This window comes from Leptinotarsa decemlineata, unplaced genomic scaffold (genome assembly GCF_025532065.1).
Source record: "Leptinotarsa decemlineata unplaced genomic scaffold, Ldec_3_MD MMD2_tig00000010_RagTag_RagTag, whole genome shotgun sequence".
Classification (NCBI taxonomy): domain Eukaryota; kingdom Metazoa; phylum Arthropoda; class Insecta; order Coleoptera; family Chrysomelidae; genus Leptinotarsa; species Leptinotarsa decemlineata.
Window position 1 is genome coordinate 11,135,443 of NW_027412538.1, and position 450,295 is coordinate 11,585,737.

The 450,295-nt window shown below is 35.6% G+C and overlaps 10 protein-coding genes, 1 long non-coding RNA gene and 1 pseudogene across 21 annotated transcripts; 8 read left to right on the forward strand and 4 right to left on the reverse strand.

The window, feature by feature from the left end:
* Nucleotides 1–9,831: 9,831 nt before the first annotated feature.
* Nucleotides 9,832–74,679, reverse strand: LOC111511371 (uncharacterized). Its single transcript, XM_074171454.1, has 12 exons — nt 74,405–74,679; nt 42,886–43,211; nt 39,559–39,852; nt 37,283–37,593; nt 34,618–34,758; nt 31,427–32,147; nt 29,340–29,744; nt 26,270–26,824; nt 20,571–20,919; nt 16,569–17,063; nt 14,240–14,546; nt 9,832–11,838 (listed from the first exon to the last, which is right to left on the reverse strand). The coding sequence occupies exons 1-12, from the start codon at nt 74,422–74,424 to the stop codon at nt 11,578–11,580; spliced, it is 4,185 nt and encodes a 1,394-aa protein (XP_074027555.1). The 5' UTR covers nt 74,425–74,679; the 3' UTR covers nt 9,832–11,577.
* Nucleotides 74,680–77,968: 3,289 nt separating this feature from the next.
* On the forward strand, nt 77,969–78,930 carry LOC111510569 (small ribosomal subunit protein eS1-like; annotated as a pseudogene).
* A 987-nt stretch (nt 78,931–79,917) lies between these two features.
* LOC111510564 (large ribosomal subunit protein P1-like) lies at nt 79,918–80,468 on the forward strand. The gene has a single exon (XM_023166484.2). The coding sequence runs from the start codon at nt 80,048–80,050 to the stop codon at nt 80,417–80,419; it is 372 nt and encodes a 123-aa protein (XP_023022252.2). The 5' UTR covers nt 79,918–80,047; the 3' UTR covers nt 80,420–80,468.
* Nucleotides 80,469–85,997: 5,529 nt separating this feature from the next.
* Grip163 (gamma-tubulin complex component 6) lies at nt 85,998–105,080 on the forward strand. The gene is made up of 12 exons (XM_074171455.1): nt 85,998–86,224; nt 86,279–86,487; nt 87,768–88,329; nt 92,638–92,846; nt 92,968–93,257; nt 93,311–93,533; nt 95,098–95,332; nt 95,399–95,591; nt 97,772–98,528; nt 102,387–103,196; nt 103,619–103,863; nt 104,653–105,080. Exons 1-12 carry the CDS (start codon nt 86,047–86,049, stop codon nt 104,954–104,956), a joined length of 4,215 nt encoding a protein of 1,404 aa, XP_074027556.1. The 5' UTR covers nt 85,998–86,046; the 3' UTR covers nt 104,957–105,080.
* Nucleotides 105,081–105,926: 846 nt separating this feature from the next.
* Nucleotides 105,927–106,843, forward strand: LOC111510565 (large ribosomal subunit protein mL62). Its single transcript, XM_023166485.2, has 3 exons — nt 105,927–106,198; nt 106,254–106,436; nt 106,537–106,843. The coding sequence occupies exons 1-3, from the start codon at nt 106,037–106,039 to the stop codon at nt 106,795–106,797; spliced, it is 606 nt and encodes a 201-aa protein (XP_023022253.2). The 5' UTR covers nt 105,927–106,036; the 3' UTR covers nt 106,798–106,843.
* A 1,785-nt stretch (nt 106,844–108,628) lies between these two features.
* WDR79 (Telomerase Cajal body protein 1 homolog) lies at nt 108,629–113,192 on the forward strand. Of its 3 annotated transcripts, none has more exons than XR_002722802.2 (6): nt 108,629–109,176; nt 109,608–109,885; nt 110,006–110,178; nt 110,271–110,435; nt 112,671–112,838; nt 112,895–113,034. XR_002722802.2 is itself a non-coding variant. In XM_074171456.1 (6 exons), exons 2-6 carry the CDS (start codon nt 109,649–109,651, stop codon nt 113,108–113,110), a joined length of 726 nt encoding a protein of 241 aa, XP_074027557.1. In that variant the 5' UTR covers nt 109,035–109,176; nt 109,608–109,648; the 3' UTR covers nt 113,111–113,192. The 3 variants fall into 3 exon arrangements, 2 of the variants coding, with proteins under 2 accessions (XP_023022254.1, XP_074027557.1); XM_074171456.1 differs by lacking the exon at nt 112,671–112,838 and having other exon boundaries at nt 109,035–109,176; nt 109,608–109,722; nt 109,788–109,885; nt 112,895–113,192; XM_023166486.2 differs by lacking the exon at nt 112,671–112,838 and having other exon boundaries at nt 112,895–113,192.
* Nucleotides 113,193–114,645: 1,453 nt separating this feature from the next.
* LOC111510568 (uncharacterized) lies at nt 114,646–134,638 on the reverse strand. The gene is made up of 8 exons (XM_074171564.1): nt 134,531–134,638; nt 129,302–129,674; nt 126,541–126,661; nt 125,025–125,441; nt 123,492–123,829; nt 120,120–120,472; nt 119,398–120,065; nt 114,646–115,316 (listed from the first exon to the last, which is right to left on the reverse strand). Exons 4-7 carry the CDS (start codon nt 125,138–125,140, stop codon nt 119,892–119,894), a joined length of 981 nt encoding a protein of 326 aa, XP_074027665.1. The 5' UTR covers nt 125,141–125,441; nt 126,541–126,661; nt 129,302–129,674; nt 134,531–134,638; the 3' UTR covers nt 114,646–115,316; nt 119,398–119,891.
* A 6,448-nt stretch (nt 134,639–141,086) lies between these two features.
* On the forward strand, nt 141,087–262,977 carry pyd (zonula occludens-like protein polychaetoid). 8 transcript variants are annotated; one of them, XM_074171550.1, is made up of 22 exons: nt 141,087–141,237; nt 209,233–209,396; nt 210,254–210,495; nt 212,751–213,041; nt 213,405–213,704; nt 216,178–216,244; nt 218,203–218,353; nt 218,414–218,687; nt 221,414–221,758; nt 221,811–222,045; nt 222,706–222,883; nt 227,035–227,286; nt 229,461–229,682; nt 235,415–235,899; nt 248,478–248,610; nt 249,194–249,516; nt 250,900–250,968; nt 251,114–251,432; nt 252,534–252,880; nt 259,331–259,812; nt 260,003–260,044; nt 262,510–262,977. In XM_074171550.1, the coding sequence occupies exons 1-22, from the start codon at nt 141,127–141,129 to the stop codon at nt 262,689–262,691; spliced, it is 5,214 nt and encodes a 1,737-aa protein (XP_074027651.1). In that variant the 5' UTR covers nt 141,087–141,126; the 3' UTR covers nt 262,692–262,977. The 8 variants fall into 8 exon arrangements, 7 of the variants coding, with proteins under 7 accessions (XP_074027651.1, XP_074027652.1, XP_074027650.1 ...); XM_074171551.1 differs by having other exon boundaries at nt 249,230–249,516; nt 250,891–250,968; XM_074171549.1 differs by having other exon boundaries at nt 141,088–141,237; nt 250,891–250,968.
* On the forward strand, nt 143,278–158,701 carry LOC111510567 (heat shock protein 68). The gene is made up of 4 exons (XM_074171560.1): nt 143,278–144,144; nt 150,158–150,470; nt 155,405–155,967; nt 157,985–158,701. Exons 1-4 carry the CDS (start codon nt 143,649–143,651, stop codon nt 158,509–158,511), a joined length of 1,899 nt encoding a protein of 632 aa, XP_074027661.1. The 5' UTR covers nt 143,278–143,648; the 3' UTR covers nt 158,512–158,701.
* Nucleotides 158,830–159,627, reverse strand: LOC141480844 (uncharacterized). 2 transcript variants are annotated; one of them, XR_012464596.1, is made up of 3 exons: nt 159,444–159,627; nt 159,055–159,285; nt 158,830–158,945 (listed from the first exon to the last, which is right to left on the reverse strand). It is a non-coding gene; the product is annotated as an uncharacterized lncRNA (long non-coding RNA). The 2 variants fall into 2 exon arrangements; XR_012464597.1 differs by having other exon boundaries at nt 159,064–159,285; nt 159,444–159,626.
* LOC111507899 (RNA polymerase-associated protein CTR9 homolog) lies at nt 240,826–244,593 on the forward strand. The gene is made up of 2 exons (XM_023163282.2): nt 240,826–241,032; nt 241,113–244,593. Exon 2 carries the CDS (start codon nt 241,134–241,136, stop codon nt 244,539–244,541), a length of 3,408 nt encoding a protein of 1,135 aa, XP_023019050.2. The 5' UTR covers nt 240,826–241,032; nt 241,113–241,133; the 3' UTR covers nt 244,542–244,593.
* Nucleotides 262,978–265,462: 2,485 nt separating the features above from the next.
* On the reverse strand, nt 265,463–450,000 carry Snoo (Sno oncogene). The gene is made up of 2 exons (XM_074171561.1): nt 448,396–450,000; nt 265,463–268,621 (listed from the first exon to the last, which is right to left on the reverse strand). The coding sequence occupies exons 1-2, from the start codon at nt 449,245–449,247 to the stop codon at nt 267,632–267,634; spliced, it is 1,842 nt and encodes a 613-aa protein (XP_074027662.1). The 5' UTR covers nt 449,248–450,000; the 3' UTR covers nt 265,463–267,631.
* Nucleotides 450,001–450,295: the final 295 nt, after the last annotated feature.

Below are 450,295 nucleotides of genomic sequence, written 5' to 3' on the forward strand. Positions count from 1 at the left end.
AGGCTGCTTTAGAGATTGGCCTTACAGGGGCATGTCGTTGTGATGAACTCCGAAAATTAAAAATTGATGACATGGAAGATCTTAATTCGACCCTTTTAATAAAATTACCCGATACTAAAACCAAGGTTCCTAGAAATTTCACAGTCACAGGAGAATTCTACCAAATTTACAAAAAATATGTGAAGCTTCGACCATGTACAAATGAAACACGTTTTTTTTAATTACAAAAATAGAAAATGTACGAAATAGCCTGTGTGGATAAATAAATTTGGCCCCATGGCGAAATTTTTGCAATTACCGAACCCTGAATTATATACTGGCCACTGTTTCCGAAAGACATCTGTTATATTTTAGTTAATGCAGGGGCAGATCTTTCAACTTTAAAACGCCATGGGGGAAATCCAGCAATTTTGCTGAATCTTATATCGACAACTCTCAAAAACTAAACAGCTCAAAAACTAATACAATCGTCTTTTCACTGCATGAGAATGATCGCAGTGTTCTGGTCAATTAATTGCAAGTCAATACAACAAACCTCATCTGTAAAATTTTTAGGTTTGAACATTGATGCTCAACTCTCTTGGAAAAAGCAGATTGATTATATTTTGAGTAAAATGTCGAAACATTGTTTTGTAATTCGTAATCTCCGGAATTTTGTTCCATTGAATATATTGAAGAGCTATTACTATGGTTATATTCAATCTTCATTCAGTTATTGTCTGATCAACTTTGGTAACTGTACAAGAATAAACGAATTACTGATAGCTCAAAAAAAGAAAGTGAGAATAATGTGTTTCAAAAAATATGATGACTCATGTAGGGAGCTGTTTACCGATTTCGATATTCTAACTATTATTTCACTATATATATTCAACTGTGTTGTTTATGTCAGAACTCATCTCGACAAATTTGAATCAAGAGATAATCTTCGGCTCGCCACAGGATATACGTTAAGATCTAACTATGATTTTATTGTTCCCCACCATAAATTGACGAAAGCAGCAAACGGCCCTCTAATTATGCCCATCAAGTTATACAACAAACTACCTATCTCTCTTAAACAGCTATCAAACCTGCATTCGTTCAAAAAAAATGTTAATAAACTGTTACATGGCAATACATTTCATTCCCTCAATGAATACTTCCAGGCGGAGTTGGAAATATTAATAACTTGATTGCAACAGTTCAGACTGTACTATTTTCAATTGTCATATTTTTCAGTTTCATGTTTTTGCATACTTCTGTTTGATATTTTCATATCTTCACTCTTTTATGTGTGTATATATATAATTATTAGTATTGTGAATTTCTATATTTTAGTTTGATTGACTTTTTCATGCTGTAGAGTCTCTGGAAATAAACTGATTTGATTTGATTTGATTTGAACTCTACAGCTACCAAAATGAAAATTTCAGAAAGTATAGTAGAATCCAAGAAATAAGTCGTTTTTCTCATTTGTTGTAAAATATATACTATTCTTTATCAAAAATCAATCTCTCTCAAAAATATACTCCTTTCAATTCAAAATCAATGTTGTTTTCTGAATATTTAGTAAATATCCATTTGTTACTGATGTTTACCATTGTATAACAGTGCAAGAACATCAACGTAGCTCGACGAAGCTAATTATCAAACTTTTTCATTCGGAACCACAAACTCGGTTCAATTTACCTTCACTAATTTCTTCAAACGCATCTTCGACTACCGGTATTACGTTATTACAATAAATCATGGCGAATATCAGTCATTGTCTGCGTCGTGATTTATTCTCGATTCAAATACAAAGCCAATAGAACAGAAGCCCTGGCTTATTCTATCTGAATGTGGTTTGGGTTTCCTTTCTTTAAAATGAAAACCACTGACAGTAAATTCTTTGTTATTAGTCCTAGTGACTCAACTCGTGCTACTCTATTTCTGGAAATGAGTACAGGGATATTCAAATAAAACATTCGGATTTTCGGTAATATTATGAACGTTTTTTCTAACGATAAAAATGATACAACCCTCACTAGTCAATTTTTGTGCAAGCTTAGTATTATAGAGGTCTTACCTTTTAAGGTATTGTTCCTAGTAAGGAAACGTTTTTACGAGACTACATACATCTTACATGGATGATTTGAAGGAAGGAGCACTTACATTGATGACTTGATAGTCAATTCAAAAAACCATTCGTCAAGCTCAACCTATCCAATTTGCAGATGATACTTCTTCAATATTCAGCGACGTAACTGAAAATGATATAAAAAAAAACATATCGAAATCTCTGATTATAGTGAAAACCTGGTTTGAAATGAATAACATGCAAATGAATGTTAATAAAACTCAACTCATGAAGTTTTCTAATACGCAGCAAAATGGTACTTTTCCACTACTCCATGATGGAGAAGAAATGACAGCTGCTCGTTATGTAACATTGTTAGGAATCACTATAGATCCTAGACTAGATTGGAAAAAACCACGTTGAACAACTAGCACAACATATGGCAGGATACTGCTATGTACTTAAGGTATGTACTTAAGGTATATATATATATATATATGAAGCAGTAATATTTGTTAGGGTAAATAATGAACTTTTCAAAACACTAGAACATGACTACAGTACTAGATTCAAACAACATCTAACTACGGATTTAAAAAAATATACTTATATTCAAAGAAATGTGAAATTTACAGTCATAAACATTTTCAATGATTTGTCTGGTAATCTAAAAAAATGCCAATTAATAAAATGAAGCATCAAATTAAGCAGTTATCAATACAAAAAACTCACTATAGATTAGATGAATATTTTGACCTTTTTTCACCAAAGATTTAACTTTCAAAAAAAGATTGAAGTACATGTTATATAACAAAAGATTTTTCCCCCAACTTTTCCTTAACTCAGTCTCTAAGTTATTTCTTTTTCAGTTAATATATTACTATACATCTGAATTTGAATTTTTCCCACTAGTAAATCAGTTGTAAGTATTTGAGCAGCTCATGTGAGACACAGTCTCACATGGCAAAGCTCGCAAAGCTCGAGCACTATGGACTAAGAGGAACCCCACTGAATCTCTTAAAGTCCTATTTAACCAACCGTCAACAAGTGGTATCTGTCAACGGAACTACTTCGCTACGGGCTCGTACTGATCATGGCATGCCACAGGGATCCGTACTTGGGCCATTGTTGTTCACCATTTATGTTAATGATATATTTCATTACTCTCTTCCGGATATGTTTATTGCATTTGCTGACGACACTTCATTAATAAATTCGCATAATAGTCGACTTGTACTCAATGAAATTATTGCGACTACTGCCTCTAGAGCAGAACTGTGATTTACGACAAATAAACTCAAAATGAACAATGATAAGACCCTGCACATCGTATTCTCCTCTAATAAAAACATTTCGAATGAATCCACCGCTAAACTTTTGGGGATAATTCTCGATGATGAATTGAAGTGGAATAGCCACATTCACCTTCTTTTTATATTTTTTTCTTATTTTTACATTTATGTGTACTGTTACTGACCTGCTACTCGTGTAAGTTATTCACAGTGTAGTTCACTTTACTTTACTTCACAAACATACTGATTTGTACATCTGTTTATCACTTTGTGCTACTCTCTTTCTGGATAGGTGATGCTCTCTGTTGGGTAGTCTATATTTATAAAATGAAATTTAAAAATAAATAAATAAAATCGAATATACCGGGTGACACAGGAAAAAAACATAAAAAGTTTACCAAATAGTCCCAGACGACCGCCGAATCAAAGTGTGGGAGATATCAGGCATTATGAGCAAGACAAAAGAACGGGTTTGTAACATTTTATATCAACATTGAGGCATGAGAGGCCTGTTCGTGCGTTGGATGCCGCGTTTGCTCACGTTAGAGCAGAAATGTGTTCGAAAAAACATTTCAAGGGCTGTTTAGTGCAATCTAAGTTTTAGCGCCGATTAATTACTGTAGATGAAACCTGGATACACCATTAATCGCCCAAAAGAAAAATACAGCCCAAACAGTGCAAAGGGTGAACCGGTTCCAAAAAAGCAAAACTGTTTTATGGAATAGTCATGGAGTTGTTTTGATCGATTATTTTCAAAAAGAAGAAACCATTACAGGAACATACTACGCATCATTACTTGACAAGCTGAAGGCAGAACTTGCAAAAAAATGGCCACATTTGCAGAAAAAGAAATTCCTGATTCAGCAAGGCACCGCCTAACACCTCAGCGGTTGTCATGGCGAAAATCCACGAATTACTCTTTGAACTGCTCGACCATCCGCCTTACTCACCAGATCTAGGCCCTAAGTGTGTAGAGTTGAAAGAAGTCTATGTTGAAAAACTTTTCAGACTACCCTCGTACTTGTACCAACATTTTTCAAACAGAATTCAAATTACAGATATGTTATTTCTGTATAGTAGCGGTGTCGAAATCGACCCAGTCCCTATTTTGTTGTGGCTTTGTCCGTTTGATGGACATCTGCCTTTAAGTCTCTCCTTGAAAGAAATTGCGACTAACTGCGGACGTAGGAATCGAATATACACACCTTATAAACATTCTAGTCTGATTTATCTACGCAATGATCGCTTTAAAAGGAATCGAATGGAATAATTACAAGTAAATATTTTTAGTCTTGTGTTGCACCACGCCCATCGCGCGCATGGTACCAAACAGGCAAAAGTTAACAGAACTATCCACTCGCTCATCACTTTCTCCAGTCGTACTCAATAATCTTCATACAGGGTGGTGCCAGGAACCGATCCAGTTGATGAGTAACTTCATTTTTAGTTTTTCAGTGAGAATTAGGAATTGTATGCTGCATGTTTATTCGTGACTGTTGATGGAAAGCATAGACTTTCTTTTGTTGGAAGCTGGTTGACAATGTTTCGAGGGGAATTTCATTAGTTCGGACTTCCATTTTCTAATAGAGTAGAATAGAATAGGTTATTTGTAGCATCTATATCTGTAGAGTAGGGAGAGTGAGTCTAAGCCCACAGCACTCAGGCCACATGTGACCCATTGTACATCCTCCCGAGGAGTTGTCGTCCTAGATCATCGCCCATCCTGTCCTTTCCAGGAAGGGGGACCTTTTACTAGGAGACACCTCCTTTATATCGGCAGGTGTAGGTCAAGACTCGCCGAACGCACACTCTCTTATTGACGATAACTCCAGGCACTCGCACAGGACATGCCTGACAGTGTCATCTTCCTGTTCACACATCCTGCATAGAGGTGTGTCCACTAGCCTCATATCATGGAGATGTTTCCTTAGTTGACAGTGGCCAGTCAGATATCCTACTTTTAGGCATAGATTTTTCCTGGTCGTCGCCAGATATTTCTTCGGCGTCAGCTTCCCAGGGTTGCCCAAAGTGATCCTGGCAAAATTACTTCCTTCGATTCCATCCCATCTCTTTAAGGATTGAGCATGGGTGTAACATTTGACTAGTTCCGCAATTGTTGAAGTCATCAGCCCGTAGATGCCACTAGGTCCTAAAATTCTTAGTCCAGCCGCTTCCTTGGCTAAAGAGTCGGCAATACGATCACCTTTACTCCTGTCGTGCCCTTTAACCCACCTAAGGATAATGTTATTATCTACCGAGGCTTTGGCTAAATCTTGGTGACACTTTAGTACTAGCCCTGAGGTTATACATTGTCTGTTCAAGGCTAATAGGGCTTGTCTGCTGTCAGTGCAGATTGTTATGTTTCTGCCAGAAATTCCTTTCTTGGTTATTACTTTTGTGGCGATTGAGATACCAGCCAGTTCTGTTTGGATCACGCTGGTATTTCTTCCCATTCCTCACTTAATTCTTAGGCTTAGTGACCTGGAGTACACCCCACACCCTGAGCCTTCTTTGGTTTTTGAGGCATCTGTATAAATCCGTATTGCATTTGTTTCATCTGACTCTATGTTCTGCTTAATTTGTATTTTGTAGGGCTTATTAAACACGAACCTGGGTTCAATTGCTTCGCTTGTTATCTGCAGCAGATGTTGCGCAGTAAGCGCTTCCCGCCATAGGCCCAGCCTCAATTGACCCATTCCTACTTCAAGGTTTACACCAGCCGTGCGCAATCGTACCATGGCCATCAACGGAACCTCCCTAACGTACAGACCCAGAGGGGTCAGACCCATGATTAATTCCATTGCCGCGGTTGGTGTTGTTCTCATGGCTCCTATGATGTTCAAACAAGCCAGTCGCTGTATTTGATATAATTTTTGGATGGCCGTTGCTTGTAGAACTTTTGGTCCACATGCAATGGCTCCATACGTTAACATATGTCTTTTTATTGCAGTGTAGATCCAGGTGACCACACGGGGTGAGAAACCCCATGCGCCATGTATGCTATTTTTGCTCTACTCTGTAGATGAGAGTTCCATGTTAGCTTACTGTCAAGGATAGTACCAAGGTATTTTACCTCTTCAGAGAAGTTCAGTTTGCTTTTGAAGACTTCGGGAGGTTTTAAGCCCGTTAAACTCTGGTTTCTCATCAATGCGGATAAATCTTTTGCCTTTTATAGCAAACCAAAAAATTATAAATATATAATTAAAATAATAATAATAAGTTCATTGAAAATCAAAATAACAATATAATGAGAAAAACAAAATACAAGAGAGAGAAAAATAAAAACACTTTGTATTTGATTGCAAATGGCTTTTGGTTCAGATCGCGAATTTGCATTCGAATCTGCTCTTCCACCAATGCCAAAAAGGTATAAAAATAAATAAATGAGGGCTTGAAGAGAAGACAAAAATAAAGAAAAAAAAAAGAAGGAAATATAAAGATATAGATATATGAATAGCTGAAACCTTTTTCAGGAACAGCTGAACAGATGCTGTTTAAACCTACTTTTTAAAACAGTTTCTGACATGTTGAAACAACTGTTTTCCCATGCACTCGAAGTCTCACGAATTATCTATGTAACATATACACTGTGTAACAACGAAAACTTAACAGAGCCGTTTTTGAATATAAAAAGTAAGATTTTTAAAAAAGCTCGGACACGTCAATTTCTAATTAAAGGGGGGCACCTTCCAGACTAATCAGATTTTTTGTAGTACGCACCCTCTCGGAGGGGTGCGTCCGACGACCCTTATTTAGATAGGGAAAGTAGGTCGAGTGGCACCTTGTTTTAAAGGTATTTCGAATACCTTTACAACTCTGTTAGAAAAAATGTTTGTAACGATTAGTTTTCGAGATAATTTGAAGTTAAAATTGCCATGTTAATAATACATTAGACAGACCACTCGGTAACTTGTATGCCTAGATAAAAAAATGTTCGAGCAGTTCTTCTTATCAGTTTTTTGTTAAATAAAATCCCTTATTTAAATTCAATACCCACTCCTCTTCTTCCAGTTTTCATTAGTACATCGTTCGATTGTTTTGTTTAAACGGGTCGTGTATTGTTATTTGTTTAAAAATGCCTTACACTACTGCTGAAAGGGTTTCAGTTATTGCTTTATTTTTTTGCAACGACCAAAATGTTAATAGAACATCTAAGCAGAAATCACGTTCTGGATTTGTTCACAAAATTCAGGGAGACAGGTTCGGTTTTAAATAAGAAAAGAAATGTTCAGAGAAGGGTAGTGAATGACGATAATGCGGTTGGAGTGATTGGTCAAGTCATCGCCAATCCCAGGTTAAGTATCAGAGGTGTATCAGCAATGGCCGGAATAAGCCATATGAGCGCATGGAGAATCCTCAAAAACCACAAATTCCATCCTTACAAAATTAAACTTGTTCATGAACTCAATGAGGATGATTTTGACCAAAGACAGTAGTTTTGTGAGGGCATGAGTGAGAGATTAATGCAAAATCCCGAGCTGCTTTATAACTTCTGTTTTTCGGACGAAAGCTCATTTTATTCAAATGGTTGCGTGAACCGTCACAATTGCCGTTATTGGTCGGATGAAAACCCAAGACAATACGCAGAAATACATACCCAACATCCCCAAAAGTTGAATGTCTGGGCCGGAATATTAGGCACTCATATTAATAGATCCATTTTTCATTGATGGAATTTTAACCGGTGATTCTTATTTTTAACTTCTGGAAGAGGCAATGCAAGATGTCAAGATGAATTTATCCATTTTCAACAAGTCGGTGCACCACCCCATTATGCCCAGCAGGTTCTAAATTTTTTGAATAATCATTTTGAAGGACAATGGATTGGCCAAGGAGGTCCAATTGAATGGCCAGCACGATCACCAGATTCAACCACTGAACTACTTTTTGTGGGAATATTTAAAGTCTAAAGTGTATGCTACACAGCCAGCCAATTTGGATGAATTATGTCGTAGAATTAATTATTGATGAATGCCGAGCTATAACTGCAGAGATGTTGAATAATGTAAGAGCAAAATTCGAACAAAATATTTATTGTTGCATGGAGCAAAATGGCACACATTTTGAACATTTACTCTAAATTTCCTATGTGAGTTACCCTTATTAGGTGTTACTTTTTTTGTGTGTTCTTTAAAAACATTTATTGGGATTTATTAACCCTAAAACATTTTTTTATTCGTTGTGTAGGTAAATTTTTAGTATGATTTCATTTTTTTTAAGAGTTGAACTCAATAAAAATACCTTTAAATCTTCAAATTATCCCGAAAACTAATCGTCACAAAAATTTTCTTTTAACAGAGATATTTAACATTTTTTCTAACAGAGTTGTAAAGGTATTCGAAAGACCTTTAAAATAAGGTGCCACTCTACCTACTTTCCCCATCTAAATAAGGGTCGTCGGACGCACCCCTCCGAGGGGGTGCGTACTACAAAAAATTTGATTAGTCTGAAAGATGTCTCCCTTCAATTAGAAATCGACGTGTCCGAACTTTTTTTAAAAATCTTACTTTTATATTCAAAAACGGCTCTTTTAAGTTTTCGTTGTTACGCACTGTATTCATCTGTGGAATAAAAACAGTGATTCAAAAAATATTTCTGCTTGAAACGGTAGAAATTTATTATAAAATTTTAAATTCAATGAATTTTTCTGTGAGGTGTTTAGTCTGAATCTCTCAGTTCTTATCAGATTTCCTGATCTCGTTGCATATTCATGTTGTTGCGATTGAAAAATGTAGTTGGATCTATTTTTATGAATTTCAATCAATGTTTCATACATAAAGGAAAGGAAGTAAGCGACATAATTTTAAGATGATTGAAAAGTGGGCGACAATGATCTCTAAAGTTGGCATTAGATATCAGACGTATAACTCTTTTTTGCAATACAAAAATCACAATAATCCCCCCACAACACTATGCCGTATACTATGTGACTATGGAAGAGTCCGAAGTAAGATTTGACCGCTCTGATACCGGCGAATTCCTTTAGTCTACGAATCATAAATATAACACTTGATAATTTCTTGGCCAGTTCGTCAACATGACATGACCAGTTCAATCTGTCGCCCAAATATTTTTCAGAAAGTATATGGAAATATAGGTCATTTATATATAGAATGAACGAAATTGGCCCCAGTACAGAACCTTGGGGTACACCATGTTTAACAGATTTCACATTCGTTTCAATCCCATGTAATAATATACAATGTGTTCTATCGTGCAAATAGGATTCAAAAAATTTAAGGGACAGTCCACTGATATTATTTGTTTTTGTTTTTTGTTCTTTTTTATTAAAACGTTCAACATTTGATTTCTCAATAACGAATGAACCAATTTCGAATAAAATTACAGAGATAATAGAGGGACAAAAAACCTTTTAAATGATGTATCATTCGACCCCCTTGTCGTTGGAAAAATATGGGGGGGTAGTTGCTGAGCGCAGGGGATGAAGTTCTGGGTATGTTTCTCAGAATTAGTCTCCCTAGAAATAAAAATTGACGCGTTCTTTGAAATTTTTAATTACATGTCATTTTCTGACTTACAGCGGAGGTCAAGTTATTTTTATATACATCTCACAAATATACATACAAAACAATAAATTCAAAAATATTGTACTTTTGATATCACTGGTCAAATTTGAAAATTTTCACACCACTTATCAGCAACTTTTCTATATCCACTCTTGGAACTGTACAAATAACTTACAATTGATATTTCAGCAGACCAGAACTATATCGCAAATCAAATCACATATCTATGTACCACCTATCAACGAATGAAAATACATTTTCTCTGAGAATAAACATCATACATACAGAGGAAACATCGGAATGATATTTGAAGAGAAATAGTCATGAAACAAAGTGATAGCCATGGGTAAAAACTTTTGTTGAACCGCCAGTTTCTGTACCTCATGGCCCAGTAATCAACTGGGCATGAGGTACAGGAAGAAAATACGCACAGATCGATACCTTAATAATGGATCCAACCATCATCCAAAACAGAAACGAACCGTCATCAACACCCTAGTGAACAGAGCTTTGACAATATGTGAAGAGAAGTACGTCAACGATGAAATAAAATACCTAACAACTGTGTTACAAGCAAACGGTTACGACAAAAAAGACATAATTTGCGCTGTGTTCAAGAGAGAAGAAGAGGAACACCAGTGAAGAGCAACCCCAAGGACCGTCAATCTGCCTTGCATAGAAGGTGTCACCAGCCGAACCCAGAAAATTCTAAAGCAGGAGAGAATAAACACCGTCTTCAAACCAACAAAGAAAATATAGAGGTATTTGAGATCAGCAAAAGACAGCAGAGATCCACTCAAATCAGCGGGAGTTTACAGGATTACTTGTAGCTGTGGTAAAGTTTATCGGTCAGACGCCTAGTCGCTAGTCGAGCACAAGCGATTGGGACATACCAAGAAATCTGCAGTCGCCGAGAGGTTAGCAACGTCAGATTACCAAAAATGTGTTTAGAAGCCATAGAAATAAACAAACACCGAGATGACTTCAACAGAAATGAAAATAGAACATATCTAATAAAGATCTGGCATCCAGCTTTGAAAGGCATCAAAATTAAGCCAAATCACTCAAATCGCGCGGGTAGTACGTGCGAAACAGCCATTACAGAAAGTACGCGAAAAATCGACACTATGAATGACATGGCAGAAATGAGAGTTTCAGTTGATACGTCAAGAAGAGTACTTCGATCACGCCACTGAAGATGACTGTCCCAGTTGCAGTTGAAACGTTTGAGAAACAATGTTCAGAACATATATCAGAAGACATTAATAAAAGTAGAAGAAATGAAAAATATTTATTGGGAAGGGGGTAAAAAATATGGCACAGAGTAGAAATTATTCCCAGTCCCAGGCCTAGAGATAAAAGGGCGTATGACTAAATAATCATTCCATTAGGCCAATTCGTGCTCTATCACTGGGAAATTTGAAAACATTTTTACATATTAGTATTGTATTTTGTACTTGTAATTTGTCAAAGAAGTTGGGAAGAATGTAAATGGAGGAAAATTCTAACTGAAAGAGCAATAACCTTTCCAAAACCATAGCTATTTAATAAACTGTAACCCATTCGACTATATTCTAAAAAAACTGAATCCTTGCCAATTTTTTTACACGGGATTACTTTCTGGACTTTCTGGACTACAGTAAACTCAATGAATTCATGTAGAAAAACTGGGTGACTATCAAAACCACACGCATTCATTCCACTTTCATTTTCATTTTCATTTTGCTATATAGGGTGAGAGATCCGGAAAATCACCGAATCCACCGTCTTTTATTGGGGCAACGAATCTTGGCGGCCGGCCCTGTCGAGAGTTCCTCGGAGGAGGGGGTCGAAGACCTTGTGGGGCTGACGGAGAATTGGCTCCTCTCAACAAAAAGCCACATTGAGCGGTACACACTTCATCCTGAAGGATTCTTTCTCTAGACCATTCCCTCATAAGCTGACGGCAATCTGTTACTCTGAGCGATGCGCAGTTGTTCTGGAAATGATGTATACAGTTTAGAAAACATATTTTTCATTGTTAAAAACGGTGTTAACGTATTCGAAATGTATTGAAGAACAAATGAAATAAAGAATAATTCATTGAAAATACTTTTTGAAAATGCTTTTTCAAAACATGGTAAGTTGAACGTGAAAGTAGCTTTCAAAACTTCTTGTTCACTTCAACAAATGTTAGATTACCCTAAAGACAAGATCTTGGGAAGGGTAAAGTCAGGAAAATAAAAATTACATTAGAAGAATGAACATTTTCTACAGTGTCACCATTAAAGTGTGCACCATATGGAAAACTTTTTTTTCGAAAAGTTTAACTTCGGCACTTGTTTGTGCTTTGAATTTAACTTGAAATGATGCGGCCAACTGCGACCCACTGACGTTCAATGTGTGTCAAATTCAACTTTTTTTTGAAAAAAATTGAAAAAGTGCATTTCTAGATCGAATTTAACAAAAAGTTACTTGAAAAAATAGTGTCTACGGCAATTTTATATCCATATGTCAAATTTTATGCAACTAGGATAAAGTTAACGTTTTGCTTATTTTTGACAGATATCCCCTTTATTTTAAAAAACAAGTTCGGTTAATTGTCATCAATTCATGTATACATAACAAACTCATCATGGAGTTTAACTTTTCTGATGAATTTTTACTTATACGGACATTTTTAGAGAGAAATTAAAAATGTGCTATAAAAATTTTAACAGGACTGGTGCAAAGTTTCAATCACTTGGCTATTTTCTTAAACAAACCTTTGATTTCGAAAAAGCAGAGGCAACTAAAAAAAATGCAAATAATTCTAGTTGCATAAAATTTGGCATATGGATATAAAATTGCATATGGATATAAAATTTTTGTTAAATTCGATCTAGAAATACACTTTTTCAATTTTTTTTTTTTAAGTTGAATTTGACAAACACTGAACGTCAGTGGGTCGCAGTTGGCCGCATCATTTTAAGCACAAAGCACAAACAAGTGCCGAAGTTAAACTTCATTGAAACTTTTGGAAAAAAAAGTTTCCCATATGGTGCGCACTTCAATGGTGACACTGTATGTATTCAGGAATAAAACTGAAAAAAATGTCACAGCCTTGGGGCATGTTTCATCAAAGTTTTGATACATTGCTACGACAGGCGATCTTTCTAGGATATTTCTTCTCTAGTTATCACAATGAAAGTATCTTGAAATAAACTGAGAAACAAAAAAATTCATTTGACACAATAAATGTTCACAAAAGGGTTTTTCATTAGGCGCTTCCTATTTTTAAATTCACATAGGGTCAATTACTAACTGCTTCAGAGCCCATTCAGCGAACTTACGTCGTTGTCTATGGACGTTTACCTTCAGTTGAATTTTGTATGGGTGCAGGTCCAAGTCACGAAGCAAAACTCGCCAAGTTGTGGTCTGCGAGTTCTTGTGAGCCCAGTTCCTCGACTTTCTTTCGCCTCTCTAATGTATTCTTGAGAATTTCGTAGTTGAATTCAATGACGTCGTGCTTTCTGCTGAAAGAGACCACGGAACACCACGCATTGGTCTCATCAATACTAGGCAGAATTGATGATCTTTGTAATATCATCAATGAATAATGAGAATAGGAGCGGCTCGATGTTTGAACCTTAGGGAACGCCTGGGATATCTCAGAAATGAATTGGCAACAAAACATATCGGTAAGACAAGATTTTTCCAGAGAACCATGGTGATTTTTGGGAAAGAAAGGTTTTGGTCCACTTCGCAATGATAATCTTTCGATCACCATACCATATATCATATATGACTCTGATTATAAACAAATGGTATTATCCAAAATCATATCAAGGTTGATGAGGCCACTTCAAATGTGGCCTCATCAATCCTTATGGAAAAAACACGTGTAAATTTGAGCAGGTCCATTCTGGCAATTTTTTGACCTCCAATCGGAACCTTGTGAAACACTCAACTCAAGTTAGGTGTGTCATAGTCGTTCCCACTTCCCCTTAGAAGCTACTGTGTATACAGCGGGATATTCAAATCAAGTAGATGAGCAAGCTTGGTCCCAGCCCACAATTCTCTGGGAGTGGGGCAAAGAAACGTGTGACGTAATCGATGGAATGAGTATCGGAGAGATTCAAAGAGCGTGAGCCCCACTCCCGTTTGACCTAAAAATTGCAAAAAGTTTAGCTCCATAAGAAAATACATTGGATTTTGAGCCAGGACCAAGCTTGTTCATCTACTGGATTTGAATATCCCGCTCTATGCGCGGCAGCTTCTGAGAGGAAGTGGGGACGTCTACGTCAGACCTACCTTGAGTTGGGTGTTCCACAAGGTTCCAATTAGAGGTGAAAAATTCGCCAGGATGGACCTGCTCCTATAGCTTTATTACTGATAGACTTATTTCAATTATCACTTACTCCTTGCGGCGTGCATATACAACTTGTGCAAGGAGTTGGAAAACCAGATCCTCCCACCGAGACCTGCTTGTCTCCAATTATACATCCACGTCCGTTGCCGGATTCTTTCCAGACATTCAAATTTATCTCTGGCAGTGAGTGACAAGGAACTCTTGGGTTGAGGAAATTCGAAGGGAGGTCGAAAGCTGCCCGTTGCATTACTCCTTCTATGTCCATGTTTTGGCAAAGAATTTTTGCGAGGCTGGTCTTACGAATTTCGCTGAGTTGTGCTTCGGTGAATCGCACTACAGGATCTTCATTCTCGTACCTATGAAAGTAATACAGTGGCGTTAATGAATATAAAACACAATTTTTGAGGGTTCTCAAGAACACCTTCAAATTCAAAGTCTGCTCACTTGGCGGCACCAATTTTGATTCGCATTAGAAAATTAGACATCAAATGTTTGAATATTCAGAAATTATAGTATCAAACCATTTATTCCACATTATTTTATAACATGAATTTCATCAGTTTGGACTTACATTGTCTAATCTAATATATAAAAATAGATGTTTGTTGGTTGGTTGGTTGGTTGGTTGATCGGTTGGCTGGTAAGTGATAAACTTCTACATCGCTCAACCGATCGTGATGAAACTTGACATGTATGAGAAATTTTTCATAGAGAAGGTTTCTAGGCTATCAATTTTTCTGTAACTTGCCACTAGATGGCGATGTAGAACAATTTTTTGAAAGCACTATTCTATAACACTGCGCACGCCTAAGTTCGTTGGTTCTGATTCTGTCAAAACATTGGAACGGCAGCGATACAGCAACATAGTACTAGTATGATATAAAATGATTTGAAATCTCTGAAAAAATCAATAAAATCAGAATGAATAGCTGGTAATAACAATGAATTGAACACTGAACAATTGAACAAAAACACTAGACACCACCCTAAGGCACATCAACAGCGTAAGACCTTCCATCACTTTCACAATGGAGAAGGAAGTCCACAACGAATTGCCATTCTTAGGTGTGTTGGTGAAGAGGACCGACACTAAATGGGAAACATCTGTATATCGAAAACCCACTCACACAGGACAGTATCTGAACCAGAAATCCAACCACCATCAATCGACTAACAGAGGAATCATCAAGACTCTACTAGACCGTGCATTCGGGCTCTGTGATACGAAGGAAGGTTTCGAAAAGGAACTAGGCATCATCAAAAATGACCTTCAACGGAATGGTTACTCCAGAGTGATGGTAGAACAGGCTTTAGCTAAAAGACAGCAAGAGCTCCACAAGGAATAGAAGCCTCCACAACCAGTACTTGTACTTCCCTTCATCAGAGGATTATCGGAAAGGATGAGAAGGATTAGGTCCAAGTATAACATCAGGACCTGCTTCAGATCTGGGAACACTATCTGTAGCAGCCTCAGGAAAACCGGGCCACAAAACGCGGACTGCGATTTCAAAAATTGCATCCACGAGATACCCTGTGAGTGCGGCAAATCCTATATCGGTGAAATTAAGAGACCATTGAAAGTTCGCATTGTCGAGCACAAGAAACATACACAGCAAGAAGAAACCAGCAAATCGGAAATAGCAGAGCATGTTTGAACTCAACAACATAACGTCAAGTGGTGACGTTATGTTGCTGAGATCATTCACAAGGAGGAACACTGGTTCAAGAGGAAATTCACAGGAGCCGCATAAATGTTGTCCAACAATGTAATCAGCCAAGCTAGCGTAGATATATACAACTTAGGAAAACACACAACCAAGAGGAAAACGGCCAACCCCCGCCAAACTGGTGAAGCGGTGAGAGGGAAGAGGGGATAGTTGAAAACACTCGAATGACCTACAAATAGTCATCTCTTGGAGGAAAAGTACTGTCATCATCCAAAGACGATTGTGGATACTTACAACTTTTTTTGTTCAAATGTTCAATTTTCAAATTTTCTCTTTGTATTTCATTTTATTCTTTTTTGCTCAATATAATTGTTATTTTCAGCTTTTCATTTCAATGTTAAATTGTATTGGTTCTTTCAGGGATTTCAAATCAGCTTATATCACATTAGACAATGGAAGTCCAAACTAATGAAATCCACCAAGAAACATTATCAACCATCTTCAAACAAACATTTTATAACATGATTCTCCTTCTTCTAAAACGACATCAGGATATGATAAAAACTTCATCAAACATAACTTATAATACCTCCAATCCAAGAGGTATCTGATTTTAAATAATATTGGAAACAAAAATGTGCAAAAAATCTTCAAAATTGTGGCTGTTTTTAAGACTGTCGAGGAAGAGACCTCAAGTATTTGTTGTCTTACCAGAATCTATCACATTTTCTCAACTGTCTGAACTGGATAGCAATTATGCATCCAAAAGTGGGACCAATCAATCCCCCTTGCAGAGGCCGCTCAGACATAGCTCCGGGGAAAAGATCAATATCGTCCACTGTAGCATAAAGCCTCTTGAACCTCGCGATGATCTCTGGGGGGATTTCTCTCGCCAGGTCTTCAAAACTGGTGGCCCTTTTCAAATTACACAACGCCCTGTAGTTGTTATACGAAGGAATACCGTGGTCTCTTGCTCTCTGGACATTGAGTGCAATCAAATCGACACCAGAGAAAGGCACTTTTCTGTCTTCGAAGAGATGGTTTGTCACTTCTCCTGTTATGAATTGATCCAGTGTCTCCATGGGGGTAGATACTAAACCTCTGATTATCTCATCCACCATACTTTCTCTCATCATGATGTCGGTTTTGAAAAATCCATCGCGAAGGAGTATCGGAGGGTCGATGATTTGGTATGATGCACTCATCCTGGAAAAATGTTGAAGGTAATAAATCACATAAATTGTATTCAAGGTTATAAACATATTCCAGAGGTGAGGTTCAGACTAACAGTATCAAAACAAAAAAAGTTGTTTGATGATGCCTTAAATAAAAATTATTTTCAGTTTAATGGTCCTAAGATATATCATCTGCTCATAATTGGGCACCATGACTTACTGCGGAGTATCAGATAATAACAGTACGGTGAAGAAGATTCTATTGCTGGTCATATTCCTCATTCTTTCCATTTCATTTAAGGCGCCATTGTTGCACGGTCGGTCCCTACAACATTTGTTCGTGCACTCCCAAAGTATTTGTCCCCTTGTGATTTTCAATGATATATTGACCAACTGGTTTTTCGTCACTTTGAATTTTTCCTTTTGAACCCCTCATTCGATATGGATTATAGGGATACGATGTAGTAAAGGTCGCAGTACCCAAGTTGGTGCTTAATTTGTTCCCGTTGTTTCAAATGCATTTTTTAGGTGGTTGAGTTCCTCAGGAACACTCTCTGGTTCACTGATTCGTCGTGCTCTCTCAACAAGAAACCCAAGGGACTCTAGACAACTTGGATTCTATTGTAAACAGACGCGAAGATGGTACATTGGGCCATACAGTGTACAGGAAACCAACAGACACAGACAGGTACCTGAACAAAAACTTTAACCACCGGCCACAACAAAAAAATGGGTAATTAAAACGTCGATTGGGAGAGCACGACGTATGTCAATCACCTAAAATATGCCTTCAAATAAAATGGGTACAGCGAAGAAGAAATCAAGCGGGTCATTGGACTCAGGGGAGAGAATGCCAAAATAACCCCAGGTATTCAAGGGAAAACCTTTCCTTTCCTATATTAAATTAGATAAGAAAAATTTTAGAGAAACACAACGTGAAACCAATATTTAGGCCAACAAAAACTATCAGAGAAAGTCTAAGGACCCCAGAGAACCTTTAGCAACACACGGGGATTACCAGATTCCTTGTAGCTACGGGTAGAGGTAGAGGATCATGACTTGAAACCAACATATAGACCAAAAAACTATCAGAGGAAGTCTGAGGTCAGCTACAGATCCCAGATAACCTTCAGCAACACTCGGGGTGAACCAGATTCCTTGCAGCTGCGGGTCGGTCTATATTGGAACCACGAAAAGAAGTATCAGTACAGACAAATCGACAAGTCAGCTGAAGCCAAACATGCTCTCAAAAAAGAAGACACTCACATTAGCCCATTCGATACAGTAATACTTGATAAAACTCAAAATTGCTTTCTGAGAGTATATACAGAGACAATTGAAATTCAAAAACACAGGGCTAACTTCAATAAAAAAGAAAAGGCAATGAACATTAATGAAATATAGCTAGCTGTCCTTAAATAAAATTAAATACAAGGTCAGGTAATCCAACTGAGAGAAACCAAGCCTCACTCACCGATAATAATATAAAAGTAGGGTCAAATACCAGCATCGCAGTTGATGCGTTCGGAACGGGAACAAAAACTCGAGCACCAACTCGAGCACTGCGTTTGTTACCACATCGCCTTCAATGATGTCTACCGCAGTAGTAGACTGAACGTCAGACATAAAACCTGCAGATCACAGCCAGAAAACCCGGAAAATAGCTTTCGCAAGTTATCTCCGACAGTGGCGGATTGGCTGTCTTTGTTCATCTTTCACTGCCTGAACCATTCTACATGCAGTTTTTGGCGAGTGCATTGGGTTGGGATGTGAGGGTTAAGCAAACCGGCCATCGGATGCCTGCTTCCATGTAATCCCGCTGGATACGGGAATGACAGAATCACTTGTGGTTCTTATGGCCTCATATGGGACTTATAAGAACAGAGTAAACTTAAAAAGTCTTACTGACGCTAAGTCTACAGAGGAGATGGATGTCGACTCCAATCAACCTCCCTGTAAATTTAGATCAGGAGTGAGTCTACAGAGGAGATGGATGTTGAGCTTACGACTCCAACTGACCCCTCTGTGAATTTAGATCAGGAGCGAGAGCTTCTCAACTCTCCAACTCCTGATCCAATAACTGAACCTAAAAAATAAGCCAGGAAACGACTGAGTTGTCTCCTCAAGAGCGGGGTACCTTATGAAACCGCCGTGCACCAATTCTTGAGCGGTGTACGCAGAATCTGTCTCAGGTGGAGGAACAAACCCCTCATGAGCAGGTTAGCAAACATTTGCGCTCAAGTGATGATTAACCAAAACCAGAGGCGAAAAAGCTTTGCACAGTTGAATCTAAGGCATCGTTAGCTCTAGCTGACAAGCAAAAACCCTTATATGGGAATGTTGTCGCGGGTATCAAGGTGGGAATCTTACACCTTGACTATCCGACTACCCCATTAACTACGAAACAGCAGAGCATATACTTTGTGCCTGCCCCGCTGGGGACCGAATCAGGTTTTTAGAGTACGGCTTCTGACCTAAAAGACCATTCACCATACAAACTAATCGGCTTCGTTAAGAAGCTGTGTTTATTTGGTCGAGTGTGAATAGGTGTGCGCCACAGTAAACCCTTGCGGGTTGCGGTGGAGGGTCGAATAGACCCACTCACTTTGGACCTAACCTAACCTATCTTCGACAGTGGAAGTTTACAATATTGTTGGTCGTTAAAAAAAAGATTTTAAATTTTCCCGTTCATTACTTTCCAGAGATTTCGGTATGTTCACTTCCTGCCCTTTATCTCTTCACAATATATCATGATCAATGTTCAAACCGATGTTCGGAGATTCTCGTTTTGAAATTACTGAAGTCTTTCCCATACGAAGAACTACTGTTACCCATACCAGAACTACTGTTAGTAAAACGCGACTTCAATCAAATTTAAGGTATAAAAATTGTTCAATTATTATTATAGCTAGTATAGGAATGTACTTTCATGGCTGGCGTCAATGTTTCTGTTGGTTTTCGGGTTTTGCCCTGGTCTTCTTTGATGGCTAGTCTAAAAAAATGTTCGTTGGGTACCAGGATCAATTTCTTCTTAAAAAAACAATTGTTTTGCCGCCGACGTTTCCAATTCAATTAAATTCTTCTTCAGGGCTCAAAAATTGGTTTCTTCGTGTTTCATGAAACAAACGACTGTTTCATGTCGTTTTATGTTGGTGTTGTCTCAGAAGTTTGTCTGTTTCAATGTTTTTTATTTATTCATCTAATATGTCTGATGATTTTTCAAAATAGTAATATTATCAACACGAAGAAACTACTTCTCAAGACCTGCTGAAGAATTCAATTGAATTCGAAACGTCGGTAAGAAGACAATTTTTTTAAAGAAAAAATTGATTGTGTTACCCAACCAACCTTTATTCCAAAAAATTATTGGATCAATCAACTAGTTAACTGATTATGGCTAGTATTATTAATTTTCATCAGGTAACAGATCAGTTTCCTAATGAGACTCAGTAAAGCCACACAAGTTATTTAATTTCTAATTTCTCTTTCGAGTTTTATGTCGTCTCGACAATGTTAATGAAAACTGTCTTGCACCAACCTGGGGATGTGTGGTCTCAATAAAGAGTGGCCAATCCTGAACGCAGCAGCAGCAAACTCGGTAACAATCGACGGATTGCAGGTGGGGTTATATTCCTTGTAATATCCCTGTGGTAGAAGCTTCAAACCATAGAGATTCATAGCGTTCCAACCCAAGATCCTCGGTAAAAATTCGTTATAAGTTATATGTTGGTTCTCAGCTATCAATATCTTCCTGGCATGCTCAAAAAGTTTATCTTCGCTCCAATGAGGGTTGAGGTGGCGTAAAACGTCCGTTATTCTGTTATGTTCTCGAAGAAGGATGGTGTGAAGGGCTGTGAGAGCTGGTTGTTCTGAAGCTCTACCATCACCTAAAATTATGTACTTTGGTTCATACTTCATATCACAGGACTCCAAGGACCATTTACATCATCATAATTATTGTAAGGATAATCTTGACTATTTTTCTTTTTATGATTATTGTAAGATAGAAATGAAAATTCGTATTTAGATTATTCTAGTTCGTTCTCCAAGAGAAAAAAACAATTCAAATATTTCCAGAAACGACACTATTGAATCATTGCAGAAGGCTCTTAGAGAGGCCAAAAAATCATCAACGTTATAAAAGTTATGGGAAAAGATAGAAAGTTTCGTTTCAAAATTAAAAGGGGTATATTTTTTCAGGAGAGGTTAATTTCTGGAAGACAGTTTTTGGTTTTCCACTTCTCCATCTTGATACGAACAAATGTGGGAAAGAAACAATCAATTTCAAAAGACTAACTCTATGCAAAGATGTGTAGATGTAGTATTAACTTTCAGGCACAAACTGAAAGGAAAAACTACCCCGAAGGAACTACTTCCATATAAAAATGGAATTACACGAAAGAAATAAACTTTCCAGTGGAAACCTAGGAAAATCGGACAGGACTCGGCGAAGTCCTTGAGACCAATCAGTCTCATATCATTCGAGTTGAAAACGCTAGAAAAACTACTTGACAGGCATATCAGGGTCGTATCACTGGCTATCAGACCATTACATCGAGACCAATATGCATACAGGTCAGGTATGTCAACAGAAACGGCTCTCTATGTCGGGTAACAGAAAAAGTAGAACATACTTACAAAAACAAGGAAGTACTTTCAGCTGCTTTCTTGGACACTGAGGGAGTATTTGATAATACGTCGTTAGAATCAATCATCCAGGCGTCGAGGAGAAGAGGGACCGACAAGACAAGCTGTAGGTGGATAGACTGCATGCTTAGGGGAAGATTGGTATATACAACCATCATGGAGGAAACAGTGGTGGCACGGGTAGTAAAGGGCTGTCCTCAGGGGGGGGGTTTATCTTCTCTGTTATGGAACCTTGTAGTGGACGAGCTATTATGTTCCCTGAACCACACAGGGTATAAAGAACTGGGCTATGCAGACGACTTAGTCATCTTAGTCCAGGGTAAATACAATAATGTAGTGAAGAGATGCATGTAGCAGGCCCTGAATATTATAACAAGATGGACCGAAGAAGTAGGGCTCAACATAAGCCCATCCAAATCGACCATAGTAGCATTCACCAAGAGGACTAAAACGGAGGATCTCGGACCTCTAAAACTTCGAGGTGAAGAAATACAAGTGTCGAGGGAGGTTAAATATCTGGGAGTAATTCTAGATTCCAAACTGAACTGGAACCAACACTTGAACATGATAAAAAAGAAAGCGGAGATAGCACTGATGCTCGCCAGACGCACCTATGGAAAAACATGGGGGCTAAAACCAGACATGGTATATTGGCTATTAATGATGGTGGTTAAACCCATGATAATATACGCATCTCTGGACTGGTGGCCGAAAATGAAGCAGGCGACCGCTATCAACAAACTAGGCAAGGTGCAAAGACTTGCATGTTTAGGAATGGCGGGAGCAATGAGAACTACCTCAACAGCTGCATTGGAGACATTCCTAAATCTACCTCGTTTACACTTTGTGATACTGGGGGAGGCCAGGATAGGTCAATTTAGACTCACCGAACTACAAAAGATCGGACCGAACTGAAATTTCGGGACAAGTGGAGGAGCACATATTGAATATGTGCACGGACCACATGACACCGAAGTACATCTTTAACACAAACTTCACTGCCAAAATCATAAGCCGTGAAGAGTTAACGACCATTAGTCATCCCGAAAACATGTTTGGAAAAAACACTTGGTATACAGATGGATCGAAGACCAAACATGGAACGGGAGCTGGAATATACCGAGCGGATAGAAATTTGAACCACAGTTATCTACTAGGACTATACACATTCGCCTTTCAGGCGGAAGTGTATGCTATCTTGAGACCTCAAAGAAATGAGCGTATCAATATTTTAACAGACAGCAAGATAGGGGCTCTGACAAACCCGAAGGTGATATCATAACTGGTCTGGGAATGCCATGAAGAACTGAATAAACTTGCAAACAGGAACAAATTAACTTTGCACTGGGTTCCAGGGCATTCAGGAATCACAGGTAATGATGAAGCTGATGAATGCGCTAGACACGGATCATCAACTTCATATATAGGTCCTGAACCAGCTCTGGGGGTACCAAAATCTTTGGAACGAAACCAGATTAGGACATGGATCAATAAGTATCTGGCAAACAAAGACTACTTCAATATAGTTGGGATCGGCTCAGAATAATTACAGGGTTACTAACCAGTCATTGTCCGCTTAGAAAACACCTGAATAAAATAGGGCCGTAAAACGGAGACCCCAGCGGCAGATTATGCAACGAAGGGATAAAAACAGCCCTACACATGTTATGCGAATGTGAGACACTGAATCACAGGAGGCAGGCAATATATGGACGTACAAAATCACGTCCAGAAGACGAACATCCAACATGGAACCTATACAAACTAGTACAGGGAACGAGACTATTGGAATGGGTGTCATGAGAAGATAGAAGAATAAGCCCAAGCAATAAGCCCAAGAGGCTGCAGTGTTTTCTGAAGACTTGGACTAAATGGACAAGTCAGACAGCTCCCAAGGAACCAAAAAAATATACTTTCGAGACAAATACACAAATATGAACACTGAATTATACAATAAACACTTTCCTCTACAGTTTGATTCCTTTCCACATTCATTGTGGAATGGAATCACATATCACTCACAGGATTCCTACACAATATAATTGATGAAAGAAGTAAAATTCCACTTGCATGGAACAATGTCATCATCACTGGTAGACATCGATGTTCCGCAGTAAGGCACTTGCCTTATCAGCTCTTCAGTACCAAAACTAGATAACATTTAAAAAAAACTCATTTCATTCATAAAATCACTTCTTTATGTCACGGAATGAGTTCAATCTATTCATGTCATCGATGACAGTACGAAATGACATTCATTCGCTTATTAGATTGAATTCTGAGATCAAAAAACCCATGAAACTAAAGAACTCCATGCTTCACAACGAGGAAGAGGCTCAGATGGTTACACGTGTGTTTCTGCCGAATATTCCTAACGGCACAGACAGAACTGGAAATCTCTTGAGGTGATTCAACATTAAAACGGTTTTCATACCCACCAAGAAGTTACAACAAAGCCTCAGATCGGCTAAAAAGAAAAAAAACACTGTCTGCAGCAGGGGTATATCTCATACCGTGCACTTGTGGGAAGGTGTACATCGGAACCTCCAAAAGATTCATGGGAACAAGATTGAAGGAGCATGATAGAAACTACACACCAAACCACAAGATTCTATTCGAGAACACGAAACTTATTGCCCCCAACCAGGGATACCATAGCCGACTGGTACGGGAGGCAATAGAGATCCACAACCACACGGATGAATTCAACAGAAAAGAAGATATGAACCTCAACCGAGTATGGAACCCACTTCTTAGAAGCTCAAGAACAGAAAACAGCATGACGGCAGGTAGGAAAGTTTCGACTAATTTAATTGAAAATTTTTTGCTAAAAAAATTATCCTATCAAATTTGTCTATTTCTAGTCATGTGTGTCGAAATAACCAATGAAACCATCATTACACTGATAACTACCCATGGATAGTTTTCACGGGTAGTTATCACTTATGTCATGACATTGCTAAGCAACCAACACAATAAAGTTGTTTGACATTTCAGTAATTCAATTTATTTCGAAAAAGTCACTTCCTCGCTTTGGTGTTCAAAATGATGCGGCAATTGACAAAATCATTGAAGAAAATACACCAAAAAATACTGTCAATAGTAAAAAATACACTTGGAAAATATTTATGGAGTTTTGTGACGCCAGAAAATATGAATTGGATGGAAATCGTACTCTCGAAGAGCTTGCATTAATACTCAAGGATTGGGCGATTAATATGAGAAAAAAGGATAGCACAGAGTTTAAGGAGGCTACTGTTAAAACCGTATGGAATATAACAAGCAAATTATTACAAGAAAAGTATTACAAGGAGTATAATATCATGCTAGACCCCTTTAAAATTGTTGCATTCAAACAAGCGCGGAATGCACGCGACGCAGCACGAAGAAATTTACAAACAGATCCCACTAAACGCAAAACAAGCTCAGTACCATTAACTTCAAATGAAATGAGTAAAATTATAAACTTTTGGGATGAAAATACCCCTATAGGCCTCCTACGCAAATTTTATCACATAGCAGCGGTGGAATTGGCTTGGAGAGGTGGTGAAGATGCTGCTTGCTTAGTTGATTATTTTCATATCGAAAAGGACAACAATGGATCTCCAACTAATAGGATAGAATATAATCCAATTTTCAGTAAAACCTGCCAAGGGGGTTCAAAGAACTGCGCCTCTAGCAAATGGTTAGTTCAAAATAGTGATAACAATGCTTGTCCTGTCAGATTATTCATTAAATTATTATCAAAACGAGGCACAAATATCAAGACAAATAGACTATTTTTAAGGCCAAATCGTCACTGGAAGACAGGAAGCGATAACTGGTATGACAATATGCCTCTGGGTAGAAATATAATCAACGGATGGACGAAATCTTCTGCTGAAGCAATTGGCTTGGATACGAAACAGAGGAAAATAACCAATCACTCTAGTAGAGCAACTGCAGTCAGTCAACTAGCTAAGAGTGGAGTTCAAGAACAGCAATTGTTGAAAATTACTGGGCACAATAATGGAAATTCCATAAAACCTTATTTGAATATTGATCAGGAACATCATAACCAAATAATCAATAGTATGCGTGGAAACACCTATGCAGTAACCGAGGCAAATACAGCAAGATCAACGGAATATCATTATACGAATTGTTCTTTTAATAACTGTGTGTTCAATAAATAATTTTGTTCGAATTGCAAAAAATTTTCCCACCGAATATCCCTCGAACATTGATAAATAACTCATAATTTTATCACAACTTCCTCAAGCACGTTATTTTAGGTAACATCCCTCCGCCTTCGGCGTCGGGATGTTACCAAATAACGTGCTTTCGAAAACTGTGATAAAATTATTTCGTTAGTCATCAATGTCCTTGGGATATTATAGCTGACAATCTAACTACAGTCATCGGAGATAAACTCAGGATGTATAAACCTTTGAAGAAGCTTTTCACTTGCGCCAGCGAAACGAGGAAGAAATTCCAGGAATCGACGGCCTTCGAACCCGAAAAATAGAAACACTGTAAACTTCGGCCCCGAAAACCTTAACCAGATAGTATTACATGTTGAATACTTGAAATATTTTGATGATTCCTCACCTGCAATGAAACATTGTCCAGACGCTGATTTACATTCTGGGTGTTTATCAGTAGTTGGCAACAAATCTTTACCCCTAACGGGATGCCTGGTGAAATTCATTTTACCATATGGTCCCTTCAGATCTCTCAAAACACAATGGTTTTCCCCATACACTTCGGAGGCGTCCAAAAAAGCGGTATTTTGGTTGACTTGTTCTCGAGGTCCCAATTTCTGCTGGCCAGGCAAAGATCTCATGAAGGGGAAGCACATTCTCTCTCCAGATGTTATATTTATTTCTGGATAGTAGTGATCTCCTGCCGGTACCGGGAAAGGATTACACTCTGGATGAACTGTTCTGGGGCTGCTGCAGGGTCTACAGTTCGGGATTGATTCGTGGAATCCCTTATGGATTGGAGTCATGGTGAGGTCGTGGTCCAGAATCTGAGCGAACTGCATAGTCATGAGGGTGTATCTGTTGTGAAGGTTACTGATGTCGGGATGGATGACTCTTGATACAACTCTAGGGTTGGGCAGTGGAATGCCAGTCACACCAATTGATCGCGGTTTGGAGATACCTGAAATGAATAACAATGAGTTTGAGAGTGGTTGACAATGTTTCATGGTGAGTTTTATCATTGTCTAATATTATTCTAATATGATTCGACATTCCTCCGAGGAATGACTATTTATAGGTCATTCGAGCGCTTTCACCTCTCCCCTCTTTTCTGTCTTTCAACAATTCAATAACGCTATGTAATATCCACTGTTGATGGTATTTCCCTTCTCGAGATAGTCGATGGATATTACACCACGCAGTTTCGTCGGCCTACTGAGGAAGCTATTCGAAAGCTTGTGACTGGAGAAAATATTGCGACTGTATCCGCCAGTTTTCGTGATGACCGTGAAATGTCGATTCGCCGCCGTTCGCAGCAATTGGGCATCTGTTACGTGGAACATTTTGCGAAAGGATTTGGGTGTAAAACCTCATAAGATACAGCTGGTGCAAGAACTGAAGCCACACGACCTCACACAACGTCTAACATTTGTGAATGGGCGCTGGCAAAGTTGGAGGGAGAACCACATTTTTGTGTTCAGCGACGAGGCTCATTTCTGATTGAATGGATACGTTAACAAGCAAAATTGCCGCATCTGGAGTGAAGACCAGCCACAAGCATTGCAAAAGCATCCCGAAAAAGCCACTGTCTGGTGTGGATTAATTATAGGTCGGTGGCATCATCGGGTTGAATTTCTTCAAAGACGACAATGGCCAGAACGTTACTGTGAAAGGCGAGCGCTACTGTGTGATGATTGACGAGTTTTTCTTGCCCAAAATGGAAGAATGGGACATGCCTGACATGTGGTTTCAACAGGATGGTGTCACATGCCACACGGTCTGCAAAACAATGGCCAATTGAGAGCCACCTTTGGTGAACAGTTTATCTCACATTTGGGGCCGGTCAATTGGCCGAGTAGATCGTGTGATTTAACGCCTTTGGATTATTTCTTGTGGGGTCATGTTACGGCTCATGTCTACAGGGATAAATCAGCAACGACTGACGCTCTGGAAAGCAATATTTAAGCATTTATACTTGAACTACTGGTCGATATGTTAGAGAGAGTGTGCCAAAATTGGACCTAAAGCGGAGCCGCGGACAACATTTGCATGAAATCATCTTCAAACAATAAATCATATTCGATTCCAATTACAACTGAAAAAGCGGTTAATGCAATAAGACTAGTGATATCTATATGTTAGGCCCGAGACTTTTGAGCCCAGGTAGTTGAAAGACGCAATTATTCAAGAAGTTTCGACAAGTCGAGACAAGTACTCGAGAGGTATCTCTACAGTTCAACGTCAGTCATAAAAATATCTGGGGGGTTTTGCAAACAAATTTACTGTATTCATGCCATGCACAACGATACCCTGCACTGTTTTGCCAAGAGATTGGATTTTTGTCGGTGTTTCTTTGGGACTATTGCAGTAATATTACTATAGGAGTCCTAGCCCATTCCTTATGGAAAAACACGTACAAATTTGAGCATGTCTATTCTGGACCTTTTTGGACCTCAGGTTCAGTTCTCGCATAATGGACGTCTGACAGAGACGAAGCGCTGACCTTTGTCCGTTCCGTGTGAACTGGGCCTGATGTCAGAAAAGGTCCCGAATGAACCTACTCAATTTCGTTTTTCCATGTGTCTTTCCATAAGGAATGAACTAGAACTCCTATAGCTATATTACTTATTGCCAACAAACTCAGCTCTTCATCTAACGGCTTGGCAATAGTTTACATAAAAATGTTTTAGGAGGCCGTAAAAATATTTGTACAAAAACCTCAGTGGCTGATTTCCATTTCTTCATACTATTGTGAATCATCCCTGAAGAAAACAACGCTGGCAGCCACTGGAAGCCATAAACCAATTGTGATGTAGCTAGGAGCGCGCGAATGTATGATATTCGCTGCCACTCTAGATGTAGCGAGAATAATCCTACCGATTTCGATGGAATTCCGGCGAAATTTTCTAGCACATTCTATTACGATATATAAACGCTAGCCACGAGCATATCGACACAGTCAAGTGGAAGTTACAGTGCAGTACGCGAAGCGATCTAGTAAGCCGATAGATATTCGAATGATAGTTGAAGTTTCAGTTGAAGTGTTTGTTGTATTTGAAGTGAAATAAAGTTAAGTTTGATTATTGTTCGGTGTAGTCAAGTATTGGTTAACCCACAGGAAAAAACATAACAATACACTTATTTTTTCCAGGCTCGCTTTCAATTACCTATATTCTGTCAGTTTTCAAGCTTACTTCAATTATAGGGTGATCAAAGGCGAATTTTACGAATACAGTGGTGCCATATTCCCGTTTAATGGTTATTCAAAATTTTTAAAAAATCTGTTTGAAATATGTTTTTTCGTCAACCAGCTGTTGCACCCACTACGAACGACAACCCTCAAAAGTCGATACTTGTGCGAGCTAAGGATTAACGAGGTGTTACCTTTTAACGTTTGATTCCTAACACGTGATTCCTAAAGAGTGAATCCTCAACAAGATCACAGTACCATCAATTAATAAGTTTCCAATACTCACCATCATCATAAACGCTAGGAAGAAGCCTATTGAAAGCGGTCAAACTCTTGCCATAGCTCGGATTTCTCAGGTTATTGCAATGTCCTGTCATGGTCCTGAAAGGCGAATTGCGATCACAAGGAGCCGTATCATCGCAATGAAGATCAACATCAAACGTTTCAGCTGGTATCAAAGCTGCAAAGTCGATTTGCTGAAGAGTTTCTGTTAGTTCGTCTCTGAAAATCGACGGTATTATGTTGTCATCGAAAAGTTGCCTCTTTCTTCGACGGTGCAGAAGCGAATTGATGATTTCATTGGATGCGAATTCTAAAAGTAGAGATGAGTTGGCTAGTTTCAAGGCATTTTTATTGGCTTTGCTGAAAGATGCTGCCGTTCCTAAGGAAGATTTCGGATTCACACCGCCAACTGAAATAGAAAAAAGAATGTCTAAGAAGCACATAGGCCACGAAAAGGTAGTCAACCAAAGGATATTGAAATGCCGCACAGACGCCACTAGCAAAAATGATAAAATATGTTGCCAAGAAAATGCGTACTACGTTTCATTAAAAAAAATATCTAGGGTCATAACCACAAAAATATTTTTTTCTTGAAACTTCAACACCATGTGGTTCAGAAGCTTAGATGTAGATTTTTTCTCGAAACAAACCCGAAAAAACTCTTGTGAAGTTCATCAAACCAGATATGAATGCATGTTTTTCTCAAACTTTGATAATCTGTGAGTTATGAAAAACGCCCACTTTGGTGGAAAGTTTCATAAATCTACTCGATAACTCTAATAGCAACAAATTTTGTGAGGAATGTATAAAATTGAAATAAATTTTCGTTGTTGTTCTTCGTGATTATATGATTCAAAACGAGACTGTCTAGTTCTAAACTCCAGACATCACCAGCACCATTTATAGGCCATTTAAACGCTTTCACCTATTCCCTCTTCCCTCTCTTCGCTTCACTGGTTTAACGGGAGTTGACCACTTTTCCACTTGATTTCAGGTTTCCATATTTTGCGTATCTCTATGCTAGTTTGGCTGAATGTGACTTTGGACACTATATATGCAGCTTCTTTGAACTTCCTCTTGAAACAGTGTTCCTCCCTTGTGGATGATCTCAGCTTGGGATCACTTGATGTTATGTTGATGAATCCAAACATGCTCTGCTATTCCCGATTTGCTGGTTCCTCCTTGCTGTATGTTTCTCAAGGGTATTACAATTATTGGAATCGCAGTCTACATTTGGTGGCTTGACTTTCGTGAGGCTACTGTGGATGGTCTTTCCGGATCTGAAGCAGGTTCTGATGGTGCACTTGGGCCCAATTCTTCTCATCCTTTTTGACAATCCTCCTACGTAGGGAAGAGCAAGCATTGGTTGTGACGGATTCTTTTCTTTGCAAGGCTCTTGTCTTCCAGCCAAATTCTGTTCTTTCATCACTTTGGAGTAACCATGGTCGTCGGTCCTCTTTACCAGTACGTCTAAGAATGGCAAATCTTTTTGTGCTTTCTTCTCCATGATGAAGGGTAGTGGGGGTTTTACATTGTTGATGTGCTTCAGAAAGATGTCTAGTTCTGTATTCACATGGTGCCGTACTGTGAAGGTGTCTTAACTAGACTTGGGGCTTCCTGTGGGCTTCTTCAATGACCAGAATATATGGAGTGATTTCAAACTCTGTTCAACAACATTGTTGAAATCCTTGTATTCCTTTAAGAAAGCAATGTTTCCAATAATGGTAGTTTTTCATATTCGAGGAGGGTACTTCAGTACCCTCCTCGAATATGGGAATAATATTAAGTGAATGAGTAATAATTTTCCACTCTTTGCAGCATATTGTACTGGAATTTAACTTAATGGCAATATATTCATCAACACTTGTATGAATTTTATTATAATTTTATACATGTATCATGCAAATATTATTGAGTCGCTCAAACTTGTTGATCAAAAATAAAACCAATGTTTCAAACTATACAAGTTCCTCTTGTGCTTTAAATGATCCAGCAAAGAGTTACACTGAAATTCTTTTCAGTTTCTTTCCACATCTGGGTTACTTGAAGTTCGTCAGACGGCTTTAGCAAGTATTTCGTGAAATGACATACCTTTACTCCATACTGCATATTCCATCTTTCTGCGCTCTAAAATTTCCTGTTCAGCTTTGGCAAGTGCATCCATCAGTAGATCTTCCGATAAATCCGTCATATGATCCATCTCCACCCACTCTGATAGCTGCGGAAGAGGGTGCTGGTCACAAGAAATCCTAGAATTCAAATATATGTCTTCTTGAACGAACGCTTTAGGTTGAATTTTTTCCAGGTCGTCTGTATTTGCACACAGTAAACCCGCAAGCGTAATTTTTTTGATTTCCTTCAACTGACTCGTTGTTAAAGAACTAGGTGGCAGGTCGTTCTCGTACCAGAACCTGTCCGTTTCCTTCAGAATCTGGAACTGTTCTTTCAAGAGGCAGTTCAAGGTTGACCCCACCATGGTTCCAGGAATGGGTTTCTCCAATAATATTCCAACCAAGAGATCAATATCTTGAGGACTTGTGTACAGATATTTGAGGGCTTTGATGTATTCATCTGAGATGCCAAATGTCTTCAAGTTTTCGAAAGATAACACTTTTTTACTTGTCGAGTTCGAGCAGAAGTGCAAGACACTGGGATAAGAAGGTATGCCATGATCTCTGCCCATGTGGATGAACAAAGAAGCTGTGTCCCATTCTGGTCTAACTGGTACCATTATGTGAATGCTGGGGTTATGTGATGGAGTGGTTATCAGTAGGTCCACCATTTCAGCAAAAGATTCCACGCTCTCGTTCATCTGGAAACAATGATAATCAACAGAATGTATGATATTGAGAAGAGATATGTTATATCATGCTTTTCAATGGTGCCCTACAAAGGTGCATTCGATGTAGCTTTAAATTGAAACTTTATTTTCCATTATTAATGTAAGAAATGTCCTGAAACATTGTTATTGCCATCATAGCATTAATATTGTAACGAATTAAAGAATTAACTGTCTTAAACAATACTTCACTATCACAACTAATTTATTTACACCACTCAGTAACTAACGCTTAATTTATCTTCACCGTTTGTTAACCGCTCGATTTGCTTTCTTGGTACAGACTCCTCTTCGGGATGAAGAGCGACGTTTTTATATCGTCAACGAACGTTCCGGATCCCTCTACGGATTTCGGGACCTATCCGGAGTTTTGGCGGTATTTTGCGATGCGTCATGCGTTTGCTGACTGGGGCATCGGTCAGGGCCGGCTTCAGATTCATTACATTGCCCCCTCCTTAAAGACGTTTCGCCCCGAAATGTCATCCGTGGCGTGTGTCGATACCTGCAGAACTCTCCATATTTGCACTGTGAAGTTCGATGGAAGTAACACTTCACAGCCTTTATGCTCGGTCGTGGAAGATGGTTACCACACACCAAAATCTGGATGCCGCTGGATCTGAAGATCGTCTCCAACATGCTTCTCACAATTCTCCAGTCCAGCCTGTCGAGCCCAGAGGCTAATTTCGGGATCGCCAACTCCACGAGATTCTGGTCGAGCATCGTCTCCTTCAGTCTAGTAAGACTCCTCCAGACATCTTCATAGGACGGTTTGTCTCGAGAATGCTTTTTGGTCACCAAGTAGAAGATGTTTCTCTGACCCTTCTTCAACTGTAGCACTCCTCCGACTTTTGGATTCTGTTCTCGTAATGTTTGAAGCTGACCGAATTTCTTGTTGAATACCACAGCGATGCCCTTGGACATTTGGAGATCCTCTGCCACGCAGTGCGCTAGGGCGTAATCAACTGGAACCTTGAAAAGGTCTCGTGGCTCTTCTCGAGTTACCCCATGTACGACCTTCTGTCCGTTCGAGTATAAGGACATGAATTGCTGGAACGTCATTTCATCCTCTGGTGGTCTGAGGGTGCGAACTTGGTCGTGATTTCCAGCCAGTCTATTAAAATGGACGACCCTAGGCTTTCCTCGAGGTGGCTTATGGATTCGGTAGACGAGGTCATTAATCTTTTTCATGATTTTGTACGGACCTTCCCACGAGTTCCGCAACTTCGGTGATAAACCACGGCGGAGCTTAGGATTGTACAGCCAAACTAGGTCGCCGATTTCGAATCCTCCAGCATTCGCCTTGATGTCATAGGCCTCCTTCATCCCACTTCTGACACCAATTGTAACGAATTAAAGAATTAACTGTCTTAAACAAATTTATTTTAGCAATACTTCACTATCCCAACTAATTTATTTACACCACTCAGTAACTAACGCTTAATTTATCTTCAGCGTTTGTTAACCGCTCGATTCGCTTTCTTGGTACAGACTCCTCTTCGGGACGAAGAGCGACGTTTTTGTATCGTCAACGAACGTTCCGGATCCCTCTACGGATTTCGGGACCCATCCGGAGTTTTCGCGGTATTTTGCGATGCGTCATGCGTTTGATGACTGGGGCATCGGTCAGGTCCGGCTTCAGATTCATTACAATATTACTATTACTATATACGAAAAAGTTAATTTCTGAGCTAGTATATTGGGATATGTAATTAGTGATCTATTATTCATAGAAGGAATTCCAAATGGCGAAATGTATGCTCACATACTGGAAAGATCTGTCGAACCTCGGATAGTTCATGAATTAATGAATCAGAGAGACATACATGGCAATTCATCTTTAGAAGATAATGTATTATATTTTCAACAGCATGGTGCACCTCTCCACTATGTAGTTCCAGTTAGACAATTGTGAGATGATAACTATGCTAATCAATGAATTGGAAGAAGCGGTTCTATTGAATAACCTCCTAGATCTCCGGACCTATCTCCTCTTGATTTCCTTCTCTGGTTCTATATTTTCTCTGGTTCTATAGAGCAAATGAAGGAAAGAATGATCCAAAAATGCCGTTTCCAGAGAAACGTTTGCCAGTGTACGTTAAGAGTTTCAAAATAGACATTGTCCTGAAAAGGATGGAAATCATTCGGAACATTTCTCAAATTATTGATAGAAAATGAAATTTCAGATTAAATTAATAGTGTTTTATTCAATAAACCAAAAACTACTACATCAAATGTTGCATTGTAGGGCATCAAGAGATTCTAGATAAGGTATCACAATTAGGGAGTTGCCCTTTGAGACTATAGAGTTGGGGTGGCTGGAGGCGACAGGGCAAGTGAAAACAAGTTAGCTATCAACTCATTTTGTGTCCCTTCCTATTTTGGAAATTGTTTTTAAATTGTCACCCTGTATATATATGTTTACATATGAATTGAGTTCACTTACCACGTTTCCTGGTAGAGTAGAGAGTAAAACAGGCAAGGCAGTCATGGCGACTTCGTTGAATATTCCTGTTCTTCTGGCACTGGAGTATTTTGAGAATCGGCCGTGAGACTTCAACTCTAGTTCTGAGTGTACTATAGCTTCCTGGAAGAGCGTGATAATTGTCATAGAGGATACTTCTCTACTAAAAATCTTACATATTTTTACGATAAAACAAGTTCTGTCAACGCTGTCAATCAGAACATGTTGTTAGTAGTTCCGTTACCATAAGACTAAGAAACAATATTTTAAAGGAAATGTTACACTATCAAATTATTGAATTAAGGCGTGGATAAAATCAATTGTGGTTTATACAAAGGCTGCTTCTTTAACGATGAGAACTATATAATTATAAACAGTGAAATGTTGATAGCATCTTCGAAAAGCTATGAGAAGCTCATTTATGTTCGATACGTAACTACCAATAACTATGATACTGAACTCTGACCAGCCAGAAGATGAAATATAATTGAATGGGAAAAAATGTAATATTCATAATTGGAGTAGAGACGCATGAGACGAATTTTGCGTATTGAAAGAAAACCTGCAACGAGGAGTACAAAAACCTTTGCAGAATATCTATCCACAGACTTCTTCGCGAGAGAGGGAATGGTAAAAAGGATGTTCGACCCTCCTTATTTCAAAGGCCAGTACTTTGAGTTTCTGAGTTTGTGATAATATTGCTAAAGGGGGAATAAAGATGCCTTCGAAAGCAGAACACTTTGATTAAAACATATTTATGATCGTGTTTTGGTGCCCCATGTCGTGAAAAGAAAAATACCTTGTCCGCATCTATTCGAACTCAATCAAATAAAATCCAGTTTCTTCAAGGTTACTGATTATTCAGAATATCTGGCAAGAGTGAGATTCAGTCAAACACCGAAAACGTGATCCGGTCAGAGGCTGTGAAGGTACAGGGCCTTGTGAAGAATAATTCACTCCGAAGTTGATAGAACATGCTACATCTTCCACAAACTAATGAATACCTCACCATCGATCAGTTTGTGACTACTTTCGTCAGCTAGGTGAGCAACACAACTTTTCTGCCGAATGGAAAAAGGCAAAACTAATACTCTTGAGGAATGAAAATAAACCTATAGATAACCCGTCATCATTTAGACCTATCTGTCTTTTGGATTCTAAAGGAAAACTCTTCGAACACTCAATACTTGAACGTCTTAATGAGGAAATTGTACGAACAGAGGGTTTAGCCAACCAACAGTTCGGGTTCAGGAAAGGGCGCCAAACAGTAGACACCGTAAACACTGTAGTTAATATTGCCAATGAGGCAAGACTTCAGCGAAATCTCTGCGTAGACCTAACGCTGGATGTGAAAAATGTTTTCAACAGTACAACATGGCAATTCATATTGGAGGCCCTTAGAAACAGAGGCGTGGAGGAAATTTATATGATATTAATTTATCTGATAGCCTCATATCTATCAGAGAGAGAAATTTCACTGGAAGCCATTGATGACACAAAAACTATCAGTATAAATAGCGGTATCCCACAGGGATCAGTCCTAAGACCTACATTGTGGAACGTCCTATATGATGAGCTTTTTTCAATTGAATTACCCGATGAAACTGATTTGGTAGGAACACAGATTGGACTGAGCAAGGCAGTAAAGTATCTGGGAGTATGGCTTAACACTAAGCTGACCTTTGCAGAGCATATAAAACAAAGTGTACTAAAAGCGGAGAAAACAACTACAGCGCTAGCAAATCTGATGCCCAATATCGGAAGTCCCAGAGCATCTAAGAGACGAATTCTGTCAAATGTAGGTCATTCGCAGATTCTGTACGGTGCACCATCCTGTTACACCGCAATGCAAAATACGAAACTGGTACAGAAATTAACAGCGGTGCAGACAAAAATGAACTTCCGAACGTGCAGTTCATATAGAAGGATATCCGCTGAGGCAGCATGCGTTATAGCAGGGGTTTCACCGATTGAAATTCAAGACAAAATGGAGAGTAGAAATTGAAGTATCTGGTTACTATTTTTTTTTCCTTTATTTGTTCCATCTTTGGATATATCACGAGTCAAGTACTAAAGTAATGCGGGAGCGGTTCCCGATACTTGGCACCGAGAATACAGGAAGGGGTTTTAGTCGGTAAGAATCCGGCATAGCGTCTATGAAGATTTCCCCTTCTCCTCGTTTTACTCAAGAATTTGGTTGCCTGTGATTGATTCCAGGAAGAAGTCCCCCTCCGGGAGACTTCTCTGAAGTACTCCTGATCCTCACAGATAACTTGTAGCCATCCAGGCTAGAATCGTACATGTGGATCCCCTTTTGGAATACCCCCTACCAGAGCCCCAATGGGATACTGAAGAGATTCAGTGAATTGGTTAGTGTTGTGGTTATCTGATATCCAAGGCGCAAGATTCTCGCTTCAATGATAGCAACAACCTTCTCATACAAAAACATCTGTGAGTTAGTGACACTGATAGACAGTACCACGAGTGATCCTGTTATTTCCACAGCCAGTGTTGGTACAAGAAAGCAGGCATCCAATAGCTGAATTTGTTCAATTCCGCAAACCAAGCAAACACAGACTCGAAAAGCAGCAAGAGGTAGTTCAAGCAATGAACAAAGAAAGAAAATCAATCCTCAGATCAAACCTACCTCTCCAAGAACAATAGGAAGAAACTCGTTGTACGTGATATGTTGAATTTCTGCTATAACGATCCTGCGACTTTCCAAAAATATCTTCTCATCGGTCCAATGTCGGTTCAGACGAGCAAGATCAACTGCAACTCTGTTATGTTCTTTCAATAAGGCGGAATAAAGTGCGTTTGACCTACAAGCAGCACAAGCAGAAACGTTGAGCAGGCCGGCATCATAGGTTCGGAGTTTTTCCATCTGTTGATGACTATTGCCATAGATAGCGGAGGCATCCAAGTAGGAGGTGGCGAGGTTCATTTGTTCCCGGTATTCTAAAAGAAATGAATTTTGTAATTCACATACGAGAATTTTTGGTTGTCTCAGAAACCTTGAAGTTTCCTTGATTGGGGTTATGTTGAATCAAATCTTAGTAGTTGAATAAAAATACTATTTTCACAAACAGATTTTGAATGATGATGATGATACAAAAAATGAACACTTCATGTTTACTCATTTCCCAGTGAATGAATTTGCTTTGCTAGAACTTTGCTAGAAAACATCAACATCAAGGTTAAAATATGATCCTCATTATTTTGCTTTCATTTCAATTTTTTCTTAGAATCAGTATTCAGTCAAGTCCAACTGATCATAAAAAACATACAGTGGTTCCTTATAACTTTCTGACAATCAAGGAGGTCATTTGAAGTAAATATAGAGAAGGAACTCCAGCATATACAGGTTTTATCAAAACTCAGTAAACAAATGATATCTCCCATATTTGGGAAGCTTGATCATTTCTTTAACCATTTTCGCCATTGGAGTGTCCAAGAAACCACAACATTTCTTCAAAAGTCACTTTCAGAAAATTTTCTCGTTTTTTAAGTCTTTATGTCACTGTAAATACTCTCAGGTATTTTTCATACCGAATCTGCTCAGGAAAAATCATTTCCCTCTCAAAGAAGATTGATTACAAATCCCGTACAAGACGTCACTGATAAAAAAAGTATGTTGTAGGTATAGGAAATGATTATTATTGATGTATGAAACAGCTTTCTACTTTTTACAAATATTAATATGATCATACCGAAGGTATCTTTACAAAAAAAATTCTCAAAGCTCCAGTCCCTTGTTGTTCAAGAGACAAGACTTTTGAGACGTAATGAAGTTTTTTCTTCAAGATGGACCCAAAAATAACCTAATTAAATTTTAGCATGTAATTGAGAAACATCTTAATTTTTCGCTACAAAATTGCTATGCTACAAAATTGTTCTCTTATATTGATTTATAATACTACAATTATTGTCACCCCGCCACTAAGAAGAACAAATTAGCGCTGACCTGATATAATAATAATAATAATAATAATTTTCATTTCATAAGATTGAATACATATACATATAAACAAGAAGAAATGCAGAAATAAATATGACATGTCACTGAAGCTCAAAGAGCTTGTGTATGACAAAAACAACTGAAACAATAAACTTAGTTAAGACGTTTTGTGTGTGATGTCATTTGAAATGGAAAAATAAATAAAGATATCATGAACATGAGTCTATTTGTCATAGCAGTCAACATTCATACACCATATACGTAGAAACATTGATATTCATATGTCTTATATTTCATTCAATGTTCTGTTGTTAATATGGTCCTTGATGACTGCACTTTTGTAGAGTTGCTCTCTCTTCTATAAGGTAAGTCCTTGTTCAGAAAGATTGCAACAGTACACAATATGGTGAACTACAAAGCTGGTGTAGATCATGAATTGTGAAACAGTTTCCATTCATACTTGTAAATATTCACATTGTTTTTTTGTGAGAACATTTGCTTTTTCTTTTTGTATTACTACTTCATTTTTTTTGTTCCAATATTTTATTTATCTTCCCTATTGTTATATTAGTTAGCCATAATTTCAGTTCTTTTTTGAATCTGTTGTCACTTGTAATATACTTTATTTCGAATGAAACTTCTACATAGGCAATTGGGCACAAGTATGTGAGAAATCTTTGACTTCGAGATGTGCTTACTTTAGGAATCCTTGAGATTTTTTGCTTGAATCTGGTATTGTGCAAATGATCCGCAGACAATAATTTTGTTTCATATTTTCTATGATACATTGCAAGACTTTAAAAATATAAATGTCTACAAGTAAAAAATTTAGATTTTGTGAAAAGTGTTTCAGACGGATAGGTATAATCTCTATTAAAAATAATTTTAATGAGAAATTTTTGAGTGACATTGATAACCCCGAGATGATTATCAGTAATACCTCCCCTAATATTTTATTAACTTACGAAATTCACAATTGTCCGAATCAACCGCTGGCAAAGTCCTCATATATTCTCGGCACTGACCGTGTCCCAGCTTTCCATAACATTCCCCGTGCTTCTTGGCATTGTCACTGCAGCAATCTTGCGTCTTCAGGTTTCCCGTATTCGCGAGATCATGCAGCAGAAGTTCACTCCAAGCCCCCAGTAAAGCAGTAACTGACTCATGTTTGGTGGCAGGATTATTCTGGAGAGTTGAAGCAACGTCGATTGCGCTGGGAAGGGAGTGTGAATCGACAGACTGCTTGGGCTGATATTTCCCTGTAAAAAAATCAGGTCTATTGATCAAGAATCTCTATTAAGAGGAAACCCTTCAGATAAATGGAACAAAAATACCAGCACTTTGAAAAGGGGGTGTTATCCAGACGAGTAAGGAATTTCCCAAAGAGCCTTGAATGTGATATAGAAAAATATCATAGTTGCCAGCTTGTACCACTCAACTATTTCCAAATCTGGCATAGCCAAGAACAGATGAGGAATGAAGAACATACCATGAGTATGTTAGTCCTAAGGGTCTTCCAAATGTTCTGTAAAGATACTCACGGCAACCGAAATCGAATGTAAACATGGTGAAAACTGCGGGTTTATAGTGAGTAGTGACTTACCTTCCTCAGCCTATCAAGTTGGTAAAAGCTTCGATAAAAATTCTCCAACTTCAAGACAAAGAAGCATATATGTGGAGGACCCATTACACCAGTAATAGCGCCACACATAGAGTAGTCTAGGAATAAAGTGAAGCCAAGCTTCAACTGAGAAAATAATAATACTAATAACTTTTATTGAGGATAAATAACGAATTTTTAAATTAATAAATGATGAGACTGATAATGAAGTCTAGCTCTGGCTTTTCTACTCAACCATCAGGAGGCTAATATTCCAAATAAGATTCATTATACAATACAATGCAATATAATACAATACTTTATTTTTCCTGAGAATTTTTTAAAAGCATGGAATAGTCATATACACAGTAGAGATTGGAGTTGAAAAATGTCAAGTGATGAAATATGGAACATACATAAAAAAAAATAAAATCAATAGTAGATGTAGGAGATAATTGAATAAAACAATAAAAAAAAACATAGTATAAACAGTAGAATAGTAAACAAGCAAACAATTGTGATGTCAAGCAGCCAGATCAGTTTTAAAATATTCATCAAGTGAATAAAAGGCTTTTTTGTAGAGAATATTTTTAACGCTATTTTTGAAATTAATGGAATTTGAAATTTTCTTAATGAATGTTGGAAGTTTATGTTGGAGTTATGCTCTAGTTATGCATAACTCTAGTTATGCTTGAAGAAGCTATTGTATAGCGAAACACGTGTCGCGATTTTTGTAAAACCCTTATAGTGAAAATTATAGAATAAACTCTATTTATTAGTTTTTTAAATATAAATTTTCATCAAGTATCGGACAGTTCTATTCAATTACCTAAGAATTTGACTGATTTTTTCTGCACAATAGATTTAGTATTAGCTCTGACCAATATACTGCACTCCATTTCTCTAAGCGAAAAAACAATGGTATTAGATTTATTGCTATTTAGTACGAGGCCGTTTCTGGTGTAGTAATTAAGCATATAAGCAACTGCAATATCAGCCTGGTCAGCCCTTCACAAGAAGAAGAACTCAATAAGAAGGACATATCATCAGCAAACTGTACAGTACAATGTTGTTGATTAATATTAGAGATGTCGTTGACGAATAAGAGAAAGAGAGTAGGACCCAGGACACTACCTTGAGGAACACCTGTTAATGTGTTACGATTTTCAGAATGATATATTCCAGATTTGAGCCTAACCTTAACAGATTGTGATCTGCCAGTCAGACAAGTCTCAATCCATTTTAGACTTTGGCTGCGAATTCCAGTATCATGAAGCTTATCGAGGAGAAGTTGATGGTATCAAATGCACGTGACAAATCAAATAGAATACTGATCGATTCTTCGCCATTTTCAAATTTGGATAAAACATGATTGACTGGAGAAAAAGTAGCATCTTGGGTGGATAAACCAGATTGGAATCCATATTGGCCCTTTGCGAGTAGGTTATACTTTTTACAGAAGGATACAAGTCTGTTGAGATAGGATTTTTCGAAAATTTTTAACAGCAATGCAATACCTCTGTAGTTGGAGATTAAGTGCTCATCATTTTTCTTGTGAACAGGAACTACAATAGCATGTTTAGGACACGAGGGAAATGAACCCTCAAGGAAAGAGAGATTAAGTAGGTATGTAAGTGGTTCAATAATTAGTTCAGCAACATACAACAATAATCTACCTGGTAATTTATCGATGCCACTAGAGTTCTTATACGATATGGACTAGATGATATCAAGAAGTTCAGTTTCTTCTGAAGGATGAAGAAAAAAAGGTTTGTTTTTATATCGTGATGATGTTCACCAGCAGGTTCAGAATCGTTGATTAGAGAATTGACAGAGTCAATAAAATAATCATTGAAGACTTGAGAAATAACATACTGAAATTCAGATAAAACTGTGTATCATCTGCATAAGCCGGGAGTTCACAACGTTTAACTTCATTTAAAATATCTTCAGTGTATATGATGAAAAACAATGATCCTGAAATAAAGTCCATATTGTGAAAATTGGTAATCATTATCATAAATAGTGTCATTGATGTCAACCAAGTGATGGATCAGTGTATTCAAAATTAATATGAAACTATCTCTGAGATCGTGAACAGCTTGTGAAATTAGAAGCGGTTTTATGTGGGGATAAAATTATCAAACTCGGTGTACCACAAGGGACGATGTTTATACTTCTCTTCTACACCTTATATATGAATAGTTTTCTTACTTCATATAAAATATGAAGTCAGACAATTAGTTTTGCAAATGACATTGCTATACGTGTACATCACAAAGATTTGGAAAGAACTCAAAATCAAAATGGAAACTGACACAAGAAATAGTTAACAGGTTTGGTCATAAATTTCTCAAACTCAATTTTGATAAACTTTTCCATATTCTGGTTTACCTACTAGAGTATGAAGTATGACTTCATCATCTGAACACGCCAACTTGGTTGCCGAAACGTGCATCGAAAACTGTATTGCACTTCTGGTGAATGGAGAAAGTGGTCGTTTTGGATCCATTTTACGTCAAAGGTCCCATTTTTATATTTTATCGGTGTAGAGCTTCTTATTTCTTTTTGAATAATGTAAAAATTAATCTCATTTCCACCACAATACTTGACCTACTACCTGGTGGTGGGTCAAGCATTGTTCAACAACGATGAGTAAATCAATTAGAAGTATTTTCAAACATTCACTCACCATCACCATAAACTGGGGGCAATAATCTCAAGAATTTTTCTCCTCTCGTACCCCATTTTGGATGACGAACATTATTACACTCTCCAGATAGTTTTCTGAATTTCATCGCCGAACAGTCAACTGGTTCTTCTGGTGGACACAACTCTTTGGGCCATGGCTGGCCGCTTGCTGCATATCTTTCGATGATCAATGCTCTCCGGACAATGGGTCTCAGGTCTTCCGGTAAAGTCCTGGTGTATTGGGTGATGTTGTATTCGTGGGGTTTCAGGGTAGATTGAGAAGATACGGAGAAGGGGAGTGTGAGAAGGAGAGCACATAGTGGTAACCTGAAAAGAACAGAACTCATTTTAGTGCCTTAACCAATTCCTCTGCAGCTATAAAGTAAGTTGTTATAAGAAATGTAAGCATTGACGTTAGTATCAGAAATAATAATAGTATTGGAATACAAAGTAACACTACAGGGCGTCGTTTTTCATTTGCTTACAAACTGCAGCAAAAACATCTAGGAAAACATAAGCTGATCACATTACACCTTGAAGCTCAGCGTTGATGAATCCCTCTGTGTATACTGTTTCATTTGGCAAATGTATGTTTCAAGTAGTATAATATTCTTTCCATGTGGTGCCTTCAAAATTTGTTTCATTATAAAATCATTATTGCTATTTTCTCTGCGGATGAACATCTTCACCAGCATAAGGAGGTTGCATATCTTAATGAGGACCCAGAGCTGATTTCGAATTGCGACAAAATTAACCAGCTTCAATTCAATGCTACGAAAGCCCAGGCGTCGATTTTCTCCAAAAAGATAAATGTCTTCGATCCGGATATTTGGGGGTTGAAATGGACAACAATAAGACTTGGCATAATTATGTCACTGGAGTTGCAAAAGTGCTTCTCAAAAGCTTGGAACACTGCTCCGAATCAGAACACTGTACACCTCAGCAACTTTTGATGCTTTATAAAGCTCAGATCAGACCTTCTTTGAGAGCTCTGTCCCCAAACATACCTTGAAGTTCCTGGATTCCATCCAGAAAAGAACCATCCGCCAGATTGGAGACGCGAGCAACACGTGCAACCTTGATAGCCTGGAACGTCGAAGAAAGGTTAGAGATTTGTCTCTCTTTCATAGATACTTTCACGAGAGGTGTTCAAGTGTCTTGGCACATTTCATTCCATCAAAGTAGGAGTTGCCGGAGTATAGAACACCCCCACTCCTTCAGTTTTCGTCATTACCCAGTCAACCAATCAGAAGCTACCGCGCGCATAGCGGGAAATTCAAATCGTTCTCACTTCAACAAGACAGACCACCTATTCAAATTCACCAGTCACGTGGTCTCCGTGACCATCGGTGACTGGAAATTTCATGAGAATTTAAATAAAAAAATTATCGGTTAGAGAATTGAACCCAAGTCATCGGCTCGAAATACCACTAAATCATCTTTTGCCTCAAAATAGGCCTCAGTTTCAGCCATAACCTCTTCATTAGAACGAAATTTTCTACCGGTGAGCATTTTTGTGAGATCTGCGAACAGCCAAACGTCACTGGGAGCCAAATCCGGCGAATACGGCTAATGTGGGAGCAATTCGAAGTTCAATTCACGTATTGTTTGAAGGTGGTTGACAATGTTTCCTGATGAATTTCACTAGTTCGGACTTCCATTGTCTGATATATAAAATGATTTGAAATCCCTGAAACAACTAAAAAAATAAGAATTAAAAATTAATAGCTGAAAATAACAATTATATTAAGCAAAAATAACATGAAACGAAATAATAGTGAAATAAAATACAAGTAAAAATAGAACGATTAAACAAAAATGAAGAAATATAAATGAAAATAAAAATAAAAAGTTAAGAGATTCCAAACCACGTTAGTTCACGACGTTTCGATTGTTAGTATCTACAATCGTCTTCGGGTGATAATTGGACTGATTCCTCTGAGAGATGACTATTTATGGGTCGTTCGAGTACTTTCACTTATTTCCGCTTTCCATTTTTTCCGCTATACTGGTTCAGTAGGAGATGACCATTTGGCGGGATTGGCCATTTTTCGCTTGACGATGGGTTTCCATATGTTGCGTATCTCTACGTTAGCTTTCTGAATACGTTGTTGTACAGCATATAAGCGACTTCCTTGAATTTTTTTCCAAACCAATGTTCCTCTCTGTGTAAGATTTCAGCTTGGGACCATTCGATGTTGTGTTGATGGGTCCAAACATGGTCTGCTATTCCTGATTTGATGGTTTTCTTTCGCTGTGTGTGTTTCTTGTACTCGGCAATGCGAAAATTCAATGTCCTCTTAGTTTCACCAATATAGGATTTACCGCACTCACAGGGTATCCGGTGAATGCAATTCTTGGAATCGCAGTCCGCGTTTGGTGGCCTGGTTTTCGTGAGGCTGCTACGGATAGTGTTACCGGATCTGAAGCAGGTTCTGATGTTGTACTTGGAACCAATTCTTCTTATCCTCTCCGATAATCCTCTGATGTAGGGAAGTGCAAGCACTGGTTGTGACATGGTTGTGATGTGTTGATGCTGTTGATGTGTTTCAGGAAGGCGTCTAGTTCAGTATTCCCATGTTTCCATATTATGAAGGTGTCGGGGATTTTCCCAACCAGACTCGAGGTTTCTTGTGGGCTTCTTCTATGGCCAGAGTTTCAAACAACTCCATATTTATGTTGGCTATGACTGGTGAAAGTGGCGATCCCATTGGTAGTCCCTCATCTTGAGTAAAAAATTCGTCCTTCAGTTGGAAATAACAGTTCCGTACACAGCATTCTAGTAACTCCATAATTACTTCTATAGGTAGATTCGTTCTCTCTTTCAGGTTCTCGTATTGGGGTAGCTTTCTCTGTATGATTTGGAACGTTGGTGTAAAGGCTTTCCACGTCGAAGCTAATTAGTTGATCTTCCTGTTTGACTACAATTGACCCTAGTAGTTCGACAAAATGCCTTGAATTCTTCACAAAAGACGATGATTTTCCTTGTAATGGTTGTATTATGGGAAAAATCTAGACAAGTTTTGAGTAGCCGAATCTCTGGAGCTGATGATCGGTCTAAGCGGAATGTCCTCTTCTTGTGGATTTTAGGTAATCCATACAAGTGAGGGGGCTTACTGTGGTGCGGTGTTAGCGATGATCTTTCCATGTCCGAAAAATAAACTTGGTGTTTTTTCAAAAGCTGGTACAACTTCCTTTCAATTGATGCAGTAGGGTCACGTACGATCTTCGTGTATCGTCCCTGCTGGAGAACATCTTCGATCTTTTGTTCGTAGAGAACAGTATCGTTTTATCAATTCATTTCAGGTTATTTTTGCTTGATGTAATCATTATTTTCAGCTAGTAATTTCTTCAATTCATGTAGTTTTGCAATTTTTTTATTTGCCATATGCGGTCGTTTCATTGAAATTTCGGCCTTCAAACGCTACAATAACGATATATAATATTCACCGTTGATGGTATTTCCCTTCTCAAGATAGTCGAAGAACATTACACCAAACACATCCCAAAATAATGAGGCCATAACCTTTCCAGCCATTTGTTGGGCTTTCAGGCACTTTGGCTGGATTATAGTGGTACTCGATATCAAAACATCCATTTTCTTGAAATGAGTTCTGTTGCCTAAGGTTTCGCTTACTCTCAAAAATATTTTTCGCTACAGTCCCTTCGTAGCTACTTCAAATTGTGAACATTCATCAAATTTCAGCTCCGATAAGACTACAGTTCATAAAAAACACGTAGTAGAAGGCTGATATCGTCATCATGAGGGAAACTTCACCGAAGAGGCAACTAAGTGATGATATCCGCATTCTAAATGAAATGCAGATGATACTGTGGCTAAACTGGTTTTTCTGACTTACTGTGATTAAATCATTGCTGTTACGATCACACATAGTTATTAGCACGTGCTCAATCATTATAAACCACCAATCAGCGAGGTGTCTCTTTGACTGTATTGGAGTAACAGGAAATCTAGTCAAACTCAGTTGTCCAAGATTTTGAAACAGAACAAATCAAGAATTTTGTAAAGTATAGTATTTTCAGCCCAAGGGGCTGAAAATTTTCGGGCCTAACACATAGATGGCGTTAGTCTTATTGCATCTACCGTTTTTTTTAGTTAGTACCAACCTTCAGAAAAAACTATTGAAAATTCATGATAAGTTTGTGACTTATGCTGCTGAAAGTGACACTACTTTGTTTATTTTCGAAACAATGGATCAAAATCAATTTCCTGTTTTGATTTTACACTGCTTCTTTATGAAAAAAAATACCGTTCAAACGAAGTAATGGCTTGAAAATGTTATAAGGTCTCCGGTTCATCAGAAACAACAATTGAACGTTGGTTTGCTGACTTCCGGCAAACCTGAGAGAGCAACGGAATAAAAACTTCTTCAAATCAAAATTGAAAGTATATTTGCAAGACAAATGTTACTATAGTATCAAAGAGTTTCTTGATGCAAAATGAAAATATGATAAATGTTTTCATGTATATGTGTACAAATCTATTGAATAGTAATATTTTAATATTGTTGATTGCAAATTTGTCTACCATCACACGGTTTTTTATTTGTGACGTATCCTTTATCATGCTGTATGTGATCTGTGAGAATTGAATAAAGATTATTATTATTTTTTTCACCGTAGTGTGCGCTGGTCAGGCCCTATCCCCCGAAGCCCCGGTACATTCAGGAGGGCGCACTAGCATCATCAACCAATTACCACTCCCCACACCGTGGGGTAAGTGATCATTGGGTCCAAGAATCGTGTGCCCTGAGCAAGCGCAGTGAACCAAGAATGACAGCTTTCTGCATCTGTACAGCTAAGATTTATGTCTTAGTGCGGCAAGCCGGTATGATTTTAAGATTCGAGAGTAGAGAGGACATCATTCCACCAAAGACTCCAATAATTAATCAGAACAATCATCTTGACAGAGTGGTCTGGAAAATCTCGATATTTTGTCCATTTTTTTCTCCTCTTTTCTGACGATATTTGTCTCGCCAGGAGCTGAAAACTCCACGACAAATATCGTTTTGCTCTGGTGGTCAAGAAGGACCACATCAGGCTTATTAGCTTGTATGAAACTGAGGGGGGGAATGAATAGTTTCAATAAATTCGGCACTTCTCGTTCCCCACAACGGATTCAATAACCCCCGGAGCGTAGGGCAACACCAGTGTCTCGTTAATACCGTAAGAGTGCCGTCGATGGTAACATAGCACTCTTAGGGCCGCGTTATGTCGATGAATTTAGGCCAAAACCGCATATGCTGGACATGCTGATGGCAAGTGCATTAGGGTCTCGAGCGCCCCGCAGTAGGCCCTGCACCTTGTGCCAGGAACCTCTATACCCATCACGCGACTGCGGTAGACTAAGGTGTTGAAGACACCATCCTGGCAAGCCATGATGAACCCCTCAGTTTTCGACTTCAGATCACTCGACCTGAGAAAAGCAAAGATCAGGCACCTGATAAGTCAAGGTCTCCAATGTTATTGAAGAAGACCCCATGCATTGGCTCATCCTTGTGTTGTTATATGAGCTACTTGCTGAACGGGTTCCAACTCGGTGACAGAGTTGTAATCACCTCGTTTAGTGTCGAAAACTAAACCGAGTTGATCAGCTGCTCGGGCAGCTGCCCTGAAGAGAAATGCTTCAATTCCTGCTCTCTCATGGTCATGGATCATGCAGAGAATGGCATCCGAACTCCTGACGACTTTACAGGCTGTGTCCAGTACCATTCTGTCATGTAAACACTCCAAACTCAAAAGTCCACGGCCTCCATGTTGTCGGGGGAAGTACAACCGTGGAACGGACGATTTGGGATGCAAACTCCTATAGAGATGCATCATTTTTCGGGTCTTCACGTCTAGTTGATACAGCTCCTCCCGAGTCCACTTCACTACTTCCAAACAAGTAGAGTAAGATTGGAACGGCAAGCATATTTGATGCAGCAACTTTGTCTTTCCCCGACAGTTCCGATGACAGTTCCGAGCCCACCATACTCCTTCTACCGACTATCTTTTTTTCAAGCACTCCGATAACTTTCTTACCGCTGGAACTTTCGCCAATCAGGATCACTCAAAAACGGCCTCCGTCGACCTTCATCGAATCCTGAGCACCCAATTTATATGCTGACGGAATTAATCGGACTTGTGTTACGTTGGCAAAGAAACACTGATTCAAATGGCCCTTATTTTCCTGATGTCAGTGATCCAAAGACAATAAAGCGCTCACCTTCTTTCATACTGGAGCATTCACTTTTTTCTCCCATACGAGGTCATTATCGAAGTGAAGTTATGTAATAACACAAATCATGTTCGAACAATAACGTTATTAAAGGCAAAAAGCGTATCTAGCGTAACGAATAGTGTAGAATATTTCATAGCATTTTTATTCAATGAGAGCAAAAGTGATTACGTTTGTTCCACTGACCGTTACTTGTTGAAGACAGTGTTGTTACTTCCATTTCGTTGCCCATTGAAAGGAAAAGTACAGTGAATAGTACCGTAACGTGTGGAAAAGGTGTAACCCAGAGAAGTTCTGCAACGCTGCATAACGGATGGTTTCGATATGATCATTGAAAAGAAAATCGTAATTGTGTTGCAATTTCCACTTCATTACCTGTAGTAACAGAAAACAAAATTTGGTAAACATAATTCTCACCTTGGTTTAAACTCAATTTTTCCTAATGAAGTTTATTTCAAGAAACATTTCACGATAGTATATTTTCCTTCGTTAATTTTTTTTATATATTCAAAGATATATTTTGGTTCTTCCATCAATATAACGGAGCTGGGGCTGATCGCTAGTAACGAATAACTGCAACATCACAAGATGATGAAATAAGACTATTCAAATTATTACTTATGATGCACTGTTGGGAACCTTTGGTGTAGTAATGAATATTACTACAGTTTTTTTCCTCAACACCAAATCGTTATTTTTAACACCTCGACACGTGTTTCGATCACCAAGTGATCATTTTCAAAGAGGAAGATTAAAACTAGAAACTAACGCGAAGCTAACCCTATTTATGCTATATAGATATCCCATACAGGTAAACCACTCAGGTGTACCACCCATACAGGTATACCAACCTAAATTGATTTTACAATTTTTCCTTATCTATTATTTTACAATATATGTTTAACTGTTATAGCTGTATATAAAACAATTTTCAGCTATATAAAAATTAATTTCACAATATTGCCTATCTAAATTTATTTTTGCATGTTTCCTTATGTAGTAATCAGTAAACCCAACAATATCATTTTAACAAGCTATATAGTATGCTCTTTGGTATAGGTCCGTCATCGTTATTCATAATATTATTGTGTTTACTTATTTCTACACTCTCATAGGCATCTAGTTGCCTATTGTTGTTAACTCTAATTTTAATGAACTGAAGTCTATGAAATGGTTTTGTTGCAAAATATAATGGGCGACTGCAGATTTTTCAGGTCTTCCATACTTTAAGTGTGCTATGTGTTCTTTATATCTTACTTTAATAGATCTTTTTGTCTGTCCGTAATATTTTGCATCGCAGTCCTTACATTCAATTTCGTAAATTCCAGACTTTTCCGAATTCTCGACTTTGTCTTTTGGACTTTCCAAAAGGCTCTGTAGTGTATGACTTGTTTACTGATTTACTGGTTTACTGATTACTACATAAGGACACATGCAAAAATAAATTTAGATAGGCAATATTGTGATATTATATCTGATATATTATAACAGTCGAACATATATTGTAAAATAATAGATAAGGAGAAATTGTAAAATTAATTTAGGTTGGAATACCTGTATGGGTGGTACACCTGGATGGTTTATCTGTGTGGGATATCTATATAGCATAAATAAGGTTAGCTTCGCGTTAGTTTCTAGTTTTAATCTTCCTCTTTGAAGATGATCACTTGGTGATCGAAACACGTGTCGAGGTGTTAAAAATAACGATTTGGTGTTGGAAAAAAAACTCCAGTAATATTTATTCAAATTAGGCTTGAAGAAGTCATGGATATTCAACGAAAACATCACTGGACCAAGAACTGTCCCTCGAGGAACTCCCATTTTTATTTTTCCTGGTTCACTGAGAATATTATTTCTGTGAGTTCTAATGGAATTCCTCTGAACCTTTTTTTTTTTAATTTCGATCAGAATGTGGTGGTCAATCCTGAGCAAGGCCCGAGTATAAGCCTGGACAAGTTCAAAAAACAAACATATAACTGATTTACTTCTGTCAGGTGCTCCATACATCTTATTTGTTGAATGGGTAATAGCATTTTCTGTTAGCATTATCTGATATCGCCTGAATTGCTTTTCGGAAATTAAATTATATGTATTTGTCAGTAAAAGATATAATTCAATTTTCAAGTATTTTCCCCATAACTTTTTCTACACTGGAATGAATTAAATCAGGGGTAATTTGCATTTTCCTGCGAGATACCATCCAAAAAGAGGGGAATTATCATTGATGTCCCTGAAAAGGATGGAAATCAACCCATCAAGAAATATTTTGTTGATAATGAAACATTGGATTTCGACTATAAATCTACCACTAGTTTCAATAAGATACCTAAATGTATTTGGATCTTGCAGAAACCTCTATATTTCTTTATCAAAAGAAATGAAGAAGTTGCAAAATCCATACTCACTTCTTTGTCAATTGTTGATGGATCATTATATGCAGACATCGAGGTTAATTGGGAAGGTGATAGTTCACACTATAAATCATGAATCCCATTTCACAATCATATCATTACACTGCCCGCATACCAATCATGAAGAGTATTGGAATAAATAATGAGGGTGTGTCAGATTTCAACTGCAGTTTTATGAGCAATGCATACCTTAAAGAATGCATATCTCAAAGGATGTCATTAATTTCAGTTGGTAATTACTTCTCATATTTTATGAAATTAGTAAAATTGAACGTATGACCTAACTTATTTCGTTCCGAGTAACAGATTGTCATAATTTTACTGAAATCAGAAGCTACCGCGCTGTAGCTTCTGATTGGTTGACTAAATGAAAAAAATGGAGAAGTGGGGGTGTTCTGTAGAGGCGCTATCCAGATTTCATTGAAACTGGTTCTGTTTGTTAGCAATAACAAGGAGCTTCTTTTCATGTAATTAGGTTACGGGTAATAATTCCAGTGGCATCACAGAAGGTTACCTGATTGATATTTTTTATAAAAGGCATTGTGCGCCACTGTTTTTCTTCGAATTATGAATTTTTTTGAACAATCGATGAATAAAACATGTTTGAGGATGACTTTTTATACGAATTCACTAAATTCAAATAACAATCTCTTCAATTGTTTGATCTGATTTAATCTGTAACATATTCAAAATCTTGCTGCGCAAGATTACCTTTTTTGTATCCGCGGCAAACCTCTAACACACAGAATACCCTGGATCAAACAATGAAAAAAATTAGTTTTTTTTTGATTAATTTGACCGATACTTGAAAGATATCCATTATTACTAGTAACACTCTTTCTAGAAAGACAAAATATGTGATTTATGCACGACGGGGCATAGTGTAACCGCTCGTGAATATCCTACGGATACTTTTGCTGGCCATTGGGATAGGCCAACATGGCCACCTAGATCTCCAGACTTGAACCCTCTGGATTTCTTTTTGGCATATCTAAAATCGCTTGTTTATGCGACATCAGTTGCCGATGGAAGTGACTTGAGGAATAGAACTATGCATAATTCTAATGCCATACGCAACATGTCAGGAATTTTTGAACGTTTGCTGCACTCGATGAAGAGTGCATCTGATTTGATTATTTCTCATTATTCGCTATGCTGTACTCCGAATACAATACAAATTAACTAGCAGTTTGAATACGTCGTCCTTCTACTATCCAATATGTTATACTTTCCATTCCGTTACGTCTGGCGATACGTTTTCGATGAGTTACTGCAGAGAAGATGCTTTAGAAATGAAAAACATGTCAGCCAGCTTACTTTCTCCAAAAGTGTGGAGAACAACAACAACAATAAAAGGGTTTATCGAATGAAATTTGCAATAGTACTCGTCTTACTACGGTAACTTTACTAAAATGAAAAATCTCAAGTGTTTCACCATCTCTTTACTTCGAAGTAATGAATACTTTCCGCTTCGCATTTTACTGTCATTCTTAAAACATTAGTAGTAGATAGCAATAATTGTAACTTATTTTCTGATTCACCTCACTTCTCTTTTGCAATTTGCCAAGAATTCTTGTTTATGAATTCATACATGCCGAGCATGGCGTTAGGTTGCGAAATATAAAGAAACTAGTTGTTGCCCGTGGCTTCGCCTGCGTTGAATTTGGTTTGTCGCATTGAGTTTCGTGACAGACGATTTAAAACAAATAGTTATAATATTTTTTTGCCAACCCAAAACTTCAGATTTCCAACTTTGAAACTGACGAAATACAATCTTTGAACCCCTATTTATCTTCCTTGGGGGTGGAAATTCCTGATTCCCTTTATCGGTGCTTATTTATGCTATACAAAGAACCTACCTGCATATTTCAAGATTCGAGGTTCAGTAGCTTCAACGGTACGTGAATATAAGAGAGGACAACAGCTAGTAATTTATATTTTTACTTTAAAAGTACAGTAATTAAAAAAATGCTAACTGCACTAAGTAATGAATGACTTCGATAATCAAATTATGTTACCTAAAGCAAAATTCTTGAAACTTATTCTTCTTCTTCTCGATTCAATAGCCTCAGCAACTAAGGCAAGTTGGTTGTTTAAACCAACTGTGGCCACACTTAAGGGATCCGGGACAGGCCCATCCACATTTGTGTTGAAATTACTAATCAGGAAATTGTCAAACACGGCAAGCTGAAAATAATCTAGTTATATCATGTAGGCAAACACAGTGGTTGTCCATGCATTACGAATGCAATGTAAGCACAGAGTCTATTTGGAAGGTGAGCACAACTATCGTCAATGGTCTACAATGTCAGCGGAAATTGTATCCGTTACAGCTTGAGGTGGGATGAAGTAAGGAAGGATTATAATGTCTTAAACTAAAAAAACTACCCTCTACTCCAGCACGTCGTCCCCCGTCGTCATACAGTAGACGCGACGAGTAATGTCTTACTGCGTTGCGTCAAGTTAATCTTATCGTGATGACTTTCAAACCGTTCGTCCAATTTACTTATAGTTCGTTCAGATTTACCTATAGTTCGTTCAGTATTGTCTGAGAGTAAAAGAATTTCAAGAATGCAAACATGTCACTACATCAAAGAAAGCAACATAGTCGTCTCAAGCAAATTCCCCCACAAAATCATTGAGATATGTCTACCCTCTATATCCCTTGAGGACGCCGCTAACGAGCCATTAAAATAGAGATATACGACAAAGAACGCAAAAACACTGACAAAGAATGCGAAAATACCGCCAAAAGAACCGCTCGATGTTTTTTCTGATATTACGTTAAAGATAATATTAATACGCGTCGGACTGGGGGTATTGATATAAATTTTCCATTGATATATTCTGTATGATGAGAAGATAATTAAAATATGGTAAAAACTAATTTTGTTCAAATATTTTATTTTGGGAGGGACAATTTATATTGGAAATAGTTTTTTATTATTTAGAATTGTTACCTTCTACAGATCTATAAAATAATCAGAATAAGTAATTTACATTATTTACAAATATATTACAAATATTTACAAATATAGAAAGGGTAAAAAGTAACTGCATTTGATATATTAGCTTTTTGGAAAGAAAGGTCAAATTTGTCATTAACTCGGATTTAAAAAATGTTCCTTATTAAAAGAAATATGTATCATCTGGTGACGTTTTAAAGCCTCTATCCATTTTCTTTATCCAACCTATTTAAATCAAAACATTATAATTTGTAGTTATGATTCGTCTTTTGATGTAAATTAATTTGATTTTATTATTATCATTGACACTGATAGTATCAAATTGATCATCGGTATGATAATGAAGATGGATAAAGTATTCGAAGCGTCACCAAAAAGCTATACAAATAGAATGTATTTTCGCGGTTAGAAATTTGAACGTCTGATTTCGAGTTGAATATATGGTTATTGTCATCATGGTTATTGTCATCAATGGTTATTGTCATCATCAGGGAGCTAAGATGATAGACTTTGAATTAATACAGAAATAAGTTAATAATTGAATACTTTCAATGTTAGTGAGATTGGTCGCAATTGAGTTAGAGTTAAAATTAAAATATGAACGTTCCAATCATGATAAAAACAAATAACAACTATACATATACAAGACATATGAATTAAAATGAAAGCTACAATATATATGCGTTAAATAAGGAATAATCATAAAATTTTATTGGAGAATAAACGTGGTGATCTTAGGTTAGAAACACATCACTTGTTAATTCATTAAAATTTTCAAGAAGAAGTAGACTTGGCATTTGCCGCTGGTGCAATTAATCAAAGAGTTACAGTTGCTTTCAGAAGAAAGAGTTTTGTTATATAATTTTTGTTGATAAGTTGATAAATTGATTAAAGTAATGTCAAATGAGTTGTCTTTAAAGGAATTCCAATTTTTGTCAATATTGACAATTTATTTTGTCAATTTATTGTCAAATGAGTTGTCTTTGAAGGAATTCCAATTTTTGTCAATAAATTGACAAAATAGATTGTCAATATTGACAAAAATTGGAATTCCTTTAAAGACAACTCATTTGACATTACTTTAATTAATTTATCAACTTATCAACAAAAATTATATAACAAAACTCTTTCTTCTGAAAGCAACTGTAACTCTTTGATTAATTGCACCAGCGGCAAATGCCAAGTCTACTTCTTCTTGAAAATTTTAATGAATTAACAAGTGATGTGTTTCTAACCTAAGATCACCACATTTATTCTCAAATAAAATTTTATGATTATTCCTTATTCAACGCATATATATATATATTGTAGCTTTCATATGTCTTGTATATATATAGTTGTTATTTGTTTTTATCATGATTAGTCCGAATAATAAGTAATAGTCCGACAGCTGTGAAATTTTCACACGTGTCGTTTAAACGTTAGGATTACCTAAAACCCATATAAATTTAATACCAGTGGCGCCACCTGAGTGTTAGCCTACGAACTCCTCAGCCCATCTAGTCATAGACTGAATAACGAAAAGCCATGACCGTGTAATTTAATGTTCATTATCGAAAGTCACTCTTTCGAAAGGATTTTTTCTTCTAGTTTTCAACTGCTTCGTCAGTGCTTCATTTTATAATTCAATTATTTTGTATCAAATAATAGAATTACTTTTCCTTCCGGCATTGATACAAGGTTAAAGGTGCTGGTACACCAAGCAGTGAAAGACCGTATTAATATTTATTTACATGACAAGTTGATTTACAAAATAATGACATGGCTAAAAACGTCCACAGGCGACAAACAGAAACGGTCGACATTCAGTGAATATTTCGTGAATGTAATTTCATCCTTTCACTAAAATTACATGCTGACGGAAGATCAGTAATTGCTTCTCTCTCAGTATTTATCCTTTCATTCGACATGTTCTGTATGCCCTCCAATTGCGGTGCCTTTGAACATGTCATGTACCTGAGAATTTCAAACCATTCACCTACATCAAAACACTTCTACTGTTTGAATTGAAATGGGTTTATTTTCAAGAGTGATTGATTTTTGGGAAAGAAAGGTTTCGGTTTTCTACTTCTCCATCTGTGCATCTCGGGACGCCCGACAGAAGTGCTAACTTCAACTAATCTAAGTTGAACTATTTAATATTTGAATTGTTCAACTTGAGAAAAGCTTAGGTTATCACTTAAAGTTTATGTATAATAGCATACTATATAGCTTGTTGAAATAATATTGTTGGGTTTACTGATTACTACAAAAAGACACATTGTAAATATATTTAGATAGGCAATATTGTGAAACTAATTTTATATAGCTGAAAATTGTTCTATATATAGCTGTAACATACATAAGGACATATTGTAAATAATAGAAAGGCCAATTGTAAAATTAATTTAGGGTGGTACACTTGTATGGGTGGTATTACTGATTACCTACCTGTATGATGTACCTGATTAGTATAAGTAGCTTTAGTTTTGAGTAGTTATTAGTTTTATCTTTCTCTTGAAGATGATCACTTGGTATTCGAAACACGTGTCGAGGTGTAAAAATAACGATTTTGTGTTGGGAAAAAACTCCAGTAATATTCATTTATGTATAATAATTCATTAATTAATTCTTTATTGATAATTTTGTGTATGTACATATATTATAGCTACCATAAGCCAATTTTTACTTTCGTAAGATTAAATGATGGTATTAATAATGTACAGACACCAAACTAGTATCGTCATTTTTAAGCCACATTTCACACAATAAAAGAATGCTACGTGCTCCTTAGATTTTTATAATACTGTCAACTGTATATGTCTAACGCACACTGAACACTGAGCGTCTGCCGACGTATGCGTCAGAGAAAGGGAAGCCAGACAAACTGGTCACACATCAGAACTGAAACACTCTTCTAGACGTTCGTTTCGTCGGACCAAGTAGGCGCCCTCTGGTAGTGCACTATTCGTTCATCTATCATCAGGTGAAGTTTGATTCAGCATCCTCCATAGATATGAACAACTTTCATTATGAAATATTTCGTGGTGACTTTCACCATGATCTCTCTTCTTTGAAATTTTTTTCTTCACAGATTCGAATCTCTGCATGAGGATACCAAAAACAGTACTCGGGGGTCTATTGAATAGTAGTAGAGTCGTTCTATCTGGAATAAGAAGTTTTCACTGGACAGTTAACAAAACCGGTCCTGAAAGAAACACTGCTTTCGAACACAGACCTGCAACACTCTTCTTGATGCGTGTTTCACCAACCAAATTGACACCTTCAAGAAATGACGTCATCCAATTGCAAATTTCAAATACAAACCTGTATTTTTGTAGATACTACAATATGCATTTCGAAATATAGAAGTTAAGTCATCTCCGATGATCCTAAAAGACTCGGTAATTTAATGACCATCAGATAAATTACTGTTTTGCATTAAATTCCTGGTGATTGTTCGAATGATGATTGATTACCTTCCATGTGCACTCGTTGATTTTTGACATATGTTTTGGCACTCACAAATCGATTCACTATTTGAGAAAAACGAGCTGACATCGACCTCATCTTGAGAAGGAAACCATATCTACTGATTTCTCCAACACCAGTTTATCTTTCTCAAACACAGATTGATATTTCTTCAGATTTTTCAAAGGTCTTAGGGTGGGTGATATATTTTACCAAAAAAATTCAAATGAAGAAGAGAAACCTCTTCGGAAAAGAATAACTCCAATTCAGGTACCTAGAGTTTACCCATTACAATAATGGGGTCAGAGAACCAATTGTGATACGTGAAAAGATACAAGTTATGCTTCCATTCGAATGGGGCAAACACTGGTTGTGACGGCTTCTCTTCCTTGCGAGGCTCCTGCTGTCTTTTAGCCGCTTTGGAGTAACCATTCCCTTGAAAATCTTTTTTGATGATGCCTAGTTCCTTCTCAAGACCTTCTTTCGTATTACAGAGCCCGAAAGCACGATTTAATAGAGTTTTTATGATTTCTCTTTTGTTAGATGGTTGTTGGATTCGTGATTCAGATACTGTCCTGTGTGAGTGGGTTTTCCACTCAGTGTCGGTCCTCTTCTCCAATACGTCTAAGAATGGTAAGTCGTTGTGAACTTCGTTCTCCATTGTGAAGATAATGGAATGTTTAACGCTGTTGATAAGCTTAAGAAAGGTGTCTAGTTCTGTGTTCCCATTGTTCCATGCTATGAAGGTGTCGTTAACGTATCTCAACCAGACTCCGGGGCTTCTTGTGGGCTTATTCAATGACTAGAGTTTCAAACCTCTCCATATATAAGTTGGGTATAACTGGTGAAAGTGGCGGTCCCCTTGGCAGTCCTTCATTTTGCGTAAAGAATTCGTTCATCAGCTGGAAATAACAGTTTCGTACGCAGCAGTTGGTTCTGTGTTCCTGGTCCTCATCTTCGGATAACTTCCTCTGTATGATTTGAAGAGGTTTTTCGACTGGAACGTTGGTGTAAAGGCTTTTCACGTCGAAACTGATCAATAATTCTTGCTTTGTGACTTCAATTGCCTCTAGTAATTCGAAAAAAAGCCTTGAAAGATGAAGTTTTTTCTCGTGGTGGTTGTATAATTGGAAGTGAATATCTGGACGAGTTTTGAGTAGCTGAATCTCCGGAACTAATGATCGGTTTGAGCGAAACAGTGGATTTTGGGTAGTCCATACATGGTGAGGGGGATCACTATGGTGCGATGTTAAATATGATATCTTCTTTCCCGAAAATGGAGCTGGTGTTTTTTCAGTCTGGTACCATTTCCTTTCCATTGATGCAGTAGGGTCCCAGACACTCATGTTTTTCACCGGAACCAAAAGAATAAGAGTTGTTTTTTCAGTGTCATCAATGAAATTCTGAAATTCAACCGCGTATCTATCTCTTATCATTTACGAAATCTCATGCAGAAAAAGTTCATGTTTCAATTTGAAACATGTAATTCTTAGTTCTAATATTAACGACTTTCAAGAGAGAATCATTGTTAGCTCTCCATTTTGAGTTTCAAAAACAATCCATTATGTCTCATAACTATTCTCACTACATTGTCGTCGTTACCATAAACTAGTATTTCATCATTATTGTTTGATGATGTTCATCTAATCTCACCAACATATTCTAAAAGCATCCTGAATGCGTTTCAATAAGGAATGTTGTTGAACACGAATTGGGATTCTGAAGGTCAATCTATTAGATGAAAAGAACAAAAGTCGCGAGACACTGGTACACATTGAAAAAAAACTTATATGATTCCGACCTTCACTTTTTATGTGTTTTGGAATCACATTAGCCGTATACTAACAAGATATTTTTGTTCTTCCGAATGAAGTCATCCAGATGTACATGTTAATTAAAATAGTATCAATAATGTAAGTAGTACTAATGGCAAGGGTAGTCACTGTTGCTTCAAATAATATCTACTTCGAACAATGTTTCTATGAAGTACGTCTATTTACTCAATGCATATTCTGACGAATTTTCTTCATTCTCGTTCGTTTCTGGATACTTTTCCAAATGAGCTTTCATTGAACTGTTATTTTTCTGTTAAGATTAGTTTTTCTTCTTTATCATTTGTATTGTAGTGGGATTTTCTGTATTCACTTTTCCATCAATTACAAAAATAATTTCCAAATATTCGAATGTAAATACTACCTCATGAATATGTCTTTTATTGCATTCTCAAATTTCGGGTTTAAAAGCCATGGTAATTTGGAACTGATTTATTTTCCTGGTGGGCTTGAACACTGTTTTTATTTTATGCTTCCCTAAGATTTTTCCGAGTCTGTCTGTAACCCTAGGGATGTATGGTAGAAATGCATGTGCAACCGTTTGAGTTTTCTCCCTATTTTAACTTGTGAAAGTCTTTAGTTTCATGACCTTGTTGGAGACTGAACAAGAACAACGGGTAGCTTTTCTAGATGTACTCATTAAAAGGCGTGGCACACGACTGACACATAAAGTGTACCAAAAACCGACACGTACGGACATATATCTTCATGAAAGAGAATAGACTCCATTCTTTCCAAAAAGCTACAAAAGCAAGCCATGGACCAGGTCTACCCAAATTCTAGATGCGATAACTGACGTTATCGCATCTAGTTGTCATATTTGGGTAAACCAACCAATAATATTGCCCGTTTTTTGAAAAAAGAATGCGTAAACGGAGCTCACAGAAGGAATAATAGGTAGTATAGGTAAATTTATTGATAAGATTTTCAAGATTTATTCGAGATTTATTCATAGGACATCATTTTTACAGTTTATATATATATATATATATATATATATATATATATATATATATATATATATATATATATATATATATAAATCGAGAACATAATGAATGTTTTGATTGATTTTTGAATATATTGAGATTGGAATTGTTTCTCATGTTAACTGGCAGAAGATTGAATAATTTTGGACCGTGATAGAAAATACATCTCAATGTGTGACTTTTATTAAATGTTGGTATGTTTATGGAAGAACTAGTAACGAATCTCGTTTGTTTTTCTTTGTTTGTTGATTGAAGTGTGAGTTTGTTTGTGTACACCCAAGTTAAACATTGGTGGAAATAGAGTTCTCTTATTTTCAGTAACTGCGTTTCCTTATACAAATATTCGGTATATACAGTATATTTTCCGTTTTTTTGAATAATATTTTCAAGATTGTATTTTGAGATATTTGGAGGGTATTGAGAGAATTGTTAAATGTACCACCCCAGGCAGCAATACAGTAGCTTATTACAAATTCTGCTAAAGACTGGTATATGGTGATCAAATTTTTGTATTCCGGAATGTTTCTCAATTCATAGAACTTTTTTGTTAAAAGTCTGAATCGTTTTACAACATAGTTTATGTGGTCATCCCACCTCATATGCCGATCCACTATAACTCCGAGATACTTAATCATTTTTGTTCTTTCTATAACAGCACGATTGCAATTTGTTGTATTAGTACAGTCTCTGTCATGTATATGGATTATGTTATTTCCAGGTTGATCGTTCTGTAATAGAGTGAATGTAATAAATTTAGTCTTTTTCACATTCAGACTCAGAAGTTTGTGATCAAGCCATATCTGGATATCTTTCAGTCCCTTTTCTGATTTTTCAAATGCCTCCTTCCAATTACTACCTGTGAATATGAGTGCTGTATCGTCCGCATATGATATGAGATGACCCCCAAAATTGTTGATGGAACAGATAGGTACTATTAATGTAAACAAGAAATAGTATGGGACCTAAAACTGTTCCCTGTGGTACTCCTGTTTTAAGTTTCATCGCTTCACTCAGGCTTTTGTGTCCTATGTGATGGATAGTCTTCCAAAATATTGTATGTTGGGCCACGTATACCATACCCATGTAATTTTTTTAATAAAGATAAAACTTCGATGTCGGATAGGTCAGATATAAGCTGACTTGTGGGTCTTGCCAAAAACTGTATATTGGCCAGACAGGGAGAACATTTTCACAAAAAATTAAAGAGCATAGAAGTTGTTTTGTAAATATAAATACCAATTTCACATTTGCAAACCACCTTTTATCAGAATTATATGAGTTCAAACATGAATACGTGCTACATTTATTTAGAAGAGGAGAGTTTGAAACTCAATCTTCCAAAATATTTAGAAATCAATAGATTCAAAAATTCAGGTAATTTCCTGAATGATCAATTAAAATTTAATAACTGCCCATTACTGAATATTTTTTGCAAATGTGGAAACTGGTACAAAAGCTCAGGTAATTCATTTCATTACAAACTCAGGTACATGAAATGTAGGTACTTCAAATTGTAAAATTAGATATATTAAGCATTGAATATGTAGAATATAGTTAGTAAAGACACGCCCGAAGAAGCCATTGTATGGCGAAACACGTGTTGCGTTTTTTGTAAAACTGTTTAGTGAAAATCTCACAATGAGGGGTTATTGAATACGTTCTTTATTTTCTGTGTGCAAAATTTTGAAATCCTCATTGGAGATTTGATTTTCTTCTGAAATATGATTTGAATATGTTGAACTCGTTTTATTTTTATTTATATAGCTCATATGAATGTATTGTGGAACTTGTCGCAAAGTATATATTGTCAAACCAGTAGAACATTCAGGAATCGCATTCAGGAACACCATATAGCTGATCTATATGCCTGGGTATGTGAATTTCTGTAGAAATTGTCAATAATATCCAACTGAGCCAATTATCTCCATAAATGATGGTGAGCATTCTGATTTTATGTAAATAATTTAATAGGATATCTCCGGGAAAATTATTTCCGTTCCCCACTTCAGTACTCAAATATATAACATTGAATCCTACTTACTAATAAAGAAGATGCATGTCACATATTCCACCTGCATTTTAAGTACGTCGCAGAGTCTTCATTTGCTAATTTTAAATCTAGGTAATGGCCGTCTTCTCCTAATCATTTCTCGGTAATCTTCACAAACAAGGATGCAAATTGAAGGATTAATTCGTCATGTATAAGTTATATTATCATGTCTGAATCGAGAAACGTGTCGATATTCACGAATAAGACATTCATTTCAAATAATCGTGAAAGAAATAATGCTAATAATGACAATAATGATATTGATTCGTTTGTTTCATGTCTTCGTGTTTGTTGATGTCTCGAAAATTTTATTATTTCAATGTTTTATTATTCTCATTATGTATCTAATAGATACAGTGTACAATGGTCTTTTTTGGTAGAAAAGGGTGGCTCATCGTTGTCGTCCGATTCAAAAAAGGATCGTTTTGGTTGTGCAAAAGCAAAGAAGATCAGTCTTCAATATCGGAATATTCACTTTTCAGGAGATAAAACTCTAACAATTCTTGCCATACCAATAGGTTTTTCAATAATATGAAGATTACTTTAAATGTAAATGTTTGTATTGACACTATTAAATTTAACAATTCTTCCAAATTCAAACTCACTCCTATGAATCCTGCCACTCCTTTTCTTTATAGACTACCTAAAATACAAAAAGGTGGTATCCCTATTAGACCCGTTGTCTCTTATTGCGATTCTCCTACTTCCAAGCTTGCTTTTTGATTAAATTCACTGTGGTTATTATGTTATACGGCAACTTTTCATCCACACTCAGTACTGATCATCTTTTGAATGTTTATTATGCCGTAATTTATTCTCACATCTCATACAATATCGCTGTATGGGGTTGCTCCACATCTATAAATAACATTTTTGTTGGCCAAAAAAGAGTATTCCGTTTGATTTACAAATTAGATGCTAGGTAATCTTATAGACCGCATTTTATCAGAAATAAAATTTACACAATCATCTCCGCAATATACTGGAGTTTTTTCCCAACATTAAACCATCATTTTAACACTTCGACACGTGTTTCGATCACCAAGTGATTTTCATCTTCATCTTCAAGAGGAAGATCTTCCTCTTGTCGTGTCGAGATGTTGAAATAATGGGTTGGTGTTGGGAAAAAACTCCAGTAATATTTATGACACCCTTTGTCGACAAAATGTATTACATTTCATACAATAAAGATCTATCTATCTATATATCTATAAAGGATCTATTGGCAGATCAGATAGCCTTGTATATAAATTGTATTCCACTACGAATTTATTCAAGAGCATATTCTTCATAGTAATTATTTTCTCACCCAGTAGATTATAATCATATCATACAATAATTACGGAATATATAAAAAGCTCCAAAAGAAAGTGTTTTCCGTGAAATGTGCTTAGCAAAACAACGACCAATTTCACAGAGCGATGAACACGTGTGGGATGAAAATATTCTCTTAGAAAGTATCTGATCTTCACTCAGATTCAAGTAGAATCGACACGACGTAAGGGATAATTCAATAATAACACGCCAAGAAGATATTACCTTACTTTTTTCTGTCTAGTTTGGGACAATCATGATTTACTTTTTTAGTATAATTTACCCATGGAATAGATGAATGTTTCAATGAAAGGAAATAACTAGCCTTCGACAAATTCGATCTCACAACATTTTTTTCGCCTTTTTAAATAAGTTTCACATGTATAGAGTGATGTGAAAAAGTGTTGAATTTCTTTTGACACTAAACACTCAAAAAATATGTTGATGTGGATCTATAACACCAGCTTTCTATTGAAGAATCTTATTACATCAAACATTCTCCACTGCCAAGAACATAATATTTTCCCCCAGTGATATTAAATTACATATTTGATGAAATGTAACAAAATGTAATATTATCACGACCTGTCGTCACTTGATAATTGAATAACTGATACGATTATTTGAATTTCAAAACTTCTTTCAATAATGAAAAATTAAACCTGAACGCTCTACGTAAATTACATTGCGTTGTTTTATAAGTTTTGACCGTTCAAATGTCATGTGTTTCTACTGATCGGTGGAGAATTTTGTACTCTATACATTGATGCTGTTGATTTTCTCCATACTTTATATTTTGTATCTTTTCAGCTAATTACTTCACGATGTTGTTAGGTGATTTTCGGCCAATTTTTCTCTAAGAATTCAAATTGAACCAAAGCGTTGCTGAAGCAGCCCGAAAAGTCATAGAAGAATTTGGCAATGAATGTAGAGTAAAGAAAACAACTTTTGTCTAATTTCTACTAAGTTTATCATTTGTTACGACCAGTTTCGGATCATCAGACCATTGAAAATGGTTTCGGTTCATTAGACCATTGCGACCAGCTTTGGTTTATTAGACTATTGAAAATGGTCTGATGCTTTATAAGACCATTGAAAATGGTTTCTGTTTTCTAGACCATTGCGAGCGGTTTCGGTTTATTACCCATTAAAAATGGTCTAACGGTTTATTAGACCATTGAAAATAGTTTCGGTTTTTTAAATAATTGCGAGCGGTTTCCGTTTGTTAGACTATTGAAAATGGTCTAACGGTTTATTAGACCCTTGAAAATGATTTCGGTTTATTAGACCATTGCGATCCGTTTCGGTGTATTAGACTATCAAATATGGTCTAACGGTTTAAGGTTTCGGTTTCGGTTTTTTAGACCATTGCGAGCATTTTCAGTTTATTAGACTATTAAAAATGGTCTAACAGTTCATTAGACCGTTAAATATGCTTTCAAATTATTAGATCATTGCGACCAGTCTCGGTTCATTAGACCATTAAAATGGTCTAACGGTTTATTAGACCATTGATAATGGTTTCAGTTTTTTAGACCATTGCGACCAGTTTTGGTTTATTAGAACATTAAAAATGGTCTAACGCTTTATTGGACCATTGAAAATGGTTTCGATTTTTTAGACCATTGCAAGCAGTTTCAGTTCATTAGACTATTAAAAAGGGTCTTACGATTCATTAGACCATTGAACATGTTTTCAAATTATTAGATCATTGCGACCAGTTTCGGCTCATTAGACCATTAAAATGGTCTAACGGTTTATTAGACCATTGATAATGGTTTGAGTTTTTTAGACCATTGCGACCAGTTTTGGTCGACCAGTTTATTAGACCATTGAAAATGGTTTCGGTTAACTAGACCATTGCGAGCGGTTTCGGTTTGTTAGACTATTAAAATATGGTCTAACGGCTTATTAGACTATTGAAAATGGTTTCGGTTCACTAGATCATTGCGAGCAGTTTCGGTTTATTAGACTGTTAAAAATGGTCCAACGGTTTATTAGAACATTGAAAATGGTTTTGATTTATTAGACCATTGAAAATAATCTAATAAACCGTAACCGGTCGTAACAAATAATAAACTCAGTAGAAATTAGACAAAAGTAATTTTCTTCATTTTATATTCAATTTGAATTTTTACAAAATAAATAGGTCATCAATTGAACTCATTTGGCAATGATGTGGTAATGAACGCTCTGTTCGACATTGGTTTGCGAAATTTCGTTCCGGAGATTTTAGTATCGAAGATGAATTCGAATTCCCGTCCTTCATCACCTATAGTGATCCAGGACGGGGATTTGAGGAAACTGGTGGAGACTGGCCGATCACAAACGGTGCGTGGGATGGCGGAAGAACTGGGCGTCCACTCCCATGCGGTTTTTAATGGTTTGAAACGTATTGGAAAGGCCAGAAAGCTCGAAAAGTAGGTCCCTCACAATTTGAATGATCGACAAAAATTGTCACGTTTCGAGGTTGCATGTGTGATGAAAGGTGGATCCTCTACAACCGGAGACGTTCAGGACCGTGGTTGGACACTGATGAGCCATACAGGCAGATACCAAAGGCGAAAACACACCGGAAAAGACCGTGGTTACTGTATGGTGGTCAGCGGCTGGTGTGATTCAGTATAACTTTCTGCAACCAGGCCAACCCACCACAGCAGAGTCCTATTGTGAGGAACTCGACGAAATGTGCGAAAATTGCGTCAGCAGCCGGCAGTGGTCAATAGAAAAGTTCCGATCCTACCTCACGAGAACGAACTCACGTTTCACTAATCACCGTCTGGAAATAAAACAAATTGAGCGTGGAATTTCTGCATCAGTCACCATACTCCCCAGACCTCTGGCCAATCAATTACCATCTTTTCAAGCACTTCGATAACTTTCCCACCAGTGGAACCTCCGCCTTCATCGACTTCATCGAATCCCTAGCACACAATTTTTATGCTCACGGAATTGATCGACATGCTAAACAGCTGAAAATATGAACATATGTTCGAGACAAGTGTACCAGCATAAAAAATTCGCTCATCGAAGGTATATGGACCCCGAAATTTGAACATCCGCCTTATTTTTTTGATCAATACGTTGTGATGACTCTTGAAAACCCGAAATAATGAAAGTAGTAGTGCAGGAAACGTTGGGTTGACAAGAAAGAGATACCTGCATACGATGATGGTATTCATATTTGTATTCCAGCATTCGAAAGTGAAACTACTAAATAAACAGAAGCCAAGTGCATCAAAGCTTTCATGTCGTCGAGAGCACTCATAATAAAGAACATGTTACAAACGACATAGAAATCGAAAGTTCTTTATCGAACTGCTGAAATGAAAATATTCAATTTAGATCTGAGTTCATAGAGATAATTACGAGTACAGAAACCTGTGAAAGCACATAATTCATCTCTTGAGAGTATTAAGAATATAGTCGAAAGTGTTTGGAATATTGTTTACAGCGTGACATTATTTAGTAGCCTCCAATTGTTACGGCTTTTTGATCGCCTAGAAATTCCAATATCAATATACTAATAATAATAATAATAATAATAAATGCTTTTATTGAAAGGTTACTCAGTACAAGGGATACTAATCTAACCTAACAAATGGCAGAATTCAACGTCTGCGCATGACGAATCAAGGCAGAAATTGCTCTTCCATCCAACCAGTAAGAGATAACTTATAATAATACACATTGTTTGCTTAATTAAAACTAGAAAGAAGGAAAAAAAAAGGAAAAAAGGGAGAGAAGCAGAAGAAAAGTAGAAAAGAGAGGCAATAAACGAATAAATGAAAATTATATGTTCTATGTGTGGAAAATCATGTTACAAATATGATGATAAATTTGATGATTTCTTCATATTTATTGTAAAAACATATGTATAGGTGTCAACTGATAACTGTTATAAAAGAAGAGAACCGGATTGTAGCATTAATCTCTTCAAATTTTTCTTGAAACTAAGTGGTGATAGGGATTTGAATTCAATGTCGCTCATCCACAGAATAATTCAGTATACAGTGTGGCTCATACAAAGTCAGATGCTACAAATGCAATACGCATATATACAGATGGCTCAAAAACCAAAGAAGGCTCAGGATGTGGAGTGTACTCCAGATCACTAAGCCTAAGGATTAAGTGGGGACTGGAAAAAATACCAGCGTGGTGCAAACAGAACTGGCTGGTATCTCAATCGCCACAAAAGAAATAGCCAGGAAAGGAATTTCTGGCAAAAACATATCAATCTGCACTGACAGCAGTCAAGCCTTATTAGCCTTGAACAGACAACGTGTTACTTCAGGGCTAGGACTAGAGTGCCACCAAGTTTAAGCCAAAGCCTCGGTAGATAATTACATCATCCTGAGGTGGGTTAAAGGGCACGACAGGAGTAAAGGTAATCGCATTGCCGACTCTTCAGCCAAGGAAGCGGCTGGACTAAGAATTTTAGGACCCAGTGGCATCTACGGCCTGATGATTTCGACAGCCAAATGTAACACCCATGCTCAATCCCTAAAGAGATGGGATGCCGATATAAAGGAGATGTCTCCCAGTGACCTGTCCACGTTCCTGGAAAGAACAGGATGGACGATGACCTAGAAGGACAACTCCTCGGGAGGATGTACAATGGATCACATGTAGCTTAAGTGCTGTGGGCCTACACTCACCCTCCCTACTCTACAGATACAGTATGCAGTGTGGCTCAAATTTTGTTAGTGTATCCAAAAAAATTCATAAAAATACATTTAAAGTAAATGTCATTTGAAGAAATATTGACAAGGACAGGTATAAGTCGCTTGGTAGCCGGGAGGTTCGACGTGGGTGCTTTGTTCACTCAGTCAATCGACCGACGTGTGAGTCGATGGTTCAAGCCCCAGGCTAAACGCTCGATTTTCACTTGCTATCGTCCAACCCGTGTTAGGAATCACACGTTAAGAGGTAAGACCTCGTTAGTCCTTAGCTCGCACAAGTTTCGACTTCTGAGAGTTGTCGTTCGTAGGGGCACGACAGCTGGTTAACAGAAAAAACATATTTCAAACATATAACATATTTCATTCCCGTTATTCATAAGTTTTAAAGTCTTGAAATAAAATGTTTTCCGTAAAGTAATTTTATAAGTATAACATTATACAAGTAATCGAAATAGTGTGACAGTAACTTTCTTGCATTTCATATCTTACATTAACTGTTATTCATGAACGCACATCTTCTGGTTCCAATTCTACAAGGAATCTTAAAAAATGAGTCTGATTGTTTCAACTTTTTTTTTTTCGAAATCTGTTTGGGTGAGAAGAAAATTGTTATCACTACGTCAATCTACCAATGATTCCATAAGACTTTTTCGATTTTTATGCACGCAAATCAGCTGATTCCAATTCTACAAGGGGTTTTAAAAAGTTAGTCTAATTGTTGCAACAATTTTTTTATCGAAATCTGTATGAGTGACAAGAACGGTTTTCACTATATCGATCCACCCAAGATTCTATAAGAGTTTTATGATTTTCATGAACACACATATTCTGGTTCCAATTCTACGAGGAATGTCAAAAAATGAGTCTAATTGTTTCAACAATTTTTTTTTCGAAATCTGTTTCGGTGACAAGAAAATTGTTATTACTACGTCAATCTACCCATGATTCTATGATAATTGTTCGATTTTCATGAACGCACATCTCCTGGTTCCAATTCTACAAGGAATCTCAAAAAATGAGTCTGATTGTTTCAATTTTTTTTTTTCGAAATATGTTTGGGTGACAAGAAAATTGTTGTTACTACGTCAATCTACCAATGATTCCATGAGACTTTTTCGATTTTTATGCACGCAAATCATCTGGTTCCAATTCTACAAGGGGTTTTAAAAAGTTAGTCTAATTGTTGCAACAATTTTTTTATCGAAATCTGTATGAGTGGCAAGAACGGTTTTCACTATATCGATGTTCCCAAGATTCTATAAGACTTTTGTGATTTTCATAAACACACATATTCTGGTTCCAATTCTACAAGGAATCTCAGAAAATGAGTCTAATTGTTTCAACAATTTTTTTTCAAAATCTGTTTCGGTGACAAGAAATTTGTTATCACTATGTCAATCTACCCATGATTCTATGAGAATTGTTCGATTTTTATGAGCGCACATCGTCTGGTTCCAATTCTACAAGGAATCTCAAGAAATGAGTGTGATTGTTTCAACATTGTTTTTTTGGAAATATGTTTGGGTGACAAGAAACTTTCTTGCACTTCATATCTTACATTTACTGTTATTCATCTACATAGAATTTTTAATTATTATTGATACAATATATAAAAAAATTATTTGTTATTGTTTTCCCTCCTGGCTAACATAGAGATTATGCCAAAGAGCAGAATTAGAAAATTGCAAAGAAAATCACCATTTTCTTTTTGAGACGAAACATGAGCACTACCGGAAAATCCTTGTGGCGCTCTAAGAGCGGTGCCTGTGCGAAAGTAGTGATTCACATCAGGTGAATGGCTCTATTCTGGATGGAATCCAGAAACTTCAGAATATGTTTGGGGGCTCGATACATGAGAACAATACTCCAAAGAAGGTTTGATCTGAGCTTTATAAAGCATCAAAAGTTGCTGACGTATGTACAGTTTTTTGGTTCAGAACAGTGTCCGAAGCTTTTGAAGAGCAGCTTTTGCAATTCCAGCGACATGATTTTGGCAAAACATTTTGGTATCCATTTTAATCCCCAACAAAGCGGAATTGTCTGACCTGACATTATTATATCCGGTTTGGATTGGATATATTGGATTCTTGGTTTTTTTCAATGAGACGATTCTATACAATAGAAAGAGGGTTGGAGAAAATATGGATCCCTGGGAAACACCAGCGATGATGGTCAAATTATTACACAGATGTCGATCGACGGCCACTTGCAGGAAAAGTTCTTTCAGGAAGCTGGAGAGCCATACACAAAAATGATTCGACAAGCCATAGCATCGAAGTTTGGCCAGCAAACCCTCATGCCACACACGGTGAAAAGCCTTAGAAATATCAAGAGTAACAGCTCATTACTCTCCATGTTTCTCGATTGCGTTATTCCAAATATGGGTGACATACGATAGAAGGTCACCTGTTGATCTTTGCTTCAGAAAGCCATATTGATGGTCGCTCAAGATGTTGAAGCCTTCCAAGTATTCAAGGATATGGGGGTTTACGGCTTTCTCCATGAGTTTTGATATCACTGATTGCGAAATATAAAATTTTCAAATACTATAAAGTTCTTCATGGATCTTACTTCTGCTTTTTCAGTTATTTTGAGTTCTAAGTGACTTCAAGACAGATTTATGTCAAGTGATTTTTGAACAATTCACAAATATACCTAATTTTCAATTGAACATTTTTTTTCTCTATTTGATAAATGGAGATTTGGCAAGAAATATAAAAAATGGGTGCTCAAATGAAGTTTATGATATCTTGTGAAGGTTATCATGTTGAAATTTAATCCGAAATCCAGCTACGGTTTATTGTTATTCATTTATTAAAATTCGGAGGTCGCTAACTGAAATAAAATGAACTATTTTATTTCTTATAATTACAGAAAATTGTCGTGTTCATAATATACTTTGCAAGATATTATCGTATAATAAAAATTTCTCAATGTGATAATGAAACTAATTATTTCCAGCTTCCCGCTTTGGTTGGTATACTAATTAGCAAATATCGTTCAATATGGAAAAATATATTACACAATGAATTGTACAAGAACATTCACAGTTTGCGATAAATGAAAGAAGGAGTGAATTATATGAATTTATTAAAATCATAATAGCTTCGATCGAAATAGTATCTAGTCATACGACTAACAGATAAGACCTAAAGAAAAAAAATACTGTTTGGTGTACCATAAGAATAGATTATCAGGCCACTTCTATTGCATAAAAATCTGTTGCATGCATACATACATACAGGCCGTTTTTTCATCATGTGGTAATATTGCTATATTCTAAACCGTAACAGATACAAAAACGATTATATGGGAAAAAAGATAACTGTCATCGGGAAAATCAAAATTGTATTCGAAGTGTACTATGATGTGGAATATTCAATAAGACATTTTGTCTCAGCATGGTCATCACCAACTTTTTTTTTAATAAGGACCTGTCTTTTTTATTGCAAATATTGATAAAGCGATAAATTCACAATCCAAGGGTATATCACATTTGATATTATTATAGCGTTTCATTTGAAATAACCACCATAATCAGTGACAACAATCAAACAGAAAAACAATTTATTTTATTATGAACTTCTGGAAAAAATGAAACCAATACGGAAAATCAAAGCTGCATGACAATCTACATTAACTGGTCGAATTGACGACCTCTTTGTTGAATGCACATAAGTTGTCGGTACAGACAATTTCTGTGGCAATTTTCTAGCATAATAGGTGTAATACTAATACATGAATCTCTTATTTTTTGTTTGAGATGGTCGATATCTGTACTTGGTATTGAAAAAGATCTGGGGATCCAGCTGGCCAGTTAATTGGTCCATTGTTTCCAATTAATTTTTTTGGGAATATTGCATCTAAATGTTCCCTTACTATTGCTGCATTATGGGGAGGAGCGCCGCCCTGTTGAAAATGTTGTATTTCATGATAGAAATTCAGTGGCACATCTAAGTAGCCATCGAATTCGTTGAATAGAAAATGAAGATACATTTCACTATCCAAATGATCATCGTAAAAGAAAGGGTCAAGGATGTTGTTCCCACAATTCCCAACCAAACATTTATTCTGAACCTTTCTTGGAAATTGGTTTCCCTACGTGAATGTTCATTTGTATACTCCACCTATAATGGATATTTCTGTTGGTGAATTTTGATCTGTCCGTCCATATTATTTTTCCACAAATATTTCCAACTTCCCTATTTCTACGTCCCAACCACTTCGCAAATCGTACTCTCTTTCCGTAATCCCTTTCATTGAGGTGATGAACTTTGCGTATCCTGTAGCATTCACATTTGTTCTTTTTCATAACAGTCCTGATGGATTTAAAAAACAATCTTGATCAGTATAATTTTTGTAACTTGCCAATCCTAAATTATGGCAGAAATAACAGCTTCAGTTTCAGTTGATACGTCAAGAAAAGTACTTTGACAAAGCCACTGAAGATGACTGCCGCAGTTGCAGTTGAAACGTTCACAAAATTCAGGAACCAATCAAAACATTGAGGCCAGTTGTGAAAGCCTACATTCCTAAGGAATATATGTCTTTCAGACGAAACTATGTGCAGTCGTGCACTGTTCAAAAAAGGGTGGTTTGGGGCATCAACAAATGGATAGGGTTAGTGTTCTCACAAACAGCTCAGCCTCATTCGAAGCATTGATAGAATTAAGAGTAATGTTGAGACTGAATCAGAATAACGTAAAAAACTGGGATGAGCTGACGTAAAGCAACAGATTGACACTAAACTGGGCATCAGAACACTCAGGAAATGAAAATGATTATTCCAAATAAGGATCATCAATTCCATATTTGGAATTCCATTAATAAAATATACTTGGGAACAGAGTCGAAGAACTGCTCAAACTTAGCAAAGATTTCATGAAAATAGTTATATCGTTACTGACTGTCCACTTAGAGGACAGTGAGTCCAACAACAACGAAACAAATGGTCAGTGGCAACTGGCCATGTCAATATAAGTCATTGGATAACAAAAAGCGCGCAATTCATGAAGAACCAAAAGTTTTTTTCAGAAACATGTGACAATCGTCCAACAAAGGGCATGTGCAGTATCTGCAATGTCTTTCAAAGACAAGAAAGAAACATGTAGAAAGCATTCAAACAACAGAGTGAAACTGAGCAAGGACAGTAGTAAATCGTTTTTCATTCAACAGAATTTGACTGGCAATAGTTTTCATTTCGCAGTCGTTAAATGTACAGAAAAATCTCGTAGTTCACTGCGTCGCTAGATTTGAATCCCTTCGATCATTTTGTTGCGGAGTTACTGAAAGGGTGCAGTTTTTTCAACAAGGACGTTATAATTGTGAAATTTTCGATGTCTACTATTCTGAAATCAATTTCATTTCAAGTTTAATAATAACAATCTCAAAAATTGTTTCCCCAAGTTGGAATATGGAACATTACATCAGATAAAACTGCCACATTTTTTGTAGAAATTGAGATTCCATTAACTGGTAATTATTTGCAGAACATAAACTTTTCATTGACAAAAAAAGAGCAACCCTAAACGGGCTTTTAGGGGCTCAGACATTTCAAAATTCAAAATGTATAAATAGGAACTCACCTTAACCTCGCCTTGATCATGCTGTAACGTTGAGGAGAAGTCTAAAAAGAATCTAGAAGGTCACTAGCAACACTACTCCACCATAATCACTATAAACCCTAATTTCAACCCTGATCTTTCGGGGCGCGATATTTTTGCCCTCGAAGATGATCAGTAAGCACCCCGTTCAACGGCGGTAACAATAGCGACTAGAGATATATCAATGAATACGCCAGAGAAAGTGAAAGACTTAGATGGTAGAGGTAGAGACTACTGCAAACTGTCAGTGGCAACAAAACTACGGGTTTAGATGAACAGCCACTGATTTTTAATACTCGTTCCCCCTTTTAGTATAGTTAGTGACGAATTCCGTCATTTTATATCATAATAGATTTCTGTGAATGCTTGTTTAAGGAACCTTGAGGAAAGAGCTAACAAAGGAGGCTAATTCTTCTCGTTTTCAGACTGTTTGCTTTTCAATTGTGGAAATAAACTGAAATTAACTTAATTGTTCGCAACTTTTTAGCGATTTAGGCTACAAAATTTGTTCCCAGTTACCGAAAATGAACTCCAAAATAATAATATTGTTGTGAGGACTTTGAATGTATCAGCTTATACACAGGGTGTACAAACGGAAACGAAACAGAAGATACGTCAATATTTCAAAAAAAGCAGGTGTTGATACTAGTGTTTCAAAGTTTTCATTTGTTGAATTGACTCGATGCAGTTTTATATTGAATGGACACGACGTGATCGATTCACTAGTAAGAAGTGAGAAAATGTTGAACCCAAGAAAAACCTCATCGTTACAAAATGATATTTGAAATGGACGAGATTATTAGTAGAAATGGGTCTGTGCACAAAAAATAGAATCAGAGAAGTTAAGAGCAAGGACAAATGAAGAAAAAATAGAAATGATGTTCCAAAAAGAAGTGCAGTTTAGAAGCGAAGGAGGCTTATAAAAAATTAGCTGAAATTAGCTGAAGGAAACAGTAATCAGAAAAGAATTCAATACTTCAGCAACTGGAGTTACTGAAACGAAGTTCTGATATATCTTTACATGGAAGAATAATCCTCACATTGAAGACAAATAATGAGGCAAGTCCATAAAACTCCTTCATATGTACTTCTTTCAATTTAAACGCCTGTTGATCTTTGTTTCCGAACGTCATATTGATGATCGCTCAAGATGTTGAAGCCTTCCAAATATTTGAGGACATGGTAGTGTACGACTTTCTCGATGATTCTTGATATCACTGATAGCGAAGCGGATGGTATACAGTTATTTGGAAGATGTTTCTTGCCCTTTTTAGGAATAGGCTGAACGCGAGTAATCTTCCAACAAGAAGGAAAAACTCCAGGTTGAAAAGTCGGCAAATTACTAGTTACTGTGGGGTGGGACGAAAATTGTTCAGCTAGTAGCTTTGCTTTTTCCATGACTATAGTTGCAAAGTTCTGATTAACAGTTTTAGCTACCGACCAGAAGAATCTAGATCCATTGGGATGGGCAAGCAGTTTATCCTCAGCGATTCTCTCTCCTCAATCTTCGCAAAATGTAGTCCTTCCGTGAGCCTCCTCAATCTTGGGAACATAAAAAAGTCGCAGGGGACCAAATCTGGTGAATACGATGACTGAGGCATGATTACGGTGTTGTTTTTGGTCATTCGAATGATCCCCTTCAATATGCTCCCCTCCCCTCGCCACACACCTTTCCATACGTGTTTCCGTTGATCGAAGCAGTGCTGGAAGTCTTTTTTGGTGAGGGCCTGTAGGAGCTCTGCCATTTTTTGCTTTACCGCTTCCATCGACTCATATCGGGTTCCTTTGAAAGCAGATATTATCGTCGAAAACAAAAAAAAGTTGCACGGTGCCAAAACTGGCGAGTACGGGGCGTGTTCGACCACTGGAGTGTGTTTATCTGCCAAATACCACTTCACAGATAGCGCGTTATAGGCAGATGCGTTGTCCCGGTGCAAAATCCACAACTCGGGCCGTTTCTTATGAACTCGTCCAGCAGTGTTGCCAAAACTGACAGTCTCACCCTCTGGAACCCATTTAGTCATCACGATACCGTTAATGTCGAAAAAAACGGTCAACATCGCGTTGAATTTTGATTTGGGCATCCTTGCTCTCTCGGCCCTCACTGAAGCGCTTACACCACTCAAAAACACGCGCACGAGATAGAGAATTGTCCTTCTAGGCCTCTTGCAACAATTTATAGCACTCAGTCGGAATTGTCTTCAATTTAACGAGAAATTTGAGATTAATACGTTGTTCCTGTTTTTCGTCACACATGGTTTTCAGTACGAGAAAAAACACGTTCATTTCAAACCGCTACGGCATAAATACTATAATAGTGACGGAAACGCGTTTTAGTACGTGAATAGAGAAGATTTCCAGATACCCAACGCACTACTCGTTTTTCCCCGCCCTCTGAGGCGCCGCCTAGGCGAGCAGTCTTGTTATTCAATAGCCGGACCTCGTATATTGTGTAGTAATCCTGTGAATGATATCTGATTGAATTCCATTACAATATTTAGTGTACAAACTGAATTGAAAAAAGTGTTTTTGGTAAAATGCCATGTTTTTGTGAAAGTATTTGTTTCGAGGGGGCTATTTCTTCCACTTTGGTTCTAAAAGTTACGTATTTGCATGATCTGCACATATTTGTGAGAGTTCATTTTGAAATAAATTGCTTCCATTCTTTCTTCGGAAGATACCCACAAGTTTGAAGTTGGAGAAGTAGAAAGCCAAAACCGTTATTTCCTCAAAATCAACATGTTTCTGGAATTTAGGAGTTGATACTTTTTTTGGAACACACAGTGTATAACCACACACTATTTCAAGAAGCACTTTCAGAATCAAATTCAATTGCTAAAAAGTAATGACGAAGGAAATAATTAGCGTATTCATATTTAAGATCGTGAGCAACAGTGCAAGAATATCAACGTAGTTCTCTGAAACTAGCGTCTGAACTTTTTCATTTGAAACCGCAATTCACGTTCACTCATTTCTTCAGATGCATTTTTCACTACCGGTGTTTCGTTACCAAATCGTAGCACTGAGTAGTAATTGCCTGAATTCTATGCTATACCAAAGTCTGAGTGTGAAGGAACAAAGAAGGATAAATGACTTCTTTTAAATTTATGAATGAAGCGGTTTTGGAGTCTTTCCGTTGGTTGAAAAAAAAGTTACAGCAAGTTCTGCTGTCATTATTTCTTACAACTCTTGTTAGTGGTAGACGGTTACACTTGGTTTCTCGAAGTAATAACTAGTGAAATAGATCTACAGGGTGAATACTGAAACATTTTAGAAGGTCTCTTATGGTTTATTAGCCAAAAACTTTCATCTCTCAAGTTTTGAAACATTGCTTTCGAAAGGACCTTACAACCTGTCCAAGTCTATTCTTTAATTTTTCCTGTTAGTTTGTATGAGAACATGATTTATTTTGAAATTGAAATGAATATTTTCTTTCACAAACTACTCACAATACGATTTGATCTCTTAGGATCTGTCTATCTGTTCTATCTTCACATTTCTCTTCAATATTAGCTCTCAGAAACGGCGGTGGTTAAAAATAAAGAAAGGAGTGAAGAAGAAGATTGTAGACCCCTTCACAAGAAAAGATTGGTATGATGTCAAGGCCCCGTCAATGTTTGCCACCCGTCAGGTTGGCAAAACCTTAGTAAACCGTACCCAAGGTACTAAGATTGCTTCTGAAGGTTTGAAATCCAGAGTGTTCGAAGTATCCCTTGCTGACTTGCGAAATGATAATGATGCTGAACGATCTCTCAGGAAGTTCCGTTTTATTGCTGAGGAGGTGCATGGTAGAAATGTATGAATTGACCAATTTTCATGGTATGGATTTGACGACTGATAAACTGAGGTCAATGGTCAAAAAACGGCAGTCCTTGATGAAGCTTCAGCTGATATCAAAACATCTGATGGATATCTGTTACGAGTATTTTCTATTGGTTTTACAAACACCAATTATCTCAGAGAACCTAACCTAACCTAACCTAACTTGTGTATGCTGTGCTATGCTATCTGTTCTGTGCTATGTTCTGTGCTATGCACAGCATACACAAGTTAGGGCTATCCGTGAGAAAATGGTTGAAAACATTATTGCTGAAATTCAAAAGTCTGACTTGAAAGGAGTTGTAAATGAACTCCTTCCTGACAGTATAGCTGAGGATATTGAGAAAGCCTGTCAGGGTATCTATCCTCTTCACATCCGTAAAGTTTAAATTTTGAAGAAACCACGTTTCGAACTGTCCAAGCTCTTGGAGTTGCATGGTGATGGCGGTAAAGGAGGACCTGGTGAACCCGGTGGTGATGCTGGCTCTAAAGTTGACAGGCCTGAAGGTTATGAACCACCAGTACAAGCTACCATTTCTTCCAAAGTTTCAGAAAAATTGCGGCACTATGCCTTTTTTTTCTTCACATCTATTTATAACGCCAATTCTAATAATTTTGTTCGCTGTACTAGTTCATACAGGTTCTCTCCTGATTATAAGAAAACGGATACCTAATTTATTAAACCACTTCATGTAACATAACATTTCTACACAGTTGAAACAGGTAATTTAAAACATTGAATACTAAAATATTGAAAACATACCACATGGGCTGAAAAGTACTAAACTTCAAAAGAGAACTGTTGCAATTTCATTTTCGACAATGGATCAAAAACAATTTCGTGTTTTAATTTTACACTGCTTCTTGATGGGAAAAAATACCGTTCAAGCAAAGCAATGACTTGAAAAGTCATCAATGAGTTGAAAAATCATCATAAACAACAATTAAACGTTGGTTTGCTGACTTCAACCGTGATCATAGAAACACCGATGATGCAGAACGCAGTGGACGTCAAAATGAGGCAGTAACACCAGAAAACATTAAAAAAACAGTCCACAAAATCGTTTTAAATGATTGAAAAGTGAAGTTGCGTGAGTTAACCGACATTGTGAAGATATCAAAAGAACGTGTTGGCTTCATAGTGCATGAGCATTCGACTATGATAAAGCTCTGTTCAAAGCAGGTGCCACGCGTGCTCACTGTTGACCAAAAACAAGACGTCTTGATGATTCTAAGCAGTTTTGGCCTTGTTTAAACATAAAGAACCGAAATTTTTGCATCTATATGTGACAATATATGGAATATGGATCCATCACTTCACTCCGGGATCAAAACGATCGTCATCTGAGTGGAGAGCAACTGGTAAACCTCGTCCAGAACGCTCGAAAGCACAACAATCTTCTTGAAATGTTATGGCCTCGGTATTTTGTGATATGCGAGGTGTGATATCCATCGACTATCTTGAGAAGGTAAATACCATCAACAGTGAATATCATATAGCGTTATTGGATCGTTTGAAGGCCGAAATTGCGGAAAACGACTCCATCAGAAGAAAAAATGCCGCTCCATCAAGACAATGCGCAGTGTCACAAACCAAAGAAAAATTGGCAAAGTTGGCAAAATTGCATGAAATGGGCTTCGAATTGCTCCCGCGTATACTACATTCGCCCTATTTGGCTCCTAGTAACTACTGGGTGTTCGAAGACCTCAAACAAATGCTCACCGGTAAGAAATTTCTCTCGAATGAAGAGGTTATTGCTGAAAGTGAGGTCTATTGTGGTATTGAAATGTTAGAGCGGCGCTGGAATGATTGTGTCGCTCTTGATGGAGGTAACGTTGATGACTTCCAACGCCGAACTTGCTTGCGTCTACTCAGCCCTAATCCTGGTTGATGATGATATTGCAGTAACTGTCGAGAAAATCCAGACCATCCTCAAAGCAGCCAACGTTGACGTAGAACCATACCGGCCTAGTCTTTTTGCGAAAGCGCTAGAAGGAATCAACGTCAGGGAACTGATCACCAACATTGGGTCTAGAGTAGGAAGTACACCTTCGGCAGGGAGTGCTGAAGCTCCAGCTGCGGCAGCAGCTACTGCTGAGCCTGCCAAGGAGGAAACGAAGAAGGAAGAAGAACCTGAAGAGTCTCATGATTTTATGGGTCTTGGACTCTTCGATTAGAGTACAAGTTTTTTAACTATGTGACATAGGATTAAACTTTCTCTAAGTTGATGGATAAAGCCAATTTCGAACTTCTTCGAACCTACAGCCTCGTACCAATGTGAGGGCACTGGTAAAAAAGTACGCAGATATTCAATCTTTAAAACTCAATAATACTACTTTGAAAATCTTGAAAATGAGCTGCTCTTTCATAATGAAACAATATTTATGTAGTCTACGTTTCCCCAATAATAAAATGATTCCAATGCAAAAAGATTCCATCAATTCAGAGTTGAGACCTTAAATCCATCTAGTGTTACATAATTAGTCAATGACTCAGTTCTACTTGCACAAGACTCTATTTTAGATGTAGTTATTATGCATTAGGTATCGATTTTGTGGCATCAAGCTGAACGGCCCACGGAATTTGTTTAGTTTTTTGTGATATTTCAATAAATTACGTATGCAAATTTGCGATAAAAATTCTTCTTCAGTGGCGCCAGAGATGATAGTCTCTGACATAAATTCTTCTCCGCAGAAATTCAGCAATCAATAGTAGAATTCTCATGATGGAATTTGATTGTGGTTGAATGATCAAGTAATTGATGTTTTTCGGTAATAACATCGTTGCATACTGCAACCGTGAATCATTATAGGATTCTCCGCACAAGTCTAATTACATTGAATCACTCCATTCCATGAACAATTTATAAATAATGTAATTTATCAATTCATTGCAATTTGCCAATTATCTGCTTTTTCATGTTATGGTCGATACAAATCATCCCAAATTAGTGAGTACCAGGGTGGTCCCAGAAGTACCCAGTCCATCAAAATAAAACACAAACATTTTGGAAAAAAAATTATTTATTTTTCAACATAATCTCCTTGCAGCTCTATACACTTCCCAGCGACGTTCACTAGGTTAGGTTAGGTTAGGTTAGGTCCAAAGTGTATGGATATATTCGACCATCCTCCGCAACCCGCAAGGGTTTATTGTGGTTCACACAATCACACTCGACCAAATAAACCCATATAAACTGATAGATAAAAAATGTACTTACTAACTTGAGGTTATAGTAAAAAGTCAGACATGGCAATGAGAAAAACAAAGTTAATACTTTTCATCATGTAAAAAAGTGTCACACATTCAATTTTTGAGTTTCTGAGAAAAAGTACAAAAAACTTATTTTATTTAAACATTTGAAAATTTTAAAAGATTATTCCACTGGCCATGCTTGGCACTTACTCGGTGGCGTGGTAGCAACCATAAAGAAAGAGGAAACAGGAAATATTTGAAATTTGATAAATGACATTCTATAAAGACATTTGAAGTTTGAAAATTTGACAGTAAAACAACAAAACAGGATTATCAAAAGGCACACCAACACCATGGCTGACACAAACAAACAAAAGTATTCAAAACAAATTCAAAAGTATCTGAATCTGGGTACAGTGCTGCCAAACACTCATAAATGAAGTGAAAGGTTTTTTGACAGACTCAGCACTGCGCCCAAAACCAAACAGTATCTGTTGCTTGGGGTTGTTGAGGTTGTTGAGCTCAGTCTTTTTGCTCAGCAACATTTATAATCACATCCTAAAATTAGAACTCATTCCTCCAGGTTCCCCATGAAATGGCCAGTGAAATTTTCAAATGTTCAAATAAAATAAGTTTTTTGTACTTTTTCTCGGCAACTCAAAAATTGAATGTGTGACACTTTTCTACACGATGAAAAATATTAACTTTGTTTTTCTCATTGCCATGTCTGACTTTTTACTATAACCTCAAGTTAGTAAGTACATTTTTCATCTATTTGTTCTACAATTTTGCTACAATGTTTTTAAATTTCTTGTAGATGTCTTGATAAAGGGAATGAACATTCTCGAAAGCTCGACCATATAAGAAAGAGTATTCTTTAAACAACAGCCCAGCACTTTGACTGCATCCCCAACAATATTCATATATATATATATATATATATATATATATATATATATATATATATATATATATATATATATATATATATATATATGAAAATCAGAAAATAAATAGATGAGTACTTCTTGATCATTCCCATCATTCCCAATTTAAGAGCCACCGGTAGACAGCTGTTTCAGCCTATATTATAGCAGTGCTTTTTGGTAATATTTTTAATGTGTATTTGAAGTGTTTTCTTTCAATTTCAAGGTGTTTTCAGGTTTTCACTTTTTGGTAAGTTTTTTTTTCATTTATCATGGATAAGTTGGACGAAATTAAAAAATCTGATGATATAGTCGATTGGTTGCTGACAAATAATTTTAAGTCTTTATCTTATGATAATAAATTTTACATTATTAAAACTCTGGGAAGGCCTCAACCAAATTTGATTTCAAGTAAATCGTCAGATAATCGACAAAATCGTGGATTTAATATTAGTTGGTACGATAAATGCGATTGGTTAACCGGCTCCATTAAACGAGAAAAACTGTTTTGTTGGCCCTGTGTTTTATTTTCCCTACAAACCGAATACCAAACGTGGTCTAAAATAGGATATTCCGATTAAAAAAATTTACCTCGTGTTATAGGGCAAATATGATTCACAATTTGGCACTTTTTTAAACGGTAGCGTTTTTTCGGGCACCTCAAAAACCATCCAAAATGAGCTTATTATAGACAATGTGGCATACATTATTAAGGAAAATAGAAGCAAGAAGATTGAAAGTGTTTCTTTTTTTGTATGGGAAATTGATGAAACTACCGATATTACCTGTACATCACAACTTTCAATCGTTTTTAGATATGTCAAAGATGGTAATGTGGTAGAACGTTTTATGGGATTTCATGATGTTTCATCTGGGCGCACAGCTGATGATTTGTTTAATTTTTCAATTCATACGTGTGACACCTATAATTTTAGGCAAAAGTTAATTGAGCAAACCTATGATGGGGCTGCGGCCATGGCCGGCCATTTAAATGGTTTACAAACTAAAATAAAGTCCATAGCTCCTCATGCAGTTTTTACGCATTGTCATGCCTATGCCCTAACTTTAGTATTAAGCAAAACGTGTAACAACATAAAAATTTTCGCGCCTCCGGCGGACTTTTCTGTGTGTATATAGTCTATATGACTTAAGCCTCCCCTGTTCTCCAATGCACGAGCCGTCACTGTAAATGAACTTTTATTTTTTTACCATTTAAAAAAAATTGGTAAAAAATAAAACTTCACTTAGATAGCCATGACTTCAAATCTAGATGTATTTTTCAATTTTAATCTTCCTCTTTGAAGATGATCACTTGGTGATCGAAATCCGTGTCGAGGTGTTAAAAATAACGATTTGGTGTTGGGAAAAAAAACTTCATTAATATGTATTTTTCAATGCCAAACAACTTTTCTAAATAACATTTCCCGAGATTTTTCAAAATAAGAGTACTTTACTCTTATCACAAAATCAAATATTTGAAGGCTCCTCGTATATTACGTGTGTTTAGTTTTAGGGGATGCACAAACATTTATCAAGAATAAATTCTTGTCGAAAAACCCTTAATAAATAAGTTTTCCATATGGAGCATACTTTGGGGATGACACTGTAGATGAATTTGTTACTACAGTGGCTACAAAAATCGATGAAAAAAACTAGAGGTCCATATTTTTAAAAAAAGTTGATGGTGAAATCTAATGGACGAAACGTCGCATTGCAAATTGGTTCATGTCAGATTATAACAAATATGAAACAGTATTGAAAGTTTTGTTTATTTATGTCATTCGAATTGGGGGCGGTAGTGCCATAAAATGAAATTTGACAATTCTAGTTTTTGGCGACTATTTCAAAGACATCCGTTCATATTCTCGATATGAAAAAAGCACTTGTAGGTCTTACCGTTTCCGAGATAACGATATAGTGAGATCCGCTTAAATAAACGGTCTGTATATAGCTTTCCATTACTTATTTATTATTTCCTAGGAGAAATATATTATAAAAAACTATTGATTTAAGAAATCTATGCATTCTAATCTTGATTTATTTATCTTTGATATAATGGCATACATATTCATTATTTATATCCTGAAACCAATCGTAATTATTGACTTGAAACATTATCGAGTCTCAATTTCAAGGTACAAATTTGAAATGCTAGTTAAATTTCTCTTGAAAAATGTTCTACGTGATGAAATAAAACTCCAGAAAATTCGAAATTGGATTGAAAATTTTGATTATTGTCAATTCCGCATTATAAAGTTGAGCATTGCTTATCAACCAAATAAGACTTGAATTTTTTAAGTGAGTTCATTCTTTAATTTTCAATTCCGTGCAAAGAAGGACCCTTATATTTTTAGAAGGAAAATAATTTGGAAGATATAGTTAAATTATAATTATTGACCAACCTATTTAGCCAAGTGTCATTTCAATATAGTTCTGAATTTTGATTTGAAAAATAATCAGTATTTGAGAAGTATTTCCCAAAAAACTGGAACATACCTCAAAAATAATCTATTTTTCTTGTTTACCTACTTTTAATCGCTTATTTTATTCATATTTTGTTGACATATGAAAGTTAAATTGAATACTCACAGCCCATACCACTATTTTTCACAATCTGATTCCCAAAATAACAACATCCACTCCTGAAAAAACTGATTTATCGGATTTATTTTGAATTTCATCGATTCAAATTTAGCGCTAAAAACCAAATTAAAAGGCGTTTTCTGGCGCTCATGTATTCAAAAATTCAAAATATATTGGTCTGTGATTTTAATACATTCGTTAACGTCACGTCACGTGATTGTTACAGTTTACGAAGACGTGAAAACGTTTTATCAAAAAGTTTGTAAAGATGTACAAAATAAAGCTGGGAAAGTATCACTTGCACGAATCCGATTCTAATTGAAGTTAGCGAAAATTGTAAAGTTTAATTTGATTGTTGATTTTTGACATCTGACACAAATTGAATCATTCCATTCTGGCGAATCTACATCACTACGAATCGTTTTTTAATACACGCTCGAGTACGATTGAACGCCAGAAAACACCTACAGTTGTAATTCCACTCGACAAAGATTTCAGATGCGTTTTATTTGTACGGAATAAAAAAAGCCCACCGATCAGAGCGCTAGTGCATTCAATAAATGGTGACATCAAATGGTAAACAGCTACGTCTTACAACTGAATATGAATCATATTATGCTTTCATTTATTGTTTTGCGGTTTGTTGTGTTTTCAGTCGTGCAGTCGTAACATTATGATAGTGGTGTTTTGGTGCGATTTTCGTAGACGTGAAAATCTGATGAATAGGCGAAATGAAATACTTTTGCAAACGTTGAGCACAAAAAACGACAAGAATTTATAAAATGCAGCTGACAGGACTTCATTTTTATTTTAATGTTTGATTCAGTTCTAATATTTCGATAGGCACTTCAAAATCCATCGGATTTTCATCGTCATGAATTTGATGTATATCGATTATTTTCATCGTTGGATATACAAACGCATTGTCGACAACTCGATGGAGTTACCGGTGTAGACGCGTGTACCAACAGTTGATTTTAAAAACTTGCCCCATATAGAAAATGTAAATGGAGTATCTGTGTACTCTTCACAGAACTAAAATGTGATTGTGGCAACAGTGGTTTTTTCGTTGTTTATTTGTTATTGATATGTGAGAGGTTATGTATGGGTCAGTCAACAAATTTCAAATTATGGATAATGATGAAAATGCTGATAGTGTTTTCAATTTAATAACGAGTCTATGTGAGAAATTCTCAACCGACCCACAAGAAATTAAATCATCCAGATCAAAATGCTACGAAATTCTACTAGGAAAGAGAATCCCTGTATTCAAAAAAAGTAAACAATTGACCCATTTTGCAAACATACTCATTTTCAAAACTGATTTTTCAGAATTCCAAGACAATAAAGGCACTGATGATGCTTATTGTAACTTATTATGTTGGCAATTCAATCTTGCTCATGAATATAACTTGACAGAACATGCTGAAGAATTGAGTACTTGTATGGACAGTTTTGAATCAAACTTTGAAGATTTCAGGAGTATCATAACTTTTTTATACAGTTTAAGGAATGTACCTACAAAAAATAAAAAGTCGCTGGTAATATTTACTCATGACAATGATATGAAACATGTAGCAGTAACACCAAAGATTTGCTTATTTATTTAGAAAAAGTTACTTTTTATAACTATGCTGGCTGAATAATTACTATGATAATTACAGTGGCATAAGAGAGTGATTCAATCCTCTGTCTTACTACAAATACATTTTTAGTTGAAACTGATATGGACCAGTAACAAGAAGATTCAAAGATTGAACCTACATCTTGTTGGATTGATCATTAGATGAAAGTGTACTAGACTATGGTAACATAATCTAGCTTAAAGGAATATTTTCTAACAATCGATGTTACTAAAACCAACATTAACGCCTTTGTAAAAACCATTTTCAAACAATGTTATCAAACTGTTTTAATAATGCTAAACTATTTTTTAGAATATCGGAAATTTGTTTGTGAAATGGCTAATTTACAAGGACGTGGTGTGCCTTGAACTATTTTTATAATTGATGAAAAAAATTTTTGATTTACTTTAAATAAGTAAAGTAAGAATAAATAGGGCAGCTACTTTTTATTAATTTCTACCAGAGGATGTACCAACCAGGGAAAACAAACCAACTGAAAGCTCATATGCAAATTTATGAACAATTAGTCAGATGTGTTTGTTATGTTGGAAATGATGATAGTCAGGGATGCATTTAATAAATATCTAGTTACGTTCGATCATTAATAACAAAGGATGCAGACAAGATTATTGGAAACAGGCCTAGTCCTGAATTTTTGGGGGTAATGATTGACAATAAAATTAAAAAGCTAGCTTCAGGGTGTCTTGAAATGAGAATAACTTATAAGGAACTTGGTTTGTCTGCTACTAAATCAGTTTATTTCTCACTCATAGATTATCATTCAAGGTATGGAATTCACTTCTGGGGTGTATATTTCAAAACTCAATTGCAAAGTGTTTTCAATACACAGAAAAGAGCTATAAGATTCATGTGCAACGCCAAAAGTTGAGACTCCTGCAAATCCTCGTTAAAATTTTGAGTCTTTGGAATTTTTATTTTAGAAACAGTCTGTTTGATTTTCTATTAGTTATTTTATTTTCAAGGCCAGTTTGGATTTTATCTCATTATCAAGTTTGAAAAAAGTATAAAAATTAAAAAACCTTCAGCCAAAAGTTAGTCTCAAAGATATAATTGATTCACTTTTTTTATTTCAATGTATGACCAAACGATTTTGATGTTTGCCCGTCAGTAAGCTAATACTTTGCTGTTACCGCTGCGTGGTATAAAAGCTTCGAATATCATCTTCAAATTTTCAGGATCTTTCATCCTTGCCGTCTTTAGAAGAATTCGAAAATTTCAATAACCTCTTCAAGCTTCCTGAATCTTATTGCACTGAATCTGAAAATCTCTCCGATGCTAGTTCTACATTAATAACTTGTGGGTCAAAGGTTCACGAGATCAAAGAATCTCAGTCCAGATTTTCACTAGAAGAAAAATTAACTGCGAGTTCTACCAGTCTCAGAAATAAATCAGTTATTTTCGAGAAAGGACCTCTTCAACCCAGCTTATCACTTGAATACAAGTTTGCTGATTTATTCAAAGACGAAGGGTACCATTCACCTCCATTAGGCTTAGATGATAATATTTGGGAGCTCGCTTCCAAGCTCAAGTATTGTGATCGAAAAAATTGGGAGAATTATGGGTACCCAGAGCCGGACAAAGAAAATCCATTTTTATCGGAACTTGGGGCATTATCCTCATTGTGGGTTGAGAATTTGGAGTCATTGTATATGTATAAATTGTTCAAAGATGGTTCAGTCTTCACTTCCAAAATGGTATCGAGAAGGTGTTTCATCAGGGACTTGAAGTACTTATTAGGTATGTTATGTATATTTTGATAGCATTTCTTGTAGTGAATTTGATTGGTGATTGAAAGTTTTAAAGGTAAATCGATGAGAAATAAAACCTTCTATGTTTTTTACCACTTTTATTTGTAACTAACGTTACTGCAATAAGGAAAATTTCAAACTAATACAATGAGTTCATTGTATCAAGTAATGATATGTAGTATGCTAGTGTTATGTTTTTTCTTTTTGAAGGTTATCAATTAAAATAACTCCATGACTATCCCAAAAACAGTTGCCTTCACTTTCCCAGCCGAAAAAACAGTTTTTGCTTTTTTGGAGCCGGTTCCCCCTTTGCAGTCCACTGTTTGAACTGTATTTTTGTTTCGTTAGTATAATGATGTATCCAAGTTTCATCTACTGCAGCCATACTCTAAGTGTATTCCGCGGAACTCTAGGGTTGCGCGATACCGCTATAGGGGTTCCGCAAGAAATTAGAAACAAATACAAATCCTCTCTCTGGTCGTCCATTTTGACGCAGGTATCACGAATCACGAGGCGCAGCCGATCTCAGTGAACACCCACCACAGTATACTTTGTTCAATCAAATGATTGGCATACTTTGTTAAGACGACACAAACGGGCCGCCGCTCGAGGCAAAGCTACCGCTGCTCGAGACAAAGCTACCGCTGCCTTGTAGAAGGGCGGCGTTCGGCTACTCCTAAAAATCCGATGCAAACCATTCTGGTGAAAGTACCGTTTAATTTTACTATGCCGTCACCGCCGATATCTACTTGTGAGCGCGCAATATCTTTGATAAAAGCCGCCTCTGAAATTAGAGACTATAGTTGTGAACAGGCGATTTTTCGATCTAACTTCAAAATATCAAGTCGAGATTGTTTACACGGCATTTTTTGTATTACTATTTTCTTTTTATTTATCAAAGGGGCCGACTCGGGTATTTTTGAGATTGTTCTAGATGAGGCTAGGACTATAAAAGCGACGATCGCTTCTCAACACTCAGTCAGTCGACGATTAGCGTTCGGAGCGATAAGTAGGTGCCTACCTGCTAGAAACGAAGTGATTATTGTTCTAGTGCTGTATTCTGACGAACTCTTCTACGCAGCGACTATCGTGTATCATTTTGACCGTGTCTTCTGGCATGTTTTTTCACGCTTCATTCTTGAATTTGTGTCTTTTACCTCCTATAGGGACTATCTCGGGGTGGAAATCAGTGGAGTCATGTTGTTTTCTTTATCTATAAACTCAATATCATAAAGTCTTGCCATAATGCTAAAGAAATATCACAGAAAGTTGTGATTCTTACAGGGCCGTCGCCATGGGGGGATGGGGGTGCGCCTCCCCCCCATGATTTCCCAACATGCATAACTTGGGGATCCCATACTTTGAAATTCTGAGTTGTTTGAAAACTTCAAAAAAGTTTAGTTTCTCCCAAGTAAGAGAACAGTCCACAAATTTTTGAGTGACAATTTTACTAAATTCCCAACTTTTCGCTTTTTTCGAATTTCGGGCCGTGAAGATAGAAAAAATAATAGTAGAAAACAATGAGCACAACATTATTCAAGTGTTGTTTCCTTTCATTTGTATTGAGTATTCCTATACATGGTGGACCATGTATGGATCATGGTGGACCTATACTTTGGACCAAGGTCCTTGGTCCAAAGTAGAATAATTCCCATTATTATTTTTATAATTAGCAATTTTTTTTTGTGCATACCCTAACGGGCATAAGCATTCAGCCAATCTTTGGATAGCTAAGTAAGAAAATTAATATATTATAGTAGTAACTAATCCCTCGGCTTTCATTTTTTCGAAAGTTGGGAAATTTTGTTGATGGGGTTGGGAAAATTAGGATTCCCTCCCTCCCCTGGTTTTTCTTTTCGCTACGGCCCTGATTCTTGACTTTTTCTGGATGCTCAGGACACACTCTCTCGGATTCAATGATCACTCAGCTTGAGAGGTTAATGATACCAGCTCGTTTTCCTGATATATTTAAAACTTCTGGGAGAGAGCATGACCGGCATAATTGTTTTTATTGACAATGTGATGATGAATAATTGAAATTCAAATGAAACTGAGTCATCCTTCCTACCAAAAAAATGGTGGATCAGAGCTTTTCCTGATAACACAACACAACAAAGTTTTTGTTTCGGGGTTGAAATTAGATGATTTTAATTTTTTGGGAAAGAAAGTTTTTGGCTTTCTACTACTCCATCTGATACAAAAAAATGGATGAGAGAATCTTCCAAAGAAAGGAAGGATTAATCAATTTGAAAATAAGTAACTCTATACATGGATGTGTAGATCATGCAAAGAAGTAACTTTCAGACACAAACTGAAAGAAATTCCTCCTGAAACAGCAACTTTCATATAAACATTGAATTACACGAAAGAAAAAATTCTTTCGAAACAAATACTTCTATATGAACACTGAATTATACAGAAGATACTTTTCTCTATATACAAACTGAATAGAGAAAAGTATCTTCTGTATAATTCAGTGTTCATATAGAAGTATTTGTTTCGAAAGAATTTTTTCTTTCGTGTAATTCAATGTTTATATGAAAGTAGCTGTTTCAGGAGGACTTTCTTTCAGTTTGTGTCTGAAAGTTACTTCTTTGCATGATCTACACATCCATGTATAGAGTTACTTATTTTCAAATTGATTAATCCTTCCTTTCTTTGGAAGATTCTCTCATCCATTTTTTTGTATCAGATGGAGTAGTAGAAAGCCAAAAACTTTCTTTCCCAAAAAATTAATCACTCCTAAAAATATAACCCTTTCAAATCAAATGATTTTAATGTATTTCCACGTGTTAAAACCGAAAGTGACCATAAAAATTATATATTAGCTCTTGTTTTCAAGATATAGTATCATTATATTATATATATGTATATTGAGTTTTCAACAAATGAAATATTTCATCACCAACAGTTGGTACACATGTTTGTTTACATAACACCCCTCTCATCAGCTGTTCTTAAGTAGTAAACATAACCTATGTGAGTTTGTCAATTGTACGCACGTGGTTGCTATTGAAATTATCCTGTGAAGTTGATTTTTAGATTAATTTAAGTGCTGATCTGAAATGCCTCGAAAGTGTGTGAATTCTGTCGATAGCTTTTGCTATATATGTGGTGAAATAACATTTAAGGCTCAGAAACGTAAAACGACACCTATCGTTAAGACAGCCTATGAACATTATTTTGGTGTGAAAGTTGGGGACCAAGATAAATCATGGGCTCCTCATATATGTTGTAATTCTTGTTCCGTCATATTGCGAGAGTGGCTGAAAAATAAAAACCGGGCAATAGCTTTTGCAGTACCTATGGTTTGGCGTGAGCCTACCAATCATACAGACGACTGTTATTTCTGCTTAACTCCTCCCATTAAGCAAGGTTTATCTATGAAGAAAAGAGGAACGGTTAAATACCCTAATCTCCCATCTGCTCTTCGGCCTGTACCACACTCAGACAATTTGCCAGTCCCTTCTCCACCCCAAAACTATGAAATTTTAGAGGAAGGTGATGAAGACTGTTTAGAAGGAGCAACCCATCCTTCTACATCCTATGACCCTGATTTTGAGGTAAGCGATAGGTCTAGTGATCCGCACAGAATTAGTTAAGCAGAGTTGAGTGACCTTATAAGAGATCTTCGCTTGTCTAAGGAAAAGACTGAGCTGTTAGGGTCAAGACTACAACAGTGGAATCTTCTAAAACATGATGTGAAAATATCTCAGTACAGACAGCGTCAAAAAACTGTGGAGCTGTGAGTGACGAACATGGAGAAAGATTCCATCAAGACATTGCCTTAATGGAACAGAGATATCAGGGCCGTTGGAATGAAGCAATGCTTGCAGACTACTGCTGGTAGTGTAGGGATGCTCCAGAAGTGTTTTATAAAAGACAAGCTAAACGACAGCGATCTTACAATGAATCGGATGGACTTAATTGAAATTTGGTGGTACAAACTTCTTTTATTTGTCAAAACACTAAGAATAATGTTTTTTTTATTAATTTTGTACTTAAAATATTCTAAAAGAAACATAACAATATTGTTTTATGTACTTTCACTTTTCACGTATAGTATAACTACTCTTTAAGATTAAGTACTGTGTATCTCAAAAACCAGAGCTAATAAAAATTTTTCATTGTTATTTTCGTTTTTATCACCCCAAAATTAGTAGAAATTGACTAATTTTGTGTATGAAACATTCAAAAAATATTTTTTTGTTGTGTTGTGTAATGAAAGCCATCTCTCATGTCTGTAGATCCTGCTTTTAGGTGTAATCGTCCTATTTATTCAATCATATCGTTACAGTTGGAATGGCATCTGATTCGTTTAATTTTGATGAAATGGGGGAGTTCTACTTAGTACCAGGCATTAGTGTGGATGGAATTACACCTGATACATTGAACAGTTATTGCAGGGATATTGTGTTTTCTGGTACATGCTACAAAGCATTGAACAAAATGAGTACCCCAAATTCTGAAACTGGAAAGTATAAATATCAAGGATTCATATTCACAGTAAGTTCATAACTAATTCAAAAATTGTCTTTAAAAAAAAAAGAGAACATATCCTTAGTAAGCCACTTGAAGGATACTGATGATAAATTGAAAAATCTATGATGAATTCAATTTATTCTAGGAATTTTGCGAAAATATCAATCGTTATCTCAAATTTTACCAAACGGCCACTTTCAATATCCCCGATTCCATGAATTTCTTGGAGTTCCATGAGAAAACGCATCAATTACAACTGCAAATTTCTACTTTAACATCGATCTGCAAAGTTGGACCTTACACAAAAATGGAAGAGATCCCGCACGGCGTAGCTCTCCTCAACTATCTTTATCAGAAGGTACTGAGCTTGACTGATCAGAAAATCAGCAGCGTTCTCTACTCAATCTTATATCCCTGCTGCCAGGTTTATTTCAGGTAATACGGAAAGTATTTTTCCGGATTGTTCGCTGCATTTTGTTATGTTTCAGTCGTTTCTTGAAACAGTGGATCCTTGACGGAGTCATTCACGATCCGTACGGAGAGTTTTTTATCAAACCAAATCCGAAATTCGTCATAACTAGAGGGCGTACTTATTGGACCAGAAGTTTTAGTTTGAGGGAAGACATTGTTCCAGATTTTCTAGTAGATTTGAAAACAGAAATTCTTTCGTGTGGAAAATCTATGAGTTTACTCAAGTTTTTTGAGCATACGGTAAGTTTTCGCAATGAATAGGGGGAAAATATGTTGTCAAACGTTACAGTCCATTCAATAGAAGGGATTTTACTGACAAAACATCAGGTAGTTCCGAATTTTTCATCTGTTGTCTAAGATGATGAGTGCTTTAAACGTTAAATGACTAACTTTCCCACCTCCGCGCTCAACGCTATCTAATTAAAACCAAAAAACATTTCCACGTTCTTCTAACTTTCACTTGTGGACTGTTCAAGAAATTAAGTTGATTCTAGAGGTGATTGAGTAATGAACTTTTTTTTTTTTTTTGAACGAACATTGAGGTTAGAGAGAGCATTCCAGGTTTTGCGTGCTATTTTTCAGAACAGACAGACTTGAAATATGTCCTTTTTTCAGTTCTAACTATTGACAAGGTATAATTTCTCAATTCTTCATACCTCATACGATTATTAACAGATTTTTTTTTTTTATTTTTGAAAGGCTTTATCACGTTCTTTCATAAGAAGTCTGAGATTTTGAGTGAGACAAGGAGCGGGAGGTTTGATAATTCTAACTTTTTCAAGAGGGGCATGTCTGTCAAAAGTAGAGATTACAAATGAATTGAAATTGTACAATTTATCATCAATATCATTTTCACCTATAATTTCGAACCACGGCAACTGGTATAAATCTAAAAAAAAAGTATGCAAAGTGTAATTGTCGAAACAACGGAATGTTACAAATTTGGGTTCTATTTTGAATTTCTTTGGTAAATATTCAACGTAAACTGGCATGTGATCTGAAATGCCTTGGGATAATAAAGTACTAGATCTTATAACATGATTATTATTACTAACGAAAATTGGGTCAATGAGTGTGCTAGAAACGTTGGTGATTCTAGTAGGCTCATTAAGATTTTTATCTAAATTGTACCATTCAAAGCAGTTGAGTAGGAGATTGGATAGTTTGAAAAGATCAACGTTGAAGTCTCCCATGCATATCACATCTTCAGAAACAAGACAAACAGCGGATAATATAATATATCATCAATCATGCTCAAAAAATTAGTATTTGGAGGCCTATAAAATACACCTAAGGCCAGACTCCTACATCGAAGTTTCACTTCAATGAAACTAAGTTCAAGAGATTCTTCAACCACAAAATCAAAAGTAATTTTTTTGTATTTCAAATCATTTCTAAGATAAATTTGGACACCCCCACCTCTCCCTTTTCTATCCTCACATATGAACTTGTAACCATAAATTTGAATTGAGTTAGAATCAAACTGATCGGTTAGCCACGATTCAGAGACCATTACAATGTCAAATTTGTTCTCATGTATAAGTGCAATGAGGTCATTAAAAGTTGTATTAAAACCTGTCATTCAAACCTGTGATATATGTTGAGTATTTGCTTTTATTATTTCCTTTTTAACTTACCAATTTCTGTGCAGCTGTTATTGTAAGTATTTTTTATATTACATCCATTTGAAAATTGTTTTCTCGTAGATTTCAATTCTTCGACACGTTTCTAAACAATGGAAATCTGAACACATAACATTGGTAGATGTATTTGTTGTACGTTATTATTTTTTACATTTTCACAGAGCAAACTGCGTTTATACTTGATGGGCAAAAAACCTCATATAATATCTTGCTGTCTCACTTTGGATCAACTCTCTAATTTACAACAAAATACAGTCAATTATTATTTAGACGTTCATGAAGAATGTGGATCCAGATTCAATTTGAGAGAAGTTCTGTTGAGAAATCGCAAAGAAGATGATGTTTTAATGGGTTTGATTGCCAAGAAAAGAGCTGCGACTTTGAGAAAGCTGGAATGTAAGTATACAGAAAGTTTTAGTTGATTTTCAACAATTTTGTTCAATTTCAAATGATTTTTTTCAGTGGAGAGAGAGAAAATCCTATTGGAACAAAATGAGAAGAAATTTGAAGAAATGAACATGTTGAAAGAGCAATATGTAGCTGCTCTGGAAGAGAAACAGTTGAGAATCGCCAAAGAAATCCAAGAGGAATTGAATCAAGTGGAAGAAAGTTTTGAAACTGAACTTAAAAGGCAAAAACTCATTCAGGAAGAAGCGTAAGTAAAAAAACCGGATCAACAATAAACATTGATTATTTATTCATTTATTTACGGACTTGCCATTATACAATGAACACATAAATAGTGTGATTGAAAAAATAAACAATTAAATAATAATATAGAATATTAAAAAAGAAAAAAAAACAGATATTATTAATAATAATAATAATCAGCAGTTTATTCATAGTAGGCCGATACATTTAACCTGATTTTCAAAAGAATACAAGGAGGAGTCGAACAAATCAATATAGCTGCTATTCTTATTTGCTAATCTAAGCATTCTAATGATTTTCACTAGTTCGGACTTCCATTGTCCACTATATAAAATGATTTGAAATCCCTGAAACAACTAAAAAAGAAGAATTGAAAATGAATAGCTGAAAATAACAATTATATTAACCAAAAAAAAACCTGAAATGAAATAATAGTGAAATAAAATACAAGTAAAAATAGAACAATTGAATAAATAAAAATAAAGAAAAGAAAAAAGAAAATAAAAATAAAAAGTGGAGAGATTCCAAGTCACGTTAGTTCACGACGTTTCGATTGTTAGTATCTACAATCGTCTTCGGGTGATGACTGGACTGATTCCTCCGAGAGATGACTATTTATAGGTCGTTCGAGTACTTTCACTTATCCCCGCTTTCCATTTTCCGCTTCACTGGTTCCGTGGGAGATGGCCGTTTTGGCGGAAGTTGGCCATTTTTCGCTTGAAGATGGGTTTCCATATGTTGCGTATTTCTACGCTGGCTTGGCTGAATACGTTGTTGGACAACATGTATGCGGCTTCCTTGTATTTTCTCCTAAACCAGTGTTCCTCTCTGTGCAAGATCTCAGCTTGGGACCACTCGATGTTTTGTTGATGGGTCCAAACATGGACCCATCAACATACGACACTACTGGTATAACATACGACACTAAATTAACATTTACAGCACATATAAGGAATAATACTACTGATGCAAATAGGATGCTTGGATTCATTTACAGAAATGGCAGAAACTTCAAAAGTATTGCCACCTTAAAATTGCTATCACATATGTCTAAAAGTTGATGGTCAATACCCCACGAGAGGCATCGATCATAACATTTTGTTGACACTTGTTTGAAGGTGATTGACAATGTTTCATGATGAATTTTACTAGTTCGGACTTCCATTGTCTACTATATAAAATGATTCGAAATACCTGAAACAACTAAAAAAGAAGAATTGAAAATGAGTAGCTGAAAATAACAATTATATTAACCAAAATAAACCTTGAATGAAATAATAGTGAATTTTGTTGACACGATTTGATATGACATATTTGGAAAATAGGAGAGTTATCCTTGGTATAAAATTCTTGCATAAATTACCAAACAACAATATTGACAGTACGGTTCTTTTACCCGAGATCTATTTCTCAATGCCAAGAAGTGAAGGTCGACACAATCTGAAATTCTATTCCAAAACATCACGCACAAATATTATGCTACGATCACCATTGAATTTCATGTGCAGTAGCTTCAATAAAATCTGTGAACACTGCGATATTGATTTCGACTCTCTGAACGCCTTGGTATCTTGTATCCACAATCACTTTCAATAATACTATAAATAACATTTGTGTCAGTACTGCTACATTGCATGATTTGTAAATTTTTGTGTTATATACTCAATTTTTCATTCCTCTTTTGAAATTCTACTCATACTAATATTTTATATATACTTTGTTTTAGCTTTTACTTTTATACATTTCTATATTCCATTATTTTTGATATTTATTTCATATATACTCTGTAATACTAGCATTTCCTGTAACTGGGTACTCCTGTTGGAAATAAATCGCTTTTATTTTTTCTGGAGTGATTTTAGGGCATGGTCATCTCAAGTGAAGGCGATGTGAACTGGCCGCACTTTTTCTTGTGGGGTTTCCTTAAGTCCTAGGTGTATGGGAATAAATCACAAACTACAGCAGTTCTCAAAGCCACTATAACTCATGCCGTCGGTCAAATTCAACAAATAGGTCTTTTAGATGAATAAAAAATTTGGATATCTCATACACACACGCTTTGTTTTATTTAAATTTAAAAAAAAGAAGCACTTGGTGAAAGACCCTCTAGAAATAATAATTTCTACAAAAGTTATTAAAAAAAAATAAGATCACTTTTTTATAATCGCAATTTTTCCGTTTCAGGAATGTTATGATAGATTATTATTCAAAGTTGATAGAAATTGCCGACAACAGAAAGTCAAAAATAGAAACGAATGTTAAAAAAATCAAAAGTATCCAAATAGAACAAAACTCATTGACAAAAGATAAGGAGCATTTTGAATCAACAGATAATTTGGGAGAGAAATCAAACAGTTCGTCTGATAGTTTTTATTCAATACCGGAAGATAAAAATGAAGATAAAGTTGAAGTGGAAAATATGGAAACTGAAAGTGACCGGCCGGAAATTAATTCTCCAGGCTCTCTAGATGTCATCAATGCAAATGCCGACACTCTGAAAAGCACCAACGAACCCAGTGACAAAATCATCAATTCAAACCATTCTAGAAATATTCAAGAAGCAATAAACAACTTCGAGATGGCCAGAAAAAATAAGTACAAGGTCATGACTCAAGAGATGGGTATCGATTTCATACAAAAGAAAGAAAAGACTACGAGTATTCATAATGCAGCGTACCTTTCTGACGCCCAGAGAAACAAACTCAAAATATTGTCTACAGAGTTTGGTTTCGATATCAAACCTGATTACGTGAAAACAAATCAAATAACTACTATTTCCATGTACAACAGAAGTAAAGTTATGGGAAGTAGCGATTGTTTCGCTGAGAAATATTTAGATAACGAAAATTTTGTCAATAGAAACTTGGCAAGTAATGAAGAGAGTAGCGTGAAGACAGGACCTATTAAAAAATCGAAATCGTTGATGCTGGATTTCGACAAGGTAAATATTTTTTCAGCGAGAAGTATCACAATTTGATAATTGAGTTTCTTTCTTAATTGGACAAATGTTTTTTCTCAAGTTGAAAATCAGTTGCTGTGCTAATGAATTAAGTATCGTGTTAAATATCAAAACAAGTCATCCTGTAGAAAGTACAGATAATTCGAGGTCTGGGTGGAACATTTTGTTTCTGGGAAAAAAAGTTTTTGGCTTTCTACTACTCCATCTTGATACAAAAAAAAAAAAACAAGGATGACGGAATCTTCCAAGGAAAGGAAGGAAGTAATCAATTTGAGAATTAGTAACTCTATACATGGATGTGTAGATCATGCAAAGAAGTAACTTTTAGACACATACTGAAAGAAAGTCCTCCTGAAACAGCTACTTTCATATAAACATTGAATTATACGAAAGAAATAATTCTTTCGAAACAAATACTTTTATATGAACACTGAATTATACAGAAGATACTTTTCTCTACTCAGTTTTTTTTTGTATCAAGATGGAGTAGTAGAAAGCCAAAAACTTTCTTTGCCAAAAATTAATCACTCCTACAAATATAACCCTTTCAATTCAAATTTTGTTTCTCTATTCCCTATTTGAAAACCAACGAAATGGTTCCTGTTAAATTCAACAGTTGACTCAATTCTTTCTGAAAAATTGCAAAAACAAGCTCTGGATCAGGTCTGTCCTGTTTCAAAGAATGACGGTAAACATTATGTCACTATAACTTACTTTGGGATCCTACTATTAATATCGCTCGTTAAAAAAAAACAATTGGACGTAGGCTACAGAACAATAATAATTTGAGTAAATTCATGAAAAACAATAAAGATAAAACTCCAGAATCGGATAAATCGGGAGTATATAAGTTGACTTGTGATTCTTGTGCAAAATTCAATATAGGCCAAACCGATTGAAGTTTCTCCAAAGGAATAAAAGAGCATAGATGTAGTTTTTTTAATGGGAAGACCAATTCAACATTTGCGAACCATTTTTTGACAGAGGAGTACGAGTTCAATCACGATTATAACGCATTGCATTTGGAATAGAAAGGTTCAGAACTCAACTTTTTGGAATGCTTAGAAATCAGTAGATTTGAAAATTCAGGATTATTGCATGATGATCAAATAGATTTGAATTGTTCCCTCTTATTGAATTCAGTTGACAATGGGGAAATTGTTAAGGGGTCGTTTAAGTATTACGCAACGAAATTTGGGGTGAGGGGGGTCTTGTAAACTGTTACGATGCGTTAGAGGGGCGGGAGCGGGTTCGAACAATGTGTTACGTAACATTTATTTTTTATCCAAATATAGAACTAGGAAATTAAAGAGTCCCAAGTTGGCTACCCTTATCGTTTTATGTTTTACGGAGAATTCCTCGACTGTATTATATGTTATTTTTATTTGTTTTAAGTTGTCAGTATTCATCATTGTTTTAAATGCGTAATGCGAAGAAGCATATTATTGGAGTGATCATCGTACTTCCAACAATGTATCTTTTTCAAGCATATTTTATTCATTGTCAAAAAAATCACGTTTTTTAAAATTTAAATTAAGTCACTTCAGTGCAAAAAGTACGTTATTTAAATCATAGATGATTTTATTTTTTATTTAATTTGAGAGTAGGTACTATAACGAATTTGAAGCCGGCCCTGACCGATATCTCAGCCAGCGAATAAACACATGACTCACTGCGAACCGCCGCGAAAAGTATAGATGAGTACCGAAACCACTAGCGAAATCTAGAGCGATCGTTACCGATATAAAAGGCCGGCTTCTCGTCCAGAGATGGTAGTCGAATTTAGAAAGAGAATCAAGTGGTTAAATAAAGAATTCAAGTAGTGAAAATAAATTAAGTGATATGTGTTGTAAATAAATTAGTTTGCGATTGATAGTGAAATATTGTTAGAAATAAATTAGTGTTTGAGACAGTAAATTCTTCAATTCGTTACAGTACGATATATTTCACTTCAGTTACCTTTCAGTTAGTTAGGTTAAATTAAGTATGTGATTTTATTTTCAAAGTTTATTAGTGAAAATAAAGCTGAAATAGGAGAAAACATGAGAGCCAAATGAAGCCAAAAATGTATGTGAGGACGAAGTCATATCAAGGAAAAGGCTTAAATAAATGTAAAATTAGTAGTAAAAGTATATCAGTTGAGCTTATTTTAACATACTTGAGTAAATGTTAATTGTTGTGACTGTTAAATAACAATATGAATAAAATAAACAATATAAGCATTGCCTATAGTTATTAATCTTTTGTTTTATTCATTATTACCGCAAACACAATTTTAACAATTACAAAGATATTTTAGGGACTTGCCAGTACTTTGGTCAATATAATTGTGACCTTTGGACAAAAATGGTCACTTGTGTGATGGTTTAGGGTGGGGGAGGTGGTACTGGAAAACGTTACGGCGCGTATAATAGGAGGAGGAGGGTCAAAAATCTTCAAAAATTGCTTTATGTAATACTTGAACGTCCCCTAATTAGGACAGATTCTAAAAGTAGGAAAAATGAGGGCTCAGGGAACACTTCTCCAGTTTAATGAGTTGTTCCTGGAAAGGTATATATCTCATGTAATGAATTTATCAGGTAGAAATACTCATTAGGATTCAAATTTCTATAAAAGCATAACACATAATTAGTTCAGTCAATATTTTGACGCCTGATGATGCTACTGTATAGCGAAACACGTATCGCGTGTTTTTTTAATACATTAATCAAAGTAGCTGAAAATCAAATTAGTATTTGAAGCAGCCTATATTAATTTCAGATCTTTTGAGAAAAAGCTCAGTTACACTCATTTCATTCAGAGCTCTTGCATCACTGCCTATATTTTTTTTTAAATAACATCTCGGCATCTACATTACAACTACTTTATCTACATTAGATAAAGTACATTAATTATGTTCATAATAGGCTTGCCTATCTGGAAATAAAGTTCTTCTTATCCCATAATGGCTGAGCTTCCGAAGCAGTGTCTTATGATCAAGCAATCGAAAGCTTTCGAGAAATCACAAAACACTGCTGCAACAGAATGCGTTCTCTAGAAAGGAGCAATTGGCATCTGTGGTATTTTTCGAACTTTGAAAACCGAACTGAAGGCTAGATGGCGTATTGTTCATCGATAAAAAGGAAATTAGTCTTTTTCACTAATCTTTCAATAATTTTTAAAAGGGTCGATAATAAAGAAATGAGCCTGAATTTTGAGGGGTTTCCAAATTTCCCCCCTTATGTAATGGAATAACCATAGCTATTTTCAAACATGTGGGAAATATACCATACCTGAATGATGTATTAATGCGTTCGACCAAAACATGTGATGCACTAAGAGGTAGATTTTCAAATATTTTTACAGACATTCCATCCACACCCGCCGAATTTTTATTTTCGATTTCATTGATTATCTGTATAAGCTCATGTATCTGTACAATTTTCAACAACATTTAGATTTTTAAGGTATTCCAAGGGGTCACAGCTGGCTTTTATGTTCTCTTTTAGTTTTTCACCAATAGAGCAATAGAAATCATTGAGTTCTTTTTGGAGCCAGGTTAGTTTTAATGGGATTGGCCTTAATTAACTTTTTTAACTCTGTTAGGTGAAGAATGTTGAATGTTTGACCGACTATTTCAACTTGTAATGCACTGTTTGGAACTTTTGGTGTAATAATGAATATAACTGAAGGTTTTTTCCAACACCAAACCGTTATTTTAACACCTCGACTCGACACCTTTAATCTTCCTCTTGAAGATGATCACTTGGTGATCGAAACACGTGTCGAAGTGTTAAAATAACGGTTTGGTGATGGGAAACAAGAAAGAAATATTAATTGAATGTTTCAAATAAATTTCAGGTGAGTACCAGATCTGCAAAATCAGATACAGACAAGCAAATTCCAATGTCTGTCGACTCAACTCCAATGAGTGAGCTTCCGCATAGCGTGGGAACACCTAGCACCATGTTCCTCAGCATCGACACCAATCAACTGGAAAGTATTCCAAATACAGCAGAAACTCAACAGACGGATGAAGGTTTCAAATTCGATACAATCAAAGAACAATCCATCGATCCGATATACTATAACCGCAAAGAGATTGGTTTGCAGAAAGCTGTTTTTTCCAAAAGAGTTACCAAGAAACAGGCATCAGGGGTTTCGACAAATTGTTTGCGATTATTTTTACATGAATCTGTCCAAATCCCTCTCCTGACTCAGACTAAACTGATCAACGATGAACTCTTGAGGTACTTTATAAATGATCTCCAGTATTTGCAACATCTGATGAGCCTGAGAGATTATTTCTTCATGCAAGACGGCGAATTTGGTAGAAACATCACAGAAAATTTGTTCACAAAGCTTTACGATGCAAATTTTCCTGCTGAACTGATAAACTGCCGCATTTTGCAAGACTTAGTCTTCGGGGCACTGGATATGTCGTATAAGAATCAGACTAACTCGCAGTGTTTGTCATTCAAGATCAATAGTATGCCAAAATGTTTCGATTTGGGAAATCCAGATGTGCTGGATTGTTTATCTCTGACTTACAAGGTTAAATGGCCTCTGAATATTCTCTTGCCCACCGATACCATTGCCAAGTATGATGAGGTGTTTAAATTCCTGTTGAAACTGAATAGAGTCTCCTGGGTTCTCAAGAAAACTTTTTTGGTAAGCTTTCAACAGTTATATATAGCCAAAGCTACTGAACCTAAAATCTTGAAATATGTGTTAGGAATCACACGTTAAAAGGTAAGACCTCGTTAGTCCTTAGCTCGTACAAGTTTCTCAACTTCTGAGAGTTCTCGTTCGTATCGGGGCGACAGCTGATTAACGAAAAAACAGTTTTTTCTTAACAGACAGATGCAGGTAGGTTCTTTGTATAGCGAAAATAAGCATCGAGAAAGGGAAAAACAGATTTTTAACAGACTTTTCAACAGATGATATCGATCATGTGTTTCAACCATTTCTTGAGTTCCGAATTCAAATGATTTATTGACATATTTCAACAGATATATTGATCATGTGTTTCAACCGTTTTTTGAGTTCCGAATTCAAATGATTTATTGACATAACTTCTCCTTTTTTTCCAGGAATTGAAAGTGTTAGCCAAAGAAACAGGTAAAAAAGAAATTTACCTCATGTCATCACCACAGTATAGAAAACTACATCAGTGCCGTCATGTCATGACCCAGTTTGTTCAAACGTTACAGAATTATGTTGTGGGTGAAGTGTTGCAGTCCAGTTGGACGATGTTCGAAAAGAACCTGGAAGGTGTTTCTAGTATCGATGAGCTGTATTCTGCGCACACGGCATATATAAAAAATATTCTCTTCATGTAAGTCGGGAATCAATAACTTGGACTGGTTATACTTTCATTGTTTCGATATTTATTTTTTGAGCTCGTTCTGTTTATTCATTTGAATAATATATTAACCAGTTTCATAAAAAAAAATAAAATAGTCCAACCATTTGCGGAAAGTTTAGATCGATTGATTATTAGTGATGGAATACCTCTATCCTGATAGAGGTATTTCATATGAATCTCTTACCATAACATTCAATATTGAAAGTCTTGAATTACGCAGAAAACTTGCTTGAATAATTTTTCTGCACAACAATGTGCCTCATTTTATAACTATAAGCACAAAAACTTTTTACAGACGACTGGCCAGAACCAATTTGTACCTCTAGTCATCTATTTTAAGCATTTGCAATAATTTCAATTTAATTTCAAATTTGTATGATATCAATTTTGATTCCCTAGAATATATTGCTGACACTGCATCTCAGTATTTCATGGAGAATTTTTAATTTCCTGGTATAGTTTTTTATTTTATGTCATATTATAATTTTGTTATTCATTTTCTCAAATTGTAACTTTGTAATTATAAGGATCTATATCACTTTTTTAACATATTTAGTTATCCCCGTAAATAACTTTTAACTGTTGGGTAATGAAGGCTGTTATTATTATTATTATTGCAAATTAAAGTTAGTAAATGTTTGGAATATGAATCAGTCATGAATCGAAAGTTACTGGAACTTTCTAAAGAGCATTTTTTTTTAATTATTTGTGATGATTTTCTGCTGATATTATATAAAGAAATCGTTCTTTTTTTTTCAGGTGCTTACTGAACCAAAAGACTGTAATCTTGAGGAATGTTATCCACAAAACATTCATGGTGATTTTGAAATTTTTTGATTATTTGAGGTCAAGAAGTTGGATTTGTGAAAATGGCTCGTATGTCCATCCCAATTTCAACAAACTGGAAAGTATTTTCAAGAACTTCCAAGAATTTGTTTTATATTTATTCAAAGTGGGTCGTAAAGTAGCAAAATGTGGGTACCAACCACATTTATCGTTATTGTTAGAAATGCTCGATATTAATGAATATTTCTCTGAATCTCTCAAACGTTCGTCTAATTAAAATCACTGTTTTGTTTGACTTTTGCTTTATTGGCACAAAATTATTAATAAATGTGATAACTATTTATTGTTAAACAAATTAAAATGTTTTTACTTTGGCGAATAAATGTTTTTTAAAATACAAATACTTTTTCTTTCTAATTGTGTTGAGATTCCTTAATTGAATATAGTTTTTTGTTCATTTTCTTGTGACTAATGGAAAAAATTATACTTTCAAGTAATTAATTGAAAATAAAATTGTCTCTATAGTATCATTTATGAGAGTGATATAAGAGGCACATACTAACCTAAAGAACTACAGTTAATTTTCACATTTCCCTATATAGTACGTGACAACAAGCTCACAAATGAGAGCCTTTTAAAGCATTCGTTCCAGAAATGGGTTTGTCCGTTTTTGTGAGTCTACTTTGAACTATATATAATATAATTGTGAATATTTCTTCAATTCAATCGGAACAAGCGTAATTTGAACCAGTGCACTTTTGCCAACGTAACACAAGTCAATGGATTCCGACGGCATAAAAATTGTAGAAGCGAGATTCGATGAAGTCGACGAAGGCCGTTTTTGCCTGGTCCTGATTGGCGAAGGGATCAAAACCTCTATACACAGTGGTGATTTCTGAATTAATGTCATTTTTAATATTCAATCAATGTTGTACAATAGTTAATCGAAAAAAATCTCTAGACAAACATTTCTTCTAGTTACAAAACTAAGTCCACCGTCGAAAACATGCAACTATGAATTTGAATTTCCTCAATTTCATGGAATGGCCAATATTTGTATCATTTATATTCCATGGAAATATTTGTTTAATTTAAAATAACCACCTATTTTTCAAATACCGATTTTTTTAAACATTAATTTATGTGATAGCTGAAACGATATATTTCACGAACATATTTCAGAAGCTTTATGAAAATTGTTCATTCTGAATCTGGAAAATAACAAGTGGCAACAATGTATAGCATACTTTTTGTGTCAAATTTCAAAATGAAAATAACCTCAATTTAATCATACTCCATCTCCAAAAGTTTGTATTTAACATTCTAAATAATTTTTGCGGTGACTGCAGAGTCCATAATGAATATTTTATACAAAAATTGTGAAGGACTCCTGAAAACAATTCAAACCCATAAACCACTTTTGAGTAATGTATTGCACAAAAACTCATCTGTTTACAAAAGTTCAATAAGCTTAGAAAAGCTCTACCCAAGCAGCAGTTTGAAACTAACAACGCCTCAGGTAAGAATCCAACAGCTTCACACATCAATTCTAAAAATACTCATGTTCATTTTAGCCACCAAAAAGTGAATTGTTCAACGGCTACATTCCAGTTGAGCAACTTGAAATAACATATAGCAGAAGTACAGGTCCTGGTGGCCAAAATGTTAATAAAGTTAATACAAAAGTAGATGTTCGGTTTCATCTACAGTCTGCGGCATGGCTTAATGAAGAGGCAAAGCAGAAACTGTCTGAAAGGGTATAATCATATATGTCTTTCAGTTTATCCTACCAATTTCAATAATGTGTCTGTTGTGTTGAATTTAATCCCCTAATGGTTGGTTCATTTTCAATTTCAGCTGAGACAGAAGTTGACAAAAGAAGGTTATTTGATATTCAGGTCTGATTTAACAAGATCACAGCATTTGAATTTAGCTGATTGTTTGGAGAAGATTCGAACTGCTGTGAGAAATTCTTTGGTAGAAAAATCAGAGCCTTCTCCAGAAACAGAAGAAAGAATTAGACGTAGACTGGAGAAATCTGCAAGGGAACGATTGATAATTAAAAGACATAAATCAGAAATTAAGAATGATAGACAAGCACCAAATGTAATTATGTAAATGTACTGTAGGAGATGTTATTATATAAAATTTGAATCTAGTTCAAGTGAATTTTTTGTTTGGAAATACCTGGATATGAATCGCTTCCTTGGGAGATTGTTAAAAAACTTTAACTATATACTAAAGCATACTTCAAATTGTAGAATGAGTTGCAATTTTTTCTTGATAAAAATGATTAAACAATTTCACTAACAGATTTTTGAGCCCCCCCCCTATTGATTATTAAAATACGTGTCTTCTCTTTCCATTGGAAAACGGCAGCATGTAAATAAGTACACTGCATGTTGTAAATCAAGAAATTTAAAAAAAACTTAGGTAGGAGATAAAATAAACTAATGAAGGATTTTAAATGTTCACCACTATTTAAGTTCCAATGTTTCCGATAGGTGTCACATTATGATTAATAAAGTTACTTATCCCTGGGCATCAATAACATTTGTTTTTATCAAAAACAAAGTTCGTCGATGGCAGTTATTTATAATAAAATTTTTTTCATAATCTGAAGTCATAATACAAAATTGCAAGCGGAAATAGAGTGAATAATCGAGAACAGAAATCACGCATATGTCTCATTTTTAATAAATATTTCAATTCCAACAAGTACTTCACTTGAAAATATTTTTTCCACACCAGCACAGAAACTGAATAAATAGGCCACTGAACTGTTTTAGTACTTGACTGAACTTGTGTTGCACTCTTTGGAACCTTTGGTGTAGTACCTAATGAATATTACTGAAGTTTTTTACAAACACCAAACTGTTATTTTAAGAGGAAGATCTTCCTCTTGAAGATGATCATTTGGTGATCGAAACACGTGTAGAGGTGTTGAAATAACAGTGTGGTGCCGGGAAAAAACTCCACTGAAATATATATTACTTGATTGAACTTTAGAATGGATACATATGCATAAAAATTTAGATTATATTCAATAGCAAATACAGCTAACACTAAAACATGAAATATTTTCTATTTTTCAACTGAAATACAGTCTTTTGTGGATTAATAGAATAGTTTGAAGAAAAAAATTAAGAAATGTATTTCACTGTTTGAGATTTATGGAGCCAATATCAGTTATTTCAACCCTTTAATGTCTTCAGATTCATAAATATTCTATTTTTTATCAAAAAATATATTGGTTTCATGAGAAGTTGTAATGTATCTTTTTGAAACATATTCTTAAACATCGGGTTGTTAAAAATGAACAATAAAACGTAGAAAACTGGGTGAACATAACCACAGAATACTATTCTGTGGCATAACCCTGAATCGTGATGGTTGACAGTGGCGGGCAGTGTTGCCACTGACCCGGTAATTACCAGGATCGTAGGTAATTAGAGGTTCTTCCTGCTAATTTTCCAACAAAATTTATTTTGGGTAATCGAACTCATGGTGGGGTAAACATTCTGGAATTATTTTGTACGATACCATTGAAAGTTATGACGGAGATCTTGATTGCCAACAATTAAATAGAAAACATGGTCACTACTTAATCCTTATCAAATCCGATAATCGCTAATAGTGCTACTTTCATATTTTATATCGAAAGATTGGAAATACACTAATTGTGCATGATTTCCGGAGTTTTTCCAAAATAACTTGCTGTTGCATGTATCAATAGTCAAGTTCAGCTATTCATTTACTCATTTGCGGCTTTTCAATTTGATAATTTTTCCAAATTAATACATTTTGTATCAATCGACGAGGAGATTGACTTTCAAAGCAAAATAATTCATTCTATCACCACACATTTTCATCAGAAAGCGTCGAATTTTTGAAAATGTTGGATCCTGGCAAAAATCGGGTAATATCAGACAAACTTGTAGGTAATTCATCATTGGCAACACTGATGACAGAAAACGTACTAACAGGCTTTTTTGTGTTTCCAAAACGAGATTCGAGTTTAATATAAAAAATTTGAAAGAATGGTTGCTGGGAAATAGTCGGATCGTTTGAAAAGAGGACCAAAACGTTTATTCAATATCCTATTGCTCCTCTGAGAATTTATTTTCAGGTTTTCAACATGAGCGAAGCGGTTGTAGAATCGAGTTATGTGCCCTACACTTCACCATTCCAATTTGCCGAAATGAATTTTGAGAAGTCTGCTCTAGAATTAGGAAGAGCCCAATGGCCAAATTATAACGATCAACATTACCTTCGCGGATGCAAATGGTCTCCCGACGGCACATGCCTGCTCACGGTTGTTCGAGGAGCAGGTATGCATGTAATGGAGCTTCCTTCTGATTTGTTTATTGGCCTAAGTGTTCAAACGAGTAGACCGATAGTGCCTTTAGTACCTGCAGTTAGTGTTCCTGAAGGAGGCCTCATTTATGATTATTGTTGGTACCCTGGAATGAATAGCGGTAATCCAGCTACTTGTTGGTGAGTTTCAATCAACAATAACTCTCACGGGACAATTACATAAGGCTGATTTATTGAATAAATAATGCAACATCAATCGTATGCTGGTGTAGTCATTAACTTGAAGGACAAATGTTCATTTCATAGATCACCTACAGTTAAAAGCTGTTGAGAAGAAACATAATAATCTTTTACACAAATTGTATTTGCAGAGTGACATATATGAATGATTATAAATTATTTTTGAATTTTATGTTTCTGAGGAATGATCGAGGGTAACTTTATCTTCATGTTACTTGATTTATGATTCCAGCAAAACACCTAAAACATTGTGGTATCATAGACTTTATTTAGTTTATGCCTGAAATAGATGCCAATAAAAGAATCTCTCCAATTTTCAGTAGATGTATTCATCACTCTTGTAGTGACTCGTCTTTTTAATTATTTTTCAGTTGGTTGTCCAGTGGCCACGGAGGGCCAATCCACCTTTGGGATGCCTTCTCAGGAGACTTACGATGTACATATAGAGGCTACAACAATCAAGACGAAGTTGAACCAGCAATTAGTGTAACATTTTCTGCAGATGGTCAAAGTATATTTTGTGGTTACAAGAAGAACGTTAAAATTTTCAGTACTGGTCGACCAGGAAGGGACTACGTAGAATATCCGTCTGCCCATCAAGTATCCTGTCTTGTGACTAGTCAGGCTCAGCCAGGGGTGGTAGCCATAGGTAAATTTGGGTGTGAAAAGTTGTTCCAGTCAATAATTAAAAGTGCACAACTTTCAAATAAGAACTAAGACTTGCTGGGGTAACCGTTAGCTGAAAGCTACAACATAGCCTCTATTTTAGGTACTTGGAAAAACACAATTGAACTAGTATCCCAAAGCGACGGTACATTCAGGCATCTGTGCAAACTCAACGGTCACAAGGGTGGGATAACAACTATGGCATTCTCTCTAGATGGATTCAGGCTCTACAGTGGCGCTAGAAAGGACAAAGAGGTCATTTGCTGGGATCTACGAGTAAGGCACAAAAAACTCATCATTGTTACATGATCCAAGGAAATCATTTCAACACTTTATCAGCAATGTTTCTCACCAATTTCCTTTTTTAGGTGCCTGGACGTCCAATGTTTTGTGTAACGAGAGAAGTGAATACAAACCAGAAAATAAATCTCGACTTGTCTGTAGATGGGAAATGGTTGGTTTCTGGGGGTACCGATGGTAAAGTACAGGTTTGGAATGTTGCTGAAGAAACCTATCCTTCTGTTCACATGCAGGTACGATTTTTTCCATCTATTCATTGTGTGTGAGTTTATGATTGAGACATGGCAGGTATGTGCAGTGTGGCGAGTAGTCTTTGACGAAAATCAAGATGTATGAGGGTGGTTTGAAAAGTTTCCAACGTAACAAAAATACAAGACGTTTGAAATAACATAGCTTGTTTTACAATATCACCAAAAAATATATGGATATAGAAATGAACAAACAAAACAATTTCATTGAGTAAGTTGTATTAAAACATTGTTTCTGTTGGGTGTTGATGTCTTACTCTTTCGTGGGGGTTTCTTGTCACGCCAAACTTTCTAATGATTTCTATATTGTCGTCTTTTCTAGCAAACTTCTGAGTAAGTGGCGGTAGTCTTTCCACAATAAGGATAATACCAGTGAACTGGTACAGTTGAGGGTTTGGAGGGTTGTGTTTGGGGTTATTGGGATGCCTTAATCTTGTTATTCAGCTTATAGCCGCTGTTTCAGATACTTTAATTGTTTTCAAGGCCCCTTGTTTGGTATTGAGAAACAGTGGGTGCACGAGTATTCAATGAGTGGACGACTGATTAGTTTATATATTCAGCTTGCTGTTGTTATGTTTGCACCTGCTCCCGGGTTTGTCAAACTTGTGAAATGTGCGGCTCTTGCAATCACTTTTTTTTGTTATTGACGTGACTGTTGAAACGTAGGAACACCTACGTAACTAATTTTCGATTTTGAATGTAAGATATGTTGGAAAACGTTGATTGTTGGAGAAGTTGCGGAATTCCGATGATTAAATATGGTGCTGGGTTTGGCTGGAGCCTCCATTTATTGAAAATATAACCTCTTCAATTCAAATAAGATTCCTCTTGGCTGGGATTAAATCAAATAGGTGAATGAATGTCATTACGATGACATAAGCAGATCAAGCTTATTCCGTGACATTAGAAATCGTTATTCATGAATGAAGTGTGTGTATTTTCTATAATGTTATCCAATTTGAAGAGCCTTAAGGCAAGTGTCTTAAGGCGAAACATCGATGTATACCAGTGAGGATGACAGTGTTCCATATAAGTGCAATTTGTTACCATTCATTTAAAGTAGAACTCATGTGAATGATATCTGATTTTTATTTCACAACGAATGTTTGAAATACAAACTGAGAAGAGAAAAGTATCTTCTGTATAATTCAGTGTTCATATAGAAGTATTTGTTTCGAAAGAATTTTTTTCTTTCGTGTAATTAAATGTTTATATGAAAGTAGCTGTTTCAGGAGGACTTTCTTTCAGTTTGTGTGTGAAAGTTACATCTTTGCATGATCTACACATCCATGTATAGAGTTACTTATTTTCAAATTGATTACTTCCTTCCTTTCTTTGGAAGATTCCCTCATCCTTTTTCGTATCAAGATGAAGTAGTAGAAAGCCAAAAACTTTCTTTCCCAAAAATTTATTCGTTATTGTTGCAAGATGTTTCAAACTGGTAAAAACTTTGTCTAACGTGTGTCATCTGCATACTGGAGAATATATGCTTCATGCCTGAAGTGGTTGATATTCCCTTGTTGCTGATGATAAATATCAGAGCTGTATAAGTTATATAACAATGGTGAGAGCGGTGAACCCTGTGGAACTCCCTGCTCTGGGATAAATTTCTCATAAAAACACACAACTCACTCAAATGACTTGTTAGATAACAACTGCGGTGAATATTTGATGAGTAACTATCAACAGATGAACAACAAAACTAACTAGCTTTTATTTACGAGTGCTGCCATCTTCATGTTGAGGTCCTAAACTTTTCAGACCACTCTTGTATAATCAAACGATAAGCAAATACTGTGACCCCAATTTGGAATGTATTTAGGGCTTTGGTGAAAACAAATGACTGGCAGAACTTTCCGATGGAAAGTAAAAATGATATTCGTTGAGCACAGAATTGAAACACCATTTAATTTTTTCAAAAAGGAAACTTCTTTGAACTTTTACATCTTATTATGAATGATTGATTCCAATTAAATGGTTTGAATGTGTTACATTTCTATAAGGATTAGACAATAAGTACTTTGTGGATGAGATATGAATGTCAAGATCTAAAAAAGAAAATGAATCATTCTGATTTTGTGAAAATCCAAGTAATATAATTCAGTACTTATGATCAGAGATTTTGTTACTTCTTGGTAGTTTTTCTCAAGGAATGAATCATTTTTTTTATTGAACCAACTGAAATATATTTTTTTTGTAATAAGTAAGCAATATTTACAGGATCTGTTAAATCTATGTCACCATTTCTTGACCGAGGATTTTAAACCAGGATAACTTTTTTTCATTCCTTCCTAACAATCGTTTTTTCCTAAAATTCAAATTTAGACTAAATAAATTCGTAGACAAGACCAGAGGAACAGTGACATTTTCCTCAATACTCAGCTATTGGTAAATGTTGTTCTCATACTTGATTCGTCATCTTTAACCGATTCAATGTTTCACAGATGAGTTTACACAACGATTGTTGTAATGGGGTTAGCCTGCACCCCTACAGACCTATCCTGGCTACGGCATCGGGGCAGCATCACGCGATGGATCCCATGCATCATACTAGAAATACTACGCAGTACGAGAACTCTTTATGTATGTGGTGGATTGGGGCACAAGAAGAAGATCCTGATCTTCTAACTGCCATTATAAAGGCTGCAACCAACTCTTAGTATTGGTTAGCCTAGCTCTCAAATTATTTGTATTATTAACACATTTCGAACACTTTTTCAATAAATTATTGTATTTTTCAAATCTTGCTTCAGTTCAACGCAGTGAAAAAATAACTTGTAATGTCACTTCAGGTGATTCATTAACGGAGTTTTGGGAAGATCTTCATTTTTGACTAGTGACTGCCCCAGATTCGCAAGATAGTAGAGCATATGCGATTCAGACATAAATAGTAACAATAATAATTATATTCATTTCTTTGGTTGAAAAATACAGTTGAAAGAAAGAAATCGATGCACAATAACAAAGAAAATGTCAAGTTCAAAAGTAAATACAAAAAAAACAAATGTAAATAAGTACATTATAAAAGTCAGTCAAAACAATATAAATAACATACACAGTCCAAAAGTATTGATAAACATCCATAAGTAATAGAAATAGAAGTATAAATTTAAACAAGTTGTAGACTATAAAAAAGTCTATAATAACATAAACAACGCTCAATTTCTCAACACTCGGAAATTCAAAGCGAAACACTAACCAAATTTGCTAAATCTGAAGATCTCATATTAGTTCTTCTTCTCTTTTTTTTATGGTCTTTGCTTGCCTTCAGGGCAGTAGACCAGTCTCCTAATGCATAACAGATGTTATGCAACAGTCGCTTCGTCCGGGGACGTGTGTGACTTGCTTAACGCAAACTACGTCTGTATGTTGTTGATAGAGTGGACTACGTCAGTTACAAATGAAAGTGGTAAAAAACATAGAAAGTTTCATTTCTCTTTTCTTCATTAATTTTCATTATGCTAATATTTAAACTTCCCAGAACTCTAGACACGTTTAGAGGCGCTGTTATTCCTTAAAGTAAATATTTAAAGTCCGTCAATGTGACACTAGAATACAGTGTTGCCAACTGGATCAACTATAAAGTCGCTACAGATAAAGCAAAATTCCGCTATACTGCTTGAAATTCCGTTACGCTTGTATATCTGACGCAAATCAGTTCGCGTATGCGTCCTATCTAAATTAAATACCACAAAACTAACAGCTTATGTACCGTTCAGATACAGAAAACTGGAACTGTCAAGATCATGTTCACTTTCAACTGCGCAACTCGGTAGATGGTACCTAATTTTTTAAATTCGCCGCAGGTCTAATCCATCATTTCAAGTTGGAATCAGACAACCAATGTCGAGAAAAAAATGTTCTCGAGACTTTTGAACATGTTCCGTTTCTGTCAATTTCAGCAGTGGTAGATCTATCATACAAGCTACAATCAGATGAACTATCTCCCATTATCACTGTAGTTTATTCCATATAATTTATATTACTCGAAATTTTTGGTTTCAAAATATTGGAGGTTATATGATGAAAAGTATTAAAAAATCGTCTTCTTCCATCATGTAATGGCCTCAGCTACCAAGACTAACGTATTGACTGTACATTCAACTGGCAGCTTTCAGCTTAAGAGTGCTGTTCACTAGTTCACTGCATTTTCTTTACATTCACATTTGGGCTAGAGTAACAATAAAACAAATAATTTGAAGATTTCAATCTATATTTTCCAAACCAAATGCAGTGTCCAAGATATATAAAACTATTTGAAAACATTGTGATTCGTTCCAGATACTTTAGAAGTGAACAAATGCTTATGTAGAAATATAAATGACAAGAATTGCAATAAAAATGTAGTTTTAAAAAAATTATCACAATGATACAGAATACAATAACAATTATTGTGTTTACAGCGTGCATGTGTTATACATGTTTGGTAATTTCATCTTGAGGTAAAGTATCAAACAAAAGTTCAATTTTGAGAAGTGATTTGTTATAACTCTGTATTTGATTGAAAAGGGATATTATTTCAAATATAAGCATATATTTATCAATTCTCTAAATAAAATTTATAATATACTGCACTAAAACAAGCAGTCGCTTTTTATGCTCGAGTAATTCTGATATACTGTATGTTTTATATTATTAATTTGCCATTGTTAAAATATTATTTGTTAGACAAAAACTGAACGTTTGTATGATAATTGATACAACATTTCAAGCTAGAAGGTTTTTTTTAATGGAAATAGGTCAACAGTCGTACCAGTTGAACCTAACCTATTCCAATGAATTTAATCGTTCCAGATATCTCCAGGCCACATCCAGTTTTGGATAGGGCAGTTTCCGTTGTGTGTAAATGAAAAGCAGAAAATGTTCCTGTAAATGAAAAAATGTCATTACTTTTAATGTTCAAGCAAACTTCTAGGAATGAAAAACTTCCCATTAACGTAAATATAAAATTTACCTAGGTTGAATAGTGGTTGGACTTCCATTCTAACAGATTCGAGATCTGTGACAAGAAAAAGAAAAAAAAAGAAATATATTATCAAAAATCCAAACAAAAGATGATTGTGAATACTAAAAAGCCACTAGTATAAGTTGAAGAGCTTGAAAGCTTTTACATGTAAATACTATGACTAAGTAAACCGAACAATACCTCAAAATACTTTAAAACTATAATTGGTTACCAGAAAGGGATGAATGATTTTTAGACATTCAATATCAGTGGAGTCTGAAGTGCATCCTCTTAGGAAGCCAAGCATTCTGAGAGACTTATCTACAGTGGTTGATATGTGGGGCTGAAAAGCAAGTGAATTGTCCAGAAGTAATCCCAAGTCTTTTATTTCGGTAACATTATTGAGTGAGACTTGGTTTATAGAATAAGAGGATGTTAAAGAACTATGTTTTCAGCTTAAAATTATGGTATGGCATTTACATGCATTAAGCTCCATACCATTGATGAAACACCAAGTAGAAAGTTCAACACAGTTGTCTAGCGAATTGATTTTCTTGTGAACTTTCAAATCATCTGCGAGCACACAAATTCTGCATTAGAAAAGCAGTACCGAATGTCGCACATAAAAACAGCAATGGTCCCAAATCGGATCCTTGGGGCACACCGGACAGTACTAAACTTCCAGAAAATTTAAATCTGTTAATTAGTGTTATCTGTATCCGACTAGAGAGATAACTTTGTATTTAAAATAGGAGATTGCCACAAATTTTCATATGTTCGAGTTTTCATATTGTTCGGGTATGGTTGACTTTATAAAATGCCTTAGAAAAATTTGTGTAAATGGAATGAATTGGCCACCTATGTCCAGACATTTGAGAGATGATTCACAAAGACAAGAAGATTGAGCTCAGAAGACTTCCCTGGGCAAAATCCAAATCGTTGATTACGAATAGGTCTAAGAATAATTAATGTTAGGTGTTTAGTGATGAGAAAATATAAGACTTTGGGACTTTGGATACAAATTGCTCAGATTTGTGTATTTTCATTGAGCAACACCTATTTCACTATACAATAGTTTTGTACATACACGCCTGAAGAAGCTATTCAATCAATCAATCAAACATTTATTGAAGAAGTTTTCCTTCACAATCACATTAGATAAAAAACATAACATCATCATAAAATACTGGCTGATTCAACAGGTCAAACAAACATAGAAAAAGTCAAAATGAAACATACAATATACATACACTAAAAGGAGAAACTGATGCTCGTGAGAGTAGTATGCTTTCTGCAATAGAAAAATCTTGAGCCGCCTTTTAAAGATGTTGATGTTTGAGGATTGAATTTCCTCACTAAGCATATTATATAGCTTAACCCCAATGCACATGGGGTGATTCCTTGATACTGTCAATCTACTAAAAGGTTGAAGTAGTTGAGAGTTATATCTCGTGAAATGTTCATGGATTTGCTCATTTTTAGGAATAATTGAAATATTGTTTTCTATATATATCAGTGTTTGGTAGATATACAAACTAGGCATTGTTAATAAACTATAACGATTGAATAATGGCCTGCAGTGTTCACTTGAAGATGCACCAGCCAGAATTCTGATTAACTTTTTCTGAATAACAAAAACTTCATCAGCTTCAGCTGACGAGCCCCGCTGTTCAAGACCATAGGAAATTACCGACTGAGTTAAACTGTGGTATAAAAACTTGAGAACATCAAGAGAGACTGTTTTAACCGACGAAGTAAATATATATGTTTACTGAGCTTCAGTTTGACACTATCAACATGGAACTTCCAGGTAAGTTTATTATCAATATCAACACCTAAGAATTTAGTACAATTAACTTGATGTAAAGTTTCATTATTTAATCTAAGCAAAGAGCTTTTATCAATTGTTGTATTTTTAGTAACAAAGTTAAGCATTTGAGATTAAGCAGAATGTAGCAGCAGGTCATTTATAGAACACCACTCAGAAATTTGATCAGTTACTTCATTAGCTTTGACAATTACTTCGGACATAGTTCCCGTAGATACTAAGATGTTAGTATCGTCCGCAAAAATAACAGTACCTAATGGAAGCTTTTCAACAAAATTTCGAAAGATCATTTATAAAAACCAAAAATAGAAGGGATCCCAAAACACAGCCTTGAGGTACCCCTCTTGATACACATTTTCTGTCAGCTGGTCAGCTGGTGTGTGTGGTAAGATCCAACCTAATTCAATAAAGAACCACGTATACCATAAAACTGCTATTTGTGTATATGTTTTATGTGTATATGTTTTATTTGAGCAAATACTTTGCTCAAATAAAAAAAGAATCCTAAAGTCTGCTATTTGTTTTCCAAGATTTCTAGCGCGTGTTTAATGACTTGATCAATTGCACCAGCAGTAGATTTATTTCTTCTATAAGCATTCTGACTAGAAAAAAATAATCTGAATGATTCAAACTAATCATATAATCTTTGTTAGGAATCACACGTTAAAAGGTAAGACCTCGTTAGTCCTCAGCTCGCACAAGTTTCTCAACTTCTGAGAGTTGTCGTTTGTATGGGGGCGACAGCTGATTAACGGATTAAACACATTTTCAAACAGTATTCAATAATCTTGGAAAACTGAGTAAGTAGCGATATAGGCCTGTAAGATGCACAGTCAGATCGAGAGCCCTTATTTTCGTATATTAAGAAAACCTTAGACATTTTCAGTATATCAGGAAACCTGGAAACGTAACACAGTGTCAATGGAAGTACTGAAACTACTATATTTTGGCCTTATTCAGTCATGCCTGTCATATGGTCTGATTTTCTGGGGAAAAGCCCATAATAGTGGTCAATTATTTATCACTCAAAAAAAAAATTGTAAGGTGTATGCTGAATTTATCTAGCAAAACATCTTGTAAAAACCACTTTGTTGAGCTGGGTATTATGTCATAACCAAGCTTGTACATTTACTCAATAATTGTTCACATCATAAATAAACATAACTCTCTCAAAACAAGAAAGGATGTTCACAATCATAAAACGCGGCAGAAGGACACCATCAATTTATTTGAAGGTGATTGACAATGTTTCGTGATGAATTTCACTAGTTCGGACTTCCATTGTCTATTATATAAAATGATTTGAAATCCCTGAAACAAGTAAAAAAGAATAATTAAAAAGAATAGTTGAAAATAACAATTATATTATCATCACCAGAAGACGATTGTAGATACCAACAATCGAAACGTATTCTTTTTAATTATTCTTTTTTACTTGTTTCAGGGATTTCAAATCATTTTATATAATAGACAATGGAAGTCCGAACTAGTGAAATTCACCATCAATTTATGTTTCTCTAGATTATCAATCGGACAGGAGAATCCCAATTATATAGGAATCAAATGCTACAATAAAATATGTGAAATTAAGAAATTTAGAGAACTCAGCACAAGTTTATTTAAAAATTTTCTAAAAAAGTTTTTAGTACAGAAATGCTATTATTCAGTTCAGGAGTTTTTGAATGAAAATTTTGACTCGGACCACATGAAACAGTAGTCTTTTGATTCAAATTTTTAATAAATAATTCTAATTAGTATTGATAAACTTATATTTCATTTATTAATTTTTAAAGTGTGTACATGTACCTATTTATTTATATTAATTTATTTTATTTTATGACCAAAAAGTGAAATTGTAATATTATTATAACCTACTTATTAGTGACGATTCCCATAATGTATGGTACTTGTATTGTAACATTCAGTGGAAAATAAATTGTCTTGTCTTGTCTCCCCTCAATGAAAGTGGAGTTAACTATATGAGTCAAAGGCTCAGAAATCACATTGGCAACCTTTATAATAACATGAACAGGAATTTCATCAATACCGGACAATTTTTTCTTAAAAACTATTGCATTGAGACACACGTGTTGCTGTTTGGTTTTTTGTTGTTCACCACTTGAGACAATGGAAGTACAAACCACTTTCACCGACTACATTCAAGGAAACATTACCTTTATCCTAGTTGTTGAGTTTCTATTTTGATATCTGGGTAACAAATTTTGTCCTTAATTTTCTTCAGTTGTTTGAGATGGCCTTCCAAAAAAAATTGCATCAATCCATTCCAACAAACTCTGTAACAAATTTGGTTCTGGATTTTCTTCACTGATTTTTGAGATGACCTTCCAGAAAAAATCGCATCAATCCATTCAACAAACTCACTGTTATTTCAAGTTAAATTTGGTATATCTGTTGCTTATGTGGCAAAAAATTTAATAACTATGAAAAAATACAGTATATCAATCCATCAAAAACAACTACTTTCTGTTACTAAGCTTCGAAAAAAGAAGAAATAAGTTAGTAAGAAGTATAGAATATATCAATAAAATTTCACTGAGTATAGTTAAAGACCGTAACCCGGGGATAGTATAACTAATGCTAAAATAAGTATAATGAGAATAAAACTGTAACAGCTGAATTTATACAAATAAACTGTATGCGATACTTTCTAGTTGTTCTCTGATAGAAGTTTGATGCATCTATCAATCTCCAGAATCTGTTGAAGGAAAGCTGCGTCTCGAAGGATCGTTCCTGATTTTTTTATTATATCCAGCAGTCTGAGATGCGGCAAATCCAGCTGATCATTACAGACAGACAATTTTTGTAGTAGATCCTCATCAATCTAAAAAGAAAACGATAAAGTACTAATCCCAAAACTGAAAACTCCTTCCATTACCTTTGGTTTCATACAGTCCGAAAACTTCAGTTTTATCCTCTGTTTTCCCATATCCTGATAAAATATTGTGAACTCATCGCAATTTGGTTTGACCTTGAAATATATTCCCGCAATCAAATCCCCTTTCTGATCTCGTGAAAGCAAACTCCTGAAGTCGTAGGCAATGTTTCTTCTTTCAGTAACATCTACTGCTGTTAGATAGGGCCTCCGCACATAAATAGCTCCACTGAAATTTTCCTCTTTGCCATTTCTGGTTGCTCTTTCAGTCCATTCAACAAAGTTGGCGTTGTGAGGATACAATTGGTAGTTATACTCCTTCCTGATATTATTTTCCTCCGACTGAATGAACCAACCTACAGAAGAAAAGCAACAGTTAATGCGTAAGATATTACACGTCATTTCATTTCCTTAAACTTTGGAATTGATTTTGGGTCCTTTTTTGAACATACGTAAGATTGTATAATGGCAAAATAAAAGTCGTTGGTCTTTTCATTAAAGCCCAAGGAACAATTTCCAAATTTTTTGTTAATTTTGACAACAGTTTGAAACTTCTATGAAAACTATAAAATGTATATCTTTCGAAACCTTGGAATATTCAGTTGAAATTTCAAGAGCATATATTTATTCACATTGAGTGGTTATTTTTTATTATTGTTATGATTTGTACTAATGTATTTTCTATTTACTATTTTTTACTTTTGTTACAATAATAATAATAATAATTTAAGATCATGCACATGATATTGTCATAAAATTTATATACACAGACATATATAAGTACACGTATATACATACGATAAATAAATAACTATATTACTTCACCTCGTCCATACAAACAAGCAATCAACAAATTAAAAGATTATGAATTAGCAAAATATTCACTCATGTCATAAAAGCAGGATTCCACTGAATATTTTTTTTTATTCTTGTTTTGCATTTATTAATATTCTTTTCGTTTTTGATATCACTGGGGAGATGATTGAAAAATCGTATTCATTATACTTAGGACTGCTTTCGTAAAGTGAAGTAAGGTGCTTTGTACTTCTAAATTAGTGTTTCTCAAAGTGGGCGATAACGCCCTCTTGTAGGCGCTGGAGGCCTGTAGGGGGGCAGTAAAGGGCACAGAGAAGATTGGGGGGCGTTGAAGCGGTTTAGAGAGGCGATGGCTAATTTAAAAATGTTTTTTGCTTTTAACACAAACTTTACCGCTCTTTTACGCTCAAGGCGCGTTTCCTCGTGTAACGCCATCTAGGGGACTAGACAGTAACTATTTCCTGTCCGGTGGTTGTCAAACTGTACAATAGATGGCGGTAAGCTTCAATGCGAAGCAAGAAGTTTCTAGTCTCCATTCTCGAAAGTACTAGGCCCGCCCGCTGTCTCATATCAAAGCGCGCGCGCCATCCAACTAGTAATGTCATTCGACGATATTACGAAAACAAGTGAATTTAGTTGGCGACTAGCTAGGTAAAGTGCTGTACGTGCGGTGGTGAATACTGTGAGTGGAGTCATTAGCAAGTTTTTAATACGCGATTCTTTACTTCGGCATTTTTGAAGAGAAAATTATGTCGGAAGCTAAAAAGAAGAAGCGGCAGTATAGCGCGGAATTTATAAAATATGTATTTGATGAAGATTCCACAAATCCATCTTCGCCTATGTGCCTTTTTTGTCAAAAAACATTTTCGAATGAAGCGATGAAACCCTCAAGGCTACAAGAACATTTGAATAAAATGCATTCAGATAAAAAAGACAAAAGTGTGACTTATTTTCAAGAACTGGAAAAGAAACACTCAGCTCAGCCAACTGCATCAAAACTTTTTTCAGCGGCTTTTAAGCAAGACGACGACGGACTCCGAGCTTCCTACAATATCTCCTTGCTAATTCCTCAAACAGGTAAACCTAACACTATTGGAGAGGATTTAATTTTACCGGCAATAAAAGAAGTAATAACTACTGTGCTACATAAACCAGCGGCAGATATAATCCGAAAAATTCCTTTGAGCAATTGTTCCGTGCAAAGACGAATTGATGAGATGGCTGAAACACTGAAGAGTCATTGTGCAATCATCTGAAGACTTCTAAATTCTCAATTCAGTTAGATGAGTCCACTTTGCCAACCAATGAAGCATTGTTGTTGTCATACGTAAGGTTTATTAAAAATTTGAAAATATATCAAGAACTACTATTTGCCAGAAACTTAGAGACTGATACACTGGAAAAATTTTGTGATGAAAAAAAAAATTCCATTGAAGAATATATCAGCTGCTACGGATGGCGCTCTGGCTATGACAGAATATCACAAAGGCTTCATAGCATACTTAAAAAAATTCCAGATGTGCTCTCTGTACATTGCGTCATTCATAGGCAACATTTGGTTGCGAAAAATTTGAGTGAGTGCCTCTCTCAATCAATGCAATATCTCATCAAAGCAGTCAATAAAATCCGAAACAGCTCTTTAAATGACATATTATTTATAACCAGCTTTGTGTTGTAACTGACTCGATTTTACAATCTACTTGACTCTATAATAGAGTTCTTGGAAAACAAAGACAAAGAATTGCACGACAACCTCATCACTTCAAAGAATGATATTGCGTACCTGACAGACCTGTATAAATTATTTAATGATGTCAATCTTCATCTTCGAGATGACGACTTGAATTTGATTGAAACAAAAAAGATCATTGCTGCTTTTGTAGCAAAATTGCTCTTATACAAGAATAATATCGGCAGACGTGAGTTTCGCAATTTCCCTAATTTGTCAGCAGTATCCTTCAACAACGACGACTTGCATGTTTACTGCCAACATTTGGAGAACCTCCACAGTGATTTTGCAGAAAGATTCCAGGAAATTTTAAAATTTGAAATACCGGACTGGGTGTTTGATCCTTTTCCAAATGTCAACACAGCAGGATCACCCCAGCTGTAGGAAAAACTCATAGAATTGATAACGAATGAGGAAATACAAATAAGATTCAAAAATGGATACCAAGAATGTTCGCTACAAAAGCCAATCCCGCAATTGTACCCTGGATTGTGGTCCATCGTTTGGGGGGCGCTAGAAAATAATTAATTCTCGAAGCGGGCGGTAGACAAAACAAGTTTGAGAACCTCTCAGTCAATCAATCAAACATTTATGTCACCATGCCTCGTAACATAGTTATGAGAGTCAGAATTTTTTGAGATACTCTTGATGTTGAGTTTTAGATATGTTACAGTTTTATAAATGTAATTCGATGGTAGCGTCAGTAATTTAAACTTTTTAAAATTATTCCTACATGTCATTCGGTAATGTGAGCCGACGAATCAGTCTTTTTTGACTAACAAAGTATGTTTATTGCTATTGTTAGGAAGGAAATTAAACAAGCAACCTACCAGTATGTGGATAACATCCATCAGCCATGACAGTAACAACCCTGGCAACGTGATAACCAGGATCGCACAACATAACCGCTGTTCGCCCAGAAAATTCTACTTTCAAACACATCAGCACATGTTCTTTTTCCAAAGTGTGACGTGCCGACATATGAGAATCGAGGCGATAGGAAGATGTGTACACAGACATGCTGTCTATGTCCTCTTCGCAAGACACAACGCAGATGTGACCTCCGATTCCAAGGTATTTGTCTTTTAGTTCGATGCTGAGGCGGTTCCAAAGTTCAAAAGCAAGTCCAACGCAGGTGTGATGATCCGGGGTGATTGGCGGGTTGTACCTGAAATCAATTGTCTCCTTCAAATGTTTGCTCTCAGTTACTAAAGGAATAAATGAAGATAGTTTGTCCATCATTATACAAAAAAATATGGGAAGCTTCTGATGAAAGGAAGAAATCAATTAACTTCAATTCAAACTATTCAAAACATGTATGGTCGGAGACAAATATGCTTAAACTAAATGTCATCAAATTAGGACTTGTGATTTTTGAAACAAATCAATCAACTGCGAGGAATCTTTATATGTAAAATTCCAAAAGAAGTCTATTCCAACATCTGATCATACTATCACGGCAGATGCAACCCTCAGTTGGTAAACCCATATAAACTTATTATATACGATATAGTCTGTGGGTTCTTCAGTACACTCACAAAAAAATATTCATTACTCAAAAAAGAATTCTGAGATGTATCCTAAATCTATATCAAAGAAGCTCTTGTAAAGAAGAATTTTGAAAATATCACAATCTTCAAGAAGTTCAAAGTTCAGTCATTTCTTTCTTGAGACATAAACGCTTCTATTCGTTCAACTGCTGACTAAGTTGAAATTTGTTACGAAATTTTTTAATACAAATAGCTATAATATTGTTTATCATGAATATTTAAAATAAAAACTTCATTTCTTTAAATAATTTTTAACTGTAAACTGTCGATGGTGAAACATTAATGTATCTTAGTTTGAAAATTTAAACATTGCTGAAATCAGTACTTTTCTAGGTTTAATGAGAGTTAACTTCTCGAACGTTTGACTTTTGCTCTGTCTACTGTAGATCGTATTGCAATAAAGTTATTATTATTATCAAAGATGAGGACAAGTATCTTCAATCGAACCTTTTAATGTTCACTAGTAGTCTAATTGTTTTAACAAAGTAAGAAAATATCAATACTCTTTAAATATTATGTTGTGTAGAAATCCTGTGAATTATATCAGTTTCAATTCCATCACGAAAGTTTGAAACACTTACTGAAAAGAAACAAATTTTTGGGTACTTTAATGTTCACTTTTTTGAAAGTAGTTGTTTTAGATGGATTTTTTCTTCCACTTTGTATCAGAAAGACTCTACTTTGTGAAGGGTTTTTATCAAAATGTAATTACCCCTTTCCACATTTTTCATATAATAAAGGAGAAGTAGAAAGCCAAGAAGCTTTTAAAAAATCTCTCTTCCGCTTTTAGACATAAAAAGAAAGTATACTCACGTATGGAAGAACTCAAGTACGCTACTACAATCGCTTTTCTTGAAACTCTCGTAGAACTTCAACCAATTTCCGATGGTATCGTAGTTGTGTTCTTCCAAAACTTTGCGCAGGTGCATCTCAATTTCACAGGCCAACGACTCATACTCCCTAATAGATTTCAACTTGTAGGGCTCAATGGGGTCTTCCTCCCAATTGGGCAGCGGTAGTGGATGTTCAATGGGCCATGGTCCGTTTTCTTGCTCAAATTCGATGAGTTCTGCCAAGCTGTTGTTACCGGCGCTGTTCGATATATCCCCAGATGCCCCGTGACAGGGGTCGGTTAACCCTAGGAGGGTGCCAGTTGAACAGGAGACATTTCCGTGTTCGAGTCAACTTGGCCATTCGCAGCCCCAGCGGCCGACGGTTGGTTCCAGGGATCTAATAATAATAATAATCATTTTATTTTCATTTGTCGTTTTACAGGTTTCAAAGTAGACACATTAACCTCCACTACTAATTGTATCTTGAAATGTGAAAACAGAAATTCACTAGTCTTCGCGGCTTTTTCACTAAGTACTAACCTTCAAAAGAAATCTGTTGAAATTTCATGATATTCTACTTATAAGTTTGTAAGTTATTTTGCTAAAACTTCTAAGATCTATCTACTACATGGACTGAAAAGTCTCGGGCTTAACACATAGATAACGCTAGTCTTAGTGCATTCACCGCTTTTTCAGTTAGTTCTAACCTCCAAAAGAAAGCTGCTGAAATTTCATGATATTCTACTCATAAGTTTGAGTTATTGTTCTAAGATCTATTTTGTCAGGTGCACAGAAATAACTTTTTATAAATTGCATTAAGTTTCACTATTCGAAATTACGTTCCTTTTGGAATTCGAAGGTTAGGTTAGATGTTGAGGATACATATTTTTTTAAAATTCTAAAGTAAGGTTACACTTAGTTAGGTTAGGTTAAGTTAGCATGTGACAAATTATGGAATTTCAATCTAATTTCAAGAAACTTGGCAATAACTGAATGAAAAGCGATAGAAAAAAGTTCGATGATATGGAAAAAGATGTGTTGAATAAAAAATATGTGAATTGCATTCGTTTATTGCTTAAAAAAAAGGTAAATTATGACATCATACAAAATTTGACAGCTATATTTCGAAAACTAATTGAGTCCGACAGAAAATAAAAAGTGTTTTGAATTCCTACCATCACGTAGTATCATCACAGAAAAAATCGCGAAAATCCGTGAATATCCCATAAAGTAAAATTTTCCCAATTAAAAGTTGCATATTATTTTCATTCAAACTAATTTGAAAGTGTATAAATGTACGGTACATTTCAATAAAATTCGTCCTGACTCACAACCGATTAAGACAGAAGTCTATGTTCACAGTTTCTATCCGACGAATAATTCTAATTGAGGATTCAGTACCTCCTTTCTGACAGTTCCTAAGCAGACGAATTACCTTGAAAGGTACTATAAAAGTGAAGGCAGTTGTGTCATACTTCAACTTTCTAGGAACTCACCTGTCGGCACTGATCTCCCCTGTGGGGAGAATGGGTCCAGTAGATACGGCATTCGACAAAGACTTGTGCACAGCATTTTTATCAGCTGTACACAAAGACTTTAACGGCTGTATATCACGCTCTGAAATCAAACAAATCGATAAACTTGAGTGTCAAGTTGTGCAATATTGAGTAAACATAGATATTCACATTCGCACAGTCAATTGTTTTATCTTATAAGTCAACTGTTCTATTACGTCTCAGTCTGTTGCCATCTAAATGAATTGCGCAGTAACAATGAATAAATATAGGAGTCTAGATTTTATCAGCTGTACACAGCTGAATAAACATAGATAGGTATGTATTTATATTCGCACACTCAATTGTTTTATCTTATAAGTCAACTGTTTTGTCTGTTGCCATCTAAATGAATCACGCAGTAACAATGAATAGTACAGGAGTCTAGAATTCGAGTTACTCCTTCGTGACGCGGGTTTTTTTCGCAATCATTTGAAATGACTAACCTTGTAATTAGTATAACTGCCATGACTAAATTGTTTTTGGCAAAATATAATGTTAACTACGCGGAGCTTTGGTCTAAAGATGTAGGTCAGGATAATCATGTATCAAGTGTTCAAATAGGTATATTTATCAAAACCAAATAGACTTTCCAAATTTCGTAACGTCACGAATTCGTTTGAAGTTCGCCATAAACAGAAATGGCCAATATTTTTATCAGAGCCATTGCATGTTCAAGGACTTTGGCGGTTTGCATAATGATTAAAAAAGTAAATTCATTCAAATAGCGAGCAAAATGTTTGCTTTGTTTTCTCGTTCAATTAGTAACAAAAGACAATGGAGTGGATACAAATAATATATTGAGAGTTTGCTAAAATTTCTGACTAAAGTACTCCAATTGAAAGTCATTTGTAGGGTAAAGGATCTCATTGTCTATTGTCTATATCACAAATGTATGTGAGGTTAGGATCTTTACTTCTGGTGGGTTATCTATTTTAAAATAAAACCCAAACTTCAAACCGACTGAATATCTGTGTGACTAAGTGAAATGATTTCAATAATTTTCATTTTGGAATTATGTTCTTATAAAAAAGTGTTTTTTCTAGATGCACTATATTAGTTTAAAATTTTTAACTTTATCTTATTACTCTCAAGCCAACAGCACTTGAGGCTTGATTATTTCCATAGAAATATGAGTAAGTATAATTCGTTACTCATTTTATTTCGTTGATCTGTGAGTCATTTGAGTATGAAATTCGGGTCAGCAGTTTATTTGTGATAAATAGCCTACTGAACAAAAATTTATGTTTTTTATGTCTACTTGGTTGTCCATTCAGAAGTTTTTTTGTATGCATAGTGCATCTAACTCAATAATTCGAAGCTATTTATAATATTAAGTCAAGGGTAAATGTAACTAACTATATTTCATTTCCTGTTAAATAAGTGAAGGTCATCTTCTGATTCAATCATTACTGGAAAAGATCAATTGTAGGAATATGATGCAATATTATGTGAGTTAGTTTATCTGCTCGACTATAATTTTACTTTTTGAAACATGATTTCTTGATAAGATATCAGTTAAGCGTGGCTTTTTTGAAAATTCGTCGCATATTTATGAGCATAACACCTTAGATATTTATTCGTCCACATACTCATATTGTAAAAAAGATAAACACAGTAGAAACGTACGACTAGAAAAATTGACGAAGATATCGATGAACAGTAATAATCTAAACAAACCCAAATTGTTATAGTTTTCGTTATAGTTTGTTGCCAGAAATATAATTGAGGTAGGCAGGTATGTTTTTCCATTTTCAGCTAACATTACCGATAACATTCTATTTATATGATTTGAATACTTCGTCAGCGGTCACCGTCTTTATTCTGCCTTTATTCAATTCCTTATTTAAACAATAGTCACGTTTTTAGCAAATGGAAAGGATTTTATACCGTTCAAAACGAATATTATTGCTACAACAAACAAGTTCAAATTATTCGCCAGAAAATCTATTTTAAAAAAAGAGCAGATAGAATCAATACAATAAAGAAATCTTTGATGGGAGAACATATGGCAAACCCTGCCAGCTCCTCGACTATAAATAGTTCTGCAACCTTACCTACAGAAATTATTGAAACAAAAGAGTACCTACTTTGAGTGAGAAGGCATATTTCCGGTACAGCTGTTTCATGCAGAGTTGCCAATTCAGCATCAAAAGCATTGACTGAACTTTTACTGTATTTAGATTCATTGCCATTTCAAGGAAACATTCATTTGGAAATATTTTGTGAAAACAATCAATAATTTATAGTTTTCTGATTTATTCGGCTGTTACTTGGTGAAGATTCATAGTAATTTAAAGAACAAAATCAACCTAGAGTGAAATTGATAGTATTCGTTCTGAATATATAACTTAAATTCTAAACTTTTACAGACTCCAGTATAATATTAACTGATGTTCGATGTTCATTCCGCGATCAATTTTTAAATGAAATTAATCCTCACATATTTCGAATACCCGCGCACAAATTCACAGAAAAGTTGGGGGATTTCCTCACAAATCGGCAACAATGTACGCATGCCAAAGAAATCGTTCATACAAAAATGAAACACCCGTTTTTTGCACACGTCAAAGGTACCTACATATTGTATATCAAATTTATTCAATTGACAAATTTGAAAATATCCACTATCTACAATTTAGTAACTTGATAACTTACGGTCAGTAAAATAGGGTTAGGACAGGTAATTTGAAAAGCCACTTACCCATACAATGGTGACGAAACCAAACAAAAAGGAACAGATACTTCTTTCCAACAAGTTGCTTGAATGGATCAGATTCTAATATTTATAGGTATTTCCGACTGAACGGTAAAACACGTTCCGTCCCCCACTCTTGTGACGTTACTTAAGTGGCCTGACGTCCGTAAAGGTGTGATTTCTGATTGGCGAGAGTTCGGAATTTGCACTACGTCACACTCTTCTTCCCTGTTTCAGGGAAACTGAAGCAATCGTCGGTACCGAAAACTTAGCACTCTGTATTTAACCGGTACACAGTCTGGTAATGATTACTCGAATTCACTAAATGTTTATAAGAACACCAATTCAGGAAAGAGATTAATCTCATTATGAACAACATCTGAAAAAAAAAATAATGGTTAGAAAGAAAAGAAAGAACAATTTGTATGAGGGGTGTTGGCTGCCTTTCTTTGGCAACTAAATTTGGGAATACTATCCACGATAATAATCGAGCAATTTTCAGAAATAAAATTTTTATTCTAGACGCGTTTTGCTAATAGTTCAGTACCGATTATTTCGATAATCGGAGTCAATTCCATATGTAAGGGTTGCCAAATTAATTGTACGGGATCATATCAGGAAGTTGGTCAAAAGAAACCATAAATAGTAATGAGAAAATATACCTGGGAGTCTGGGAAAAACTTCTATAAAGGAGTCTTTTGTGAAACGAATTAACAATAAATTGATGGATATAGCCATCAGTACTACGTGGTAGGAAATCATAATGATGAAAAGAGAATTTAAACTTTCTATGTTTTTTACTACCACTTTTATTTGTAACTGACGTTACTGCAGTTTCGTCCTATAAGGACTTTTCAAACTTATACATTAAACTCAAACTCAAACTTATACAATTAAATAACTGCTAGATTCATCCAGAAAAATGGCTACCTGCCTAATTGGCGACTCAAACATCACAAACAATCTCCAAAGTCTGGAATACCTACTGTGTAGGTAGTTGGGAGAGATTAATATTTCGAAATATTAATTTCCTTATACCTATGTATCTCTCCTCGATAGTTTTCACTTTTGATATGGAAAAAAGGTTGGGAACATCCTAAATACTGAGAATAAGAGGTTCGCTTAATGATTGGTTCAAATCCTATGTCAGCAATGTAAAAATGGGAGAAGGATTTTCTGATCTATTCGATGTGAGTTTAGGAATTAGAGAGTTACATAATGAGGTCGTAGTTAGATGAATAAAGGAAGAAGGTACTTATGGAAAAATATGGACTCCAAAAAAATTGCACGGCTTTGAATCCCCTTGAAGTAAATGAAATTTTGTTTCGTAACTTGTCATATAGGTATGCCATTTTATAAAGATATTTATCCAATGTAAATTGATACTTTTGCACAGACACCGATCTCAGCATTGGCATTTCCAATGCCAAACTTATTCAATTTTCTCGCTGGCATTTCGGCGAAGGAGGCTTGTCTCTGAAATGTTACAAAATTTCACCTTGAATAACTAACTGTCTATTACATATTGCAAAACTTCGATCTAGTTGGTAATGGAAATGGTGAAGGTTCAGTCGAAGTAAGTTCAAATCATCTTTTGTGAAGAATAGAAAAAGTATTTTAACCGTTTTTATCACTTTTAGAGGTAGTCTCATTATCACAATTTTTATCAAGTTCAACTTTCTATTTTCGCTTAATCTTCCAAATTATCTAATGAAAAACTCGTGATGCTCCGTGATGAACCAGTTATTTATGTCGTATAATAATAATGTTGATTATTATGGTAACAGTCGCGGATTTGATTTCATGGAATTTATTATAATCACAACCACTAATGAAGTAATCTGCAGATTTGGAAATTATCTTTGACTCACATGATATGGATATTTGCTGCATCTCAGAACAATGGCTCAAATCGAAGGAGATGATGTCATTCAAATTATATGATTTTTTCGTGGTAAGAAGCTTCTGCCGTGAAGAATCTCAACACAGTGGTGTTTGTATATTTGTAAGAACAAAATATGGCCCAAATTGTGAATCAATAGCCCGCATGCATACAATGTTCAGAAACAATTTGAAGCAACAGTAATCTCTATAAATCTCCCAGTCAGCAGTAGCAAATTATACAGTGCATTTCTTTAATGTCCCCCCCTTTTATTTTTTGAACGGGTAATGAGATTAATGCATGAATAGGGGAGACTGGGGCAAGATGAGATAGCTAAGACAAAACTCGTTATACAAGGAAAATTAAACTCTTTAATAACATTCTTTAACAAAAGAGGTAACCATTATACACTTCTCTCTTATAATTAAACGTTGTAGCATGCAAAATCACAGGCAAATAATGAAAAAATAAACTCGGCAAATTTCCCGTTTTGCCCCATAACTGGGGTAAGATGGGAAACGCTGTGGGGCAAAACGAGTACGCTTTTTAATCGGGTAGACAGCGTTCACAAATGTGTGCCTCTTCATCTTCCTCATCTACTCCGGCACATGAATTATGCGCCCAACCGTGGCACACGCCGCAGATGACCCAACTTTCGGTTGAATCTGAGTATAAGTACACACAATAGATGCAACCACAGTCATCATCCTCTTCTTGGGATGAACTAACTTCTGATTTAGTTTCTTTTTTGCACCTTTTGGTTTGACGCTTTTTCTGCAGGTTTTCCTTGTCAGTTGTCTTTTTAATCTTCTTTGCAGTCTTTTTACCAGGTTTCTTTATTTGTTTTTTACCTTTTTCAGTCACTTGATTATCAGTCTTGATTATAGTATCCCATTATGCCCCGATCATCTTGCCCCGATCCACACGTAGATAAAAAAGATGACGCAATTCTAACCTCAAACTTTACCGGCGAAAAAATCTGGTTTGAATTTAATGTTTTGGACTATTATAATAATCTCGGGATTGAAATAATACATTAACACAAGTACTTACATGTCTGTTCATCAGTTTTCGAATCAAATATCGCGTAAAAACACTTGCAATATCACTTTTTTCTCTCTGCAACGCAAAAACGAGTTCTAACCTGTTCGCTCTGCTTGGACACACTAGCGGAGAGTGAAGTTCGTGCAAATGGCGCTGTCGCCGCTCCGAACACGATTACTATTCACGCACACAGGCTTACTTCCCGTGCTGCCCCGAACTTCATCTTGCCCCGTTCTCCCCTACTTGACAGATGAAACTTTTAAGATGGCGACTGGGCGCCATCTGGTAAAAAATTTAATGGACAAGGGGGTCTTGTGACACATCATTTTGAAGCTCCTGACGAATACTTCACAACCCTAGAATATGAAGTCAATATCGTCACCTACTATAAAATGGCGGAACATTGAATCATTTCCTGAAGACAAACATATTTATGTCGAAATGCCATATTCTGCCATATGGCAATTCCAACAACCCGATAAGGTTTGTTAAGTTATTTTTTGTCTATAAAAACGACAAAAAATGTCAGTGCGATAATGAACATCATTGTTCAGTTAGAATAATCTCATTTAGTTTTCAGTTTTACTAGTAGACAGGTACCACGTCAACAATTTCTAAAATGGTCAATTCTCGTCCATTGGAAGAAAAAATTGAAAGCGATTTTTATTTACGATGCGACGCGACGCATAACTTTTACGAGACCGAATTTGTATACAATACAAAGCTCCCAGGTCATCCGTCCATTCCGGAAGAACAGCAAGTGCAAATAATTGGTGAGATGGTAGTAAAACCTGAACAGTCTACTTATTCCGTCGTGAATGTTTGTGAGGTGTTTCCTTATGGTACACCAATTAACTGAAGATGACCCTGATCGTAGAACAGAATTCTGCGAAATCATGACGGAAACCATTGCAAGGCATCCTACTTATCTCCACAATATCTGTTTTAGTAACGAATGCATATTTTTTCAAATGGCAATGTTCACAGAAAAAATTGCCGTTATTGGAGTGACACCCACCCTCACGTTTTCCGGGAAACACATACCCAATACCCAGAAAAAATTAACGGTTGGGATGAATCAGGAAACCATATTGTAGGAACTCAATTTATTGATCAAAATTTAACAGGGGAACTGTATTTCAATATGCTGGAAACTACTGTTGACCCTCTCATCACTGAAATCGTCAAAGCGAATCCTGATAAATTCGATATAGATATTGTATTTCAACAAGATGGAGCACCACCACATTACTCCAGACAAGTAAGAAACTATTTGGATACTACTTTTCCCGGTCGTTGGATTGGCCGTCGAGGTACTACAGAATGGCCAGCTCGCTTGCCAGATTTGACATCTTTGGACTTTTTTATGGGGCTATTTGAAGAAAAAGGTGTACGAAACTGAACCTGCTTCAATATTGGATATACGGCAGAGATATTGACGTTAGTGTTCAAAAATGTTCAAAAAATAATTAGAGAGTCAATTGAAAATTGACTCTCTAATTATTTTCCACATGTTCAGATTTAAAAAAATCAATTTCAAAAGTATTTATTATAGTTGTTGATATTTCAATAATATATACTGAGTTGTATCACTTTCTTCTGATTGAGCGATATGGATGATAGCGTACGTTTACGCTTGAGGAAGTTATTATATAGCGAAACACGTAAGCTATTGTATAACTAAACACGTGTCGTGATTTTTGTAAAACCCTTTATAGTGAAAATCATACAATGAACTGTATTAATTAGTTTGAATATTGTATAACCGTTTCACATTTGTTGTATATTTTACATTATTGTTTTATATTGATGTTGTCTTGCACTATGACACACTCGAAATAAGAGTGAATTCTCCTCTCGAGTATATTTATGTTTCATGTATATTTTAAATGTTGACTCATTTTTTATTCTATCTCGAAACATATGTTAACTGACTTATCGCGTATTATCATTTATGGTTCCGGAAATATATGTCTGAAGGACTAGTCATAGGAAAATTGAGCAAGAATCTAGGGAGAAGCACATCAATACGTAAAAACAATGAAAAATAGGCATCTAGCAGACTAGTGCTGAAAACTTATGCGTGATTGCTCAGGTCAAAATCACTGAAGAAAATGTCTGAAAAGACAAATATTGCTGTAGACGCCAAAAATGAAGCTGTACATTGAAATAACCATATTATAGATACAATTGAAATGAGGTCATAATATCGTGGTTATTTTGGACGTCTGTGAAATATTTGATAGAAAGCAAACAACGCAAACTACAACTAATTTCAAAAAGCTTTTCGATATCTAAATTTTTCTCACCTGACAATAGTTATAGTATAATTTTGAGAGAGACACTGTTCATTTTCAGCCAACTCGTGTTAGGGTACTTGTAAAGGCAGACTATGCTGTAGTATACGGCGTCGCGACGCTTATATGTTCCCGGGAAAATCGATAGCGTTACGTCTGCGACCCAGGGTCACGTGTACAGTCGCAAGTTCGAGTTATGAGTGGGATAAATACAAAGAAATTTCAGGAATGAACTTGAACTTAACAGTATCGAATGACGAGCTGTTGGAAAAATAAATTGTATTTACACGTGACAGCGTAACATTTCGAACAATAAATTGTGAAGTAAACGGAATGGCTGGAAAAAGAATAATCTTTAAGTTTTCATTATCCAAAACACGCCGTACGATTTGATATTTAAGCTATGCTTCCAAAATTATATCTGGCAGAATAAATAATTACTTGGAAACATTCGACCTAATGACAAAGTGCCAACACGGGTTCAGGAAAAATCGCTCGATAGAAACTACAATGTCCAACTTTTTACAAGGAGTAAATGATTTAATGGACAAAAAAACATTGTGTTAGCTTTATTTTTTGATTTGAGTGGAGCCTTCGACACCTTGAATATTATATTCGTTTCTGATAAGCTATTTAAGATTTGTATTCGAGGAAACATAAATCAGCTTATAATGGTCTTTCCTAACAAATAGATATTTCCAGGTGAAACAGAATGATATAATGTCCGATAAATTCCTTGTAACAAATGGAACACCTCAAGGCAGTGTACTCGGTCCACTAATTTTTCTGTTATATGTGAATGATCTACCCAATAATATAAGTAACGGTGCGATATACCCTTACGCAGACGACACCTCCATTATTCTTTCAAGTAAAACAACGGTCCTACACGAATTTGATGACTGGTGTTACAGGAATAGACTTATACAGCGTGACTCACGGTCGATGGTAGGTTAGACGTTTCTGGAAAAGGTAAAGCATGATTTTTCTGAAAATTTCACCTCTCACATTTCCTCACCTGTTCCATCGATCTAAAATATTTTCAGCATTGCAGCGTTGCCACTTCCATCAAAAAGTCCTAGCAACTTAATTTTTTTGAATGGAACACCCCGTATATTATTACATTTTTGGAATTGCTTTGGTATTTTATAACTTTTTTGTTAATACTGTCCTATACCTATCTCTATCTGTTTTCGAGATAAAAAATAAATTGTGCTAAATATGGTCCAAAACATAGCCTTAATTGAAATCAAGTACATCAGTACTCTCAATTCATGAAAAGTTGATATTTTGATGATAGTTTGGACAAACTCGAAATATTCAAATAACACCAAGAAATCGACTCCATATCATACAGGACGTGCTAAAATTACTATTATTTCCATTGTGCATAAAAGTAGTCAAAAATTCATTTGTTCAAATGAAACCCCCTTTATATTACTCGGTAAATTGAAAGATGGTAAAAAATGCTTCAAGATGATATATCATGTCCCTATACCTAAATCGTCAAGTTTTCTCAATAAAGTCGCTTCTTCTAGAAACATTATTTTTTTTTTTTAATTTGGATTTAGGTAGCAGTGTAATTATCAAGCTTATAGCAGTTCGGTTACTTTTATAAGTAATTTACAAAGAGTTATCGACTGTGTTTCGAATCATCTTCCAAAATGAATGCAAATATCGATTATTCAAACGAAGTTCTTATTAAATTATTTATTATACCTACACATGAACAAAGTGATCAAATCATTGTCAGAACGTGTAAAAAATTCAACTAAATGTATTCTGAATCAACACCAATGAACGAGAGGAAGTTTGTAAGGTTACAAAATAATTTCCTTAACTATGGCTCCATGTTGAAAGCGCCTTCAACATTACCAAAACCTGTTACTTCAAATGAGGACAATACTGTTAACGTTTTGGCATATTTTTATGCATATCCAGAAGCTTCCATTCGCAGTGCAGAAAAAGATTTTGGTGTATCACATGCTTCAGTACAACGAATTTTGAAAAATCACGGAATGCATCCGTATAAATTTACCAAAGTTCAAACTCTAAAAGCAGAAGACTTCGAACGTAGAATGCATTTTTGTGAATCCCTTTTGATTCATACACAGGAAGATCGGGAATTTTTGTCAAAAATAATTTGGAGCGACGAATCAAAATTTACGAGGGATGGTATTTTCAATAGAAGGAATAAACATTTTTGGGCTGATCATAATCCTCATGTTACAAAAGAAATGGGTTTTCAAGAAAAATTTGATCTGAATGTTTTCTGTATTCTGAAGAACAATAAAATTAGCTTTTTTATTTATGAAGACACACTGAATGCAGAGAGATATCTCCAAATATTAAGGACGACTGTAACCGATTTTCTTGAAAATTTGCCTTTAGAGGAATATAGGAATTCGTGGTTTCAACTGGACGGAGCGCCAGCTCATTCCACCCAGGAAGTTTCCAGGAAACTTGACGAACTCTTCGACGATCGTTGGTTTAGGCGTTTAGGGCCGTGGGATTGGCCATCGAGATCACCCGATCTCACGCCACTTGACTTTTTTATGGGGTGTTTTAAAAGAAAGGGTATACAGTATTCCAATGCCTACCAAAGAAGAATTACGAAGGCGAATAGTGCGGAGTATTGAAGATCTGGATCCCCAGGAAATTGAAAAAGCAACCACAAGTTTTCCAGAAACGTCTAACCTACCATCGACCGTGAGTCACGCTGTATGGAGAAAAACTGTCTGCATGGAATTTGTCGCAAAACGCTGTTCTTGCGTAGGCCTCTTCAATTTTGTAAACAGGAAAAAGTCGTGTGGAACCAAATCTGGTGAATACGGTAGCTGAGGTATGATTAAGGTGGTGTTTTTAACCAAAAAATTTCGAACAAGCAATGACGAGTGAGCAGGTGTATTAATAATAATAATAATAATATACTTTATTATCATAAGACATAATCTTGTAGACAAAGTTTTGGTTAGTAAATACTTAAAAAAATGCAATACATACCAAATGAAATTAAAATAAAAATGGTGCATGGATAAAAACTATGTTAAAATTGATGATATGAAAGATATGTATATATAAATGAATGAAAGTCAAGTTTATAAAAGAGGAGACATTAAAAGTAACAACGTAGGAAATCCTTAATAAGTGAAGATAAAAAATACGCGTCAGTCAGTTAAAACCTATTGTTAAAGTATTCATTCAAAGGTTCTATTAGATAGAAATTGTTTGATTAACTTCCTGAAATGGAAGTCATTTATATTGGCAGATTTTATGTCCATAGGCAAATGATTGTTCACTTTTCCACCGTTGCGAAATATTTTAAATTCTGGCCAATGACCACTCCTAAAAATTTTGTTTCATTTTTAGATTCCAGTGAACTGTCTTCAAAAAAAGGTTCATTGATTGAGCATCTAAATGATAATAAATTTGTTTTAGTTGAGTTTAAAGATGAAATGTTTGAATCTCACCAATCTTCAACTTTTTTCAAGCCGGCAGAGATTATTTTGTGCAACTCACAAGTGTTTTTGTTATTCCAAAGTATGGTAGTGTCATCTGTAAATAAGGTGAACTTCCCAGAAATATTAAGCTTGGTGAGATCATTAATATATAATAAGAAAAGAATGGGACCTAACACAGAACCTTGTGGAACTCCAGAAATAATTTCCCTTTTTTTGAAAGTTGAGTTGTTTTGACCATTTGCGTCCATCCCATTAAGTAGGAATCGAACCATTTGTGAGTTACTCGTGATGCAATTGTTTTTTCACAATATCGGACGTTTTTCGTATTGCTTCTCGCAAGCGGCACATAATCTCAAAATAATAGTCCTTAGTGACTGTACGACCATATGGCAATGACTCCCGATGCACTACGCCACGGTAATCAAAGAAAACATTGAGCAAAACCTTGGTCTTGGCTCTCTTCGGCTCTTCCATTGGGACGCTTGGACTTTGATTTCGATGTCATGACCATATATCCATGATTCGTCACCAGTTATGACCCTTTTGAGCAAATCTGGATCGCCGTTGACGTCATTCAACAATTCCTGAGGGATGCTCAAGCGACGGTTTTTTTTTTGTCAAAATTCAGCAATTTTAGAACGAACTTCAGTGCCATACGCTAAAATTTCCAAAAAAATTGTATGGTATGAGCCAGCCGATACACCGACATCCTCAGCAACTTCTCTAATAGTGATTTGACTATTCTCCATAACAATTTTCCCCTTTCTCAACATTTTCATCGATTTATGATATACTGGGGCATTCAGGGTGAGCGTAGTCATTCATATCTTCTCGACCTTCTGTGAAAATCTTGTAGGTACCATGTGAACATTTTTCTGACTCAGAGTACAATTCCCGTATGCCACTGTCAACATTTCAAGTGATTTTGAACAATTCATTCCATTATTTATACAAAATTCGATGCAAATTCTTTGATCCATTTTTTTCGATAGCAGAAAGCGTCGAACAAACAAGACACTTCTAACTTTTATGCATCTTACCTTAACTGAACATGCTAAACAGCTGAAACTGTGAACATATGTTCGAGACAAGTGTACCAACATAAAAAATCACTACTAGAAAGTACGTAGCCCGCGAAATTAGAACATTCACTTGATTTTTTGAACAGCCCAAGCAGAGTATTAAATGTTAGTTCGGAACATATCACGTTAAGGAGTTTAACATTTTCTCTAAAATCAAGTTATCCACGTCAGAAAAGCATTTTTCATGTGTTTGACTGTACGTTCAATCCTGATTGAGGACATTCGATTAGTTCCCGGGAAATAATAATCGATAGCACGATAAATGTTTCCACAAAATTACGGAATGTTGGCACGTGTGGGAGGATCTATTTCATGAAATGCGTCATAGTAAAACTCAACACTTGATGAGATGTTTTCTTCGATTAGCGTGGCGTAGTGCGTCAGGAGTTCATACCACATGGTCGTATGGTCAATAAGGAGATTTACTTTGAAGTTATGCGCCGCTGGCTAGAAGCAATACGAAGAAAACAATTCATTGCTTTTACATCAGGATAATGCACCTGTTCACTCGCAATTGCTTGTTCGTAATCATGACTCATCCACCGTATTCACCAGATATGCCCCCCTGCGACTTTTTCTTGTTCCCAAGAAGAGACACACGAAAGGATGGCGTTTTGCGACGATTGAGGAGATATAAACCAAATCGCTGAGAGGTAAAGACATAGCAAAACGTGCACATTAGAACTGCTTTGAATGGGACAAATCGATAGAAATTAATGAATAATTAAACATTTTTTGAGAAAAATTAAATACATTTCCTTTTCAACTCAGGAGAAATAGATTTGGCTGTGATTAAATTAACTAACTGTCAAAATGACAAGAGCAGAATTGTCCGAAATATTTAATGTCCAGCAAGAGTATGATTTTTTTTTTCATATACGCGAAATTTCCATATCAGTACTCTTTATATATTAAGTTGTGTAGCTTTTCTGTGAAAGATATCTGTTTCAATTCCGTTACGAATGTTTGGAAAACTAACTGAATAGGAAAACGTTATTTTCCTGTTAATATGTTTGAAAGTAGTTGTTTCGGATGGACTTTTCCTTCTTGTGGATTAAAGAAACTTCTATGCATGACCTACACACCTTAGGAAGAGTTTTTTCAATGTTATAGTTATTTATTATACAAGGTAAAAAGTATTAGATTTTAGCTCGAGGTTGTGCTCAAGACAAAAAACCGAGAGCTAAAATCTAATATTTTTCCCGTGTATAATACACAATCTTTTTCTGTGACGGGAAAAACGACGATTTAATATTGAAAAAAAACAGGTAGGCTGTTGTACTTATAGCTTTACTAGGAAACCAATCAATAGAAAATCAAATATTCGTCAATTTAATTATGTAATTTGCCAAATTAGTGGTCAGTAGTTATTTTGAAAAATGTCTTATTCCGAGTTTTCTCTGACTCCACCGGAGTTAGATATTGGGCATCGTCAGTACCGGGCAGGCACAACAACAAAAGCCATCAACAGTGTGATCGAATTATTCAACGCAGCTATTTTTATCAAGTACTCTTTTGGTTTTTCTCATTTTGTCTTCAATCGAGGACCGCCTGCCCAGTACTGACGATGCCCAATAGGCTGAAACAACTGTCTACCGGTGGCTCTTAAATTGAAAGCAATATGGAAGTGATCAAAAAGTACTTATCTATTTATTTTTTGATTTTCATGGAATTATTTTCCAGCAGCTTGACTGCATTAACCTTTCTAGATTTCATATATATATATATATATATATATATATATATATATATATATATATATATATATATATATATATATATAAAAAATAGTTTTTTCTTTCCGTCTGAAATTTCCCACATTGTTTTGTATAATCATGGAGAGGCAGGAAGATAAATTTTTTTTCCAAAAAGTTGAGATAGTTTATACCTGTGTAAGAGACACCGATCTGCAATAAGTCTATATATAATCTTTCAGTAACTAATTTACAAATTGTAGGCGTTATTTTGAGGACTCGAATTACATTCACATTCAGATAATATTTGGAGCTATTGAGTTTTACTCAGTTCACGTGGTTGTATCAGAAGTAAAGTGTGTTTCAGTGAAATGTTCGATAAACCGACAAAAGGTAAATCTTCGAATAAAAAGAAAAGCAGTCATTCGAGAAGGCGAAAAAAGATGCGCCAAATCGACACATCAAATATTGTGCTGAAGAAGGTGAGTTATTACTGTTTGAGAATAATTCCTTACCGTTCTGGTTTGTGAGAAGAGCAATTTTGTCATAACAAATAAATGTTACTTGATATTTTGATTAACAAATAGTATTTTGAAATATTCAACATTCGAGCAAAAGGAATGTTTTGCCATTTTATGGTTGTCAACAAGAAACAAGCAGAAATTCGCTAAAGCGTCTGAGGACAGCAATCTTCTCGCATGGCTACGTTGTCACATTAGCACATTTCAAGAATACTAATACAACACGGTTCTGACAGTAATAATAATAATAATAATAATATTTATTCGTTCATAACGATCATAACATGATGACATAGAACAAGTCAATAATAAAAATAAAAAATAAATTTGATAAGTATTCCGGCAGTACAGAATACGATTCTGACAGTTTCAATAATACGCCACGTTGTTCTCTAGTTTACAGTGATCTATCTATAATGACTGTCTTTATTTTTTGTATGTTTATAAATCTTAAATTTCGAGGTACCGTTTCAATTTATATCTACTTAAGTTATGAGTTAGTTTTTCACTGAAAATTTCACTTTGATTATATTACTACTAATCGCATGATTTGCTAATAATAATAAATATAATACAATTTTTATCTACGAAATGCTATATACCAATGAATAAATTTCGAAAACCGCTGAAAAAGTGATTGTGCATAGTGCAAATAATTATAAATATACTAGCTATTACCCGCGGCTTCGCCTGCGTAGAATTTGGTTTGTCACATTAAGTATCGTGACAGACTATTTCACACAAATAGTTACAACATTTTATTATTCACGACCAACTCTTACCTGCGGCTTCGCTGTCATTCATGCTATTAAATAAGTGTCAGTACAATGGAAATGAATCAATATGAGAACTATATTTTAATGTTTGGCTGGGATTATCAATTTTTATTTATAAATTATTACCTAACCTTACCTAACATAACCTAAAAATATTTTTTTAACAAAACAAAAATTCATGATGATCGGTTGAGTATTTTTGGCGTGAAACCGTAACAAACAAACTTACATTCGCATTTATAATATTAGTAGGGATACATCCACACATAAGTACACATATAATACATTGAACAATAGCGAACAATAAACAAACAATTGATTAAATGCTAAACAAAAATATGTTTTCCGGCTTTTTGATTTTATTACCTTCCATATTCTGAAAAATAAACAAAGATAAGTCAATAGACAATCTGCTGACGTGTTACGATGCGCAAACTAATAAGTGATATGAACCACTGAAAAGTCCAATTAGTCAGTCGCTTGTGTCTAAAATTTTTGACTATAAAATGAATAAGCAATGGAAAACCAAGTAACTACTATGTCTAATCTAGTTTCCGGGTTTTTTGCCGTGGTCTGCAGGTTTTACACCTGACGTTTCGTCTACTACTGCGGTAGACATTATCAAAGTGCTATAGTTGGTGCTAGAGTTGGTTTCAATGCAGAAACTCGAGTCTGAAAATACACCTGAATTTCGGTGCTCAATTCCTTTCCAGCGAGTATTCTTTTCAGGTCTGAGAACAGAAAAAAGTCGCTGGAGGCCAGATCTGGTCTTTTTCTTCAAATGAGGCGGTTTTTCCGCGATTTCGTCCTTCAAACTCTCCGACAGCTGTGAAATTTTTACATGTGCCTTTTTTTTCCCCAGATTTACAAATTTCAAACTTTAAAACATTGAATTTTGTCCTATTGATTAAATTTCATACGGTCTTCTTTGAGTTATACAATTATGGTTCTGTTTATTAGTGAGCTCATTTTTTCAATATTCTTTTATCATAATTACTTTACAATGAAGTTGCCAGTTTTCCTCGAATATATTCAGTGAATTATCATGCATTTTCATTCAACATCATTTTAAAGTTTTTTTTTTTGTATAAGTTCAAACATGTTTATAAAAAGATCGCATTCAGCAATTGTAAAGACTGGCGTAAAATAATTACTTACATGTACTTTGAATGCTGATCTATTTTGAAACAGCTACCTACATTGTCCGTCCTATAAAATTTAAAGGTGATTCGCTGAAAATGTCAATTATATGCTCACATTGTTGTTGCAATTGAAATAGAACTCCTCAAAGTACCTGCGCACTTTGCAGAATCAGTGTACTTGAAAATCCATACAATGCGCCAAATATATTTAGGTTACCAAAATGCAGTTTTATCCTCCAAGATCGATTGTAAGAATTTCAGTCACTTGAATGTATAAAACGTCGAAGTTGAAAAAGTAATAAAAAAGTTTCGGTTAGTTACGAACTTTACCGATCCTGAACGATCCCGTCAAATAACGTCAGAATCTGAAGAGCGGTCTTCAATACGTCAGTCAAATCCTTGAACGTACGAAAACAAATTCTAAGTTTCAAAAAGTGTCGAAAAGTGTTTGAAAATGGTGAAACCTCCCGCAATTGGAATCGATCTCGGCACAACTTATTCTTGCGTCGGAGTCTGGCAGAGTGGCAAAGTTGAAATCATCGCCAACGACCAAGGAAACCGGACGACCCCTAGCTATGTGGCTTTTACCGATACTGAAAGACTCATCGGAGATGCTGCTAAGAACCAAGTGGCTATGAACCCCAGTAACTCCGTTTTTGACGCCAAGAGGTTGATAGGACGCAAATATAACGATCCCAAGATCCAGCAAGATTTGAAACACTGGCCTTTCAAAGTGATCAGCGACGATGGCAAGCCCAAGATCCAAGTAGAATTCAAGGGGGAAATCAAGAGATTCGCTCCTGAGGAGATCAGTTCCATGATTCTCACCAAAATGAAGGAGACAGCCAGTGCGTATCTTGGTCAAGACGTGAGAGACGCCGTTATAACGGTTCCCGCTTATTTCAACGATTCTCAAAGACAGGCGACAAAAGACGCGGGAACGATTGCAGGTTGGTACACAATATTGATTCATTTTTATTTATGTAAGTCCTTGAGTGTCCTTGCATGTTGTATGTCGAACTGAGGACGGTGGAGCGGAAATTGTTAGTCCACGCAAGAGTAGTTTGACATTTATCCGGTCAGTTCAGACATTCGATGGTACAAAAATTCGCAACCAGCTCAAAGTTGGTAGGATTGTTCAAATCACCATCATAAATGACATTAGAAAAACCTCATCGATCCGATACCTGGAAAAAAATTTACGGCTAACTTATACTTAGACTGTAGGTTAGACTGACTTAGGTTAGGTTGTGTTAGGTTAGGTTGACTTATGGAATCTCAATCTAATTTCAAGAAACTTGGCAATGAGTGAATGAAAAGGTATAGAAAAAAGTGCGATGATATGGAAAAAGATGTGTTGAATAAAAAATATGTGAATTGCAATCGTTTATTGCTTAAAAAAAGTGTTAAAATATGACATCAGACAAACATTATTATTATTACTCGGGGTCATAGGTCACTGGAACGGGGTTTTCGCGATTTTTAGCAAAACGGTCAGTTTCATCATGGAATTAGTTCAGACAAAAATTGTAGATCAGATAATTATCTATATCTATGAAAAATGCCTGGGTACTTTTTTCCTAAGAGCTACCATTTATGAGAAATGATGATTCAAAAATTTGCACACGTTTCCATACCACCTTTAAGGTAGTGGTTTTCCCGGTAGGCCTCAATCGGAAATATTCTTCTCGAAAAGTATATGTATATACAGAGTCAAAATCAAGTACTATTTTTACACGCAATAACTGGCTGTGATACATCTGCATGTTTCAGGAGGTACCCCTCCTGCACCCCAACATTTTTTAAAATGTTTGAAAAACAATAGTTTTAAAAAAGAGTTATTCAACTCCACAAGAAGTTATCACCAACGGAATTCGCTTTCTTCTTTTTATGTGTGGAGCTCCTAAAAAACTACGTGCCTAGATGAGTTTCGATATGCAGGTTTCCTTAAAAATACTCGAAATGAAAAACAAGTGCAATTAGCTTATCTTCCTCCAACCTCAGCGGCTTTTCATCAACATCTTTCACGGGTATTAACACCAAGTTGAAGTATGGCTTGGTTATCAGCTAGACCCAAAAGATTGGGGTTGGAAGTCGATCGACAATACATTAGAACCAGTTCAACTGCGCCGGAAAACTGCTAAACATAATTTTTTGCAACTGTAAAAAGGAATGTAGAGCTGAATGTGTTTGCAAAAAAGTTGGACTCAACACAATTGAGGGTTAGTTGCTTGCACCCAGGATGAAGAAGAAGAACAAGGAAAAGAAGAAGAACAAGAAGAAGAAGAAGAAGAACAAGAAGAGGAAGCAAAAGTATCAGAGAATTATGAAACATTTTCAACCCTTGCCAGTATCTTTTATTATTCAATAGTTTCAAATTAAACAGAATCACAATAGATACGTTGAATAAGCTCACCGAGGAAACCGTTAAAAAAGGCGCTAAGTACACTATCTCAAAGGTGGCATATTATCACGATTACAACTCTTCCAACTTTTTGAATCGTTGAAACGGTGGCTCTTACGACAAAAAGCTTTCTAACATTTTTTATAGATAATCTGATCTACAATTTTTGTTAAAACTAATTTTATGATAAAACTGACCGTTTTGTTGAAAATCGCGAAAAGCCTGTTTTCGTGAATTTTAACCCCGAGTAAATTTTTTTCCAGATATCTGATCGTTGAGGATTTTTTAGATTTCAATTATAATAGTGTTTTGAACAACCCTACCAATTTTGAACTGGGTGCGAATTTTTGTACTTTCACTTTTATTTTTGAGTCTAATTTGACCGAATAATCGATTTTTGTTCGTGGTAAATGAAGCTTCATAATACGCCCTCGCATTACAATGCTGCATAAGTAGAGGATGAGGGGTGAATTGGCGCAGTACGCCCGACTCACGACTGGTAGGTCCTGAGTTCGATCCCAACGTCGACCAGATATTTTTCTCGAGAGAATTTATCTTGTTGAAGTTGGGATGATTCTGCAACGTTACATGGCTGACGGACTCCGAATAGCCATGATGCTCCCTAGGTGGCTTGGGGATATATTAACATTGACTACCCAGAACACGGGACTAATAACCAGGAGAAACAAAAAGTAGAGGTTGGACCACTTGTTTGCATTTCTCATCCTCTTTCTCTCTCTCTCTTTGAGTGAGTGATCACTCAACTACATTTTTTTGGGCTCTGGTGTGCTTTGCAACGGAAGATTCAGAGAAATACGGAAAGAGATTTCTCATTCAGCAGTCGATGATGAATTCTGGCTTCACAACAGCCGGCCGAGAAAAATATTTTGTGATAAGCGAAGTTTGAGAGAGAAAAAACAAATTCCCTTATAGTACGAAAGTACTATAAGTACCAGCGTTTCGTCTGCTATTGCGGCAACCATCTTCAGTGATGTAGACGTTGGCTACGAGGACCAAGGTAATACCTCCTAGTCTTAGCAACGACTGACTTAGTCATTGTTGAGAGTCGCCGCGTCGCTAAAACCTCGAGATACTAACGCCGTGCTCGCAGTCAACGCCAACACCACTGAAGATGTCTGCCGCAATAGCAGACGAAACGTTTGATACTACAAGTTCTAAATACTAAAATCCGGACCGGATTTTATTCTCTATAATCGTAACCCTGGCTGGCATAAGCCCATACAAATCGACCATAGTAGCATTCACCAAAAGGACTAAAACGGTGGGTCTCGGAAAGCGGAGGTAGCACTGATGCTCGCCAGACGCACCTATGGAAAAACATGGGGGCTAAAAGCAGACATGGTATATTGGCCATACATGACGGTGGTTAAACCCATGATAACATACGCATCACTGGTCTGGTGGCCAAAGATGAAGCAGGCGACCGCTATCAACAAACTAGGCAAGATGCAAAAACTTGCATGTTTGGGAATGACGGGAGCAATGAGAACTACCCCAACAGCTGCATTGGAGATGCTCCTGAATCTACCTCCTTTATACTTTGTGATAATGGGGGAGGCCAGGATGGGCTAATTTAGACTGGAAAACCCATCGAACTACAAAAGGTCGGACCGAACAGAAATTTCGGAACAAGTGGAGGAGCACATATTGAATATGTACACGGACCACATGACAATGAAGTACACTTTTAACACAAACTTCACGGCCAAAATCATGAGCCGTGAAGTTTGGACGACCATTAGTCATCCCGAAAACATGTTTGGAAAAAACACCTGGTATACAGATGGATCGAAGACCAAACATGGAACGGGAGTTGGAATATACCGAGCGGATAGAAATTTAAACTACAGTTATCCGCTAGGACTATACACATCCGTCTTTCAGGCGGAAGTGTAAGCTATCTTGCAGTGTGCAAGGCTTATCAAATTGGGACCTCAAAGAAATGAGCGGATAAATATTTCAACAGTCAGCAAGAGCGCACTAGGGGCTCTGACAAACCCGAAGGTGACATCAAAACTGGTCTGGGAATGCCATGAAGAACTGAATGAACTTGCAAACAGGAACAAATTAACTTTGTACTGGGTGCCAGGGCATTCAGGAATCACAGGTAATGCTAAAGCTGATGAATGCGCTAGACACGGATCATCAACTTCATATATAGGTCCTGAACCAGCTCTGGGGGTACCAAAATCATTGGTACGAAACCAGATTAGGACATGGACCAATGAGAAGCACACAGACTACTGGACAAAAGTACCTGGCAACAAACACAGTAGAACCTTCATTAGGGAACCGTCCGAGAAAAGAACCGAAGAACTATTTCAATATAGTAGGGATCGGCTCAGAATAATTACAGGGTTACTAACCGGTCATTGTCCGCTTATAGGATACCTGAATAAAATGGGTCTGTACAACGGAGACATCAGCTACAGATTATGCAACGAAGGGAATGAAACAGCTCTACACATCTTATGCGAATGTGAGGCACTGAATCATAGGAGGCAGGCAATATATTGACGTACAAAATTACGTCCAGAAGAATATGACGAACATCCAACAGGGAATCTGTACAAACTAGTACAGGGGAACGAGACTGATGGAATGGAATGGCTGCAGTGTTTTCTGGAGACTTGGACTAAATGGACAAGTCAGACAGCTCCCAAGGTACTAAAAAAACCCTGGCTGGGGAAGCCTTTTTGTGTTTTTTGTCGATCTCACTTACTTTTACTGAATAGCTGCGTTGGTTGGAGTGGAATCAAGAATATTTTGTTTGTTTTTAGGTCCTGTGCCTATCAGTTGAAGGCGTTCTTTTGGAAATATCATATTTGAGTCAAATGTTTTATTCAGAATAATATATTGTGTACTACGTGCTTCATTCACGTTTGTAATTTGAATTTTTATAAAGATATTACGCCTTGATAATTGTTCTAAAACTGACATTGACCTCGAACAGACCACATATTGGATCATGGCTAGAACCCTTTTGGATGCTGGTGTCATTTGGTTGCCTGCTTGCAATAGAAGCTGCAGTGAGAGAGATAGAAGACGATTGAGTTTTCTGTCTCATAGATGAGGTCCTAACAAGGAGATTTGTCATCGTCTCCAACAGTCTTTTCATTGGAAAAAACTAAGAATCCAATATATTGCTTTGCTGACACATCTTCACCGGCAGCAGGAGGTTGCATATCTCAAAGAGGTTCTAGAAGTGATTTCAAATAGGGGTGAAAGTAACCAGGTTCAATTCAATGCCACAAAAACCCAGGCATTGGTTTTCTCCAAGAAGATAAATGTCTCCGAACCGGATATAATAATGACGAAAATCAAGTAGTTTTCATAAAAGAGCTCTGAAACAACGCATTTTAAACTTATCATTTAACCATTTTCTTTAAAAAATTATTTAGAAACTTTAAAAAGAAGAATGAAATAATGCATTCAACATTTAAAGGGATTCGTTTCTATTTCACCATTTGGCAACATCGGTTATAGCTAATAAAGGACAATGAATCTGTTACCTGTATGAGACAAACAAAGATGACATATTTCAGAGGCGTGCTGTTCTGTTTACTTATGTTCCGAGTTCCGAGACATTCTGTGACATATGACATTTTGTGCAGCTAACCTATCTTCCTCTATATAAATGAATAACAAAACAACTGTTGTTTATGTGGCTTGTGGAGGTTGTATTGAACTATAATTTAAATTTTGCCTTGTTGATTTATAAAGATAATTTTCCTTTTTTAGAGTTGAATATCTAGGTACGTATAAATTATTTCAACTTGATATAGGTGCTGTTGCTAATATCTGAATTAGAGCGCCCATACACGAGCCACATTTTGCGGTCGGATCGACCACACAATTGCAGTCGCGTTCCAGCGAACTCAAGCCGCCCATAAGAAATACTGTACTACACGTACACGGACGTTCACAAAAGTCAAAACGGATGTCTGCAGTCAACTTACTGCTGATCTCCGCCGATATATCATCGCGGCATACGGCGTACACTAACCACAAACTTGCAGTCGTACCCAACAGCGTACACCGTGGTGTACTTTTTCTCATATTGGTCTCACAGCATTCAATCTTTGATGTCAGTTGCCTCAACTGCAAGTGCGGTTTATATGACCGCAAGTCGACCACAAAAATGTGGTTGGATCAACCGCGAAGTGCAGTCAACGTAACCACAATGTTGTGGTTGTCTCCGAGCAAATATGTGGTCCGTGTTCGGCCGGACTTGAAAATTAAAACCCAACATTTGAAACATCATTTTGAATACTTTTCGAAGTGAATTTGAAAAACTCATGAAATAAACTCAACTTTATTTTGTTCAAACTTGCATTTGCTGTAATAATCCAAATTGAGGAACATTCTCCATTGCGCTTTCTGCTTCGATAAGTTTGTTGGGGGTTGAAATGGACACCAATTTGTCTTGGCCATCCGCCTGATTGCAGACGCGAACCTTGCAGCCTTGGTTGTTTGGAACATCGAAGAAAGGTTCTATAGATACTTTCACGGGAAGTAAAATCAATATTATCTTCCAGGTATAAATGTTCTTCGAATTATAAACGAACCCACAGCGGCGGCTTTGGCGTACGGTCTCGACAAAAACTTGACAGGAGAAAAAATCGTGTTAATCTTCGACTTAGGTGGCGGCACTTTCGATGTGTCCATCCTAGCCATTTCTGAAGGGTCTCTTTTCGAAGTAAAATCAACAGCTGGCGATACGCATTTGGGAGGAGAAGATTTCGACAACCGTTTGGTTAACCATTTCGCGGAGGAATTCAAGAGAAAATTCAGGAAGGATCTAACGAAAAATCCAAGGGCGTTGAGAAGGCTGAGGACTGCTGCCGAGAGGTAAGTTTCTTTAGACTTGGAAGCTCGGGCTGGCCCTATAATTTCAATTTTTGGTGCGCCGGCAGAATATAAATTTGGTCCCCCTCCAGAAATTTTACTGCATATCACATATGCTCTCATATAGTAAATACAATAAAGTACAAAAACTAAAAAAAGTTGTATTGAAAATTCGAACAATTTGAGTAACTAGTGATGGTTTGGAAACGTTTTGGAGGAATACTGAAAATTAGGAAAGGTAGATGGAAGTTGAATTGTCAATATTTTTTTCAGAAAAATATGAGATTATGCCGCCGATGATAATTTTAAAATATTTATCACATTTATCAGTAAGCTGGTAATAAACTGGGAAACTTACATAAAAAAGGTTATTAATAAAAGGAATTATTAATATCAGTTTCTTTCAAAAGTTTCGTCCGTTTTAATGTCATGGGTTTTTATGGCTCTATATCTCACTTAATATTTGTTCTACTACTACTCTACCTACACATTGATGCTGGGTACTTTTTTCCAAATTTTAATTTTTTGTCTCTTCTCATTTTATTACTATATGATGTCGTTAAGCGACTTTCGGCTAACTTTCCTCTACGAAAAGAAAAAAATTATATAACAAAATAGGCAAAGAACAATAAAACCCAAAAAATAAAAATAAAACCATAACCAAAAAAAAATTAGATATTTGTTCCTTCGCCGGACATTACTATAATATACGAGAGTGACGAAATACTCTAGCTTGGCCGATGATTTCTGACCGCTAAATATCTATAAGGAAATTATTAGGTCCACTCTGTATACAAATTTATTATAGCTAACTCCTTCCCATAATCATAAAATGTTTTGTACACAATGTACATTCAACTCACCGCTGCCTTTTTCCTGCTTCTGCCTTCTTTACATTTTTTGCACTACACTGTTCGATTTCCGCTCAAACCTTACAAGCTCCTTTATGCCTATGTCAGAATAAAATACTATCCAAAAATCGCGCTAACCGCCTGTTTTTTTTTTCAAAATCAAAAAAAAATCGAAATTGAAGATTTAACCCAAGAAAAATATCACCCAAAACTTTCGCACCACTCTGAGACCGCTGCCTCAGGCAAAGAGCTCTCAGAACTCTCTGTCTTTTCTCCTTCCAAAAGCCAGGAAGAGATATCACGGATTCATCGTTCCTCCTTCTCTCAAACCGTTCTTTCTAACAGTCGGCCACGTGCAACGGAGGTCATCAGAAAAACCTATTTAGCTGAATCGACAAAACTTTCAATGCTGGGATATTGATATGCCCATATTCACATCTTGAGCTACGTGACAAATATATCTGACTGTGCATCTTTTCAAAACACGCCGATGGATAGTGTTTATACAAACACTCTCGGTCCCTCGGCCATAATTTTACATTGTATGAGAGACAGATCCGGCGTTTCAAAAATCTGAATTAAAGAAATCTGTCTTTTCTCGAAATCAGAGTATATATTACCAAACATTGCTTTCGATAGGTATTACAAGGATTTTTTTTTGGATCGTCACGTGTGATGGAAAGTTGATCCTTTACGACATCAGGAGAAGTTCAGGACAGTAGTTAGACATCGATGAGCCTTCCAAAAAAGACCATGGTTACTATATGGAGGTCAGCGGCTGGTGTGATGCACTGTAAGTTTCTGCAACCGGGCCAAACCACCACAGCAGAGTCATCGTGTGAGGAAATTGACGAAATGTACCAACAACTGCATCGGCAGCAGCCGGCATGGTGAACAGAAAAGTCCGATCCTGTTCCACAACAACGCCCATCCGCACAAGTTCTGTCTCACACACCATACTCCCCAGACCTGTCGCCAACCGACTACCATCTATTCAATCACTTCGATCAAATTCTCACCGGTAGAACCTTCGACAATCAGGACCAGGCACAAACGGCCTTTGTCGACTCCATCGAATCCCAAACAAACACATTTGGTGCTGACGGATTTAATCGACTTGTGTTACGTCGGCAAAAGTTCATTGATTCAAATGGGGCTTATTCCGATTAAGTTGAATAAGTTTTTACTGATATATTACAGTTTAAAGTAGATATATTCTAAGCTCTTTTCCATGTAAAATATTCTGTCAAGAACTATCGACCTACTACACTCCTCTCTTAACAAGGAGATCCAATAAATTTCAGCATTTCATTCCACAGAGCTACTGAGTACAACTCAAATGACACAGCTTCACAAAGTTGGCCCTTCAAAATTCAATTTTGGAATCAATTGATATCAGGGGAAAGTTTTTCTGACATCAACTGTAAAGTAGGGAGGGTGAGTGTCAGCCTACAGCACTTAGGTCACATGTGACCCATTGTACATCTTCCCGAGGAGTTGTCCTCCTAGGTCATCGTCCTTCCTGTCCTTTCCAGGTAGGTGGACAGGTTACTGGGAGACATCTCCTTTATATCGGCAGGTTTAGGCCAAGACTCGTCGAACACACACTCTTTTATTGACGATAACTCCAGGAAGATGAGACTGACAGTCTCATCTTCCTGTTCACACATCCTGCATAGAGGTGTGTCCACTAGACCATATTATGGACGTGTTTCCTTAGTTGACAGTGGCCAGTCAGATATCCAACTGCTGAGCGTAGATTTTTCCTGGTCATCGCCAGATGACCAAGATTGTATCCTTTGATTCCATCCCATCTCTTTAGGGATTGAGCATGGGCGTAACATTTGGCTAGTTCAGCAATTGTCTTAATCATCAGGCCGTAGGTGCCGCTGGGTCCTAAAATTCTTAGTCCATCCGCTTCCTTGGCTAAATAGTCGGCAATGCGATTACCTTTACTCCTGTCGTGCCCTTTAACATACCTCAGGGTGCTGTTCGAGGTCATCGGACAGCAAACCATGATGGTTAAACCTCTGAAGAAGCTAGCCAGTCGTGCCATCGAAACGTCAGGAAGAAGTTCCAGAAATCCACGGCTTTCAAACTCGAAAAACAGTGACACTGAAAACCTCAGCGGAGAAAGTCTAAACCATTCTGTCTAATAGGGTTTGTCTGCTGTCAGTGCAGATAGTTATGATGTTGCCAGAAATTCCTTTCCTGGTTATTTCTTTTGTGGCGATTGAGATACCAGCCAGTTCTGTTTGGACCACGCTGGTAATTTTTCCCCATTCATCGCTTAATCCTTAGGCTTAGTGATCTGGAGTACACTCCACATCCTGAGCCTTCTTCTGAGACTCTGTGTTTTGTTTTATTTGTATTTTGTAGGGTTTATTAAACACAATTGCATCACTGGATGCCTGCAGCAGAGGTTGCGCAGTAAACGCTTCTCGCCATAACCCAGCCTCAACTGACCTATTCCTACTTCGAGGTGTACACCAACCGTGCACAATCGTAACATGGCCATTAACGCAACCTCTTTAACATACAGGTCCAGAGGTTGATTCCATTGCCGTGGTTGGTGTTGTTCTCATAGCTCCTGTGATGTTTAAACAAGGCAGTCGCTGTATTTGGTTCAGCATGGTTCATAAATTGAAGATCTAAACAAAATACGCCCAAAAGATTTTGATTCTTGCACCATCTATCAATATGTATGAAAAGTTGGGTCAGTCTCATTTTCAGCGTCGAGAGTGTTTGTTTCGCAAAAGAAAAGCGAATCGGTTTAAACACCAGGGTTTCTTTGCAACTTTGTTCAAAATTTATCTTCCTTTGATGGGGGGGTTGAAAAAGCCTGTTAGAACATGTTTGAAGTGGTTCAAAATTGTAGACAGCTTGTGGATTCTTGTAAGGCAGCACATATTTTGTCGATGAGGCATGTGCATTCTTTAATCTTCCCGACTGTAAATAAGAAATCCCAATGTTGAAGTAGTTACAGCCTAATAATATGTCAGCAGGTTTGACTCATATTAACATCGCTGTTTCTACTTTCAACTGTATTTGAACGACATGCAAGTCAGCAACCACATCTCCCCCCCACCAAGATGGCTATTATGGAAAGATTCAAACCACAAATATCTCTAAAAGTAAGAGGCTAGATTAGATTTTGAAACATAAATAATGGGCTCCACAATAGTAATATTTGCCCTTCACTTAATCTTTTGTGTTACTCTCATCTTTTTCGAGAATAACTCGAACTTCACTCAATTTAATATTCTATAATATTGGTAAGGAATGCAAATAGCGAAAAACCTATAGAAAACGAGATATTTGCAGAAATTTGCAAACAATCGATATGTAGATTTTGAAACAAAAATCTATTTAAAATCTGTTTTTCCGTTAATCAGTTGTCGCCCCCATACGAACGGCAACTCTCAGAAGTTGAGAAACTTGTGCGAGTTAAGGACTAACGATGTCTTGCCTTTTAACATGTGATTCCCAACACGGTTGCAGAATCATCCCAGCTTCAACCAGATAATTTCTCTCGGGAAAAATATCTGGTCGAAGCGGGAATCGAACACACGGCCATCCGATCATGAGTCGGGCGCACTACCACCGCGGCCAATTCCACAACTTTTAGGATGTCAAAATGCAAGTAAGTCCATTCGTGTTTATAGCTCGGTATCTCAAATTCTGAGGTGAACTTACTGAGATGACTGGAATAAAAACAAATTTATACTACAGAATATAACCATGAAACTTCTGAAACTCCAAATGTATTATCATAATGTAATATCACCATTTGAAAACTCCATCTGCAGAAAACTAAATCCATGAATGTCAAAGATAAACGACGCTGTTCGTGTATCAATTCTTCTATCTATCCCTCCCATAGATGTCGCCTTCGTCAGGAGATATATCATTGCCATTTCCTATTTAGGCTTTTCCATTAAGCTCAACGCTTCATTCGTGTTCCAGCGCAGTACCACTGATGAAGTCTTTGATAGGTAGTAAAGGCACTGTCTTGTGTTGGAGCACTGGTGCTTTGTTTTTGAGCTTAGCTTTCATCAAAATAATGCATTGTTTTTATTTTTATAGAGCTAAAAGGACCTTGAGCTCTAGCACCGAAGCCACATTGGAAATCGATGCTCTTTACGAAGGTATCGACTTCTACACAAAAATATCAAGAGCCCGATTCGAAGAACTGAACTCGGACCTCTTCAAATCCACCTTGCAACCCGTGGAAAAGGCCCTGAACGACGCCCAAATCTCCAAGAGTAACGTCAACGACGTCGTCCTGGTCGGAGGATCGACGCGCATCCCCAAAATCCAGTCCCTCCTTCAGAACTACTTCAACGGAAAGAGCTTGAATCTGAGCATCAATCCGGACGAAGCGGTCGCCTATGGTGCCGCTGTCCAAGCGGCCATCCTCAGCGGCGATACCAGCTCCAAGATACAGGATGTTCTGCTGGTGGACGTCACTCCGTTATCTCTGGGAATCGAGACAGCCGGAGGTGTGATGTCGAAGATCATTGACAGGAACACGAGGATTCCTTGCAAGCAAAGCCAAACGTTCACGACGTACTCCGATAAGCAACCCGCAGTTACGATTCAGGTGTTTGAGGGGGAAAGGGCTATGACGAAGGATAATAATTTGCTGGGTGAGTTGTGTTATGTGACTCCTAGTGGTGGGAAACTAATTATTCTTCTTATCTATGCTACTCGGGCGCCATTTAAAGTATTCAAGTTTCCGGGAGACACTGCAACCTCATGAGCTTATGGCGTTCATCCCACAATCTTTGATTGGGATGATTGTTATATTTTTCTGACCATGATTTTAATTGTCCATGAACTGCTTGTCTTTCAGTACATCACATTGACATAATAGATGACATGCTTTCTCTGTTAACTGTTCAGATATTCTCCAAACAAGCAAGATCCAGTAAGTAACCTTGTAAATATTTAGAGCCATTTCCTGCTGTGTTGAAGTAGTTATTTTTTCAGACTTTTTGAAGGTTTTTCCATATGTAGTTGTTTAGTAGGCCCTTTTTCTTCCAGTCTTAAAGTAACTTATATGCATGGTATACACATTTTGGTAAGAGGTTATTTCGAAATTAATCTGTTTAAAAAATCTGTTTAAAATCTGTTTTTCCGTTAACCAGCTGTCGCACCCCTACGAACGACAACCCTCAGAAGTCGAAACTTGTGCGAGCTAAGGATTAACGAGGTCTTACCTTTTAACGTGTGATTCCTAACACGTTCTTTCTTCCTTTGGAAGTTTCCCATACTATTTGTATAAATATGGAGGAGTAGAAAACCAAATCTTCCTTTCCGAATCTGAAGATCATACTGGCTTGATGTCATTATACAGAAATCTTAGCCGGACAAAGCCGTCATTGTTGAACCATTGCGACTACCCGGACATAATGTCTGGAGTTGTCATTGTTATCGATGTAGGCGAACCTTTCCAGTGCCGAAGCTCACTGAAATAACTCGTTCAGCCCTTTCAGTAGAAAAATGAAAAGAGCCCCAATCAATTTGCTTCACTTCAATATTTGATCAAGTTATAGAGTCCAATGTTCTCATCATGAGATTTTCTTTTCGAGAAATAGTCTCTCAAGCTTTTTCTCTTGCATTGTGGATGTCCAACAGTCATACTGCAAGGCGCAGAACGCGACAGGATGGGAACATACCGGGACGGAAACATACCGGAACGGGAACATGTCGGGACGGGAACACGCCGGGACGGAAAGAAGACGTAAAGTTTCGTATAGTTTGTTATGTTGCAATCTCTACTCAAAGAGAAACACTTTCTTTGCCTGTCCCAGGCCGTTCTCCCACCATTGCTCCTTTCCTCCCATGCTTGACTTCGAATTTCAGTGCTCTACAAAGACACCACGAGATATTTCCGCATCTTTACTTCAGCCGATTTGATTGTCGCTATAAAAATATGAAGAATTGCGGGGAAAAATTGATGTGTGTCATCCAACAATTCCCTGTATTGTATGATTCATTCAATAAATTATATTTCGACGTAAAAGTTGCCATTACAGCATCCTCCTCACTGGATGAGCTGTCAGAATCCGACAGGGAAGTCATCGTAAACAATACTAGTATCGAGCTATTGAATACGGGATGGAAAATAAGAAGAGGAACCGAGCAGGAGGGAAAGGAAGAACGTGGGGAAACAGTACGTGGCATCCCGGCTTGCCGTAGTGTGCGAAGGAAGGGAAAGAACAGGCAACGTCCCGTCATGTTCTCGTCCTGTGCCGTCCCGCTCAATTGGTAGATGAAGTAACCTGCATCATCTCGATGTTGAAGGAAAGCGCACTTACTTTGGAACCATCTGCAACAAGCAGATCTTGTCGTTGGAAGAATGAAGTTGCTAAAATTAATGTATTTGTCGCAGCGAATTTTGACTATTAGTAGGAAAGAACTGAATCAGCTTGAAGTAAAGACCCATCTCGTAGTGTTATATTCTTGTATCTTCTCGCAATATATTTATGCTTATCTTTGAATAGAAATTATTATATTTTAGTGGTGTAACCAAAAACTCGGAACAACATTCATTTTTTGTTTCTTACATTTAGCCCTTCAGGGTTAAGTTATTTCAATAATTGGATTCTGGATTATTGACGAATACAACAAAGGGTTCCATGGATGAAATTTCATTTTCAGGAACCTTCGACTTGTGTGGCATCCCTCCTGCACCACGTGGCGTCCCCAAGATTGACGTAACTTTCGATCTCGATGCTAACGGGATCCTGAATGTATCCGCTTTGGAATCCGGCACCGGAAAAAGTAAACAAATCACCATCAAGAACGACAAAGGGCGGCTTTCTCAAAAAGATATACAGCGCATGCTTGCCGAAGCAGAACAGTACAGAGACGAGGACGAGAGGCAGAGGGAACGGGTTGCTAGCAGAAACAGCCTGGAGAGCTACGTGTTCAACGTCAAGCAGGCCTTGGACGAAGGTGGGAGCAAGCTGAGCAGCGAAGATAGAAGACGAGCTCAGAACGAATGTGACAACTGTATGCGCTGGTTGGACAACAATCTGATGGCCGAGAAAGACGAATTCGAGTATAAGCTGAAGGAGTTAACCAAAGTTTGTGGGCCTATAATGACCAAGATGCACCAGGGACATCGGGGTGGGAACAGATCTGGTGATCAGGATGGAGGTCCGACTATTGAAGAAGTTGATTAGGGAGCTGATTTTGAGAAGACCTCTACGTAGATCGACTTGTGATTCTTTGGGGTTCAAATTATTTAGTTTACCGCCTTTTTTATTTTCATATCGAGTCACTGCAAATGGTCAAATGTCCATTTTCTTTCCACAATTGTAGTTTGTTTATTGTATACACTCATTAAAAATAGCTGTGTCTCAGAACACATGATTTCTGATATTTTATTTGTATTTTCACATCATCTTTAACTTCAATGGACTAATCATATGAACAACTGTGTTTTAGTTATTTTAAGAAATTGAAAACCTGCTTACTGCATATCTTCATGTTTGTACAGGTTCTTTAAAACATTACATAAAACAAATGCTGGGCTCGTAGGCCATGGTCAAATTGAACTTGTAGTGCCCCGTTTCGTCTTCAATGCGACATACATCATCCGTGATATGTGCATTGTCTGCGAAGCAAATTATATATTGAAGTATCAGCAACGAAGACGTTGTTTTCTCTAATCATGATACCGGCCGTTGAAGCCTAAATTCTTATATAATTTGGGTTGAACATACATTGATTACCTCTTGAGATCCAGTGCATCACATCTGCATAAAACATGTCGAGCTGTCTCTGCCCTAAGGTTGTATTGCTTGCAACTATTGTCTTCTTCATAGTATCTATTTTGTTCAATGGGTAGAAATGTAATTATTCTGAGCTTATCCCTGCGGTGTTGAATCACTTGGGTGCATTAGGGTTCCAATGTGAGAAGTTCGATCTTCTCGCTCGCTGAGTTATGAATAACACTGTAATAGATATAGCTGAGTTTGCTTTTGTTATGGCATAATAATTATTCATGCCCGCACAATAACAAATGGCATACCTCAACGGTCGTAGATGCCCTGACACAAAATGAACAACATAGTATCTTTGACATTTTTCACCTAGTACATGAGGTACCTACCTACACTTCAATGTTAAAGCTAACTTTTGGTACGAGGAAGACTAATTAATGACTCTTCTGTGATTATGATTATTTATTGCACAGCTCTTCACTCCATTCCACACACTACCAATTATGACAACCATTACAAGTCCCAGTGCACCACACTATGTTATTATGAATGTGTCTACTCATTGTATGCCGGTAGATTACCTTGCATTAGACACCATGTACTATTGGTTGCCTAAAGAACAGTGAGAGAACAATTATAATTTCACACAATATTATACAGTATACACTATTTTCCATTAAAATTTTCGAGATGAATAAAAAAAAATTGCATTTAAATAAGTAATGACAAGTACACGGTATATATTAGATAGGAAAAAAATATTTAGCGAATAGGGTTACCCTGCTGTCAAACCAGTGAAATTTGGGTTGCATAACTTCATTAGATGAACCCGGCTTGTGGTGCAGTATTGACAAAGTATCTGAAAAATCTAGAACCCGAAATTAAAAACCAACTCGCAATACCTCGTGACTCATCGGTCAACACCGTCCGGTTTCCACTTCCAAGAATATTCAATTCGAATGTTGAATATTTTAGAACGGTTACAACTATTCTCTCTCCTCCGATACCCAATCCACCGCTCTCTTCTCCGTACAAACGTATCGGACTTTAAAGACAACAAAAAAAGCTCTTGCGTAGTGGCTGTATGCCAACAACCAGGCACTTGTTGCATGACGGAAGCATGATTTCGAATAATTAAGCCAACAGGAGAAAGTGAATATGTAAACACGTGAAATAACAAATATGATGGCTTGAAGCAATTTCATGTCTACGCGGGACTTGTTGTTTTCTGTCTGGTTGGTACAATTTAAGAGATGGACAAGTTGGTCCTTTAAGAGCAGAAAAGTGAAAAGTTACTGAAAAAAGTTTGGCGTCCTGAAACTGTAGGACCAATATTTGTAGTTTCAACTGAGGGGTGAAAATACGAATAAGAACGAGTTATTCGGTAAAGGCATGTAATACCCAATTCAAGCGTTTCAAAAAATCCACATGCACTTGTGGATAGTTGAATGAATGATAATCTTCTGGCAAATGATTTTTATCGCAATTTTACTCTAAATGCTGCTTTTATCATTTCCTCGAATTGAAGGTTTAACTGATGACTTTTGAACCTGAAGCCTGTTTTTGTGCCTTTTTTGGTGCTCTTCTTTGACGACTTTACAAATAAAAAATTTATTCATCATGCTATAAGTAAAAAAATAGCGAAAAACGTCAAAAATGCCTGTTGTTTTTATAAACAAATGCAAATAACAATTGATTAATAATAGTTACAAATTTGTTGAACACCTCATTCGAAAGATCTGTCAATTCTCTATAAAAATGTTTTCAATGTTTATTTTCATATCTGTAATAATATAATACCATAATAATGTAATAAAATAATAAATTGTTTAGTTAAAAAACAATAAAATTATGAAAAAAAACGATTTTTTGTTAATTTTTAGAGAAATGTCAATTATGATTTTTAAAATAGAAAACATTTCTTAACTAATTATTTCAACATTGAAAAAAATCTGTTGTTAAAATCTGTTTTCCGTTAATCAGCTGTTGCCCCCATACGAACGACAACTCTCAGAAGTTGAGAAACTTGTGCGAGCTAAGGACTAACGAGGTCTTACCTTTTAACGTGTGATTCCTAACACGGTTGCAGAATCATCCCCGCTTCAACCAAATAAATTCTCTCGAGAAAAATATCTGGTCGAGGCGGGAATCGAACCCACGGCCTTCCGATCGTAAGTCGAGCAATAATAAATATAAAAAAAGATTATAAACTATCAAAAATTATTGTTGATTTTTTTTTAAATCATTAGTTTATAATCAATTTATGACGCTTACATTTTTTTGTTCAACATACCGAATGTTTTCATTCAATGCAAAAACGGGAATATGATAATGAATATAAAAAAATCACAATTCGTCGATTATTAATTTTTTGTAACTGAAAAAATATAATAAACAAAATATTGAATTTTTCAAAACTTTTTTTAACTTTATATTATTTAGGTACACTAATAAAAAGAGCTACACGAAGCAAAACATTTTTGGAAATTTATTCAAACATTTTTTGTGGTCTTCAATGAAGACGCAAGTCAAGTGAAATATTGTTAAATAATAAATATCTAGCTTTTTCAATAATGAACTTTAAGATTTTTTTCCAACGAAAATCAATTTTTTATAATATTCAGAATATACCACATTTTTTTTATTTTTCAATCAATATTAAATAATTGAAAAAACTATTTTTGTGACGTACTCGCTTTAGATATTTCGGCGTTAAATTGAAATTATGAATAATAGAGACAGAGTTTCAGGAAGTGGGACTTGTTTTTTAAGTTCACTTCTTTTTGAGGATCTTTTTTTAAATTTCTTGATTCTTTATAGTATTTGAAATATTTGCAAAAACCTATATACCCTTTTTATTCATCTTTATTTGTTTATAACTTTTCTAATTTTTTATATGCTAAAAAACGGCCTCTACGACCACGTTTGAAGTCAGCAAACCAACGTTTTATTGTTGTTCCTGATGGAGCGGAGTCCTTATAACACTTTTCAAGCCATTGCTTCGTTTGAACGGTATTTTTCCCATCTAGAAGTAGTGTAAAATTAAAACACGAAATTGCTTTTGATCCATTGTTTTCAAAATAAAAAGTAGTGTCACTCTTAGAAGTTTTAGCAAAATAACTTACAAACTTATAAGTAGAATATCATGAAATTTCAGCAGCTTTCTTTTGGAGGTTAGAACTAACTGAAAAAGCGATGAATGCGCCATCTATGTGTTAAGCCCGAGACTTTTCAGTCCATGTAGTAGATAGCATTAATTTGGTTTAAAGGTAGTCGAACATCATTCAGTTATTGAAAAAACTCAGAATAATTACTGACCCTAGTTTTCGTCCTAAAAAGTTTTTTGATTCTTTCTCTGTCTGATATCTTTGCATGTAGGTACCTACACACAACACTCAGAATAAAAAATAATTTCCTTCTGTACCCACATTTCAATTTCAATTCAGGAAAAATATATTACGAACAGAATTACTAAACCTCTCTATGAGCATAAAAAGTAATACACATTTTATAGCTCATTGCTCGTAATCCGACGCACCATGAGATTGCGTTGTTCGCACCCAGCCATTTTGTGCCAAGAGTAACTCTTGTCAGCAGAGAACGGACCGCGTACTTTCTTAAGTCAGGTTAGCGTCGGATACAGAGGAACGTGGTCGTCATTGGTAACGCTATTGGCGCATAACAAATAAGTTAAGAAAATAATGCGGAAACTTTCCGTGAACCTGGAAAACATTTGCGAATCACTGTTTGTTGAATGAAAAGGTGTAAATGTGACAGTGTTCAGTGCAACATAGATCTTGAAGAAAACTATCTGGACTTTATTCGGCTGTTTTGTACGTGAAACCACGGTGACTTTCGGTGATTGTTTAGTTATGAGTTTTGTTTTTATTTGGTATTTAATACCGACCTTCAGTGACTTGTAGATATGTTCGGATGTTTTAACTGAACCAACCATGGATAATATCACGAACAACATCGTGTTAACTTTACCTGAGGTGAGTGTAGAAGAATTCGAATCTTTTGTATTGGTACGTGAATTTTAGCGAGTCTGATAGGTCATTGCTTTTATCATTTTCAAAGCTGTGAAGCAGGTATATAGAAGTCATGGCTGGTTTGAATTTGCATTTTTATGTTATTGATTTTCAACAATTCGAGAAACAAGTGGAGTGAAAGGTCTAACACGCGTATACCTAGAATCGCGTGGTCTTTTAATTTTCCCCTTTCAATGTGACAATCCTAGTAGGTACGCTGAGAAACACTTTCATCAAAGAGAATTGCAGGTTCACATAGAATTAAATACCTGCTATAAATATTGATTTTTTTCACTGATAAAAAACTCGTTTAGAGTTATTTTTTGTTAAAACTGATGACTGACTTGACTTGATTGTTAGAAATATCTTATAAGCAGTTTGTGAAATTCAATTTTTGAGCACTTGTTACCAGTACTTATATACATTATCCAACTGTTCATGTTTTGTTTCACTTAACTCGTCAAACAAAATATTTACCAGCATAGAGAAATATTTACCTTATAGAGACGAAACGAAAGTCCAGACAAGACTTCAAAAAACATTCTTGTTGCGTTGTTCGTGACTTCGTGTAAACTTGTTGAAACTTGTGGAAAACAGTTGGCTATATAATTATAAATAACAGGTACACATTTCACATGTTCTCGTGCCAAATTTTGATTTGGAAAAAGATTTCAGGAAAAAATAGTAATTGCAGAGCACAGTATGAGAAGTACAGCAAAGAAATGCAAGATATAGAGTTAAAAGTCTAGAGATATAAGTGGTCTTGATAGTGTTCTTCAGTCTCAATCTAGATCTATACGAAATCAAGGTAACCAGTTGTCATAACAAGAAGAGTAGCAAGTAGATGTTATTAGATTAGACGATACAATAACAATAAATTGTAAAAGTTTCTGTTTTTAAAAACGAAACTAGTTGCAAGCGAGTCCATTTGCTGAAACAAATCTTGTAGGCAAAATTCATGAAAAAAAATCTTTAAAAATCTGAACATTACTGTCGAGTTCAAAAATTTTCATTTTTTTCTTCTGAGAAAACCTCTGGAGTTTAAAGTAGAAACTTTCTATTCATGTGTATTTGGAATTTATTTTCATTTAGAATTTTTACCAAGTTACCAATTTCGCTCTTTGTTAAGATAAATATCTCATATTAGTGATTGAGGAATGTCGTTTTTTATTTGGCAGATAATAACGATTATTATCATTATTTTTATTCTGTTTGCTCATCTTCAATCTGACAATAATATTTCTCTCTTCAGACATTGTTGTATACAGCCTCGAGGCTCGATACAAACTTGTATAACAGCCTCGATACAATCATATTTGTGAAGCTCAAGAATTTAAAATTTTTTTGACTAAGTAAATAATGTAAGGTTCAAAATTATCTTTTATTTTATTCACAACCTATGATTTAATATTTTTAAATTGTGAGTAATTCTCTTTCTATACTACAACTGACTTGCAACAAACATTTAACTGTAAAGCCATCAAATAAATCTATCTATGTATCTATCTATCTATCTATGAATGCCTACCGATGGTCATTTTACTGTACAGTTACCTCGACCAATCCATTCTATATCTACCTATTTTGAACTTGTTTAATCCTGTTTGTTTTGAGTTGTAGACTTTTCGGAGTTGGCTTCATCAATTTATGCAGGTGTACCTCGATTTGTGCGGAGTACAAAACAAACTACCTGCAGCCGTTTCTGTGTCTATGACGTCATAGATTTAGTGTCAGTGAAAAGGGGATGTTTAGGAGGTTTGGCATAACAATAGATTCGTGATGGTTCTGTATTTCTAACTGTTAAGGGCCCATTACACGTTCTGTAATAATGTCATTCCGGCAGATCAATACAGAAACATTATTTCTAAAAATTGTCCCGTCATTCCCGGTCATTATTTTCCGCACCTTACGTGTTCATTAATACTGATATTATTTTTGGTAAATTTTCGTTTTGAGGACACCCGGCGATTTTGAAAAAATATTTGCGTGTACTTACGTAGTTTGATACGTAGATTACGAATCCGAAGAGAAAAAGCGGCGCTCTCCCTTATTTACAAAGTTAGGGCCCTTCAAAGTTCTGAAAAGGGCAACTTTTCAGCCTTCTTTTTCACAAAATAAACTATTTAAAAACACAAGCATCTATTCACTAGGTCACCTTTACACCTTATTCCTCCTTCTTTGACACTTTTCACTTCAATAATCAACATTTTTCTTATAAAAAACTTAATTTAAAAACGAATGCTTCTCCTGGTGACATTATTCTATTTTTAGGTTAGTTACTAGTGACATTTCAGAAAAAAGCGGTTGGTATTTGCCGCCGCCTACTATTTCAAATTCGTAATACACCACCAAAAACCAATTTCCGATCTAAATAATGAGGGTAAAAACATTTGAATTACTTTAGGAATGTGGACTGCATCAGTCGTACCAACCATGCCATCAACCTTAAAAAGGTAAAATACAGAGATAGGTATGTAACCAAAAAGCAGCTCCGTACATTTTTTAACATTTTTATTGGAAAAATGTTGATTATTGAAGTGAAAAGTGTCAAAGAAGGAGGAATAAGGTGTAAAGGTGACCTAGTGAATAGATGTTTGTGTTTTTGAATAGTTTATTTCGTGAAAAAGAAGGCTGAAAAGTTGCCCCATTCAGAACTTTGAAAGGCCGTAACTTTGTAAATAAATACGTAAGTATACGCAAAAATTTTCTCAAAATCGCCGGGTGTCCTCAAAAGAAAATTTACCATGCAATAATTATTTGTCTTATTATTTGTTTACCATTTGAAAATTTATTTCCGATAGCCTGACAAAAAGGTACATTGGAAATAAATTTTAGGGGTTGCGTTTTCCACCCCTTACAACCATGGGGTAAACCAAATAAATTTCTGGCTAATGTATTTTTGGTGGTACAAAACGTCAGGTTAATTTCAATATTGTTACTTTTTTAGTGCTTGTGAAAAAAATTGTTATACAAATTTTATGTACCCCCTTTAAGGGGCTGTATCTTAACAAGGGATGCTCCAATGAAGTTTCTTTATATGAAAGTTCCTATCTTTTTTTTCGATGAGGAATCACCTCCTCAAATGTTTTACACATATTTAGTTACACCCTGTATAATATTATTGCCATTATTTTTAAAATAGCTAAATTATATTCCGTGGTGAATTATCTCCAAAAAAATTAAGGGGGAATCGAACTCACGATTTTTGGATCTTTGGGCAACTTCTGAACAAAGCTTCGGCTGGTTGAGTTGATAATATTTTATAATTCTGAAATCAAAACTTTCTCGACCACAAGAGTTAAACTGTAAGGTGCGCATATAAATTTCACACCTCCTTAATGTAAATGTTACGGTCGTTTTGTCCGCCATCGTTCCTTTGTTCGAACTCGGACTTGGCACCATTAATAACAAATATTAAATACTATTCATTCTAAGCGAGTGAGAGTTATTGTCAGAGGTTGTCTCGGATGCATTTTTTTCACTTTGTGTGATTACAACTCGGGACAATAAAGGTCGATTATTTATGTACAGTTATGTTTGCCAGTATAAGAAATTACTTTAGAAACCAATGTCGCTCACTGTATAAGTAATGACACAAGTCTTGCGTTACCGTTGAAGGAGGAAAACGAAAAAAGTATTACTTCCTTGAAAAATTCATGAAAATTATAAAGCTTGGCTATTGAATGACTAGATTCATGTAGGTACACTTTTTTTAACAAGCTTTTATTAGGTGTATTTCATCAGTTCGGACTTCCATTGTCAAATATAATATACTTAAATTGATTTGAAATTCCTAAACAAATATTAAAGAAATTTACCGAAAATAACAATTTTATTTGAAAAAAAACTGAAATTACCAAAAAATAACATAAAACCAAACAACAACCAAAAAAAAAAAAATTGAAATATTAATAAAAGCTGAAAATTAAAAATTATTATTAACAAAAAATGAAAAATAAAAATTAAAAGATTTCAAACCAAGTTATGTCACGACGTTTCGATTGTTAGTATCCACAATCGTCTTTGGGTGATAACTGGACTTATTCCTCTGACTATTTATAGGCCATTCGAGTGCTATCATTAGTTTTTGGCGGGAGATGACCGTTTGGCGGGAGTTGGTCGTTTTTCGTTTGATTAGAGGTTTCCATATGTTACGTATCTCTACGCTAGCTTGGACAACATATCCGCGGCTTGTTTGAATTTTCTCACAAATCAGTGTTCCTTTTTGTGGATGATTTCAGCTTGAGACCACTTGATGTTATGTTGATGAGTCCAAACATGCTCTGCTATTCCGGAATTCCTGGTTTCTCCTCGCTGTGTGTGTTTCTTGTGCTCAGCAATGCGAACTTTCAATGTTTCAATGGCCTCTTAGTTTCACCGATGTATGATTCCCCGCACTCGCAGGGTATCCGGTAAATGCAATTCTTAGTATCGCAGTCCGCGTTTGGTGGCCTGATTTTCGTGAGTCTGTTACAGATAGTGTTCCCAGATCTGAAGCAGGTCCTGATATTATATTTGGACCCAATCCTTCGTATCCTTTCCGATAACCCTCTGATGTAGGGAAGTACAAGTACTGGTTGTGGAGGCTTCTCTTCCTTGTGGAGCTATTGCTGTCTTCTAGCTAAAGCCTGTTCTACCATCACTCTGGAGTAACCATTCCGTTGAAGGTCGTTTTTGATGATGCTTAGTTCCCTTTCGAGACCTTCCTTTGTATTACAGAGCCCGAAGGCACGGTCTAGTAGAGTCTTGATGATTCCTCTCTTAGTCGATTGATGGTGGTTGGATTTCTGGTTCAGATACTGTCCTGTGTGAGTGGGTTTTCGATAAACAGATGTTTCCCATTTAGTGTCGGTCCTCTTCACCAATACGTCTAAGAAAGGCAATTCGTTGTGGACTTCCTTTTCCACTGTGAAAGTGATGGAACACGGAATGGTTAGTCCAGAGTGATGGTAGAACAGGCTTCAGCTAGAAGACAGCAAGAGCTCCACAAGGAAGAGAAGCCTCCACAACCAGTACTTGTACTTCCCTACATCAGAGGATTATCGGAGAGAATACGAAGGATTGGGTCCAAGTATAACATCAGGACCTGCTTCAGATCTGGGAACACTATCTGTATGTAAGCTTATTTAAAACTTTTTTTTCAACTTTTTAGTTCGATGTTCTTTAAAAGCGTGTTTTTCAGTTTTTTAAACTATATATTTATTCGTTGAAAGTGTATCATTTGAATTAAAAAAGAAAAATCAAAAATTTCTATGGTCTCTCGTGGCTATTCGAAGGATAATGGTGAATTTCAATTTCAAAATTTTTTCAGGCCAACTTCACACACTACATTCCAATCTCAACCGAAGATTTTTCTGAAGAATTTTCTGTTGTTTTCGAATGGAGGAAATGGAGAATCGCCTGTTTACATTTGAGTCAGAGTATGCATTTATATACCTGGCTAACATCTGCAATAACTTTGAAATGAATAAGCAAACAGGTGTCGACTTACGTAATATTGAGGCTGGTAAAAGTTGTAAACATCGCAATGTTTTTCAAACGTCGAATCAACTACCTACACTACGTGATTTCATGTGGGCTGCGTTAAGGTGCAATTTTCAACTAGTCGTTCAGAGGTTTCGAAGAAAAATTTGTTGAAGATCGCCATTTCATTCCAGAAGAATCCGGATGCGGTAGAATGCTAACATGATGATTATTGATTTTTCCCGAATCAAGGTTCTAGCTTCATAAAGACTTACAGATTTGTATTACTCAATTGTTTAGCATTATTCAATTCAGTCAATTATTTCTTGTCATCAAATCATACTGATAATTATCTCCCAATCCCTCGAAAACAAGAAGATTCCGGTTGCTGTATTTGACAATGGGACAATCTATGGGAACATCTCTGGCTAGGAAAGGTATAGAATCGACCATTACTGGCTGTATCTGTGCTGTGCTGGTAAACAGAACTGCAACTACGACTCTTCAAGACGAGGCCATTAGGTTCAGGGTCATCAGAAGCTGCCCTCAAGGTGGGGTACTCCCTCCCCTTCCGTGGTCGCTCCTGTTGGATAGTCTGCTTGATGCCCTCGACAGAAGAAAAGTAAATCTGCAAGCTTATGCAGATGACCTTGTCATCTTGGCAAGGTCCCCGTCAGGGCATGATGGATGTTGTTCACAGTTGATGACTGAGGGAGCAGATGTCTGTCAACTCCAACGATTATGGACATACGGGATTGCTTACTTACATATATCGCCACGTTAAACAAGCGCCGAGCAGATGTGACGTAACACTGGTGACATTTATAGTATCTGCCATAAGACTGTGTGTTATTTTAACATTTTTTGAGAATTATTTTCGGACAGTATTACATGGTTTTTGTTTATTTTGATTAAATTTTTATTTAACTATACCAATTAGGTTTCTGAAACGTTGAGTTTGTTATTGTGAAAGTTGTATTTTTTTTGTGCTTTTGGACGTTTTTTAAACTGGTGTAACGAGTAGATGCCATATAAGACTCTATTATTTTCTTCCGTTTTGTAAATAATAGCAATAATTGTCTAACCATTAAATAACCTTGTAATTTTTAGTTAAAATGCCTGGTCGTATTTGTGCAGTGTCAACTTGCAAAAGCAATCAGTTAACTTTAAAGAAAAGTGTGTTACTGATGTGATATTTCACTCTTTTCCTATTGCTAAGGATATGGTTTCAACAACTTTGCGAAAGGAATGGATTCGTCGCTGCAAAAGAGGGGATAAATTCACTTTCAAAAATGGATTTTCTCAAACTAGAAGCCGTGGTCCAAATGAAATTGAAATTAACGCAGACACGATTTTAGAGCAGACAATAGGATCAAATTGCAATAGCTCATTTTCATCTAGTAGTTCTGATATTTCTACTAACTTTCCTTCAACTTCAAATACAAATATTCCAGAAATAACAGAGGACTCTTTAGAATATATTGCCGGATAGTTTTGCTCAAAAACATAAAAATGATCTACCTGATTTGGGCGATTATACTATAAAATAAAAGCAGAAGATCATAGTCTTACTAAACCCAAAGATAATTGGTTAGAAAAAATTGAAAAGTGGAACAAGCTTTTAGAAAAACATCATTTAAAATTCAAAATAGGGCAGGTGTTGTAAAAACTCTTTCAAAAAACGAAGATTTTCCTATTATTTTTGAATTTTGCGAACAGAGAACAATTATCAGAATGAAATATAATAACTTAAAGGCCGACGAAAATAGGTCACTTGAAAGAAAAAATCCAAACTATTCTGATAACAGAAAAAAAATCGAAAATTAAATAAAGTAATACATTAGTTCTTTAAATTTATTTTTCTACATTCATGCAAAAAAATTATATAAAATATATTTAGTGGTTGAAGTAGTTCCTTTTTGCTCTAATGTAGTATTATAATATATCAAATTGTAGATTTATCAATTTCATCATTTATGGAACAAAGTTTAAGTGAAATAATTCTATCTAAATTTCTCATTTTCTCAATAAAAAATAAAAACCGTATCATATATTCTCTGTCAGATAAATAAAAAAAGTTGTTACACCTGTAAACAATTTATTAGTTATATATTTTTGATTATCAAGCACCTCTCCTCTGCAACTCCTTCAACTGAGCGATACGCCATATAGAATACATCTTGAATTGCAAGCAATTTAAATAAGAAACTTTCAAATAAATCAATAAATAACAGTGGAAACTGACAGCTAATGACCAATGTGACAAACACGCAGCGCACTCTGCCGGATGAGTTTCCCGTAATCATCCCCATTCTATGGGGACGATGCGATGATACGTTACAAAAGTCGTTCAACAGAGTAATAATATTTCAGTTTGGAAGATGTGCAGTTATTTTTCGATACTGTATAATTTCCACCTTCTCAGACGGCCTGGAAAATTCGGTCACAATATGAATTTTCTTTAATGAAAGATCTACGACTTACACATCTTACGACTATAGTTCAATATATCATCAAGACCCTTTCTTGAATAAATGAACACTCCAAGAAACAATCAATTTTTCAGTCAGTTGGGTATTCGTTCCGAAGCCAATTACGAGAAAAGTTGATGGTCTGAAAAAAGTTTATATTCTTCACTCCCTGCGTTTCTTGTTATAATATAGTAATGAGGAAGTAATTTCAGCGGAAATAATTGAACATATCGCTGTAAATTGTGCTTGAAGCAATTTCATTGAGGGGTTTTGCGGTAGATTCATCGCACGGAATACTTTATCTCACTAATATAAATTCTGTAGGAACTTGGTCCGGTTTGGAAATATCCGTTTCTATTTGTAATTCTAATCGGGGTATCAGGCTTCATCCTCATTACATAGATTATCTCTTTGATTGCGTGGTGAATCCATACATTTTGGAATTGAGTTTACTCAGTGACTTACCTCGTAATTATTTAGATTTAGAAAAAAGAGGACGGTAGCCTTTTGGGTTGGAGCTAGTGGTTTGTTTCACTCAGTCAATCGACCACTGTGAGAGCCGATGGTTCGAGCCCAGATGCCGGACTATCGAGTTTCCCTGCCTTTCGTCCAACCCGTGCTAGGAATCGCACGTTAAAAAGTACGATCTCGTTAATCATTGGCTTGCACAAGTTTCGACTTCTGAGGGTTGTCGTTCGTAGTGGGGCGATATTTGACTAATGGAAAAACAGATTTTAACAGACGAAAAATACAGAAAAACCAATATTCCCACATCTCACGACCGTGGGATGGCGGAAGAACTGGGTGTCAGCTCCCATGCGGTTTTTGATGGGTTAAATCGTATTGGAAAGGTCAAACAGCTCAAAAAGTGGGCGCCCCACCATCGACAGAGATCTCTTTTTCTTTGCTTTTGCGCAACCAAAACGATTCTCTTTGAATCGGACCGTCACGTGTGATAAAAAGTGGATCCTCTACAACAGGAAACATTCAGGACAGTGGTTGGACATCGATGAGCCACCCAGGCACTTTCCAAAGGCTAAAACCCACCAAAAAAAAAAACATGGTTATTGTATGGTGGTCCATGTTACTGTATGGTGGTCCATATGATACTGCATGGTGGTCCATGGTTACTGTATGGTGGTTCATGGTTACTGTATGGTGGTCCATATGGTTACTATATGGTGGTCCATGGTTACTGTAGTGTGATCCATATGGTTACTGTATGGTGGTTCATATGGTTACTGTATGGTGGTCCATGGTTACTGTATGGTAGTCCATGATTACTGTATGGTGGTTCATATAGTTACTGTATGGTGGTTCATATAGTTACTGTATGGTGGTTCATATAGTTGCTGTATGGTGGTCCGTGGTTACTGTATGGTGGTTCATATAGTTACTGTATGGTGGTTCATATAGTTACTGTTACTGTATGGTGGTTCATATAGTTACTGTATGGTGGTCCATATGGTTACTGTATGGCGTCCATGGTTACTGTATGGTGGTCCATGGTTACTGTATGGTGGTCCATCTAGTTACTGTATGGTGGTCCATGGTTATTGTATGGTGATCTATGTTACTGTATGGTGGTCCATGTGGTTAATTTATGATGGTCCATGGTTACTGTATGGTAGTCAATGTAGTTATTGTATGGTGGCCCATTGTTACTGTATGATGGTCCATGGTTACTGTATGGTGGTCCATAAAGTAACCATAATGTATGGTGGTCCATGGTTACTGTATGGTAGTCCATATAGTTACTATATGCTGATCCATATAGTCACTGTATGGTGGTCCATGGTTACTGTATGGTGGTCCATATAGTTACTGTATGCTGGTCCATATATTAACTGTATGGTGGTCCATATAGTTACCGTATGGTGCTCCATGATTACCGTATGGTTGTCCATGGTTACTGTAGTGTAATCCATATGGTTTCTGTTTGGTGGTCCATGGTTACTGTATGGTGGTCCATGGTTACTGTATGGTGGTTCATATGGTTCCTGTATGGTGGTCCATGGTTACTGTATGGTGGTCCATATGGTTACTGTATAGTGGTCCATGGTTACTGTTTGGTGGTCCATGGTTACTATATGGTGGTTCATATAGTTACTGTATGGTGGTCCATGGTCATTTTTGGTGGGTTTTCGCCTTCGGGAAGTGCTTGGGTCCAACCAATGTTGGACGCGTGACGATACGATGCAAAAATGGATCGTTTTGGTTGCGCAAAAGCAAATAAGAACAGACCTCGAAACGTGACAATTTCTGTCGGATCGTTCAAATCGTGGGGCACCCGCCTTTTGACCTCTCTACTGATTCCCGAAGTGGTCCAGATGGACCCCCAGCGGTCCACAAGAGACCCGACGGGGTCTACGTTGGGGTGACCAAAAAATGGGGGTTCAAAATTCATAAGCGTTTCGCGACCGTTCTAGCTGTCGCGTCGCTTTGAGACTATTTCCCTATTGATTTCGAGTGAATTCGATTACCATATATAAACGCTACCCACACCCCGATCGAGAAGTCAAGTCAAATTTAGCGGACAGTGCGGTACAGAGCAATCTAATAAGGGGATAGACATTGGAATGTTGCTTGAAGTTTTAGCTTAAGTGTTTGGTTGTGTTAACAGTGAAATAAAGTTAAGTTTGATCATTGGCATATGGTTATATTAATGGTGTGTATCTCTGAGAACTTTATACTAATGTTTCGAAGTAATTATTTGTATTTTACAAAGTTAATGTTAGTTGTAGAGCACATTTACCGAAGGAGGCATATGAAAAATCATAGATTTTGACAATAATTTAAAAAAGTAATGACTCACTTCTTGAATTTTTTTGTGTACAGAAAATATTTAAAATATTATTTGAAATGTTTGTTCAAATTAAATTGCAATTTAAAATCAGTTTAAGAAATGGAGAAGTGCATTCTGTCATTTCAGGGACAAATCATTTACATTCTAATGACCACGTTCGAAGTGAACTTTGGTCACATTTATGCACACACAATATAATCACCAATCGCAGTTTTGAAAGACACTCCCAGAAAGTGTACGTTATTATTTGCCTCCGCATGATATTTAATTCATGTCAGCCGATCGAAGTAGACGAGAATGGAATAATTGAAAACATGTCTTAGAAATCAAAAGAATACGTCTTAGTCCCCGTAAGTCTGGAGAATACGTTAAACGAATGTAAGAGATCCATCGTACGATACAAAAATAGAGTGGACCCGGTAAAGTATTGTAAATCCAGTTATACAGCTGTGGCATATCATAACGAAATCGCAAAATTTTGTTTGAGCACTGTTTTGAGCTCAGCGCTCTGCATTTATAATGAACATTCATTACTCTCCACTACCAGGAAACAGAGATTACTATTTCAACCTAAAACGGCTCTAGGAACACTAAGACATGTATACGAGGTAGGTTGAAGAGTTTTATTCACAATAAACAGATGGATAACTGAAGATTTTCCAAAATAAAATATTGTAAGACGATGCAAAATGAGATGCAAAACGAGGTTCAAATTTCCATTGTCAATTGTCCAACTATTTTTTTTCAATACACACGATTGCTGTGCACTAGTTACCTATATAAGGTGGTATGAAAAGTTTGTAGACTAACACACAGATGACGCTACTAGTATTGAATCCACGTGATTTTCAGTTAACCCTAATCTTCAAAAGAGACATGTACAAATTCCACAGCTGTTGGACTATTAGTTTGTGGGATAGAACATTTTGAATGAAGCAATCACACAGTGGACGCCCCAAAACGGCTGTAACCGACGAAAACATAAAAAATGTCCACAAAATAATTTTGGATGACCTCAAAGATATCTAAGGAACGTGTTGGACATATCCTGTCCATATCCTACTGTGTAGGGAGTTGAGATTGGCCTGAACGTGTTGGACATATCCTGCGTGTTTATTTGGGTATGTGAAAGATTTGTTCAAAGTGGGTGCCGTACAAGCTCACAATCGACCGAAAACAACAACCAATTGATGATTCTGAGCAGTATGTTTGCAGCTGTTCCATCTTAAAAAACCCGGATTTATGCATCGATATGTGACAATGGATGAAACATGGCTCCATGTAAAGGGTACAAAAACTACAATTTATAATTTTAATCATCTTCTTCCTCTTCATCGTCGTCTTCTGGCTGCTGGTAAATTTCAAACTGGTCTTCATTATCGTCTTCAACGACATTTGTCTCAAGTTCTTCCATGATTTCGGGGTCAAAGGTTCCATCTTCGTTAATGTCGCTCTGATATGGTAGAGCATTGAGACAAGCTTGCCCATTACATTGGCCACAAGCTAAAGATCATTGCAAGCCCGCTTTCCTGCATCCGCATCGCGAACCACAACCACTCTTGCAGTTGCAGAAAATTGTATTTAGCAAATCTTCTGGAGCAGGTGGTAAAATTGTCATGATAGGCTCCAGAAAATCGTTTCGCATTGCCCAACCCCATACCTGGGGTTCCAAATCATGTCCTAACCAAGTTTGAACTTGATAATATACACGGTTGAAATGTTGATGAGCAGCTGCACTTATTGGTGGAATATTTGAAAGCTGCACAGGTTTATTAAGTTTTGTAGACTTGACGTAATGCTTATAACGAAGATGATCGAGACTTTTTACAGATTTCGGAGCATTATAGACTGCCAATAAGGTTTGAGTTCCACTCTCTAATAATCTCTGGGCCGAACAATTTTTTTCCTCAAATGCTGCAGCTAGTTCATCCAAATTTGTCAGTTTCTCAAAAAAAAACTTTTTAAAATGATTTTTTTCCCTTTTTAAAAAGCGCAGAAGTTGTGTCACAGCCACTTAATGCGTGCAGAAATAAAATATGTTTTTGAGAATGAGGATAATTATCAAAACTTTTAGTCGAGTATATCTCCGTTTTTACATTACCTTTCCCAACTTTTTTAAAGAAAATTTCTTGTTCGTAAGACAGTGTACGCCCAATTAAAATGACAAGTAAATCAATATCTTGTCCTATTATAACTGCAGTTTTTTTATACTTTGATTCTTCAATTGCAGTTTCAACAATAAGAACATCCGCATCATCTCTGGCTTGTTTAGTAGTAATATTTGCAGTTTGTAATTTTTCAATTAACATATTAATGAACTTATCTTTGTTATTTCGATTTGATAAGAATTTTTCTTGAGTAACTGGTACAACCATTGTTTCATCGAAACAAACTTCATACGTTTTTGAAAGTGCAGCAGGTCTTCTCTGCTGCTCCATAGTAGTGGAAGAATTTTAAAATTTACAGATTTTAAAGAGGCACTAAATTATTTTCTATTTAAAATGTCATTAGTGTAAATGGGAATGTAATTATATTATGATTTTTTTCTCTTAATTTTAATAAACGGTTATCAGTATTATTGAATAGATATAGATTTAATGCATGAAGAAAATGATAAAATATAATATAATAGTTAATAAAAATTGACAAATATTTATAATCATTGATTTATCGATAGTTCATCAACTATATATGGCGCGTTTTCGACCGGAGGCACCGGTTGACCTGAAGTGATGCTGTGACCGTGCGCTCTCCGCCCTCTATCTCGAAAACGGTTCACCGTATAAAAAAATTTTTTAAACAAAATTTGTAGATAATTTTGTATTCTACAATATTGATAATAAATACAAATAGCAAAAAACCCATAGGAAATGAGATATTTCCAAAAAAAGCGCAAAAAACCGATTTTTGTGACCTTTGACCTTGAAATTTAATAGTTGCTTACACCCTACCATATGTAGGTTTTGAGACAACTTTTAGGGTATCAATATACAAGTATTTACAGACTTACAGCTGGGTATCTCAAATTCCGAGATTCTTACATAATTTAAGCTTAAATGACTGGATTATACCAGAAATTATCCACCTGACAGCTTAGAACAGCTTCAAAATGCTAATTTGTAAGAGTGGACCAATGATCCTTAGCATGTCACCAACAATCTTATCGACAGCATGGGTAGAAGAGTGCAAGTCTGCAGAAGGGCAGAAGTAGAACAATTGTTATGTACACTTTTCATTCATTAGGAATTCTGTCATTTTCTTTCACTTTATAGATTCCCATTATTTCCTTTTCGTATTTTAAATTACTGAAAAATACAATATCGTTTGTTTGTTACATTTATCGACTTCCATTCATTACTTACATAAATTGATAATTTGAAAAAGAAACTGAAACCGCAATTGATTTTCAATTATTGGAACACACTTGCAGACCGGTTTCGGGCTGTTTGGCCACTTGTCAGTGCAAGGTAGTGTATATCATCAACATAAAGTCGATGACTTCCGATATTGCGGCAGTTGTATCGTCAACAGCATATGCAAGAATAACTTCTGTGAAGAATCCTGCACTGACACCTGTCGGATATAATCCAACGCCCTTCGTGGTATTAGCCAGGGGAGTAGGTGTTATCTGATAGGTGTCAGTCCATTAACCTACTGTGTAGGGAGTTGAGACTGGTCTGAACGAATTTTCTTAGATAATTTGATTTATAGCCAGTCTTCAAGTATGCCTACTGACTATAAGTGAAAGAAATACGTACAATGCACTTATTGCGCCTGTTAGTGTATTTTGAATTTATTGTCACTATATTTCGAATGCGCCCGGTAAACTTTAATAAATGTAAATTATTGTCGACGCCAAGTTCACTCGAAGGAACTTGACCTTGATAAACCGTGAAACTAGAACGGTTTTTAATTTAAATACCGCTGGAACCCCACCCCGGTCACAATTCAATTTGAAAGCGTGATTGGAAAGGAGCCATCAGGGAGGATTTCTTTGTTGGGGATTACTGTCAAACAATGCTTATTGTGTTAAATGATCCGCTTCAATCACGAAACCCCATGAATTACACCTCGTGAATAAAACAATTCTTTTCGGTCTAGCAGGTTTTCTGTTGTGCTGACTCAGAAATAAATACCACCTGCGGCATCGAACACAATGCATGGGAGTACGAGGAGCTTTTTCAGAGATTGAATACGATAAGTTCAACATGACTTATAGTCTAATCAACAAGTTCAAAAACATGGAAAATAGAGATAAAGGTTCTAAAGATATGAGCGATAGCATATTCGATTCGGAATCACCTCTAGAAAAATGTTTTTGAAGGATTTTGGTGCAGGTAAAAAATTGCAATTGTTATTAACAAAATAAGATTTTAAAAAATGGTATTTAGTTTTTCGGTAGGTAATAACTCAAAAAATATTAATATTTAAGCAATTTTGAAAAAAGCTCGTTAAAGAGGAGGAAATTTCCGATAAAAAAGTCCCTACTCCCGAAACTGTATCTCCATTATTTATAATTTTAATTTGACGTTGAAAATAGGGTTCCGCGCGGCTGTTACGGCATGCGTGCGCTGCCGCTAAAAAGAAATGATTTTTTTATAACATAAAATGTCATTTTGAAAATTTGAAATGAATCGAGTCCCGTAGAAAAAAAGTTTTATCACCATTTTTCAAATTCAATTGTTAACTAACGAATTTTTTTCCAATCTCCGTTGGCATATGGCCTATGAATTTTAAACTTCGTGGAGCCCTTTTGATATATATACTTCATACGATCCTGTGATAAAAGTTCATAAAAATTTATTAATTTGTTAATTATGATTTTTTATAACTATTGCAAAATGAAATACCTAAAAATTGTTGATTGAATTTTTTTTTTCAATTGATATTCAGCTATATTTTTTATATTACGATTATTTAAATAATTAGTTGAGAAATAATTTTGCTTTTAAAAATCATAATTTACACTTTTAGATAGTTTGGCAAAAAATGTTCTTTTATTTATTATTTAATTGGTTATTAGTTTGACAATTTGTTATGAACAAATATTGACCAACGTTATATTTTTTTTCTGAAGCAGAAAAAAATTATAAAAACAGCTATATATAAAATAGTGCCACAAAAATGTATTAATTTGTTAATTATGATTTTTTATAACTATTGCAAAATGAATTATCTAAAAATTGTTGATAGAATTTTTTTTCCAATTGATATTTATCTATGTCTGTTTTCACATTGAACAATGGCAGTTACTAACATAGGATATGAATTTTTTACGTAATTTGTTTATTAAATTGTTTTAAACAAATAGAGAAATTCAATATTTTTGAAAAAATTTTTTTTGCTATTTTGTTGTCTAGAGATAATTATGATAAAAAAAATGTTTCTCTTAATTTTAATTTTTAATTGATTAAAATCGATTTTTTTTATATTTCGATCATTTAAATAATTAGTTACGAAATAATTTTGCTTTTTAAAATCATAATTCACACTTTTAGATAGTTTGGCAAAAAAAAAAAATTTATTTAATATTTAATTGTTTATTAGTTTAACAATTTGTTTTAAACAAATATTGACCAACGTTATATTTTTTTTCTGAAGCAGAAAAAAATTATAAAAACAGCTATATATAAAATAGTGCCATAAAAAATTATCAATTTGTTATTATGATTTTTTATAACTATTGCAAAATGAAATATCTAAAAATTGTTGATAGAAATTTTTTTCAATTGATATTTAGCTATGTCTGTTTTCACATTAAACAATGGCAGTTATTAACATAGGATATGAATTATTTCGATTATTTAAATAATTAGTTAAGAAATAATGTTGCTTTTTGGTTGGGCGTTTTTATTTTAAAACAACGATAAAAATAAAATAAAAACAACAATAATTTTGAAAATCATAATTTAAACTTTTAAATAGTTTAAATAGTTTAAACATTTTTTTTTATTTATGATTTAATTATTTATTAGTTTAACAATTTGTTATATTATAAACAAATATTGACCAACGTTATATTTTTTTTTTAATCAGAAAAAATTTATAAAAACCGCTATATATAAAAAAGTGCCATGAATTTTTTTTTATTTATTATAATACTTTCTAATACCTATCATACGATACGGTAATTATAGTGCCTACTTGACTTGTCAATTAAGAAATTGATGTATCTTTTAAACTATTAGAGATACCATAAAGGACGTTCAAGTCTTTTTTATAGAGAATGAATTTCTTTTTCAGATAAATCTAAGATCAAGTTCGTATCTATTGTTTATTACTTATTACATGCATTTGTTTATAAAAATTCGGTATTTTTTTGACTCTTTCGTATCTTTTGTGATCTTTAACTTGTTAAATTATGCAGATACAGCAATAAACTTAAGAACAATTTTGTTAAGGGATAGATTGCCCAACAAATTCCCTAACAAAATTATTTCTTAACTAATTATTTAAATAATCGAAATATAAAAAAATCGATTTCAAGCAGTTGAAAATTAAAATTAAGAAACATTTTTTTTGTTATAATTCATATTTATAGATAAATAATATAAATCATAACTATCTCTATTCAACAAAATAGCAAAAAAAATTTTCAAAAATATTGAACTTCTCTATTTGTTTAAAACAATTTAATAAACAAATTACGTAAAAAAATCATATCCTATGTTAATAACTGCCATTGTTTAATGTGAAAACAGACATAGCTAAATATCAAATGAAAAAAAAATTATCAACAATTTTTAGATATTTCATTTTGCAATAGTTATAAAAAATCATATTTAACAAATTGATAAATTTTTATGAACTTTTATCGCAGGATCGTATGAAGTATATATTTCAAAAGGGCTCCACGAAGTTTAAAACTTAAAGGCCAATTATTTATACCTTTTATCCCATTATTTATGCCAGCGGAGATTGGGAAAAAATTTGTTAGTTAACAATTGAATAACTTTTTGAAAAGTGGTGATAAAACTTTTTTTTCTACGGGACTCGATTCATTCATTTCTTATGATAAACCCACTTTAGCAGCAGCGCGCGCATGCCGTAACAGCCGCGCGGAACCCTATTTTCAACGTCAAATTAAAATTATAAATAATGGAGATACAGTTTCGCGAGTCGGGACTTTTTTATCGGAAATTTCCTCTTCTTTAACGTGCTGTTTTCAAAATTGCTTGAATATTGATATTTTTTGAGTTAGTAACGAAAAACTAAATACCATTTTTTCAAATCTTATTTTGTTAATAACAATTGCAATTTTTTACCTGCACCAAAATCTTTCAGAAACATTTTTCTAGAGGTGATTCCGAATCGAATGAGCTATCGCTCATATCTTTAGGACCTTTATCTCTATTTTTCATGTATTTGAACTTGTTGATTAGACTATTGTAATATCAACGATGAACTTATTTAAACTCATCACATCATATAATTTTTGTCCTGACTGCTGTTCAAATAAATTATTGTCAAGAAACTTGCTTGGAATACGTGTTGTTTGGAAACATATGCTAATTATCAACTGTTGCAATATTTTTCTGGTATTTATCGCTAATTAGATCGGCATTCTTTACACACAGATCGTGTTTTCGACGAAAAATCTCTCAACTGGTTTTCTCTCGAGGACAACATCTTATACTGTATCCCAACGAATCCACTTTCATCTTGGTGATCTCTATCCCTAAATATTTTTGTCTTCGAATAAAGAATTACTAGTATAATATACAGAGTGAACGTAAAAAGTAAAATAAATCAACTAAATTCAAATAAAATTACTGTTTCGTCGATTTAAAATTGAAAAAAGATCAGTTGAAATGTTTATTAGTTTCATTCATTCATTTTGGTTTATTTGATAATAGAATCACATACTTACTCAATTGAATTTGTTATATATCAAATGTACGATGTTCTAAATATCATTTTTATTCTAGAATATAGCATGATCAAATTATTTATTCACCTCAATTAAATCGAGAATAATATGAACTTTGAGAGAACTGCTTTGTCCGATTCAAGAATACAATTTTTTGAGCTCGGGCAAATAGCTGATTGATTTCGGATTATGTTAAACTAGATGCTGTAGTGCACCTTTTTCTGAAAGATACATGTTTGAGTCATATACAGTGTGGTCCATTAAGTGTGCAACAAATGGGAAACTTTTTTATTATCGATTTCTGAGAAAATGTTATTCCGGACAAAAGTTGGTGCATGTTCCAAAACTATACCTGTGTACCTGTGTACCTGAAATGTCTTTATGACTAATACCATACAGGATAGGCATAAAAATATAAAGTTCGTTCAAGAGTAAAGTACCCTTATTTCAAAAAATATAGAAATATGTTGAAGAGAAAAGTTGCTTGGAATTGAAAATTATGTCCAGATACGAAGTCATGGCCTGCTATTCTAATTTTTTTTCTTTTGGAAAATTTTGAATTACTCCGTATGATACATATTTTTTTACTATTTTGATTTAATATACAGTGTTACCCATTTTTAATGGAAACACCCCCTAAAATTTGAAGTTGTCAACAGATTTTAATAATTTTTTTTTGAAATGTCAAGTACTAAAAGGTCTACCTTGGGACAAAATTTGAAATGTTTATTAAAGTTTCAGGGCATACTACGATATTTTTTCTTAGTCGAAAATCGGGATTTTTTATTAGCGATTTTTTTATTGAAAAAATCACCACGCCACTGGATTCAGAGTGCCTCTTAACAGGTGTTACCATAATTTCATGAAAAAATATTCATTATTAACAAAATTATGACAACTTAAAAATTCGAAAACTCACACAGCTAACAGTCACAATATATCATTTTTTTTATGATTGTGCTTTTCATATCCATATATTCAAACTCAAGTATTTATCTAAATATTTTAAAAGAATTGAGATAAAAAGATGAAAAATATATGTAGACGCATAAAAGTAGCGAAATACTACAACAGTAAAATTGAGGGTCATGGTCATAATTAAAAAGTTTAAAATAATGGTAATGTCAAATAGTGACAAGAACGTTAAAGAAGACAAAAAAAACACCTAACCTAAAATTCCTCAAGGGTGTAGGTAGTAATTTTTTTCTATGAGAGCAGCTTTCAGTCTCGATTTAAAAATATTGACATTTGGCGCATTCTTTACCGAATCATCAAGCTTATTGTAAAATTTAAGTCCAAGAAAAAGGTCGCTTTTTTGTTATATGGTGGTTCGATTCATATGGGGTATTAATAAGTTTTTAGAGCGGGTAGGGTATTTATGCTGATTAGATATAAAATTATGACCAATCTTGTACATGTATATGCATAATTCATAAATATAAATAACCGCAAAGGTGAGTATTTCGAGTTCTTTGAAAATGTTTCTACACGATTGCCTCCATCCTATACGAGCAATAGTTCTGATGGCATATTTCTGTAGTGCAAAAACCCTCACTGCAGACGATCCAATGCCCCAGTTCAGTATTCCATATCGTATCTGACAGTGTATCGATCCATAGTGCAGATTCAACAAAACTTGTTTACTGCAATGGTTTGACATAAATCTTAGTCCATAGCAATTTCTGCGGAGTTTGTCGCAAAGAGTTTCAATGTGAGGGATCCAGGTGAGCTTGTAGTCCAGTTAAGGCCAAGCATCTTTGTTGCTGAGCAAGATTCAACATACAACTCCTCTTTCTCATAAATGCTAAAATTGTCACGAGCAGAATTCAGCGAGAATTTCATTAATGATTATTTCGTGATGTTCAGTGATAGTTGATTTTTTTTTGCTCATAGACACTACCTGCTCATAGACATTCTCTGTTTTCTCTGCAAGTGCTATTGCATTGCATTGAATAGAAGCAATTTAATGACGATTTTTAAAACTGCTAAACCTAAAAACCGATGGCATTTATCCTACAATAGAAACAACCCACTTTGAAGTGCTACAAAAGCATAATTTTTCAGTCTCGGAAAAAGGCGTGAATATTATATTGTTGTACTAACCTATAAAATTATGAAAAGCATAATTGACTGCCCAACATTACTGGAAAACAAACTTATCGAAGCAGAAATCGGAATTGTCTGACTTGACATTATTATATCCGGTTCTTAGACATTTATCTTCTTGGAGAAAACCAATGCATGGGTTTTTGTGGTAGCAAACCCTTATGCCATACACGGTCAGAGACCTTAGAAATATCAAGCGCAACAGCTCTTGACTCTCCATGTTTCTCGATTGCGTTATTCCAAATATGGTTGACATAATATAGAAGGTTGCCTGTTGATCTTTGTTTCCGAAAGCCATATTGATGATCGCTCAGGATGTCGAAGCCTTCCAAACATCTGAGAATATGGTGGTTTACGACTTTACCCATGATGTTTGATATCACTGATGGCAAAGCGACTGGTCTGTAGTTATTTGGAAGATGTTTCTTGTCCTTTTTGGGAGTAGGTTGAACGCCAGCAATCTTCCAACAAGAAGGTTGAAAGATCTGCAAAATACTGGTGCGAGTTCATTTGCGCACTTTTTAAGTACGATGACGGGCACTTCATCAGGACCAGACGCCTGTCGTGTTTGTTTTGTGTCACAAAATAGTCAACGACTTCTAGTCGTCTCAATGATTAAACAAGTATCAGTCCAATCTACATAATATTCACATAACATATTTGGTCTCGCCACAAATACACAGCTGATAACAAATCAATCTCGTACAGGTTCTCTTTAACTTTATTTATAAATAAATATAATTGGTATCGTTTCGTACACACCACAAATTGGGCTAGTAACGACAACGACGAGTTGTCTGGCCTTGGAAACCAATCTGTGACGTGAAAGTGAATGTTCTGAGGGGAACGATGATTGACAAACTTATTACTGAGTCCGTTCCTCGTTTTTATTATACTTGATACGGGTTCAATTAACTCGGCCGGTGTTTTTATAATACAGTGTGTCAATTTTAAAACTTACAATTGGCTATATCTCGCGAACGAAAGCTGATATCAAAAAATGCTTGAAACCATTTCTAGGATAGTGAGGGGGAACTAAAGTGACATGAAAGAGAACTCACCCCCATCAACCCCCTGAGTGCCATCCACCAAAACACAAAAAGTTTAAATTGCAAACCCCTACTTGTGATACTTCAGTGAAAAGACTATAAAAAATGCTATCCAATGGTATATAATTTCACATGTCTCTTAATGCTTGATTACAGTAAAGCATTCGATACCTTGGATCCTTCTTTATTGTCCATAAAACTCAAGTGCTTTGGTTTCACCGATAATGCAGTGTCACTTATGAATAGCTATCTCTCCGTAAGGACCCAATCAACTTTCCTTGATGGTAACCAATCAACAATAATATTTAAAAAAATGATGTACCGCAAGGTTCAGTCCTGGGACCGCTCCTTTTTGCAATTTATATTAGTGACTTCCATGAATTTGTTAGTTCTGGTAAAATACATCACTACGCCGATGATACCCAATTGTATAGTTCATTCAGCTTTAAAGATATTACATCTGCTAATGAAAATATTAACAGAAACCTCAAAACTCTATATAATGTATCCTGTGCACATAATCTTACTATCAATCCAAAGAAATCCCAGGTCATGTTATTTGGTCCCAAAAGTAAAAGAAATATTGTGTGTGAGTCATTGTCGATCCGTGTCAACAATAACATAATACCTCTTGTGAATGAATGTAAAAATCTGGGCTTGTGGTTAGATACAGACATGAGATTCACGAAGCATGTAAGTCATTTGTGTAAAACGTCATTCAATGTGTTAAGACAACTTTATCCAAGTAGACACTTTTCATCCAAAAGTCTGAAGTTGAATCTCTATGAAACACTTATTTTTTTCAAGATTAGCTTACTGCGATTGTATCTACGGACCCGCCTTACAACAATTAGATGTGATGCGACTCCAGCGAATACAAAATAGTTGTGTCAGATTTTCCTACGGTATCCGAAAGTATGATCACATAAGTCTGTCCTCTCAAGATTCTTGCTGGCTTTCACTCAAATATCTAAGAGCAATCCTTTTGCTTAGTTCCACGCATAGAATTCTTGTTTCGGGATATCCGCTTTACTTACGTGAAAGACTAGTTCACGTAAGTAAGTTTCTCCTACAATGCGGCAAAATTGTATAACACCATCCCTACAGACTTTAAAGAAAGTTCATTGAGAAACTTTAAGAAAAGGTTGAAAGACATGTTTCTTACACGACAGTGATAGGGCACGACATATGCAAAAGATTTTGGCAATTTCTGACATATCCGAAAATTAAACAAAATGATAAAAATACATACCAATCGAGGTTGGGTTTAAAAACAGCTGTCATAGCTGAACTCTGCCTATTCATCATTTCTTTGAATTTTATTTAATTTGTACTCATTGTTGTGATGAATAAAGACATATTATTATTATTATTATATTATAAATAATAATTGTATAGGGTGAAGCAATAATTGTGAAACTTTGGCTAAAGTGGAATATTCAATGAGGTTTTTGTTGAACTACAAATTTATTAAAAATTTCAATTAAGTAAATGTTCGAAATGGGTTCCGTTGTTTTGTAAACAATAATACAGCCTATTTTCAAATTCTGCACGAACTTTAATATCAGCCGGCTTACTATGACTTTTCTATTTGTAATGCTACTTGCCGGACTATTATTTTAAATGATACGTGTCCGTCGATACTTTTTTTCTTAAATAAAAACTTAATCGAACATAATTTTCGTGTATGTTCGATAATTCAACTTCTATCTTACCGGTTTTCTACTGAGGATCGTGTTTATTTCATCGCATATAACTTCTGAGGATTCCCAGGGTTACCTCATAATAATTTACAGCTTTTCAAATATACGCTTCCATTATGAGCAATAGTGAATATTAATTTGTTAGTAGAAAGCCATTGCGTTGACACCGACTTTTACTGTGTTTGTTTTGATAATATAATTTATTGTAGTTCATTACTCTTACTTGAAACTTTTTACCAGTGTGAAGGTGGCCATGCGTTTTCATCCATGTGTTTGGTGAAAGAGAGGCGAGCGCGCTATTCCGCCATAGGTCGTTTCATCGCAATCATTCACATGGCTAGCCATGGAAATTTTTACATTGATAGACTCATTGCTGGAAACGAACTGATGTGATTGGAAATGATTTAAATGATGATGAAAATCCTTTTTTTATGAAATGAACCGCATTTTATTGAAATTGTACAAACAACTGATAATAATAGAAGCAGAAAAATAATTCCACTTACCTACACAACGAATACAACCTGCTGATTTCTGATGACACAGAAAAGTTTAAAAAACTGTTTTAGGGTTAATAAATTCCAATAATTGTTTTTAAAGCACACACAAAAAAAGTCACACCTAATAAGGGTAACTCACATAGGAAATTTAGAGTAAATGTTCAAAATGTGCGCCGTTTTGCTCCATGCAACAATAAAGATTTTGTTCGAATTTCGCTCTTACATTATTCAACATATCAGGAGTTATAGCTCGGCATTCATCAATGATTCTACGACGTAATTCATCCAAATTGGCTGGCTGTGTAGCATGAACTTTAGACTTTAAATATCCCCACAAAAAGTAGTCCAGTGGTGTTAAATCTGGTGATGGTGCTGGCCATTCAATAGGACCTCTTCTACCAATCCATTGTCCTTCAAATGATTATTCAATAAATTTCGAACCTGCTGGGCATAATGGGGTGGTGCGTCTTGTTGAAAATGGATAAATTCATCTTAGCATCTTGGATCCTGTTCAATTATTTCAACTATACGAGGTTGTATTGCCTCTTCAAGAAGTTGAAAATAAGAATCACCGGTTAAATTTCCAACAATGACAAATTGACCTATAATATGATTGCCTAATATTCCGGCCCAGACATTCAACTTTTGGGGATGTTGGGTATGTATTTCTGCGTATTGTCTTGGGTTTTCATCCGACCAATAACAGCAATTGTGGCGGTTCACGCAACCATTTAAATAAAATGAGCTTTCGTCCGAAAAACAGATGTTATAAAGCAGCTCGGGATTTTGCATTAATCTCTCACTCATGCCCTCACAAAACTTCTGTCTTGGGTCAAAATCATCCTCATTGAGTTCATGAACAAGTTTAATTGTGTAAGGATGGAATTTGTGGTTTTTTAAGGATTCTCCATGCGCTCATATGGCTTATTCCGGCCATTAAGTACCTCTGGTACTTAACCTGGGATTGGCGATGACTTGACCAATCACTCCAATCGCATTATCGTCATTCACTACCCTTGTAAGGCATTTTTAAACAAATAACAATACACGACCCGTTCAAACTAAACAATCGAACGATGTACCAATGCAAACTGGAAGAATAGGAGTGGGTATTGATTTTAAAAAAGGAATTTCATTCAACAAAAAACTGATAAGAAGAACTGCTCGATTTTTTTTTTAGGCATACAAATTACCGAGTGGTCTGTCTAATGTATTATTAACATGGCAATTTTAACTTCTAATTATCTCGAAAACAAATCGTTACAAAAATTTTCTTTCAACAGAGATGGAAAGGTATTCGAAAGACCTTTAAAACAATGTGCCACTCGACCTACTTTCCATATCTAAATAGGGTCGTCGGACGCACCCCTCTGAGGGGGTGCGTACTACAAAAAATCTGATTAGTCTGAAAGGTGTCCCCCTTCAATTAGAAATCGACGTATCCGAGCTTTTTTTAAAAATCTTACTTTTTGTATTCAAAAACGGCTCTGTTAAGTTTTCGTTGTTACACACTGTATATATAATCTTCAGCAATTTGATATCCCACGTAGATCGCTACTTTTTCACAAGCACCGCTCTCGGAATTATCGACTACCTAGACTAGAGAATAAATCAATGAGGTGTTTCCTTGCATTAATTTTTACCTGTTATCTTAAAAACTCAGAATAAGCCTTGAAATTCTTATAGCTTTTTTGTTATATCAAACGATTACGCAAATAACCAAATTCATCAATTACCCTGTCGGCATAAACTGTTAATTATGATACTGACTTTGAAATTGAAAATAAATCAGCTATTGATATGAAACTATCTCCACAAAATAACAACTGATAATTAAATCATGCCTGTTTTCACTGTTGTAAGTTATAGCTATCTAATTATTATTCAATATGTCCTGTCATTGATGATTATTCCAACTGAGTTCATTGATATTGGATAATTACTTTTCTGGAAGAAAAATCATGTTTTATAATAATAACCTTATACAATAATAACCTTATAAATTATTATAAAGTTTTGTCCGTTTTTATGAGTGTACTTGCAACTGTAATATGTCACTGGTTTCTTATACAATAAACAAATCGCATAAGCCATGTCGTGTGATATCATAGTTATCATTTTGATTATTTTCACCATTTTCAGCAGATCATTATAAATTCGGTTCATCTATGAAAAACAATATTTTCCCTGAAAATTAGAAAAACCAAAAAAAATTAACAGTTTGTTCCTGACATTCTGAAAGAATCCCTTTCAATCTAATGAATAGTAATCGGTTTTTTAGTCATTCCTCAAACATTCCTCAGATGTCCCTTCGTGACCTTCTGAATTCAAAGAGGCCCATAGAGGGTTGTCGCCACTTGATGACCTTGGGCAACGGTCCACCTGCTTGTCAAGGTATGTTTTGAAAGAATGAGATTGGTATTCGTCCTATTACCCAGTTGCATTATTTGTGGTTGCAGCGAAACATTCAGAATTCCCATTATTGGTTTCTAGATAGATTATTTTCAATGTTAATACAGGACTTATCATTTTCTCTTTTTGATTTAATTCATTTGTAATTCACCATTGTATTGTCTTTATTATCCAAGAAACATTTAATGTTTATGAGTAGGGATTAACTAAAGATGCGTATTTAACAGAATATTGAACAAGAAAACACAAGTGAATAATATGAGCAGTGAACATTAAGTTCGTTAAAGGGTATCAAAAACAATTTTTTTTCAATTATAAATAATGGAATAAGCACACAAGACCACATCTTCACAATAAAACAAATAATAGAAAAGAGATCAGAAAACCAGAATATATATTTGGCATTCATAGACCTAGAAAAAGCTTTCGACAAGGTACCAAGAACAGAATTATGGGAGAGTCTGAAAAATAGAAATATCGATGAAAAGAGCATAAATATGATTAGAAACATATATAGAAATAATAGAAATTATGTTATCAAGAACAACATGAAATCAGAAGGTTTCAAAACAAAAGAGGGTTTGAGACAAGGTGGATCATTGAGCCCAATGCTTTTTAACATTTTCATGGACGACATCATCAAGGAATGTGATAGATATAGCAAAAAAATGTGCATTCGATACAAAAATATGCAAAGAGTAGAGATAGCTGAGGGAGCATTTGCCGATGACATAATACTGATAGCTGAAAATGAAGAGCGATTACAACATAATATAAAAATATGGAATGAAACACTGAAGAGAAAACAAATGAGAATTAACAAAGATAAAACCAAGGTGATGACCACAGGAGGCGAAGAAATAAATATAATGATAGATGATAAAAAAATAGAACAAGTAAAAGATTACAAATATCTAGGCGTAACAATAGACGAGAAAGGAAGACAAGAAGCAGAAATTAACAACAGAATCGAGAAAACCATAAAATTGTACTATACAATGAATAAGAACTTCATCAATAAAAGAGAAATTTCAAGACAGACAAAACTACAAATATTCAAAACAATATATAGGCCAGTATTAACATATGGATGTGAATCTTGGATATTAACAAAAAAAATCAAAAGTAGAATACAAGCAACAGAAATGAAATACCTGAGGAGAATTATAGGAGTGACAAGGAGAGATAAGATAAGAAATACACGAATAAGAGAAGAACTAGACATAGAAGACATTATTTCATTTATAGAACAAAAACAATTAGGATGGTGGGGACACATACAGAGAATGCCAAACAATAGACCTGTGAAACAAATCTATGAAGCGAAAACATAAAACAAGAGAAGAAGAGGAAGACCTGAAAAAACCTGGAACGACATGATAGGAAAGATTCTACAAGGAAGAAATAAACAATGGAACGAAGTAAGACACTGACTAGAGGTAGAAAGGAAAGGAAAAAGTTCATAAAGCAACAATAAAAGGGTTATATATATATATATATATATATATATATATATATATATATATATATATATATATATATATATATATATATATAAAATGGAATAAGAAAACACAAGTAGAATAATCGATATAAGCAAACAGTCAAATGTGAAATTATCCATATTTGATATACAAATATTTAGATGATTCTGGCCATATGGCTAAATAGTTTTTCAATTGATTCAAATCAAATCAAAATATGCTTTATTACCCAAGATCTGAACATCTTATTGGCAAATATAAACTATAAAATAATGCTTGGAGAAAAGAGCAGAGTATATGGACAGAACAGTATTAAGCTCGTCTGAACAGATACAAATATAAGTACATGAATATATGAATATTCAGAGTAAATGTATGAACATTGATAGCCATTTCGTGTTGATTTCAATAACTTGTTTACACAAAGCTACATGCCAATTACTCGATAGAGCCTTGGTAGAATTCCTCCACACTATAATAGGGCCTCCCAACAAGGAATTCTTTTACTTTCTTTTCATTATATTGAAAATAATAGAATTTTGTGTAAGGGCTAGAGTAGGTGTTGGAAGGGAAATGAAGTAAGACAGACGTGTACTATAAGTTGAGGTGATATTAAATTGATTTTTATGTTTTTTTAGATAAGACACACTGTTTCCAAAATAAAAATACATACTAAGGTCAGAATTTTTTCCTTCACAAATAATGGGCGGCACTAATCCCTGTAGCTAGCCTTGCATAAACATCTGATGGATCTTTTTTGTAGAGAGAGAACCATATGGAAACGAAATTGTGCACAATTTCCCCAGAATCAAATTCCATAACGTAAATAGGATTCAATTTGTGCAAAATAAACTAATCTTGTGATTGTAGTGTCTAACTCTCTTGCAACAATTCTTACTGTATGACATCCTGCTGCTAGTCTTTTACATAAGTAGTCGACATGGGAATCAAATTTTAGATTTTCATCAATGAAGAGACCTAAAAATTTGTTTTTCTCCAAATTTTCAATTTTTACATTTTCCAAGTGTACTTTCCCTATGTTACATCTAAACGTGACCACATTTGTTTTGTCGATGTTGAATGGTAAAAGATTGGAATCACACCTCTCTTTATGTCGATGATGATTTGATCAAGTAAATTTGAGGCAGTATTGCTATGCCAGAAGATAGTGGTCTCGTCAGCGAAACATGTGAATTTACCACTTGTGTCAACATGGATTAAGTCATTGACATAAATGAGAAACAACACCGGTCCCAAAACGGAACCTTGTGGGGCCCCACCGCCAATGAAACGTTCCTCTGATGAAATTCCATGTAATAGAACATTCTGCCGTCGATGAGAAAGGCACGTCTCAAACCAAAGTAATGCAGATCCTCTGATCCGTAAACTTCTAGCTTGCGAAGAAGTAGCATGTGGTCTACACAATCGAAGGCCTTGGTTAGGTCACAAAACATGGCCGCCACAAATTTTCTTAGATTAAGATTGGTGTACAGGTTTTTCAAGAGTGAAAATATGGCGTCTTGTGTAGCTTTTGAAGACTGTGATCCAGTGCTCGCATATTTTTTGCAGATACTTTTATACCTTTTGTTTTCCAAGGTTTTTTGGTTTTGTTTTTTAAATTTCGAATGGGAAATGCACAATTGAAATTCACAGATAGTAATTTATGGAATTCACACAGGGGGTCTTCAAAATGTAGGACGTTGTTCCAGTCAGAATTTGACGGCAGTTTTAGATTGTTTTATCTCTCCAGGAATTGCTTCACATATCATTCCATCCTGATAAATCGATTTCTGTCCAAAATTAGATTTGAAATTACTAACTAATTATAATTTGGTTCGTTTAGTGTCATGACTATGATCATTACCTATTTCTATGAAATGTATGTTCGACATTCTTGATTTATTTGTAATTGAATGATTGAAACAACAAATTTCCTGTTTGTATAGTGTTTATATAGTTTTGACATGAGTTTTATCATTAGAAATAATTTTTGTGTAATGCATATTCAATTTGCCCTTTGATTGTCAACGGTTTACTGCCCTTGTTGAATAAAATAAAATGGTTTCGCCACTGTCCCAAATGCAGTCTACAAAGAAAGGCTGGTGATATACATAAATAGATGAATTTGAGTCGGATAAAGGTCATTAACCACCAAAGTCTGCTTTGTCGAAGAACTCTTTCCAAGGCTTAGCGACGATAAATCCGATTATGCTTTGGTGGTCACGTAAATAATAATAATATCTGGATTTGGGATTGTGAAATGTCAAGTCATTGACATTATTTAAGAGGATAGACTAAATCGTCTTAAAGTCCAACGAAAACAATATTTTTAGAATTTTTTCAGTAAATGCAGTTCCAGGAATACTAAAACGTCAACTATTTCCCACCAAGGATTTTTCAATTATAGGAATATTTTCCATAAATTTAATTCAAATAAACAATTAGTTCACACATTAAAATGTAACGAATGCATTATTGCATTGTCTTTGTACTTGCAACATATGTTTAAGTGGTAATATTCCGTATTTCCGACAACAGGGATTATTTTGTTTGCAATGCATGAGGATTCTTTCAAGATTTAACATCTGATTCATTTTTAACGAGGAATCATTAGGTATGGTATGCGAGGGTTTGTTGTACCATAGGCGTGCGTATAACTATTTTATAGGGTACTGTACCATATTCTCTTTCACTCTAGAGAACTTAGACTAGTTCAAAAGAATGCCCAATCAAATTATTTGAATAATTACAATAAGTGCAGTTTAATTTGTAGTGACAATCAGAAAAATATGGGAAAGTTTCAAACCTGTACATCACGCGTTTCGGGAATTTTTTCGGCCCTTATGAATATTTTACGCTCCACAATCTGAAAAAAAAATAATACAGTTACTGATAAAATAGTTCGGGGTCGAACTTAAAGTTTTCCATTAATACATTATAATTTTATTTTTTACAGATTGTGGAACTTGATAAAAAATCTGATTGATTCCACAAAAATGGCTTTCGTTAATACATTTTGCAGCTTCTAGACCATATTCGTTTATATTTTTAGTGAAATCGAAGTGGAAATTCTGAGGGCTTCAGAAAAAATGTCATCTTATTATAGGAATATTTCTCAAAGTGAGGTTTTACTTCAACATCATTTTTCAACCTATTTTATTTGCTTCGAAGAACAGTGAGATTGGTAGTGCTAACTTTCAACTTCATCTGGTATATGTAAGAAGACTTTTTCACTATTCGGTATTTTTGTATTTTCTTCATTGTTTTATATTTGCTTTTCTTTTTGACTTTCATTCATTTGAATTTTTTGATGATTTGCATATATTTTCATTCACTGTTGCAAAACAGATTCATCTTTTTAGAAATGCTAATTAGCATTACCATTTTGAATATTACTGAAGTTTTTTCCCAACACCAAATCGTTATTTTTAACACACGTGTTTAGATCACCAAGTGATCATCTTCAAAGAAGAAGATTAAACTTGAACTAACGCGAAGCTAACGCTATTTACGCTATATAGATATCCCATACAGGTAACCCATCCAGGTGTACCACCCATACAGGTATACCAACCTTAATTAATTTTACAATTTTGCCTTATCTATTATTTTACAATATATGTTTAACTGTTATAGCTGTATATAAAACAATTTTCAGCTATATAAAAATTAATTTCACAATATTGCCTATCTAAATTTATTTTTGCAATGTATCCTTATGTAGTAATCCGTAAACCCAACAATATTATTTTAACAAGCTATATAGTATGCTCTTTGGTATAGGTCCGTCATCGTTATTCATAATATTATTGTGTTTACTTATTTCCACACTCTCATAGGCATCTAGTTGCCTGTTGTTGTTAACTTGTCTAACTAATCTTAATGAACTGAAGTCTATGGAATGGTTTTGTTGCAAAATATGATGGGCGACTGCTGATTTTTCAGGTCTTCCATATTTTAAGTGTGCTATGTGTTCCTTATATCTTACTTTAATAGATCTTTTTGTCTGTCAATAATATTTTGCATTGCAGTCCTTACATTCAATTTCGTAAATTCCAGACTTTTCCGAATTCTCGACTTTGTCTTTTGGACTTCCCAAAAGGCTCTGTAGTGTATGACTTGTTTTAAAAACCACCTTCATACCTAGTTCCTTGAAAATCTTTCCAAAGTTCTTCGTATATTGGTGGTATGGAACTGAGATGTATTTATCTTGGTTTTTGTCCTTTCTGAAAGTCGAGATTTCGTTCATTCTTAACCTAAAACTCTTCTTCCTTATTATGTCATCTACAATACCTCTCGAGAAATCGTTAGTGGCTGCTATTTCCTGTGTTGTACGTCTTTTTTTTTTGAACCTATCATGTGTTAGCGGGAAAGTCAAAAGACGATGCACTAAAAAATTCAACCCAGCACGTTTGTGCTGTCCACAGTGATGTGAACTGTCAGGAATATACCTGTACGTGCTTGTTTCTTTTCTAAATATATCGTAGTCTAACCCTCCATATTGGCTCCTCATTTCCAAAACGTCAAGAAATGGTAGTTGTCCCTTATTTTCTAACTCATACGTGAATTTTATTGATGGACATCTATTATTTAAAATGGGAACAAAGTCCTCAATATTTGATTTTTTGGTATCGAATATCGCGAAAATATCATCCACATACCTTAGCCAAATCCTAGGAAAATACTTCGACTTTTCTTTGGTTTCCATTTCGAATCTGCTCATGAACAGGTCTGCCAGGTAGGGGGACAAGGGGTTTCCCATGGCCGTTCCTTCCTGTTTTTCATAAAAGCAACCTTCTATCTGAAACCGATTTTGTTTCACACACAAATTAGTAAGAGAAACGAATTCATCGATTTCGTTATTATTGAAATTATTTTTCTCTAGTAATTCTTTGAGGTATTGCAAGGTCTGTGGAATTGGGACGCTAGGAAATAATGAACTAACATCAAAAGAAACCAAAATCTCACCTTCTTGCAGAACCATGTTTTTTGTATGTTGTATGAACTCTAAAGAGTTTTTTATACTAAAACCTGGTTCCGCAATAGACAAGGTTTCAAATTCCTTAGTGAGCCACTTTGCTATTTGGTAGGTAGGAGCTCCAATAGTTGACACGATGGGGCGCATTGATTTTCCCGGTTTGTGGATTTTTGGGAGGCAATATAGTTTCGACACTGTTGGGTTGGAAACTTGTAACTTCCGTTTCAGTTGAGGGGTAAGTATGTTGTCGCATTTCTTGAGGACGTCTTTTACTTCGGCAATCATCTTTGGTAACGGGTTCCTGGACAATTTCGCATACGGTCGGTTAGTAATGAGAGGTATTGACCCTTTCGTAGTAGTCCGATTTATCCACAATTACTACTTTGTTACCTTTGCCGGCTTTCAAATAAAAAACGTCCTTGTCTTTCAATCGTTTGATACGTTTCTTTTGGTTTTTATCGTTGTTTATTGAATGCTTCCGTTTATCTGTCATCTTGTTCCTGGAGATTTGATTCCTGACCTTTTCTCGAACAAGTCCCTTCGAGGAATCGGGCATATATTGAATCGAACTTTCAACACTAGCAACGATATCCTCAAGAACTTTCTCGGAAGAGTCAAGTACTATTCCTTCGCCAAATTATTGAAAGTCATCAGACTATTTGGGGTTGAATAAAAATCAATGAAAATTTGACAAAATAACAAAAGTTCTCCAATCTCTTTGTATATTTGTACCACATTAACTTAAGTAAATTACAAAGCGACCAACATCAAAAATTAATTCTCTATTCCAGTAATATTTTATACTCACATTTCGAAATAATTTTCTCGTGATTACAAATCAAATAAATAACTAGATAAACATGATATGCGCTAATTCAGATTGATTCAAACCATTGATATTTCAGCTCCAGGCTAGCTTGCATCATAAAATCGCTTTATTGAAATCCAATTACGGCAATTATAAATCATGCACGTCGTAATACAGGGTGTTGATGGATGATGAAGACTTTGACGGTTTATGTACATTGTCGCTGTTTGATAATTTCACTTAGAAAATTCAACTATGTCACCAATAAGATCGCTGAATTGAAATGGTTGACAATGTTTACCCGCAGAGGGTACAATTTTTGTACCCTCGTAGTATCGATGGCAGTTTCAAGTTCCACTCCAAACCATTTCAATTTTGTTTTTGCTCATAATTGATTGGGCTGTTGCGTTGGTTATATTTTAAATTCAGCTCGCATTACAAATGCTAGATAATGAAGGTAAAGAAATTCAATTCCACTAATCGAAAACTGTCTTTTATATTTATATTCTCCTGTACTTTTTTGAAAACCCAAAAACCTATTTTTAACTTTGAAGAGGAAGTGAAGTTTTTCATTTCGTTTTTGACTGTAAGTCCATACAGAAAGTTGGTACTAAATGAACATGAATATTACGTTACAGAATGATTATATGTTATATTATCTAGTCGGTAATTGTGTCAGTTTATATTTCGAAGACGAATAAACGAAGATGGTAACCAGCAAAGAGTACCAACATATTAAGAATAACATGTCGTTCTTTCTATAAATAGATGTAGCTGAGAGTTGTCAGGTTTTTTCGAACATTTAAATTTATCACAGGAAATGCTAGACTCTATTTATACTTCCTATTCTTTCGAATTTGATTTATTTGGTAATAACATTACCTGTTTTTGTTTCTGAAAGCGAAACAAGTGCTATATCGCTTCCTTAATTATTGTCCTTGTACAAATTGTGTCCAAATTGGACACTTTTGAAGGAAACTCCGGTTTTCAAACTAGATAGATGAAAACTGATGTTGTGTCTGAGAATCAAATTTTAAGACAAACTCAATGAAGAAACCTGCATATCGATATCTAACATAGTTTCTGAGTTACAGCATGTTTTTCGAAAATGTGCATTTTCGGAAAGTTGCTGTAACTTTTTTCCTATCAAAAATTTAGTGTTTCTATGAAAACCTTTCCAGAGCACTTTTTTACGTAGAATTCGATGGTGTAAAAACTTATTTTTTCAAATGAGATATCAACAGTTATTGATGGAAAACTATTTTTTTAATGAAACATCCTGTATATTTCTGCATATTTCAATAGAGATCAAAATTACCTTTCCAACAATGTAGCACACTTGATGTTTTCCTAGAACCATTTTTGAAATACAGAGCTTTTAGGTTTTTTTTGACGTATCAACTGTTGATACGTCAAAACTAATACTTATATCTTATGATGAAAAAATATTACTCAGATCATTCAAATGCATTTCAAATAAATCAAAATACTAAATACAAATCATCCTTTTTTTTCTGTGTATGTTTCTATGAAAATTCCTGAAGAAGTTCTTCAATATTTTCCAATTCTGTTGCAGGAATCGACTGTTTTTTGTTTTGTTTTTTTTTTTTTAAAGTTGGTTCCAAAACAAAAATTTCTCAAGGTGTATAGAATTGAATTATTTTTTCTGGGTAAATTCATCCATTTTTTCTTGTATTTTGCCAACGTATATTCATTTCATTTATTGATGTTTTGGAATCCTCCAAATGTTCTTCTCACCTCTCATGGCATTCGAATAAAAAAAATATATAAGGTAGTCTTTATACAGCGTGACTCACGGTCGATGGTAGGTTAGACGTTTCTGGAAAACGCAAAGCATGATTTTTTCGAAAATTTCACCTCTCACATTTCCTTACCTGTTCTGTCGATCGTTAACGTGTGATAACGTATGGACATTTTATTCATTAATTAAGTGAATATACATTATTTATTTATTTATTCTTCATTCATATGTTTTATCATATTTGGTGTACTCGTTAATTTTTAATCGACGGATATAGTCCATAACTCAAAATGGCTTGAAACATATTTGGAGAGGAAGAATAACCCTTCACACAAAAAAAAGAATATATTAAATTATTCAATCGGAAAAACATACATGTTTCGATCACAGCTGTGATCATCTTCAGTGCAACAAAAGCCTGAAAATAAGGAAAACAATTTAAAACAAATTATTTGACAATAAGACTTATAAACTTACATGAACAAATTATAAGTTAGCAAAGACAAATGAAATCAAAGACATATTCTTATTCAAGCTTTCTTCTCAACGCTATCTTCTTTTCTAAATTTGATACAGTGGATGTCAAAAAAGAGCCATTTTTTCTAAGTACAGCTTCAATGTATTGAACTTTACAATGAGGGGGTATCGAAAAGTTTTCTTACCCTTTACTTTAACAAGTTTTTAGGACGTTCTACAAATATTTCCGATATTAATGCTAATGACTTTGAAACACGTGTTGCGGTTTTGTAAACTGCAATTCCCTGAAGACGCAAACTTGGTTGGCGAAACATCAGAAGTTCCACCTTCACCCTTTATTGTTTCAGACTTCTGCAGATCATTCACTGAAATAAAGTACACAAAAAAAATGCAGCTCCGAAGACGTTTATCATGAATTATATTGAATTTCATAACACGCGCTTTCCTCTAATGTCATAAAACATGTCAACAACTGCATTTGTTTGTGATTTCAATTATGTATACAATTATATATATAGACACAACTACTGAAGACATTCTACATTCCTTTTGTGGTTAAGTTAATGTTACCTACTGGTTGAGATATTAATATTCCAGAAACTTCTGTTTGATTTATTAGTAGTTTGGAGGTCAGCGGGCTTGTTGAAAACGTATAAAAATATTGATTTACGTTCTTGAACAGTGGTTCCAAACATTTTTATAACAAAGTAATAAAACTAAGTATAATTGAATCCAAAATGATTTTTGTTGTGAAAGAATACATCGTTTAACAAAGACAATTTGAAAAAATAAGTATTTTTATATTTACAACACACTGTATGTCTCTACGGGTATAGATGCACTTTCAAAATCGAACTTTTTTGTTAAACTTTTCATAACAAATCTATACAGCGTGACTCACGGTCGATGGTAGGTTAGACGTTTCTGGAAAACGCAAAGCATGATTTTTCTGAAAATTTCACCACTCACATTTCCTTACCTGTTCTATCGATCTAAAATATTTTCAGCATTGCGGCGTTGCCACTTCCATCAAAAAGTCCTAGCAACTTTATTTTTTTAAATGGACCTCGTTAATCCTTAGCTCGCACAAGTTTCGACTTCTGAAGGTTGTCGTTCGTAGGGGTGCGACAGCTAGATAACGAAAAAACAGATTTTAAACAGATTAATTAGTAATATCGAGTTTTGAAATATTCAAATTCGATTGAAAAAAAGTTCTGTAATAAAATTCACGTACAGAGTATTTATTATACATGTATACCAAGTAGTTGAGGAACTTGAAAGAAAATCTACTTGTTTTTTTTAGTAACTTACATACTTTAAACAAACATTTTTGTTAGCTGGATAAAGTTTACTAAATTTAATATTTATTTTTAGAGGCTGTAATGTTACATTTTCAATGGTGGATATAAAATAGCACAGTGTTGTTTTGACGTTACTGTTGGGTTGAATTTCTAACTCAATTGGATTCAAACCCGGGGAATATGACGGTAATCGTATAATGTTGTGATTTGCTGCTAGAAAGAACTGATATATTTCATATCACATAAATGTTGGCTTATAGTCGTTTATGAGGGCATATAGTTCAGGTTTCAGCATGTTATTATAAAATGAAATATTCCTCTTTGATAACCATGATTGCAAATCGGATTTTTTGGTCGATGTCGTTGGCATTTTGTCGATTTGTTCATTATGATGTGGTGCATTATCGATCACCACAACGCTTCTTAACGGCAAATTTAGAATCAACTGTTCCGATACCCATTTTTTATAATTATCAAAATTCATCTCGTGTTTTGAAAAAAATCGCTCACAAAAATCAATACATTTTGACAGCAGTAATACAGATGGTATTTTTAGAAGTCAAAATATCCCTGAGATTGTTTTGAATAACTTTGTCTTTATATCTAACCTTTATTTGAAAAATATCCTCCAATTTGTCATTTGGCAAAGAAAAATATTATTTTCCATCAAGGTTAATGATACACCATTATTCATCAAAAAAAGATTGACGTTTCTTACTTCTGTGTTCATCATTTGGCTGTCTCCCAACTATTTGCTAGACATTGTATTGCCTTGTTCCAACCCAAAATGCGTGTTATTGTGAATGACGTGGAACTAAAAGACCGTACACGAACCATAAAATTAAGAAAGAATTGACCCTCGAATTCTTCCCAAGACTTCTCTAATAATTATTCTTGTGTCGTTAAATTTCAGTCCAGAGGACGGTATAGGTTCATACCAGCAATATATTTTCATTACTGACAACTTTAGTGTCTTTGTGCAGGAATTAGTGACTATTTTCGGTAGGAAATTGATATTTACCATGACATTCTCAGCGTGATATTGTTGTCTGGTTCCAGGCGGAGGAATACGAGGGTGATATCAGAAGTAATCGGCCAAACAAAAAAAAACACAGTTTTGGAGAAAAATATCTCTTTGCAGCTCTATACACTTTTTCCAGTGACGTTCAATAATTTCGATACTTTTTTAATAATAAAAACTGTCTTTCTTCTCAAAATAGCATTAACTGCCGACATCACTTCTTAAGTTTGATCTTTCTCTTGAAGACGATCACTTGGTGATCGAAACACGAGGCGAGGTGTTGAAATAACGGTTTGGTGTTGGGATAACACTCCAGTAATATTTTTTTAAACACTTTTGTCTAATTACCACTAGTCAATTTTATTTATACGCCCGGGATCGTTTGGCATATATAAATTTTAAATTTTCTTTTATTATTTTCCTTAACTTCTCTTTGCTCATTTTTTGAATGATATCATTATCCATTACCTTTGTCCTAATGGATTCGAGGGTTGGCGCTTTATTCTCAAAAAAGAAAGAATGAATGGTATAGCGTACAAAATGTTTCTGGTTTTCGTCCAATTCAATTTTTTTTCTACCACGACAATGTACTTTTGGAGCTTGCACAATCCCAGTCATCTTTTTGTCACATACAATGCGTCCAATTGTCAACACGGATATTCCCGTTAAAAATAAACACTAGGCTACAGCTTCCACTGTACGGAGTGTATTTTTTAAATTTTCGTACAATCTTCAGGCAATCTGTTTTTCTTCTAACGACATAAACTTCCGCTTTCTTTGTACATTACTTGGACCTGCTACGACATCCATCTTAATACTATAAAAATAATAAAATTCAATCGTATTATTCAGCTATTTGTCAGTTGTTTACTTACCTCAAAAACTATTTTAAAGTTGATGTATTTTGAAAAACACTTCATTGTGAGATTTTCACTAGAACAGATTAACAAATCCGCAACACGTGTTTCGCTGCACAGTAGCTTTTTCAAGCGTGTTCACTAACAAACTGAATTCTACATACATTGTGATTTATATATACTTTTTGAAATATTACTATCTACCTAGGAACTGATAGTTTTCTAGGAACTGATTAATTACAGTTATACCTGAGTTTAACGAACATTTATACCTGACTAGGTCAACTAATTATCTCACAATAAAGTGTGAATCTGATGAAAATCTATGATAATGTATTTTGAAAAACAAGTATCGACCAACTCTATCTTATATTTTAAAGTTATTAAATATAATAGTATATTTAATAAATGTAATAAAATATATTCAATAAATACAAAACAAAGTCACCTCAGAAGAAACAGAACACACTACGCCTATACAGATAAGGACGCTTGATAATGCAGAAACCGAATGACTAGTTATGGCATTTTAAGGACGCAAATATAATAGACCTGCGAAGTGTTGATCAGTTTACCGTTGTTTCAAAGTATTTAACGAACTGGTTCACCTATTCTCTCGTACATACTGTCGATATGCAGAAGCTATCTTGTTGCGGGGGGCAAATTTTATGGAATCATCTTACTTTTCAATTATTGGTTCTAACATTTAACATTGTTGCCGTTAGCTCTCAGTTCAATTTGTATATGAGTTACCTTCAATTGAAAATTTTTATACTATAATCAATCTTTTTACCTAACCAACAAGATAATATTTTCTCCAGTAGATTGGGCAGTATGTATTAGGAGGCCTGAAAAATGGGTAGGCTAACACACAGATCGAATCCAAATGATTTTTAGTTAACCCTAACCTTCAAAAGTCACGTGTACAAATTTCACAGCTGTCGGACTATTAACTTGTGGGATACAACATTTTGAGTGAAGCAACTTTTGTTAGTTTGAAAAAAATGTACTTATGGTATAATTATTCATAACCTATCTTGAAAAGGAAAAAAACCATCGACAGCAACTATTACACACACAAATCAATGAAAACGATGGCAAAATTGCATGAGTTGGGCTTCAGATTACTTCCGCATCCACCGTATTTTCCAGATCTGGCCCCTAGTGACTTTTTCCTGTTTTCAGACCTCAAGAGAATGCTCGCTGGAAAGAAATTTAGCGCTGGTGGGTAATCGTCGAAACTGAAGTCTGTTTTGAGGTTAAAGAGCATGATTCGATTTGTGCTGTAGTCAAATCAACTAGGCTTTCGTACTCACGTTAGTTGGCGACATGATCACAAATTTTGATTCAGCTATTCAGGTCTGAACAACTTATTTCCGTTGCCATAGTTCACTCAACGTTATAGAAAGGCTTTCTGGCATCGTTCCAGTTTATATACTGAATAGTGTGTCAAATGGTTTTCCCAGTCCATTACGGTTTCCGATATAAATATACAAAACTGAGTATCGGACCAACTCTTTCCACCTGTCCCCAATTTATTTCAGAACGTTATTTTTTTCAACTACAACCCCACAAATTATTGAAGTTTCGAGAAGAATTGAATGGAATAAAACAAGAATGAGAACTAGTCAGTATTTCGCTCTTCTAGTTTACGTCAAACGAAATATTTTGAATATAAGCGACGTAATTCTTATCGTCGTCCGATTCAGACACAAAATTGGGATTGTAATGAATGATTTTTTTTCTGGTACCTTTTTGGCAACACTGTTTTTGACAGATCACTCGTGAATCGTGTCTTGTGTCTTTGTCAAACTTGTTCAGTTTGGTATCTAATTTAACCATGAATCGACTTACGAATGAACAACTCTTGCAAATTATTGAAATTTATTATCAAAATTCATTCTCGGTGAAGAAAGTGTATCGTGCACTCCTTCCAATTTATGGGCCGTTTCGTCGGCCTACTGAGAGAGCTATTCTAGATCTTGTAACTAAATTTTGAACCCAGTTTACATTATTGAACATTAAACCACCAACACGCATACGTAGAGTGAGAACCGAAGACGATATTGCGACTGTATCCGCCAGTGTTCGTGATGACCGTGAAATGTCGATTCGCCGCCGTTCGGAGCAATTGAGCCTCTGTTATTCCACTACGTGGAAAATTTTGCGAAACGATTTTGGTGTGAAACCTTTTAAAATACAGCTGGCGCAATAATTGAAGCCACACGACCTCCCACAACGTCCAACATTTGGTGATTGGGCGTTGGCAAAGTTAAAGAAAGATCCACATTTTTATGGAAAAATTGTGTTCAGTGACGAGGCTCATTTTTTGTTGAATGGATACGTTAACAGGCAAAATTGCCACATCTGGAGTGAAGACCAGCCACAAGCATTTCAATAGCTACCGATGCATCCCGAAAAAGTCACTGTTTGGTGTGGTTTGTGGGTCGGTGGCATCATCAAACGAAGTTCTTATGAAATTATTTATTATACACATGAACAAAGTTATCAAATCATTGTCAGAACGTGAAAAAAAATCAACCAAATGTATCCTGAATTAACACCAATGACCGAGAGGAAGTTTGTAAGGTTACAAATTAATTTCCTTAACTATGGCTCAAAGTTTCCAGGGAACAACTGTACCAAAAATCAGTCATTTCTAGGTAAAAAGTAAGATTTTGTGGGCTAAAACATGTGAAAGTACAGACAATAACAAAATTGTAAACAAAATATCACATTTTCACAATAAATGCTGAAAATGTTATCCATTACATTCTGAACACTTTAAAATGTTTTTTTGTACGCGACTTGTGGTTGCTTTTTCAATTTCCTAGGGATCCAGATCTTCAATACTCCGCACTATTCGCCGTCGCAATTCTTCTTTGGTAGGCACTGGAGTACTGTATACCCTTTCTTTTAAAACACCCCATAAATAAAGTCAAGTGGCGTGAGATCGGGTGATCTCGGTTGCCAATCCCACGGCCCTAAACGTCTAAACCAACGATCGTCGAAGAGTTCGTCAAGTTTCCTGGAAACTTCTTGGGTGGAATGAGCTGGCGCTCCGTCCAGTTGAAACCACGAATTCCTATATTCCTCTAAAGGCAAATTTTCAAGAAAATCGGTTACAGTCGTCCTTAATATTTGGAGATATCTCTCTGCATTCAGTGTTTTCATAAATAAAAAAGCTAATTTTATTGTTTTTCAGAATACAGAAAACATTCAGGTAAATTTTTTTTTGAAAACCCATTTCTTTTGTAACATGAGGATTATGATCAGCCCAAAAATGTTTATTCTTTCTATTGAAAATACCATCCCTCGTAAATTTCGATTCGTCGCTCCAAATTATTTTTGACAAAAATTCCCGATCTTTCTGTGTATGAATCAAAAGGGATTCACAAAAATGCATTGTACGTTCGAAGTCTTCTGCTTTTAGAGCATGAACTTTGGTAAATTGATACGGATGCATTCCGTGATTTTTCAAAATTCGTTGTACTGAAGCATGTGATACACCTAAATCTTTTTCTGCACTGCGAATGGAAGCTTCTGGATATGCATAAAAATATGCCAAAACGTTAACAGTATTGTCCTCATTTGAAGTAATAGGTTTTGGTAATGTTGAAGGCGCTTTTAACATGGAGCCATAGTTAAAGAAATTATTTTGTAACCTTACAAACTTCCTCTCGTCATTGGTGTTAATTCAGGATACTTTAGGTTGCTATATGAAGCTATATGCTACATTAAGAAGCTATATGCTATATTAAGAGGTTAGTGTCAAGGCTATGAAGTCTCATCAAAGAGATCAAGCTAGACAATGAGCTCCAACAACCAAGGATCATCACAATAGATCTGAGAAGGTCGCAGTGAATTAGGCCATGGGTTAGCTCCCCGACAATCTAATCTTGGTCGATTATGAGCTCGCGTGGAACTCACTCATATTCATGAACAATGTGTTAAACACGTTAGTAGTTTGATATATTTAGAGCCCCAACTATCTCGTTCAATTCCACTTTGCGGTCATACAAAATTATTTTGTGAATTTTTTTTAATGTTACAGAAACAATAATGTTTATTCATTAATAACCAAATAATGTTCATTCATCAAGCCAAAACTTGGTTTCAACAGTATTATTTTCTTCGCCAGAAAGCAATATTTCATCAACACATCACAAAATATCAATTTTCTTCCAACTAACAAAAATTGCTTCACTCAAAATGTTCTATCCCATAAACTAATAGTCCGACTGCTGTGAAATGTGTATACGTGTCTTCTGACAGTTAGGGTTAACTAAAAATCATATGGATTTAATGCTAGTAGCGTCATCTGTGTGCTAACCATCTAACTTTTCAGCCCATCTAATCGAGAATGGCTCTTAGTAGTCTGATTTCCAAATCAGTTACTCATTCTGAATTGTGATACAGCAATCAATAAAGCTATTAGCTGCCTTTTTTGACGTCTTTTTTATCGTGTCCAATGAACGCGAGCAATTTTTCAATGTTAGATGTTATCGCTTCCATTCGCCCAGTCATTCAATTTAAAACCTCACATGGTCAGTCATCAATTAATTACTTTCACTTTATATGTCTAGTTGAGTCTTTCATTCCGCGAAATGACGTCTTTTGTTTTGAATCAGTGATTTTTCTATACGAGCGTTGAAACAATTCATGATTTGGAAATTAACTTTTATACTTTCTGCTACCAATATGAGTAAGAACAGACGAAGAAAGATCCAAAAATTAGCAGAGAAAACTACGTAAAATTTCAAGTGATCCTTCGAGTATTCGAATCAACTTCTTCGGAGCTATGAGAACATCATACAAATCAAATTGCAATGCGACGTTTCGTTCATTATATTTCATCATCAACTTTATTTTATTGAATACGGAGCTCTATAATTTTTCAACGATTTTTGTAGCCACTGTAATAACAAATTCGGCTTTGTATTACAATACGTGTGTTTCCGTATTAAAAAAAAGTGGACAATGAAATCTAATCAACGAAACGTCGCATTTAAAATTGTTTTGTATCGGATTATAACAAATATGAACAGTATTGAAAGTTCCTCTGCCTTTTTGTATCATTCGAAAAGGAGGCAGTGGAGCCAAAAAAACGAAATCCAGCCATTCTAGTTTTTAGCGAATATTTTGAAAACACCCACTGATGATATTCTCGGTCTGAAAAAAGATTATTATAGTTCCCCAAACTAGGAAACTAATTCAACCGTCCTTGTAGGTCTTTCCGTTTCCCAGATAGCACTAGTGGGATCAGCAACTGATTGACGACAATGGAGTTGTTTTTGGCTAGTTTTCGCGATAAGACCAATTTGACACATGCTCAGAACATCAAGTCATCTGTCATCTAATGTCTCTTCTGAGTTCTTAAAAAATACACCCTTGCCATTTAACTTTCACTGAGATTAATGTAAATATACTGAAATTATTTATACAGTGCATTTCTTTAATGTCCTCCCTTTCATTTTTTTGAACGGACCAACTCAAAAAATTGAAATTTGGTTTAATGAAATTATTACATGAATACTTTATTTTTTATTATTAGAATGAAAGAGAGAGGGAGAAATGGGAATTTCGCACTTGGCAATCGCACCTACAAGCCGGTTTCGGAGTGTTTGCTCCTCATCTATGCGGAGTAGGTGGTCCAGATCACTTTGACACTGTTAAGAAAATGGTTATAACAGAAGTTGTTGAATTATTGATGAAAAACTATTTATACTTCACTTATTGTGATTAAATATATGGTCATGGTCATATTCACTTTTAAAACCGAAGAAATAACCATGTACTTAGTTGTTACTTCTTGTTTAGACCTTGAATTGTGAAGTCTTTGTGTGTTTTGTGTACCGTGAGTAACCGCATGATGTGTATGTATGGAATTCGATATTACGTAGTTGCCAATTCTTCTGGGATTTATGAAGGTCGCGTTTATACCAAAAGTAAAGTATCGGTGATCGATACTTTGAAAACTGTTTCGATTTTCTCTGATTGGAATGTATTATTCTTGGGAAGTGAAATAGAATTCAATGTAAGAATTTACAGTAATCATCCCACATTGTACCTCTCTAAAATTTCACGGCAAATTAGGTATACGAATGAAGTGAGACATTGTTTTGATTATTTATTATTGAAATATTTATATGTGAAAAGTGACGTATTTCAAACAAAGCAGAAGATTGATATCACTGATATGATATGAAATTTACTTGCTAATCTTATCAAATATTCTTATTAAGAGTATTGTATTTGCTACAGTTCTTAAATAAAACAACTTGTGACAAATAGTAGAAGAAAAAAAACATTGATGTACCTCTCAGATAAATTGACAATAATGGGAAAGAATCCCCTAAGAATATTATTTGAAAGAGTTTTCGGCCTGATAAAAGGGAAACAATAATGTAATCGGTCACTAATAAATAAAATATGAAGGAGAAATCATTATTTTAGTCAGTATTGTAATATAATTCGTCAGTTTTTGATGTAAATCACCAAAAAATTGATCAACTTCGGAAAACAATTTATAAAATCATTGAAAATATAATTGGTTGCTTAAAAAACTCGAGTCTGACTTTGTTTCTCACAAGTAGTTGTTGTTCCTAAGTTTAAGCAGCTACATCTGCTTATCATGCCAGGTTATACAGAAAATCCGTTGAAATTCATGAGCCTAAGAACAATTTCAATGAAACAGAAAAAACTCACAAAACAAAATCATTAAAATGCCATTAGCGTCTTATAATTTATCAGCCACGAGGATATAAATGTAGTCTCCGAGAATCAAAAAACCATCCACTATACACCTGAATATGTGAAACGGTGGAACGTCGAAACCTTACTTAGCGACCGACGAAACCTAGCTTACGATTAACCAGGTCTTACCTTTTAACGTGTGATTCCTAACACGAGTTGGATGATAGCAAGTGAAAAATCGAGCGTTCAGCCTGGGGCTTGAACCATCGATTCACACATCGGCCGATTGACTGAGTGAACAAAGCACCCACGTTGAACCGCTCGGCTACCGACCGACCTAATGATTCAGGGATTCATTGTGTTAATTTTATTTTTGGTTTCAGGAAAGAGGATGGGAATACAAACAAATATGCGTGACGAGGGTTCCAGGATATGGTTTTGGAATTGCTGTTTCTGGAGGACGAGACAATCCGCATTTTGCTTCTGGGGATCCCAGTATAGCCGTTAGTGATGTTTTAGCGTCTGGCCCGGCAGAACGTCTCCTCCAGTAAGTCTATGCTGATTAAAAATGATAATTTCATTAACAGCTTGTGTGAAAACGTTATGGTTATGTTAATGAATCTCAGATGTAGCTGCTCGCAAAAGAAAAAAATCACTATCATCATTAGAAATTGAAAAATGTTAATTATTTTTGAGTCATATTTATATCATTCATTTCTGATAGACTTAGGCTGGGGCCACGAAAATAGCGACGGCCGAGCGATGATGACTTGCGTAGGAACTATTGATGAAGACGTAGTTATTATGGTGTTCATTCAATAAATGAAGAAAGAAGTAATTTTGGCGAATTTTCTACCCTTTATTACGGGCTAAGGTGAACATTTTTGCTGTCCCATAGGGCAGGTTTTGACAAAATACATGAGATAAATTCTTCATTATCAATTTCCATTTGGTATTTGTATTAAGATATTTTTCTACACGACACTACTGTAATCGTTAGCGACATAATCACACTACAGCTTATCAAATGTAAGAAGAGCTTTCTAAATTTGGTTATGGCGTCTCCCACTAGATCCGCGTTCTTTAGGAGACAGTGTGAGAGCCCCGCCGTCGCTGTCCTTCCGCCCGTGCATCTCTCCACCCCGCCACCGCTCGTTTCGTGCGCGTCACCTATACTGTAGATGTTGTTGTATACATCGCCACCGTTCCGCCATCGCTTGGCCTTCGCCATTTTCGTGCCCTCAGCCTCACGCTATTTTACGTTGACTTTTCACAAAAATGTCATCAAAATCGCTAGAATGGTTTCCGCACATTTAAATTACTGATTCGTTTCGAAAACAAATGAATTTTTTCATTGTGAGTGCCTACTGAATTATTTGAACTCATTACTTTCATTTTTTTTAGGGTTAATGACAGAATAATATCCGTCAATGGAATATCATTGCAGAACGTCGACTATGCTACTGCAGTACAAGTACTTCGGGATTCAGGAGACACTGTGACATTAGTAATTAAAAGAAGAACCATACAGCACAATCATAGTCACAGTCATAGTGCGTCATTCAATGGACCTCCTTTGCCTGCACTCGGGATCAACAATGCTGTACCTGCCAAAGTTACGCTCACTAAAAATTCGAAAAAAGAAGGTATGGGTGATCTCTATTGAAATTATATACCCACATTGTGATTTTTTATGTTAATATTTGAGTTATGTACACTACTATTTCTAGTACCAGTTGAAAAATGTTTCGTAAGCCCACAAAGTATTCAAATCGTTTCATTATACATTTGAAACTGTTTCTTCCAAGCGGGAAACTACACTTAAATTATTTACAAGTCAGATTGTTATCGGTGTACTATATCAGGGTCATTTGTTGGAATAGAGGGCCTTAATGTGGAACTTCTTCCTGACTTCTGGTTGTCACATATAGCTAGAGGTGCTTCAATTGATAGTTGTAACTCAGAAAAAGATTTCTCTTGTTTCAAAAACTACCCACCACACTCGTGGAATAATTAAGAATTATGTTCTAAAAAATGTGTGCAGTAAAGTATTGTAACAAATTAATAAATTAACTGTCTTGAAACAAATTTATTTTCAACAATATTTCACTAATCACAAACTACACTTAGCAACTAACCCTTAATTTATTTCCACTATTTGAATTTCTTGTTTAGCCGCTCGATTCACTTTCTGAACTGCCCTCTTGCATCGGGAAGACGGGCTTATATCGGTGAAGTTCCTTTCGAGAATATTGTAAAGGGTTCGGTACTTGACTAGAGTTTTACCGGCGGTTGCAATCGCGGTGGGGTCATGTGTTTTTTCGATGAACCGGCTGGCCTATCGGTCAGGGGCGGCTTCGGATTCGTTATAGTATATTATCCCATATGAACCAAAACCCATATGAAAGTGGCTCTCGCAATTTTCGAAGAGAGCTGTGAGGATTGGGATGAAAAGAATGTTGATCATACTAAGCGGACATAGCTCTCTGCAAAAAGCATGTTTCACATTACCGGTTTCATAGACCAGAGAAGTCTAGTGGCACTCAACATGCCTTAGACCGGTACATGTCAACAGGTGGTTTTTAGATGCCTCTGAAAGTTTAAAAATAAAAAATTATTGAAATGTGATCTATGAACAGTGACATAATAATGGGGAATGTTCCTCAATTTGGGTTATTACAGCAAATGCAAGTTTGAACAAAATAAAGTTGAGTTTAATCCAAGAGTTTTTCAAATTCACTTCGAAAAGTAGTATTCAAATTGGTGTTTCAAATGTTGGGTTTTAATTTTTAAAGGGATTTGTTTCTAATTCACATATTGGCAACAGCGCCTATATCAAGTTGAAATAATTAATACGTACCTAGATATTCTACATTAAAAAAGGAAAATTATCTTTATAAATCAACAATTGAGGTGAAATATAAATTATAGTTCAATAGCACCTCCACAAGCCACATAAACAACAGTTGTTTTGTTATTTATTTATATGGAGGAAGATAGGTTAGGTGCACAAAATGTCATATGTCACAGAATGACTCGGAACATAAGTAAACAGAACAGCACACATCAGAAATATGTCATCTTTGTTTGTCTCATACATACATTGTCCTTTATTAGCTATAACCGATGTTGCTAAATGGTGAAATAGAAACGAATCCCTTTGAATGTTGAATGCATTATTTCATTCTTTTTTTAAGGTATTTAAATAATTTTTTAAAGAAAAAGGTTGAAATGATGAGTTTAAAATGCGTTGTTTTGGAGCTCTTTTATGATTTTGATTTTCGTCATGAGGAATATTCTCCATTATAAGTAGATAAAAAACAGGTAAAAATTCGGTATCGTTGCGGGTAGGAACAATAAAAATATAATACAATAAGTACTAGGAATCATTTCAATGGTGGACAGTAAGTTTCAAGTTCATTCAGGTTTATATAAAAACATTAAGATAACCATAAAATTCAGTCCTAGTCCTCCCGATGATGCTGATTAGGTTAGCCAAATGAACATCGAAAGACATTGTTTTGTTCTGATGTGGGAAAAATGTTTTCAGTAAATGAATTTGAAACCAGAGGTTCTTACTTATATTATAAATTGAAAAAAGTAGCTGATACCAATACCATTTAGTATCGATATTCCAGTTGATAAGCTGCTTCATTTGGAAAATATATTCCATAGTTTTTCACTGGAATTCGCAACTGAAAAAAAATTGTTTATAGTTCAACATAATTCATGATATTTCATTTATGGAAAAAAATTGATGAAACTTTCAAGAATTTCCTTGTACAAACTTACTCAAACCCATAGTTATACTGTATTTTTCTCATAATCAAGCTATCATCCCCCCCTGGCGACTCATAAATAATGTATTGATGTGGTCCTAAATGCTTTTGTTTAATTTTAGATTTTGGAATCGTTTTGGGTTGCAAGCTATTCATAAAAGAAATTTCCCCGAAAGCGAGAGATCAACTGATGAACACCAACCAGTCACTAGAAGTGGGAGATTTTCTGACGAAACTCAATAACACGAATTGTACTGATATGATGTCATTGAAGGAGGCTAAGAAAATCATAGACGGTTCCAAGGATAAACTACATATTACAGTCGCTAGGGAATTCGGACTGAACTCCAATGTATCTCATCAGGCACAGAGTTCAATCAGTACGACAGGAGCTGTTAATAATTTTTACAAAGGTAGATCAGATATTTGTCTTTTTTTAACACGCTTTTATTAGCTTCACCTGTATGTATGTTTGTTTGTAACTCTCAAGCTCGGAATCTGTATTTGACAGAATTATCGATAATATTGCTTGCTCTATTCGCGGGTAGATGGCGCTGTATGTAACTTCCTTGATATAATTCTAACTCACTTTACATGTATTTCTTCATTTGAAAATTATTGTTTGTGATGAATGAATACTCCAAAAAAGACCTCCACACAAACAGTCACACCAGGAATTTACTGAGTGTTATTTAAAGTTTCAATGAGAATAATGAAAGTGCAGATGACACTTGTTGTTACATAGTTAATCTGATAAGATTTTTTTTTGTTTTTAGGCGATGATTTTCTAACTGCAGGTCATCAAAGTTACTCCAATCAAAACCTTTACGTCCAGCCACCGACTAGAAATCCGAATTTGAATCAAAATGGTAGTTTCGAGGAAAAACTGGATCAAAACAGTGGTCCGAATTCGTTGCCAGATGAGAAGAGTAACTTAGCGCCACGTGGCAGATCCAGGGGCCCTCTTTCGGATACTAATCTTGGTCAGTTGGAAGGTAATAGAAATAGCATTGCTGGTTACGGGCTCGTGAAAGCAAGAGAAGAACCTCCAAGACCGCCACCACCAAGAGCAGAAGGTGAACCTATTGATATACTTCACGTTAACTTTCTATGCATAATCCATTCTAACAAAAAAAATAAAATGAGTCATTTTATTATACGTTTGTTATAAAAAAATAGCTTTCTTGCAATGGGGAATGTTCCTCAATTTGGGTTATTACAGCAAATGCAAGTATGAACAAAATGAAGTTGAGTTCAATTCACGAGTTTTTCAAATTCACTTCGAAGAGTATTCAAATTCATGTTTCAAATGTTGGGTTTTAATTTTTAAAGGGATTTGTTTCTAATTCACATATTGGCAACAGCGCCTATATCAATTTGAAATAATTTATATGTACCTAGATATTCTACTTTAAAAAACTAAATATAAATCAACAATTAAGTCAAAATATAAATTATAGTTCAATACCACCTCCACAAGCCACATAAACAACGGTTGTTTTGTTATTTATTTATATAGAGGAAAATAGGTTAGGTGCACAAAATGTCATATGTCACGGAATGTCTCGGAACTCGGAACATAAGTAAACAGAACGAGCACGCCTCTGAAATATGTCATCTTCGTTTGTCTCATACAGTTAACAGATTCATTGTCCTTTATTAGCTATATCCGATGTTGCCAAATGGTGAAATAGAAACGAATCCCTTTAAATTTTGAATGCATCATTTCATTCCTCTTTTTTTTAAGTTTTTAAATAATTTTTTAAAGAAAAAGGTTGAAATGATAAATTCAAAATGCGTTGTTTTAGAGCTCTTTTATGAAAACTACTTGATTTTCGTCAGGAGGAACATTCCCCATTGTTTCTGCTATGCAGAGACTGCTTTAGCCCATGTAGAGCCCGTGTGCAATCAAATTGGAATAAGTGCCTACAACACAATGGATAAACTCCGAATCTTGCTGAAATGCGTTGTCGTAAGCTTAATATCAATGTTTTGTCACAAAACTAGGTACAGAGTGAACTCGATCAGGTTACTCATGTCGAAATTTGACATGTTTTGATAGATTGGCCTGTCGCCGTCTGTACACGAGTAGAAAGTATTTTTAGGAAAGGTCTCGAGAAGGAACTAGGTATCATCAGAGAAGATCTTCATTGGAATGGTTACTCCAAAGTGATGGTTGAACAGACTTCGGCTAGAAGTCTGAGAAACTGTCATAACCAGTGCTGGCCCTTCACTACGTCAGAATATTGTCGAAAAGGATGAAAAGAATTGGGTCCAAGTATAACATCAGAACCTGCTTCAGATCCGGAAACACCATCCTTACCGATCTCATGAAAACTAGGACACCAAATGCAGACTGCGATTCCAAGAACTGCATTTACCGCATTCCCTGTGAGTGCGGCAAATCCTGTATCGGTGAAACTAAGTCCGCATTGCTTAGCACAAGAGAAACACACAGCGAGAACTAGGGAAGGGGAGCATGTTTGGACTCATCAACATAACATTAAGTGGTCCCAAGCTGAGGAACCATAGGGAGGAACAATGGTTCAAGAGGAAGTTCAAAGAAGCTGCACATATGTTATCCAACGACGCATCAGCCAAGCTAGCGTATAGATACGCAACATATGGAAACCTTTAATCATGTATGAAATGAGTCAATTTCCGCTGAACGGTCAACTTTTGCTAAACCAGTGAAACGGAGAGGGGGGGATAGGTGAAAGCGCTCAAACTACCTATAGTCATCTCTCGGAGATATAGTCACCTGAAGACAATTATGGATACTAACAATCAAAGCGTGAAATAACTTGGTTTGAAATCTTTTTGTAATTTTTTTTATTTTTTGCATATTTTTATTGATTTTCATCTTTTATCTTGATTATTTCATTTGTTTTATTGTATTTTCATTTCAAGTCCATTGAGCATGTAAGTCACTTCAAATATTTAGGTCTAACCATCAATCAAAAACTAACATGGGAAGCACAAATAGAAAATATAGTAACAAAACTGAGCAGCATATGTTTTATAATAAAACAATTACGTGGGACTGTCTCGATGGAAGTGCTAAAATTAATATACTATGGACTTGATAAGTCAATAAGTTATTTTTGTAATATACATGTATGTGTCTATTTATATTTTATATATAGCCTAGTGCTCACGTTTGACTAGTTTGATAAAATTTTATAAGTGTTATGTAATGCAATGCAATTGTAACATTTTTAATGACAAATAAATTCTATTCTATTCTATGAGTAAAGCCGCCCCTGCTGCTATGCTTTCTTTCCCTCTTTAAATTTACGAATTTGTTTTATGAAAAATAGCAAGAATTGGCTTCCCACTCAGGTATGAGTAGATTTTCGGACATCCATTATTATCATTCCAAATTGAGAATATTTGGGTTTTTAGGCCAATTATAAAAAAGTTTGTAGGTGTTTATGTAGTTATTTTGAGTTCTCCACAAATATCTTTCAACTGTAACAGCTAAAACCATATAAATTCTGTTAAAAATTACACTTAACCAATTTGAAGTTTGTTTCATTTTTATTTCAGATTATTACAGTAGTAGAAGACAAATTTATGAAGATGATCCAATCATCCAAAAGACAAAGCAACCCATGTAAGTATAATAGCAATGAAGCATTTCTTTCTCAAGAAACAGAACATGTTTATGAGACGGAAACAATCAAAACTGCTACATAAACAATGAATACAAAAAAAAATAATTCAGAATCAAAATTCGATCATTACACAATTTGATAATAATAAATGTACTTCATTTGCTCAGAAAGCTTCAAAACCTATTGTTAAAAGAGACAAGAAACAGCTACTAAGAATTATAATAATTATTGCAATGAATCCCATGCGTATTACTGTAAACTATAAAAGGGTCTTTCAGCTAAACAAACATGTCTCGCCATTGTGAAAGATTTATTCCTTTAGAAGATTTCAGATCTAAACATATGAGCCTCTTGTGTTCATAGCATTTGATTTTTTTCATAACAGAAGCTACAGTAGCATATTCTTCTTTGACTTAAATTATAAATAAATGTGCTATCGGAAATGAACTCAGCTTGTTGACGTTTTGCATAGGCACACATTCAGGCTCGTTTAGAGAAATTAATGACCCATTCAGCTGAACAGGTGACCATTTGCTTCACTGTGCCTCTTCCACGAACAACTTTTGTTGGATTTAGCTCGTCTTGAAATACCCACACAGTGTGATTGCTGTTTTGTTTCCGGCTCATACGCATACCTGTCACGATTTTATGCACGTCTTTTGAAGCACCATGGTCGAACTTTTTTATCATTTCCTTACACCACTTGACGCCAGTCTTTTTTTGTGTAATTGATAAATTATGGGGTATCCAACGAGAACAATTTCTTTTACAACTAAGTGTTGATGCAAAATCGTATGTTTTGAAGTGGAATTAATGTGCAAGGGTGCCTCTATCTCACAATACGTCACATGACGATCTTGCATCTTCAGTTAATGCACTACATCGATGTTTTGTAGCACAATAACCGATTTTGGACGACCTTCACGGAATTTGTTGGCCACCGAATTATGACCATGATTGAACTCGCTATACCAGAGATATACTGTGGTTTTTGATGGTGCTTTATCGCCATACCAAAATCTAAGTTCATTGATACATTCGTGTTGAGATAATACATTTTGAAAGTTGTTAAAAATAATCCAACGAAAACCTTCTCTTGGAATTTCCGTTTTTTAGGTCAAATTGATTTTCATAACTTATTGTAAACAAAACAAATAGTACTTGTACATTAAAAATTTGTGAGCACGGTCATGTTGAGTGTCAAACTTTATTATGCTGTTGCCACATCTTACCTATCGGCATTAGTGTTGCCAAAATATAAATAGTTCCCCATCGTAGTATCAATAGTTTGCTCCTAACCTCCAAACCAAAAAAATTTAACACTCATTAATTGACACACACGGTATTCGTGGTCAACTAAACCTGTGGATAGAAAATTACATGACAGATAGAACTTTCTCGGTCAAAGTGGATCACTCTTTTTCTTCGCACAGACAAGTCACAAGTGGAGTTCCCCAGGGATCTGTTCTTGGTCCGTTCCTCTTCGTTGTTTATGCAAGTGATCTTACTCTTCACATAAAGTCCAGCAAGTCGTTTTATGCCGATGATACTAAACTGTATGGAAATGCCTTAGTCGAACATCATTCCCTTCAAGAAAACCTCGGCTCTATGCATATATTAATTATTTTTCTTTTCTTTTTGCATGCATTGTATTGACTTGTTGATATACTTCGTTTTTAGGCTTACATAGGACTTTGTCCTCAGCCTTTATATAATAATAATAATATTAATATGTAATAATAATAATGATAATAATTTAGCATTGAAGTTGCTGAGTAGAATTTGGATCCTCTGGCGTAAAATAAATCTATTGAATACTCTTCTCCCACACCAGAACAAAAATACTGTATTTCTGTTCTGGGAAACGTGTTTTCAATATAGACATCTTCATACTTGAAACAAATTGACATTTCATTTGATAAATTATGAATTCACCTAACAAACATAATCGTTACAGTCCTGACGCAAGATTCATCACATTCCACAAGGAAGGATCTGTAGGAATAAGACTGACTGGTGGTAACTTTGCCGGCATATTCGTGACTGCTGTCCAACCTGGAAGTCCTGCTTCTCTTCAAGGACTGCAACCTGGAGACAAAATATTAAAGGTGAAAACAGCCACCATAGCCTTTGTCATTTGTCAGTAATTTGGTTCCTCTAATTTGTAGGTTAATGACATGGACATGACTGGGGTCACGAGAGAAGAAGCTGTGCTTTTCCTTCTGAGTTTGCAAGATAGAATTGAATTGATTGTGCAGTTTTGCAAAGAAGAATATGACGGCATAGTTGCTTCGCAAAAGGGTGATAGTTTCTATATTAAAACACATTTCCATTATGATAGTCCTGCCAAAGGAGAAGTGCCTTTCCGATCTGGTGATATTTTTCATGTTATCGATACATTGTACAATGGTGTTGTTGGATGCTGGCAAGTTTTCAGAATAGGTAAGAACTTTGGTACGTAATTAGTGAAGTACTTCTACGAAAAACACGTATTTTCCACACAAAAAAAACAGGACCTTTAGTGACAACACTACTGATGTTTTCAATTTCGAAAGTGCACACAAGTTATTGGAAAATACATTTTTTCTCTCTACTAATCTCCCCTAAAAAATATCTTCCCTTTAAATTTACACACAAGTATTCACAATCCGACGCCACTGTCTTATAGAGCCTTCTGACGTCACACGTGTTTTTGGCACATGTCTTTGTCTGAAAATAATTACCTACATTTACCTACAACAAAATAGTTGAAAAATGATAACAACTTATCTTCTTCTGAAAAACATTTTCAGTCTTTAATTGTCATATAAATCCTAGTAAAAATAAGTGTCAAAACAAGTCTGAAAACTGTATTGAGAAGAGATGCATAGGTATAAGAAAATAAACATTTTGAAATAAAATTTTGAAATATTAACTTACCTACACAGTAGGTTCTGGTAGATGCCTGCCGAAAAACAACTATTTCCCTGGCTAATGTCATGCCGGACATTAATTTATATCCGACAGACAGCATGCACGGTCCTACAGCTGAAGGAACAAGAAAAATCTACAATACTGTTGAAATACACATTTCTTCTTCGGAAATGAGATATAATCTCTCAACAGGCGCTATTATCAGCTTACTGCGCTTCTTTCCATTATCACCTGTCATATGGAACAATTCCCTGGGGAAATAGTACTAACGCAAATAGGATATTTATGTTACAAAAAAAGGCTGTAAGGATATTATCTGGGGCTGGTTTCTTAGACTCCTGCGGACCTCATTTTCTTTCGATGAAAATAATGACAGTACCTTCTAAACTGAAATTGTTATTTCCACGATTCATGAGACTAGAGCAGGGATCTCCAAACTTTGAAGCTTTCGGGTCATAATGATTTTTTTAGTTTGTTCCAAGGGCCAATTTCTGCCCTCAACTATATTTCTAGACTAGGATAGTCGCAAAGTGCGTGACCTAAGCAAACTTACGCTTTTCTTGCATTTCAATTATTATTGAGTATTGTGACACTTAACGACATCTAGTGGCGAGTAGTGGTACTATGTAGTATCTTTTTCAGCTACCCGCTAGGTGGCATTAGGCGTAATTAAATATTTGGAATGAATTACCGCGTTGGTTCGAGAAAGTTCTGGTTCTAGCTAGTGTATTCCGATCACCTCGAGATGGCAGTAATAATTGCATATAAAAAGGCTAGCAGCGCAACTGCGAGTTAGTCTGCGTAGGAAAGGCGAAGGAAGCGAAACTGTCTATTGTGAAATAAAGTAACATCCGTCAATAAAAGTATTTTGATTTGACTTATTGTTTTTATGTGTGACTCAAATCGCAGCAATCTTTGTTTACCAAAGCGAATACTGTACAAGAGTCTGCAACTCGCGCCAGCTTTCGTGTGACTCTTGAAATCGGAAAACGTGGCAAACCATTCACCGATAGAGAAATGATAAAAGAATGCTTAATTGCAGTAGCCGAAGAAATACGCCCCAAAAAGGTAAATTTATTTAAAAGTGTCGTTTGTTAGCAAACACTGTGGCTCGGAGGGTGCAAGACATCGCAGAAAATTTATCATCTCAACTGTCTGTCAAAAATGGACATCATGAGTGGTTTTCTCTAGCATTAGATGAGTCAACGGATGTGTCAGATACTGCTCAAGTGTTGATTTTTATTTGCGAAGTAGATAAAAGCTATAAAGTGTATGAAGAACTTCTTGATATTGATAGTATTCACGGCACGATAACGGGCAGATATTTTTAAGAGAGTTGAAAATGCCATTAATAAAAAGAACCTTCGATGGAGAAATTTGAAATCTATAACAACTGATGGAGGCAAAAATATGTATCGTAAAAATAAAGGAGTGGTTGCACTTGTGTCAAAGGCTGTAGAAAATGGTGGTTCAAAACCATTAATCTTACATTGTATCATTCATCAACAGTCCTTGTGCGGAAAATGTTTGGATATGTCTGAAGTTCTAAAACCAGTCATATCAGTTGTTAACTTCATCAGATCCACTGGGCTGAATCACCGACAATTCCGCGAGTTTATTCAACAGATTGGAGAAAATGATTTACCATATCATATTGCCGTACTTTTCTGCAACTCAGTTGCAGAAAAATCCTTAAGTGCTTTTTTAAACCTCGAGCAGAGATCGAAATTTTTTAAATGAGAAGCAGCGCCCTTTTGCCGATTTAGAAAATAGTGAATGGATGTTTAAGTTAGCCTTCTATGTCGATTTGACAATTCATATGAACGAACTGAATTTGAGATTGCAAGGAGAAAATCAGCTTCTCCCTGATTTATACACCAATAATACTGTTTCAACAGCAATTACGTAAAAAATGTTTAACACATTTTGAAACATGTGAAATATTCAGCCACACTACAGAGACTGAATTTCCCATCAATTTTGCAATCGAAACTTTGAGTGCTTTGAAGATAAATTTTGATACTCGTTTTTCAGATTTTGATGTCACTGCGAATGAAATTAAGCTTTTTCAAAATCCTTTTGATTCTGACATTGAAACCCTGGCTCCGGAAGTCCAAACGGAAATTATTGATTTATGGTGCTTAAGAATAAATATCAAAATTCATCTTTATTGGAATTTTATAAGAGTCTTCCACTGGAAGACATAAAAAATAGATTTTTTATGACTCTACAAAAATGTCATGATTTTTTTGTAGGAAGGAATAATCAGGAAGTTCAAAAAGGAATTATACCAAACAAATCCCGAGCTGAAGAACTCGCTACGGCTCAGTTCAATGCAACGAAGAAAGAAATGTCAGCCAACGAATCTAGAGGAAGCTTCTTCAAACGGCGGAGAAGTTCAAACAGAAGATCAAAGAGCTTAGGGAAGGAACATTGGGATGACATATTGTTCTCAGATACCGTTTCCAAGTTCCCAGCATACGAGAGGGTGCTGCTCAAGCACCCCGGTTTTACTCGACCTGTGATATTATTCGGACCAATTGCGGATGTGGCTAGAGAGAAACTGCTCAAAGATTTTCCGGATAAATTCATTTCTCCTCGTAAGTTTCATACTATGGACTAGTTCCACCAGATCAGCAACTTTTTTTTCAGAATTAGATGCCACTGCAGAAGAGACCAGCAGTAAGTCACACAAAACATCTACAAACTCGAATATCATCAGATTGTCAGCCATACGAGATGTGATTTCAACTGGAAAACATGCTTTGTTAGACATAACCCCAAATGCAGTTGAAAGATTGAATTATGCGCAGATGTATCCCATCGTGGTGTTTTTCAAAGCAGACACGAAAATTGTGATAAAACAGCTCAGGCAGGGTCTACCTAAGTAAGTAGATTATATTATATTCTCGACAAGGTTAGGTTAGGGTTAGGTCCAATTCGACCCTCCACTGCAACCCGCAAGGGTTTATTGTGGCTCACACCTATTCACACTCGACCAAATAAACCCAGCTTCTTAATGAAGCCGATTAGTTTGTGAATATAGATAGACAATTTTCATTCATCCATGAAGCTCTATACAGTGCAGCACAGTATCAAAACTCATCAGACTAATCAGTTACATATAACATCAACAACCATACACATACACATAAATGAATGATTAATTAAAACTCATGATTAATTAAAAAGTCTTAGAGTGTCTTTTTGAAAACTTCAAAATTAATTTCACCAATTAATTTTACACATTGGTTATAACACGTGATACCCAGACATGTGAATGAGTTTTGTGCTAGGCCTAGACTGGTATACTCGTGTAGAGTATTTCCTCTCACATGTCATTGTTTTTCTGTTTTTGATGTTGCTGGTTATCAAATATATATTCATACAAGGCAAGATCAGAATGGACAGTCTTTTAAATATTGATGTACATCTCGCTTGATAATGAGCTTTGACCATACATTTTATAATTGTTTTCTGTAAAATGATAGTATCAAGAAATTATATTAGTAATTGTCATTTGTTCTTCAACATTATATTGTTTTAGATCGGCCCATAAAAGTTCCAAAAAACTACTGGAACAGTGCCAAAAACTCGACAAAGTATGGAGCCATGTTTTCAGTGCCATGATAACGTTAAATGACAACACCGACACATGGTATAGAAAAGTCAGGGAAATAATTGATAAACAGCAAAGTGGAGCACTTTGGATGTCTGAAAGCAAGGTGAGTTTGATCCCATAAAAATTGGTAGTCGGGTTGATTCGATTTTTAAATGATTTGTTCTGTATTGGTTATGTAGTAAATGTTCGACTCAAAAAACTGAAATTAGGGATAATGAAATTAATGCATGAATACTTTATTTTGAAGTGAAATTGACAGATGAAACTTTCATAATGGCGACGGGGCGCCATCTGGGAAAAAAATTAAATAAAAAGGAAGGTATTGTTACACTTCATTTCGAGGCTACTGACGAATACTTCACAACCCTAGAATATAATGTCAATATCTTCAACTACTACAAAATGGCGGAAAATGAATGTTCTGAAACCTACTTCATGGATATCGGGGTTCCGCAGGGGTCAGTGTTGGGACCACTACTATTCTTAATATTCGTCAATGATATGCCCGACCATATCACGAATGGACAAGTCACAATATTTGCAGACGATTATTCGGTGGTGGCCTCTGCACAGACCCTGAAGGAACTGGAAAATACTGTAAATGAAGTCATAAACTCTTTCAGAAACTGGTGCAATGCTAATAATTTGATAGTGAACATTGAAAAAACTGTATATATTCAATTTAAGTGCAGAAAAAACAGTCCCAGTTCTTCTCTTGCCATAATTCAGAACTCAGAATCGACCAAATTCTTAGGACTCCACCTAGATCAATATATATCATGGGACAACCATCTTCAACACATTCAAAAAAAATTAATTCTGAATTCTTTGCTATACTGAAGCTGAAAAAAAAACAATGGGCAAAACCGTTCTATTGGACGTATACTATTCACTAGTAAACTATACAATGTCATTCTATGGGGAGATTGCATGTCATTCTATGGGGAGATTGCACTAATGCTGAAAGAATTTTTGTCTGCCAAAAACGCATCCTGAGGCCTATGTTCAGTATGAAGCCCGAAGATAGCTGCAAGACTATATTTATTGACAACAAAATATTGACTTTTCCTTGCATATATATCTATAAAACATTGAGTTATGTAAAAGAAAACATACATTCATTCAAGAGAAACTCAGTCTTTCATAATTATCCAACCAGAACTGCAAATGAATTGTGCGTAACTCAACATAAATTAACAAAATTTGAAATAATAATAATAATATTTATTCACCATTTGTGATACATAGCGTATATATGGTAGGTCAATGATGATTAATTACAAAAAACAGTACGTCACTTTTGAATAAAATTATGGGATCAAAGCTTGAATAAAAATTAATATTTGCATATACAAAGGTATAGGTACATATAGATATATAAAATGCTAATTAAAAAATTAATAAAAAATGTGGTAATTTTGCTTGCCGTAGTCAAATAAATATACATATGTATACATTTACAAACATGTACACACATATTTAAAAAAAAACTATAAAATCGCCAGTCAGAACACTGAAACTAAAGCAAAACAGCAAGTGAAAATTTAGAAGGATTATATATATCTTATTATTCTTCTGTGAAATAATCCTCTAAATATTCCTTATGACTGTAGTAACATTTGTCCAGTAATAAGTTTTTAACTTTCTTACTGAACAAGGTTGAAGAATTCAACCTCTTTGTAGAAAGTGGCAGTCTGTTATAAAAATTTATGGCATTATATAATGGAGATTTTTTGAAATGATCACTCTTATGTGAAGGGACCCTCAGAGCAGTAGCATGGCGAGTATCACGACCGTGAATGCTCAAGTTCGTTACATACAAGTCAAGGTTCCAGTGCACAAAAATGACACATTTCATTATATAAATTGCGGGTGCAGTCAACAAGCGTTCTCTTTTGAAAACGGGTCTACAACTTTCTTGTTACCCCAGGTTGAATATCAATCTTATCAGTCGTTTTTGAGAGATGAAAACTCTAGAAAATTCCTTTGCACATCCCCAAGCCATTATGTTGAAACTAATGTGGGAGTATGCATTCGCAAAGTAAACATTTTGTAAACCAATCCTATCTAAAAAAGTCCAGGATATGTCAGAGCTAAGTTTTTTAACAAACTACCGAGCAGCATACAGAACATGAGTTTCAGAAAGTACAAACAAACAATTAAAAAAATGATGTTGGCAAAATCATATTATTCGGTTAGAGAATTCCTCAATGACTCGTTAAAATGATTCAGTCTCGACGACCATTTACCATTATATATTATATTTTTTATTTTTAACTACCTGTTTCTATGTGTATTATCGATTTGTGTGTGAGTGTAAAACATGACGTGTATATCTATCTTATAGATGGCTGCAGCTGCAAATACAAATAAATGAATTTGAATTTTGGATTTGAACTTTACTTTTAATAATTACCTGAATACTGACATTTAAGTACATAATATGAGGTAATAAGTTTGAAGTCAGTTCAGAAGATACTCGAAATGGTTGCCTTGAACTTCTTGACGTATGAACAGCCTATCCGATATTTCACGCCGAACATTTTCGAACACAGTAACGTCAATGTCTCTACAAATACTTATTATTCTCTGCCGTATATCCAATATCGAAGCAGGTTCAGTTTCGTACCCCTTTTGCTTCAAATAGCCCCATAAAAAAAGTCCAAAGGTGTCAAATCTGGCAAGCGGGCTGGCCATTCTGTAGTACCTCGACGGCCAATCCAACGACCGGGAAAAGTAGTATCCAAATAGTTTCTTACTTGTCTGGAGTAATGTGGTGGTGCTCCATCTTGTTGAAATACAATATCCATATCGAATTCATTAGTATTCGCTTCGACGATTTCAGTGATGAGAGGGTCAACAGTAGTTTCTAGCATATTCAAATACAGTTCCCCTGTTAAATTTTAATCAATAAATAGAGGTCCTTCCTACAATATGGTTTCCCAATATTCCTACCCAAACGGCAATTTTGTCTGTAAACATTGCTGTTTGAAAAAATGTACATTCGTCACTAAAACAAATATTGTGGAGATAGGTAGGATGCCTTGCAATGGTTTCCGTCATGATTTCGCAGAATTCTGTTCTACGATCAGGGTCATCTTCAGTTAATTGGTGTACCATTTTAATTTTGTATGGATGATACCTTTTCTTCTTCAAAAGTCTCCACTCAGTAGAAAGAAATACCTCACAAACATTCGCGACGGAATAAGTAGACTGTTCAGGATTTACTACCATCTCACTTGCTGTTCTTCCGAAATGGACGGATGACCTGGGGGCTTTTTGTTATGTACACTACCGGTAGTTGTGAATTTGGATACAAGTTCCCTCGAATATTTTCTACAGATAGGACGATTCGGAAAACGTTCATTGAAAATCCTTTCGGTCTCGTGACGTTTACGTGGTACCTTTCTACTAGTAAAACCGAAAACTAAGTAGATGAGAATATTCCAATTGAACAATGATGTTCATTGTCGTACTGACATTTTTTTTGGCGTCTTTATGAACAAAAAATAACCTAACAAACCTTATCGGGTTGTTGGAATTGCCATATGGCAGATAAAGAGGAATATTTCTGGAAATATCAATATTAATGTTGAGAATAGCAATTTTTCATGACAAGTTCTCTTTAATATATGTTCTGTGAGTAGATATAAGCTTCTTGAAAAATAAGTGTTCTGTGTTGGTTGGTTGATGTATGTCAAAAGGGTCAATGTAAGAAATATATATCAAGTATTGGAATAATAAACGAATTACAAGGAAATAAATTTGAAGTATCTTTCTCACTTTCAACAAACAGTGATACCCAAAAGAAAGCAGTTCTTTCATCAATTAATGTGTTTGTCTTCAGGAAATTATAAAATGTTCCGCCATTTTGTAGTAGGTGAAGATATTGACTTCATATTCTAGGGTTGTGAAGCATTTGTCAGGAGCTCCAAAAAGATGTGTCACAAGACCTCCCCTCCGCTTAATTTTTTTTCTCAGATGGAGCCCAGTCGCCATCTTGAAAGTTTCATTTGTCAATTTCACTTCAAAATTAAGTATTCATGTATTAATTTCATTATCCCAAATTTAAATTTTTTGAGTTGACTCGTTTAAAAAATTAAGTGATGTTTACATTCATATATGTTTCATTTATTTCTTTAAAAAAATGTACAGCACTTGACAATGAAAAAATCTAACTTTTTTTCATCTATTATTTTATATCTGTTGTGGTGGTGGACTGCTTCAACTCTTGTTTTTTGCTTTTTTTTGCAGGGACACAACTTCTTTTCCGACATATATTTCCCACCAATTTTCCTTCAGCCCAGATCGACCAATTCCCTTCCTCAAAGAAACCGTCCTTCGAGAAGTCGCACAAGAAAAGCTGCCCTCTCCATGTACAGTTCTCCCCAATTCATCCATCGTACCTCCCCTTTCATGTTCCCGTACACATCATACGAACAACATTATCCCTACTTAACGCCCGTACAGAGTCAGAGTAGTATCTTTTCAGAAAATCATCGAAATGCAAGTAGTGTGTGTAATTATGATGTTTTTGCCGCTGATATTGTTGAAAACGGTTATGCTTCCACTAACCTGGGTGTGCATGATGAAACTAAATATTTGGGAGGTAGTTATGTGCGGCATGCATTCGACGATAATAATAATGATACCCTTAAGAATAGTGATCAAAAACAGGGGGAACCCATTTATTATGATGTTCATCAAAATTATGAGACGAGTGCAAATGATGTAAATACTAGCAAGATTGATGTTAGATACCTGACTATTCAGGAGGAGGTTTTTGGGGAGGTATAATCTTCAAAACCCTAACAATTTATCCCTCTGGAAAAGTGTTAATGAGAATTTTGTTAGGATAGTTAATCAAAACTAATAATTTATATTAATTGTAGCTGAGGGAATTTTTTTCCAAAATACCAGAACATTTATTGGTTGTTTCAAAAGTTTGATCTGTTTTTAACACGCTTTTATTAGCTTCACTTGTATATTTGTTTGTAACCAACTCCTTTGGGCTTGATTTTGAGTAACTAAAAGGACAGATTTGTTTCAAAGTTCGTACAGTTATCAAGATTCGGTGACAAAATTTCACAAGTTCATCTCATTATCCTGATCGGGATCGCCAGGATTGAATAATTTCCTTGTGAAGTCTATGTGTAAGAGCAAGTGAAACAACCACACTGTCTGCACATGCGTATATAGTTTATATTAAAACAAATGGGCTTGAAATAGCAGGCCAAACTAAAAAGTGGAAAATAAATAATAGTTAAAAAAAACTAAAAAAACATGATTTAATAGCATGCTTTAATAGCAACACAAACTAAAATATAATTTGAAACTAATTTAAGATTGTGTTCAACATCGTAAATAAGTCCTATGGCTTGATTTAACTAATGACTTTCAATAAGTCTGAAATCAGACTTATTGAACTTTATTTTCGGACTTTATTAAATCCATCATCAGGGATCTATAATAAAATAAAGTGAACAGATATGCCGATACATATTGCAAAATTTATAAAGATTATACAATCTCATATTATGTACAAGAGAAACAAACAGGTGCACTTACCAAACATCAGTTATCCATGTCAAAAAAACGTTTAAAATATATGTGTCAGACAAGGTAGGTACAAACGAAAATGAGGATTAACCAAATGAAAACACATACAACACAGACACATTAAAAATGAAAACAATATCAAGGGAGACAAACTGATTAGAAATGGACGTTAAATGGAAGATAATTTTGTGCTCTTTCAAATGATATATCACTCGACCCCACTTTCCATTTAAAATTTTAGGGTTGTTAGTTACCCTCGCTAGGGGGTTGAAGGCACAGGTAGAAAAATACATCTAAAATGTGTCCCCCTCAAAAGCAAAATTGACCTCTCCCATCCTCACTGGATGAGAGAAGAACACACGCAATACCCTCAAATGGTTAATGTTTGGGCAGGGATTGTAGGAAACCATATCATTGCTCCCTTTTTCATTGAGCGCAACTTGAATGACGATAATTATTTGGCACTACTTCGAAATGATGCCACTTCGAAATATAAATATGTACAGTAACCGAAACCATGAATTTATTCCATTTGGCTTTCACACACTGTAAAAAAATTCATGTATATATACCATTGAATGCATGGTCAAAATAATAAATATATCACCAGAGCTTCATTGTTAAATTTTGGGTGGGTATAGTACGCTTTTTTGTGAAGAAACTTTTTGACAAATTTCCTGAATGTTTTGCGAGTAAATGAAGTAATATTCCTAAATTCCAAGGGAATGTGATTGTAGGGTTTCTGTTCTCGTAAAGTAGTGAATTTTCGTTAGGCCTGATTCACGGATAGGAAGAAGTAAATTTATAATTGTTGTGTGCCGCTTATTATAGTTTGAAGTACCCAGAAATCCTTTATTATTGTGGCACGCAGATTCCAGAATTGAAATACATGTGTCTGTGGTGTTGGCATAGTAAAGAATTGATAAGATATTTGCATGATATCGTTATTTCGTTTCACTGACAAAAACGTCCATGTCACTGTCCTTGAAAATTTAAAAGTTATTACCTATGCTGTTCTAATAATAGGATTTCTAATTTAGCACTGCTTACCTTTCTACTAACTATACTATATGTCCTTCTGTGTCGTCTGCATCATCACGTCAACTGAGTATTCATTACAGCCCGAAGAATCATTATCAGACGATTTCCTTTTCCCAATGTCATCTTTGAGATTGTCTTATGCCAGCTCGCCGGAAAGTGATTTGGAGCACAGCCCTGGGCCCCCTACTTCTCCGACCCTCAATGGAAATGGGGGAAATGGTGGAAGGTTAGCTAAAGCGAGTTCTGATCCAAGTGTTGTAATGCCTGACAACAGTACCAGCGACGTTTTGCCTCCATATCAGGTAAGCTGTATTACATAGTCAATGTCCAAAATGAACAGCAAAATATACCAACTAAAATGAGGCTACTGAACAATTTTTCTCCTGAATTAGAGCAGGAATACAAATCTTACAGAAATAAACTGAATAAACTATTGAAAAAATCTAAAAATGAATATTACCGTAAACATATCCATGACTGTAAAAATAATATGAAAAAAATTTACAATTCAATCGCAGATGCTACAAACACAAAGACAGTGAAAGAAAATAATATTATACTTACTGATGAAAATGGAGATTTTATTAGTGATAAAAAAATAATGGCAGACTTTTGTAACAATTATTTTATTAATATTGGACTTAATATGCATAAAAATATCACAGGTGATCCTGACATTACTGAAAATATATTGACTAATACAAATAGCATGTTTCTAACTCCAGTAACAGAAAATGAATTAATCAAACACATTTCTTCTTTAAAAAATAGTAGTTCACCAGGCATTGATGGAATCAAAACTGATATATTAAAAAAAAATCATTTACATATTCTCACACCTTTAGTACATATATTCAATTTCATATTCCAAACAAACATCGTTCCAGTGCAATTTAAATCATCAGTTGTATCACCCATATATAAATCTGGGGATAAAACTGATATATGTAACTACAGACCCATTAGTGTTATCAATAATTTTGGAAAATTATTTGAAAAATGTTTGAAAGATCGGTTAATACACTTTCTAGACTCAAACGATATAATCCACCGACAGCAGTTTGGATTTAGAAATGGCAAGTCTGCCACTGATGCAATGTGCTTGGTCATAACAGAAGTAACTGAAAAATTAGATGCTAATAAGAAATGTATCGCAGTGTTTCTTGACTTAGCGAAAGCATTTGATACTGTGAATCATGAAAAGCTCCTCCATATACTGGAATGTTATGGAGTACGTGGGACAGTATTGAATGTCTTTCGCAGTTATCTCTCAGATAGAACACAAATAGTTAAACTGAATGACACCTTAAGTGATCCAAGAACGATAAAAATAGGAGTACTTCAGGGCACAGTACTTGGACCTATTCTCTTTTTAACATATATCAACGCATTCTTATCTTCATCAACAAATGCAAAAGTAATATCATATGCGGATGATACCGTCATGTTGTTTAATGGCAATACATGGACTGAGACAAAAGATTTTCTGCAAAGAGATATGGAAATTGCCAAAAACTGGTTGGATTAGTACCAATTATCCCTGAATGTCAAGAAAACACACTATATTGCATTCTCAACAACAGATGTTAATAGACCCTCCTTCAGTAGTATAAAAATTAAGAACATCAACGAGGAAATCACAGAGTTGAAAGAAATCAAGTACTTAGGGGTTATAATAGATAAAAACTTAAAATGGAGTAACCATATTGACTATCTAACAAATAAAGTGAGGAAGCTTATATATAAATTTTATCAACTACGAGATATCTTCTCTAAAAATCTCCTTTTATTAATTTACAAATCACTGGCCGAATCACTCTTTCGTTATGGTATTCTAGTATGGGGAGGAATGTACAAAAATGCTCTACAAAAACTAAATGTCATTCAAAATTATATATTAAAAATAATATATAGGAAAACAAAACGTTATCAGACAACACTACTTTATAATGAAGACGTTGGTGACATAAGATCTCTATATTTTCATAGCCTATGTATATATGCGTACAAATACAAGCAATATCAGAACCATCCTTCACATAACTATACAACCAGAAGTACTACAAACCATCACTTAAGAATTCCCAACTGCAACAAAAATATTGTTCATAGATGTTTAATATATACTTTACCTAAAGCATTCAACCTTCTTCCATCCAGTATAAAAGAAAAAAATAATTTCAAGAAATTCAGTGTTCTATCAAAAAAATATATTTTTCATAATTATTACACCTTTCTAAAAATACTGAATAAATAAATTAATGCAACATTTACACTTCTTTGTTGACATACGCCTATGAAGTTTTCATTATGTTTTAATATTATTCCTAAGCCATTTTGTTACAAGACTTATTTGAAATCCGCATATATAATAGAGTTGCACAATACAAGTGTTCAATCACTTAGGTGCCAAACTCAGTAATGTAATCAGAAATTAGTATAGCTAACCAAATCCTCGATTAACTTGCTGAACTATAAAATGTATAGTATATTTCCTAGTAAAAATGTATGGTATATATGTATGTATGTATGTATGTATGTATATATATATGTATGTATGTATATATATATATGTATGTATGTATATATATATATATATATATATATATATATATATATATATATATATATATATATATATGTATATGTGTGTGTGTGTATATATATCATATCATATTTATGGTATTGTTATCATTTTCAATTGTATAAATTGTATAAAAATTGTATATTGATTTTGAGAATCCTATTGTTACAGTGCTTTTGTATAATATGATTATATTAAATTAAATTAAATACCTACGAAGAGTTCTCAACTTTTCCGTACTATTTTTTTTTTATTATGGTGTAGGTGGGTTACTATTGGAATGGATTAGTAGTTTTCTTACGAATAGGACTCAAATAGTTAGAACAAATTATCACTACTCCACGTTATTCGAAGTAACCTCTGGTGTTCCTCAGGGGTCACACCTCGGTCCCTTATTGTTCAATTTATTTATTAATGACATTATTGCTTCCGGCACGCCAAGGCACTAATATTTGCAGATGATTTGAAACTTTTCCTAGTTATTAAAACCTCATTGGATGCCCATAGGCTTCAGTCTGACCTTGACAATCTATCAAACTGATGCTCCTTAAATGGCATAGCCACAAAGTGCCAAGTCATGTGCTTCTACCACTTTTGATTACACTTTAAATGGTCTTGTCTTGGAATCTGTTAATCAAATAAAAGACCTTGATGTTATTCTTGATCCCACCTTGAGCTTCAATCTACATATACCCACAGCTATCGATAAAGCCATGAAAATGCTAGGGCTAGGGTTCATTCACTGACCCAACTGCTATTAAAGCCCTTTATTGTTCACTGGTCCGTCCACACCTGGAGTATTGTTCTTCTGTCTGGTCCCCTCATTGTGTAATAACTTATAACGGGTGATTTTTTAAGAGGTATAGGATTTGATTTTCAAAACAACACAAAAAATTTGAAAAAATTTATGAAATCTTTATTGGAATCGATAGAACGATCAATATAATTTAATGGTTGAAGATGATTTCATGCAAATGTTGTCCGCGGCTCCGCTTTCGATGGCCCATGCGCAAGATCCAATTTTGGCACACTCTCTCTAACATATTGACCGGTATTTCACATATAAATGCCTCCATATATATTGGCTTCCAGATCGTCAGTCGTTGCTGGTTTATCCCTGTAGAACTGAGCCTCAACATGACCCCACAAGAAATAATCCAAAGGCGTTAAATCACACGATCTAGGCGGCCATTTGACGGACCCCAAACGTGAGATAAACTGTTCACTGAAGACGGCTCTTAATTGGGCCATTGTTTCGCGTGCCGTGTGGCATGTGACACCGTCTTGTTGAAACCACATGTCAGGCATGTCCAATTCTTCCATTTTGGGCAACAAAAAGTCGTCAATCATCACACGGTAGCTCTTGCAATGCATGTGGCCGGTCTTCAATCCAGATGCGGCAATTTTGCTTGTTAACGTATCCATTCAACTAGAAATGAACCTCGTCGCCGAATGTGGATCTTCCTCCAATTTTGCCAACGCCCATTCACCAATTGTTAGACGTTGTGGAGGTCGTGTGGCTTCAATTCTTGCACCAGCTGTATCTTACAAGGTTTTACACTCAAATCCTTTCGCAAAATTTTCCACGTAGTGGAATAACAGAGGCCCAATTGCTGCGAACGGCGGCGAATCACCATTTCACGGTCATCACGAACACTGGCGGATACAGTCGCAATATCGTCTTCGGTTCTCACTCTACGTATGCGTGTTGGTGGTTTAATGTTCAATAATGTAAACTGGGTTCGAAATTTAGTTACAAGCTTCCGAATAGCTCCCTCAGTAGGCAGACGAAACTGCTCATGAATTGGAAGAAGTGCACGATGCACTTTCTTCACCGAGCATGAACTTTAATAATAAAATTCAATAATTTGTTGCAAGCGTTGTTCATTCGTAAGTCGATTCATGGTTAAATTATAAACCAAACTGAACAAGTTTGACAATGACACAAGACCCAATTCACGCGTAATCTGTCAAAATCAGTGTTACCAAAAAAGATACCAGCAAGAAATCACTCATTATTAGGAACATCGAGAATGTCCAACACAACTTCCTCAGATACATAGCATATAAATCGGGTGTTCGTTGCGAGTATGAGTTGCTACTGCAATCTCTGAGCATGTCGTTCATGGAAACTAGGAAGAAACAGAGAGAATTGACACTACTTTTCAATATTATTAATGGCAAATTCAGTTGTGCTGAACTCCTTCAAAAAATGTATCTACATGTTCAAAACCGTTCAACTCGACAGCAACAAACATTTTATGTACCATTTTATTGTTTGAACCACACATTCAATAGCTGCATTCCAATAATCTTACGATTAGCCAATAGTAACGTTGATCTTGAGATGTTTAACATATCCTTGCATCATTTTAAAACTCAATTACGGAATACTGTGCTTTAATTGTATAGTTTAAGGTAGTATATGTGGTATATCACAGCATATAAATAAAAATCAGAGAGAATCATGCAAACCTCTTTTTTAAAAATTGAATATACTCCCACTTTTCTGCATATATGTATCGCATCGTCCTCTTTTGAGATGAACCATTGCACATTTGTCTATCCCGAATTTCATACCTATAGCATGCGTGTACTCTTCCACCACCCTCAAGGACTGATGGAGATCCTTCTCTCCAGAGACATAAAGTTTGAGATCATCCATATAAAACAGATGGGTGACCTTGTGCCTCCGATTTCCGGGGGTGCCACAGTTATACCCTCGAGTCTTTCTGAGCGCAACGGATAATGGCAATAGTGAGATGCAGAATAGAAGTGGGCTGAGGGAATCACCCTGAAATACACCCCTTCTGAAAGTGACCCACCCTGTTTGAACTTTTGCTCGACCAGATGTTATGGTGAAGCGAGTTCGCCAAAGTGGTGTCAGTTGTTCAATGCATCTCACTATGTTGTCGGGTACTGCAAGGCATCTGAGCAAATGCAAGATGAGCTCATGCGAAATTGTATCAAATGCCTTACGGTAATCGATCCAGGCCATAGAGAGGTTACGCTTATATTGTATTGAGTCCTGCGTTACACATCTATCGATGAGCAGGTTCTCTTTATATCCAGCGACTCCTCTCTTCGACCCTCTCTGCTCATATATCCGTTCGAACACTCGGTCAACTGCGGTGAGTATTCGTGTGTATAAGATGCTTGTAAACAACTTATAACACGAATTCAAGCATGTTATCGGTCTGTAATAATAATAATAATAATTATTATTATTATTATAAATGTGTAGAGGACAAAATCCGATTAGTATATGCCAAGATACAGATTAAAATTATTATTGAAATATAGAGCTACAAAAACATGATATAAATCCTAAAACGTTTATTAAGTAAAAAAAAAATGATCGAATCAAAGTATTTTTTGCCACTTGAATTGCTTTTCATAAATCCACAGTTTCATCAAAATACAAACATTAATCAGATTTTTTTTTTTCAGCCTACCTATGACTCCAGGTATGGTTTCAACCAAGATCAACAGCAAGTACCTCCAGACTCCCAACTTACTCCTACAGACTCCCCCATCGTGAAAGACCCTCCTTACACTCTGTCCAATCCAGACATTCCGTCCTCGATTGAACCCCAAAATATTTATGGAAAAACTGCTAATTACAATGACAAGTCTCCGATCTACTCCTCTGAACCCTACCAGAAAGCAGACCCCCGACACGAATTCAACTCTAGAAACGAATTCAATTCACCAGATAGAAGGCCCGAGTTTAATAGTACAGAGAAGAATATGCAGCATAAGAGGCAAACGAGCACCGTCCACGGAGTTTATGGTCACGTTAAAGGGCAGGGTGGGGTCGAGCAGAGTCCTGCGAAAGACGGCATTTATGGACAAGTTCCGGATTTGCCGCCTAGGATCGATAGAGCAGCTAAACCTATGGGGTTGCTGACCACTCCTAATAAAATCCCGAATGGGTAAGTAAATTTTATTATTTTACTGGTGTTCCAGTGTCTTTTTGGGATAAAAACCAAAATTTATAGAAATACTAGATGAGAATAGGTCATACCAACTTATGCAGTTTTGCAGTTTAACGAGAAAAATGTAGATAATATGTGTAATATAAAAAGATTTCCATTGGATTTTTCACAGCGCACTCAAGCATTATATGAAAAGAGACGTAATTATTTCTTTATTGATAATTTTTATTTTATGTAAAATCAAAAAGAATATTAATCAAAATTATTCAACTGGATGAATTTGTCTCTTCATCAGTAGTGTCAACCTCACCAATCTGAATTATCAGTGGTTCGATTTGTGCCTCTATTATGTTATCAAGCTTCCACATCTCTGTCTCGACTTCCGATATAACATTCTGAACACACTTCTCCCATTTCTCCGCTGTGACTCTTTTCAAAGCCTCATCAAAAAGTACTTTGAGATCTGCAAATTTGAACGTGGTGTTATGCTGAGCTACAAAATTCTTCACCTCCGCCCATATTAACTCGATGGGATTGAGCTCGCAGTGGTATGGAGGCAGGCGAAGGACAATTTTGTTTTGGCCTGCTGCCATCTCATCGACTATATATTTTTGTTATTCAAGCTTGCACTCCTTCACAATTTTTAGTAGCTGTACTCTTAGCATTGAGTCTTCAAAGCTAATATTCTTTGATCGCAGCCAATTTTGGATTTCAACCTTCTTTGAAGACGTTGTCGTAATCTTCTCTAACCGTCGCGAATGATAAGGTGCATTGTCCATCACAATCACAGCATTATCCTCCAGATGGGGAAGAACTTTGGAAAACCACTGTTCGAAAGATTCACCGTTCATTTCTTCGTGATAATCTCCAGTTTTCTTCGACTCGAAACACCACAGCCCTTCAGCAACAAACCCATTCTCATTGCCGTTTTCCTTTACCTGAAATTATGAAGAGGTATGTAAGTAAATAAAACAAATACGAGGGTTACTTTTTATATATTAAAACAACTAAGGTTGAGAAGTATCGTCTATGCCCTTGTTATTCTTGTTTTTTATATTGTTGTAAATTATCCCCTGAAAAAAAAATAACGCCGGTTGCCGCCGGCATGATTTACTATTGACAATTTGCAAATGATAAGTAGTGACATCGTATTAATTGATTGTTTTCTAACTGTTGTATTGTAAGTACCTATTTTGTTGATAGAAAAATATTGAATTGCAAATATTTCAAAAACTAGTAATTTTCGGAATAGATATCGTTATACAAAGTTACCCTTATTTTCAATGCTTAATACGATAATAAGATTAAATCATTAAAATGGGGGGTTTCCCTTTGAAAAAAGTCAATTTAGACGGTTTATTGAATTTCATTTATATTCTTCTTTTTTGACCACCCTGTATTAATAATTATCGAAATTTCATATAAAGTCTATCAAATGTGGTTTTTTTCTACAAGGAACCCGACTAAACCGTAATGATAAATGTTTCCTTATAGGAAAAATTGATAATTATTTTAGGGTCTGCAAACATAATTTTTGACACAAAAACTTGAATTTGCCAAAAACGGTTAGACTTCAATATAGGACATTATACATAAAATGTATTTAGATTCTGATGTAGAATCTAAAAATGTGTTCCATTTAGAAAAACGAAGTTGACAGCTACTTCCGATATAACCGTAAATGCCGTCATCTTGAAAATATTTCAGCCTATTTGCCCCCATTGACTTCAGTATATTGTAAAGCTTTCATAATTTTCCTTATTATAGTTTTTCCATAATTGATCGATGCAGTTCCAGGAGATTGACCTTCTTCAGGGGTCAATCTCCTGGAACTGCAGTGTAGATATTCTTTGTGTTATCTACAATACAATTAGCAACGACACAGTATTTTGTATACAGTAATTTCATAAAGGCTGATTTGTGGTTTGAATTTTCCTACGCGCAGACCCACGCGTCGATGTCTTAGGTCTGCGCAAACGACGAGTTTAAGACAGGCATGCAATCAAAGCGTTTAAACACTGCTCAACATAACAAATATTCATATAAACTGCTCAAAAAAATACAGTCGATGAAAACCATGTTGGGCACCTAAGAAAATTGTACAAATGATAATTTTGCATTTGTGTAATATTCAAGTAACCCAGATCATTTCGACAATGATGAACAATGTTTCAAGTAGATTTTAAAAATTCATGGGATCGGATGTGAGAAAATATACTTTAATTTCAACAAGAAAAAAGACAAGATGAAGAACGAGTTTTGTTATTCATGAACCATGGTACTGTGCAAGAGCTCTCTAGGAGGAATAACGAGTCCCTGTGTGTATACAACCGTGATAGCATGGTCTGCACTGATGAGGAACACTTCAAAACGGTTCGCAGTTGGTTCCTTGTTCGAATCAGGCGAAGTCCCACTATTTGTCCTAGAGAGCTCTTGCAAAGTTGTTTCTTCAAAGTGAGAATCTTTGCAATTATGTCTGAGGCGACTTGGATTCCGAAAGGTTAACAGTCGTAAGGTATTTTTGATAGTCAAATTTACATTATATAAGAAGTTGCTGACTAATAGGACATGTTTCATTTAAAATAACTGTTTTTAATCTACGCAGCAACTTTTCGGGGTTGATTAGACATCTAGACTTGTATAGATTCAAATATCAACATTTGTCAATATATGTCGAGTTATTAGCTAAAGAAGTAGTTGTTTTCTGTCGGAAAACATATATAATGGTATAGTCAAAATGCATTTGGACTTGTCAGTGATTTTATTATCAATTTTTACTTGGAAAAAAGCTGGAAGCAGCAAAACAACCTATTATCTTACAGTGTAAATAATTCATAACTTCCGACTCCGAAAACTCTCACATACATTTATAGTTAGTACATACATACAAAAAAATTATTTTTGTATGATTGAACACTACATACTTAATTACTTTTTTACTTCTTCAAGTCCTGAATAGTAACTACATAATTCAGAAAGAATAGGCTCTACAGATTCCTTAATCTTGAGTGATGAATTCGATTAGGAATATTTTTAATAATTGGTCCTTAATATAATCGAATCGGCAAACTCGTCCGCCATCTTGAATTCTCCAATCAATAAATGAATATGCTATATTTGGCCCCAAAAATCACTACAAAGAAATTTCGCATGGATTCGTACCATGGTTCATGAATAACAAAACACGTTCTTTATCTTGTCTTATTTCTTGTTGAAATGAAAATATATTTTGTCACATTCGAATATGAACATCTGCCGATTCCATGAATTTTTAAAATCTACTTGAAACTTAGTTCATCATTGCCCAAATGATCTGGGTTACTTCAATATTACACAAATGCAAAATTATCATTTGTACAATTTTCTCAGGTGCCCAACATGGTTTTCATAGACTGTTTTTTTTTGAGCAGTTTATATGAATAGTTGTTATGTTGAGCAGTGTATACACGCTTTGGTTGAGATTGTAGTAGGGAGAAATGTCATTAGTGTCAAATACGTCATCATTATAAAAAATGAAACTCCTGGACACCGACATCAAAGGGACCGACGCTGAGTGAAACTACTGTATACAGAAATACTGTGGCAACGATATCAACTACCAACGCATTCATTGTTTTTAATTAAACCCGTCTGTCGTAGGATAAACAGTATCAACTTCATGTGCATATATTTAACGAACGTTCAATTCTTTCTGTCAACATTTGTGGTATTATTTATTATCACAAAATCTCCAATATATGATTGATGCAGTTTTCATAACAGAACTGTGATTTATGATTTTCTTTTCAAAATCCAAACATATTTTCAAAACTATTCAAGACTGACTAATGTTGAAGAAGTCATCATTATGTCGATGAAAATGCTGAAAAGAATAAAAAAATCACCAAAGTTGATTTCATAAAAAATAGCTACATACTCAACCAAATTTTTCAAATATGACAAATGACAACTGAAAAATCTGTTATCCTAAAGCTGATATTCGAGCCAAAGGATCATATTTTTTTCTCGCTCTTGTAAATACCAAACACAGAAAAGATGTAACCGAGACAACATATCTACATTATCGAACGCTTCCCAAGCGGAGCGAGCTAACCGAGTTCTCAGTTTTTTCTTTAAACGAACACATCTTATTATATGGCAAAATCAGTGTCACCAATCATGAAACAAGTTCAACCATTTTTCGTGAATACGGTCATTTCGTATGAAATCTAAAAAACTGTCACACGACAGTTGAACTTGGCTCCTGTGGTTTGTAAAGGAAAAAATATCAAACTCCTTTTTTATATTATGATTTGGAAATTCTGACTTTAACCTCAAAATTCAAGCGTTTTCTAAACCCTTTATCTAACGTTATCTTATTCACAATTAATTTTTTCCGAGTTTAAAGTCGAGAAAACAAATCCTAGTTTTAAGTCGAAATTCAAAAATTATGGACCTCATTTTACTTTGTCGTACAACGGTTATAATAATTGCAAACAATTTTTTTAACGAAATAAGTAGATTATTGTAAAATGACAGCTGTCGACAGTTTCCGTCTCTTAAAACATGGGAGCCAAGTTGTAACTTGGCTCTTATGCTCGAATCAAATTGCTTCTTGTAAGAAATATTTTAAGAGAGTTCCACATATCCCATTAGTGTTTAAATCTACCTCTGAGTAAAAATGAATCGAAGAGTGAATTATGTATTGAAGCTTATGATGAAAATTGGAGAAAAATTGCAATGATCACATTGGTCAACCTTATAGTTTGTTCACTTTAAGAAGAGAATGACGTCATTTTTGGTAAAGTTCGAAATAGTGCACATGTTGGCAACGCCGTAACTTGTCATCTTGTGACGTCATTCTCTTAACGTGAACAACCTATACTTGGAGTAGAAAACGGAATAACCGAACACATAGATGTCAGTTGTCCAATATTACCTGTCATTAATTGACAGTGTCAATTTGCAACTGGGTAGGTACGCTGGTACCATATGCCCAATGGAAGAAATATTACGTTATCGTTGTAAATAAGGTAGTTTTGAAATGTATCTTTCATTTAAAAGAAAGTTTCTCAATTTATGCAATATAAAATTGATTAATTGCACCTTATACTGATAGTCGAGTATTAAGTAGTTGCTGAAATTCTGAAGGTATGTACAGTTTTGGGGAAAAAAACTCGTGCTTTGGCGGTAGATTAGTATTTTTTAATAGCCTTTATATTTGTTTCTAGCTACCGTTAGACGAACAGAAAATGGCTTCAGTTATTGAAATTCCCCTCAGGGACACGGATGAGGTCATAGAACTCTATTCTGATCAACTGCCTGATGGAGATGAAGTTTTAGGCATTTTGCGTCAAGAAAAAACTCAATTGAATGTCTGGGTAAATCTAGCTCTGGAATACTATAAACAAGAGAAAATAGATGATTTCCTCAAGATACTGGAAGCTTCCCGAACAGATGCCAATATCAACTACCGTGATTATGAAAAAGATCAAATGCGTGCACTGGATATGCTTGCAGCGTATTATGTCCAAAAAGCTAATAAGGAGAAGAATAAAGACCGAAAGCGAGACCTTTTCACGAAGGCTACTCTTCTGTACACTACAGCTGATAAGATTATTATGTACGACCAGAATCATCTTCTGGGCCGTGCCTATTTCTGTCTTTTGGAAGGCGATAAGATGGAGCAAGCAGACGCTCAGTTCAACTTTGTGTTGAATCAGTCGCAGAATAATATTCCATCTCTTCTGGGGAAAGCTTGTATTGCCTACAATAAGAAAGATTATCGAGCAGCTTTGGCATTTTATAAGAAAGCACTGAGAGCTAATCCTAACTGTCCGGCGGCTGTCAGGTTAGGAATGGGGCATTGTTTCATCAAGTTGAACAATCTCGAAAAAGCTCGGCTTGCTTTCGAACGAGCTCTAGAGCTGGACCCGAAATGTGTCGGAGCTTTGGTTGGTTTGTCGATACTCAAATTGAATTTGCAACAGCCCGACTCGATCAGATACGGTGTGCAGATGTTGTCTAAGGCATATACCATCGATTCTTCTGACCCAATGGTTTTGAATCATTTGGCAGATCACTTCTTTTTCAAAAAGGACTATAGTAAGGTTCAACATTTGGCGCTCCATGCCTTTCACAATACAGAAAACGAGGCTATGAGGGCAGAGAGTTGTTACCAGCTTGCCAGAGCTTTTCAGGTTCAGGGTGATTATGATCAAGCTTTCCAGTATTACTATCAGGCGACCCAGTTTTCACCGGCATCATTCGTTTTGCCACATTTTGGGTTAGGTCAGATGTATATCTACAGAGGAGATACTGAAAATGCTGCCCAGTGTTTTGAAAAAGTTTTGAAATCTCAACCAGGTAATTATGAAACCATGAAGATATTAGGCTCTTTATATGCCAGTTCTACTTCTCAATCTAAAAGGGATATTGCAAAAGTGCACTTGAAGAAGGTGACGGATCAGTTCCCGGATGATATTGAGGCCTGGATCGAGTTGGCTCAGATTCTCGAACAGAGCGATTTACAAGGTTCCCTGCAGGCTTACGAAACAGCCATGCAGCTTTTGAAGAAAAATGTGCAATCCGAGATTCCCGTGGAAATTTTGAATAATGTTGGAGCCTTACATTATAGGCTGAACAACTTGGAGGAGGCTCAGAAGTACACCGAGGAAGCTCTGAGACGAGCCAAAGTAGAGGCTGCACATGATCCGCAGTACTACAACTCTGTCTCTGTAACTATGACCTACAATTTGGCTCACCTCAATGAAGCTATGTTCTTATTCGACAAGGCTGAAAAACTCTACAAAGACATTTTAAAGGAACATCCAAACTATGTGGACTGCTATTTGCGGTTGGGCTGTATGGCGAGAGATAAAGGGCACGTTTATGATGCCTCAGATATGTTCAAAGAAGCCCTCAGGATAGACACCGAACATCCTGATGCTTGGTCTTTGATGGGAAACCTTCACATGGCAAAGCAAGAGTGGGGACCCGGTCAGAAAAAGTTTGAGCGGATATTGAATAATCCCTCAACCTCCCAAGATGCATATTCGCTCATTGCTTTGGGCAATGTATGGCTCCAGACTCTCCACCAGCCTAATAAAGATAAAGAAAGGACGATAAGACACCAAGAACGTGCGCTGTCTATTTACAAACAAGTTCTCAAAATTGACCCCAAAAATATTTTTGCTGCTAATGGCATTGGAGCTGTTTTGGCCCATAAAGGAGCTGTTAATGAAGCAAGAGATATTTTTGCTCAGGTTAGAGAGGCTACAGCGGACTTCTCAGATGTGTGGTTGAACATAGCCCATATTTACGTAGAGCAGAAACAATTTGTGAGTGCCATTCAGATGTACGAGAACTGTTTGAGGAAATTTTTCAAATATAATAATGTTGAGGTGCTTCAGTACTTGGCTAGGGCTTACTTTCGAGCTGCCAAATTCAAAGAAGCCAAAATGGTACTGTTGAAGGCGAGGAGAGTTGCTCCTCAAGATACGATATTATTGTACAACATAGCGCTGGTATTACAAAGGTTGGCAACTTCTATATTGAAAGATGAAAAGTCAACTTTATCTACAGTATTGCAGGCCGTACACGAACTAGGAATATCCCTGAAGTATTTCAATTACTTAGTTGAATTGAACGACAAGATGAGATACGACGTCTCGTTGTGTGAACTTGAAGCCAGGCAGTGCAAAGATTTATTGTCTCAAGCGCAGTATCATGTTGCTAGAGCAAGAAGGGTCGATGAAGAAGAAAGGTTGATAAGGAGAAAGCAAGACGAAGAACGTACTGCGTTCAAATTGAGACAAATTGAGGAACAGAAGAAGATGGAAGAAGTTCAACGACTCACTAAAGAACAGATGCTGCAGAAGCGGCAAGAATACAAAGAGAAGACCAAAAATGCTGTTATGTCCATAGAACTTCCTCCTGAGAAGAAGAGTAAGGGCAAAGGTAGAAGTAAAGGCGATATTCTCTCTGGTTCAGACAGCGATCAAGATAACCCTGAAGGTGCTCCAAGAGAGAAGAAAGAAAAGAAAGAAAGGGGGCGCAAGAAACAGAAAACAGATGAGAGGAAGAAATCGAGTAAGGGAAGAAAACGTAAAGAGAGGGAAGAAAATTCTGATGGATCTGGTAGTGATCGTCCGAAAACGCACAGAAAGAAAAAGGTTAAGGAACCCAAAGCAAAAGTTAAGAAGGATGATGGTCTCAGTGCCAAGCAAAAGAGTCGGATTGTCTCTAAAGCTACAATTTCTTCAAGCGATGAAGATAGCGATGACAATAGGCTTAAATTAGCAAGTGGAGATGAAAGCGATCAAGGAACAAGTAAGAGGAAAAGGAAAATCTCTTCTGGTTCCGATTCAGATCGGTCCAAGTCCCGAAGTAGGTCCAGATCTAGAAGTGGATCTAGAGCCAAATCTCGTTCAAAGAGTCCATCAAGGTCTCGATCACGCTCTAAGAGTCCGTCGAAGTCTCGATCCCGTTCCAAGAGCCCATCAAGATCTCGATCTCGCTCAAAGAGTGGTTCCCGATCTAGAAGTGTTTCCAGGTCCAGGTCTAGATCTAGAAGTAGATCAAAGTCCAAGAGCAGATCAAGATCTCGTTCAAAGTCTGGAAGCAGGTCAAGGTCCAGATCGGGGTCCAAATCGTCTTGATATTTTTTTTATATTGAAATTTGTAAATGGTTGATAAATTTTTGTAGACTGAGATATGCATTTTATTTATTTTCTTAAAACGAGATTCCAAAACAAATTTTGCAAATATATTTTAGTTCATGGACGAGAAAATTTTGAGGCGTTCTATCAATAATAAACTGAATTGACAATATTAAAGAAGTTAATGACTGTATTGAAGTTAGATTGAACTTGTCTAGGACCATAACTATTCAACAATTAGGCATTTCAATAAAAAAATGTTCCAAATCTTTCCATATTCCAATTAAGGCTGAGTTTCTCAGAAAAAGTTTACTATGAGTTTAAATTTAGTTTTAATGTCCTAAGTTTCTACCTGTAATTGTAATATATCATATTCAAGGTATAGAACCAGTGACATCTTCCTTGTTATTGTATAAAGATATCTACTTTTACTCTTCAACAAGAGAAATACGAGTAACTAATATTCAAGGGAATAGCTGAATGAAAAGCCAGTATGAGAAGAGAAGCAATTGAAAGTACACAGCAAAGCATTTTATTTTGAAAATGTTGCTTGCGTTACTCCTTTATAAATAATAATTATATTTAATAATCTCTTTTTGAAATAGGAATATTCAAATTAGATAGATAAATATATTTATTTGATCATGTTATTTATTTGATCATGTTTTAAATGCTTCCAAAACAGGTTTTTCGACAAAAAAATATCAGCAGTGACGCAAGCCCTCTTGTTAAAATAAATCATAAGTCAATTGAGCAAGTATCAAACATAAAATTTCTGGGGGTAACAATTGATGAGAAACTGACATGGAGAACTCATATCGAAAATCTGGTAGGGAAATTGAGTAGTATAAATTTTATTATCAGACAACTGAAGGACACTGTATCTGTAGAGGTTCTCAGAATGGCATATCATGGTCTAGTGTCGTCGGCACTCACATATGGCTTGATCTTCTGGGGTAATTCAACACATATTGATAAAGTATTCATTGCTCAGAAGAAAATTATAAGATGCATGATTGGAGTTCGAAATAATGTATCTTGTAAAGCTTATTTCAAGTCACTGTCAATTCTAACTTTACCATCACTTTATATTTATCTTCTAATTATGAATATTAAAAAAGAGCAAGATAGCTACATGAAAAGTAGTGAAATTCACCAACACCAAACACGGAATAAAAATGACATTCGCTTACCATTCTCTAGGCTTAGTGTGGGACAGAATTCTCCAAAATACCAAGGAATTCTATGTTATAACCGTTTCAATAGGATCTTTGGTGAGATAAAAAATTTTAATACCTTCAAAACAACATTATTCAATTACCTTAATGAAAATACTTTTTATACAATAGAGTACCTCACTGTTTGATACACTGTCTGTGAGTTTTTCCTATTTTCTTGTGAACTCTATAATGTTTTTATAAGTTGTAATACTATAATATGTTTTGACTAGTCTGATAAGTTTTGTACCATGGTGTAAAAAACTTCAATGATGAATAAATTGTCTGTATCTGTATGTATAAAATGAATTTATGAGGAGTCAGAAAAACGAATAGGTGCAAAGTTTTCTATAAAATAAACAGTAAAAATTTGTAACAAGTTCACAGGGTACATTATAACATTCAAATTAAGTGTGGAGGTTCGGCGAGCATTTTCATTGGGTCAAAAGTGTGTCTACCCACATGTTCTAAATATTCTGAAGTGAAATAAAAACAGTTTTTTTATAACTTTTTTAAAACAAAACATTCATATTTTTAATATTGACAGGAAGTGCATTATACAATTTAAAATCATAGGAGTTTTTTTGTGATTTCATCAGTCTGAAACGTTGAGGTCTAATAAAATTGCTGTTACGTGTATCATGATTGTGTAAACTGGATTGCTTGAATATCTAATGGGCTTGAGTAAACATACAAAGAAGGCACCGACATCATTTCATGAGTGATGAATGATTCACGGCAAGAATCCCCAAAACCGATTCCAGCAAGAATTATAAGAGCTTTTTTCTGTAATATAAAAATGCATTGGGCATCACTAGAATTTCCCCTAAGTAGAAAACCGTAAGAAATGTGAGACTGTATGAGCGAGCAAAATATTATTTTCAACGTAGTGAAATTTGTTATTGGTTTCAGCTGTCTAAGTAAAAATAAGGCATTCGATAGCTTAATTTTCAAACTTGAAATGTGGCTTGACCAATTTAGCCTATTGTCCAGAGTAAAACCCAATAATTTGATACACTGGAATTCAGGTAATGGCAGAGCTATAGAAACAATCATGTTTTGTGATTTTTCCTTATTCATCATGAGTTTGTTGACACTGAACCAGTGCTCCGCTTTTTCTTGTATTTCCATAGACTTATCAACAAGAGCTAAATAATTCATAGAAGAGTATATCAAGGATGTATCGTCAGTAAATAGTACACTGTGACATGGCTTCATATAGTTGTAAAAATCATTGATGTAAATAACGAACAAAAGCGGGCCCAAAACCGATCCCTGCGGTACACCTAGGTCAATCGGTCTCGATGACCTGGGTGTACCAGGTTTCAATCAAATCCAAAGGAGTACCTCTTACACCATAATATGACAGTTTTTCGAGTAAAATGCTGTCAAAGTCAATTCGCATACATTTCTAATATTTATAATTAGTAATAAAAAATACGTATTTATAGATAATATAATGCATTCAATCTAGACAGGTAAAAAACCAACTTGAAGAACAGTCAGTTGTTGTAATGCACTGTTTGGAACCTTTGGTGTAGTAATTAATATTACTGGAGTTTTTTCCCAACACCAAAACGTTATTTTAACGCCTCGACACGTGTTTCGGTCATCAAGTTTGATGTTCCTCTTGAAGATGATCACTTGGTGATCGAAACACTTGTCGAAGTGAAACAACGGTTTGGTGTTGGAAAAAACTCAAGTAATATTCAACAGTTAGTTGGAAACTCAGGAAAAATCATTTATTGCTAATTAGCAGAGAAGACAAATTGTAATCAAAAAATTCATTGAAAGGAAAGTTTATGGAAATTTATATAGATTATGAATGAATACACAACTAGGTACTAGTTCATAAATTTTAATAGATGATTCATTAGCTGGTCTTTTCATGAAGATTAGGTTTTATACATTGTTATATTTATTTTCCATCAATTTTATCACAAACTTTACCTGTATATTTACCTCACAAAAATCATATCAAGTGTTATGTGAAATACAGTATCTACAAGAAAAATGCATCTGCAAAATTTCACGAGTCTATATTGAATGATGTGAAATGAATAGTAATTTGAAGTCAAAATTTACTGAATTTCCCAAAAACTTCTATCTACAAAGCAATAGCAAATATACTCAGATATTAGTTATAAATACGTGGTCAAAATACTAAACAAAACTTAAATAAGAAAATTAAAAAAAATTGACTGGCTATTGATCAAATCATCTAAAGAAACAATTCGTTGCCTGTGAACGAGGTAACCAACCGCATATCCGAAATTTGCCCAATTCCTCCTATAATGAATGAAAACTTTTCACATGTAGTCAGTGGGTAGTGTCTATCATCAACATGAAGTCGATGATTTCTCATAATTGAAAATATAATTCTTTCAGAGTATCATTTCTCGAAATAGGCTGAAGCCAACGACAAACAACATGTTTGTCATCGCCCCATCTACTCGTGAACGAGGTAACCAACTGCATATCCAGTGGAGTAGTTGTTTTCTTATAGTTGTCAATCCATTAACCTACAATGTAGGTAAGTTGAGATTGGCCTAAATGAATTGTTCTTTTAGATGAATTGATTTATAGCCAGACTCCAAGTATGCCTACTCACTCATTTATGTGCTGCTGATATTGTTTTCTATTGTTGAAATAATTTTCAAAATCTATTAAGTAGGTTTTCAATTATTGTATAATATATAAGTAATTTTCTTTCAATTAGGCGATCAGCTCATGAGCGATTATTTGGCTCGAAAACCATCCCTCAGGCGGTCAGTAACGATCCGAACGCAAATGAGAATGCCAGTTTCAATACCAAAGCGAGTTCTCTTGAAAGAAGTCAGAATTCCAAATCGGTAAGTACGATTATCAAATATCATTTCTTAGTAATAGAACCCCATTTTATCTCCGTTACTCTTTATTATCTATATTTCTGATTTTGGCAAAGCACGTCTCATTTTTTATTGCCCAATCAAGAAGAGTAATAGGTTAAAAATAGTGTCAGACGTAAAACTAGTGTCGTCATACGTAAAATTCACAAGATGAACGTCATCATTTGTGCCATAATGTTTACGTAAAATATAAATCATGAAGGACCGATTATGATGCCTTGTGGGACGCCTACTAACAGTAAACCTTCTTTCTTTATCTACAAAACTGCTCTAAAGGTGGAAACGCTAATTTAAACAACACAATTTGATCTGTTTGATATCCCATCATAGCCTGCACTGGTTTTGTTTTTCAATGTTTTACATAAAATTGTTTCGATAATAGTTACGAGAGTAAGGGTTATAGAGTTGATTTTTGAAGCGATACTTGTTACAAAGTCAATGAATTGAATACTACCTTCAAAACTCAGCCAATGAATTTGTTAGGGGTCACATAAATCCATCGTAAGAATTGAAATCTCGAAGAGACAGTCAAATTTGAATATTTTAGGATTCTTTATCGAGCTATGATTCTTTCAACAAACAGTCTAACGCTAGAATTGGCCCAAATGCTCATGATGATCTCAAGACCACGCTCTCCAAAATCGATCCCGCCGCAACGAATTTGCCAAACAGTCCGTCCAAATACAACGTAGGTCCGAGGTGGGAACAAAATTCTCACCGACACGGGTCCAAAATGGACCTGAAATTTGGTTTACCAAGTGCGGAGCAACATCTGGACAATAGTTTGAGGAATTCAAGAGAAATGGAGAAGGAGGGTACTCCAATGGATCCTACTAGTCCCAGAGATTCTGTAGAAAGAGAAATGTACAGGTATGTTGATCTGAGTGTTTTCCCGTTTCTTTATCGTCGAGTAGATTGCATCATTGAATAATATACCATGGGGTACTATTAATATTTCGGGAACTGGCAACATTAATGTCAATAGGTAAAATCTGGCAACACCACAATGAAGTTTGACATTTTTTAGCTTAAACGTACCTACTCACAACGTTTCGATGTACAAGTGCTATTTGTTTTGGCTCAGTGAGTTAAGAAAATCAATTCGACCAAAAAGAAATTTCAAGAGAAGGTTTTGGTTGGATTATTTTTCACAACTTTCGACGTGGATTATCTCAACAAGAACGTGTCGATGAACTCAGTTCTTTGTATGGCGATAAAGCACCATCAAAAACCACAGTATATCGCTGGTATAGTGAATTCAATCGTGGTCGTAGTTCGGTCACCTACGAATTCCGTGAAGGTCGTCCAAAATCGGTTGTTGAGCCACAAAAAACCGATGCAGTGCCTGAGCTGATAATACAAGATCATCATGTGAGATTCAATTCAATTGGAAATGATTGAAAAGTTGAATCGTGGTTCTTCAAAAGACGTGTATAAAATCGTGGCAGATGACGAATCATAGATATATGCGTATGAGCCGGAAACAAAACAGCAATCGACCGTGTTGGTATTCCAAGACGAGCTAAATCCAACAAAAGCTGTTGGTTGAAGAAGCACAGCAAAGCAAATGGTCGCCTGTTCCTTTGGCCGAATTGGTCATGTGGCCACTGTTCCGCTTGAGCAACATTTCTGAGTGGTACACGACCATTTATTTGCGGGAGTCTCAGAGAAATTCGTAAAACAAACCGCCGAAGACGAATCATTCTACATCATGACACACATCTCGTCAAACAGGTGAATTTTTGAGCAGTCAAAACATCGAGTTTGATGACTCATCTTCCGTACAGTTCTGATTTGGCACCCAATAACTTATTCTTGTTCCCGAATATCAAACGTAAATTGCGTAGTCAACGGTTTACGAGTGCCGAAGAAGCAGTTGAAGAGTTTAAAAACCATGTTTTGTAGGTGTCTCAAGAGGAATGGAAAAACTGCTTTGACAAATGGTTGGAACGAATGCAAAAGTGTATTCATTATCAAGGGGAATATTTTGAAAATAAAGCCATATTCATTAAAAAAATTGTTATTATTTGCTATTCCCGATACATAAATAGTACCATTATTTGCTATTCCCGAAATATAAATAGTACCCCTCGTACTAACATCAGAAAAAATTGAAAATTGATGAAGAAAACTGTTTTCGCGAGTGCAAACTGTTTTCTCAATACAAATGCAATTCAGTATACTCGTTGCATACAATGGTTCAACTGACAAATTGTTGAATAGTTGAATTTTCATTGTTTCCAGGTATTCTAGGTCCTCATCAAAACCAAACACTCCTGGAAAACCACATATGGAAACTAAGACTGATTATGGAAAATACAGGTAAATTTTATTCCTTTAGGAAAATGTCTGCCACTAGCAGACTTTGTTCTCGTCCTACTTTTTCTACTTTTCAGTATGAAAGTAAGAATATTAGGATTCTCATCTATCGAAAAGTTAATGATTTCCAATTTCTTCATTATGTTAGTCGGAACAATAACTCGTCCCAGCCTCATCACCAGCCTCCTCCTGAATATACCCGTAGCTCACATCAAGACCTTAGAGAGTCTACGCTAAGCATACATCAACAATCTCCCATTAGAAGTCCGCCGATGCATCATAACGGCTACGACACAGGTCCCCCGAACCACGTCGGGCCTCCCAATGGAAACGGGTACAAACCTGTCCCGCCCCCTAAACCTAAAAACTACAAGCCGCCGTATAAGCAACAAGGCTACCCTGGAGGAGAGGGGATGGTGCAGCCTCCGCCGGTTTATCAACATGGAAAGAGCCATAGTAATCCAGTGGTGAGTAGCATTCATAATTGAAAATTCACAATTTCTGTTGAAACCTTGCAACTGTAAAATCTTCAGGGAAAATCCTTGACACATTAATAACAGTATAAAGTTGCATCATTCGATAGTATGCTTCCCAGACTATTGAACATCCTGCTTTTAGTAGGCGATTTTCAAATGACTCTTTCAACAGGGACTACTTTGACAGTTGATAACGACCATCTTGTTGATCTGCCATATCAGTTGCCACCTATTCAGTCTGTTTTGCCATATCACCATGGACGGATATAGCAACACAACACGTGCAATAGCTTCTTCAACAGTGATTTGAATAAGTTAAGAGTTAGATGAATATTACTGTAGTTTTTTCCCAAAACCAAATCGCTATTTTTAACATCTCGACACGTGTTTCGATCACCAAGTGATCATCTTCAAGAGGAAGATTAATCTTCACCAAGTGATCATCTTTAAGAGGGAGATTAATCTTCACTTGGTGATCAAAACACGTGTCGAGGTGTTAAAAATAGCGATTTGGTGTTGGGAAAAAACTCCAGTAATATTAATTACTACACCAAAGGTTCCAAACAGTGCATTACAACAACTGACTGTTCTTCAAGTTGGTTTTTTACCTGTCTAGATTGAATGCATTATATTATCTATAAATACGTATTTTTTATTACTAATTATAAATATTAGAAATGTATGCGAATTGACTTTGACAGCATTTTACTCGAAAAACTGTCATATTATGGTGTAAGAGGTACTCCTTTGGATTTGATTGAAACCTGGTACACCCAGGTCATCGAGACCGATTGACCTAGGTGTACCGCAGGGAAGTAAGAGTTAGATATTGACTTCAAAAAAATTGGTGAATATCATAGAATATGATATTCACCAATGATATTCACCAATATGAAGAGAAGTAGAAAGCCATAACCTTTCTTTTTCAAAAATTGATCTCTCCTAAAAAATATATCCTTTCAACTTCATCTTCAGTTACAATTATTTTTATGATATTGACTTCTGTATTTTTATAATACAAAAGTTTGTTTCACTTTCAGCATATTGGTGAATTCTCATTGAAACTTCTACAAAATTATTGAATTATTTCAGGATCAACGTAACCAAAACATGAACCTCTCGCCGCATCATAACTACTATTACAATACTCCACCCAATCACAACTCCTATCACATGGAAACGGCTATGCGTTACCAAGGAGGGCAGTATGATATGGCGCCTCCCTATCAGGAATCTCCCCGAAGACACACCAGCATATCCTACGCAAGCAGAAGCGAAATCACCCCAATCGCACATCAGCATGACAATCCTTACGGAATGGAGCATCATCAGGGGGAAATTGTTGAGACAAGACCGCCTGTAGTCGATTTGCAGGGTTCTAGAGAGCAAAGGGGGTCAGCTTTTGAGTTGTATCGAAAGCCTGTGGGTCATAACATGAGGTGAGTTTTGCTACTTTCTGCGTGGGAACTTGTTCTGCTTATTTTTCCTCGTTCTGGCTTATTTCTGGTATAATTTTTGTAGGAAAGCATTATATTTTTCACAAACACAGACAGTAATTCCTAAAATGAGACACTGAACTAATTGGAAATGTCAAGAATCTCTTTCCAACTGGAATATGTGATGTGAGGTTATTCTAAATCACATCTTTTATTGCAGATTGTTGGTTCCCCTTTCAGAAAATGTTGGGTAATATATAGTGGGTGTAACTATAATTTCAATTGGTGATTACTTGTTATATTTTATGGAAAAAAGTTCATATGAACGTGTGTCCAACTTGCTTCGTTTCCGAATAACAGCGTGTCACAGTTTTACTAAAAACATTGTTCTTTTATTAATAACTACCAATTATTTTCGCCGATTTTGTTTAAACTAGGTGTGTTCCTTATGAATAACAAGGGTGTTCTTTTCATGCAATTAGAATACAGATGATAATTCCAGTGGCGTCACAGAGGATTACCTGATTGATATTTATGCTGAAAATCCTTGTACGCCTCTGTTTTCGCTGAGTTTGATTCCATTTGAAATAGGTGAACTTTATCGAATCAATGCCGCAAATGTTCGACAATACAATTCATCGACAACGGGTGTCGCATAAACAAGGGATTTATGTTTTCCCAAAAGAAATGATCCAGAGGGATCAAGTCTGGAGATCTAGGTGGCCATGGTTGAAATCCCTGCGACCTATCCGCTGGTGAGCAAAAGTATCACTGAGATATTCACGAGCGGTTACACCAAAATGAGCAGGTGTCATGTCGTGCATAAATCATTTATTTCGTCTTACTAACAAAGATACATCCTCTAACGATTCTGGCAATGTGTCTTATAGAAATTGTCTGTACATTATACCATTGAGTCGAGAAGGAAGAAAATGCGACCCCATGAGATGGTTAGGTCTAAAGTGAGTGGGTCTATTCGACCCTGCACCGCAACCCGCAAGGGTTTATTGTGGCTCACACCTATTCACACTCGGCCAAATAAACCCAGCTTCTTAACGAAGCCAATTAGTTTGTATGGTGAGTGGTCTTTCAAGTCAGATGGTAAGAGTACGGCTCTGCCGCACTCTAAGAACCTGATTCGGTCCCCAGCGGGGCAGGCACAAAGTATATGCTGTGCTGTTTCATCATTTTCCAAACAGAGGCGACACACACTGTCTTTCGACAGTCCGAGTTTCTGCATATGATGATTCAAATGACAGTGATCTGTAAGAAGGCCTGTTAGACATGGTAGTTCATCCCTACTGTAGTCCAACAACTGTTTGGAGTAAGTCAATCCTGAAAGATTTTGCTTAGAAGTCCATAAATATTCTTGCCATCCAGGTGCCATCGGAATCTTACTGCGGAAGCTGAAACATTATGGTTTTGAGCACAGAAGCATTAGATGGTTTGAATCATACTTATTGCTTCGAAAGCAAATTGTAAGACTCTCAACCGACTCAAATGTAGGAGAGATCAAAGTAGGTGTCCCTCAAGGTTCCATCCTAGGACCCATCTTGTTTCTATTGTATATTAATGACATAACACAACTGGATCTAATTGCTAGCATCACATCATTTGCAGACGACACAACGTTGCTGTGGCAGGAAAAATATCCTACAAAACTAGCTCAAGATGCCACTGTGGACATGGAAAAAATCAAGAGCTGGTGCGACTCAAATAAGCTTCCTTTAAACTTTGATGAAACCCATCTCCCCCCCTTCAAATGTGAACTCCCACCTCTTAGTTTGAATAACAACATTCTCGAGATGAAATTGTCCTTCAAATTCTTAGGACTTCACATTGATAATAAGCTTAAATTTGAGGATCATATTAGTTGAATAAAAAACTTGCATCTGGCTGCTTTGTAGTGAAGTCAGTTTCGAAGGAACTGGGCAGAACCTTTGCAAGGTCTGCGTACTTTTCCTTTGTGGATGCACATATAAGATATGGTATTGCTTTCTGGGGAGTATGCAGCAAAAGCATGCTGCAGACTGTTTTCGTTTTACAAAAGCGAGCTGTCCGGTATGTGTGCGGGGCAAAATTCCAAGATCACTGCATACCATTATTCATTGAACAACGAATTCTGACAATAATATCCCTATTAATTCTTTAAAGAGTAAGTTTGATTCATAAAAATATATCTGTTCATGAATTTTACAATCACAACGCTTTTTAGGAATTGAAGTTTACTATATGTCACTATAATATAGCATATATTTTTTTAAGGAAATTTTTGGAATTTTAAATTGTATAGCATTTGTTTTATTTCGTAAAAATGTGTTTGACACCCTATTTTATATGAATGGGCTTTTAGGAATTACTTTTATACCATTTTGACATAGTTCATAATCGTTTGTCAACAAGAACTCTTTCTTAGGACAATAAACGTATTTCTCTCTCTCTCTTTGTTTGGCAAAGCCTAAAGCGATGTCAATGACAGGTTCTGGTCCGATGAAACTGCTTGCAGCACCCTCCATTGCAAGGGAGTCAGCAGCCTCATTGCCTTCTAGGCCACCATGGTTAAGAAGGCAGACCAGAGACAATCTGCTGAGTCTTCCTATCGAGGAGCTTCTTAAATAGGTTATACATTTCCGTATATATATGCATGGAACTGATAACAAGTTTTCCCTTATGAGTATAGGTTTGCAGCTATCACGATAGTTCATATCAAAAATTAATCTCATAATACGTTTTTGGGCAACAAATACAGTCGCATAAGTTCCTAGGCAGGTAGATATCTCTCTCCTGGGGATATCTCTCTCCTGGATCTGCACCAGAACCGAAAGGTGTTTTTGATCCGTCTGTAAAGCAACAACTATCTGCTCTCAATATTTCCTTCCCCCGGAGGAATAGTACCTACTTTATAAGGCAGTTCATAGTTGACAGTTGACATTTCCAGAACGCTGGGACTTCCAGTGTCAACCAACAGTCTGTTGCAGTCTTTGCATTGAATTGATTTGTGCAATTGGCAATGTGCACAAGTCTATACACAGTCCATCTAGCCTCTCTCTCCAATAGAATGTGGAGAGAATCGCTAACAAACACACCTAGTTGCATTGAAATCGGTGAAGAGACTTTTGAATTTTTGAAAAAAGAACAAAAATATTGTTAGGACACAGGTTCGTATGAATAAGATACACCCCGTATAGACTAAAACACTAAATTAATTTTAATTTGCCCATATATATATATGTTACTCTTCTTTGGCTTCATGTTTCCGTTCCGATCTAAAAAATCTAAATCCATAATCTATTACTCACTGTACATACTTCCTACAAAAATGTTTACCTAAATATTTATATAATTGTGCAAAATTCTCTGCTATGCTGCTATGTGCTTTGTGTTTATAATTGCAAGAGTGTACACTGGTTGCCTTTTTTCGTTTATGTTACCTAATTTTCACATTTTGCTGATACATGTCACTTATATATTCATCTCTCTGCACAGGATACATTATAGGTTGGATTTCTAACTATAGACTTTGGTATGTTGATTTCCGTTTGGTTTTTCAATTTCAAGTGTGATTTGCTCAAAGGCTTGGCAAAAGATGTTATCTAATATTGTACGTCGATATTTGATATTTGTACGTTGATATTTGAACGTCGATTTTTGATTTTCAGAATGACGCCTTCAAAAACAGTAACAAAATTATCCTAATAGTTGATGAATGAAAAATGCTTAGGCATTATTTTTTCAAATTGCAATTTCATCAAGTCAAATTCACAGGATGTTTTGGATTGGATAATTATTTGGCATTTTCACACTAACTCAATATGAACCAGTAGTGAAGGTCATATTTTTAATCCTTGAAAAGTATGCAATATAAGATAACATATTTTCAGTTTATGTGAATTTTTGCTCTGATTATGTGATTATGTTGTGTTTTGTTTTCATTTTGAATGTTACCGTGCAAAAAAATTAAAATAGTAAGAAAAAATATTACACACCTTTATTTGATGCTTCATTAGTTTTGATAAACTGACAACCATACCATTTCCTATTGACAAGAGCCACCGGTGGACAGCTGTTTCAGCCTAATGGACATCGTCAGTACCAGGCAGGCGGTCCTCGATTGAAGACAAAATGTGAATAACTAATAATAATAATAATAATCTCTTTATTTACTCAGATTGATTTGTATAACCACAGAAGCAGAAGTACAAATGAAAAAGAGGAAAACGTCAATGTACAATATTGAAAAGAAATAAAACTATACGAAATAGATAATGTCACAAAGTTATAAATTAAATAATGTGTAAAAAAAATTAAAAATATATATACATATACACACACATATATATATATATATATATATATATATATATATATATATACACATGCACATATACACACACACATACACGCATATATACAACATACACAGATGTATACCACATAAATATAATAATAGATAATTGTTTCCTATACACACATATAGTATTGGATTACAAATAAAAGTCATCAATACTGGCAGTTCTTTGACAGAAGAAGTTGCTTCAGTCTTGATTTAAAAATGTGTACATTTTCAGAATTTCTGATATTGTCGGGGAGTTTATTAAAAAGTTTGCAGCCTTGAAACTCAAAACTTCTTTGGAAAAGAGCAGTGCGATGTTGACTAGGTAATAATAAGTGGGCATTACGAGTAGAGTGATTATGATAGGCTCTGTTAGCAGCTAAAGTGTTTCTATTTCGATAGATATATGTGTAAGCTTCCATTATGTATACTCCTGCTAGCGTTAATATTTTCAAATTCTGAAAAGTTTCTCTACAAGAATCTCTACAGCCCAACTTAGCAATGATCCTAATAGCATACTTTTGTATACAAAACACACGAGGCACGGTAGAGGATGTGCCCCAGTTAAGGATGCCATATCTAATATGCGAATTGAAGTTTGCGTAATAGACAGTTAACTAAGAAAAGTACTTAATAAAAATAACTGCGTAAACGCAAGCGAGACATAAGTGGAACCACCTATTGGTGTGACACCCAAGTCAACTTGCCAAGTTTTTATGTCAGTGTTGGTGGTTTGACCAATCAACCGACAACTGCGGTAGCAGGAATTTGGGAACCTAACCTGAAATGCCATCGGAATACGAATTCACATGTTTCTAGAAATGATATGAAATTGAGAAAGGTTAATGCAGTCAAGCTGCTGATCTCCTTAAGTCTCCTGATCATTCTCATATTGATTTCAATTTAAGAGCCACCGGTAGACAGCTGTTTCAGCCTATTGGGCAGGCGGTCCTCGATAAGATAAAATGTAAATAACCAAGAAAAGCACTTAATAAAAATATACAGTAAAATGAATTAACAGGGTCTCTTATTCAAAAAATCAAAACTGCTCTACTTTGCCAAGCTTTCGCTTACAAAAGGAAGCTTCTTCAGGGCAGTAAAAATGAGTGAAATGAACATGTATGGAATTTCTTTGGTTTGATACCACATTGTTTTTTCTGCATTGAACGAGGAAAATTCTTCTGTTGCGATACGCTGCTAGTTTCTTGTTTATATTACTCCACTCCTTCATTGCTCTGCTGATCTTGGAACCGTAGTTGAGTTCGATCTCTTCGAAGAACCCCATTGTTGTTTGAAGTTGAGAATCTTAGTGACTGGAGAAATGTACAGTAAAAAATCCTATACATGTTTAACTTACTTTTATCAATTCATATGATCAATCATCAAAACGGTCAAAACTTTTGAAACAACTCGAAAGTTCGTTGAATTTTCCATTTTGAATTGATCCACAGAATGATAGATTCAGTAGTGTCTCCAATGCTGCTGTTGGTATGGTTCTTTTGAGTTTTAAATTTTTGTCGTAAAAATCTTTCAGTTATTTTTTGATGAGATAGTACGGGTGTGATGAAAGTTTGAGATTGTCTTGACAGGCAGATGTCAGATATACGTTATGATTATCGAAATGACATCATTAAATCAACCATAAATCATTATCAATATAGCCACTAGTAGGATCTCTACTTGATTGAGGAGATTAAAAAAATCAGATAAAAACAACACAGAAATAGAAACGAAAATGCTCACTGAAGATAGTAACTAAAACAAAAATATACGACAGAAGAAACATCTCGAGAATCTCCAAAATATTATTTGTGACAATTCAAATTTGCTTCATTGAATTGAGAAAAATTGCATGAAATTGATATACTGTAATATAATAACTACCAAATCCAATTGATGTGGCACAAACTTGTAAAAATGTAATTACTGGATGATATACTACTTCACTTGAAATATTTTTCAACATTGTTTATTCAGGCTTAAAGTGTACCTACATATTTTGATTTTATGTTGAAGTTTTTTCAAGTTATAATCTATATCAGTCTATATCCTTTCTCATTATAAATTCCCTCAACTAATTCATAAAATAGGTAACCTAATCATATTTTTTGTCATTCAAGGCCTATGGTGGATCAGCCAGCTTTTTACGGATCACAACCTAACATTGCTCAAAATCTAAATTCATCATCTGCTACTAATTCGCCAAAAGTAACCCCCAAACTAACAAAAACCCAATCATTCAAACATCCGAAGAGCGAAGGTTTCACACCGAAACTACTTCGCAAACTATCCTTCACGAAAAAGAACCGAGACGGAACTCCAAAAATGAACAAAAAACTCTCGCTCCAACCCGAGAGAATAAACGAGAATCAAGTCCTCCAAGACATCAACAAAAATTCCCAGGACATGTCTAGGCCCAGCAAGAGAGACGTCACTGCAGCCACTGTCACCCACAAAGGTGCCACTTTAGTTAACGAGTACTGGGGGGTGTCTCTGGAAGTGCCTTCTGGGGCAATACCTAAAGGAGAGGAGCGCCACATTTATTTCGTTATTTCTGATCCAAGATTGTGCGACAATGCTCCTCCATTAGATCTCGATAATGGTAATTGAAAGAAGGATTTATGTTTAAGCATGATTTTTGGAAAATTGTTGCGTGTATCTAAAATCTGGTAGTGTAGTTGTTTAGATTAATTCAGTTGTGACATTCATCTAATATTATTTTATTGTCTAATTATGCAACCCAGTGTACATTCTATTGAGCTCTTTGTCTGAACTAGATGTTTCATTCGCAGGTGAAACCATGCTGTCGCCTCTGGTAATGTGTGGCCCGCAAGGTAAGTTGTCTTTCAGCAAATATTTTTTCCAGAAAAATATCTTGGTATCTTGAAAATAACATGATTCGTACATTCTTATTTCTGTTGAAAATTATGTCTCAGAAGTTTAAAGTTGTGCGAACTAAGGCCTAACGAGGTCTTACCTTTTAACGTGTGATTCCTAACACGTTCTGCCTACGGCTTGAGCCATCGACTCACACATAGACCGATTGACTGAGTCAACAAAGCACCCACGTCGAACCGCTCGGCTACCGATTGACCATCAAAATTCCCATTGATAGTATAAAATGAATAGGAAACTCGAATAAGTCGTAATTTCAAAACCTTTTAATTTCACATGTACATTGGAGTGGAGTACCTCAAGGCTCTGTGTTAGGTCGTATACTGTTTCTCTTATACATTAATGATTTGACCAACATATCACGACGCCACTTTAGTGTGGCATGACAAAGACAAAAACAGATTGCGTAACAAAATGTGCCAAAACATGAAAAAAGTGAAGAGTTGGTTCGACTCAAATCTTCTATCATTGAATACTAGCAAAACAAATATATTAGCATTCAAGTGTAATATACCTGATATCCCCCTAGACAATAACACAATAAAAAATAACTCCACTTTGAAATTTTTGGGAATTTATTAAACAATTGGCATCAGGATGTTTCGTACTGAGAAACATCTCAAAGGAACTAGGGTTTGCTGCAGCGAAAGTAGTGTACTATGCCTCAATAGACTCTCATCTAACGTATGGTATACCCTTTTGGGGTGTTTGCAGTTTCTCGTCATGTAACCTCTGCATATGTATGTATATATATAATTTATATTTTATTTTAATCACTTATATTTTATACACTTATACTTCATGTTTATATTGATATTTATTTATGACATTGGATTTGTATCAAGAATTTTATTCTTAAACAATAAACATATTATCATCATCATCATTACTCCCTACAAAGTTGTGAAAATTCAGAGGAATTTCAAATGAAGCTTCACTTTTCTGGTGGATAAATGGATAATTACATATACATTAAGAAGTCTGAGGTAGAGAACTTGATTCAACTCTTAACAGTAGATGCCTGAACATTAATTTCATATATGAAAGTGAAAACAACAAAGAGTTGTCATTCTCAGTTATATTGGTGATAAGAAATAACCAGGGTCTACAATGAGGAATGTTCCTCTTGACGAAAATCAAATAGTTTTCATAAAAGAGCTCTAAAACAACGCATTTTAAACTTATCATTTCAACTTTTTTCTTTTAAAAATTATTTAAATACTTTAAAAAGAGGAATGAAATAACGCATTCAACATTTAAAGAGATTCGTTTCTATTTCACCATTTGATAACATCGGTTATAGCTAATAAAGGACAATGAATCTATTACCTGAATGAGACAAACAAAGATGACAGATTTCAGAGGCGTGCTGTTCTGTTTACTTATGTTCCGAGTTTCGAGATATTCTGTGACATATGACATTTTGTGCAGCTAACCTATCTTCCTCTATATAAATAAATAACAAAACAACTGTTGTTTATGTGGCTTGTGGAGGTGTATTGAACTATAATTTATATTTTGCCTCAACTGTTGATTGATAAAGATAATTTTCCTTTTTTTAAGTAGAATATCTAGGCACCTATAAATTATTTCAATTTGATATATGCGCTGTTGCCAATATGTGAATTAGAAACAAATCCCTTTAAAAATTAAAACCCAACATTTGAAACATCAATTTGAATACTTTTCGAAGTGAATTTGAAAAACTCATGAATTAAACTCAACTTTATTTTGTTCAAACTTGCATTTGCTGTAATAACCCAAATTGAGGAACATTCCCCATTTACATTTTTGCCAACGTAACACAAGTCGATTGATTGATTGTGTGCTCTAGATTCGACGAAGTCGATGAAGGCCGTTTTTGCCTCGTCCTGCTTGGCGCAGGCTCTATCGGTGAGAAAGTTATTGAAGTGCCTGAAAAGATGGTAATCGAGTGGCGATAGGTCTGGAGAGTATGTTGGGTGAAGCAGAACTGCTGCTGACGCATTTTTCGGCAAATTTCGTTGATTTCCTCACAATAGAACTCTGCTGTTATGATTTGACCCGGTTGCAGAAAGTTATAGTGAATCACACCAGTCGCTGAGCACCATACAGTAACCATGGACTTTTTTGGTGGATTTTCGCCTTTGGAAAGTGCCTTGTTCAAGGTCCGCCATGGACTTTGAACCCTAGTCCTGGAATACTGTAGGTCAAACACTTTGAGGCTAAAATCTCGGGAAATAAATTTCGTAAACGAACATTGAACAGTGCCTTCCTTAACACTATCATTGCCAAATGCCTGGTAAATTTTTTAGGCTGTTTCGGCAAAATCACGTGACATTAAACCGGACAAAACTTTTGACACAACCTAATATTACTTTTTCAAGTTACTCAAGTTGTATACTGATTTTAATTTTTTTTCTAGGTACCGAATTTCTGAAGCCTGTGATTCTAAATATACCCCATTATGCCAACACACTTCCTAGCTTAGGAATTAGTTTAAAAGCGACAGATTCTGAGCAGGATATCCATACCGATTGGGACAATATTCTACTGCCTAGTAATCATGCCGCTAATAGTGTAGCTGTAAAAGTTGATCATTTTTAGAAATAGTACCAATTCAAACTTTCAGTTCAAACGAACTACTAATCACAAAGTTTGACTGATTTGAGGACATTTTTCATTGACAGTTGAAGATATTATTTCAACTGATTGATCAGTGATTCGGAAATGCTATTTTTGAATTTTGTGCAAGTCGTGTTATTGTTTTATTTCAATTATGGTCATTTTATTGTTTATAGTTTTCAGTATTCAAGATCAAAATAACATTTCAAGTGATTTTATAATACTTGAAAGAAATAATTCGAGTTATAGACTCAGATCGTTCTACAAATATATGAAAAATAAAAGAATATTTTAATATAAAATATGTGTATTTATTTCAGCATTAAGAACTTCCAAAAAATATGTATGATAAGACGGAATGAATTGTGTAGGTGTTCATATTATACCTTATGAAAAAATTCCTGAAGCAGGATATTTGACTTGAAAGGTGTACCACCATAAGAACTCAATGTTGAATATTTCAAAAGTGGATCTCTAATGCACGAATTATCTAGAATAATAATTGCTATTGTTCTGTGATCATGCGATAACAGGTTGAGAGAACTGAAAATGAAATCTATGATTTTCAACCTTGACTGTTCAAATTTCATTGTTTCAATAATTCATATGGAAATCCAAAAGATGGCACCACTTTCTGCTAACCAAACCACCTGGGAAACCCAAATTCTTGACATTTGAAAAATGTTGAAAGTATGATGGAATTAGGGTTAAAATAACTCAGGTTTGTATAAATTAATGCATTTATTTGCTGTTTTGACACATAAAATTCAGAAATATATATTTAAGAAATAATTTGTGTATATTAATAATAGCTATAAACATATGTAACACACACAAACTTATCTAGAGCTTAGAAACTACAATCAACAGCATTCTTACATATTTTGAGATCACAAAATATATAATTCAATAACAAATTTAACAATCTGCTTAAATTTTCCGGAAATATGTCTGTGCCATTGTTACAATATTGCTAACGATTCAAAAATGGCAGTTCATAGTTTATTATCATTAAGGAACAATTTCGAATTTTGTTACACTAAATGAATAAACATAAAATAACACAGACATACTTCATGACAAATGTATGACTTTGTACAATAATCAGTTTCCAATGAGCTGCCATCAATAAAATAAAATAGAATTTCAAATACTGACATGAACATTAAAAAAAAATCAAAATTATCACATTATTTTCAAGAAAAGAAAATATAAAAATATCTTTCATAAAATTAAACTAAAATAATTAACAAAAATAATCAAGGTGAAATTGAATACAAGAGTAAGATTTAATTCTATATATAGCTTTTTTTATAACTCCGTTTTCATTCATACGTCTAAGGAATATGGGCCTTTATATTCGCTATTGCATTTTTAACACTTAATATAAGTTTTTGATATGCGTCAGGCGCATTTTCAACTATATACAAATAATTCGATTGTGTCTGTTAATACCTGAGTTCGACTTCCAAAATGTTTGGTCACCGTTAAAAATGCAATGATACACTACCTAATCACATGAAGCTCTTGGATTATCACCACTTTCAAGATGTCACAAATATTACTAGTTTAATGGAGAAATATATTAAGGATTTCAGTAATATGACTGATACCTGATAATCCATTATAGCGTATTCAAACACACTTTAAAGTGAGGTTATCACTTGAAAGTAAAAACATGACACATGTTTCGCTATACATGTAAGTTGATATTCTGAAACAAAAACCTTTTTGCCTCAACTAATTGAATTATTGAATAAAATATTCTGATTCGGAGTATAAGAGAATTTGAAACAAAAAAATCTTACTATCAAATAAATATTCAATGGAAATCACCGCAACATACATAAAAGAGGATGAACCAAGGGAAAATATCGGAAGGAAATATGAAAAAATAACCAAATTGACAAAATGTCAAAAAGTTGCCTGAAGTAATATGCCACATTCAAATTGAATCGAAGTTGTCAACTTTCAGAATGAAATCTCTCTATATTTCGTTTTTATTGTTTTATCAGAAATGATTTACTTGAACCAGTTTAAACTCGAAATTTCGATTTTGAGCTTGACAATACAACTCAAAACATGAAATTACGACTCAGATCTAGAAATTACGACTTCCTACTCGAAATTTTCATTTTCGAAATTTCGAGTTTGAAGTCATAATTTTGATTCAAATATCGAAATTACGACTTTGAACTCAAAACTATGACTTTGATCTCGAAATTACCACTTTAATCCCGAAATTATGACTTTTAACTCGAAATTACGACTTTGATTTCGACGTTGAACTCGAAAATACGACTCGGAACTCAAAATTACGAGTTTGAACTCACAATTACGACTCATAACTCGAAATTACGACTTTGAACTCGAAATTACGATTTTGATCTCTAAATTACGACTTTGATACCGAAATTGTGATTTTAAACTCGAAAATAGGATTTGGAACCGTAAATTTCCATTTCAAAGTAAAAAATTTTGACTTTGATCTCGAAATTTCGACTTTGAATTCGAAAGTACGACTCAGAACTCAAAATTACGACTTTAAATTCACAATTACGACTCAGAACTCGAAATTACGTTTATGATATAAATCCCGAAATTATGACTTTAAACTCGAAAATACGATTTGGAACCGGAAATTTAGATTTCGAAATAAAAAATTTCGGCTTTGATTTCGAAATTTCGACTTTGAATTCGAAAGTACGATTCGGAACTCGAAATTACGACTTTGAACTCACAATTACGACTCAGAACTCGAAATTACCACTTTGAACTTGAAATAACGTTTTTGATCTCGAAATTACGACTTTGATCCCGAAATTATGACTTCAAACTCGAAAATAGGATTTTGAACCGAATATTTCGATTTCGAAGTAACAAATTTTGAATTTGATCTAGAAATTTCGACTTAGAACTCGAAAGTACGACTCAAAATTCGAATTAATTTCGAAATTACGATTTTGATCCCGAAATTATGACTTTGAACTCGAAATTATGACTTTGAACTCGAAAGTATGACTCAGAACTCGAAATTACGACTTTGATTTTGAAACTACGATTTTGATCCCAAAATTATGACTTTGAACTCGAAATTTCGACTTTGAACTCGAAAGTACGACTCCGAACTCAAAATTACGTCTCTGAACTCACAATTACGACTCACATCTCGAAATTACGACTTTGAACTCGAAAGTACGACTTAGAACTCGAAATTACGAGTTTGAACTCGAAATTATGACTTTAATGTAATAATATTCATTAATAGAAGATCCCAAACAGTGTTAACATTGAAAAAACTTAATAAATGATATAAAAATTGGCAAAGGAATCTGGAAAGGTTTTGAAGGAACTGGAATCTTATAAATTAATCTATTATTCAGAATCGGTCATTTACTGGGGCCTGGTATTTTCTTGGTAGATCTAAGGTGAATCTAAAAAGTGACTATAAACAGAGCTTCATCAATCATTCACTCATTCATTTATAAATCACATTCAAATCAGAATCTTTACATGATCTTCTGAGAATTAAAAAGGTCTTGCTAAACCATTTACAGAATATTATATTGTTATATTCATTAATCGTTAATATATTCTTTATAAAATAAAATTTCCATTCATTCGTTCCCCTAGAAAATTACGAACGTTTCCGAATATAATACATTTTGAAATGAACACATCAACAACATAACATCCTGTATGCATAAAGAATATATTTTCAGGTGTTTCACACCTTGGTTTGTACTATTAAGTCATAAAAATATTACTGAGTAACAGTTTTTAATATCATAAATTAAAACAATCATAACAAGAACAGTTTTGAGAAAAACCCAACGATTATGTTTCCGAAAAACATACAAATTCTACAACGCATAATGTACAAAAGCGAATCCAAAACAAAATTTAGATCATTCTGCGAATCTAGTACGACAATCTCGAGTTTCTTTACAATATTTACAAACATATCCGAAGCAACAATACAGTATTACAGAGCAAAAATTTACATCAGTTCGGAAAAGTCGATTAATTGACGTCTTTTACAAAATAACAGAGGTTCCCAAATTCACGATTTGAACTTTTATCACAATATGACAATTACGAGGGTACAAAAACAACTAGACCCATACGTCCATACTCTTGAACATAATGACAAAAAAAAAACATCGATGTTGGGTCTATAACATAAAAATGTATTCAAGTAATACTTTATTTTGAGAACAGTTTTGGGCTATTCGGAAATGTGATTGGATAGTATCTCATCTACGGGCAGAGAGGGCGACAATGTTTAGTCGTGAAATTTACATGTCAAAAATCACCTGTATCGAAACTTTTTGAAGTTCCTCAAATACTATGTAGCTTCCCCCTCCCCGGGTGTTATTTCAATTTTAGGGGAGTGAAAAACCAGAAATGTCCAGTACACGAGTTACCCCCCCCAAAAACAGTCAGACGTTATTGCGTTATCCAAGTTATGGGTGGAGGGAACATTTTTCAATTATTTCCAACACAGTGGGTAATTATGGAATATCCACTTGATGACCCTGATGGTTTCTGGGCCAATATTATCACTTTTCAAAATTACAACGAACTGAATCGTATCAATTTAGTTTTGTAAGAGTTACAAAAACTTTACACCAAAAAACTATCAATATGTCTTTATACGTTATTCGTGTTTTAAAGTTGGAAATATAAAGACATTTTTCTATGACTGAGTTTCTAAAACGATTACATCTGTAACAAAACGTCAGAAATGTATTTTTCCTCGAAAAAAAAAAGGAAAATTCACGAAATTATATTCCCCTCCAGCACCTCCTGTGTCTTTTGTAAAAGAATTATAATAAATATCAGTACTTGAAAAAGTAATTTTTGCTCGTTCCGCGTCTGATAACACGTTAAGAAAAACCGTGACGGGTTACAATTACCGATCATTCGGGTGCCGTTTTCGAAATAGCCTCCTTTTGCTCACCAACTGAAGCGATAACACTTTTTTGTTGTGCGTCATTTACTTTAGTTTCCGAAGAAACAATACTATCTGTAGAAGTGATTATGGAAGAACTGTCAACGTCATTACACTCGGAAAGAGAATCTCCATTCTGAATAATTTTTTTCTTTTCACTTTCGGCACCTTTGAGTTTCTGTAATTCTTTCAACAATTCGGAATTACTCAGTTCCAAATCACTGATTTTACTGTCTTTATTTCGACATTCTTGCAACAATCGATCGTTTTCCTTTGCCAGCAACTTCATGAATTCTAGAACTCTGTCCTTGATGCCATTTTCAACTCCTTTCAGAACCTCTTCCACTTTGCCATATTCCATTTGCTTTTCAGAGGTTTCGGACGCGCTGTCTTCAGTATCGGTGGACAGTTCTATTTCTGGATTGTACTTCGGCCTACTCTGAACAACTGATTCGATAACAGATTCTTTATCGACATTATTTTCCTTTACAGAGTCAACGTTATTAGCCTCGTGTGGCGTTTTTTCTGGCGAAGCAGTCTCAGTTTTGACGGAATTAAACTCCCCGCTCCTCCCATATCTGAACTTTTTCGGAGTTGGCGGTGCCAAGGCTACATTCGGTTGATAACTACGTTCGAATCTTTCGCTGTCCGACATCAGAACGACCCTCTCGGGATTTTGCAAAACTGGCGGGTCGGTAGGATATCTACCTAGAGCAGTTGCATGCCTCAGCTTGGACTCTTTTATGCTTTGTACGACCGGTTTGAAAGCTGATATATGTCTGTTGACCGTGGAGAATTCTTGCAAACACTGGATGTAAACGGGATCCAGGTTGGCGTAGATTTGTTGTATGTGCTGCATGTTGTATGACACTGGGTTTATGCCGTTGTGGATCTCTGCCAGTTTCTGTTTCTTCAACGGAAGATCCAGGTCTTTGTGGATTTCAGCGACAGGAGGGACCTGAAAAAAAAATAGGAGTAAGTAAAATTAAGTGACTATTGTCTGTTCAGAAATGAGAGAGACTTCATATATATATTAGTGCCATAGGCGTACTACATTCAAATTATTTACTCTCAACGAATTGAATAAATGAATTTATACGACGAAAATACAATATTATTTCTTGAAAACTATCATTCATAACAAACAAAATAAATCTACTATGACAAATGTCAAAATATGTCCAGTAGTAACCAAGACATTCTAAAACAAATAGGTATTTAATAGTTGAAGGGGATTGAAAAAACATTGTTTTTTTTTGAAGGCGGTATAAATATATATTCCTTTGAATTATACTGTCAACAGACACATCGCACCCATCAATAAGATCTAGGTACTTTGCTTTTTAGCGGGGTTATTCGTGATATTCTTCAGTTTACTTCGAGAGCGCGTTTAATAAACAGCTATATACAACATGGAAGCTGGATTCATCGCAAGAAATAATAAGACCTTCAAGCTGTGTGAAGTAAAGAAATATCTATACAGTGCCCTGGAACACTCGACCAAAAAGCTTGGGAAAAATGTATCCACAAAACAATCAGAATCGAAGCAGAGATGTGGAATTTGGATGATCGCATAGACTCATTATCAGAAAAAATTATTCCAGTTATCATCAATCCTAATGAAACTGATTCATCCAGTGAAGAATCACTCAACAAATCCCTGTAGACTTTTTCAGATTAAAATTATCGCAATGTCTTATTCGAAGTAAGTATTCCCATTAAATCTATAAAATTGTTTCTGAATCAACTATAAAATCCAATAAGGAATATGAATCTTCATTTCCAAACCAACAAGAATATATAAAGTGTAGTGCAGCCACACTTTTCTACTTCCTGAAAATGTCAAAGTCGAAGCCGAAACGTCGAACAACGCAAAATTTTGAACGCGGTTCAACTCGAAATCAGATGTTCAAATTTCTAACCGCGGAAATCTATTCCGAATTTGTTTTTCTTTCCAAAAAGCTGATTTATCAAATGCAGTAACTTATTGCGTTTTCTACATTTGTATTCATTTGTAAATTTAATATTCTGATTATTTTATAGATCTGTAGAAGGTAACAATTCTGAATAATAAAAAACTATTTCAAATATAAATTGTCCTTCCCAAAATAAAATATTTAAACAAAATTAGTTTTCACCATATTTTAATTATTTTCTCATCATACAGAATATATCAATGGAAAATTTATATTAATACCCCCAGTCCGACGCCTATTAATATTATCTTAAACCCAATATCAGAAAAAACATCGAGCATTCTTTGTTGAACAAAGGTTTGCCGTTAGAAGTTCGTTTCATTGAAGAAGGAATATATGCATCCATGGATGATAAAATAACTTCCGTGACTTCAAAAGCACAAGTTGATGGATCATTAGAGCTGATACCAGCTACCCAGGAGAAATTTCGGAAATGGTCGCGTACACTCTACCATATGTAGGTTTTGAGACAACTTCAAGAGTGTCAAAATACAAATGTATACGAGTTTATAGCTAGGTATGTCGAGGTAAACTTACTAAGATGACTGGACTAACAGTCTACAAACTATAATAAAGAAGAACGCATATAAAAAATGTGCGACGTAATATGGATGATCGATTCTACGGCCATTTCGTATGTCATTGATGCATATCTGCTATTTCCAACTCCTCCCAAAAACAACAAAAAACAGCACCCTTTCGTTGGAATTGTTTGTTGTGGACGCCTTTTAAACGTAGGCCGTCTTTGCGACGGCATTTTCTGGCGCCACGATGATAAAATATAATTATCCATAACATTACTCACGACTCACGATGAAGATGCTGTTGAATATGTCCAAACAAAAAGAGCGCCGATCTCGATGTTTTCAGTTCCATCCTGTCCGTGTTTTTTATTTGCAAATTTTTCAGGGATGTTACGCAGAAATGTTGAGTTAGCAGTTATCCAATAACACTAAAAGATACTCTCTATACCCAACTTCAACTGATACACAATTTATTTACACTACTTTGATGTTTTGAATCTGATATTGGAATTTGGCACCTCAACCTTCTTGAGATTATATTCATACAGCAGGTGGCGTAACCTGAGTAAATATGTAAATACGATTTCGTTAATTTTTTATCTGATCAATACAGTAGATTGCTAAGGAAAGTGTTGAGATGATTGCTATCTAGGATCTTACGAATTATTTTTTAGTTTTTAGTACATAATAAAACCGTTCAACATAAACAATTACTTTATTTCATTTTAAAGATTTTAGTTTCTGATTTTGTTACTCAATTCTTCTCATTCTGTTTGGTTCATTTGGTGCCTCAGTATTACAAAGTAATATGGTAGATCTAGAAAGAATTGTTGGTTCTTTGAAAAATAAAAGTAGTGTAGTAGTGAAATTTGTGTAGAATTTCTGAAGAAGTGTTTCAGTGCCATTTGTAATCCATTATTGAACATTATCAATAGTTCTTTAGAGAAAGGTGAAGTACCAACTGAAATAAAATTATCTACTATTATGCCTAAGTATACCAAAAGGACCAAATACAAACCAAGCTATTCAATCGAGACCAATAAACATGATTAATGCTACAGCTAAAGTATTGGAAAGGGCTGTATATGAACAGATAGTGGATTATTTGTAGAGTAATAGGGTCCTTTGTGAGTATCAATCTGGTTTTCGGAGCAAACATAGTTGTGAAACTGCGTTACAATGTGTTTTAACAGTTCGGAAGAAAGGTGCGGAAATGGATCAGTATACTATTGCAGTATTTCTTGACTTCTTGACCTTCAAAGGGTATTCGAAACTGTAGATAGATGCAGACTGATTACAAAGATTGAATGAAATAGCACTAAACTGGATCATGAATTATCTGAGCAATAGATTGAAACTAGAGGAAGTTTATTCGGATAAAATGTAAAATAATATAGGTGTACCGCAAGGGTCAATTTTGGGACCATTGTTATTCCTCATATATTTAAATCACTTTGTATCCATAGCAGAATAATGTAGAATTCACTTATTTGCCGACGATATCCTACTGTACTTTAGTAGTGAAGATGTACATGAGTGTGTTGATACTATAAACGCTAGTCTTGAAAGGGTGTATAGATACTGCTCTGCAAATCTGCTGGAGGTCAACGTAAATAAAACAAAATGGATGTTATTAGGAAGACATAGAAATCATAATAATGAAAACCTACTTTTACGATTGAATGACAGTAATTTAGAGAAGGTAAACAAATTCGTGTACTTTGGTGTAACTATTGAAAGCAACTTGAAATTCAAGGAACATCCTAATCAAGTTATCAAAACAATAGCTCACAAAATCAACTATTTAAAAAGATGTTACCCAGTGGTCTAAATTATTGGTCTGCAACTCCATAATCTTTCCACATTTAAATTATTTTTTTACCATTCTGTTTTTTCTCAATCAAAATGAAATAAACATACCACAAAAGATGCAGAATCGTGCTATGCGAATAATCTTACAATGTTCGAGGATAACACCCATAGCAAATATGTTGCAAACCCTTCAATGGCTACCAGTGAAAGAACTCTTCGAGTACCAAACACTAATTTATATTTTTAAAATCAAAATTGGATATTCACTTGTATATCTATAGAATAAATTAACTTATATGGCTGAAATACCAGAAACAGAAGCAATATATTCAAAAATATAAAAAAATAGTACACATAATTCTTTATCAACCATTCTTTTTCAACCAGTCTGGTCCAATGGAAAGATCAGTTTGAATTGGAAGGAGGTATATTTTTTGTAGAAAATAATTTTTTGGGAAACAAAGGTTCTACTTCTCCACCTTCACACCAAAAAATCACAGGATTGCTCTGCAATTCAAAAACAAAGATATTTTTGTTGAATTATTTTTTTGAGTTTCGCCAAAAATCATGAAAACATATCATTTTTTGTGGGAGAAAAAAATGAAAACCTCATAAGCCGGTTTTCCAATTCTTCTAGTAAAAAAAACAGGTTAACTGGAAAAACTATTCAAACAAAACTTGTAGATCTTTATATTTCCCACAACTGTTCTCAACTTTTCTCAATGGGAGGTTTAGTTTCAGTGCTGGAAGTCACGAAAAATCATTTTCCCCCTCCAAAGTTTAAGTCATTTTTTCCACCGTACCTTGGATCGACTTGAATTCATTTCCTCGTGATTAGCACACTATTTTCTTTCCTTTATAAATATTTTGAAGCTGTCATTAACTCTTTTCTCTTCGGAAACTGTATTTGCGTGGGTCTATAAATAGAATTCGAGATTATTTCTGCTGTAGCTGACAGTTTTTTCATCGACTAACCAAGATGAGTATTTTTTTTCGTCGGATTGCGATCATTCTTTTTTTAACACTTGCATTTACTTTGCTTCAGAGAAAAGTTTAGCTTGGGACAAGTTTCATAAAAAATGGTTAAGTAGTTTTCAAAATGTTAGAGGGTTGTCAAATGACCAAATGAACTTCGAAAATGACTTCGCAATATGCTAAATCTGCCTTTCTATTATTGATTCTTGTAAAACTATGATTATACCGTATTTATAATTCCTGGCACAGCTCTATCACGTTGATACGACAATGCCTGTCACTCACGATTATTACAAACTGTCTATTTTTAGCCGTTCCGCAGAGCAGAGATAAACCAAGTCTCAAAAATCAGTAAAAACTTCTGAATTATATCTCTATGCGAATTATATAATTCATGAATAGAAATGTAATGAGGCATTTTGATTGCTAACATTGCAAAACGTGGTAGACCTGAACATCGTCATAAACTTGGAATCAAAATGCCATTGGCATTTAATTTGATCCAATATCCAATTGAGATAAATATTTTATACACGCAAGTCAAGGGCGTGTGAAGTCTGGTTTGATAGAAGTTGACAAACATCAAGAATTGTTAAATCGTATGGTTAAAAAATCACGAGATGTAGATTCACTTCTACATCTACACGTCTCAAAAATACGGATAATGAAACTTTTTGCCATAGTACCGATAGTGCTATTAATAAAATACTGATGAAATACACCACGAAACATTGTCAACCACCTTCAAACAAACGTTGATTTAAGGGATTGTCCAGGGTTCCGTAGTAGAGAATCAAAATGTTTGTCACCTTCTTCTGTTATAATTCTGTAACTACGCCATTGAGTGAGGATAATTAAAAAGCCATTTACATCTGTAATGGAGTTTTCACTGCCCCCTCGTAATTTGGTATTATAACGTCTATTGCCACATCGAAATAATCTGTAGCGTTGTTATATTTCGATTAAATCTGCAGCGTTTCAAATAGCCATTACAGTTTTAATACGGATCCGGCGGTATTTCCATGCTATGTTTTATACCTTTTGGAAATTATCTTTCGATTTGATACTCCGTAATAACATCCGCAATTGTTAAATTGAACCTACGGTTCATAGTCCAGCGGCCAACACCTCTTTAGAATGAGTAAATATAAAACTGAATCAATGAAGTTATTCCATGTTTCTTAAAAATCGTAGAGGACCCACAAACTGCTACGAAATTTCAGTTGAACTCAATCTGTCACGATAATTTGCCGATGAATAGGCTCATTGTGAGAACAATTGTGTTGATAACGTCAAGTATTGATTGAATTTTTATCCAAGTTAACAACAAAGTTCGAATATTTCCTGCTTGGAACACATACAAATCGGTTTTAGTTCAAACACCAGGCAATGTTACCACCTGTTCTATGAGTCAATGAATATAATAATCATTATTATAAATGCCCAGTAGTGATAAAAAAATTGCACCTGCATATCCAGCTCATGTAACTTTAGTTTTTCTGTCATCCAAAAAGAACAATGTATATTCTTTCAAGAACATACATATTGGCACTATAGTGGGGACGAGATGACAGAATAATGTAGTGGCTTCATTGGCTCATTATTGAAGATGGCAGATCTGTTGTTTCAGATGCCTTATCAAGTACCTACTGAGGACGAATAGGAGTATAACGTATCATCACAACTAGTCAAAGAAGGCTAGATGAATCTACTTAAAAGAAATAAAATTTGTAGGCTTTCTAGACCCTCCATACAATACAATACAAACTTTTTCAGTAACAAAGCTGCAAGAGTTCCAGCTCAAAATGGCGCTTCATTCTGGCGATTTTTCGACCTTCGACCTTCAAAGCCCGCTTCAAGGTCACACGTGTTCCTTTGCTCGCTTCAAGGTCACACGTGTTCCTTTGCTCACTTCAAGGTTACACGTGTCTCGTCGTTGGTGTTTCAGAGAGATACATTAGTGAGTGGGGACAACTACGTCACAAGTGTCTCTTTCCCACTCCTCGACTTTTACGTCATTCAGTCAACCAATTAGAAGCTACTGCGGTTACAGCGGGAAATTCAGATCAGTAGATGAAAAAAATCGACTTCTGACTCACTTCAAGGTCGTGCGTTGTTGGTGTTTCAGAGTGAGTGGAAGAGAGAAACGTGTGAACTTTGAGTTGGCCTTGAAGGTCGAAGGTGCTTCATTATGACGTTTTTTGGACCTCAGGCCCAGTTCACACGGAAGGGACAAAGGTCCGCGCCTCATCTCTGCCAGACGCCCATTCTGTGTGAATTGGGCCTTAGACTTTCAGAGTCCATCTCTCCACTTCTGCCGTCATACAGTCAATCAGAAGCTACCGCGCCTACAGCGGGAAATTCAAATCAGTAGATGAACAAAGAGACTTCTGGCGCAAAATCCCATGTATTTTCTTATGGAGCTGAAATTTTTGCAATTTTCATGACCTCCGAGCGGAATCTTGTGGAACACCCAACTCGACGTACATGTGTTTCGGAGAGTCGGAGAGAGAAACGTGTAACGTAATCCATGCAGGATGGAATGAGTATATGAGTATATCCAAATGGGTAACCTTCTATATACAGTCTGTTCAAAAAATAAGGTGAACTTTCATTTTGCCCAAAATATATTCATTTATCCAATTCTCAGAGCAGTTCTGATATGCACCTTTTGGTATGTCCTTGAGCTCTAAGCGATTCAATTTTTATCTCCTCAATCGACGCAAAACGCCGTCCTTTTTGAACAGTCCACGTGTGATTGCTGGCTCCTTAGCTACGATATAAAGGTGATGCACGAACTCGTTGGAGTTTTATTTCTTTATTAGGCTATTACGTTTTCCTCGTGCTACATTACACGATTTCGCTATACCACTGATTTGAATGCAGACAGGTTCTCTGACAAGTTGTTGGTCAAAAATTTTCAAACACGTTATCTGCCTCTGGAATTTTATTATTTTCTTACATGGTAAGAAAAATCTTTGGAAGGTTTTTTGTGTTTTAGTTTCAATCATGAGATGATAGAAATAACAGTTTCGTGACAGAAATGACTTAATTTTGAATTCTTGAAAATATGAACGTTAGAAATATTTTTATCCTCTGCACGAAGACGTGAATATTTTGTGTCCCAGTATATTCGGTGATTTAATAGTTACAATATGTGATAAGTCATAATTTATTTGTGGTGATAATGATCAAGAGTAGAAACTTGTATTGAGTTCATATTGACATTTGTTTCGGAAGAAATAGAGACAGTCAGAAACTCAAAAAAATGTTTACAAGTTGCGTTTGTATCAAGATAATGCACCTACTCACTCGTCATTGCTTGTTGGTGATTTTTTGGTCAAAAACAATCATGCCTCAGCCACTGTATTCACCAGATTTAGCTCCCTGCGACTTTTTTCTGTACCCAAGATTGAATTGACCCACGGAAGAACGGCGTTTTGCGACGAGCGAGGAAATAGAAACCGAATCGCTGAGAGAGCTGAAGGACATACCAAAAACTGCATATCACAACTGCTTCGAGGATTGAACAATGCTGGCACAAGTGTATTGTATCTGAGGGACTACTTTGAAGGGGACAAAATAGAAATTGATGAATTTTTCGAGAAAATTAAAATTCACGTTGCTAGTTGTTTGAAAGAGCCATATCTATGCCTGTATTTATCATGTGCAAATGTTAAATTCTGCTATTTATTAGGTTAGGTTAGTATTTCTTCCACTGAGTAACGTTTCAATTAAAACGTTCATTATTATTAATTTCTTAAAGGGAAACAAACGTTATTTATGGAAATAATCAATTCGATAATTTATTTTAACACAATTCAGTTGCGGTACTTGCTTCTCGTGTTTTAGCACTACGTAAATCATTTATTTATGTGCGAAGCGCATAAAAATAATTTGCCGTGCCAACTTCTTTCACGCAAAGCACTTGGAGAACATTCAACACATTGTTAATGGAACGTTAACCCTTCGAGTGGGTCTTGCTCGAGAATACGAACCACCATGTTGAAGAAATAACGCCACTATTTCCATTTTGAATCGTTCAACATTCATTTTCACTCCCAGCCTGAACTATAATACCTCTTCATACGGTGTGTTTCTTGAGGTTACTTTTCGATCTTTTTTGAGAAAAATTCCTCATACGAGCATATTTTCTGGAGGTTTTGACTTTGGAACTACAGAAAATAGTCTTGAGAAAAAACTTTTTTTCTTGGTATGATCCTAGATATTCTTTGAAACAAAGTGCAAATTCATTGAAAACAATAAACATCTGTCTGATAGATCGGGAGTGTATAAATTGGCTTGTGGTTATTGTCTTAAAATTAATATTGGCCAAACTGGAAGAACTTTCTCCATAAGAATGAAAGAACATAGCTTTTTGAACGAGAAGACCAACACCTGAAAACTATCATTTGACAGAGAGAAACGAGTTCAATCATGGTTACGATGGAATATTAGATTGAGGACATATTTGCCCAATGACCAAAAAAATGAATGAATCTCTTTTTTCAAATGTTTTGTGTTGATGAAATTAGTTAAGAGTCGATCTTGATTAAGGAAATATGACGTCTCAGCCAAACTCATATCTTCAAAAGTAAAGAAACTAGCAATAGTGGCCGACTTGAGATCGATCACACCGTATACTTATAGTAAAGTTATCAAAGTATTCACTACAAACACAAAAAAAATCAAACAGTTTAACGATTTGAAGTATTATATTGCATTTCTTTGCTAGTTTCGGATCTTTGAACTATACGTTTCAATTTATTATTCATTATGATTATAATGTAATAATTATAACTTGAAATATTCCTTTTGATAGTAATCAATGTTTTTCCCGAGTTTGAGGTTTGAATTATTAAACATAGATGTCGCTCACAATGTAATTCTCATATTCGGAAGAATACAATACAATTATTTTTAAATTTCTACCAGGGTAAAACACGTTGGATTTTCCTGAAACAATTATGAAGTCAACAACAATTTTCTTCTTAATTTTTCACGATAACAAAAAAGTCTCAGAGACCTCTACGAAATCTGGGTACAGAAATTATTAAATTAGTAATGGTCCATTGAAAAGTTAGATTTAGGGTCGCAATTTCATTGTTTTTTGTGTAGGGTTAGTATAAGCTCAAGTTTAAGGTCGCAAACATTGTCCTCCGCTCGCCATCATGGAAAAAGTGGTGCAAAGGGTTTTCTAGCTGTATCTCTTAAATTAGCAACTCTACAAAAAATTTTGCGAGACATTATTGGTAGCAAATTGAATTGTCTAAAACTTTATTCTCACTACTTTTTATCGTAAAATGGAAAATGAAAAAATTATAAACAAAATTAACCGAACATTTTTGCTCTGTCAACAGTATATGTCGACCGCACACTGAACTCTGAGTCATGAACAAGATTCGGTTAGCGGTCCGTGTTAAAGTGAGGAGAAAAGGAATCCAGACATACTGGCGTCGTTATGCGTTACGTTACCGAGCGGTTTACCATTCCATAAGAAGTTATCACTTTTTAAATAAAATTGCGTCCTCTGAAAAATGCACGCCTAAAATGTACCATTTCAATGGACTATATTACTATACTAATAATATACTGTACTAATAATACATGTGGTGAAACCATCGTGCAAGGTCACTTTAGTGCACCTCCACTTCTAGTTGTTTCGCACAGTGTACGAGCTGCGAGTTGCATTAGTTACTACTCCTTATTTTTTATTCTTGTATGTCGCGTTATATCGTATGGGTCATCTTTCTGCCTAACGCTACGCAGAGGCCTTCACGTCCGGGAATGCGTTCGATCTCTATACAGGGCGTTTGATTCCAACTGGTTTAATGATATATTGCATAGGCCAGGACTGAGATCCACATATGCAGTATGTTTGTTGAGCACAACAATAATTTCGAAAATATCTTTCATTTCGTATATCTTTCAAATTTCATTTATTCTTAATTTTTTTTCAGTGGCCAGTTCCACTCAATATTGTTGTATACTTCTACCTAGTTAACTAGTAACTGAGGATAAAGTAGTAGCTAATGGATTTACCAATGAATATTCTAAGGAAGGGAAAATATCCGAAAAAAATTATGAAAAAATACAACTGTAACCCATAAAATTTTGAAAGTACATCAAAATGATCTTTGATCTTTGCATGATCTACACATCCATGTATAGAGTTACTTATTTTCAAATTGATTACTTCCTTTCTTTGGAAGGTTCTCTCATCCTTTTTCTGTATCAAGATGGAGTAGTAGAAAGCCAAAAACTTTCTTATAGTTATATAGTTTCAGGTCGTCTGCAAATAGTAGGCTAGGAATATTCAAAGAGGTTGCCAAGGCATTAATAAAGATAAAAAATAAAAGAGGTCCAAGATTAGAACCTTGTGGTACCCCAGATGTACCTACGTACTGAGCCGATTTGAAAGATTCATATTCGACGAATTGTTTTCTGTTAACTAGATATGATTCAATTAGAGTAAGCAGTTGGTTAGAGAGTTCCAATTTAGTCAATATGCTGAGAAGAACATAATGGTCTATTTGATCGAAAGCTTTTTGAAAGTCTAAATAAACAACATGGATGAATTTCACTAGTTCGGACTTCCATTGTCTACTATATAAAAATGATTTGAAATCCCTGAAACAAATAAAAAGAAACTGTTATTTCCAACTGAAGGACGAATTCTTTACACAAGATGAGGGACTGCCAATGGGATCGCCACTTTCACCAGTCATAGCCAACATATATATATATATATATATATATATATATATATATATATATATATATATATATGGAGTGGTTTGAAACTCTGGCCATTGAAGAAGCCCACAAGAAACCTCGAGTTTGGTTGCGATATGTTGACGACACCTTCATAATATGAAACCATGGGAATAATGAACTAGACGCTTTTCTGAAACACATCAACAGCGTGAGACCTTCCATCAATTTCACAATGGAGAAGGAAATCCACAACGAATTGCCATTCTTAGACGTTTTGGTGAAGAGGACCGACACTAAGTGGGAAACATCTGTATACCGAAAACCCACTCATACGGGACAGTATCTGAACCACGAATCCAACCACCATCAATCGACTAAAAGAGGAATCATCAAGACTCTTTAAGACCGTGCTTTCGGGCTCTGTAATACGAAGGAAGGCCTCGAGAAGGAATTAGATATAATTAAAAATGATCTTCAACGGAATGGCTACTCCAGAGCGATGGTAGAAAAGACTTTGGCTAGAAGACAGCAGGAGCCTCGCAAGGAAGAGAAGCCGTCACAACCAGTGCTTGCACTTCCCTACATCAGAGGATTATCGGAGAGGATGAGAAGAATTGGTTCCAAGTACAACATCAGCACCTGCTTCGGATCCGGTAACACTATCCGTAGCAGCCTCACGAAAACCAGGCCACCAAACGCGGATTGCGATTCCAAGAATTGCATTTACCGGATACCGTGTGAGTGCGGAAAATCCTATATTAGTGAAACTAAGAGGCCATTGAATGAACATACATAGCGAGGGGAAACCAGCAAATCAGGAATAACAGACCATGTTTGGACCCATCAACACAAGATCGAGTGGTCCCAAGCTGAGATCTTGCATAGAGAGGAACATTGGTTTAGGAGAAAATTCAAGGAAGCCGCATACATGTTGTCCAACAACGTGTTCAGCCAAGCCAGCGTAGAAATACGCAACATATGGAAACCCATCATCAAGCGAAAAATGGCCAACTCCCGCCAAAACGGTCATCTCCCACGGAACCAGTGAAGCGGAAAATGGAAAGCGGGGATAAGTGAAAGTACTCAAACGACCTATAAATAGTCATCTCTCGGAGGAATCAGTCCAGTCATCACCCAAAGACGATTGTAGATACTAACAATCGAAACGTCGTGAACTAACGTGACTTGGAATCTCTCCACTTTTTATTTTTATTTTCTTTTTTCTTTTCTTTATTTTAATTCAATCAATTGTTCTATTTTTACTTGTATTTTATTTCACTATCATTTCATTTCAGGTTTATTTTGGTTAATATAATTCTTATTTTCAGCTGTTCTTTTTTAATTCTTCTTTTTATTTGTTTCAGGGATTTCAAATCATTTTTATATAGTAGACAATGGAAGTCCGAACTAGTGAAATTCATCCTGAAACATTGTCAATCACCTTCAAACAAACAACATGGACTTGTTTCTTCGTGTCCAAGTACGTACATCGATATTGATTTAAACATGCAAGATTTGTCATACATGATCTTTGTTGAACGAAACTATGCTGAGTAGGAGAAACAAATTTTTGAATATGGGAGTACATAACATTTTGCACACATATCTCGAAGAGTTCAGAAAAGTTACAAATTGAAATTGCCCTGTAGTTTGTGATATCGCTAGAGTTTTTGTAATATCGGACAAATTTGAACCGTTTTCCAACTCTCAGGGAAGGCACAAGTTGATAAAATTAAGTTGAATATGCCTATTAGAGGTATAGAGAACGTCGATACAGTCCTTCAACACAAGACTAGGAACATTGTCAACGCCTGCGGTGTGTTTATTTCTTGATTTTTTTGAAGCAGTAACAATATCGATTTTAGAAAAAGCAGGGATGTTTAATGTGTCTTTTGTAATGTATCTTTTTTACTGTGTATGAAAGACCAGAAAGTCGAGCTGATAGGTAAAATATTATTTTCAGCTAAGTTTGTAAATTGACTATATGCTGTTTTTATTTTAGTTTTGACAGTTTTTCTCAAATCCGAGAATTGATATAATGCTGTTTTATATTTCTTATAGTTTGTACATGCTAATTCCTTTTTCTTTATATGTCTGATAACATCGGCGTCGAACCATGGAGGAAATGTACGCGTTTTCACTGTTCTCAGTGGAGCTGTCATATATCATCATTAGTTAATTAAACTCATGATTTAAATCAACTCATTCCTTTTCATCATTTCTTGTTCCTTTGCCCAGTTCCCACCAACCTGCGCCAATGCATCCCTGTACCCTAAACCCCTTCACAAAAGAACCCTTTCCTTACTTTCTGACCTTCCATTCATCAGCCAAGGGATGTTATGGGATTTTTTGCAAAGGCACCGCACCGGTGACCTATATACAAAGCAGCACCCCTCTTTTCGTCTTGAGAACTAGCTGGGTGTTTTTTCTACAGCGTTAATTTCGTTAATGGCACTTAAAACGATTGCATTGTCGGTCGAAATAGAAAAAAAAGTTTTTATGGCCCAACACGCACCGACACGTGGTAAAGGAAGACGGTATGTTTTTGAGCGAATAAAGACCCTTTGTGTGCCCTTTGTTGAGTCGCAGAGAGATGTCTATTCCGATGTCTATTGCGGGATTTGTAGTAATTAATCATTTCTCGGTGGTATGTGATTATGAGGATACTGAAGTATTTAGCAATTGTTCCAGGAATAATATTCTCCTTTCGTGTTTACCGATGAACGCCCAAAATCGCAGAAGCGTGATTCAGTTGCTTTGTGCGTTAATTTGTTATTGTTATAATTTATGTGCTCGTATGTCTCTTACTAGCAGATATTTTTTAAGAACAACTCTAAAAACACGCGTATCCTGAATGACGCCTTATCACAGAAACTCATTTCATTCTGGTTTAGATGTATTGACGATATCCTCGTGGCTTTTGACGGCTCGACGAGACAGATAAATCAGTTTCTGAATTTCCCCAACACTCTCCACGATATCTCCAAGATGAATTTCACGGTCGACAATGAACAAAACAATAGTATCAACTTCCTTGATCTTAGTATCACAAAAATTACAATTACGGGAGAAGGAAATATTAAAAGCAGGTAGTTGTTGGTTCACAGATGGATCGAAAACACCTTCCGGTTCTGGCGCAGGTGTTTCCAATCGCAGACCCAGGACAGAGAGAAATCCACCAGCCTAGGAACCTATGCGACTGTATTTCAAGCAGAAATTTTCGCTATTAAATTGTATGCGGATATATTGGAAGAATCCAACCTCATACACAAGTCAATAAAAATATTCTCGGACAGTCACGTGGCGTTGGAAGCTCTTGGCTCCTTCCGAGCAATGTCTAAATTGGTAGCAAATTGCCGAAAACAACTCTCCTCGATAGAAAGACTTAACATATTGTCTCTGGTCTGGATTCCTGGCCATGCTGGCCTGGAAGGCAATGAGGTTGCTGACTCCCTTACTAAGGAGGGTACTGCAAGCAGCTTCATCGCACCAGAACCTGTCATTGGCAATGCTTTAGGCTTTGCCAAACAAAGTTTGAACACCTGGATGACAAGAAGATTTATGGACTTCTGACACTCCATTCTGGCACTCCAAGGCGTTTATTCACCCTTCGAAACTTGATACCAAACACTTGTTGGAACCAGTAACCTGGTTCGACGATTCACTGAACACTTTCAGAAAGACATTGACTAACGTCAAACTTATAGCTGACGTGAGCAAAGATTATTCTGATGTTGAGCTATATAAGTACCTAAAGAGGGACTATAAACAGCAAATAAAACTTGCTAAAAAACGAGCTTATGATGATTACATTCGTTCAGCAAAAAATAAATCTAATGCTTGCTGGAAGATCATCAATTTCGAACGAAATAAAAGAACTTGTCAAATTGCTTCCCATATCTCAGCAGAAAATTTCAATGACTTTTTTGTGGATATTGCAGAAAGTATCATAGAATCTTCACCTAAATTATCCATATCTGATTTACAAAACTTTAAAAATTTTCCAGCTCCCTGCAACACCTTTTTTCTCAAGCCCGTTACCGAGCTTGAAATCACGGAAGCAGTAAAATCTCTAAAAGATTCAAACTGCCTAGATGCCCAAGATTTAAATAGTTCTATTATCAAGGAAACACTCGACATCATACTATACCCGTTAACCATGTTAGTAAATCTGATTTTTGAAACAGGCATATTTCCGGATTCTTTTAAGTTATCCAAAGTGATCCCAATATTTAAAAAAGGAGATATTTTTTCCTTGGATAATTTTCGTCCTTTTTCCATTATCTCAATTTTTAGTAAAATTGTTGAAATAATTTTAAAAAGACGCCTATATTCCTATTTTGAAACAAATAATTTTTTCTCAAACTCCCAATATGGTTTCCGCAAAGAAAGATCCACCTCGCAAGCTGTTTTAGATATAGTTGGATATGTCATTGATGGCCTTGAAGATGGACTGCATACTGCCATTATATTTTTTGATTTATCTAAGGCTTTTGACTGCGTGTCACACACGCTGTTACTTGAAAAATTACAATATTATGGGGTGAGAGGAGTTTCGTTAACACTTATCAAATCGTACCTCACAAATAGATATCAAGCTGTTTCTTGCAATAATACCATTTCTAGCTTCAAACCTGTAGTACATGGAGTCCCTCAAGGATCTATCCTTGGGCCTTTACTCTTTATCATCTACGTAAATGATTTCTGCAATTTTATGGCGCCAAATAAAACAATTCTTTATGCTGATGATACCACCTTAATCTACAGTGGAAATGGTATCAACAAACTAACAGAAATATCGGAAGACATTGAAAATAAAGCTAATACTTGGTTTCTAACAAATAATTTTAAATTAAATACCAATAAGACACAACGTCTTCAATTCTCCACTGTAGGCCCCTCAAATGATAGCGTGAAATTGCTTGGCATAACACTTGACAATACTTTATCTTGGCATCAACATACAAATCAGCTTAGGAGCAAGTTAGCCAGCACTATTTATGTTCTACGACAACTTCAAAATATTACCAGCTTCGATATATTAAAAATTACTTATTATTCGCTTTTTCATTCTCACATTGGTTATGGGATTGTTCTTTGGGGAAACTCACCTGGTTCTCTCAATATTTTTAGGTTACAAAAGCGAGCGTTTCGAATATTGGCAGATGTAGGTTTTCGGGAACCGTGTCAGCCAATTTTCAAAAAACTAGGTATCATGCCTGTACCAACGCTATTCATTTTTCATGTTTTGCTAGAAATCCACAGAATTGCGAGTACCTTAAACATTCTAATATTCATCAGTACCGTACGAGAAACGCTGAAAAGATATGTACAAATCGATATCGCCTAGCTAAATCACAAACAAATTCTTTGGATTACAACTTATATTACTGTTTACCAGTCAAACTTAAATGATTATTGTTTTGGTAGCTCAGCTAAGGTAACATTTCTTTTATTTCAGGCACACCTTCAATTTACATACCTAAATGAATATACTGGAGTTTTTACCCAACACCAAAGATCAAAATTTGATATTCCTCTTGAAGATGATCACTTGGTGATCGAAACACGTGCTAAGTGCAAACAGTGCATCATAAGTACCTACCTAAATGACACTGACTATATTATTGTACATTTAAGGATTTGTTTGTCGAACTGTGTCAGTTTACTTGACAATGGTTTAATAAACCAAAACAAATGAAAATCTTGGTAGAAAGTGAACAAAAGTTATTTTCTCTATCCTATAGTTTTCGTTATAGACGACTGAATTAGCGGAAAATTACAATCAGAGATCGCGAAAACGTCCATGAGTAGTTATTTTTCGATTATTTCTAAAAACGTTACGCTGACGACATAAACATTTTGTGCAGTTAAAAAAAGAGTTATGAGAGTTGTGAATCGATTATATCCTAGGTCCTAGGTAGCGGTCGTCACACCACTCTCTTCAGCAATCTACGGCATTGATCAGATAGAAAATAATAAAATCGTTGGGCGTAGTATTTACATTTTTACTCAGGTTACGTTACGCCTAACGATTTTATTATTTTTTTATCTGCTCAATACCGTAGATTGCTGAGGCGAGTGGTGTGATGACTGCTACCTAGGACCTTCTGAATTATTTTTCTAGTTTTGAAATTGGAAGCGCCTAATGAAAGACCCTTTACAAGGTCTTTTAGAAACAGTTTTTTTGCAATTAATATGAGTCAACATCATTTAGAACACCACTGATGTCTGTACTACCCTCGGATAGATGAGAAGTTATTTCTCCAGGGCAATCCGTCTCAGGGATGATTAGGGTTGGCTGGCCACAGTCGATGCAGCAACTGCCCTGTTATTGCGGTAGTCTTTCTCGATATGCAAGGGGTGAGAAGAAGACGATAATTTCAATCTGGAAGGGTGATAACGAATGTGAAAATTCCAGTCAACATTATTTCATTCAGTACGTAGCTGCCTCAGGATTTCCATATATTATACGTGGAAAGGTCTTCCACAGGAAGCATTTTGTATTTCATCGATCCGTGAGTTGAGGCTTCTTGCAAAGTTACAGGCATTACAATAAAATTTCGTACTTTTCACCCGTCACACGTTTGAAACACCTGCCAGGTTATTCGTAATGAAAGGTAAAACATTTATGAAAGCTATATACTGTTATAGCCGACTAGAAATCGTATTTAGTTATAATAATATTTCGAGTCGTTCAGTCAAATCTGATTTTGATAATTTTGTTACATATTTTGACAATGGCAAAAATTTCAGATCGATAGCATTTAAGGTTATCAAGATATGCGACTTCAAAATTGCGCGTTTATGTAAAGTTTGTGTGACATCACGAGATATGTGCGATTGTCGGTGCAGCGTTTGAATCACGTCTGGACAGTTATGTTGAATGTTTGAATAAGGATGTGTACAGTAAAGTTTTATAGTAATTCAACACAGATCGACTTATGCGTGATTTGGAATATTTCAATCAAAAAAGAAAAGACTTTGAACTCTAAATTATGACTTCAAACTCGAAATTTCGAAAATAAAATCGCAAATTTGAGTTCAAATCCGTAATTTCGAGTTCAAGGTCGTATTTTCGAGTTCAAAGTAGAAATTTCGAGATGACAGTCGAAATTTCGATATCAAAGCAGTTTTTTCGAGTTCAAAGCCGTAGTTTCGAATTTAAAGTCGTAATTTCGAGTTTAAAGTCGTAATTTCGAGTTCAAAGCCGTATTTTTGAGTTCACAGTAGAATTTTCGAGATTACAGTCGAAATTTCAATATCAAAGTCATAATTTCGAGTTCAGTCTTATTTTTGAGTTCAAGGTAGAATTTTTGAGATTACAGTCGAAATTTCGATATAAAAGTCGTAATTTCGAGTTAAAAGTCGTAATTTTGAGTTTGAAGTCGTAATTTGGAGTTCAAAGTCATAGCTTCGAGTTCAAACTCGTAATTTCGAGATTACAGTCGAAATTTCAATATCAAAGTCGTAATTTTGAGTTCAAAGTCGTAATTTCGAGTGCAAAGTCGTATTTTTAGTTCAAGGTAGAATTTTTTAGATTACAGTCGAAATTTCGAGATCAAAGTCATAATATCGAGTTAAAAGTCGTCATTTCGAGTTCAAAGTCGTAGTTTTGAGTTTAAAGCCGTAATTACGAATTAAAGTCGTAATTTCAAGTTCAAAGTCGTAATTTCGAGTTCAAAGTCGTATTTTCCAGTTCAATGGAAATTTCGAGATCACAGTCGAAATTTCGATATCAAAGTCGTAATTTCGAGTTTAAAGCCGTAATTTCGAGTTCAAAGTCATATTTACGAGTTCAAAGTAGAAATTTCGAAATTGCAGTCGAAATTTCGATATTAAAGTCGCAATTTCGAGGTCAAAGTCGTAATTTGGAGTTCAAAGTCGTAGTTTCGAGTTTAAAGTCATAACTCCGAGGTCAAAGTCGTAATTTCGAAATCAAAATCCTAAATTCGAGTTTAAAGCCGTAATTTCGAGTTCAAAGTCATATTTACGAGGTCAAAGTAGAAATTTCGAAATTGTAGTCGAAATTTCGATATTAAAGTCGCAATTTAGAGGTCAAAGTCGTAATTTGGAGTTCAAAGTCGTAGTTTCGAGTTTAAAGTCATAACTCCGAGTTCAAAGTCGTAATTTCGAAATCAAAATCCTAAATTTGAGTTTAAAGTCGTAATTTGGAGTTTAAAATCATAAAACATTTACGGATTTGAAGGCTAAATCTCGAGAATTAAGTCGAAATTTCGAGATTAAGTTCAAAATTTTGACTTTAATATCGACATTTTATGTATTCTGTGCCGACATTGATTTTTGCTGTCCTGCCCTGACAGGTATGAATGTTGAGAGAGGTGGAAGTCTCAAATTCCAATTATTTATTTTCCTAGTTTAATTTTCAGAGTAAAATGATCATAAAAATGATACCAGATCGTTGGTGTGGAATATCATTGACAAAATATTCACGAAATCGTTTTTAATCTCGCTTTCGAAAAACGTTTAAGATAATCTACCCTAAACTCAAATAACACGTATCTTCCACCTCCCATCATAAAAGAGAACCGTTCAGTTAAACGCTCAAGAAGTGTATCTGTGCACGTCGAGAATGAAAAGAGGAGTCAATAAAAAGAAACGACGCATAAAAAATTCAAGGCGATTCCCGAGAGAAAAAGTCTGCGTTCCTCAAAAAAAGATAGGGTATAACGATTTAAAATCCCGTTTGAGCTCCTTTGTATCCCTCTGTTTTATGGGGAAAGTAATAATCGTAAATTTAAAATTTTGCCCAAACGAATATAGGTCTGACTCGTATAACGGTCCCGATGAAGAAAAATGTTGTTTTAAGTACCCTATAAAATGCCAGTGTTTTGTTTGGAAGCTGTCTGGATAGACAAAGAAGGAGCATGCCAAAAGGACCGGAGAAAGGGAGAGACGTAATAAAACCAAATGGACATCAATGGATGTTATTTAATAAGGAATAAAGAATATGAGAGTTGGACAACATAAAATTCTTGCTACCGACATTCAGATGTTAACTCCAAGTTATTATCAGTTAATGAAAATTTAGTCATCCCGAACCGATGGAAACATAAAAAAAATTGTTGGTAGAAATTATAATTAATTCATTTTTAGGAAGCTACACTTTTTTCTTAGCCAAATGCGGCCTTTTTGCTTGATTTCTCACTCAAACGTTGCAACAAGTTCGCATAATACTCGCCGTTGATAGTTTTACCTTTTTTAAGATAAACAAAGAAAATTATTCCACGCGCATCCCAAAAAACCGGTCTTCGCCTTCTTTGGAGTCGGTTCTTCCTTTTGAGTCTACTGTTTTGATTGTTCTTTAGTCTCGGGTGTTAGGTGATGGACCCATGTTTCTTCCATGGTTCTGTATCTGTAGAGTAGGGAGATTGAGTGTAAGTACACAGCACTTCGGCCACATTTGACCCATTGTACATCCTCCCGAGGAGTTGTCCTCCTAGATCATCGTCCATCCTGTCCTTTCCAGGAAGGTGGACAGGTCGCTGGGAGACATCTCCTTTATATCGGCAGCTGGAGGCCAAGACTCGCCGAACACACACTCTCTTATTGACGATAACTCCTGGCACTCGTATAGAACATGCCTGATCTTCCTGTTCACACTTCCTGCATAGAGGTGTGTCCACTAGCCCCATATTATGGAGGTGTTTCCTCAGTTGACAGTGGCCAGTCAGATCCTACTGTTAAGCGTAGATTTTTCCTGGTCATCGCCAGATATTTCTTCGGCGCCAGCTTTCCAGGGTCGCCCAGGGTGATCCTGGCAAGATTGCATCTTTTGATTCCATCCCATCTCTTTAGGGATTGAGCTAAAATTCTTAGTCCAGCCGCTTCCTTGGCTAAAGAGTCGGCAATGCGATTACCTTTACTCCTGTCGTGTCCTTTAACCCACCTCAGGATAATGTTATTATCTACCGTGGCTTTGGCTAAATCTTGGTGGCACTCTAGTACTAGCCCTGAGGTAACACGTTGTCTGTTCAAGGCTAATAGGGCTTGTCAGCTGTCAGAGCAGATTGTTATGTTTTTGCCAGAAATTCCTTTCCTGATTATTTCTTTTGTGGCGATTGAGATACCAGCCAGTTCTGTTAAGACCACGCTGGTATTTTTTCCCATTCCCCACTTAATCCTTGGGCCTAGTGATCTGGAGTACACTCCACATCCACATTTTTTTTGTTTATTTTAATACTTTCTAATATCATACGATACGGTAATTTTTTATGGCACTTTTTGATATATAGCTGTTTTTATAATTTTTTTCTGCTTCAAAAAAAAATATAACGTTGGTCAATATTTGTTTATAACAAATTGTTAAACTAATAAACAATTAAATAATAAATTAAAAAAAAATTGTTGCCAAACTATTTAAGGGTCTTCATTCCTGAAAAACAAGGAGTCAGAAACGATTTTTCTTATTCTGATTGAGGAAAGATTGTATGAGTGTATAAAGGAAAAATATTAAAAAAAAAATTTTCGAATATTAGATGAATAAAAAGTATTCCCTCTCTCATTTTTGGGCATTTTTCTTCAATTCCATCATCAAAACTAACGAATATTTTGGTGTTATTCCATTTCGGTATTGAAGCCTATCATTTTCTCAGCTAAACGACTTTCTCATTTTTCTTTTAAATGTTTTCTTTATTTTGTTATTAATTTAATAAGAATGTGTTATTTATACGAATTTGATTTCCTTGCATTATGCCTTTCGAAATGTGTAAATTATGATTTTTAAAAGCAAAATTATTTCTTAACTAATTATTTGAACAATCGAAATATAACAAAATCGATTTTGAACAATTAAAAATTAAAATTATTTTTTAAATCATAATTATCTCTAGACAAGAAAATAACAAAAAAAAAAATTTCAAAAATATTGAATTTCTCTATTTGTTTAAAACAATATATTAAAAAAATTACGTTAAAAATTCATATCATATGTTAATAATAATAATATTTATTTGTAGTTCCATATAAATACAATAAATATACAATCTATAAAAATGATTGAAAAAAATTACAAATGAGGCTAGAAACAACATGTACCGGAAGGGTACTGTTGATCTTAGTTATAGCCTTGAAGAAAAGAAAACTAAACGAGAGAAAAAACAAAGAAAAAAACTCTCTTCAGCGGCAGCGCGCGCATGCCGTAACAGACGCGCGGAACCCTATTTTCAACGTCAAATTAAAATTATAAATAATGGTGATAGAGTTTCGGGAGTAGGGACTTTTTTATCGGAAATTTTCTCCTCTTTAGCAAGATTTTTTCAAAATTGCTTAAATATTAATATTTTTTGAGTTATTAACGAACAACTAAATACCATTTTTTTAAATCTTATTTTGTTAATAACAATTGCAATTTTCTACCTGCACCAAAATCCTTCAAAAACATTTTTCTAGAGGTGATTCCGAATCGAATGAGCTATCGCTCATATTTTTAGGACCTTTATCTCTATTTTTCATGTTTCTGAACGTGTTGATTAGACTAATTGTAATGGCTCCGTACGTTAACAGTCGTCTTATTATTGGTTATGAAACGACGCAAGAATTCTGCTTTGCTGCTGTGAAACTCTTCACGACACCGTTTTGGCTGCTCGAGTGTGAGCACATGCGGCACCCATCTTGCACACAGTTTTCTTATGTCCCAAATTTCAGATAATATACGATGTATCGCACTTTCTGAAATACCTACTGAGTCTGCTAGTTCGCGTACTTTCAATCGATGATCATTCAGTACCGCTTTGTGGATTTTTCTCCCGTTTCTATAGTCGTCATCTCATTTGGTCGACCACTGCGATGCTCGTCTTGCCGGCAGCTCGTACGGCCTCGTTTAAACTTTGCTACCCAATAGATAACTGTTGAGAACGAAGAAGCAGACTCACCTAGAGTAGAATCCAGTTCAGCTTTTATATTAGTTGGGTTGAGGTCTTTTAAATAAAAGTATTGTACCACATAACAATGACCAATTTCTTCATTTTCACAAATTCACCGAAAATGTTCGCTATTGATGGGTGCCAAACAAATACTAAACAACGCAGCGTCTTCAAACTTGAAACAGATGCTTTATAGAGTCTGTACTTTCTAATAACGTGATATTTCTCAAACAACTACCGACACCTCTGAGTCAGGCCTGGTACTTCTGGGACTACCCTGATACAAAAATGACCCAGCGAGAACAAAATGGCAGACAATTCCAACTGGTAGGAATCTTTCATTGCCATGAAAACCACAACTCGAGTAGATACCAGGAAAATTATCCGCAGACGATTTACCGGAAAACAATTTCAACTCAGTGTCACTATTTTTCGGGTTCAAAGGCCATGGATTTTTGAAATTTCTTCCTGACGTTTCGCTAGCACAAGTGGCTGGATATTATTCCAGTATGTATAAACACTAGCGAACGGTCTATAAGTTTTCAAGTATCAAGTACGTAAAATTTTCAAGAATTTCGTTAGTCCTGCTCTGCCGAAGAATGCGATCCTGTTTCTTCCTGGCCGACTCAATAATCGGGTGAAACGCAGACGGCTCCCCGGTAATGAAAGAGCTCATAAATCGGGTCGGCAGCAACATATAAACTTCCTGCGAATCTTTCAGAAGCTATCAAAGGCGAAAAAAGGGGAAAACGGAGACGCGCCTGCTAGACTATTCACCGGAGGAAAATCACGAACAATGTTGCCACATCATTCTACGTGAGTTCCAGACAGAAGTTGAAGTTTTTACATACATACTCTGGGTGTCTACGGATTTCCGGGCAAAAGTTTATTCTACGAGTGTATAGCAAAAAAGAAAATGAAAAAAATAAATAAACTACAAACTTGTACAATTTCAATAGCGGTCTTGATTTCATGGACTTCACTATTGTATTCATTTGTACAATTTGTTCACTTTCTCAAGTTTTTGTTACTATATATCAATTATGGCGAAGTCGCCAGTTTTAAATAGTAGGACAACACTATTTCAATACTCCACCGTTATGCACCCATAAAGTTTTGAAAGCAATTATCTTCTTGAAGAAACAGGCATAAATAATAATCGCAGTAGTATCTAAAAAATTAAATGAAAAGGACTGTAGAAATGACACCCCAGAACCTTCCCCAAAAACTAGAAATATTACAAATGAAGGTCGACCATTCTAGATTGACCTTTGAAGCTCAGAAAAAAGTGTAAATGAGTCACTGTGTGATAGAGATAGAAAATGACGAAGTTCTTGAATAGACAGTGCTAGTCTAAACTCCGTTCACTTCCTATCAATTTTTGAACCACCTGTTATATGGCAACAGAATTTGAAGGGCTTGCATAAAGGACAAAAAGTCACTGAAAAAAATGACGGCTAATATCGAGTTTCATATAATGGTTAGGAAATTGAAGAGCTCACCATTCAAGACCACGGAGAAGCATTGATTAAAAAATCTGTTAAAAAAATCTGTTTTTTTGATTCGGTTTACCTCGGTGTTACTGAAGACTCCTTGGAGGATCTGACCATAAATTGCATGCCTTTCTTGACTGTGCTAAAGCCGATTTGCCGATATGGTATTCAGAAATTTGGGTCCTTAAACTTCTTTTAGTGGTTCCAGTGTAAACTGATTCATACCTATAAAGGATTAAGTTTACCCTGGTGTTCCTGAAGGCTCTCTGGAGGAGCTGACCATAAATTCCATCAACAGGTATATCTGACGTTACCATGTCATGGTATATACAGCTTTGAAGGTATTTTTCCAATGTTCAAGTTTCTCGGAGAGACAGGTTCGCAGATGCGTCGAACTATCTCTATAAACAATCTTCGTTCCCATGCTCTTTCATTATAATGCTCTCTTTCAGGTCAGTTTCATCACGTTTTGTCTCCGTGCTGGTGTCTTTGAACTATATTCTTTCCCAAACTCGGTCTGGGTGAATGAAAGCAATCTTACTAGTCATGATGTTCCGTACTAAAAAGTTCGTCTATTTCCACCTTAATTTCAGCAGCATTTTGCTGTTTTTTGCAAACGGCAACATCGCCAAGGAGTTACCAGTTCAATGAAAGAAAACGTAATGAAAAGCCTTCTTCCTCTTCCCCGCGGAAGGGGTCTTTCTGCTCGCCCATTGTGTGAATACGACGCGATCTTTTTTTATGACCTACGGGGCTTTTATGCGCGGCTTATTCCGAAGAAATATACGTAGATTGCATCGGTCATAAAGTACAACTCCGCAGATTAGGGTGGGTTCTGCTCGACGTGCTTTGTGCTAGTCGAAACTGATGGAAACCGACTTTACTTTTACGAGTATCGAAAACAAAGGGATATTCGAATGAAAAAAATCGAAGAAGGGATAGGGAAGAGATTGGTTGGAAGAAATTTATTATTATCGTATGAAAGTCCGCCAAGGAATATTTTTTTTTGCTAGAATCACGCTCAAACTATGAATTAGGACTATGAGCCCATAATTTTCTCTGAACGAAATCATATCCCGAGTTCGAAGATTAGCCTCAAATTATAATTTCAAAGTCTGAACTTTGGTTTCATCCTCAAGATAGAGGTGGAACCCTAAAAATACCCACTAAACCTGAAATTTGCACTATCCACTCAAAATTCCAGAATTATATTGTCGGGACTGTGGTAGGTGAATTATTATTCATACGTGTTCAACGATAACATTTATTTACACAAAACACAATGGCAGAGCACAACGACAAAATAACAAGAAAAATATGAAAGTACCATGTATTAGGAATCACACGTTAAAAGGCAAGACCTAGTTAGTCCTTAGCTCGCACAAGTTTCTCAACTTCTGAGAGTTGTCGTTAGTATGGGGGCGACAGCTGATTAACGGAAAAACAGATTTTAAACTAACCTCTAAGTGAACAGCTTCAACTTTTCACCGGAATCAATGTTGCTTGTTCGACAGCACCAGAAAAACTCTCGTTTCCCGGTTTCCTCTCACGTGCTACCAACCGGAAATTCTGTCCTTGCATTAAGCCCGGTTCACACGGTTCTATTAGAGTGTTCGCTATTCGGTTCTCGAGTGTTTGACCACTTGGTTCTCGAGTCTTCGATTTGGATTTTGTATTTATTTCACACTGACATAATTTGTTAGTTTTTGGGATAATTTTCGTTTGTTGGGTATTGGCGACAGATCACAAAACCCTACAATATCATACATTCATACTTTTTACCCTACTTCATAACTCAAACTCGTAATTACACCTTAATCATAAACTATATGAGTTCGGGTTGAACCGCGTCTGAAGTTTTGTGTTCTACGTTTCGGCTCCCATTTTGGAGCCATTTTCAAGAAACTGATGTGACTTGACGCCGGGGTCTCAATCCCAGGTCTCATCCCGAGTTATATCTAAGGTCTCAATCTGCCTACTCCTTAGATTGAACAGAAGTATCAATGGCTATTAGGTGGTAATTATATCGGCGGGAGCTGCTGAAGTAATTTCACCCACTCGCCCCCCTCAAGTAAATCTACCTCGCTCAGATACAAAGCAAAAGAATATAAAATAAAAATTGAAAAAATGAACAAATATTTAGGTTTGATTTTGAATTTACCGCGTTTTTTATGTTTATTTGATGTTTGTGAATTGATATTCGACATTTTTAGTTAAAATTGAGAACCTAAATGTGGAAATGTTTATATTATGTGCAATCTCAGTCTGTGATGTAAATGTAGTTATATGTATAGTCGAAGTAACCGATATTGTACACTATTACAGTTGTCGGCACCCTCAAAGGTCATAAAAACCAACACATAGAAGTGAACCGGCAGCATTTCTATGACTGGACTGTACACTTGGCGTTTCGTATTGGATAATTTTTACTAACCGAGTTTTGTGATTGACTGAAGAGTCATAAAATTAAATTTGAAGTCATATTACGGTGACGAATAGAAATTATGGAGTGCGGCCTTTGGTTATCGCCGTCGTGTTCAGTTCAGGAACTGATTCCGATTTGACTGTTGAAATTCGATATTGGTGCAGTTATATTTACTTAAATTTTTTTTTTATCAATTTAAAATGTGGCGTCTTTGGACAAGTACTAATAGTAATAACGAGTGTGATAACAACGCAGACTTTTTTCCAGTGTAGTGATTCCAATAGCGATGGTGAACAATGCGAAAAAGAGATACCAAGGAATAAAATTCGGATACATTTGAATATTGAAACACAGAGAGTATGATTTAATGTATATAAGAATCTACATCTCAAGTTTGGTTTCGAGGGAAACAAACTGTTACAAGCAACATTAGATTTGACCGAAATTCCTTTCTCAACTGTACGTGAAATAGTCAAAAACAAACCTTATACACGCAAGACGCGATGTGATACAGGATTAACAAAACCTTCAGATCTCAATCCAATAAAATCATTGAAAAAACAATATACGACTGTTACAAAATCAATGAGATTCCTACATTGAAATCATAAGGAATAAATTGAATACTTCCGGCCATAACGTGAGCTGCTGTCACAAAACTCTTCAGAATTGTTTGTTTCACCGCCAAAACGGTCATCTCTCACGGAATCAGTGAAGCGGAAAATGAAAAGCAGAGAAAGTGAAAATATTTCAACTTGTAGGTTATTTCACTATCATTTCATTTCAGGTTTATTGTTGCTTAATATAATTGTTATTTTCAGTTATTCATTTTTAATTATTTCAAATCATTTTATATAGTAGACAATGGAAGTCCGAATTAGTGAAATTCTTCAGAATTGGATAAAGAAACTAGGATTCAGATTTAAAATAATAAACAAACGTCAAGCAGTTATGGAAAGCAGAAGAATAGTAGAATTGCGTAATAAATTATTAGAACGAATAACTAAATATAGACAAGAACAACGGCAAATTTTCTATTTGGACGAAACTTGGTATGACACTAACGACACAGTTGCGAAAGGCTAGACTGATGGTTCGAGAATGTGTACGCCAAACAAGCCTGCAAACAAAGGATCGCGACTAATCATTGTGCATTGCGGAGGAAGTAAAGGATATGGAAAAAATTGAGGACTACAATGTTGACTATCATAAGAACATGGAAGCTAATATTTTCGAGGAATGGTTTGAAAACACATTGATCCCAAATTTGGATGCAATGACATTTGACATGTTTTTGATTACGATCGTCAAATTTATCATAGAACAAAGAACGACAATCATAGGTATACGTCACTGTGATTGGTGTCATCACGTCATCACGTTTGTTCAGACAGGAAGGTTGCTTTTCGATTTTGATGGCCTCGTGAATAATCCGAGCTTGTAGTGTTTTCGCTGTGGCGATGGTCTTAGTGTTCGCAAAGTCTATGTTCTGTCCTGTCTCTTGATGATGTTTGGACAGGGCTGAGGATGAGTGTGACTTTCGAACAGCAAGTTGATGTTCGTATACTCTACTCGTCACACGTCTGTTGGTCTGGCCTATATAGATTCTGTCGCAATCGGAGCATCGAATTTCATATATACCCTGGGATACATTGTCATTTTTATTCTTCGGAGAACAGGGGAATGTGGAAATTTGATTGTTGGCGGTGATTATGGTTTTTATGTCCTGTTTTTTGAGAATTCGGCCAATTTTGTTACACTTTTAATGTAGGGGAAGGAAAGCTTTGTGGGGAACGTTGTTGTCTTTTGGATCTTTGGGACGAAGAAGTTTGTTGACGACAGATGGATCTGTCAAATTGATGGTCTGTGAATCCATAGTTGTTTAAAATCTGTTTTTTCGTTAAGCAGCTGTCGCACCTCTACGAACGAAAATACTCAGAAATCGAAACTTGTGCGAGATAAGGACTAACGAGGTCTTACCTTCTAACATGTTATTTCTAACACGGGTTGGATGATAGCAAGTGAAAATCGATCGTTTAGCCTGGGGCTTGAACCAGCGACCAACACGGCGGTTGATTTGAATGAGTGAACAAAGCACTCACGTCGAACCGCCCAGCTACCGACCGAACGGTTTAGTTATTTACATAGCTGCGAAGTAGATGAACAAGCTTGGTCCGAGCGCAAAATCCCATGTATTTTCTTATGGAGCTAAACTTTTTGCAATTTTTGGTTCAAACAGGAGTGGGGGAAACGTGTGACGTCATCGACGGAGGATGGAATGAATATCGGAGAGCGTGGAACTCCCCCCCTCGGCCCCCTTAGTACTCCACATCACCGCTCAGGCCCTCTTGGGACTCCGCCTCACCCCTCGACCCCCTTTTCTCGTTCCAGTTACGTGATTCTAATTGAAAAAAGTTTATAGTTATGAGAATCGAACCCACGACGTCCGGGTGGTAGACATTGTCCTTAGCCTCTACACCAACGTACGATATTGAAAATAACTGCGAATGTTGGGTATTTATAGCGTTAGTTTTGTCGAGACCGAAATTGACTCATTCATTATACTTGACAGCATTTTTTTTTATTTCCGTAGAATGTAATCGTCATTATCATGTTGAAGATAGGAAAATATACTTAGATTTGGGAAATAATGAATATTTCATATAAAGATGTGTATGTGTGTGTAAGAGCGAGAGACGCGTGTGACGTAATCGAGGCAAAGAGAGATGGAGATGGTATCGAGGTTATACGCTGCCAATGCCAGCATGGCAGGTTCGGCTTTGCCGGTTGTAAAATGTATCGTTGTTCATGGGGCAATGTAGGGTTGCCGGTTTGAAAATGAAGGGTTAGGAATACGACTGTGTACGGGATGTCCGATACTCATTCCATCCTGCGTCGATGACGTCACACGTTTCCCCCACTCTTGTTTGAACCAAAAATTGCCAAAAGTTCAGCTCCATAAGAAAATACATGGGAATTTGCGCTCGGACCATGCTTGTTCATCTACTCTGCGAAAATTGAACTTCGCCTTCTACTATAATTTTTTATATGTAGTTAGAACTTAATACTGTGTTTTTTTGTAGTAGTAGTAATGAAGACGTTGTTTACTATTATTATTATTATTATATTTGCCATCAATGAAATTTTTCTCCGCATTGATCGGCGGCAAAGCATCTGGAGCAATTCGTACCTGCCCTTCTGCAGACGGGGCGGTGGTAGGTGCGTAAGGTCACGATGACGACATCGTAGAGCCGGGATTAGTGGCGTAAGGGATGAAATGCGTGCGTGGGCGGATCGAATTCATTGTTGGCAGACGCGTGTTTGGCCCCGATTCGGAGGACCGACCGCCGCCGCCGCCGCCACGCTAAATGCCACCGGCATACCGCATCAACTGGAATATCTATATGGCATAAATAGCGTTAGCTTCGCGTTGATTTCTAGTTTATTCTTCCTCTTTGAAGATGATCACTTGGTGATAGAAACACGTGTCGAAGTGTTAAAAATAACGATTTGGTTTTGGGAAAAAACTTCAGTAATATTCTTTAATGTTTCTGTTATATTTCACATATACAACATTTTAATACGTTTAGAATTTTCAACGGCGAGTCTTGTTATTCCAAAGCTTTGAATGTGAACTTGTTGAATCTACCTTGTATGCTTTGTTTTCTAGACTTGACTATCCTAAATCAATATTTTATTTCTTGGGAAACACATTATTATTATTTTAAACCTGTAATGTCTTCGAAAATATTCATTTAAATTACATGCTGTAGAAGGCATTGCTCTATATCAAATGCACAATGTATTTAAGGTACTTATGATGCACTGTTTGTTTTTAAGGTACTTAATTGGAAAAGGATTAATACTGTATTGCTTAAAATCGCTCCGTAAAATAAGCCATTAATAAAAAGTGGTTATTGTGGGCTATCCCTAAGAGACATTTACCATCCCAGACTTTTTTGTAGACCTTTTCAAGGTGTACAATACTGTAGTATTTTTTTGCGTTTGCAATGTTAGCGCAAAAAAATTAGTTTATTTACGACATCACATTAGAAACCTCTAGAAAAATCAGTGTTTCTCTACTATATTAGGCATGTTATATACCTATAAACCTTTCTCTTCAAAAAAATATGTTTAAAATATGTTCTTTCCGTTAACTATCTACCGCACTCCTACGGACGACAACCCTCAGAAGTCGAAACTTGTGCGAGCTAAGGACTAACGAGGTCTTACCTTTTAACGTGTGATTCCTAACAGTCTATCTATTAAAACACCCGCATCGAAATCCCTTGTTTTATACTATGTATTGATAGCCACATTGCTTTAGGTTTCTTTGTTTTCAAGAGAATTTACTGTCTTTCAATGTCAATGACAATACCAATCACATATGTAGTGTATAGCTGACAGATATTTCAGATATTTCCAAATACGAATTCTTAATATTACAGAAATTATAAGGAAAATACTTAGGAATCCATAGCTCCATTATTATCGGAACAAATACAAATATAAGTTTTTCCAACAATTAGTACCGACATTTGAAGTGCCTGAGTTTTACCTGAGTTATAATGAATTAAATTACCTGAGCTTATGTCTCAGTTTCCACATTTGAAAAAATATTTGGTAACGGGGAGTTATTCAACTCTAATTGATCATTCAGTAAATTACCCGAATTCTTGAATCTATTGATTTCCAAACATTCTAGAAGATTGAGTTTCAAACTTTTCTCTCTTCTAAATGTAATACGTCGTATCCATGATTAAACACATGTCCTTCTGCTATGAAAGGTGGTTTACAACAGTGGAATTGGTCTTTTTATTTACCAAACTACTTCTATGCTCTTCAATTCTTTGGGAAAACGTTCTCCCTGTTTGGCCAATATACAGTTTTGGGCAAGAGCCACAAGTCAGCTAATATAGTCCTGATCTATCCGACACCGAAGTTTTACCTTTATTGTTTTCAAAAAATTTACTTAGACTATTATTAGTTCTGTAAGCTGTAGTTTACGCATACTTTCTTCAGAAAACAGGCAATATAATTGGTTGGTTCACTCAAATATGACATTGTCTTATAACTGACGTTATCGCATCTTGGATAACAGACTAAGATATCATCTACATATCTGTACCAGTACAAGAAACTGTTAGCTAACTGATTATTATGGATTTCATACTCTACGTCACCATGAAAAGGACCCAAAGGGTTCCCTATTATTAGTCCCGAAGAAGCCATTGTATGGCGAAACACATGTTTAGTTTTTGTAAAACTATGTAGTGAAAATCTCACAATAAAGTGTTTTTTGAATACGTTAGATTTGGATTTTCATTAAGAATCGGCCAATTCCATCATATATCCTAACATAAAAAATTAACATCATAATGTACAGATGACATTTAAAAAGGGGTAGATTAGGAAAATTTTTAAGGAGGATTTCGATGACTTTCTCATGTGGATTTTAAGAAATAAGAGTGATCAACTCGGTTATCAGTGATCATAATAAGATCAGTTGGGGTACGATTAAAAAAATATGGATTAATCCCGCTTTCTCTCCGAATAAAGGTATTTATACGCCACTGGAAACAATCATGTTCTCTATCACAAAACCCAAACTGATTACATACAATAGAGAGTTCATAATTGATGTCCCAATCTTGACTACTGTAGCACGATTATGCAAATTCTGATATTTATTAGGAACTACCTAATATCTAATAATAAAAATTCTAAGTTATTACAACTAATGGGAAGCATAATCATATAAATAAAATGTATGGGAGACATGACAAGAGTCTATTAGTCACGGGATACCAACTCATTAAAGTCTTTGGAATTTTTATAGAATTTCTTCATAATATCCAAGACACTTTCATTCAACGGAATCCTCCTATAAATTATTTTTTCTTGTCCGACGAAATGTTTCATTAGAAAGATTCGTCAAATCAGAAAAGTTATCTAATGCGGATTATACCAGTATGCTTTGCGTTTTAGATTACATTTTTTTCAACGAAATTTAAAAAATATGAAGATACGGTTGGAAAAACATGCGTAGTATGAGAATGGCCATGGAAAAAATTTAAGATACATTATAATCTACACTTATCACTGTCAAAAATATTTCAATATAAATTGTTTTGTTCAACGAGATGAAAAATTTTATACATTTATGTATTAAAAATGTTGTTCACGCATTTGAGTATACTTAACGCTTCATGGTTCTTATAAAAACAAGAAATATCACAGATTGTCGACTAATAAATTCCACAAGCGATACAAATTTATAAAAAATATAGGAAGTTCTTATCTACAATTCATATCAGTGTGACCTGTTGCACTTTTTTATACAATTAGTCAAAGAAGCATTCTTGAAAAAGATTAATCGCAAATATTCCACCATTATGAGTGCCACCAGTATAGCGGGTATCTCTGACTACAAGGACACTCAAAGTAGACTGTCTAATTTTCAACAAAACTCATCCTCTTCTACAGTCCAAAACATAAAATTTCTATCCACAGAACAAGCCACACTTTTCAATTCTATCGTTGAAATCCAGAAATACATAATTGCTCTCAGAACCAAGGTTCAGGCTAAGGACATTATTTTCTCGTCTGGAATTTCCAATAACAAAGCCTGCATATACCTTTCCAATCTAGTAGTCTAAGAAACATTCCTGCAACAACGTAGTGAAACAGAAGTGAACCGAAAACTCCTGAAAGCTCGGAGAATAATAATCCCCGCAACTTATCTAATCTTATCGATCTATGCCCAAGATTTGAACCCTTATGAACATTATTTTTCTCAGAATTGGCATTTCTAAACCGGAATTTAGCCATAAACTAAGTTTCCGCAGATGAGTCTTGCTACGCGATGTTTTTGAACAAGATAATTAAATTTACAATAGGGTTGCCGAAAATCAAAAACACCACTAACATGCCCGACTAGGTCAGTGGTTTGCACAAAGTCGTGGGTGCAACTAATTAAAAGAAAAACAATGATTTTTAACTAAATGGGGAAGCGCCACCAATTTTTGTTGGCCAGTTAAAAATCGGAAAACTGCCCAGTTATTGGGGAAGCCCACTATTGAAATATTTAACTTATTATAAAAGTAATAATTCTATTTGCAATGACTAAGGAAGTTTATTACAATAATAAAAAGAAGAAATACAGTGACCCTTCTGTTTGCCGATTACTCCCTCAATTGCTAGATTACCACTATCATAATACATTCGCTAATATGTGCTAATATGAGACGTCACATAAAAGCTTACACCACTCCTCTCAATGAGGTAACTTGTACATTTTATTATAGGAAATAAATAAACACCGGGTTCTTTATTCAAATAACTTAGTCTAAACTTAGCTGCTTTTCGGGTGCTCCTTTTTCGTAAGCTGCCAGGGAATGAATATTGATCCGGCAGTATCGGTAGATACGGATGTAGTAGGAATCTGTTAATATTCCCAGTGGTGATTATTAGTAAAGGTAACGATCAGGAAACTTCTTCAAGAGACTGATCTGGCAATCGATTTCAATTTCCCAAATTCAAGCTGATGCAAATACGCCTTTCTTAGGAATATTCTAACACCCTGAAGAAAAATATTCTCATGACAACATCGTAATCAAAAGGTAAGAAAAATAAGAACAAAATTTATTATGAGTTCCATAGCTGAGTTGAACAAGTTTGTTTGAAAATACTAATCTCCTAATAATCGAGGGTGGTTCCAACACAAAACAGACAAAGATCGTCCTCTGAGAATTGAGAGAAAATACTGACTATTTGCCCTTTTTATAAAAATCCTGCTTTTGCAGCGGTGGTTTCCAATATTGTCCCAAAATACTCCAAACTTCACAATATCAAAAAGGAACCACAGTTGGCTGAAAATTCGAAAATCCCTTCTAGGTAGTTAACGAGCGAAATAATTCAACCAGGCAATCATTTCATTCAGCAATTCACGATCGAAAAATATCTTTTCGCCAAAATTTCCGTCCTTATCCTTATGTCCTTGGGTGTGAGAAAAAAAAAGGAACACAACCTATTTACCGACCTAGTCGGTGTCATAGGTGGGTTAGAAAGGTTTTAAATATACATAAATTCGCATGTGGAAATGAATAAACTAACCGATTATTAAAAGTATAAATAAATTGTTTAATTTATAACAAAGCAAAATTGTATCGTAACAGTCTACATCCAATTCCATTCAATTGATTGTCTTTCTTTTTTGTATTCTATCTAAAATTACATATGATGTATTGGAAACTCTTTCTATTGCTGGTAAATAACCCTATTATTATTATTATTATTTGATTTTTTCACCGTAGTGTGCGCTGATCAGGCCCTATCCCCTGAAGCACCGATATATTCGAGACGGCGCGCCAGCATTATCAACCAATAACCATTTCCCACACCGTGGGGTAAGTGATCATTGGGTCCGAGAATCATGTGCCCTGAGCAATCGCAGTGAGCCAAAAATGACAGCCTTCTGCATCTGTGCTGCTAAGATTTCTGCCTTAGTGCGGCAAGCCGATATGATTTCAAGATTCGAGAGTAGAGAGGACATTATTCCACCAAGGACTCCAATAATCAGAACAACCCTCTTGAACTAGTAGTCTGGATAACGTCTGCGGAGTTCGAAGAGAAAATCTCGATGATTTATCCGTTTTTCCTCCTCTTTTCGGACGATATTCGTCTCGCCATGAGCTGAGAACTCCATGACAAATACCGTCTTGCTCTGGTGGTCGAGAAGGACTACATCAGGCTTATTAGCTTGTATGATTCCGAGGGTGGGAAACGAATAATTCCAATTAATTCGGCACTTCCCGTTCTCCACGACGGATTCAATATCCCCCGGAGTGTAGGGCAACACCGGTGTCTCGTCAATGCCGTAAGAGTGCCGTAGATAATAATATAGCACTCTTAGGGCCGCGTTATGTCAATGGATATAGGCCGAGACCGCATATGCTGCACATACTGATAGCAATTGCATTAGAGTCTCGGACGCCTCGCGGCCCTGCACCTTGTGTCAGGAACCTCTATACCCATCACGCGACTGCAGTAGACTAAGGTGTTGAAGACACAATCCTGGTAAGCCATGATGAACCCCTCAGTTTCCGACTTCAGCCCACTCGACCTGAGGAAAGCGAACGTCAGGCGGTTTGATAAGCCAAGGTCTTCAATGTTATTGAAGAAGACCCCATGCATTGGCTTATTCTTATGTTTCCGCATGAGTGAGGTGATCTCTACAGCTTTTATATGAGCTTATATGAACGGGTTCCAACTCGGTGACAAAGTTGTGGTCACCTAAACCGAGTTCATCAGCTGCTCAGGCAGCTGCACTAAAGAGAAATGCTCCAATTCCTGCTCTCTCATGGCCATTATTATTATTATTATAATCCGAAACCACTACCTTCCCTGAAACAATCGCCATCTCTTTCGAAAACACTACGGACCGTATTTTTCTAAGGAAGTAAACATGTTAACCTGCTTTAAATAATGAGATCCATGCTTCTGAAGATAATTAAAAATATGCCGACACAACTCACTATAATAGCACAAAAACGTTCAATTTCGGAAGTAGATAGCCCAACCATTCCGAACACTGACTCCAACGCAACTGCTCAATTTATCCAACCGAACTCACACATTCTAAAAAAACAACAAAAATATTGTAATACACTGTTTGGAACCTTTGGTGTAGTAATAAATATTACTGGAGTTTTTTCCCCAACACCAAACCGTTATTTTCAACACCTCGACACGTGTTTTGATCACCAAGTGATCATCTTCAAGAGAAAGATTAAACTCCACCTTCGTCCTCTTGAAGATGATCACTTGGTGATTGAAACACGTGTCGGGGTGTTTAAAATAACGGTTTGGTGTTGGTATAAAACTCCAGACAGCGGGTTACCTCCCAGTAAATTTAGATCAGGAGCGAGAGCTTCTCAACTCTCCAACTCCTGATCCAATAACTGAACCTGAAAAAATGGTTTGGTGGTGCAGCCAGGAAACGACTGAGTCGTCTTCTCAAGAGCGGGGTACCTTAAAGGTTCGTTCCAACCAGCGTCAGAAACAGTTTCTGACAGTCAGGATTCTGCGCAGTAATGTGAGTTTTCAACCATCAGTAAACTATCAGTTTTCTGTTCCATCCAAGATTCAAACATGTTCGAAATCTATCAGAATGGTTTGAGGACTATCTTCTAACCATTAATCTGACGCATGCGTATTCCGTATTACTGTTTTTGTTTTATGTTCATGAAACTTGCAAACAACATGACCTGCAAAAATTGTTATAAAATAAATTATATATTTGCTGGCGCAGGAAAAATTAGGAATTATTTGAGTGAACCTAAAATATGAACATCTTTAATTACACAAATTAAATATTGCGGTGACCTACTTACCACTCAGTTCCATGTTGATTCGTAAATAGAATAGAGATATAAAATACTGCAACCTTCTTTAACTCTCCAGAAATACACTTGATTAGATTTATTTTTAAATGTTATGTTGAAATTCCATGCCAAACTTCAGTTGAACCATCAGCTGTTCCATTCAAAAATTTTAAATTGAGCAGAAACCAATATTTAACAGACATGCGCGTTGACAACGATTTTTAAACTGTTGGAAATCTGTTGGTGACTCAAGGTTGGAACGAACCTTAAGAAACCGTCTTGCACCAAATTCTTAAGCGGCGTACGCAGAATCTGTCTCAGGTGAAGAAACAAACCTCAAGTGAGGACTCATCAAAACCAGAGGCGAAGAAGCACTGCACGGTTGAATCTAAGGCATCGTCAGGTGTAGCTGACGTGCAAAAAACCTCATATGGAAAGGTTGTCGCGGGTATCGAATCTTGCACCTTAACTATCCGACTATCTCATTAACGATGAAACAGCAGAGTATATTATTTGGGCCTGCCCCGCTGGGGACCGAATCAGGTTTTTAGAGTACGGCTTCTGACCTGAAAGACCATTCACCATACAAACTAATCGGATTCGTTAAAAAGCTGGGTTTATTTGGTCGACTGTGAATAGGTGTGAGCCACAATAAACCCTTGCGGGTTGCGCAACCTAACCTAACCTCCACTAGGGTTCCCAAATCCTTGTTCTGAATCACTGTAGGTCGACTTAGGGACTCATCTTCTAGGTTATAATCTCTGGAAGGAAATTTCGCAAACCAAAGTCGAACATTGCGTTCATTGACACTATAATTGCCAAATTCCTGGTTAATTTTTTGGGTTGTTTCGGGCGGTTTGGTTCGAGAAAAAATGACCGAAAATCTGTCATCGACATCATAGAGTAATAAGCTCAATAGAGTAAAAGAGGTAAAATTTGGAAAATATAAACATAATCAATACATATTACTGGAGTTTTTTCCCAACACCAAAGTGCTATTTCAACACCTCGACACGTGTTTCGATCACCAAGTGATCATCTTCAAGAGGAAGATTAAACTTAGGTGTTGGGAAAATATTCCAGTAATATTCATTACTACACCAAAAGTACCAAACAGTGCATCACAAGAATCAATAAAGTACAAAATCCTCTGTTACAACGAAACAGCAGAATAAATATTTATTGAAATATGGAGCTACAAAATCACATGACATTATAACGGACAACACCCCACATTGTTATTACGCAGACAAAGTAAATTTTCTCTGCCAAGGGAAACATTTTGGGGTGTTCCAGTGATGATCATGAAGACTCCTAAAAAATAAAAAGACATGCATGCAAAGGATAATCTGTCACAACAAACGACTGACATAAATTAAATCGCCCAACATAAAAGAAAATCGCACTTGAATTTATGCAAATGTAGGAACTCTTTCGAAAAGCAAATCCATCCTTGAGAAAATACTCAGCCTTCTGATAACAATCGTAAGGTATTATTTCCTCACAAATCCTCACGCTCCATTTGAATAAAACTGTTCAAAACTGGTTGTTCCAGCAATATGATATTTAATAATCTCCGAAGAATAGACAGAAAAGACACCCTTCCAGCTCACGTATTATCCGCTGGCTTATAACTATCGGGGTATTATGAGCGAATTTATGAAATAATAAGCTCTATAATGCCCACCTTTCATTCGTTGTATGCAAAAATATCGGGGTCCACTGATGCATTTCCAGGGGAACTCTTCTCAAGGGCGTTTCTAATTTTTTTCCTCAGGGGAGATTATCCAAAAACGATCTCTCCGATTTTAATCTCATGCATATCTTATTTCACTCGCCTTGGGGTTAGCACTTTGCTATTCAATCGGGGAAGGGAAACAGAATACTTGTTACTCGGCTAACAGGCACTGTCCTAGCGTAGAAATAAGGGTATAAGAGATTAAATTGTTAATTTTGAAACTTACTTACTTTTATGCAATTTATTTGACAATGTTTTGTTGGTAACGTTTGTCGCCGTCTTTAAAGCTTCAATGACCAATGAAATGTCATACATTTCCAGAAAAACTTTTGTGCTTATCCCAACTATAGAGACACCTAGTCTAATCAACAAGTTCAAAAACATGAAAAATAGAGATAAAGGTCCTAAAGATATGAGCGACAGCTCATTCGATTCGGAATCACCTCTGGAAAAATGTTTTTGAAGGATTTTGGTGCAGGTAAAAAATTGCAATTGTTTTTAACAAAATAAGATTAAAAAAAAGTATTTAGTTTTTCGTTACTAACTCAAAAAATATTAATATTTAAGCAATTTTGAAAAAAGCTCCTTAAAGAGTAGGAAATTTCCGATAAAAAAGTCCCGACTCCCGAAACTCTACCTCCATTATTTATAATTTTAATTTGACGTTGAAAATAGGGTTCCGCGCGGCTGTGACGGCATGCGCGCGCTGCCGCTAAAAAGAGTTTATCAAAAGAAATATTTTTTTTATAATATAAAATGCCTTTTGAAAAAATCTAGTATCTTCTCAACACTTGAATGAATTGAGTCCCGTGGAAAAAAAGTTTTGCCACCATTTTTCAAGAAGTTATTCAATTGTTAACTAACCAATTTTTTCCCAATCTCCGTTGGCATAAATAATGGGATAAAAGGTATAAATAATTGGTCCTTTTGAGATATATATATATATATATATATATATATATATATATATATATACTTCATACGATCCTGCGATAAAAGTTCATAGAAATTTATTAATTGGTTAATTATGATTTTTTATAACTATTGCAAAATGAAATATCTAAAAATTGTTCATAATTTTTTTTTTCAATTGGCAGTTAGTAACATAGGACATTAATTTTTTACGTAATTTGTTTATTAAGTTGTTTTGAATAAATAGAGAAATTCAATATTTTTGAAAAAAAATTATTTATTATAATTATATAATTTAATCCATTATATAATTTTTTATGGCACTTTTTTATATATAGATGTTTTTATAATTTTTTATGCTTCAGAAAAAAATATAACGTTGATCAATATTTGTTCATAATAGATTGTTAAAGTAATAAATGAAAAAAAATTCGACAAACTATTTAAAAGTGTAAATTATGATTTTTAAAAGCAAAATTATTTCTTAACTAATTATTTGAACAATCGAACAATTAAAAATTTAAATTCGGAAAACATTTTTTTTTTAGCATAATTATCTCTAGACAACAAAATAGCAAAAAACAATTTTTCAAAAATATTGAATTTCTCTATTTGTTTAAAACAATTTAATAAACAAATTACGTAAAAATTCACATCCTATGTTAATAACTGCCATTGTTCAATGTGAACAATGTGTGGAAAATTATCAACAATTTTCAGATATTTCATTTTGCAATAGTTATAAAAAATCATAATTAACAAATTAATAAATTTTTATGAACTTTTATCGCAGGATCGTATGAAGTATATCAAAAGGGCTCCACGAAGTTTAAAATTTATAGGTCAATTATTTATACCTTTTATCCCATTATTTATGCCAACGGAGATTGGGAAAAAATTTGTTAGTTAACAATTGAATAACTTTTTGAAAAATGGTGATGAAACTTTTTTTCTACGGGACTCGATTCATTCAAGTGTTAAGAAGATACTAGATTTTTTTCAAATTTTTAAAATGACATTTTATGTTATAAAAAAATTATTTCTTTTGATAAACCCTTTTTAGCGGCGCATGCCGTAACAGCCGCGCGGAACCCTATTTTCAACGTCAAATTAAAATTATAAATAATGGAGATACAGTTTCGCGAGTCGGGACTTTTTTATCGGAAATTTCCTCCTCTTTAACGAGCTTTTTAAAAAATTGCTTAAATATTATTGTTTTTTGAGTTATCAACGAAAAACTAAATACCTTTTTTTTAATCTTATTTTGTTAATAACAATTGCAATTTTTTACCCGCTCCAAAATCCTTCTAAAACATTTTTCTAAAGGTGATTCCGAATCGAATGAGCTATCGCTCATATCTTTAGGACCTTTATCTCTATTTTTACATGTTTTTGAACTTGTTCATTAGACCAACCTTTCTGATTACATCGTTTAGGTAAAACAATAGATTTTTTGTAGAAAATATGAATTCATATTTTCATGTATGACTAAAAACATCAAAAAGATCTACTACAGAAAAATTAATATTAAAATCACACATTGGAATGTCGAAATGGTCATGCATGTAAATTTGTTACTGCATACATTATAATTAACTGATATTTGTCATGTCAGTTCAAAGCTGTCGAGTTTTTCATTTGAACAGTCATAGAATCAAATATTTTTATATATTTTACGTTATGATAATGCGTTATTAAATCAGCAGATAGGTCAAAGAACTATTAAGAGTTATCCTAGATGACCAGACCTGTCACTACTAGATTAATTAATGAGATGATTGATAAAATGAATATTCCTACCTACTTCATTCACCACTCGCCTTATATTGTCAAGCACTACAGCATTCAAAGTCGGTGACTGATTACATTTCCGCAAGCTTTCTTTCATTGGGGCACAAACCATTTCAATTGGATTAAACACACAATAGTATGGAGGCAAACGTAAGAGAATATGACCACGTGTTTCACATATCGAATCAATAATATACTCTTTTTTGAAATTACGTTGTTTTATGGTCGCCAGTAATACCTTTTTCGTTGGAATCTTTTCGGGTATTTCCATGTCATGATTTCGCATAAAATCAACAATATCTGCTTTTTTTGTGTTATTGTTTGGTATTGTAGTCAATAACCGAGAATGATACGAAGCGTTATCCATAACAATAACCGAGTTTGGAGGAATATTTGGGCGAAGCTGCTCACTGAACCAGGTTTCGAATAAAGCCGCAGTCTTATCTTCGTCGTAATCAGCTGACGAATCTTTTATATTTTTGGCCGACAGAAGCAAATCGTTAGGTACGAAACCACTTTCATTCCCGGCATGCAAAATTATAACACGTTTTTCCCTTGAAGAAGGTGTGTTCAAAGCCCAATACTTGCTTTCGTCTACCCAGCCATATTTGACATCATGGGTGTCAAACCAAGTTTCATCGAGGTAGATTATATGTCTGCTGGATTCTCGGTAGCTTTTCATTCGCCTCAAATATTTTTGTCGGAGTTGAACAATGCGTGTCGATTCCATTATGACCATCCGATTGTTCAATTTTTTATATTTGAAACCACAAGACAATAAGACACCTCGTAGTGTTTCTAAAGATTTGTAATTGTAATCGGGATAGTCGAGTAATTTATACCAAATCATTTCCAAGGTTGGTACTTCATTTTTTTGGTATATACCATGAATTGTTCGCCGAATCACATCTTTTGTAGCACCATCTGTACTTATCACCAGATTTGAATTAAAACGAACCTTAGGATTCACTGTGTTTCAAGTTCATTTTTAACTTCTATTTTTAGGTACATCAGCTAAATATTCTTTCAAGCAAACAAGTAGCGACGGGGCGAAATAAAAGATTACTTTTATCTGAAGAAAAATCCTTATCGAAAATGATACGCTCATCGTAACTAGCACGTGAATGGGTCATGGAAGATTTCTTATAAGAGAATTCGATCTAATATGATCAAATAATATTTGTTTATTGAATGCGAATACACAGGTTATCATAGAAATTCAATGAAAATAATATATTTAGCTGTTTCGAATTTGGGTGAATGAAGTAATTTGATAATGAAAACTGGTACATTTTTTTTTAGGGATTATTTGGTCATTCTAACTAGATTAACTCAGACACCATTGTTGCTGTCAAGGTTTTTTATGTATGGCGACAAAAAAGTATAACTTTATTCTATATTTCGACTCCACAAGCTTGCCTTGAGGAACACCTCAATCACTAACAGAGATTTCTTTTACCTGTTGAAAATTTCATTGCCTACGCCCATGTCTACTCGTGATATAGATATTCCGTAGTTTTAGCTGTGCACTGATTCTTTTGTCATAGCTTAAGTGTGTTTGGCCGTTAATAATTAAGGTTTTGTAAACACTTTAAATGTTTTATGCTCGACAAAAGGGGGAATCGAAGACAATGAGCTTAAAGATGGACGGTCTCATTTTACAAGAATATATATTCATTTCAACGTTTTCCTGGTGTGATTTGATATGTGCATTTTCCCTTTCGCTTGGCTTGTCATTCGAGAAAATGTTTTATTCAATTCGAATAGCATTGCCGTAGAATACTTGAAAAAAAAGGGGTCTGCATTAAAATTTTATTTATAGCATTAATTTCAAATTGATTGACTCCTAGTTAGTATTTGCTTCCACATGACACTAGTCCACATTTGAATATACTTATACAGGGTGTTAACAACAAATTTCAGGTCCTGAAAAAAATTATTGTGTAATCAATTGCTTCTCAGTTTGAAATTACAAAAAATGTAACGAACAATTTATCAACACCTGAAAATGAAAATGTTATCACCAAAAAATACTTTTTATATAAAGAGTATAAAAAAATTACGAGTGAACATTTTTCGAAGCAGTTTCAGTTTATAAAAATGGAATAAACATTTTGTGAATGTCCGCAGATAGTAGTGTGGTCAATTCTGGCTAAAATCAGTTATTGCAAAGAGTGATAAAATATCGAAAGACCTACATGGTGGAAAGAAACGGCACGTTGAACCGTATATATCCGGAAAATATAATTTCCAAAGATGATTGCCGAAGTAAAAGATGTCTTCTAAAAATGCGACCACATACTTACCCCTCAACTGAAACGGAACTTACAAGTTTACAACCCAACGGTGTCGAAATTATATGGCATCCCAAAAATCCACAAACCAGGAAAATCGATGCGCCCCATCGTGTCAGCTATTGGATTTGCTACCTACCAAATAGCAAAATGGGTCACTAAGGAATTTGAAAGCTTGCCTATTACGGAACCACGTTCAAGTATCAAAAACTTCTTAGTGTTCACACAACAAACAAAAAACATCGTTCTACAGGTGAGATTTTAGTTTCCTTTGATGTTAGTTCTTTATTTCCTAGCGTCCCGATTCCACAGACCTTACAATCCTAAGGGAATTACTAGAGTAAAATAATTTCAATAATGACGAAATTGATGAATTCGTTTCTCTCACTAATTTGTGTATGAAATAAAACCGTTTTCAGGAATAGTCGAAGTAAATGATATAGTAATTCTTAAAGCTATCGGCGAACTCAAAGGCCAAAAAACTAATACAAAGAAATAATGCTGCTACGAATTAGTCCACGTGGACGGAAGAATTGGCGGTTCGCATTGGATAATTTTTACTAACCGGGTTTTATGATTGGCTAAAGAGTCATAAAATTACGGTGACGAATAGAATGCAAGCCTTCGTATTGTCATTGTTCAGTTCAGGATCTGATCGCGATTTGAGTGTTGAAATTCGATATTGAAGTTATAATTATTTAAAATTTTTGTTATTTGTTTAAAATTTGGCGTCCTTGGACAAGTACTAATAGTAATAACGAGTGTGATAACAACGCAGACTTTCTCCTGTGTAGTGATTCCAATAGCGCTGATGAACAATGTGAAAAAGAGATACCAGTGATTAAGATTCGGATGCATTTGAAAATCGAATATCAATGTATATAAGAATCTACGTATCAAGTTTGATTTCGAGGGAAAAAAACGATTACAAGCAACATCAGATTTGTCCGAAGTTCCTTCCTCAACTGTACGTAAAATAGTTAAAAAAAAACCTTATGAACGCAAGACGCGATGTGATACGGGATTACCGAAACCTTTAGATGTTCATCTAATAAAATCATTAAAAAAAACTAATATACGACTGTTACAAAAGCAATGAGATTCTTAAAATTGAAATCATAAGGAAGAAATTGAATACTTCCGGCCAAAACGTGACTTGCTGTGACAAAACTGTGCAGAATTGGATAAAGAAACTAGGATTTAGATTTAAAATAATAAACAAACGTCAAGCAGTTATGAAAAGCAGAATAGTGGAATTGCGTAACAAATACTTAGAACAAATAACTAAATATAGACAAGAACAACAGCAAATTTTCTATTTGGATGAAACTTGGTATGACACTGACGACACAGTTACGAAAGGGTGGACTGAATGTTCAAGAATGTGTACGCCTAACATGCCTGCAAACAAAGGATCGCGACTAATCATTGTCTATTGCGGAGGAAGTAAAGGATGAGTTCTGAATGCTTTGAAATTGTTTGGAAAAAACTTGAGGACTGCAACGTTGACTATCATAAAAACATGGAAGCTAATATTTTTGAGGAATTGTTTGAAAACATATTGATCCCAAATTTGGATGCTAATAGTCTAATGTTTCTTGACAACGCTTCCTACTATTCGCGGCAGCTCATCAAAGTACCGAATAAAAATTCGAGGAAAAATGAAATACAAAATTTGTTACCTTCCACAATCTTTTACGTTTCGGAGGCCAAAATCTGCCTCCGTCTTCAGAAATGGATGAAAAATTCGAATATATTCGCAGTTATTCCTTTTTTGATAGCTTATTTCTTTACTTCTTCGACAGATGTCAAAGAAGTTTTGAAATATGAAATTATATATTTCATTTTATTATTATATATTATATATTCTATATTATTATAGAATAACTGCGAATATATTCGAGTTTTTTATCCATTTCTGAAGACGGAGGCAGATTTTGGCCTCCGAAACGTAAAAGCTTGTGGAAGGTAACAAATACCCAAAAAAAAAGGTCGATAAAAAAACCGATTTTTCCCCCACAAAAATGACTTCCGTTGAATAAGAAATACAAAAGTTTTTTAATGAATAACAATTTGTATTTTGAAGATACTCATACCAAAAACTAACTACTTGAAGTTTTACAGACAAAAACATTTGAAAAAGTGTATGCCCTTGAGAGTATTGCTGAAAAGTATGGACACACCATACTGAGACTTCCCCCTTATTTTTGTGTTTTCAATCCCATCGAGTTGATTTGGGGATAATTGAAACAGAGCACGAGCCGGAAAAATAATTTTCCAATATTTGATAAGAAGGTAAGAGATCTAATTAAAGAATAAGTATCTAATATTACCCAAGAAGACTGGAAGCAATTTTAGTCGAAAAAGATTATATGGAGATTGGACACTTCCATATTAATGGTGGAAATATATTCATTATTGATTTAAATGATGACAGCGATAATAAAGATGGAAATATTTCGAACTGACTCTATTTATTAAAAAAACGATGAATAACTTTTTTCGAGATCAATTGCCCTAACACCAAACTGATATTTTTGCACTCGACGCGCGTTTCGCCAACAAAGTTAGCATCCTCAGGAGAAGAAAATTGATACCTAGTCTGGTTAGTCCTTATACACTAAAATTTGTTACCTGAGTTTGTATACCTGAAGTCCAATATGGAATTTCTCGGTAATTAACTACCAGCAAGTTCTTAGTAATTATTCTCTTCCTAACAGAAGACTAAGAAGCGGGCTAAACGGGATGGGTCCCTTATCGCCATTCATGCTGTTTTTACATTTTGCTATTTCTAGACTCTCACAAGCATCGAGTAGCCTGGTGTCATGCACATGCTTAATAAGTTTCAGATTGTTTTCACCAATTCTTTGGTCCTTATCTAGAGCATGTTGGGCGACGCTGGATTTTTCTATCCTTCCGTATTTCATGTGTGCACAATGCTCTTTGAAGCGGGTTTTAATCGCTCGTCTGCTCTGGCTGATGTATTTGCTGTTGCAATCTTGACAACTGATATCGTAAATCCCCGACCTTTCTGTGTTTTCTAGTCTATCTCGGGGATTTACGAAATCAGTTGTCAAGATTGCAACAGCAAATACACCGGCCAGAGCCGACGAGCGATTAAAACCCGCTTCAAGGAGCATTGTGCACACATGAAATACGGAAGGATAGAAAAATCCAGTGTCGCCCAACATGCTCTAGACAAGGACCACAGAATTGGTGAAAACAACTGGAACTTATTAAGCATGTGCATGACACCAGGCTACTCGATGCATGTGAGAGTCTAGAAATAGCAAAATGTAAAAACAGCATGAACGGCGATAAGGGACCCATCCCGTTTAGCCCGCTTTTTGATCTTCTGTTAGGAAGAGAATAATTACTAAGAACTTGCAGGTAGTTAATTACCGAGAAATTCCATATTGGACTTCAGGTATAGAACCTCAGGTAACAAATTTTAGTATATAAGGACTAACCAGACTAGACTAGGTATCAATTTTCTTCTCCTGAGGATGCTAACTTTGTTGGCGAAACGCGCGTCGAGTGCAAAAATATCAGTTTGGTGTTAGGGCAATTGATCTCGAAAAAAGTTATTCAACTTTCACACCAAAGGTTCCAAACTCATCGTTAAAAAAAAGATGCTTTATCCTAAATGATCATCGCGCCATCTGTCATAATCGTGTCATTGATACATCCCAGAACGAAATGACAAAACTTAATGGATGCAGTGTTTTCAATTGTAGAGGTCAAAGATAGTAGTTTATCTGAACAAGTTGAGTCGTTTATAAATACTCTAGAAGTACTTTGACCCCAAAAACACTGTACTGAATCCAATAAGAAGTCATCTAAAACAAATAGTAATAGTTTACGGACCCGTCGCGACAGTCTACAATAACATAGTTTTCCTATCAGAGCTCTAAACATACGACGTAATGATAGGAATTTGATTGATTATACGAGTATATCTGGAAAGTAATGAATGAATTCTCTATTCAAAAATATTATCGCTTCAAAGTTTTCTGCAACAATTAAGATAAAATAAATTAAAATCATGTGGTTACCAGAGTTCGATAAAATACACTGAAAAACCTAAGTATAGTAATGCAAAACGTAATGAAATATAGAATACGAAAAAGAACTATGGATGTTAACGAAGTAGATGTTCAAAATGTTCATCGCGAACGTCTTGGCAACACCCTAATTTCAAATAATACTGTTTTCCAACATTATTTAACATATTAGGCGTGACCGACCTGATCGCAAACGTTATTCGTTCTTTTAAGTCATTCAAATCTGAAGGCTCGGTTTTGTACACATTGCTTTTTACATATCCCCTTAAAAATGAATCTAATGATGAAAGATCAGGTGATCGCGCTGGCCATTCAATCGATCCTCGCCTCCCTATCCGCCGATTGGGAAATGTTGTATCGAGGTATTGCAGGACATTAACTTGGAAATGTGGTGGTGCTTCATACTGCTGAAACCATATCGTATCCTCTGGAACTTGAGGGTTTCCTGAATAAGGATATAAATCTGCTAAACTTGAAATGACATCATTTTGAAGTAGTGCCAAATAACTATCGCCATTCAAGTTGTCCTCAATGAAAAAGGGACCAATGATATGGTTTACTACAATCCCTGCCCAAACATTAACCTTTTGAGGGTATCTGTATCTGTATTAAAATAAACGTAAATCGAAAGTTTTTCGACGCTACTACTTGATAACATATTCCATACATACAAACACAGTATCATGAATTACTATGAAATCATAAAATATAAACAAATAAATAATCACACTGTTACAAAGGCATATGGTCATCCTGTGAAAAGATTAATTTAACAAAATATGAATTAATAGGACAGTTCAAGCTTAGAAACATTAAACAGTATACTTCAAAACAAACAGATAATATGATATCATTATACCGAATGCGTACAAAAAATGCCAAATCGTCAACAGACTTTTCTGAAGATAATACAATTCAAAAATGCAACCTTAATCTTCAAAGTGACTAGTTTTGTGAAACAAAACCAACGCAATGACAACCTTTCTTTATTACACGTGCCGCATAGGTTTAGGAGACCACTTGAATTTATTTTTGTGTGTGATAATTTCAATTTTGCTAGAGCTCCCAAGAACAAAAGCATAATTAAAAGTGAAATTGCTGTACATTTTTTGCACTAGACTATTGTCTATTCAACCATCCACCAAGTACTCATTTTTTTTTTCTTCTCTAATATTCATATTCAATGGGTTACTATTTTTTATTAGCAGCGTCGGAACCAGGCGATATATACGTGAGCCGAAGGGAGGGTGAGTGTAAGCCCACGCACTTAGGCCACATGTGACCCATTGTACATCCACCCAAGCAGTTGTCCTCCTAGGTCATCGTCCATCCTGTCCTTTCCAGGAAGGTGGACAAGGTCACTGGTAGACATCTCATTTATGTCGGCAGGTGTAGGCCAAGACACTCTCTTATTGACGATAACTCAGGGCAACCGCATAGGACATGCCTGACAGTCTCATCTTCCTGTTTACACATCCTGCAAAGAGGTGTGCTCACTAGCCCCAAATTATGGAGGTGTTTCCTTAGTTGACAGTGGCCTAGTGTAGGACGTAGATTTTTCCTGGTCATCGCCAGATATTTCTTCGGCACCAGCTTCCCAGGGTCGCCCAAGGTGATCCTGGCAAGATTACATCCTTTGATTTCATCCCATCTCTTTAAGGATTGAGCATGGGTGTAACATTTGACTAGTTCCGCAATTGTCGAAGTCATCATCGTGGGTGCCACTAGGTCCTAAAATTCTTAGTCCAGACGCTTCCTTGGCTAAAGAGTCGGCAATGCGATTACCTTTACTCTTGTCGTGCCATTTCACCCGCTTCAGGATAATGTTATTATCTACCGAGGCTTTGGCTAAATCTTGGTGGCACTCTAGTACTAGCCCTGAGGTAACACGCTGTCTGTTCAGGGCTAATAGTGCTTGTCTGCTATCAGTGCAGATTGTTATGTTTTTGCCAGAAATTCCTTTCTTGGTTATTTCTTTTGTGGCGATTGAGATACCAGCCAGTTCTGTTTGGACCACGCTGGTATTTCTTCCCATTCCCCACTTAATCCTTAGGCTTAGTGACCTGGAGTACACTCCCCATCCTGAGCCTTCTTTGGTTTTTGAGCCGTCTGTATAAATCCGTATTGCATTTGTAGCATCTGACTCTGTGTTCTGCTTAATTTGTATTTTGTAGGGTTTATTAAACACAAACTTGGGTTCAATTGCATCACTTGTTGCCTGCAGCAGAGATTGCGAAATGAACGCTTCCCGCCATAGGCCCAGCCTCAATTGACCCATTCCACTTCGAGGTTTACACCAGCCATGCGCAATCGTACCATGACCATTAACGCAACCTCCTTAACATACAGATCCAGAGGGGTCAGACCAGTGATTAATTCCATTACCGCGGTTGGTGTTGTTCTCATGGCTCCTGTGATGTTTAAACAAGCCAGTCGCTGTATTTGATATAATTTTTAGATGGCCGTTGCTTGTAGAACTTTCGGTACCCATGCAATGGCTCCATACGTTAACATAGGTCTTATTATTGTAGTGTAGATCCAGGTAACCACACGGGGTGAAAGACCCCATGCGCGTCCCACTGTCCTCCGACATTGCTTATAAGCCACGTATGCTCTTTTTGCTCTACTCTGTAGATGAGAGTTCCATGTTAGCTTCTTGTCGATGATAGTACCAAAGTATTTCACCTCTTCAGAGAAGTTTAGTTTGCTTTTGAAGATTGCGGGAGGTTTTAAGCCCGTTAAACTTCTTTTCCTTGTGAAAAGGACCATCTCAGTCTTCTTGGGATTGATCGACAGTGAGTGTTTCTTACACCATGTTTCTATTAATTTGAGCCCATCCTGCGCTGTATCGCAAAGTGTGTTTACAAATTTGCCGGTCTGCAAGATAACTATGTCATCTGCGTATGCAATTGTGTAGAATCCATTTTTGTTAAGGTGATTAATTAGGGTATCCAGAACTATGTTCCAGAGAAGGGGTGATAAGACCCCTCCCTGTGAACATCCCCTCATGACCAGTCCTTTCACTGTGATGTCTTCTACATTAATACTTATTGCTCTGCTAGAGAGCATCTGGAGTATCCATTCTCCTACTACCAGGGGTACATTCCTGGAGTGTAGTTGCTGGGTAATTGTTGGAAATGTTGTTTTATCAAACGCTCCCTCGATATCTATGAATATACCCAGGGTGGATTCTTTGTTGTCCAATGATCTCTCGATTCTGTCAACCACATGGTGAAGGGCCGAATCAGTAGACCTTCCCGGAGTATATGCATGCTGAATTGGTCGCAATGCTTTTGATGGTATTGCGTGTGTTCTTCTCTCATCCAGTGAGAACTTTCCGTTGACCAGAAGCGGCAATTTTGCCGATTAGCATGACCGTTAAGAGAAAATATAACGTCTTCTAATTGGATGATGTTGTTATCCAACATGTCCATCATTTGCTCACAAAAATAAGTTCTTCTATCAAAATCGTCTTAAAGGAGCTCCTGAGTAGGTATCATTTTATTGGGACCCATTCCATTTTCTTTTAATGTGTTTACTATCGATGTATGGCTAACATGGAATGTAGTGGATGCCTGTCTACTCGATGTATGTGGGTTTCCCTCAAACTCGAGTATCACATTTAATTTGAGTTCATCACTCATGGCATTGGCAGCTGCTTTTTTTATCTGTCCCACATGACCAGGTTCGCGAAACTGCTTCTCTATTTTGCTTATTGTTCCTTGAGATGTGGGCGGTGAATTAGGAAATTTCTCAGCCCATGTAAGTAGTTGGTTGCAATACTTTAATAACAACGGAAATGGGAAAAAATATGTTAAAAATATCATACATTGTGACGTAGAAGTACATATTATAATTAATCTGATGGTATGGAATTAAAAATGAAAATCAAGATGTTTACAAAAGTTGTAAATACCACTAAGTGGGGTACATTGTTTTTGAACAGTTTTAAAATTTCTATGACATGTAAACGTGTTTGTTCGTCGTTATGGTTTTATTTAATTCCTTGGGTTGGAAAATGATGATTTAGTCTTTGAAAATAAATGCAAAAATAGCATTGTAATCTCCGAAGTGAAAGAAATACAAATATTTATATTGAGTGGAGATTATTTTATTTACTGTTACCATTTTAATTAGTAAAACGACGTTTCACTATCATTCACATTCACTACAAATTGTTCAATTTGTTGCGCTGTGATATTGTGTAATTTTCACAATTTTTCCTCCACTTTTTGCTGCACGTGATCCATATATTTTTCCACTTTACTGACGTGATGGTAGCTATCGCATCATGAAAGATGTTTTTCATGTCAGCAAAGTTAAATGTAGTAATATGCTCCGCAACAAAATTTTTCATACCAGCTCAATGGAATAAGTTTGCAGTGTAGCCTCAAAACAATTTCATCCTGAGCAACAATATATTTATCATATTTTTTCTGAACTCACTCACTATTGCAAAAAGTTCCACTTGAAGTAATATTTCTTCAAATTGGATACTTTTAAAACGCAGCTAATCTTGAATATCAGATTTCCTTGATGCTGTAGTTGGGGTTTTCTCCAGTTTCCCAGAGTAATATGGGGCATTGTCTAATAAATATAACAATACAGTTATTAATAAGTTTCGGCAAAATATTTTCAAATCATTTTTTTATACTGTGGTTGCTCTGAAATCCCTACAAGATCGGTGCCTGCTTCAGTGCTTGCCTGCTTTTACTGTAGCAATTTGCCACAATCAACCCCTTGGTATCTTAAGTACAAAGCTTACGACAGCTTAATTTGACCCATCATTTCCAAGAATTCCTCTTTCAACCTCTGCTCGTAAAACATCGCTGTTCTCCACCGACCAGCGTTGCCAGCAAGGCAGAAAAATACGTGAAACCTGCGTATTTTCAGCATATCCACGCATTTTTTGCGCAGTTTGCAGTGTATATAAATTTTGCATTCTGCAACTTTGTTCCAGCATATCAGTTTCTTCTCAGAGTGTCTCATTCTTTTTACTATTCAATGCTAAATTTTTGGTGAAACCTCTTCTGCTCTTTTAAGTTCTGTCCGATAATTGATATATTGACAGGACAGGCGATAGAACAAAACAAATGTGATTTGAATCAACAGGTTATTTCCTGTTTAGAGTTTATTAGCAGTGGTCTGCAGATTTTTTGGGCTTGACATTTTGTCTGCTGCACGTGCAGATGAAATGTCAGGCCCAAAAACCTGCAGACCATAGCAAATAAATTCGAAAACAGCAATGGTGGAAAGAAACAACTTGATGTGGAGTAAAATAAAACAAAGGTATTCAGGTTGACTAGTAACCAGTCTTCAGATACAAGAAGACAACATTAACATTTGATGACTCTAAGTTTCTATACTTTCACCAACAGCGTCACCTGGCGGTGCGACAAACAAGTGTGACAACTTGAGGATTGAAAAAAGAGGGCGGTACTACCAGAAAAACGTCAAAAAAGCTTATAGAAAACGTATAGAAACCATGAACAACGTTTTTTGGCACTTTTTGACGTACTTACTTGTTGGGCCTGAGCAAATCGGAACGAGATCATCATCCCATGCAATATTTTCGTTCCGAAATTGCAGAATTTTGAAAAAAAAAACATTGCATGACCATCGCTAAGGAATTGTTGATTAACGTCAAAGGCAATCCAGATCCAGTTACAAATCATGGGTTTATAGTTATGAAATCGAAACCAAAGTCCAATCGTCCCAATGGAAGAGCTCTCTGTTTTCTTTGATTACCGTGGCGTAGTGCATCAGGAGTTCTTTCCACTCGTCATTGCTTGTTCTTAATTTTTTGACCCAAAAACAAGACCGTAATCATGCCTCAGCCACCGTATTCACCAGATTTGCCCCCCTGCGCCTTTTTCCTGTTCCCAAGGTTGAAGAGACTCACGAAAGGACGGACTTTAGCGACGATGGAGGAGATAAAAACCGAATCACTGAGAGACCTCCAGGACATTCCAAAAAGTGCATATCAGAACTGCTTCGAGAATCGAAAAAAAATGCTGGCGCAAGTGTATCATATCTGAAGGGGACAGAATAGAAATTATTGAATAAATAAATTTTTTTTGAGAAAAATGAAAGTTCGCTTTATTTTTCAACATACCTCGTATATTGAGTTGACAACACTGTTACGGACACCCGACAATATAGGGTCGGGACTGAGAATCATTCAACTTTTCAGATACAATCTGGGCCGCTAGCTGTAGACGATAAATTCCGATAATTGTGTCAGAAGGGCGGCTGGTTCTGGCCGACGGGGGATGGGGGTCGTTTGCTCCCTCGGGCTCGGGGAAGTGATAAGTGAAACGAAATGTGCGTGCGCCTGCGTTCTGGCCGCTACGCACTGCGGAATCAACAGTGTTGCCGCTTCCGAATCAATTGAAAAAATATAAGTTGTTTTGCCTCGAATCGTCGAGTGAAAGTACTTTTTTCCATGATCGGTGTCGACAGACTGCTTGAAAAGGAGAAAGAACCTGTCTACGGCCATATCAAATGGTCACCAGATATATGGTCGCCTACATTTCGATGATATGGTAGCAAAAAATGAAGTAATTATTGGCTAAAGTGGAGTTACAGAAAGTGAAAAAATCATCTGTTCAAGAATCACAGAGGCATTTTGTTTGACAACTGTTCTAAAGTTAATGCTAAATCTTCCACCATCGTACGTCTGTGTAATGAAAGAAGCTTCAAGATCCACCAGACAACTAACACGAAAGTACTGAATCTTTATAGATACATGCAGACTCTGGATGTTATATTAGAAAACGTTGAGACACCAATCTGAAGTGGGCCCCAAATAGACGCATTGTTTGAGTCGAAGTAGGTCGTAGTCGTATGGTAGTTGTAGTGCCAAATGTCTGCTACTACTGCAGTATGATAGTATGGCATGAGAGGCTAAAACAGACACAGACAGTTTATCATGACAATACAAATCAACAAAGTACTATCAAAAGGAGGATCCCACAAGGATTTATACTGAGCCCTTTCCTTTTCCTAATCTATGCGAATAATTTACCTTTATGTGAGCATCTTAAACCGGAATTACTGACAATATTATATGCTGACGATACGTCATTTTCTATATACGTAGATAACGCCTGTAATATTTGTTACTGCTGAACAGTAGTTTGATTCTAACGAACTATAGTTCGTTATATATATGAATGAAACATATATATATATATGAATGAAACAAAAACAGAACGTTGTTTATTTTCAAACTGTCGCACTAATGCCTTTTCTACATCTACATTCTAATATTTTACCTGGACCATCCTTTTGCCACAAACTAGCGAAAACTGTTTATGCCCTACAATGGTTGGCTAAAAAGCAGATCCAATGAGATTTCTGCAATGTTCCACTCAGCAATAGATTATTGTGTGAAGGTTATGCAAGCTACACCCATTTCCAAAGAGTATTTGTCTTGCAAAAAGCTGCTGTACATAGCACTGTGAGTCTCTGTTTGAGAATATTATCTATGTGAATGTTATGCATGTATCATAAGGAGGCGCAAGAAAGAAAATCAATAGGTATCACTTGCTTCAATTTACTTCTTGAAGAAAAAAAACATTTCGATATCATAGTACTTCTTAACTAAAAGATATCGGCATGATTTTCGAAGAAAAAAATTGAAATTGATTTTTATTTCGAAAACGGTAACAGATAGGTATAGGGAAATATCAAGAAAAGTTGTCGGGCAATTGTTGGAGATTCCAAAAATAATATTATATACAGAGTGTTCCATTTGAAAAATCAAAGTTGCTACTGCTTTCTAATAGAAGCGGCAACACCGCATTGTCGAAAATATTTTAGTTGGCTAGAGAATGTCCGAATATGCCCTCCATTAAATTTTCAAAGTGATCCGTTGTCTGGTTCACCAGAAACGTCTAATGTGCCATCCACCGTGAATCAGCCTGTATATGGGGTTTTTCCGAAAAAAAGGACGAATATTCATCGACCTGTCACTCGTTGACTTCGATACAACACCGTTCTTCTTCTCCGGGTTCAATTATACCCTTCGAGAGTCCAGGCGATCACTGCTAGCGCTTCGAACAAAAATCCCACAGCAAACAAACCCTCTCACGTATACCATCAAGCCAAATTACACATCTTTACGCCTAATCAACTTCTCACGGGCGAAAACCCAATTTCGTTAAAAATAAATCGTGTTTCAGGCTGGGTTAACAACGGTTTCGGCAGAGGCGAGACGGGGTGGTTCAGAGCGGTGGGTGGAGGAATCCCCGTGTCTAGATGCAGACTAGCCGCCCGGCAGCGGTGTTGCCGTTCCTTATTCCTATTTCAGTAGATTCGCTTCTTTGAACATTGAAGTGATTCTGTATTATTTTTGCCAAAAAAAGGGCAATGCCAGTTCAGTAAACAACCAACGGTTCATTTTTATTGCTGCTATTACACAAGTCTGTAAAAAAAAATTGAGAGCTGTTTTAGTTTTTTTTTTTACTTTTTTGAGCCATATGTTTTTGAGTGTGCTGAGTCCGAAAAAGACTTTCACGATAAGAGACTAAAAAAAAAAGTTCACATTCATAATTGCGCAACTAAACTTAATAATAATAATCAAAAAACAAAAATGTTTATAACAGGGGTTTAAAATAATAATTCGTAAAGTAACTTGACTTGGAATTTCTTAATTGTTTATTTAATTGTTCTATTTATTTCACTGTAATTTCATTTCAGGGTGTATTTGCTTAATATAATTGTTATTTTCAGCTATTGCTTTTTAAATTTTCATTTGTATTGTTTCTTTTAGGGATTTCAAATTATTTTATATAATATTAGACGGTCGGTTCGACGTGGGTGTGTTATTCACTAACTCAAATCGACCGCCGTGGTAGGAATCACACGTTAAAAGGTAAGACCTCGTTAGTCCTTAGCTCGCACAAGTTTCGACTTCTGAGGGTTATCGTTCGTAGGGGTGCGACAGCTGGTTAACGGAAAAACATATTTTAGATTTTTTAGACAATGGAAGTCCGAATTAATGGTGATATCGATTTCATAATGATGCCAAAATGTTCTCCGTAGGTAGTGAAGAGATCAGAGAACAGTACTATCTGGTAGAGCTGTTTAAAAGATTAAAACAAATTAAATGTTTTATCAGTAATCTAAACTTTTTGCAGCGTACGCTTACAAATAATTTAAGTTTAAAGAAATTAACTTTAAATGTTCAAGGCCGTCTCGGATATACACAGTAGGTTGAATGGACTGACGCCTATCACAAAACAACTACTCCACTGGGTAATATCACGAACGGCGTTGGGTTATATCCGACAGGCGTCATTGCAGGAATCTTCACAGAAAATTTCCTGCATATGCAATTGGCAATACAACTGAATGAGTCGACCTTCAATTTTGGAACGGGCACACTTGCAGACCGGTTTCGGGCTCCTTAGCCACTCGTCAGTGCAAGATAGTGATCATCATCGATCTAAAGTCAATGATACTCCATAATTGAAAATGAGTATTTCATTTCTCGTCTTAAGTTGGAGGGATCATCTAAAATGTCACTCAATCTAGTGGACGAGCAATTGCATATCTGAAATTTGCTCGATTCCTCAGAATAAGGAAGAAAAGCTTTCTTATTAGTCAGTGGGCTATGTTAGAAGACAGGCAGTAAACAAATTTAAAGAAATGAACTTTAAATTTTCAAACTCGTCTCGGATATACCTACACAGTAGGTTGAATGGACTGACGCATATCATAAAATAACTACTCCACTGGCTAATACCACGAACGGCGTTCATTAATAAGAAAATTCAAGTTTATTTCAACTTTCAAATATGGAATTTTATCCAGACATTAGTGTTGTGAAGCGTTGAAACCAATCAAAATTTGTTATTTTTATTACATTTATTTAGTGCATGGTTGATGAGATGAATATTTATTATAATGAGTGTACTAAACTAAGTTTTAAGAAAAAGTAATACCATCAGCATTGCCGAGTGGAAAGAAAAATTGAATGTGTGACTTTAGATATTTATTTATTTTTTGTTTTCTTTAAGAAGTGTACTTACGTAATATGTTGAATAGATTCACGCTCACCTGAAACAAATAAAAAAAGTATTAAATTATTTTGCTAAACAAAGTCAGAAAATGTATAAGAAGTTTTCGAAAGACTTATGCGAGCTAAGGAAAGAAAGACGACGGTCCTACCTTTCAACGTGCGATGCCAAGCTCGTTAAAAGGCAGCAAAGTCAGAAGAATCGGTGGTTCATCTGAAGTTTGACCTCAGAGACTAAATTGACCTGACTCTAGAATTTATGTAGTCATTCTATTGAAGTGTAATCTGATACTCCTTCGTGAGACTCAATTTGTTTTATTGCCAATGAGTTTTGCCGTCATATAAGTTGAAGTAGGGCAAGTAAATTTCTGAACTGGTACAAAACGTTCACTTAAAAAGTAAAAACTTACTTCACATACAAACAGCAAACAAAGGAATATAATTCACTTCACATGATACGTAAAACGTATCAAAACAAGTATAATGGCTATACAAACAGTTTTCCTAATTGGAAAGGGATCGAAATTTTCCTTTGACCTACTTCTATCTTCTTATGAGAATGATTAGACGTTCATTTGCTGTATAGGCAGCTATGGGGATTGGTAGTAATAGAAAACGTTCCTCTTCATATCAACTACAAAACAGAGATGAAATTTGACTGTTATAACTCTAATGCAATCAATAAAATAGGGTTACACAATCCTCACGCCAGAACATGTTAGTCCCGAGGAGATTCATCAACGACAGGATGACTTTCCCGACTTCAACTTCAGTGCGATAATGACATCCTCTACTTTCAAAATCAAATTTTCATCATTTAGTTCTAGCGATAATGAAAATTAGTTATTACTAATTAAAAACCAATAAAACGCGGTGTTACGAGAGCTCTATTACAATATCTGGCACTCCTACGGTATTGGCGAGAAAACTATATTTGCTGTGGAGTTTCTGGCTCCGGGTACGACGAATATCTTCAGAAAAGAGGAGGTGGAGTCTATTGAATGTCGAGATTTACTCTTCGACCTCCACAGACTCAGTTTTTGAAAAATATTTTCATTTCAGAAGTTCTTGGAGGAATGATGTCTTCCTACCCCTCAAACCGTAAAAGTCAACAAGTTCGCTTTGAAATAGCAAAAATCATGCCGATCAAATGCACAAAGTTGACATTCTTGGTTTGCTCTACTCGTGTGAAGGTAAGACCTCGTTAATCCTTATCTCACACAAGCCTCGTCTTTTGAAAGTTGTCGTACATACGAGGAGGACAGTTAGTTAACGGAAACATCCATTTCAACTCTTTTTCTTCTCAGACATAGATTCTTGCATCAAACAATCAACATACGGTGGTCAATCGTTCATGAACCTAAAGTGACATGCCGAATATATCGAACTTTGAAAAAAAAAACAGCCTATTACCAATGGTATAGTATATACGAATTCATTTCGGATGGCACAGAAACTCAATAGTTACCGAACGTCGGCAGCTTCTGTATGGCATGGGCGGCGTGGCAATCATACGAGGTCTAATCATTATTTTTATGTGGTATGTTATATATTGTATTAACTAGTAAATTTATCTGACCCGGTACATTAGTCTTTTATTTAGCTTTTTGAATTGACTTCGTATACAGTGAGACCCATTTTTAATGGAAACACCCCCCTAAAATTTGAAGTTGTAAACCGATTTTAATATTTTTTTTTTAAATGTCAAGTACTGAATGGTCTACCTTGAGACAAAATTTGAAATGTTTATCGATATTTTTTCTTAGTCGAAAATCGGGATTTTTTATTAGCGATTCTTTTATTGAAAAAAATCACTACGCCACTGGATTCAGAGTGCCTCTAAACAGATGTGACCAAAATTTCATGAAAAAATATTCATTATTAACAAAGTTATGACAACTCAAAAATTCGAAAACTCACATAGCTAACAGTCACAAAAAACGCCCTATATCAACAGATATAGCCATGAGAATATTTTTTTATGATTTCAACAATAAAGTGCCGCCAGATGAAAAAATAAATAAATAGCGTAAATATTTTTAATGAAAATAACGGAATTACATTTAAGTTTTCACGCAAATTAACTAAAACTAAGACCAAATATTTCAATTTAAATCTTAGTTTTTTAAATTCCATGGAAATGATATTACAGTTTGACACTTGTGAAAGATTTAAGTGTACTATTGTCAACAATATTCACCTTACAGTTCTTCGAATTATTTTGTGTCATGGCTGCAAGATTGAGCGTAAGAGAGAAAATTGAAATTGTACGCCTTTCGCGAGATGACGTTAGAAGTGCTAGAGAGGTTTGTAGAGTATTTAATGAGAGACATCGAGATCGTCCTCGTATTAGCTGCGGTACGGTAAATAAAATAAATAAAATATTCAATGAAACTGGTGCAGTATCAAAAATGATGTTAAAAAGTAATCCTGTACAAAGACGAAACAGGAATGATCAAATCATTTTAGATTATTTCGGAAATAATCCTAATGCCTGTATAAGGAATGCCATTTTAGATTTGAATATTCCACGAGAAACTATTCGGAGATGTCTCAAGGCGAAGAATATTAAACCTTTCAAGCCAAAATTTTTACACACACTTCAAGAAGGCGACGAAGCAAGACGCCTGCAATATTGTTTATGAGCCCAAGGGGAATATTTAAACAATATAAATTTCCTAAAAAATATTTTATATACCGACGAAGCCACTTTCACTACAAATGGAGTAGTGTCATCACCGAATTGTCGCTATTGGGCAGCGGATAATCCTAACTGGGTAATAAACTGTAAAAGCCAGTATTCCCAAAAAATCAATGTCTGGTGTGGGATATTGAACGAACGAATTATTGGTCCTTTCTTTTTTGAGGAAAACATTAATGCGCAGAGGTTTCTAGAATTTTTAAACACAGAGTTTTGGGATGCTATTCACGAGCTGCCAATCAATGAACGATCAAATTTAATTGTCCAGTTAGATGGGTGTTCAGTTAATTATGCCAGAGCTGTGAGGCAATGGCTTAACGAACATTTTCCAAACCGATGGATAGGCCGTGGTAATCCGTTTATAGAGTGGCCACCCAGATCTCCAGACCTCACAGTTTCGGACTTTTTTCTCTGGGGACTTCTCACACAAAAGGTTTACAAAAACCGCTCAAGAGATATAAATGAACTTTGTGCAAGAATTCGACAGGTATGTGCAGATATTAACCCTCAAGAACTAAGGAACGTAATCAGAAACATTCGTAAGCGCTACGACACATGTATCGAAATACGTGGTGGATTAGTAGAGGCTACTAGAATATGAGTTGCAGTTGCAACTGAATCGAAACATTTCAATAATTAGTTATTAGTTACGTTTATTAAAATTTTTTGCTTCATTGTTAGTTGAATTGTGTGAATGTAATTCCGTTATTTTCATTAAAAATATTTTCGAATTTTTGAGTCATAACTTTTGGTCACACCTATTTAGAGGCACTCTGAATCCAGTGGCGTAGTGATTTTTTCAATAAAAAAATCGCTAAGAAAAAATATCGTAGTATGCCCTGAAACTTTAATAAACATTTCTAACTTTGTCCCAAGGTAGACCTTTTAGTACTTGACATTTAAAAAAAAATTATTGAAATCGATTTGCAACTTCAAATTTTAGAGGGGTGTTTCCATTAAAAATGGGTCACACTCTCTCTAGATCCTGATGAGGCATTAAGGTTCGGTTCTCTTTCAAGACAGGTCATATCAGAACGAGTTCCACACCTGCCAGTATGATCTGTTTAATCGTTACGGAAAATTCGGTAGTAAACTCAAATGAAAGGTTCACCACCAAATCAAGATGAGATTTTTATAGTCTGAAAATCACCAATTAGTGTTAAAAATGTGTATATGAATTAAACAATGAATCAATTAACATTAACACAAGAAAATAAATTTTACAAAATCATTTGAATAAACACGTAATGAATAATGTTACCTGAGTTTGAGTATCAGTTAATTACCAGGATCCACATAAATATTCAGTAACGACTTGGTCATTCAGTCAATGACCCGAATTCCTAAATCTATTCATTTATAAACATTTCAAATGACTGAGTTTCAAACTCTTCTATGCCAAATGTAACACGTCATAGTCGTGATTGAACTCATGTCCTAGTCCTGAAAGACGGTTTGCAAATGTGGAAGTGGTCTTTCCATTCAAAAAACTACTTCTACGCTCGGACAGTCAAGCGGCGTTGGAAGCTCTTGGCTCCCACTGAGCGACGCGACGTCTAAATTGATAGCAAATTGCCAAAAACGAATCTCCTCGATCAGAAGACATAATAGATTGTATCTGGTCTGGACTCCTGGCCATACTGACCTAGAAAGCAATGAGGCTGCTGACTTCCTTGCAAAGGAAGCTGCTGCAAGCAGCTTCATCGGACCAGAACCTGTCATTGGTATCGCTTTAGGCTTTGCCAAACAAATATTTAACGCCTGGATGGCAAGAAGATTTATGGACTTCTGGCAGAATCTTTCAGGATTGGCTCACTCCAAGGGGTTTATTCACCCTTCAAAGTTTGGTACCAAACAGTTTTTGGACTACAGTAGGGATGAACTACGATGTCTAGAAGGCCTTCTCACAGGCCACTGTCATTTGAATCATCATATGCAGAGACTTGGACGTCCAAAAACACTTCAAAAACCATTCACCAATCAACTAATCGGTTTCGTTGAGAAGCTGGGTTTGTTTGGAGTGTAACCTATCCTAACCTACGGTCTTCAAATTTTTAGGACAATGTTCTCCCCGTTTGGCCAATATAAAGTTTTGGACTATCGTTTCTTGAAGTTGGGTAGATGCATTTTCAGTGTCGCATAGATCAGTACTATATAAGTGGACTTGTGCCAAAAACTTTATATTGGCCAAACGGAAAGAAAAGTTTCCCAACAATTTGAAGAGCATAGAAGTAATTTTTTGTACCAGAAACTCGTGAGGTTATGGATCGCTCGGTCAAACATTCTTTCTCCGAAGACTGGCAAATCTCCTGTTCAGTAGCTACCTCCCTGGTAGACCTAGTAGGGTTTTTTAGAACGCTTAATAGTAAATAGTACATAAGATCTCTTCATTAGGCGCACTTTGCTGAAAAGTTATTTTTATTAAATGCCCATTTTCCCGAAACTGTTCCTCCATCCTGCTTACACTACCTAGAGATAAAGTTGATAACACTAATAATGATAATAATCGTGATGAGAGTGTGGGAAAAGTGATTTTTGATAGACTTAGGGACCAGAGGTTCCAATCAGGCATATCGAACTTGTTTCAGAGTTAGAAACTCTTAATGTATTCATTTCAGTACGTTTAGGAGTATGCCAGTTTTAGAATCAACTTATTATTTATTTTAACTTGTATTTATGGTTTATAAGCCGAAGTACTAATTGCGACTCTCGAAATGACTTCATGCATTGAATTTGTAATTATTATTTGAAAATGGGTCATATTTGGCTTGTTCTAATTAACCCTGTGCACGTTTCTAGATTCTCATCAGAGCTCACGTTTAAAGATCCAGAAGCTTTATTACAGATGTTGTAAAGTGACTATCTGATCGAATGTTTTTGGTACGCCAGTAGGAAAACAGTTGTACATTTTGGCTGCATTTCAATTTAACGACTTTTTTATTACACTCGTTGACGAAACGGACATTTTTTTTCAGTTTCAACAGAAGATTCCCACAGTTTAATAGTGCAATGACTCATTGTAATAGAACATACTGATTTTACGAGTGGAATGAACATCGATGGAATAATTATTTACATACAACGTTATCCTTACATATTGGTTTAGAAATTCGATAACCTTCAAATCTCAATATCTAGGAGGAAATTACTTTGCCAATCACTACATCATATATGTACCATTAAACATAGAGTTGAATTTGACAGTGATAAATATTTCCAACTTTGAATTTATAGAGGGTATTGGATGAAGTACATATTTGTTTCCTGATACATTTTTCATAAACGATTTATTTGTTTCAACTGGTGGTAAAACACTTTGCAAGCTTGAACATGAATCTTCTTTTGTCTGAATTTCGTGAAACCTGCATTGAAAGTGAAAATATATATGATAATTTGTTTGAAGGGATTGACAATGTTTCATGATGAATTTCACTAGTTCGGACTTTCATTGTCTAACACATAAAATGATATGAAATCCCTGAAACAACTAAAAGAGGAGAATCAAAAATGAATAGCTGAAAATAACAATTATATTAAGCAAAAATAACCTGAAATGAAAGAATAGTGAAATAAAATACAAGTAACAATATAACGATTGTACGAAAAATGAAAAATAAAGTATAAAAAATTATAGAGAAATAAAATAAAAATAAAAAATTAAAAGATTCCAAGCCACGTTAGTTTACGATGTTTCGATTGTTAGTATCTACAATCGTCTTCGGGTGATGGCTGGACTGATTCCTCCGAGAGATGACTATTTATCGGTCGTTCGACTACTTTCGCTTCACTGGTACTGGTACTCTCCGCTTCACTGGTTCAGTGGGAGATGACCGTTTGACGGGAGTTGGCGATTTTTCGCTTGATGATGGGTTTCCATATGTTGCGTATCTCTACGCTAGCTTGGCTGAATACGTTGTTGGACAACATGTATACGGCTTCCGTGACTCCTAAACCAATGTTCCTCTCTGTGTATGATTTCAGCTTGGGACCATTCGATGTTGTGTTGATGGGTCCAAACATGGTCTGCTACTCCTGATTTGCTGGTTTCCCCTCGCTGTGTGTGTTTCTTGTGCTCGGCAATGCCTCTTAGTTTCACCAATATAGGATTTTCCGCACTCACAGGGTATCCGGTAAATGCAGTTCTTGGAATCGCAGACCGCGTTTGGTGGCCAGGTTTTCGTGAGGCTGCTACGGATAATGTTACCGGATCTGAAATAGGTTCTGATGTACTTGGAACCAATTCTTCTTATCCTCTCCGATAATCCTCTGATGTAGGGAATTGCAAGCACTGGTTGTGACGGCTTCACTTCCTTGCGAAGCTCCTGCTGTCTTTTAGCAAAAGTCTTTTCTACCATCGCTTTGGAGTAGACATTCCGTTGAAGATCATTTTTAATGATGTCTAATTCCTTCTCGAGGCCTTCCTTCGTATTACAGAGCCCGAAAGCACGATCTAAAAGAGTCTTGATGATTCCTCTTTTAGTCGGTGGTTGGATTCGTGGTTCAGATACTGTCCCGTATGAGTGGGTTTTCGGTATATAGATGTTTCTCACTTAGTGTCGGTCTTCTTCACCAAAACGTCTAAGAATGGCAATTCGTTGTGGATTTCCTTCTCCATTGTGAAAGTGATGAAGGTCTCATGTTGTTGGTGTGTTTCAGGAAGGCGTCTAGTTCAGTATTCCCATGGTTCCATATTATGAAGGTGTCGTCAACATATCTCAACCAGACACGAGGTTTCTTGTGGGCTTCTTCAATGGCCAGAGTTTCAAACCAAAAGTTGGCTATGACTGGTGAAAGTGGCGATCCCATTGGCAGTCCCTCATCTTGTGTAAAGAATTCGTCCTTCAGTTGGAAATAACAGTTTCGTACACAGCATCCTAGTAATTCCATGATTACTTCTATAGGTAGATTCGTTATCTCTTTCAGGTTCCCGTCTTCGGATAGCTTTCTCTGTATGATTTGGAGTGCTTCTTTGACCGGAACGTTGGTGTAAAGGCTTTCCACGTCGAAACTAATTAGTTGATCTTCCTGTGTGACTTCAATTGAGTCAATTGACCCTAGTAGTTCGACAAAGTGCCTTGAATTCTTCACAAAAGACGATGTTTTTTGAGTAGCCGAATCTCTGGAGCTGATGATCGGTCTAAGCGATTATAATCTTTTATACTTTATTTTTTGTTCAATCGTTCTATTGTTACTTGTATTTTATCTCACTATTCTTTCATTTCAGGTTATTTTTGCTCAATATAATTGTTATTTTCAGCTATTCATTTTTAATTCTCCTTTTTTAGTTGTTTCAGGGATTTTAAATCATTTTATATATTAGACTTCCATTGTCCGAACTAGTGAAATTCATAAATGATAATGCTAATTCATGGTAATTCCTAATTCAAGGAAAGTGGAACAATTTCTGAGAAGTGCAGTTTATATAACGTTAAATTCCAGAATTTTCTAGAATAATGAAATCATGGGTAATCAAGTTAATCTATGATTACGTTTTTCCCAGTGGGTTGACCAATAATTGACTACACTGAATAATCAAACTTAACTTTATTTCACTTTACTAGATCGCTTCACGTACCGCACTGTAACTTCCAATTGACTGTGTCGATATGCTGATAGGACCATTACTAGGTCTTCAGGGCGGATTTACGAAGTTTTGCTGTTTTCTATGCCTTTGGAACAGTAGGGCAACACAGAGCCATTATCAAGTAAAAGAATGGCCTTCAAGAGATGATTATATTCCAGGTCAAGCTAACGTGGAGGATATACCTCTTGTTAATCCCAAAAACGTTTTGTTTCTTCCATTACACATTGAACTGGGGTAATGAAAAGTTTTGTGAAAGCATTAGACATAGAAGGTGATGCGTATAAATATCTTAAACACGGTTTTCCAAAATTAAGTGATGCAAAGCTCAAGGAAGGTATATTTGTTGGACCACAAATTAGAAAACTACTGAGTGATCAACAGTTTGATCAAAAATGCTGATCACTGTTAAATTAGCTGCGTGGAGTTCTCTCAAAAGAATTGTTTCGGAGTTTTTAGGGAACAATAAAGTAGAAAATTACGAAACACTTGTAGAAGAACTACTTGAAAACTACTGCATGTCTCTCAAAATCCATTTCTTACACTCCCATTTGAATTTTTCCCAGAAAATATGGGTGCTGTCAGTGACGAACAAGGGGAATGGTTCCACCAAGACATACTGACAATGGAGCAACGTTACCAAGGCAGATGGGATACAGCAATGATGGAGGATTATTGCTGGTTCCTTATGAGGGAAAAACCATGAAACATATAAACGATAGTCAACATTTGCAAAAAGGTTATGCACAAAAGACTTCATTTGAATGTTTTTACATGTGTATTGTAAGTAAAGTCTGTTATCCTGAAAATATATTGTTTTTTTCTTGTTTTGATCTTACATTTCCTTATAATATGTGAAATTTTTTGTATAAAATAAAAAATAACTATAACTCAAACTCTTGACGTGATGGAAATTTTTTGATGTTGAAATCGCAGTCAAAATGCTTTAAACTATCATGCATAGTCATTATAACATTAGTCGCTATTTTTTTTTATTCGTTGGCTAGTGTAATTTGGTTTGGAGGATGATAAAGTGGGTGACATCTGAATATTGTAATTAGAACGTTGGAAAGAAGCTTGGTTGTTACAATCAGGAACCGTAGTCACAAACTCCAAAAAATTCTTTTTTATATTTTTCTATAGTACCTAATATTCTTTTACACAAATGAAAACGACAACTCTTCATAATGATTAGTGAATCTAAAAAGGTATTATTAGGTTCTTTCAAAAGCTTTGTCTGTTATAATGTCTTGTGTTTTTGCAGCTCACGAAAAAGAATATTCCTCTTGAAGATGATCACTTGATGATCGAAACACGTGCCGAGGTGTTGAAAATAACTGTTTGGTGTTGGGATTAACCTCCAGTAATATTCATTACAAATATTGACAAATAAAAGAAACTATTAGACCAAATCTGCTACAGACTATTCCCAAAAATCCCAGATTTCTGAAAACGTACATTGCTATGCTACAATTTACGAGCTGGAATTGATGAAAAAGTGCTTCTTAGTATTCAGATTTCCTAGCAAACCGTATAAAATCAAGCGGTGAAATGAAACGTAACAATAAGTAAAAACTTGGATAAAAATGTTCAAGTTTGAGGTGCAAGAGGATGGTTTTCATCATTTTTTTGTTAAATACTCATCTACTTCTCGTGAAATACATCTTTTCAACTGCGGATTACACCTAAATAATATCTGCTAGTAGCCAGTAGCAATACTCTTCAAGGATTCACTCCATCCTGATACGTTCACCGAAAGTACATACTTCGGTATCATAATCGTGATTCTCTGCAGTACTTCCCCCCACGTTCTAGTCATTCATTTTGCCGCCAAGGAAGCATGGGCGGCATGCCGAAACAGTTGAAGAGGAGGCACATACCTCTCAACACGTTTGATTACGGCAGGAAATTCACTTCCTACTATGTAGACCTCGCATTGTCGATGCTGATAACAACAGACGTGTAATACTCGCATTGATGGATATATTATGACTGATCGTATATATTTAAAGCGCTGCTAACACTAATCGCGAATCGAAGCAACTACAGATTTGAGATGACTTGATTGACCAACCCATTAAGAAATAACACATTCCTGCCAAAGTTTAATGTGAAATATTGGATTGGCTTCACTTCAAACACAAGTGGAATTTGCATAATTTGACGAAGTTGATTGATGAACATTCTTATTTAGATGAGTTTGTATTAAACTCGTTTGGTGAATTAATACTCTTATCTATTATTAATGAATTCTAAAACATTGCTTTTTGTATAGACAGGCTCATTTATTAAACAACCTACCGTGGGTTGTCAGTGATAGCAAAATATTTTCTATGATTTGTACGGTTATTTGACCTGTGGTTATCATCTTCAACTTTCGGATTATAGTTTTTGAAAAAAATTACAAACCACCATTTTATGGCATAGTAAAACTGTTGAAGATTTGAATAATAAGATAAGCAGAGATATTAATGTAATCAAGTCTTGGTGCGACTCAAATCTTCTCTCTTTTAATATAAAAAAAAACAAAAATATTAACTTTCAAATGTACTTTTGAAGATATGCCTCTAGAAAATGAGAAGATTGAAAATAAAGACTGCACAACATTTTTGGGCCTATATATTGACAGTAAATTGAAGTTTGAAGCACACGTCAACCAATTGAAGAATAAAATCTCCTCAGGGTGCTATGCAATGAGAATTATTTGAAGGGAACTTGGTACTGCCACGGCTATGAACGCATATTATGCATTAATTGAATCTCAACTGAGATATGCCATTCCTTTCTGGGGGGTATGTAACTCTTCTCTGCTAGATTCAGTACTTAAACTGCAAAAGAGAGCCATTAGATATGTGTTCAAACTAGGACCGCGCAGAAAAAAATATTTGCAGAAAAAAATATATTGACAGTTGTGGCTCTCTTTGTAATGGAAACTGCGCGTGTTGTACATAAACATAGGTCAAAATTGGAATATATTTCTTCGTGTCATAGCACTCGCCTAAAATAAAAATAATTTTAATTACCATTGCCTTCTTCATCCCTAGTAAAGGACTCCATTTTCTATAACGGTGTTAAAATGTATATTCACTTACCGTCTCATTTCAGAAATAGCTACGATAGTATTGACAGCTTCAGAAAATACACAAAAAAACTTCTCGCGAGCAGACCCTATTATAGTTTGCAAGAATTTTACAATGACAACTTCCAGTGAAATTGTGATTTATTGCGGGTACTGTATAGTATACTCGATTAGACTGTTAAAGTCGTAAAATTGACAAAATGTTCAAATAACATTTCATGATTGATATTTTATTTATTCATTGACACTTATTCTATTGAATAAAATGTATAATTGATAAATGTATATATTTATGTACTGCTTGTTTATATAACAACTTTATTTTTATTCTATTTTATTTATATTTTACATAATTATGTGTTTTGCCTAAATTTTTTTCTGTATGTGTATATTCTACTTTGTCAACAAAACAAGAGTTTTTTCGACAATAAAGTATATTTTGATTGATTGATTGATTCTACTGAATATTTGGGATTTGTTCCAAAAGTATTAAACAAAGTTATTTGAGACGAAAGTCATTATATGCTAACTAGCTGACCCGGCAAACATAGTTTTAGATAGATAGATAGATAGATAGATAGATAGATAGATAGACATATACTTTATTGTCCAAGAAAATACAATCTTATTGACAAAGCTTGTTGAAAAATCTGGTATATATAGCACTTCAAAGAATAAAAGAAACGAAACAATTCAGAAAACACAAATATCCAGAAACACAATTTGAGCAAACCTAAGTTCACATATCTAATAGATAAAATATAACAATAGAAAATAAAATTTAACAAAGTTTGTAGACAAAATAGTTTGTATAGTCATTTTCAAAAAATGTAAATAACAAATATACACAATTTGAACATAAGTTCAATAAATAAGATATATACCAGTATAAAATATAATTTAAAGTATAGGTGTCAATATAAACAACAAAGAAAAAACACCTATATTAAATCACACCAAGCAAAGTTCCATTGTAATTTTCATCAACATTGTAGTACGCTTTAGTTGCAGGGGCATCTTTAACATGATTTCTGAACTTTTTATAGCTTTTTTCCTTCCTAATTTAGTAAGGTATGTGATTATACAGCTTTTTACTTTCATAAATCAAAGAATACTTTATCTGGGTTGTTTTTGGAACAGGAAGATGTATTTTAGTTTCAATTACTTACCGGGTTATGTAATTTGTATGTTCTGGAGTTTCAACCATATTATGTTTTTTGTAAATCAGGCAAACAGTTTTAAGTATAAAATACAAGTGATAGTGAGAATTTTTTCTCTCAAAAATAATGGTCTACATAAGTCACGCACTCCCACCTTGCATAAGTATCAAACCGCTAGCTTTTGCAAAAAAAACCTGAATGAAAAAGTTGTTGACTGCAAAATCCCCAGAAGGCAACACCATATCTCAAGTGGAACTCAATCAGGGAATGATATACCATTTTTGTTGTGGATGAACTCAGTTCATTTGAAACTATTGCATTACATCCTGATGCCAATTTTTTATTCAAAGCTGAAATATGCTGATCAAATTTTAATTTGTTATCCATGAAGATTTCCAGCAATTTAGATTGGTTTTTATTCCCAATAGTTTGTCGATTCAAGTATAACTTGTTAATATTACAGCTGAAGGTGAGTAGGTTTGTTTTTTCAATATTAAAGCACAATTAGTTTGCGTCACACCCTCTTTTCACAACTTCTAAATCACTAGAGATTATTTCATATTGGAAGTGTTTTTTCCATGCCAAAGGAGCGTGGTTTCATCCGCAAAAATCGTAAAAGTTCCTTGAATTGAGAGAGTAACAAGGTCATTTACATAAATAAGGAAAATAAGCGGGCCCAGTACTGATCCTTGTGGAACGCCCAATAAGATACCCTTAGTGTGTGATAGTTTTACCACATTGATTATTTCTATTGCAATGGCAAAAGGAAATATTAAGAGCAGACTGCCTAGCGACTGTATTTCAAGCGGAAACGTATGCTACTGTATTGTGTGCTGAAGGATTGGTAGAATCCAACCTCACACACAAGTCAAAAACATTTTTCTCAGACAGTCAAGCGGCGTTGGAAGCTCTTGGCTCCTACCGAGCAACGTTTAAATTGGTAGCAAATTGCCAAAAACGACTCTCCTCGATAGGAAGACTTAACAGATTGTCTTTGATCTGGATTCCTGGACATACTGACCTGGAAGGCAATGAGGCTGCTGACTCCCTTGCAAAGAAGGGTGCTACAAGTAGCTTCATCTGACCAGCATTGCTTTAGGATTTACCAAACAAACATTGAACACCTGGATGGCAAGAAGATTCAAAGACTTCTGGCAAAATCTTCCATCATTGGTTCATTGGTTCTTTCGAAGCTTGGAACCAAACATTTGTTGGACTACAGTAGGGATGAACTACGATGTCCAACAGGCCCCTTTACAGGTCACTTTCGTCTGAATCATCATATGAAGAGACTCGGACTGTCGGAAGACAGTGTGTTTCGCCTCTGTTTGGAAAATGATGAAACAGCTGAGCACATACTTTGTACCTGCTCCGCTGTGGACCGAATCAGGTGTTCATAGTTTGGTAGAACCACATTCTTACCATCCGACCTGAAAGGTCACTCGCCATGTGAACTAATCGGCTACATCAAGAAGCTGGGTTTATTTGGTAGGGTTTGAATAGGTGTGGGCCACAATAAACCTGTGCGGGTTGCGGTGGAGAATCGAATAGACCCACTCACTTTTGACCTAACCTAACCTAGTCATTGCAAATGCCAATCTAATTTGAAATTGCACACGTTTAAAATTCATTGGCACATCTGTAAGTACAATAGGAACTCGTGATTTTATTATATTTTCAGATTGGAACTTGCCGTTTAAAATGCTGGCTTCGACAAAGCTTTTCATCAATCATTCAATGACTGATCGTGCCGTTGCACAGCCGTGGTGGATTCAAATTACGGGTCAATCCAACCTCCAGTTGTAAATTATTCGGTGGCATGCTTGACAAATCCGATGAGTTAAAAAACTCTATTGGATAATTCAAAGCTTCGGTGGCATCGCAAACTGCTAGATGGATAAACAATAATAGTGGCTGTGTCTGCAGTGAGAGAAGGCTTATTATGTGCGAAAGACAGAAGACCGGCTTCTTTCTCATCCCTAATCCGTGCTGTTTACTAAATGAGAAGTGACACCTGTAGACGTCTGGCGGGAATAACTGATCTATGATCAGATTTTTCAAAATAGAAAAAAAATTTAAGGGAACTTTTTGGGTATTTCATACACACTTTCACTTGGTGCATGAAATGTTTGTAAAGATGTTTCGTACGTTAATGACCACCTTCAGCAATTAATAAAAAAAATGACATCCCTTACAATATTCCTTATACTTTGTAGATATGATAAAAAAAAAATTAAAAATTCACATTTTTCGAATTTTTATAGATGTCTTACTTCCAAATTCCAATCGTTTATTGCAAATACTTTGGTTTCTATTGTAAATACGTAAAAAGTGATTCTGAACGAGATTATTGAAAAAATTTACCCTACATTTTCTCCTTCGACCTTTTTTTCATATCTTTTTATATTTTTGGAATATTTTCAAAAGCAATTATTGAGGTAGTTTTTGATAATTGTTTTTAACTACAAATCCTTCAAATGTATGTTAGATTCAACTTTCGCATAAGTTTCGACTTCTGAGGGTTGTCGTTCGTAAGGTTGCGAAACTGGTTAACGGAAAAAACTATTTTGAACATGTCTCAAGTTCTTCCATGCATAATAATGACCCGATTAGTGGAACTTTTTCAATCGATTAATTATTCAGCTATTCATTGAATCTGTTCAGGATGCAAATACGAAAAAACGTCGAGCACTAAATCGAAAGTAAATTGAAAATTATCCTAATAATGCTTTCAACATTAAACTAATCAGATGAGCTACAGAGTGAGATAAATTAAAGCTGAAATTTCCTTGTCTATATAATTAGTGAGTTAGAATGGGGTCGCAAAGTAATTTTGATTATTATTTTATATACTTTGATAGTGCTTGTCATCCCGAATAAAATGACAAAAATTTCAAATCGATAACATTTATCGCTATCGAAATTGGCGACTTTAAGTTGGTGTGACGTCACGAGATATGTGCGATTGTCGGTACATCTTCTGAAGTGTTCAAGGACGGCTCCAAGATAGCGTAAAAATGGTTGAATTTACTTTACCCACTCATTGATGGCTGAAATTGTTTCATAAAATGGTTTCTACTATGAAATTCCTTTGTATTTTCCCCAAAAATCATCACTTTAAATATAGTTCGAGGGACGTTAATACCACCGGCCGTCGCCAATTGAATCCTCGGTCTGGGGTTTCGTTTCGAAACGATCCAGTTTCTCGAAACCAACCTCACAGTTCTAATGGGCCATAAAACCGTTTCGAAGGATCTGACATAACTGTATAAATCCGAGTGTTCCGCATAGCGCGTACGAAATTTACGGCCGATTCTGAAAAAGCTTATCGAGTGTCATAAATATATCAATAACAATTACCGGGGCCTTCAGCAAGATTTATAAGAGAGCGAATAAATGAATGAAAATAATAATTTATGGGCTCTAATAGGCATCAACGGATTATTTTAATCGTCGAATTTCAATAAACACATTAACAGTGCCAGAATAATAACCTTGAAGACTTAAGACTGTTTCACACGGAGCGGTTAACGTCTCTCGCTCCCGTACGGGAGTGTTTATCACTCCTACCTACCGCCCAATCACACCGGGAGTCTTTTTAGTTCCTGGCTCCTTGAGATCAGCCGTGCTGTTGCTCCGAGAAAGACAATGGACTACTCGTCTGGAAGAACTAAACACTGAAGACCAGTCTGCATGGAGAATGCAGAAATTACTCAGGAAAGGCCATGCCCGCCAATACACGGCAAGCAAGGAATCGTCTACACTGACCAGGAGAAGGCGGAAGCGTTCGCGGACAACTTCGAAAGGCAGTGCAGAGAGAACGACGTCCCGTTCACGGACGCAGTAGACGAAATTGAGAGACAGGTGGGAAGAACGGTACGAAGACTAAAACGACCCACGGACAACGCGCAACCCCTGGCCCCGACATCTCCCGAGGAAGTGAAAGACATCCTGAGACGTCTTCCCACTCGGAAAGCACCAGGCCCGGACAACATAACAAACCGGGCGCTGAAAGTATTACCGCGCAAGGGTGTAGCAGCCATAACTAACATCATAAACGCTATACTTAGATTGCAGCACTTCCCGTACTAGTTCAAAGAGGCAACGGTTATCCACATCCCGAAGCCTAAGAAGAACCACCTGTTCCCAGACAATCACAGGCCAATAAACTTACTACCTTTCATAAGCAAAGTGGCGGAACGTGTCATCATAAAGAGACTCGGAGATCAAACTAGAGAGCTAGGAATCCACCCGGATGAACAATTCGGTTTTAGATCAGAACACTCGACAGAGCTACAAGTCCTGAGGGTAGTAGACTTTGCGACCGAAGGCTTCAACCTCGGCAAAGGACACAACACCGGAGCAATCTTCTTAGACGTCTCCAAGGCGTTCGACAGAGTTTGGCATCAAGGTCTACTGGCCAAAATGAGCGATTTCGGATACTCAAAACCGATGGTAAGATTATTTCAGTCTTTTCTAGCTGACAGGCGATGCCGTTGCAGAGTAGGAGATGAACTATCAACAATTCGACTACTGGAAGCAGGGGTCCCGCAAGGAGCAGTCCTTTCGCCGCACCTTTCCTCCGTATACACAGCGGACGTGCCCAGCCGTGCCCAGCCGGAGAACAACTTTAACAGCCGTGTCGTCTGCGCTCTACGCAGACGACACGGCCCTGCTGGCGAGATCCACGAGCCAAGCGCATGTTACAAGATACTTGCAGCAATAGGCAGACAGATTAGAGGAGTGGGCCAAACTGTAGAAGATCAGTATAAACCCTGACAAGAATCAGGCGATACTGTTCACTCGCAGGTTTGTACAACCGGAAGGCAACGTCACCTTCAACGGACAAGAGATTCCGTGGACCAACAAAGCGACATACTTGGAGGTCATCTTAGACAGGAGATTAACATTTCAGTCTCATGTACGGCAGAGAATTGGAATGGCTAGACACGCCAGACAACGACTGGCACCTATCATAGGACGCAGAAGCAACATGGAGTTGAAAGTGAAGTTGCTAATGATCAAAACCATCCTCATGCCCATAATACTGTATGTCTACACTGCCTGGGCCAGTGCGCACAGACATACAGGAAGAAGATACAGTCGTTTATGAACGCGAGCGTAAGGGCCGCCGTAAACGCACCGTACTATATCCCCAATAGATACATATACAGAGACTTAGACCTGGACACGCAATATGTGGACGCGTATATGAGAGAACACGCAGAAAGCGTGTTCGATAGAATCAGATCGCACAACAACCCAGCGCTACGCGATCTACGCGATGCGTTAAACATGGATGACCCCAGGCTCCGAGAAAGGGACAAACATCCAAGGCGACGAAACAGAACCTACGACCACCCCACGAGTCGCCGTCAGGCGACTCCGGTAAGCATACTAATCAGACTTTCTTTCAGCAAGTTCACCGCAGAACAACTCGACCGCGATTCAATTATCCTTAGATTCACTGAGGAACGCCCGACGTTAATAACAACAGTCACCGGTTACTTTTTGGGGGCCCCCATGCAAAAATTCAGTTAGGAATAGTCACGACAAAACATTTTTTACCGATCGCAAAAGAATAGCACCTAAAGGCTGACTTTCGACCAAAAGAGATCAGATGTCAATCTTGCTGAAGGGCCCATCAGCAAGTTGAGGACCGCTCGGAGAGCGAGGGTGGATGGAGTGAGGTAGTAGGTTCTCCTCGCTAAATAGCTGGGAGGGGGGAAGCTTCTACTTCAGGGCACTCAACCCGGGAGGGGGCATGGGGGCGAGCTGTTGCCGTATAGCTTCTCTATCGCTGACACAAACTTCAACGACAGAAACGTCAACGATCAAGAATGGGATGGATGAAGTTGCAAAATCTACATTGAGCACCTTGCAGACATCCACCCAACGTTCGTCGTTTACACTCCTCGTGTGGAAACACCCACTCATACTTTTGCATTTTGAGGAAGAAACGAAGCTCCCTAGCTCGAGGTGCAGAAGACGTGAGAGCTCTCGTCTCCCGAGACGTGGCGGCTCCCGCTCTTCGTCTGGAAGCTCCACTGGACTCGTTGCATTTTGGCGCTAAGAACCTTCTTGTCTCTTAGGTGCGAGATAGTAAAGCTCCCCATGTGAAAGGGCGCTTACGCTAACATTTTTTTGTCGGAATGACTAAAGGCGGGGTGTTTTTCAGGCGTTCATTATTTTTTCAGTATCAAATTGCGAATATTCCGGGCAGCCCAACATTATAACTGCCCACCTATTATATCAAAACTTTACTATCAGTGTCCTCTCCGCAGCACTGAAGTTGTAAGAGGCAACCAAACGAACGAAAATAAACTGAGCGCTACAGTAAACCTTTGAAAAGCTCTAGAAGCTCAAGAACCACGAGACCACAGAATTTTGTTTGAAAACACAGAACTAATTGCCCCCAACCAGGGATACCATAGCCGACTGGTACGGGAGGCAATAGAAATCCACAAACACACGGAGAATTTCAACAGAAAAGAAGAAGCGGTGAGCCTCAATCAAATATGGAACCCCATATTAAGGAATTCGAGAATGACGAACAGGACAACATGCAGCGAGATTGTTAATGTTCCAGGTTCAAGTGCATGTACGAATACAGTTACAGATACAACGGATTACTTGACAAGGCATAAATACGCTTTACACAGCCTAAAAGGTAGTCATCGGACAGCAAGCCATGATGGTTAAACCTCTGAAGAAGCTAGCCACTCGCGCCAGCGAAACGTCAGGAGGAAATTCTAAAAATCCACGGCTTTCAAACTCGAAAAGCAATGACACTAAAAACCTCAGCCGTGAAAGTCCAAACCATTTTTTTGCAAGTGATGTTCGCGTCTCCAATCTGGATGAAATCCAGCAGCTTCAGGCCATGCTCAGAAGAGGAGAACAATACTCCAAAGAAGGTCTGATCTGAGCTTTATAAAGCATTAAAAGTTGCTGAGGTGTGTACAGTTTTCTGGTTCTGAACAGTGTTCCAAGCTTTTGAGAAGCAGCCTTTGCAATACCAGCGATATGATTATACCAGGATATATTGGTGACCATTTTACCCTCAACAAACTCATCGAAGCAGAAAACGGATATTATAATACGAGTATCCGATTTGGAGACATTTATCTTTTTGTAAAAAACCCATGCCTGGGTTTTTGTGGCTTTGAAGTGAACCTGGTTACTTTTACACCAATTCGAAATCACTTCTAGATCCTCATTAAGATATGCAACCTCCTGCCGGTGAAGATGTGCATCCGCAGCCGATGTCCTGGAATCCAAATACTGTGACGAGATAAGTGTTGTTCGAGAAGAGCAATGGACTGTATTTGTTCAGGTACAAGTCGCTTCAAGAGGAAGAATTCCACTTACCTTTTTGGTATTGCTGTGGCACACATACGCGCGTTTTTTCTGGTTGGTTTCTACCGATCGGATTCTTGAATTGTACTGATCCCTTTTTGCTTGGAATCCTCGCGTTTCGTCGAATTGGCACCAAAATACAGTGGCGTTACGACCTCTTGGAGATTAGGGGAACGCGAGGGATTATATTAATAACAGCGGATGAGGTTGCTACTAGTGAGTTGTGTATACAATGCGTAACAAGTGTGCTGTCGTCAGCAAAGCAATATATTGGAGTCTTGGTGTTTTCCAATAAGTCGTTGATGTACAATAAGAGAGTTGGAGACAATATACCTCCCTGGCGAACACCAGCGTTGATAGTAAAATTATTCGAGAGAAATCCGTGGATGATCCATCAAAACATAACTTCGAAGTTTGGCCTGCTAATCCTCATACTACACACGGTTAAATGCCTTAGAAATATCAAGCGTAACAGCTCTAGACTCTCCACGTTTCTCGATTGCGTTATTCCAAATATAGGTGACATACGATAGAAAGCCGCCTGTTGATATTTGTTTCCGAAAGCCATATTGATGATTGCTCAAAATGTTGAAGCCTTCCAAATATTCAAGGATATGGTGGTTCACGGCATTCTCCATGATCTTTCATATCACTGATAGCACAGCGACTGGTCTATAGTTATTTGGAAGAGTTTTCTTGCCCTTTTTGAGAATAGGCTGAATACGAGCAATCTTCCAACAAGAAGGAAAATCCCTTTCTTGTAGGCCAGGTTGAAAAGTCTGCAAAATACTGGTGCGAGTTCATTTGGGCACTTTTTAAGTACGATAACGAGCACTTCATCAGAACCAGACGCCTCGGAAAATCAAACAGATGTGTGAAATTTACATACTCTAGTGAGTTATTTGTACTTTACATTTCATTGAAACACAAAATCTGAATTTCTCAACGCCCTCACCACAACGCTTCTCGATTAGCAAATTTTGCTCATCCCCATAATGGCTCTGCATGTATAAATACCAACAGACTCGCGGATATTTCATACATGATTTGATGAGATTCTCCAACACCATGTCTGGAAGTTCATACGTTGTAATATGGTGCTAAATATGCAGAATGACGGTGATAACACTCCCGAGTCCCGCTACAGAGACGTGATGGCAATATTCCGGAGCGGAGAGATTTTGGACATTAATGAGATCATATCGTATATTCTCATTATCGCATCCTTCTCTAGACTTGCTGATGGCCGGGTGTACATGGTTCATGCTGAAAATTCATCAGAAAATGAGAGTGATACGTACTGCCACTATCACACTAACTACTCAATAGATTATATCTACTTCCTCAGAGAAAGAAGAAGGAAACTTATATCACTTAAGAGTAGGTACACTGTTATTTTCTGTTTGTCGTTTTGTTGGTGTTATTAATGAATTTTATTATTTGTAACAGTCTAAATAATAATTCTCCTATCACCAGTCCAGACAGTCTTTAAAAAAATATGGTGGTATCAAGTATGGTATAGTTATATACAAATCCTTTATTTAGTCAAAGACTATTAATATAGGTCAGTGAGTGACAATTTCAAAAGAAATCAATAAAATCTAAAAATAAAATTGATTTGTTGTCACTTGTAGATTGTCATAAAGCAATAAAGTATATATACATACATATACACACATATATACACACTCATACATACAAAATTGTCAATTACTAATTTGCATCTCGTCTCAAATGTTTTAGCATAAAATCTTGCGAACCTTTGGTATGGGACTTCACTTGCGTTGACACGGTCGCGGCTTCCCATCTAGCCGAAAGTTCCAAGTCTGCTGGAACTGCAGCATTGTCTGGCGAGAAATTGAAAAGAAAAAAATACCAAAATCTTGAAAACAACTCTCTGTTTCATCCAGTAGCGGTTGAAACTTTTGGTGTTTATGGCCCGGAGTCTCTGTTATTCGTTCATGAACTCGGAAGGAGAATAGGCCAAGCAACGAAAGATCACCATTCTACCTCTTTTTTGATAGAAAGAATTAGTATTGCTATTCAACGCGGCAATGATGCTTCAGTACTTGGAACTATTCCTCCTTCACATAATTTTGATGAGATCATGCATTGCCCTCATTTCAGTACGGAACTGAAATCTCTTTGAAACAAGCCGAGATATGTGGATATTCATCAGTCTCCTATCAAGGTTAATTCACAAGTAATTGATCCACCTTCTTCTTTTTCAGTGAGGTCAGTGGACTCAGGTCATTCTTGCCCCCCAAATATGAGTTGCAGTCCTCGTAGAACTGGTTCCCTTTCAGTGGAAGAGCTTCATGAAGCAAGAGCCGAATCGATCCCTCTACGAAACCCTTCTTCACTTGGAAGGATCGATCGCAGCTTGAGAAATGGTTCTTATGGAGATTCTGTGAAACATGTTCTTCCTTACGAATCAGTAGATAGTTGTCCTAAAAATCTAGAGCAGAAAATTGGATTGGATAATTTAGGAAACACTTGCTACATGAATAGCATTTTACAAGTGTTGTTCATGACGAAGAATTTCAAGAACGAAGTTTTAATGATGAACGAGAACGGAAATGTTTCCTACTTATTCATCAAACTCAAACACATGTTCATGCAGCTGCAGTTTCGAAAGAAGGTATCATCTTTCCCTCCAACCGATTTCCTGGAGTCTTTGAAGTCCACTAGATACTCGTTAGGACAACAAGAGGATTGTTCCGAATTCTTGGGGTTCTTGTTGAATACTCTTCGTGAGCAAAACAATAGCTAAATTAATACTCCTGACCGCTCTGGACTGAATGATTCCGTACAGCCCATCTCGTCTTGTGTTTGTAAATCTTTTGCTGGAAAAATACTCACTTGTTTACTTTGTGGTAAATTTTCAAGAAGTACCGAAAACTTATGTGAATTTCCGGAACTTCATCTAGCTTTTCCTAATATGACTAATAACCAGTCCGTGCAAAGCTTATTGTTAAATCATCTAAAAATGGAATTATTAACAGGTGATGATCGACTGTATTGTCAAACATGCGCCAAACTAACTGACTGTTATAAGGAAACAAGTATAGGTGAGGCACCAGTCAATCTAATAATAACACTGATGATTTTCAAACAAGATTCAACCTCTAACGGAAGCAAGAAACTCTTTGGAAGGTTCGAAATAGATGAACATTTCAACCTAGCAGACCACTATTATAATATTCCTGCAGTCATTGTTCACTGTGGTTCTGGCGTTGAATGTGGTCATTATTACGCCTTGGTCAAAGACGAAACGGACTGGTTTAAGTTTGACGATAGTCATGTCACGAAATGTTCTGGCGATGCATTGAATTTATTGAAGCCTCTGGAGACACCCTACATTTTGTTTTATAAGAGAGAGGACATTGTTAGATCAAGATCTTCAGATGATGTGGTGCTGCAGGTTTTTCCGGGTTTTCCTGCAGTTGAAAAAGCAAATGCGCCACTGGAATCAATGAAGTCGCCCCGGAGCACCAATTAATTTTTGTTGTATTTGTTTTTATTTTTTTTATCGTTGTTTCATAAAAAATATAAAAAAAATAATGTCATCATATAGAAAAAGTAAAATATATATAAAAAGGTTCTAAACTAGAAGTTTACGTCTCACAACAAATATAGATACTGTGTGTTTATAAAATAAATGTCAAGTCTCATTACGTTTTTCCATCATATATTTTTTTAATAACTTTTTGAAAAGGTCAATAGAATCTATATCCTTTAATTCTGGAGTTAAATCATTGAAAAATTTGAATCTTTTAACAAAGACAGAATTTTGAGAAGTCTTTGTCCTTACTAGAGGTAAGTGAAAACAATTTCTTGATCTGGTTGGGTATTGGTGCAGTTCAAAATTGTAACTTATTTTATCAATTAAGTATTTAGGTGCCCGTCCTGTTTTGATTTTAAAAATGAAAATAAGTGTCTGGTATAACAGATAAAATTTAATTGCTAACCACCCTAAACTGTCCAACATGGTTTTTAAGGGAGTGCGTCTGCTACATGATAAAATGATACGCATCGATCGGTTTTGTAGTTTTTGGAACCTGTTCATTTTGTTTTGGTTCAGTAGGGATAAAATAGTGGAACAATAGTTCAAATGGGGAACTATAATACTATTGTATCTCACCGTTTTTGTCCATGCATTGAGGTATCTTGAACATCTGAATAAAAAGTTTACTTTAAAATAAATACTTTTGAATATATAGTTTGCATGTTGTTTAAACGTTAGTCCATAGTAAACTATAATACCCAAGTATTTGATTTTTTTCACTTGTTTGATTGGGTTCCCGCATAATTTGATTTCTAAATTCTGGCTGGGCAGTGTTTTAATCTGGTTTTCTCTTGCAATGAGCATACATTTTGTTTTATTTTCATTTATTTTAAGTGAAATACTGCAACACCATTTATGAATACAATTTGTTGTAGAGTTTATCGTTTCCGTCAAAACTCCATGGTCTGTGGAAGAAAAATAGATGAGGGTGTCACCTGCAAATAAGTGGATTTCACACATTCCAGCTTCTCCTACTATATCATCTATATAAATAAGAAAGAGTAAAGGGCCGAGAATATTACCTTGTGGCACCCCAAATTTATTTTCTATTTCGTCGGATTCTATGCTATTCAGAAGCAACTTTTGTTTTCTATTATCTTCTATTATTCTATTTCTATTATCAATGCTTTACCCACAATACCGATACTTTCCATCTTTAGCACTAATCTATTTCTATCCACAGTCTCAAAAGCTCTCTGTAGATCAAGGAATACTGCACCTACTAGTATATTTCTTTCCAAAATTATAGTTATGCCCTTTCCTAAACTCAATCGGCACGCCACTGCCAAAATCGTTAATAATCATCAAGCGTTCGTACAACACATCTCCAGTTTAGAAAAAAGTGTATTAGCGGCACCTTCAAAGAAATAACTCTAAACATTTGCCATTCTATAGACCCGCAAGTTGTCACACCACATGCAATCAAAGAGCGACCGCCAGAGAATAATAAAAAATTGGCAGACACACTAACTAGAACCGATCTGCTCACTTGTAATTGTTTATTCCGGTCAGTGCGGTGAATAACAATAAATTAATTGTTATTTAGATTTTATGAAAGCGGTTATGGGATACCATTCTTCGGAAAAACGCAGATATCACGATGATATCCGCATCATTTTTCACACGAATGCGTAAACTTCAAAGGACGAGTATATAATTTACTCATGTACTCCAAGTACGATGAGTAACAGATAATTATTGGATGTCATGGTTCAGCTGCAGTTGAATCAAGAAAAAACCAAAGTTACTCATCTTTAGTTATGGTCTGTCGTGATCTTTGTAACTATATTAAACGGACTGAAAAGTTAGTTGGCTAACACACATATGGCGATACTAGTATAAAATCCATAGGATTTTTAGTCAACTATAACCTTGAAATGACTCGTTTACAAATTTCACAGCTGTCGGACTATTAGTTTGTGAGATAGAACACTTCGAGTGAAGCTACTTTTGTTGGTTTGAAGAAAATGGATAAAAAGAAATTTCGCGTGTTGATAAAGTATTGCTTTTTGATGAAAAAATGCACCCAGTGGAAGAAAAAACGGAAAACGACCCCATTTGTAAAAAAAAAAGAAAGTACTGTTTCATCACGACAAGGAATCGTATCACAAATCATGAAAACGATGGCAAAATTGCATAGAGTGCCTTAGATGGTAATATAGCACTCTTAGGACCGCGTTATGTCGATGGATAAAGGCCGAGACCTCATATGCTAGACATGCTGATAGCAAGTACATTAGGGTCTCGGGCGCCTCACGGCAGGCCGTGCACCTTGTGTCAGAAACCTCTATACCCATCACGCGACTGCGGTAGACAAAGGTGTTGAAGACACCAACTATCCTGGCAAGCCATGATGAACCCCTCAGTTTCCGACTTCAGCCCACTCGACCTGAGAAAAGCGAACGTCAGGCGCTTTGATAAGCCAAGGTCTCCAATGTTATTGAAGAAGACCCCATGCATTGGCTTGTCCTTGTGTTTCCGCAGAAGTGAGGTGATCTCTGCGGCTTTTATATGAGCTTTTTGCTGAACGGGTTCCAGTTTGGTGACAGAGTTATGATCACCTCGTCCAGTGTCGAAAACTTAAACGAGTTCATCAGCTGCACGGGCAGCTGTCCTAAAGAGAAATGCTCCAACTTCTGCTCTCTCATTGTAGCGGACCATACAGAGAAGAGGATCCGAACTCCTGACAACTTCTGTCATGTAGACACTCCAAACTGAAAAGTTCACGGCCTCCCTGTTGTCGGGGGAAGTACAACCGTGAAATGGATGATTTGGGATGCAAACTTCTATAGAGATGAATCATTTTTAGGGTGTTTACGTCGAGTTGATACAGCTCTTTCTGAGTCCACTTCACTACTCCAAACGAGTAGAGTAAGATTTGAACGGCAAGCATATTTGTTGCAGCAACTTTGTTCTTCCCCAACAGTTCCGATGACCAGATCTGTCGAAGTTTGTGCTGATACTTGCCGCGGAGAGAGTTTTTCACTGCAGTTACCTCTTGTGAGTGGCGTTGTTCCACCCCGAGGTAAGTATAGGTCTCTCCGGCATCCAGATGGTGTAGGATGCTTCCATCTACGAGCTGCACATCCTCTCCGTAGTCCCCGCATCGTCCTCTTTTGAGATGGACCATTGCACATTTGTCTATCCCGAATTTCATACCGAGGGCATGCGTGTACTCTTCCACCACCCTCAAGGACTGATGGAGATCCTTCTCTCCAGAGGCATAAAGTTTAAGATCATCCATATAAAACAAATGGGTGACCTTGTGCCTCCGGTTTCCGGGGGTGCCACAGTTATACCCTCGAGTATTTCTGAGCGCAACGGATAATGGCAATAGTGAGATGCAGAATAGAAGGGGACTGAGGGAATCACCCTGAAATACACCCCTTCTGAAAGTGACCCACCCTGTTTGGACTTACTTGATCAGATGTTATGGTGAAGCAAGTTCGCAAAAGTGGTATCAGTTGTTCAATGCATCTCACTATTTTATCGGGAACTGCAAGGCATCTGAGCAAATGCAAGATGAGCTGATGCGAAATTGTATCAAATGCCTTACGGTAATCAATCCAGGCCATAGAGAGGTAACGCTAATATTGTATCGAGTTCTGCGTTACACATCTATCGATGAACAGGTTCTCTTTACATCCAGCGACTCCTCTCTTCGACCCTCTCTGCTCATATATCCGTTCGAACACTCGGTCACGAATTCAAGCATGTTATCGGTCTATAATTCTTAGGAATCGACAAATCCCCGCTTTTGGGGATAAAAACGGTCTACCCCTCGACAAACCAATCCGGAATCGGTAGCTCTCCGTCCAGCCACGAGTTGAAAACTCTGGCCAGATGGCGGTGGGTGCTTGGTAGTTCCTTCCACCAATAAGTGTTCAGCCCATCTGGGCCTGGAGCAGCAAAGTTCTTGGAACCCACAAGGGCTCTTCGAACGTCATCCGGAGTTATCGGGTTGCGCAGTTCATTGAGCTCAGGCTGTCGAAGCTCTCTGTTGAAAGCTTCGAAATGCGCTAGGGCTGGAGTGTCTAAGTTGAGTACCTGCGGGTGTTCATAGATATCCTTCCAGAAGGATTCCACCTGATCAGCGGTCGGCGGATTATCCACAACACGTCGAGGCTCTTGGAATAAGCGAGAAGGTTTCTCGCCATATTTCTCGCTTGCCTCAGTAGTGACTTCTTAGCAGCCACTAGCATTCGTATCCTATCAAGGCAGTGCTGTTTGGTGGTCAGCAGCACGCCTTGACTCAAAGTGTGATGGATGGCGGCCTATTGGCCGCTCTGTAGTCCATCACACATTGGATACGAGACGCGTGTTGTCTCGCCGACGTGATCTTAGCCTCCATCTTGTGTACACGCCATTCAATCTTCCGAACCACAAGGCCGGGATTTCGTCCTTCCGATTCAGACAACGATTGGACGACGCTATACACGGCGGTGTTTGTTGATTTGCCAGATGTCAGCCTCTTCTGTTAGAACACTATGAACCTCCGCATTCAAACGAGCCAGTTCTTGTGGCTTCAGGGGCCTAATTCTATGTAGCGCCCTGCGTGTTCTGATTGACTCCATTGGTAGCATGATGCGAGTCTCCTCTCCAGCCGTGCCAACGGGTGGTAGAACTGCCACTTCTACCACTTCGTTAGCAGGCTGGGTATGAGCTATATAGCCCTGCCGCCTAAGATAGGATACGTGATTCCTAAGATTTAGGGCGGTCAATGCGGCATGCTCCGGATGTGTTTCACACCACAGAGCATGCAATCTCGCCATGTACCCTCTTCGTGCGGGCTCACTACTCCCGTAGCAATGCAGAAGGCTATCTCTTAGCTCATGCATCCACTTAAAGCGTCCGTTTTCATTGCCAGGGTTGTCATCGGTAGGCAAATCATCGTTATAGGCCCCACCACCTTGCCTCTGACCCCCCCAAGCGGGTCGAATGTGTGCGTTATTATGATTAATATTATAATGGTTGCTTTAAAAGTGCGAACTATACTAGAGAACGACAAGAGGATATTCCGTCTCCATTTAGAAATCCGGACTGCCAGGAAATCGCGGACACTGTCAGGTACTCACTGTAGCGATTTCTATTCAGCAATTTCCGCTCGGAAACCGCGCTGGAAACAACCGCTCAGAAATCGCGAAGTATGTCACCGGCCTAATGAAATATATCGGTGCATGTTGCATCGAATGCGGGCTCCCACGCTGTGTTGAATATGAGAGCACGTACTTAGAGTACGAAAAAAGCGTGAAACAACAAACAATTCTTGATTACGCTCACTCAAAGGCCACAGCCTACGCAGATCCAGCTCTCTGGTTCACACCTCTTACCATTCCCAGTAAATGTCGAATACCTGCATTGATGAAGAAACGGTTCGTTTGTCGAAAACGGCAATAAAACATACTGTGGACAGTATCGCATGTATTGTGCTGTCCACCGACCGGTGATTACGTGATTTTATTGCCTTGTAAATAACATCGTCTGCTGCTACTGTGTGCACTGCACACACACACACACACACACACACACACTTTTAATTGTTTTCTCTGGAATGTTATCTGCCGACCAAAAAAGCCGCTTTTGTTATTCGAAGCCGAGATAACGCGCGTTTGTCCATCGTCGGGATCGGTCCGAGTTCATTAATTGTGCTGATAACGACTAATGGAATAATGGACAAGGTGTACTTTGTCAAATCGAGGACTCGCTGTTTCTGTCAATGTTCATTAGCAGCATTTCAAGTATGTTTTGCGTATGCCCGTTGGCATAATCAATCCCGAGTATGAGATGGAACTGGCCAATACTTAATGAAAATCCACGATCAAGTATTAGGTTGTTTAAAAATTTTTGTCCGTTTCAATGTCATGTGTTTTTGTAGCTCCATATCTCAATAAATAGTTTTTCTACTGTGTCGTTGTATATGCTGATCTATACATAATTTTGTACTCTATACATCAGCGGTCGTCACACTTTTCTGGCCAAGAGCCACACAGAACGATGTGGGTGTCGGCGCCGGCCCGCAGAGTATATGACACCTCCACATTAGGTCGCGCGGCTCTTTTCACTATGAAAGTAGCGCGGCTCTTTTCACTATGGAAGTCGCGCGGCTCTTTTTAGTATGAAAGTCGCGCGGCAGCCCCGCGACCTATAGTCTAGTTTACATGTACTTTGTTTTGTAACATTTTTCAGCCCTGTCCAAAAATTACGACCAAGGTGTCATTCGATTCGTATTTTTGCCTAGAAAGTTTGAGGAAAGGTCCGAAAACGCGCCGATAAAAATTACAAAAGTTATAAACAATTAAGTAAAAAAAATGGGGCTTTAGTTTTTTTTAATATCTCGGAAAATTTTCAAAATTTTGGAAATTTGAAAAAAATTTGGAAAGATCAATGAATTTGCGTAAAAAAAGTCTCGACTACCGAAACTGTATCTCGATTATTTATAATTTTTACAGAGCCCTGAAAATAGAGCCAAAAGCGGGTAGTCTGGCTTCCGCGCGTCTTTCGTCACTCTAACATGAAAACAAAAAAAATTATTTAAACATACTAAGTGTAAATATTAAGGAATGAAAAAATTCATGTAATGTTGGGATACATCTATAAACAATAATCCGCAGTCAAAAAATTTTTATCCCAATTTTAACGTTAATTATAAATTTGTTAATTAATAACTTTTTCTGAAGTGAAAGTTATTAAAAATCCCTATAATTATTCAACTAAAACCCTGGCATTTTTTTTCTTTGGTTGAAGTTATCCTTAATAGACAAAAAAAGAGATTACCGTTGCCAAAATAAAAAAATAGTTATTTTCTATTTTTTTATTAACAATTGAAAATTATAATTTTATAAAAAATACATTACAAATTTTTTTTAAAGTTTTTATTGTTTCAATGTCTCATGGCTAAAAACTAATTAATATGTTTTTTAATTTTTTACAGCTATTAATAAATTTATTATAAACAAATACATCGTTATTAAGCAATGTTAATTGAAAAAAATCATGACTTTTAGAGAGAAAAAATGGTTTCTTAAAAAAATTTCTTTGTTGCTAAAAAATGCGTTTGTTAATTAATAATCGTTTTTTGCAACTAAATGTTAAAATTAAGGAACCGTTTTTTTTAAATCATAAATTCTATTATCCGTTAAGGTTTTGAAAAAACTTTTTATTCTCTATTAATTGTTTTTTAAAAAAATGTTGTTATAAACAATTTTTTCCAATACTATACTATAATAAATAATACATGCTGGTGTGTTTAAATAGTTTACCTTGTGAAAAAGAAGGCTGAAAAGTTGCCCTTTTCTGAACTTTGAAGGGCTGCAACAAAATACGTAAGTACACTCAAAAATTTTTTTCAAAATCGCCGGGTGCCTCAAAACGAATATTTACCAAAGATATCACAAGCAAAGCCAATACTTATTGATCTAGTAATTTTGAGTATGAATTACAGGAAAGGGGGGCAAGTTTTCGTTGCAACGCAGTGTATACATAAAAGATAATAATGAGATGTCAATTAATGTAAAAAAACGGCTACACCCTCTTTCATCTCGATAAGAAATAGTGATATCTATGGACACTCCCGTTCGTGCATTACGAATTTATGGACATTTTCGCAAGAAGTTACATAAGGAAAGAGTTCCTTCCCAGATCTTCGCTTACATTCATAAATAATGAGAAAATGAGGCGTATCGCGCATTATCTGGGATTTATGTGCTCGAGTCCCAGTCATTTGATGCTAGCCATTCTTGTCGTGTGGGTGTCGAGTAATTATTCAATTAGCCGTTTTCTGCCCACTTGAGTGATCGCGGTGTGTACCGTCCGAGGCCATCTTTCAGATCTTTACGCAGTGCTGGATTCAAAGAGTCATGTAGACAACAGCAGAGGTTGAAAGCATAAACTATAGAAATAGAAATAGGTTTATTTGAAATAGATATCCTAATATACATAAATATTATACAAATATATCACTTACTAAACAGAATTACAAAAAAACTGAAATATATAAGACACTATATAATGGAATATATTGGGTAAAACATAGCAGCAGTACAGTGTGACCCATTTTTAATGGAAACACCCCCCTAAAATTTGAAGTTGTGAATCGATTTTAGCTGTGTGTGTTTTCGAATTTTTGGTTTGTGATAACTTTGTTAATAATGAATATTTTTTCATGAAATTTTGGTCACACCTGTTCAGAGGCACTCTCAATCCAGTGGCGTAGTGATTTTTTCAATAAAAAAATCGCTAATAAAAAATCCCGATTTTCGACTAAGAAAAAATATCGCAGTATGCCCTGAAACTTTAATACACATTTCAAATGTTGTCCCAAGGTAGACCTTTTAGTACTTGACATTTCAAAAAAAAATTATTAAAATCGGTTTACAACTTCAAATTTTAGGGTCACACTGTAGATGATGAAGAGATCAATAGAGAGAAGAATGATGAACAACTCAATTGGGATAGTATTGTGCCCGTATAAGGAGCGTTTGAAGAGTTAAAGGGTGTTACTTTGTTTAATTTCATTAGGAAGCTTGTTATAGTCCAAGAGTCCTCTGTGAAAAATAGAATTCATTGTTCTTGCAAGGTTAGTTCGTGGGACAATCAAGTCATCTCTTCCTCTTGTATCGTATTCGTGTATCTGATGGTTATATGTAATAAACTCATTGAAGTAATGTGGTGCTTTTCCAGTGAGTATTTTGAATATCATAGAAAAATATTGTAATATATCTTTTACTGTCATCCAATTCAGAATATTATTCATTGATAATATAGGAGTATATTTATGGCATTTCAATAACAAGCGCATTCCTCTGTTTTGTAAATTTTGTAGAGTAGAGATAGAATTACCGTGTAGTAATGATATCAAAGTAGCACAGTAATCAAAGTGTGGTAGGATTAGTGTTTTATAAACAGTCAAATTAGATTGGAATGTTACTGCCAATTCTTCAGTCCACGTGGACTAGTTGTCAACGGCATTATTTCTCTACATTGGTTTTTTTTGGCTTTAACTTTTCACAATAAAGTTTACTTCGACTATACAGACAACGTGTCAAATAAAATCTTGAAATGTTGTGTAACTTATCACTTCCGATTCTGTGTCATATTTCCACTGCTTCCAGTACAGCATTATGGACAATAACACTCGAAACGTTACGTAGTAACTAGATGAGGGCGAAGACATCTCTTCTTCGAATATTGAAGAAAAACGAGACTCCCCAAAATGTTCAGCTGTTCTAATTTTCTATTGGTATACTCCAACAATTTCGAAAGTCCATCCCTGTTTGTGGAACTTTGACGGTTTCTCAAGCGTGGTTGCAATGTTTTTTCCTGTACACGGTCACTGAGGAAAAACTATTTGCAATGCTAATTCGGATGCAACAATTGTTTTGCTTTGTTCCACATGTTTTTTACATAGGAAACACATCTATAACTGTATATTTTGTTTGAATATCAGTGAAATGATTTATACAGTTTGAATTGTTCCCTTTATTGAACATAGTTTGCACTGATGAAATTGATAATCAGGATAGATCGAGAAAGTAGGCAAAATGACATTTCAGGTAAAATTTATTTGTATGAAGCTGGAGAAGTAGAAAGCCGAATCCTTTTCCAATAATGTTCTATTCATTGTGAACCACCGATTCACAGATACACCCATATGTTGTTTAAAATATGTTTTTTTCGTTAATCAGCTATCGTACCCCTACGAACGACGACCCTCAGAAGTCGAAACTTGTGCGAGCTAAGGACTAACGAGGTCTTACATTTTACCGTGTGATTCCCAACACTTAAAGATAACCAATGAGTTGCTGAAAAGTATTTGTCCACACTACACTCATAAGTTTATTCAGAACCCATCTAGTTTTATAGATTTGATCAATTTCGCAAGATGTAAGCAAACTTGCCTCCGAATCAAAATAATGATGTGATTATTTGTTCAAGACTAAATTACAAAAACAGCGACTACGTGTAAATAAATTGAGACGTTCTCTTAATATTCTGAAAATACATGAATGAGTCCGTCTGCATACCGAACTGAAAGTGAAATTGTTTATAAAGGTACATTTTCCTAGTGTTTGTTTATGTTGAACAAAAATTCGCTGAGTGGATACGAGTTGAAAATAACAGTAATGATATCTGTGAAGAGAGATATTTCTCGGAAAATTTCAAGGCTGGATCTATGGATGTAATACAGAGTTTTTAATTATACAGTAGGCTGATATACAGAGGGATCTATCATGTTCAGCAAGCCAGGTTTTTTGTGAGGGGAAACATTTTGACCTGAAAACCATTGCATAAATTTCATATAAGCAGAGTTGTCATTCCCATTTTTTCAAACGAACGGAAAACAGGTATTTCTCAATGAAAATGATTATCGATTTACTGCTATTTCAAAAATCGATCCACCTGTTTATAAGTACTATAAGTACTCATATGAGTACTATAAGTACTCATATGAGTACTATAAGTACTCATAAATGTCAAGTTTCATCACGATCGGTTGTGCGATGTAAGTATATCACTTACCAACCAACCAACCAACCAACAAACATCCATTTTTATATATATGCCTAGTTGTTACCCGAGGCTTCGCCTGCGTAGAATTTGGTTCGTCACATTAAGTGTCATGACAGACTATTTCAAAAAAATGGTTACAATATTTTTTTATTAACCCAAAACTTCAGGTTTTCAACTTCACAACTGATGAAGGTCAATGCAATATTTGAACCCCTATTTTCTCCCTAGGGGGTTGAAATTCCTGATCCCTTTTCTTGATGCATGTTTACTCTATACAAAGAACCTGACTGCATATTTCAAGATTCTATGTTCAGTAGCTTCGACTGTACCTTAATATAAGAACAGGTAACAGCTAGTTGATTTATATTTTTACTTTAAAAATACTATAAAAATATGCCATCTGCCCTAAGTAATGAATAGCTTCGAAAATTGAATTATGTTATCTATAAAGAAATTCTCAAAACTATATCTAATACTTAAAACGACAATTGTATCAATTTTTATAAGAATATGACAGATATTCTACAATGTGCATTGTAAAAAAAAACATCCAATTTAATTGTATGCTTGGCTCAGTATTTTGCATATAGTTGCTACCACACGCTCCAGCTCCGCGTTACGCTAAATCAGTGGGAAGAGAATCGCACAGTCGCTTGCGCATGACGACCCGTCGCCACGCCAACAATCGGTTTAACCTGCAGCTATAGATGTTTCAAATCAAAAATAACGGACGTGTTTTTGGATTTTTGTGAAAAGTTCTTTCTCTGACAGTATGCTTTGGGGTACGTCGTCGATAGAAAACCATCCTATGTTTTTGTCTCTCAACATTATCAAAAAGTGATGCAAATGAACTTTATTGAAATACAACAGTCGTCTTTATCGAATTGAAAGAAGACTTTTGTTAATGTCCATATTCGGTCTCACGTTTTTTATTGGTTTTTAACAGCCGTTGAGTTTTATTTTTGGAATTGATCAACAAGTATTGGCGCTGACATTACGAGAATATTCATTTTATAGACACGTTTTCCATTTTACGATGAGGTTTTCAGAATCCTTATGAGCTCAAGCCGCACTATAAAATGGTTCGTCGAACAAACTTACACAATTTTACATGAATTTCAGATGAATTTTCGAATAAAATATGGAGGAATTCTTAACGTTCTATTCGAACTATTCTAATCTCTCGATAAGATCTGTGAACGTCTTATTTCCTTATAAAATACGAATACACTCTTGCGTTTCACATTTTCCGGTGTCTATAATCAAATCTTGTGAGTTAATTTGACATGAAATACTGCTCATAAAATTGTTTCATTTCATTATTGACGGGTTAACTCATAAGTGGTTTGAATAAAATCTTACTGGTAGGTAGCAGTCAAATTGTTAAAACTTAAACTCTGAATATATAAATTGACCATTTGCAAATACTGAAAACAAAACACCAACTGATAAAATTCCTAAAAGCACAAACCCCAAATCCACCAACTAGTATCATTCCTACAACCACAACCTCTAAAATTATAAACTCATACCAATTCAGGCCAAGATTCAGTTGTCTGAATTTTCGAGCGAAAACATTTCTGTGAAACAAAGAATTTCGAAGTTTTCATTTCTATAGGGTCTTTCTTCAAGTGCTTCCTATATCTAAATTTGGATAAAACAAATTGTGTGCGAGATATCTTCAAAGAAGATGTTGAATGCTGAATGAATGACAACTAATTTGACAGATGTAGATGCAACAAGATGGCCGTAAGCATATAGCACTTATATGTCAGGAAAATCATAAAACCTGAGGACAAAAGCAACTATGTCACTGTAATCGGATCTGCATCAACTAGATGATAGTAATCATAACTCGACATTCTGTAACGGTATCCGTAGAATTGCTAATTTCATTGAAATACACATGCATCCACTATCATGTACCTATATCACAGTGCTATGATCAAAGTGTTGTTGATGGTCAATAAAAACGTCTTCCAAAATATTTCTATATGATTCTCAAATATATTATTTGAAAATACATCAACATTTTTATTTTCTTTTGGATAATCTCGTTGTCAAATATTTTCTGAAGCCCAACAATGTGTTTTTTCTCAAAACATGCATTTTAAAACTTTGTCTGTCCAGGTGCGATATAAATCTATTTTCTACACCAAAGGTACCTTTACGATCATTCGCCAAAATCATGAATCATTAGCAGAATTGCAACCGCTGGCAAGAAATGAGTCGGATAATAATCACAGAATTGTGGAATATTTCTCTATGCACATTTCATAGTTTGTTGAGAACCATTTGGCAATTCTATAATTTGTGAATCATTTACTGAGAAAATATAAATTAATAAAAACGATAAAACGTGTTTTCATATTTGCTATAGACCAAATAGTTTATTACATGATGCCCCAAAACTTTATCAATTACTCTTCATTCTGATGAAGAGCATTTTTTACATATACGTACCTTCTGTGAATTTTTTTCAGGTATTTTATGTAAACGTACAGTTGAAGGAAGTCTGTATTACGGTTAGAGTTATGTTTATGTAAGTTCAATTTCTTACTGTCGGGTTTGAGAATAAACTTCTCAAGGTTTTTAACATGATAAAGTTAGAACATGAACATTCAACAAGATGAAAAAGAAATCTATAACCAAATAACATACTTTATTTAAATTGAAAGGGGTACATTTTTAAAAAAGCTTGATTTTTGTATAAAGTAAAATTTTTAAAATTGTTGTAGTTGTTTGGGAAGTATTTTTTTCCAGTTTGTGTCTGAAAGTCGCTTCTTTGCATGATCTATATCTATACATATTAGTATAGATAGATAGGTAGACATATACTTTATTGCCCAAGAAAATACAATCTTATTGACAAAGCTTGTTAAAAAATCTGGTATGTATATAAGAGAATAAAAGAAGAGAAACAATTCAAAAACACAAATACCCAGAAACACAATTTGAGCAAAACTAAGTTCACATATCTAATAGATAAAATATAACAGTAGAAAATAAAATTTAACAAAGTTTGTAGACAAAATAGTTTGTATAGGCCTTTTCAAACGATGTAAATAACAAATGTACACAATTTGAACATAAGTTCACAAGTCATGGCAATAAAATAAGATATATCATAGTATAAAATATAATTTAAAGTATAGGTGTCAATATAAACAACAAAAAAACACCTATATTAAATCACAACAAAGTTCCATTGTAATATTCATCAAGATTGTAGTACGCTTTTGTTGCAAGGGCATCTTCAACAAGATTTCTGAACTTTTTATAGCTTTTTTCCTGTCTAATTTCGTAAGGTATGTAATTATACAGCTTCAAATAATACTTTGTCTGGCTTGTTTTTGGAACAGGAAGATCTATTTTATTTTCTGTTACTTGCCGGGTTATGTAATTTTTTTTTCTGATTGATTCGGCCGTTGCTTGATGAAGATCCATAGTAATTCCATAGTGTTCCGGAATTTCAACCATATTATGGTTTCTTCCTTTCTTTGGCAGATTCTCACAATTTTCTTACGAAAATTAATAAGTAGAAAGCCGAAACTTTTTTTTCCAACATCCTTCATATTATTCACATGAGTTAGTAACAACAATGGTCCCAAAATGGATCCCTGCGGTATTATATAGTTCACAATGAGTTCGTAGAGAAATTGTCTCATAAATATCACGTGAGAGTGAGATCCTGCAGATTTGATTACACCTAATGTTAGAGATGTTCAGTCTGATGCAAATTTTATGTATTTTTACGTATTTCTTTCAGCTTAACCGGTAGAACGAAAGTCAACAGACTACAAAAGAGTGTACCAGAGATCAAAACCATCTCCCTTCGAAAAAAACTACACCCTTTGTGAACCGTTTACAACACGTCTAGAAAAACGCCACTATTTGCATGAAAAAGCAGAATACGCCAAAACCAAATAAAACCCTTTTCTCTTTTACTGACAGTAGCACAATTTGTCAGTAGACTTTATTATTTGTCCGCATGTAACCACGCAGAAAAAAAATTAGTCACGGTAATAAACATGACCCCATCTTTTCACGACGAACATTAATTACGACAATAACGACCGATCCCGTATAATGTGTCATTCATATTTATAGAGGGTGAGTGGAATTGAGAGTGACAGCCAGCTCTCAGCCCTGAGAAAACGATACAAGGGGACGGTGACCGCAACTGTTGAGAGTAATGATACACAACAAAGAAAATTTGGCTAGAAAAATGGTCGATCTGAAAGGGAAGAAATGGGAAAAGGGTCTTGCGGTTTTTACTAGACGGCCATCGCCGGGAAAACAAAGAACGAATATAAATTACCTACAACTGACCCGACTTTCCTAGGACTTCTTTCGAAATCATTTTGAAATGAAGACTTTGAAGCTATTCACGAATTTGAATGAGGCATTTTGGGTAGTTTCTAATGGAAAAATAGTATATGAGTATAAGAAAATGAAGTTGGAGCAAAGATGAAGCAATAAAAAGGTCTTCTTCACATTTGGGAGGAAAACTTAACACACCAATGATTGAAGAAGAGTCGGACCAAGCAGGTACAAGAGCAATTAGCCGTGTGACACCTTCGGTCGTTGTCGCATCGCTTTTGATGTCTGCCACAGTAGCAGACGAAATGACAGGTATAGAAACCTGCAGACCACGGTTAATGTTATGTTATGTTATTGAAACAGTTTGGTAACGTTTATTGGTTGAGGCGTTAATGTTGGTTTTAGTAACATCAGTTGTTAGAAATCCTCTTTTGAGATCTTGTGTAAAAGTGTCAATGATTAGTTATTTCAAAATTCAAGAAATGATTAACAAACTTAAACGGGGCATAATAAAATACGCAAGGAATGAAATATAAAACTCAAAATTTATTAACTGATGAAAACACCCATTTTGCTTTTTATGCTTCCAAACTGTACTGAAGGTTTAAAATATCAAACTAGCTCACTAATCGTACGTGATTCAACATAAATAGTTGTACGTCATACTTTATATGATAGTTGATAGTGTTCCGTTGATATAACATACATTGGCTCCACTTTAATATCAAAATCAACAATTGGGTTATGTTTGTTTCTAACATCTAGATTCTAGATCAAAAAGGAATATCATGCCAGTTTCTACGTCTCATCAGAACACAGACCAAAGAAAGTTATACAGAGTGGACACAAAATCAACTATTCTCACAATAGTAAAACAATCTCAAATGAAATATAACGAGGCATCTGCACAATTAAACAACATTCTGTAAGCACATGTATTCCAGACTTCGTTAAAATTTCAAACATAAATTGATAATAAACCTTTCAAAAACATACTATAAACTCATTCGGTACTTTTCATCGTAAAAATGTCCGTAAATCTTCTTAGCAGCCCACACGTAAACAATGATGATGCTATAGACAGCATGATAATTTTTGGAAGTGTGAATAAAATGAGGCGGCAAACGATAATGTGAACGACACATGAATATGTATTGGAAAGAATACTCGTAAATAATAGTCGGGTTTTCGAACCTAAATGAATATTCCTCGTTAGGAAAATTGAACTTGAAAGTTTTCGACACTATACAGCTCTGAAAACCGAGTTTGCCAATTGAATGTATTTTTGAAGTAAGTTTCTCTAGGGCTAATATTCCAATATCCTGTCAGAAATATCCGATAGCTGATGACAGCTAAGCTTGATTGGCAGCTAAAGTTATGGCCAAATTATGTCGAGGTTTACTATCAAATATTAGCTGTAGGTTACCCAAATGATGTGTAGCAATATTTTTGGTTACTTGTTACACCAGGGTTCTCAAAAGAGGGTGCCTAACAAATATACAGAGATAATTCAAAAAGTCACCTTTGTATATTTGGGGTTTGACGTGCTCTGAAAGATTTACATGAAGTCCGATAATTATTCCTCACAAAACGGACGGCAGAAATTCACAATATAATAACGAGAAAACGTGTACAAATGGACTCTCCGCTTCCCCGTCGACGATAAAGAATACAAACTATAAAAAATCCAATTCGTTGTTTTCATGACTTATATTAGAAATAACGCTGTATACAATATTTCAAGTGCGAACTCGATCAGAACATTAAATTCAATACGCTGAAAATTCATTTGAGATACACATACGAAATAGCGATCAGAATAAATTTGAGATAAATTATTTCAACTTGGATTGGTTTCAAACATGTCTCGGTAAAATTAATTATTCTCAGAAACTAATTGCGACTGTAGGTAAATTTTTATCATGTGATAATTTTGTAATAATTTTACTGTGGAAAGGTAGGTATATTTATTTGGTGTGACTAAAACTACTGGAATGTGGAACACAGAAAACTATACTTTACTTTTCATCGATTGCGAACAAGACGACGGAATTAAGTATTTTGATGTATCAATAATTGCTTATTTATGTATTCTATAAAACTTTTGAATTTTATGAGGGAATTACTTAAGACCGAATACTTAGTTTTTTTGAGTAAACGAATTTATATCTTTAGAACGGGTCATTTTTTGTATAGGGTGTAATACATAAACTCACATTAAAATAAATAAGTCACAGAAATTGAAAAAATAAATAAAAAAAAACTTAAATTTACAGTTTTTCACGGTCTCGGGAAAATATTGAAAAATGTGCATCCATTAATTTCATAACTTTTGTGAAAGAATATAATAGAATAGAATAGTTTATTGGCTACGTGATACATTTGAACAAATATTTGTAGCAAGTCAAAACACAAAAATTTATAAATATGACGTCATATATACAAATAAAACCATCACAATGCTTGTATAACAGAACAGCGTACATAATAATAAAAACAATGAATCAACTAATGTTAAAAATGAGAACAATTGTTACTCACTCAAAGTCACATGAATTATCTATGTTGTATAACATTTATTCATCTGTAGAATGAAAACAGTGATTCAGAAAAAAGATTTCAGTTTTTGCTTGAAACAGTAGAAACTGAGTTGTTTTATATGAGATGGTAACTTAAAGAATTTCAAATTCAATGAATTATTTTGTGAGGTGCTCAGTCTGAATCTCTCAGTTTTTATCAGATTTCTTGATCTTGTAGGATATTCATGTTGTTGCGATTGTGAAATGTATTTTGATTTATTTTTATGAATTTCAATCAATGTTTCATATACAAAAGCTGTCGGAAGCGGCATAATTTCGAGATGAATAAAAAGTGGGCGACAATGATCTTTAAAGTTGGCATTAGGTATTAGACGTATAACTCTTTTTTGCAATATAAAATTTTTTTTGGAATGACAAGAATCCCCCCACAACACTATGCCATATACCATGTGACTATGGAAGAGTCCGAAGTATGAAGATTTGACCGCTCTGATACCGGCGAAATCCTTCAGTCTACGAATCAAATATTACACTTGATAATTTCTTGGCCAGTTTGTCAACATGACATGACCAGTTCAATCTGTCGTCTATATGAATCCCCAGTAGCTCAACACTTTTACCCGAGGTTAAATACATATTGGTGGAAATTATAAGATTTTGATTTTTAGCCTCATTAAGGAGAAGTCTATTTGAAACAAACCAGTTACTTGCAGACTTCATGGTGGCGTTGGCAGAAACACTCAAATCATTAACACTACCGTGACAGTCCACCAAAATGGTATCATCCGCAAAAAGAAAACATTTTTTAGGAAGTATATGGTAGTATAGGTCATTTACATATAGTAAAAACGAGATTGGTCCCAGTACAGAACCCTGGGGCACACCATGTTTGACAGATTTCACATTCGATTTAATCCCATGTAATGATACACACTGTGATCTATCGTGCAAATAGGATTAAAAAATTTAAGGGACAGTCCACGGATACCATAATAGGAAAGTTTCTTAAGCAGAATATTATGCGATCAAACGGACTGGAAAATTATAACGTGAAGTTTTTCTCGTCAAATCGGGTGTCAGTAATAACATCTCTTAATCTCAATTTTTGAAAACATGATTTTTTCAAGTTTCCACCCCATTTTCACCCCCTCAAACGGCCTGGAAAAGTTTTTTCAGTCGAATAGATCATCAGGAATAACTTATAATAATAATAATAATAATATTTATTAGTCTCAAGAAACACACAGTTTTTAGACACGTCAATACAATTTCTAAAATAGGTTTGAGAGGGTTACATTTGTCAATACAGTTTTTGAAAAATGCTTGTAGATAAGTTAGATTTACAAAAAAAAAACACGTTAATAAGATAAAATTCCAATCTTATAAGACTTGACTAAAATGTAAAGCCATGAGCTTTTACAAATTATAAACACATAGCTAATGTATTATATATATTCAAAGTAAAAGTAAAAGTTATAGCTACACTATAACGTGAAGTTTTTCTCGTCAAATCGGGTGTCAGTAATAACATCTCTTAATTTTGAAGGTGTACAAACGCAATTCTTGAATATATGATTTTTTCAAATTTCCACCCCATTTTCACCCTCTCAGACGGCCTGAAAAACTATTACATGAAGTTTTTTTAGTCAAATAGATCATCAGGAATGACATATCTCCATTTTGTAGGCGTATAGATTCAATTTTTCATGTCGAGACATTTTTTGATATTTTCACCCCATGTTCACCCCCTCAGACGGCCTGGAAAACTATGACGTGAAGTTTTTTTCTATCGAATAGATCAACATGGATAAGATATCTCAAACTTGTAGGTGTACACATTCAATTTTCTAAGATACGATTTTTTCAACTTTCCACCCTATTTTCACCCCCTCAGACGGCCTGGAAAACTATGACTATTTTTTTCTCAGTGTACTTTGTGGATGTGGATAACTTCACACCCGTTATAAGTAATAATTTTTTTAACAGAAATCGCAACACCTCCATGAATATTTTTTGTCTACTGGCTAAATAGCAACCTAATAAGTTCATTACTTCGAGATCAATTTCACTCAACCAGAGGGATAGAGGGCAGAACGATGGATTAATGGTTGTAGCAACTGTTTGTATATTTATTTGATGATAGGCCTATTCCCTTCACATTAAAAATATCAATCCGTTGTTGTCTACACTTCAATATTTCAATAACCCTGGGGGTTATCTCTCAATATTTTTCCGACAGCTTGCAGCTTATGCGTAGTTAGTTATCTTCCAAGAAACGACCACTTGCGAGACACAGAAGTTCTCATAACACATCCACAGCTGCACCGTTTATTTTATTCCCTGAACGAGTTCCTACTATTCATCTCGTCAATTCTCGTTCAACTCGAGTAGTAGTTGTCAGCTCGTAATGGTCCGACGTTTTGTTTTAGTGCATCAAACAAGAGGATTACGCATCAGGCCTTGATATGAATTTTACGAGCCTTTGTTACCGGAGGAAATGGAACAAAAGACTGGAATTTTGAGCAACTCGTCATCGTCTCTTTGAACATTCATCTTTTTCCTTGCAGTGCTCTTAATTGTTTGTAGTATTGTTCTTCGTCGGTCGACGAGAGCGATTAAAGATTAATGGAAACGCTAGAGGTGATATACAGCGGGGGACAAAATCGGATGAAATTCACTAGTTTCTGAAGGGAAATATAGGGTTTTTCATTAACATCGTTCACATCAGGTGATAACAGAAAATTTTTTCACAATGCAAACAGAATAAAAAGAAAAGAACAATGCAAACAGAATGAAGATGAAAGAAGGATTCCACTGATATAATTACAACTCGAGATATGATTGTAATAACACGTTAAGAGGGCCACAAAAATCTATAACATTATTTTTCCGCTACAATTCACAGTTATAACTGTGAATTTACGTAATAACTGTGAATTTACAGTTATAACTGTAAATTCACAATTACAACTGGGAATTGAAACATCCTCATCTATAACAAATTCATAGTTATAACTGTCAATTAGGACAAGCGTCTGTAGACAAAAATCTCTCATCTACACTTTAAAGTCTGCATAATACGAGATCTGTTTAAAATCTGTTTTTCCGTTAATCAGCTGCCGCCCCCATACGAACGACAACTCTCAGAATTTGAGAAACTTGTGCGAGCTAAGGACTAACGAGGTCTTACCTTTAAACGTGTGATGTCAGTTAATAATAATGATTGAAAATAATGACAGTACAAGTACAAATGGTATAAATGGATGAATGAATAATCGGAAAGCAACAGCAATACTTGTTTCGAAGTGGTGAAACAAAGAGATACATATCGAGTGGTCTAACGAAAAGTATGCACCTTGCTTTTCTCCTTTTTTTGTAACTTAACGCAAAAATGCTCGGACAGGTCAATTTTGCTTTTGAGGGGAACACATTTTAGATGTATGTTTCTAACTGTGCCTTCAACCCCCTAGCGAGGGTGAGTAACAACCCTAAAATTTTAAATGGAAAGTGGGGTCGAGTGATATATCATTTGAAAGGGCACAAAATTCTCTTTCCAATGATACCTAATTTGTTGTATTTACTTGAATAGTTATAAAAAAATCAAGAACATTTACTCGATATTTTTGGTGTTAATGAAAATGCGGAAAAAACAGCATTTTTATCACTACTATATTCCTCAATTTCTCTCGTGCGTTTTTTGGTTCAAATAACAACAGCAGATAAGTGTACAAAAAGAATTTAGGCAAACGTTCATTGATTCAGTTCGGTTGCTTTTGAAATTATTTCAACTTTACTGTAAAAATTGTTTATTCCATTCCTGAAAGAGTTGAAATTGTTAAACTTTGTTATCAACATAATAGTTGTGCTAGACTTACTGCTCGCCTCTTTAATAACAGTCATCCCGGAAAAATGTGAATGATTCGAACGTTGCCAAGTTAGTCCAAAAGTTTGTCGATACCGGATCTGTCTGTGATGTGAAACACCAGCCACGGAAACCGATCAGAAATGAAGCAGTGGAAGTCGCTGTTTTGGGACATGTTGAATTGGATCATACTTGGAGTATTGGATCATTGGAGTACCCGTCAGCTTGCTGCAGCCTCAGGTGTCTCCCGTTCGTCCATAATACGGATATTAAAAGCCTATAAATTTCATCCGTACAAAATTAAATCAGAACAGGAACTCAATGAAGATGATCCTGATAGAAGGCTGCAATTTTGTGAACAACTGAGCCAGCTACTAATTGATGATCCGCACCTATCATTCAACACGTGCTTTTCCGATGAGAGTACTTTTTTTTGAATGGAGATGTGAATATGCATAATTGCCGTTGCTGGGATGACAGTAACCCATACTTATTCCGAGAGGTCCATACCCAGTACCCTCAAAAAATCAATGTCTGGTGTGGCATATTAGGTAGTCATATTAGGTAGCAACTTTTTATTCCTGGGAATTTAACTGGTGAGGTCTACCTGAACATGCTTGAAGATACAATTGATCCTCTGATAACAGAAATAATTGAATATGACCAAAATCATAATCATGATCGGCTTCACTTCCAGCAAGATGGAGTATTCCTCACTATGTTGCTCGGGTAAGAGAGTTTTTAGATGACCGGTTTCCTAGACGGTCGATTGGAAGGAGAGGCCCCATCGAATGGCCTGCCAGGTCACCTGATTTATCGCCTTTAGACTTTTTCCTTTGGGGACACTTGAAAAATAAATGTTTTGCTACGCAGCCCGAGTCCATTGAAGATCTTCGCCAACGAATTACAGCAGAGTGCAGAAGTATAACTAACATTTGATATACTACAGAATGTTAGGAATAGATTTGAACAAAATCTGTATTATTGTATGGAAGCAAATGGGTCACATTTTCAGCACTTGCTGAAGTAGGATTCTACTAAGTCAATTACACATTTCAAAGTACTGGGTTGTCGTTGTTTTTCTTCATAATACCAACATGTTTGGGAGCAATACAACAAATTAGGTATCGATGGAAAGATAATTTTGTGCTCTTTCAAATGATATATCACTCGACCCCACTTTCCATTAAAAATTTTAGGGTTGTTACTCACCCTCGCTAGGGGGTTGAAGGCACAGGTAGAAAAATACATCTGAAATGTGTCACCCTCAAAAGCAAAATTGACCTGTCCGAGCATGTTTGCGTTAAGTTACAAAAAAAGGAGAAAAGCAAGGTGCATACTTTTCGTTGAACCACTCTGTATAATAAAAACTATTTCCAAATTTTAAAACAACAGATATACAGTTCAGACATTTGCTTACACGCCTAGACGTCCAGTATACATATTTAGAAGCACACAGATGATACCATACAGTGTGTCAATTTTAAAACTTACAATGGGCTTCATCTCACGAACGAAAGCTGATATCGAAAAATGCTTGAAACCGTTTCAAGGAAAGTAAGGGGGATGTAAAGTGACATGAAAGAGAACTCACCCCCATCAACCCCCTAGGTCCCACCCACCAAAACTAAAAAAGTTCAAATTGCAAACCCCTACTTGTGATACATCATTGAAAAGACTATAAAAAATCACTGAGGATATACTACAAAAACACACTTTTGTCTATTTTCCACTATATTTCTTTATTGTCGACCGGTTTCGGTTATTACACCATTTTCAAACCATTTTCAATAACCGAAACCGGTCAACAATAAAGAAATATAGTGGAAAATAGACAAAAGTGTGTTTTTGTAGTGTATCCTCAGTGAACATGAATTTCCACAAAATAAAAAAGTCGTCAATCGAAAAAGTGAACTATAAAAAATGCTATCCAATGTTATAAATAATAATTGTACAGGGTGAAGTAATAATTGTGAAACTTTGGCTTAAATGGAATATTCAATGAGGTTTTTGTTGAACTGCAAATTTATTAAAAATGCCAATTAGGTAAATGTTCAAAGTGGGTTCCGTTGTTTTGTAAACAATAATACAGCTTTTGAATATTGACCTGTTGGTTTTGAAAAGACGGAATGTTTGACGTATTACATGCAAAAGGCATAAACGAAAGCTTGTAAAAGCATAACGAAAACAACATCTAACTTGCAATCTAACTATATTCAACTGCTGAAATTGAATACGTGATATATTTTTCAATTTCTAGTTGTACTCGTTGAATCTAACTTCGGCTAGTTTGGATTACAAGTTAATTTTTTCTTCAATTAACATTTATATATGGAGTAAATTTGTAATAAATGCTAAGTGTACGCGAGGAATTTGCTGTCTACAGTCGCAATCAAAATTTTCATTTTCAACCGTGAATTCAAACTTATAACTGTAAATTCACACAATTCACTAGTTTGATAAAACAGTTTTTAACATTGGATATATCTTCCATAATATCAACAGCTAGAAGTGTTCGGACATCACTAGCAAATAAACAGAATTTCGTTAACACATGTACTTGTCATTAGTGTCAACTGTCAAACGCAGCGGATGTTTGTATCGGTCGCTTCTGATAAATACACAGAGTAGCCAACTTGAAAAAAAATGTTCCTCAAAATCAAAATGAAATCCTTATCCGATTGAGTTTCTGTTTTGATCAAAATTATTTACTAATTGAATAGAACTGGCCGATAATTGATGAAAATCCATATTAAAACTCATTAATACAGTTTATTGTATGATTTTCACTATAAAAGTTTTTACAAAAACGGCGACACTTGTTTCGCTATACAATAGCTTTCTCAATCGTTATTATTAAACCCCTTTATCGTGAAAATCATACAATAAACTGCATTAATGAATATTCTTTACCCCTATAATTTCTAGGAGTTGGTTGCGATTTGATTTCTCACTTTCAATTTGGAAAAGCAATTTTGTATTGCAAGAAATTTCTTTTTTTCGTTGACGACCTCGTAACTCTACAAAAAAAATCAGTATTTTATACTCCGGCTTGACATTTCTCCCAGACGGCTCCAACAAAAATTTATAGAGATGCAAAAGAAGTGACATTTTGTTTGCGCCTAGATGAGATATGCGAAAGTTTTTCTTTCGGTTCAAAAAGTTTGATTTAATGCCTCTCTACGGTTTCTTCCAAACCAAGTGCCAGTGATAAATTCTGCCTTCTTGTAATGTGGCCGGGACATTTGAGAAATTGCGGTGTCTCAACTTGCGGAAAATTCTACAGGGCATCATCAACTTCAAAATACTATTCTGGATATAATCTTGAATTGTTATTGCTACATAAGAATCATAAATTTAAGTCATACCCCTTGTACGTGTGTCTGAACGTCTCTATGTAGGTTCGTTTTATGTTGTAGATGTACGATAAGAAAAGATTTTTGAATATTCTAACCGGGGCCCCAGCCGCAGGGGCGCCCCAGTTATAATTGAACTTCTATAACAACAATACTGTATAATACTACCAGTTATTAGTATTACACTGGTCAATAATTCTAGGACTGATGTTTATTGAAGATAGTTCTTACAGTATTCACGCAAATTATCATTTTATATTATCATTAAAGCTCATTAGTTTGTGTAAATGATAAACTACTGTCAATTAAATAGGTTTAATAGACATAAAACATTGAGATATTCGATTCAGAAATTTTATCGGTCAATTTGAATGTGTTTCGCATACATACATTCAAATAAATGGAATCTGTGGATTCAAAATAGATGATCTAGTTTCGTCGACTAAAAGTATTTTCTTTCATTTCATTGTTAGTCGTGAATTTTTTTTGAACATCCCATTTAAAAACTGAGTTTTCTCAAGTTTTTCAAGTAAATGTACTTTTTCTGAAATAATTTTTATTCGTGGTAACTTTAGAACTTGATTTTTCCAGAAAAAATAAAGCTCAAAAATCATCAGAGGCGTTAATTTACTGTGAATAATTCCTTCTGTAAAATACTCAAAAAACACCTAGCACGAAAGTAGCAACTTGATAGGTATCAGGTACACAATAAACATTTCATTTTCGTCTTGATTTCTGAACGAATACGAGAGATATCATTTAAAATGCGGATGAGCCTAAACACCAAAATGAATAGTATAAGTACATATGCATCTGTACTTACCGTTAAAAGGCTAAATACACTGCTGTGTTTTTTGTCAATATATCTCTGGAAATAACATTCCCAAACAGTGAGCTTAATTCTGCTTTGGGAAGTGACATTCTGAATGGATCACCATAGATTTTTGAAAATTCAACCAAGGACATTGTCGTGAATTGAATTTTTCAACTGTCCTTCACTTACATAAAATTTTTGCTACTGTTCATCATCTCCCTGTCCACCCCCGCGGTCAAACCAAGCTTTTGCTGTATATCAGACGTACAGACTCTAGATCAAAAATGCAGGTGAGAGGTACAATGCCCTTGCTGATAAATAATGGTCTACTACAGGGTTCACGCAGTCGAGCTTAAAATAGGTATCTAACTGCCCTTTTTTGTAGGAAAAACACAGATTGTAGTAGTTGTTGACCACAAAATCCCCAAAAGGCAATTCCATATCTCAAATGAGCCTCAATCATACAGTAGTAAACCATCTTCACTGTAGATGTCCTCAGTTAATTTGAGACAACTCATAGTGTATAACTTGCCGGAGTTAGTTTTGTTGTCAATGCTCTAATATGCAGATAAAATTTCAGTTTATCATCAATAAATATTCCTAGGAATTATGAATTATTTTTGTTTTCTGAAGTTTCTACGTTGAGGCTCTAATCATCACAGAAGGTGCTAAAGGTCAGTCAGTACGTTTGGTTTCTTTGTATTAAAACATAAGTAATTGGAATCACACCATTTTTTACCATTTCAAGATTACTAGTGACAGTATATTTCAATTGCTGGGCATTTTATTCATGCCAGAGGATGGGGTAGTGTCAATTGCAATTTATACGAGTTTATGTAGTCTAATCAACAAGTTGAAAAATAGATATAAAGGTCCTAAACATATGAGCGATAGCTCATTCCATTCAGAATCACCTCTAGAAAAATGTTTTGGAAGGATTTTATTAATTTGTTAATTATGATTGTTTATAACTATTGCAAAATGAAATATCTAAAAATTGTTAATGAAATCTGTTTTTTCAATTGATATTTAGTTATGTCTGTTTTCACATTGAACAATGGCAGTTATTAATATAGGATATGAATTTTTTACGTAATTTGTTTATTAAATTGTTTTAAACAAATAGAGAAATTCAATATTTTTGAAAAATTTTTTTTGCTATTTTGTTGTCTAGAGTTAATTATGATTTAAAAAAAAATATTTAATTTTAATTTTTAATTGTTTAGAATCGATTTTTTTATATTTCGATTGTTTAAATAATTAGTTAAGAAATAATTTTGCTTTTAAAAATCATAATTTAAACTTTTAAATAGTTTGGCAAATTACATTTTATTTATTATTCAATTGTTTATTAGTTTAACAATTTGTTATGAACAAATATTGACCAACGTTATATTTTTTTCTGAAGCAGAAAAAATTATAAAAACAGCTATATATAAGAAAGTGCCATAATTTTTTTTTATTTATTATAATACTTTCTAATATCATACGATACGGTAATTTTTACGGCGCACTTTTTTATATATAGCTGTTTTTATAATTTTTTTCTGTTTCAGAAAAATATATAACGTTGGTCAATACTTGTTTATAACAAATTGTTCAACTAATAAACAATTAAATAATAAATAATTTTTTTTTGCCAAACTAATTAAAAATGTAAATTATGATTTTAAAAGCAAAATTATTTCTTAACTTATTATTTAAACATTCGAAATATAAAAAAATCGATTTTAAATAATCAAAAATTATAATCAAGAATTTTTTTTTCAAATCATATTCATCTCTAGACAACAAAATAACAAAAAAATGTTTAAAAAATATTGAATTTCTCTATTTGTTTAAAACAATTTAATAAACAAATTACGTAAAAAATTCATATCCTATGTTAATAACTGCCATTGTTTAATGTGAAAACAGACATAGCTAAATATCAATTGAAAAAAAAAATATCAACAATTTTTAGATATTTCATTTTGCAATAGTTATAAAAAATCATAATTATCAAATCAATAAATTTTTATGAACTTTTATCGCAGGATCATATGGAGTGTATATATCAAAAGGGCTCCACGAAGTTTAAAATTTATAGGCCAATTATTTATACCTTTTATCCCATTATTTATGCCAATGAAGATTGGGAAAAAATTTTTGTTAGTTAACAATTGAATAACTTTTTCAAAAGTGGTGATAAAACTTTTTTTTACGGGACTCGATTCATTCAAGTGTTAAGAAGTGACATTTTATGTTATAAAAAAATTATTTCTATTGATAAACTCTCTTTAGCAGCAGCGCGCGAAACCCTATTTTCAACGTCAAATTAAAATTATAAATAATGGAGATAGAGTTTCGGCATTCGGGACGTTTTTATCGGAAATTTCCTCCTCTTCAACGAGCTTTTTTCAAAATTGCTTAAATATTAATATTTTTTAAGTTATTAACAAAAAACTAAATACCATTTTTTTAAATCTTATTTTGTTAATAACAATTGCAATTTTTTACCTGCACCAAAATCCTTCAAAAACATTTTTCTAGAGGTGATTCCGAATCGAATGAGCTATCGCTCATATTTTTAGGATCTTTATCTCTATTTTTCATGTTTTTGAACTTGTTGACTAGACTAATAGCTGGGTATCTTGAATTCCGAGATACCCACCTAATTTTGACTAGGATTACTGGACCAACAATTGAACCAAACAAAACAAAAACCATTCCGCTCATCCGAGCCAAGAACATGTAAGACGAGACTAGCGTCTGCAACATCTCACGAAAAATAATAACGTCCAATTAAAAGATGTTTTCAGCAAGGCGATAAATATTTCCCAGAGTCGACAGGGAGGAAAAGAACGTCCCACGAACTAATGGTAACGCTATGGAGAGTAACAGATGATTTTCAGAGATGTCAACGTAATGGTACTCGAGAACAAAGAGGCTTATTTATAAATGCGAGACAAGTAACATGTGTTCTAAGCCTATGTTGCAAAATAAACAACCACTCGCAGAGTTGCAGAGTTATTTTCGGTTCGAGAATACCTATGAAACATACGCTTATTTATAATTTTATTCGACATGAAGAACCCATCCATTTCGGTTAGTTTGGGTCGATTTGTTCCTTTTCGTCAGAAATCAGAAATAAACGAGACAATCGCTCGGATAATGGACTCGCGCTTCTTCCAGTTAAATTTGGATGCCGTGCCAGCAGCCATTAAATTAAATACCAAAATACTAAAAACTACATTTTCTTTACCTTCGCTTCTGAAGATTTGAGATATTTGCTTGTATCTTTGGGTAAGTTGACCTGTTCGCGTGAATATTGAAGATGATGAAGGTGTTTGTTACAGAGTGGGCCAAGTGGGAAATGTTCCTCCTGACGAAAATCAAGTTTTCATAAAAGATCTCTCAAACTACGCATTTTAAACTCATCATTTCAACCTTCTTCTTTAAAACATTATTTAAATACTTAAAAAAGAGGAATGAAATAATGCATTCAACATTTAAAGGGATTCGTTTCTATTTCACCATTTGACAACATCGGTTATAGCTAATAAAGGACAATGAATCTATTACCTGTATGAGACAAACAAAGATGACATATTTCAGAGGCGTGCTGTTCTGTTCACTTATGTTCCGAGACATTCTGTGACATATCACATTTTGTGCACCTAACCTATCTTCCTCTATATAAATAAATAACAAAACAACTGTTGTTCATGTGGCTTGTTTAGGTGATACTGAACTATAATTCATATTCTGCCTTAATTGTTGATTTATAAAGATAATTTTCCTTTTTTAAAGTAGAATATCTAGGTACGTATAAATTATTTCCACTTGATATAGGCGCTGTTGCCAATATGTGAATTAGAAACAAATCCCTTTAAAAATTAAAACCCAACATTTGAAACATCAATTTGAACACTTTTCATGAATTAAACTCAACTTTATTTTGTTCAAACTTGCATTTGCTGTAATAACCCAAATTGAGGAACATTCCCCATTCTTATACTTGGGCACAACAGAATCCTCATTCTATTGTGGATCAGAGAAGTCAAGGAAGATTTGGATTTAGTGTGTGGGCATATGTTTTCAGGGATAGAATTTTCAGCCCGTTCATTTATAATGGCACTCTTATACCTCAGAGGTATTTAGAAATGTTAAGGCAAAATATTTGATCCCTTGTTGATGAATTGCTACTAATGCAGCCCAAATTTTCGATAGCTACATTTTGAGACCGAACACCCTGGCTGAACTGGAGACGAAAACCATATCTTTCAGAAAAGCTTCGACAGCTATGAAGAAGAGTGGAAAGTATTGGATTTGGCCCAACCCACCTCATTGACTTAAAGAAGTAATTTTTTTGTTTTCAAATAATTATATACTTTCATACAACTGTTTCAAATGGTTTCTTCAATGAGTTTAATTACAGTTTTCATTATAGCAACACAATTAAACAATGATTCTGTGAAACATTTATTCAACACATCTTTTGTTTTTCCATGTTTTACGCTCCAGGTGACTGGAAAAACATTTTCCCAATTTTTTTTGATAAACAGACATGTTCTTTTTGACAGATTGAGAGGTAAGAATAGGACAAAAGACGTTTTCTTTCAGTAACATAGGGAAAAAAGGTGGTGTACCATTCTCACCACCTTCTAGGGGTGAGAATGGTACACTTCAAATATATTCATACCCACCCTCCCCAACGTCTTAAAATTTTTGTCTTAGCTGGAATTGAAAGCTGAGAAGATGAGCAGTATTGTGTGAAAGGTTCAGCTTTCTAGGTGAAACAGCAAAAAAGTTGTTGACTAAAATGTCGATTTGTACCATTCTCACCCTGGTTGACGGTACTATGGAGGGAATTTTATATGAAATTGAAAAATAAACTCTCAAGAATTTTTCACTTTATTTTATTAACTATGATTTCAGAAATAAATGAGATCAAAGGAATTGGTCTGTAACTGAATCCCCCATCTTTGAAAAAGGGAAACCGGCGACATTTTTTTTCAATCTCTCTTTATTATTCAAGGTCCATTCTGTGTCTGAATCTGCGCCTACTTCTCGAGTAATTCTCACGCACGCCTACTTCAAATTGTCGGATCTGAAAAAATGCGATCCGCATTCAAATTCTCGACCAACAAAATGTGTGAGTTATTAACTCGTTACTTTTAATGCATGCAGAAGTTCCCCCGTTTCCATTAAAACATGTTTTCATATCGGAGGGCCCGTTATTATCACGGCATTGTGTCCATACCCTGTAATTTGGGTGTAGAGCAGTAATTATGCCTTGTAAAATGTGTCCGCATGTGTGTGACGAATTTATTCGAAAAGAAACTTGATTACATGCCTAAAACGAAAAAATGCAAATCGGAGAGGTAGGTCTAACACTGAAACGTGTAAACTTTTTATTGCTTTCTACTGTATCTAGATAAGCAATATATACGAGTAACATGGATATAAATTTCCTAATGAGTCGATTACTGTGTTTCGTGTTCATTTGTTTTAAATGATCGTAGTTTGATCAATGAACTTTTCTACTGGGAAAGTCCCGATTTATATTGAACTAATCTGAAGAAGAGAAGAACTTTATTAAGAAATAGGAACCCCTAATATACAAACAAATAACTAAAACAAAAATAAATATTAAGGTAAGGTAACCGACCAGTCATTGCCACTATAAGAAGTGTCGGGACGGTGATAGGTAAATTATTATTTACACGTGTTCAACGATAATATTTATTAACACAACACCCCTACAAAACACTACAGCAAAATAGCAAGAAGAATTTGAGGGACCACGTGGTTTGCAGAACGGAGACAACGTGTTTGCAGACCTAGCCCTCAGTGAATGGATTCGATGTTACTCACTCTACAGTCGGGATCAGAAAGGAACTCCTGTCTCTGGATTTCTCCTCAGGTGTCGACCCGGAAGTTCAGGTTAGCCAACGCACATTTCGAGAATTCGACTACTCGATTTTCGAGTGTTCGATTACTGTGTTCGACTTTTAATGACTGCTTGACAATAAAGAATTTACATGTTTTTATACTAAGCAGTTGTAGGAAAAGTTCCTACAGAAGTTTAAAGGCAAAATACATGGTATCCGGAAAATACCCATTATTGCCACTAATTTTTTAACAAATCCAATGGTTGCCATCCCAATTATTGCCATCACTCAAGCATAAATTACTGATAAAACATTTTATTAATAATCATTTATAGAAAATGTTTATAAAAGACAAATAAGCCATAAAAATAATAACAAAAATAAAAAAGGAACTGAAAAAGGAACTCCCACAAACTAACTGACTGTTATAAAGAAACAAGTATAGCTGAGGCACCAGTCAATCTAATAATAACACTGATGATATTCAAACAAGACTCAACCTCTAACGGAAGCAAGAAACTCTTTGGAAGGTTCGAAATAGATGAACATTTCAACCTAGCAGACCACTGTTATAATATTCATGCAGTCATTGTTCACTGTGGTTCTGGCGTTGAACGTGGTCATTATTACGCCTTGGTCAAAGAAGAAACGGACGGGTTTAAGTTTGACGATAGTCGTGTCACGAAGTGTTCTGGCGATGCATTGAATTTATTGGAGCCTCTGGAGACATCCTACATTTTGTTTTATGAGAGAGAGGACATTGTTGGATCAAGATCTTCAGATGATGTGGTGCTGCAGGTTTTTCCGGGTTTTCCTGCAGCTGAAAAAGCAAATGCGCCACTGGAATCAATGAAGTCGCCCCGGAGCGCCAATTAATTTTTATTGTTGTATTTATTCCACAAAAAATATTTTTGATTTCAGAATTGATATCAAAAATTAAAAGGAATCTATGCTTCATAAACATCTACTAGTGAAGGAAACTCATAAAGAATTCGTTCATTATTAGTCAGAAGCTTTGGTGTAGGCAACAAACCTAAAATACAATTTTTGTCAACAAATGATACGTCTTTTTCATCAGTCATAAACACATTTTTGTCTAAACTTGTAGATCTCATACACATAACTTCAATGTCATTATCGTCCGCAATATCTTGCACAATACACACATATCTGTAGGACACAGATCTTCGTTTACCACCCAAAAATTTCACAAGCACATGTGCTCCCACATTAACTTCGACTTTAGTTATCTCGGTAAATTGTTTTTTATGATCTTCAAATGGGTCTACATCATCTGAGCTGCCTCCACCCAGTCTTCTTCACTCTCTTCATCATCTTCATAAAAATCATTTTTAGGATTTTTTTTCAATGAAAGTTTTTGTTGTCTTGCAATCTTTCATTGTTCTTTTTCTTCTATTTTCTTTCTTTTGATAATATTGTCTCCAAGCTTCAGAGGTTACCACAGATGGATTTTTTTCTTTGAGTTTCCTCTTTTTTGTCTGAGGTTTCGGGTCCGGCCAAAACAACGCCTTTTTGAAAGGCGTAGGAACTTTATTATATTATTGACTATTGAATTGACTGGACTGACCACTTGGAGAACACCACAGCAAAATTACACTGCTGAAGTTTATTGCCATAGTTATCCATACGCCACTTCTGTACTTAATTTCTGAATGCCAGTTTTAAGGGCCTGTGTGGAGAACACATCCAACCATTTTCTGAAGTTCCTAAGCCCCAACTTGTTGGAACACTTTGAGATATAGCCGCTGGAATTCTTTCATATGCCAAAACAATCATTGGCCGAGCAATTTTTCCAGCAGCATTGGCTGTAAGCAATACCGTTACGTTTTCTTTCTCTACTCCAGCAGAACGGTAAACATTTTTATTCCCTTTTGTGGCCAAAACCTTACCCCCTTTTGGGGATAAATAGAACGCGCTTTCATCAGCGTTGAAAATTCTGTTTGGATTTCTTGTGATATTAAACAAATGTTTCCACTCTAGGTATTCTTTAATCTCAGTAAACGAATTACGAATTTGATTTTCAGTCACACTCTCTCGACTTGGAGTTAAATTTTGTAATACTATTTGGGAGATTTCGGGACGTCTATTTAAAAAAAGGCGAAACCATTTGTCACTGGGGCGGTTCTTCATGAATGTTTTAGCCCTTGTTGTAGAATTTGTGATTTTTTGAACGGTATCTAAAAGTTGCACAGAAAAATGCCTTTCAGACAACTTTATGATCCAGTCTACAAGAGTGAACTCCTCTTCTTTCGTAAGGATTGTTGAAGGTCCCATGGGACAAACCAGTGGCTACTTTCCATTTCTTTTATGCCTCAAGGTACTTCGGGGAACCCCATGTTTTTTTGGCTGCAACAGCTGCAGGAATCCCCTTTTTAACGTCGGCTAGTGCTTTGGACATTTGTTCGTATAGTCCCGTTTGGGCGCCATTTCTGTAATTAAAAAAATTGTTTGCTAAATATGACCAATTATTGCCACTTGCAAACCAATGATGGCCACTAGTGGAAATAACTGGTTAGAGTATTATGTAGGCAATAAAATAAATGGTGGCAACATTGCAATCTTAAATGCATTATTCCTAACATATAGGTAATAAAAAATATGCAAAACCAGTGATGGCCACTAATGGCAATAATTGGTTGTTATAATATTTTGTGATACCAGTAATTGCCAGGCTTGTTTTTTAAGGAAAACATAACCCTAAAATAAAATACAAAATATTTAAACTCTAAGCTACCTAAAATAAGTAACAATACACAAGTATAAAAAATTGGTTGTTATAAATTTGTAGCAAGAAATTAAAAATGTGCTTACCTTAAAATTTTCACAACAAAAACGAGAAAACACATCGGAATTTTACACTGTTCGATAACATGTGGTTTAAAACAAATCTGGCGTGAACGAAAAGCTTGTGCAATGGTACATAGTTGCCTATTGGTCACTAATAATAGCAGCAAATAAAATACTATTTTGAAATGTTTCCTTAATTTTTAAGTTTTTGTGACGAAGTGGCAATGAATGGTAGAGTAGCGACGACTGGTAGTTTACCTTATAAGAAAAATATACAAAATACAAAAATACTAAAGATTTAACCTAATGGTGATCAATTATGTTATCTATACTAACACTACTTCATATACAGGGTGGGCTACCGAAAACTTGACATGGAGGTTTTGGGTACTAATCATGCAAATCCAAAAAAAAACGCTCAGACAGGTCGATTTTTATTGGGAGGAAACAGTTTTTTCCCCATTTACAGCGTCGCACATCGTTTGAAAGATCTTGGAATTGTCTAAACAATGGTGTACATTTTTTAGATTTGGACGTATTTAAAAGAGTTCTTTCCGACAATTAACTTTTACAATATTGTTAATAGCAACAAATTATTTCTCATTTTAATGTTAAAAGTGATATCTAAATCATTACTAGTAGTGAGTGCCGTAAAGTGTTGCTTAAGAAACAATGGTTTACAAAACTGCAGAGAGGGCAGAAAAACTGCCGTCAAGCACAACGTCTATACCAAGAACGTTTTCCAGACAGACCCATTCCGTCACGAATACCACCCATTCAAAATTCAGTTGGTACAAGGTTTGAAACCCACGGACTTTGAACGACGACTTGAATTCATTGCTTGTATTCAGGTAATATTACATGAAAGTCCTAACATATTCAGTCAAATTTTGTGGAGCGATGAATCGCGATTCCACAATAATGGAGTTGTGAATCGATATAACAGTCACTATTGGTCTCAAGAAAATCTCCACTGGGTCCGCGAAAGTAATTTTCAAACTACTTGGGGTATTAATCTATGGCGTGGATTGTTCAATGGCCGCATCATAGGACCTTACTTTTTCAATGAAAATCTGAATGGATTACGATATTTACATTTTCTAGAAAATGATTTGATCCAGTTGATGGGAGATATTCCCATAGCAGAACGACAAGGAATTTGGTGGCAACAAGATGGTGCTCCTCCTCACAATTCACAGGTTGTTACTGAATATCTGGATAGAACGTACCCAAATAGATGGATTGGTAATAAGGGTCCAATTCGGTGGCCGGCTCGTTCCCCAGATTTACCACCGCTTGATTATTTCCTATGGGGTTATTTAAAAGATATTGTTTTCACTACTCCCCCTTTGAATATGGATGATCTGAAAATGAAAATTCGACTAGCGTGCAGTGATATTACGCCTGATATTATAAGAGCGACTTGTACGAGAGAAGTGATTCGACGTTTCGAAGCCTGTATAATATCTAATGGGCATCACTTTGAACAATTTTTATGACTTATTTCTAGGTACCTACCATTCTTATGAAATGATTTATCAAGTTATATTATTTACATTGTTATTAATTAAAGATTTGTTTTCGAATACACCTCTTTCAATTTCGCAATTGTTTCATATTCAAAATGATTCCTGACTGAATTCCACAACTCAAAATTGGAACCATTACTTCGAACACCCAAAATTTTGACTAATTTTCATGTGATCTGATGCAGAGAGAATAATTGTATGAGATATTTTTAAAAATAATAGTCGTTCTCAAGACTTTACATTTTAAGCAATAACTCAACAACGCCGTAACCGAATTTCAGAAACCAAACATGAAATGATATCAGAATTTAATGTAGCATCTGAATATGTAATGATATACAGGGCGTTCTATTTAAAAAAATGGAATTTTGGTCTGTAGCACCTACACCAAACACCCTGTATATTTAAAAATTATATCAAAATATAGCTCTCATGAACTCCTAAAACTTTTGTATGAAACATTTTTGTGTATCTCCTTCAACAAACCAGATATTGCTTGTCACATGTGGGACACCCGGTATAGGTGTACAAAGTCGATTTTTCATGCTAAGACTTTTTTTGATATTTTCACCCCATTTTCACCCCCTCAGACGGCCTGGAAAACTATGACGTGAGGTTTTTTCTGTCGATTAGATCATCAGGAATAACATATCTCAATTTTGTAGGTGTACAAAGTCGATTTTTCATGTTACGAGTTATTAAAATATTTCCACCCTATTTTCACCCCTTCAGACAGTTTAATAAACTAGGACGGCTCTGTTTTTTTTTACTAATTCAGTCAATAAGCGTCTCATATTGAAAAATGTTAGATGTGCAGAGCCGGTAAATGAAAAACTAATAATCCGATATATTTTTCTCAGTGTACTTTGTGGATGTGGATAACTTCACACCCGTGAGTATCAACACTCCCTGTACACGTAAACAGAAATCCAATCATTTTATTTTCAATCACTTCACGCTTATTTCACAGTTCGTGTGTCCCGACTCCACGTTAAAAACAGTTACTTCTCCACTTGGAGGATTGTTTACGAAATTCGAATCCTTTTGATCTTGAGATAGTCTTGCTGTTTTCAGTAGGTAACTCTACGACTCCTACGTTTATTAATATTCGAAATCCAGTTTTGGGTCGGTCACATGTCAACCATCGCCAATTAAATATTTTCTCAGAACCACGGAAATCGTTAAAATATTTTGGCCATGCCAAAACATATATTTTCGATCGAAATTCAAAGTTATTCTTACTCCCAATATTTCAGCAATGAAAAAAAAAACTTAATCGTGGGTCTGTTATTCGCGAACCAAGAATTTAGGCGCCGTTGAGGACTCTCACGTATTTTCGACGAATTGAGTTCAATAACGTTGAATATGCCAGAAAAATTTATTGAGCAACACTAATCATTGGCGTTTCCAAATAAATTTCCTAGTTCCGTATGTAATACTATAAACACGTAGTATATTTACAATCTCGAAGACAGGAGATAAAAATAATTACTCAGGTTAAATAAATACATCTTGGGAGCAAAATAACAACTAATTCATTATAGATTAAATAAAACTGATATTTGGCGTTTGTATGATACTAAAAATACCTCGATATGACAAGGATATACTGTAGATGACTAGCGACCGTCCCGGCTCCGCACGGGTGCAATGCTGATACCTAATATGATTTCACCCACCAGGAATTTAAGGTCATGGAGGAACAGTGATGGATAAATAACTTTCTTTCATGGACGCGCCTTTTCCTCCCGCGGGTGGCGCCCCAGTTGAAATATTTAAAATCCTTAACGAATGTTATGTTAACCTTCCTAACCCATCCTTCCTTTCCTTTTCTGTCAAGACACGACTCTCACCCCCCCGTTGGTTCTTGATGGACAATAAAATTTACTTTTGGACCTGTTTTTATAAGCATAATTAAGTATTTGTACTTATTAAATATTTGTAGCAATTTTTAACAAAACTGTTATATTAGAAGAGAAAAATATTATTTATTGACTGAGAAGAGTTTATTTATATTGAATAACTCAAAGACAACCCTTTTTTCTTGTTTTTGTTTTTTTAATGGTCAGTTTCATACGTATATTTTCGGCAATACACAATTTTTATTTGCATTTATGCGAATATTACGTATTTTGCTTTAAATAGATGCGGTACCCCAAAAAATGTTCGGGCCTCCGGCCAACTTTTCTGTGTGTATATAAAGCGTATTCAAATCCAAGATAGAGTGGATGCAAACATTGACATGCCCTACGCACGTGATATTGAAAATCCCAAGAATTGGCCAGGGTCGTATTCAGAACCAACATCTTGTTGATCGCAAATGGTATATCATACTTAGGAAAACTTTTTTATAATAACGAGTGAATGCACAAGTTTTGCAGTTTGACGGGAAAAATGCAGATAATATGTGTAATATAAAAAGATTTTCATTTGATTTTTCACAGCGCACTCAAGCATTATATGAAGAGAGACGTAGTTATTTCTTTATTGATAATTTTTATTTCATGTAAAATCAAAAGGTATATTAATCAGAATCATTCAACTGGATGAATTTGTCTCTTGATCAGTAGTGTCATCCTCACCAATCTGAATTATCAGTGGCTCGATTTGTGCCTCAATTATGTTAACGAGCTTCCACATCTTTGTCTCGACTTCCGATATCACATACCGAACACACTTCTCCCATTTCTCCGCTGTGACTCTTTTCAAAGCCTCATCAAAGAGTACTTTGAGATATGCAAATTTGAACGTGGCGTTATGCTGAGCTACACAATTCTTCACATCCTCCCATATTAACTCGATGAGATTGAGCTCACAGTGGTATGGAGGCAGGCGAAGTACAATTTTGTTTTGGCCTGCTGCCATCTCATCGACTATATATTTTTGGTATTCAAGCTTGCGCTCCTTGAAAATTTTTAGTAGCTGTACTCTCAGCATTGAGTCTTCAAAGCTAATATTCTTTGATCGCAACCAATTTTGGATTTCAACCTTCTTTGAAGACGTTGTCGGAATCTTCTCTAAACGTCGCGAATGATAAGGTGCATTGTCCATTACAATCAAAGCATTATCTTCCAGATGGGGTAGAACTTTGGAAAACCACTGTTCGAAAGATTCACCGTTCATTTCTTCGTGATAATCTCCAGTTTTCTTCGGCTCGAAACACCACAGCCCTTCAGCAACAAACCCATTCTCATTGCCGATGTGACAAAAAATAAGCCGTTTTCCTTTTCCTGAAATTATGAAGAGCTATGTAAGTAAATAAAACAAATACGAGGGTTACTTTTTATATATTGAGATTGAGGCAGGTCTTAATATAAATATAAGTTTACCTGATGGATTTGTTAATCCGATGGATAGTCCATCTAGAAAGGCCCTCCTAGATGAGGTCACAGTTTCATCGACCCATACTTTAGGGGTAGAATGACCAGCATTAACCCAGGTTTCATCCATTTAATAAATTGTTCTCTGTTGTTCCCTATAATATTTAATTCTGGTCAAATACTCTCTCCTCCATAACACAATTTCCTCTCTATCCAATAATAAACTATTGCGCCCTCGTTTTTTCCATACAAAATTCAAATGTTTCAATACTTTATGGAATGTTGACCGCTTGAAACTTGACAATAAAACATCTTCATTTATTTCTGTGAGTACTTTGTCTATCGTGGGTATTTCATTTCTGAAAAAGTACTCACGCACTTTCCTCCTGATTGCATGTTTATCAGCATCATCTATTGATTTTATAATGGTTTGACGATTCTGATTCGTATTCGGTTTGGAAAATGTATGATTTTGTTTATATTCCCGTAAAACATTGTAAATCGAAGCGCAACACACTCCAATTTTATCGGAAACTTTCGATACGGCTACGTCGACAGTCGATGTCTCAATTTCTTCCATCTCTTTCTTGAACAAATTTAAAATCACTTCATTCATCTCAACACTCAAATGTCTTTTTTTTTGGATCGTTTCCTGGCTGGACTCAGAGGATAGCTCACAGTGTCATCAGCAGTGTCTGTACTGGACATCTTGGAAAACAATTTTAAACAATATACTATAACGCACGCCACACAAACACGCAAACGACTGATTACAACCCTGTGCTGGTACCGAACTCGTACCAAGAAGGCGAATTCACCAATGAACGCTGCCCTTTCCATTTGACACTGGGCGATCACGTGAACATCACGCTTCGGTTTTGTTTTGTTTTACTCTATCTTGGATTTGGATAGACTTTATGACTTTTGTCTCCTCTGTTCTCCAATGCACGAGCCGTCACTGCGTAAAAAAGTAACTTTCGTTCAGTGATGAATATGTATCAACGCGCTACTGAAAGTTATCGTTATTGCCACTGCATATCATTATTATAAGTCATCGCAGTAATAATTTCAAAATCCATTAAAATGAAAATAAACAGCAGATGTGAATGAATGAATCAATTTCCAAAATTAAATAGCGCTTTATTGACATCTTAATTAAAATGAAAATATTTACAGTACTCTGGGGTTCGTTCAACAGTCAATTCACCAAATCCATTTTGATTGAGAGTGAAAAACTGAGTGAAAATATCTTTAATTGAAATATCTGTAGAGCGATTTAAACATAAAAAATAACATATAGTCTTTACTACTTACATACACGAATTGTTTTTAAGGGCACAACACAAGCACTAGAGGAAAATCTTGAAGGCGCTCTAAGAGCCGTGCCTGTGCGAAAGTAGCGATTCACGTTAGCTTGAATTTGGAAAAACGTTCTCAGAAAGTTTATTCCACAAAAATTCAGTTCTCAAACAGTGAACTTCGAGGTATACTGAGTTGAACTCGTCAGTACAGGACTGTACTGACGAGGGGTGATACCTCGAAACAGCGGTCTGCAGATGATCTACTTGAATAATTTCAGCATGGTCCTGCTGCTGACTGAACGAGACACATCTGCGAGAGTAGCCTCTGGCGGTTATAATTCAATATTCAGCGTGGTATTAGCCGGGGAAGTAGTTGTTTCTCGACATACGTTTACCACACAAGTAGTTAGGAGAGATTAATATTTCGAAATTTAATGAGTGATTTCCTTGCTGGTATCTTTTTGGCAACACTGTTTTTGACATATCACGCGTGAATCGTGTCTTGTGTCACTGTCAAACTTGTTCAGTTTGGTCTATAATTTAACCATGAATCGACCTACGAATGAACAACGCTTGCAAATTATTGAATGTTATTATCAAAATTCATGCTCGGTGAAGAAAGTGTATCGTGCACTTTTACCAATTTATGGGCAGTTTCGTCGGCCTACTGAAGGAGCTATTCGGAAGCTTGTGGCTAAATTTCGAACCCAGTTTGCATTATTGGACATTAAACGACCAACACGCATACACAGACCGAAGAAAATATTGCGGCTGTATCCGCCAGTGTTCATGATGACCGTGAAATGTCGATTCGCCGCCGTTCGCAGCAATTGGGCCTCTGTGACTCCACTACATGGAAAATTTTGCGAAAGGATTTTGGTTTAAAACCTTTTAAGATACAGCTGGTGCAAGAATTGAAGCCACGCGACCTCCTACAACGTCTAACATTTGGTGAATGGACGCTGGCAAAGTTAGAGGAAGATCCACATTTTTATCGAAAAACTGTGTTCAGCGATGACGCTCATTTTTTGTTGAATGGATACGTTACCGTGTGATGATTGACGACTTTTTGTTGCCCAAAATGGAAGACTTTGACATGCTTGACATGTGGTTTCAACAAGACGGTGCCACATGCCACACGACACGCGAAACAATGGCCCAATTAAGAGCCGCTTTCGGCGAACAGTTCGTCTCACGCTTGGGGCCAGTCAATTGGCCGCCTAGATCGTGTGATTTAACGCCTCTAGATTATTTCTTGTGGGGTCATGTTAAGGTTCATGTCTACAGGGATAAACCAGCAACGACTGACGCTCTGAAAGGCAATATTGAAGCATTTATACGTGAAATACCGGTTGATATGTTAGAGAGAGTGTGTCAAAATTGGACCTTGCGCATGGGCCATCTGAAGCGGAGCCGCGGACATTTGCATGAAATCATCTTCAAACATTAAATTATATTGATCGTTCTATCGATTCTAATAAAGGTTTCATCAATTTTTTCAAATTTTTTGTGTTGTTTTGAAAATCAAATCCTATACCTTTTAAAAATCACCCGTTAATTCGAAATATTTATTTCCTTATAAATGGATATTTATTTATAGGGCACCCCGTACATAAAGGAATACAAAAGGGCAATTTCTTCGGTATACCTACTTAGTGGTTACGGCTCCACGCCCCTACATTTAGAAGGGAATTCAAAGGACAAATGTTGTTTGACAATATCTTTCATCTGCTAAATGACGTTCATTATTATTATTCGTTGCTCCTGAAGAAAATCATGAGCTATTAACAATGACTTGAGAGTATAATGGATTGCCGCTGTGAAATTGATTGTTCTGGTTTCTATCTGCGGATAATTCCAACATCAAGAAGATAAATAAATTTTTTCAGTGGAAACGAACTATTTCACGGCAACGGCAAATAATCTGGTTCATATTTTATAGAAAAAATTACCTCCAAGAACAAGTTGTCATTCGATTCGGTAAGGCATTTTGAAACTTTGTGAAATCTTTGAAGAGTCAGCAGAATTAGCCGACTGAAATACTTTGGTATTTGGCAAAGTTCTCAAAACCCATTTAATATGTATATTAAAAAAGATCTTTGAAGAGCAAAATACCAAACTCCCGGAATTGTACATATAGTAATATATTGAAAAGTTTTGTTCGTTTCAATATCACATGTTGTGGTAGCTCCATATCTCAATAAATATTTATTCCACTGTCTCGTGGTATAAACTGATAGATAGAGAATTTTAGCACATTGGCACTGATAGTGTTAATGAACGCACTCTTCAAAGTTGGCTTGCGAAACTTCGGTCCCGAGATTTTAGTCTCGACGATGAGTCTCGAAGTGGTCGACCTATAGTAATCGAGGACGGGGATTTCAAGACCCTGGTGGAGACAAATGGTTAGGTTAGGTTCAAAGTGAGTGGGTCTATTCCACCCTACACCGCAACTCGCAAGGGTTTATTGTGGCTTACACCTATTCACAATGGATCAAATAGACCCAGCTTCTTAACGATTAGTTTGTATGATGAGTGGTCTTCCAGGTCATATGGTAAGAGTACGGCTCTGCCGAAGTCTAAAAACCTGATTCGGTCCCCAGCGGGGCAGGCACAAAGTATGTGGTCTGATATTTCATCATTTTACAAACAGAGGCGACAGATACTGTCTCTTGACAGTCCAAGTCTCTGCATATAATGATTCAAATGACAGTGGCCTGTAAGAAGGCCTGTTAAACATCGTAGTTCATCCATACTGTAGTCCAACAATTGTTTGGAATCAAGCTTCGAAGGGTGAATAAACGCCTTGGAGTGAGCCAATCCTGGAAGATTCTGCCAGAAGTCCATAATTCTTCATGCCATCCAAGTGTTCAGTGTTTGTTTGTCAAAGCCCGAAGCGATGTTAATGACAGGTTCTGGTCCTATGAAGCCGCCTGCAGCACCCTCCTTTGCCAGAGAGTCAGCAGCTGCATTGACTTCCATGCCAGTATGGCCAGGAATCCAGACCAGATTAAATCTGTTCAGTCTTCCTATCGAGGAGAGTCTTTTTTGGCAGTTTGCTACCAATTTAGACGTTGCTCGGTAGGAGCCAAGAGCTTCCAACACCGCTTGATTGTCCAAGAATACATTTATTGACTTTTGGTATGAGGTTGGATTCTTCCAATCTCATCGCACACAATTCAATAGCATAAATTTCCGCTTGAAATACAGTCGCTTAGGTTCCTAGGCAGGTTGATATCTCTGTCCTGGGTCTGCGACTGAAAACATGCACCAGAACCGGAAAATGTTTTTGATTCATCTGTGAACCAACAGACAGATTAGAATCTAGTCATTTCTACTCGGGAACAGTACTTTATAAGGAAGCCCCTTGATCACATATGTGATATTGTGATATGATGATTCCATCTGTGAACCAACAACTATCTACTCTTGATATTTCCTTCTCACGGAGGATTCAGTCCTGTCTACCCGGGATCAGTTAGGCAGTTCGTAGTTGACAGTTGAAGGCATGAAGTCAGAGGTCATTTCCAGAATGCTGTGACTTCCAATGTCAACCAACAGTCTGTTGCACTCCGCATGTAACTGATTTGTGCAATTGGCAATGTGCACAAATCTACTAGCAGTCCATCCAGCCTCTCTCTCCAGAAAAATGTGGAGAGGAGGTAGATCTAGAAGGATATCCATGGCCGCTGACGGTGCGGTACTGATGGCACCACTGATTGCTAGACAAGCCTGTCTCTGTAAGCCAAAGAGCTTCGCCTTCGGTCGCCAGGCAATTGCACCATAAATGATCATTGGTCTGACAGTCATCACATGAATCCAATGGATTAGTTTGGGACCTAAACCCCAAGTTTTACCACAAATCCTTCGACATGTCCATAGGGACAGTCAGGCTTTGTGCAAACCTTTTTCCAAATGAGCCTTCCAGGCGAGTTTTTTATCAAGGACAATGCCAAGATATTTCACCTCCGTTCAAAATGGAATTACCTCACCATTGAGGGAAACTGGCGTTAGATCGTCCAATTTTCTCCTCCTGGAGAAGGGGATTATCACAGTTTTGCGGGGGTTGACAGACATCTGCTCCCTCAGGCACCAACTGTGAACAACGTCCAGACAAATGGTGCGTGGGATGGCAGAAGAGCTAGGAGTCATCTCCTATGCGGTTTTTGATGGTTTAAAACGTATTGGAATGGTCAAGAAGCTCGAAAAGAAGGTGTCCCACGATGTGAACGATCGACATGAATTGTCACGTTTCCAGGTATGTTCTTCTTTGCTCTTGCGTAATCTAAACGATCCTTTTTGGATCAGATCATCACGTGTGATAAAAAGTGGATCCTCTACAACAGGATACGTTCAGGGCAGTGACTGGACACCGATGAGCTCCCCAGGTACTTCCCAAAGGTGAAAACTCGCCAAAAAAAGACCATGGTAACTGTATGGTGGTCAGCGGCAGGTGTAATTCAATATAACATTCTGCATCCGGGTCAAACCACCACAGCAGAACACCCAATTTTTATGCTGTCGGAGTTCATCGGCGTGTCTTACGTTAGCAAAAGTGATCTGAAACAAATGGCAATTGTTTCAGATCATTTCGATTAAAGTGAATGAGCATTTATATCATTTCCTACTCTTTAAGGATTTTCTTAGATTTCCGATGTCCCTCATGTGAAGCAGATGTGGTCTGCTCTTAACTAAATAAATAACAAAATCGTTTACATTGATATTACTTCGCGTTTGCAATTTAGACCCATGTATTTATCACCACACAGAACGTCGTTAAAAGTTGATCCAAATAAAGTGCCTAGTCCTACAAAGTATGAGTCTTATTCTTCATTACTATATATTGTTACTACTGTAACACTGTATATTGTATATTGCAAAGACGTGCCAATATTGGAAAACATATCCAATTACTCCAGAACCATATATACCCATCCGTCATGCCCAGTTTCGTCAACATGTCTGATATTACAACCATTTATTTGATTAATAGCTCACGTATATTTCTCGAATGAACGGTTAAATCATTTTCGGTTTCAGATAAAATGGCATCTGCCAACACCAAACTATAGCAGAAGCGAGCTACTCCAGTGTTACGCAAAACCCTGTACATTCAGAGGCCGTTCACACTGGGCCGACCAACCGACGAACCGCCCACACTTCAGGGTGACGCAGGGTACTTCTCCGTAGCCGTACGAGCGAGTTGACATCGCACAGACTTCTTGTAGACGAATGAACTTGAGTCGAGGTGCAGGAGGACGTTGAACTTTTGCAGAACGCGGAGCACACCTACCGGTTCACTGCTACTGGAAATAAAAGGCGATTTCACGTCTTCAGAGGATGGGGGTGATGCCATCTTGCGCTACTTTCTTTGTCAGCTTGGCGATGAGATTCTTTCTTACATTATTATACTATAGTCTAATCAACAAGTTCAAAAACATGAAAAATAGACATAAAATATGAGCGATAGCTCATCCCATTCAGAATCACCTCTAGAAAAGTGTTTTTGAAAGATTTTGGTCCAGGCAAAAAATTGCAATTGTTATTAACAAAATAAGATTTAAAAAAATGGTATTTGGTTTTTCGTTAATAACTCAAAAAATATCAATATTCAAGCAATTTTGAAAAGAGCTCGTTAAAGAGGAGGAAATTTCCGATAAAAAAGTCCCGACTCCCGAAACTCTATCTCCATTATTTATAATTTTAATTTGATGTTGAAAATAGGGTTCCGCGCGGCTGTTACGGCATGCGCGCGCTGCCGCAAAATGAAGTTTATCAAAAGAAATAATTTTTTTATAACATAAAATTGCATTTTAAAAATTTTATCACCATTTTTCAAAAAGTTATTCAATTGTTAACTAACAAATTTTTTCCTAGTCTTCGTTGGCATAAATAATGGGATAAAAGGTATAAATAATTGGCCTATAAATTTTAAACTTTGTGGAGCCCTTTTGATATTTATATATTTCATACGATCCTGCAATAAAAGTTCATAAAAATTTATTGATTTGTTAATTATGATTTTTTATAACTTTTGCAAAATGAAATATCTAAAAGTTTTCACATTGAACAATGGCACATAGGATATGCATTTTTTACGTAATTTGTTTATTGAATTGTTTTAAACAAATAGAAAAATTCAAAACTTTTTTTTAATTTTTTTGCTATTTTGTTGTCTAAGAGATAATTATGATTAAAAAAAATCTCAATTTTAATTTTTAATTGTTTCAAATCGATTTTTTTATATTTCGATTGTTTAAATAATTAGTTAAGAAATAATTTTGCTTTTAAAAATCATAATTTTCACTTTTGAACAGTTGTCTATCGTTGTTAGTTCAACAATTTGTTATAAACAAATATTGACCAACGTTAAATTTTTTTTCTGAAGCAATATTTGTTTATAACAAATTGTTGAACTAACAACGATAGACAACTATTTAAAAGTGAAAATTATGATTTTTAAAAGCAAAATTATTTCTTAACTAATTATTAGAACAATCGAAATATAAAAAAATCGTCTTTAAACAATTAAAAATTAAAATTAGGAAAAACTTTTTTTTTTAATCATAATTATCTCTAGACAACAAAATAGAAAAAAAATGTGTTGCTATTATCTCTAGACAACAAAATAGAAAAAAAAATGTTTTTTGCTATTTTGTTGTCTAGATATAATTATGATTTATAATTTTTTCTTCTTAATTTTAATTTTTAATTGTTTAAAATCGACTTTTCTATATTTCGATTGTTCAAATAATTAGTTAAGAAATAATTTTGCTTTTAAAAATCATAATTTTCACTTTTAAATAGTTGTCTATAGTTGTTAGTTTAACAATTTGTTATAAAAAAATATTGACCGTTATATTTTTTTTCTGAAGCAATATTTGTTTATAACAAATTGTTGAACCAGCAACGATAGACAACAATTTAAATGAATCTAGTTTTATAGATTCATTCCACAGCTAAAAACAATAGATTCTTTTGAAAATCTGACCTTTCAACGCCTCCATAGTGGTGATACTTCAGAAATGAAGAAAGTTGATTTGATCATTTTTCTTACCTGAAACAAAATATACGCATCAGTATCAAATGATTTTCTGTATTTGAGGAAAGGGTGAATTTATAATTGCGTGAGTCAAGTCATAAAATCAAACACATTATTTAAACTTCATTATCACCAAAAATGTTAATACCATGAGTGAACAAAAAATATCTATTAAAAAATCCTTCATTGTGCGATGATGGTGGTTTGATAATGTTTATGATTTCGTCAGATTGATAATCAGTTTCTTAAGAGAACCGTTAAGGTTAATTAAAAGCTATTATTGAAGATAATTATGAAATATATCAAGACTTTTTTGGCACACTTATACGTAGTGCAATTACCTGAACGTCATGAACAAAAAATAAAAACACAATGGCGATAGTTTTTCGCAAATAAAGTGTCTGTTCAAGAAAATAAGGTAACATTTCGCAAAACAAACAGTCGTAAAACAATCTTTATTCCTATAATTTACTTGAGCCATTTAAATAACGCGTATTCGCACAACAAACAACTACTTTATTTATAATGACTTCTATCAGATATCTGATGTTTATATTTTTCATGACAGCCTTCTTGATAAATGAATATCTGTAGAATAGTTTGTTGGCAGTACAAGAAATTACATAAAAAATTATCTTAGAATTTCTGAAAGGATAATTTCGAATACGAAAATGATTTTTTCTCATTTGTAAAAATTGTATCATCTGTGGAGTACCTACACGCAGGACAACCAACTAAAATATCGAATCCTGTTAATAAAATTTCTCAAGCAAAACCACATCGGAAAAACATAAAACAAATTTGACAGAAGTAAATAAATAATAAAATCTACATAACTCAACGAAGCATTACCCACTCCAGCACTCGCATTGTGGTAATTCTCGATTCGAATTCAAAACAAGTTCAATAATTCACTTGTTTCAGTATTCTTCAACATCGTAATGCAAGGCGAATACGACAGATAACCTCGCTTTCTCTTCTTTGAATAACTAACATTTGTAGGGTACTAGTCCAGTCGCTTTGGAAAAGATCCCTACGAAGGTGGATCTTTTCACGGCATTAATGTCCACAGAGAGTGAGCGGGTCTATTCGACCCTCCATTGTAACCCGCAAGGGATTATTGTGGCTCATTCAAACTTCAACTATTTAACGAAGCCGATTATTTCTTTTGTTGAGTGGTCTTTCAGGTCACCTGGCAAGAGTGAAACTTTGAAAATTCAATTCGGTCCACAGCAAACAGTATGTACTGTCACAGTATATAATAACCAGTAGTTTCAATCTTGTGGGAACCTTTGATGTTTCAGACTCACAGTTTTACTTTTCAGGTCTATTGCGCATCTGTGCATTACCTGCCACGAGTGGATTTGTCAGCATTTCACATTTCATACACTGCGCAACAAGTGAATGAAACATATAAACTGCTCGTAAGTAAAACAAATTTCATGGAAAATTTAATGGGTGTTAGGTAGTACTAGTCTAGTTAACATGTACTTTTTTTTGTAACATTTTTCAGCCCTGTCCAAAAATTATGACCAAGGTGTCATTCGATTCGTATTTTTGCCTAGAAAGTTCAAGGAAAGGTACGAAAACACGCCGATAAAATTACAAAAGTTATGAACAATTAAGTGAAAAAAAAATGGGGCTTTAGTTTTTTCTTAATATCTCGGAAAATTTTCAAAATTTTGGAAATTTGAAAAGAGATTTGAGAAGATCAATGAATTTGCGTAAAAAAGTCTCGACTCCCGAAACTGTATCTCGATTATTTATAATTTTTACAGAGCCCTGAAAATAGAGCCAAAAGCGGGTAGTCCGGCTTCCGCGCGCCTTTCGTCATTCTGACATAAAAACAAAAAAAAATTATTTAAACATATTAAATGTAAATATTAAGGAATGAAAAAATTCATGTAATGTTGGGATACATCAATAAACAATAATCCGCAGTCATAAAATTTTTATCCCAATTTTAACGTTAATAATAAATTTGTTAATTAATAACTTTTTCTGAATTGAAAGTCAATATAAAATCCCTATAATTATTAAACTAAAACCCTGGCATTTTTTTCCTTTGGTGAAGTTATCCTTGATAGGCAAAAAAATAGATTACCGTTGCCAAAATAATAAAATTGTTATTTTCTATTTTTTTTATTAACAATTGAAAATTATAATTTTATAAAAAATGCATTACATTTTTTTTATTGTTTCAATGTCTCATGGCTGAAAACTAATTATTAATTTTTTTTTTATTTTTTACAGCTATTGTTAATACATTTATTATAAACAAATACGTTGTTTATAAGCAATTCGGATTTTTTTTTGCATTATGTTAATTGAAAAAAATCATGATTTTTGGGAAAAAAATGGTTTCTTAAGTTTCTTTGTTGCTAAAAAATGCGTTTATTAATCAACAATCGTTTTTTGCAACTAAATATTAAAATTAGGGAACCGTTTTTTTTAAATCATAAATTCGATTGTTCTTTAAGGTTTTGAAAAAAAATTTTTATTCTTTTTTTAATTGTTTATTTGAAAAAAATTGTTATAAACAATTTTTTTAATACTTAATTTATTCAATTTTTTATAAAACTTTTAATATTGTGATATTAAAAAAAACACATAGTTACTTTTATTATAGAACAAAGTATTGAAAAAAAAAAAAGAATTCGTTTATAACAATTTTTTTAAATGAACAATTGAAAAGAGAATAAAAAAGTTTTTTCAAAACCTTAAAGAACAATTGAATTTATGATTTTAAAAAAAACGGTTCCTTAATTTTAATATTTAGTTGCAAAAAACGATTGTTAATCAACAAACGCATTTTTTAGCAACAAAGAAATTTTTTCAAGAAACCATTTTTTTTCCAAAAATCATGATTTTTTTCCATTAACATAATGCAAAAAAAATTTTTCGAATTGCTTATAAACAATGTATTTGTTTATAATAAATTTATTAACAATAACTGTAAAAAATAAAAAATATATTATTAATTAGTTTTCAGCCATGAGACATTGGAACAATAAAAAATAAAAAAAATTTAATGTATTTTTTATAAAATTGTAACTTTCAATTGTTAATAAAAAAATAGAAAATGATTTTTCTATTTTGGGAACGGTAATCTATTTTTTTGCCTATTAGGGATAACTTCATCAAAGGAAAAAAATGCCAAAGTTTTAGTTTAATAATTATAGGGATTTTTATATTAACTTTCAATTCAGAAAAAGTTATTAATTAACAAATTTATAATTAACGTCAAAATTGGGATAAAAATGTTTTGACTGAAGATTATTGTTTATTGATGGAGCAAGTTTCGAGTAGGTACTCATTGTTAGCACTTTCATGGATTAAGACATGGGCCCAAGTGGTTGACCTTTCTTGATTATTATCTTTGTTTCCGAAAGCCATATTGATGGTCGCTCAAGATGTTAAAGCTTTTCAAATATTTAAGGATTTGGTGATTTAAGGCTTCCTCCATGATTTTTGATATCACTGATAGCGAAGCGACTGGTTTATAATTATTTGGAAGATGTTTTTGCCTTTTTCAGGAATAGGCTGAACGCAAGCAATAAATGGGCCTATAGTTGTTGCAAAACGTGTATGTGGCATAAGACTGTACACAGAAAATCATATGGTAAAGAATATTCAACAAATGAATTAATGGTCATGTTACCATTATAATAAGTACTTAAACTATAAATTATAAGGTAACAGACAGGAAAGAAGAAAATTATGTTTATAAATGTTGCAAATTCAGTGGTTTTTGATTTTTTTATTTGTTTTCCAGCATTTCAACTGTCGGTTCATAAACTTGATGGAAAAAAAATATCCGATTTCCCACAAACAACTATAGCAAATGATCCATTGGAAAATCATTACTGAGATGAAGAAATGTGATTGTTGAACAGTGCTCTTTTATAATTTTTCCACCATAGTGGAGATAGTAGTAGTAGTATTTATTAACCATATTGAATACACTCAGTACAAATGGCAGGTCACAGAATAGGTATACTAACATAATATATACGTATATAAAATATAGAGATGTCAAGAATAACAATTACAAACTTATAAAAACAAATAGCTTCACAAAAGGAACGTAAATATTAAAATAAACATATATCTGTACATAAATATCTGCTAACAGAAACCACTTGTAAACATTCAGTGCTCGAAAAATTCTTCCATAGTATAGACGCAGTTTTCTAAAAGATATTTCTTTGTTTTGTTCTTGAAATTGTCATAGCTGCTAATGTCTTTAAGAAACTTTGGCAGCTTGTTGTAGATTGATATACAGTTATAGAGAGTTGATTTTTTGAAGGTTGCTGTCCTATGCTTTGGTATATCAAGAATACATTTTCTTGAAGAGTAATTATTATTTCTTTCCAATATGTTGAATTCAGCAAAGTTATTTTTCACAAATGTTACGCATTTTAGGATAAATATGGAATGGAATGGTAGAATACGGTCCCTCTTTAAAAGTGGATCTACAGGATTTCCTATGTTCCAAATTGAATATTAGTCTAATAAGTCTTTTTGAGATATGAAAACTCAGTTGATAGCCCCCATGTTGCAATATTATTTGATAAGTGGCTATATGCAAATGCATAGTATAGGTTCAGCACCCATTCCTGTCTAAAATTGGTTTCATTTGAACAATTGCATAATACGCTTTATTGAGCTGTTTACAAACAAAGTCTATATGAGAAGAGAAGCTGAGGTCTAGCCAAGTACAAAGTAGTTTGACACTATCACTAAGATTCATATTGATATAAAGATTTTCAGGAATACTCAGGATACTGGGACTACTGCTTTTAGCTATACTGTGGTACTGTGTTGTACCCTGTAAAATCATCAGAGTTCATATTAAAAACATGTTGGTTTGTCAGAAGAATGATCTCATTCGTTTTCAGACGGTATCTGAAGCCACCTACACTAACAGTTTCCACTTCGAGTGGGTTCATATTCTGAAAAATGTTTCTCTCGTCATCCTCCGCATAGTTTCTTCAAAGTAAGTATCTGGTTATGTTATATGCCACTTAATTTAATAAAGAAATTCCATAAATCATAGAAAGTATTCGAGACATTTCAACAAAATTGTCAAGTTTGGCGAAAAAAGAGAATGGCTTCCTGCCAAGAGAGCTTGGCTGGTGACTTCTTGGCCAGGGACGGACTTTAGAATGAGCCCAGCAAAGAGCATCATTACCCATTATCATGTACGAGTCACAGAAAAATATATTTTCAATAATTTGTATTTTTGATAGTAATGCCACATGCAAAAAGAACCAGAAATAGTTAACATTTTATACATTTATTAAATAGTATACAAGAAAATCAGAAAGTAAATAAGAGGTTTTCCAACGATGAAAAATAAAGCATATCAATATCTTCTACTACCAAACCCAACTGATTTGACTTTAGGGTGATAGTACGTATTATTTTCTTAATTTTATTGTTATATTATTCTTCATCATGAACGTTGGTTTGCGATATATCGTTCCGGAGATTTTAGATTCGAAAAAGTCGACCTAAAGTAACCCTGATGAAGATCTGAGGACCATGGTGGAGACTGGTCCTTCACAGCGGCCCATCCATTAACTCTTCAACATTTTTAGGGTCTTTTGAAATAAACTCCAACAGGGTTGAATCTGGTAAGCTTGCTGACTATTCAATAGATATCCGCTTATCAATCCACCGATTAGGAAAAATTTTAACAAGGTATTTCATGCAGCAGGACCTACTGCAATAAGAAACAATACCGCTAAAATAGAAAATAGTTGATACTGAAAAAAGGTCAGCACTCAGCGTTTTGTATAGCTTTGTATAGGAGTATAGCCCAATAATTCGGGAACCCTCTGTCCATCCATCCATCTATTCCATCATCCAATTCAACTTTTGGACCCCCAGTAACGGTTATTCTGTTCATTAACGGTACCAACTAAACAAAATGTTGCCTCAACAGAAAACACTTGTGAAAATTATGCTCACAAAGAGATCTTTAAAATGTATTTTTGGATGAACCTCCAGAAAGATTGAGTGTGGATTTTCTGCCAATCATGTGTATGTCCGAAGTCGCAAATACGACATTGCAACGAATACGCCTGCTCAAATATTGGTTATTTAATTTTAATACATTTTGATAAATATCTCTGTTATTTATCAACTTATTATGACAGACTCACTATTTCCGTTGTATTGAATACAAAGAAATTTATCAGTTGAGGAATACTTTGCCATTAGATTAAAAAAAAAGGTTAAATGGTAAAAAGTGAATAAATAAAAGTTTGTAAATGAAAATCGACCTGTCCGAACATTTTTCAAAAATATTTTGAAATTTTTTTATCGGTCGCTTCTAGAGCCATTAATATGGAATATTTTTGAGTCCTGCTCTGCCCAATAATGAACTTTTTTATCCCCTTTTTGCGTTTCTCAAAAAATCTGTGAATTATTTTAAATTTCACATACTGCTTTTTCTGTACAGGTAAAACTAATTGAAAACTTCCGCTGCGTCACCTTGAAAACCATAATTTTGATGACAAAGTTCTCGAATACACCCCTGTCGACAATTCGTAGAGGGCTTGACCATTAGTTTGGCTTCGTGAGGGGACTACCGAAGTGGACGTGTTTAAAAATATACCAAGTGTCATACGAGAAGTATGCAAGCTTAACGAATTTGAAGATATATGACATATTTGCTTAGAGTTAACAACAAATTGGTTACAAGTTATGAGACGTATGAATCTTGCTTGTAGGCACTTTTAAATATTTCTATGGCACTTTGTGAACGAAAATACGTCGAGACATTGAATTTATGACGCTTCACACAATGTTGTGTGAAAATAGGTTCTACTTCAACGGGATTAAGGAAAAAATCAAAATGACGTAGCTGAAATGGTTGAGATTCCAAAATTTTTCACTCCTCAGTTGAGTTGGGGTGGGTTTTTAAGGTAGACGAGGTTTTGTTGGTGACTTGTTGTTGTCGTTTTAATTTGAAAAATATTGTAAGTAGGTTAGTCTTCAAAAATATGATTATTTAGGATTTCGAAGAGAAATAGAGAAAACTTTGAGGAACCTAATATTGTTCACAGTGACGGCTCGTGCATTGGAGAACACACACTATATACACACAGAAAACCCATAAAACGTTCTACCACATTACCATCTTTGACATATCTAAAAACGATTGAAAGTTGTGATGTACAGGTAATATCGGTAGTTTCATCAATTTTCCATGCAAAAAAAGAAACACTTTCAATCTCCTTGCTTATATTTTCCTTAATAATATATGCCACACTGTCTATAAAGCTCATTTTGGATGGTTTTTGAGGTGCCCGAAAAAACGCTACCGTTCAAAAAAGTGTCAAATTGTGAATCATATTTGCCCCATAACATTAAAAATTCCTTGTAATTTCCGCGATTAATCGAATCTTCGGTTTCATCGTGTCCACGAAAAGCTAATTCTTGGGAACCCAAATAAATCGTAATATCGACAAGTCTTTTTGAATTCGACCGATTTTCCCTAACCTGATTATTAAAAGAAATGATGCCCTCTTTTTGAGCTGTATCTAAAGCTGTTGCTATATTTTGTTTGCTAACAATTTTAATTTACAAGACGAAAATATATGCTCCTTAGATTTAAAATGTCTTTCTGTAGAACAAGGTAATTTTTTTTAAACGGAGTATCCTATTTTAGATCACGTTTGGTATTCGGTTTGTACGGAAAGTAAAACACAGTAATTTCGTCCAACTTATCCATAATAAATGGAAAACACCTTGAAAATGAAAGAAAGCACTATGAAAATATTACCAAAAAGCACTGCTATATATAATACAATACTGCCTGTTTTGTACACAAATAACAAATATTATCCAGAAACACTAAAACGATTTGCCGAAATATTTTTCAGTCCCGGTCCGTCACGGCATCCCGTCCGAATAATTAAATGAAAAACAAACGCAATCGTACACTAACGGAGACCAACTGGAGGCTAGCCTCCTCTAACGCTATAATTTCTGCAACAGAAATTGCAAATCGGGACGTATGTCACTGGTTGGATCTGTCTCGTGGAGCCTGTGTTTTTTAAAGCGGTCGGAGGCTTGGCTCCCTTACAACTTATGGCATTCATTATTTCTTGTTGATGGTTTATTCGTTATTCGTTCATGAGCGGTGCGTTTGAGTTTTGTTGATGCAGGATACAGTGTGGTGCGTACTAAGTAATGAGTGATAGTGTTTTTTCGGGCATATTATGTATTTATATTAAAAATTAATGGTACAGCAATGATACCCAAGCATTTTTAGAAAAAAATAATCATAATTATTTGTCAATATCTTTTAATTCATTCATAATAGCCTCAAATTGTATGGGGAGGCTAAGCCTCCCTTGCCTACTCTGACGAGCTGCCGCTGATTGTTCATCGTTGAAATATCCCCATCTGAAAAAACAAAAAAGAAAGAAACGACGAATTTATGTTTACATTCTCTTTCGTTGTAATTAATATTGGTCGCTATGATTATGATTTGGCTGGCTTTATTTGCAAGCCACAATTTCATGAATGAAAGTTTTTGTGCGGGAATACATCTTTTTTTTGATAAGTTTACCTTCCATATTTGGAAAAGTGTAAAAATTGTAAAGGAGGACTTCATTTAGAACAGGTTGATAAAAATTTATAATTTGAATTTGCCTAATTCGTATTAAACACACTTGAAAAAGTAACTGTTAAGTGAAACACGTGCGTTCTCAAAACTATTTTGTTAAAATAGTATTGCAAAAAACGTCTATGAATTGTTGTTACTAAGTATAATCTTCCTCCGATTTTAACTACATGTTATTTGTCGCAAATTGTCCTCAGACAACTTTTTATCAATTGTGCGTCTTTTCAAACTGTATTTGCATATCTCAAATATATTTTTTTATCTAAACCCTCAACTCTTACTCGATACGGTCAGATTAGATAAGAATGTTACTGGGTGCATAATTTGGTGAATGTTCAAGGTGATTCCAAATTCACTAGATAGCAAATTGAGGTTTCATTCAAAAAATCAATCATGTTGGTTTCTATTTAACAGAAAACTTTTTCTGTTTATGAATACTCAACTTACCAGTTGAGTATTCCTCATAAACAAAGTTTCCCAGGAAATTTTGTGGAATTTTACACATTGAAATTGAATATTACTGGAATTTGGATAGGCAATATTGTGAAATTAATTTTTATATAGCTGAAAATTGTTTTATATAAACATATATTGTAAAATAATAGATAAGGCAAAATTGTAAAATTAATTTAGGTTGGTATACCTGTAAGGTTGGTACGCCTGGATGGGTTACCTTAATGGGTTACCTTTATAGCATAAATAGGATTAGCTCGCATTAATCTTCCTCTTTGAAGATGGTCACTTGGTGATCGAAACACGTGTCGAGGTGTTAAAAATAACGATTTGGTGTTGGGAAAAAACTCCAGTAATATTCATTACTACCCCAAAGGTTCCAAACAGTGCATCATAAATTGAAATTGAACTTCAGAATATAAATAAAATTTGTTTGGGATCGCAAGTTCAAAGGTGGGCTGCCTACCTGAGCCATCTCGCATAAAGGATTGTAACATAAGGGTTGCCCATATAGAGGAACAACAGACTTGCTATTTATATGTTATTCCTTCTTTCAATTAAACGAAATATGCAGAAACAGACAGCTTTGAAGAATTCGTTGTTCCAATATATATGAACCAAATTATGGTTTTGGGACGCTTCATTTGGTCGAGTCAAGTTCTTCAAATTTTTTGTTTGATAACTACGAAATTTAGGGAGTTATTGAAAATGAAAAATAAGCTTTTTTGGTAGCTTCGAAATTTGATAATTTATTAAAACAATTTGAAAGGCCAAATTTTGGTTAATTTCCCATTGAACATTTGAAAATATCTAACTTATGTAAGTCCATTTTCACCTATAAAAAAATACCTATAATTATTTTCCATGACTACAGAAGTTATGAGTGATTTTTTTGCTGGTATCTTTTTGGCAACACTATTTTTGACAGATCACGCGTGAATCGTGTCTTGTGTCATTGTCAAACTTTTTCAGTCTATAATTTAACCATAAATCGACTTACGAATGAACAACGCTTGCAAATTATTGAATTTTATTATCAAAATTCATGCTCGGTGAAGAAAATGCATCGTGCACTTGGTCCAATTTATGGGCAGTTTCGTCGGCCTACTGAGGGAGCTATTCGGAAGCTTGTGACTAAATTTCTAACTCAGTTTACATTATTGAACATTAAACCACCAACACGCATACGTAGAGTGAGGACCTAAGAAAATATTGCGGCTGTATCCGCCAGTGTTCGTGATGACCGTGAAATGTCGATTCGCCGCCGTTCGCAGCAATTGAGCCTCTGTTACTCCACTACGTGGAAAATTTTGCGAAAGGATTTGGGTGTAAAACCTTATAAGACACAGCTGGTGCAAGAATTGAAGCCACACGACCTCCCACAAAGTCTAACATTTGTTGAATGGGCGCCGGCAAAGTTGGAGGAAGATCCACATTTTTATCGAAAAATTATGTTCAGCGACGACGCTCATTTCTGGTTGAATGGGTACGTTAACAAGCAAAATTGCCGCATCTGGAATGGAGATCAGCCACAAGCATTGCTAGAGCTACCACTGCATTCCGAAAAAGTCACTGTTTGGTGTAAATTATGGGTCGGTGGCATCATCGAGCTGAACTTCTTCAAAGACGACAATGGCAGGAACGTTACTGTGAATGGCGAACGCTACCTTGTGATGATTGACGACTTCTTATTGCCCAAAATGGAAGAATTGGACATGCCTGGCATGTGGTTTCAACAAGACGGTGCCACATGCCACACGACACGCGAAACAATGGCCCAATTAAGAGCCGCCTCCGGTGAACAGTTCATCTCACGTTTGGGGCCCGTCAATTGGCCGCCTAGATCGTGTGATTTAACGCCTTTGGATTATTTCTTGTGGGGTCATGTTAGGGCTCATGTCTACAGGGATAAACCAGCAACGACTGACGCTCTGGAAGTCAATATTGAAGCATTTATTCATGAAATACCGGTCGATATGTTATATACAGTGTGCCAAAATTGGACCTTGCGCATGGGCCTTCTAAAGCGGAGCCGCGGCAACATTTGCATGAAATCATCTTCAAACATTGAATTATATTGATCGTTCTATCAATTCCAATAAAGATTTCATCAATTTTTTTAAATTTTTTGTTTTGAAATCCTAAACCTCTTAAAAATCACCCGTCATAAGAAAACATAAAGAAAATACAAAAAATACAATTTAAAGTTTCTCTAAATGGTGAAAATTTTAAAAATACATTTTTAACTAAATGTTCTTTTCATGAACTACAAAACAAAACAACGACTGGAATTGTAGATTCTAGATAGAAATTTAGCAATTTCCAAAACAACTTGAAATATGGATGATGGATGAATATGAAATATTTAGTGGACTTTGTGAAAATTCATGACAAAATGCATTGAAAAATATTTTATTCAGTTTCCTATATAAATACGTGTTTCAATATACAATAGCATCTTCAAGTTAATGTGTAATATTATGTAATAATAAAAGTTAATGTTATAAACTTGAATTATTACTTATTAATCTTGTATGGTGTTGCATTTGATTTTGAAACAAATCAGAGTTTATCATAAGTAATCCTCAAATACGTATATTTAAATCGTTTTACAAAATTATCCAAAAAGGTGGTGATGACGAGCTAACGATTGGTGATTTCAGGTGAAAATTCCAGAAGCCCACCTAGAAACTGAAAGTTTTTCTTGCAAGTGGAATTATCTATGAATACTTTCTTATATAAAACGTTGTGTAGCTTTCCTATTTCAATTACATTACGAACGTTTGGAGTAGATACAAATTGAATAAGAAAGTGCTTTTCCATGTAGTTTAATCTCCATAATTGATAGTAGTTTAATTTTTTCCTTCCTTTCTTCGGATGTTCCCTTTCTATATATTAATGAAGAAGTGAAAAATCAAAAAGTTCATCGATATACCAACAAAAATGGAAATCGACTTTCAATTTTGCTACGATTTAAATCACACAAAAATATGCATATTAGTCATAAGTCACCAAATATGAGAGAGAGTATTAGACTTTTTAAATAGATATAAAATGATTTGTTTCTTCCAGTCTGAGCAGCCAAATGAAGTACCGCAAAACTTGAACTTGGGAGATATATTAACGATTACATTTTCAGTATACTGATTATGTATCACCAGAATATTTTCATCTTAACATTCCATATCTAATGATGACCTTCGGTTCGCGAATAATAATCATCAGTTCAAGTGCTATATATATAAAGGTTTCCTGAATTATCTCTAGATTATCAACATAATCTTCTGCATCATGAAATTTGAATTATCGAGTACACTCGTTGAAAAAATTAAGTGAATTTATAATTTTCCCACAAATATTTATTTATTCATCAATTTCCATTTTACGCCTCCAAAATAGTCCTCCATGGGAGATATTCAAGAAAAGTTCTGAAACAGTTGTGTTTATTGAAAATATTAATCATTTATTGTTTCAATACTGATCATTTTCAGTTGACTTTCACATATAGTCAGTGGGCATACTTGAAGACTGGCTATAAATAAAATCAAATTATCTAAGAACAATTCGTTCAGGCCAGTCTCATCTCCCTACACAGTAGGTTAATGGACTGAACGAATTGTTCTTAGATAATTTGATTTATAGCCAGCCTTCAAGTATGCCCACTGACTATATGTGGAAGTTTTCTTTCCTTATGCGAGGAATTGGGCAAATTTCGGATATGCAGTTGGTTACCTCGTTCACAGGCAGATGGGGCGATGACAAACCTGTTGTTTGTTGTATGCTTCAGCTTAGTTCGAGGAATAATACTCTGACGGTATTCGATTTTCAATTATCGAAAATCATCGACTTTATGTTGATGATATACACTACCTTGCACTGACGAGTGGCCAAACAGCCCGAAACCAGTCTGCAAGTGTGTTCCAATAATTGAAAATTTATTGCGGCAGTTGCACTGCACTGACACCTGTCGGATATAATCCAACGCCCTTCGTGGTATTAGCCAGGGGAGTAGTTGTTTTCTGATAGGTGTCAGTCCATTAACCTACTGTGTAGTGAGATGAAACTGGCCTGAACGAATTGTTCTTAGATAATTTGATTTTCAGTTGAGATTATTTTTTCTTGCGTTTACCATATATTTTCATCGGGGTCATTGGGTTATCCAATAAGTATCATTCAATAATATGTTTTCATCGAACAAATAGTAAAGTTCCTTATATTCGAAATATAAATAACAAGTCGCCTGCCTACATTGACGTAATGGCGTAACAAGCGATAAGCCAACAGTGAACATGCATGGCCCCAAATAGGTTCGGAATAAACCGTAAATAAATTAGATGTAGGAAAGAAAGGGTTTTTATCTTTCGACATTAAAAATTATCTACAATTCTAAAGATACTTTGATTGAGATAACTTTGTTTGGTTTTTACAGACATGGATTATTCATATTTTTTATATGCTTATTCGGTAAGATGTCAGAAGTATTGATAATTCATATTCACGTTCTCTGCATATCTACTATTTTTTTAAGGGGGAAAACACAAGCACTACAGGGAAATCCTTAGCGCTCTAAGAGCGGCCCAACCAGCAAAGTTGTTTTATAATTTCATGATTTCATTCATTTTATTAGTATTTTATAATTACTTTCAAAATGCTATTTGATTATATTAGAGTACCCATGAACACAATACAGTTGTATGCAATAAAAGTGTTATATAAATTTGTCATAGAAATGTTTATGAAATAAAATTAAAAAACAGTTATAAAATAGTCAGGAAATTATCACGAAAACGTTTTTACAACTAACTTATAAAACTTATTTTCCAATGAAACTAAATTGTTATGTACCAGTTCTATAGCACTTTTCTGCGAGATTTTCATGATAGTTATGAAACTATTTCAAGCTTATTTCATAACTGTTTCCTGTAGCTTTAATGAAATTATTTTATTAAAATCCTTTCAAACACTATTTCAGTTCCATTACCATATTGCCACTTCAATGATAATTTTCCAACTATTTTATAGTATGACACACTTAATAAAATTCCAAAACACTGTTATAAAATCAAATTGCTCTCGAAAATATATATTTGCTGCCACCAAGAATGAAATGCAGCATTTAAGAACAACCAGCTGATATCGATTCCTAAACACAGCTTTGAAAAATTCTACACAATTTCAGTTGTGTTTAGTAAGAATATTTTTTTAGTTATTTAAGTGGGATACCATCGATATCGTGGTGGAAATTAATAATAATAATAATAAACGTCTTTATTACTAGAACCACTGAAAAAATAACAATATTAAGTTCTAACGCAACGAAGACGAAGAAATGGCTGGGTGTTCCATAAAATAACTTTTTGGAAGCTTTTTGAGTCGCCCTGTATGTTGGAAATACTAAAAAAACACTTTAAACTATCCCACATAACCTAGCGCTCCAATTTTTTTCTTGCGAGAAATAGGAAAAGGTTATTATAATGGTTAAAACCCGTCGTTTAGCCTTTATAATCGATGAAAGAAACTTTTCAGCTAAACATCCCGTTAGATAATATTTATCCAAACTATATGTGAAAAATCATTTATTCATACAAACACTTTTGTAGGAATTTACAGCTTTAAAATTAGTTCGAATCTGCCGCAATACCATCACTCCTAGAACTCAATGTTTCTTAACTTTTATAGGGGTACAGAGTAGCTAAAATACGTTGAAATGCTTGCTACTGATACCAAATTATTCTATAGAACGACGCCATTTTAAATGATAGCAATCCGGGATACTGAAATTAGATGAGTTGAAAATATGAAATACCGCATATAAAGTGATATTTACAGTTGAAAAGTACATAGATATTATAACATTATATTATTTAGAACCAAGTGAGTTAAACTCGCGACTAGAAAATCAATACGTTGACAGAGTGAATTTCTGGCGCCTTCAAGAAAACAATTTTAACACTTTTTTATTTTATTGTTATCGTTTTCAGCTGTATTATATTTTATAACGATTACTTGGAACTACTAAAAAACTCTATTGTCTTCCGATTATTTTATCGCCAAAATATGTTACAAAACTACTTTTTAAGAGTGTTAGAAAAATTTTATAGTAACTGCCAAAATGTTTATAAAACTGTTTTGTAGTGTTTGTAAAAGGCCTTACAAAATATTGATAAAGACTATAATGTTTTATAAAACGGTGCCAATTTCCTATTTATAGCTGTTTTATAAACACATTGAAAATATTCCTGAGAGAAATGCAGTTTTACAATTTGTTTCTCCGAAACGTTTCCGCAACTATTATAAAATACGAAATTGCTAGCTGGGGGTGCCTGTGCGAAAGTAGCGATTCACGTTGGATTTAAATCGCTAGAGATTAAATTCATTTGGAAAAACGTTACCAGGAAATTTATTCCACATAAACGCAGTTCTCCAGATGAAAGAGTTCTTAAACAGTGAAGTTCGAGGTGTACTAAGTTGAACCTCAAAACGATGAGCAGCCATCTCATACACTTAAGAAAGCTACTGTACTAGCGAAACATTATATTTTTCAAATAAAGTTTGTGGGGATCAAATCGTGAAGTGTAGTTTTTGAAATTACTATGGATCTTCATCAAGTAACAGCCGAATCAATCAGAAAACCTTGTATTACATCGAATGTTTCAGCTGTCAATTAACAACATTGTCATAATTTCATATTTCAAAACTTCTTTGACATCTGTCGAAAAAGTAAAGAAATAAATAATCAAAAAGGAATAACTGCCTATATCTTTGAATTTTTTTGTCCATTTCTGAAGACGAAGGGAGATTTTGGCCTCCGAAACGTTAAGATAAGTATTGTATTATTTCTTAGCAATTTTTTTGATAGACAAAATTGTTAATTACAACAAGTTACTGATAAATAGAAGATTTTTCTTTGTGAAAAATACCTTAATTTTACGCAGTAACTTATTGGGGTGAACTAAAAAGTTTGTCCTTCTACACTCCATTATAATTTTTATATTTTTCAGATTGTGGAAGATAACAAATACCCAAAAAAGATCGATAATAAACTGATCTTCCTCCACAAAAAATTACTTCCGTTGAATAGAAAATATTAATGTTGCAATGTAATGAATATAATTTATTGATGTTTATATTAGTTTTAGTCTTAATTAACGCATAAAAGTATGAGGTCAAAAACTTATTTCAATATTTTGTAGGATTTTTTTATTGCTGTTTTATGATGGCCAGCCCAACATATAACTTGAGAAGCAAAGGAGGAATGATTAACCAGAAGCAAAGTGCCGAATCAACGGTAAATGGAAATTTCCACCAAACAAATCATAGGAAAGAACAAGGTAATGATTTTCAAATTTTTATATCAACTCAAGGAGATATTCCACCTACAACATCATTGCCGGAGGTGTCATATTCTAACTTTTCACATTTTGGAGCGACTTCCTTGCCATTTTATACGAACACCAATTCGGTACCACATCCAGGGGGAAACATTACAATGAGTACAGTCGCGGATTCCAATCCGGTTTTAAACGAATGTTCAACTCTGTCCCAGAAGCAATCAACAGAAATTATCAGAGAAGTGATAAAAACATTACTGGCTCTTCCTGAAATTAACAAGAATAGTAATATTGTTCAATCCGTACCCAACTGTAACAATATCAGGGATACCAATAGGAGTAGTAGTAATGTAACTGGGCACGATTGTCAATCCAGATTTTGCCTTCCTTTAGGTTAAGCAGAAGAACAAAACAATTTAGGGTTGCCAAAATTCTCTGATAGTAGGGAATAATAGTTGTCCTATACCGAATTGTAATCAAATGAACAACATACCTAAAGAGAATAATTTCGGGGATCTAAAAGCCTGTAAATCACCTCTAAAGAGATGAACAAAATCGATAACAGAATGAACTAGCAATAAAATATTTTTAAATAATGTGTGATTTACAGAATGTCACGCTCAACAAAATTCGTAATGATATCCAGCGATTAGATATCTTACAGTACTAATTGCCTTTGCTTCAATAACTCAGGTGGTGACACTATCTGTGCCTTGGTTGAGGATCCTTGGAATGTATAATTTCAGATTGCATTACCCTGTTTCGAGTTTTGTTTAGTTATTCATTATTAACGTAGTGAATATTCATTAGCAATTATTTCCAATGATTGTTCCTCCATATCTTTCAAATCCCGGGAAACTCTGCACCATCGTGATTTTTCTTTCTGCCATCCATTCATTACACTCATTCTAAACTCTTGTTCCTTGTCCTTTGTTTTGTTTTCTTTCTCATATTACTAGACAACGATCTAGATATCCTCTCCCGAATATAGTATCACTTCCAAATTGTTTACCTTCTTCGGGAGTTGTTTTGGCTCATCTTGAAGTAGAGGTCCTAATCCCTCTATCTACCATCACTATATAATTTTATTTTCCCTGGATTACTAAGTCGTTTTTGTAGACCAGTCTTTGATGTCCATCTAGTATACGTTTCATCTCATCAATTCAAAATCAGTAGGGAGAAAACACGCATAAGGATATTCTATCTATCCACCTGCACCTAGTTTCTTCGATCAATGTTTTTTTCGACGCCAATATTATGAATTCTAAGAGATGCAGCCTCAATATCCAAGAATATCCAATATTCAAGTGTTGACCAGTGATATGTCTCTAATATGCCACTCGTTGGTCTCCTGCATTCGACAAGTGCTACTCCTGTTATCAGATTTCGGAAGAAAGGTGGCCCTAATCATCTCCACAGTTTCAATGAGGACTGCTCTGAGGACTGCATACGATTTTGAAATAGAAATTAACTAGAGAACATTTCTGGTTGATCCCGATATGATTATGGAACAATGTTGTACGCAGACCTAACTGAAACCTGTGATCAAACTGCTGCCCTTGATACTCCCATGAACAACACTCCCATGAACCTGCTCTCTGAAATAAAAATCCACATACCATGTGCCCTGATTCATCCCAGAATAATTATTCTATTTCATATCCCTAGAACTCTACATATCCTTGATCTCATATGTGCAACCATCAATAAATTTCCTCACAATGTTCATACGACATATTTGTTATGTTACGTTCGGATTCCAGTTAAAAAAAGGTTGACTTTCTATAATTTCTTTTTTCTGTTACTTGATACCACAGTTGTTTCATTTTCACCTATAATTTTCTTAACGTATTATCGTACAGTATCATCCCCAAAGTATGCATCAAATGGGAACATTCTTTATTAAGAGTTTTTCGACAAAAAGTTATTCTTGTTAAAAAAAAAGTTATTCTTGATAAAAGTTCGTGCATCCCCTGAAACCAAACGTGCACCAACAAAATACAGTAAAACACAGGTGATATACGAGGAACCTTCAAATATTTTATTTTGAGACAAGAGTAAAGTACTCATATTTTGAAAAATTTCGGGAAATGTTATTTAGAAAAGTTGTTCAGCATTGAATAATACATCTATATTTGAAGCGAAGTTTCATTTTTTTACCCTTTTTTTTCAAATACGACGTTTTATTTTAAAAGCCTGTAACTGTCGTGTTAACCACAAAAAAAAATTTTGAAGAGTAAAATAATTTTCAAAGTTTTTGGTGCAGTTATTTTTATTTTATTATTATTTATTTTTATTTATATTTTATTTTTTGTTAATACCGAAAATTACTCAAAATTATACAGTATTGTAACAAGAACCTAATATTCAATATCATATCATAAAACATTAAAATGAAACAGGTATTTTGGAACAAACTCGTTGATTTTCTGGAGATTATTTTGGAGAATTATTTTGGACAAGAAAATCTCCAGAGAATCAACGAGTTTGTTCCGAAATATCTATTTTATTTTGATATTTTGTGATTTGATATTATTGAATATCAAGTTCTTGTTACAGTACTGTATAATTTTGAGTGATTTTTGGTGTTACCAAAAAATAAAGATAACTTTGCACCAAAAAGTTTGAAAATTATTTACTCTTCAAAATAATTAACCATGGTTAACACCATAGTTGTGTAATTCGTAATATTTCAGACTTTTAAAATGAACCGTTTTATACTGGATTTTCGTAGTGCCCAAACGTAGGGGATGCATAAACTTTTATCAAGAATAACATTTTGTCGAAAAATCCTTAATAAAGAAGTTTCCCATATGGTGCATACTTTGCGGATGACACTGTATATGCATTTATTAATTTTTTTTCTATTTATTTTGGACTCACAATTGATTCTAATTCTTTCTTAAACGTCTGTAATTTCTAACTGTTACCATTATGTAACAGGATTAAGTATTAGTCTGTGGATTTAGATAAAACAAAAACGTGAGCTATCAAAATAAGAAACATTTTTAAAAAGACAAAACAGTTGTCAACAATGAAATGCCCCGTCGGCAAATCTTGTAGAACTACATATGAAGAAATAAAATTTAGTACACTCGATGTTTTACTTTTAATACTATTTTGTAACCAACCCGGTATACGTATACGCTATGGCGGTGCAATTTAGGCCGCATCATGACCCTCGCGGAACCCATAAAATGTCTACTAATCCACCTGAAGATTTATAAGAAACAATTACAGCAAACATCGAGGCAACAGTTTCTGTTATAACGAGCCAACACAGACCATTTAACAAAAAACTCATATCATAAATCTTCTGACTTATTAACGACTAAATGGCACAGAACAGTGGTTCTGCAAGAGAATGTGTTCGCCGTTTATCCTTGATATACAGTATACAGGACAATCTTTAATATGAACAGGTTGAAGATTTAATTTAAAAAAACCTTGGCAGTTAAGATTAGTTTTGCTTTGATATGATTCGCGAAACTGTAGTTTACGCTTTTAGGGTCAACCTAGGCTATAAAAGTTGAAAATAGAGACATTCAAAAATATTCAGGAACAATGTTTAACAAAAATGGAGAAAATGAAGAAGAAGAAATTAATCAAAGGTTAAAAAAAGGAATATTCAGTGCAGGGAAGACTGCTGAATTCAACATCTGTTTCAAAATAAAGATGTTCCTTAGTTACAATAACTGTACGACATTTGTAGACAATGAGATATAAAAATCATCAAAGGTAGAAGGATATGTAGGTTAGAAGGAATGTTAGGAACAAAGAGTCACTTAAGAGTAGAGGAAGAAAATGGCCGAAAGTAAAATGAAAACAGTAAGTTGAGAATGAAACAACACACATAGAAACGATGGAAAAGAGTGGAACGAAAAGGAAAAACATACTAGAACAAGTTCTGGGTATCCCAAAATCTATGGTATGGAACCAGATTGGAAAATGAGTCAATAAGAAACATAAGGAGTACTGGGAATAGTAAAATTGGGTCAGAATAATTGAAGTTACTCAATGATTATTGTCCGTTTAAGTCACCTGAACAAAATATGGCTGTATGACGGAGTTCTGACATGCAGGCGAATGTGAAACACTGGATCAGAGGAGGAAATCAAACATCCTTCAAAGGACTGTACTAACTAGTACAGGGGACGAGATTACTGGAAAGGGCGTCATGAAGATGAAAAGAGAAACGCAATAAGCATTTGTGGTTTCAGTTAGAAGACTCCGTACGTATGTGTTGTTTCCTATTTTCAGCAAACAAGTGTTGCTCTTCTTTACACGTGGCTGCACCGCGCTGATGAGGCCAAAAGCCAGAAACACTTGTCCGCAGTTTACCCCCCCTTTTGGAGTGTTATGTCTACGAATTGTTTCGATAACATCTATATCTGTATTTATATTCTGGACCCGGATGTCACGCAGGTAGTTGAAGCTGCCTACGTGGTCATGTTAGATGTTCCCTGGGAATGATAAGTCTTCTAACTGGAACCACAAATGTGCGGTTGACTCCTGACTCCGTACGTATGTGTTGTTTTCTATTTTCAGCAAACAAGTGTTACCCATTTGGCTGCACCGAGCTGATGAGGCCAATAGCCAGAAACACGTGTCCGCAGTTGACCCCCCCTTTTGGAGTGTTATGTCTTCGAATTGTTTCGATAACATCTATATCTGTATTTATATCCTGGACCCGGATGTCACGCAGGTAGTTGAAGCTGCCTACGTGGTCATGTTAGATGTTTTCTGGGAATGCTAAGTCTTCTAACTGGAACCACAAATGTGCGGTTGACTCCTGACTCCGTACGTATGTGTTGTTTCCTATTTTCAGCAAACAAATGTTACCCATTTGGCTGCACCGAGCTGAGGAGGCCAATAGCCAGAAACACATGTCCGCAGTTTACCCCCCCTTTTGGAGTGTTATGTCTTCGAATTGTTTCGATAACATCTATATCTGTATTTATATTCTGGACCCGGATGTCACGCAGGTAGTTGAAGCTGCCTACGTGGTCATGTTAGATGTTTCCTGGGAATGCTAAGTCTTCTAACTGAAACCACAAATGTGCGGTTGACTCCTGACTCCGTACGTATGTGTTGTTTCCTATTTTCAACAAACAAATGTTACCCATTTGGCTGCACCGAGCTGATGAGGCCAATAGCCAGAAACACGTGTCCGCAGTTTACCCCCCCTTTTGGAGTGTTATGTCTACGAATTGTTTCGATAACATCTATATCTGTATTTATATTCTGGACCCGGATGTCACGCAGGTAGTTGAAGCTGCCTAAGTGGTCATGTTAGATGTTCCCTGGGAATGATAAGTCTTCTAACTGGAACCACAAATGTGCGGTTGACTCCTGACTCCGTACGTATGTGTTGTTTCCTATTTTCAGCAAACAAGTATTACCCATTTGGCTGCACCGAGCTGATGAGGCCAATAGCCAGAAACACCGTTTACTTATAGTTAAGGTTATGTAAGACCTTGTCAAATGAAGTTTTTCCCACATCGTACCATACAACCAGAGAGGTTCTTGGCGTGTTTCTTTCAAGATATTCAGTAAATATCTCAATAAAATATGATCCTTCCAATAACTTCCAAAAAAAACAAGAGGATTCACATCAACATGCGTGGCTGGCCATTCCACATAAATCCCCATCACCAGCACAATCAATTCAATCCTATTTTGGGGATATTTATTAGATTTGTCAATACTCCTCGTCAGCTTGGCATTCATTAAGGTCAGACAGGTTCTTGGGGTTACTTACAAGGCATTTTAGTCGCTACCTTAGTGAAATATCATCTCAAATGAAAAAATTCCACAAAAATAAGGGGTCAATAAGAGAATGTGTGTTCGGCGAGTCTTGGCCTACACCTGCCGATATAAAGGAGATGTCTCCCAGTGACCTGTCCACTCTCCTGAAAAGGACAGGATGGACGATGACTTAGGAGGACAACTCCTCGGGAGGATGTACAATGGGTCACATGTGGCCTAAGTGCTGTAGGCCTACACTCACCCGCCCTACTCTACAGATACAGATACAAAAGGGGTTTCAGGTCAAGACGCCTAGGTGGCCATTTGTTGCATTTATGGGAGTATACGTTAGATCTGGCAACACTCCCCGACACCCTGACATACCTTACGACCAGCCAGTCTGACCCAGCAACCACCACTAGCACGGCGTCGCGCCGCTTGATATTGATCGTCGGAGCGTCCCCGGCGTCTTTCCAGACGACGCCAGCGTCGAGACGGGCCGCCGCACTCGGCTAGCACGCACATCACGTCCCCATACATTGTTGCCGGGCACATGCCGAATTAGCAAAATGCAAATCAGGACAGGGAGATGATCGGATTTGGGAGGATTCGAGAATTCGGAATGATTCAATTATAAGCGGATGGATGGAAGAGAACGGAAAACGTGATTTGTTGGGATATACTGTCGAGTTTTTCGATTTGTTTAAGGTCGCTATCTCGGTGATTTGAAGGGTGCAGAGAAAATGAGGTATCTTGTTTTTTCCAGAATAATTTTCGAGTGAATATGCTCTCGAATCTGGTAACAAAATCTTCGCAAGAACTAAACAAACTGAACTTTCCCTGAAACGTTTTATAATATAAAATATTTCTACTTTTTCTTTAAAAATCTGGTAAAACCACTATATTCATGTTTCCAATAGAGTCAACATAGGTAGAAAGAAAGTGGGTTTACTTCCCCACTCTAATAGAGTCAATATCTTCACCTACTACAAAGTGGCGGAACATTTAATAATTTCCAGAAGACAAACACATTAATATCGATATTTCTAGAAATATGCCTTTTTACCTGCCATATGGCAATTCCCACAACACGATAAAGTTTATTAAGTTATTTTTTGTTTATAAAAACGACAAAAAATGGTAGTAAGACAATGAACATCATTGTTCAGTTAGAATATTCTCATTTAGTTTATGGTTTTACTAGTAGAAAGGTGAGATGGTAGTAAATCCTGAACAGTCTACTTATTCCGTCGTGAATATTTGTGAAGTATCTCCTTCTACCGTGTGGAAACTTTTGAAGAGGATCATCCATACAAAATTAAAATGGTACACTAATTAACTGAAGATGACCCTGATCGAAGAACAGAATTCTGCGAAATCATGACGGAAACTATTGTAGTAATTGAAGATATTAATATTATATTCTAGGGTTGTGAAGCATTTGTCAGCTAAGTTAATTCACAACTTGGCTTGGAATCTCTTTACTTTTTAATTTCATTTTATTCATTTTTTGTTCAATTTGTTACATTTTTACTTGTATTTTATTTCACTATTATTTCATTTCCAGTTTTTTTGCTTAATATAATTGTTTTTTTGCAGCTATTCATTTTTATTCTTCTTTTTTAATTTCTAATTCTTCCTTGTAGTTATTTCAGGGATTTCAAATCATTTTATATAATATTAGACAATAGAAGTCCGAACTAATGAAATTCATCATGAAACATTGTCAATCACCTTCAAACAAAGCTTCAAAAGACACGTCATCAGTTCTAAATGCAAGAAACTTTAGAAAACGCCTCTGCACATTTTCCAAGGTTTCATTATGTACATAAAAGAGAGGATACCAAATCAAAGTAGTATACTACAACTTGGAGAGCTCGCGAGATGTATAAAGTATGGCTAGGGCGGTGATATTGGTTAATGATTTACAGTTGCACAGAACAAAGCCAAGCATTTTTCTAGCCGATGCCGCGACAGTATTAGTGTGGCCAATAAATATCAACCTGCTGTCGAACGTCACCCCTAGAGCTTTGACAGCGTCTTCGCGAAGGAGTATTTTATCCTCGAAAGTATAAAAATACTCAATAATATTGGCATTACGTGTAAAGGGGCGAACTTTGCACTTTTTAACATCAATTGCCAATTTATTGATTTGACACCAGTAATCTATCAAGTCTAATTGAGACTAGAGAGAAGAGCAGCTCTCCAAATTTGTGATAGATGAAAAGATCTTCAAGTCGTCTGCAAAAAGTTCCCTACAAAAGCTCGAAGGTGAGATTATCTATGAAGATGGGGAAAACCTGGGGTCCCAGATTGGAGCCTTGTGGCAGATCGTATGGTGATAAGTATGGTGCAGACGCAAATCCATTATAAAAAACAACATTGGTTCTCTGATCCAAATAAGAACGTAGAAGTTGAGTTAGTGAGAGATTTGAACCCATTTGAGCTAGTAAGACGGAGTGACGAATAGGTACTTTTCATGACAGTACTGAAGAAATTCACTTCATGCTGTATTGATAATAGTATTCTTTACAATTTGGTCGAGGTGACTGTCTGATTCAATAATATAGTATTGTCGGTGTTCTATATAATTATTTATGAATATTTGAAAGTATGAGACATATCTCTGGCAAAAAATAATACACAACAGAGGTCCCAGTATCGAACCTTGCGGTACTTCTGTTTCCATTAGCAGTTTAGCCTACTTATTGCGTTTATCCAGAGATGCAAGTTGTCACTTTACTTTTTGTTGTTCATCTTAATAAGTCATTTTAATCTCTTCGATGAGCAATTCGATTCGCTATCAGATAAAATAAATTAAATATCAAAAAGATATATGATAATTGGAAATCGTGTCTAGGTTACATAATGGTAGATATATTCCACTGGCACGTAATCTTTATTTTTTGACCAATTCATGATAGGGCTTTCAACCAATTCTCCTGCCAAAAAGTACATTCAGTTGATGATGTTCATCGTAGACATGTACGGTAAACAATTCAGTTCTCAAACAAAAATACAAATGCTATTTTTTCTATTTTACAAAAGATAAATCGATAATGACCAGCAGCAGTGCTTTGTGATCTCTTTAAACTATTTCATTATATCAGCCACGAAATTTTGTTGGATACATTTCACCATTATAGAGAAAAAAGAGTCTGACATGAAACCAATCGTACTAGTCAATGGACAGTCAAATTATTTCAACGTCTACTATCCCAAGTAAAGGGCCAATTGATAATTGTGTGCCTCAGGGCACAATCCTTGGACCTATACCTTTTTCAATTTTTACTAATAACACCAACTAGCATCTACATGTCGAATAAATTGATTACATTCGGCTTCAACTTAGATGAGCTCCCCCTTTGGATCATAAAGTAACTAACGCTAATAAGATCTTTAGTAGCTATAAAATGACCAGTTACAAAAAGCTATAAAAGCCATGGTCGATAGCCACTAATATAGGGTTACTATATGGACATACAAATTTTCTACCACGATGTGTTCAACCATTAGGTATATTCCATAATGCCACGACAGTTTTCATAACTCTCCATATCTTTAAAATTTTGAATTACATACTTATAGGTTTAACAATAAGAATATTTTCAGTCCATACGGGCAAAGTCTGATACCAAATCAAAGGTTCCATTTGTTTCTCAGCTGCCCCGTACATTTTAATCTACGATTCGCTTACGAAGTTCTCAGCTGATCGTTCTTTTCCTAAATGCGATAACACTCTATTACTAGCAAGCATCAATTATCACCAGCGAGCGTTGAGACAAAGCGACCTCAATACCTTCAGTTTGATTTATTCGCAGGGCTTGTCCCGACTCAAAGAAAGCGAGGAAAGTCATGCGGGCGTCTCGTTTCGGGCGGGACCCTCTTGACCTTTTTTCTTCACCGGCAGTTAGTCGGATAAGGGGAGCGCCGGCGAAGTTAATCCCATTCAATCATTAGGGTCACAGAGCCATAAGTTTCAGACGATTGATGTACGCTATGATGGATCCTCTTTGAAGTGTCATCCTGATCTAAAGGGTGTTTTTCGGTTGAAGAAAAAAATACAAGCACTACAGGAAAATCCTTAAGAGTTCTTAAACAGTGAAGTTAGAGGTGTACTGAGTTGAACCTGGAAACGATGAGCAGTCACAGTCCGCCGCTCTTGGCGGAACCAAATGTGCTAAGTCTTTGTAAACCTCCCGTGGAAGTATCTATAGAAGGGTGACAAATCTCCAACCTTTCTTCGATATTCCAGGCTATCAAGGTTGCAAGGGATGTTCGTGTCTCCAATCAGGCGGATGGCTCTTCTCTGGATGGAATCCACCAGCTTTAGGGTGAGATCAATACTCCAAAGAAGGTCTGATCTTTATGAATCATCAAAAGTTGTTGAGGTGTGTACAGTTTTCTGGTTCAGAACAGTGTTCCAAGCTTTAAAGAAGCAGCCTTTGCAATTCCAACGACATGATTGTGCCAAGACATATTGGTATCAGTTTCAATCCCCAATAAACTTATCGAAGTAGACCTCCCCTCACTTCAACGAGACAGATGAGCCATAATGAAGAAAAGAGACATGCAATTTTCTATGTTTTCTACCTCTTTTATTTGTGACTAACGTTACTGCAGTTTCGTCCTATACGGACATTTTCAAACTTATTACATAAGTTTGAGAGTTGTATAGCAATAATTATAATAATGATAGAACATGAAAAATGTTGAGGGTGACGTCGTAAATTGGGGGGTGGTGAAAAATCTATGATAATTTGTGAAAATGAATGAGTTGTAACCAAGAAGAAAAGAGATGGCGCAACATGTCAAAAGAGCACTAAGCCGTATTTTCGATAACAATAGTCGGATCGCCGCGTATAGCACATCAAATGAAAGGAAAGGAAGGTAGAATTCATCAACAAAGAAAAATCAAAGATGGTGGTATATCTAACAGGCACTAAGCGGCATCTTCGTTAAGGGAAAAGGAATGCAGAATGTATCGACAAAGAAAAACGAAAGATCGAGCAACATAGCAGGAGTCGTATCTTCGTTAAAATCAGTTAAATTAACAACCAAAATGAAGAAGTCTGGTACTGCCACATGGCAGACTTATGAGACTACCAATCAAGTCTCATTTAAATCACCACTGATGCAATTTAATGGAATGACCAAGCAAACCAAGCAGTGTTAACAGCGATTTCGCAAAACCCTAATTTAGACAGTGGATATCACCTCATTTGAATGTATATTTATACGATAAATTAACATCGCTCATTGTAAATATTCATGCAATGCGAGTATTCGCTGACGAAAACCTCATTTCTAACGTCTAGTTCTAAGTAATTTTGTGTTTGAACTGTCGACCGCTGGTGTGTCGCGTCTAGAAGTTGCCACAGACAAGTTTGGTACGGTTCAAGGTCGTCATGGTTATTGTTTCTCACTTGATCGGCAGAAACTTGGCTTTGTTGCTCTCTCGACCGCGATGTTGAGAAATAAAGCTGGGACAGGCCAACGTCGATAAACTGCCCAAGGAAATTTCGTAACAGATCCCTTGAATCGGTACTTTTCCTTCACCGTTTTGCAAAAATATTTCCTTGAAGATCATACTGATTCATCAAAAATGTCGCGTTGCTCAAAATTTTTTTTTCCATTTCCACTTTTACAATAATAACAATAATAATGCATCTTTATTCGCCATGAAAAGTGCACTTGAACCGATAAAACGGAGAAAAAGAAAACAACTTTTCAGTATCGATTGTTCTGATATCTTAAAGAAGGCTTTTCAATATGCAAAATCATCGAACCAATTATGGAAATACTGCTTTCAATACAAAATTGCAAAAAACTTCTCGTCTCTTGATATCACACATTTGACTTTTTTCCAGTTTGGAAAGGAAGTGTTAATTTGTTTCTAATTTGTTTTATTTTACTTTGTGCTTATATTCTCTATTTTTCATTAATATTGTTTATACGCTATTTGGAATTGTTTATGATTTAGTAGGTTTGCTTTCAATGAATGAATAAATAAAAATAACAAAAAAAGTCGACAAGATCAGGTCGACAAGATCAGGAAAGTAGTTAAAACAACCGCTGTAGAAAATCCCTTTTTGTATTGCCAAGGTCGGGGACGGGCAAGAGACTAGACAGAGATAGTTGACATTTTTAGTGAAACGAAGTCCTGGATCCAACCACAATCCACAATTTTTCATCTCGGTCACGGAGGGAAGTATTTCATTTTCGATGCGGACTTGAAAAGCGGAGTTGGTGAGGTCTCTGTTCTTCTTTGGTCCAAACATCAGTTTTGCAGATTTATTAGAACTAAGTTTGAGCTTATGTGCTGTAGAAATGTCAAAAATGGTTTGAAGATCTTCATTATTATGGGACTGAGCGGATGAAAAATCACGAGGCGAAAAAAAGGAAGATAACTGCGTGTCCTCTGCATACTGATGTATATTACATTTTTTTACAAACAGATGAATATCAGAGATATACAAACTAAAAAGCAAGGGCCCAAGGGTAGATCTCTGTGGCACTTCCTTTGATAACGGTAGAGCATCCGGTCATTTCCATCAACAACAACTCTTTGAGTACGATCCGGGAAGCCAATGTGGCCTTACGGACGGGGTCGCCGGACTCCTGGTCAGTGGCAGAAATAAGTAGGGTTAGGGGAACTAAAACTCCCATTGAGGAAATGGGCGAAACCTCATTGTAATCAGCTGGAAGCTGGAATGATTCTGCAACCGTGTAAGGAATCACACGTTAAAAGGTAAGACCTCGTTAGTCCTTAGCTCGCACAAGTTTCTCAACTTCTGAGAGTTGTCGTTCGTATGGAGGCGACAGCTGACTAGCGGAAAAACAGATTTTAAAACAGATTTACTAACCGGTTACTAACAATGATTTTTTAGTCTACTTTTTTCTTTGTCTTGGAATGTTTAGGGTTGAATTTTTGAATGCCTACCTGTCAAAAGTTGAAGAGATAACCAATATCTAGCATCTTCTTACATCTTGATAAACATTTTGATGTAAGAATTGCTTTGAGATGGCTTGATTTATGTCCCACATTGCAGCGAAGTAACGCCCATGGCAACAGGTTACATTTGAATTAATAACGCATACAAGTAAAGACAATGTTGTAATTAATTATACAGTTATTTTAATTACTGTACACAGTTTATGCGTTCGATAGAATCGAAGTTTGCAACGCAATGTGGCATTCCTCGAGAAGTTCCATAGAGTGTGACCGATTTATTTTAATAGTCTCATTTCCGTTTTTGAATTATACCCGGATAATTTAAGAATTGAAGAACTAGATGGTTAATAAGGATTTTTTCCATATGCCATTTCTTTCCATCACCCCCTAACATTTATTTTCTTCTACAATAAAATTTATTTCTATGTTGTCGACAACTGAAAAACCATATTTCATTAAAAAATTCGTTTACAGATGTTGTATAACATGTCTTCCAAATACTACTACAAAAACTGGACTTCGTAATGGGTTATTTAAAACAAAAAAAGTACTTGGCTTACCTCAGGGCTCGATCATAGGACCACTACTATCAAAGACCTACCGCAAAATATAGAATAATAATATTTTATTAGTTCTTCTGGATCATAACTCAATGATATAGAACAAGTCAGTGTAATATGATATAAATAAACTTATAAAAATAAAATTATGTATATATATAGGATATGAACAGTTATGTAAAAGTATATATTAAAACTTATAACTAGGTAAAATTATAATATATTAACATCCCTAGATGACAATCTCAATTCTTCAGTTATATTGATGAGTCATTTATAAACTCTTCAATGGAGTAGTAGGCTTTATCAATCAGAAAGTTTTTTAGGGACGGTTTAAATTTTCTTAGTGACATTTTTCTCTAACATGATTCGGCAATTTGTTAAATAGCCTGATACCCATGAAAATTGGACTTGATTCTGATCTGGCCGGTCTATGATTTGGTATTTCTAACAATGTTGAAGTTCTTGTGCCGTAATTATTTTTGTTTAAGAAGGTAAAAGGTCGCTGATCCGATTTTACAAAAATCAACAGCTGGTACATATAAATGCATGGGAGAGCTAATATTCTTAAAACTTTGAATAGATCTCTGCAGCTAGTACGTCTATTTACACTCTGAATGTTTCTGACAGCTCTCTTCTGTAAAATACATACCCTTTGTGCCTCACGTGATTGGCCCCAAGCTACTATACTATATGAGATTGTTGAGTGTAATTGGGCATGATAGTACATGAGTACCACCGACTTATCTATAATTTTACTGAGTTGATAGATACAGTAACACATAGGTGTTATTTTTTTTACATATTTCATTAATATGTTGATTCCATTTACAATCTTCAGTGAGAGTAAGTCCTAGAAATTTTATTGAATTCCAACTTAAACTCCAAGTGAAACTGAGAAAAGCCACATTTACTCTTGAAAACGGCTCAGGAGAATCTCTCTGGCTGGAATCTCTCAGAGACAGGCTTGTCTGGCCGTCAGTGGTGCCCACAGTACCACACCGTCAGCGGCCATGGATCTACATCCAGATCTACATCCTGGAGAGAGAGGCAAGTTGACCTGCATATAGACTGTCACCTACGAACTGCCTTATAAAGTACTGTTCCCGAGTAGAGAAGACTGGATCCTCCGGGAGAAGAAAATATAAAGAGGAGATAGTTGTTGGTTCGCAGATGGATCAAAAACACCTTCCGGTTCTGGTACAGGTGTTTTCAGTCACAGACCCAGGACAGAGATATCAACCTGCCTAGGAACTCGCGACTGTATTTCAAGCGAAAGTGTATGCTATTGAATTGCATTTGGAGAGATACGAAGAATCCAACCTCATACACAAGTCAATGAAAATATTCTGGGACTGTCAAGCGGCTTTGGAAGCTCTTGGCGCAAAGTCTAAATTGGTAGCAAATTGCCAAAAACGACTCCAGCTTCATCGGACCTAAAAAAGTCATTGGCTTATCTTTGGGCTTTGACAAACAAACACTGAACACCTGGATGGCCTTCTCACAGGTCATTGTCATCTGAAGCAGAGACTCGGACTGCCGGAAGACAGTGTGTGTCGCCTCTGTTTGGAAAATTATGAAACAGCAGAGCACATAATTTGTGCCTGCCCCGCTGGAGAGCGAATCAGATTTTTAGAGTTCGGCGGAGCCGTCTGACCTGAAAGACAACTCACCATACAAACTAATCGGCTTCGTTAAGAACCTGGATTTATTTGGTTGGGTGGGCATATGTGTCAGCCACAATAAAACCTTGCGGATTGCGGTGGAGGGTCGAATAGACCTCCTCACATTGGACATAACCTAACCTAACCTAGTTAAGACAACACTAAATCTCCGAAAGTTTACACGTAATTCTCAGATTCATCTCATGGCGATAATATCAAAAGTGGTAAATAAAGATAACATTATTATTACTGCAATATTAGCGTTTTCTTTTTATATCCACAGCAGCAGAGTTGACAATGTTAACAAGAGTTATATTCTTTACCAAAATCTTTCCTGATGTTAATGCTCATCAAACATTGTATCCTTAAAACAATATTTGTACGTCAATTTTCTTTCAGAACAATTCGAAAGAATGGATTCAATAGTTGAAGAAGATTTTATGGAATGGGTAAAACGTAGCATGTGAAAAATCGGTGGAGATATGTTTTTGAGAAAACGATAATTCGAAAGAATAAAAAGGCCGAAGTATCTTCTATAATTGCTGAAAAATGTGTGAATATTTTACGTATATTACATCCTAAAGAGATTTCTATTGAAGTATCATTGTTCCTTGGACTTTGAAACAAATTAATGAATCAAAATCAACATGAAGTAAGTATTAATACTAGGGGCATGTCTTGAATCTTGCACAAAGGACTTTTTCTAGAAAACATCCTTACGAATAAACCAACTCGCAATAAAACTGTTCATTATTTATTCAGTTCCGTAATATGCATACTTAACAATACGTTTTGTAATGAATATTTATCGACTTGTTATTTATATTTATAGAACAGAAATTGTATATGACTTATTGAAAGTGACCATCTGGTGGAGAACTAACCTCGAAAAATCAAATGTTACGACAATTACCCGACAGGGGATTCCTGTCATTCTGACTGGACTAAAATTCAACTACAAAAACAATATAAACTGGTGAATATGTTGAACTTACTTCGTCTCGAATTCGATATGAATTTTTCCACATTGCATGAAGAAATTTCAAAAAAAATTCTTCGGTGTGCCATAACTAATCAGAACATCTGGTTTTTCAACATTCGCATTTTTTTAAATTACTACGGATCTTCATCGAGTAACGGTCGAATCAATCAGAAAAATTTCGGCAATATAAAAAATATATAGCTTTATCAGCCCATCAGCATTCTGCCCTTATTCTCTGAAACATTCGAGAAAAATGGTTCCCGTCAAGTAAGAACTTTTTTTGAAAAAAATCGAATACTCCCGTATGAGCAATCTGGGTTCCGCAAAAAACACGGAACACAGACCCTCTTCAAAGTAATCGACGATCTTGCGAGATCCAGAGATCAATCAAAAGTCGCCATTTTAGTACTACTTGATCAAAGTAAAGCTTTTGATTTAGTCAATTTCGATTTACTCATCAGCAAGCTCAAATTCTTTGGATTCGATGACATTTCTCTTAAATGGATGACTACTCATGGTCATACCTGAAAGAAACAATCTCAGGAGTACCGCAGGGAAGAATTTTAGGACCCTTGATGTTTTCAGTGTTTATTTTTGATTACCCCACTTTCTTATCGCATTGTCAAGTACATCTATACGCAGATGATATACAGTTATATTTGTCTTCTCATAACACTGACACAGAGTTGCGTGGCCAATATAAATACAGATTTGTACAAAACATTCCTATACTCGGAGAAGCATGAACTGAAAATCAATACAAATAAAACGTTGGCCTTATGTATAGGGTCTCAAAGACGAATAGTAGGAACTCAGTGTAACTTTAGGCTCACTCTCGATAACGCAGAGGTTGACTGGGTGGTAAAAATCTTGGCGTTACCATAGATAGCTCTTTGTCGATTTGAGAAAGAAAGAAAATCACAGATGCTTACTTGCTCAGTGCTAATTTAAAATTCAATGTATGGTAGTGTAATGAAATTGTTAAATTGACCAAAATAATGTTAAGAATATTAAGAGTTATTAGCAACTATATGATTTATTATTTTTTTCTCTTCTCTATCATTGTTATGATAGTAAATAAGTATTTTATAATCATTTTCTTACACTCACTGTATAAATTTTGGGAGGGTTGCACGATAGCCTTTGGCTTGACCCTTTTCCTTCCATGTATAAATATATTTTTATGCATAATAAACGATATTATTATTATTATTTATTTTACAAAATTGATTGGATGGTATTCAAGTTAATCTCCAACAAACTTATCGAAGCAGAAAGCTGAATTGTCCGTCCTGGCATTATTATATCCTTTTCGGAGACATTTATTTTCAAGGTGAAAACTCCTAATGGCCGTTACAAGGCCTGACCAGCAAACCTTCTTTGGTTGAAATATACGTATGAGTGATTATCCAACTTTCTTTTTCACCCTATGTCCATTTTATGAGCGATCAGAAGATTTCAAACGCCTAAAAATAATAAACAATCGTACGGACAGTAAAGCAAATTTGAAACGCGCCCTTTTTGCGTGCTTTTTTTTCGTGCGCCACTGTGCGGAAGCCAATGGCGTGACCTTGAATCCTTAAATTAACAACTAGAAAACCGATTATTGCTGGCAATTGCCGCCGTGATTATAGGATAGGTTAGACGGTTTGGTGCCGACACAACGAATTTTCCATGGCAACGCAAACTGAATTGATTGATGCACGAGCATTTGCTAAAAATGCATTCCGCTGCCAAAATAAACTTTAAATAAAACACCTGGGGGATAATGAAAACGAAGTCGGCATACATAAATTTTACAATGACTGGGTAATCTTTGGCTTGTTAATTCATTTCTGACGAAACCGCAAAACGATGACATAAATATTACATGTCTGTTTTGACGAACCCTCAATAATTACCGTGACTCATTCGATCAACTATGGTGACCTTTCAATATATCAAGGATAACAATCGATATCTGTTGAAAATATAATCATCATATTTACTGCTGAAAAACTATAGATTACTGAACTCACTAATAGGACTTTTCGTTTCTACTAAGACTGAAACTTGACAAAAATATAATTATATAAATGTAAAATTCGTAACTCGACTCACTTTCCCACATCAGAATGAAAATACAGCCTCTCGGTGCGCGTTTCGCTAACCAAGTTAGCATCATCAGGAGATGTAATTGTGATACACTGTTTGGAACATTTGGTGTAGTAATGATTATTACTGTAGTTTTTTCCCAACATCGAACCGTTGTTTTAACACCCAGACACGTGTATCGATTACCAAGTGATCATCTTCAAGGATTTAGATCTAAAATAATAAACAAACCGTCAAGCATTCATGGAAAGCAGAAGAATAGTGGAATTGCGTAACAAATACTTAAAAACAAATGACTAAATATGGACAAGTACAACTGCAAATTTTCTATTTGGACGAAACTTGGTATGACACTCACGACACAGTTACGAAAGGGTGGACTGATGGTTCGAGAATGTGTACGCCTAACATGCCTGCAAACAGAGGATCGCTAATCATTGTGCATTGCAAAGAAATTATACTTGATAAAAATAGCTGCGTAAACGCAAGCGAAACATAAGTGGAACCACCTATTGGTGTGACACCCAAGTCAACTTGCCAAGTTTTTATGTCAGTGTTGGTGGTTTGACCAATCAAACGACAACTGCGGTAGCAAGTTGACTTGGATGTCACACCAATAGGTGGATCCGCCTTATTTCTGCCTTATTTATACAGGAAAATCACTTTTCGTACCGATATTCATAATCTGAACATTATGGAAAAATAAGAAATTCAGAACTTTCTCTTTAACGGAAAAGATTCAAACTCCTTCTGTTCGAAAGCCAACTTTAAGTATAAACTGCCCAACCCCATACATTTTTCATCATTATGAGACCACAATAAGTCTCAGTAATGGACGTCTTCTCCCGCATCTCAATAGATATTTGAACAATCCCAATTTTATTTCATATATTACTTTCTTTTTGTCTTAGCTTAGGTAGAATCTTTTTGAGGTTGAGTGGAAGAACAACTCAGTAGCAGTTGTACTGAGTTGAACTTCGCTTTTTTGTTATATCAGCAACTAGCTCTGTAATTTATCTGAATATTTGTGTGTAACAATAGCTGGGAAACAATAAAGACGTTTATTATTATTATTATTATTAATACCATAATTAGTTAGCTCCCTAACTATATTCTTAAAGGGAAGCTGTTGGAAAGTAATTTGCACTATATCGTTTACTTGAACTATACCATTCGCAATAATTTATTGTGTCTTCGTTCATGTGAATATGACTTTTATATTTAATCGCTTTCCTTCTTATCACTTATTTTCTTCAGTAACACTGAATGTGAATGGTTTTCGGGTAACGACGTTTAACAGAACGGTTCATACTTAATGCAATGATTACAGCTATATATGCTTTTTTTCAAATCCATAATCGATAAAACATAGGCTATGTGACTTCTACGCCACTAGAAACATAATAATGATGAAAAAATAATATCAGTAATAATGAACACGTAAGAGGCGGAAAATAATGACACGAAATGACGGGACAATTTTTAGTAATAATGTTTCTGTATTGATCTGTTTGAATGACATCATTACAGAAAGTGTAATGGGCCCTTTAGGTAGTTTTCGACTTTATCGCATGACAGCATGGCGGAGGACTTCAATTTAAGATACGTTTTTGAGAAAACTTTGCTGTTACCGTCATTCACAGTTTGGACAAGGCCATGAAAAAGTCGGCGCAGTTCACGTAATTTTGCGTTAATTAAAGAGCGATTTGTGACCCATTTCCCCCCTCCACTCGGTCATTAGCATTAAATAATGTTCTCGAACGACGAGAGCATTGTATACACACGCCAACTACGATCTTGGAGTGGGTAAGTCAAGTCCACAGAGTGAGAGGCGCGGCTGAAAAAAACGTCTAGAATACCAAACAAGTATTCCACGTTCAGGCCGTTCTCTTCCTTCGCATAAGAGTTCACTGGATTGCGGTTGATTGCAGAGCGAACGCGGTTGCCAAACGACAGAGAAATCTGCGAAACAGCCTTATTTTGACCCTCCAAATAATGAGAGTGATAGCAGTAACATTCTAATGTCAACTCACTTCTATTGATAACCTATAGTGTGTTTAGAATGTGACAATTGTACAAACGGTTTTGAGGAAATCTTACCAACTCTGAAGACTCTTCCACAATCTTACCGCCTACAACCACTTTTTAATGATGGCAAACGATGTTTTTTGTTGTCTCGTCTACCCCAAAACCCACCCCAACCCAACTGAGAAGTGAAAAATTTTGGAATCCGGAAAAACACTTTTTCCGACAAATCGAAACCTCAAGAATCGTTTGCAATAAGATTTGGATCTTAAGTCGCAGCAAAAATTCGACATTTCACCAAGAGTGTATCTCGAAACCGGTTATCGCTATCGTATTGTACGTCTCTTAAATAGTCCCATGCAACACTCAAATCGAAATACCTGGGTGCTATCAACCTAACCTAACCTAACCTCTACTAACCTAACCCCTATACTAACCTAACCCAGAACCTAAACTAACGCAATTCCGCTATTTTACATCAGATGGCGCTTCGATCGAATGCTAATTTCGCTATTTTACATCATATATAGAGCTACGATCGAATAATATTATGCTACTTCATTCCAGATGGCACCACCTGTATTTTTACATTTTCCACTCTAACTCTGGCTGAATCCATCTTGAACCTAACTAACCTATATCCTAATCATCCATCTCATTTTCACAGTTCAATTTTTCTCCCATAGACTTGACATGTAACCTCAAAACTCGTATATATTTTCCAATGTTTGACATCAGAGATTGTCACTATAGACTTTTTGTTGCATTTCATAGACCGGTGTGGGGGCCAAAGTGAATCTCATGAATATCCAGCCAATCTAACAATATCATTATAGTCCAATAATCGAAAGCCTTCAGAAGAATCTTGTTTTTCAGTTGCAGGGTAAAAATCTGATTGCCACTCAAATGTATTCATGTATTCAAGCCTTTGAAAAAAAGTTGAGGCTGTGGGAAAATCAGGTAAAAAAATCAAACTTAGGATGATTTTTCTCATTTAAAATCATCTGGAACAGTGTCAATAAAATTGGATCAATGATCTCAACTTTTGCAAAATCTGATCACGGAATTCAACAATTGTTTTGAAAACTTCTACGAAATGAATGAAATGGAATTCCCAATTTTCAACAATCCATTCAATTTTAAAGCTTCTCAGGCTCCCGTTCATTTGCAAATGGAGATAGATTCAAAGAGGTTAACCCTCTTACATTTTATACACAATATTTCAAGAGTCTGAATATCTACCCGGAATTGAAAAAGATGCAGCCCGCATTCTGTGCATGTTTGGTAGAAGTTATTTATGTGAGCAGATGTTTTCCATCATGAAAATAAACAAGACTTACGAATGAACATCTACAATAAATTCTTAAAATAATTACAGCGAATATGATACCCGACATCAATGAGCTTGTCAAAAACGAGAGGTTAGAAGTCATCTGGACCCTCGAGCTCAAAATAATAACCCTCTTTCATAACTTTGATATGATTTTCAACAACCGTATATTATGTAATATATATATAAATTACATGTCACGTTGTTTGTCCGCGATGGACTGCTAAACTACTTAACCGATTTTAATAAAATATGCACACCGTGTACAGTTTGATCCAACTTGAAAGATAGGAAAGCTTACATCTTAATTCATAGTCGCAACATTATTTTATTGCAAATTATTTGTCTATTATTTGACATTCACAATTATCTGTTAATTCCAAACGATTTCAACAGATGGCGATATATGTTGACTGAATTGGGTAAGTAATCAACAGATGGAGCTGCTATGTTAAACCTACAAACGTGTCATACAAGCTATAATTCAATAGCATAACCAGCACGTGTTGTTGAGGCTAAAGTATACGTTAAATTTATTTTGTAGTAAACGAAATACCGTGAAATTCAATTGTTTTTACTTTTTAAATGTTTGGTGTTAGCATAGCCGGCCACGTGTTACTTAGACTGAGGTGTAAATTAAATTCATATTATAGTGAAGGTAATACAGTGAAATTATTTCTGCCTTTTGATTAATCCATGTTTTTCTCATGGGGAACTATATGTTACGTGTAGGGAAACCGTCCAATCTATTTGTGTTAGCTGAAGACAGGTTTTTGACCGATCAGTACTAAATTAAATTGAAATTAAAAGTATTTATAATTCAAAATAATAAATATTATTGTTAAAGATTTAAGAATATCTGCCCTACCTACCTCATTCATAACATGTTACTTACTAACAACTTTGTAATATACTCATTTGTTACAGAATTGAACAAAAATAATAATAAATTTTAAAATTAATTCTTTTGTATTGATTTTTGCTTAATATCAATTGTACGAAAATTTTAATCAATCGTGTTCAAAGTCCTTCCCCTGATGACTGATGTTCTACCATTCCTCTTAAATAGTTTACAACAATGCAATATAACAATATAACAAATAATCAAATAAATAAAATGTTAAAATAATTCAGTACATTCTACTACACATTCTAAATTCAATATATGCCCCTCTGCAAAATTGAGTTTGACACCTCTGCCTTTTGTCAATCTCATTATACCTACGTTACTGCCTTTCTCTCATGGCCAGCAAAGAACAACGTGGCAACGTTGTCGGCTGGTACCGATGCGGTTTGTTTGTGACTTTACGGATGAACAACGAGCAAGAACTGCGAATGTGGCGATTGTTAATTTCGAGTGCAAGGTAAAGGATTGCGTTGTATGCGTAGCGATGCGTGTATTCCGCTCTCTGCGACGTTGCCGACCGTATTCTCGATGAATTTCGTCACGGAACGCAGCGTAACACGGTGAGAGATCATCGCTGTAATTCGGTAGCGATAAAATTGCTGTTGGCGGCCAGTCATGGACCTCTTTGACCTGCCGTTGTCGTTGCGGGATGAACGCGAATTGCTGGATGGTCTCGAGTCAGCGTCTCGAAATGCATACACTATCCCTGGGTGTGATAACTTGGACTCCTTCCCCGTGTGTATTATTTCGTCAAGAACTCTCGACAATAAAGTGATCCAATATTTAGGCATTTCATTGACAGAGGCGCGGAGTGCAACTCAAGTGTTGGCACTTCAATATTCGAAGTCATTTTGGAATTTGCACCATCTATGAACATGTGTACAAAGTTGCGTCAATCTCATTTGTCGCGTCAAGAGTTTTTGGCAAAACAAAAGCGAATTGGTGTTTTTGACGTTTAATCGTATTTGAGCGTGTATTCAAAAACGATTCGTAGTGACGTCATTAATAATAAGATTCGCCAGAATTGAATCATTCAATTTGTATCAGATGTCAAATTCAATAATAAAAACAAACTTTTCAATTTTCTCTAACCTCAATTAGAATCGGATTTCTGCAAGTAATTTCAATGCGAGGAAGGGGTTTTTCCTACAACTATTTAATATTTTTGAAGTTTTTTCCCAACACCAAATCGTTATTTTTAACACCTCGACACGTGTTAAAACTAGAAACAGTTTCTAGTTTTAATCTTCCTCTTTGAAGATGATCACTTGGTGATCGAAACACGTGTCGAGGTGTTAAAAATAACGATTTGGTGTTGGAAAAAAACTCCAGTAATATTCATTACTACACCAAAAGTTCCAAACAGTGCATCATAAATACAACTATGTAGTTCAGAAACATGTTGCAAGACAATAATTTATTCATATTCCGACAATGCTTGAATATACAGGGTGTAACTGAATAAGTGTAAAACATTTAAGGAGGTGATTCCTCATCGAAAAAAAGATAGGATCTTTCATATAAAGAAACTTCATTGCAGCATCCCTTGTTAAGATACAGCCCCTTAAAGGGGGCACATAAAATTTGTATAACAATTTTTTTCACAAGCACTGAAAAAGTTACAATATTGAAATTAACCTGTCTTTTTGTACTACCAAAAAGACACTTAGCCAGTAATTTATTTGGTTTACCCCATGGTTGTAAGGGGTGGAAAACGCAACCTCTAAAATTTATTTCCAATGTAACTTTTTGTCTTATTATTTGTTTACCATTTAAAAATGTATTTCCGATAGCATGTTTCATTCTAAACAAAAAATGTCTCTTGGGTTTTTTGCCCAAAATAAACCAGTTCGCAGCAAAAAATTATTTTACGAACAACTACAGAGATACATCGTCATAAGTACGAACTGGATTTATTATATTTTGTAGTTAGTACCTGCATTAAACGATTAAAGGGTAATAAACAAAACTAATTTATTAATAACAAAACACACAACATGTAGAAATCATAGTAAATGTTCATTATGTCTACCTTCAGACAGTATGCATGCATCTAGACGTCGGCGCATTGAGCCACGTATTCGCTCAAATATTCCTGGAGTCCCTCTGATTACCCTGCACGCATCGATGATGCGGTTTCTTAAGTCCTCTACATCGCGAACAGGAGTACGATAAACCAAATGCTGTAAATGACCCCAAATAGAGAAATCGAGAGGATTGAGATCCGGGGATCGAGCGGGCCAGTTCTGTGGTCCTCCTCGACCTATCCACTGATTTGCATATGTTTCAGTTAAATGCTGACGTGCTACTTGACTAAAATGGCCGGGAGTCCCATCATGCATAAAAACATATCCCTTCTGACGCCCAAAGGAACTTCCTCCAGCAGTACTGGATGCACTTATCTTAAAAATTGAACGTATGCCTCACCATTTAATCGAGGAGGTAGAAAATGAGGCCCAATTAAATCATCGCGTAATGCATATCAGCCATTTCCTCATTTGTGTATGCCATTTTAATAACAAGTGAATTATTAAAGTAACAAATTAAGAACAGAACAACAACACACAATTAGTATCAATTCAATTTCGAAAATTCACAAACTGACAACCAATTTAATTGTCACTATCGCTAATAGCGACATACTAGATACATTAGTTTCGTATTTTCGCATTTATGACGATGTATCTCTGTAGTTGTTCGTAAAATAATTGTTTGCTGCGAACTGGTTTATTTTGGGCAAAAAACCCAAGAGACATTTTTTGTTTAGAATGAAACATGCTATCGGAAATAAATTTTTAAATGGTAAACAAATAATAAGACAAAAAGTTACATTGGAAATAAATTTTAAGGGTTGCGTTTTCCACCCCTTACAACCATGGGGTAAACCAAATAAATTTCTGGCTGAGTGTCTTTTTGGTAGTACAAAACGTCAGGTTAATTTCAATATTGTAACTTTTTTAGTGCCTGTGAAAAAAATTGTTATACAATTTCATGTACCCCCTTCAAGGGGCTGTATCTTATCAAGGAATGCTCCAATGAAATTTCTTTATATGAAAGATCCTATCTTTTTTTCGATGAGGAATCACCTCCTTAAATGTTTTACACTTACTAAGTTACCCTGCATAAAGAACTCTTGAAGTTATGTTTTGTAAAATTTCTGGCCGATCTTAGGATTCCAAGACTTTGCAGAGATGGGCAAGTTATCTTAGTTTCTTAAATCGTCATTTGAAGTTGATGTAGCAGCTGAATGGACAGATGTGTCTGCCAAAGGCATCACTACAAATAGAGATAATTGATTTGCAAGAAGGTGTTCCTTTGCAAATATATAAAACGGTATCCACTGAAGAATTTTGGACCAAACATGTTCCAGAAAAATATGAAAATTGCAAAAAACTAGCTATATATTTGGCCACTGTTTGGCTCGACATATGTATGTAAGTCATCTTTCTCAAAGATTAATTTTCTGAAAAACAAATATCGTTCGAGATTAACGGACGTCCACCTACCTAGAAGACACACTTCAAATTTGCTGTTCTTCTAGAGAAATGCATACACCGGCAACAAAGGAATGGTAAAGCCCTCATAAAAACATAAAAAGAATTATAAATAACAGATGGTTATGAGCAAATAAGTACTTGAAAAGGAAAAAAGAAAAAAAATATCCTCAGAAGTGATATTCAAAAAACGTTTAAGGAGTGAAAGCAATTTTGCACTAGAAAATCGTTCAGTTTTCGTTTGAAAATGAAAATTAAACTGCTGTTTTTTGTTTTCTGGAATCGAATTGAATAGTTTTGAAGCCCTGAAGTTTTTGGGCATTTTGAGGTACCTATTCTTACTTTTGTATCGGAAATAAAGTTATTTTCGTGTCTGGTGTTATACTCGTGGAATCCTGTGAATGATATCTGATTCGATTCCATTACGAATGTTTGGAATACAAACGGAATAGAGAAATAAGTGTTTTTCGTATAATTCAGCGTTCATATAAAAGTATTTTTTTCGAAAGTAGTTTTTTTTGTGTAATGCAATGTTTATATGAAAAAAGCTGTTTCGAGCGGGATTTTTCTTCCAGTTTGTATGTGAAAGCTACTTCTTTTCATTTCAATCCATTTAACCTGTTCACTGTTGTATATTTTTCTTCGAGAGATTATTACAATTTTTTAATTTGCAATTTTTTTAATCTTGATGTGCATATATTTATATCAGATTGAAAAAACAATTTATCCGAGTACGACTAGTTACCAATCAATCCAATGGTAGCAACAAATGACAAAATAACGTGTCCTCAGGCATCACACGTACTATCACAAAAAAATATTGAAAAAGCCGGGAATGAAATGACTTATTGTGAAATTTTTAATGGCATTTGCGGCCCGTCGGTCTATAATTATTAAAAACCTTGGGATTAGTCGTACAGAAAACGAAACGTTTCGCGATGTTCACTTGTCAGAAGCTGTAGGCTGCAACAAACATGGCGCCTTTCTCATTTCCACTCAGACTATGTCGACATAGCTAGACTTGAAGTGTACAGGGTGGGTCGTTAAGTGATGACTTTGGTTTCAGAATATGAATTAAATATTTGGGTGGCTATACCTCGGCACACGTGGTAGAGGCAAGAATTATTTTTTTAAATACTTTTTTGAAAGTGGGAGAGACAGAAATGTATTGAAAATGTCGCCACCTCTCCATGAGTTAGTAAATCGAAAGCCTTCTTTTTTCGGAAATTTTAAACTTTAGTCAATTTCTTTACGTTATTGTTCTTACTGGTTTGAATTGAATATTTTGGATCTTAACTCAGACACATGCGGTAGATAATAATAATGTATTAATCAGTAAATTATAATACCTACATGGGTTCATTATAATTTGATGAATAAATTGATACTTCCACTAAGGGTAACACCCTGTGTGTGGGTGAAGAACAATTACAGAACAATTGAAAAACAGAACAACTATGACAATTGAAAACAGTGAGGGTCAAAATATTTCATCTGATTCGGTATTCACAGTTTTTGTATATATAAAAACACTAAAAAGAATTGGGACAATAAAGAATCACTGAATATAATACGCTCAATATAAAATAAACACAATAAACATCTGAAAGTACAATCTTTATATAAATAAAAGCATTCCAAGAGTCTTTCTTACTCTTTTATAATTTTAGGTACTTCTTTTCTTTCTATTTCTGATAAGAATATTTTCAAATGTTTCAAATAGAGTGCGTACAAAAGTAGACTAAAATTAGCCTGAAATTATACCGTATTCTGATTCAGGAAAATGTTGTTTTCTGATGTTGGGTTCCGATAGCTTAATATTAAGCTAGGAGAAACCACGATATATGAAGGGCAAAAAATTCTGGAACAGAGTACAAAACTAGACTGAAATTAGCCTGAAATTATGACAGTCTGATTTAAGACAATGTAGTTTTCTGTGGTTGGGTTCCGATAGCTTAACGTTGAGCTGGTAGAAACCAAGATATATCCGTTAAATGAAGGACAAAAAATTCTGTAATAGAATAGGTACAAAAGTAGACTAAAATTAGCCTGAAATTATATCGTATTCTGATTCAGGAAAATGTTGTTTTCTGATCTTGGGTTCCGATAGCTTAATATTAAGCTAGCAGAAACCACGATATATGAAGGGCAAAAAATTCTGGAACAGAGTACAAAACTAGACTCAAATTAGCCTGAAATTATGACGTAGTCTGATTTAAGAAAATGTAGTTTTCTATGGTTGGGTTCCGATAGCTTAACGTTGAGCTGGTAGAAATCAAGATATATCCGTTAAATGAAGGGCAAAAAATTCTGTAATAGAGAAGGTACAAAAGTAGACTAAAATTAGCCTGAAATTATATCGTATTCTGATTCAGGAAAATGTTGTTTTCTGATGTTGGGTTCCGATAGCTTAATATTAAGCTAGCAGAAACCACGATATATGAAGGGCAAAAAATTCTGGAACAGAGTACAAAACTAGACTGAAATTAGCCTGAAATTATGACGTAGTCTGATTTAAGAAAATGTAGTTTTCTATGGTTGGGTTCCGATAGCTTAACGTTGAGCTGGTAGAAACCAAGATATATACATTTAATAGAGGGCAAAAAATTCTGTAATAGAGAAGGTACAAAAGTAGACTAAAATTAGCCTGAAATTATATCGTATTCTGATTCAGGAAAATGTTGTTTTCTGATGTTGGGTTCCGATAGTTAATATTAAGCCAGGAGCCACGATATATGAAGGGCAAAAAACTCTGGAATAGAGTACAAAACTAGACTGAAATTGGCCTGAAATTATGACGTAGTCTGATTTAAGAAAATGTAGTTTTCTATGGTTGGGTTCCGATAGCTTAACGTTGAGCTGGTAGAAACCAAGATATATCCGTTTAATAGAGGGCAAAAAATTCTGTAATAGAGTAGGTACAAAAGTAGACTAAAATTAGCCTGAAATTATATCGTATTCTGATTCAGGAAAATGTTGTTTTCTGATCTTGGGTTCCGATAGCTTAATATTAAGCTAGGAGAAACCACGACATATGAAGGGCAAAAAACTCTGGAATAGAGTACAAAACTAGACAGAAATTAGCCTGAAATTATGACGTAGTCTGATTTAAGAAAATGTAGTTTTCTATGGGTGGGTTCCGATAGCTTAACGTTGAGCTGGTAGAAACCAAGATATATCCGTTTAATAGAGGGCAAAAAATTCTGTAATAGAGTAGGTACAAAAGTAGACTAAAATTAGCCTGAAATTATATCGTATTCTGATTCAGGAAAATGTTGTTTTCTGATCTTGGGTTCCGATAGCTTAATATTAAGCTAGCAGAAACCACGATATATGAAGGGCAAAAAATTCTGGAACAGAGTACAAAACTAGACTCAAATTAGCCTGAAATTATGACGTAGTCTGATTTAAGAAAATGTAGTTTTCTATGGTTGGGTTCCGATAGCTTAACGTTGAGCTGGTAGAAATCAAGATATATCCGTTAAATGAAGGGCAAAAAATTCTGTAATAGAGAAGGTACAAAAGTAGACTAAAATTAGCCTGAAATTATATCGTATTCTGATTCAGGAAAATGTTGTTTTCTGATGTTGGGTTCCGATAGCTTAATATTAAGCTAGCAGAAACCACGATATATGAAGGGCAAAAAATTCTGGAACAGAGTACAAAACTAGACTGAAATTAGCCTGAAATTATGACGTAGTCTGATTTAAGAAAATGTAGTTTTCTATGGTTGGGTTCCGATAGCTTAACGTTGAGCTGGTAGAAACCAAGATATATACATTTAATAGAGGGCAAAAAATTCTGTAATAGAGAAGGTACAAAAGTAGACTAAAATTAGCCTGAAATTATATCGTATTCTGATTCAGGAAAATGTTGTTTTCTGATGTTGGGTTCCGATAGTTAATATTAAGCCAGGAGCCACGATATATGAAGGGCAAAAAACTCTGGAATAGAGTACAAAACTAGACTGAAATTGGCCTGAAATTATGACGTAGTGATTTAAGAAAATGTAGTTTTCTATGGTTGGGTTCCGATAGCTTAACGTTGAGCTGGTAGAAACCAAGATATATCCGATAGCTTAATGTTAAGCTAGCAGAAACCAAGATATATCCATTAAATGAAGGACAAAAAATTCTGGAGCAGAGTACAAAAGTGTAGCCTAAAAATAAATATGAAAATTCAAAGTGATTCTGCTAGCCTAAAAGGGGTCGTGTTTTTATCTGACGAATCACATCGCATCAACGATTTCATCAGGTGCCTCTTACATAATTTATTTAATTTGTACCAAACATCTTCCATAATTCCACATGTGAATACGATATCTAAATATAACAGCACGGGCGCATATAACTTAAATTTGACAGTCAACTGGCAAGAAAACTCCCGTCCTGAATATATTCGTGCGCTGAACATTTCTAGGAGCGAGTTCATTTCGCGGTTCCAACGAAGATATTCTAGATTTTAAGGAAAAAACCCGTGAAGATCGAATTTGTTGACGAATATTCAATAATAATAATTAGACAGTTTAAATAAATGCATGTGTTGAACCTTTCAACTTTTGAGCCTCGTTTTGAGCTACAGGGTAATAAAATCTTTATAATACATTATTTTTCATCTTTACTTTGATGACTTCCTAGAGATGTTGATGAAATTTACCACACGCCTTCTGAGTACCAACAGCCATTTTTAATGTGGACAGAAATTAGACTAAATACAATACAATAAGTACTTTATTTTCCTCAAACATTTTTACAAGCATGGAAATCGTCACATACAGTACAATGTTGTTGATTATTATTGGAGGTGTCGTCAACGAATAAGAGAAAGAGATTAGGACCCAGGACGCTACCTTGGGGAACTCCTGTTAAGATGTTACGACTTTCAGAAGGATATATTCCCGATTTGAGTCTAACCTTAACAGATTTTGATCTGCCAGTCAGATCAGTCTCAAACCATTGGCCGCAAACTCCAGTGTCATAAAGTTTAAGGCTGATGGTGTCAAATACATGTGATAATTAAAAAAGAATACTGATTGATTTTTCGCCGCTTTCAAATTTGGATAAAACCTGATTGACCAGAGAAAGAGTAGCATCTTGGGTTGATAAACCAGATTGGAATCCGTATTGGCTCTTAGAGAATAGGTTATACTTCTTACAGAAGGATACAAGTCTGTTGAGAAAGGATTTTTCCAACATTTTTCAATTTGGAGATTGTAGTTGGAGATTATTGCTAAAATATTATGCACGCCACTGCTTTTCCACCTGCTAATATGCGAACTTAAGCTTTTCCAAGCTTTCCTTTCAATTTTCTCCATTTTGCTGTATTTCTCTTGGTGTCGTGGCAAGTTATTATGAGATTTTTCAACTCCTCTTCAGTATTTATTGGGTGCCGCATCTTAATATGTCTCCAAAGGAAAAAATCAAGAATGTTCAGATCTGGAGATTCAGGTGGCCACTATTGTGATTCTGCGCGCCCTATCCAACGATTATTGTACCTACTATTGATTTTAAAATGTCCGTGCCTGAAGACTGAAACCACATACGAAGTTGAGATAAAATAGAGACGTCGTCTATCAAATTTGTTAAAAGCTGGTGATGATAATTTCTCTTCAATCTACCTGGTAGAAAATAAGGCCAAATTGAATAGTTACATAGAATTCCATCCCCTTAGGGGTTGGGATGTATGACAGAAATGTGTGGCAGAAAATCCCCAGGAAGTAGGGCCTGGATTCGTTGAATACTTCAAGGATAGGTATAACAAATAATCATGAAGAATTCTCCATACTAGAACATGACTTATCTTTGGTATTTGGTAGCTTTTTGGTTCAATTCAACCGTTTCAGATAACTTTCTTTGAATTACTGAAATAGTTCGTGCATAGGGAACTATTCTGTATAGACAACGTTATCGATATAATCGTTTGGCTTCAAAAGCATTGACGTCAGCAAATCCATACAAGTAAAGGAAATATCAGCAAACTCAGCACTAATGGAATTTATCGTGATAGTTATACGTTTAAACGGCATTACGTTTTTAAAATTCGAGTTGAATTGAAAATAGTGTACTCAAATTAATATCTGACAAAACCATTTGTCATCAATTATTTTGTAACCTCTGTTGTCTCAACAACAAAGTACATAACACGCATTTTCAGAAATCATGGGCATAATATCCATTGAATGCTTTTAATTTATTTCATACGAAACCTCAGCAGGCCGAAAAAAGTTAGGACGTCATAATTAGCAAAACAAATGAATGGCAGGACGAAATGCAGGACGAAAAAATGTCAAGATTTAAAATATGCTCTAAAGTGAATGAAGATTTTGCAAATAGTTTATATTCCAGGAAAAAGCAGAGCCGTACTTATTTTTCTAAAAATATCTAGTCTGCATTTCTGTACGGACACCGCTGGTTGAAACTTCAAAAATTATCTACATCAAAAAGTGTCTGTATATACTGTAAAAAGTTTTGGGACATAGATTAATTTAAACTTTTCGTCTTAAAATCCCAAGGAATCACAGTCTTAAGGATCAGTGGGTACCTTATTCTGGAATATCCGGTATTTTATCCTCCCGAGAAATCATTCGACTCACGATTCCACTAGTGTCTCCAATTCGGTCTCCGAGATGAGGAAGTCTCTCATGGGGATCACAGGAAAACATAAGAAGGTATTAAAATGATTAAATTAGAGAAAAGTTGAGAGTTTTCATAAGAGTTTTCACAATGCTATTCAGGGTACTGGAAAATTTTGCTACTTTCGAGGATATGCGGTTTCGAGTTCTTATTTTTCTGTCTCTGAATATATTTGAAAAAATATGACAAAACGAATTCCGCATTCTAATTGCGGTTTTCTCCTCTACATGGATCATAGAAAAAATATTTCTTAACAATATTAAAAAGATATACGGCACAATATGAGTCTACATTATTTGGATCGCAAAAAAAAAGTTTTTACTGCATTTTTAACGTTTTAATGTAGTAAGTAGACGTTGAAATGTAAATTTAATGTAATGTATATTACTTTGGTACTATCATTTCTCTTGCTAAAGTGTTTTATTATTGTTATCCAAAAACTTTGAAAAGAAAATTGAAACAGGTAGGGCCGTAGCGAAAAGAAAAACCAGGGGGGGAGGGAATCCAAATTTTCCCAGACCCACCAGCAAAATTTCCCAACTTTCGAAAAAATTAAAGCCGAGGTATTAGTTACTACTATAATATATTAATTTTCTTACTTAGCTACCCAAAGATTGGCTGAATACTTATGCCCATTAGGGTATGCACAAACAAAAATAATATTTGGTAATTATAAAAATAATAATGGGAATTATTCTACTTTGAACCAAGGTTCTTGGTCTTCCACCGTATCCCCATGTATAGGAATATTCAATACAAATGAAATGAAATACTTTATTCAAATAGGATACATCCTAATATATACAACAATGATAGTAATGTTAACATTAATATACCATATAAATGTATGCATTTTTAGCTCCAACCATTATTGTTCATAATATAACTAAAGTTTTCATACCTACTTTTATATTTCCTTTCGAATTCGAATGTTATAATTAGTTGTACTAAATAGCAATATTTTGCATGTCTCTCTTCTTCGCGTTTAGTATTTGAAAACTGGAATTTCTGAAAGATTCAAGTACATTGTTTTTCCTTTTGGTTTTCTCATGCTAATCCATTGACATCTTGCCAATGCTCCGATTTTTTCACTTCCTGATAATTTATTTTTGGCACTTAGCACCATTAGCCGTTCCAGTCTTCAACTTTTCAGGCACAACACAAAGAAAAACTCTGCATGGTTGGGTGAAAAACGAGATGAAACTATAGGATTCGTAATGTGGTTTTTTTGATGATTTTGATGATGTTTTCATTCGTTCAGAGTACAATGGATGAAGTTTTTCTTAGATAAGACTATACCACTTTTCTTGAAAATATGACACTTCTTCAGAATATCTGTAAGGCCATTTTAGCCACCTGGAGATATTCTAATTTATTTTACTTGTTAGGCTAACAGAAGCTTTTTGAATTTTCACATTTATTTTCAGGCTAATGTTGTTCTCTATTCCCACATTTTTAGCTAGCAGAACCCAAAAACAGAGAAAAAATGCTGAATTAGGCTACGACATAATTTTGGGCTCATTTTAGGCTCATATTCCCCCTGTCACCAATTTTTCATACCATTAAGCTGGCAGAATTAAACTGAAATACGTCAGTTATTGGAAATTAAATGTTCAATTGGAAAACAACACACGGAAAATCGGCAATAACTGAAAACAGGAACCTGAAATGTGTCTAAAATTATGATGTAGTCTGATTCAAGACATTTTATTTTGTGATTGGGCTAGCAAAACCTAAGATATATCCGTTAAATGAAGAACAAGCAATTCGGAATACAGAAAAAGCCCAAAATTAGCCTAATTTTATGACTTAAAAATAAATAGCAAAATCCAAAGCGGTTCAGCTAGAACAGGGGTAACGATTTTCTGGTTTTATTGACTGAAAAAAGCGAATACCCCATCAATGTTAGTGTTGATGAGTCATTGAATATAATGAAAATGTTGACAGAAAAGTACCTGATCCAAAATGAGAATTCAGGTTCCTTCCATTAAAAAAGATACTGGCCATAATAAAGGTTCAATGAAGTAGATGCTAATAACATATGAAGACAAAAGTCTTAGATAAGGATAAGAGGTCACGGGTCAATAGTATCTTATGAAACTTATCACGCTCTTCAGTTCTATAAAATCGTATTAGGTATTGGAGCAAAATGATGACTGACTCGAATGGGACTAACCTGTTTCCGTTTGATGATCGGATCGACGACGGGCGCAGGAAAAGCCAAATGTCCTTCATACTGGTCTCTCATATCGTTCAGTATCTTCACATATTGGCCATGCTCTGCGTGATCCAGAGGTACATGCAGGTACATTCTCCAGTTACAAGAGTCGAACCCCCAATGCACCGTTCTGTTCTCCAAGTACCTGTGCACATGACAAACGAACTGTTGGGGCGAAAACCCCATCTGGCAGTCCCCACATTCGATGCATTTCGCGTTTTTGCTGGTGTACAACTCGGGAAAGCAGGACCCCCGGGACCTCCCGAAGCACTCGTGGTGGACGGGGATAGACAGCGCTCCCTTTCGGGGCTTGATCACGGAAGTCACTTGCCCGTACAACAAGGCACTGCACAACCTCTCTGCGTCCGTCTTCGTTATCAAACCACAACTCGGAGCACCGCTGGGCAGAATCCCCTGGTTTTTGAGCACGTTCAACTGCTCCGGGGTGCATCTGGAGCAGTAGATCTGCAGGTGATCGCACTCCTGATTTATCTGAGCCAAGCTGAAGTCCCGCAGGACCGAGTTCAGGATCTGGGGCAGGCAGAGACGCTTCTCGCCGCCTACTACGAAACACGAAATGGACTCCCCTTCGAGGATGGTCTCGGTACGTTCGCTGCAAGTGTCCGGAATCGTCAGGATCGGAACCTGTTGGACGGGAAAAAGCAGGGGGACGAACTTTTCCTCTTCGATTTCCGGAGAGAGGACTTCATTTTTCGGTACGACGAGGGACAATCCCGGCCCTTGCAAACTCTTCGTCGCACTGTGCTGGTAATTCTTCAGAACGCTCTTCAAGTGCGGGGTCACTTCCATGATAACAGTTCCGCGCCGAATTATCAGTCACTGAAGACTTGGTTGCACAGCACAGAAGTGTCCATTCTCGAATTGTTGATCCAAATTTCACCGTCACTGTAGTCACTTCACCGAGGTCGATTCGGAATCATTAGACGACACGTAACATTATGTAATTTAGCACCGATTTTGAACGTTCAGCACAAAGACTCGTCCAGAAATTGTTTACCGCTCTCTTTCTCTGTCTAGTCGCGACTCACACCACTCAACTAACACGACTCGTGTCTGACTGGCCGGTTTAATCGTCTCGACACTCGACGATTTGCAGACTGTCGCAAGGCGCAAGCGCGTTTCGACCAGCACTATTTCACGATTTATTTCGCACAACAACTTCCGATTTGATCGCAGCCCTTACGTGAATCCCAGTTCAACTCCACCCGTACGAAACGCAATCGAAATACACCGGGATGAACACCAAAATCCGCGAATATCAAGCGACCCGAAGAGCCATGACGCAGACGACTTGCAGTAAAGTGTGCGGTGGAAAGTCTAGCCAGACCCCCGCAGGTCCCCGCTCGGCAAGCAGACACTGTAGCTATCACGTGATCGACCTTCCCGTCAAAATAGGCGTCGGGCGTTCGCGTCGGAGGGTGGAGGGGGTTGTGCACGTGCAGCGAAGTGGCTAAACGGTCCCCATGATTGTCAAACTCTGGTACGGGATTCCTGTAAACAGGGTGATGATGGGCACTTGCTTCTCGTTTGGGGTGTGTGACCTCAGAGAAGACAAACAAATGTTTCGAGGTGCGGTCAACCGCACAGCGCCGTACCTTTACGCGCTCATACTGGCCCACTTGGATGTATATATTGAATTGTGCTTCGTTGACAATTGCCTTATCACTTTTGTTTGTAAACATAAACATGCGTATTTATATATTGCGACACGCGTAGGTGCAGATATTCTGTAATTCTATGAAAATCTGACATAAGTACGGGAATCGAATTGGTTCGAGGTTACGTGAATATATTCGTTTCTCATGCAAAATTGAAAGTTGATGAATTCAATCGCAGG

Coding starts and splice junctions, on each gene's coding strand:
- LOC111511371 (XM_074171454.1), bottom strand. CDS start 74,424: ATGATCAAGGCGAGGTTAAG. Junction 34,759..37,282: donor TTCCTATTGTTCTTGGAGAG/GTAGGTTTGATC, acceptor ACGCTCTTCCAG/GAAGCTATAGTACACTCAGA. Junction 14,547..16,568: donor AGAAAATGTGATAGATTCTG/GTAAGACAACAA, acceptor TTACTTTCATAG/GTACGAGAATGAAGATCCTG.
- LOC111510564 (XM_023166484.2), top strand. CDS start 80,048: ATGATTGTGTCGCTCTTGATGGAGGTAACGTTGATGACTTCCAACGCC.
- Grip163 (XM_074171455.1), top strand. CDS start 86,047: ATGTATGGGTCAGTCAACAAATTTCAAATTATGGATAATGATGAAAAT. Junction 88,330..92,637: donor GGACTTGAAGTACTTATTAG/GTATGTTATGTA, acceptor ATATCGTTACAG/TTGGAATGGCATCTGATTCG. Junction 93,534..95,097: donor TCAAGTTTTTTGAGCATACG/GTAAGTTTTCGC, acceptor ACATTTTCACAG/AGCAAACTGCGTTTATACTT.
- LOC111510565 (XM_023166485.2), top strand. CDS start 106,037: ATGAATATTTTATACAAAAATTGTGAAGGACTCCTGAAAACAATTCAA. Junction 106,199..106,253: donor TGAAACTAACAACGCCTCAG/GTAAGAATCCAA, acceptor TGTTCATTTTAG/CCACCAAAAAGTGAATTGTT. Junction 106,437..106,536: donor AGCAGAAACTGTCTGAAAGG/GTATAATCATAT, acceptor TTTCAATTTCAG/CTGAGACAGAAGTTGACAAA.
- WDR79 (XM_023166486.2), top strand. CDS start 108,818: ATGAGCGAAGCGGTTGTAGAATCGAGTTATGTGCCCTACACTTCACCA. Junction 109,886..110,005: donor GCCAGGGGTGGTAGCCATAG/GTAAATTTGGGT, acceptor CCTCTATTTTAG/GTACTTGGAAAAACACAATT. Junction 110,179..110,270: donor TCATTTGCTGGGATCTACGA/GTAAGGCACAAA, acceptor TTCCTTTTTTAG/GTGCCTGGACGTCCAATGTT.
- LOC111510568 (XM_074171564.1), bottom strand. CDS start 125,140: ATGCACCTGCGCAAAGTTTTGGAAGAACACAACTACGATACCATCGGA. Junction 123,830..125,024: donor GTACTTGAGTTCTTCCATAC/GTGAGTATACTT, acceptor AATTGATTTCAG/GTACAACCCGCCAATCACCC. Junction 120,473..123,491: donor TGGATGTTATCCACATACTG/GTAGGTTGCTTG, acceptor TTTCTTCTGTAG/GTTGGTTCATTCAGTCGGAG.
- pyd (XM_074171549.1), top strand. CDS start 141,127: ATGTTCGATAAACCGACAAAAGGTAAATCTTCGAATAAAAAGAAAAGC. Junction 222,884..227,034: donor TTTGGATGTCTGAAAGCAAG/GTGAGTTTGATC, acceptor TTTTTTTTGCAG/GGACACAACTTCTTTTCCGA. Junction 251,433..252,533: donor AGAGCCATAGTAATCCAGTG/GTGAGTAGCATT, acceptor GAATTATTTCAG/GATCAACGTAACCAAAACAT.
- LOC111510567 (XM_074171560.1), top strand. CDS start 143,649: ATGGTGAAACCTCCCGCAATTGGAATCGATCTCGGCACAACTTATTCT. Junction 144,145..150,157: donor AGACGCGGGAACGATTGCAG/GTTGGTACACAA, acceptor ATTATCTTCCAG/GTATAAATGTTCTTCGAATT. Junction 155,968..157,984: donor GAAGGATAATAATTTGCTGG/GTGAGTTGTGTT, acceptor TTTCATTTTCAG/GAACCTTCGACTTGTGTGGC.
- LOC111507899 (XM_023163282.2), top strand. CDS start 241,134: ATGGCTTCAGTTATTGAAATTCCCCTCAGGGACACGGATGAGGTCATA.
- Snoo (XM_074171561.1), bottom strand. CDS start 449,247: ATGGAAGTGACCCCGCACTTGAAGAGCGTTCTGAAGAATTACCAGCAC. Junction 268,622..448,395: donor CGATCATCAAACGGAAACAG/GTTAGTCCCATT, acceptor TTTTTTTTTCAG/GTCCCTCCTGTCGCTGAAAT.